Raw genomic sequence first — 576,716 nt, forward strand, 5'->3', positions numbered from 1 at the left:
CTATGGAGGCCAGAAAAATTAGCCATTGTACATTGCCCAAGGCATCAGAAACTAACTACTCCAACTGCTCAAGGCAACTTTCTGGCAGACCAAACTGCAAGGAATGTGGCGAAGGCTCCCAGCCAACTCCTTGCACTCCAGCTCCCTGACCCGGGCCCCCAGGACTTGCCATATTTCCCTGAATATTCAGAACAAGATCTCCAGTGGATTGACAAACTTCCCCTGAAACAAATCCAGAATAGGTAGTAGACTGATACTAATGACCAAACCATCCTACCAGAAAAATTAAGACAACAGGTGTTAGAACACATCCACCGAACCACCCACCTGGGGGCCCGGCGGATGAAAGACCTGATCAGACGCTCCAAGCTCAAAATCAGACATATAGCTGAGACGGCCAGCAGTATCGTGACAAGTTGCAAAGTCTGCCAGCTTAACAACTTATACCCCCAATCTCAAGCTGCAACAGGAACAAGGCTCAGAGGAACCAGGCCCGGTATCTACTGAGAAGTAGATTTTACTGAAATAAAGCCAGGAAAGTACAGGTACCGGTACTTACTTGTCTTTGTAGATACTTTTTCAAGGTGGACTGAAGCATTCCCAACCAAAAAATAAACTGCTCAGGTCGTAGCAAAGAAAATTCTGGAAGATATCCTTCCCAGGTATGGCTTCCCCGTCCAGATAAGGTCAGATAATAGGCCCGCTTTCGTCACTAAGGTAAGTCAGGATTTGGCTTCCATCCTTAGGGCAAATTAGAAACTACATTGCGCTTACAGGCCCCAGAGTTCAGGACAGGTAGAAAAGATGAATCGGACCTTAAAAGAGACCTTAACTAAATTGACTATAAAGACTGGCGCTAATTAGGTAGTCCTTCTCCCCTATGCTCTGTTCCAGGCCCGTAATACCCCTTACAAACTAGGCCTTACCCCTTACGAAATCACGTATGGCAGACCTCCCCTGGTTCCTAGATTAAAAGATGATCTGCTTAAGTCTGAAACAGAAAATATCTCTGAATTCTTATTTTCCCTACAAGCCTTACAGAAAATTCACCAAGAAATCTGGCCCAAGCTGAAAAAGCTATATGAGACCAGTCCCCCACCGACACCCCATCCGTACCAGCCGGGAGACTAGGTCCTGGTTAAGCGACACCGACAAGAGACCCTAGAGCCCAGGTAGAAAGGACCACTCCAAGTACTCCTGACCACACCCACCGCCCTGAAAGTAGAAGGCATTGCGTCGTGGATCCACTACACCCACGTCAAGCCAGTGGACCCAACCTCCGACCTTCTAAGGCCAATCACGGTGGCAGCTGAAGCACCGGACACGTGGACTGTGGACAGAGCTAAGAACAACCCCTTAAAACTCACCCTGCGCCGGCAGCATAGCTCACTGCAAACATGCAGTTAGGTAGTCTAACTCTAACATTAGTCGCCCTAGTGGCCGCTGAAGAAAATATAAAGCCAGCTCCTAATCCCTTTGTCTGGAGATTCTGGCTTTATGAAAACCAAACCCACCCTGGGCAACCTCATAAGCCCGGGAAATTAGTGGCCAGTGCAGATTGCCCCTCCTCAAGGTGCAATAGCCCAATTTTACTAAATTTTACCAATTTCCCAATAGCCAAACCAGTGGCACCAATAATATGCTTCAAGTATGATCAGACTAAATACAATTGTAAGCACTCTTAGTGGCACCAAAGTGCCGGCTGCCCTTATAACTATTGTAACATCCATAAATACCAATGGTGGGGTGAAAAAAAGAACAGATAGATCCCAGATGGCCCTTCCATCGCAGACGAGATAGAGACCTTTCATATACATAGATAGTTAGAGACCCCTGAAACACCCGCTGGACCATGCCTCAACACAGGGCTGTATACTACTACTCCGCCTCCACATGGCCTAGCAGTCACCTCTATCTGTGGCGGGGTCTAGTGCAGGTACGGCCCCCAGTCCATGGAAATATCCAAGGACAAGAAAACCGCCTGACACAAGATTTACGTCCTTTTTCCTGGTTAAAATTATTGCAAGAAGGATTAGAACTTGCTAACCTTACAAGACTTCACAGCCTGTCTGGCTGCTTTCTGTGTGCCACTCTAAGGCGTCCACCGCTAACCGCTGTCCCCCTGCCATAAGGATCCTCCACCTCTGCACAAGCTAACAACCACCGAAACCTCTCATATGCCCCTATCCCTAACGTGCCACTATACCTAAACCCCAGTCAAGAAAAGTTTCCCTACTGTTTCTCAGGAACTAATTCCAGCCTCTGCAGCATCACTGCAACGCCCCCTAATATTACCTTAAAGGCTCCATCAGGCATATTCTTCTGGTGTAATGGAACACTATCTAAAAACCTATCAAGCCCCTCTGTTACCAACCTACTGTGTCTTCCTGTCACCTTAGTTCCCCGGTTAACTCTACTTACTGCCGGCGAGTTCCTAAAGTATACCGGTAACTGGACTAGTGCTGTTATTCACCCAGACCCTAGACCGAGACCTGCACGAGCCATATTTCTCCCCCTCATTGCAGGAATCTCCCTCACCGCATCCTTCATGGCAGCCGGACTGGCTGGGGGAGCCCTAGGTCACAACCTTATAGAAAGTAACAAGCTGTACCAACAATTTGCCGTTGCTATGGAAGAGTCAGCTGAGTCCCTTGCCTCCCTCCAGCGGCAGCTCACGTCCCTAGCACAAGTAACCTTGCAGCACCGGAAGGCCTTAGACCTATTCACTGCTGAAAAAAGAGGTACGTGTATGTTTCTAAAAGAAGGCTGTTGTTTCTACATAAATGAATCAGGGCTTGTAGAAGACCAGGTCCAACAGTTACGCAAGTTAAGCACAGAAGTAAGAACACGGCAGTTTGCTTCAGCTGCAGACCAATGGTAGAACTCATCTATGTTTTCTCTGTTAGCCCCCTTCCTTGGACCCCTGCTAAGTCTGCTATTTCTGCTTACCGTAGGACCTTGTGTTGTTAACAGAACTTTGCGGTTCGTTAAAGAAAGGTTTGACACTGTACAACTCATGGTCCTCAGAGCCCAATACCAACCTGTAAACGCTGAAACAGAATCAGACTTATAAGACCCAAGATTGGCTCTAAAAATACCTGAAAAGAAAAGGGGGGAATGAAAGGAGCCAGGCACATTCCTCAGCCCCAGGCTCAAAACAAACAAGCCCAGTACAAACACATCCCATCCTCCCATCCCACCACATATCGCCATATATCTCTCAAACTTCCTGAGCCCAGTACAAACACCACCAGGAAAGTCTCCAATAAGGAGACAGCCGTTCAAAGTTTTACTGAAAGAGCAGGAACCAAAAGAATTCCTTTGTTCCCCTGTAACTTTCAGTCTATAAAAAGCAAACACTCGCATTGTTCAGGGCCCTCTTGTATGCTGTAGAATGGAAGGACCAGGTTCGAACTTGTAGTAAAGATCCTTGCCGCTTGGCTTTGACTCTGGACTCTGGTGGTCTTCTTTGGGGAACAAACGGTCTGGGCATAACAAGTGCAAGACTCAAAACTGTGGGATCATAACTTTATTCTAAACTTATTTAAATCTACTTTCCTAAAATGTAAGTTATCTTGACTGCCTCCATGAACTCTAACCATCACTGGTTATCATGCTATTACTTCCTGACCCAAGGTCCCATTCTGCTCTCTTTTATCTCTGTCCTGTTTGTTTCAGAGGAATGATTTAAGCCTAATTTAATTCTTCTATTAATACTTCAGCTCTAACTCTTCTGACTGTGCTCCAACTAATTATCCCATCTCCCAGATTTCCCTTACTACTAGTTTCTTCCTTCATCCTATACATATGCTCAAATGTTCTCCCATCCTATTAAAATGCTTCCTTTAACCTTCATCACTTCTGAACTATTAGGACAGCTTCCCCCCATCTCCCTGCCTCCAGTCCTGCTCTACCTGTCCCAGCGTCCAACCAGTGCATGTTATCTAAAATGCATTCTAACAATGTCACCCTTCTGTTTAACACCTTTTATTGATTCCTTCTAGGCAAATTCCAAATTTCTTAGCATGGTAAACAAGGTCTTTTATGGCTAATTTCTTCTTTCCTTCTAGCTTCCTTCTCCTGCTCTCCCTGCCTTGCGCTTCAAAAAATCCAACAGTATCCAATATTTTGTAAGACTTCTGAGCCCTAAGGCTATGCCATGCTTCTATGACTTTGTTGCTGTTGTCCCTGCTGCCCAGAACACTACCCCCCAGCCCCAGCACCATCACCACATTCTTTCTTCTTCACTTGGCACACATCACTCATTTTTAAGACTCAATTCATGTTTTGGAAAGTATTTCCTGACCCACCCAATTTGGATTTGTTGGTCCTCATAGTTTCCTCGGTAATTTTTTGATCACCAATGCCCAGCATAATGCCTGGCATTTATTAAATGTTTGTCAAAGTAAACTAAGCTGAACATGCGCTCTCTTCTAGGATTCCCATCAGTTTCACCTCATAATCTAAATTGTTCCATATAGCTTAGAGTTTAGGTAGAAAGTGGTCATTTTCTTTGTTACTTCATCGATGTCTGAGGGAGAAAATCAGCAAGGCACGTTGAAAGTAATTGAGATGCACTGCCATTAGCAGAGTGGGTCTCCAGCAGTCACTAGCAGTTAAAGTTTTCCACCATCACCGTATCCTGTCTCAGTGTCAGTTTTAGGATCTGTACGGGGAAAGGCATCACTTCTTCCATTTGGCTGCACACTCTGCAGTGCATTCCCAGAACACAACCACACTTCTGTTCCTCTATCCGTTTATCCTTACTCAAATGATACCTCTCCCCTGCTAGAATGGAGACTCCTACAAAGCTGGCATGAATTCCTATATAAAAAGGCTACAAACTGGAGTTCCACCTGCTGGAACTGGAGAACCTGTATGATTGCTGTAACATACATTAACCTACTTCAGCATACAAAATGTGATATTATGAATGTGGTAGTAGTACATAAGCTTCAATTCTACTCACACAAACTGAGAATTCTAGGCTTCCATGATGGTCAGGCAGCAACACATTAAAAAGACCACACTTCAGGAGCACATATCACAAGGACGCCTAGTATCACCATCTTGATCCACATCGCTTGGTTTGCTAATTAGCATAGTGAACGCCAGAGATGGGTTTTTATTTTTGGCTTGCCCAAAAGTATGATAAATGTTAAAAATGGGATCTCATGTATGCAATTAGCAAAATCTAAAATATATGGGATTTGGGCTGGGCACGGTGGTTCATGTCTGTAATCCCAGCATCTTGGGAGGCCAAGGTGGGCAGATCACTTGAGGTCAGGAGTTTCAGACCAGCCTGGCCAGCATGGTGAAACCCCATCTGTACTAAAAATACAAAAAAAATTAGCGGGGTGTGGTGGTACGCGCCTACAGTCCCAGCTACTTGGGAGACTGAAGCACGAGAATCACTTGAACCTGGGAGGTGGAGGTTGCAGTGAGCCGAGATCGTGCCACTGCACTCCAACCTGGGAGACAGAGTGAGACACCCTCTCAAAAATAAATAAATAAATAAATAAATAAATAAATTTAAATACACTTCAGCTGCTTCCGAAGTGTGGTCTTTCTAATGTGTTGCTGCCTGACCACCACTGAAGCATAACAGAGGCATAGTTTGTTATATAGTGCTTCACCTTATTGCTCTTCGCAGAGTTTATTTTTTACAAATTGAAGGTTTATGGCAACCCTGCATCAGGCAAGTCTTTTGGCGCCATTTTTCCAACAGCATGTGCTTACTTCATGTCTCTGTCACATTTTGGCAATTCTCCCAATATTTCAAGCATTTTCATTATTATTATATCTGTTATGGTGATCTGTGATCAGTGGTCTTTGATGTAACTACAGTAATTGTTTCGGGGCAGTATGAACCGCATCCATATAAGATGGTGAACTTAACTGATAAACATGTGTGTTCTGACTGCTCAGCCCACTGGCCCTTCTCCTGTCTCTTTCCCTCTCCTCTAGCCTCCCTATTCCCTGAGACACTACAATATTGAAATTAGGCCAATTAATAACTCTATAATGGCCTCTAAGTGTTCAGGTAAAAGGAAAAAAATGCACATCTCTCACTTTAAGTCAAAAGCTAGTAATGACTAAACTTAGTGAGGAAGGCAAATCAAAAGCCAGGAGAGGCTGAAAACAGGTCTCTTGGACTAAACAGCCAAGTTATGAATGTGAAAGAAAAGTTCTTGATGGAAATTAAAAGTGCTACCCCAGTGAACTCACAAATGATAAGAAAGCAAAACAGCCTTATTGCTAATATGGAGAAAGTTTGAATGGTCTGGATAGATTGAGCCAGCCATGATATTCCCTTAAGCCAAAGCCTAACCCAGAGCAAGGCCCTAACTCTCTTCAATTCTGTGAAAGCTGAGAGAGGTGTGGAAGCTGCAGAAGAAACACTGGAAGCTAGCAAAGGTTGGTTCATAAGGTTTAAGGAAAGAAGCCATCTCCATAACATGAAAGTGCAAGGTAATGCAGCAAGTGCTAATGTAGAAGCTGCAGCAAGTTACCCAGGAGACCTAGGTAAAATCATTGATGAAGGTGGCTACACTAAACAACAGATTTTCAATATAGACAAAACAGCCTTCTATTAGAAGAAGATGCCATCTAGGATGTCCATAGCTAGAGAGGAGAAGTCAATGACTGGCTTCAAAGAACAGGCTGATGCTCTTGTTAGAGGCTAATGCTGCTGGTGACTTTAAGTTGAAGCCAATTTTTATTTGCCATTCTGAAAATCCTAGGGCCCTTACAAATTATGCTAAATCTATTCTGCTTATGCTCTAGAAATGGAACACAAATCCTGGATGACAGCACACCTGTTTATAGCACGGTTTACTGAATATTTTAAGCCCACTATTGAGACCTACTGCTCAGGAAAAAAGAGTCCTTCAAAATATTATTGCTCATTGATAGTGTACATGGTCATCCAAGAGCTCTGATGGAAATGTACAAGGAGATTAATGTTGTTTTCATGCCTGCTAATAAAACATTCATTCTTCAGCCTGTGGATCAAGGAGTAATTTTGACTTTCAAGTCTTATTGTTTAAGAAATACATTTTCTAAGGCATTAGCTGCCATAGATAGTGATTCCTCTGATGGATCTGGCAAAGTAAATTGAAAATATTCTGGAAAGGATTTGTTATTTTAGATTCCATTAAGAACATTTGTGGGCCAGGTGCAGTGGCTCACTCCTGTAATCCCAGCATTTGAGAGGCTGAGGCAGGAGGATCACTTGAGCCCAGGAGTTCGAGACCAGCCAGGGCAACATGATGAGACACTATCTCCATAAGTAATAAAAAAGTTAGCCAGGTGTGGTGGCATGCGCCTGTGGTCCCAGCTACTTGGGAGGCTAAGATGGGAGGATCACTTACGCCTGGGTGGTTGAGGCTGTAGTGAGCTGTGCTCTGCACTCCAGCAGCCTGGGTTACAGAGTGAGACCCTGTCTCAAAAAAAAAAAAAAATGAACATTTGTGATTCATTGGAGGAAGTCAAAATGTTGCCAACATTAACAGGAGTTTGGCAGAAATTGATTCCAATAATCAAGTATGACTTTGAGAGGTTCAAGACTTCAGTGGAGGAAGTCACTGCAGATGTGGTAGAAATAGCAATAACTGTAACTAGAAGTGAGCCTGAAGATGTGACTGAATTACTGCAATCTCATTATAAAATTTTAACAGATGAGGAGCTACATCTTATGGGTGAACAAAGAAAATGGTTTCTTGAGATAGAATCTACTCCTGGTGAAGATACTGTGAACACCGTTGAAATGACAACCAAGGATGTAGAATATTCCATAAACTTAGCTGATAAAGCAGCAACAGAGTTTGAAAGGATTGACCCTAATTCTGAAAGAAGTTCTAGTGTGAGTAAAATGCTATCAAACAGCATCACATGCTACAGAGAAATCTTTTATGAAGAGCCAATTACTGTGGTAATCTTCATTGTCTTATTTTAAGAAATTGTTGCAGCCACCCCAACCTTCAGCAACCACCACCCAGTTCAGTCAGCAACCATCAGCATTGAGGCAAGACCCTCTAACAGCAAAAAGATTACCACTTACTGAAGGCTCAGATGATGGTTAGCAATTTTTAGCAATAAAGTATATATATTTTTTGAGACAGGGTCTCACTCTGTCGCCTAGGCTGGAGTGCAGTGGCATAATCATGGCTCACTGTAGCCTTGATCTCCCAGGCTCAAGCGATCCTCCTGCCTTAGCCTTCCAAGTAGCTGGAACCACAAGGACATGACACTATGCTTGGCTAACTTTTAATTTTTTTGTAGATATGGGGTCTTGCTATGTGGCTCAGGCTGGTCTTGAACTCCTGGATTCAAGCAATCCTCCCACCTCAGACTCCCAAAGTGTTGGGATTACAGGTGTGAGCCACCATCCCTGGCTAAACCATTTTTAAATTAAGGTATATACATTTGTTTTTTAGACAATACTATTGCACTCTAAATAGACTACCTTATAGTACCTATAATATAAACATTAATTTTTATATGCATTGGAAAACCAAAAGAATTGTGTTACTTTTTAGCACTCTTTATTTTATTGCAATGGTCTGAAACCAAACCCTCAATATCTTGAAGGTACGCCTGTATATATTTTAAAAATCACAATTTGGAGCAGCTTTTCTGTGACTACCATGTGAACTCTACAACACCGTATGCAATTCTATCACCGTTACAGATAAAATGTAGAGTTCCATTGAAAAATAGCGTGTTATAAGACACTATATGTATAACTCCAGTTACTGAATCTTCTCTACCTGTCTACACAGATGGATTCCAAAGGGTTAAATTAAAGAAATATGCCAAATATTATTTAGAGATACGTATACACTCAAAACTATATATTTTTTTTTTTTTGAGACGGAGTCTCGCTCTGTCGCCCAGGATGGAGTGCAGCGGCGCGATCTTGGCTCACTGCAAGCTCCGCCTCCCGGGTTCATGCCATTCTTCTGCCTCAGCCTCCCGAGTAGCTGGGACTACATGCGCCCGCCACCACACCCAGCTCATTTTTTGTATTTTTAGTAGAGACGGGGTTTCATCATGCTAGCCAGGATGGTCTCGATCTCCTGACCTGGTGATCCGCCCACCTTGGCCTCCCAAAGTGCTGGGATTACAGGCGTGAGCCACCGCGCCTGGCCTACACTCATAACTATTATGGATTTGTGTTCTAATTTTTCATCCTGTAAATTAATATTGTCTTAAAAGAATCTTTGTATCAGATTTTTTTACTGTTTCCATATGAATTTTTTTCTGTAAAAAGCTCCAGGCTCAGTATGGTGGCTCATGCTTGTAGTCCCAGTACTTTGAAAGGCCAAGGCAGAAGAATTGCTTGAGATCAGGAGTTTGATACCAGCCTAGTCAACACAATGAGATCCCATCACTACAAAACATTTTTAAAATTAGCTGGGCATGATGGTGCCTGCCTGTAATCCTAGATACTCAGGAGGCCGAAGTGGGAAGATTCCTTGAGCCCAGGAGTCTGTGGCTACAGTGAGCTATGATTGCACCACTGCACTCCACCCTGGGCAACAGAGTGGGACACTGTTTCTTAAAAAAAAAAAAAAAAAAAAAACTCTTAATAAAGTCGAGGATGAATCAGCCAGGCAGTTTTTCAGTCTGTTTTTTTCAATGAACATCAGAAAGAAAAATAATCTGGGAAGTGTAAAACTGAAGGGCAAGTCTTTAAAAAAAAAAGTAAAAATAAAAATAGCCTGATTTCTAAAATAGTAAAATAGATTCTTGCAATAATGCATTGTTGTCAACAGGTGTCACAGTCTACCAGAGGTAAAGCTCAGAGCTCCCCAGCCAGCAAGGCCAGCCAACAGCATCCTCAATGAGGTAAAGATAGGCCAGGTGCGGTGGCTCATGCTTGTAATTCCAGCACTTTGGGAGGCCGGGGCAGGTGGATCACATGAGGTCAGGAGTTTGAGACCAGCCTGGCCAACATGGCAAAACCCTGTCTCTACAAATAAACAAATTAGCTGGGCATTGTGGTGTGTGCCTGTAATCCCAGCTACTCAGGAGGCTGAGGTAGCAGAATTGCTTGAACCCTGGAGGCAGAGGTTGCAGTGAGCTGAGATCGCATCACTGGACTCCAGCCTGGGCAACAGAGCTAGACTCTGCAAAAAAAAAAAAAAAAAAAAAAAAAAAAAAGATGTAAAGGTAGTGTTTCCCAGTAGGAAACATCTGGTTATTGTAAAAGATCTTGTGAAATCCTAAAAACTTTCTCACAACAAAATTATTTTAATTTCCGAAAAAAAAAAAGGCTTCTAAACCTTGTGAATATTAGCTCACATTCTCTTTTTTTTTTTTTTTTTTTTTTGAGACAGAGTCTCACTCTGTTGCCCAGGCTGGAGTGCAGTGGCGCAATCTCGGCTCACTGCAAGCTCCACCTCCCGGGTTCATGCCATTCTCCTGCTTCAGCCTCCCGAGTAGGTGGGACTACAGGTGCCCACCACCACGCCCGGCTAATTTTTTTTTGTATTTTTAGTAGAGACGGGGTTTCACTGTGTTAGCCAGGATGGTCTCAAACTCCTGACCTCGTGATCCGCCCGCCTCGGCCTCCCAAAGTGCTGGGATTACAGGCGTGAGCCACCGCGCCCGGCCTCGTATTCTCTTTCAAATCCATCCCCTTTCCCTCACATTCTCTCATTGGTTTGATTTGGATCATCGGCTTGTGCAGCAGAGCAGAGTGGTTGAGATATGAACTCTTAAATTCTTGCTCTGACATCTATTACCTATATGGCCACAGGCAAATGAGTTAACCAGGACTGGCTACATAATTTTTGATGCCCAGGGCAAAATGAAAACGAGGGCCCTTTGTTTAAAAATTAAGAATCTCAAGATGGAGACAGCAGAGCATGAAAGCCGGTGCCAGGCCTTGTGCAACTGAACAGGTCACATGCACAAGAACTTAGCTCTTATGTAACTTTTCCAAGCCTCCACTTTTCCATTTTCCTCAAGCTAAAATAAAGAAAATGATAGCACCTGCCTCGTGGACTTGTGAGGATTAAGTGAAATGATACGCATAAAACGTTTATCGCAGTGCTTGGCACATAGTAAGCTCTCAATAAATAGGAGCTGCTGTTTTTATGTCCTTCACTAGACTGTATGCCTCTCCTCCCCTGTGCCAATCCATTTTACAACCTGCTGCCAGAGTAATCTTCTTTAGCACAGTTCTGATTATGCCCCTGCCCTATTTTTATAAAAACTAAATCCTCACTGCCTACAGAACAAAATCCAAATCTAACCCGAATCCACTTTTCCAGCTCCTCTCTCGTCAGCTGTCTGGCTCCCTGGTCTCTCTCTGAGTTCGGTCCTCACACCGCTGTGCCTTTGCTTACCATGTTCATTCTGCTAGAAATGTCCTTTCCCCAGGGCTGGGGGGAAATATACAGGGACCTAAGTCACAGATCTGCCTTAGAATTGCTTACAATCTAAACTGGGAAACAGAGCATTACACAAGAGATGTAGCAAAGCGCAAGGCAGGAGTGGTCAAGGGAAAAAGTGTCATAAAAGTTCAGAAGGAGCAAAAGTCTTGACTAAAATGGCACTTTTAAAAAAGCATTTCTTTTCATAGTTTTTAAATGGTTACTATATTAGATATAGGCTATGTGTTGTATGTATCAAAACCCATCGCTCCATAGATTCTTTACAAAAATATGATTCACACTTTTAAGTTTTTACACAATAAACTTGAAAGAGGGGGCAACATTTTTTTTTAATTAATAAACTTCATTTTTTAAGGCAGTTTTAGGTCCACAGCAAAATAGAACAAAAAGTAGAGAGAGTTCCCATATATCCTCTATATCCCCCCACCCACACGCACACAACCACCCCCACAATTGACATTCTGCACCAGAATGGTACATTTACTACAATCAGTGAAACTGCGTTTACACAAAATTATCACCTGAAGTCCACAGTTTACATTATGGTTCACACTTGGTGTTGTATGTTGCATAGGTTCTCACAAATGTATGACATGTATCTACAATTGTAGTATCATATGGAGGAGTTTCATTGCTTAAGAATCTTCTGTGCTCTGCCTATTTATACCTCTCTCTTTCCTAACTCCTGGCAATCAGTCATCATTTTACTGTCTCCACAGTTTTGCCTTTTCCAGAATGTCATACAGTTGGAATTAGGCATTATATAACCTTTTCAGATTGGTTTCTTTTACATAGTACTATGCATTTAAGTTTCCTCATGTCTTTTCAGGGTGCAATGTGTTTTTTAAACAAAATATTCTAAAATGTAATTCACATTTAATTATAGAGCGGGACATTTAGATGATTTCTCTTTTTACTTTAAAATGTACTAATTAAAATTTAACAGACACTTTTATCAACAACTGTTATGCTGAGGATCTTTCTGTGGGATAATTAGCCTACATATATTAATTGTTAGAATTGGCAGAGATAAGTTTCTAAAGGCTGTCTTTGAATGTTAAGGACAAGCAGCAGCAGCATGGTTTTTTTAATGTTTATTTTTTTTTCTTGAGACAGGGTATCACTCTGTCACCCAGGCTGCAGTGCAGTGGCGTAATTATGGCTTACTGCAGCTTCAACCTCCTGGACTCAAGCCGTCCTCCTGTCTCAGCCTCCCAAAGTGCTGGGATTACAGGTGTGAGCCACCACACCCAGCCAAATCTACTCTTTTTTCAATGGGATTCTTTCATGCTCTACTTGTCACACACTTCTATCCACCATTTATGTACCCTTATTTTGTTTACTGCCTTATTCTAGGCAGTTTTCTTACATTCTTTTCATCCACTGACTATAACATGAAGTTTCTGTATTACTGAAAGAGAGATAGAAGTAAAGTATCATTTTCTCCACACTCCAACCCCTACCCAGCAATTTAAAGTGATTAGTGTTCTCATGGAACAGTGTGTCCATTAATTCAATTGGCTTTTTGATGCAAGGCTGTGCAAGATACTCACGATACTAAGGTACATCAGAAATAATTTCTGCCTTCAGGGAACTCACATTCCAGTGTGGGAGAGAACTGACAAGCAAACAAAGGACCGCAGCAGTCCCTCACAGGCTGTAATTAAACTATATACAACTGCCATCAGAATCTAGCTTCAAGAATAACTAGCAGCAACATGTAAGATAAACCTTAGAAGTTAAATGAATATAACAGGTAGACAAGGAAGGAAAGGGCTTTTAAACCAGGGCTGTAACCACGGGGTTCATGGTTCCAATTCAAGGATTTGAAGATTTGTTTGGGAAAATAGTTTCATCTTTATTTTCAGTAACCTCCAGTTTGAAATTTAGCATTTCCTTCCATTATAAATTCAGGCCACAAACTGGAGTAGTATTGGCAATATTTGTAACTTGTCACCAATAGAATCACAGATATATTCAACTCACATTGCAGTTGATTCAGATCCTTGAAATATTTACTATTCACTACTTTGAAATTACAGTAGTTACAAGGCTCACTGTAAGACCTTATTATTTATTGCATTAACAAGGAAACAATATAACACAACTTTGTGTTCCTAATATTTTGATAACTATATATTAACATATTGGGGTTTCTTTGTAGCAATGTGTATGTTGATGCCTTTAAATACATTATTCTTAGATTTCCCAGACAGTCTAAGATATGCATTGCAAAAGAAAAAAATGAATAATTAAATAAGGTCAAGAATCCTGCTCTAGGCAGAGGGAACAAAATATACAAAGACACGGAAGGTGTAAAATATGAGGACTTGTTCAAAATTAAATCCCCAGTGCTGTCTTTTCTTTCTCCTGACTTTAAGTTCTGACCGCTCCTGTCCTCTTACCCTCTTGCTGCCACTCTCCTAGTTTGGCACAGCTGTCAGTCTTGCCTTCTTCCACTCTATTTTCTTCACTGTCTTCAAAACGGGTCCATGTAAAATGCCACGATGCTTGTGCCGCTGCTACTCAGGTTGAAGGTGGTAAGGAAAGTCTGGCCTGCTTGGCCTTCATCTGATACTCTCCCTCTGTCCCCGAGGCCCCTCTGTGGAGTCTCGGACTCCCTGGGATGCAATCTGAAAGCCTGGAAGTGAAGTGTAGCCTTCAATATCCTCCAGGGGGCGTTCTTTACCTCTCCATCTGCGTCTCCTACCCTATGCCTCCCGGAGCTCTGAGTCTCTCGCCACAATGAATCACTTCTTAGTCTTCAAAAAGCTCACCCTTCTGGTACAACCTTATGCCCTCTTTTGCCTCCAATAAACAGGCTACTTCTTCTGCCTGGGACAATACCTCTCACCACCCCTTTTTCCTGATTAATTCCTACTTAGCTGTTAGATGTCACTTTAGAGGTTTCTTCTGGGAAGCTCTCTCTACTTCCCCCAAGAATATCTCCATATTATGTGCTGTCTTAACAGTATTTACCTTCATTTTATCATTGAATAGTAATAGACTTTTGCTGGTCTGTGTCCCACAGAACACTGCACTGTCTTTTCTGGTTGGCACTGAGCCATTCATTAGTCACTGTTTAATTCCCCACATTGTAACTGACACATAGCAGGCATTCAGTGGTTTTACAGGTGAGATGAATGAAGCTGGAATTATTGTCCAAGCTTACATCAAGAGAAGGATCAGAAGCCAAGGAAAGGAATTTGGACTTCATCTTCCAGACCTCTAGGTTTTTCAAACTATTAGTTATAATCTGTTACTAGATTGTAAGATTAATTTAGTGGTTTGCAATAATTTCTTGTGTTAAATAAAATTTTGTAGAACAGAACAGAATAGAATAACATAGAAAATATCAAAGTGCATCACAAGTAGCAGGAGTAAGTTTGTTTCATAAAACTTTTACTTTAGTTATATATATTATGCATACACATGCATATCCTGAATAAGAATGTGTTTATTGAGTCCTGATGTGGAATGTTTTTATTCCAGTGGGTCATGTTAAAAAGGTTCTAAAGCCACTGTAACCAGAGGGGATCCACGGAAAGTCTCAATTAAAGGCATGATATGACCATATGTGTGGTTTTGGAAGTTTCCTCAGACCATAGTGAGTGTTTGTTTGTTTAATAGACAGGGTCTTGTTCTGTCACCCAGGCTGGAGTGCAGTGGTGCGATCATAGGTCACTGTAGCCTTGGACTCAAATGATCCTCCTGCCTCAGGCTCCTGAGGCAGCAAGCCTCCCTGAAAGCACCAAGGATTTTTAGGGCATAAAATGATTATGCATGATACTAGAATGGTAGATACGTGTCGTTAGAAATTTATCCAAACCCCTAGACTGTACGACACCAAGAATGAACCCTGTAGTAAGCTATGGACACTGCATGATAGATGTGTAAATGCAGGTTCATCGATTGTAACCTACAGGCCTTATTTATGTAGTTAGGACTGTCCCAGATAGCTGTGACTACAGGCCCACACCAGCACACCCAGCTAACATAAAGTGTGTTTTGACTGGCGATGTCTCTGGAGGCAATGGGAGCAATTGAAAAACTACCATAATCAACTGGGAAATGATGAGAAAGGCAAGGCAGTGGGATGAAGAAGAGGGTGGAAAGAAGAAATGTTCAAGAGGAATAATCAATGGACTTTAGTGACTGATTGGGTGAGTTTGTGAGGGCGGCTGAGGTCTTAGTGTTCAGGCTGTTAACCAAGACCAATGCCAAAACGAGATTACCCACTAGCAACACCAAATGCCTGCGAGGATGTGAGCAACAGGAAGTCTCATTCATTGCTGGTGGGAATGCAAAATGGTACAGCCACTTTGGAAGACCGTTTGGTGGCTTCTTACAAAACTAAACACAATCTTCCCATCTGATCCTGCAATTGGGCTCCTTGGTATTTACACAAAGGAGTTGAAAACTTGTGTTCATACAAAAACTTCTATCCATATGGATGTTTGTAGAAGATTTATTCACAAATACCAAAACTTGGAGGCAACCAAGATATCCTTCAGTGGGTGAACGGATAAACTGTGGTACATACAGACAAATAGAATATTATTCATCACTAAAAAGAACTGTGCCATCAAGTCATGAAAAGACATTTAATGAAACTTAAATGTATGTTGCTAAGTGAAAAAAGCCAGCCCAAAAAGGCTACATACTGTATGGTCCCAACTACACAACATTCTGGAAACGGTAAAACTATAAAGACACTTAAAAGACAAGTGATTGCCCTGTGTGGTGGCTCACGCCTGTAATCCCAGTACTTTGGGAGGCTGAAGCTGTTGGATCTCCTGAGGTTGGGAGTTCAAGACCAGGCTGGCCAATGTGGCAAAACTCTGTCTCTACTAAAAATACTAAAATTATCTGGGTGTGGTGGTGGGCGCCTGTAATCCCAGCTACATAGGAGGCTGAGGCCAGAGAATCACTGGAATCTGGGTGGCAGAGGTTGCAGTAAGCTGAGATCACATGGCTGCACTCCAGCCTGGGCAACACAGTGAGACTCCATCTCCAAAAAAAAAAAAAATCAGGGGTTGAAGGGAGGGAGGGATGAACAGGCAAAGCACCAGTGACTCTTAGGGCAGTGAAACTACTCTGCATGACACTAGAATGGTGGATATATGTCATTATAAGTTATCCAAACCCCTAGACTGTACAACATCAAGAGTGAACCCTATAGTAAGCTATGGACACTGTGTGATAATGATGTGTAAATGTAGGTTCGTCAGTTGTAAACTACAGGCCTTATTTATGTAGTGAGGACTGTCTAAAATTAGCCCATGAATCACTCTCTCTAAGCATTGTTGTTTGCTGAAATATTAATATTAATGATACAAAGAAATTATAAAACTGATAAGAAGAAAATTTTTAGCATGTGTCCCCTAGGGCTCAAAGTTGGTTAATGGCACTCTGGTGGGCAATGTTGTTAATGGGGGGCTATACATGTGTGGGGGCAGAGGATATACGGGAAATCTCTGTACCTTCTATTCAAATTTGTTATGACCCTAAGAATGCTCTAGAAAAACTAAGTCTAAAAAAAAAAAAAGAAAAAAGAAAAACTAAGTCTGTTAAAAAGGTGGGGGATTACCTGCAAAGTATCCTTATGGAATTTTATGGTAACATCTGAAGAGATCTAGAGTTTGAGAGAGCAGTCTAGACTGGAGGCATTTTCTTAAGAAGACATTTATCACTCATGTTAGTCTGGGTCCTCCCAGAAGCAGACTCCAGGACAGGATTAAATTTACAAATATTTCTCTAGGAGAAATCTCTGTGATAGAAAATGTAGGGGGGTCGGGCATGGTGGCTCACACCTGTAATCCTAGCACTTTGAGAGGCTGAGGCAGAAGGATCGCTTGAGCCCAGGAGTTTGAGACTGGCCCAGGGAACATGGGGACATCCCTGAAAAAAAAAAAAAAAAAGAAGGCCAGGCTCTGTGGCTCAAGCCTGTAATCCCAGCACTTTGGGAGGTGGAGGCGGGCGGATCACCTGAGGTCAGGAGTTCAAGACCAGCCTGACCAGTATGGTGAAAACCTGCCTCTACTAAAAATACAAAAATTAGCCGGGCATGGCGGCACATGCCTGTAATCCCAGCTACTCAGGAGGCTGAGGCAGGAGAATCACTTGAACTCCGGGGGGCTGAGGTTGCAGTGACCCAAGATCACACCCATTGCACTCCAGCTTGGGCAACAGAGCAAGACTTGGTCTCAAAAATAAAAAAAAAAAAAGAAAAAGAAAAAGAAAAGGAAAATGTAGGGAGAGAGGAGGGGCTGGGAAAGCCAGCTGTCAGTGGAGCAAAGGAGCAGGTGGATAGAAGCCAGTTTAGCCTAAGGTAGGTGCAACAAGAAATTTTGAGATGTCTCAAGCCAAAGTCATCAGTCAGAGGAGTCCCATGGAATAGGACTGCCCTCTAATCTCCAGCATGCTCAGTCCCTGGGCCATCAATCAATCACTCTCACTCAGTAAAGATCTGTGAAGTGTATATTCTCCTGACCACCACCACACTTTAACAAATACGTCTTATTTTAATATATACACATCAGTGTAAACAAAAGTTCAACACTATAAACTGCTCTTTGCCATCATGAAGTTCTGAAGGGCAGTGCATAGCTTTGCGTCTCTTGGCCACGGTTTCAGACCTTTCCTCTTCCCCTCTAGATGTCTCTGTAGTTCCTGATACTCAAATACCAGCTATTTAGGGATTAACAGATAAACCTATTCTTCATGCGTTGCTGCTACATTGCTTTTTTGCCTACATGTCTTAATCTGATACTTCATTTAAAAAGCAGGATGTTTTGACCAGGCGTGGCAGCTCATGCCTGTAATCCCAGTACTTTGGGAGGCCAAGGGAGGTGGAACACCTGAGGTCAGGAGTTCAAGACCACTCTGACCAACATGGCAAAACCCTGTCCCCACTAAAAATACAAAAAATTAACCAGTGTGGTGGTATGCACCTGTAGCCACATTTATTTAACCTTCCTAAGCTTTATTCTTCTCACCTATGAAATGGGGTAACAATAGTTGCAACCCTATAGTATTGTTATAGTAATAAATTATACATATGTTATATATACATAACAAATAAACATCTGTTTATATATGTGCTGTATGTTATATGCATATTTATATTTATATATATATGCAATATTACACAGTGCCTGGTGTATGGTAAGCACTCAAAAAATTAACCATAATAATAACTATTGGCTGGGTGTGGTGGCTCATGCCTGTAATCCCGACACTTTGGGAGGCCAAGCATGGAGGATTTCTTGAGCCCAGGACTTCAAGACCAGCCTGGGCAGCACAGGAAGACTATGTCTCTATTAAAAAATAATAATAATAAATATTAATAACATCATTGTTTTTACCTCCCTGCTATTAGACTTACTCCTCTTTTTCATGTTAATTAATTAATTAATTAAAGCTTTCCTAAAGTATTTCCTGATCTTTAGGAATCTCTCACATAATTGCTAACATTTTTTTGGCACCCACTTTGGGCACCTTTATAGTATTTGTAATTTGACAGCAGGTGGCAGAAAACTCAACCAAAATTAGATTTTTAGTTGGTGTTCACATTACAAGAAGTCTAGGGCTTGGGTAGTGGCCCCATGGTGGCGTCATTGTTCCAAATGCTTCTTTCTTCCTGCCCTGCAATCCTCTGGGCCATAAGATGGGTTTGGCTTCTTTGGCATAACATTCGTGTCTCAGGAAGGAAGACGAAAAGAAGACAGAAAGGATGGAGGCCAAGGACTTCCTCCTCTCAAAGGTTTACCATTCCATTCAAGGAAGCAAATCCTCCCCACAGATGTTCACCCACATCTAACTGGTCGTGATTGTGCCAAATGACTACCTCTATCTGGAAAACAAGCTGGGAAATCAAGTATTTTTAGTTAGGGAGTGTTCTCACCTCAAACAGAATCAGGGTAATGTTTTGAAGAAGGGAGAATGAGTATTGGCAACTAGCCATGTCTGGTACATGAGCTCATTTAATTCTATTTTAAAATGACAGTCTGTCCAAGATCCAGTACTATGGACTCGAATCTAGAATTCCATAATTGAGGTAATGGGTACATCAGAGCCAATGTCAATTAAGTAGGAGGAAATAAATTATACTAGTTTTTAAATTGAATTGATTGATTCATTTACTCAAAACCTCTGGATGCTAAATAAATGTAGCAACTGATGGGCTACATTATCCCATGCATAAATTACCCATAACTAGCCAGTTAAGCAGTGTTTGAAACTGGCTGCTTATTAAGCCACTTTATTATGCCATTACCACAGTATATGAAATTATATTCTATGTTTCTGAGTAGGGAAAAGAACCCACACAGCTCATTGCTTATGTGTTACCTATTTTCATTCAACAGTCTCAAATCCTTTTTCAGAACCAAGCAAATATGAATAAACAATCTGATAACATGTAATTCATACAATTTAATAAGCATTGCAAATGAGAAAGGAGATTGTTATTTTCATTTCTTCATATAATAATTACATCCTCTCTTGCAAAGCCCTCACTCATCTGGAAGAATTATATAATGTTCTCAATTTACCATAGGTAGTCAATGCTTAGCCTGTGTGGTATGTAGATGTATATCTTAGTTTCAGGACAGGACTGCATCCAAGCAATTTGAATGTGTCAGGTATGAGTGTCGTCCTATAGTTATTTAGGCCAAGCTAGGAAGAAGGCAGAGTAATAGTGGACTAAGGTATGGCAAAGACATGAGACAAAAATAAAATTTACTGTTAGTTTTTAATAATAATAATAATTAATAAAATTACTGTTAGTTACTAATAACTAATGATAAAAATTTACAGCAGCAACTTCTTTACTTTATCCCTTAATTATTTGATGTTTATTAGTCTTAGGTGTCAAACTAGATTTTAACCTCCTGAAGAATGTTTCTGGTCCCACATAAAGCACTTAGCACTACCTTGGGCAATGCTTATTGATTAACTGAAAGATGTACTTATTAAAAATTTCAGTGTTAACTCCTAATTGCCAGTAAATTCTCTTTCCTTTTTCTCTTGAAAAAGTAGTAATCAGCCAAGTTCTTTCTTTTTTTCCTTTGAGACTGTGTCTTGCTCTGTTACCTAGGATGGAGTACACTGGCACACTCACGACTCACTGCAGCTTCAACCTCCTGGGCTTGGGCGATCCTCCCACCTCAGCCTCCCAGGTAGCTGTGACTACAGGCACACACCACCACGCCTGGCTAATTTTTGTAGTTTTTGTAGAGATAGGGTTTCACCATGTTGCCCAGCCTGGTCTTGAACTCCTAACCTCAAGGGATCCACCCGCCTCAGCCTCCCAAAGTGCTGGGATTACACACCAAGCCCAGCCATAAATTCTCTATAGCTCATGCGAATCCCTGAATTAAGGCCTTGAATGAACTTTAGGACATAAAGTTAGGATGATATCCTTTAAAGTTAGATGACTTTTTAATTTTTTGCGGGTACACAGTAGGTGTATATATTCATGAGTTATATGAGATATTTTGATAAAGGCATGCAATGCATAACAATCACCTCAAGGTAAATGTGGTATCTATCCCTTCAAGCATTTATCCTTTGTGTTATGAACAATCCAATTATACTCTTTTTAGTTATTTTAAAAGGTACAATTAAATTATTATTTACTATAGTCACCCTGCTGTGCTAGCAAATACTAGGTCTTATTCATTCTTTCTAACTACTTTTATACCCATTAACCATTCCTACTTCCACCTCACTGCAACCCCACTACCTATCCCAGCCTCTGGTAACCATCCTTCTACTCTCTATCTCCATGGGTCCAGTTGTCTTTTTAGCTCCCACAAATCGGTGAGAACACGTGATATTTGTCTTACTGTGGCTGGTTTATTTCACTCAACATAGTGACCTCTGTTTCCATCCATGTTGCAATTGACATGATCTCATTCTTTTTTATGACTGAATAGTACTCCATTATGTACATGTACCACATTTTCTTTATCCACTCATCTGTTGATGGATACTTAGGTTGCTTCTAAATCTTGGTTATTGTGAATAGTACTGCAATAAACATGGGAGTGCAGATATGTCTTTGATACACTGATTTCCTTTCTTTTGGATATATACCTAGGAGTGGGACCGCTGTATCCTATGGTAGCTTTATTTTTAGTTTTTTGAGGATAGGTGACTTATTTTTAAGCAAGCATAATTAAACATAAAATATGTTGTCCTTCAAAGTTGAAGCTCCAGGAGACCACATGCTTGTTGAACAATAATGTAATTACTCAAGGCATCGATAAAACTTTTTGCAATTGCTTTTAAAGCCAGTTAAAGAAATACACAAATGAAACTATTCACATTACTTTATAAATTCAGCTAATTATTCCCCCCACAGAAAAAAAATTATGTATGGTGGATCATCTACTTTATTTACCGTATTTGTCTTTAGATCACTTTTGCTTTGCTAAAAAAAAAAAATTGCTACTGAAGGAAAAATTTCCAACTATTAAATAAACTAAAATAAATATGATATAGGATTTTTCTAATACATTGGCTCCATCTTGAGAAATCCTAAACTATGTACACAGGCCTTATTTACATAGTGAGGACTGTCTATAATTAGCTCATAAATCACTCTCTCTAGGCAGTCTTGTTTGCTAAAGCATTAATATTAATAATACAAAGAAATGATAAGAATGATAAGAAGAAAAATTTTAGCATGTGTCTCCTGGGACTCAGAATTGGCTAATGGCAATGATGTTTGTAAAAATATCATCACCAGGGGCCATAGATGTTTAACTGAATGTAGATAGGAGAATAACTAAATTATGTAGCTATAAGCAAACATCTAGGTAAAACGATGCGTATTGAACACACATGATTAGCTCAAAGCAATCTATTTGGCTTTAGATTGTGCAATGGAAATGCCTTTCCACTCAGTGTTAAAAACTTCTTTGATAAAATACATGTTTTTAGGGTTGTTAACATAGATTTCTAAAACAGACTAGGTTTTCGAAATTAACTAGAATAATTCTTTGTTTCCTACAGCTTGAACCAGCAGAGAAGCTCACTTTGTGCAAAGATAGCATGACCTCTGTAAGGCTGCCTGTGTGGCTTCTGCTGCTTTTTCAGCAACAGTCGGTAGAGAGGTTTCTGGAAATCGGGAAGACCAAATTAGAACCAGGGGCCAACTAAGGCTACCATCATGGCAGAACTCTAAACAAAACAGTAACTACAAAAGACTTTGTTTTATCTGTGAAACTCAATGGTAAGCTACTTGAGGATGGTGACCACCTAGGTCTGACATGTCAGGCAGCTGCTAATTCCCACATCTTATCCTTGGACATTTCTACAGTCAAGCGACTAATGGGTTTCTTGGTTGTGAAGTAAAGTTAAAATTCACGAGCTTTTGAAATATTCACTACCATATCAATCAACTAAAATTTTACTTGGCTTTAATGTTGTGTAACATAGAGAGGTTACACTTCTAATATGACATATAATCTATCTTGTAATTCATTTACCTTATTCTATTTTTGAAAAATTCGTTTTAATTTTCTCCTGTTGTCACAACTCCCTAACCATCTCAATGTGTAACAAAATGGGAAATACAATTCTGAACATATGAAATACAGTACTACAAAATACTATTGGCATGGTGAAGTACTTAGATCATAGGATTTGGAGTCCAAGCTCTGCCATTTACTATGCAACAACCCTCAATAGATCCCTGAACTGCTCTTAGCCTCAGTTTTTCCTCTCCAAAACATGGAAATAATAAATAGTAATGTCTACTAAGGTAATTAGGAGGACTAAATAGTGTATATAAAGGAGTTTAGGCTGGGCGCAGTGGCTCACACCTGTAATCCCAGCACTTTGGGAGACCAAGGTGGGCGGATCATGAGGTCAGGAGATTGAGACTATCCTGGCCAACATGGTGAAACCCCATCTCTACAAAAAATACAAAAAAAAATTAGCTGTGTGTGGTGACACGTGCCTGTAATCCCAGCTACTCAGGAGGCTAAGGCAGGAGAATGGCTTGAACCAGGGAGTCAGAGGTTACAGTGAGCAGAGATCACACGACTGCACTCCAGCCTGGTGACAGAGCGAGACTCTACCTCAAAAAAAAAAAAAAAGAGCATAAGAGAATTTGCGGGGAGGGGTAATGGAAATGTTTTATATTGTGACGGTAGTTACGTGTACTTATTAAACTGCACAGAACTACATACTAAAAAGTATGAGTTTTACTGAAAGTCACATGTACCTCAATAAATCTAACTTTAAAAAATAAAATTTAAAAACGCATGTAAAGTACTTAATACAGGTTTGACACTAAGTGCATAACGAATGATATGATAGTGATATGTGGCTGTATTAATATTATGAAAAACTAATTTCTCTATTGTCACAGTAATAGTTCCCCCTATAGTTACTAAATTTCTACAGTTCGATGCAGTGAATTGAAGATCAAATCCAATATTCCCTATGTTACTCTTCTGTTTCTAAAATGTAGAAGAAAAGTGCAAAAGGAACAGTCAAAGCGTACTTCTAGCTATGGTGCGAAATATTCCTTTATTTAATAAGGATCTATTTTACTCCCATTGAAGGTCCAGTTCTATGAGATGCAGAGACATATAAAGTAGATACAGGCATTTCCCCAACTTAAACACTTTATCCATTCATTCACTCCACGAACATTTATTAGACACCTATTATGTGCCAAGCACTTGTTAGGTTCTGAGAATACATTTGGGGTTAGGGAAAAACAATCTCTGCTCTTTTTTAAAAAAAACAAAAACAAAACAAAAACGAGTTCTGAGGCATTTGCTTTTATTTATATATTTATTTACTTTAACTTTTATTTTAGGTTTGGGGATGCATATGAAGATTTGTTACATAGGTAAACACATGTCACGGGGGTTTGTTGTACATACTATTTCATCACTCAGGTATTAAGCCCAGTACACAATAGTTATCTTTTCTGCTCCTCCTCCTTCTCCCACCCTCCCACTTAAGTAGACCCCAGTGTCTGTTGTTTCCTTTGGTTTTCTTGAGACGGAGTCTCACTCTGTCACCCAGGCTGTAGCACAGTGGTGCGATCTCGGCTGCTGCAAACTCTGCCACCTGGTTCAAGTGATTCTCCTGCCTCAGCCTCCCATATAGCTGGGATTACAGGCGTGTGCCGCCATGCCTGGCTAACTTTTGTATTTTTAGTAGAGACAGGGTTTCACCATGTTGGCCAAGCTGGTCTTGAACTCCTGACCTCAAGTGATCTGCCCACCTCAGACTCCCAAAGTGCTGGGATTACAGGTGTGAGTCACCCCGCCTGGCCTGTTTTCTTCTTTGTGTTCATAAGTTCTTAACATTTAGCTCCCCAAACTTATAAAGATGAGTTTTAATCCAAGAATTACATAAATAAATATTAAAAGTAACAAAAAAGAAGTACAGATAGATTCCTGACTTGGAAACATTCACACAAAAGAATGGCTGACCTGAAATTCCAGAGAGATGAGAGTAAGCCAAGCATTTTCCTTTTGTTGTGCAGATAAGAAGGTAAAAAATATAGAGCTGGCCCTCCATATCCATGGGTGCCACATCTGTGGATTCAACCAGCCACAGATAAAAAAGTATTTGAAAAAAACAATTAATGCACTTGTACTGAACATGTACAAACTTTTTATTGCCATTAGTTCCTAAATGATGCAGCATAACAACTATTTACATAACTTTTACATTGTATTAGGTACTATAAATAATCTAGAGGTAATTTAAAGTATACAGGAGGATGTGCATAGGTTATATGCAAACACTACACCATTTTATAGCAGAGGCTTGAGCATCTGTGGATTTCGGCATCTGAAGGGGTATCCCCACAAATACCAAAGGACAACTGTAATCTTAAAGGTAGGGAACTTCCTTCTGGGAGAGATTTTCAATTTTGACTTCAAAGCATGTGATCTATGGGCAATTGGGAATATTTGAATATGGGCTTTATGTTAGATGATGGCACTGTATCAACACTGAGTTTTCTGAGTGTGGTAATTGTTTTATTTTTGCATAGGAGATTATTTTTGTACTTGAGCGGACCCATATTGAGATATTTATGAGTGAAGTGTCCTGATGTCAGCATATTACTTTCAGGTAATTCAGCAAAACTAATGCTGAGTTGGAGAGAGAGAGGATTTAACATTAAAGTGGCAAGATTTTAACAACTGATGAGTTGGAGTGACACATATCTGGGTGATCATTGCAGTAATTCTCTTTCTCTCATTTTGTATCCTTCCATTTCCCACTTCCCTTCCTTTGCTAGTGTTGTTACTTATTTTACTTTTATACATAATTCTCTCAATGTGCTAAACAGTCAATTATCTTTTTAAAAAATTTGCAAATGAGAAAAAAGTCCTTTGTAGTCACCCATATAAATCTGCTCCTCAACTTATCACGGGGTAATGTCCTGACAAACCCATCGTAAGTCAAAAAAGCATTTAAGGCACATTATCTACTGAACATCATAGCTTAGTTTAGCCTACCTTAAAAGTGCTCAGAACACTTACATTAGCCTACAGTTGGGCAAAAATCATCTAACAAAAAGCCTATTTTATAATAAAATGTTGAATATCTCATGTAATTTATTGAAAACTATACTGAAAGTGAAAAACAGAATGGTTTTATGGGTTCTTGAAGTGTGGTTTCTGCTGAATGCCTATCACTTTTGCACCACTGTAAAGCTGAAAACAGTAAATTGAATCATCATAAATCAGGGACCATCTGCTTTTGCCGTTTGCGGCACTTTTCATTTTTTCATGTAGGCCCAAGTTTTTGACATCACTTTCCTTTGCCAGAAGCACTTCCTTTAATAAAGTGCCTGGTAGGCTGGCGCGGTGGCTCACACCTGTAATCCCAGCATTTTGAGAGGCTGAGGCAGGTGGATCACGAGGTCAGGAGTTCAAGACCAGCCTAGCCAACACGGTGAAACCCCGTCTCTACTAAAAATATAAAAATTAGCTGGACATGGTAGAGAATTGCTTGAACCTGGGAGGCAGAGGTTGCAGTGAGCCAAGATCACGCCACTGCACTCCAGACTGGGCAACAGAGCAAGACTCTGTCTCAAAAAAAAAAAAAAGTGCTGGGTTTCTTGTAGTGCAGGGAGGGATACTGGAGATGCATTCTTTTAGACTGTGTTTGATTAAATACATCCTTATTTTTGTCTTCATTTTCACAGAATATTTTCACTGGGTATAGGTTGTCTCTTTTTTTTTCCTTTAAGCACTTTAAAGTTGTTCTATTATTTTCTAGCTTGCCTAGTTTCTGGCAAAAAAAAAATGTATTTATTCTTACCTTTTATCCTACACATACAATATCTTTATTTTCTGCCTTCCTTAAAATTTTTCTTTTCATCACTGGTTTTCAAAAAATTATTCTGAGGTGGTTTTCTTTGTGTTTATTCTATTTGTGATTCACTGTGCTTCCTGCATCTGTGGATTTATGCTGTGTATTAAATTTGTAAAAATTTTGCCTTTGTTTCTTCAGATTTTTTCAATCTCTCTTGCTCACCTCCCTCCTTTCTCCCCCATCACCCTCTCTCTCATTCTCTCTCTTTTTCTTTCTTTTCAAAAATATTTTCTTTTACCCAGAAACTATCTGTAGAGTTTCTATTGCTATTTCTTCAGATTCACTGATTATTTCTTCTGCAGTGAATAATCTATTGTTAATCCGATAGTGATTTTTTATTACCGATATTATATTTTTCACCTTTAAAGTTTTTACTTGAATTATACTTATGTCTTTACTTTCTCTGCTCATTATGTTCATGCTTTCCTTTAAGTTCTTGAATATATTTATAATTGCTTTAAGTTCTTGTCTGCTAGTTCCATTATCTGTCATTTCCGGGTGAGTTTCTATTGACTGATTTTTCTTTTGCTTATGGGACACATTTTCCTCCCTTTTTATATGTTGGGTAATTTTTGATTGGATGCTGAACATTGTACACTGTATTTTGTTGAGGGCTGGATTTTGTTGTCTTCCTTTAAAGAGTTTTAGATTGTTTTTCTGAGATGCAGTTAAATTACTTTTAAACAATCTTCATGTAGAATGTTGAAGTTTGTTTTGTTAAACTACTTATGGATCAATGTGAGGCTTTGGGGGCTTGTTTTTAAACTTCTTTTTTTTTTAGAGCAAACCCTTTGCTCTGGGTTAGTTTAGCTGCTCTACTGTGTAACCCCTCTGTGGTCTCTGTTGAATTCCCCAGTGTTCAGTGTGGACTCACTACTCCTGTTGGTCAGAGTCTCCCAGAACATCTTCCAGTCTTTTTTTTTTTTTTTTCTGAGACGGAGTCTTGCTCTGTCGCCCAGGCTGGAGTGCAGTGGCACGATCTCGGCTCACTGCAAGCTCCGCCTCCCGGGTTCATGCCATTCTCCTGTCTCAGCCTCCGGAGTAGCTGGGACTACAGTTGCCCATCACCACACCCGGCTAATTTTTTGGTATTTTTAGTAGAGAATACTCTACTAAATACTCACTGTGTTAGCCAGGATGGTCTCGATCTCCTGACCTCGTAATCCGCCTGCCTTGGCCTCCCAAAGTGCTGGGATTACACGCGTGAGCCACCGCGCCGGGCGCATCTTCCAGTCTTGTGTGAGCTCTGGGAATTACTCAGCCAACTGGCTGCTATTTGCTTTTTGCCCTCCCTTGTGGAGTTTTACCTTACACAGACACAAGTTGGTATTCTGGAGCAGACGCAAGGCAACGTCTATGCATATTTCTTGATATTTTTCTCTGTATAGCAAATAAGGAATTTGGACTCACTATATGTTAAAATGACTCTATGGACTAGTCAATGAAGAGAGTCACTACATATATCTGTTTCTATGAGACAATGTATTTTACATTTCAAACAATTGACTTTGAAATATGGCTAATTTGTAATCTGGAGACTTCAAAAATATGACTTTGCTTTAATAATATAGTAAAAGAGAATAATCCTCTAGTATCTGTATCAGTTTTCTATTGTTATATAACAAATCACCTCAAAATTTAGTGGCTTAATTGAATAGTATCTTTCCAATAAAGTATAATAAGAGTACTATGAAATGTTTTTGACGTGAAGACCAGTTCAAGAATTCCCTGTTCTATCAAAATGATTTAATAATTTTTAAATAGATTTTTAATTCACCTAATGCAGGTAAACACTTTGCACCTTTTTTTCCTACTTCTTCTTAGAAGTGATTTTTGTGGTTTTTTTTTCTATAATCTCATTAGAGGTGTTACAGCTAATTTGGGCTAAGATGCATTTTCTTATTAAGCAGCTTGAACATAATTGAATCTTTATGTAGTAGTTCAGATTTTTCATTGCTTCCATTCATTGTATATCTCTGAGGTTAAGATACAAAAAGTGCTCAGAATTGGTTTGGTTGTTTGTTGACTTCATGCTAGGTCATTTTTTTTTTTCAACAAATATTTTAATTTTTATTTTATTTATTTTTTAATTATTTTTATCCTTGTTTCGTGGGTAACAAATTTTTTTTAGTCTCTTTTTATTATTATTATTATTATTATACTTTAAGTTTTAGGGTACATGTGCACAATGTGCAGATTTGTTACATATGTATACATGTGCCATGCTGGTGTGCTGCACCCATTAACTCGTCATTTAGCATTAGGTATATCTCCTAATGCTATCCCTCCCCCTTCCCCCCACCACACAACAGTCCCCAGAGTGTGATGTTCCCGTGGGTAACAAATATTTTTAGACAAAAACAAAATCCTGGTGCCTTAAAACAACACTACTGCTATAGCTTATGATTCTGCTGGGAAGTCCTCATCTGGGACAGTCTCAGCTGATCTCTAATGGGCTCTTTCACGTGTCTGCAACCAGTTTGTGGCTTCATTGGCGGCTGGCTGGTCTCAGCTAGCCTCACCCTTATTTCTGATTGTTGGCTCTGTTGGCTGAGGATGATGGGGGGTGACTTGGCCACACAGATCTCCTCATTCAGCTGCCTACTCTAGGCACATTCACGTGGCAGCAAGATTGCAAGGGAAGCAAAGAGGTAAGGCCCGGGGTACAAGCATTTCTCAAGTTCTGTTTGCATTACATTTGCTAATGCTTCACTTGCCAGAGTAAGTCTCATGGCCAGCCCTGAATTAACGAGTGAAAAAATAAACTTTGCTTCTTTATGGGAAAAGTATTGCGGATATTTTAATAATCTACCACAATGTCAACTTAAATTTAGATAGAAACTATAATAGAAGGTTAGAGAAAGAAAAAAAAATCTGTGCAGGTTGGAGAAAGTTGGCCTCTTGGAAAAGCAAGGGAAATTTTGAAATGGATCTCGGATTGCTAGATAGAGGGAGAGGAGTAAAAGGAGATGGAGACCATCCTGGCCAACATGGTGAAACCCCGTCTCTACTAAAAATACAAAAAATTAGCCGGTCGTGGTAGCAGGCGCCCGTAGTCCCAGCTACTCTGGAGGCTGAGGCAGGAGAATGACTTGAACCCGGGAGGTGGAGCTTGCAGTGAGCCGAGATGGCGCCACTGCACTCCAGCCTGGGAGACAGAGTGAGACTCTGTCTCAAAAAAAAAAGCATTATAAGATAGAGGACTCGGCCAAAGCACAAAGCTTGAACATAGAAATCACATGACCTTGGCGAAAGGGCTAATACTCTGCCCAGATACCCTTCTACGTCTCCAGCTGCTGTACCTAGCCTCCGTTGTATGTAGGCTCTCCCTTACCTGCAAGACACCTAAATGTTCCTGTTGCCCAGGATTTTATCTTTGTTCCTTTTTTATTCTTATTCTGCACATTTGCCCTGGGGGATTTCATCCAATTTCATGGCATCAACTCCCACCTATCCAGTGTTGATGTCCAAATCTACATATGTAGTCCTGAACTATGATCTCTAGAACCATATTTTTCAATGAGTTCTTAGACATCTCTGCCTATATAGATGCCATATCTCAATGTGTTTAAAACTTAATTTATTTTCATGCCCAGAGAACCTGATCTTTCTTTCTCCTATATTTCTGTTTTTTAGTTAATGGCTTTTCTTCCATCCATTTAGCTAAGCTGGAAACCTAACCTCATAGTCATCTTTGATGGCTTCTTCTTCACTCACTACAAGTCCTGGTGATTCCATCTTCTACATGTGTCTTGTGTCCATCCCCTCCTCTCCCTTCCTATCCCACTGCCTTGGTAGGGGATCCCATCACCTCTTACCTGACCTCTTGCACCAACCTCTTAGCTGGTCTCCCTCAAATAGTTTCACTTTGCTAGTTTCTTCCTAGTTGACTCCATCCAGGGTACTTTTTATAAAACCCAAGTTTGTTCGTGTCACTCCTCTACTTAATAATGTAAGCTGGGTCCCTAGTGCCTACAAAACTAAGTCCAAACTCCTTAAAAGCATGACTTACCAAGTGCTCAGCAATCCAGTAAATCTTTACTGACCACTCCCCTTCCTCGTTTCCAAACTACCAGACTAAGTTAGTAATTTTTCTAAACCCCCATAAAGCCTTGTACATATCTCCACTGATTCTTTTAGTCTTTGATATATATCATCTATGCATGATTTATACCTGATACCAGAATCACCTCCTGCCACTTTGCCCCACCCCATCCCTCTCTTCTCCAGCATCACTGAGCTTCTGATTATTCCTCACCAGCAATGCATGTCCTTTCACAAGCCTGGGCCTCGGCCCATGTTGTTTACTCTTCCTGGACTGTCCACCCTCTCTTCTTCATCTAGCAAATTCTTATGCATTAGTTAAGCTCATAAACCTGTCACCTCCCTGCTGATGACTTCCTTGAGCCCATCAGCAGAGTTAGTCATTTCTTCTGTGTTCCCGTAGCCCTTTGCCCATTCCTCCAGCAGTCACCACTGTTCACACTTTTGGCTGCCTTGCCTATTTTGAATACCTCCATTATGTTTGGCAAATTTTAGCCACATGAATTCCATTTCCCTGAGGTAGAAGCCCCAGATCCCAAATTTCCCTTGTAGCTAGGAAACAGTTAAATAACTTAGGCTCTTCTAATCAGATGTACCTGCAGGGAACTTTTTTGCTTGAAGTGAGCAATATGTGCGCTGGTAATGGGTGTGAGGCAGGAAATTAATCTTCTGGTAAGATGGGTGTGAAGAGGCCTTTGATCCTTGGGGTGGCCAGTGGCAGAGTGGCTGTCATGTAGCCCATAGTGCTCAGAGATGGTAAGAGTGGTGTTTGTCAAAACAGCTACCTGGAGTGGTTGAGGATGCTTGGGCTTCAGTCTTGCTCTTTGGCTCTTCAAATATTCTATGGGCCACCTAAAATCCCGTGGTAGGTTAATTTACTGCCTAAATAAGTCTGAGTGGATTCGTTCTTGCAGTGACTGAAAAACAACGACTGACCCGCATTGGTTAGAACACTTACCAAGTTTTACTATTCATGTTTTCTTAAGTATCTGTCTCTCCCACTACATTACTCTCAGGTACTGTGTCTTATTCTTCTATGCAGAGTTCTACTTTCTTAACTCTTATAACAAATACATGTTGAGTGCCTACACTGCGCCATACGCTGTGCTAGTCATTGAGGACATAATTGAGAAAAAGAGACTTGTAAGATTTTTTCTTATGAAGTGTGCAATTTAAAAAATCTGTCTGAGACCAGGCATGGTGGCTCATGCCTGTAATCCCAGCACTTTGGGAGGCTGAGGCAGGAGGATCACTTGAGCTCAGGAGTTCAAGATCAGCCTGGGCAACATAGTGAGACCCCATCTCTTAAAAAAAAAGAGAAAAAAAGACCTGTCTGAAACATCCTAGGTGTCCGACTGAGTGAGTACACCAATTCATTTGATTTCTTACTTTACTTACTGGACATTTGCGTCTGGAAAATATAAGAATAAATGAGAAATGTTCTTAAGTTTCTCTGAGGCTAACAGGAGATATAGAAATGTAAACCAGTTTGATGCAACCTGAAAAGTGTGATAACAAAAATATGTTTCTGATTCACCGGTGGCACAAAGGAGGGGTGGAGTGAAAAATTCTGCTTGGAAAAGCCAGGAATGAAAGACTAAGTTACTGAATGTAGAAATATTTTTGAGTGTGCATAAAGATTTCTTCTTGTCCCTTTTCCCCCTTTTCTTCTCTTTTCCCTTCTTCCCTTTCCCTTTTCTTTGCCTTTTCTTACTGTTCCCTTTGCCCTTTAAGGTTCAATCCAAGGGCCATCTTCATAGTAAATCTTTACTGACCACTCCCCTTCCTCCCTTCCAAACTACCACGCTAAGTTAGTAACTTTTCTAAACTCCCCTAATACCTTGTACATACCACCACTGATTCTTTTAGCCTTTGATGTGTGTTTGTGTACATATATATGTATATCACATGATATATATATCATATGATTATATATATATATATAATCTATGCATCTGTCATTGCCTCCTCCCCCAAGTCAGGGCCTGGCACATAATTAGTACAGTACTCAATAAGTTCAATAACTGTTTCTTGAGGAAATATAAATTAAAACTGCAATGTGATACCACCACATCCCTATCAGAATGGCCACAGTGAAAAGGATTGTTAATATCAAGAGTTGATGAAGATATTGAAAAACTGGAAATTTCAAACATGCTAGAAAGAATATAAATGGGAAACTTTTTTGGCAGAATTCACTAAAGCTGAACATATGCATATTGTATTACCCAACGATTGAACTGCCGTGTATAAGTATCCAACAGAAATGAATGTGTACATCTCAGAAGGTTCATATCAATTTTATTCATAACAGCCCCAAACTGGAAACAACCTAATGTCCATCCACAATAATGGATAAATGAATTGTGGCATATTCATATCATGGAGCAGTATACAATAATTTTTTTAAATGAAAAACTGCTATGGGTCAGGTGCAGGGGCTCACCCCTGTAATCTCAACACTTTGGTGGGAGGCTGAGGCGGACAAGTCACTTGAGCTCAGGAGTTCGAGACCAGCCTAGGCAACATGGGAAAACCCAGTCTCTACAAATGTACCCCCTCCAAAAAAAAAAAAAAAGCCCGGTCCTGTGGTGTGTGCCTGTAGTCCTGGCTGCTCAGGAGGCTGAGGTGGGACGATCACTTGAGCTCAGGTGGTCAAGGCTGCAGTGAGTGCGGTGAGAGGTGATGGTAACAGTGTACTCCTACCTGAGTGACAGAGTGAGACCCTGTCTCAAACAAAACAAGACAAAAAACTGCTACAATATAAGCAACAATATAGATGATTTTTACCGACTAATATTGAGCAAAGCAAACCAGAAACACAGTACATATTGTGATTTTCCACTAAAATGAAATTCCAGAAAAGGTCAAATTAATCTCCAGCAAAAGAGGATGAAATAATGGTTAACTTTTACAGGTGGGAGGGGTAATGTACTGGAAGAGGACAGTAGGGAGATTTCTAAAGTTTTGAAAGTATTCTGTATTTTTATAATCATATATATTTACCTATTATTATTATTTGAGACATAGTCTCATCCTGTTGCTCAGGCTGGAGTGCAGTGGCGCCATCTCGGCTCACTGCAACCTCTGCCTCCTGGGTTCAAGCGATTCTCATGTCTCGGCCTCCCGAGTACCTGGGATTACAGGCGCACCTCCACCACCACGCCCAGCTAATTTTTTTTTTTGTATTTTTAGTAGAGAAGGGGTTTCACCATGTTGGCCAGGCTGGTCTCAAACTCCTGACTTCAAGTGATCTGCCTGCCTCGGCTTCCCAAAGTGCTGGGATTACAGGCGTGAGCCACCGCTCCTGGCCTATAATCATATATTTAAAAGCCACATACGGAAGAATTTTCTAGGACAATGTCAACTCTCCATTAAAAAACTTTTCACACCCCAACCACATAAATATGTAAAAATTTGAGTTTTACCCTTATGATTTGTGCATTTTACTGTCTATAAATTACATCTTGATAAAAATGTAAATAAAAACAAATAAAAATGAATGTTCCTTGAATGAGTGAATAAACGAATGAATGAGTTGTGTTTTCAAAGAGGAAAATAAAGACATTACCGTGAAAGAGGATCTTGTACTGCATTGAATTTTTAAGTAGTGCTTAGTTCTTGCACTTTCTTTGCTCTAATGATGCCCAAAATAATTGTTCGTTTACTTACTTTGCTTAAGTATTAATTTCCTTTGCTATTTAGCCACGACTGTGAAGTTAAGACAAGAAAGTCATCAACAGTAATGCAGATGATGTAAATACCTTGTGGGACTGGCATTTAATTTACTGCGAGGGATCTATTAAGCTCTTGGGGAATTGGGGAATATGCCTAATTCCCTTCTGGCGTTTTTAATTTTTTTAATCCTTTTGTGTTTTATGAGATGTGAGTACAAATTAATTATTCAGACTCTTGAGAGAGGAGACGAGTTGGCGGAGTTGCCACCCGTGTTCACGAACAGGAACAGAAGCCACCAGCACATGACATTGCCCAAGCCACCCAGAGATCAGAGTGGAAGAGTCCTAATTGCTGGGCGGCCCAGCCCCGGGATGTGCCTCTCCCATCCTTCTCCAGGCGGGGCTCGTGGCTAAGCAGCGACTCACCCTGCCATCCTGTCACAGGCCAAGAGCGGCCAACAACTCCGCAGGCGACAATGGCCCCTGCACCCCAGGCGCTGTGGAAGCCCGACCCGGCTCTGGGTCCCATCTTAGAGCCTGGGATGCAGTGTCGGGAGTCGCGGTGCCCAGAGCATCCAGTAGGTGTCGCTGTCCCACGGCCGCCGCGTGCCCCCGGGGTGGGGAGCCGGGGCGTGTCTGCCTCACCTGAGGCTCCCGGCGCGCGCGCCTCACCTGGGCTAGCGCCCCTTGCCGCCCGCGCCGCTCGGGGGCGCTCTCCTGCGGCTGGGTCCCCGCCTCCGCCCCAACAGCTCGGGCTGCAGTGCTGCTCGCGCTGCGCTGGGTGCTGGTTCTGCAACCCGCTGCCGTCCCCCGCATCCGCGACGAGGGGGCGGGGTCCCACGGCGCGCTGAGAAAGGCGGGCGAGTTGGCGCTCAGGTGTGTTCTTCCATAGGGCCCGGGCGGCAGAGAGGACCGCGTCCCGGCAATCGGAGCGGGAGGAGGACAAGACGATGCCGCTGTCCCCGCCAGCCCAGGGCGACCCCGGGGAGCCCAGCCCGTGCAGGCCCCCTAAGAAGCACACCACCTTCCACCTCTGGCGCTCCAAAAAGAAGCAGCAGCCGGCGCCGCCTGACTGTGGGGTGTTCGTTCCGCACCCGCTCCCGGCGCCTGCCGGAGAGGCCAGGTGAGCTCCTCGCCCGAGCCCTGCAGTCCCACCTCCTCCTCCTCCTCCTTCTCCTGCTGCGCTAGCCCTTGGACTCCTGACCCCACTTGGAGGAGGGGAAAGCCCCGGGGTCTGTTTCACTCCGCGGGAGGGTACCCGGGTCCGGAGGGGAGCGATCGTAGCCGCTGGGGTTGACGAGGTTCCTCGCGGCTTTTGGCTCAGACCAAGCACCGGCGAGAGGAACTTGTGCCCACCCATGTGGCCTTTAGTATGACTGCAAAGTTTTCATGCAGGAGCCTCCCGCATCAGCCTGCTAACCAGAGCGGCGGGGAGTGAGGGTTGTTACCGTCCTAAATGACGGTGGGAACTCTGCTTTGGGGTTAGGCACTGCTTTTGAGCTAGTGTCTTTATTGTAAAGCTCTTTATTGTGAATATCTGTAAGATCTGTGCTCTTACAGATGTTATACCCCCATTCTCCTCGCAACATACGAAGGGAGGAGGAAGTGGCAGGAATGGTTACCCCCATTTCATGGGTGGAGGAACTGAGACCAAAGGATAAATGGCTTCTCCCCATTGGAGCCAGTGGCAGAGCTAGGGAGCACCTAGTTATCAAAACTGTAGTTACCATTGTGCTTTTTGATTTTTATCATGGTTTTGAAGTGGTTTTATTCTATATGTATAATTATTCAACTATACCATCAGAGTTTATGCATTCGTTGAATAATAATCAATTTGAAGTAACAGCGTATTTACATGGCTCAGAGGTACGAAATATTTATAGTGAAGGACAATTGACAATGTCCAGTAAATCCTTCTATATGTGTTTTTAAAATACACCCTATGAATAATGAGGGCCAGAATAAAATTGTGCAAAATTTGCATTTTAGACATGGTTTTCCTTTTCTTTCTTTCTTTCTTTCTTTTTTTTTTTTTCTGAGACGGAGTCTTGCTCTGTCACCCAGGCTGGAGTGCACTGGCCCAATCCCGGCTCACTGCAAGCTCCACCTCCCGGGTTCACGCCATTCTCCTGCCTCAGCCTCCCGAGTAGCTGGGACTACAGGCGCCCGCCACCACGCCCGGCTAATTTTTTGTATTTTTAGTAGAAACGGGGTTTCACCGTGTTAGACAGGATGGTCTCGATCTCCTGACCTCATGATCCGCCCACCTCGGCCTCCCAAAGTGCTGTGATTACAGGCATGAGCCACCGCGCCCGGCCTCTCCTTTTATTTCTAAAAAAAGTCAATTTTACGGTCTATTTTCATTCACTTATTGTATTGAGTACCTTAGCTAAGTGCCATGTACTGCGATATAAAAAACAATGAGAGACAGGAATAATTGTGTCATCAAAGAATTGTTAGTCTCTTGTGGATACCAAAAAATGCAGTGATAGATGCCAGCACACAGGAGGGGATCAGGGAGGCTTCCTGGAGGAGGATAGGTGAAGTGGCTTAGGCAGAAACAGGGAGGAGCAGCGAGTTCCAGGCAGGGGCTGAGCTGTGCACATCACCAGCACTTAGAAGAGCATGGCACTTCCTGAGAAGCGCAAGTGGCTGGAGCGGGGAGGTCTAGGTGTGAGTGGGTAAGGGTAGGAAAGCTAAGAAAGAAGTCATTTTATTTTTCTCTCATATTTTATCATCCACATTGGTAATCAGTTGTAGTAGAAATATATTACCTATTCAAACATTTACTGTGCCTAATTATAGATTATACTTTCTAACAAAATACAGTATTTAATGTACCCAACATTGAAGTTCTTTTCTATTACCTCAGTAAATATTTTAAACATTTCCATCGTGGTTTTCCTTTTAAGATCTAGTCTCATCGTTTACTGTCTATCAAAACATAATAATACACAGCTATAGGTAATTTATTCAAATGTAAATACATTTTAGTATAAAATTTAAAATAGGAGATTTGCTTCTCTCCTTGAGTTTTTTTATATTTCAGTGCAGTCTTGAAACACTTCATTTTTTCCTTCAGAACCATGGTGAACTTTGTATTAACAAATGTTCTGAAAAACTAAACGTACTAGTCTGTCTTTGGGATGTTTTTCTAGTTAGATCATCTTTATAAATATTTCATTTACTTCCAAGAGAGTGTACTTTCTGGTTTAAAGAGAGCGGCAAAAGCACCCTTAGATTTCTAGCCAGTTTGCCCAGTGTGGCTCTCTTAAGCCTCCTGACTATATCCATTCATTTCTGTCCAGGACTTGGAAGTGATGGAATTTGGCTGGAATGTGCAGCACTCACTGTGGTTTTTGTCTCTAAATAAGGAGGGGACAGTCAGGTAGCCACCCATATTTGCTTATTTGATTAATATTATGGGTGTTTAGGTCAGAAAAAAATGAATTTATCTACTAGCTTTGTGACCTTGGGCAAGTTATTTCACCTCTTAAAATCTCAATTTCCTCATCTGTAATATGGAGACAATAGGATGCTGACTCTGTAGGGTTGTCATGAATATTAAATGAAAGTTTATGTTATTAAGTGCAAAAACCTTAACACGTTTCTGAGCACAAAGTAGAAACTCAGTAAATGCAAAAGCATCCTCGTCATCATCATCATCATCATCAAAACAAAGGTCTAATGGAAGAAATGGAAAAAATAGGTTTGGATAGGGGAAAACCAACTCTAGGAAGATCTTTTCCTAGAAAAGTTTACCAGTCCAGTCGGGTGCGGTGACTCACGCCTCTAATCCCAGTACTTTGGGAGGCCAAGGCAGGTGGATCACCTGAGGTCAGGAGTTTGAGACCAGCTTAGCCAACATAGTGAAACCTCATCTTTACTAAAAGTACAAAAAAATTAGCTGGGCATGGTGGCTCACACCTGTAAACCCAGCTACTCAGGAGGCTGAGACAGGAGAATCCCTTGAACCCAGGAGATGAAGGTTGTGGTGAGCCAAGATCATGCCATCACACTCCAGCCTGGGCAACAAGAGTGAAACTCCATCTCAAAAAATAAAAAAAAAGAAAAGCTTGCCAGTCCAAAGATGATTTAAAGTTTATTAAAGTCAGATTTTCGTATTCTGCAAATATTTGTGGCTTTTGGTACAGACATTCTAATCAATTATTTCTTTATATGAAATAATTTGAACTTGGCTACTTTTCTTTCCAAAATGTACTCTTAAAGTTTTTTTTCAGCTTGGTTTTGGTATACATGGTCATATGATGTTATTTTTCACAAAGATAGAGTTGCTGCCCTCCTGAGTCAGCCCCATCCCGTCTAGTCCATAATTCTCTTGCCATTAGAGGGTCTAGTGGTGTGGTGGAATGAGCATGGTGAGCTGTGGCCAGGCCACTTAGCAGCCACTAGTGGCACTGTCATTTACCACATTTTAAATTATACTCTGTCTTGTGAATAATGTGTTCAGAATGTGGATTCTCTACTTGGATTTAAATTCTTGTTCTTCTGTTAATACTTACCATGACACCGAATCCTATCATCCTAGGAAAGTTATTAACATTTTTGTGCCACAATTTTCTCATTCACAAAATGGGAATCATAAGAGTTGTTATAAAAATAAACGAGTTAATGCATTTCAAGTGCTCAGAACAGTGGTTGGCACATAGTATGTGCTCAACCAATGGGAGTTGTTTCTCTTTTTCTTACTAGTATCTTGCTTATGCCTCCTTTGGAGTAGGAATTTTGTGTGTTTTTCTGCTATATAATGAAAGTGGTACTTTCTTTTTATTTTATCTATTCAAGCCACTTTGTGTTAGTTTGGTTTTTTTAGATATTAAAAATAGTAAAAATATTAAAACATAAAAAGGCTGCGTGTGGTGGCCCACACCTGTAATCTCAGCACTTTAGGAGGTGGAGGTGGGTGGATCACCTGAGGTCAGGAGTTCGAGACCAGCCTGGCCAACATGGTGAAACCATGTATGTAAAAATACAAAAAATTAGCCAGGGGTGGTGGCGGACGCCTGTAATCACAGCTACTTGGGAGGCTGAGGCAGGAAAATCACTTGAACCTTGGAGGTGGAGGTTGCAGTGATCTGAGATCGTGCCATTGCACTCCAGACTGGGTGACAGAGCGAGACTCTGTCTCAAAAAAAGCAAAACAAAACAAAACAAAAACATAAATAGAGACAGGGTCTCACTATGTTGCCCAGGCTGGTCTCAAACTCCTAGGCTCAAGCAGTCCTCCTGCCTTGGCCTCCCAAGTGCTAGGATTACGGATGTGAGCCACCACATGTGGCCATACTTTTTGTTATTTTGATTAGAAGTGGGTCCTTACCTAAAGGTCAAAAGCAGTGAATTATTTCCATTGAGTTCTTTGTTTAAGAACCTATTTTTTTTTTAAAAAGCAGTGAATTAAAAATTATCACCATTGAACTGAATTGAACCCCACATCTAGAAACAAGCATTAATGCTCCCTGCAGGAGAGACAGATTCAAGCAGTAGATGGGTCTCATAATCCTGTGAAAATCAGCTCGCCTTGTTTCAGTTGGAGGAAAAGTGTAGCCAGTGTCAAGGGCAGAGCATCCTCATTGGGCAGGCAGAGATCTACCTCTGAGTGAAAGCCAGCACGCTCAAGTTTCAGAACTATAGACAATCCCTTAGTTTTTCTGTACTCAGTGGACCTTTCCCTTCTATAAAGAGAAAACAACTAACTCCCTGTTTATAACACTAGAATGTTGTAAGGATAAACTATTGTTATTTGGAGGGTTTTTCTTTTTTCTTCAGAAAAAGAACAGTCATTTAAAATGTTATTTGAAAGCATTCTGGAACTGTAGAGTGTTAGTCTTCATAACTTAAAATTGATTCTAGTTTCCAGTCTTTTGTGGCTGGTTTGGTGCTTAGAACTCTAAACAGGTTTAATTATTTTCTAGCATAAAGAACATAGCCAGGTAAGTCTATTTTTGTTATATGTAATGTTAGATTTAAACTGGTTAGTACTGAGTTTTCCCTCTTATTTTCCTTATACTAAAGGAAAGAGTTTTAATTTTTAGGTTTATTTTATTTCACCAGTGATAAACCAGGAATTTAAAAGTAAGTCTGCCACTAGCTGTGAGCTTCTTGGGAAGTTAGTTTACCCCGATAACTTCTGTTGTATGATCTATGACCTATCTCTTAACATTGTTTTTGAGAGTTATAAATATATTTTTTTAAAAAATGACTAGCTTAGTACCTGGCAGATAACAGAAACTCAGTAAATGGTACCTCTGAAAGCATGCCACAGTCAAAGGATAGTAGACTTTGGTGTTGGGCAGACTTAGTTTCAAATCTGCCTCTGCCATTGGGATAGATTTTTAACCTCTTTAAGTCTCAGTTTCTTCACCTGTAAAACGGAGGCAATTACACTTCTCTTATGGAGCTGTAGGGGGATTGGATGTTATCTATGTAAAGCACCCAGCACAGGGCTTGGCTCAAAGCAAGTGCAGGATAGAGGAAACATGGTGGTCAGTAGCAGGGGCAATAGTGGCAGTGATAGTTGTAATTATTGTTGTCTTTATAGTAATGGTAGTAGTATTAATACATACATTGTTACTTTGTGAGTGGAGTAAAAACTTCAGAAGCCCAGAAGTCGTAACCAGGTCTGTTAAGCTTTGAAGTACCTTTGAGTATTTGGATGTTCATGTTGGTCTCTAAAAGGGAGACCCTTCATGCGCTCTCAGTGCCTTAAAAGTCTTAATATATCTCACTGAGGAAGCCAAGGCTAAACTTTATACTTGACATTACAGGAGTTTTTCCCAAAGGGATTTTGGAGTCTGAGTTTAGCATAGGATAATCATTTGCCACTTATCTCTGTCATTGAATTACTTTATCCACCCTCTATTTCCACACTTTCCATCACAATCTACTCTCCATAATCAAGTGGCAGTGACATAAACCCTTTTGGGGACCTTTAGTAAGAACTTTGAAACTTGAGTTCACTTCTTTTTTCTTCTTTAGCTCTTTTTTAAAAAAAATATTGGGCCAGGTGTGGTGGCACACACCTGTGGTCTCAGCTACTGGGGAGGCTGAAGTGGGAGGATTGTTTGAGCCCAGGAGTTATGATCATGCTACTGCACTCTAGCCTGGGTGACAGAGCGAGACCTTGTCTCTAAAATAATCGTAATAATAAATGAGTACATCTTTTTTGTAAGCTGAGATAGTGAGTTGCTGCTGTAGTATTTGTCCACAATTAAAACAATGTAGTAAACATATTAGATATTGAAATAGTTTCTAATTCCTAATAGTCATTCAAAATACATATCTTACTATGAACATTAAAAATACATATCTGAGCCAGGCATGGTGGCTCACACCTGTAATTCCAGCACTTTGGGAGGTGGAGGCAGGTGGATCACTTACTTGAGGCCAGGAGTTTGAGAGCAACCTGGTCAACATAGTGAGATCCCATCTCTTAAAAAAGATACATACACACACATACACACACACACACATTTGTCTTAAAGTTTGAGTTCAGCTAAGGAGTCAGTTATGTTTCAGGAATGTCCATGCAGAAGAAAAGTGATTTATGTATTGAAAATCTGTGTCTGGTCAACATGAGAAGATCGTTTGAAGCTTGAATGGTGTGTTCTTCTGTCTACCTTGAAAAACTTGTCCCAAAGTGAGTTTTCAAGATACAGGATGTATGACTGTCTAATGCTTGTGAGGAGCTTGGCAAGAATGACCAGGGAATTGCTTATGAGTCTCATTAGCTCATTTACAGTTGCCTTAAAACATAGCTGCATTGGGCTGACCCAAATGCCTCATCAACATACCTGTACAGATTCAAATATATGAGAAGTCTTCCCTCCAGAGAGTGAGCCCTTGCTTAGTGCTGCCTTTACAGCACTGTGCATCTTCTGGATTGTTCTGTTCGGTGGAAGAGAAGCAATGACCCCTCATAGCAGAGACCTAGATTGAATTGCTAATTATTCAGCCAGTATACAGTATATACTATAGTGTGGTTACTGAGATACTGAATAGTTTAAGAGTTTCTGCCATAATTAGTACCTCACCTACTACTTAAAAAAAAAAAACCATAACTTAATTCATGTTTTCAAAAAAAATTTAAAGCTTGAAGGAACCATATTTATAACAACAAAATGTCACTTAAAATGATGGAGCCTATCAATATATTGTTACCTATGCAAGAACTCCCTTTACAGAGCTTGAAGTAATGCTAGTAATGTGACACATAATATATTTTATTCATGATTTGTCATTTAAATGTGTTCAGAATACTGATGGATTCATAAATATCTCATGAAAGCATACATTTTGACAAAGTACCAGGAGGCCCAAGGACATACAAATGGGGCAGAGAATCAGAATCCATTTGCAGTGTCCCCGACCTCTCTCACTGGCATGTTATAGACAAGTAAAGGTTGCACCCGTAGCTAACACACACAAAAAGAAACACAATTAACAAGTACCTTTTGTTTGTTACCTTCTCATAAATGGCAATTAAATGAGTAAAACTAGGTTGGTGTTAACCTTGGCAAAAGATACTATGGGGAAGAAAGTTGGCTGCTGGTTGTGTTTATTGTTTGTGCCATTTCAAGCTAGCAACCCTAACTGAGTCTCAGTCATTAGAATTTAGGTTTATTCCAAAGGTAATATCGACAGCTCAAATATGAGATTTGGCCAACAGTTACATAAAGTCACCATGCAGAGTACACCTCTTAATTTTTTTCAAATTTGTTTATAAGTAGTAGCATAAGCTCATGATAGTCTTTGGATTCGTTTTTTAATCTTATGATTAGGATCAAGGGTCAAAATAATATATGCTGCATATAAGATAAGAAAATAGAGGAAGCATGTGCTTTATAATAACTTCAGACCATGTCTGTGAAAACATTGTTTCCCATCAGTATTTGATTGAGAGATGCAGTTTATTCAATATGCACTATGTATCAGACACTGTTCTAAGGGCTTTACAAATATTAACCCACTACAGTTAATTTATAACTTTCCTCAGAGGTTGGCGCTATTATTAGTCCCATATTGAGGAAAAATCAGGCACAGAGGGGTATGATTATTTGGTCAAAGTCACAGAGCTCATTAAGAGTGAGGCTGGGATTCCCCAACCGGTGATCTTGAGTCCTTGTGGTTAATCACTGCAGGTAAATCACTGCAGGTTAATCACTGTGGTTAATGGTGCTTTCTTTATATTCTTATATGAGTTCATTTAGCCTCTAGATCTCACACGTAGAAATTAAAATACATACGATAAATTAAGTTTTGGTACTAGACAATTTCTACGTTAAGTAGTGGAAAGAAAAATATGTTAATTAATAGAAATATAAGTTCATTAAAATCTTAGATGAAAAAAGATTTTAAAACAGAAATTCAAAAGTATATATTATAAATGAAAGTATCATGTGTAGATTCTGAGTTTGGGGCTTCTGCCCAAGCTGTGTCAGAAAAAAGCATTACCAAGAGGTGGACCTACTTCATACCCCTTCTTCTGCCCTGGCACAGGCAGGAGAATGCAAGGTCAGAGATAAGTGGTAGATGGGGGGCCCTCTAGTTGCTGCCCATGCTAAAGAGGGATGGCAGAATTTCTCAAGTAGTTGCTTTACCAGTTGCTGCAGAAAGCTGCTCCTGGCTGCTCTAACTTTAGGCCTCTAGAAGCCCTGCTGCTTGAATCCATTGGTTTTACCTCCTGACTTATTCTTGAGGATTCCCTGGCAATGAATACAGGTTCCACCTTACATTGACCTTACACTTCAAGGATTGTAAACCATTGCTGATACTTTATCCCACTTGAGGCTTATAAGGGTTCTGTGAAATAAGCCCATACCCTCATTCTGAGGATAAGGAAACTGAAGTTCATGGAAGGTAATGCAGGTGGAGGAAGCAGGACTAAAACTCAGATTTTCTGATTTTTTCTTAGCTGTTCTTTTGGGTTCTCTTGCATTGTGTACTATACCTCCACTCCTGGCCTGTACCCACCTTTGACAGGAGCCCAACTGACTCATCTGACTTCCTGATGACTATTCCCCTGGAAATCTTCCCTTAGTTTCATAAACTAACAACGATGAGACTGTCTGATCCCTAGATTGAGTGACTAGTTATTCAGCCGGCACCTATAGTCTGGTTATTGACATACTGGATAATTTCTGGGTTTCTACTATAATTAGTACCTCACCTACTACCTAAAAAAAGCCAACAAAAATAAAAATAACTCAATTCATGATTTTTAAAAAAGCTTGCACAAGCCATATTTTATAACAACAAAATGTCACTTAAAGTGATAGAGCCTATCAGTATGATATTGTACCTATGCAAGAACTCCCTTTACAAGGCTTGAAGTAATGCTGGTGCTGTGACACTAATATAGTGTATTCATAATTTGTCACTTAAATGTTTTCATAATACTGATGGATTCATAAATATCTCATGAAAGCACAGCTTGAGTTTTTGCATCTGCTATTAGTAAAAGGTATGACAGTTGAAGCAACTGCTGGCATTCACACTGAAATTCAATGTCTCCTTTATCATGCATGTCATTACAAACCTAAGAACTGGCCCTTTTCAAGCCTGGGCAGAGGAGGCTCACCCAGGCCTTGCCAGCCACTCTTGGCTCTACTGCCTTGCTTCTTTCCCCACTGTTGGCTTCCTTCCCCACCATTTAGCTCCCATGAACGAAGTGGTTGTTATTATCAGCAAAACAAGAAAATGTAGTTACTGCAAGGGTGGGATTACCGAACTATTCTCTTTTGTATTGGCTATCCAAAACAATTTTGTCTGGAGTGGACTCAATTATCAATCAGGAATCCTTCATTGGAACATACCTAGGGTTTGAAACAAGAGCACTTGTATTCCTGTGTATCAGTATACATGTTTAAACAAGCTTGTCTAAAACTAGATTTTGGATTTCTTTCAAGATAAAAGCGAAGTAGGACTGAATGTCTGCATTTGCTCAAAAGTTTTGACCTTTACTAATTTGCATTTTGTGATTGTCATAATGTTGCCCTGTAAAAGGTTTCAAGTACTTTGGCCTAGAAGTCTTAGTAGCTAGGTGCATTGCTGGCACTTAATTGTACCCTTTCCTGTTGTTCCACTTTTATTAAAAGGTTTTTTATATGCCCATGAGGAAACAACCAGTCACAATAGCTGATAACTGTTGACGATGTAGAGAGGCGATGTCTCCATCAGCATGTAGTTTCTTCCTACAGAGACGCTCCTCAGGAATTTATGCATCTGCTTTCTCACTGCAGGATTTCTGGTTGCCTTTCTGTGTATAAGCATACATTGGCTACAATTCCACTAATTTACAAAGCCAGCAGAAGTTAAACAAAGAGGAGCACCATTTTATATCTTAATGCCACTCCATAACTGATCAACAAAGAACAAAAGTATAAGTTGGTGCAAAAGTAATTGAGGTTTTTGTCATTACTTTGTTTTTGTCATTACTTTTTTTTTTTAGATAGGGTTTCCAGTTGCTCAGGCTGGAGTGCAGTGGCACAATCTCAACTCACTGTAGCCTTGACAACCTGGGCTCAGGTGATCCTCCCATCTCAGCCTCCTGAGTAGCTGGGACTACAGGTACGTGCCATCACACCTGGCTAATTTTTGTATTTTTAGTAGAGACCGGATTTGGCCATGTTGGCCAGGCTGCTCTCAAACTCCCAACCTCAGGTGATCTGCCCACCTTGGCCTCCCAAAATGCTGGGATTACAGGCATAAGCCACCGCGCCTGGCCTTTTGTCATTACTTTTAATGGCAAAAACTGCAATTACTTTTGCACCAACCTAATAAAAACAGTTGGGTTTGAGCATGTTCACTGAGGAAGATGGGTGTGGCATGCGGGAATGAAGGGAAAGGATTCTTTTTGGCCAGATAATTCTCAATCTCTCCTATAAACTAAATAAACATAAGGAAATTTTGTCAATTGTGTGTAAGACAAGGGACATGAACAATTCCTTATTATGTGACAGTTGCTTTCATATCAGTGTATCTCATTCAATCTTCATAGTAGCTGTGCCAAATAGGTATTTCTACCTTCATATTTATAACTGAGAAGACAGACCTGAAAGAAATATTTTAGCTAATAAATGACAGAGCAGTATTTGAAATACTTCTTTCTGGCTCTAAACCTCAAAATATTTTCACCACACCATGAAAAAACTAAAGCTCATTGAACGAGTAGCTGGTAGAGGCTGTGTGTGTGTGTACAGGGAAGGTAACTAGCTAATGAATAAAGCTTCCCGTAGAAATATAGGTACCCATTTACTCTCAGAGCTATCTCCCTGAGCAGGGAAGCATTTCCTCCTTTTGATTACATGCACCCTACTTGGTCCGATTGTACAGAAGGGTATCCAGGAACAAAGAATTCATATGCCTTATAAAGTTAATGGGGCATTCTTGTTTTCCTGGGAACCCCTGACTTGAAATGATTCTAAGAAGAATCTGTGACTCAGTTCCTGAAGTGTTAACTAAACCTGTTGCACCTGATTTCCAATCTAGCCACAAAGTCTTAGTACCTGCTACTGGGGTGATTCACTGAGTATGTAAAGGAATCTAAGGTGACAAATGTTGAGGATTTTTCACTCTGCATAGAGGTCACAGCCCCAAAAGAGGAAAGAAAATGCTGGTGACCCAAAGTTCAAATTTGTAGGCGATACAGTTGGCGTGAAAGATGTAGATCTAGAGAGTTTGATGCAAAAGGATTATGAAAACCTTGTAAATAATCTTTGTCTTTAGTACCCATTTCTCTCAAAACTGAGTTTTATTTTGATTTTCATGTGTGTGAGTTTTAAAATTATGTTTAAGAATGTTCATTAGTTTCTATGAATATTATTATATACACAGAGCTAACTTCTATGTCAGTAGGTCACAGAAAAGAGTAACTTTCTGTTTCCATTTTACCAGACTGGAAATTTATATGCTCTGGTGTTTAGATTACATGTTGTTAGCTTAAAGCCTAAATGATTATAGTCGTTAATACTGTTCATTTTCCAAAGTACAACTGGAAATTTGCTACTTTGTCTTAAACCACTCTCTTTTATTATAGACTTTCTCTAATTTTAAAAACAATTATGCAGTGATAATGGTAATTGAAGCAGAGGGTTGGTTTGCTTCTTTTATGTGTGACTGTAACTGAGCAGATGTTACTACTTCTCTCCAAAGTGGTCTTGATGTATGGTTTTCAGTGACTGTGTTTGTCACACTCAGAAAGGTAAGTAACCGTGATAGTGAAACTGCACTAGTATAATTCATTTATTAAACAAACATTTATAGACACCTGCTGTATGTGAGGCCCTGGAGTGTGGGCTGGCAAACCAGTTCAAGTTCTGTGGTTGGCAGATTGAGTCTCACTCCCCTATCTTCTAGAGAAGCTGTAATATTCACCATTAAAATGATAAAAAGTTGCTACACTTACCGCTATAATAAAAAAGAGATATTCAAATATGCATAAGACAGCCTGGCATGGTGGCTCATGCCTGTATTCCCAGCACAATGTGAGGCTAAGGTGGGAGGATTGCTTGAAGCCAGGAGTTCGAGACCAGTCTGACCAACATACGAAGACTATGTCTCTACAAAATAAAAAAATTAAAAATAACTGGGCAGGGTGGCGTGCACCTGTAGTCCCAGCTACTTGGGAGGCTGAGATGGGAGGGTTGCTTGAGGCCAAAAGTTCAAGGCTGCAGTGAGCTATGATTGTGCCACTGCACTCCAGCCTGGGCAACAGAGCAAGACGTCTCGCTAAAAACAAACAAATATGCTCAAGACAGAGGCTGAGAGATAAAAGAACTTAATCCTCACAGAGGATGAAGAATTTATAATTCTTGAGTGTAATTGTTACTGCTAAAGGAATTCCAGAGAACACTTGATGATGTTAGTGTATATAAATTCTCTAAATGGATGGTTCTATTTATATCTATAATCTAAAGATATACATATTGATATATATGTTTGTATATATAGACACATTCATGCATATATACACATACATACATTCTAGCACTAAGTTCTTTACTGATATATGTACTCAGTGCTAGATTACCTACTTAGTAAATTAAACATGTACTTACGACATCAGCAAAGCAGGAATGAGAGAGAGAAAAGCCAAAATATGCCTGAAAGTTCTGTGTTATTTTCAGATATTAAATTTTGTTGTAGGGTTTAGAATTGTTTTTTATTTTGAATGACATATTGAGGTGGGGGTGCATAACCTTTTTGATGATTAAAGTTTCTAAAGATAATGATGCAGACCTCTGTATATACCTTGTTCAAAGAGCATTGTGGCCAGGCGTGGTGGCTCATGCCTATAATCGCAACACCTTGGGGAAGCTGAGGCGGGAGGATCACTTGAGGCCAAAATTTGAGACCAGCCTGGACAACATAGTGAGACCCTGTCTCCATAAAAAAATTTTTGAAATTAGCCAGGCGTGGTGGCATGTGCCTGTAGTCCCAACTACTCGAAAGGCTGAGACAGGAGGTTTGCTTGAGCCCAGGAGTTCAAAGCTGCAGTGAGCTGTGATTAAGCCACTGCCCTGCAGCCTGGGAGACAGAGTGAGGCCCTGTCTTTAAGTAAGTAAGTAAGTAAATAAATAAATAAATAAATAAATAAATAAAAGAGAGCGTTGGCAGGGGTTAGGGTGGAGGTGGGAGAAAAAGTATGATGTGAACTGTGGAAGGTAATAGAGAAATATGCCCCATTTATTCTTGTGTTCATCTCATGAATCGGATTCCAGGCCCAAAGGTACCACTTTGTCTTCCTTAAAGAGGCTCAGTTGGTTAGCATCACTTGTTAAATGTCCTGTCCAGTTGTGTGGAAATGGTCAGATCGGTGAACTTCTCAAGTAACTGTTCTTTTATGGTTTTTTATGGTTTTTTATGGTTTCCAGTTTTATTTTTTGATACATTTACTTTTTGATACATTTGGCTTAGCTGTTTTGGAGGCTTCATCATATTGAGTAGTTCCCCTTCACCCCTGGGGGTGTACATACCAAGATCCCCTGTGAATTTCTGAAACTGCTGATAGCACTGAACCCTCTATATACTATGTTTTTTCCTATATACATGTACCTATGATAAAGCTAAATTTATGAATTAGGCACAGTAAGAGATTAACAATAGTAAATAATAAGATAGAACAATTATAACAATATACTATAATAAAAATTACATGAATATGGTATTTCTCTCTCTCTCTGTCAAAATATCTTATTGCATGTAACATTTTTGGACCACGGTTGACTGAGTGACTGCAACCATGCATAAGGGAGGACTGCTATAGTTATAATAATTCACAATCTCACTATTTATGGATAACACCGTTAACATTGTGTTCCTTTTTGGTACATATTTTCATATAGCTTAGCAGTAAAGATGAAATTATAGAGGGAGTAATTTAGATGGCTTTTGTATCTTGTTTTGTTTTTCATTTCACATTTTATCATAAGCCTCTCCCTACTTCATTAAAACATGTAAAATAATTTCCTTACTCATTTCCTTCTGTGTAAAACCTTTATCCACATCTTGAACCTCAGTCTCTGGATATTCTCTATTTGTTTTTCCAGACCCACTCTCCACCCTCCTCTGTGCTCAGAGGCTGTATTTAATGACTACATGAACCTAGCTCTTTGTCCTCTGGCTTCTATAACAGTTAGGTTCTGCCAGTGGGAAGCTTTGGAGGAGAGGGCAGGAGTGGGAGGTCAGGCTGGAGTTAGGTAATGGTTTTGTTACTTCGCAGAAGGCCACAGGTTCTGATGGGTCAACCTCTTCTATAGCTCAGATCTTGGCAGTTCCAGTACTCACTCCCTCCCCTTGCCTTTATGCTTAGGGGTAGTAGTGGCTTCCTGCCATTGGGAGCCCTGGTCTGCTTACCATTCCTTAGTGGTTTTCCCTTACCTGTCCACATCTTGTAACTAGTCAGTTATTTAAACACTTCTCAATTATCTCTTTGTGTGTACCATCGGTTCTCTGCTGAGAACCTGGCTGACATCTGAATCCAAGTGGTACGCTCTTTATATTTTAGGTTTAGGGCTTTGTACTGCAGAAGGATAAAAGACAGTTCAGGATTAGGTAAGGGAGTTAAATTAGTTCAGGTCTGAGCTGGTGTTACTGAAAAATGGCATAGACTAAATTAAATGACACTTACAGAAATATAAGCAAATTGTTTCTGGAACAGAGAAAAAGGAGCAATCAATTCTTGCAAGCATTGGATTGAACACCTGCGCTTAAAAGGCAAGCAGGATACCTTCCCTGCCAAATGTTTCCAGTTCTCTTGTCTTATTTGGATAGTATTAGTTCAATTGTTTCATTTCCCTTTTCAACCTGGGCTTTCGTGACTAATTCCCTTCTGCTTTTCCTCCTCGTTTCTGGGCAGTTTGCCTATCCATACATACAGTCCTCTATCTCCACTTGGATAGTCCTTCTTCATTCTTGTGTTGCTCCCTTGTAGAAAGCACTCTCAGGGTTTTGTGAGCTGAATGGACACCATGTTTTTGGCATGCTCCCTTATATGAACAATAACCTTTTCTTCCTTAAAGGAGACACAAAGCATGTAGCAAAAAGTTAACTTCATTCTGTTTTGCTTCAGCTCTAGATCTGAGTCATGACTTTTAAAAACAAATGCCAAAGCGGTCATCAGACTTACTAGGGGCTGTTAATACTTCACAGGCCTTTTAAATCCAATAAATGTAACAGAAGAATGTCAGTGTTTTCTGTGATTACCAGGTTATCACTGACAGAATCTCTGACTGAGAGAATATTAAGGCTTATTCCATGGCTTACTGTGTAACTCATAAGTCCTAGTGGTTATATATATATATATATATTTTCATTTGCAGTCTGTCCAAGATTTAAATAAATTTTGTCTATTTTTAACCTATTTTTAAATATGTCTTTGCTGATCAGATATTCACATTATATTTCATGCTCTTAGAAATGTGAATTACTCTTAGTGTATCCTACCACAGGTATAAATAAGTATAATTTACTTAAAATTCAGTATACAAAATTTCCATCATTTACCAATGACCGTTGATGGCAGAAAAGACAAAAACAAAAATTTATTGGTATAGAAATGAGAGGACTTGGGTTTTAATTTTAGATTTCTCAGTTACAAATTAGGTGACTTTTAAGCAAATCACCTAAATTCTTTGTGCTTCAGGGTATTTTTCCATAAAATGGGGATGATCCCAATCTCCCTGCTCCCTAACCAGCCTGTTGAGTGGCTCCCTTGAAGCCATGTATGAGAGCATGGCGAGGAGTGGGAGGCCTAAGGCTCAGGGGAGCCCTGTCACCCCCCGGTCATCCCTCACACAGCTCTCACCACTTCTTTTCTGGAAGCCATGAGCATTCTTTTCCCTCTTCCTGTGGTCTTCCCAGAGGTGAGTAGACAGAGGGCAGGATTCACTTTCCCCTACCTTGTGTCCATTCTAATCTTCTTTCTAGCTATTCCTCTCCAGCTTCTCAACTTATTTCTGAAACATCTCCAAAATTCTGTTCTGAAGCTGGTACGGGGCATTCCCATTCATTTCCCTGTGCAAAGTGGCAAGGTGGAAGTGTGGGGCCTGTAGATCCCATCACTGCCACTGCTCAGGGCTCGGTCCTCGGCACTGTTCCCCACTCACCTCGGTTTTGCACCACCCAAGTGCCTGTGGGGATTGCTGTGCCTAGACACACATACCCATATTTCTTCTTTAGCTGCTGCTACCAGGTTGCCCTCTCTTACAGACACTACGTATTTCAGAGGAAGCACATATGGGCTTCCCAGATAATTTCCAGAGGTAGTTAGGTTTGGTTGTCTCCATTTCACAGATTAAACAATTGAAGCATGAAATTGTTTAATGAGAGTTGCAACTGTATCTTCAGAATTTTAGCTAATGCCTCTTCCACTGTAGCTCCACAAGTATTTCACTACAGTAGATAGAAAGAGAAAAATGTGTTTTGTAGTTTTACTGGTTTATTGCAGTGTCTTTTCTTCCTCCTCCTCCTGTTGTTCTTCTTCTTCCCTTTTTTTAAAACTTAAAATTAATGGAATAAAATGATGCTGGCCAGGTGTTGTGGCTCATGCCTATAATCCTAGTACTTTGGGAGGCCAAGGTGGGTGGATCACCTGAGGTGATCGAAACCAACCTGGCCAAAAAAAGGTGAAACCCCGTCTCTACTAAAAATACAGAAAATAGCCAGGCTTGGTGGCAGGCGCCTGTAGTCCCAGCTACTTTGCTGAGACTGAGGCATGCAAATTGCTTGACCCCGGGAGGCAGAGGTTGCAGTGAGTTGAGATCACGCCACTGCATTTCAGCCTGGGCGATAGAGCCAGACTCTGTCTCAAAGATAAATAAATAAATACAAATAGAACAAAATGATGTTGAAGTAAGAGAGTAAATGAAAACACTTATTTGATTAGTAAAGTAAAATAATAACCTTTTTTTTCCTTTCTTTTCTTTTTTTTTCGAGACAGAGTCTCTCTCTGTTGCCCAGGCTGGAGTGCAGTGGCATGATCTTGGCTCACAGCAATCTCCGCCTCCCGGGTTCATGCCATTCTCCTGCCTCAGTCTCCCAAGTAGCTGGGACTACAGGCACCTGCCACCATGCCTGGCTAATTTTTTGTATTTTTAGTAGAGACGGGGTTTCACCGTGTTAGCCAGGATGGTCTCGATCTCCTGACCTTGTGATCCACCTGCCTCGGCCTCCCAAAGTGCTGGGATTACAGGTGTGAGCCACCGTGCCTGGCCTCTTTTCTTTTCTTTAAGAGATGAGGTCTCGCTCTGTCATCCTGGCTGGAGTGCAGTATACGATCATAGCTCACTGAAGCCTCCAATTCCTGGGCTCAAGCAATCCTCCCACCTTAGCCTCCTGAGTAGCTGGGACTACAGGTGTGCACCACCATGCCTGGCTACTTTTAAAACAATTTTTGTAAAGATGGGGGTCTCACTGTGTTGCCCAGCTTGAGGATTGCTTGAAGCCTAGTCTCCAACTCCTGGCCTCAAAAAATCCTCCTGCCTTGGCCTCCCAACGTGCTGGGATTACAGGCATGCCTACCATGCTCAGCCATGATTTTTACATTCTAATTACAGATCACACTAAGGTGAACATTACAATTTTAATATAATGAATTCTATATGTAGAAAATAATGGATTGTCATTAGTAACAAATGGCTGGCCATTGAATCCTTAGTTTGACTCTCACTTACTTTGTGCTCTTTTGAAATACACTGTCTCTAGGGCATTTCCATGTTTAGAGTTTGATAACCAAAGACACTGCCCTGACTTGTGCAATTTCAAAAAAGAAAAACCCCAGAAGCTGTCACCCTACAAGATACCTTTCTGATCAGAGCTGTTCATATTCAGGTCCCAACATGCAGCTTCAGTTTTTTTCTTAAGTGGAAATTCAGTAGCATTGAACATAATGTATTTAGGAAATTTAAATATTGAGCAATTTCAAATATCTCTAGAGTAATTTCCTTTGGGAACTTGTGATTTGAAAAGGTTACTATTTGAATTCCCAAGAGATTCTGGAACCCAAAATTCAGGGCTTGGATGTGGGACAGGAACCCAGAGTAACTGAAATCCAGCTTCTCTGAGGCATCACAGCTTGGTGGTGGGTCAGAGGGCTGATGGACCAGCCACCTAAATGACTCTAATGGGTTAGCACAGAGAGGAGGGTGTGATTAGGTGATGTTACCTGTTTCTGTGACAACCTTTGGAAATTATTCTGTGTTCTAATAATTTAGATGAATTCAGAAAGAAGATGAGTAATCATAACAATAAAGAACTAAACCAGAAATCCAAAGACTTGGATCTTTGCTAATATTAGCTATGTTTATTCAGTGATGCCACTTGACTTTCTTGAGGCTTAGATTCCTCATTTATAATAGGAAGGGTGAATTCAGTCTTTTATCATAGGGTTTGTTCTGGTCTTAAAGTCTCTGAATTACATAGGTTAGTTTATAATTTCTACAGGAAAGTTTGTCATGTAAGTACAATAAGCAGCAATGTGTAATGTGTAAGGAAATTGAATTCATTCCAATGATAGTTATTTCCACCCTTTTCAGTGGGGGTGCCCTTGATGAAACGTAGAGTCATCAAAATCAAGATGTTTCAAACCCCTTCTGAGTAGAAATCTTAAACATCTTGCGATTGCAAATGGGAAAGAGGAAAACTGCAAAAATTATGTATTTATTTTAGACACATAACATGAAAGAGTGGATTACATAAATGCTATTTCATGGAATCTCTTAAGATGTACATACATTTGTGTCTGTATGTTTGATGATCACTTTACAAATTCAGCATAGGATCATAACGTAGAAACTGAGGTATGTCCAGACACTCCTATATGCAGCATAGAAGAGTTTAACTAATGACAAAAATTCAGGGGACAAAAAAGTTTACAAAATTTGTGTCTGGCTTCTTTGTAGTCATAATGAGTCTGTTGACTTAATAAAATAGCATATTGCTTTCTTTACAGGTTTGAATCATAGTGTCTTGTGGCCAAAATTCCTAAATTCTGCTCACGGTTCAGCCATTTCCTGGGTGTGTTACCTTAGGTAAAGCATTTTACCTCTTTGGAGCTCAGTTCTTTCAACCATGAATCCTAAGTGCTAAAAACCATATCCAGTGAAAGACAGTTTTACTGAGAGAAGGTTACCTAGGAGATTGGCATCTTAGGTGAGTTCAGCTAGAAGCAAACTCTATGACAAGGATGTAAGTATAGATGTAATTTAGGAAATACCTGTGGGAAGTGAGTAAGAAGCCAGCCAGTAAAGAGGAAATTATAATGCCAGTTTCCACTGTTGGTAAATAGAGGTTGATCCTCTTGGGAAATTCTGGACACCATTGCAGAACTCAGAACTATGCCGTCTTTGGGGAGAGGAGCTGGAGTATTAAAACACCAAGTTCTGCCAGTCATTGGTTAAGGGCCGATCCTGCAGGCACTGTTTTCTGTGGTACTTTCTGCTTTGGGCAATGTGTGCTCCTGCTGGCCAGAAAGCCCCCAGGTGGTTGGAAGTCCAGTTGTCCCAGGCTATATTATCTTGAGGAGATATGGACAGGGCATGGACAATGTCTGACATAATCTAGTTACAGGGGTACAGCCAGAGTACATCTAAACTGCTAGACTATGGTGCACCAAGGGAAGATAGATGTGCACTCACTTCTAGAAGGAAACACCTCTAAGAGACACTGAAGCAGGACACCAGGAAGCAATGAACAGTCCTCCTCAGCTGTGTCAGTTTCCTGTCTACCTCTAAACAAAGGCATGCAACAGCCAGGGAGGGGCAGGCTTCTGAGCTCTTAATAGCCTTAGATTTGGGAGGCCAGCCATGGGCATTGCAAAAAACATGTTGACAGTACACGTGTGGTCAGTAGTCAAAATTGCAGGGCCTAATTGCTGGCTACATCTAGGACATAGCACTTTAAGGGGAGTAGTATCCATGAGGACTTTGTTGATGCAAAGGGCAAAACTACATGGGGAATCTGATTTATTTTGTGGAAATTCTTCTTTTGATAGAGAAAGAAATTCTCTGGTATGTTGTAAAAGAATATTAGGAGATACAGAAATTTTTATTAGGTTTTATGGGAAATCAAACCAGTTATTAGCAGCATTCCTGAAAGATTTTGAAACATCTGGACTTTGAAATTTTTGTTCCTTCAGTGTCACCAGTTTTGTGAAAACTCCCTATTGCTTTCTAGGTAAAGTTGGCTTCTAAAAATGAATTTTTTGGCCAAGCATGGTGGCTCATGCCTGTAATACCAGCACTTTGGAAGGCCAAGAATAAAATAAAAATAATAAAAATCAAATTTTCTACCAATTGCTCTTTATACAATGGAAAAGAATGTAATCTCTGTTAGAATTATAATTTTCCTTCATATTTTTGTAATAATTTTGATTTTATTTTTAATATTTATGCCAGAATCAAAAGCCAAGTGTTTGGAAATAGTTTCTGTGCTATTGGCATGCAAAAGCTAGCTTTGGATGATAATCCATACACTTGTGATTATTATAAAAAATTGTGATTAACTATAACATTACCTGATGAATCATTGTCCTTGAGTTAGCCACATTGCAAAAGACAATTATAATTAGAACATCATGACTTTATTATTATTAAGTAATCTGCTTACTACAAAATTATTGATATCCAAGTAGGGCTAATGGGAAATCCTGCAATTTTTTTTGTGTGTCTCTATATCCACGAAAGGCAAGTAAGTAATCAAGTGGGCAGAAAGACTCTTGAGGTAGCTTTTTCCAGAATGGAGGTAGTGAGTTCAACTTGAACTAGTCATGGAACCAGAATTTTAAAGGTTTTTTAAAAGTATATGAAGATAGTACCTCATCTAGTATTTCTCAAAATGTGTTAAATATCCAAATCAAAATCACTCAGGTGTAAAAAGCAGATTTCTGTTCCTCTAGAAATTCAAATTTGACAGATCTGAGGTCTGCATCTTAACCTCCATAAGTAGTCATTAAAGTTTGAGAACCAAGGATCTAGCCCAGTTGGGATTAGGAAACTGAAATCCCAAAAGGGACTTGCCAAGGGCACCAGGCTATTCAGTGGCAAAGCTGGGACCAGAACCAAGCTTTCTCTAGTTCAATGTTCATAAATGCATGTCCCAAACTTATCCTTTGCTTAAGTGATGATAAGTAATCTTTTACTATAGAATCAAATACAGCAGATGTATTAAGTCTCAATCCTTTCATAAATGTAAATGTGTAAATGAAATTTACACAGACTAGAATAATAGAATAGTTTATAGTTTTGAAAGGCTGGACTTTAGTTCCTGAAAGACTGTGAAACAAAACAGACAAAAAGTGCTGGTATGAACAGATCTCTAACAAGGCTCCCATATGAATGTATCATATGATATGTCACACATGTTTTTCCTCTGATCAGTTCTTTATTTCCACATCTATTGCTCATATTTGGCAAGTTTGCAACAGATAACTTCCTCCTGCAGTTTTTCATATGCAATCTCCTAAGTGTTCCAATGTGAATACACTACTTAGAACCACATTGTTGATGACTATCTGGGCTGGTGAGTTTTTGAGATTAGTACATGGGGCTAGTGAAGTTATAATTGTGGTTCTCAACCCTGTGTGTGGCCAGTCAGCTTTGCACAGAGAGAAAAAAAGAAGCTTCCTTGTTCATAAACTGCATTTCTAACAAGGCAAGTCTTCCTGCAGATGTGTAGTGTTGCCCATGCAGGTACCAGGTGACAGCAGGTGTGAACTTAGCACAGCACATCACCTCTATTGAGGAGCAGCTTGCAGAGCACTTACTGCTGATGGTGTGAGGTCAGTGTCACCTTTGTTTAGGATGGAAAATAGCATGAGTTTAAACTGTGACCCAAAACAAGGCTACAGAGACTCCTCTTTGACCTACTGGCCTTCTGGGGACTTCCCATCGGTAACTGAGGCCCTGTTCTTTAGAGCAGTGGTCCCCAAACTTTTTGGCACGAGGGACCAGTTTCATGGAAGATGATTTTTCCATAGACCGGGGGAAAACGGGGACGGGGATGGTTTCAGGATGATTTAAGTGCATTACACTTATTGTGCACTTTGTCTCTCTTATTACTACATTGTAATATATAATGAAATAGTTATACAACTCACCATAATGTAGAATCAGTGGGAGCCCTAAGCATGTTTTCTTGCACCTAGGTGGTCTCATCTGGGGGTGATGGGAGAGAGTGACACTCGAATTGCATTGTTTATGTCCAGTCTACTCCGTAATCTCATTTTGCTTGCAGTCACTGAAGAAAACCCTGCTTCACAAAGATAGGATGTTGGAAATGGAAGCACGCTTCTCAGTGCTTTTGTGGCAATCTCAGAATATTCTGGCTTGATTCCATCCAGAATGTATGGAGATTTGAAGTTTTCTCATACTTTTAAGTATGTTAAGTATGTTTTAAAAGTAAAACATACTTTTAAGGCCACCCTCATTTATGATCTCAAGCAGGTGATCCTCTTCTAACTCAGACAACATCAATTCACCAGGCTTATTCACAAATGGGTCACAGATACATTCTTCCCAGTTCAGGTGTCTTTTGTGGTTGGGGAGTAATGCTCAAACTCTTTTGAAAGCTGAGATAGGTGATCATGCACCAACTGGGAGAAAGAAGGCCCTGGCTCAGTCTCTTTCAAAATCTCTGCTAATGTTTGAAACATGTCAGAAATCCCAATGTTCACTCATCACTCCCGTAATTCCAGTTTGGCTTTGAATGCAGCCACTTTATCTGCCTACTTGAACATAGTTGTCATGCTCCCATGAAGTGACAGATTGAGTTCATTGAGCAGGTTGAATATGTCACACAAGTAAGCAAGTTTTGCCACTGATTCTGTGTCACTGAAATGTGCTGCCAGTGGTGACTATTTTTCTAAAAGAAATCTCTGAAACAGCTCTCATAACTTAAAAACTCTGGCCAGTGATCTACCTTTAGAAAACCATCTCACTTCTGTGTATAAGAGAGACGTGTGTGCTCTGCATCCATCTCCTCTCAGAGCTGCTCAAACAGACATGGGTTAAGGGCATGTACTTTAATGGTGGTTGATAATATTAATCACATCCTGCAAGACATTGTTAAGTTCAGGTGACAGTTTTTGGCTAGCCAGCATTTCTCTACTGGATAACACAGTGCATAGCCTCACATTCAGAAACAATCTCTTTGACCTGAGCAGTGAAGCCAGAAAGCCATCCAGTCATGGCAGCTACTCTGTCCATGCATATACTGACACAAAATGACCAATTCAGTTTTCCTGATACATAATCATTCAAAGACTTGAATAGTTCTGCAGATGTGATGTTGGTTGGTAATAACAGTGCACATAACATATCTTCATGCACATCCTCCTGAAAAATATATCGCACAAAAACAAGCATTGTTGTTTCATTGTAAACATCGGTAGACTCGTCAACCTGAATTGCATACCACGGTGACTCATTAATCCTCTCTAACAATTATGTTTCAATATCCTATTCATCAGTTCGTCTAGTTATGGTGCTAGCCCAAAGAGGAACACGTGCCACCTTTTGAACCACAGCCCCTCTTAAAAGTTCATGACAAACGTTCTTAGCAGCAGGCAGGATCAACTCTTCACCAATAGTAAAGAGCTTCTTGTCTTTAGCAATGCAGTTAGCCACTAAGAATGATGCTCTCAGTGCAGGCACATTTGATGATGTGATGGCCTTCAATAACTGCTTCTGTTCTTGGTGTTCACATTAAAATAAAACGAAACAACAACAACAACAAAAAACTTCCAAAGGCTCATCTTTTAATGCAGGGTGCTTGGTCTCCATGTGGCGAAGCAGTTTTGAAGGTTTCATGGCTTCACTGGATAGCCAGTCACAACATATTATATAAAGTGGGCTTACAGAATGTGAATAACCTGTTGCAATGAACCTGTAACTTCAGTAGGACTTGGTATTTTCTTTTAAATGCAGCTTTCTTTTTGTTGGCAGTCTTATAGTCTTCTGCTGTCTAATCACTGGGTCTTTCCCCATTTTTCAAAGAAGCTCTCCAGTGACATTTGTTTTTTACTAATTTTGGCTAAGGTTGGCTTGTGAGCTTACCAAAACTGTGACTGAGACAAGTGCATAGTGCAGGAAAGAGGTGTGGACAGAAGTGGTAAATAAAATAATGGATAGGCTGTGTGTGGACTAAAATAAGTGTCAGATTCTGACTTAAAGCCTGCCACCAGTTGCAGCTTAATTGTCACTTGCCACTCACTGTTAGGGTTTTGATATGAGTCTGCAAGCAATTGATGTATTATGGTCTCTGTGCAGACCTCTCTGCTAATGTTAATCTGTATTTGCAGCTGCTCCCCTGTGCAAGCATCACTTCCCCAGCTCCACCTCAGATCATCAGGCATTAGATTCTCATAAGGAGCATGCAACCTAGATCCCTTGTATGTACAGTTCACAATAGGGGTCGCACTCCTATGAGAATTGAATGCCACTGCTAGACATACCATCAAGAGACAGAGCTCAGGTGGTAATGCAAGTGATGGGGATCGGCTGTAAATAACAGATGAAGCTTCGCTCACTTGCCTGTCATTCATTTCCTGCTATGTGGCCTGGTTCTTAATAGGCCCTGGACCACTATCCATCCATGGCCCCAGGATTTGGGACCCCTGCTCTAGAGGAGACAGAGTTGAGACAGGGTTGATTTGGAAACAGGGTTGATTTTGACATTGCTTAAAGTAAAATTGAGACAATAGCTCGTATTTTATCTACTCTCTTTTCTTTTATTCTTGTAACTGTATCTTTAGTAAGGATTTCAAGGGATTTACCATGGAACATAAAATATAACAAAGTAGCATAATTTAAAAGTATAGTAAAACAAGGAAGAAAATACCCAGAGGTGGAACCCAACTTAATAAGGAATAAGGCTAAGCCAATTGGTCATAATCTAGGATCTGATGTGCAAATTAATAAAATATCAGTATGAAGTTGTAAGGATTTATGGAACATATTGAATTATCAGAATTTCCATAGTAAGACTGTCACTGGAATTAGAAAATCTTTGAACTCTGAATGGAAAAAAGTTTGTGATACAAATACTGGGAGAAGTGAGGAGGGAAAAGGAAGCTGAGGAAGATAATCTTGTAACCTGCTTTCATACCCAGGAGAGATGGAAGAGACTCCGCTCCCCTCATGGGGTCTTAAGCATGAAAGGACTGTACGTCCCTCTATACTCACAGCCGATTCCTACAGGCACCATTGCTCCTCCCTCCTGCTGTCACCACCCTGTCTCTTTTTTGCTCAACAGGTACTAATTACTTTTATTCTTGTCACACCTCCACCCTAGTAAGAGTTTTAGATACTCGACAGGACATTTGCTATCCATGCAAAGTTTTTTCTATTGCTGTGTACAATTCTGCTCAACCCCAGATGGATAGGTTTAACAACGGGTTAACTCAATTGGGTTGAGTGAGGGTAGGAAATTTTGTTGTGGGGAGGGGTGTCTCTAGCACTCTATGCTTGGTATAGTGCAAGAAAGGAGCTTTTTAGATTCTCATGGTAACAAAATTATGAAGACCCATAAAAATGACTCAAAATTATGAAGACCCATAAAAATAACTCAAAAATAGCTTTTTCCTATGTATTATCATCCATGAACATCACTCGTGAATTCTCAGGTGCTCTAAAGATTATCAGTGACCTTTTATTCTTCCATTGGAGCAATTATTTCAGGTCCTGTCTGCTACTCTTTAAAACATTTATTGAGCCATGAGTGTGCCAGGTTAGGGCATTGGTAGGAAGGCCATGTGTCATGGTTTATGCCTGTTTTCCCTCCACAGTTATTACTGGCACTCCCTTTGACTCTGAGCAGATCCTTGTTTGGATGTCTAGTTATGCCACCTCACCATGAACCTGGCTTGTGCTATGAATCCTTTTCAAGCTCCTGCTGCCACGATAGTAGAGGGGTAAATCACGTGCACTTCTTTTCTATGTATGTTGAAAAACGTCCTCAGAAGTCTGAAAATCACTGTGTAGATAGGCTTGCCATGTTCATCTTGGCACCTCCCAAATTTTCTAGGTCCTGAACTATCCTGGGGCTAACATCAAGTGTTTTGGCCATGCACTTATTTAATAAATTTAAGGAAAGAAGGAAGGAGAGAGTTGATCCCCTTTTCCACCTGCCCCTCCCTCTACCCCCAGCCCAGAACCTGTCTTCTTTATAAATTTTTGGCAAATGTTTTGTTGAATTGCCCCTTCTAATTTTATTATTAGCAACTTAAAAGCAAAGGCTCTTATGGTTTAATAATATTTTGAATATGTAATTTTATGTGTGTTAAAAAGTTTCATTTTAAGCAGGAGCCTCTTAAAAAGGGGAACATACTTCAGTTCTAGAGTAGAATTATAATTTCTGGCATCACTCCTCATTGTGCAGAGAAAAATATCATCTGACATATGACCTTATGAATTATGCTTTTTACTTTACAGGTTCCAGTTGGCAAGTTTATTTCTCAAGTTGTTTCTTTTTATGTACTTTGCTGATGATTAGAATAAGATGCCACCATATAAGAAACAATATTTTCGTTATCGCCATCTTGTAAAATCACTAGGTTTATATCAGAGGGATGACTAGCTGAGAGAAAGATCAGTGCTTTTTACAATATTATTTACTTTGAAAGAAAAACAGAATTCTTTATCATGATAGCTAGGACTATTTTGTACTTTTAAACCTAAAGAGACTGTGCCTAAGCAGAGAAATTGACACTGGCATAAAGTCAGTACCATTTTCACCAGTTTTTTAATTGCCAGAGTCTAGTTTATGTTTATTTTCACCTAGTTATCCTCAGCTCGGTACTGAAGTGACACTTGGGATTAAAATTTCTTTCCCAAATCTTCCTTTATAGTTTCCTCTGTGACTTTTTATCATTTTTTAAATTTTTTTTAGATTAAAAATTGCTTTTTGTTATATGATTTGTGTTTGTTTGATTACTAGGGAATTAGAAAATTGCCGTATATATTTATTGGCCACTTACTTGTATTTATTCTTTTGTGGAATGTTCTTTTCTCATTTTAATATTGGTGTGTTTGTGTTTTCTTAATTGATTTGTAAGAACTCAGTGGTAAAATTAAATTGGGCACCCTTGATTTGGCTCGAGTTGGACAACATTATGCTTTTTCTTAAGATTATGAGTGAAACTAGTTTTCTTTTACAGAATTCAATTCTACATGTCCAATTAAAAAGTTTTAATCAACCATAGTAGTGTTCCAAAATTTGTCAAAGTTAATGTATTCTTTCAGAAATATACTATGAAATAAACAGATCAGTTGCATTAAAAAGCAAGGTATTGATCTCATTTGTTTAGTTTGTCTTTGCAAGTCACATTTTAGAAAAATAGCAATTTTTTACCTCTGTCTCACAGATGAAGTGTGAGCTTTCTTTCCTGAGCAGGAATATGAAGTAACTTATATATGTTAGCTGGGTACTTTTGTGTGTGGGAGAGATAGTTGAGTCTTTTTTGGTAGTTGCTTTTATGGATATACTTATATATAATACAAAAGCATATTTTTATCACTTTATATATTTTTGCATATGTTTTGGTTCAGTCAACTCCTATAGTGAGAGGCAGGTTTCTGTTGTATTGTGATGTTTTAACTTTTTTCAGCTGCTACAACTTAAGTCCTTAATATGAAATATTAACTTTATTTTATAATAGCTATGAAAATATTTTGTTGCTCACCCTTTTGGCAAAGGATACTTTTTGTGTAAACCTTTGGAAAAATTGTTGTTTTTGTATGCCTATGCTGATTTTAATTGGAAATAATCCCTAGGTCTAGGTAAACAGTTTAATTAATTTTTTTGAACATTATTTTTCCAGGTTCCAGGCTTACAGTTTAATTAATTTTATCCATGAAGCCTGTTATTGTTCAGGGACAAATAGCATTAAGATGAATCATTTATAAAATGGAGCTGTAAAGAAAACTATGTTCTGATCAGAAATACCAAAGAACAAATATCGTATTGTTTGGAAATACTACTTGGTTTTAGGGACTTAGTACCAAAGCAGGAAATAGGATTACAAAAGTTACCATTGGTTCTTTGGTACTTCCTTACTAAATCACGTTGTCTAAAGCAGTGACATGTTATAATAAATCTGATCTCCTCTCCCCTCCTCTTCCCTCCTCTCTCTCCCTTTTCTTTCTTTTCTTCTCCCTTCTTTCCCTTCTAATTGTGGTATATCTTACATAGAGCAAAATATAAAAACATTAAGTGTAGAGATCAATTAATTTTTACATTTGTGTATATACATGTAACCACAATCCAGATAAAAATATGAAACATTACTGTTACTCCAGAAGGCTCTCTTGTGCACTCCCCCTACACCCCTGTCATGAAAATAACTACCATTCTGACTTCCATTCACCGTAGGTTAATTTTGTTCTTTTTCTTTTCATTTCATTGGAATCATATGATATGTGTCTGGCATCTTTCACTCAATATTATGTCCATGAGAGTCATTCATATTTTGAATAGCAATAGTTATTGCTACGTAATATTTTATTTTATGACTGTGTTACAGTTTATTTTATACATGCTATTACCATTGGATATTTGGGTTATTTCTAGTTTTTTACTACAGTATTATGAGAAAAGGTCCTATGAACATTTTCATGTGTGTCTTCTGGTGAACATAAGTATGTACTCATTTCTGTTGGGTATATACTCAGAATTTGAATTGCTGGGACATGAGGCAAACATATGCTTCATTTAGTACATACTTTCAGACTGTTTTCCGAAGTGATTGTATCAGTGTACACTCCTACCAACAGTTAGTGAAGAGTTCCAGTTGCTTGTCAGTTCTTTCTTTTTTTTGTGATGGAGTCTCGCTCAGTCACCCAGGCTGGAGTGCACTGGCGTGATCTCGGCTCACTGGTTCAAGCCAGTGAGCTGCCTCTGCCTCCCAGGTTCAAGCAATTCTTGTGGCTCAGCCTCCCAAGTAGCTGAGATTACAGGCATGCACCACCACACCCAGCTAATTTTTGTATTTTTAGTAGAGATGGGGTTTCACCATGTTGGCCAGGATGGTCTTGATCTCCTGACCTCAGGTGATCTGCCCACCTAGGCCTCCCAAAGTGCTGGGATTACAGGCGTGAGCCACTGTGTCCATCCAGTTCTTTTAATTTTAGCTATTTTGATGTCCAGTGCTAGTTGATAATGTATCTCATTGTGGTTTTAATTTCTATTTTCCTAATGACTAATGATGTTGGACAACTTTTCACAAATCTATTGGCCATTTGATATCCTTTTGTTGTACCTGTTCAAATATTTTGCCCATTTTAGAAACCAGACCATCAGTCTTTTTTTTTTTACATTATTGATTTATAGGCATTCTGTATATATATATGCAAATATTCCATTTTTGAATTACATGTCAGGATCTTCTTAAAGGACTGCCTTATTTGTCTAATGCTTTTTGGCCACATGAAGTGAGGGGAGAGTGAGGGAGCTTTGCTGGCCCTGGGCCTAGGGGAAAGAAATACACAATGGCTTTGGTGCCTGATATAAACTATACTGAAGCCAAGGGGCAGAGCTCCCCTCAGCTCTGCCAGCACACCACACTTGCTTCGTTCTTGCACTCCAAATTCTTGTCATTAGAGGTGCTCCCACTGGCTAGATCACAAAAGTGGAGTCGTTTCCAAAAGCCTATTGTTTAAAACGTGTGTGTGTGTGTGTGTGTGTGTGTGTGTGTGTGTGCGTTTCCTGAAAAGGGGTGGAAAGCAAGAGAGTTAATCGTCCCTCAAGAAAACGTGAGCAGCTGTGAGGATTCAGATAAGTTCATCATATTAGCTGATTATCACACCTTAGAAAATGCAAAGAAGGCTCTCAGTACGATGAGGTTTAGTCCCCGCGAATCTGTGTGGCTGTGGGAGTTACAATGGGGGATGGGAGAGCTTGGGGAATAAGTTGGGCTTTTTACCCCAATCTTTTCTTTGGCTTGTTCAATGTATAAATTGCCCTTTGCTCCCCAAGCCTGCTCCTCCCCTGCCACATACACAATAGTGAGAGAGGAAAGCTACCCCATCGTCTTGAAAAAGGCAACCGAATGAAAATGGGCATCTCCCGCTCTCCTCATCTATTATCTCTTCGGTGTCTGATTTCTCATCCTCTTTCTTATGTCAGGACAGAAAAATAACAAGGCAAATAAAGAATCAGAGTAAAGAGGCAGCAGACTAGAGGTAGGACTTTGGGAGGCCCAGTGAAGGCAAAAGAGAATCAGGAAGGGAAAAGGACAGTGGTAAGAGGGGAGTGGGGGACACAGGAAAGAGATGGTGGAGGGAGATCTGATAGGACTGATACCATCTTGAAATTTTGAAAATTAAATTAAACAATGTGTTTATCTAAGATTAAATTTTTCTCTGTAATATAAAATAGGAAGAAGGAAGTAAAGGGATTATGACAACGAGATCTTCCACGAATAAATTTTACCATTGTGCAAAGGACAGCCCTGCTAAGAACTGTTCGAATTTTTGGTTATTTAAAAGAGAAATAATTTTTTTTTTTTTTGAGACAGAGTTTTGCTGTGTTGCACAGGCTGGAGTGGCTGGAGTGCAGTGGCACGATCTCAGCTCACTGCAACCTCCGCCTTCTGGGTTCAAGTGATTCTCCTGTCTCAGCCTCCCGAGTAGCTAGGGTTATAGGTGCATGCCACCACACTTGGCTAATTTTTGTATTTTATGTAGGGATGGGATTTCACCATGTTGGCCAGGCAGGTCTCGAACTCCTGACCTCAAGTGATCCGCTCACCTTGGCCTCTCAAAGTGCTGGGATTACAGGCATGAGCCACCGCACCTGGTAATACAATTTTTAGATTTCAAAACAATAAAATCTCTGTACTTGAATTTTGTTTATTCATAAGTCTTGTTTTAGTCCTAGAACATGCTGTTGGTTTCTAAATTGTAAACATTGGGCTAGCTCATCAGAGTTCTGAGATGGAACACGGAGGAGCTGTGGTACCTTTCTCTAAAAAGAGAAGGCCCGGTAACATGAATCAATGATGCACAGGGAGTCCAGGGAGTATGGCTGTCGTGCTCTCTATAGCCCATATAATTAGGGCACCTAGCACTGACTAGTATGCACCCATGCAGCCTCACCATTGTTAAAGGGTTGTAACGCTAACATAGTGGTGAGCAAATAAGTTCCCTGGGCATTCCTCCTACAGCCGGCTTCCCAGACTCCTCTGACCTTCCTTGGGCTTGCACTGCAGGGGGCACTTCCAGGCAGTGTCTGAGCCCTGCATGGGCAGGCATTGGATGGTGCACAGTCCATACCTCTGTTAAATATTTTGACTATTACCACTGCTCTCAGTTTTAAAGATGTATGATTCTTTGTTGACTTCTTCCATTTGTGGATTCATAAGGCTGTGTAATAGCTCCTTACTCTGTATCTTCGTTTCCTCTTCCTTTTTTTTTTTTTTTTTTTTTTAGGAGTCTTGCTCTGTTGCCTAGGTTGGAATGCAGTGGCACGATCTTCGCTCACTGCAACCTCTGCCCCCCAGGTTCAAGGAATTCTTCTGCTTCAGCCTTCCAAGCTGGGACTACAGCCATGTGCCACCATACTTGGCTAATTTATGTATTTTTAGTACAGATGGGGTTTTGCCATGTTAGCCAGGCTGGTCTCGAACTCCTGACCTCAGGTGATCCGCCCACCTTGGCTTCCCAAAGTGCTGGGATTACAGGTGTGAGCCACCACCCCTGGCCTCCTCTTCCTTTTTTGTCTTGTCCTACCTTTAGACTACTGAGCAATAGCACTTTTATCAGAAATTGAATGAAAGGGTATACGGCCAATACTGGATTTCAGCACAGCCTAGAATAGTCTGTCACTTCTAATCCATGCACTTAAAGTTTATCTAGGCTGCAAAGCTTTAGGTACACTTGATTCAGGTGCCCTGACTTCATATTTCTTTGGCATTTCTGAATATAGCTTATTAATAAATGTCTCTACATTGTTTATCCTTGTCCTCTTTACCCTTATATTCTTACGTTTTCCAAGGGCTCTGAAGGAACATATTTCATTTTTCTACCTTTCTTATGATACATATACAACAGTGTCTTACACTCATGAGTGCTCCGTGACCCATTCAATGTCTAATTAATGTCTGTATTTTCTGTGTCATGTTCATTTCCGTTTATCACATATACTTGAGAATTTATTGTAAAAATGCTTTTTCTTGCACATCTCCAAGCTTCTCTAATGTTCTTGTGACATTCATTATCTTAAAGTTGTTACTAAGGGATTGTTTTAGAGGCTGAATTCTAAGTAAACCGAACATCAGGGCACATTGACTTTTATTCCCAGCATTGTTAAGCAAGAAAGGAATAAAGTGTTTCTAAAAGTTGTTTCTGAAATATAAGCTTGTTTTTGAAGGTAACACAGTTTTTAAACAAGTATGTTAAGTTTGTTTCATAATAGTGCATTGGAGTTCAATGAACCATGTAATTTCTGCTTATGGATGTTAAGTTAGAACACAAACATTGAGGAAGGCTTGACAGGCTTAATCTTTCAAAGAAGAAAAGAAGAATATCCCTTAGTAGGTAGTGCAGTGCCTTAGAGAGGTTTTAACAATAGTGTGTTAAATGCACACAGCAGAATTTTTTTTTTTTTTTTTTTTTTTGAGACAGTCTTGTTCTATCACCCAGGCTGGAGTACAGTGGTATAATCTCAGCTCACTACAACCTCTGCCTCCCGGGTTCAAGTGATTCTCCTGTCTCAGCCTCCCAAGTAGCTGGGATTACAGGCATAAGCCACCACACCTGGAAATGTATCTATATATTTTATAAAATTTCTACCGTCTTTCAATTTTCAAATGTATTAATGTAATATTTTTATTATTTAAAAAACTGCTTCTAGGCTGGGCACAGTGGCTCATGCCTGTAATCCCAGCACTTTCAGAGGCTGAGATGGGCTGATTGCTTGAGCTCAGGAGTTTGAGATCAGTCTGGGCAACATGGTAAAACTCCTTCTGTATAAAAACAATTTTAAAAATATAAAAAAAATAAAAAACAGCTTCAGTTTTTATACTTAGGTTTCTCTATTCTTAATGTTTTTCATTTACTTTTCCTCTCATTCTTTTTATTTTATTAATTTCTGATCTTATCTTTATATTTGCTTCCTCCTCATTTGTTTGAATTTATGCCATTATTTTTGTAGCTTTTTGAGTGAATGCTTAGCTCATTAATTTTCAGTTTTTCATTTTTTAACATATATTCGTTTTTCAAATAAATATGTATATATATATTTTAATGCTATAATATATCTTCTAGATATTGCTTTATCTGCTTACCTTTGATTTTGTTATATAGTATTTTTATTTTTGTTCAATTCTGTTTTACAAATTTAATTATGATTTCTACTTGGACCATGAATAATTTAAAAGTGAGATTATGGATTTTCAGAAGTATAGGATTTTTTGGTTTGCTTCCTTAAGTGGTGATTTTGCCATCCCTGAAGGAGTCCCATCTATTTGAGATCAATTTTTATATTAATCCTCAGTTTGTGATTATTATATTACAAAGATACTATATATTCAGACCCCATATACATATATATATATAGATTTGGGGTCTAAATCACTCTTTGGCATTTTATTTTTTGTTGGAGAATTTCTTCTCTACCCTGAGCTCTAGGCAAATGACAAGCTCTAGGCAAATGATAATACTTAGCTGAGGCATTGGTCAGGTTTCCGCTTCCATTTTCATGGAGGAGATAACCCATCCATGGATCCAACCGTATGAAAGGGTCTTATTTCCAGCTCTCTGCCTTGCATGGTCCCAGGGCTATGTCTCTGATCCCTTCATAGGCATTGAAGTCCTAGTCCCTAGATATAAGAACTTATTTCTGGATCTGCTATTTTACTAGGATGCCTAAGCGCCAGCTTGTATACTCATTGCTTAGCTTTGAGTATTTTATTTCTTATGCCAGGGTAATTTTTTTTCCTTTGAACTCAGCTATGAATTTTAATTTATTATGTTTTATTTCACATTTCTTGTGTTTATAGTGAAACAGTATCAACCACTGATTAGTCTCCCAGCATCCTTTCCAAATAGAATTTTGACTACTGTTTCAGTGTAAACACTGAATGAACTTATAAATTCAGTGGAAAGCAAATCTTTCATATTTAAACATCATGAATTACAGTATTATCATCTATATGTATGACTTCACCAACCTCTAGCAAAGGAGAATTCTACACTTTTGCTGGAATATGTAATTTCATTTCCAGCATTTCAAGGACTCATTTATTCTTTCTGACAAACTTAGCACCAGAGATAGAAAAACCAGCACCTAAAATCTCTGGCATACCACTCTTAGCATGGAGTAAGAGGAAAGGTCAAGTTTAATGGTATTGCTTCTTGACCACATGTACAGACTGTGGACTTTCTGAGGACCTGTTCTACCAGAAAAACAAGACCTCAGGGCAACACCTGCTATTGAAACATAGAAATTTGGAGTCTTGCTCTGTTGCCAAGGCTGGGGTGCAGTGGCATGATCTCTGCTCACTGCAACCTCTGCCTCCCAGGTTCAAGCAATTCTCCTGCCTCAGCCTCCCAAATATCTGAGGTTATAGGTGCATACCACCACACCCAGCTAATTTTTGTATTTTTAGTAGAGCCGAGGTTTCACCATGTTGGCCAAGCTGGTCTTGAACTCCTGACCTTGTGATCCACCCACCTTGGCCTCCCAAATTGCTGGGATTACAGGCATGATCCACCACGCCCAGCCAATACATGGATGTTTTTGATTGATTACGTCATGGTATGTAGAGACATCCAAACTAAAGTTGCTGTGACAATTACATGAAGTCATAGTATTAAGAGCTATATTTTTCCAAGTGTCTTTTACCGATTCTTTTTTCTTTCCCCAAGCTTTACTAAAGTGTAATTGGCAAATAGAAAGCATATATGTTTAAGATACACAACATGGTGTTTTGATACAAGTATATATTGTGAAATGATTACTGCAATCAAACATATTTATCACCTCACATAGTTACCTTTTTTGGTGTGTGGTAAGAACATCTAAGATCTGTCTTAGCAAACTTCAAGTATGCAGTATAGTATTATTAATTATAGTCACCATGCTTATTATAATGAATTAGATCTCTAGAACTTATTCATCCTGCATAACTGAAACCATTTGATTTTTAATATGTGTGTGACCATAGACTCAAAGAGAACTTGGAATCATTGTTTTAGAAATTGCATCAAATAAGACAAACATGAAGTAAGAGGTTAGGAGCTTTATGGGTTGGGCACTTTTAAGGAGCTTGGTTCAGTTCAGTGCTTCAGCATAATCTTTCTATAATCCTCAGCTTTAGCTCCTCATCTCTGATAAAGGGCAGGGTGTGACCAAGGAACACAGAGTTCAGCAGTCAGCACATTATTCCCAGACTGAAATGGTTTAGGGTCAGTGGAAGGCTACTGCCTTTGTGAAACCAGCGGGGCATATCACCACTAACTCCATGACTACTGAGTGACAATCTCTGCATTTGGAATGTTTCTAACAAGGATTAACATAGAGATATGTTAGTTAGAGATAAACTGTAACGGTCACCTATTCCCTGTACGCTTCCAGGAAATCCTATATTTTTACCTTTTGCTGGCATAAATGTGGGAATTTGAGCTGCAGTATCTCAGTGTCAATGGAAACTATGAATATTGACTATCTCTGTATCAAATTTATATGGCCCCACCTTCTTTAGCCCTCAGTGTCATCAAGAGAGGTACTCATCTTATAGTTTATCAATAAGTACCAAAATACATTAAGTACCAAAATATGACACGATAAGTACCTAAATCGCTCTCACTGAGCTATTACACACAATTGCTTTCATTTTTTTCTCCAGGAAGTTTTGAAGTGCAATATATAGATTGAATCCTTGCCCATCTTCTCTGCTTTTAAAGGTTCTCAGATCTACCAGACATGGGCATACTAAATGGAGAGAACAAAATAACAATTTCAAAATCCAGCAAACTGGCCAGGTACGTTGGCTCACGCCTGTAATCCCAGCACATTAGGAGTCCAAGGTGGGAGGATGGCTTGAGCTCATGAGTTCAATATTAACCTGGGCAACATGGCAAAGAGGCTGAGATGGGAAGATCGCTTCAGCCTGGGAGGCAGAGGTTGCAGTGGGCTGAGATCGTGCTACTGTACTCCAGCCTGGATGACAGAGCCAGACCTTGTCTCAAAAAATAAATAAATAAATAAATAAATAATAAAATCCAATAAACCAACAACCAGTGAACCAGAAGCCAATTCAGTAATTGGTAGCAAAAATCTATTCTATGAAATATACAGGAAGTACATTCTTTTGAACTAGAAGGTCCCCCAAGTATTCAAACACTTCCGTTAGGAGGCCTTTTTCTGACCTCTACGCTGTCTTGAACTCTTATTCATTCATTTCCTTCTCCAACTTCTCAGTGCTGGAATGTTATCTTTTCAATGTGATCTTTTCTATGAAATCTTTTTCGTTTGCTCCAATCAAAATCAACCCCCGTCTTCTCTTTTTCGTATCTTCTTAGTCCTTCTGTCACAACTCCCACAATGCTTTCTTTCATGTTTGTTTATAGGCCTGTTTCTCTCCACCAGAGCCTAAGTTCCTTAAAGACAAGTGCCATCCTTTTATCCCTGATGCCTCACATGACATGTGGCACATAGTATGTTTCCCATAAAGATTTGTCGAGTGACTAAATGAAGGCTGGGAAGCAGTCCTCTGGTGAAATATGCCTTAAGTGCTTTTTAACCAACATGCTATTAAGAACTACAGTTTACCTTTCCATTAAACCTTCTCAGTGAGGAAGTTTGCCCAGAGAGCCAGTTTATTTTGCATAGTAGAAGGTAACAAATATATACCAGTACTTGAAAATTCCAATTTAATTTCAGCTGTTGAAGAAGCCTGATGAATCACCTTCCCACTTCCTGTCAAAACCTCTTCACCTCACAAAAACCTTTTGGTCAGCCCTTTGTTAATTTTGTATGCAGAAAATCCTGACATGAGCCAATAAATCCAACAGTATAGTCAGTTTTTTCAAATTGCATAAAATAAATTTCAACTTTCCACCCTTTAATCATATAAGTTATCATTTATCTCATGCTTTAGTTTGCCCTTCTAACTTTCTACAGCAAAAAGATAACTCACTACTTTATAACTTATTTGATGCCCTTGTTATATCCCAATCATTAAATGTCAATAACTTAGTTCACATCTCTGTTAGTGTTGAACTTGCCAAGAATATCCATTTGAACAATTTTTTGGATGCGTGACATAGGTATGTTAAAAACGTTAAAGGCCATATGGACCTAGTGAAGGAAACTTGCAGTATTCTCTTATGGCTTAGTAAGAAATTTTCTGTGTGATAACTTCAGTCTGGGTTTTCCGATCGGTCCTTTTTTTAGTTTTTCTTTCTTTTTTTTTTTTTCTTGAGACAGGGTCTCACTCTGTTACCTAGCCTGGAGTGCAGTGGTGTGAACACAGCTTACTGTAGCCTCAAACTCCTGGGCTCAAGGCATCCTGCCACCTCAGCCTCCCGAGTAGATGGGACCGTAGGCATGCACTGCCATGCCCAGCTAATTCTTTTACCTTTTGTAGAGAAAATATCTCCGGCCGGGTGCAGTGGCTCACGCCTGTAATCCCAGCACTTTGGGAAGCCAAGGCAGGCAGATCACCTGAGGTCAGGAGTTTGAGACCAGCCTGACCAACATGGTGAAACCCCGTCTATACTAAAAATATAAAAATTAGCCAGGCGTGGTGGCACATACCTGAAGCCCAGCTACTCGGGAGGCTGAGGTGGGAGAATCGCTTGAACCCAAGAGGCAGAGTTTGCAGTGAGCTGAGTTCGTGGCACTGCACTCCAGCCTGGCTGACAAGAGTGAGACTCCATCTCAAAAAAAAAAAAAAAAAAAAGAGAGAGAGAAAAGGTCTCCCCATGTTGCTCAGGCTGGTCTCAAACTCCTGGGCTTGAGTAATGCTCCCACCTTGGCCTTCCAAAGTATTGAGATGACAGGCGTTAGCCACCATGCCCCACCCAGATCTGCCCTTTAAGATGCAATATTAATTAAATATGTTCACTTGCACATATAACGATAGACATTGTCAAATCTTACTTGAGACAATGCCCTTTTTACTTTATCTTTAATATTAGTGTAATTGTGCTTATGTTTTCTTCATCTTTTCTTTTACTTTATTGGATCTCAGCAATGGATGAAGAAAATATTTCAGAAGGATAGGAATAGAAACAAACAACAGAAGCTTGGTCAGAGAGTAGGCAGAAAATTTGTAAGTGTTATGGAAAGATTTGCCTTGGTGTTGGAGGAAACTGAATGACTTAACAGCCTTTTAAAGGGAGACTCTATAAATATTTAGTAAATCTTCATAGTATACAGAATAAACCCTAGTAAGTATCAGGCACTATACCAGAAGTAAGAAAAAATGAATATGATACAATTCCTGCCTACTTGGACCTCATAATATAGTGAGGTAGACAGACACTATTTATAATGCCAGAAGAAAATTACAGCACCTACAGTGTCAATGGGGACAGAGAGGAGGGTGATCAGTTCTTTAAAGGAAAGTCAGAGGTTTCACAAAAGACACATGTGAACTAAGTCACAAAGTAGGTGCAAGATCGTAGAGGAGGGTAAGACGAAGAGCATTTCAAGCAAAGAAAGCAATGTTACCAGAGCAATGAAAGTGCACGGGCTTTGGGGAGCCGTCTTTCTTGCCAGCTAGTTGAGATACTGTCAGTGGCCTAGTGTGCTATGCTCTGATGAGACAGTGTCCAGCAGACACTATATTTCCTCCTCCAAGCTCCTACATCATCCAATGGCCTTTGGGTCATAATTGAATTTTCACATAAAAGGAAGTGCAAAAGGAAGATTGTCATTCTTCTTGATACTAAATCTAAAATTATGAAGATCCTCTTACCCGTTTTCAACCTACAGAGCAAATAATAGAGTTGGATTCACTTTTTAATGAGTGACTCTTAAGTAAGGACTGGTGAATGCTTTGGACTTTACTTATATTTTGTACGGATTATCTACTACAGAGAGGGTATAACCTTCATTCAGATTCTGAGAATTTCTAGTCATATTTTCTATTATTAGTGATATCTTTATTTTCTTGTTTGCTGAATGATTCTTTAAGAGTCACTCAGGATCATTCAGAGAATGGTGGAGACATGTCAGGAAGGGTGACCCTGAGGAAATGACGACTGAGCCCTTGATCTATGGCCTGAAGGAGTGATAATTAACTCAACAGTGTGCAGGATGAGTGAGGGGAGGGTGGGGGAAGAATGCAGCCATGTGATGAGCACAACCTCTGACGGCATGGCACATGCTGGATTTAAGGACTGAAATGTAAGCTCTGTGAGGGCAGGAAACTGGTCTGTTTTGCTCTCAGGACTGTCTCATGTACCTAGAACATTAACGCACAGCAGCTTCTTAATGAAAAGATGTTTGTTGAGGAGGAATTTAAAAGGTTTTGGCTGGGTGCAGTGGCTCACACCTGTAATCACGCCTTGGGAGGCTAAGACGGAGGAGGATTGCTTGAGGCCAGAAGTTTGAGACTAGCCTGGGCAACAAAGCCAGACACCTTCTCTTAAAAACAAACAAACAAACTGGGCACAGCAGCATGTGCCTGTAGTCCCAGCTACTCAGGAGGCTGAGGTGGGAGGATTACTTGAGCCCAAGGCTACAGTGAGCTATGATGGTTCCACTGCACTCCAGTCTGGCTGACAGAGCAAGACCCAGTCTCAGTAAAAATAAATAAACAAATAAAAGGTTCACTTGTGACTGGGACACAGAGAGCAAGGGGCTGCGTGAAATAACATGATTCCGCATTGTGGGATCATGGGTTGTGCAAGGCCCTGTAGTTCACATTAAAGGTAGTGAGCTTTGTCCTCTCAGTGGGTCACCATTAAAGGATTCTAAGCAAGGGAATGGCAATTGGATTTGTTCTACAGTGTGGAGCACCACTTTCTACCTTTTTTATTGTAACCAACAGTAAGAAACACATTTTATAGTGTAACCTAGTAAAACACACATATATACACACGCACTTGAAATAGTTTTTTATGAACAATGGGTAGCCTTACTAAGCGTGATGTGCTCCATTATTTTCTGTCCTATTTGATATTTGTAAAAAGTAGTGGTCAAAATCAGTATGACTCATGAGTCATAAGTATGGTGTGAAAAACACTCCTGTGAGGAATGGATACCCTAATGATAAAGGTTATGTGCCTAAAATAATTAAAAATAGTAACTTGAGGTGATCTAAGAAAGGTCAAAACATGGTAGCTTAAAAACAATGTGCAAAACAGAAATCTAGAGAGATGCTAGGAATTTGAGAAGGGGAACTCATGAGAGAATATGAAGTGTAGAAAGGATGTTAGGCATTCTAGAATTCAGCTGAAAAGTATCAAAGTTAAGTAAGCTTGCTCAGAGGACATGGGAGTCCTATCAGAAGAGGGCTCTGCCCAGATTTCTCACACATCTGTGATCTTTCCTAGGTTCCTTTCAGCCTCTGCTGTTGGTGCTTTTCACAGCAAGCTATGGGGCACACTGGCTTGGTGGTGTTATGACCATCTTATAAATCTGGAAAGTGAAGTTGGGAGGTGACTTGCTGCGAGGTTAGATGCCTAGGAAGAGGACAGACCAGGACTGGCTTCCAGGCTTCCTCATCACTGGTCTGGCAATCTTCCCATTGTACTACACTGTTTCATACATATGCATGAAAAATTAATTAGGATTACAAAATGACAACACAGCATTTCAGCATGTAAACATTTCTGTGCTGGAACTCTAAGAGTTCTGCTGCTAATATCATTTAATTGATTTGGTATTAAAATTAAAATTGAGGTGTATGAATTTCTTCAGGAATCTAGTAACATAATATTTCATGTTTCATAAAAAGAAATATTCTATCTGAACATCCAAATCTCAGTCACATAATATCTTCACTGATATCTTGGCTGAAAGAGTGGGAGAGTAAGAATTAGAAATATGGGGGGCTGGCAAGATGCCCAAATAGGAACAGCTCCGGTCTGCAGCTCTCAGTGAGATCAACACAGAAGGTGGGTGATTTCTGCATTTCCAGCTGAGGTACCTGGCTCATCTCACTGGGACTGATTAGAGAGTGGGTGCGGCCCACAAGGGTGAGCAGAAGCAGGGTGGGGCATCACCTCACCCAGGAAGTGCAAGGGGTTGTGGAACTCCCTCCCCAACCCAAGGGAAGCTTTGAGGGACTGTGCCATGAGGAACGGTGCACTCTAGCCCAGGTACTATACTTTTTCCACAGTCTTCGCAACCCACAGACCAGGAGATTCCTTCGTGTGCCTACACCACCAGGACCTTGGGTTTCAAGCACAAAACTGGGCAGCTGTTTGGGCAGACACCAAGCTAGCCGCAGTTTTTTTTTTTCATACCCCAGTGGTGTCTGGAATGCCAGTAAGAACTGTTCACTCCCCTGGAAAGGGGACTGAAGCCAGGGAGCCAAGTGGTCTAGCTCAGCGGATTCCACCCCCATGGAGCCCAGCAAGCTAAGAACCACTGGCTTGAAATTCTCGCTGCCAGCACAGCAGTCTGAAGTCAACCCAGGATGCTCAAGCTTGGTGCGGGTAGGGGCGTCCACCATTGCTGAGGCATGAGTAGGCAGTTTTCCCCTCACAGTGTAAACAAAGCCGCTGGGAAGTTCAAACTAGGCGGAGCCCACCGCAGCTCAGCAGAGCCATGGTAGCCAGACTGTCTCTCTAGATTCCTCCTCTCTGGGCAGGGCATCTCTGAAAGAAAGGCAGCAGCCCCAGTCAGGGGCTTATAGATAAAACTCCCATCTCCCTGGGACAGAGCACTTGGGGGAAGGGGTGGCTGTGGGCACAGCTTCAGCAGACTTAAACGTTCCTGCCTGCTGGCTCTGAAGAGAGCAGGGGATCTCCTATCACAGTGCTCAAGCTCTGCTAAGGGACAGACTGTCTCCTCAAGTGGGTCCCTGACCCCCGTGCCTCCTGACAGGGAGACACCTTCCTGCAGGGTTCAGCAGACACCTCATACAGGAGAGCTCTGGCTGGCATCTGGCGGGTGCCCCTCTGGGACAAAGCTTCCAGAAGAAGGAACAGGCAGCAATCTTTGCCGTTCTGCAGCCACCACTAGTGATACTCAGGCAAACAGGGTCTGAAGTGGACCTCCAGCAAACGTGCAGCAGTAGGCCCTGACTGTTAGAAGGAAACCTAACAAACAGAAAGGAGTAGCATCAATGTCATCAAAAAGGATGTCCACACAAAAACCCCATCCAAAGGTCACCAACATCAAAGAGCAAAGGTAGGTAAATCCACAAAGATGAGGAAAAATCAGTGCAAAAAGGCTGAAAATTCCAAAAACCAGGACAGCTCTTCTCCTCCAAATGATCACAACTCTTCTCCAGCAAGGGAACAAAACTGGATGGAGAATGAGTTTGACGAATTGACAGAAGTAGGCTTCAGAAGGCAGGTAATAACAAACTCCTCTGAGCTAAAGGAGCATGTTCTAACCCAATGCAAGGAAGCTAAGAACCTTGAAAAAAGGTTAGAGGAATTGTTAACTAGAATAACCAGTTAAGAGAAGAGCATAAATGACCTGATGGAGCTGAAAAACACACACGAGAACTTCGTGAAGCATAAACAAGTATAAATAGCCGAATCGATCAAGTGGAAGAAAGGATATCAGAGATTGAAGATCAACTTAATGAAATAAAGTGTGAAGACAAGATTAGAGGAAAAAAAAATGAAAAGAAATGAACAAAGCCTACAAGAAGTATGGGCCTATGTGAAAAGACCAAACCTGCATTTGATTGGTATACCTGAAAGTGATGGGGAGAATGGAACCAAGTCGGAAAACACTAAAACACTCTTCAGGATATTATCCAGGAGAACCTCCCCAACCTAGCAAGGCAGGCCAACATTCAAATTCAGGAAATACAGAGAACACCACAAAGATACTCCTCAAGAACAGCAACCCCAAGACACATAATCATCAGATTCACCAAGGTTGAAATGAAGGAAAAAATGTTAAGGGCAGCCAGAGAGAAAGGTCGGGTTACCGACAAAGGGAAGCCCATCAGACTAACAGTGGATCTCTCTGCAGAAACCCTATAAGCCAGAGGACAGTGGAGGCCAATATTCAACATTCTTGAAGAAAAGAATTTTCAACCCAGAATTTCATATCCAGCCAAACTAAGCTTCATAAGTGAATGAGAAATAAAATCCTTTGCAGACAAGCAAATGCTGAGATATTTTATCACCACCAGGCCTGCCTTATAAGAGCTGAAGGAAGCACTAAATGTGGAAAAGAACAACCAGTACCAGCCACTGCAAAAACATACCAAATTGTAAAGACTATTGGCACTATGAAGAAACTGCATCAACTAACAGCAAAACAACCAGCTAGCATTGTAATGACAGGATCAAATTCACATATAACAATATTAACCTTAAATGTAAATGGCCTAAGTGCCCCCAGTTAAAAGACACAGACTGGCAAATTGAATAAAGAATCAAGACCCATCAGTGTGCTGTATTCAGGAGACCCATCTCACATGCAAAGACACACGTAGCCTCAAAATAAAGGGATGGAGGAATATTTACCAAGAATATGGAAAGCAAAAAAAAGCAGGGGTTGCAATCCTAGTCTCTGATAAAACAAACTTTAAGCCAACAAAGATCAAAAAAGACAAAAAAGGGCACTACATAATGGTAAAGAGATCAATGCAATAAGAGGAGCTAACTATCCTAAATATATATGCACCCAATACAGGAGCACCCAGATTCATAAAGCAAGTTCTTAGAGACCTACAAAGAGACTTTGACTCCCATACAATGATAGTGGGAGACTTTAAAACCCCACTGTCAATATTACACAGATCAACGAGACAGAAAATTAACAAGGATATTCAGGACTCGAACTCAGCTCTGGACCTAATAGACATCTACAGAACTCTCCACCCCAAATCAACAGAATATACATTCTTCTCAGCACCACATCACATTTATTCTAAAACTAACCACATAATTGGAAGTAAAACACTCCTCAGCAAATGCAAAAGAATGGAAATCATAACAAACAGTCTCTCAGACCACAGTGCAAGTTAGAACTCAGGATTAAGAAACTCACTCTAAAAAACACAACTACATGGAACCTGAACAACCTGCTCTTGAATGACTACTGGGTAAATAATGAAATTAAGGCAGAAATAAATAAGTTCTCTGAAACCAATGAAAACAAAGACACTATGTACCAGAATCTCTGGGACACAGCTAAAGCAGTGTCAAGAGGGAAATTTATAGCACTAAATGCCCACAAGAGAGAGCAAGAAAGATCTAAAATCAACACCCTAACATCACAATTAAAAGAACCAGAAAAGCAAGGGCAAATAAACTCAAAAGCTAGCAGAAGACAAGAAATAACTAAGATCAGAACAGAACTGAAGGAGATAGAGACAGGAAAAACCCTTCAGAAAATCAGTGAATCCAGGAGCTGGTTTTTTGAAAAGATTAACAAAATAGATAGACTGCTAGCCAGACTAATAAAGAAGATAAAAGAGAAGAATCAAATAGACACAATAAAAAATGATGAAGGGGGTATCATCACTGATCCCACAGAAATATAAACTACTGTCAGAGAATATTAGAAACACTGCTATGCAAATTAACTAGAAAATCTAGAAGAAATGGATAAATTCCTGGACACAAACACACTACCAAGACTAAACCAGGAAGAAGTCGAATCCCTGAATAGACCAATAACAAGTTCTGAAATTGAGGCAGCAATTAATAGCCTACCAACCAAAATAGCCTAGGACCAGGCGGATTCACAGCTGAATTCTACCAGAGGTACAAAGAGGAGCTGGTACCATTCCTTCTGAAACTATTCCAATCAATAGAAAAAGAGGGACTCCTCCCTAACTCATTTTATGAGGTCAGCATCATCCTGATACCAAAACCTGGCAGAGACACAACAAAAAAAGAAAATTTCAGGCCAATATCCCTGATGAACATTGATGTGAAAATCCTCAAGAAAATACTGGCAAACTGAATCCAGCAGCACATCAAAAAGCTTATCCACCACAATCAAGTTGGCTTCATCCCTGGGATGATGCAAGGCTGCTTCAGCATATGCAAACCAATAAACATAATCCATCACATAAACAGAACCAATGACAAAAACCACATGATTATCTCAATAGATACAGAAAAGGCCTTAGATAAAATTCAACACCCTTTCATGCTAAAAACTCTCAATAAACTAGGTATTGATGGAACACATCTCAAAATAGTAAGAGCTATTTATGACAAACCCACAGCCAGTATCATACTGAATGGACAAAAGCTGGAAGCTTTCCCTTTGAAAACTGGCACAAGACAGGGATGCCCTCTGCCACCACTCCTATTCAACATGTGTTGGAAGTTCTGGCCAGGGTAATCAGGCAAGAGAAATAAAGTGTATTCATATAGGAAGAGGGGAAGTCAAATTGTCTCTGTTTGCAAATGACATGATTGTATATTTAGAAAACCCCATTGTCTCAGCCTAAAAATCTTTTTAAGCTGATAAACAACTTCAGCAAAGTCTCAGGATACAAAATCAATGCAAAAATCACAAGCATTGCTATACACCAATAGTAGACAAACAGAGAGCCAAATCATGAGTGAACTCACATTCACAACTGCTACAAAGAGAATAAAATACCTATGAATACAACTTACAAGGGATGTGAAAGACCTCTTCAAGGAGAACTATAAACCACTGCTCAAGGAAATAAGAGAGGGCACAAACAAATGGAAAAACATTCCACGCTCATGGATAGGAAGAATCAATATTGTGAAAATGGCCATACTGCCCAAAGTAATTTATAGATTGAATGCTATTTCCATCAACTTACCACTGACTTTCTTCACAGAATTAGAAAAAACTACTTTAAATTTCATACAAAAAAAGAGCCCGTGTAGCCAAGACAATCCTAAGCAAAACAAACAAAGCTGGAGGCTTCATGCTACCTGACTTCAAACTATACTACAAGACTACAGTAACCAAAACACCATGGTACTGGTACCAAAACAGATATATAGACCAATGGAACAGAACAGAGGCCTCAGAAATAACACCTCACATCTATAACCATCTGATCTTTGACAAACCTGACAAAAACAAGCAATGGGGAAAGGATTCCCTATTTAATAAACGGTGCTGGGAAAACTGGCTAGCCATATGCAGAAAACTGAATCTGTACCCATTCCTTACACCTTACACAAAAATTAACTCAAGATGGATTAAAGACTTAAATGTAAGACCTAAAACCATAGATACCCCAGAAGAAAACCTAGGCAATACCATCGGGACATAGGCATGGGCAAAGACTTCATGACTAAAACACCAAAAGCAATAGCAACAAAAGCCAAAATTGACAAATGGGTTCTAATTAAACTGAAGAACTGCTGCACAGCAGAAGATACTACCATCAGGGTGAACAGGCAACCTACAGAATGGGAGAAAATTTTTGCCATCTATCCATCTGACAAAGAGCTAATATCCAGAATCTACGAGGAACTTAAACAAATTCACAAGAAAAAAACAGCCCCATCAAAAAGTGGGTGAAGGATATGAACAGACACTTCTCAAAATAAGAGATTTATGTGGCCAACAAACATGTGAAAGAAAAAAAGCTCATTATCACTGGTCATTAGAGAAATGCAAATCAAACCCACAGTGAGATACCATCTCACACCAGTTAGAATGATGATCATTAAAGAGTCAGGAAACAACAGATGCTGGAGAGGATGTGGAGAAATAGGAACACTTTTACACAGTTGGTGGGAGTGTAAATTAGTTCAACCATTGTGGAAGACAGTATGGTGATTCCTCAAGGATCTTGAACCAGAAATACCATTTGACCCAGCAATCCCATTACTGGGTATATACCAAAAGGATTATAAATCATTTTACTATAAAGACACATGCACACATATGTTTATTGCAGCACTATTCACAATAGCAAAGACTTGGAACCAACCCAATGCCCATCAATGATAGACTGGATAAAGAAAACATGCCACATATACACCATGAATACTGAGCAGGATGGGTTCATGTTTTTTGCAGGGACATGGATGAAGCTGGAAACCATGATTCTCAGCAAACTGACACAGGAACAGAAAACCAAACACACATGTTCTCACTCGTAAGTGGGAGTTGAACAATGAGAACACATGGACCCGGAGGGGAACATCACACACTGGGGACTGTCGTGGGGTGGGGAGGCTAGGGGAGGGATAGCATTAGGAGAAATACCTAATGTAGATGACGGGTTGACGGGTGCAGCAAACCACCGTGGCACATGTATAATGCCTATGTAACAAACCTGCACGTTCTGCACATGTATCCCAGAACCTAAAGTATAATAATTTAAAAAAAGAGTTTAAAATGTATTCATCATAAAAATGCTAAAGGTAGAAAACCCCTGGGAGATTGATTTTAATCTTAAGAACTGGGTTAAAAAAATGATAAAGTGTGGTTAATAAGTAATGTTTGTACATGATCAGAAAGCACCTGGTATGCTGAAGTAAGGTAATAAAATGCATTTGAAACATGCTTTCTACCACAAGCTGCTGGGTTTCTAGAGGAAATTGGCTTTCGGGGCTATAATAAAATGTTAGACTAATATTGACCTACTTTTGATTGGGAAAACTTGTCTGATTCGAGCTTATCTTTAGCAGGGGTTGATTTACATGGGAGTCCTATGTGCACCCTGTTCTGTAGGGGTTAACCTAGAGGCAGCTTAGCTTCTGCCTACTGTTTTCATCAGGACTCAGCAATTTTGATTAGTTTAGTTTCTTAGCTCAGAGTCACATATTTGTATCTACATAGACTTTGGGTCTTGAGTTTTAAATTATTGTTTTTATCACTCTTCACACTTTGTCACCAGGCTAGCAGGTGAAATTCTTCTAGTCCTTTTTATTAGTCAGGATTTTCCAGAGGGACAGAACCAATAGGATATATGTATATATAAAAGTGAGTTTATTAGGGAGAACTGGCTCACTGGATTACACAGTGAAGTCCCACAATAGGCTGTCTACAAGCTGGGGAGAGAGAAGCTGGTAGTGGCTCCGTCCAATCTGAAACCCTCAAAACAAGAGAAGCCAAGAGTGCAGCCTTCAGTCTGTTGCCAAAGGCCTGAGAGCCCCTGGGAGGCCGCTGATTCAAGTCCCAGAGTACAAAGTCCGAAGAACCTGGAGTCAGATGTCCAAGGGCAGGAGGAGAGGAAGCAGGCATCTGGCACAAGAAGAAAGAGAGAGAGCAAGAGGTCCCAGCAAGCTGCTTCTCCCTCTTCTTCCACCTGCTTTGTTCTAGCCGGACTGGCAGCCAATTGGATGGTGTCCACCCGCATTGAGTGTGGGTCTTCCTCTCCCTGTTGGCTGACTGAAATGTCAGTCTCCTCTCACAGACACACCCAGAAACAGTGCTTCACCAGCCATTTAGGCATCTCTCAATCCAGTCAAGTTGACACCTGGTATTAACCATCGCATCATTATTCACAGATAGGACAGCTTTTTCAGCACTGGCATATGTGTAGGAAGCCCAGTTTCACCTTCCTCACTGTGGGGCACCACCCTGGTGCTGACATTAAAGACCCAGCTTGATTGAATGTATTTGTTCCCAATACTACGTCAGGCAGCCTCACACTGCTTATGCTGATGGCTTGAGTTTCCTCTTCTTTTGCCACTTTAAAATTCTCTTTCTTGCTTTTGAGTGTAATTATATATTTTAAATATTTTATTATAATTTATCCAGATTTTCTATGTATTTGGAGAGCAGAGAGACTTCTTGAATACTTCATTTTATCATCTCAAGCAAAGTCCTTTCTATTTCTTTAAAAATCTGACTTTGTTAAGGAAAAACATATGTTATTACATTACCGTTTTACCCCACACATGTGTAAGGTGGCATGGATTGCTACTGAAGGGTGGTGTGCTGGTCATTGTTGGCAGGTTATGATGTCTAGGGTACTTTGTCACTGATAGGAATGAGAAAACACATGTCCTGCAATTACTATTAGGGACATCTGTCTTTGTTGACACTGTCCTAATGTAAGTTGTGAAACATTAAAACAAAGAAAATAAGACAAAGATTATTATCCTTTATCTCACTTTCAACTCTGAACCTGATGAAGCTCCAAATGTCAGTGCTTTCTTGTGTGGCAGATTTCTTACCAGCGGACACCTGAAGATGAAAAGGCTGCAGGAGAGCCTTCTATCTGTCCAGCAGAAAGTAAATTGAACATTGGACATGGTTACCCAGGCATCTGTCAGTACAGAAATCCAACACAAATTCTTTAAAAAAAAAAAAAAAAGAGCTTTTGGATTACATATCTGAAAATTTCAAGGTGGTTCTGGCTGTAAGAAAGACTGGGTCCAGAGGTTCATTTTGTCATCTCCTGCTTTGTTTTCCTGTGAGAAGAGCATTCTCAGGTAACCCTGCTCCCAACCTCTGTCATGAAGTGGCCTCCTCAACTGTAGTCTTCCATCACCCCCATAGCCAGCAATTCCGGCAGAAAGAAAACTTCCTGGTTTGGGTTACATGTCTGTGCTTGTGAAATCAGTATATTTCATCTTCCTGGCCACAGTGATTCTGCCAACCCCTGGCACTGGGCACTGGTTTGGTCCCAGCAGAATCACACAGTCAGAGCAGGTAGGAGTGGTTCCACAAAGAAAAATCACTGTGCTGTAACTGGAAGAAAAGTAGATGAAATTCTGGGACAACAAAAGTGACAGATGTTGGCCAGGCATGGTGGCTTACACCTGTAATCCCAGCACTTTGGGAGGCTGAAGTGGGTGGATGGCCTGAGGTCAGGAGTTTGAGACCAGTCTGGCCAAGATGGTGAAACCCTGTCTCTACTAAACATACAAAAATTAGCCTGGAGTGGTGGTGTGCACCTGTAATCCCAGCTACCTGGGAGTCTGAGGCAGGAGAATCACTTGAACCCGGGAAGCAGTGGTTGCAGTGAGCCTAGATTGCACCATTGCACTCTAGCCTGGGTGACAACAGTGAGATTTTGTCTCAAAAAAAAAAAGTGGACACATGTTCACTGCAGGCAAAGCAGATCTCTGTCATGAGAAGAGGGTGAATGTTTGAAGGATTTAACTACCAAAATTTGGATTTGCTCCATCACAAAAGCCTCGTTTTTAAATATTCTGAAAGTTTTTATTGCCCTGCTGGGTAAAAGAAACCACATACAATTGGACAGATGATGGTAAAGCTGTGTGATCTAAAATTTACAGGCTGTTTTAGGTTTTCTTGCAGAGGAGCAAATTGTACCAGACTCTCTTGTCATATTACATTAATTCCAGAGTTGCTGATGTTTCTTCTAGTTTTAAAAGCAGATTTTAAGGAAATGGACAATTATTTCATTTCCTTTAGCATCCGACTCAGTGAAATTACTGACATCTCTCAGCACAGCAAGCTCCTGGTTTTCCTTCATCCAGTGCAACTGGTTCCACCTGACAAGAATTTCTGTTGTGCGAGCCCCTTTTGGATACTTCAAAGATTTCTGCTGTCTTTGAGAGAGTGAAAAATTACCATTCCAAACAACGCTTCAAGTGGAAGTGAATCTTGACCTTCTGTGCACCTGGAGAACTCCTCTGATGCTTAGCAACATATCTGGTTTGCTCCTTTGGGAGAAAGAAGTTCCACAAGGAAGATGGCTCCTTGACTTTTGCATCAGCATGGATTGGCCTTGGCCAGAGGAAGCCTTGTCTACTGCTCTCTACTCCTGCAGAGCCACAGCCTGGAATTACCTCCTTTTTGAGAAGTTCCCCCAAGAATCAGAGGCAGACTATCAAGTTTTTCTCTACTACAAAGGAGGTCAATGATGCTAGAAGACAAGTTTGAGTTCTTCAAAATGTCCACTTTCTGTTTGAGAGAGAGAGAGATAAGAAAAGTCCACTCAGTGAGTAGACTGGGAGTGGTCATTGTCTTGGTTTACTTGGTGTATATTTTTGGCTTTACCAATGATGCGAACTTTAGTATTCAAAACACTGCAGGCAATGTTAAGGATGCTGCAACTGGACCAGAGAGGAACATGGTGAGAGTGGAAGAAGAAATTGGAGGAGTACAACTATATGCACTTTGTAGAAGTGGAGGAGGTGTTGAGACAGGCTTTTTATCACTTTCTCTGCAGGCAAAAGTCACCTGGAAACACTATGAAACTCCTTTGAAGGGTACTTTTCAACCCATGTGACTTCAAAATTAAAAGTAGATTTATAATCCCTTTTTTTCTGATAGAAGCTACATCAGGGACACAAACCCTGCTAAAGATGACCTCATTAACTTGAGAACAAAAAAAATAATACAAATGCATTCAACTAGCAGAATTTTGAAGAAATCCTCTTCTTTTTTTTCACATAAATGTGTCTTTAATCTGACAAAGTGAGAGATGGGAGCTCTGATTTTACCTGCTCCTACAGTCTTTGAGTCCAGGCTTTCACTTGTGGTTGTCATTAATTTGCAAAGTCAAAATTGGCAGAATGTCAAAGACTGTCTTGTGATTTCAGCTTCTTACTCGAATAGAATAATATCATGTTTCTCATGAAGATACATGTTTATATATTTTAGATGTATTTGTTTTCAGGAAGTGGCCATTATTTTGCTTTTGCATAGAAATAATAGTGGATTATGTAATTCTGTGTAAAAAGTGCCTTTAATAAGTCTGTTTATATAAAAGTAATCTCCAGCGCTCTTTCTCTACCTCTGCCCTCAAGGTTGGGCAGGGAGGAGAGGAATTGCAGGAAATGGAACGAAAGTCCTTCTGCTTAGTATGCCAGGCATGGTGGTCTACTTAGTAGGCTCATGCCTGTAATCCCAGCAATTTGGGAGGCCGAGGCAGGCAGATCGCTTGAGCCTAGGAGTACAGACAAGCCTGGGTAACATGGAAAAATCCCGTCTCTACAAAAAAAATATGAAAATTAGCCAGGCATGGTGGTATATACCTGTAGACCCAGCTACTCAGGATACTGAGATGGGAGGATTGCCTGAATCTGGGAGGCGGAGGTTGCAGTGAGCCATGATCATACCACTGCACTCCAGCCTGGGTGACAGAGTGAGACCCTGTCTCAAAAAAAAAAAAAAGTTTTTCTGCTTAGTTGGTGCACTTTGACTGTCTTCTCTTGACCTGAACGTATGACAGGCATTCAAATGCTGGCTGTCTCTCTCTTGGGATGAGGTACAGGCACTTTTCTCCTATAACATTTCCTCATGTGGGCAATGATGCGCTTCTCCTCTTCGGATGCCTTCCCTGAGCTCTGCCTGGCAGTCCACCCCATTCCTCTTTTTTAGTGCCCAGTTCCCCTTGCTCGAGCAAGCAGGCCTCTTAGGGGAGCCCAATCAAGAAAGCATAAGCCTGCCAGCTTTGCAGTGCCCATCTGGAAAACTCCTGCAGAGTTTATCTGCTCTGTTCCCCCCACCCAAGACTGTTCCCTCTGCTGCCCCCTTTCTTAGCCCTACAGCTTTCAAAGTTCTCCTGGCAGGAAGCCAGCACTACCCTCTGTGTCTATCTCTATCCCCAGATTCCAGAACATACTGGCCAAACTCTCTCAATACCACTCCCACTGTGGACCCACGGAGCTCCAGGGCCCAGAGTCCATAGCGTGATGAACATGCATTGGGAGGAAGTTCTGTCTTTCCTTCTTGCAGGCATTCCTAATTTCTGTATTTGGTATTCTTGGGGCTTCCCTCACTTGATTTGCAGCAGCAGGGAGAGAAGCATTCACTGTTCCCCCTATGGGAGACGGGAGACACCCAAGCATGAGCTTTACTTCGATGGTACTCTTCAGTCTTTCAGATTTCTAGTTTCATTTTATATAAGCCTGAGGTTAAAAATGGGGCTTGACAGTTGCTAGGCTGGTTCTGCTGTATGTTAGTACCTCTGGCACAGATTTTTCCGATATCTTTCTTCAGAATATATTGCCCAATGTTCTCCAATGTAGAGCTTTGGCTGAAATTTTGAGATGAGGAGGAAAGGTGTAAATAGTTGAATAAATGAATGAATGTTTATCTCACAGTGATTTATAAAAGTAAAAAACTAGAACCATCCTAAAAGTCCTTCAGTCAAGAATTTGCTAAACAAATTGTAGTATTCATTATACACATTGTGTGTTTTTTGACATAAAAGACACTTGTGATATGCTGTTAATACTTTTTAAAAAGAACAGTGTATAGTCTAATCTCATTTTGGTTGAAAAACATATGGGAAGGGGCACTGAAAAATATGTTATCTCTAGGTGTGACATTATGGGGATTTTATTTTCCAGCTGATTTCTGTGTTTCTTGAATTGTTTTACATTGAGTTTTTTTTACATTAATTGAGAACAAAAGCAATGATGAGATTTACTTTTTTTTTTTTTTGAGATATGGTCTTGCTCTGCTGCTCAGGCTGGAGTGCACTGGCACAATTACAGCTCACTGCAGTCTTGACCTCCCAGGCTTAATCCTCCTGCCTCAGCCTCCTGAGTAGCTGAGACTACAGACATGTACCACCATGCTCAGTTATTTTTTTTTTAAAGACAGGGTCTGACTAAAATTTAATTTCTATATTTAAAAAAATTTAAAAAGCAGGGCTACAGACTGGCAGATAAGCTATCGAAGAGGGAGGAAGAAAATGTGGCAGCTGAGCTGGGAGAGACAAGAGAGGCATCTAGGGCATAAGATGTAACGCTCAAGGTTGTGCAAATGACCTGAGGCAAGTGGCCTGAGGGTGAAGGCTGTATTACATTTGCACCCTAGATGTCTCTCTTGACTAACCCTATTCCTAGCCTTGTTGAAAAGAAACCAAAAAGAACGAAACGTGGAAGGTAGTACTCTGTCCCCACAGATTACCACCATAGATATAAAGGTTTGGATGTCCCTTAAAGTCTAGTTTCTGTAAAGATAACCAAGGCACTTACCCTTGCTCTCTGCTTTATCTTCTTTCATAGGTTAGGGATAAAATGAATATCTTATTGACACAGGAATTTTCTCTCAGCCCCTTTGCTGGACTCGCAGCAGGTGCATCCTGTCTACTTGGCCTGCCATACTCAGTCCCTTGTGGGAGGGAGAATGTGAGACAGCGAGTGCAGGAACCAGCTGGCCACTCCAGGTGCCAACACAGGAGTAAGCTCCATGTGGGGCCTGCAGCCAGACCAGGAGTGTCACCTTGAGGGGAACATGGTGTTGCCCAGGCAAGGGTGCCTGCAACTCTGAAGCCCCAGAAGGGATGTTAGTGTGCTAATGAGCTCTTTTAGTTCCCCCGTCCACAGCTCAATGGATGGCAGTGTGTTGGCAGCTCAGTCGGCCCCTGGCCCTGTCACATGGAGTGGCTACTCTCTGCTGGTGAGGGCAAAAGGTCAGTGTGACAGCCTTTCTGAGTATCTGCACTCAGTGGGTCCTGAGCTCTTGTCCAGCATCCAAGAAGAATAAGGATATGCTGACAATAAAACAGTGAGCAAAGCAGAAGTTTCATCTAGTGACAAAACAGCTTTCTGTGGAGAGGGGACACAGGGGTGGTCCCCCTACTTGAAGACAGGAAAGTCCCCCCAATGTGGCTGAGTCTGGAGCTTTTATGAGCTTAGAATAGGGAAAGGGCAGGCCATAGCTAGTATTGGAAAAGGCAACATTCAATTGGTTGAAAGGCATTATTCAGAAAGAATCAAATGGGAAAGGGCAGGCAAACAGGAACAGAAGTTCTCACCCTGTGTCACAGGTTTCATGTGGGACCAGCAGTCTGATCTTTCAGGCTTCAGGCTGTTTTTTGGCTTGAAGGTGGGGTTTTACCAGGGACCCACCTCTATCTGCCTAGGCATTTGGCTGACTCTTGTTGCTATCATTATCAGTTCTTTACTGTTAACAACTCTAAAATTTAATTCTAAATTCCTTTTTCAAACTCCACTATTGTTTTAGCCTGAACAACCTCACCATCAACTTACAACTATTTTTCCAACCTGTTAACTTGCCGTCATGACAGGTGTCTTGGCAATGACTTAGGTTCATAACTGTAGATTCAGTAGATATTTGTTATATGTATAGAGTAAGCATTGTACCATTGAAGCAATGTTATTCGTCTGGGGTAATATCTGAGGTTTGTTGCCTCATGCCAAGGAAATCAAGGACATGGACACATGTGGAATGAGGTTAAGAGCAGAGGTTTAATAAGTGAAAGACAGAGAAAAGAGGATAGTTCTGTCTCCTACAGAGAGGGGCACCCGAGTGGGTCTTCTGGTCCCATGGTGAAGTGCACGGGGTTTTATAGACTGGCTTGAGGAGGCAGTGTCTGATTTACATAGGGCCTAAAGATTGGTTGGACCAGGCATGATGTTTACATAGTACATGAATAAGCTGGCCACCCTACCCTAATCTTTTATTATGCAAATAGGTTTTTTACCTGGCCAGTGCCATGTTGTCTGCCCCTTACTGTACACATGGTTGACAAAGAAAAGGGAAGATGGAGCCGCCATGTTGAACATGCCTAGCCCCCAGGTAGCATTTTTCCTGTTGAAACAGCTGCTGGCATTCACCTGTACAAGCTTCCACCTTGCTTATCTATGTCTGCAGCTCAATTTTACAGGCTGCTCTTTGTTAGAAAAGAAATGATTTGGAGGCTGCTTTTCATTAAAAGGGAAACCTTACCAAGGACTTTCGTACCCTTACTAACTGCCTAACTTCTTTTTAACTCCTATGTCACCATGAGAAAGACAAAGAAATATAAGAATAAAACCTAACTCTTCCAAGTTTTGTTTGTTGGTTTTTGGGACAGGGTCTCACTCTGTCACCCAGGCTGGAGTGCAATGGTGTGATCACGGCTCACTGCAGCTTCAACCTCCTGGGCTCAAGCAGTCTTCCTACCTCAGCTCCCTGAGTAGCTGGGACTACAGGCACACACAACTGTGCCAGGTGAATTGTTAAAATTTTTTGTAGAGATGGGGTCTCACTATGTTGCCTAGGCTGGTCTCAAACTCTTGGGCTCAAGCAATCCTCCCAACTTGGCCTACCAAAGTGCTGGGATTACAGGCGTGAGCCACCCTACCTGGCCTCCTTACAAGTTTTTAAGTGATTAGGGGGTCATACCAGAGAAGTTAAATACAGAAATATTCTATTATGTCACTCACTCAAAAGATAGCCTCCAGCAAGCTCCACTCTGACTTATAATCAAGAATCTTGAGGCAGGAAAAAAATCATCTGAGCAGGCAAATATAACTATTTTGAAGTCTCTATTCCTTTCCATACAGAAAGCTGAAGTTGCCTCTAGGCCAGATGATATTGATTTCAAATTGTGTATCTATAAAGTCACTGATCTAATAAACTTGGCTCTCTGATTTACTCTGTGGGTCTTCCTGAATCTAGCAGATGAGAAACCTTTAACATCAACTTACAACAAGGCATGAGCCCCACAGAAGTCCTCCCAGCTGGCTCTGACTGTGCAATGCAGTAATTTTGTACATTTTGATATCACTCCAAGTATTGAAGTATAAACCGAAAAGTGACTGAGGCAGGGTCTCAAAACAAATACAAGTTTATTTAGCCAAGGTTAAAGACACACCCAGGAAAAAATATAAGCATACAGGAGCATTGGTGACCTGTGCTTTTTCTAAAGGGGGCTTTGGGAACTTCAGTATTTAAAGAGGAAAGAGAAATCTGGAGGGAAAAAAAGAGAGGGTCATAAGGCAGATGGCTACGTTCTTGCAGGCTCTGATTAGTCTCAGTAAATCTACATTTTACACGTAAAAAGAGGAATGGAGGAAAAAGTAATTACACATTGTCTTGTGCTCGGTAAGTCTGCATTTTACGTAAGATAAACATGTGAAAAGAGGGAGTAGAGGAAATGAAGCCATGACACAAGGTTGTGAAATGACATCTGTCTGTTTGGGAGCAAAAACAAAGCACATTTTGCATGCCTCAGTTCCCAAGCTTAACTTCCCTTTGGCATAGTGAGTTTGGGGTCCTGAGATTCTATTTTTCTTCACAGAAGGAAAAGATGAAGTACCTTCAACATACTCTGAGGGCAAAGAAGCACATAATCCCTTTGGCAAAAATTTCTGTCAAAATGGTTGTGTCTGGCTGGTCTGAGTGCAGTGGTGTTTACAATTAATTGATCACAACCAGTTACAGATTTCATTGTTCCTTCCCCACTCCTACTGCTTCACTTGACTTGCCTTAAAAAAATAAATAATTAGAAAATAAAGGTTGTGTTTTTTGGTAAAGTTACATTTTTGGTAAGCCTCTATTTTCTAGTACATCCACTTATGGGTAGAGCCTCAATTGCTGATAATGCCAAATACCAGAGGAGTCAGGGTAAGAGTGAAATGTGCCAACAGAGCAGCCAGGAAAGTAAGAACCCTGGACCTGTTCAAACGGGAGAGACCTCTGAGCTTCCTGCGATTGTGGGGAGGATTCCTGAGGGTATGGGTCTGTGCCGGAATGGGGACAGGAAGCCATCTCACTTTGAGAATCTGAGGCAATCAACACACTTAGGAGATCTGGAGTGCAGTGCACTTGAGGCCAAGGAAGGTGAACAGATGAGATGATTGTTACTATTTAGGCCTCAGGGTATAAGATCCTGGATTTAAGAGGCAACAAAGGCAGTGGAAAGTAAGAGTCAGATATGAGCATAAGAATGGAGGGAGAATCATGATGAGGCAGCAGTTGGCTGGATGTGAGTGGCGTGGGAATAGAAGACTGGAAAGCAGTTCCAAGGTTTCAAGTCTGGGTGATGCATTACCCTTGCCATGCCCTTGACAGAACTTCATGTAAAATCATTTTTGGCAGTGGGGAAGATGGGGTGGTGGAAACCATAGTGTTTTATATATGTTCAGTTCAAGATGGTTGAGGTCTCTATCTGGATACTCTCTTTAGGAATTTGGGTTCGGAGTGCTTTTAGTACCACTAGAGCTGAGCCTAGAGAGTAGGGCCTCTTCATGAGGCCCTCCAAAGGAGAGGGCTTTGCATGAATGTCATTTGGACCCTGCCTCAGATGTGACTCAGTCTTGTCCTGTTAATCTGTGGGCTAGGATCTCAACATTCCTGTGGTTTCTTTCTGCTCTCACCTTGTCCATTTTTGGCATCCACAGCTGTATTAGTCCATTTTTGCGCTGCTGATAAAGACATAACCTGAGACTGGGCAATTTACAAAGGAAAGAGATTTAATGGAGAACTCACAGTTCCACTTGGCTGGGGAAGCCTCACAGTCATGGTGGAAGGCAAGGAGGAGCAAGTCACATCTTATGTGGATGGCAGCAGGCAAAAAAAAAGAGCTTGTGCAAGGAAACTCCCATTTTTAAAACCATCAGATTTCCTGAGACCCATTCACTATCATGAGAACAGCGTGGGAAAGACCCACCCCCATGATTCAGTCATCTCCCACCAGGTCCCTCCCACAACACATGGGAGCTACAAGATGAAATTTGGGTGGGGACACAGAGCCAAACCATATAAACTCCAGATTCAGCTTTCTTTCAGTGTTCTGGGCCTTGATGTCAGTCTGTGGGTTTTTTCTGACCTCTTCTCATTAGAATTGGTGACTCCCTTTTGGATTCCTGCAGCCTATCCACACATATTTCTTTTATGGCCACAATCCTGTTAGAACTTAGTCTTCACATGACCAGGTAGTTGTTAAATTCTTGAGTGCAGGGATCTTGGTTTAATGCCTTTCTAATCAAAATCCCAACAGGGTTTTGTTATTTATTTATTTATTTATTTATTTATTTATTTTTTGAGACAGGGTCTCACTTGGTCACCTAGGCTGGAATGCAGTGGCACCATCATGTCTCACTGCAGTCTTGACCTCCCCAAGCTCAGGTGATCCTGCCACCTCAGCCTCTGAGTGGCTGGGACCACAGGCTTGAGCCACCATGCCCAGCTAATTTTTGTATTGTTTTTTAGAGAGGGTGTTTCGCCATATTGCCCAGGCTGATATTGAACTTCTGGCCTCAAGTAATCCACCCCCCCAGCCTCCCAAAGTGCTGGGATTATAGGTGTGGGCCACCCCATCTGACCTATTTGTTCAAGAATTTTAAAACACATCTTTCGTCATCTTCTGCTACTGTGACTTGGGACAATTCATGTTGCATGCCTTCATTTACTCACTCATTCCATAATGTTTATTTGGGGGATGTTGAAAGATGGTTCCTGCCCTTAAGGGGTTCTTTTCAAGTAATGGGGACTGAATCAACAGCTGGATAAGGAAGTGATAATGCTATCAACAAGGCACCATGGGAGCATGATTAGGTGCCCAAAACTAGTGTGAATCACATTATCACCCTTTTTAGGAGCTTCATTTTAGAAGCGAAGTAGATTAAAAGTGGCTACTTTTTAAAGGCCTTCAGAGATGGATAGTGATTAAAATACTCTGGAAGTGAATTGCTCCCATAGATAAGTTCCACAAAGCCTTGGACGATATCAGACCACCATTTGGTAATTTGCTATCTTGATGTAGTTACTTCTTGGTGTTATGGAAAGAATCCATTTACCTTTTAATGAATGATCCCTTGATCTACAGAAAATAATGAATTGACCTCAGAGAATCACAGTTGGGTTGAAATAGTAGCAGGATTAATATCACCTGCAGACTAAAAGAAACTTGCCTCATCAAAGTAAGTGCTAGAGTTGGCTGGTTTTTTTTTTTTTTTTTTTGCGATCAATAAAACTTTTTCATAACCAATACATTTTGCTAAGTTACCTTCTGGCCACAGTTCAGTCATTCAACTTTAAAATCTTCCTTTGCATTGGCTAGAGTCACAGAATTAAAAAAAAAAATTCCTTTATCTTTCTTAAATTCTGTAAATTAAAAAGTTTGATCTGTAGAGGAATTTCCATGTAAAACTGCAGCAGAAACATTTTTACCTGTGTTATAGATATAAGCATAACATTTATGCTATTTATGTCAGTTCAAGAGCTGCATTGAAGCACTAGAATGATATAAGTTTGGCTCTAGTGAACTTTTCCAGTTGAACTGTGGAGGTACTATTTTTTAAATACTAAAGGATTTAATTCACTTTTACTTTTTAAATCTCCTCTTCTCCTCCAGCCCTCCGGTCCTCAATTCTCCCTCCATTTTTTTTTTTTTTTTGAGACAAGGTCTCACTGTCACCAAAGCTAGAGTGCAATGGTGCGATCACGGCTCACTGCAGCCTCAGTCTCCAGGGTTCAAGTGATCCTCCTGCCTCAGCCCCTCAGTGGCTGAAACTACAGGCCCACACCACCATGCCTGGCTAATTTTTGTATTTTTTGTAGAGACGGGGCTTTGCCACATTGCCCAGGCTGGTCTCAAACTCCTGGGCTCAAGCAATCTGCGCACCTCAGCCTCCCAAAATGCTGGGATTACAGGTGTGAGCCACTGCGCCCAGCCTCTCCCTCCTTTCCTTCTCTCTCTCTCATGATTTAAGATAACCTAATATGCAAAAGGCAAAATATTAGAAACAAAGCAAAGGATTGTTTGCATTACAAAGGGTCTCCACTTTTTGAAGTAATTTAACTTCTTTTAACTAGCAAGCTATACATAATATTTGGTTTATAAAATTTCATATCCAAACTACCTTTCTAGGAACTCATAATACAAAACACAATAAAATGTATTTTTTTCTCCTATTTGGCACCCTCTTTGAAGGATAATCAGTCAATTGGCCTTTCCTAAGCTTTCAAACAAAAATACAAACATTATTAACAATGTATATTTCAATAAAAACCTAATGATTACACAAGACCATTTTACTTACATGACATGACCATTTTACTCATCCTCCCTTCCCACTGCATATGGCCTGGAGGACCAACCCCAGAAGGAGGCTACTGTGAGAACTGATTACCCACCACCTCTTTTTTTCAAGACGATTTTTACTCTTGTCACCCAGGCTGGAGTGAAATGGTGCAATCTCAGCTCACTGCAACCTCCGCCTCCCAGGTTCAACTGATTATCCTGCCTCAGCCTCCCAAGTAGCTGAGATTACAGGCACCCACCACCATGCCCAGCTAATTTTTGTATTAGTAGAGACGGGGTTTCACCATGTTTGCCAGGCTGGTCTCAAACTCCTGACCTCAGGCGATCCGCCCGCCTCAGCCTCCCAAAGTGCTGAGATTACAGGCATGAGCCAATGTTCCCGGCCTACCCACCTCCTCTGAAGAGACCATCAGAACTAACACCACTAGTCCTGTCTGCCCGTCACCACAGAAGTCCAGCCTCTCTGCACTCCTTGTCATTGGCATCTTCACCCTATACTTTCTGGAGACTCCTCACCTCTGCCTCACCCTCAAGTCCTTCCACTGTGTCTCTGGAACTTGGAGTGCATCATCAGAAAAATCCCCCAGACTCTCTGAGGTGCCTTCTTTCTCTGAGCAAAACCTGTACCTCCCCTGAGGATGTTACCTTTCTTGCCTCCCTCGTCAGCACCAGCATTGACCATCTTTCCTTTCTCAGCTCTACCTGTCACCCAGTGGAGAAAGAGGTATTTTTCTTGCTCCTCCTGGCTCTTTCCAGACCCTTATTCTGCCTACTTCCTCAGCCCCTTGGGAATACATGCCATCTTTGCTACATTGTAGTCCTCCTGAGTGCTGCCCCTCATTCAATGAGGAGTAACACCTGAGCCACCATCTCTCCTTCCAGCTCTGTTGGAAGTGATTTCAGTATCCAAGTAGAGGACCCATCCTTGCACCTTTGCTTCTCAGTTTCGCTGCCTGTCCCTCCTCCGCCACACTCACTGTTATCTTGTCATTACCAGCAATTTTATGACCTCCAAAACCTCAATTTATCCTACTCCTTGACATTCTATACTTGCAGCTAACTCCCTTCAGTGTAGGGTTTTTGGTCCATTATCATCATGCCTTTGCATACAGCCTCAGCTCCCTCACCCCCTATCTTATTACAGTCATCTGGGAAAATTCCAATACTGACATATACAGTTCACTAACTAAATACACTTTCTAACGCAATGTGACTGGAGAAAAGTTCACAACTATGTTGACTGGTTTCACTTTATCTGTTTATTTATTTATGAGACAGAGTTTCGCTCTTGTCATTCAGGCTGGAGTGCAATGGCGTGATCTCGGCTCACTGCAACCTCCGCCTCCCAGGTTCAAGCAATCCTCCTGCCTCGGCCTCCTGAGTAGCTGGGATTACAGGTGTGTGCCACGACACCTGGCTACTGGCTAATTTTTATATTTTCAGTAGAGACAGGGTTTCACTAGTTGGCCAGGCCGGTCTTGAACTCCGGACCTCAGGTGATCCACCTGCCTCAGCCTCCCAAAGTGCTGGGATTACAGGTGTGAGCCACCGCTCCCAGCCAGTTTCACTTTAAATTCATGACCACATATGCTGCATGGGCCCTAAGTGCTGACCTTGCAATCCTACTGTATTTCCTTACATCTTTTATTCTCCCATCTCTTCCTCTCTCCTCAAAACTGTAAACATCACTCCCCATCTCAGCTGATGCCCTTGCTTTTTATTCTGAGAAAACTAAATATATCATATAGAATCCCACACCCACCACCAACTTGTCTTCGTTTGTACCTGTGTCCTCAACTTTTCTCCTATTGTTATGGATGTCCATGTTTATGTCTAAATCAAGCCTTTCACTAGTGCTCCTGACCCCATGCCCTCTCACCTACTCAAAGTTCCCTCCTTCCCAAGTCGTTATTCTTCCTTTCTCTACTGGGGCATTCCTATCAACATACAGATGCGCTGTAACATCATATATCTTAAACACACACACACACTTTCCTAGACCCCACAGCCACTCATTTATCTGATCCTCTTTACAGAGAAAAAACCCACAGAAGAGTGTTTATACTTGCTATTTTCATTTCCTCTTATCCCACTTTCTTCCCCTTTCTGATTGGAACCCACTCCAGTTGGGCTCCTCTGAAACAGTCTATGAGGGTCTTGAGGTCTCAAATGGATGCCTAATTAATAACACTCTTTTCTTTTTTTCAAACCCACAGCCAACATCAGAATAATACTGTTTCTTGCCTGGGTTCTAGACAGATTAGGAGAGCTCAGGTGTCCCCAGTGCGCAGAGTCTGCCCCTGGAGAAGCAGAGGAGAATGCCTGTTCCCTGCACGCAGCTGGCTCCTAAGAGGAGGAAGAATGCACCAGGCATGCTCGTTAATTCTACCCAAATTTATCAACCAGAGAAGTCACTGTCTCCACAGAGGCAGAGAGAGAAGACGGACTAAGAGTTGCCTAAATGAATTCCTTCAACATGGAAGGAAACATCAGGTTAAGGGGCTGTCATTTACTTCCATGCTGCCAAATTCAGTAATTAATTCTTAGACCTCATTTTACTCAAATTATCAGCAACATCTCGCAACACCTCCAGGTTTCCTTTTCTTCTCTGGTGTCCTATGACACTAGGCCCTTCTCACTTTCCTCCTGTCTCCATGAACTCTCTTTTTGCCTCTTTTGCTGGTTATTCCTCCTCTTCCCAACTTTTAAATGTGGAAGGGCCTCAGGGCTCAGTTCTTGGAGCTCCTTTCTCTCTGCATTTACTTTCTAGGTGAGCTTTCTGGACTTACAGCTTTAAATCATCTGTATGATTCTGACTCCACATTTATATCCCCAATATCCATCTCTGTCTGCATCCCAGACACATGTATCCAAACAGCCTTCCCAGCCTCTCAACTTGAATGTCTAATATGCTTTTATAATATATTAAATAACAGGTCTAAAACCCAACTATTGATTAATTCTCTCCCAAGACCTGCTCCTTCCTGATTGTTCCCTCTCAGTAAATCTAAATAATTCAGTATTTCAGGCCCCCAAATCTTGGAATCATCCTGGAAACCTTTCGTCCTCTTACACCCCACCTTCATTCTGTCAGTATCATTCTATCATTAAAATATGTCTAGAATCTGACCACACTTCTTAGTTCATTCCCAGCTGCTATCATCTTAGTCCATTCTTCTGTGATGTCTAGCTTGGATTATTCAAAGAGCAGCCTTTGTGGTCTTCCTCTTTTGTCTCCCGCTGCCCTACTGTCTCCACCAAAGTCAGTTCTCTATGTATTAGAGAGATTCTTTTATTTTTTTTAATTAAAAAACATTTTTTTCCTCAGAGGGATTCTTGAAAAACCTAAATGTAATGGTGTTTTCCCCCTGCTCAAAACCCTTCAGTGCTTCCTCATTACACTCAGAATAAAATCCAGAGCTACCTGGCTCATGTCCTGGTCCCTAAAACTGCATCACCTCCTGCCTCTGTCTGCCTCTTGCAGCTCTCCCAGGCACACTTGGCCTTTTTCACTTTCTGGACCACATCGAGCTCAAGCCTTTGTGCTTGCTGTTCCCTCTGTATGGTAATGCTCTTCCCCAGATGTGTGCTTGGCTCATCTCCCTCACATTATTTAAGTCTCTGTTCAAACATTTTCCTCCTGAGAGACCTCTGTTCATCTGCTCTTAAGACAGTACCTTCCATCACTTTATCGCCTGAAGCCACTTCATTTTTCTTTGTAGAACTTATCAATACCTGACATTATAATTAATATTAGCTTCCTTTTGTGTTTATTCTGTGTCTCTCTCATTCAAAAGTAAGCTCCCTGATGGTATTTTATTCACTGTGGTAAGTCACACAAAAATATTTTTTTGTTGAAAGAATTAATGAATATTTCCATTGAATTGGACATAGTATATTAGAAATTGGTCAGGCATTAAAAATTAACTATCTCCACTCTTCTCACTTTTTTATGTCTTATGTAAACAACCAATATGATGGATAATAATATCTGGTATATTTTACTTTTCTTTAGACTTTCAGATCTGCTATATTTTCTTTGGAACGTTGAAGGCAGTATACTCATGTGATATATAGTAAAATGTTTCTGGGAAACTTATAAGAATTAAAATTTGTAACGAGGTTTGCAGTTGACAAAGTGCAATCACATGTACTATCCCATTTAATTCCTCTAACAACCCTGTGTTGTGTTGTATGGTCATCCTTATTCTACAGGTGAAGAATCTTAAAGTCAGAGAGAGAAAGTATCTTGCCTAAGGTGATACAGTTAGACACGGCAGAGTTGGCATTTATGTAAGGTCTTCTGATACCACATCAGATTTTCATTTTACTCTAGGAACACAAAGAAAATATTTGGCATAAGGCAGGTGTTTCAGTCCTTCAGTTCATTGTCGTTTCTGTGCATCAAAGCATCACCCCAAATTCTAGCCCAACTTGGCAAAGCTAAGAGGCTGTGAAGGAGCTTTGTGGAAGTAAGAGATCAGGTGTTCTCAGTTGAGGCATCTTCTCCAACTTTTTATCAGATAAACCAGAGTATCCTTTCCCTTGATCTTTTGAGAATGCAAGTTGCTCATTGAAGTTCTAGAAACAACCCAAGCTGCTGTTCACTTGGTATTAGAACAACTTCTCTTTATGGAGATTTTTACAGTGTTTTCGACTCTTTGAAATGGATAAAACTAATCTGTAAGGCTGGCAGAGTTGATGACCTGAACATTTTAACCTTTGGCAAAATTATTTTCATTTCCTTCTATTTTCCATCTCTATGTGGAATATATCACCTATTAGCCTTGCTAATCAGGGCTATGCCCTCTCTGAATAATGAAAGGATGACATGTGCTTGAGTAGGGGGAGAGTTGATCTGGATAAATCATTGGAATGAGATGGTTGTGCCTCAGTTCTTCCTTTTATAAAACAAATACTCTTTTAGGGACTATAAAATAAACTAACAAAAGGAAAATGTCCATGCTGTATGTGGGAATTTCTCCTACATCCATATATATATATATATATATATATATATATATATATATATATATATATAATTCTAGAGGAACTATGTGGCATGAGATGAGACTGGCCAAATACCATAGTTTAAATGCAAAAGGATGCCAAGTTGCATACAAAATACTTTAAGTCACTTACTCTAGGCCAAAATATGGCTTTTATTTTTAGCTATTATTACTGTGGGATATATTCCTTTCTGAGCATGAAAGTAACCAAATGATGAAACCATTTTATTATTAAAGGTGGAGGCCTTATAGTACAGTAAATAGTTAAACAGCTTTCAGGTCACGCCGGACAGGTTCAGATCCCAGCTCCACAACTTCCTGTGGACTGTAGGCCCATTACTTAACCTCTTTTAGTCTCAGTTTCCTCCTCTGCATAAAATGCAACTAATAACACCTATCTCACAGGTTTGTTGTGAGTATTAAATGAGGTAACAGATGTAAAATGCATACTTAGCACAGTGCTGGGGCCATAGCAATCACTGGATAAAATGTAGTTATTACTATTAAACTAAAATTGTCAAGGTGCTTAGTACTATTGATTCTTTATTTGTCCTCTCCTACTGCCCTGTTCATTTAAAATAGTAAGAGATCAATTCAGAAATATATTACATATTATTTTTAAAAATCCTCTTTGAATATATCCATCATTTCTAAAATATATTTAGATTTCAGGCTTCTCCTAATAAATGCTTAGAACAACTGGATTTTCTATGGATGATTTTCATAAGAAATGACCCAGTATAATATTTTTATTAAAAATTGATTTTAGACTGGGCATGGTGGCTCAGGCTTATAACTCCCAGCACTTTGGGAGGCCAAGGCAGAAGGATCACTTGAGTCCAGGAGTTTGAAACCAGCCTAGGCAACGTAGCGAAACCCCCATCTCTACAAAAAAAATTAAAAAATTATCTGGGTGCAGTGGCTCACGCCTGTGATCCCAGCTACTTGGGAGGCTGAGGCTGCAGTAAGCCATGATGGTGCCACTACACTGCAGCCTGGGCAACAGAGCAAGACCCTGTCTCAAAAAGAAAAAAAAAAGAAAGAAAAAGGATTTTAGCACAAGGCTATGTGACTTTAGCCTGCTTCGGTTATCTATTGCTGTATAACATCTACTCCCACATTTGGTGAACTAAAATAATGATTCTTTATTGTTTGTAATGATTCCATGCATCTGGGACTTTCTGAGGTGGGAACGTGTAACATGGCTCCTACAGTCACATGCCTGATGCGTCAGCTAGGGTGGCTTGAATAGTGGGAGCTGGCTGAGCCACTCCACTGGGGTCACATGTATGGGGCCTCAGTTCTTGTTGTCTGTTGGGTTCAAAGTTTCTTCCCATATTATCTCGTGGCCTTTCCCTCTCCATGGGGCGTCTGTAGCCGGGTAGCTGCACCTCTTACAAGCAGCTCAGGAGAGGAAAATAACTATGCTTCAACATGAAGAGCAGCATGCAGTACAGAGAGGGGGCAATTGTCGGGACTGTCTTTGTTTTTGTTTTTGTTTAGAGATGGAGTCTTGCTCTGTCACCCAGGCTGCAGTGCAGTGGCGTGATCTCGGCTCACTGCAACCACCACCTCCCGGGTTCAAGTGATTCTCATGCCTCAGCCTCCCGAGTAGCTGGGACTACAGGTGTGTACCACCATGCCTGGCTAATTTTTGTGTTTTTAGTAGAGATGGGGTTTCACCATGTCAGCCAGGCTGGTCTCAAACTCCTGACCTCAAGTGATCCAGCCACCTCAGCCTCCCAAAGTGCTGGGATTACAGACTTGAGCCACCACACCCGGCGTAGGGACTGTCTTTGGAGGCAAGTTACCACAGCCTCCTAAAAATGAATTCATTTAGTCCCCTGCCATGTAGTCTCCTAAACCCCACTTTGGAATAAACCTCTCTCAAAATAGTCAACAACCTGCTTAAGTATGATATAAGTACATTCTTAGCTGTACACTTTAATCTTTCATTTAGTGCAGATTCTTTCTTCACACAGTCTTTCTAAATTAAAGCATTTAGATTCTAAGCCATCTTGAGAATGATGTCTGAGTTACGCTGTAAGATAAGGAGATAATTCAGCATCACGCGATATACCTTTGGGACAAGCCTGCTCAAGCCCCCCAATTCTAAAATAAAAGTTGAAAAAAAAATAAGATGAGATTATGAACCTAGATGGGCAAATAACTTGCTTGTTCCAGTTAAACAAATATACCAATCTGAAAAAAAGTTACTGTGTTCTGTTTTATTGACTTAACTATTCCACCCGTAGGTGGACAGACTACCCTATGAGGGGAGAAAAATACACACAGAAATGGCCACACTGTTTTGTAGTGTGCTGTATTTTTGTTATTGAACACCCTAAGTAGTTTGTCATGGGACTTGCCTGCAGAAGTGACAAAGGGGCCCTTTGGAATGTTTCTGTACCCTACAGCACCCACCCTACAGAGGGCCAGCTGGCTCCCTGGGAATTCTATCAAGGCTAACATCTCGTATGGGCCCACTCTAGCTTCATAGAACCAGATATCATCATCACATGCAAATGACATGATGAATTTGCCACCCACAAGGCTATGTTGACATGGAGGGGTTTCTTTACATTGTTTACTTAGGCATCAGATTATAAGTGCTTGTGGGTATGATGCTGTTTTAGTGAAAACAATGATCTAAAAACTGATTATGTTCTTAATGACCAGAATATTAATTCTAGCGTGGCAAAAATCATTGCTGTCTTCAAAATGCCTCTTGTCTGTTGAAGCTCTTTGAGAGTGAAATATTCAAATAATGACTCTTAATTGTACCTCATAATCTAGATTCCTTGGGAGATGAATCACTGTCAATGCGAAGAGGAGTTTTCCACCCTTCTTTGTACTTTCATTAATGCTTTCTGCATGACTTTGCTCACTTCAGAAATTTTCAACGGAAGGAGGTCCATCAAGAGAAATTATACAACTTTGTTTGAAATAGTTTGCAATACAATAGATTATATAGTTTGAAGAAAACCATATTGTACTTCAAACCTGCTCTTCACTCCCTTTCTCATTTCCTCCCTTCTGTCCCTTCTCAGACATCTGTTGAGGGCCTTCTATGTGAATTCATTGTCCTACAAGCTGTGGTAGGTACAAAGATGAAAGATGACCCAGTACCTACCCCCCAGGGAGTTAAGTATGTTCCAAGGGAAATCAGTAGGTTATTGCAGGGCTTGAACAATTGAGAGTTAAGGGTGCAAATCTCTAACCGAAACATAGGAGTTATGCTGGTAAGTGTACCTGGGCTCTGCTAAACAGGTGCAAAAAAATGGAGTTCTCTGGTAGACTCTTGGCAATGTGCCCACGACGTGCACCTCCGCCTGTCCTCCTTAACCCTTGATTCGGCCTTTGAGGCCCCTCCATTAAACCCCTGGGCTTTACACATTCTTTGTAAAACATCCTAATATGTCACAAAAATAATCAGATACTATTTTCTTTTTCTTTTCTTTCTTTTTTTTTTTTTTTTGAGACAGAGTCTCACTCTGTTGTCCAGGCTGGAGTGCAGTGACGCCATCTCGGCTCACTGCAACCTCTGTCTCCTGGGTTCAGGCGATTCTCCTGCCTTAGACTCCTGAGTAGCTGGAACTATAGGCACGCGCCACCACACCCAGCTAATTTTTCATATTTTTAGTAGAGAAGGGGTTTCACAATGTTAGTCAGGCTGGTCTCAAACTCCTGACCTCATGATCCACCCTCCTCGGCCTCCCAAAGTGCTGGGATTACAGGCATGAGCCACCATGCCCAGCCGCTATTTTCTGTTCTTACACTAATATGATCACTCTCTGTTTTTACAAAAAATAAAACAACTCTTATTTTAAACCAGCAAGTCAGGGTTGCTGTGAGGATAAAGAGATAATATACGTGAAAGCACTGCTTTTCAAGGTATAAAGTGCTACACAAATATAAGACAATCTTCATACTGTGCACCTCTTCTGGTCAAACTGGGGGAGAAAGGAGACTAGAAGCTGTTTGGAAGCCTGAGAAGTCTGAGCTCTGGTTTCCCTATGCTTTGGGATCTGGGTTATCAGTATGTACTCGTGGGTTATCAGTCCTCCTGGGGTGAATGTTCTATTGATTCCAGTGCCTCCATATTATCTGGGATTTAATTCTTTGACTAGTGTCGCTATAGCAAAAGTGTGGAGTCATTGAAACCTGCTTTAATGGCTGATATTGGAATTGTTATAGTATAGAGGAAAGTCTCCAGTTGGTTTGAAGTTCATGATATTTCTGAGCTTGAGACCTGGGCTAGATCTAATTTACAGTCCATTTGAAGGAAAAGATTGCATCTGACAGTTTTTGTTTGCTTTTAATTGCTAGAAACTGGGAAATATATATGTATATATATATATATACACATACATAAATATATATGTATATATATATATATACACATACATATATATATATATATGCAGTAGTAGTGGCAGAGGTAAAGACACGAATTTTCTATTGCCATGTAACAAATTACCCCAAAATTTAGTGTCTTGAAACAACAAACATTTATTATCTCTCAGTTTGGGTGGATCAGGAATTTAGGAGCAGCTTAGCTGATTGGTTGCAGCTCAGGTTCTCTCTTAGGTTGCCGTCAAGCTGTCAGCCAGGGCTCTAGTCATCTAAAGGTTTGACTGGGACTGGAAGATCCATTTCCAAGTTCACACATGAGGCTGTTATCAGAAGGCCTCAGTTCCTCAATGGCTATTGGCTAGAGGCCCAGAGCAAATGATATATCAGAGAGAAAGAGAGAGAGAGAGATTGAGAGAGAAAGAGAGAGAAAGAAAGAAGGAGAGAGAAAGGAGAAAGAGGGACACACTGTTATTACCTAGTCTTGGAAGTGAGGTATCACCACTTCTGTATAAGAGAGGACACGGGCGTAAATACCAGAAGGTGAGGATCATGTGGGATGTTTTGGAGGATAGCTACAACAGTAGTCAAAAAAAATTAAGTAAATTTAAGGATTATTCAGATTTTGAACTGCATTTAAGACTGTGGACAATTTTTTCCTGTCTTTAAGTTTATCCAGGATTGGATAAACTTGACCTTGAGTTGTAATACAATTATCTGATAATACTGATTAGAGTTTTAGGAGTGCTTATTCCTCTTCAATGAAGGTTATAAAAGTGCAAAAAGAAGACACTGTGCCAAGCAAGCCTCTAGACTCCTAAAACAGAGGTTGGCAAACTTTTTCTCTAAAGGTCTAGGTAGTAAGTATTTTAGGCACTGTCAGCCACACAGTCTCTATTGCAACTGCTCAACTTTCTCCCATTGTAGCAGTAAAGCAGCCATGGACATGGCTGTATTACAATCGCTGTGTGGCTCTTCCAATAAAACTCTATTTACAAAAACAGGTGGTGTGCCAGAGTTGGCCTGTAGGCCTTAGTGTGCTAAGCCCTGATATAAAAGAAAAACTAGAGAATAATAAATCAGAAGATTTTATCCTGGATCAGTTTGCAAGGGAAAAGATTTACTTGTAAATCTCTACCAGTTTCAGTTTATGGATTTGTTGATTTGTTCTGCAAAATGTGTATGGATAACAAAAAGAAGCTGTAGGGTAAATGAAGAGATACAGATCACTGAAAAACCAAACAATGAATGGAATCAGCGTGCCCCTTCATTATTTGTTCCCTGTCCCCTGTTTAGGTAGAATAAATGATTTTGAAATGATGCACAACAGGAAACAAAACAAAACAAAGACCTTCTCCTGTTAATTTCTGTGTTCTCCTGTCCCACTCCTCAATCTAGCTGCCAGCACTACAAAGTCATTATTATTATTATTATTTTAGAGACAAGGTCTCCCTCTGTCAACCAGGATGGTGTGATCATAGCTTACTACAGCCTCAAACTCCTCAGCTCAAGCCATCCTCCTCCCACCTCAGCCTCCCAAGTAGCCAGGACTACAGGGGCCGCCACACCTGACTAATGTTTTAAATTTTTGTAGCAATAGGGCCTCACTATGTTGCCCAGGTTGGTCTTGAACTCCTGGGCTGATATGATGCTCCTGCCTTGGCCTCCCAAAGTTCTAGAATTACACACATGAGTCACTGCCCCTAACCTACAAAATTACATTACAATCATTTGTAATGATTGCTTTTTAATTCTCTGACAAGTGTCAAAACAGATGTTGGCTGCATCATACAGGGTGAATTTCTCTGCAGTATTGTTTTCCTTGCAAATTTAATTAATTAATTATATTTATTTATTTTTGAGATGGAGTCTCATGCTGTCACTCAGGCTGGAGTGCAGTGGCGCGATCTTGGCCCACTGCAACCTCCACCTCCAGGAGTCTGAGTGATTCTCCCGCCTCAGTCTGCCACCATGCCCAGCTAATTTTTGTATTTTTCATAGAAATGGGGTTTCACTATGTTGGTCAGGCTGGTCTCTAATTCCTGACCTTAAGCACTTTGGCCTCCCAAAGTGCTGGGATTACAGGTGTGAGCCACGGTGCCCAGCCCTTGCAAATTTTAAAAACAAATGGTGTCTTGGAAACCATCCAAGAAAAAATTAGTGAAGTATTCGAAGATCTAGATTGGGAATTATTGGCCTAAGAAACTGGGAAAAAGAAATTGAGACTGGCAGGCAAAATTTATGCATTAATATTTTATTAAATTATGTAAAAAGGTCTGTTCCATCATCGGAGTTTTACCTTCTATTACTGCCACTCAAAATCTTTGTTTAAGCTTCCCTGAGGAACCTATTAGGAGTTTTAAAACATTTTTATTAAATGTTTTTCTTATTATAAGAGAATGAATGTCAATTTCGGAAAATACAGAAAGAATAGAAATCAGTCATGATCCAACTAGCCAGAGAATTCTTGTTCAGATTTTAGTGTATTTCCTTTCAGTATGCTCTTAGATATGTAACATCGTTGACATGCAATCTCTTTTTTTTTTTTGAGACGGAGTCTCGCACTGTCGCCTAGGCTGGAGTGCAGTGGCGCGATCTCGGCTCACTGCAGGCTCCGCCCCCCGGGTTCACGCCATTCTCCTGCCTCAGCCTCCCGAGTTGCTGGGACTACAGGCGCCGCCACCTCGCCCTACTGTTTTGTATTTTTAGTAGAGACGGGGTTTCACCGTGTTAGCCAGGATGGTCTCGATCTCCTGACCTCGTGATCCACCCGCCTTGGCCTCCCAAAGTGCTGAGATTAAGGCGTGAGCCAACGCGCCCGGCCGCAATCTCTTATTCTACTTTTCTACTTACCATTATATCACAAGCTTTGCCCCCATGACTTAAAGGATAAATGGCATTCCATAATATGGATATGCAATAATTTACTTAGTCATTACCTGAATGGGTTGTTTGCAAATTTTGTTATCATAAATAATATTACCATAAGCATATTATAAATAGATCTTTGAATGCTTTGAAAATTATTTCCTTCAAATCATTTCCTAAAAGTAGAGTTATAGGGGATAGGTATAGTAGCATTTTAAGTCTCTTGATAAGTATGAATAAATTGCTTACTAAAAGACTGTAGCAATTAATATAACCCCCCCACCCCCAAGTAGTATGTTAAACCATTGGACATTATCAATTTTAAAATTGTATCCCAAGCCAGGTGTAGTGGTGCACACCTGTAGTCCCAACTACTTGGGAGGCTGAGGCACGAGGATCGTTTGAGGCCAGAAGTTTGAGACTGCAGTGTACTATAATTGCACCTATGAATAGCCACAGCACTCCAGCCTAGGCAACAGAGAGACCCACTTCTCTAAAAACAAAACAAATAAAATTGTATCCTATTGTTACTTTAATTTGCATATAGGGAAGTTGAAGTTGGGAAAATATTTTCATTAACCCTTTATTTCTTCAAATGCTTTATTTTTTTCATTTCCCTTGTTCATCTCATTGGGTTTGCTAATATTTTTCTTATATATTTATATGGTTTCTTTAGCATGGCTCTTAACTAATCATCAGGTATATTTGCTGAAAGTATTTTCTTGGCTTGTTATTGCCTTTAATATTTTAATGTATGGAAATTTTTATTTTTGCATAGTAAAACTACCAATATTTTTCTTCTTCTTTTCTTTTTCTTCTTCTTTTTTTAAGAGATAGCATCTCGCTCTGTCACCCAGGCTGCTGGAGTGCAGAGGTACAATGTTTGCTCACTGTAACCTCAAATTCCTGGGGTCAAGCAATCCTCCTGCCCCAGCTTCCTGAGTAGCTAGGACTACTGGCAAGCTCCATCACACTCAGCTGATTTTTGTTTGTTTCGTAGAAACAGGGTGTTGCTATGTTGCCCAGGCCGGTTTTGAACTCTTGGGCTCAATTGATCCTCCTGCCTTGGCCTCCCAAAGTCCTAGGATTACAGGCATGAGCTACTGCACCTAGCCTTTCTTTTTTATTTCTCTCATTGCTTTTAATCTTAGGAAGTTGTTTTGCTTCCCTTCTAATATGCCATAATACGCTCCTAATCTTTATGATTTGATGTTTCTGCATTTAATTCTTTAGCCACCAGGAATTATCTTTGATATGGTGTAACTTGGCTGGGATTTAAAGGAATGGATGATATAGAGATACACAGTTCTCTTTAGCTCAGAGATTCTCTCTCAGTACTTCTTGATTTTATTTTAAGGTTTCTTAGTTCCTGAGACAGCACCTTTTTATGTTGGGACTTTTGGTGTCTTTGGAGTGCCTGGATGACTTTAAAGGGCATGTACATCTTTTTATTTATCGTTCTTCCTTCCACAGGGCTTAGTAGAGTGCTTTACTAAGAGACAGCCCATTCTACACCTCCCTGGAAGAGACTGGCACATGCCAAGCCTCATTTAAAAAATACTCTGAAGGCCAGCATCCCTAAAAAGATCTCTTCCTCTGAGTTATTACTGATGCCAGAAATACCTGTTATTTCATCTTTGTATTAAACGTTGCCCTCTCCTCAAGCTGTCTTTTAGAATGCACGTTCACGTTGGGGTAGCGTGGTATATTAGTTTCCTGGGGCAGCTATAACAAGTTGCCGTAAACATGGTCACTTAACAGCTTTTTCTCTCTCACAGTCTGGGGGCTAGAAGTCCAAAATCAAAGTTTCAGCAGGACCGTGCTCCTTCTGAAGGCTCTAGGGAAGGATCCCTCCTTGCTCTTCCTAGCTTCCCATGGCTGCCGGCAATCCTTGGTGTTCTCATTGGCTTGCCACTGCGTCACTCCAGTCTCCTCCTCCATTGTCACAGGCGTGTGGCTCTGTCTATAAGCAAATAGTAAATCCATAATCCATATGTGTTTGCTTTCCCATAACGTGCTTACATTTTAAGCAGAGAATCAAAGTTTTTGCATGGTATTTCTTCAGTTGATCAATATCTTCCTTTTTCTACTAGTAAAACAGATAAACTATTGATAGGAAAGTGAGAGGACAAAATGAATAATCCATTGGAATAATTCATGTAATGGTTTGATGTCAAATATTTTCAGTTTTCAAAAATAAATGAATTAATAGTAATTGCAGTTATGTGATTTTCTCATATTTAAAGTCTAGTAGCATAAATTGTAACTGTTAAATTTGGTAACAAGAGAAAAATATGGTCAGGTGCAGTGGCTCATGCCCGTAATCCCAAAATTTTGGGAGGCTGAGATGGGAGGATCACCTGACCCCAAGAGTTTGAAACCAGCCTGGGAAACATAGTGAGACCTGGTATCAATTTACTTAAAAAATGAAAAAAAAAAAAAGAGAAAAATATTTTGAGTAGTTCCCAAGTGAGGAAAACCTAAGATTTTCTTCTTTTAAAAAAAAAAAAGGATGACAGATTGGGAAATTAATTTTGCTAATAAAATATTTTGATCCTTTTCAGTAAAAAGCAACTATCAAAGCTGGGAAAACTACCAATAGCCTTTATTCTTCCCTTTTAAACAATGTGTGAAATAGAAAATTTTAATAAAATTTAATTATCTCCTTTTTAATTTTATGAATTTCTCATTTTTAGAAGCATCTTTATATGTCCTACCATTATTCAGTTTATAAAAAACAAGTTTGTTTCCTTTTTGAATTATTGTTAATATTCTTTAAAATTTGGTACAAAGACAATATGAAGATATTTTAACTGAAGAATATGAATACAGTGGTTCTTTCTGTTAGATTGTGCCCAATTTTCACAAAGTGAAAATTTCTACCTTCGTCTTGACTGCAGGAATAAAAATCTCCTGTGAGCAGAGATTGTTGACTCAAGAGTCCTCATCATTCTACCTGATGAGATAACACTCCCTAATTTAAAATATTGTTAAACAAAATAAATATTTTCTTGGGACAGAATGCTTTGTGGTTTAGTGACTCAACTCTCTCTGTACTGGAAGCCTCAACCAGTGGCACAAGAAAAAACTTGTTTTGTATCATCCCTGACTGAAAAAAAAAAGCATTTGTTTTATACCCACTGAGTACAGGTTATAGAGACAGAAGGTGATATGGTTCTTAGCTCCTAAAAAGCCTATGATTAAATTGAGAAACTGATATATGTTCACGGAAAACCTAGACGAACACTTACTAAATAGTACTAGGTGCAACTATATGAAATTGCCATATTTGACTGGTTTTGACCTACAAAAATGGTATTTCATAATGTTGAACCTCAAAGTTCAAAACCACTTACTTTCTCTCCCCTGCATTATGTACATCCTTCAGTTCTCTGTGTCAAGAGCTGTACAAGAAGCCTGTGCTAAGCCTGGCAGTCCCAGCACCCAGCCCAGGGAAGACATGGGGCTGGTGGCTTTCCCCTTCCAGGGCTGTGCACCTGCTGTGCTGCCTCTCTTCTTCTGCCCTCTACTCTCCCTCAGCTACATTATTTCCACATATAGAATTGTCCTTCCTTTAAAGCACATCCTCACCTTATTTGAAACACTTTCCTTTCTTCCTCTTTCTCTCTCTTTTTTTTTTTCTTTTGAGACAGAGTCTCTCTCTGTCACCCAGGCTGGAGTGCAGTGGCATGATCTTGGCTCACTGCAACCTCCGCCTCCTGAGTTCAAGCAAGTCTTCTGCCTCAACCTCCCAAGTAGCTGGGACTGTAGGCACACACCACCATGCCCAGTTAATTTTTGTATTTTTTGGTAGAGGCGGGGTTTCACTATGCTGCCCAGGCTGGTCTCGAACCCCTGATCTCAAGCGATCCACCTGCCTCAGCCTCCCAAAGTGCTGGGATTACAGGTGTGAGCCACTGCACCCGGCCCCTTTCTTTTTTCTTTCCATTCTTTGTTTCTCCTTTCATTCCATTATTAATCACTATCACTCAGTTGACGGCTGTAAAGCCTAAAAGTAAAGCTAGTGATGCATTTGTGTGAAGGAAAGGGAAAAACCATGAATCTTGATGTGAAATTAGAAATAATAATCATCAACATGTGGTAACAGCAAAAGCTCTGTAAAGTCATGTTATAGCCTCTGAAAAATTCTCCACCCATCATCTCTTTCTGATGAAACTGATGTTTCTCAATAATCCCTATTCTTAAAAAGAGAATAATCTACACTTGAGAAAAATAGACACTATTTCTCACACCATTTTATTGCTTTCTTGTTCTTTTTAAAAACTAGTATTGAAACAATTCTGTGATTTATAACAACGTTCTTTTCTTTTTGCTGTAGTGTAATATTTCAGCTACACGAAATTGACTTTTAGGGGCTTATGAAACAGGATTTATTACAATCAGAGAAATCTTGGAGGAAGTGAATTTTGAAATTAGACTTGATGGAATTTGATAGCCAAAGATTACAAAGAGGAGAGGCAAAAGCATTAATAGAAAACCCAAGCAAAGACGTATAAATAATGAAGCAAGTTGTGTGTATGGGAAGGGCAAACAAATCTGTCTGACCACAACTGGAAGTCTGAGGTGGAGGGAGGGGAGAAGGAGGTTAGAGTGGTATTGGAACACCCTTAGGGTAGGAATTTGAAGCTGACGTTTGGAGCTTGTGACTAGCATCTTTGCAAGGACAACTTTATTTGAATAGATGGAGAGTAGGGATACTGTGATAATCTCTTTTTCCCTCTGCTTGCCTCTGCACCTTAGAGAATTTCTATTCGTGAGAGCTGAGGTGACAAATATCAGTCCATCTCAGATTCAGCTTCACAGCCATTCCATTGTCTTCAGTCAGCAAAAATGTATCCCTGATGTGTTGCTAATACACAAAGATTTTTCATGAGAAATGATTTTAAATTAGAGTTCTCTTTTGAAACATTAACACCAGTTAATTGAACTAATTCATTAGGTATTTGATGACAATTCTAGTCGCTACATAAGGATATATCTAGGAAGCCTTAAAGCAACTTTGGTCCCTTGTGGAGTTTACCCACCTGGTGCAGGTGAGTGACAGAAGCCAAAGATATGATTCAGACAATTATGAATTATGTACTAATTACTGATCATTTCGTATTAATCATCAGACAACTAGCAGGTGCTTGGAAATTGAGTAAGTGGAACATGATGATACTGACAGTTATAAAAATTAATGTAAAAAATGAACCTCCATAAGAATTATTTTGAAAAACTAAAAAATATAAGGAAACCTCTCTCATATTGAAAATGATTTTTTTTAGTTTTATATTATTATCAAAAGGTATTTACTATAAGCACCATATTATGTGTAGGAATGTTTTAGAGGTCTTGCAAGTAACCTTTAAAGACTCAATTCTCACTTCTAGGTTTATAAAGATTTATAGACCACCATATAAAAGAATATATTGAATAGAGCCTTGAAACCTCTGAATTATAGCTGTGAGAAAGTTGAGAGTATATGATATATAAGAAAAGTAGGTGTTTATGAGTTCAGAAAATACAATAAATGCTTAAAAATGTTTGATACAAGGAACAGTTACACAATTTCTCTTGAAACTTTATTGCTTCTAGAAATGCCATGAAGTAATGATGATTGCGGCAGTGTAAGTGCCATCAAAGCTCAGGATTGATGAAGATAATTATTTGAGTGCCTGGAAGGATTAACTAAGGCAGACGAGTTTCGTGCCAGGTTGTTTAGGGACCCCAGAGTTTAAGAGACTCTTACTAATTGTTGCTGCCATGAGTTTTGAACTAGAGAGCTAAGGTGGGGCAAAGGTAAACAAAATAGGCAGATGATGCATATTAAAGATGCTATAAAGTTAACTTCAAAGTGTGTGCCATCACCACAGACTTCTGGAAAGTAATAACCAACAGACCAGTTTTGCATGTAACTATCGTGGTTAGGAGGAGGTGCTTTTGAACCAAAGCTTTATATTGACATTATTTGAAACAGTCATAAACAGCAACAGGCTCTACAAGCAGCTGCTATCTTCATGAATCAAACCACCTTTGCAGAAAGCGCTTTGTATTCACTCAGCCAGCAAACTCTTACTGAGCATCTGTGATGTGACAGATGTTATTATATGCCGCGGCAGAAACAAAGGGACTCATACCCAGAAGCCCCTTAAAGAGATGAGATGAGAGAAAGAGCCATCAGTGATAAGTAAGCTAAAATATAACAAAATTGCCTGGAATATAGGGTGTGTAGGGGAGCTACATTTGAAAAGTTAGACTGGGTCCAGAAGGTGAAAGCACTTGAATACCAGACAATGAAGTTAGGGCTTTATTCTGTAGACAGTGCTGAACTATCTGTTGGTTTTCAAACCAGACAGTACATCAGGAAGATCAAACTATTTGTAAAGTTAGAATGGGTTAAAGGCTGCAGGAGACACTCAGTAGCAGAGAATAACTGGAATCTTACTAAATTGAAGACATAATGAAGTTTTGAAGTAGGATAGTAGTGGTTGGAATGCACAAGAGTAGATGGATGTCATACTGGTGAGGTGGAAGAAACAGTTTTCTTGTATTTATAACTGCCTCCCTGTAACTTCTTCCTCTAAAAGATTTACAGTAGTTTGCATCCAATTAACAATGCAAATAAATACAGATCAGAACACTAAAAGAATGATAGTGTGATAAGAGAAACAATTACTTTACAGAAACACACATTCATAAAGTTCTACATAATTGTTAAAATTGATTCATGATCAAGTACATGGACCTCATTGTCTAAAAGACAAGGGGTGAAAAAGAGAAAAGCTTTTCTTGGCATTTCGGAATGAGAGAAATCTTTCCCTTCAGTCTCCATATAAAGGATATTAAGTAAGATGGTACCTAACATCCTTCTTGGTGTCCCTGCAATAGGTCCAACCAAGAGTTCTACGTGGCTGCATCTTATAGTGTCCCTCAAAGCAAGTTCAAATGTGATGGCAAAGGACCCCTTGATGAGTGATCAGAGGTGGATTGACTGGAGCAGGAGGGCTCAAAGATGACTCCTCAGAGTTGCCCCTGGTACTTTAGGACTATTTCTCTACCCTTGTGCCTATAACCACATAATTTTTTTTTCATTTTTAGTTTTTGTGGGTACATAGTAAGTGTATATATTTATAGAATACATGAGATATTTTGATACAGGCATATAATGTGTAATAATTGCATCAGGGTAAATGGGGTATCTTTCACCTCAAGCATTTATCCTTCCTTTGTGTTACAAACAATCCAATTATTTTCTTTTAGTTATTTTTTAATGTACAATAAAGTAGTGTTGACTGTAGTCACCCTGTTGTGCTATCAAATACTAGATCTTATTCATTCTATCTAACTGTATTTTTGTATCCATTAATATAACCATATTCTGCCAGGCTTTTTCCTCCTTGCCTGCTCCATGGTAATATCACCAGAAGCTTTGTTTGGTGCTACAAAGGATAACAATTGAAAATACCCTCTTTTGCATTATTAATTTGTTATTCATGAGCTTAGTAAGATCATTAGTCTTTTTTTGGGGAGTATAGACACTATCAAAATAAAAGCTACATTTTCTCTTCTCTGCCATTAGATGATAAGAATTTGAATTGCCTTAAAAGGAAAATTCCAGCAATCAAAAAAATCTTCTTTTGTATTTCGACAACTGAAAACAAAACTTGTCCAACTTGACTGTTATAAAGAGAAGCTGAAAAAAATGCCATGATCTTCAGCTTCTCTAAATCAGAGCATGTGCAATCACGCGTGAAACACAATACTCTTGATAAACCCGAGCCTTTCCTTGAGGCACAGACCTCGGTTCCTCAGTTCTCCTGGGGATTTGCACAATTCTCCTGGTTGTTTGGTCCTCGGCCTTGGCTTCTCTTTGCTTGTGCCCAGAATGAAATCATTTCTTCCTCTGGGACCAATGCTAATAAATCCAAACCTTGTGGAACCTGGCCTGGTTCTGGGTGAGTTTCATGGTTCATTAATCATGTGGAGTGATCCGAAATTATCAAAATCAACATACTAGTGGTCCTGAGATATCTTGCTTAACTTTCACAGACTTGGTAGCACCCAAAGCCTCGATTTCACAAGATAGAAGTATTAAGGCAAACATTTCCAGCCTTTGTTGGAGAGATGATTTGCATTCCACTGGTCAGATGTGAGGGGGAACTTAGACATTTCTGCACCACACAGCATATTGGGAGATGGCTCCCAGCCTTCAGGCTGCCATTTTGAAAGACTTGGTGGCTCACACCTGTAATCCTGGCACTTTGGGAGGCTGAGGCAAGACAATCATTTGAGGCCAGGAGTTCAAAACCAGCTTAGGCAACATAGCGAGACCCCGTCTTTACAAAAACCAACAAAACAAACAGAAACCATCAAAGTGCCCAGGAAGGTGAATGCAGTCAGGAAGTAGAGGCTGACTGGACAAAAAAGGATGAGTAGAGGAGTGATATTCTTGTGCAACCACTAGATGGCAGAGTTTCTGCATTCTATTACCATTGGCAACACGAAATACTTGGGTTAGTGGTGTAGCATCATTTACATACCTGTAACTTTGAGGATGCTTTGTATTTTAAAAACTCGAATGAGCATAGCAAATTGTTTTCATTTCCCCATCCAACTTGGAATTTTGTGATCATGAAACTCATCTACTGAGAATTTAAAATTAGTCTCTGAGTGAGGAGTTGGGTGGGTTCTCTACTCCTAACTCTGTCATTAGCCATGTGACTTTGAACAATGAATATCTCTGGGCCTCAATGAACTCATCTGAAAAATGGTATGGTTGGGTCACTAGATTAGCTCTAAGGGATCTTCCATCCTAGACATTCTCCTTTCATATTTGATCCTGATAAATATGCTAGCTCAAAGTACCATCTATATAATTCCTTATAAATTATTATTCAGGACATGTCAACTGACATTCATATGCATAATTACAATAGCTGATACTTATTGAGAACCTACTATATGGCAGTACTAGGCTAAGCATTTTACCAGTTTTACCTAATTTAATTCTCTTAACAATTTATCACTCCCATTTTGCAGATGAAGAAACTGAGGCTTAAAGAAGTGACTAGCTCAAGATCATATAGCTAATGGCCAGGCTGGTGTGACTCTGAAATCTGTGTGTATACATTGCTATATTTGATCCTTTATTCAGCTGAGAAAAAATATAAATTTGAAGACAACACTGCTTCTGAAGGAAAAACCCATTCTGTAAATCCAAAATTCTAGGTTTTCCAAGGGAAATAGATTGTGGGGTTTTGTTTTATTTCTGGAGATGGGAGAGATTTACATGGCTCTATCCTCACACTGTCATTAGATGCCTCTTTGTGAGCCTGGGCTTTCAGTACCATGTACATGGGTAACCAGCAGGTGCAACACTGTCAGTCAGTCACATGGTTTCTGAGGAACAATGTCTCTTCAAATCTGCAATAAAGTGACTGAACCAGGTAATCACCAGGGACTTTTTCAGGTCTAGCATTATCTGATGGTATGTGTCCGTAATCTAATACAGGGTCTAATGTTAGCAGGAAAGAGGTTGCTCAGTAAATGGTTGCTCTCTACCATTTAGCAGTTGCAGTAAAGAAACACCATGCACACTATTAGTGCCATTTGTTAGTGAGTTAAGTTTTCTCCTTCCTTTGTGGCCAGGAAACTTATGCACGTTACAACCAATGCCTTAATTCAGAAGAGTGGTTCTAGTATCTGGTGTCTTAGGTTCCCTTGAGGAAATAATTCAATTCAATGCAGGTGGAAGCACTTTTTGGTAACTTTGAAATCACAACTCTGAGGCTCAGTTGAACACAGTAATAATTCTTTGGATAGACAATAGATGGCAGTACAGCATCAATTTATAACTTATAAACTATAGTTAAACCTAAACTTTTATGCTACATTTTATTATTTTGGATGTACATTACTATAAAACAAGAATTATTAAAAAACTTATTTAACTTGCCTTATATTAGGCTACACATATTTAAATGCTTAAGGAACAACTTGGTGGAGTAGACCAACATTAGGAAAACTCGAACTAGATTTATCAGGGTCACTTTCAAGGGCTTTGGAGAGGCCCTAGCACTGTCAATCTTGAGAAAGTAAGAGATTCTCTTTTCTTCTTATTAAAGAGTCCCGCCCCCTTCTTATATAAGCTTTAGGTCTCACAATTCTGGGATTTGTCTGAGAATAGCCATGTGGCTCTTTTAACTTGGGAAAGGGAAAACAGTCTTGCCATTATTAATTTTGCTACCAACTTAATCTCCAGGGAGAGGGGCAATCTGGGTTTTTAAAGTAAGCCAAATAAAAAGGAAACATAATTGAATGAATTGGCAAATGTTCCACTTACTTCTAAGTCTGAGTAAAATCAAGTACCATACTTAACACTGAAACTTTCACTCTGGCAGTATAATATCTGTGCTAAAAAGAAAAGGGAGGTATAATTAGCAAGTTAATAAATTATCCTCTGCTAAGACTGCAGACCAATATGATAGCATTTGGCGGTTGTTTTATGTTATTTACCCAAGAGGTTATTGTCGTTAATAAATGACCAGTTGTGACTATTCACAAAGGAAACTGTGCTTCCATTGGCACATAAATTTCTCATCAGGGAGCCAAGCTTAGCCTCTGTTATGACTACCTACACCCTACTCATCAGGAGTAAAACTAAAATTAACCCTTTGGGTACAAAAATAATAGAAAGAATGAATAAGACCCAGTATTTGATGGCACAACAGGGTGACTATAGTGATAATAATGTAATTGTACATTTAAAAATAACTAAAAGAATATAATTGGATTGTTTGTAACACAAAAGATAAATGCTTGAGGGGATGTATGCCCCATTCTTGATGATGTGATTATTACACTTTGAATGCTTGCACCTCATGTACCTCATAAATATATATATATATATCTACTATGTACCCACAAAAATTAAAATAATAATAATGAAAACATTACCCTTTGGAAAAGAAAAGTTAACAAACTTTCCAATTGGTCTTTCCTGTTGCAAACATTTATTAAGGTTGGCTTTTAGGCTAGGGAGACTTATCTATGTGTAGTTCCAGAGGTAACCATTATTCAGAATTGAAAATATTTCTGCCCATTCGATAAGCCCCTATGTCTACTAGACCTTAATATCCTTGAGGGCAGGGAGTGGAATTGTTCACCTTTGTGTGCTTTGATATATGACATGTCATGGAAGATCTAGAAAATGCTGAAAGAATGAATGCTAGATAGTGTTACAAAGTTGCTTTAGGTCTTAGAGACCTCTTGGCACGATTTCAAGTGTATTATTTCTGTGTCATACATTGTGAAGGTTGTGTTTCAGGAGACAAACTTGTCCAGTAAGCTTGCTAGGAGTAGAAGGCCTGTGACTGACTCTAGAGAGGAAGTAGAACATGCTCCTGGGACGGCCTGAGTTTCCGGGGCTGGGCGAGAAGCTGTCCTGAAGCAGAGTTCTGTTTGCGAAGCCCTCTCAGCCCACACATCCTGTGACCTTGCCTCACCTCCAACCAAGTCCTGGAGCAAACTGTGAAATCATGGCGTCCATGGCCAGGTGCACAGCAGCACTGTCTGGATCTGGGTCACGAGGAAAGGGAATTTAGCCAACACCCCATCATTCTCCTCCTCTCAAGGGGAAGCAGAGGTTATTGGGTATACCACACACACTCAGCAGTTCCTGTTTTAGAATGATGGTGAAGCAAGGGCCGTCCCTGGAACTGTCTGTGATAGTCCTCACCTTCTCTAGCCACTGAAAAACTAAGCCTTCCCCCAGGGCCATGTGTACCCTCCCATCTGGGAGATCATGACCCCAAGTATAGAGAACTGACTCTTGGATAGCACACTGTGTCGACTTAGTTTATCCCCCAAATCAGGAGAGTAGGCAGGTTCACAGGGTTCGAGACGCTACAAGGCCCAAATTATGAAAGTTCCTACTCTGGTAGCTCAAATTCCATCTTAAATATGTGTCATCTCTACCTCTCCCAAAGTGTAGCAAATGTGGGGAACGTATTTCAAGACAAAGCTAGGGAGAGGATAGAATGCACATCGACATCCATTTCTACCCTCTCCCTTCTCCTTTTTTCCTAATTGAACCTCAGCTTCTTCAGGTGCCTAATTTCTGCACAGTAGTGTCCTTCAAGTCTCAGCCTCAAAGGGTTGCGTCCGGTGATCGGTTTAGTGCAGGTATGAAAAGAAGCCTGCTAGGTGGCTTCTAGAGGAGATTTCCCCCACTTCTAAGCAAGTTACACAGGAAGGAATTATCATACCTCTATGTGACAGCTAGAAATGTAGCAGTGACTAAATTCAGTAGCAAAGGAATACACTAGTTAAACCAACTTAGTCTACCCCTTTTGTTTTATATGTGATAATATATTTTGTTTTTTATCAGGCTTCTGTGAGTTGGACTGTTATTTCCAGGCAAAAGGATCCTATGTTTTAAGCAGGGATTGTATCACAAGCAAAATACATAGAAAAGGCTACTCTTGCCAGCTTTTAATTATGTAATACATAAGCATCTAGGAAGAAGAGATAGGTCTTTTTTGGAGTGCCCGTCTCCGACAATACAAAGCTTAGGAAGCACAGGTAGATTGCTTTTATCTCTGCTGTCACTTGGAGTCAGTCAATGGGCACATATGTTTTTCCAAAAAGGGAAAATATTAAGGGGAGCAGACTGCCTAACATTTGTGGTTGACTTTTTACAATGTGTAAGTCCAATTTATGGCTACACCACCCTAAATGCACCTGATCTTGTCTGATGTCAGAAGCTAAGCAGGGTCGGGCCTGGTTAGTACTTGAATGGCTGACAATGTGTAAGTCCGCAGCAGTTGGAATAAGCTTTCAAGTCCTAGGAGTCTTCTCTTGTTTGCTACTTCTTTGGCATATTTGTGAGCGGAAGGACAAGGTGAACACTAAACTTAGGGTACTGGAACAATTAATAAAAATAGGTCTTGATGTAAGACACATTCATGTTAAGACGATGACACCATTTCAACTTTAAGGTATTTTTCAGTTGTTACTTAAATTCTCCTGAGCTATACGTGTTTCTCTTTCCCTTCAAAAATACTGTATTTAAATTCCTAAGAAGATATTAGCCTCACAGGTAGAAATGTGTTTATATATGGCATAATATATTGTCTTTACTGTACACAAGTATTACTTTCATAGTATGAAACTAAAGGAAAAACAAAAAGGAATATATTGCTGCTAATGTACCTTTACATTTTATATAATGCAAACAATAATGGCTTTTTAAAAAAGCATGTACGGAGGCCAGGCACAGTGGCTCATGCCTGTAATCCCAGCACTTTGGGAGGCTGAGGCAGGTGGCTCACTTAAGGTCAGGAGTTCGAGATTAGTCTGGCTAACATGGTGAAACCCTGTCTCCACTAAAAATACAAAAAAATTAGCTGGGTGTGGTGGCACATGCCTGTAATCCCAGCTGCTGAGGCAGGAGCGTCACTTGAACACGGGAGGTAGAGGTTGCAGTGAGCTGAGATCATGCCACTGCACTCCAGCCTGGCGACAGAGCGAGACTCTGTCTCAAAAAATAAAAATTAAAAATTAAAAAAAAAAGGACACAATAGAGTTCCACAAATTATGCCAATCTATATCTCCCTTGCTGATATTACCATATTGATTAGATCTTCCTGCCCCTCTAAAGTGTTAACACTTTGCTCTATTCCTCTTTATATCCTTGCAACATTGTAGAAATCCCACAAAAGCTTCCGTTTCTGTTGTGAGATGCTGAGGTCTTGCATTTTTAGTTCTCTTTCTACTTTACTGGCATTCTTCATTCAAAGCTCTCATTCTGCTCTGGCATCTTTATTCCTGTGCTTACAAAATCTACCAAACCTTGGATCAGGTATGATGCTCAACTGCAGACAACAAAGAACACCCAAGTCAAAATGGCTTGAAGAATAGGACGTTTATTATCTAACACAACAAGAACTCCAGAGATAGGTAATTCTGCTTCTCATTTCAAGAAATCAAGAGATAGGTATTTCCTCTCTGCTTTTTCCTCAATCTAGTCTCCTTAGGCTAATCCTGCACATGGTCCCAAGATGTTCTATTATATTCATCACATGCAGGCATGACACTGGCCTGCAGGAAAGGGAAACTTTTTCTTCTTGTAGAAGACCTTTTGCCCCATTCCTTCAGCAGACGCCTCTCACATCCCATTGGTCAGGACTGGGCCAGAGAAGCAGGGCAAAGTATGAACATTTTAGAGGGTCAGGGAGACATCAATCAATGTGGTAATATCAGCAAGACAGTTACATATGGGCATTTGCCTAAATCAATTACTGGTGAGGGAAACTGGACACCAGGGTTAGAGCAATCCTGACTGACTACTGGGGCTGGGAGCAGCTTTCTCTGAGGCATATGGAGGATGAATTGCTGAACAAATTTAGGATTATTAGCAAAGGCAGTGTGTATGGGGGAGGTGGGAGAACAGTGAAGGGTTGGATAAAGGGAATGGCTTTGGGGTAGGCAAACATCAGAGTCTGTAAAACATTCTTTCTGCCTTTATTAGTTTCCATTCCTTTTGAATCTGATAAATATTATAATCCTAGGAACAGTTCCCATTTCCTGGCATAGTCTAGATTGTTTCTCTAACTTGGATTCAGTTCCCACTTTATTTCCAGTGTTCAGGAAACTTACAAATTTCTTTTTGTTATTTCTTAAAAGCCATGACATAGAACAACCAGGAAACTGGAAAATGAAATTGGATTACTTTCATGCCAAAATCTGTTTCTCCATCTAGTGTCTGTCTACCTCTATCTATCTCTAATTTGTTTTCTGCATAGGATTTAAAAGAATTCAGTTAGGCACAGGGTGAAGTCATCCAGGTTTATTTATAAATGTGCTATGAGAGCACCAAATTATCTACAACGCCGTGTAGGTTTTGAAGAATGATTCATTATTTGGGCTGACTGGAAATATATTAATACATGGAGAAATATGCCTTTGGGTTTCTTGAGATTTTGGCATTGTTCATAGCGTATTGACATGACTGTGGTTCCGTTCTTTGCAGAGCTTTGGATGTAGTAGATGGAAAATATGTGGTTCGAGACTCCCAGGAATTTCCACTGCACTGTGGGGAATCCCAGTTCTTCCACACCACCAGTGAGGCGCTTGGTTCCTTACTTCTAGAGTCTGGAATATTTAAAAAGGTAAGGCTTCATTTCTAATGTTTGACTCCCAAGAATAAACCCTTTAAAGAGTTAAAGCACTGTAAGATAGCCTGTCTAAGAAACACATATTTAAAAGTAATGGTATATATTATATATCATAAATTATATATATCATATGTAATATATGTTATATAATACGTATTCTGTAATTTTCTATATAATTATTATATTTAACAATATAATAATTTATTATGTAATCTATTTTATATAATTATTATATATATCATATATAACATTATATATCAAAGCACCATGATAATAAAGAATGAGCTTGGCCGGGCCTGGTGGCTCACACCTGTAATCCCAGCACTTTGGGAGGCAGAGGCAGGCGGATCACTTGAGGTCAGGAGTTTGAGACCAGCCTGACCAACATGATGAAACCCAGACTCTACTAAAAAAAAAAAAAAAATACAAAAAAATTAGCTGGGTGTGGTGACGGGCACCTGTAATCCCATGTATTCAGGAGGCTGAGGCAGGAGAATCGCTTAAACCCAGGAGGTGGAGGTTGTGGTGAGCTGAGATCATGCCACTGCACTCCAGCCTGAGTGACAGAGTAAGACTGTCTCAAAAAAAAAAAAAAAAGAATGAGCTTAATAAATGAAATTGACTCTTTGTTTTTTGCTGCCTTCAGGTGTCTTCCTCCTTGTAGGTGCCTTTTGCGCACGCTTTTTTCTTTTATACAAACTGGGCTTTAACTCGAAGGCATGCAGATTAATATGATGTCAATATTTGGAATTAATTATTCTTTCCTATAAAAAGCACTTATGCTTTTTTCTACCGTAAGGCATTTTCAGTTATTTTATCAATAGTTACTTCTTAATGTCTAGATGCTTATACAGAAAGTTCTGACTTAATTATATTGCCTTAAAAGAAAAGTTTTCTCCAAGGTGGGAGATAGAGAAATGTACTCATGTTAACTGCATTCCTTCACTTGTGGAAAGACATTACCCATGCACTTACTTGTCTGCAGGATGGGAAAGTAGAATGATACCTTTAGTCACAGGGTGAGTGAGAGCTAGTTTAGCTGCCAGGCCTGAAGGTTGTATAATACATTTCTTGTTATAACTTATTATAAGATCAATGAGGGTTAATAGTGAAATATATTTGTCGTGAAAGAAATGCTCTCCTCCATCCCAAAAGACATTTGCTTTAGTAACACCATATAGTAACGGTTTAAAAAATTACTTAGCATGAGATAGAAAGAGTTCTGTAGATTGGCTGCACAACAATATGAATGTACTTAAACTACCGTTAGTGTAGTTAATATATTGATCTGCATAGTTCTGTATAGTTAAAAATGGTTAAGATGGTATATTTTGTTATGTGTACTTTACCACAATTAAAAAACGTTAAAGCTTACTTAGGGATGAAAAGCAGTAAAAAGGACATGAAGAGATTATTAGCTTATATTTTATATTTCATTAGAACATGACAAAAGTAGGTAGTGAAATTCAATACAGAATGCTTTGTAACTCAAAATAGCATAATATCAATAAGGGTACCAGAAATATAAAACATTTTATAAGATATTGAATTTTAAAACCAAATTTAAATTTAAAAAATTAAGTAAACTGGCTTACCATACTTTATACTTACTTTCAAGTTGGTTTCACATTTTGTTCTTTTCTCTTTATAAGAAATAATTTATAACTAGGGGAAAAAACCCCTGATAAACCCAGTCATTGGCCCTAGCCAGAGTTTCAAGTTGTTTCCTATATTTGTCCTTCAGTAAGTATGCCTTTTATAACATAAAACAAAAATAATTATTTGAGCATAATGCAATTACATATCCTATAATGTTTGCTGAAGTCCAGGAAAGAATTCGTGGCAGTGTTCAGAATTGAGGCAAAAAATAAGTTCCTTGAGGTAGGTGGCAAGGAAGGGTCTGTTGTGGCCTCCCTTGCAAAAAGCTCTGGGCATTGGGCTGCCCACAGGAGCAGCCCCAAGGCCAAGCCAAAAATGTCAGGGAAGGAAGGAGGCCAGTTGGTATACCTGGGAGAGGCAGAGGCTTGAAGCCACAGATTAACTGGGATCCCAGTGTAGGGATGGAACCAGAGCAGGGAGAAGAAGGGCAGGAACTTGAGAGAGCAAGGAGAGGCAGCGTGTGGTTCAGGCGACCCTGTCTCTAAGTGTCACTGGAATGGGGTCAGCCAGGCGCTGTCTCTACTCTCTACTCACTGTACCACACCCTCCAGCTCAGAGAGGCTCAAAATCTCTACAACAGAAGAATTGGCTCTGGGAGCCACTTACCATCTGCCTGTTGTCTCCCTCTCTCCCCATCTCCATCATCCCTTCTCCCCTCTCTCTTTTCACCCTTGCTCTCTTAGGCCCTGGCTGTCTTAATCTTTCTCACTCTGCATATCATACCAGGGCCGGGAGGAGGCAAGAGGCAGTACAACAGCCTTTCTCTTCCCCACTGATGTGTTTTCAACTCTGTCTCTTGAGAGCATGGCTGAGAGATTTACTGAACCATTAGCTCAGAAGTGCAAGACCCCACCTACCCACCCACACACACACCCCACTACCACCTCCCTGGCCAATATTACTGGGAAACAAATGTTGACTCCATTTAGATTCTGGGTAGTTTATATTCACAGTGAGTTGTAGGGCGCCAGGGGCACCTCCCATACATTCCAAATTACCCTTCTCTGAATCCACTCTCCCCAGTGAGCCTGAGCATTTCCTGCAAGATTCAGCAGATTTGCTGAGGGAGTTATATCACGGACCACCAATGACCTTCTTTCCCAGGCAGAATAAATTATATCTATTTATTCAAACTAATGCTCACATTTTTAATTTGTATTATAGCTAAGCAATTTACATTTTCCAAAACAACCAGAATTTACCCATTTTTATAACTGTTCCATATGTTCTATGTTATTGTATTTGTTTATTATTTTTAACACGTTGTAACAACATTTCTTAAAGTAGACAATATTGTATTGAGTCTTTCAATTAAATTAGAAAACATGCTGGTCCGAGTGCAGTGGTGTTTATAACTAATTGATCACAACCAGTTACAGATTTCTTTGTTCCTTCTCCACTCCCACTGCTTCACTTGACTAGCCTTAAGAAAAAGACATTTACTATACCTGCTTGTATAAACAAATACGGATTTATAGTTACAAATACAATATTGCCTCTCAAATTTACATATACAACAACTACAGGAAAAAGTGTAACTACAAATTAGAATATTGCTAGAATTTAAATCTTAAGTGAGAAAAATCATCAGGGATTGTATATTTATTTATACAAAACAAGTTTTCCTTTAAACAATTGCATTAAATATTTAGTTGGCTTTAGCGTAGAAGGTATGTTTATTTAAAATATTTATATTTCTAACAGACCATTTTTTTCACAAGAGAAAAGCATAAGAAAGTGGTATCATTAAATAAAAACATATCATGTATTATGTGACAAACACGAATTGGATAACTCTTTGCATATAAGAGTGAATTAACATTGTAGATTATTATGTGTTTTTTGTATTTATTTTCATATATCTATTTATATTTATTATGTGATATTTATTGCTTAACTCATTTTGGAAGTGAAAATGTCTTGATTCCACTATGAGGAGGTATTTCCAGGACATGAAGAGATACCCTTTATGAATTAAAGTGTTTCTTTAAAAAAAAAAGGAACAAGAATATTGAGTAATGTATTATTAATTAAAATATAATATCTTCAAAGAGAGTACTTGCCTTAATGAGAATTTCAATGATTTCTAGTATAAAAATATTTTAATCCTCCTTGAATTCTAATCACTTATTTTCATCTAGAAATTATATGTGACTATAGTGATTATAAATTAAATTGTCATATTTTCAATTATTCTCGCCTCACATTCAAACAAGTAAAATGGAATAAACAGTAATTATTTTATTAATTCAAGCAAAAAAAGGTTTTTTGCTTTAACCATTTGGATCTTTTCCTTCTTGGTGGCCTGAATAAAGCTGCTGTTTCCCATTTTCTACTAGTGCATGTGTGTGCATGTGTAGAAGTTTGTGTGTGTACTTTTTAGGAAGAAAATTAAGCCTCTCCTTCCCCCTCAAAACAAAAGTAACTCTAATCTATAGACTATTGCTAAATCACTGCTGCTCCTTTATAAGTCACTTGTCTGAATCTTAGTTCTTGGTGATGCTTGTCTGCCCCATCATTCAGGAAACATCTGTGAATCTTTAATCTCACTCTTGAGATTGTGATGCTCCCAAATCATCCAAAACAAAGAAGTATCTGCTTTATTCTCAACTATCTCAGTGATTCTAACCACTACAGGTTTTGACAGCTTGTTTTTGTTTTTGTTTTTTGAGACGGAGTCTCACTCTGTCGCCCAGGCTGGAGTGAAGTGGTGTGATCTTGGCTTATTGCAACCTCTGCCTCCCAGGTTCAAACAATTCTGCTGCCTCAGCCTCCCTACTAGCTAGGATAACAGGCATGTGCCACCATGCCCAGCTATTTTTTTTTGTATTTTTAGTAGTGATGGGGTTTCACCGTATTGGCCAGGCTGGTCTTGAACTCCTAACCTCAAATAATCTGCCTGCCTCAGCCTCCCAAAGTGCTGGGATTACAGGCGTGAGCCACTACACCCGGCCTTAACAGCATTTTTCATTGCCCAGTTAATCTTACAATTATAGAGGTAGTATGTTTGCCAGTTTCTAGCCTGGTTATTCTAATTTAGTCAATAAGCAGAGCAATTCAGTTCAACAAACATTGGTTGAGGTAGCAGAGAGGAAAAAACATTTTCTAATCCTTTCGTTTTCCATGTTTCCCAGGTAGGTGGTCACTTTGAGAGGTGATCTATCCCTCTGTTTCATTTCTCTTCTAACTCCTGTTATTTCCTCTTCTTTCTCTTTATGCCTGTTCCACAAAGGTCCACTGGTGTTTCTCTCAGTGCCCAATACCCAATCTCACCTTGTTTCTTAGACTAAACCAAAACCAAAATATAAGGTATTTAAGGGGCCTCAGACTCATTGACCTCACCCCAAATCTGCTCCATCCCCTGGGCCATAAGTTGTGACTCCTCCACTGTTGGGCTGGCCTAGGACACAATACATCAGCATTATCACTGGGCACCCACATTGTGTCTCAAGTCACCTAGGCTGCTAATCTCACCAAGCAGAGTTCTCAAATCATCCTACAAGAAGTAAGACCTCCCCAGATCTTGAAGTCCCACCCACAACCCTGCCATTAGGATGTTTACTAACTGTTTTAGTCTATTTTCTGTTGCTTATTAAAGAATATCTAAAATGGGGTAATTTATAAGAAAAAGGAATTCATTTCTTACAATTCTGGAGGCTACATCCAAGGTCGAGGGGCCACATCTGGTGAGAGCCTTCTTGCTGCTAGGGACTCTCTACAGAGTCCCAGGGCAGTATAGAGTATTACTTGGAGAGGTGACCGAACATGCTAATGTGCTAGCTCAGGTCTCTCTGCGTTTTCTTTTAATGCCACCGGTTCCCCTCCCATGATAATTTATTAACCCATTAACTCATTAGTTCATTAATCCATCAATGAATTAGTCCATTCATAAGGGCAGAGTCCTCATGACCCAATCACCTCTTAAAGGCCCCACCTCTCAATATTGCCACATTGGGGTTTAAATTTCCACATGAGTTTTGTAGGGGACAAATATTTAAACCATAGCACTACCTAAGGTTAGAACTTCTCCATAGTGACTTACTAGTGTCATCCATCTGGACACCCCAGCACTTCTATTGGGATGTCATTTTAAATGACTTGTGCCATCTGGTGTGATTAGAGATTGCTGAGCCCTTGGACCTACCTTGTCCCAAATCTCTGCTTTCATCGGCAGTCAGATCTTGCCATCATTTCACCCCACCCCACTCTGGAACCTGTTCTATCCACATGGGTAGATCTAGTACCTAGCTTAAATCTCTCCGCCTTTCCATAGTGTCTGCATTGTAGGAGTCCCTCTGTGCTCTATCAGTGCTGATCTAAAAGGTCAAATACACTTAGGGGAAAAAATGGAAAATAGAGAGCAATGTATATAGCATGTTATATTTTGTGCAAAACGGGGGAATAGTGTGTGTATACATATATATGTAGATGCATTAATAAACTATGGAAATATACATTAAAAACTAATAATAATTACATGTGGAAAGGTGATAAGGGTGGGGGAAATAAATGTAGGAAACACAAGCCTTTTACTGTGTACTTTTTAATACTTTTATTTTTGAGCTATGTGAAAGTATTGCCTATGCAGAAATTTTCTGAAGATGGAGGAGTGGTTTAAGTTGTATTGTGACTAAAGTTAAATTGAAATGGTTTAGGTATCCATGTCTAATTGTTAATGATTTTCTGATGTGCTGTAAACTATGCAAACAGTCCTGATTGCATTGTCAGATGGCTACTGTTGTTTCCAAGTTACCTTACTGGGCCATTCTACTCTTTTTGCACAGACTCTTTCCCATGCCTACAAAGTTTTTCCATTTTTTATGCAGCTGCAGTCTTCTACTCGTCCTTTAAGATCCTGCTCAAACAGCTCCTTTTTTGTGATCTCTGCTCCAGGAAAGTTGTTTATTTTCCCCTGTGTTGCCACTTACCTTGAATGTACCTTGAACTCAGTACTTATTGTACTGATTTACAAGTCTCCTTCCTTGTCAGACTAGGAAGCCCTAAGGATCAGACTGCATTTGTATGACTGGAACATTATTTATAAATTTTTTTCATGAATGAAATACATATATTCACAGTTTTTTAAAAAGTAGAAAATACTGCTGTAACAAATGCACAATATTTCAGTTCTAGTATGAATTTTACTTTTGTTTAGGCTTTTGAAGGTAGAGCAGGAAGTCTCACCAAATACAAACACATAAGCCTGCTGCGTGCAGCAGAAAGAGAATAAGGTAGTTTCCAGAGCATGATACCACCCTTCTCCTCCTGCACATGGGACGTGGAGGTACCAAGATGCAGGTGAACACAGGGCACAGTGGCATAGGAAGCAGTTCATTGTCCCCAGAAAAACCCGATATTACTGAGTGCAGCAAGAGCTGCCTTTCCGTACACACACAGGTTCACAAGTTCGGCATTCTCCAGGCTGGAGGACATTGCTTTGGTATCCTAAGTATGGCATTAAAGACTGGGACACTATATCTCATGGCACACTATATCTCATAAAAGCTAGATATCTTATATTGTATGAAAAAGATTGGTTGCCTATGTATAGCCAGCTTTGGAAAAATCCAGGTTATCTATATTTATTTGTGATGTTTCCATTTGAAGTTATTATGGTCACCAGGATGTAACAGGAAAGCTCAGTGAGTGATGTGTTTTGCTTTCCACCACAAGTAATGTGTTGTCTTCTTTGAGGCACTGACTATGGGTGCTCTTTATTTACATATGTATAAATAAACATATAAATATACAGCAGCCAGTCCATTTCCTGTATTAACTCAAATTAGAAGGCTTTATCTGTTGTAGGGTGTTTTTTAAGAAGAGCATGGTAATATATTTGTTATTTCTCTTCTAAATATTATATTAGCTTGCTGCAAAAAAAAAAATTCCAAGAATACTAAACTCATAAAATAAAGACTTAAATTCTTTCCTCACCCTGAGAGGTAACTAAAATGGACTAAACAGAGTTAGTCCATTTGTGGGTTTTTTTTTTTTTTTAACTAAGAAATCTTTGTGATCATCTTCCCATGTCAGTCTCTATAAAAATGCCTCTTTAGAATTGCTGAGTAGTGTTCCATATGTAGAATATGATGGATGTACTATCACATAGTTTACCACTCTTTATTTGTGAACATTTGAGTTGCTTCTACATTTTTTTTCTTTATAAACAACACCGTCTCTATGCTTTTTTTGGTCAGTTATTTTTGCAGGATAAATTCCCTAGAAGTGGAATTGCTGAATCAAAAGCTTGCATATTTAAAAATGTTATCGATACTATCAAATTGTCCGTTGAACAAGGTTTATCGACTTACACTTCCAACAGTAAATAAGTCTATTTTCCCACCACTTTATGAATGTTATATATACTAATATTTTCATTTTGCCAACCTGTTGGTACCTCATTGTTTAAATTTGCAGTTCTTCAACTAAGAATGAGTCTGAGCTCTTTTGTTTTTGTTTTTGTTTTTTTTGAGACCAAGTCGCCCAGGCTGGAAGCTCTGCCTCCTGGGGTCACGCTATTCTCCTGCCTCAGCCTCCAGAGTAGCTGGGACTACAGGCGCCCGCCACCACGCCCGGCTAATTTTTTTTGTATTTTTAGTAGAGACGGGGTTTCACTATGTTAGCCAGGATGGTCTCGATCTCCTGACCTCGTGATCCGCCCGCCTTGGCCTCCCAAAGTGCTGGGATTACAGGCGTGAGCCACCGCGCCCAGCCAGTCTGAGCTCTTTTGTACACTTATTGGCCACTTGTATTATTTCTTCATTGAATTATCCTTTCATATTCTTTGCTCATTTTTGTATTGCGTTGTTTACCTTGCTGAAGATATTGTGCTAAAGTGATAATCATTGGTATTCAGAGCTGATCAAAATTATATTTTTATATGGGAAATTTTTATCTTCTTTGTAATTTTTTTGGAAAATATCTTAGTGTTCTGTTATCCAGTCAGGGTTTAAATTTGTTGTGTGTTTATGGGGGTGGGGAATTGTGAGGGGGAAAAATTGTAATGAGAAACCCAGAACGCTGCACTGCCCTTACTCTAGAGAGGATATCCAGAGATGGGGAGCAGGAGTGGGGCTTTTGAAATCATGTTTTGTGGTCACTCATATGCAATGAAATTAAATGAAGGTCTCAGAAGAGTAACTGAAATGCTCCTCCCTCTCACTCACTCCAGTTCTGCTCCTGCGACTTTCAGTCCGTTTGTTTTGTTGTTTTGTTTTGTTTTGTTTTCTTGAGACAGTCTCACTCTGTTGCCCAGGCTGGATTGCAGTGGCTAGGTCTTGTCTCACTGCAACCTCTGCTTCCCAGGTTCAAGTGATTCTCTTGCTTCAGCCTCCAGATTAGCTGGAATTACAGGCACCTGCCACCATGCCCAGCTAATTTTTGTATTTTCAGTAGAGACAGGGTTTCACCATGTTGGCTAGGCTGGTCCTGAACTCCTGACCTCATGATATGCCTGCCTCAGCCTCCCAAAGTGCTGGGATTACAGGGGTGAGCCACCGTGCCTGACCTTTGATCCCTTTGTTAAAGTAAATTTCTTGCTCTTAACATGAAAAAATATTTACAATTGCCTTTGATTTAAAGCATCAGGAACTGAAAGCATTTCAGTTAAATCCTTTGGGATCCTATTTCCATCTCTAATCAAGACAGGTGACTTTCCTCCAGGAATACTTGAGTGGTAATCACCCTGACCAGCTGCCCATGTAAGGAATTGCTAATGATTCTAAACCATGGGGCAAATACAAAGCTTTATATAAGTGGTAATTACTGTTATTGTTCTCTGACATCCTTACATTTCAAGCTGAGTTCCTTCCAGCAAATGTAGTACAGGAGAAAATTAAAGCTCTGGTGACATCATCCTCATAATAAAGAGGAGTCACTGGCCGGAGATGCTCACTTGTGTTTCTGAGGCCATTGAGAGAGGATCTTATCATCATTTTGACTGGAGAGATGAAAACTTGGGGGTTTGTCTTCTTTTGAGTTGTTACGGGGTCTTTCCTAATCGTGATAGAATATTTGTTTTGGTCAGAAATCCCTCACTGGGGGAACTCCCTTCTATTGCCAAGAAAAAAGGCCACTGGCTGCAGTGACTCACTTGGGACTATTGGCACCATATTGGGGTGCACATGTAGCTCCGGACACTCCAGCTCTCCTACAAAACTTCCTGTTCTCTCTCGGGAAAAATCGGAAGGCTGATCCGATCCAGAGCCTCCATGGGGGGTTCAACCTGCTGTGGGTGTGGCTGTGGCAGGTGCAATGGGTGTGCTAATAATCGCAGCAGGAACATTGACTCTCGGCATAGGCGTCCTGACTCCTGGAATAGATATGAAAATCCCAGAAACAGGTACTATGACCGGGATCTTGAGGTAAGTCCTTGTTGAGGAAATCCTTCTGAGGCATTGATTTGTCCAATATTTCTTTAGTGATGTTTGAGTATTGATGACTGTGAATCAGCATGTATTACTATTATGCAAGGCTAACTAAGTATTTCAGTCTTATATATTTGAAAATATCCTGGCAACTGTCTATCAAGATACTCATTTAGCTATTCTTTTTTTTCTGAAGTTTTTTGTTTGTTTTTGTTTTTTGTTTTGTTTTTTGTTTTTATTGAGACGGAGTCTCGCTCTGTCGCCCAGACTGGAGTGCAGTGGCGCGATCTCCGCTCACTGCAAGCTCCGCCTCCCGGGTTCAGGCCATTCTCCCGCCTCAGCCTCCCGAGTAGCTGGGACTACAGGTGCCCGCCACCATGCCCAGCTAATTTTTTGTATTTTTAGTAGAGACAGGGTTTCACCGTGGTCTCGATCTCCTGACCTCGTGATCCGCCCACCTCGGCCTCCCAAAGTGCTGAGATTACAGGCGTGAGCCACCGCGCCCGGCCTTTTCTGAGTTTTAAACAGTGTTTTTGCAGCTGGTTAGAGTTTAACTAGCAAAGTAGGTAAAAGTAGTTCCTGCTGGGTTACGTTCTCTGAGACTTAGCCCTTACACCAAGTTTTTTCAGAACCTCTAATGCTAGAGAAAGAAACAAGCTACTTTATATTCTCTCAAAAGCCACTTTCCTTTGGGCTGGGCTCATTTGCAGCATACCAAGTTCTTATTTGAATCATATGGTAATAAATCACAAAGATGCTTTGAGAAGTGGAATAATTAGTTTAAGATTCTGCATCAACAGCTCATAATTGCTTTGTGTATACTGGACTTGACAGGTGATGTTGTCTTAAGATTGAGTGGTGAATCAAGGTCTTAACCCAGACTTTACTCATTATCCCCAATTCCTGTTTGTAAAAGCTAATGTGGACAGGCTCAGTGGCTCACACCTGTAATCCCAGCCGTTTGGGAAACCAAAGCGGGAGGATTGCTTGAGGCCAGGAGTTTGAGACCAGCCTGGGCAATAAGCAAGACCCTATCTCTACAAAAAAATTTAAAAATTAGCTAGGCAAGGTGGCCCATGCCTGTAGTCCTAGCTATTTGGGAGGCTCAGGTGGGAGGATCTCTTGAGCCAGAGAGTTCAACGTTGCAGTCAGCTAGGATGGCACCAGTACACTCCAGCCTGGGTGATAGAGAAAGACCCTGTCTCTAAAAAACAAAGCAAGCCAGTGTGCTGTTTTAGTATTAAATCTTCTGTCCTGTGCTATTCGTACAAATAAACCTGAGGCAGGAAAAAAAAAAAAACAACTTCTGTCCTACTTTGTAAAGTGGGAGGTGGCCATCACCACCAGCCTGAACTCACCTTTGATGCTGGTTTTTCCTTCTCTTCTCTACTTGTAATAGTATACATTTGCTTTGTTTTGCACACGATGCCTTTGAAGCTATTGGATGGAATGTGTAGAATGTTTGTCACCCTAGTTTTGTAATGTGTTCTAGGAAAAAGCATGCCCTTTAAACTTATGATCTATTCTTTATTTTCCCTCTCAGGGTGCTGATTATCATATAACCCATAATTTAATGAAATAGGTAATTGATTTTAAATATATGTGTTTGTATGTGTATAGATATGTGTGTGTATGAAGCACACTTTTGAAAAACATCTGAATGCTGAAGTGACAGTTCGAGATGGAATAAAACATTTGATGTTGGCAGTTTGTTGAGCATATCAGTCAGATAAAGCCTTTAGTTGTTTCTTGCATTTAAGACTGCAGGAAAGGGATTTAGTATTTTAATTATTCTGTTTATTCCCATGACTACTGATTTTACTCTCATTTTCTGTTAGTGGACCTTTGATGTCACTCTGCCATTGTGCCTAACGACTCTTTTAGAAGCTTTAGCCAAATACCAGCTACAGAGAGGCCAAAAAGTCACTGTGTGTAGATTCATGTCCATGGCTAATTATTGGTTAATTATCAGTTACCAGTAGATATTTTAAATAATTTTCAACCAGTCACATGAAAGAAAATCCCCAGAAAAACATGGGGAAAAACCAAAATGTGTGAGTGGAGGACAAATGGACAACTGTAAGTTAAATGCTTAGAGCCTTTGTGACAACTTGTGGTTATGGGACAGCTCTCAATGTGACAAACACAACCAGCATGAACAGCTGCAAGGCAACCTGGGTCTTCTCAGTAAACACTGGACCTGTCTAATCGAATGCCCTTCTTGACTTCAAACAAAGATCTTAGAAATCTAAAAGTTGGCCAGGCGCAGTGGCTCACACCTGTAATCCCAGCACTTTGGGAGGCCAAGGTGGGCGGATCACAAGGTCAGGAGTTCAAGACCAGCCTGACCAACATGATGAAACCCATCTCTACTAAAAATACAAAAAATTAGCCTGGCATGTTGGTGCGCACCTGTAATCCCAGCTACTTGGGAGGCTGAGGCAGGAGAATTGCTTGAACCCGGGAGGCAGAGGTTGCAGTGAGCCAAGATTGTGCCACTGCATTTCAGCCTGGGCGACAGAGTGAGACTTTGTCTCAAAAAAAAAAAAAATCTGAAAGTCAACATGCTATTCATGGAATAAGATCCCTAAATAATGAGAAACTTTTTCCTATTTGATTTTGTTTCATTAGAATCTTAAAATGAAGATTTCCAACTTAGAAAATGAGAGAATTAGGGACTGTTCTGAGCATTGATGCTATAACTTCTAATTTAAAGCATTTCCCTAGTGATGACAGTACCATTAAAACCAGTGCAGAGGATTTTGCCCTTAGCTTTCGCTCATAACCTTTGCCTCAAATAACTAAAAAGAATATCAAAATACTTCTTCCGAGAATTAACTTCAAAGAGTTTAGAGAATTAAGTGATGTTTCACCAAAATATATATGTTAATTCAAAATATTGAATTTGTTCAGATATTTTACAAAATGACAATATGCATCATAAAAATAAAAAATACCCTTAAAACATCTTCTTTGCTTTTCTATTTTATTTTAAAATGGCACTTATCTAAACTGGCAATAGTAATCCAGTAAGTATCTGTGAATGCAAAAAATATACCTGATCAATATTTATTCATCTTTAAAACTCTGATTAAATATTATCTTATTTGCGAAGTTCCCCTAATTCCCAGCTGGCATTGTCTGACATCTCCCATGTTCTCATGGAATTTTGTAATATCTCAAATAATTTATCCATATTATTATTCGGAAATTACATCTCTTCTCCACGTGACCATTTGCCTCTCCAGGGTGGGGAACTAACATCTTATTGACACCTATTACAGTGCCTGGCATATAGAAGACTGTAAAACTGAAGTATAAAGCACTGAATATGGCCAAAAGACCAGAGTTACGATTTCAGCTCTTCTCCAGACGGCCTGTGATGTCTTAGGTTAAGTCATTCATCCTTTCTGGGCATCAGCTTTTGTATCTATAAAAGAGGGAATGGGAATTGGATTAGATAGTGCTCTGTGGAGCCCTAGGCATTCCTTTGAGGTACCTCAGGGCTGCAACAGGAGGAAGTAGGAAGCTGAGGGGAGAGGAACTCAGGCTTGCAAGCTCCATGCCATGTCTTCACTCAGAGAAGCTCATCTCTATCTGTTTTGACAGATCGCTGAATCTGTGTAGATTTCTTTGGAGTAAAATGTTGTACTGCTGGAAAAAAAAAAACAACTGGACTAGATTATGTATAACGTTTTTCCACCTCTAGTATCTAAGATTTTATGTAACCGTTTTATTAATTCATCTCATTATTATGTTGCTTTTTAAAAGAAACTGTATCACATTGTTATCATTAACTTGTTATTTATACCCTGCCCTCTCAAATACAGGTCTTTTTTTGCTCTATTTTTACTTAGCCAGCTTGTCTTTTATATCTTGTAATCACTCTTTAAACCTGAGCAAGTTGCCCATCCCTATTGGATTTTCTTTAGTTTGTAGAATCACTCAAATTTAATGAATTGTTTTGAATTTTATTCTTATCTATCTGTGCATTAGCAACCTTAAATATCTAGATTCATCCTTTCCTTCCAGTCATTTGTAAAGTCACTGAATAGAATGATATTCAAGTTGAAATTACTGGGGGCACGGATATTTGAACAAGCTAGTATTCTGACCTTCCTATGTTGCTAGCTGATCTTGCAAATGAGTTGTCTTCTCTACCTTCATGTTTTTTAAAAAAGGATATTTGAAATAGCAAATATTTTCAAGGTTACGCGTAAATATTCAATGGCTATCACCCAAAGTACTAAGTGCAGCCTCCCATGTTTTCACAGCATAAATAGTAATGAAGGAATTAGTAGGTGGATTACAGGAGAAACAGAAAGGAGCACCAGAAGGTCAAAGTATATAAATAAGGAGAGGGATTCAAGTGCCCATGTGCTCAACATTCATTCAGCGCTCACTGAAAGTCCCTAGTGCTTCTGCAATTTTAATGCTAACATTCTGCCAGTGGCTTATCCTTTGTTCCTTATGTTTGGTACATGTGCTATTTATTTATTCACTTCGTGCCTGTTAATGAGGCGCCTTGGGAGTTTCTTCTTTCAGCAAAAATGGAAGGGAATGAAAAGGGAATTGTTGGAAGTACATTAACTTTGTTACATACATTACCGACAACTTAATCTAAACCAAGCCTTTAGAAATGAAAAATAAACTAATTTTATTTATGAATAAAGGAAAAGATAGTGTATTTAGTTGCATTTAATACTGTGTTGTTCTTTCTGTCTTACAATTAGGAAAGGTATCAGAATCAAGGTACCAGTTGACGACGTAAGAGAACAAGTTAAGTAGAATGTGTTTGGCTACAGAGAATGGTACAGAAAGGAACCTTAGGAAGTAGAATTTTTTTAGGAATAAGTGTAGGGTAGAGCCCAATCTTTAAATTCAGACAAAGAAATTGCTGTAAGATTTTGAGCAAAAGACATATTTGTGATAAATGAAATATTTCAGAGGTGGCATTAGTATTTCTGACATGATGGAGGAGTTGGGTATAGAGAAATAAAAAGCTTTGAAAGCAGATGGGAACTGAAATCTCAGAAACCGACTGAGAGGCCGCTAAAACAGTATGGGCTTGTATTAAGACAGAGGCTGTTGAGTGGGATGAAGTCAAGAGATTTCGTGATAAATTACATGTAGGAGCAAAAGTGGATAGAACAAAAAGATTTTAGTAGTTTAGGAAGCTAGAAAAATGGTGTTCCTGGTAACAGATGAAATTATTGGCTGAGCACGGTGGCTTATGTCTATAATCCCAGCACTTTGGGAGGCTGAGGCAAGAGAATTGCTTGAACTCAGGAGTTCAAGACCAGCATGAGCAACATGCTGATTTTGGAGAGATCTTGTCTCTCCAAAAAATAAAAAAATTAGCCTGATGTGGTGGTATGTACCTATGTTCCCAGCTACACAGGAGGCTGAGGCAGGAGGATTGCTTAAGCCCAGAAGGTTGAGGCTGCAGTGAGCCCTGATCAGGCCATTGCACTCCAGCCTGGGCAACAGAGTAAGACCCTGTCTCAAAGAAAAGAAAAAAGAAAAGAAAAAGAAAAAGAGAGAAAGAGAAAATAAATTCTTCATAAAGGGAACCTGCTTGCAAGGACAAATCCATTTATTCTTTTAAGAAAATGTTGACTTTGAGTAGTAACTTGAAAACCAGGCAGAAAGTTTTAAGACTAACAGAGCAGTACAGAGAAATATATTTAGAATATCATAAGAACAAATTAGAAAGAGAAGAATTTCTAAGCTTTTTCTCTTACTTTTTTTTTTTTTTTGTAAATTAACATCAAAATGTATTTGCCAGCAAAATCTGACCTGAACTGATATGAGGTAATTTATTGCCTTTAATTGTCCCACTTAGAGTAAACAGTTATACATTTTTGCTGCAGGAATATTGATATGATATTTGCATATAGTACATTTCCAAAATCTGAATATTCCTACTTTTTAAGTACTTCTGGCCTTAGTGAGCTTTTCACCAGGGATTACGGTCCTGAAGTAAGTTTAGAGAAAGAGCGGCAGGGAGGGTGTCTTAAATGAGGGAGTCTTACAGAATCACACATAACTGGGGGTCATCTGTAAGTGTTGAATAAATGGTGAGAGTAGAATAAATGATTAAACTGAAAAAAGAGAAATATGATACTCACACCAGTAGAAAGTAAAAAGTAAAAGAGGAAGTTAAAGAAATAGCTAATGAAGAGGATATTGGATTTGGCAAGAAGAAGGATATTGTTGAATCTGTCCAGCTCTTGACAGTTTCGGGAGTCGAGGAAGATAAGCAATAGGAACGGGAGCAGGAGCCTGAGCCTTACGTGCAGGTTGAAAGAGGGGTAAACCCTGGGAAGGGAAAGGTTAACGGCTGTCAAAGGGGTAGCACAGTTAAGAGAAGGGCTGCATGCTAAGATGGGACAAACTAGGCAGTTTTAGAAGCTGGCAGGAAGTCATCAGGAAATTGATGGCTGTCCAAAGGCCCAGGATGAATTAAACACCATAAATCTAAAATCCAGATGTGTGCAAAGTACTATTTGGCCGTGACTGTCTTCTTATTTAACACAATCTAAAATTTCCTAATCCACAAAAATGTGAATTAGCCGGGCATGATGGCGTGTGCCTGTAGTCTCAGCTACTGAGGAGGCTGAGGTAGGAAGACCAATTGAACCCACTAGGTGGAGGCTGCAGTGAGCCATGATAGTGCCATTGCACTCCAGCCTGGGTGATAGAGTGAGACTTTGTCTCAAAACATCATAATAAAATAAAATTTAAAAGTGGCATCTTTTTACTCTCCCAGAAAACATGTAGATGTGATACATGAAATGCACACAAAAAATCATTTGTCATTATTTTTCCCAATCATATGCAAGTAGTGATTCCAGAACCATCTAAAGACAAAACACGACATTGTAAGGGTCTCCTAATTGGTCTTCTTGCCCCCTTCTTTTGTATTCTTACTCCCTATGCTTCTTTGTACACAGATCAGCCATCTTTTTATCTTTTTACAGGATAAATCAGATCCAACTACTCCTCTGCATGTAACTTTCCCAGTGCTTTCACACACTTGGAAGAGAGCGCTCCATTTCTCTGTGGTTTTACAGGCCCTGCGTGGCCTGGCTCCTGCCCCTGCCCAACTCACTGGCCCTCTCCCCACCACTCACCCCTCACTCTGCCTCAGCCACATGGGAGCAGTTACTTGAACACACAGAACCCTTTCTTGCCTTAGGAATGTGGTATTACCTGTCGGCTCTGCCTAGAATGCACTTGCCCCTGTCCTCACAGAACTGATTACTTCTTATTGGTCACGTCTTAGCTTAAAGTCACCTCTGTAGAAAAGCCACTCAGACACGACTGCCTCAACCTACATGAGTTATTTGCAGAGTACATATTACTGTACAATGTTTTCCTGCTTGCTTGTTGTCTTTCTCTTCTACAATATAAATTCCACAAAGCAGAGATTTTTGTCTCTTTTGTTCATTGCTTTATCCCCATTCCTACTACTATGTCTGGCACATATTAGGTGCTTGGTAAATATTTCTTGAATGAAGAAATGTTTTCTCTGTACCTTTTATTTTCAACTTAATTTTCTTAATGATTTTATTTCTCAAGGAGTACTTAATACTTAGTAGGTATTCAGGAGTTTGTTCAATTTTTTGATTTGGTTTGATTTATTGATTTCAGTTGACACAGTAAATAGAGAACATTGCTTCTCTTTTCTACAGTTTTGTAATCGTTGATATTAACCATCCCTGGGCAGTCAAGTCCAAAACCTGTTTTGTTCCCTTGTGCCACAATCTTCCCATCCACTGCCCCACTTAATGGCATTAAAAGAAAAAAAAAGAACTTTCTTTGTAGCTATCTTACATAACAGAAAGTCATTATTTTTGTTAGGAAGCAGTTTTGTAACCAACAGCTTTGACAACTCTGCCCCAAGGCCCATGAAGACTCAGTGTGATGGGAAGGCCTGGAAGAGTTACAGGCAGAGGAGCAGGAGATCTCATTTATGCTATGGGGCTGTCACTTGTGCCGACAGAGTAGAGGGTGGGGAGTGCAGTGTGTCTGCTGAGCATTCAGGCTGCCAGGCCAAGTCCTGACTTTTCCTCGGGGACAGGGCGCTTCCCTCCTCCCTTTGGTCCCTGAGGTGTAGGTGCAGTCACTCCTCTCCAGTCTGCCCAGCAATAAGCTGGTAAACACAAGGTTCTGTGACACACCCAGAAGAATTTAAAATAATTCTCAGAGCCAGGTGTGGTAGCTCACGCCTGTAATCCCAACACTTTGGGAGGCTGAGGAGGGAAGATCCCTTGAGCCCCAGGAGGTCAAGGGTGCAATGAGCCGTGTTCACGCCACTGCACTCCAGCCTGGGCAACAAAGAGAGACCTTGTCTCAAAACAAAACAAAACGAACAACCCTCAGCCTACCATTCCTTCATTGGACTGACAAAAAAATTGGCTATACCTAAGGAGGAAAAGAAATATAAATTAAAAATTAGCCGGGCGTGATGGCAGGTGCCTGTAATCGCAGCTACTCGGGAGGCTGAGGCAGGGAATTGCTTGAACACAGGAGGTGGAGCTTGCAGTGAGCCAATATTGCACCACTGCATTCCAGCCTGGGTGACAGAGCAAGGCTTCATCTCCAAAAAAAAAAAATTATATATATAAATACTTCTGCACTATAAAAAGATGAGTCTAGAGCAGGAACACAAAAGCAAGTATATAATCATAAAAATGAAGTAAGGCAGATCTACTTAGACCGCCTTTCTCAAAGTAATTGACACAGATGCCCTGTGCTCTAACACAGTATAATTAATGTGGATCACTCTTAAAGGGCCACATTGCCTGCCTGTACCATGAAGCATCTTTAGAGTTGGCACTGTACAGTCATTAATTACATGAGCCCCTGAGTTAGGTATCATTATCCCTGCTTTGCAAACAAGGAAAATCAAGGGTGTTGGTGCCTAGACTCTAAGCAGTGTGTGGCTGGGCTCAATAAAGAATCCTGGAATTTCTGACTCTTAGCCTGAACTTGGGTTTTCTGCACTGTGGAGTCAATACATCATTGAAGACAACCAAGTGGAAATAACCCAAATACACATTGTTCTTGCAGTATTTCAGCCCCACCCTTGTTATTTTCTACATGAAAGGAGACTGCTGTCTGTTTGGCATGTTTGAGGGCTGGAGGAGATGGACTGTGGAGCTCAATGAGGAGGATGGCATGGTGAAATGGAAGGGAAATTCATTGCATGATTTCTGGTCTTTAGAAAGGCTGCCCAAGCTTGGTTTCTTGAGAATGATTCTAGTCTGCAGGCTGACCATGCAACTTGGCCTTCCCTTCCAGGATGCTCCTGGTAAATCTCAGAAGAAAAGAGCAGACAAGTTTTATCTGTAAAGGAAGTACTCCAGCACAAGGATGTAAAGATCTATGAAAATAGAGCACATGTACACCAATGTGTGGGTCTTCTTTGCAAGCATTTCAGAGGCAGCTGCCTAGTCTGCTGATAGGTAATGCTGGTCTGGTTTCTCCTATTCGGGATCATATCTATTTTAGTCTCCTCTATAAATTATTCAAATGAGCCCAGAAGCCTTTCTGTATCAGATGGGTAAAGAAGTGGCTGGGGATTAATTTCTGAAACATTACACTCCAAGAAGAATACTTTTAGGAGAGTGCTTGGTACAATTTTTTAAGTACCAGTTACTCTCCCAAGCAGGCTGCAGCACTAACAACCAGGTGACAGGTGGAGTGTGGGTCATCCTGGAAGTGACGTGGCAGCCTCTGGGCTATGTCAGTTCTCCAGGCCTCCCCACCCCTACCCCCCAGCCCCACTCCAAAGGGTGTTTTAGCTCTATTAAGCATTCTTTATGCCAGACAGTTTAAAAAAAAAAAAAGAAGAAAATTAAGAGTCTTATTTATTGGCATACTATAGATAAAAAGGAAAAGATAGAATATTTTACCCCCTATCTCTCATCTTTGGTCTTATTTAGGGAGATAAGTTTAATAGTAACTATGGAAACAATTCTTTCAACAGATTGAGCTGACCAGTAAAAACTTCACTGATTGAGATATATTTTTCAGCAAAACATACTTACTCTCTGAGCGCTATGCATATCAATATGGCTTTAGCTTCCCTTTTGCAGAGAGAAAAATATCACAGTATCCTATTAAAATTTTTGCAAATATAAACTGTTATCTGCTTTATGTTTTTAATCAGAAGTAGAATTTAGAAAAAAAATTTCATATAGTATTTTTTCTTCACAAAGCTATTAGAGTAGGAACTGATTTGGTTGAATTTTTTTCCTAAGTTAAATCTGAGACTCTCATGAACACAAAGTGTATGTTTTTCATGGAAATATAAATTAAATATTTTGGAGAATTGGATGTCTATACATAAAGTATAACACTTGGCTGTCTAGAACCTTGGGAAATGAGTTATTCAAAACAACTGAGTTTTATAGATGACATAGTGTTTATCTTGATAGGTTAAACACTTTAAAATGTTTACCATTTTGAATAAAAACTATCTAAAGATGTGTTTGTTTATTTTTCTATTTTTTAAAAAACAGTATGCTAAACATTTTTTAGCTTTTTCTTGATGATTCATGATTATTATTATTATTATAGAAAAAGCTTTTTATGGAATTATAGTAATGTTTATTGAGATCTTATTGAAAAGTATATTCTGGCCAGGCACAGTGGCTCATGCCTGTAATCCCAGCACTTTGGAAGGCCAAGGCGGGCAGATTGCTTGAGTCCAGGAGTTTGAAACCAGCCTGGCCAACAAGGCGAAACTTCATTTCCACAAAATATTAAAAAAAAAAAAAATTAGCCAGGTGTGGTGGCACTTGCCTGTAGTCCCAGCTACTCGGGAAGCTGAAGTGAGAGAATCACTTGAGCCTAGGAGGTGGAGGCTACAGTGAGCCAAGATTGTGCCACTGCACTCCAGCCTGGGCAACAGAATAAGACTCTGTCTCAAAATTAAAAAAAAAAAAAATAGAAAGTATATTCTGTTATTACAGTAAATTATCATTTCTGTGTTATTTTTAATAGACTTTTTCTAAAGTTTCTCTCTTGTTACCTGTCATTTCTTACTTTTGTCGGCACGTACCTTTTCAAATCTTGAGGTTGTGATTAGTATTGTGTTTGGAAATTAGCTAACAGTGCTCATTAGATTGTTCTATAAAGGAGGAATAAAATGGGCTTGGAGTGAGGCCAAGATGCCCTCTCCAATTTTAACTATTCTTATTCTTCTTAATTATTATAGAAACTTTAAAACATACACAAAATAGAGAGAATAGAATATAAACCACCACCCCACTCCACTTGACTTTCCACATCATCCAGTTTCAACAGCTACCAACTTCTGGGCAATCCTGTTTCCTCTCTACCTTCCCAACTCTTTCATCCCACATCACTCCATAATTGGATTAAAAGCCAGTTCTAGCATTGGTATGAACTCATGTTTAATTTAACATAGATGCCGATAGTTACATATAGAAATATTGAGATATATTGGTCTATACAGTGGTTAGTATACACAGATATATTTCCTTGCTCCCTCAGCTGAGAGGGCCTAGAAACAGTGATACTCTTAAAGAGAGAACCAGGTGATGGACACAACACAGTGAATCAAAAAGACAGGAGACAACAGGGGGGCAAAAGACATTATACACTATAGACAGAATGCCACTAACAATATTCTGTGCCCCAGGGATGTTAACCACTGACCTAGACGATCTGTTTTGCCATTCCTTTCTTGAATGGCAAGAATTTTAAATACGGTAATATTCCTGATCTACTCTTAATGCCAACTCTAAACTATGAGGATAAGAGTAAGTCTTCTTTCTCAATTGTTTTCTTACTTCTGTGGCACATGACATAATTTTCTGGACATGTAATTTCAAGACACGTTGGTCTGTTGTCATCTGAGCTAACCATGAAATAGACTTGTCCTACATAAACTGAGATAAACATGTATTTACTTACCGGAATCCAATGCATAGAGTTTACATATGATTATGTCTTTACAAGAAGAACACTACTTGCTTAGGTTGGAGAATATGACTACCTTTGCCAAACTATGGCAAACTAAACTATGACTCAGAAGCTAACTTAGAGTAGGATTGGAAAAACAAAAGAAACTGTATCTTGTTGATTATGCAATGTATCTGTAGTCCTTTTAAAAAACTGTATGTTCAGATATTGTCAACACTGACTGTTACACTTTTGCCAGTGTGTTTTTACTATAAACCATCTTGCTGTTAAAATATCAGCATTTTGCTGGGCATGGTGGTGTGTGCTATTCAGGAGGCTGAGATGGGAGGATGGCTTGAAGCCAAGAGTTCGAGGCTACAGTGAGCTATGATCATGTGCTTACACCTCAGCTTGCATGACAGAGAAAGACCTGGTCTCTAAAATATAATAATAATAATCAGTATTTTGTTGGGAATTGTTATAGTGTATAATAACCTGCAAATTTGTATAGTTATGTTTCTCCTTTTTATGTGCTTTCAGAAGAAACTTCTTTTAAAGGCTTAATTGATTTTTTAAGTCATAAAGGTTTTACTTTTTATTTAGTATTTTAAATATGGTAATTTATATGAAGAAGTGAAAAAGAGTAGATTCAATATCTCCCTTAGATCCACGCAAGAGTGTCTTCGCTTTTAAAAGGCCTATGTGTACTTCCTGTCTATCCCTCTGAGGGCAGAGGATGATGTGTCTCTTAGGCAAGAGAGGTGACCAAGGGGAGGCTGTGTGCAGGGAATGTGTCCAGAGCTTGGATGTGCAAGCTGAGATGTCCATGGGCAGGCATAGGAGGTCACTTGTAGTGTGGAATGGAGACAAGGGAGGGCAGAGAAGGAGGCAAACCTGAGTTTCAGTTCATTTTGAAGGTAAATTTTTAAAGGCGAGAAATTAGAACACACTGTGTTTGTTAACTTGATTTGAAATTTTAAAATATTTAAACATATGGTATGTGAGCTTCCACTTATGTTCTTATTTCCCTTTTGCCACCAATGTTGGGGGAAAACAGGTAGATTTTTTAAAAACAAAACAAAAAAGATTGGACTCACATGTTCCAAGTTTCTTAATTCTTTTAACCTTTTGATAAATACCCTGTAACGTTGTCTTTGAATTTAACCATGAATTATAGGTAAAAGATTCTACCTAAAGATATATTCCATAAACTTTTAGGTTTTTAGAATAAATATATAAAAGTCACCCGAGTGTTTTAAATGCCAGGTCTTCAAGGAGAATATGGGGGAGGAGAGGGATAACTAAATAATCAGCTAACTGACACTTACTTATTTATGTGTTTGAGCCACAGAGGGCAGATTTTTAGCCTAAGAAATGTCCCTTGCTCTAAATGAATGTATAAACCGAATGGGAGGGTAAGACAAATGTACGTGAAAAAGTTAAAACAGAACAGCAAATATGAAATCAGTGTTACCAGTGATAAATGCTTTAAGAGAAGGATTTCAGTAAGCTTAGGTAGTCAGGGAGGGCTCCTGGGCTGGGCTTTGCTGTGTGAATCAGAGTTGGATTGTCACAGGCAGATGAGGTGGTATTTGGGAAGGAAAAGTCATGTGGGCAAAGATAAAGAGACAGGCAAGCACTACTTGTGTTTGGGGAACTGTGAACATACTAATTTAGTTAGAGTGGACGGTCTGTGTGGGTACATAAAAGCAGGATGACTTGAAAGATATATAATGCTGTCTCTGTTTAAGGCTTTGAGAGTTGGGGCTTTATCCTGAAGAAAGTGGATAGTCACTGAAGGTATCTGAGATACAGATGGTAGGATTAAATCTGTGATTTGGACAGAACAAACAAATGGCTTTGTTTAGATGAACTGGCAGAGGGAAACAAGAGGCAGGCAGACCAGGGGATTCCTGAGCTCATGGACCAGAGAAGAGGCCAAGGATCTGACATTGTAAAGAGATACACGTTTCCTCTGTCACAGAACTTAAAACTCCGTCTAGTGGTTTTCAGAGATATCACCAACAATTTCCACTGTGAACAAATGATAGATGATGAGACAGAATAGAATAGAAAATGAGTACCTGTGTAAGTAGGATAAAAAGTAATACACATTTACCATTTACCACATTCATATTTCATGTCCTCCTAGTGTTTGATGATGTTACTTCTCTAAATGAAGAAAGATAGGCACCACCTAACTCATATGGAAGTAGATAAAGTATATTTCCAAAATTCAGCCTGTGGAATATAATTATCTTAACCTTGTCCGTACAGAGCACAGGGACATGTCTTTAGCCCCAGGTAACAAGAACATGTTATTTTTTATATGAAGATGTCACACGGGTGGGGTGAGCAGCATGGTGGAGAAAGGCACTGGGCACTGGACAGTCTGTGAGTTTGTTCTCGGGATGATCCTTCTGACTGGCTCTAGGATCTGGGGCAACTCATTCACAGCCTCACTTGAGGAGATTAAATTCTATAAACGTCAAGGCCCTTTTCAGCTCTAACATTCTATAATTATATAAGTTAGATCTAACACCAAAAGACCATTTAATGGAAGAGATTTCTAAAAACACTTTGACTCATACTCTTTGGTTAAATTTCCTGGCAGCTATGACACTAAGGAATGACACAGCTATGGGCTTATCTATGATTAATTGTGGGAAACTTGAGGTGGAGATTTTTTTAATGCTGATTTTGTATCAAGGTTATTAGGTCATTCCCATGAATCACTATTAAAAATAGGTTAGCTTATAGATATAATTCAATAGATCATATTCTTTTTGTGAGTTTTTTAGGAACTGCCCATGAGGGACATGAAGTAAGACCAGTTCCCAATGTAGAACCACACACACCTTGGAAAAGACTAAGAAAGACTATGGTAAATTGGTTTAAAGCATAGATTTTAAAGTCACATCTGCTCAGGTTCAAAGCCTAGCACTGCCACTTGATAGCTGTGTGACCTTGGACTAGTTGCTAAACCTTGCTGTGCTTCAGTTTACTCATCTACCTCATCAGGTCACTGTGAGGATAAATGTGTTTATTACAAGTAAAGTACTTAAAATACCACTTACCATAAGTATTTGGTATTGTTATTATTATTGGACCCCCAGAAAATATTTAGGAAGGCATCCTGGCATACAGAGCTGTAGGCATAATTATGTGAACCCAACATTTCTTTTTCAAGATCAGTTCAGCTGTTTTGGTGATGTGTTTTGGTATTCGTCCCATTGTAATTCCAAAGCCAGAAAGATGACATTGTTTTAATCATTGTTTCATCCTATTTGCATTTTACTAAAGATAAATATATTAAATATTTAGCCTGTATGGGTTACATACTTTTAAGGAGGAATGTTCTACAGAAAAGTACAGAAAGAGGAGGTTTAGAGGCAGAAGAGGAAGTTCAGAGACATGAAGGAAGTGGTTCTACATTTGCTTTGTGCTTTCAGTAGATACTTAATATCCATTTAAAGGATGTTCAGTGGGGGAAAATTCTGCTGGGACTAAAATTTCATGTTTAGCTGAAGCAATGCATCAGGGTTTTTAAGTATAGTTTTATTCAGTCTACTTCATCTTAGATAACAAACTGAGGTTGGTCTTCAGCCTATAGTTAATGAATTACCTATTACTATTTCAAATTAAACTTCATGTATTTGAGCCTTAGAAAACTCCTAGCAAAACATCTCTCTCTCAGTTACCCATGGTGATCTGAGCTGTGACCAAATAGCCAAAGAAGAAAAAAAAAGGACACCCATGGACAACGGTTCCGTTCGTGGCCCCATACTCTTCTTTCAGACTCTTGCCCTATTGGCAAATGACTTTCTACCCAGGTTTTCCTGAATTATCTCTCTGTTTCTCAGTCTGAGAAGGAACCATTTTTGTGGGGTTCATCAGAAGCAGGTGTGAAGGTTTTCTTCCTGTGTAAAGGATCTCACACCATGGAAAGACCTGGAGCACGGAGCTGTGACTGCTTTGGAGGCATGTGCCAAGGTGCCAGTTCCATTGCCACAGGGCAGAGAAAAGCTCAGCAGAAGTTCCTTGTCCCTGTACAAAGGAGGAGGGCACGGCTGTTGTTCTCCCTGGCAAGGAGCCAAATGTCAGTACAAGTGCCAGACTGTGCCCCTAAGCTGGGATGTGAGTGGGTGAGATCAGCTAGGGGAGGGATGTTGGTTTCCACCACTGCTCCTTTGGGTTTGGAAGATTTCAGGATAATCCTTCGTATCCTTCAACCCTGTTGGGTTATATCTGCGCACCACATCAAAGCTGTTCAATAATGAGGGTGCACAAAAATTAAAAAGAAAATAATGAGTGTGTATGTATTATCCTTTTGTGTGAAGATTAGATCTATCTTATCTCTTCTTGTAAACCTTCATTCCAATTATGTTTGTAATCAAAGCGAGTTAAGCTCTGGTTTGGGCTCAGACTGATGACAGCTACAATCTAGAAACTGATGCATATACTGAATTATAAAATCTTATGCTGAAAGTAATTGTCATGTGGGACAACGCCTGAAGGTTTGGGTTGTTCCTCTTACACATCTGCTAAAGACAGTGTGACATTTGGCAGCACATAAATCAATGGAAAGTGTGTCCACATCGAATGTATTTTGTATCCCAACATACCATTTTTATAGAACACATGTAAGTGCCACATACCTTCTACTTTGAAAACCAACCACAGAGCTATAGATCAGGGGCCCCCGACCCCTGGACCATAGACCAATGCCAGTCTATGACCTGTTAGGAACTGGGCTGCACAGCAGGAGGTGAGTGATGGGCATGCAAGCAAAGCTTCATCTGTATTTACAGCCATTCCCCATCACTTGCATTACCACCGGAGCTCCACCTCCTGTCAGATCAGTGGTGGCATTAGATTCTCATAGGAGGACAAACCCTGCTGTGAACTGTGTGTGCAAGGGATCTAGATTGCATGCTCCTTAAGAGAATCTAATATCTGATGATCTGCCACTGTCCATCACCCCCAGCTGGGACCGTCTAGTTGCAGGAAAAGAAGCTCAGGGCTTCCACTGGTTCTGAATGGAATTATACAATGTGTAGCTTTTTGTGTCTGGCTTCTTTCATTTAGTATAATATTTTCAAGGTTCTTCCATGTTGTAGCATGTATCAGCACTTTATTCCTTTTTATTGCCAAAAAATGCCACCTTTTATTCATTAGTTGATGAACATGCGGGTTGTTTCCATTTTTGACTGTTATGAATAATTCTGCTATGAACATTTATGTACAAGATTTTGTATGGACATATATTTTCAATTCTCTTGAGTATACATTTAAGAATGGAATTTCTGGGTGTCTTAGCTTGGGCTGCTATGGCAAAATACCATAGACTGAGTGGCTTATACAACAGATATTTATTTCTTACAGTCCCATCACAAGGGCACAACCCTCATGACCTATTCCAAACCTAATTACCTCCCAAAGGCCCCACCTCCAAACAGCATCCCACTGGGAGTTAAGCCTTCAGTATAAGAATTTTGGAGTGACACAAACATTAGCTCATAAAACTGGATCGTATGGTAATTCTACATTTAACATTTTGAGAAATGGCCAAACTGTTTTCCAAAGCGACTACATCATTTAACAATCCCACCAGCAATGTATAAGGGTTCCTTTTTCCCTGCATCCTCACCAACACTCATTGTCTTTTTTATTTTAGCCATCCTAGTGGGTGTGAAATAGTATCCCACTGTGGTTTTGATTTGCATTTCTGTAATGATTAGGGATATTGAGCATCTTTTTATATACTTGTTGGCTATTTGTATATCTGCTTTGGAGAAATGTCTATTGAAATTATTTGCTTATTTTTAATTAGGGTTATTTGTATTTTAATTGCTGAACTGTAAAAGTTCTGTATGCTAGACCCCTATCAGATATATGATTTGCAAATATTTTCCTCCATTCTGTGGATTCTCTGCATTTTCTTGAAAGTGTCCTTAGAAGCACAAAAGTTTTTAATTTAGATGAAATCTAACTTATCTATTTTTTTTTCAGGTTGGTTGTACTTTAGGTGTCATAAGAAGCCATTGTTAAATTCAAAGTCACAAAGATTAAAACTCTGTTTTCTTCTGTTTTATTTATAGTTTTAGCTCCTCCATTTAGGTCTCTGATCCATTTTGAGTTATTTTTTGTATGTGGGTTGACATAGGGGCCACCACCATTTTTGCTAGAAATACAGTCTGTTTCTCAGTGACATGATGCCAGGGGAGACATTAATTGCAGAACTGATTGCCAAGACTTAAGTATGAAGTTCATAAGCCCAGTGCTATGTGGTTCTGGTTAGGCACAGTATGATAGGGAAAAGTGATGCAGGCCATAAAAGTGATGCAGTATGACAGGGAAAAGTGATGCTGGCTAGCCCTGTGACTAAGTTAGGATTGCACACTGTAGCCTGAAGTTTAGAGGATTTGGATATTAAAAGAAATTGTGGGCCGGGCGTGGTGGCTCACACCTGTAATCCCAGCACTTTGGGAGGCCAAGGCAGGCAGATCACGACGTCAGGAGATTGAGACCATCCAGGCTAACACGGTGAAACCCAGTCTCTACTGAAAAAAAAAAATTTAGCCGGGCATGGTGGCATGCACCTGTAGTCCCAGCTACTTAGCAGGCTGAGGCAGGAGAATCACTTGAACCCGGGAGGCGGAGGTTGCAGTGAGCTGAGATCGCACCACTGCACTCCAGCCTGGGTGACAGAGCAAGACTCCATCTCAAAAAAAAAAAAAAGAAAAAAAAAATTTGGCACCTCTGCATGGTAGCTCACGCCTATAATCCCAGCATGTTGGGAGGCTGAGGTGGGTGGATCACTTGAGGCCAGTAGTTTGAGACCAGTCTGGCCAACATGACAAAGCCCTGTCTCTACTAAAAGCACAAAACTTAGCCAGGAAGGGTGGTGCATGCCTGTAATCCAGCTGCTTGGAAGGCTGAGACATGAGAAGCGCTTGAACCTGGGAGGCGGAGGTTGCAGTGAGCTGAGATCATGCCACTGCACTCCAGCCTGGGTGACAGAGTGAGACTCTGTCTTAAGAAAAGAAAAAATTGGCTGCTCCAATGGAGGTGAAAGTTTAGCTTACTGTCATTCTGACAAACTAAATTTATAAACAGAACAACTACCAAACCTTACCAGCCATAGAATTAAATCATGAGAGGTAGATAAGGTACACTTGCCACCCCATGCTGGTCTTCATGGTGACTGAGGTCTCAGCCCTTCCTTTCCCTAATCTCATCTACATCTCCTCTCTCTGAAAGAGAGGGAGAAGCCCTCTAGATATCTTTGCCTTCTCTCCTGGAGACCCTCTGTTTGTCCTTCCAGGTCCCTCTCCACCCTTCTGCATCCTACTGTGTCCTAGATGGACTGCATCAACCAGTTCTCTCACATTGATCGGCAGGCTTCCTGTTGGGGGTCAAACAAAGGGAAGTCCTAGCAGGAGATAAGAAAAAGGGAGGGAAATGAGGCTGGGGTATTCATACTCCTGGTTCCCTCCCTGTGGGGCCACTGAAGGCCGGCCTATCCCTCAGACCCATCAGGGCCCTTGCAGCACAGTCCTCTCTGTACCTGTCCTGGGAGCTGCTCTCTCCCTGTCCTTCATGCCTGCCATTAGTCCTGGGGTAGCATACTACTCATGGGGGTTCCCCAAGTCTTGTGCACACGTTTGCCCCTTTATTAGACTGTCATCAGATCAACCCATTTCTGTACTTTCTTACTTACAGGACCTGACTGATACACGTTCTCTCCCAGTCAGGTATTTATGTGCGTGATACACTCCCAGATTCCTGCTGTCTGGTGTACTTTCCCTGTGTCCTCTGCACAGGGTCTTGCAAGGCTTCAGTCAAGGTGTCAGCTGGGGCTGCAGTTTCATCTGAGGCTTGGGGTCCTCTTCCAACCTCACGTAGTTGTTGGCAGAATTCATCTCCTTGAAGTTGTAGAACTCATAGCAACTTGCTTCTTGAAGGCCATTGAGAGAGACAACCTGTGATGCTTCAAATCTTCACCTCTTTCAAAGGGCTCACCTAATTAGGTCAGGCCTACTCAGGATAATCTCCCTTTTGAGTACTCCAGGTCAACTCATTAGGGAATAATTTCATCTGCAAATTTCATCCTTCATGCCTGCCATTAGTCCTGGGGTAGGATACTACTCGTGGGGGTTCCCCAAGTTTGTGCACACATTTGCCCCTTTATTAGGCTGTCATCAGATCAACCCACTTCTGTACTTTCTTTCTTACAGGACCTGACTGATAAACGTTCTCTCCCAGTCTGGTATTTATGTGCGAGATACACCTTCTCTCCCAGTTCCCAATTATGTGCGGAACAGGCCAGACTTTAAGCTTTTCACTTTAGAACAATTCTGAAAAATGCATTTATTTACTCTTAAATGTTTTTGAAGTACCTATAATATATTTGAAACGCCTATTATAGGCCAGGCATGGTGACTCATGCCTGTAATCCCAGCACTTTGGGAATCTGAGACAGGTGGATAGCTTGAGCCCAGGAGTTGAAGACCAGCCTGGGTGATATCGTGAAATCCCATCTCTACAAAAAAATACAAAAATTAGCTAAGTGTGGTGACACACTTGGGAGGCTGAGAGGTGGGAGAATTGCTTGAGCCCAGGGGGTTGAGGCTGCAGTGAGCCATCATCACACCACTTGCATTCCAGCTGGGGCAACAGAGCAAGACCATGTCTCAAAAAAGAAAAAAAAAAAAAAAAAGAAATGCCTATCATGAGCTCGCTCTTTCAGACACTGAGGATTTAGGGTGAGCAAGATGGATAAAATCCTTGCTCTCAAGGAGCTTCCATTTGAATAGGAGATAGACAATAAACAAACAGCCATGCAATATATCATTAGTGACAGGTGCTAGAAGGAAAAATAGCACAGACTTAGGGAGTAGAAGATGATTACAGGAGAGTGCTACCTAGATATGATGCACAGACAGCCACCGCAGGCCTCTCTGAGGAGACTGAAGTGAAGAATGAGCATGTGGAATCGGGGGAGGGCATGCAAAGGAAAGCACAGTGTGACTGAAGGCCCTGGCAGCATAAAGGAGTGGTGAAGAGACCATGGAAGCTGGGGGTGAGTGAATGAGGCAGAGAGTAGGAGGATTTGAAGGCAGAGAGGTAGGCAGGGGCCAGATCATGCAGAGGCTTGCGGATCATGGTAAGAGCTTTGAATTTCATTCTGAACATAATGGAAGCCATTGGGAGAATTTTAAGCCTGGAGTGAGGAGCTCTAACTTTCAATTTGAAAAGAATCACCCTGGCTGCCATGTGTAGAACAGACTAAAGGGGCAAGTGTTAAAGCAGAAAGAGCAGTTAGGGCAGAAGCAGTGGCCCAGGAATTGCAGGACAACAGATGTGCGCTCTGGCAGCCATCTTGGCCACTGCCTGCCTTCAGACAGAACCATTCGTGTCACTAGGGAAAAAGCATCCCTAGAGAGCACCCAGTCTTGCCTCTTCCTGTGTAGCCTCAGACACATCTCCCAACCTCAAGGAGGCTGAGGATCTGATGTGTAAAATGAATGCGACTTGGTGTCTATGGCATGGAAATGTAGGGAGAGAGAGGCACACGGAAGATGGTGGGGCACCTCCAAGGGTCAGCAGATATTGCATTATGGGTGGCGAGGGAGGGTAAAAAAGAAAATTGATAAGTGGAAGATAAGCAAGAAGGTTGTGAGAGAAGTTGTGAGGGATCTCAGAGCAACAGAGTGGTTTGTGGTTGAGCAGCATGGTGGCAGCTGGCAATTCAGAAGGGTGGCTACGAACATGTGGAATCCAACAGCCCTGGACTTGAACCTGGGCACTGCGTAATTCTGCACCCTTGGGCAAGTCACTCACCTTCCCTGATCTTGCTTCCTCATTTCTAAAATGGGGCAATAATTTGTACCTCCACAGATTCAGTGAGCTTATGGATGTGAAGTGCTTAGCAAAACGTATGGGACCCAGTTAACCCTTATGGTCACAGCTCATAAACTATAATACAAATATCTGTTATCTGGTATCCCCCCAAGACTTCCAGCCACATGAGAGTACCCTTATTCCACATGCTAGGCAAAGCCAAAGTCCTCCCCTATCCCTGACCCTGTCACCTCTGGCTCTGACTCTTCTCTGAGGACCACTCTGTCTCTCTCCCCTGTTACCTTGTAGTCATGAAGCTAGTCTCCTTAATTCCCCCAAATCACCATAAAGCTAGTCTCCTTCATTTCCTCAAAGCACCACTACCTTAGCGCAGTCATGTACAGTCAGCTTTTACCGAGGGCTTGACACTGTATGGTAGACAGTTGAAAATTACATATTGCTCCCTGCTGTTGATAAAGTTTCCTCAGCTATTCCACATACTGGGAATTTCTTACTAGTTTTTAAGTCCCAACTTCTTGCTGTTTCTAGAGACCAGTCTTCAATCCTCTAAATTCTCATTCTTTATTTTTTGAAGATCTCTACTTCCTACTCTGACTGGGACTAATTTTAAATACATAAATATGTTTTAAAAAACTTTCTGCTAAGCCAAGGGCCGTTTTATTTTAGGCCTGTATTCACTAAAATGCACGGAAGATTTTGAAACTATTTCTTTTTAGCATCATCAAATTCTTAGGTGTGGTTCTCTTAAATAGAGGACAGCAGTAGAGATTTATGCTATCTCCTGCCACCCCCACTCCCTGCAGAAATGGATACAGTTAGTGTTTTGTGGCAAAAAGTAAAAATTCCTGTTAGTAAATAAGGCACCTGGGATATCATTAGGAAAAAAAAATCTAATGTTTACTGCATAACCTGAAGATTCCCAAGAAGCCAGAAGCAGAGAACTGTGATACCAACATGTAAAAAGCTTGAGAGAGCAAAGCAAAGGACCTCTTATCCTCTTCTGTAGCAAGAAAGTGGTCAACTTTTTCAAGAACCCAGAAGGAAATGCATATGCTTGCTGCCTTTGTTAATGTACAAATGTGCTTCTCCCAATCTCTTCAATCTGCCTGTTGACTGCCGGATAAGTCCCAGCCATCCCCTTTGGGAGCCTTCTGTCTCAGCTGCTCCACTGGCACCTCCCTGAATAGACGGTGAACTTTTCCATCTTCATTTTGCTCATGCTCTCCTCTTTGCCTGGGAAGTTGATCCTTCCGTTTCTGCCTAACAAAACTATTTGAACCCTAGCGTGGGCCACCACTCTCACAAAGTCCCCTCTCTTTCTTCACAGTTGCTCTCTTTCTTCACATTTCTAAAATTCTTAGTTGATATGACTCATACAGATACATGCTGCTTTATTTTGTCATCAGGTACCTATATTATGGCTCCCAGTGGATTAAAGTTCCTCAAATGCATAAGCTAATCCTTATACTTTCTTTTAATCCTATGCACAATATACTAGAATGCCTAGACCATAAAGAGTGGCAAATACATATTTGCTGAATATTGGATTAGCTTTCTTTTCCTGCATAACAGATTATTACAAATTTAGCAGCTGAAAACAACACATATTTGTTATCTCAGTTTCCATGGGTCCAGAGTCTACACAAGGCTTGGCTGTGTCCTCTGCACAGGGTCTTGCAAGGCTTCAGTCAAGGTGTCAGCCGCAGTTTCATCTGCGGCTTGGGGTCCTCTTCCAACCTCACATAGTTGTTGGCAGAATTTATCTCCTTGAAGCTGTACAACTCATGGCAACTTGCTTCTTGAAGGCCACTGAGAGAGCCAACCTGTGATGTTTCAAATCTTTACCTCTTTCAAAGGGCTCACCTAATTAGGTCAGGCCTACTCAGGATAATTTCCCTTTTGAGTACTCCAAGTCAACTCATTAGGGAATAATTTCATCTGCAAAAATCCCTACACCTTTGCAGTGGAATGTAATCTGATTATGGGAGTGTCATCCATGCTATTCACAGGTCCTGTAAAGGGATGGAATTACACAGGGAAAGTACACCAGAGAGCAGGAATCTGGGAGTCATCTTAGATTTCTTCTGGCCAGGCATGGTGGCTCATGCCTATAATCCCAGCACTTTGGGAGACCGAGGGGGGTGGATCACAAGGTCAGGAGATCGAGACCATCCTGGCTAACACAGTGAAACCCCATCTCTACTAAAAATACAAAAAATTAGCTGGGCGTGGTGGCGGGCACCTGTAGTCCCAGCTACTTGGGAGGCTGAGGCAGGAGAATGGCATGAACCGGGGAGACAGAGGTTGCAGTGAGCTGAAATCGTGCCACTGCACTGCAGCCTGGGCGACAGAGCGAGACTCCATCTCAAAAAAAAAATAATAAAAAAGTAAAAATAAAAAAAGAATTCTTCCTACCACAAATATTTTTGGGCCAACAGTCTTTAAATTTTTTTTAATTGACATCTTGTAATTGTACATATTTAGGGGGTATAATTTGATATTTCAATGTATGCTGTATACTAATCAAATCAGAGTATTTAACATATTCATCACCTCATGCATTTATCATTTCTTTGTGGTGAGAATATTCAAAAGCCTCTCTTCTAGCTATTTTGTAATATACAGTACCTTACTGTTAACATCACCTTACTGTGATGTTGTAGAAAATCAGAACTTATTCTTTCTATCTGTCACTTTGTACCTGTTGACCAGCCTCTTCCCATTCACCTCCAATCCTCCAATCTCTGTCAGCCACTGTTCTACTCTCTGCTTCTATGTTATCTACTCTTCTTTGTTTGTTTGTTTTAGATTCCCATATAAGTGAGGTCATGTGATATTTGTCCTGGCACTTGGCTTATTTCACTTAATATGATATTTTCCGGGTCCATCCATACTGCCTCAAATGACAGGATTTCATTCTTTTTATGCCTGCATAGTATTCCATTGTGTATATATATATATATATATATATATATATAACATTTTCTTTATCTACTTATTTATTGTTGGACAATTGAATTGATTCCATATTTTGGCTGTTGTGAATAGTGCTACAATAAACATGGGAGTGCAGATACCAATTTCATTTCCTTTGGAATACATACCCAGCAATGGGATTGCTGGATCATATGGTAGTTCTATTTTTAACTTTTTGAGGAATCTCTATATTGTTTTCCATAGTGGCTGTACTAATTTATAATCTCATCAACAGGGTGTAAGTGTTCCCTTTTCTCCACATTCTTGACAACACTTATTTTCTTTTATCTTTTTGATGATAGCCATTCCAACTGGAATAAGGTGATAACTCATTGTGGTTTTGATTTCTACTTCTCTGATGAATAGCAATGTTGAACATTTTTTCATAAACCTGTTGGCCATTTGTATGTCTTCTTTTGAGAAATGCCTATTAAGGTCTTTTGCCCATTTTAAAATCAGGTGATTTGTTTATTGGTTGTTAAGTTTTGTATTTTAAAAATCTTATTTAAAAAAATCTCTGCCCAGCCTGATGTAAAGCATTTCCTCTACATTTTCTTCTAGTAGGTTCATAGTTTTGGGTTTTACATTTAAGTCTCTAATCCATTTTGAGTTGATTTTTGCATATTGTGAGAGGTAGGAATCTAGTCTCATTTTTCTGTATGTGGCTATTCAATTTTTCCAGCACCATTTATTGAAGAGACTTTTTCCAAATGTGTGTTCTTGTCACCTTTATTGAGAATCAGTTGGCTATAAGTGCACAAATTTTGGGGGGGCACTATATTTTGTTCCATTGGTTTATGTGTCATTTTTTATGCCAATACCATGCTATTTTGTCTACCATAGCCTTGTATTGTATTTTGAAGTCAGGTAGTGTGATGCCTCCAGCTTTGTTCTTTGTTTGTTTAGAGGCAAGGTGTCACTTTGCCACCCAGGCTAGAGTGCAGTAGCGTGATCATAGCTCCCTGCAGCCCCAAACTCTCAGGCTCAAGCAATCCTCCAGCCTCAGCCTCAAGCAATCCTCCAACCTCAGCCTCCCGAGTAACTGGAGCTATAGGCATGTGCCACCACACCCAGCTAATTTTTTTCTTTTTTGTAGAGACAGGGTCTTGCCATGTTGCCCAGGCTGGTCTCAAACTCCTGGCCTTGAGCGATCTTCCTGCCTTAGCCTCCCAAAGTCTGGGGATTACAGGTGTGAGCCACAGCACCTGGCCCAGCTTTGTCCTCCTTGCTCAGGATTACTTTGGCTACTCAGGTTCTTTTGTGGTTCCACATGAATTGTAGAATTTTTTTTTTCTGGCTGGGTGTGGTGGCTCATAACTGTAATCCTAGAACTTTGGGAAGCCAAGACGGGAGGATCACTTGAGCCCTAGAGTTTGAGTCCAGCCTAGGCAATGTAGTGACATCCCATCTCTACAATATGGAAAAAAAAAATATTAGCTGGATGTGGTGGTATGTCCCTCTGGTTCCGGCCACTCAGGAGGCTGAGGTAGGAGGATTGCTTGAGACCAGCAGTTCAAGCCTGCAGTGAGCTATGATGGAGCTACTGTACTCCAGCCTGGGCAACAGAGCAAGACCCTATTTGAAAAAAAAAGGTGGGGGAGATTTCTTTTTCTATTTCTATGAATGTCATTGGTATTTTAATAGTGATTGCATTAAATCTGTAGATTGCTTTGGGTAGTATGCCCATTTTAACAATATTATTTCTTCCAATCCATGGACAGAAGATAGCTTTCCATTTCCATTTGTGTTCTTCTTCAATTTCTTTAATCAATGTTTTATAGTTTTCAGTGGAGAGATTTTACTTCCTTGGTTAAATTTATTCCTAGATATCTTAATTTTTTGTAGCTATTATAAACAGAATTGTTTTCTTGATTTCTTTTCCAGATAGCTTGCTGTTGGCATATATTAAATAGAAATGCTACTGATTTTTCTATGTTGATTTTGTGTTCCATGACTTTACTGAATTAGATAATTAGTTCTAACAGGTTTTTTTGGTGGATTCATTAGGGTTTTCTAAATATAAGATCACATCATCTGTAAACAAAGACAATTTAGCTTCCTCCTTTCCAATTTAGATGTATTTCTTTCTCTTGTCTAATTGCTCTAGCTAGGACTTCCAGTATTATGTTCAGTAAGAGTGGTGAAAGTAGGCACCCTTGTCTTATTTGTGATCACTGTTTCATACATTCAGTATGATGTCAACTGTGGGTTTGTAATGTATGGCCTTTATTGTGTTGCAGTACATACCTTCTATATCTAATTTGTTAAGAGTTTGTATCATGAAGGGATGTTAAATTTATCAACTGCTTTTTCTAAATCTCTTGAAATGGTTTTTGTCTTTTTGTTAATGTGGTGTGTTGCATTTATTGATTTGTGTATGTTGAACTATCCTTGCATCCCTCGGATGAATCCACTTTATCATAGTGGATGATATTTTTAATTGCTGTTGAATTTGGTTTGCAAATATCTTGTCGAGAATTTTTGCATGTGCATTCATCAGGGATACTGACCTGCAGTTTACTTTTTTTGCAGTGTTTTTGTCTGGTTTTCGAATCAGGGTAATGCTGCCTTCATTTCCTTTCTTCTACCAATTTTGGGTTTATTTTGTTCTGTTCTTCTAGTTCACTGGGGTACATGGTTAGGTTATTTATTAGAAATCTTTCCTCTTTTTTGTTGTAGGTGTTTGTTGCTATGAACTTCCCTTTTAGAACTGCTTTTGTTGTGTCCCACAGGTTTTGATTTCATCTGCTTCCGTCCTCATTTGTCTCAAGAAACTTAAATTTCCTTCTTAATTTCTTCATTGACCCATTGATTATCAAAGAACATATTATTTAATTTTCATGTATTTTTGAGGTTTCCAAAGTTTTTCTTCTTCTTAATTTCTAGTTTTATATCATTGTGGTCTGAAAAGATATTCTATCTTCTTAAATTTTTCAAGGCCTGTTTTGTGGCTTTACATGTGATGATCTATCCTGAAGAATATTCTATGTGTGGTTGAGAAGAATGTGTATTTTGCAGCTATTGGATGGAATGTTCTGTAAGTGTCTGTTAGGTCAATTTGGTCTATGACATAGTTTGTTGATTTTTCTGTCTAGATGGTCTGTCCGTTGTTGAAAGTGTAGTGTTGAAGCCCACTATGATTACTGTATTGCAATCTCTCCTTTAGAGCTAATAATCTTTGCTTTATATATTTGCTCTGGTATTGGATATATATATATTTACAATAGTTATAGCTTCTTGTTGACTCAATCCCTTTATCATTATATAATGATCTTCTGTCCCTCCTTTCACAGTTTTTGACTTAAAGTGTAATTTATCTGATGTAAGTATGGCTACTCTTGTTCACTTTTGGTTTCCATTTGCATGGAATCTTTTTCCATCCTTTTATTTTCAGTATATGTTTGCCTTTAATGGTGAGGTTCATCTCTTATAGTTGGGTCTTGTTTTTTATCCATTCAGTCACTCTATATCTTTTAACTGGAGAATTTAATCCATTTACATTCAAGGTTGTTATTGATAGGTAAGGACTTACTCCTGACATTTTGTTAATTGATTTCTGTTTTTTTTGTAGATTGTTTATTCTTTTCTTTCTCTTTTTGTTGTTTACCTCTGTGACTTGGTGGTTTTCTGTAGTACCAGCCTTTGTTTCCTTTCTCTTTGTTGTTTGTGTATCTATTGAAATTTGTGTGTGTGTGATTTCCGTGGGGTTAACAAAACAAGTCTTGTAATTATAATAGACTATTTTAAGCTGTTAACAACTTAACTTTGGTTCCATACAAATACTCTAGGCTCCTCCCCAACCTTTTTGCATTTTGGTTGCTTAATTTACATCTTTATCTTTTATGTGTTCTTTAGCCACTTAACTATTGATGTTTTTTACCTTTTTGACTTTAAATTGAAGAATTTACAGGGTACCATTACAGCACTGGGGTATTCTGAGCATGGTTATGGATTTACCTATATTGGTGAGTTTTGTACTTCCATGTGTTTTTATGATATTAGTTATCACCCATTTGTTTTCCTATTGTAAAATTCCTTTAAGCAATTTTTGTAAGCCTGGTCTACTGGTGATGAGTTCTCTCAGTTTTTGCTTGTCTGAGAAGTTCTTTTATTTCTCTTTCTAGTCTGTTGTTGAAGCTCTCAATGGTATTTTTTATTTTTGTTTATTTATTCCTCAACAGAAGCCACATTTACTGTATTTTTTATTCACTGTATTTTGTTCATTGAATTCTTCAGCTCCAAGATTTCTGTTTGGTTCTTTTTTATGATATCTATCTTTTTGTTGAATTTCTCATACAGATTATGAATTGACTTCCTGCTTTCATTGAATTGTTTGTCTGTATTCTTATATTTCACTGAGTTTCCTTAAGATCATCATTTTGAATTCTTTTTCAGGGATTTCATAAATATCATTTTTGGGAGGATCTGTTAATGGAGACTTATTGTGTTTTGGGGGAGGTGTCATCTTTTCTTGCTTTTTTCTTCTTGTGTCCCTACATTGATATCTGTCCATCTGGTAATACAGTGGCTTTTTCCAATTTTATGGAGTGGCTTCTGTAGGAAGAGGCTTTTTCCTATACATGGGTCTAGGGCATTGGTTGGGAATGGTGCATTGACTTTGGTTCTGGGTGAGTAGACTCAGCAGTGTGGTCTTCATAAAGATTCTTCAGCTGTGATCCTTACCTGCAATGCCTGTGATTAGCTCAGTGTCCCAGACTGCAGTCTATGACTGTGGTGGTATGGTTTTGTAGGGGTCAGGGGCACTAAGCTGGTTGTTTGCTGGACATGTGCAGGTGTGGCAGGCCAGCAGATTATGTGGTGGGCTCTCCTTAATGGCATGGTCACCACTGTGCTATCTGTCAGGTCTGGGTCAGGTGCGTATAGGTTAGGCAGCTGAGTGGGCATTCTCTCCAGTGGTATAGGGTCCCCTCCAGGCTTGCTGTCAGGCCAGAGAAGACATACATGGCCTGGTTGCTGCAAAAGATCCCTTCCTGTGGTGCAGGGCCATCTCCAAGCTGGCTGTCAAACCAGGGGTGGGTAAATGGCCAACAGTTGTGCACAACTCTCTCTGGTGAGGTGGGGCTGGCTATAAGGCCAAGGGCAGGCACATGTGGGTAACTGCTGCTGGTAACCTTCTATGGTGGGGTGGTGCCACCTTACCAGTTGTCAATCCTGGGGCACGTGCTTGCAGGCCAGAGGCTATACGCAGCTCTCTCTGGTGGGGTGGGCTGACTTTAGGCCAACTGTCAGGCAGGGGGGTGGGTGCCTGTGGGCCTGATATCTGCACATGGACTTCCCACTGCTGCACAGTTGGCTTGTGTCCCTGGGTGATAAGGTGCCTCATGAATTTGGGCGTGGGTGTCCCAGTTGTTCCTTTGGGCCTAGGTTCTGGGTAGCTGGGGTATTGGTATTGTAGGCACCTGTGGGAATTTAGTGTAATGAAAGCAAGGTGTCAGGGATGGGTTAGTGGAAGGCAGTATACACTCCAAATATGGGTCCAGTTTCAAGATGGCGTTGTGCTGTAGTGGCTTAGATCCTGGGGATGGGAGGTATCAAGGGAGTTCTTGCTCTGGGAAATGCAAACGCAGCTGTTTAGACTCCCAGCAACTGTTCACACTGGACTTAGGGCCTTCCTGCAGCAATGACTGCTAGAGTCTGTGGCAGTGTGGAGACTGCCAAGGGTCTGCAGCTTACTTTTTCTCATAAGAAAGGTCTCTCCAGCTCTGACCTGATCCCAGTGAGGAGACAGTGTGGCAGAGGCAGGATTCCTTACTCCCCTTTCTATGGAGCAAGCTGTCCTAGGCTTCTGTGATCCACAGGGATTTTGTGGTTTTCCTGGTGCTCTCCAGCAACTTCCTCAGTCACTCCAGTCAGGATATAGCCATTTATTCATTGTTTTGGTTTCTTTGGTGTTAGGGGGATCAAAGCCAGGCAACTCTAGTTGGCCATCTTGCTGATGTCACTCTCAGTGGGCCAAGGTCTTGATAAAATGTTGATTTGATTGTGTCGCAAGACCAAAAATTGCTTCAAAACAGAAAAAAAATCAATTACTATTTTTAATGTAAAAGTCTTTATATAATATATAGGAAAAGATATAATTCCCTTGTCATTATTTTGGTAGATTAAAAAAGAAAACATTGGCCAGGCACAGTGGCTCACCCATGTAATCCCAGCACTTTGGGAGGCCGAGGCGGGTGGATCACCTGAGGTCAGGAGTTTGAGACCAGCCTGGCCAACATGGTGAAACCCTGTCTCTACTAAAAACACACACAAAAAAAATTAGCCGGGGGTGGTAGTATGCACCTGTAATCCCAGCTACTCAGGATGTTGAGGCGAGAGAATCGCTTGAACCCAGGAGGCAGAGGTTGCAGTGAAACAAGATTGTGCCACTGCACTCCAGCCTGGGTGACAGACTCTGTGTCAAAAAAAAAAAGAAAATGAAAACATTGATAATTGTGAATCATTTTGGTTTGGTTGTAGTTTCTGTTGTTTGGAGTTGTTTTCTGTTCATTTTATTTTATCCAGAAATAAGAACACAAAATTATCCTCTGTAAATGATGCATTGAGTTTGTTCATTAATATCTAGAGAAACAGAGATTAAATGCCTAAAATGTCTAAAATGTGCATAGGTGAAGAAACAAAAGAACTATGGGAAGAATTTGTCTTCTATGGAGAGACTCATGACTTCATCAGGGCGTGAAAAGCCAACCAAAGAGGGGAGTCCTCAGTCCACATTACAGTTGTCATTTCCCTCTCAGAATGTCTACCTACTGTTTAGTGAAATATATCTACAAAGCTGGAGTGATGTAATGCTGTTGGCTTCTTAAAAGAGCCAGGAGAATCCCTCCTTCACCCTGGTGTGAATGCAGGCTGTTTCCCCTGCATTTCCCCTTTGGGGAAGCAACAACTGTGGCATAACCATCTTTAAGCCAGGCTTGCCTGGCATGAGGTTTGCTAAAGGAATAAGGACAGAAAGAAAATTCTGTAGCTTAGTTTGGGGGGAGCAGTTCACCAGGTAGGCTATGAAAGAGGAACTAATCGAAACCTAATAAAATAGATTGAGGAGATTAAAATAAAGGATAGTGAATTAAAGATTATATCTTTCAGAAATGTCGTATTTTTTACACTCAGAAGATTTGTAGGGCCCTATGAACACTTTCCCTACATTTATCCACATGTACATCATCTGTGACTCGTAGCTGAAATATGTTTATATGAATTTTTTTCCAATACGATATGGAAGGGCAGGGCTAGCAAATGTGGGAGGAACATCAGGTGCTGGCAATTTTGCTTTTCTTTGCATTTAGCCCCACCTCTGTGCATTGTAGAACTCAGTCATAGAGTCAGGAGCAGGAATACAGATTCACAGAAAGAATGAGCATGTGAGGAAAGCCCTAAAGCTAGAATTGACCCCTGGCAAATTTGGCTAAGGGGGCAGAAAGTAGAAGGTGTGCCAAATTCCCATTCCCTTTCTCACACTCTGTGAAAAGGCCTGTTGCTATTGATGAGCACTTGATCATTTTTCAACTTGTACTTCAAAAAATGTGTCCTCATGATATAGTATAATATCTTGATTAAGGCTGGAAAGTAACTAAAACTGGCAGGTCTTCCTCTAATTGCTGTGTGATATTAATTTAATGAAGCCTCCTCTTGCAGGAGAATTTCATTGGTTTGTTTAAAAACAAAACTACAGGCTTGCTATATTTATTTCATTCATTATGATAACCACAAAGCATTACCCTTTTTTCAAACACTTTATTTAAACAAAATGATGAAATACTCACAAGTCGTGTCAGAGCAGTTATTGCGTATGCTTATTAATGAAGGTCTCAGTACAAAGGCTCCTCAGCATGAGCCACCTGTGTGGAGGCTGCATGCAAAAGGACTGACTCCTGATCAAAAACTGGAAAATGCTGATGGAGGCTGAAGGCAGGTAGATGTGTCTTTTGTCTTTTACAGGGAACATTGCCCTATAACAGAGTTAATAATGCCATTTACAAACTGGAGCTTATATTTTTTCCTACCAAATTGTGATCTACTATGAGACTGACTTAGGGCTGAGATACAGCATAGAGGCATAACTTTGAGAGTGAAACCTACATGGTTTGTGGCCATTTCCACTGAGAAATATTAACTTCCCCTAAGTTCAACATGACCCAAGCTGGACTCCCTACCCTCCGACGGAGCTCTCCAGTGCTCTTCCAGGCCTCGAGACTCTGCGTCATGGAGTTCCTTTGGATTCATCTCTCTCTCTCAGTGTCTGCTTTCCTTTGGTTCTTTCTTTTCCTCCCTCCATTTCCATATGTGGTGGTCACTTCAGGCCTCTTAACACCTTACGTCTGAACTGCTGACTCTAGGTCCTCATCCACTTGGACCCACCAGGGGCTGCCATGCTTGTCTTTCTCCAACACTGCTGCAGATCATGTCGCCTCCCTGCTCAGAAACCTTAAAAGTTTTCATATTTCCCATGACATCACACCTAAGCTTCTTGACTTGCCTCTCAAGGCTTTCCCCAAATGAGATCAATCATACTTACTCAACCTCCCATATATCCATTCCACCAATCTTCTTCGTGCCTTATAACTCCAGTTCGACCCCTGTGCCTGGTGTCATTTGGTTGCCTTTCTTCAGTCTGTTCCCCTCACCCAGAATGCCTTTTCTTGGCCCTCATCTTATTAAATCCATCCTTTAAGGCTGGTACTGTGTTCTTCCTGTGGTCTTCTGACTGCATACCCTCACTAATCTCTTTCTCTTTGAACTCTTAAAGCATTACGCATATCTCAACTACATACTTTAGCAACTAATTATATGCCTGTCTGCACATTAGTGGTTGTTTTATAGACAAGCCTATAAGCTTCTAGATGTCAAAATAAGTCGTATGTTGTCTATCCATTCCATACTGAGTACATGGTAGGTGCTGTATAGAAGATACTAATTGTTTCATATCTTTTCTGTGCAGGTTGGGTTAATAGAAGAATTCTTATTTTCATATTATGTTTTCAAGTACTTATAAAGTAATAGTACCAAACAAATGTTTATAATATGAATGATTGTTAGAGAATTAGATTAGTATTAGATTATAAGGGTTTTATCTGCTATCAGCCATAATACTTCTGAAGAAAGGAAGGAAGTGGGAGAGGGAGGGAGGGAGGAAGAGAGGAAGGAAAGAAGGAAGGAAGGAAAGGAAGGAAAGGAAGGAAAGGAAGGAAAGGAAGGAAGGAAGGAAGGACCGACCCAGAGCTGGGGTGCTTGTATTTTAAGTATTTATTCAAACGCCACCTTCTCAACAAAGCACTGCTTCTTCTACGCAGGCCATCCGTATATGGTAGTTATTATCATATGGCACTTATCATATACATACCTCTAAATATTATAACAATATCCCCTTGTATTGTCTTCACATATCCATCCTTCTTCCTTCCCTTTTACCTCAAACTGAGTTCTTAATGTAAGAGACTTGTCCTTTAATCCCTGAATCTGCAAAGCTGGCAACCAATAAATGCTTGTTGAATGAATAAATGAAATACGGGAGCACTCATGTAACCATGAGTGTGACATTCTGTAAATATAGTCATGGTAGGCAAATGACCATTGAGTCTTTTCACAGATTAACCTTTTTCTATTTTTAATTTTTTTTTTTTACTTTTAGGAGAGCCTGTTAATCTATTCTATTTTTATCCTTTTACATAGACTTACAGAGAAAATTACAGCAGAGTTTAGATCAGGAAAAAATGAATCATTTCTTGCCAAGCCTGGGGGATTTTGTAATATTTTTGTAAAATTAGATATCACTATCTTTTTTGTATAACCCTTCTGAAAAACAGAAACAATCTTTAAAAAATGGGCAAAAGACTTGAATGACATTTCTCCAAAGATAAACAAATGGCTAACATGCATAAGAAAAGATGCTCAACATTATTAATCATTAGAGAAATGCAAATTAAAATCACAATAAGATATCACCTCACATCCCTGAGGATGGACACTATCAAAAAATAATAAGTTGGTGAAGATGTTGGGAAACTGGAACTCTTATGCACTGTTACTGGGAATATAAAATGGTGCAGCTACTGTAGGAAAGAGTATGGCAATTCCTCAAAAAGTTAAAACTAGAATTACCATATAATCTACCAGTCTCAGGGTGTATATATCCAAAAGCATTGAGAGCAGGATCTCAAAGAGATATTTACACACCCATGTTCACTGCAGCATTATTCACAATAGCCAAGAGAAGGAAAGAACCCAAATGTCCATCAACAGATAAATGGATACAGAATATGTGCCGTAATAAAAGGAACGAGATCATGTCCTTTGCAGGGACTTGGATAGAGCTGGAAGCCGTTATCCTCAGCAAACTAATGCAGGAACAGAAAACCAAACACCGCATGTTCTCACTTATAAGTGGGATGAGAACACATGGACACGTGGTGGGGGAACAACACACACTGGGGCCTGTCAGCAGGGGAGGGGAAGGGAGAGAATCAGGAAGAATAGCTAATGGATGCTGGGCTTAATACCTAGATGATGGATTGATCTGTGCAGCTAACCACCATGGCATACTTTTACCCATGTAACAAACCTGCACATCCTGCACATATACCCTGGAAGTTAAAATATAAGTTAAAGGGGAAAAAAAAGAATATGTGGCATATGCATACAATGGGATATTATTCAGCCATAAAAAGAATGAAGTACTGGTAAATATGCATGTATCAGTCTGCATACATATGCATACAACATAGATAACCTTGAAAACATTATGCTATATGAAAGAAGCTAGTCACCAAAAACAAATGTATGATTCCATTTAGACGAGATACCTAAAGTAGTCAAACTCAGAGTCAGAAAGTAAAATTGTGGTTGCCAGGGGCTGGGGGTGGCAGGGGGTGGGCAGAGGAGAATGGGAGTTTCTGGATGATTATAGATTTCAGATTTTCAAGATGAAAAGGTTCTGGAGATCTATTGTACAGCAATGTACATATAGTTAACACTATAGAACACTACACTTTAAAAATGGTTAAGATGGTACATTTTATGTTTTGTGCTTTCTACCACAGTTAAATTTAAAAAAATGAATAGCATTTCAAATGCATATCCACCATCACCAATATGAGCCAGCAGATGCTTAATATATGTTTCTAGTACTGGTGGACATGATGAAAGAAACAGGAGAACATTTTTTCTTGATGTACATCAAAGACTTAAGTAATTAAGAAGTCTGATAGTAGTGTCATTATTTTGTGGAAGAATGTAACTTGCTATCAAGTACTGAAAACTTCTGATAAGACATATAGCAAGTAGAAACTATAGACTAAATGTTATGATAACTTATAATTATCGAATTATATTGATAAATTTAGGTGTCCATTATTTAAGTATTATGAGGTGAGCATAATTTTTGCCTTTTCAATTATTATGTTGCATGCTTGGACGCATTTTTGTAATGGCACATGGGATGTAGTTTGTAGTGTATAATGTATATTTTTGTTTTTTAAAAAAGTGTAAGTAAATAAAAGCTGGAATTAAAATAAAGCAAAACAAAACACACAACATTAAATAAAATTGACCTTGTTCACCAGAGAAGGAAAATCAAAGGTACCATATCCTTTCTCTACCTACTTCCTATCTACCTGTAATCCTATAATCAGGTTTTTCATGCAATTTAATGTATGCAGGGCAACTTTCTACAAACTACCTACTACTTCCTCTGTTGTCTTTTCAGCAATTTTGGTTTAGCGTCACACCCAAAAAAGGGCACACCTCTTTAACACTTTCAACTCTTGAATCAAACACACCCTTATTAAATGTGCTTTTCACATAAACAGTCAGTGTCTGTCATTCAGCTCTGGGAGAGAGCCGCCTCTGGCTCTGGGAGAGAGCAGCACTGCCGAAGGTGAGCTGATGAGAGCTCACCAGGGTATGCTGGAAGGAGGAGGATGAGACAAGGGTAATTTGAGAAGTAAGAAGATTGATATGGTAATGCACACACGGCTACATTTTACTTCCCATATTCTCTTGGTGTATCTACAGAAAACAAAAAAGAAGCAACACTATGGTAAGAAACTAACTGAACTTTTTTCTTTTCATTGCCTAAGACTTTGTTTTGGACTTATATAGTATTATTAACAACATCAAGTAACTTCACAATGTATTGATTGTCTAGATCTGGTAGTTTTGAGGGGGCTCAAAAATCTGAAGCATTTGTGAATATATGGAATATAGTGGGGGGGCTGAGTACCCTTGGATACTTTGGCTTGAAGCAGAAATAAAAATGTCCAGTATAGGATCTGCTGCTGTCTGTGCTTTTCTAGGTTCTTTAAAATATTACAGGTAATCATTAACAAGCTACTCTCATTGAATATATTTGAGTTAGTTCCATCAGTCATTCTTACAGCATCTATTTTATAGACCCATTGTTGAGTGTACTACAAATAACTTATTTAATCCTTTTTTCCCTTGAGTAAAAAAAAAAAAAAAAAAAAGTTCCCCCCTGCCCCCTTTTCAAATTTCAAACGCAAAGTGATATTCAACTCCTTGGAAAAAGACTAGGGAAATATTGCTTTGAGAGTAAGGATTGATTTTTATTTTTCTTAATGGTAGGCAAAGTTAGAACTCTACTACACATTCTTTTAAAATGTAGGTTATCTTTCAAATGTGTTCCCAGTGGGTGTTGACGGCCTTCTGCCCTAATCAGCCTGTCCCCATAACAAGTTATTATGTATTGCACATACTTTCCCCAAACAAGATTTTATTAGGACACAAAAATTTATTGGAGACACTGGGCTTCTTACAACCCTGCTATTTAAGAAGTGGTTGGGATTAAAATAAATTATAAGAAAGAGCAATCCTGTAAACTTTTAAGAAAAAGAAGTTTACATAAGACCTATTAAACTTTGCTTCACCAGTTTGGTCATAGAGGCATAAATATAAAGCTCCGATTAAGTGTTGGGCGTTATTAGCCTTCCTTTTCTTTGTTAATAGTTTAATACTTAACACTTTCCTTATCATTTGATATTTTAGACACAATGGCTTAATAACTACACTGACAAATCGTCTTTACACTAAGGTATAAGCTCTTCATCTTACCCTAGAAATCGTAACAGAATTAATACCTCGTGACTTAAAACCTTTTTTGAAACAATTTGCCAATTTTTTTTTTAATCTAGGTTTAAGAGCGTCATGACTATGAACCTTCAAAAATAATTTTAAGTTTAATTGAAATTTCTGATATTTTGGTCAACCATCTTATTAGAGACTAATTATAAATATCTAAAAATCTACTAAGCAGATTAACTATAGCCTATGTACATTGATAGGTAAACTTAGGGTGGCGAGAATGGCAGGAGGAGGTATTTTGGCCAGGCTGATCATTTTGAAGGTTGCTTGTCTCTTGAGTTTCTCTGTGATACAAGATAAAGATACACGGCAAGTGCTGCAGGTACTAACAGCGTAGTGGCTAGTGAGACGACATTTTAATTTTCATTCGAAGTGTTGAAATGGGCAGGAAGCTGCTGCCTGTGCCTCCAGGTGTAATCAGGACTAGAGCAGGGCAGGAGAGCCTGGCGCACAGGCTTGTCCACCTCAAGCCTGTACAGGAGCAGCGTTTGCAAAACGCAATCCAGAGGCACAAGCCAAGGCAGAGAGAAGGCATCTGAGGCTCCCGCTGCCTGCCAGGAACACTGTAGTAAGAGGGTGATGAAATATTTCACTTTTCAAAACCGAAAGAGCAGGAAATTTCTCACCATCAGCCCACTCCTGACACATATAGTCCTAACCTCTGCCACCCTCCCCACCCCCCATCACACCAGCCCAAGACAGAATCTAATGGAATGGGTGAAGAATAAAACCAAATTCCATACGAGGGGAAATCGGGCCGGTCTTCCTGAGGGTAGAAAGAAACTGAGTGGGAAAAGACATTCGATGTTGCATGAAAACCCTTACAAGGATCATTTTATAGAATATATTCACCCCAATGAGAGGAAGTGTGAACCGCTTCCAAGTTCAGCAGTTCGATGTGGCTTTTTGGGCTCTCCTGGAACTGTCCTTCATGGCCCCTACTCCTTGGTCTCCATGGTCTATTTCCTGTCTTTTACACCTGTCCGCCTTCCCCCTGCAACCCTTAGTAGCAGGCTCTGCTTCCAGCTCTTTCTGTGTCTGAGGGGACCTGCCTTGTTCAGCCCTGTTCATGTTTACATGTGTGTGTGCACACATGTGTGCGTGTGTGTGATATTCAAATACAGCCCAAAGGAACAGAACAGGCAATAGAAGAAGAGAAAGAGCACAAACATTACTAGGCATCTTCTAGTCCCACCAGCTATGTGTGACTGTTGGCAAATCCCTTTTCACCCTGCAGTTTTTTCAAATGTGACATGAAGATAACAATTATCACCTCACATGACTGTTATAAAGTACTTGGCACACGCAGGTTCTTAAGAACTGTCAGCTGAGGCTGGGCGCAGTGGCTCATGCCTGTAATCCCAGCACTTTGGGAGGCCGAGGCGGGCAGATTGCCTAAGCTCAGGAGTTCTAGAGTGGCCTGGGCAACATGGTGAAACCCTGTCTCTACTACAAATACAAAAAAACATTAAAAATAGCTGGGCGTGGTGGCGCACGCCTGTAGTCCCAGCTGCTCAGGAGGCTGAGGCCTGAGAATCGCTAGAACCCAGGAGGCAGAGGTTGCATTGAGCCAAGATCACACCACTGCACTCCAGCCTGGGATACAGAGCGAGACTCCGTCTTAAAAAAATAAAATAAAAAAAAGTCAGCTGAAATAAATCACAAAAGAGGAAAAACTGAAAGGCATATAATAGGTATATAAAACATAGTCAATGCCATTAGAAACCAAAGAAATGCAAGCTACCTAGTTTTGCAAAATATAGCTTACACTAGAAAAGTGTATGAACATATAAATAATGACTAATTATAAAGCAAACACCTGTATTACTAGACATAATTCAAGAAATAGAATATTGCTGCCACCCGTTAAGTCTCCTCCTGTTGGTCTCTCTGATCAGGTTTTGATCACAGTCCCTAAAGACACAATCCGGAACGCCATAATCCTGAATGGGGTTGTGATCCAATCCCATTAGGAATGTATCTTATGGAAATAATTAATGATATGGGTAGAGATAAGCCAGGAATACATTTTCTGCAGCCTGTGATACATTAAAAATAATGTTAATGAACAACTGTAGCAATTGTGGTATATCAGCATAATGGAATTCAATGTAACCATCAGAAATATTAATATCGGTCACACCTGTAATCCTAGCAGTTTGGGAGGCTGAGGTGGGCAGATAACTTGAGGTTAAGAGTTCGAGACCAGCCTGGCCAACATGGTGAATGACCATCTCTACTAAAAATACAAAATTAGCCAGGCGTGATGGTGAGCACCTGTAATCCCAGCTACTCAGAAGGCTGAGGCAGGAGGATTGCTTGAACTCGGGAGGCTTAAACACCTCTGCCTTGCAGTGAGCCAAGATCATGCCACTGCACTCCAGCCTGGGCCAAAAAAGTGAGACCCGTCTCAAAAAGAAAAAAAATAAATATACAGGTATATTTATTGGCATGAACTCAGTGAAAGGACAATATACCAAACAACATATACAAAATAATACTGTGTAATGCCCTGGGGAAAAATAAGCCAAGAAAAAAATAGTAACAATGATATTTTGGGATGAAAAAATTAAGGATAATTTATATATTTTTCATTGTAGTTATTCATATATTCTGACTTTCAAATGTAAATTTTTTTTTGCATTTTTTTGTTTGTGTGTTTTTTGTTTTTTGTTTTTTGTTTTTTGTTTTTTTGCTTTTTTGAGATGGAGTCTCTGTCTGTCTCCCAGGCTGGAGTGCAGTGGTGTGATCTCAGCTCACCGCAACTTCCGCCTCCCAGGTTCAAGCAATTCTCCTGCCTCAGCCTCCCAAGTAGCTGGGATTACAGGTGTCGGCCACCACACCCGGCTAATTTTTTTTTTTTTTTTTAGTAGAGACGAGGTTTCACCATGTTGGCCGGGCTGGTCTCGAACTCCTGACCTCAGGTGATCCACCTGCCTCAGCCTCCCAAAGTGTTGGGATTACAGGAGTGAGCCACCGCACCCAGACTGTGTGTGTTTTCTTACTTAAAAAATTTTAAATTTAAATTTAAATGTTTAATTGACAAATAATTGTATATATGGGGTATAATGTGATGTTTTGATGTATACATTGTTGTATACATTGTAATTGTATACATTGTGTTGTATACATGGATATATACATTGAAATTATTGTATCCAGAAAATTAACATATCCATCACCTCAGATACTTATTTTTTGTAATGAGAACATTTAAAATCTATCCTTTTAGCAATTTTTAAATATGTAATACATTAGTATTAACTATGGTCACCATGCTGTGCAATAGATCTTGAAAACTTATTGCTCCTAATTGAAACCATACACCCTTTGACCAACATCTCTCCAAACTTCCCCCAACTTATAGCCTCTGGCAACCACTATTCTACTCTCTACTTCTGTAAGTTTGACTTTTTAAGAATCTAAATATAAGTGAGATCATGTGTTATGTATCCTTCTGTGCCTGGCTTATTTCACTTAGCACAGTGTCCTCCAGGTTCATCTATAGTGTTCCCAATGACAGAATTTCCTTCTTTTTTAAGGCTGAATAATAGTCCACTGTGCATATATACCCCATTTGCTTTATCCATTCATCCACTGGTGGACACTTCGGTTGATTCCATATCTTGGCTATTGTGAATAATGCTGCAATGAACACAGGGGGCCAGATATCTCTTCAACATACTGATTTCATTTCTTTTGGGTATGTACCCAGAAGCAGGATTGCTGGCAGTTCTATTTTTGTTTTATTGAGGAACCTCCACACTATTTTCCATAATGGCTATACTAATTTATATTCCCACCAACAGTGTATAAGAATTCCCTTTCTCCACATCCTCATCAACACTTATCTTTCACCTTTTTGATCACAGCCATTCTAACAGGTGTGAAGTGATAGTTCATTATAATTTTCATTTTCATTTCCCTGATGAACAGTAATGTTGAGCACTAAAAAAAAACAAAAAACAAAAACAAAAAACAAAACCTCTTGGCTATTTGCATGTCTTCTTTTATGAAATGCCAGTTCAGATCCTTTTTCCATTTTTTAAATCAGATTGTTTTTGCTGTTGAGATGTCTGAATTCCTTGTATATTTTGGATATTAATCCCTTATCCAATGTATGATTTGCACATATTTTCTCCCAATCTATAGGTTTTCTCTTTACTGTTTTGTTTCCCTTCCTGTGCAGAAGCTTTTTAGTTTGATACAATCCCATTTGTCTACTTTGTGTTTTTATTGCCTGTGCTTTTGGGTCAAATATGTATTTATTTCATGGTTTTCTTTTCCATTTCCCTTCTCTTCCCCTGAGATTGTATTGGGCATTTTACAAACATTTCAGTTTATCCTTAAAATAATCCAGAGGAGGAATATTTTAGAAACTAGATTTTGGGGAGTCATTTGAGAAAGAGAATAAGGCTAGAGACAGGCCTTTGTTTCTATCTGAAAGTTGCTTACTCAGGTTCGGTGATAGGTGATTGCCCCAAACCACTGTCCATTCCATGATACACTGTTGTCTGACTCTTGATTGTTGATAGGCTGGAGAATAAAGGATTTCTGGAAAATACATACATTTGATAAATATTTAAGTGCCTATTGGTACCAAGCATTGATGAAGAGGTAGGGACACAGGTGAACAAAATAACGTTCTTGTTCCTCATGAAGCTTATGTTCTGTAAGCAGACACAGCAATAAAGAAATATACAAATATATATGCAATATGGTTCAGGTAATGTTAAGTGCTATGAAGAAAAATAAAGGAGAATAGATCATAGAAAGTGAGGGTGCTGTTTTACATAGGGTGATTCCAAAGTGTTCACCCTGCATAGTTTGCATATCCTCCATACCTTATGAGCTGCAAAAAAGAGATTAAAAAAAGAGTAGGCTTATATTGTTTTCTTTATTCTAGCCATGACATATTAAAGATGAGTGCTCATGAGCAATGATATGCCAAGTTCTGCAGACAAATTAACTCTGTTAGAAACTACATCTGATAAAGCTGTTATTTTCGTCTCCTTCTCACCAGTTGAGAACCATAAATTCATTGTGTTACTTACTTAGCTTCTATAATTTTAACTTGAGCAAAACATCAGCAAAATATCGCACTGTTAATAAAGCCAGCCATCACTGTCATAGGCTACTTTGTGCTTTTCAAAAGATGTTCACATGTATCATTTCACATGAATTTTTCAGTACCCTGTATGATAGATGTGCAACTTTTGAGAGAATAAGTGATTTGATCCCATTTAGTAATATTCCTGAGTTCTGTTCATAAAAGTGTGAAATCTACTTCTTAATTTGAAAAGTATTGGTAGAAAGTCAACAATTCTCACTAGAAACTGCAGGAAACTAAGACATTTCTGGGCAGTGTATATTAATTGGAAAGATAAAGATTGTTCCACTTTCTAGAAATAAATCCACTATTAAATCCACACTTAAAAACATGGCTAAACTGACCTGAAGTTATGAGGTCTCAAGGTCACTAGAAGTCTCAGAGCCAGCCAGAAGCTAGAGTCCGTGCTGTGTTGGAGAGGCTTGTCTGTTCCTCTTCTCCAGCTCTCATTTCTCTTCTGGGTCCCCAGTCAGCCCCAGGGCCTCTGACTTGGCTGTAGCGGTGCCTGGTTGGGGCAGGCAGGCTGTGTTAGTTGTCTCCAAGGGCCACTTCACCCTCTTCCCCCCAGCTTAATCACCATCTCCTGCATCATATCATTTATACATGGATGACCCAACTGAAGTTTAGTCCTTGGTTCTTTAGTACTTAGATTCTGAGACTCACCAGTGGCTTTTAAGTGCTTTAAAGTAACCATTCTTGATCTTTGACATGAATTATTGCACAAGTCATTCTTTTTAAATTGCATAAGGAATGTACTTTCTGGGTTACAAGTTAATAAAAAGGAACGAATTTGATGACTTCACAAGGAACACATTTCCATTTTCCAGTTTGGCTAAATTTTAGTTAGGAACTAACTTGTCAGTAATTTGATTATGTTAATCAGGATATGCATATAATCCAGGAGGTAGACTAAGAAATACTTTTGCTATAAGTTTCAAACTCCTCTATCTCCTTTTAGTTACACATTATGCATAAGAAAAAAAATCACCAAATTAGGATAATACATCTCAACTGTAAAGCAAATTAATTCAGCCGGATAGCTTTGTGAGAAAAAGAGAATGTTGGGGAGACTATTCAAAGTACAGGTAGAGAAACCTTCTGGGGTACTTGTTAGTCATAATTAGGCACACAGTAGAATTAGTCAGGATCCCAGCACAGGAAACATATAGCACACTCAAGTTGTGTAATTAAGGAAAGTAGTGAAGGACTATTTACAAAGTGTGGGCGAGGTTTTAAGGAAGCCAAGAGGGGCTAAAAAAAACCTTAGGCTTCAGGGTTCTTCATTCACATGGCCTCTTCCAAGGCCGTCTCCTTAAAATCGATAAGCCAGAATTTTGTGTTCTTTGTCTTAAAGAAAACTCTCAAAATAACATATGCCTCATGCCCCACAAAACTTCATTCTACCTCAAGCAATAGCTAATGAAGCCTTCCCATCTGGCACCTGGTGAGGTCCTTTCCCATCTTAGGCCTGAAGGAGCAAGAGGGGAAAGCGGCTCGGGAATATGGGGAGAGAGAACAGCGGCGGAGGTGGGCTGCCTGGCAGAAGCCCTGGTCACACCCAGCCACACCCAACCCAGAGCCCAACTAAGAGATGGAGAGATTAGGGGGGAAATCAGGGCCTCCCACTGGCTGAACCTAACCAAATCCTAAGGACAAGAAAGTCAGTTTCTACCTTCCATCATAACTGGGAGCCTGGGGCGCGGACAAGGCTGAGGGAGGGTGAGCCTACGGAAAGATCCAGCACACTCTATCTACAGTTACCTGGATTCTAAAGACAGAGCTCCATCACAAGAGAGGGCTCATTGGCTGTTTATGCTATCACATCCATTGCTGTACTGCATGGCCTAGGAGAAAGCATGTAGGCCATGCCTTCATAAAAGTGACACATTAATCATTCTAGTAAAGTCTTATTTTTCTAATGATACATTATAATTTCTAACAGGAAAAAATACTGAGCTACCTTTTAGAAAGCCTGACTTGTGTCTTAGAAAAAATAATTCGATTCTACAGGCCACAGGTTGCCTCTTTAAGGTGAGGAAAAAATTCTGGCACAACGCAGACACTCAATAATTATCAGTGGAATGAATGAGTAAATGATCCTACAATTCAGACATTCCATGATCTTATCTTTTATCTTCCTTTCTGATTGATCATGTGTCAATGGCTTGAAACAATTAGGTTTCACTTTGTCTCTGTCAAAGTATAAATGACTTAAAGACGATACCAACCCGAAACTGGGAGTCTGCTTTTTAAAAGAAGCTTTTTGGGAGAATGAAATTATAATTATAAATTATAAATTAACTTTTATAATTGATGGCTTTTGTATTCAGTGACACCTCTTTTTCAGGACACAGGTTAATCTGGAAGTTAAAAAGTCTGTCACTATTCTTTCACCCAATAGTATACCTTTGATTGTACCCAACAGGATGATATTATTGTTTGGCCTGAAGTGACAGCATTAGAAAAAAACAAAACAAAACACAACCATTGAGGTATAAGTAGAGAGGTATGTGTTACATTATGTTGAAATGACAGAAAAAAGATTTTTTTAAAAAAAGAAAAATAGCATCAGAGATGGGGTGGGCACTAGAAGTGGTGACAAATATTAGAAGCAGCATGGGGCAAGCAAACATTCCACCCTGGGAGACTGGGAGGAGCGACATCGGAGAAGAAGGTTCTGAAGCCCTAACATCAAGGATTGTTGGTTATATCATATGAAATTGGACTGTAGATCAAAAATGGCCAAATGTCACCGTTTCATATACGTTTTCATAAGAGATCTGCTCACTACCAGACAGTGTTAGAGTCTGTGGGTCATTTAGTGTAAGCCGTAGTCTTCACTCCTTCTAACAGCCCTGGAAGAAATCACTATTGTAGCACAAATGTAGTAACAGAGGTTCATAGTTCTGTCTCCAGAATCAGAAAGAAGTAGATAAATTATATCTAGTATACTCTTAGGTAACTGTATCATATATAATAGAAAATATTTTAAAAGTTAAAATGAAAAGCTTCTGTGCTTAATAGATCAGAGTTCATTTATGTGAACATTTCTTTATTCTTTTTGCTGTGCGTGTGTGTGTTTGTGTGTGTGTATATGTGTGTGTGTGTATAGAACAGGCCACATATATTATCCCAATCAATATCAGAAAGGAAACCACAAACGGAAAGGTGGGGAGGATAGTTAATTTATTTTTAATGCCTATTGCGAATCAATGTCTGTGGTATCAGGGATCTGTATGTGGATCCTCCCTTAAACTTAACTTCATCTGCCTGGTGTTTCTGATACTGAGATGATATTCTGCCATACACTTATCATGGGAAAATACAATTTTAACTTTAATTCTAAAAGTCTTCAGAATGAATATCCTGGAAGTTATTTAAAAAAAAAAAGAATCATGTCTCATAAAAGTCTTTCTTTAAGATGGACTGGAGTGCAGTGGTGCAATCTTGGCTCACTGCAACCTCTACCTCCTGGGTTCAAGTGATCTTCCGGCATAGGACAACAGGCATGCCCCACCTCACCTGGCTAACTTTTTTTTTTTTTTTTTGAGACAGAGTCTTGCTCTGCCAGGCTGGAGTGCAGTGGCGCCATCTCAGCTTACTGCAACCTCTGCCTTCCAGGTTCAAGCAATTCTCTTGCCTCAGCCTCCCAAGTAGCTGGGACTACAGGCACGTGCCACCACACCCGGTTAATTTTTTGTATTTTTAGTAGAGACAGGGTTTCATCATGTTAGCCAGGATGGTCTCGATCTCTTGACCTCGGGATCTGCCCACCTTGGCTTCCCAAAGTGCTGGAATTACAGGCATGAGCCACCGCACCCGGCCCAATTTTTGTATTTCTTAGTAGGACAAGTTTCAACATCTTGGCCGGTCTGGTCTTGAACTCCTGACCTTAAGTGATCCGCTGGCCTCAGCCCCCCAAAGTGCTGGGATTACAGGCGTGAACCACCATGCCTGGCCTTGTTTTTCTGTGTGTGTTTCTCCTTTTTCTCCCCCTTCCCCACTCCCCATCTTTGTTCTTTAGTTAGCTGTCACGAGTCTGAAGTCTTTCTTGCTTCTATTGAACAGAATTTTCTAACCCCATTTTAACTTTTAAAGTTGAAGTGTAAAGTAGCTCAAATTCCTATATTTTTAAGCCACACAACTCATGCTATTTTTTTTTTTTCACAAAAAAACTGCTCAGGAAAAAAAGTTGCTCACTAGCACAAACACACATATGCATATGTTGTGAACAAGTAACATGGCCAATCCTATCATTTACAGTAATATCCAGTTGACTCATTCCCATGTGGCTGAATTGAAAAGCTAAGGTATCTTTCAGAAATCAACAAAGTGAGAGCTCTTAGGGAATCACACGTGTTTAAAAAAAAAAAAGTTACTTTTGTACATTGATGACCACATTTTAGAAGGATGCACAGGTGAGTACATGTTAACAAGATTTTGTTCCACTTTCCTGAGTCAGATTTGGGCTGAGAGGCTGCAGTAAACCTGTGCACCGGTAGCTCCATCAACACGTGGAATCCTCACTCAGGCAGAATAAAGCTGCCAAGTCTTGACCACACTAAGTTTTAGGCAGATAAGATTTTCATTCTGATTTGTTTAGAACAATGTTTCTAGTTGTCTCCAAGAGCATTGACAACTCCTTTTTTGAAAGGCAGGAGGGATGTTACTAATTCTTTAGTAGCAACAAATACTTTATGTCCACCTCTAGCTGTCAGTCCCCCATGCTAGCTGTTGGAAAGGCAACAGAACATTTTTCCTGTTCTCAAGGAGCTTACATTCACTGGGGAATGAAAAGGTGGGAAACATAGGAAAACTTATTTTTTTTTTATAAGAAACATCACTTTACTCAAAATGTTATTAAATTTCTTGTCACTTTTTTTTTTTTTTTTTTTTTTTGAGATGGAGTTTCGCTCGTCAGCCAGGCTGGAGTGCAATGATGTGATCTCAGTTCACTGCAACCTCCGCCTCCTGGATTGAAGCAATTCTTCTGCTTCAGCCTCCTGAGTAGCTGGGATTACAAGCAACCACCACCATACCCGGCTAATTTTTGTAGTTTTAGTAGAGACGGGGTTTCACCACATTGGCCAGGCTGGTCTCGAACTCCTGACCTCAGGTGATCCGCCCACCTCGGCCTCCCAAAATGCTGGGATTACAGGTGTGAGCCACTGCACCCAGTCTAGATTTCTTAAAGATATAAACAGATTATAAACATAAAACAAATGTCAATGACCCATAATTGTATTAAAATTTAAAAACTTAGGTTTGTTCCCATAGTTACTATAAAAAGGAAAAACCCTTAGATAGTCAAATTTAGCAGAATTTATTTAAGCAAGGAAAAAAAGAAAAATTCATGATTCGGCCAGCTTCAGAACCAGAGCAGTTTCAAAAAAACTCTAACATTTACATTATCTCCTTAACTAATGGGTAGCAAATGTTACAAGGTAACATTTACTAAGTGGTAATAGTAGTAATATATAGTAGTATATATAGTAGGCGCTGCCACACCACGAAGGTTGAGAATCACCTAACAGCACTGCAGCTAGTGCTGCCTGGGCCTCTACGCGCTGCTGGAATATGATCTCATGGATGGTTACATGTGTTCCTAATGAGCCACATTTCATATTAGCCAACAAGAACACTCTAAAGCAGGTCCTAGCACACAACCTATGTGCCACCTCTACAATAGTCCTGTTGTGGACTGCTCCGTCCCAGTTGGACATGGATGATGGAAGGGTGCCAAGTGCAGGTTCTGCACTGTAAGGTGTGCAGGCTGCCTTAAGTAAGGTGGGCAGAAAATACACAGTAAAAAGGTAAATACAAAGGAGGACCCAGGATTGCATGTGCTCTGAGAACACCCAGCCTGGGAACCCTCAGGACCCTGCCCAGGCCTGTGGAAAAGTCAGGGGCAGAGGAATCTGAGGAAGCATGAAGAAGCTTGATGGTCACTCATGGCCTCTTTGCAAAACACTCCCCTTCCTAGCAAATTATCATCAAGCCTGGAAAGGTGGTGGGTCTGTGGCTTCCCATCCTAGGTTTAAGACCCCAGACCCAAAGGCTCAAACCTAAGAAGGTCCCTATCTGACAACTCCCAGGCCAGCTAGTTTTTTGTTCTCCATTTGCCTTAGTTTCCCCGTGAACAATGGAAAGAAACAATTCCTGGATGGAAAGAAACAATTCCTGGTTGAAAAGAAATATGTATAGCATTTAGGAAGGGGTGTTCCTCAAAGATGTGACTGAGGACTTTACTCAGGAGGCATGGGGCATTCTGAGCCCTGCTCAGATGATCCTGTTTGGAGATATGATCCTGGATATCCACAGGGACCTGGTCCCGTGGGAGAAGACTGCATTCCCCTGTCAATGAGTCTATCATTTGAAATGACACGAGATCCCTCATTAAGAACTGCATAACGTGGCTGGGTACAGTGGCTCACATCTATCATCCGAGCGCTTTGGAAGGCTGAGGCAGAAGGATCACTTAAGCCCAAGAGTTTGATACCAGCCTGGGCAACATGGTGAAACTCTCTACAAAAAAAGTTAAAAATTAGCTGGGCATGGTGACACATGCCTATTAGTCTCAGCTACTTGGGAAGCTGAGGTGGAAGGATCACTTGAGCCTAGGAGGTTGAGGCTGCAGTGAGCTGTGATCGTGCCACTGCACTCCAGCCTGGTCAATACAGTCAGACCCTGTGAAATGTGCACCCAAGACAGATGGATTGTGCCACACAGTGCATTTCTATTATTTATTTCCCAGGGGAAAAACTCTGTTTTAAAGAGATTGTATCTTAACTTCATTTATATATACCCATCTTAAATGTACAGTTTGATGAGTTTTGAAAGATAAGTACTCATGTGTAACCATCACCACAATCAAGATATAGAACTTTAACCCTCAACGTTCCTTTGTGCCTCTTCCCTGTTGCACCACCACCACTTACCACCCACTGACCCCACCCTCAGGCAACCACCGACCTACTTTCTATCATTATAGATTAGATTTGCACTGTCTAGAATGTCATATAAATGTAACCATACAGTATGTAACATTTGGAGTCTGCTTCTCAAAAGCATTTAGCATCCATATCCTTACATGTTTCAGAAGTCTGTTCCTTTTTTATTGCTGAATAATACTCTGCTGTGTAGATGTACCACAATTTGTTTATCTGTTCACAAGCCATGTCCAGTGACTTTGAGCTGTTTCCAGTTTTTAGCTATTACGAATGAATGAAGCCACTATGAACATTCATGTATTTTTAGGAAATTCAGCAGTCTGGCTGGTGATAAACAGGCTGCCCCTCTGAGGGGAGGAGGAGTCAAGTAGTTGAGCCAAGTTGAAGAGCAAGCAACCAGTTTTGTAAAAAGCATCTAATAGCCAAAAAAAAAAAAAAAAAATTTGTTTTAATGCCTATACTAAGCATAGAGAGGACTTCTTGCTGATCAAGCGTCTTTGCTGCATGGGAAAAGCAGATTGCAACATCATTGGCAGGACAGAGTAATACATATACTTAGTTGTTTTATTTTGACAGGGAATGGAATTAAGCCAAGACTCAAACCTATTTTCCCTGGCTACTTCTTCAAGATACGTTTGAAGGCCTGTCCAGACAGCAGAGACACAGAGCTCTATGTCAGAGTCAGACTTTACCTGTGGTGGGACCTTGGACAAATGGGCACTAAAAAAAGACTACCTACCTAGCTGTTGGGAAGATAAAATGAAAGTGTGTGAATCACAAGGGCCTGACCCACGAGGATAGCTCAGTAAACATGTATTATGATTTAAAAATCATGTCATACCTTTGACGTGTAAAATAATCCAAATGTTTCCTTAGGAAGTTACAATATTTTAATTTTTTCCCTTAAATCATACTTCGAATTCTTCCTATATTATTTATATAACCATTGAAGAATCGGATTAATCAAAATCTGGTTAGATTTTAAAATCGTATGACGTCAGGTACAAGAGCTCCTAGCGGCTGCACCATTGGTTCATCGCAGCAGCAGCAGCTGTCTAGTCCCAAAGCGCCCACCAGGTGCTTCTAAGACCAGGAGAGTCTTAGAACCTTGAAAGCAAATCTGATTCATGCGCACTTCCTCGGGAGCTGACTCTGGGGGGTGGGTGACCCGTAGTCTGTTCCTCTGGGCCAACTGTGGTTCTCGGGTGGCGGCAGAACCTCCGCGGCCTCTAAAAGGGGCCCCTGTGGCGGAATGGAAGGAGCATGGGGTGGGCAGGAGGCGACTTGGATTTGAATTCTGACTTTACTGCTCTGACCGCCTCTCCCCTCTACCCCAATTTTGTGTCTCTTTATGGGCTGGCTGAGCTTCCTTTCCTCATCTGTGTGGTAACAGCATGACCTTACTGGGCTGTAGCGGGGTGACACTATGTTACAGTACCAGGACTGTCTCATCAAATGCTTGTTGACCTGTTAATTTCATGCGTTATCTTTCCTATTTCCCATCGCCAAAGTCCATTTGCTGCATGTAACTCAAACGCAATGGAGCTTCAAAGGGTGATTGGGGAACCTCCCCGTAGTCGGTACTGTCCTGAATGTTCCTTTTCCAGGAAAGGTGGGGCTCTTTCCTGCGTCGCCAGGACTCAAGCTAGCACCTGGGTTTTGAATGTTTAAAAGTTCATTCTTAAGAAATACAGTAGCCGCACGTTTGGCCTGGTTTCAGAGGAGTCCTTACGCAAACACACTTCCCTCTCCTAGGAGCCAGGCTGGGCTCGCCGCCCCTGCTCCCCCGCTTTCCCAGGCTCGCCTCCTCCTCTTCCTGCCCACCTCTATGCCCCGCACCTACCCAGTCCCCACTCTGGCAAACCCCGGAGCGCCACCGCGCCCATTGGCGGGTTTGCTTTTATTGGTTTGTTCTGCGCTCCCTCCCGCCTTCTGGCGCGGGCACTGGATGCTAGCCGTTTTGCTCCAGGAGATATAAGAAGCCCAGGTTTTCCCCCTTCCTGGGAGCGCTGCGGATCATTCGCAGGCGGCCCGGCACCCTCGCATAGGTGGGCCGGCCCCTGGGGCTCCAGCCGTGCGCCCCCGGAACCACACGTGTGGTGAGGAACGGGTCCCGGGGCGGAGTAGGCAGAGTCCCAAGCGCATCCTTCAGCCACACCTCCTCGGCTCTAGGGGGCGGTGAGCAAAGGTGGTCACCCCTGCAACCTCGCCCGCTACCCCCACGCACTCCTCCGTGCTCACATGGTAGGAACTCCCACAGGCAAAAGCCTTTCCGATGCGCTCAGCAGCCGCGGGATCACTCGGGTGTTTGAACGCTCGCGCGCTCCTCCTATTGGAGCTCCGGCTAAGGCGGGGCCCAGGTGCTTGCTTCCTCCGAGCTTGCTTAAGGTTTTCATGTTGCAAGTACTAGATGTTGAACCCAGGTGGCTTCTTACTGTTCTGGAGGAGAAGGCTGCTAGGACTGGTTTTTTTTCTTCGTCCTCCTTCCCTCCTACAAAAAGAAAGGGCGGTGTTTCGGGAAAAAGTCCGCCTTAGGATGCTTTAGTGTGTTTACTGCTGCCCCATGGTCACATGCACGGCTGTTTATAAATTGCATCTTTATTGAGGAAGAAGGTAAAAAACCTAGAGAGGGCAAGGAACTATTTATTTTGTATATGTGATTATTTGGACCGTTCAAATTTTCCTTTAAAAAACAAGAATTATAATTCAAAGAAAATGCTATTCTGACTACTGCCAGAAACTTAAGGTGTTTAAGCAAAATTCAAAAGTAAAACCAGAGTTTATTTTGTTGGAATGAATGTAACATAAACATAACTTTATCATTTTCAATTAGAAACTCTGGTCTGTTATCATTTTGGCTGGTGGTTCTGTAATGTACGTCTAAGGGGAAAAACACCAGATTCTCATATGTTCCCTCCTCATCCCTTTTATTTTTCAGTCCAGAGCACAACCTCCAGAAGACAACAGAAGGAAGCCAGTTTTGGGGAAACTTGGCACTCTATTCACTGCAGGAAGGAGAAGAAACAGTAGAAACGGGTTAGAGAGTCCCACCAGATCAAATGCCAAACCACTCTCTCCCAAAGATGTGGTAGCCTCTCCTAAGCTCCCAGAGAGAGAGAGTGAGAGGAGCAGATCTCAGAGCAGCCAACTGAAGCAAACGGACACAAGCGAGGAGGGCTCCCCCCGGGAGAATCCCCGAGAGGCAGAGGGCGAGCTCCCCGAGAGCGGTGGCCCCGCAGCACCCCCTGACGCCGAGCTGTCACCTCGCTGGAGCAGCAGTGCAGCGGCTGTGGCTGTGCAGCAGTGCCATGAAAATGGTTCACCCCAATTAGAACCTCTGGAGGCAGAGGGAGAGCCTTTCCCAAATGCCACCACCACTGCCAAGCAGCTGCATTCCTCGCCGGGAAATTCCTCCAGGCAAGAGAACGCAGAGACGCCCGCCCGCAGTCCGGGGGAGGACGCTTCACCAGGTGCTGGCCACGAACAGGAGGCTTTCCTGGGTGTGAGGGGTGCGCCAGGGTTGCCCACCCAGGAGCGGCCCGCGGGAGGACTAGGCGAGGCCCCTAACGGAGCCCCCAGTGTGTGTGCCGAAGAAGGCTCCCTGGGGCCCCGCAACGCCCGCAGCCAGCCCCCCAAGGGCGCGTCTGATTTGCCAGGTGAGCCTCCGGCCGAGGGCGCAGCGCACACGGCCAGCTCCGCGCAGGCAGACTGCACAGCCCGCCCCAAGGGTCACGCCCACCCTGCTAAGGTGCTAACTTTGGACATCTACTTGAGTAAGACTGAGGGGGCACAAGTGGACGAGCCGGTCGTGATTACTCCCAGGGCGGAAGATTGCGGTGACTGGGACGACATGGAGAAGAGGTCCAGCGGCCGCAGGTCGGGGAGGCGGAGGAGGTCGCAGAAATCCACCGACTCCCCCGGCGCGGACGCCGAGCTCCCTGAGAGCGCTGCCAGGGACGACGCGGTGTTCGACGACGAGGTGGCGCCAAATGCGGCCAGCGATAACGCCTCGGCGGAAAAGAAAGTGAAATCTCCGCCGGCAGCCCTCGACGGGGGCGTTGCCTCCGCTGCGAGCCCAGAGTCCAAGCCCAGCCCCGGTACCAAAGGGCAGCTCCGAGGGGAGTCGGACCGGAGCAAACAGCCACCCCCGGCTTCGTCCCCCACGAAGAGGAAGGGCAGGAGCCGTGCCCTCGAGGCCGTGCCCGCCCCGCCCGCCAGCGGCCCCCGGGCTCCCGCCAAGGAGTCCCCACCCAAGAGGGTGCCCGATCCCGGCCCAGTCACCAAGGGCACTGCGGCCGAGAGCGGGGAGGAGGCGGCGCGGGCCATCCCCCGCGAGCTCCCGGTCAAGAGCAGCTCGCTGCTGCCGGAGATCAAACCCGAGCACAAGAGGGGCCCGCTCCCCAACCACTTCAACGGCCGAGCAGAGGGAGGTCGAAGCAGAGAGCTGGGCAGAGCGGCCGGAGCGCCTGGAGCTTCTGACGCCGACGGCTTGAAGCCCAGGAACCATTTCGGCGTGGGCAGGTCGACAGTGACCACTAAAGTGACCCTGTAAGTAGCCGCGCAAGTCCCGGCCGAGTTGCTGTCCGCACACGTGCTGGGGGTCCGCTCTGAGAGGCTCGGGGTATCTGCATTGTGGAAGAAATGTCTGGTCACTGAACTTTCCCCTCCATGCTGAACTTAAGATAGTGAAGGGCCAGTTTACACAGTCAAGATTTAAGATGACACCTGTGGCAGCCTCCTCAGTTAATTCCCTTTTTAACACAAGATTTAAGTTTAACGAATGTAAAAATAGGATATCCGTTGAAGCTCAACGTTTATGTAGATGAGAGATAAGACCTCACGGCCTGACATGAGCTGATTCTATTCTTTATTCAAAATGTACAAGGGTGTTCCAAGGTGGGATGTTCTTAAAATGCATGTGCTGTGAATTTCAAAATATGGAGCAAACAGTAACATGTTAAATACGATCCAGTAGCTTTGACATGTGTGAGTTTTAAGAGAATTTGCAGAACCTTTTATGGCACTCAGTGCATTTATTGGCAAAAAGCTTAAAAACACACACACACAAGAAAAGTTCCTAATACAAGTATCTTGGTTGCTTCTTCCCCTTTATAATGTTAGGGAGTCTGGTGATACTTTTGGACCCAGGTTGAAAAGTAGTTTTCAGTTACTGAAATAAAGATCAGTGTTCTTACTGGAAGATTATTTGCTACATGAAAGCAGCTGTGACAGGTGTGAGTTTAAGATAATTCCAAAACATTTTATGGAACTTAGTGCATTGTTGGCCTAAGCCTTTTTCAAAAAGTCCCTAATTTATGTATCTTGGTTGCTTCTTCCTCCTTGTGCTGCATGAAAGCACAAAACAACTGTGACTACTTGCTGTTAAGTTTATTCATTTCACAAGTAATTTATTTAATACTTTCTGTGCAAGATATTGTGCTAGTCACTGTGGGGGAAAAAAACTCTACAACTGTGACTCAGGATATTTCCCTGAAATTTTTATAGCCCCATCTGGCACACAAAAAGCACACAAATCAAATAACAATACAAGATGATATCTGATGAAACTGCCAAACGAATGTTACCATCTGTAAAGCCTGGGGAAGTGCTAGCGAGCAAGAAATCACTGCTGGTGCTTTGGGGGAGCTGGGCCTTGTGCCTTGATGATAAATGCAATTTGTATAGGTGGACAGGATAGGGAAGGTACTCTATGAAACTGATAAGACCCTCCCTTCTCACACTTCTGCTCCCTCACCACTCCCACTTAGCACAGGTGAATAATGATTAAGTGCTTAAGTTTTTCCTCCATTCACATATTTGTTCAAAGAGTGGGTATTTTAACAACATTATCATTATAATTCTTGAACTTAATGGTTTCTTTCATTCTATTTGATTTCTTGGATAAGTAAGCTTAAGAGGAGGAGAGTTCTGATTGGGAGAACTCTGAGAACTCTGAGAGGGAAGTATGCTTAATGAATAACTTGACTACCTCACCAACTGCCAACCTGGAGACCTTTGATATAGTCAGTGATTTATTCTGTAATGGTAGGTAGCATCAGAGAAATAAGCTGGGTGAATGATGCTTATTATTTATAGAAGACCAGTGTGATTGAATGCTAAAGCCTCCTAAATGTGAGGCTTAGAGAAACATTGCTGTGTACCTTATGAAGGATGGTTCACCTGTCTTCCAATTAGAAGACACCAGTAGAAAAACCAGAAATGTTACAGTGTGAAATAGTAGGCTAAACAAACAGGAAAGATGATCTTATAATGAAATTCTTCGTTTGCTGTTCTCTGTAATAGAACTAAACCAAATATCTCTTTCCCAGTTCTGATTAATTTATACCTAAAAATTTTCTTTACCAGACATTCAATGTGTTTGTTTTGCGCAGTGCCTTGCACATGGTCATTTGGCAAATTATTGACTTAAAAATTAATAAGTGTTTCTAGTCCTTTGACCCATTTCTTTGTGACTGATGGTTTTTTCAGACCCTTTAATTCTTCCTATGACCGTATCACAAGATGTTAATCAGATTATTCTTTAAAACAATTTGAGACTGAAGAGTAAGAAAAACTATTTCGTATTTCCTGAAAAATGACACTGAAGTAGCATGTTCCTTTATGCTGTTAGAAAAATTATTCCTTCAAGTTCTCTACCAAGTGCTGAATGTTGAAATTCTTAAAATGGTATATGTAGAATAAGGAGAATTTTCCTCTTATAACTATGGCTTTTTGGACTCCAAATTATTTTCTCCTGTCTCATAATGAAGGCATTACAACATGAATTATAGGAGCCTTCCTTTTAATCAGTCTGAAGTAGTTTAATTGTAGTGACTCTTGGTAGCACAACTTAATAGCACAGACAGTTTGGTTGTAAAATTTATTTTGATCTTCGTGTAAATCTTTAATGTGCAGATACGTGTTTCCTGTCCTTAAGGTAGCCTGTTGGCTAACTTGTAGTGTTTTCTATTTACATCATAAGATATACTTCGATGTTTGAATTGAGTACCCTTCCTTGAAATGATTAGTGAGAATTTTTAAAAAGTATATTCTCTGGTATGTGACCATCCCTCATTAACTGATAACAAATTGAAGCTCTCTATTTCTAATCATCTCACTAGTTTCATAATTTGATCTTTGAGGAAATGCTTATAAATTAATTTTCCTTTTAAATTTAAGGTATGGGCCTGCAATAAGGGAGCCTAAGTATCTTATGGAGATATTGGGGAAAGCAATGCCTGGGAGAAATTTATGAGCAGAGATCAAAATTATTTATTTATTTATTTATTTATTTATTTTTGAGACAGGATCTCACTCTGTTACCCAGGCTGGAGTGCAGTGGCATGATCATGGCTCACTGCAGCCTCGACCTCCCCCGGCTCAGGTGATCCTCCCACCTCAGCCTCCCTAGTAGCAGGGACTACAGGCACACCACCATGTCTGGCTAATTTTTTTATTTTTTTAGAGACAGGATTTTGCCATGTTCCCCGGGCTGGTCTCAGACTCCTGGGTTCAAGTGATCCACCTGCCTCGGCCTCCCAAAGTGCTAGGATTACAGGCATCAGCCACTGATCCCAGCCTCAAATTTAGTATCAAGTAAAATTTGTAAAAATTAAAATCTGAATTCTCAGTGCTGCTTTTGAAGAGAATATTTTATCCAGAAGGATAAGTTGACTCACCAGCAGTCATACTGCCTGTCCCTTCTAGAAGCTCCTTAGGCCCAAGCTTCTTTTTTTTTTTTTTCTTTTTTTTTTTTAGACAGAGTCTCACTCTGTCGCCCAGGCTGGAGTGTAGTGGCACAATCTTGGCTCACTGCAACCTCCACCTCCCAGATTTAAGCAATTCTCCTGCCTCAGCCTCCCAAGTAGCTGGGATTATAGGCATGTGCCACCACACCCGGCTAATTTTTGTATTTTTAGTAGAGACAAGGTTTCACCATGTGGGCCAGGCTAGTCTGGAACTCCTGACCTCAAGTGATCCACCCACTTTGGCCTCCCAAAGTGTAGGGATTGCAAGCGTGAGCCACCACACCCAGCCAGGCCCAAGCTTCATGAAGGCCAAGTCCATGAAGGAGAGGCAGTATGGGATTTCAGTGTCTCCACTTGTGTGTTCTCATTATCAAAGTGGCCTCTAAAGTCTATGTTATGTTATGGATCTCATGATAATTCACTGACTTTAAATGATAAAGATGGAAAGAACCAGAGGAGCTCATTCAGGCGGGTATAGTCCAAGCCTATCTGGTGAAGCAGAATAGTATAGTGGTTGGGAGCATGGCATCTGAAACCAGAGCACCTCACTTCAAACTGTGGCCCTGTCACTTATTAGCTGCATAACCTCAGGGAGTTACTTCTCGACACTTCAACTTCCTCAGCCAAAAATAGGATGTTTAAAGTTGTATATTAATTAAGTAAGCCCGATGAAGCATTTCTCAAGGGCTTGACAATCACTGATTGTTAGTGGTTATGCTTTATCTCTCCCGTTTTATAAACCACTGGACTAATGGTTTAGACTTTTTTTTTTTTTTTGAGACAGAGTCTCACTTTGTCACCCAAGCTGGAGTGCAGTGGCACGACCATAGCTCACTGCAGCCTTGATCTTCTGGACTCAAGTGATCTCCCACCTCTGCCTTTGGAATAGCTGGGACTACAGGCACACACCACTTCACCTGGCTAATTTTTTTGTTTGTTTTGTAGAGACTGGGTCTCAGTATGTTGCCCAGGCTGGTCTTGAACCCCTTGGCTCAAGTGATCCTCCCTCCTTGACCTCCCAAAGTACTGGAATATATATATACATATATATATATATACACATATATATATACATATATATACACATATATATACATATATATACACACATATATATATACACATATATATATACACACACATATATATACACATATATATATACACATATATATATAAGCTTTGGAATCCTTTCTTCTAAGAAAGTTTAAATAGGAGCAATAAATAAAACAGATACTGGGAGTGATTCTGCTTGAAAGGAGAGTGGACAGCCCCATCCTCGTCCCTACTTTCCCCAACTGCAGCCCTTGAAGAGAACCCCAGGGATTCCTTCAACCATAAGTTGGGGGAAATAAAAACAACTCTGTTCTAAACCATCTCATTTTTTTTAAAGATGAAGAAGTTAGAGTCCAGAGAGGTAAAGTAACTTGACCAGGTTCACACAGATAATTAGCATAAAAGCCAGGACCAGAGCCAGAGAATGCCAAACAGAGCACATTTTGTTCCTCTGAAAGAAAGCACTGTGTACATTCAAAGACTTATTATTTCCACTGGGGGTAATTATACCCAAGAAATGTGACGGAGAGAGGGGAGACTCTCTTGCCCAAGAAGTGGTGACAAAACCAACAGTTGCATAATTGATAAGTAAATGATGGTACATCCATATGATGGACTTCCATGCAGCATTAAGACAACTTTTCAAACAAATTTTTTGGTAATCTGAAAAATGTTAACTATAAGGTTAAGTCATTTTATTTCTTGAAAAAGCAAGATATCAAATTATATGAACAGAATAATCTCAATTCTATTCAAAATATTTAATTATGCATATAAAAAGATTAGAAACATATAAAAATGTTAACAGGGATATTGTCTGACTGGTAGGATTATCAGTGATTTTTAAATATTATCCAAAGTTGCTATAGTGAACACACTTATAATCAGAGAAAATCTTATGGGGGAAGGATGAGATGAATAAAATATCCAAAGCGGTCAATAGTAGATGAATTTTTAAAATCTATCCTTTTCAGATAATATTTAAAAAGTTATGCTAAAATAAAAATACATAATTGATGTTGGAGTATGGGAATGCATTAAATATTTAAATTTCTTCTAATGTTGTTCAGGCCTTAAGATATCTTCCAACTCTAGTGCCAAGCACTGTGCATACATGCTACGTACTCAATAAATTAGTTCATCCCTCATCCCTAGAGTTTCTTGGCTATATAATCTTCCGATCCCTCATATGCAAGCGAAACACCCATTAAAAATAGTTCGTAGTGTACTTAGGACTATTTAAAAATAGTTTCATTAAAAAACAAATGTGGCAGAGAATGGTGGCTCATGTCTGTAATCCCAGCACTTGGGGAGGCCAAGATGGGAGGATTGCTTGAAGCCAGGAGTTTGAGACCAGCCTGGGTGACATAGACCCCATTCTACAAAAAAATAAAAATAAAAAAATTAGTTGGGTGTGTGGTATGTGCCTGTAGTCCCAGCTACCTGGGAGGCTGAAGCAGGAGGATTGCCTGAGCCCAGGAGTTCGAGGCTGCAGCAATCTATGATCACACTGCTGTACTCCAGTCTTGGCGACAGAGCAAGACCTTGTCTTAAAAACACATGTGTGCACACACACACACACACACACACACACACACCACACTCCAAATGTTATATATCAGGGAGACGTTGGCTTTTCATAGTTTTGTAATTAATTGGTTTGTGTGTTCACTTTTTAAAACTAGGTCAATAACTTTATCTTCCTGCTTTTTCCTCACAGCCCTGCCAAGCCCAAACATGTGGAACTAAATCTTAAAACCCCTAAGAATCTTGACAGTTTGGGAAATGAGCACAATCCATTTAGCCAGCCAGTTCACAAAGGCAACACTGCCACCAAAATCTCCTTATTTGAAAACAAACGGACAAACAGTAGCCCAAGACACACTGACATTCGAGGCCCAAGGAATACTCCTGCCTCTAGTAAAACGTTTGTTGGGAGGGCAAAGCTGAATTTAGCCAAAAAAGCCAAAGAAATGGAGCAACCTGAAAAGAAAGTAATACCAAACAGTCCCCAGAATGGTGTGCTGGTTAAGGAAACTGCTATAGAAACCAAAGTTACTGTCTCGGAAGAAGAGATTCTGCCAGCAACCAGAGGAATGAATGGAGACCCTTCTGAGAATCAAGCTCTTGGTCCTCAACCTAACCAAGGTGATAAAGCAGACGTACAAACAGATGCTGGCTGCCTTTCAGAACCAGTGGCTTCTGCTCTGATTCCTGTCAAGGATCATAAGCTCTTAGAGAAGGAGGACTCAGAGGCTGCAGACAGCAAAAGACTTGTACTTGAAAATGTAACCAATACAGCACAAGACATCCCCACCACTGTGGATACCAAAGATTTACCTCCAACGGCCATGCCAAAGCCGCAGCATACATTTTCTGACTCACAGTCCCCTGCTGAGTCATCTCCTGGGCCTTCTCTTTCACTGTCTGCACCCGCTCCTGGGGATGTTCCCAAAGACACATGTGTTCAATCACCCATAAGCAGTTTCCCATGCACTGATCTAAAAGTGTCAGAAAACCATAAAGGATGTGTTTTGCCTGTGTCTCGTCAGAACAATGAGAAAATGCCACTTTCAGAACTTGGAGGAGAAACAACCCCTCCTTTGTCCACAGAGCATAGTCCAGAAGCTGTGGGAAGTGAGTGTCCATCCAGAGTCCTCGTCCAGGTCAGGTCCTTCGTGCTCCCCGTGGAGAGCACCCAGGATGTGAGCTCCCAGGTCATCCCAGAGAGCTCTGAAGTTAGAGAAGTGCAGTTGCCAACTTGTCACAGTAATGAACCTGAAGTGGTTTCCGTTGCAAGTTGTGCTCCCCCACAAGAGGAAGTACTGGGCAATAAGAGCATGTCACCCGAACACTCTCATTGCACAGCAGAGCTCGCAGCAAAATCTGGCCCACAAGTCGTACCGCCAGCATCAGAGAAAACTCTGCCTATTCAGGCTCAAAGTCAGGGCAGCAGAACACCCCTGATGGCTGAATCCAGTCCCACCAACTCTCCCAGCAGCGGAAATCACTTAGCCACTCCTCAAAGGCCAGATCAGACTGTTACAAATGGCCAGGATAGCCCTGCCAGCCTTTTGAACATTTCTGCTGGTAGTGATGATAGTGTATTTGATTCTTCTTCTGATATGGAAAAATTCACTGAAATTATAAAACAGATGGATAGCGCAGTTTGTATGCCCATGAAAAGAAAGAAGGCCAGGATGCCAAACTCTCCTGCTCCTCACTTTGCCATGCCTCCTATTCACGAAGACCATTTAGAAAAGGTGTTTGATCCCAAAGTGTTTACCTTTGGTTTGGGGAAGAAGAAGGAAAGTCAGCCAGAAATGTCACCGGCTTTACATTTGATGCAGAACCTTGACACAAAATCCAAACTGAAACCCAAACGTGCATCTGCTGAACAGAGCGTCCTCTTCAAGTCCCTGCACACCAACACTAATGGGAACAGTGAGCCTCTGGTGATGCCGGAAATCAATGACAAAGAGAACAGGGATGTCACAAATGGTGGCATTAAGAGATCGAGACTAGAAAAAAGTGCACTTTTCTCAAGCTTGTTATCTTCTTTACCACAAGACAAAATCTTTTCTCCTTCTGTGACATCAGTCAACACTATGACCACGGCTTTCAGTACTTCTCAGAACGGTTCCCTATCTCAGTCTTCAGTGTCACAGCCCATGACTGAGGGTGCCCCGCCCTGTGGTTTGAACAAAGAGCAGTCAAATCTTCTACCCGACAACTCCTTAAAGGTCTTCAATTTCAACTCGTCAAGTACATCACACTCCAGTTTGAAAAGCCCAAGCCACATGGAAAAATACCCTCAAAAAGAGAAAACCAAAGAAGATCTGGATTCACGAAGCAACCTACACTTGCCAGAAACTAAATTTTCTGAATTGTCAAAACTGAAGAATGATGATATGGAAAAGGCTAATCATATTGAAACTGTTCTTAAATCAAACTTGCCAAACTGTGCAAACAGTGACACCGACTTCATGGGTCTTTTCAAATCAAGCCGGTATGACCCAAGCATTTCTTTTTCTGGAATGTCATTATCAGACACAATGGTAAGTAGCAATGTGTTATTATTTATTTGGGGTATTTTTAAAGCAAGGGAAGAGAGGGATGATGAGCAACTCATGTTATTCTTTTAGAAATGGTTAAGCTTATGTGCTATAGTTTTTATTCATTCATCACATATTTGAAAACCTGCAATGTACAAGGGACCGTTAGAGTGCAAGAAAAAAATGTACGAAGAGTCTTCACTGGAGGCATCTGTAGTCTTGCAGGGAGATAAAGCTACAAATGCTCTAAGGCACATGATCTTTTTTTTTTTTTTTTTTTTTTTTTGAGACAGAGTCTCGCTCTGTCGCCCAGGCTGGAGTGCAGTGGTGCAATCTCAGCTCACTGCAAGCTCCACCTCCCGGGTTCAAGCGATTCTTCTGCCTCGGCTTCCCTAGTAGCAGGGAATGCAGGCGCGTGTCACCACGCCCGGCTAATTTTTGTATTTTTAGTAAAGACTGAAAATACAAATACGGGGGTTTTACCATATTGGCTGGGCTGGTCTCGAACTCCTGACCTCGTGATCCATCTGCCTCGGCCTCCCAGAGTGTTGGGATTACAGGTGTGAGCCATCCTGACTGGCTGGCAATAAATCTTTTAAGGCACATGTGAATTTATATGTTGTATTATGGAAGGTATAGGTAAGCTTTTGGAGTTCAGAGACAGATGAGATGATTTTTCTTACCTATTCTATGTAAAAATGCTCAGTGCTATACTTAGAATTTTGAAGATTTGTGAAGCAGCTTCCTCTATTTGGGAAGTCCCCAGCCAGGGAAACTTTTTCTTAATCCTTCTCTCTGTGAGATTCACTCTTTGTTCCCATAAGTAGCAATAGGTGTTTATCCTATGCAATTGAGACAGTATTTTCTCTTTATTGGGAATTAGTTTTCATTAGGGAAATATTTTTTTACCCTGCAAAGCTGTGGGGAATAAAGAATTTTGGTTTTCATTGGATCTTTTCTTAAATATTAGAGAGAAGACAGCAAAACATGATTTTGGGGAATAATTTTGATTTCTGCATCTTCTTTTATCTCACTTCAGAAGATGTTTACTTTACTCGGTTTTTGATGTGAATTTGTGCCTTTTTGTTACCAAGCTTATTTAAGGTGAGAGAGGACTATGAGAGAGGAAGGTGGAATATATGTTTAGTGATCAGCTCTGCCAGGCTAGAAACCTGAGTAGGGTTTGTATTCTGGTGGTCCATCGTGTGAACCCGGCTGTCTGGCAAGTGTGGACCTCAATCCAACACAGTTTATCTAGGCGGAAAATACCTTGCACCTTTCCTCGTCTGTACAGGGTACTGCAGCATGGTTCAATGTATTGTATTGGCTTTTGCTACAATCCTGTCAGAGAATGTGATGTTGCAAGCTCTTTCAAAATATATGGTTGGGTTTCCAGCAGAGGTGCAGATCCCTTTTTCATGTGATTTCATAAACTTTCATAAAGTTTGGGTTTCAGATGTTTGGTGTTAGGACCCTTTATGTTTAAAAATGATTGAGAACCCCAACAAGCTTTTGTTTGTATGGGTTCTGCCTATCAGAATTTATTATATTACAAATAATTGCTGAGAAAATTGTAAAACACCAGAACGTAGAAGTGCACACTGCACCAGGGCTCAGAGCAACGATGTCATCACACATCATGGAGCCTTGTACTCCGCTGGACATTTGAGACAGAGATGAAAAAGGCAGGTGACCTCTTCTTATTATGAAAATAGTTTTGACCCCATGGACTACCTGAAAGTATCTTGGAGACCCCCCCCCAGTGGCCTCTGAACCACATTTTGAGAACCACTGCTATAAACAAATAAGACTGAATCAGCCTATGGTACTCAGAAATCATAAAATTCTAACTATTTCTATTAATAGTTATATAATAGAAATATTAACTATTTCTCTCAAGCACAAAATTTCCACTGGTCCACTGCCCATTCATTACTACTTTGTTCTTTTTAATTGTTCTTAGATTGCTTTCCTTATTTAACTACAGTCTGACAAAGTTGATAACAGAATATACAGTTTCCCTATGAAAATCAAGTCAAATGACATAAAAAGGAAAAATAAAATCTTTATACTTTTTCTAGGCCTTTTTATGATTAAAAAATATGGTCTTTCTTTAGGTCCTGGGCTTTTATTGATTGTATATTCAATCATGAAGATTTTACCTGAATTTTGTTTTAAATTTTAGGCTTTTTCTTCAGTTTATCTACTTCTAATGTGTATATATACATAAATAGGTATATACCATCTGGCTTCTGATAAGGCTCTAGGGGGGCCCTTATGGACTTTTTTTTTTTTTAGAGTCAGAATCTCGCTCTGTCACCCAAGCTGGAGTGCAGTGGCATGATCTCAGCTCACTGCAACCTCTCTGCCTTCCAGGTTCAAGCGATTTTCATGTCTCAGCCTCCCGAGCAGCTGGGATTATAAGTGAGCGCCACCACGCCCAGCTAATTTATGTATTTTTAGTAGAGACGGGGTTTTGCCATGTTGGTCAGGCTGGTCTCGAACGCCTGACCTCAGGTGATCTGCCTACCTCAGCCTCCCAAAGTGCTGGGATTACAGGTGTGAGGCACTGCGCCCCAGCCTTTTGTGGTCTTCTGGGCATATCACACTCTGGTGTGATGCAAGAGCAGTCAGAGCAAAGGCAGTTCCTAAAATAGGCATCCTGGTCAGCACTGAAAGTAGTTCATGTTTTGTAATATTTTTACATGTATAATTACTATTTTATTATCTTATGCATTTCTGGTTTTACTGGTCTTGTCAGATGGTCTTGAAAATGATTAGTTTTGGAGCCATATTGAAATGTATTTTGTCTATCAAAAAAGCGGGATTAGGCCAGGCACGGTGGCTCACACCTGTAATCCCAGCACTTTGGGAGGCTGAGGCAGGCGGATCATGAGGTCAAGAGATCGAGACCATCCTAGCCAACATGGTGAAACCCCATCTCTACTAAAAGAAAAATACAAAAATTAGCTGGGCCTGGTGGCACGCACCTGTAGTCCCAGCTACTCGGGAGGCTGAGGCAGGAGAATCACTTGAACCCAGGCGGAGGTTGCAGTGAGCCAAGATGATGCCACTGCACTCCAGCCTGGTGACAGAGCCAGACTCCATCTCAAAAGAAAAAAAAAAGGGGGGATTAAATATACTATGTGCAATGTACATTATGAAATGTACCATATATACCATAAACACTTCTATTTAGACTAGTGGTTGTTATATGATTGTAGATTTACTATGAGAAAACGATATTTATATGGATTCAGATAGGGTATGTATATGAACACAAAATTGATTCAGCTCTTTCTAGGTAAGTGATTAATATATTCTAATTTATCTTTATTTGAGATGATACTGATATTATTTGAATTAGAATCTCTTAGCTGAGTTCCTATTCTGTGAACTGACATGAAACATATGTGCCCTGAATTTTCTAGCATTGGTGGAAATAGCCTAGACATTTAAATTAGGAGAAATTGAAATGGCAAATTCAGTTAGAGGTGAAAAAACCTCAGTTTAAAAGCATAAACTCAAAGAGTTTTAATACAACTTTAGCATCCATTAGAGTGGAGGTTTCAAAATCGATGCAATGTGGGAAAAGTGTGATCTACCTACAGGATCGTGGGTGGAAAAAGAGGATCGTTATGTGAAGTTGTAATTATTTGTTGTGTTTTTGTTCATCTGATTGCAGACACTTAGAGGAAGTGTCCAAAATAAACTCAATCCCCGACCTGGAAAGGTAAGATTATTTTCTGTTTCTAGTCTTGATTCTATTTTGGTCTGACAGAGTACAACAAAGTGTGCTACCACTTTCGTTTTCTTGCAGGTAGTGATATATAGTGAACCCGACGTCTCTGAGAAGTGCATTGAAGTTTTCGGTGACATTCAGGATTGCAGTTCTTGGAGCCTCTCTCCAGTGATACTCATAAAAGTTGTTAGAGGATGGTAAGAATGGCACTTTAAGTTCCTGATGTCAAGTGTTTGAGTTTTACATACTTAATTACCTTTTTAGTCCTCACTACTAGTTTAAAATTATGGCTTTAGCAATGAAAAGCACAGGAAATACTACTCGTGGTAAGATAAGGGATTCATATCTTAACAATGTCATTTTAAATCATGTTTCTGATTATAGCAGTGATATATGTTTATGGGAGAAAAATCAGAACAGTACAGTAGAACAAGCTTCTTTTTCCCATGCTTCCCCATTATATTGCTTTGGACTAGTCATATGTCAGGGCCCATAACATACTTTTGGTTGATGACCTTTAAATGAGGTTGATAAGAATTGCACTAGTCATGTTGATAGGCCAGATACGACTTTTTAAAAACCTATAAGGAAACTTGAGAACACGTAGGAAAAGGCAAAGTAAAGAAACAATAAGGAAAAAAAATCTATAAGGTAAAACAAAAATAATCTATAAAGAAAGGCATTTTTCTAACTTTAATGACAGTTCAATGCAGTACTAACTTAAAATTTAATTTACTTTCCAATATTTCCACAAAAGATTGTTTTGGCTAAGTAAAGAAACTGGTGAAAAAAATAAATATTTTGACAGTTTCTGAAATCATTTTATCAGCTTCATTGCCTCTTGGAGATACACAGGAAGTTGAGTAGAGAAAGGCAGCTTAAAAAAAGAAATCGCTGATCTCGCATAATAGTTATCTTTTGGTGCCTACTTGTAAACTTGTTTGAAGTAAAGAGGGTAGACCTCTGAATGTTTATGGATTTACAAATTCATAAGCTTTTCTTTTGGTTTCCATTTGATTAAATATGCAGCAGCTTTCCTATTAGATTTTTAGGTGTTTTAAAATTTTTTCCTATATATCCAGCATAGTCATGAGAAAAACAAGATTTGCTTTTATTCTTAAATTTGAAGACAAATGCTATTTTAATTGCTAGAGAATTGGCCACTAATATACAATATATAGTAGTGGCAATTTTTTACACAAATTTTGTTTTTATGGAACATCCTTTCTTTTGCAACTTTTGTCGGCTTCTTTTTCTTGAAAGCATAAGCATTTACACTGCCATATATTGACATGAGGTTTTTCTTTAGTGTTTGGCTGTTGTTGGGAAGAATATTGTTAAAATGCTTTCCATTACCATATCTATAGTCTTTTGTGCCAACATATTCATTGATATGACTGTAATATGTAAGTTAAAGTCTCTCTAAGAGAAATGTTTTCTACACATATAAGGAGACAAAAGGCCAGACATGGTGGCTCATGCCTGTAATTCCAGCACGTTGGGAGGCCGAGGTGGGCAGATCACTTGAGGCCAGGAGTTCGAGATCAGCAGGCCAACATGGGGAAACTCAGTCTCTACTAAAAATACAAAAATTAGCCGGGCTTGGTGGCACATTCCTGTAATCCCAGCTACTAGGGCAGCTGAGGCAGGAGAATTGCTTGAACCAGGGAGGTGGAGGTTGCAGTGAGCCGAGATCGCACCACTGCACTCTAGCCTGGGCAACAGAGCAAGACTCTGTACCCCCCCCCCCCCCAAAAAAAAAAGAGACAAAAAAAAAAAAACCTAGTACGGTAAACATCCATTTATCTGACATATTATCATAAGTCTCTACCACTTGGCAATTACTTGGAACATTAGTAGCTCTATAGCATTCATATAGGTAACTCCAAAGTTCTCTAAGATCCTGATATAGTTCATGAGTTATCAGAGGCTTAATTATACCCAGTAAAATATTAGTATTAGGGAGAGTTTAAGCTATTTTAGTTGCTAGATAATTGGCTGCTAATATTCTATATATATATAAAATGGCAATTAGCCAGGGTATTTGAGTAATCAAAACCTCTCTCACGAAGACTGACTAATGGTTTTGCTGTGTTTTATTGTTAGTTGGATTTTGTATGAGCAACCAAATTTTGAAGGGCACTCCATCCCCTTAGAAGAAGGAGAATTGGAACTCTCTGGTCTCTGGGGTATAGAAGACATTTTGGAAAGGCACGAAGAAGCAGAGTCTGATAAGCCAGTGGTGATTGGTTCCATCAGACATGTGGTCCAGGTAGGTTGTGGTAAATATGGATTTTATTTATTCAGCTAATATTTATGGATTCTTACTTTAAGGGAAATGTTCATTTTACGAAATATGTGATTGGGAAACATATTTGGTGCCTTATGGATATATTTTCTGTATTTTAAGTATTTGTACACTTTAAATAATTTAAAAAGAAACATAATTGGTTAGATAATTCTTTGCAATAAACCCTTTAGGTAAATCTTTTATGCCTGTCCTTCTATTACCATCTTCCAAATATATTTTACCTGGTAACTTGGTTTAAATGAGTTCTGCATCTATGAACAGGTTTTTCATTTATTTAGTGTTTTTGTTTGCTGTATGAGTTCTGATTACTTTGAGTGGTTTATAGGAATTCTATTTTGGAAAAATAAATAATCCAAAAATAATTTGGTTGATTAACTCTGGGATTTCATGTGGGTTTAACAAAATACTATTTACTCTACTTGAGGCCACTTTATGGGTGAGGTAAAATTTCTTGGTTTCTTGTTATTTGATGAGGAAAGTGTTGTCAAAGTCTTTCTTTGTGGCTCTTGGGATTTGATAATTCTTTACCTTAAAAATGCAATTAATGATGTCTTCTAAGTAGAAAATTAAAATCCCAAGTTTCAATGGAGACGAGTGTCAAGATGCAATACAGGGAAAAGGAACATTCTTACATGAGAATGAGTAAGGATGAGTAACAGTTTTGGCAGAGGAAAGCATCTCTTACTTCCTGAGTCAACATTTCTGAGTAACTTAGGTGGTAATTGGTATGCTAAATGATTTATCTTTTATTTGTTTTAAGTATATAATACGAGAAGACTAAGTAAGACTTGAGAAACCCTATTTCAAAATGTCCTCATTAGTGGAATATTTTGCCTAGAGTTTTTATTTATTGCTCAAATAATATTGGTAATAAAGCAATGTTTAAAAAGATCATCTGATTCCCACCATCATGAACTGTCCTCTCCCCTTTTATTTTTTGAATTTTCTACCCTTTGCTGGCCATATTCTAGTCTGCTTTTTCTGCAGTAATAATCATAATACAGGTACAATGCTGTTCCACCCTTCTCACCTAACACTGTGGTTCTCAATCCTTTTTTTCTCTTTATACCACTTTCCTGAAAATCACACTCCCCTTGGTAACATCTTTGTGATTGGCAACTGGGGAAGGTATCAGAATCTGGTGGGGTGAGGATTTGGGTGCATTCAGGAAGATGGGGAAGGGAAACGAGATCTCTTGTTTTGTCTGATAATAGCAGACTTACTGTAGCAAATGCTTTTCATGTTACCACAGGTTTAGGGTTTAGCTGAATATCATATTCCATTGAAATGATACATTATTTATTGTTTAGTACATAAATGAGGTACCATTATTTATTTATTATTTCTTCTTTCAGTGAATCTTAAGGTTGTTTCTAGTTTTTTACTATTATAAGTAATGCCATGAGAATGTTTTTGTGCATTTAATAATTTATAATTTTCTTTTTTTTTTTTTTTTTGAGACAGTCTTGCTCTGTCACCCAGGCTGGAGTGCAGTGGTGCAATCTCAGCTCACTGCAACTTCTGCCTCCCGGGGTTCAAGTGATCCTCCTGCCTCAGCCTCCAGAGTAGCTGGGATTACAGGCACATGCCACAACACCTGGCTAATTTTTGTGTTTTTAGTAGAGACGGGGTTTTGCCATATTGGCCAGGCTGCTCTCGAACTCCTGACCTCAGGTGATCTGCCCGCCTAGGCCTCCCAAAGGGCTGGGATTACAGGCGTGAGCCACTGTGCCCGGCCAGTAATTTATAATTTTCTAATTTGTTTCCTTGGGGTACATTTTTCTGAATGGTGTCATGTTAAAGGGCTATGATATGTCATGGCTCCTGATATGTCATGGATTATATTTTCTTCACAGATCGTGTGCATGGTTTCTTGAAACATAAAACATAAGTCACAGCATGTATTTTCAGGTTACCTTTTTAGCTCATTAGAGTTGTTCCTTTTGATAATATTTGAAAAGCCTCATCTGAGCTTATTCAAGTGTTAATATTTCTTCTATCACTCAGTTCACCCAACTCAGCTGCATAGATGAGTTTCAATAAATATTCCATTAACGCTTAGGCACTCGACCAGAAGAGGCCTTTTGAAGACTGTTTGGACTACAGATATGCGGGGCATGGAACAATGACCAAAGTACAGAGATTTGTAAATCACTATGAATGTGTGCTTTTGCTTTTACGACTTAGATCAAACCAATATCATAGAGGTTTACTCAGTCAAGGAGAGTTACCACAAAGCAACAGAGGGCTTGTGGACACAAAACAGTGGCTGAGGAAGACTCCAAGAGCAGCCATTCTACAGACTAGAGTCTCTGTGCTTGGATAATTATATCAGAGCAAAGGAACCAAAACCCCAGACCAAGGAGGGCCAAGTGAGGATGAGAAAAAGAAATATATTCCAAAACTCAAATAAAATACATTTCTGATGATCTTTGCTTGAATGCAACACTGAGTTATATAACTAAAGCAAGTGTGTCTGCCCCGAAATAGGTGTATTATTAATTCATGGATGAAAACAGGAAAGGGCTAAAATGGCAGGTGCTCTGTGAAATGTGTTTGTATATTTAAAGCTCATTTTGATTAGTTGTAAGAAGAAGAAGAATGAGCTTACTAGAGAGTTAAATACATGGTGCGATTCTTACTACCTATGCATCTATATTTTTTCAGGATTACAGAGTTAGTCACATTGACTTATTTACTGAACCAGAAGGGTTAGGAATCCTAAGTTCCTACTTTGATGATACTGAAGAAATGCAGGGATTTGGTGTAATGCAGAAGACTTGTTCCATGAAAGTACATTGGGGCACGTAAGTATTTTTTTTTCAAACACAATTTTAATGAAGTTTTTTTGTGAGTGTAGTACTGGAAAAAGAGGACTTAAGATACTCTGACTCTAATTTGTCATCCTGTTAAGTAATTATTAACTGTAAGGTATATTTTTATAAGGCACATAAAATTCTGATTCTTTTGCACCTATGTTATGATTCATCTGTCTTAAAAACAATATCGATTTATTATAGGAAATGGGGGGGATTGAATTTTTAATGTAAGGCTTTCCTTATCACAGAGAAATCTGATTTATTCAAAGCTGAGTAGCAGATTATATTTTCATGGTGATTCAGAGGAGGTAATTCAAAGCACATGCCCCTGATATTTCTGGGGGGAATGGAAGCCAACACACATGGTACTTCCTTGAATATTTTCACACAATGCTGGTTCAAAGCCCCTAGGAGGTTGGTTTCACAAATCACAGGAAACAGTAAGAATATTTTGAAGGAAATGGGAATACCTCAGATAGGGGAGAAATGAGGATAGAAAGTACAGACTGCAATACTGAAGAATGTGGTCTCCAAAGTGAAGCACAAAGCCCCAAGGTGTGTGAAAGACATTCACTGAGATGCAGGAAAAGACACTAAAGCTTCTTTCTATTTGATTAAAGTCTCCACCTCTTAAGATTTTATTTTTGTATGTTTTCTAATATGCATAATGTATTAGTTCAGTGGTAATGTATATAATTTATAAATATTCATATATTCAGAGAATGCTCAAATGTTTTTACTAATGGTTTATACAGTCAAAAAAGTTTACAGTCTGTCCCTAAAGTGGTATGGAATATCTCTGCAGTGAACAATAAGGCACTCCTTAATCATGCTTTTTGCATTCTATTTATTACTAAAAGCCTTGGTTTGCCATTGTTCATATCTTAGAAAAATGATTTGCTTGTGTAAAAGGTAGGAATAGGATAAGTTACAGATCATAGAATCTGATTTTTGATCCTCAGAAATGAGAAACTAAAAACTTCTAGGCAACTTAACAGGAAGTGTGGCTATTGAGAATTGGTAGCAGCTATCCTTGAATAGTTGGAAGGTAGTCATATAGAAGAGATATTAGACTTGCTCTCTGTTATTCCATAGGAGGTCCCAGGAAAAACCAGTAGAAATTAGAGAGATGGATTTTGACTTGACCCAGGGAAGAACTTTCTGATGGTTAATACAGTTAAAATGGAAGTGGGCTGCCTTGTTAGGTAAAGAGTTTCTCATCGCAGGGAGTACTCAGGTAGAGGATGGACAAAAATTTATCCAGAGCTTTGTAGGGAAAGGAAAGTATGAGTTAGATACCTCCTTTACGACGGTTTGTTCATTTATTTATTTACTTTTAACATTTTGAAATATAAGACACCTAGAAAAAGTTCACAGAAGGTAAATGTACACTTAAACAAATAAAGTGAGCACCCAAGTAGACACCACTTGAGCCAAGAACTGGAACATTACCAGCACCCCAGAAGCCCGATGGTATTCTTTCCCTATGGCAGCCCGTCTCAGAAAACAACCTTCCTCTCCCAGAAGAGTGAGAAAATAGCAAGGGAAGACTATAGTGATGGTTCGTCAATATACAAAGGTGTAGTTATTAGGGCAGAATTTGGGGTGTAGAGAATAATATTAATTTAAATATCTCCTCTTGATGTGTAAAGTTATTTTCCAAGGATAGTATACATTTTACTGCTTTTTAAATTATTTTTAATTGACACATAATAATTGCACATATTTATGGGGTACAATGTCATGTTTTGATACCTGCATACATTGCATAATGATCAAATCAGGGAAATTAGCAAATCCATCACCTCAAACACGTATTATTTCTTTGTGGTAAGATCATTCAGAATCCTCTCTTCTAGCTATTTTGAAATATAAAATATATTATTGTTAATCATAGTTACCCTACTGTGCAATAGAACACCAGAACTTATTCTATTATATATTTTTACCACATTTTCTTTATTCATTCATCTGTTGATGGACACTCAAGCTGATTCTGTATCTTGGCTATTACAAATAGCACTGCAAGAAACATGCAAGTGCGGGTATCCTTTGACATACTTGATTTCATTTCCTTTGGATATATACTCAGTAGTGAGATTGCAAGATCACACAGTAGTTCTATTTTTAATTTTTTGAGGAGACTCTATACTGTTTTCCATAATGGCTGTGCTAATTTATATTCCCACCAATAGTGTGGAAGAGTTCCCTTTGCTCCACATCCTCGCCAATACTTGTTATATTGTGTCTTTTTGATAATAGCCTTTCTAACTGGAGTGAGGTGGTATCTCACTGTGGTTTTGATTTGCATTTCCCTGATCTTGAGTGATGTGGAACATTTTTTCATATACCTCTTGGCCATTTGTATATCTTCTTTAGATAAATGTACTGTTTTTTGTGTACATTTTGAGTTATATCATTTGGTACCCCGTAGTCCTTGAAAGGCTCTGAAATTTTTAAAGGTGGTTAGTTTAGAAGTAGAAATTAGGAAAGGCTTTTATTTCCTCTGCATACCCTGTCTAAATATGACAAGAAATTGGGACTTTAACAAATATAAACCCAAAAGAGTGTCTATGAGATGTATTAAATATATTCAGTAAATCTGTTAATCAAGCATCTACCATGTGCCAGGTGCTTTTCTAGTCACTGGGAATACAGCAGTGAAGACATAAAATGATGTCCCCATTCTCCTGGAGCTGTCAGTCTAGCAGGAATAAACAACACAAATACATATATAATGTGTCAGATGGCAAAGGCTACAAGAAACATAAATTACAGAGGGGCAGGCATGTTGCTATTTTAGATAGGGTAGCTAGTAAAGGACTCTGGTGACATTTTAAGGAGGGACTGGCAGGAAGTGAGGGAGTCTGCCCTGGAGCTAGCTGAGGGAAGAGGGGCAGGGAGCCTGTCCCAGAGAGGAAGCACACCATTTGCAAAAGCCCTTCTGGGCATGCTTGGGCAATAGCTAAGAGGCCAAGGCGGCTGAAGCTGAGTGAAGTAGGAGGATAGGGATAGGACAGGGCTCAGGTCACATCTGGCCTTTCAGGCCTGGGGGAGGAGGATTTAGATTTACTCTACGTGGCATGGAAAATCATTGGCGAATTTTTATCTAACTTGTGTTATTAATAGAAGGATCAGCCTGACTGTTCGTATAGAAAATAGTCTGTAAAGAGGCAAAGGTGGAAGCCAAGAAACCACGTAGGATGCACTTGCAATCATACAGCCAAGAAGGGATGGTGGCTTAGACGTGCGATGGTGGTGGTGGGAAATGGTCAGATCTTGGATGCATTTTGAAGGTAGAACTAACAGCATTTCTGACAGATTGTGTGTGGGGTATGAGGGGCCAAGACATACCCAGGGTTTGGAACCCCAACATTTATTGAGACGAAAAAGACTTGGAGGAGCAGGATAGGAGAGAGAGTGAGATTCAGGAGCTCAGTTTTGGACAGGTTAAGGCTGAGATGCCAACTGCAAATTCAAGTAAGTGGGCAAGAAGGTGACTATGTGAGGCTGGAGTTCAGGGGAGAGGCTGGAGGCATAAATTTAGGAGTCACTGGCATAGAGAATGTATTTAAACCAGGCACAGGACACAGTCCCAAAAGGGAGTGGGTGTAGTTAAGGGAAGAGAAGGCACTTTTGTATTTAGAGACTGGGAAGAAAAGTGGGAATCTAAGCAAAAGAAAATGCCTTCATCTCTTGCTGCCTTTAATTTTTTTACATGAAAGAAGTCTATACACTTTTTTTTAAAGAATTGGTGTCAGGTTGAGAAACATCACTTTCCTTAGAAAAGAATGAAAAAGGCATCTGCTATCATATTTTAATCTCAGTGTCTGGAAGGTGTCATGACTCAGGCTTGGCTATGTTGAAGCACATTAATCTACCTTAAATGATATTTCTTACCTTTGCAGTAAGTTTAGCTTTGCCTCCTGGGTGGTAGTTACCAGCCTGTCACAGCTTACAATTTATGACAGGTTTGTGTCATGGTGGGCATCTTTTTTTCTGGCTGTTCATTTCTGTTGAACACTGCCTCAGATGTTAATTCAAAGTTTGGGCTCGTTGAACTTGGTTGGTGAGCTTAGACACCAGGTCATTAGTGCTTTTATAGATCTCAAAGGAAAGTCTCAAGGGGTTGAGAAGATGTCACTGATAGTAAGTACTGAAGCTCATTTTGCTTCTGTTGATGCACTGGTTCCCCTGAACTGGGATAAGAAGTCTTTGCTGTAGAGGGAACTCCTTAAGAGTCCATTAGGTGATTTATTCCAGGGCCCATTCACTCTAGATTAAGCTCTTCTACTCATACACAAAATAAGGGTGTTACTTGTCTTGTCAAATTCTTGTTTGAGGAAATGAGTAATTTCTAACTAAACTTGCCTTTCAGATTCTGTTAAGAGTAATTTGTTTTTAAATCTTTCTTTTAAGCAGCTGGCTAATCCTAGCACCCATCCTCCCAGAGGTGAAAGCATATTGGGTTTTTTGGGGGCGGAGTGTGTGTAGGAGTGGAAGTGGGGGGTGGTATATTTATGACGAACAAAAGCAAAGAAGTTTAGAACTTCAAAGGGAGTATAAAGATGATCTGGCCCAACACCATCATTTGACTGAGGAAGACAAGCTTTGGTCACTTTCTCCAGACTAGGGTTAGCTGTTAGCAGAATGTGTACTAGAATGCAGGTGTTCTAAAGTCAAGGGACTTCTTTTTTAATTGACAAACATTATTTGATCATTTTTACTGTGTAATATTTGACATATACAGAATAATATATGTATATATGTGAACTATGAAGCCCAATAATAAAACAATCCGCCGTGGACCCACCATCCAACTTACAACCTAGCCCATTACCAACATTGCTGCCCACCGTGGTTACACATGTAACCACACTCCTAAGATTACTCATATTGATGGGTACATCTCTATGTATTTTTTTCACTGCTGTGTAATAGTCACTGTATATTTCATTGTGGAATATACCATATCAGAGCCCAATTTTTTATTATAAAAGTTTTCAAACATACAGAAAAGTAGGAAGAATAGTTCAGTGAACACCAATGTACCATTCACTTTGACCCAATAATTGTTATCATTTTGCCATATTTGTGTTATTTTTCTGAGCACTTAAATGTACATTGGAGATATCATGACCCTTCATTCCACATAGGATTCAGCCTGACTCTCTTTCTAATGGTATTCCCCTGCATAACTATCATTATTACACTTGAGAAAATTCACAAAGTGTCCATGATAATATCTGTTCAATAGCCCATCACCAAATTTTCCCAATTGCTTCAGGAATGTCTCTTATAGATTTGCATTTTCAAATCAGGATCCAATCAAGGTTCATATAAATGCATTTGATTGTTCTGTCTCTTTTAAGTCTCTTTTTAAAAATCTCTAAAATACCCCATCTTTGTTTCCCAAGCCACTAACTTTTAAAAAGATTTAGGCCAGCTGTCTTAGAGAGTGTGCCACATTCTAGATTTGTCTGAGTGTTCCCTCATGCTACTATTTAGCATGTTCTTCTGTTGCCCGAATTTCCTATCTACTAGGGCTTAGGTCTTGAGGTATGGTTAGGTTCAGGCCAAACAGTTTTGGCACGGATACTTCATATAGGTAGTGCCATATATTTATATTGTATCACAGCAGGTGGCATGTGCTAACTAGCTTGCCCTTTAGCAATACCAAGTTTGATTGCTTGGTTAAAGTGGTGCCTCCTCCATCTTTCCATTGTAAAGGTTCATTTTCCCCTTTGACATTCATAGCCCCCTCTCTTGTGAATAACCTCAAAGTCAGTACATTCATATTTAATTTTTCAAGTATCCAGTTGGTTTCTGTGAATGGCCAACATTCATGTACAGCCATGTCTAGGGAACACAACTTAAGATCCATCTGGAAGTGCTGTTTTTGTTTAAGAACAAGTGAACAAGATAAGACTGATTTTTCTTGTGTGACTCAAAGGGTATTTCTAAAAGAGTAATTGGACAAATATTTTAAATAAACATATAGATGGCCATTGTTATTACTTTAACAATATTCATTTGTAGGTATACATTTGTTTGTTTAAAAAATAAGCTTGGGTTTTATAATCATACTGTTTGTTAAGTACCACTATAAAGTTGTACTTTTTAATCTATATTGGCGAAAGCTCATGACCTAAGTACATGGGAAAATAAAAGATTACCTTTAGAAACTGAAATAACCCCGCCTGGAGATAGTTTCCCCCTCTCCTGATGGCCTCATAAATAATGTATCTTATTGGAACAGAATTTAGAAAAAGTGAATCATACTCTTCATATGAGTTTTCAAATTCAAAGTCCACCCAGCATTAATAAATGTCTGTTTGAATTACCCAGCAGGCCTTCAGCACTCATTTACTAAGGAAGAACTTTCAGAACAGCAGTCTTTTCAAATGCATTCATTCATGTTTTCGGTTTTTTCACAAATTCCCCTCTACCCAGAATGACTTTCCTTCCATGAATGTTATGCAACTAAACCACATGCTTCAACAGAAGTGAAATGTTTAGTATTAGATGAATAAATCCCCTCTGAACTCAAGCTATAGAAGGAAAGACTTAATGAAAAGTGTACTTCGATAAGAATCATTTCAAAATCTCAGATCGCTTGCTCGTGAGCCATACATTCAGTTTTTGAAAAATTAAACCTGTTCACTTGTAAAGAAGTCAGACTTGGGACCTGCTTGGTTAGCCTAACACCATAATGTGTTACACAACTGCCATTATTTTGTTAGAGAACAAAATCCATGGGTAGTGTGCCTGTGATAGCTTTGAGCTCCAAAATACATGTAACGTATCCTTGGCTGTCATGCTTTAAACATAAGGAAGTTTAAAGTATCCTATTCTTAGCGTCTGTTTTCTTGTGGTTTAGAAGCATTACAGTAGTATTTAAAAGATAAGCCTCTTTTTTTCCTTAAGGTAACTTTTTTTGAAGCATAACATTTGTACAAAAAGGTACATAAACCCTAAATATATAAGCTGAGTGAATTTTCACAAAGTGAATACACAAGCGCAGTCACCATTCAGATCAAGAAAAAGAACATTCCCAGCATCGCAGAAACCCGTTTCTTTCATGCGTCCTCCTAGTCATCCTCACGCCCTCTTCCCCAGGAACCATCATCCTGACTTCTAACACTGTAGTTCTGACCTCTTACCCATATCCCACACCTGGCCTCCCAACATTCTTTCATGTGTGTGTTGTCAAATCATCAGTAGGAGCCTGGTTGTAAATCTCTGTATAATTAGAGAGTCTAGAGAAGTTACCACTTTATCCAGCGGAATCTTCACAAAAACCACCGCCAAAAATGTGCCTTGGGCCAAAATTGGGAAGAAGAAAAAAGCAAAGAGGGAGGTGTCAGACCCATTTTGTTGGTAAAAGATTTCATTTAGAGCCACTCTCTTCTTGGCATGGTGTTCTGGGGAACACAACATGGTGGAGTACCACGGCTAGGACATTTTAGCGAAACTAACCGAATTGGTGACTGTAAGTGATCACTAAGAAGTCTATGTTTGTTTATGAAGCAGGTACATTAACCCCTCTCTTATAGAAAAGTCACTTCTTCAGCATCCTCACCTTCTCAGAACCCTTCCCAGGAACGAAGATGTTTACAAGAAGACCTTGTAAACTTTAGAGACAGGGCTAGTAGGCATGGTTTTCTGGTTTCCTGATTTCTGGCACATTAGAGGAGGGTGGGGCTGCTGGTTCCCCAACTGAAGCAGAAGTGACAGCTGACAAGCTGATAGAAGGGTGTGGTATTGAAAAGCCATAACAATCAGAACCAAGAACTCAAAAAGCTTTGCGGCCTGGGAACAAGCAGCCCCACAGAACTTCAGAGCCCCTGAGGACACCACTGTGCATTAAATAATGCTCACAGTGATGATCCTGAGTAACTGTGAAAAGAGTAAACTGTGTTCAATGCACTTCCTGCAATGAGAAAAATTGCCATCACAAAAATGATTAGGGCTGGTCATGGTGGCTCACACCTGTAATCCCAGCACCTTTGGGAGGCCGAGGCGGGCGGATCACCTGAGGCCAGGAGTTTGAGACCAGGCTGGCCAATATGGTGAACCCCCCTCTACTAAAAAAAAAAATGCAAAACTTAGTCGGATGTGGTGGTGTGTGCCTGTACTCCCAGCTACTTGGAAGGCTGAGGCAGTAGAATCGCTTGAACCAGGAGGCAGAGGTTGCAGTGAGCTGAGAGCAAGCCACTGTACTCCAGCCTGGGTGACAGAACAAAACTCCGTCAAAAAAAAAAAAAAAATTGATTAGGAACCTGGTTCTGGAATCGGCTTGAATCATTCCAGCCTTTCATACTTATAGCTGTGTGGCCTTGGGCAACTTACTTAACTTTATCTATAAAATGGGGACAATAGCTTCTCTTCCTCATAGCATTGTTGTGAGGATTAGATGAAATTCTCAGTGGCATTCCTTGTAAGCTGTAGGGAGATGTTAGCTGTTACTAATGTTTGGCACCATGACAAATGATTAGATGGAACTTTGGAGCAATTAATAATATAAATTAAAATAAGGGGACAAAGCCAGCCAAGGAGAAAAGTAAAAGATCAAGAATAGGGGCATATAATGGCTTTATTTTTCCTTGAGTCTAGTGTGATTCTAACACCTGAGTCCAACCATTCATTGTGTAGGTCCGTATCCTCTCCTGTTCTTTTCCTCTCATCCTGGGTACCAGACAGAAGGAAAAACTGAAACAAATGATGAGTCGGCTCCCTTTCTTTCCTTCCATGGTGGCTATTTAGGTGGCTGATTTATGAAGAACCTGGATTTCAGGGTGTTCCTTTCATCCTGGAACCTGGTGAATACCCTGACTTGTCCTTCTGGGATACAGAAGCAGCGTACATTGGATCCATGCGGCCTCTGAAAATGGTAAAAATGAAATCCAAATGTTCTTGTGGTGACTCTTTGTCAGCTTGACGTGGTAATTCACAGGGTGTGACTTTGAAGCAATAAAGCTGACTTTTAAGAAACAAATTTGTAGTAGATTGGACCTATTGCTCAATAGAAATCATGGAAAGAATAACTTGCTAGATGCTATAGATTAAAAAAAAAAAAAAAAAGGGCAGGTAAAACTATGTCCTTTGTCTTTAAGGCATTCTCAGCCCTGCAGAGCTGCAGATGGGTGCACAAAGCTTCAGCGCGGTGTAGGTTTAACAAGTGAGGAAAGTGAAGAATTAAACATTGGTGGAAAAACAGGACAAAGATACATACAATTCCAAGTTGTGGGTGATGTGACAGAAAAGGGATAATTAGGAAAGCTTCATGCTAAATTAAATTCAGTCTTAAAAAATTAGCAGGATGATTTTTTAAATGGAGCTGTCGGTGAATGCACTGTGTGAGCTAGGGTGCAGCCTGGGAGAGAGCAGGGCACGCTGAGGACCGGCTCGGCTGCCGTGACACGAGTGGGTGGTGGCTTGGGGGTCGCTGGGGCTGGACCAAATGAGTGCTGTCCTCCCGAGTATCTGCTGTGGAAGCTTTGTGCTTCCTCTCCCTTGTCCCGGTGTCTTGCTTTGTTCTTTGTTTCTTCCGCTAGACTGTCAGCTTTGGGAGGAAGCAGGCGGCATCTGTCTTGTCCCCAGTGTTGAGCGCAGTGTGTGCTGCAGCATGGAAGTTGTTCCCTAAATAACCACAGTGAGATGAGGCCCCCATTACAAACATGTTTTTGAAGCTGCACTTCGCAGTTGTCTTCTGAGACAGTTTGAGACAAATTAGAAAGTTAGGAAGACAATTTTTTTTAATGTTAATTTTACCCATCCTTCCAAAGTATTTGGTTTAATTATCTGTATGTTTGCTGGTCTTAATGCAAATGATTTGGGCTTTTGTTTCTAAAATTAAACTCACTTTCAAAGAACAAAGTTTTGTTAGTTTTGTGAATGTATGAAAGAATTCATCCAGGTTTTAGGAGCAGTTTGTAATGATGATGAAAAATCTCCAAAGCCTATGGTGTTCGAACGGGATTACTTTTGAAAAGGTCATGTGCTTAGTTGTATTATCTCTGGTTTGCTGATAATATCAGCCACATTCCTTTTTCCTTTTTTTTGCTTGTTTTTTCATAAAAGTTAAGGAAACCAACACATTCTTTTATAATTATAGTTCATTTGGTGCCTTTGAGCATCCTTGGCGGTACTTTTTTTAAAAAGCTATTAAAGATATATTAATTTTAAAAAAATCCAACTTTCCCATTGCTGATTTAAACTCTTGACCTATTTAATATATTTGTGCAATCTCTTTTTAATGTAATACCATTTCTCTGATTTTAGTGAGTTTTTTTGTTTTTAAAAAGCTTTTTATTTTATAACAACCCCTCATAGACTCATCCTTTGGGATGTTTTAAATTTTATTTAACAGTTTATCTAATTATTCCATGAGTCCTCCAGATCTTATTATGTGAACTTCAACACATAATAGTTTCGTAAGCCCTGGTTGCAAAATCAAATACCTGCAGGGGCCAGGCAGCAAATACAAATGGCTGAGAGTTGAACCGAAGGGAATGGTAGAGACGGCAACCCCAGGCCTGTGCCCAGCTGAAGTATGAACTGAGGGCAGGATCGTTAAATGCAGAAGCCGAAAACAGCGGCCTGGGAGAATCTGGGTCCAGAGATGTCAGCTCTTGGAACTGCTTTTTCAAGAGAAGTATGGATTTTTATGATAAATTTTCCAAGTTAAAAAAAACTTACTAGGTCAAAAAACACTCCTACAACGCAGATCAGCTTATAGACTGCTTGTGCGAGGCTCCGTTCTAACCTGCCTTCCTCGTGTCTTCATCTGTATTGTTGGTAATTTTAGAACTATCTCACGTAAGTTAAAACAAACCGGAACGTAGTCACACTGAAATTCAATGGCTTACTATAAACTGCTATGGCTAATATAAAATGGTAATATATCAGTGAAAAACTATTTTTCTTACTATGTTATTGTTTTTTTCAGGGTGGCCGTAAAGTTGAATTCCCTACAGATCCAAAGGTAAAAATATATATGTATTTTTGTATGTATGTATATGTAATTATTTAAACATATACACATATATATGTACTTAATGTTATTCCCACTCCATCTCTATGAAGATATCGCATATATGACTTCTCATATTAAACCTCTGTCACACATAAATGCAGCCAAAGGAAGTTGCCAACTTACACTTGCCATCCTTCAGGGTGGAAGATGATGCTAATGGCACTGGTTATCACTAAGAGTACATTTAGCCATGGCTCAGAAGGGTCATTGTTATATTGAGTTAACAATTTGCAGTTGTATTTACTAATTGCAGGGCTTCTTGCTGCTTGCCAGTTAGCCAGGAAAAAACTTTTTCAAGACAAACTTTCCCTACTCCAAAATACCCTTTCTGCTATTCCCAATTCCCACATCGATGCCACACACTATAACTTTTTTCAATTTTCAATTTTAACACTACTTTAGAATCCTCTGGTTCCTTCTATGTGGTTCTAAATATCAGTTTTATATATACATATATATGTGTGTGTATATATATTTATTTTATATATATATGTATATAAATTATTTTAAAACTGTTTGGAACCATGGCTTTGGGCTATACCACATTAGGGAAAAAAAAAAAAGCCAGATTTTTTTTTTTTTCTTTTTACTATCTTATCAGATGCCATTATTTAGGGTCTTTTTGTGTGTGTGTGGAGACCAGGCCTTGCTCTGTCACCCAGGCTGGTATACAGTGGTACCATCACGGCTCACTGAAGCCTCAATTTCTCCAGCTCAAGCTATCCTCTTGCCTCAGCCTCCTGAATAGCTGGGACTATAGACATGTACCACTACACCCAACTTTTTTTTTTTAGCAGAGATGAGGTTTCACCATATTGCCCAGGTTGGTCTCAAACTCCTGAGCTCAAGTGATCCTCCTGCCTTGGCCTCCCAAAGTGCTGGAATTACAGGCGTGAGCCACTGTGCCTGGCCTAGTTAATTTTTTAAAATATGATTAGAACATTTTATTTTATTTTTTATTTTGTTTTATTTATTTTATTTTAATTTAATTTAATTTTATTTTATGAGACAAGAGTTTCACTCTGTCACCCAGGCTGGAGTGCGGTGACGTGATCTCGGCTCACTTAACCCTCTGCCTCCTGAGTTCAAACGGTTCTGCCTCAGCCTCCTGCGTAGCCGAGATTACAGGTGTGCATCACTATGCCCAGCTAATTTTTGTATTTTTAGCAGAGATGGGGTTTCACTATGTTGGCCAGGCTGGTCTCGAACTCCTGACCTCAAGTGATCCACCTACCTCAGCCTCGCAAAGTGCTGGGATAACAGGCGTGAGCCACCGCGCCCAGCCAGAAAATTTTAATTTGTGTGTCAGGACTTAGTGATATTAAATGACTGATTTAATGTTAAGCTGTTGGGATACTTCTTACAGATTACTGGTATATCTCATTTCTATTGTAGGTAGTTGTTTATGAAAAGCCTTTCTTTGAAGGAAAATGTGTGGAACTAGAAACAGAAATGTGTAGTTTTGTCATGGAGGGAGGTGAAACAGAAGAGGCGACTGGAGACGATCATTTGCCGTTTACGTCAGTGGGGTCTATGAAAGTTCTAAGAGGCATGTAAGTACATGGGTGACTTGTTAGGATTTCTTTTTTTTCCTAAATGTTAAGTAATAAATGTGCCCTTTCCCCCCTAAAAACAACATTCCTGATTCTATAGTATGGTGAATTTTGACAGTTATGTCCACATTCTCCTCAGCCTATAGTGACTGGATTTAAGAAAGCAGTTTGAGGCTGGGTGTGGTGGCGCACACCTGTAATCCCAACACTTTGGGAGGCCAAGGCGGGCGGATCACCTGAGGTCAGGAGTTCAAGACCAGCCTGACCAACATGGAGAAACCCCATGTCTACTAAAAAATACAAAATTAGCTGAGCGTGGTGTCACATGCCTGTGATCCCAGCTACTTGGGAGGCTGAGGCAGGAGAATCGCTTGAACTCAGGAGGCAGAGGCTGCGGTGAGCCAAGATCACACCATTGCACTCCAGCCTGGGCAACAAAGCGAAACTCTGTTAAGGAAGGCTGATACATTGGCCTGTTCAAGTTGATCAAATCTACAACCTTGCTTATTAGAATTATGCTCCAAGCTATTGAACAGTTTGATAGTTCGCTTTCTGATTTTTATATTTTTGCATTTTATAGATCTTGCACATTTCCCATAGAAGTGCACACTAAAATTGCTCTTGTAAATTGCTAACTCTTCATAATATTTTTGTTACTATTTGAAGTGAGTTTATCCAGTTTTGCTTGCTGAGGTTCTTTTGAGTCAGCCCTGATTAAACACACACACATACACACCACTCACACACACACTCCCCTTCCCTTTTTTATACAACTCTGATATATGTCTCTTAGGTTATTTTCTTGGGGCCATTCTGTTATTCTCCTAAATTTTAAAGAATTCCAATGATAATAAAGCAGAAGTTCATGTCTAGCTTTATAACTATTTGTATTTTTCAATGAAATTGATATGTACCTTGAAAAAATGTTAACATGTCTGGAAATGACTACTCCTCGTGTTCTTTATGTTGCAGTTGGGTTGCATATGAGAAGCCTGGATTTATAGGTCATCAGTATTTGCTAGAAGAAGGAGAATACAGGGACTGGAAAGCCTGGGGAGGTTACAATGGAGAGCTTCAGTCTTTACGACCTATATTAGGTGTAAGTAAAGGACAAGCTAATGGCTAATACTTGGTCTTCTTTGGATAATAAATGGCTAGCCTTTGAATTTTGAATTTTTTTTCTCCATAGGATTTTTCAAATGCTCACATGATAATGTACAGTGAAAAAAACTTTGGATCCAAAGGTTCCAGTATTGATGTATTGGGAATTGTTGCTAATTTAAAGGAGACTGGATATGGAGTGAAGACACAGTCTATTAATGTACTGAGTGGAGTGTAAGTGAAATAATCCAATTGGAATTTTAAACATGGGTTTTACCTTAGTTTGTTTTAAACTGGTAAGAGTCTATCACAGAGTAGGCATTCAATACACAAATATCTCAACAGCTTAACATTAAATCAGTCATTTAATAGTTGCTGTCATGATATTTTCGTTAACTCTCTTTAAAAATCTTTCTCATACCATCTCTTCTTTTTACGTTTGGGGTAGGCTTTGGGTATCATGATAGAAATCTACAGATCTGTTTCCCTTGTCATTCTGCACAGAAGGATAGTGAATTTTTTAAATGATGGAGATCAAATAATAATAATAGTAATCTAACATAAACCTGAGGCTGGGTCAAAGTCCCAGTAGATTTTCCTGTGGTCCTACACCTGTTCCAGTATATTTCTTCACTATTAGTTTGACATAAAAATAATTGTTCTATGTACGTGGAGTTAGCAGTTGACTGCTTTATTAGTGGTGAAGCAAGTTTTTATTGAAAGATGTTTAGTCAAGATTCTTTGGGATGAAGTGACTGCAAGCCAAGCTAGATTGGCTCAAGGGATTAAAATGGAACTTACTGGCTTAAGTAACTAAAAAGTCCTGGAGAAGATTTTGCTTCAGGCATGCCTGGATGCAGCGGATCAAACACTATCAGAACTTGGTCTCTGTGTCTTGACTGGGGTTTTTTCTGTGTTAACTTGACTTTAGGTAGGCCTTTTGCATTTGGTGGCCTGTGGCCACATTCAGCTTTTGTTCTCCTAACTCTTTTGTTTTTTTGAGGCAGAGTTTCACTCTGCCACCCAGGCTGGAGTGCCATGGCAAAATCTCAGCTCACTGCAACCTCTGCCTCCTGGGCTTAAGCGATCCTCCTGCTTCAGCCTCCCAAGTAGTTGGGACCACAGATGTGTGCCACCAGGCCTGGCTAATTTTTGTATTTTTTTTTTAGAGACAGGTTTTTGCCATGTTGCCCAGGCTGGTCTCAAACTCCTGAGCTCAGGTGATCCACCCGCCTTGGCCTCCCAAAGTGCTGGGATTACAGGCATGAGCCACCATGCCTGGCCCCAGCTCATTTCTTGCAGTGGAAAGAGCTTCTCTTTCTCACAAGTTCCATGTTTGACTTTGCTTTCCTAGGCTTGGGTCATGTGCACATGCCTGAACCAATCACTGTAGCCACAGAGATGGCCGTGTCTGGGCTACGTGTCCATCTCCAGAGGTGAGATGTAGGGTCTATCCCATAGGGGCCACTTAGATATGAATGGGGTTGGTGGTTCCCCAGGGACATCAGAAAGAGTGGGGAGATAGATGCCAGATGGGCAAAAACAGCAGATGGCTGTTATAGGGAGTTACATAATTATTCTTATAATCCAGGCTAATGTCTATTCTAATTTGTTATAAGTGAGAGTATTCTCAAATAGTTACATGAAATAATGTGACATTGATTATGCTGAAAGTGTTTGGTGTTAGGTTTTTGTTGTCATAGTGACATAGACTATTTGAATCATCCTAGCCTCAACCCCATTGTATCTCATGGGGCCTCCCACAATAGCCCTGGATATTTGAAATGTGTGTACAATGTGCTAAAAGTTGATGAACATGCTTAACTTTTACTCTTAGTAAATAGAGTAAAAAAAACCTTGTTCAACAAGTTCTTGTCTAGGCCGTTGCATGTGGTGCCATTTTGGCAGAGTATCAGTGATTTCCGGGTATTCCATTCTCAGCAGGAAATGCCTACTCTTGGGTCCTATTCTGGAGCCCTGACATTTTAGAATCAGTAGCCTGTTTGCAAAAGCCAGAAGTCATCTGAAATATAAGGTACAAGTTATCTGAAGTGTTGCTAGGGCTCTGCAGTATTTTAGATTGCCTTTAAAGCTAATTATTTAGGAGGAAAACATAGTGACCAACTTAGTCTGGTGAAACAGTTGTACATTTTGATACTCACCAGTTGTGTTGGTTCTATTAGTCAGAGCCTAGTCATCCACCCTGGCAGAGGAAGCAAAAGGATGCTGGGTAGAATGAATTCCCTTAGGTATTTTGTAGATGATGCTATTAACACAGGTAGAATTATTGTGCCTTGAGCCAATCTCCTTTCCTTTTTAACCCAGGCCTTGCTTACTTGAAATCAGTTTCGTTTATAAAGTGCTGCTATTATATGTTTCTATTTTTAGTCATTTCTAATTGCATTTCCTGGCTTAAGCTTTTTTTTTCTGGCTGTAGCAGTTAAGTTTTGGTAGAAGGGGGAAGTTGAAGGGAGCTACATACACATACGTGGACACACACACACCCCACTTCCTTTGAAATTCTTTGCATATGGAAGGGCTTTTGTATTTACCAGGGCCAGGTGCTTCCTCATATTTTGTTCCATTTGTCATTTGACAAGTATTTATTGAGGTCTATTATGTGCAAAGCATTGTATTATGTCCTCAAAGAAGTTACGGTATTTATGTAAAACATAATTATTGCTACAAAAGAGGTACAGATTAAATGCTCTGGGAATCCACAGCAGAGATAGATTAATTTCCAGTCTGGACACAGGGAAGGAAGACTTTGTGGAGGAGGTGGCATTGGAGTTAGGCCTGTGGGATAGGATAGGAAGGCTGAGATGAGCCAAGATGATGGAGGAGGACTACCTATTCACTTTTAATAGTTTCAAAGGAAAATTATTGTATTTTGATGGCTTTATTTTTATTGGCAATTAAGTATTTTAGCTTGGTTCTTTATTTCTTAGTATGGCACGCATTGTCAGAAAAAAACTCTTCTGAAGTTCTTGTTCCGTGAAAGTATCTCCCAGGAGGCTCACCATCACATGGGTAATACATCCCCTGGGCAGTAAACTCATCATTAGTCCTGAAACAGAGAACAGCCTTCAGGAAGGATGCCCATGAAACCAGCAACTGAGGTTTTTAGGAACTGCATTTGATTCTTACTGGAAATGTCGAAAGAAACTCCCTGCTTATCAGTTTCTAGTTCTATGCTATATTCTTGCTCAAATAGTGGAAACTGGGCTAGTTTTTTAAAACTAGGAGCAAAATGAAATATTTCTGGTATTCAGATGAAAACGAAAAGTGTTGTTGTTTTAAATTCTTTTTCCTTTGGCCTTCCACGGAAGGGCAGGTTTACCCTGCTGCCCTTATCTTCTGAGCAATTATTCCACCAGGCTGGGATCTGCTAGTACTTGTGTACATGCCTTTCCCCCGTCTCCCCACCAGTCTTTAAACAGAGGAGTGTTGATTCATGTGTACAGAATACATCTGGACAAGGACAGGGAGGGATTTTCTTAAGAGCCCCAAGTGTAAGTTGTAAGTAGACTCTCGGATCATAGAGCAGAGAATCTCAGATCCGGGTTTTGCGGCTTCTCCCCTCCCCCACTCCCCCCTATTCATGGGTGATTCATCAGGTGTCTTGGAGGGAAAACAACACTACTGTCAGTTCAAGTAACATCTTAACAAATTGTTTTCCGGCTTCAGCTTCAGTGAATTAGAGATAGGCTTAGCTGGGTGTTGGGTATTTACTTACAAGTAGTTTAGTTTCATAGGAAAATACAGTACCCATACTTGTTAGTAAAAAGAATAGAGTACTGGCTAAAGCTGCTTCCAGGGCTGTCCTCTCTCCTTGGCATTCAGCCTCCCACCTCACTGTCTTTTTTCCCTCCAAACCTTGAAGTCAAACAGAAAGGCCTTTAACCCTCTGATCTCTCTACTTGTTACAGACTCGGAGCCCTGGTGAGAACCCTTTTTTTGATGTGGCTCTACTTCTTTAATTGTTCGTTGTTTTTTTAAGTCCTAGTGTTTGTAACGTAGATTTTCTTTTTTTAAAAAATTTTATTATTATTATACTTTAAGTTTTAGGGTACATGTGCACAACGTGCAGGTTTGTTACATATGTATACATGTGCCATGTTGGTGTGCTGCACCCAGTAACTCTTCATTTAACATTAGGTATATCTCCTAATGCTATCCCTCCCCCCTCCCCCCACCCCACAACAGTCCCTGGAGTGTGATGTTCCCCTTCTTGTGTCCATGTGTTCTCATTTTTCAGTTCCCACCTATGAGTGAGAACATGCGGTGTTTGGTTTTTTGTCCTTGCGATCGTTTGCTGAGAATGATGGTTTCCAGTTTCATCCATGTCCCTACAAAGGACATGAACTCATCATTTTTTATGGCTGCACCAGTATTCCATGGTGTACATGTGCCACATTTTCTTAATCCAGTCATGTAGATTTTCTTGATGTGCAGACACTCCTCCCACATAGCCGTGCTCCCTGCTCTGGCTTTACTGTTGCTTCCTTTCATGCTGGGGGTAAAGCCTGAGGCCCTGTGGACGGAGGCAGCACATGCGGGTACCCGTGTGCTGTACAGCATCACGTGGTCAGCCCGGGGACCTTGGCCCACTCTCCTACTTACACTTGAAAATATGAACTTTCACAAAGGTTAAGTGAGTTCTTCAAAGTTATCTGAAAGTTAATGTCATGGCCACAGGCGGAGCCAGGTCTCCTCCTATCTCCTCACCTCTCAATGATAAAGAATAGGTTTTTAGGCCGGGAACAGTGCTCATGCCTGTAATCCTAGCACTTTAGGAGGCTGAGGTGGGTGGATCACTTGAAGTCAGGAGTTTGAGACCAGCCTGGCCAATATGGTAAAATCCTGACTCTACTAAAAAAAATAAAAAAGAAATAAAAATAAAAAAGAACAGGTTTTAAAAATTGCTAGTGAGGTTCTGAAATCGGGGGATGCGGGGTGGTAGGGGGCTGTATTTCCTGAAAGACTGAGTGGTGCATACAGCAGCTTCTCCATTTGGATGGCCGGGAGTGAGTGCACAGATGTTGGCTGTCATTAGCTACTTCTCACTGCAGATTTTGGCAGTGTTCTTTTTTTCCTTGATGGCTGTTCATATTCTAGTAATTACTGTACTTGAGTTTTTGTTTAAATCAGCCCTTTGGATAGTAAAATCATAATCTGCCCTAATTATAAAGTGTGTGGACTGTTTCAGGCATGGTTTACTAGAACAGTAAATGAAAGGGAACTTTCCAGGGCACATGGCAGGTTGGGTCACAAAGCAAGGAGAGCCTGGTGGGCCTCAGGACAGGTAGGTTCAGTCACGTTCTGGCCAATAGTCGATTGTGTCACCCTGGACAAGTCATTTCCCATTCAAAACAAATACCAACAAATACTTCCATGTGATGCTTCTTACCCATCTGTGGGCTTTGGAGGACAGAGATTTTGTCTTTTTCATCTTTGTATATCTAGTGCCAGTCTAGTTCCTGGCACCTGGTAAATGAATTAACTTACTGTGTCTTAGGTTTTTCCCATCTGTAAAATGGGAACACTAATACCTTCCTAGGAGATTAAATGTGATAACAGATGTGGAAACATTTTGCAAAGTTCTGATCACCCTACATAATACATACATAGATATTATTCCTTTAAGCTTTGAGAGGATCATGAGAGTGATGAGTTAATTGAAAAGATACTTCATGTCTTCAATATAATGGTATTAAGTATCTCCTTAATATAACAAAACTGAAAAACCTGTTCCTTTCAAAGACTTTATCTTTGCATAGGAAATAGCATCATTTAAATTGGTTTTGTTGATTTTCCTCTGGGTGTAGATCACTTAAAAGAGAAAAAACATTCCAAGAGAGATTTATTTTTAGTATTTCTGTGAGTTTGCTCAATTTTGTTTATTTAATTTTTACATATTTATGTGATGTTGGAAACACTGTTGGAAACAATATTTTAGTTCTGTTCTGCATTTTTAAAAGCATTTCTTCTGTTAACTTCTTTTTCAGTGTGGTTTGTTGTGTAATAGACACAGCTTCCTAAGATCTTTCTGCAAAAATATTTTAAGGTTGAGAATGAAAGGACTTATTGATTGCTTATTAAAAGAACTAGGTTCTTCTTGAAAGTCCTGTTTGTTTTGTTTCCTTAGAATACAATTAGAAAAAAAAAGCACAGAGAAGTATTGCCTTTGTAGCTTTCTCAAGAAATAGTATTTGATAAGTGAGAACGCCAAAAAGTTCATGTCAAGATACTCTTACGCTTACCATTTCTTTTGCATTAAGTTTTTTTTCAACTCTTATTTTAGATTCAGGGGGTACATGTGCAGGTTTATTACATGGGTATATTGCATGATTTGCTGAAGTTTGGGGTACGGTTGAGCCTGTCAACCAGGTAGTGAGCATAGTATGCAACAGGTAGTTTTTTAAACCCCCCTCCCTCCTGGCCCCTTTTGTAGTCCCCAGGGCCTATTTTTTTTTCTTCTTTATGTCCATGCATGACCAATGTTTAGTTCCCACTTATGGGCAAGAACATGCTCATAAGTATATGTTCTTGCTCATAAGTATTTGGTATTTGATTTTCTGTTTGTGTTAATTCGCTTAGGATAGTGGCCTCCAGTTGCATCCAAGTTGCTGCAAAGGACTTGATTTCATTCTTTTTATGGCTGTATAGTATTCCATGGTTTATATGTACCACATTTTCTGTATCCAATCCACCATTGATCAATGAACACCTAGGTTGATTCCACATCTTGATATTGTGAATAGTGTGGCAGTAAACAAGACACGTGCAAGTATCTTTTTGGTAGAATAATTCGTTTTCCCCTGGGTATATCCCAGTAATGGGATTGCTGGGTTGAATACTAGTTCTATCTTTAGTTCTTTGAGAAATCTTCAAACTGCTTTCCACAGCGGCTAAACTAATTTACATTCCCACCAGCAGTGTATAAGTGTTCCCTTTTCTCTGCTGGCTTACCATTTTGATTTGTCCTATAGACAAACCCATCTGCTTCTAAAGGTTAATGGAGAATCAGAAAAATTAAAATTCCAATTGGCAAAACAAATGAAAGTTTCTGTATGATACATAGTTATCCAAATATGTGATCGTTTTATATGTAAAATATGAACTCCAACAAGTTATTGCTTTTGTTTCTTAGATGGGTAGCCTATGAAAATCCTGACTTCACAGGAGAACAGTATATACTGGATAAAGGATTTTATACCAGTTTTGAGGACTGGGGAGGCAAAAATTGTAAGATCTCTTCTGTTCAACCTATATGTTTGGTAAGGAGTTATATTTTTGTATGAGAATATTTAACTGAATTCTGGATTTCCTTAGTGTGTGTTCCTGGTTCATGTAATAGTAATTGCTATGGAAAATATTCTGAGTTTATTTTTAGCAGTAATTGCTAATAATCTAGAAGAAAAAAACTTTTTCAATGTGTTTGTTCTATTCATTTCCTTTTCTCCTTCCTTTAAAAATTTTTAGGATTCTTTCACTGGCCCAAGGAGACGAAATCAGGTAACTTTAAAAATATTCTTTTATATTAATATATGAGGGGCCTTCCATTGAAAAGCTGAACTTATGTTTCAAATGTCAGACATTTGGGGCCGGGTGTGGTGGCTCACGCCTGTAATCCCAGCACTTTGGGAGGCCAAGGCAGGCGGATCACTTGAGCTCAGGAGTTCAAGACCAGCCTGACCAACATGGGGAAACCTCGTCTTTACTAAAAAGACAAAAATTAGCTGGGTGCGGTGGCTTGTGTCTATAAGCTCAGCTACTCAGGAGGCTGAGGCAGGAGAATTGCTTGAACCCCAAGAGGCAGATGTTGGAGTGAGCCGAGATCGCACCACTGCACTCCAGCCTGGGTGACAGAGACTCTGTCTCAAAAAAAAAAAAAAATCAGACATTTGGGACATTTTGTTAGTTTTACTCATTTTTATGCCTGAAAGCATAATTGTATTTAAAAAATAAGATTTAAGTTTACTTTAATGGTTAATTGACAGTAGTGACCCATGTCTAAATAATTCTTATAAAATGCTCTTATTGTATAAAGCTGAATTTTATATCATTACATTGACTCAGTTTATATTAATACATTGAGATTAATATTTCAAACAACAGCATCTAGTTATTGTGATGGTAAAATGAATTTTCAGATTTGCTGTGTCGACACTAGACATTTTTTATGGTCTCACTCAAGCTTTCTGAATGCTGATTCTTAACATCAACTGGAGTGTACATTTGTTATTTCGGCCTTTTAATGGAAGTGTTCACAGAGCCATAATTATAGAGGAACAAACACCACTATAGCCTCCTTTATTGGCATTCACAGGATTCTGATAGGTCAGCAAGTGTCTTCCATTGAGAAGGAAGGAAACTACACTATGTCTTTCCAAAATACTGTTTGTCGTTAATGTTAGAACTGATGAACAATAATTTCTGACCACAATAAAGCTTTAAAATACCTCACAGCTTCACAACAGGGTGTTCTATAGAAAGTTACCTTTGTTGTTGCATTTTACTTTGATGTCTCTGAATTAAATAAATAGTCATGAATGGTGCAGCTAACATGTTTCTCATTGATCATGAATGTAGACATGGAAAATTAAAGGATTTATAAAATTCATACCAGTTTACTGTAACAAAAGTCAACAGGTCATGTTTAGGTCATCATTTCAAAGGCTAAATTAGTTAATGTGTTTAGGAAAATAATTTTATGTGTTTCTGTTTACTTTTTCAAAGATTCACTTGTTTTCAGAACCACAGTTTCAAGGTCACAGTCAAAGTTTTGAAGAAACAACAAGTCAAATTGATGATTCATTTTCTACCAAGTCTTGCAGAGTTTCAGGAGGCAGGTAAGTGAAACAATGGCCTGGCAGAGCTGAATCACTGGAGTAAAACAGAATTCACACATCAGCAAGTATTTAGTGATGCCTGTTAGGTGCTTGGCACTATGCGAAACCACCATCTTAGTCCAATGGCGTGCTTCGCGACATCTGAGTACCAGACGCCAGAGGACGCGGGCTTCAGGTTGTTTGGAGAAGCTGAAGATCATCTCATTGTGTAATGGAATTCAGAGCAGGTTCTTTACTCTGTATGTCTTTCCATCATCTAGAAAGGGAGAGTTGGGCTCTAGTTAATCCAAGGTACCTCCCAAGGTGGATTGTTTAAAGGACAGGATCGGCACTCTGCATTAACAGGAAGCTGGAAAGTGCACGCTGGAGTGGAGCTGGGGGACACGCGAATCAGGGAGCACACCAGTCTGGCTTGCTGGGAGGGCTTTGTACTGGGAGGAGAAGCAAAGCTGAGCACACTGAGTTTAGATGGCTTCCACAGGAAATACAAGACTCAGGGCAAAGGCAATGGGCTCAAAGTGCCATGCTGAAACAATCCTTGTACAAAAGCTTCATGGAGAGGGGAGAGCCCAAGGTCAGGGAAACTCGGTCAGGAAAGCCTTGGAGCAATCTGTGCAAGAGCTGTTGAGGATTTAAGTCTCTTAATAATAGTAGTAATAGTGCCTTTAATCATGTGGTTCTTTATGGTTGAAATAATGCTATCCTATCCTTTAGTATTGCACAGCAAAAAAGCACTGACTTTGCATTCAAATACACAGATGGAGGCCGGGTGCAGTGGCTCATGCCTGTAACCCCAACACTTAGGGAGGCCGAGGCAGGCAGATCACTTGAGGTCAGGAGATCGAGACCAGCCTGGCCATCATGGCAAAACCCTGTCTTTACTAAAAATACAAAAATTAGCCGGGCATGGTGACACACCTGTAATCCCAGCTACTTGGGAGGCTGAGGCAGGAGAATTGCTTGAACCCAGGAGGCAGAGGTTGCAGTAAGTTGAGATCATAGCACTGCACTCTAGCCTGGGCAACAGAGCAAGACTCTGTCTCAGGAAAAAACAAAAAAGGCAAATACATAGATGGATAGTAAAGCTTCCTAGTTTGTTGGACATACTGCTACCACATCCCCACTCCTCTTTATCCCCTGCCTGCTTCATTTATTACCTCCAGTCCTGTGCATGTTTAAAATTACCTGTCTCAGCTCACTAGAGTATTAACTTCAGGAGAGCAGGGACTTTGGTTCTCTGCTGTATCCCCAGCAATAGAAAAGTACCTGACACACAATCCTCAAAAGGCATTTGTTGGGTTAAAAACAACAACAACAGGGCCGGGCACGGTGACTCACACCTGTAATCCCAGCACTTTGGGAGGCCAAGGCGGGCGGATCACGGGGTCAGGACTTCGAGGCCAGTCTGGCCAATATGGTGAAACCCCGTCTCTACTAAAAATACAAAAATTAGCCAGGTGTGGTGGCATGCACCTGTAGTCCCAGCTACTCAGGAGGATGAGGCAGAAGAATTGCTTGAACCCGGGAGGCAGAGGTTGCAGTGAGCCGAGATCATGCCACTGCACTCCAGCCTGTGTGACAGAGCGAGATTCTGTCCCCCCGCCGCCAAAAGAAAAGAAAAAGGAAAAAAAAAAAAAAAAAAAAACCCACAAACTTCTAGGGAAGCATGGCAAATCACCATTTTATGAATAATGTTGATACCAGAGAGGCTAAGTGACTCATCTAAGTCAATATAGTATTTTGACTCCTGGCCCAGTGCAGAGGTATTAGAAATGAGGATAGAGGAGTGTGTGAGAAATTTTGGAAGGAAATCAATAGACAAAATCAATAGGCCTTGGTGATTAACTAGTCACAAAGCTTGAAGAAGGATTATTCAAAGAGGACTTGAGGGCTTGAAGTTCCACTGGCTGGGCAAACGGTGGCACCCATGAGAAGAACAAGGAAGGCTGGAGGCTGGGGAAGTCAGAAAGAATGTGGAGAAAGAAGTTTATTTCCCAAATGCAAAGTTAACTTACTTATTATGAATATTATTTTGCCACAAGCAGAAATGCAATAAATATATCCAAATATTCTTGAAGAAAGAACTCTGTTTGCCACAAGCATTGTGTTTATTTTATAGCAGGCCACCTCTAAAAATCAGACTTCTTGAATAAGAGTGCTCAAGTTGCATATTCTGTGCATGTGTGTGGTTTTTCCCATTGTAGCTGGGTTGTATATGATGGAGAAAATTTCACTGGTAATCAATACGTGTTGGAAGAAGGCCATTATCCTTGTCTGTCTGCAATGGGATGCCCGCCTGGAGCAACTTTCAAGTCTCTTCGTTTTATAGATGTTGTAAGTATGTCATTGTGAATAGTGTTGCAGAAATGTATGCCTCATATAGCTGATGGTCAGAGTGAGGTAACCAGCTGGTAGAACCTGCTCTTAAAGTTAGTTAAGGGCTTGGAGATGGAACTGTCCATTTGGCTCTGTGTACATCTAGTTTATTGATTCTAACTGGTACACGTTTTCCACCACCCTGTTTTACTCACTTAATCCTCATATGCATATCCCTATGGACCTGAGTGGGAGTCTCTTGGACTATATATTAGGAGTAGAATTACTGGATTTCACATGTAAGAACAGGCAGTTTAATTCAATACTGCCAGATCCCACCACTTGAGACTCCCACCAGCAGTACACATTGTTGCCATTACTGAATATTCTCTCATTCTAATTTTTGTCAACTTGATAGAATGAGCAGAAAGCATTATGTCATCATTGGGTTAATTTGTATTTCACTATTAGTGAGGCTGGTATCTCTTATTTATAATTTGCATTTTCTATTCAAGGAATTGTGTATTGTATCCTTTGCAATTTGGCTTCCTCTATCTTTGGTTGTTATGATTGAAGAAATTCCTTATAGGTTTTTAGTCTATTATTATTCTGTGTTTTAGAGATTTGCAATCAAATGACTTCTCCCAGTTTGCCACTATGTGCTAACCCAGATTATAGTGCCCTCTTTTGGACAGAAATCTTTCAGTTTGATGTAGCGGAAGTAATATTCAATAGAACAAAACTGCAAGATCATGTTCAGATATTAAAGTCTGGAAGTATCTGTCGTTTCTGACATTTTTATTAGTTTTTGGTAACTGCTTTCTCATAAAAAGCTTTAAACACATGTAATTGCTCATTTTAGTTTTAAAGGTAGGAAGAACATATGTGAGTTGGTTTTCATCTCATCCCTGCCTGCCTGTTTAAATAGCAAAAATGCTACTGAGACATGAAAATAGTAACAAACATGAAATGAGGTAGTAAGATTCATTAGCTTACAAGTAATGAATAAGACTTTGATTGTTATTCTGCCTAGAATTCTAAAAGCTACCTACAAGTATATATTTGAAAATTTCAATGCCTTCCCTCAACCAGAACTTGGCATATATGCTCACAACACTCTGAGGCTATAGATGACATCTTTTTATGTTTTAATTGTGAGGAAATGAATGTTTTACCCATATGAAGACTACATATCTTTGTGACTTAATACTTCAAAATTATTTAATTGCTTTTTAATACTAAAGTGTTTAGAACATTTTTGGGCATGCCATCTCAAAAGTGCAATAAAAGTGCAAAGTAGTAATACTACTATAATTTTTGTCTTCTTTCCTCCGTGTATGTTTTATATAAACTAATTCCTAGACCACACAAACTACTTCTACACACTAACATGCTCTGTTTACTGATGTACAAAATCTTTTTACAAGTCAGGACACATCCACATAAATGAAGCAGTAAGGTACCGCACCCTTTCCACAAACTTTAAGCAGGATAGGGAAAAAATTGTAATCCCCACATGCTTTTTTTTTTTTTTTTTTTTTGAAATGGAGTCTCACTCAGTTGCCCAGGCTGGAGTGCAGTGGCATGATCTTGACTTGACTCACTGCAACCTCCGCCTCCCAGGTTCAAGTGATTCTCTAGTCTCTCACTCAGCCTCCAAAGTAGCTGGGATTACAAGCATGCACCACCATGCCCAGCTAATTTTTTGTTTGTTTGTTTGTTTTTGTATTTTTAGTAGAGATGGGGTTTCACCCTGTTGGCCAGGCTGATCTCAAACTCCTGACCTCAAGTGATCTGTCCACCTCGGCCTCCCAAAGTGCTGGGATGACAGGCGTAAGCCACCGTGCCCGGCCTCCCACATGCTTTTTAATACATCATTTATGATCTTAGCAGTACTATCATTAGAGATTAATGTAGAATCAAAAGTGTCTATAATCTGAAAAAACAGGCATAAGCTGCCAACTTTTCATTTTGCTGAACAGTGAACGTTTGTGCTGTTGTCCTCTTTAAAATGATTGACAGTTTGAACATAGAGCTTCCATCCTGTTGTTTTTTTCCTCTCCTGACAATGATTCCTACAGGAAAGTTTGGGAGCAGGAGTACACAGAATCATTGTCTTAGTGATGAACAGAAAAAAAAAAAAAAGACATTTGAAAATACATACAAGAGGAAGGTTCCCTGATTAGGCAATACCACTGTACACTAAGCGACTAAACATCAGATGCCACAGCCCTCTGACCCTCGGCAATTATGTCCATGACTTTCCAGCCCCTCCTTGTCCCAGTGAAAATGGCTAAGTCAAAAATAAATGCCATCAGAAGTGTTGATATTCCCAGCATATACCCATTTCTCTTTTTTTTTTTTCCTGTTTTACAAACTATTTATATTTACCTGCCTTCCTATGCAATGGAGAAACTAACTGCCCCTCTGTGCTTTCTCTCTAGCTTGGAGTACACAAACATCCAGGCTCCCTTGGAAAAGGAGTTTATGGAAAGGCCAAATCTAGCAGATTTTTTGTGCTTTGTCCTTGTAACAAGATGATTTTCACATAAGTTTGAATTATTAACAAAGATGAATAACTGAACATTGTTTTTGTTCCTCAATAGGAATTTTCTGAACCAACAATTATTCTCTTTGAAAGAGAAGACTTCAAAGGAAAAAAGATTGAACTTAATGCAGAAACTGTCAATCTCCGATCCCTGGGATTCAACACACAAATACGCTCTGTTCAGGTTATTGGTGGCATGTGAGTTACCTACCTGTTGACTCAATAAAATAGATCATTTTAAAAATCAAGTTTGGGCTGGGCACAGTGGCTCACGCCTGTACTCCCAACACTTTAGGAGGCCGAGGTAGAAGGCTCATTTGAATCCAGGGGTTCAAGAAAAGCCTGGGCAACAAAGTGAGACCCCATCTCTACCAAAAATTTAAAAATTAGCCAGGTGTCATGGCACATGCCTGTGGTCCCAGCTACATAGGAGGCTGAGGCCGAAGGATCACTTGAGCACAGTAGGTTGAGGCTGCAGTGAGCCGTGTTCACGCCACTGTACTCCAGTCTGAGTGACAAAGCAAGACCCTATCTTAATTTAAAAAAAAAAAATTGATCAGATTTCTCCCTCTCTTATATTATCTTAAACTAATTGACATATACCCTCTCTTTTTGTAAGGGTTAATAATTATGCACCTTTGTAGAACACTTTTCCACTGGGAAAAGTCATATGTAAAGCATCTTTTATTTCATTATCCAGATTTTTAGTTTATTTAAGGTAAGGATTTTGTCTTTAACACCTCTCATAGTCTAGCAAGTAAGAAAGAGCTGACTTTACTTATCCCTTTAAAAAAGAGCAAGTCCTCTGCTTTTGGAGCTCAGGGTTGGGATTTTCCTTTAGCTGGGAATGACTGGCAGATGTTACACAAATGATTAAAGGTCAACTTGGAAAGATTTTTTCCCCTCAACTTCGAATACTTTTGAATAAGATATAAAAATGAATGAGTACCATCAATGTAATACATGTTTTTAAGGAAGTATTTTTCTTTTATTCACAAAAACAATAGGTATGGTGTACCTGTGTACAACAGATGTTGGGGTGGACTACATCTATTTAAAAAATAATCAGGCCGGGCTGGGTGCAGTGGCTCCTGCCTGTAATCCCAGCACTTTGGGAGGGCAAAGCGGGTGGATCACCTGAGGTCAGGAGTTCAGGACCAGCCTGGCCAACGTGGTGAAACCCTGTCTCTACTAAAAAATACAAAAATTAGCCAGGTGTGGTCGTGGGGCCCCTGTAATCCCAGCTACTCGGGAGGCTGAGGCAGGAGAATCACTTGAACCCGGGAGGTGGAGGTTGCAGTGAGCTGAGATCACACCAGTGCACTCCAGCCTGGGTGACAAGAGTGAAACTCCATCTAAAAAAGAAAATTAAAAAAATCACAGAAGCTGGGCGCAGTGACTCACGTCTGTAACCCTAGCACTTTGGGAGGTCAAAGTGGGCAGATCACTGGAACCCAGCAGTTCCAGACAAGCCTGGGCAACATGTTGAAACCCTGTCTCTATTGAAAACACAAAAATTAGTCAGGTGTGGTGGTGCACGCCTGTAGTCCCAGCTACTCAGGAGGCTGAGGTGGGAGATCACTTGAGTCTGGGAGGTTGAGGCTGCAGTGAGCTGTGATCGTGCCACTGCCCTTCAGCCTGGGCAACAGAGTGAGACCTACCTGGAAAAAAAAATTATAGAATATTAGGGTGGTAGAATTATGGGTGATTTTTTTGCAGTAGGTTTTAATATTTTGTTTTTATGATAAGATGACTAAAATGATAAAATTTTATCCAGGATTTAAGTTCCAGGATTAAAAGTAGAGTGCATTCTTCCCTGATGTAATATGCAAGAGAGGAGGGCGCTGGGCTGCGTCCACGCCAGTCTGCGCTTAAACCCATACTTCGTCAGGTGTGCAGCAGTAGCATCTGAGCGGAAGGGAACTGAGTATCTTAGCAGTTTTTTAGATTTAACGAAGATTACTCTCACTGCAGACAAAACTTATTATTTAACCCTATTTAGCACCTACTAAGAGCTTTGGAAATATTAACAACTTAAAGATCCATTATTACAACTGAAACTATTTTATGAATAGTTCCCAGGAAGAACTGAGGAATCCACTAAAAGACAATATTTCATTGCTTTATGGAGGAAAAAACTTACCTATTTCTCTTCAAGAATGGAACTTTTTGGCATAAGTACTCATGTAACAAAAATTTGCTATTTGTCAAGAAATTACTTCTTTTAAGCGTTCTAGAAAAGATCTTCATTTTTCCCCCAATGTATGTTAAAAGTATATAGTTCAGTCTAGAAATGGAAAGCATTCTAAAAATAAATGTAATTGGGGTCCACTGTCAAATGAAAATTGCCACTTACTGTGGTTATTTTTGTTTTCAGATGGGTTACTTATGAATATGGCAGTTACAGAGGGCGACAGTTCCTATTGTCACCTGCAGAAGTACCTAATTGGTATGAATTCAGTGGCTGTCGCCAAATAGGTTCTCTACGACCTTTTGTTCAGGTATTTTCTTCCTCTCCATGCTCTGTAATGACTCTTCTCTGAAATTTTTTTGTAAATGCAATCCAACTTTTTATCCAATTTTTTTATTCAAAGTTTATAACTGGCCTCACCCCATAAACTCCTTCCCTGCCCCAATAATCTGGGCTGAGTTTCTGGTGCTAAGAGGTGTGGCTGCTTCAGAATGCCATCAAACTGAACATCAAACGCAGTTATCCACAGGCAGGCACCCTGCCTCAGGCGCTTTGACATTTTGTCAAACTCTTCTCATTGAGAAAATCTAAAACCTCTCAGACTCTTGAGTATGGTAATTACCCTTAATCCATATCTCACTTTGGATTCTTCCTGATATTCATGCTTGTTCAGTGCTTCCAGCAGCACATCTGGTATAACAACTGCTGGGGGTTTTGTCTTCTAGAAGCGAATTTATTTCAGACTTCGAAACAAAGCAACAGGGTTATTCATGTCAACCAATGGAAACTTAGAGGATCTGAAGCTTCTGAGGATACAGGTCATGGAGGATGTCGGGGCCGATGACCAGATTTGGATCTATCAAGAAGGATGCATCAAATGCAGGGTGAGCTTTAGGATTCCACGGGGGCCTGTGATGGCTTTGCTAGGAGGTGACTCATCCTTTCATATGCTTTTGATCTTTTCTTCAAGTAGATGCAATTTCACAATTCCTGGAGTACTTTCAGAAATGAATTTGTTTTTTTCATGACAGTATATCCTAGCTCTGATAGAACCAGTCTAGGAACTTAAAATGAAAGGTAAATATAGCACTGATCCAAGATAGAATATTTATTTCTATGCTTGATTTTTATATAGTAGAAGAAAAAGGAAGTGTGTTATTCTTCCCTTTTTCCTTAATGTAACTGTTACAGAAACAAACTATAAGCTCCAGCCCTGTCAACAAAAATCACTCTTGGTTTGTTCTGGGGAAATCCACAGAATGGGAAGGGTAGAGAGATCCCTCTGTGTGCTACACAGTCCATTTCCTAAGTGTCATACGTTCTAAATTAGAAAATGGCCCATGTCCCTCCTGCATCATTCCTACTATTAACAGACACTTAAAAGCTGACTGTAGTAAGATTTTTATGAAAGAAGCTCATGCTTCTATGGTAGATAAAACTTTTTTACTCCTTGATTTTGTGAGCTTGACCATTGGCTCCTGATTTTCTTTAAAAAAACAAACAAACAAACAAACAAACAAAAACCTGGTGCCCCGTGAGTCAGCAGAAGGAACACAGCCTTGCGAAAAGGAGTACAACTCGTTAATTGGGTCTGTTGTGCTGGAGGGGGAATTCTTTCAGTAAACAGAAGTACTGTTTGGACATGCATAGAAGAACTAGCAGGAGAAACAGAAGTAGTTGTAATATGGAATCATGAAAAGAAGCTTTCTGCCTTTGAATTGTCTTAAACAATCCAAGAAAATGGTGTCTTTCAGCAGTTATTTCTAACAGACATTTCAGTGATGTTATTTAACAACTTTGAATTCAATAGGTCAATGAGAAAAAGTCTCCTAGATTATCACAGTGCTTTCATCTCAATATAGAATAATACACTTTATTTTAATTTTTTTAGATGGGGTCTTGCTCTGTCGCCAGGCTGGAGTGCAGTGGCACAATCTCGGCTCACTTCAACCTCTACCTCCCGGGTTCACGCGATTCTCCTGCCTCAGCCTCTCGAGTAGCTGGGACTACAGGCGTGTGCCACCACGCCCAGCTAACTTTTTTGTATTTTTAGTAGAGACGGGGTTTCACCATGTTGGCCAGGATGGTCTTGATCTCCTGACCTCGTGATCCACCTGCCTTGGCCTCCCACAGTGCTGGGATTACAGGTGTAAGCCACTGCGTCTGGCCTGCAATAATACACTTTTAACAGGCATTTTATAGCAACATTGTTTTGTTTTTGTGTTTGAGACAGAGTCTAGCTCTGTTGCCCAGGCTGGAGTGTAGTGGTGCAATCACAGCTCACTGTAGCTTCGACCTCCTGGGCTCAAGGGATCCTCCCACCTCAGCCTCCTGAGTAGCTGGGGCCCACAAGTGCATGCCACTACACCTGGCTAATTTTTAAAACTTTTCTGTAGAGATAGGGTCTCACAAGTGATCCTCTCACCTTGGCCTCCCAAAGTGTTGGGATTACAGTTGTGAGCCACCGTACCTGGCCAGTAATTTTTGTTAATGGCATGTGAACATGACTGCCATATATTATTTATATATTAAGGGTAGATTCACTTCAGGGAAGGGCTCATAAAATCTTTGCATTAAAACACCCTCTAGTGAGTCTGCATTTTTCTGTTTTCATAGCTGGAAAGCATGCCTGTTTAGAAAATTTTAATTCTCATGAAGGAAAGACAAATGCTAATAAATGCAATTCCGAGTTTTAAAATGATAAAATGCCCTTTAGCCACCCAGTGCTACAAAATTAGAGGTGCAGTCATATACTGGAAGGTCAGGCCAAGCAGAGGTGGAGATGTCAGAGGGAGATATAGCTACAGAACCTGCCTGGGATCATGGTCACTTATGACAGGGAAGAATATGATGGGCAGTTCTAATGTTATGAGGCTTTCCCTACCAGTAAGATAGTCTTGCAAAGGGCAGAAGTCTCTGACGATGCACAAACATTGAGATTTTTCCATCATTCGTGTCATCTGAAATAAATGGCATAAATATTGTCCGATTCTAGTTGGCTAAGAGCTGAACTGCCTTATGTGGGGTAAATGAAGCTAGGAACTAAGATAATTTTAAAGCTCAATGTAACCAGAGAAATAATTGCTATGAGACTTACAGCTGGACATATTTAAGATATCTGGTCTTTTCCACTGAGCAGATAGCAGAAGACTGCTGCCTGACGATTGTGGGCAGCCTGGTAACATCTGGCTCCAAGCTAGGCCTGGCCCTGGACCAGAATGCTGACAGCCAGTTCTGGAGCTTGAAGTCCGATGGCAGGATTTACAGCAAGTTGAAGCCAAATTTAGTTTTAGATATTAAAGGTAAGGGTCACTTCCTTTATTTTCTTTATCGTAATGTGTATGTCTTTTAGTTAAGGAAAAATCTATTCATAACTTTTGAAAATGATGAATGTATTATTAGTAGTAAGAGAGCCCCTACTGTGTGCCAGCTGCTGTGCTAACCACTTTCAGTACAGCATCTCCTGTCATCTTCACAGCCGCCCTATGAGGTCCACATTATCCCCTCTCCCTCTTTTCTCCCCAGTTTTACAGACAAAAAAACAACAACAACAAAAAACCCCCGGAAGCTCAAAGGGGTTGGCCAGTTTGGCCACAATCTCACAGCTGTAACTGCTGAACCAGAATCTGGCCATAGGCTGACTTCAAACATTTATTTTATTATAATAGTGTTAGCCTAAAAATCACAAGCTGAAAGGCCGTGATTGCACTTAGTTCAGTGGAGTTGATGATTCTCATGTATACACGTGACCTTTCATTGAAAAGATCTAAGATCTCAAAGGAATTAACACAGCATACAGGATTTCAATGCAACATGTGTTCAATGAAGCTAACAGGGAGTGAACTGATGGTGCTTGGGGGAGAATAAATTTAGGGAGGTTGTCCTCAAACTTTATTTGCATCAGAATCACCTGGAGGGTGGGTTAAAATAGACTGTGGGGCCACATCCTCAGAGACTGAGTCTGTAGGTCTGGGGTGGGGCCTGATAATTCCTCTTCTAACAAGTTCCCAGGTGTTGCCAATGCTGCTGGTCTGAGGCCCACACCCGGAGAACCACTGATGGTCATTTAAAAATAACATAAGAATGACCTAACCTCTGTGTGGGAGCTCAGTGAACTAGTGTGTTGCTATTGACAGGTGCAGATGGTGTGTTCATGTCATCTGGGGTAATTCTGCTTTAAATTAATGGGCACTTTTTTATTCCCTATCAGGAAAGTCAGCACAATTGTGTTTTGTAAATTTAGCAAACTGGTGATAATGTAACCATACTACTCCATTAATTTTTTTAAATTTTTATGAGTATATTACATACTCTATTTTAAATCATCACTACAAAATGACTCAATTTTACTTTAATCAGGGATTTAGGCCAATGCTGTCATTAAAGAGCCAGGCGCCGTGGCTCACGCCTGTAATCCCAGCACTTTGGGAGGCCCTGGTGGGTGGATCACGAGGTCAGGAGATCGAGACCATCCTGGCTAACATGGTGAAACCCCGTCTCTACTAAAAAATACAAAAAAATTAGCTGGGTGTGGTGGTGGGCACCTGTAGTCCCAGCTATTTGGGAGGCTGAGGCAGGAGAATCGCGTCAACCCGGGAGGCGGACGTTGCACTGAGCTGAGATTGTGCCACTGCACTCCAGCCTAGGTGACAGGGCAAGACTTCGTCTCAAAAAAAAAAAAAAGTTGTAGGGATAAAGAAAGTGCTGTAATCTGATTTTTAAAAAACAACTTTTCTGGATAATGGAGAATGAATCTGGACATTTTCATCAGGGGCTTTGGTAACTGTATGGGGAGCAAAAGTGGCTGTCACTTCTGAATGATCTCCAGGTAGGTAGCTTGGCCAACCCACTTAAAACAGTGGACTTAGGATCACACAGAATCTGAGAAGTTGGAAAGATGCTCAGAAGCAAACAATGCCTTTGCCTTCATTAAAGGGGGCACTTAGGGAACACAAACTAAGCACTGCAACTACAGGCTGGATGGAAACCACAAAGATCATATAAAATGCAAGTAGTACCCTTGGATATAAGAAAATAAATGCAATATTCAGAAACCAAACAGTAACATATAGTACAGCTCCCTCACCTTACATTTGGTACAACAGATTTGTCAATATGTAGACAGGTGAAATATTCATTTTATAGATGATCAACCTGAGGTTCAAACTAGTTAAGAATTATGCATATCTTTGTTTATTCTTATTTTGATAAACTTTATTGCACTAGAGTGCTTCAGTGTTGACAAGAGTTTCAAAATCTCCAGAGACACCAAAGAAATGTGACTCAATTGGAAAAAATGGAGTTTTTGAGGCAATGTTAGAAAAAGTAGGGTATGTAGTTCTCAAAGGAAATCTGACCAAACCTTCCTGTTTTTTACAAATGTGATCTGCTTCCTATGTCCAGGGTGGACAACACTATGATCCTTAGCTAGAGCTTTCTTCTCTTATTCTTTCAACATGTATTCACGGGGTACACACTATGTGCCAGGCTCAGTGCTAGACACGGAGGGCACCAGAGTGAAAAAAAAAAAAAGCCTCCTCCTTGGCTTCAGACAGTTTACGTTCTAGATGCGCTTGGCACACAGGATGTCCCTGACTTGTCACATTAGCAGCAGACCAGAAGGAAGGACACCTCACTCCTTGTCTTGGCTCTGACATGAACCGTGGGATTCTAGGTTTCTTAAGACTTCTTTTTGAAGCTCCAGAGCCCCTTCCTAAATGACACTATATAAATTACTCAAGTGCCTGCTGAGTAAGCATAATGTCCTGTATATTTGTGAAATCTCAGTATCTAGTACAGTAGCAACAACAGTCTTTTTTTTTTTTTTTTTTTGAGACGGAGTCTCACTCTGTCGTCCAGGCTGGAGTGCAATGACATGATCTCGGCTCACTGCAACCTCCTCCTCCTGGGTTCAAGCGATTCTCCTGCCTTAGCCTCCTGAGTAGCTGGGATTACAGGTGCCTGCCACCACACCCAGCTAGCTACAACAGTCTTAATTCCTTGTTAAACTGAATTTAATTTTCTCAGACTGGGAGAATGGTGCCATCTTGTGGACATGAGAGAGCAGCGCCGCACGTCCCACACCCCATGCAAAGGAAAATATAAACAAACATTTCTCTTCTCGTTGGTGCACTTACTAGCAGACCATGATTTCCATTAGCTACAACTACTGAACCATTTGTTATCTATTAAAATTGCCCTAAGAGTTATTAGATCATGCATCTGTCTTCTAGCTCATCTTCTTGTGTTTGGGAAATGAGTTCTTTTGGTAGACATTCATGTATTATTCCAGACCACATACCTTGTAACAACAGTGGAAGCTGATTCATGTTCACTTTAAAAAACATGAAGTCTGTACAATTTAAATACTCTCCAAAGGCAAAAGAATGAATCAAATTATTTCTCAAGAACTTTCTAGTCTTCATGATTCTAGTTGAATTTATATGAAAGTATTTTAAGATACTTTACTTTTAAAATACAAAAGATACTCTTAAAATACAAAAAGTATTTTAACATACTATAATGAAGAATGAAAAGAGACATTGTGACTTTAATACTTCCTGAAATTTCAGTGGAGTATGCTATGTGTGTCTCTGTCTCGGCAGAGTGTAGGGTTTGCTGGTAGTTTTTTCCCTACTGCTACAAACTTACACATAAAGGCCCAAAGCGCCTTACCCATGTATTCTGTAGTACATCTAGCCATACATCTAGCTGTGTAGAGGCTGTAGATTACCAATGATGATAAATCAGTGTCTCACAAGAGAAGAGACGATTTCCTTCCTCAACTATAATACCTAGATTTATTGTGTAAATTCTCAAACCTTTTTCATATTTTGTAAATGCTTCAAAGGCGAAAAGAATGTTTATTTCTTCTTGATCCAAGGAGGAAGCATGCTTTCAATACCAGTCACTCCCTGCATCAAAATGCACAGATTTTTACTTTGATGGGGTCTTTGTTGATACATCCTTGGTGCTGAGGTTTATGCTAAAAAAAGGATAAGCCATCTGAAGGGATCTTTATTCTACACTGGAAAAAAAAAATCAGATAACCCTTTTGTTAATGATACTTCTCCAAAGAAAGAAGCCATGAGGCTGTTTTTAGCACTAAAGTATCTGAAACATCCAGTAAGCACCTTTGGAAAATCTTACAAACATTCTGGTAACAGGGAGCGAGTTCATGATAACAGTTTTACAATACAGTGGTACTCAGCATCTTAAATGCTATGAAGTTTTATCCACCAACTGAGTCCCCAGTAGTGACAATGCTACCCTGTCCCTTTATGTACTTCCGGGTGTCATCCAAACCTCCCCTTTGACCTAATACAGCCCGTTTTCATTGTTCATGCAAGCGCTGTTCCCCGATAACCATTCCTCCCACCTTTCCACCACTGCCAGGACTGCCTGCTCTTTCCTCGCTGGTGTCTCGAATCCACCATCTCACCACCAAATATATGTTAGTCTCTTTACTCCTTTTCCCTTCTCTCGGGTTTTCCCAGTTCCCTTGAATTTCAGACATTGTAAGAGTGACTGTGGACTAGCTCTTAAGAACTGGGTAGAAAAAGGAGCCCGTGAGGTGGGATGTCCTGTGTGAAGGTGCTGGTGCCCCAGTGGTGGGATCTGGACAGATTCACCCATGGCAGGTTGACCCTCTCATCCCACAGGGGCCCAGGCTTCCCTCCCTGCCTTGCCTCCTTGAGGCATGCAGTTCTACACCTTGTTTACTTGCTTACTTTTGCTGTACTGGTGTTAGGGGAATTGTGTCTGCTATAGACCCTTCACCATGGGTACATTCATCTTTTATTATTTTCCTTTCTTTTAGGGGGCACACAGTATGATCAAAATCACATTATCCTCAACACTGTCAGCAAAGAGAAGTTTACACAAGTGTGGGAAGCCATGGTCCTATATACCTGAACAAAGAAGGAAGAAGAATCTTCTGGAGGTCCTTCCAGCCACCTTATTTCTTAAAAAGGACAATGCTGATGGAAGACCAGACTGGAAAGTGGATCGACTCCTCCTTCATTGATTCTAAATTCAACCTTAAATCATGCTGCCATGACTCAGAGAACTTACTCATCGTTTCAAAAGACTATCACAGCTTTAAACCAATAATTTGTCCTCCTTTCATTTCTTGCCTTTCATTTTTGGTAGCTGCTTAAACAGGTTGCCTAATTAGCAGCTTTTGGGTGATTTTGTAAAATGTTATATCAAGACTTCAAGACTGTGTACATTTTAAATTATTTCCAAAGATAGTGACAGGAGAGAACTGGAACAAATTTAGCAACTTTGTGGACCTACAAAGCCCTTACACTTTAAAGGGTAAGACAAAGGCTTAAGTTTGAAAGGTAGAGAACTGGTTAGCATCTGAGAAGAAATACTTTATTAGGCCTGTAATTTTGGTTCTTGGCCTTAAACACTTTCTGGAACCTTTAAATATGCTGCATAGCACAATGGGAAAGCCTTAGGTATTCACACATTTAAGGAACTCTAAACAAAATACTATTTTCCTTTAGTTCATATTAAAAATTAATACATTTTAAAAATTTAATGTCAAAGTCTGGTAACATTTGTTAGTAGGATTTGAATTATTATTTTTTGAGACAGGATCTCAGGCTGGAGTGCAGTGGCACAATCACGGCTCACTGCAGCCTCTACCTCCCCAGGCTCAGGTGATCCTCCCACCTCAGCCTCCCAAGTAGCTGGGACTATAGGCACACATCACCAAGCCCAGCCAAATTTTGTTTTTTTTTTTTGTAGAGATGGGGTTTCATCATGTTGCCCAGGCTGATCTCGAACCTCTGGGCTCAAGCAATTCACTCGCCTCAGCCTCCCAAAATGCTGGGATTACAGGCCTGAGCCACTGCGCCCAGCCAGGATTTGAATTATTTTAACTCATCCATGGGCTGCCCTAGAATGTCACAAATGAGGGTTGTTTAATGCCTTTCTTATAGCTGCTACTGGAACACTATTATGACCTAATTTATGAGCCATCCTTACTCATCTACAAGTGCTGAAGCAATGTTACATACTTTTTTGCTAAACTCAGATTTTTTAGCCTAATTTCTTGCCCTCCTATCCACCTGCATCCACACATGGCCTGCATGGGGCTGCCTTCCCTGCAGTGTTCTACAGCCATGCTTCAGGGTATAGCTGTTGGTGGACAGCCTCAGGTCTTGGGGGCACTATAGCCACTAAACGAGGTGTGAAAGGCTCAAGAGGATGACGAGCAATTAATTATCCCCAGAAAGTGAAGGAAAAGAGACCTTTAGGGATGTTGCTGGTCAAGTCTTGATTTGACCGGAGTCAAATCAATCTTCAAGCAATCTTGGAATCCTCAACTGCAGTAAGCATTTCAAGAATGCAAACAAACTGCTTAACAACTGACAAGACACCAGCCCATACGCTGCTCTTCCAACAGTGGGTTCTAGCTTTGAACAAAAGTGCTAAACATTTCCTTGAATATATTCTTCCTCTTTTTGTCCTCATCACTCAATACTGGTGCTCTTGTCACAGGTAGAACAGCTTGTTTCTTTTCCATCTATTCAAGTGTGTTTCTAATTCTAAAATGCTGATCTTCTCTGGAGTCTATGGTAGGCAATTATGGTCACTGGAATAGTTTGTCTTGTTTTAAAATATTATTGGTGCATGTACAACAGCATCCAACATATCTGTCTTGTTCCTAGATGTATAGCTCTGATTTTAGGCCTTTTGTGCATACCATTACAATATGGTGGGGTAAGACATTCTACAGTAGCCTGTGCTGAACTGTTCTCTTAAATAAACTTGCTTCTGGTTAACTATGTTGATGAAATCTGAGAGTCCATTCAGTAGCCCTCATCTAACCCTTCAAAGAGAGTCAGCTAGCAGATTAGAAACAAATGTCTGATTAGGATGAAGCAAGTTTGAGGGGTGCTGGTATAATAGCAAGAAAGATTTGCTGATCACTCTCTTTCCAAACTCCATAGTTTCTGAGTGGAAACGAGGATGAGTGAGGTCCTGGCTCAAGTATTTTACTCCCACTACCACCTGGGAGCCCTCCAGGAAAAGAGCTGAGGCTGCTCCAGATGGAAGTCAAGAGCAGCTGGTATTTACACCTGGAAAATCAGATTTTTTTTTCTTTTGCAATAACTCGGTAGTAAGACCAGACCAGCAATTCTAGAGAAAAGCCTACATCTAACATACATGCTACCAAACGAGTGTCTAACAGGAATAAACCAAGCAGAAATCTCAAAACAGATCTACATCAAAAGTTACAAGCAAGCATATCAGGTGCAATACTGAGGATGAGTATATTAGGAAGTAAAAACACTTACCGTAAATGAATATTCGAAGTGCACACTGCAATGGGTTGATTGGAGAGATATCTAAATGTAAACATTTGACATCAAAGTGGCAAGCTTTGGGCTCCATTGGAAGGCTGCAATTTCCATGGAAAAGCCCTCAGAGAAGCATGTTTCAATTGCCGAAACAGGCCTAATCCTTATGCAAGATGTAAGGGTTTTAAAAAGTTAGAAACTCTGCTCTCACCTTTCAATATTAAGAGCATAAACAAATGAATCACCAGGCAGATTTTTATATATGACACTAAGAGATTTAGAACTTTAAGAGCTGTGGTGACCACATTATGGTGGAGGAACAAAAAAGGAAACCTTGGCAGTTAGAAAGGTGCTCAGTGATGAATTCAAGAAGGAACCAGCTTTAAATTATCTCTTCATGCCAACATCCATCTATACACTGAAAGTTTTAGTATTGTACATTAAGACGATCAGGCCCAGCAGGGTGGTTCACGCCTGTAATTCCAGAACTTTGGAAGACTGACATGGTGGATCACTTAAGCCCAGGAGTTTGAGACCAGCCTGGGCAACATGGCAAAACTGTCTCTACTAAAAATACAAAAAAATTAGCTGGGTGTGGTGATGCATACCTGTAGTCCTACCTACTTGAGAGGCTGAAGCAGGAGAATCGCTTAAGGTCAAGGCTGCAGTGAGCTGTGATTGTGCCACTGCACTCCAGCCTGGGTGACACAGCGAGACCCTGTCTCTGAAACAAAAAAGACAATAAAGTAGTTTAAGCTAGTAAAATAGAAGGTGCCACAGCAACCTGCAAAGCCGGTGTGAAGGAACAGCTTGAAAAAACCTAGAATTTCTACTGACTACAGACAAATCCAAGTGCTGATATTTTTATATCAATTACTGGCCAAAATGGTGTGTTTATTTTTTAAAGCTTGTATCATGGAATGTATAATCTAATCTGGAAAAATGTTTGAAAGGGATGGCTAGAAAAAAATTTGGGCTCACAGGCACTCACCAAATAAGAACGTCAACAATCACTAAACTGCATTTTTATTTAAACAACGTTAATTACAGTCTTTCCTCGTGCGTGTCCTCTTTCCACCTTCAGGAAGGCTTCTGGAACTTTAGAAAAAGGAAAGGTTTGTTCAATAACTGGCCGGATCTGTAAAACATAAGAGGTTGACCAGTGGATAAAAAAGCCTACATCTTTCAAGGCAGATGACATTGCTAATTAGTTTCTTGACGGTGTCCCTCAAGCCACAGTCTCTCTTGAGTGTCTCTCCAGTGGACCCAGGTCAGGGTCTCACAAGGGCCATGATGCTGCCTCCACTCCTGCCTCACTGCTGCTTCTCTCTTTATGGCCCCTCCCACCCAACTGCCCAGTCTTACTTCTCCTCCATGCTGGTCTGTCACTCTCCTACTTAGAACCGTTCAACAGCTCCCACTCCGGCATTCGAAGACCAATAGCATCCTGAGCTCAGCCCTCATCCAGATTCCATGCTTTGCAAAAACGCTCTACCTGTCATTTTCTCCACATGGTATGTTTATGCCTCTGCTGGTACGAGTCAGTAAGCCCAGAAATCCTTCTCTGAAAATTCCACTGCCCTTCCCGCCCAGGTCTCACACTGTGTTTCCTCATGCCCCAGTTTGCAACGTGTTGTCCCTTTCAACTCCCACAGGAACCGTGTGGCCTTCCTCACAGACTGTACTTGTTACAGCTGAGTACACATCTCAGCCACTCTGTGCTGTGTGGTAAATACCAAAGAGAACATCCCAAGGTCCTTGCTGTATGTATCCATCTGGCTCCTTACAGAGAGTGCATGGAAATAGTTTTGTTTCGTTTTTTTTTTTAATTTGTTAAGTGTTTGGCATATCTACCCAACCAGAGCATACAGTACTTGTGGGAGAGGGGACTAAGCCACTTTGTTTGCATCCCCCACAACACCAGACACAATGCTAGACATACAGTAGGAGCTTCCTCAATGTCACTTAGGTGAAAGCTAATAAGGTAAGTGGGAAAAAAGCACCTCATGTGAGCTTTCTGGGCTTCGAGAATACTTGGCCCAGGCTGGAGCTGCCCTGGCAGGCTTTGCTAAACAACGGTGCAGCTGGTTACAATTTACAAGAAAGCCATTCCAGCCAGCTCATAAATGTTTCAATGCTGCTAGGTCTTTTCACTGTACTATCAGTAATGCCAGCAACCTCCTTCTGAAACTAGGTCCCAGGTAACATGCTCTCCATGCAAAAATCCAACTGAATTCTTCCTTTTCAAAACTTTAAGCAAAAATCAATAGTTATCCACCAGGTATCTCAGTGGCCTGCCTCCCATAGCTCCACTGGCAGGGATAAGTTATCAAAAGGCATAAGCCAACTCATACATTTTACGCTTTCCTTTTACAAGAGGAAGAAGTGTTTTTGTGACATTCAGATGCATCTGATGAAACTTCCTCTTGGATGAATTTCACAGCCCAGCCACCAGAAGAGCATCTTAGACTCCAAAAGTTCCCTTCTCCAAAGAGCTGAAAATACTTTTGTACCCACAAATCACAATAAGCTCATAATAAAAGCAACAGCTGGCACATACTGGCCTCACTATGTGCCAGGCACTGTTTTAGGGGCTCTAGAGATTTCATCCCATTTAATCTCCATAACCATTTTCTGGGGTAAACACTGTTATTCCCATTTTACAGATGAATAAATCAAGGAACAGAGTTAAATAAGTTGCCCTATGTCACACTTCTGATAAATAGCAAGTCAGGATTCAATCTGGTGCCATCATCTGCTGTCACCAGTATGCACTGAGCCTTTCCTATAGCATCTGCTGCTGTCTACACCTACCCCTAAAACCTTAAAGGAAGGGAAAGGTAGCCAAGGACTGTAAGGATTTATCACAGCCTGCATGTTGGCCTGCCTTCCTTGTGCCAGCTGAGGACCTGGTCTCTCGACCCTGTGTCCAGGCCATCAAGATGACAGATGTGTGGTACACGGATGCCATCCATGCCTATGGAGGACATCACTATTGCTGATCCCCCACAAGCTGAGCATGACCTCAGAATCTTCACCACTACAGCCACTATTAACTGCTCTGAGCTGGCTTGTGAGACGAAGCCTATTTGTCTTCTATTCTCTCCAAGAATAAGGCAGAGGGCTGTGGTGAGTCCCACTTTAGGGTGGACTGCATTAATGTTGCAGAATGGAATGCATTAATGTTTCTCGGCCCAGCGCAGTGGCTCACATCTGTAATCCCAGCACTTTGGGAAGCCGAGGCAGGCGAATTACCTGAGGTCAGGAGTTTGAGACCAGCCTGGCCAACATGGTGAAACCCATCTCCACTAAAAATACAAAAATTAGCTGGGTGTGGTGGTGTGTGCCTGTAATCCCAGCTACTCGGGAGGCTGAGGCATGAGAATTATTTGAACCCGGGAGGTGGATGTTGCAGTGAACTGAGATCGCGCCACTGCACTCCAGCCTGGGCAACAGAGCGAGACTCTGTCTCCAAAAAAAAAAACAAACCAGTTGTTTCCTGTATGTCCCACATGAAACCTGAACCTATCACTCCTCCAAAGCCCCTGGGATGCTGTTTTCAGGATGCTGTTTACCTGGAAAAGGAATCACCTGAATGCATGCCTAAAATGCAGAGTCCAAGGCCTCCTGTTAGAACAACTACATCAGAACCTGCAGGGGTGGGGCAGAAAAATGCTTCCCCAGTGATCTGTATGCACCCTAAAGTGGGACTCACCCAGCCCTTTGCCTTATTCCTGGAATCCCTAACTTGTACCATGCACATACCCATCCATTCCACAGACTGACAAAGTGCCTGCCTCCTAAGGCACTAAACCAAAACAGGCTGAACTGAATGTTCAATTTAGAGCTCTGACCGGGGACACAGATCCTGAACTGATGACACAGGCAGCTTACAGTTACTGCCCACTTTAATCTAGCTGGTCAGGCCTATTGTGGCAAATAACCCGAGAGGGCTGACCACGGCATAATGAGTCATTCAGCAATTCCCGTAAGTGACAATGGAAAAAAAGGTTTCAAATTGAAGGCAGGCAAATGCCACTGCTGGCTGAATCCGTGACAGCAAACAGAGATTAACTGGATAATGAGACAGTGTCTATGTACAGCCTCACATCAGACCTAGAATACTTGTTTGTTAAGGACAAAGGGATCAGAGTTAAAATCCAGAGGGGGGAAAGAAAGGTTACTCACAGTGAAGTAGGGATGTTTATGTGATGACGCTGCTATAGTCCACGTGGCACAGGGAGCCCTGTTATAAAGCGGGCAGGCTCAACACCATCTTCCCACTGCGCAGACACACGAGGCTCACGGCCAGCCAGGGACGCTCACAGCAGCAGCCCTCATTTAGTCTTGGATTCATGTGTGGGGTGCTGATTGTGCCTCGCATCCCTGATAGAAAAGCTGAACCAAGCCAAGCCCCAAGATTTGGCACCTGCTGCCTGACATCACTTCTGTGAGAACGTAGGGACGACAGGAACCTTAACCTCTCTGGATGTGGCCTTGGAATATTGCTGCTTACAAGCCGCTAGGCAAGTCCTCCTTCCTGCTGAGGCAAAAACCCTCTCTAACGCTTGAGGGGAAGACGGTACAGAAAACCTCTCACTACTGCAAGAGCATGAAGCTGCTGGTGGAGAAGGACACTGTCTAGGCAGCCATGGCAGCAGGCAGAGGTTTTCCTTCAATTCCCGTTTTCCCAGTGAGAATCACAAAACAGTAGAGTTAACATATCCGAGTGGGCCTCTTTTGATAGATTAGGAAACTGAAGTGCGAATGATTGAGTGGTAAGTGCAAGGTCAGACCTGTCAATAGCAGAGCCAAAACAAGGACCTAGGACTCCTAATGTTATTACTGCATGGGATGGATGTAATCTGGGAAGTCACAGTCTGTTCCACTTCTTTTCCTAGACCCTTGGCCTCTTCTTCCACCAAGCACAGAGGCTGCAGATCTCAGAGGGTGAGGTGTGTGAGGGGACACTGACAGGTGACAAACACCAAGGAATACCTAAGGGCTCCTGGTCTGAGTCCAAATCCACATACCTGTGGACAGGCACCAGGACCGCAGTTCCAGCACTACCTCCTGGACAGGTATGCCCCTGACCTCTGTGAAAGGTTCAGTATTTCCTGGGTTGGGGTAAAGGGGAAGAAGATGACTTAAACTCAGTCTACCTTTAGATAAAAAGAAGACAAAAGGAAGAGGTGAATTTTGCTCTCAGTTGCTGTTTCTTGGAAACTTCCTGCCCCAGATGGCAAACTCAAAACTGGAAGATGGGGTGAGACAGGAGGGGGATGGCAGATGGGGGAACTCTCCAAGGGAGTAAATGTGCCATTTGGGAAAGCATCAAGGACTTGTCCCTAGGTACCCCTAAAAAACGCACTTCCAACAGCCAGAAGGTGAGAGGAGAAACCCCATAGAAATTTCCTCATAGAAACAATTTCAGTAGCATCAGAAAAACCTCAGAAGCATTGAGGCCATGGGATCCATGAGATACTTGCCACATCAGGCAAGGCAGCCGTCTTCCAGTGGTCCTAGGGATTCAGTCCCTAATCACTACATTCTTTCTATGGAGCAAAATCCAGTGGCAATAAGGAACTTAAGGTTTAGAATGTACTTCGTTGCTAAACGAGGGCCCAGCTATACAAGACAGGCCTGGGAAATCACCTACCTCAGAACTCATTACATTTTTCTCGAAAGCTGCAGTGTCCAATATGGTAGCCTCTAGACATGTGACTATTTACGTTAATCAAAAGTAAGTAAATAAAATGAAAAAGTCAGTCTCTCAAGTTGCATTTGCTACATTTCAAGTGCTCAGTGGCTTAGTGGCCACCAAGTGAATACTGCAGACAGAGAACATCTCTATCACTGCACAAAGTTCTAGAGAACAGGCTGCTCGAAAGGTAACTTAGTGTGACCAACACATTTCTCCACCATCTACTGGGTCAAGTAAGTGATAGTGGGCCTTCAGTAAGTGTTCTGAATTGAACTCAAATATGGTGCATAAGAACTATTCTGATGCTGGCTAAAATAAATCAACTGAGAAATCTATATCACTGTTCAACCAAGATGCTTGGCTGGCATCTAAGATTTTGAATATACCTGTGAACATTAAGCTCCTAACATCAGAAGGCTTACTAATTAGATGAAGAATATACATGTATAAATAAACATTCAAAAATATCTTCCTGGCCATGTGCAGTGGCTCACACCTATAATCTTAGCACTTTGGGAAGCCCAGGCAGGCAGATTGCCTGAGCTCAGGAGTTCAAGACCAGCCTGGGCAACATGGCAAAACCTTGTCTCTACAAAAAATACAAAAAATTTAGCTGGTCAGGTGCATACCTGTCCAAGAGGTAGTGCTGGATAGTGCTATACAGGGGGCTGAGGTGGGAGGATCACTTGAGCCCAGGAGGTCAAGGCTGCAGCGAGGTGAGATCACACCACTACACTCCAGCCTGGGTGACAAAGTGAGACCCTGTCTCAAAAAAAAAAAAAAAAAAAAGATCTTCCTCCCATACTTGATTTCTAGCCATCTAGTTTCCCACCTCAGGAGCAACCAAGGTTTCTAGTTGCTCTCATATCCTTTTTGAAGTATTTTATGCATTGTAGTAGGCAGAATAATGGCCCCCAAAGATGTTCACATCCTGATTCCCAAAATGTGTGAATATGGCACCTTACATGGCAAAAGGACTTTGCTGGTGTGATTAAGTTAAGGATCCTGAGATGCAGAGATTATCCTGGATTATCCAAGTGGGCCCAGTGTAATCTCAGGGTCCTTATAAGAGGAAGGCAGGAGGGTTAGAGGTCAAAGATTAACAGAAGCAGAGGTTGGAGTGAGGTAGCCACGAGTCAAGGGAGGTACAGCCTCTAGAAGCTGGAGAAGGCAAGGAAACAGATCCTCCCCTATAGCCTGCTTCCAGGAGGAATGCAGCCCTGCCCACACATTTGGACTTCTGACCAAAATCTTATTATTATAAGATAATAAATTTGTGCTGTCTTAAGCCACCACATTCATAGTAATTTGTTACTGCAATAGGAAACTAATGCATGCATATATAAGCAAATATGTATAAATATTTTCCTTCAAAACACAGTTACACAGTCCTTCTTAGCAGCAGGTATCATCTGAAGACTGCCTCACCACCACCTCCTCTAAGTCCCGCAAGATACTGAGAAATACAAGATGATAGAGTAAAATACCAAGAACTCAAACTCTAGGTAACAATGTCTGGATGATTATTTAAGCTGAAAACAATGAAGACTGTAGAAGGAACTGTCCTAAGGGTCAAGAGACCTGGGCCCTGCCTATGTGACCTTGAACACATCATTTAATTTCTTAGGGCCTCTGTCCCTTCAAATGTGACATCACAGCAGGATGAGGGATAAAGGGATGAAGATAGTAAACTAGACAAGTGCAAAGCTTTCCTCTTTCCAGTCTGTGAGTATGCTATTCAATGGCATATGCGTGACCTGAATATAATTTTTGCTATATCTCCTCCCACCAAAAAGTAAGTGCGTTAAATAGTATGAAAACAGGAACTGTTTTTTGTGCTTAGGAGAAAATGCCAATAAACTGTAGCCATGAGGCACATCAGTACCAACCCATTACGCTTAAGAGGATAATTATAAATCATTCTTTTTGAGAATGCCCAGAACAGCAGTTTGCAAACTAGTGTCCAAGAGCCCAGGGCTCCTTGGCTGTGTGGAGCAGCTGCGGGGAAAGAACATTTGTGGGGGAGGTCACTCCCTGCCACCATTTCACCAGCAGAGCAGCTCCTCCTCTGCCTATTCTGTAAACTGGAGCTTGGCCTGACTGGGTTTCAGTTAAAAAACATTTAACTACTAGTTTAAGATAAGGATCGGCAAACTTTTTCTGTAAAGGCCTAAATAGTGAATGTCTTAGGCTTTGCAGGCTTCACATGGTCTAAGTTCTTCTTCTTCTTCTTTTTTTTTTTTTTAACAAATCTTTAAAAATATAAAAACCAGCTGGGCGTGGTGGCTCACGCCTGTAATCCCAGCACTTTGGGAGGCCAAGGTGGGTGGATCACGAGGTCAAGAGATTGAGACCAGCCTGGCCAACATGGTGAAACCCTGTCTCTACTAAAAATGCAAAAAGTTAGCCGGGCGTGGTGGCGGGCACCTGTAGTCCCAGCTACTCAGGAGGCTGAGGCAGAAGAATCGCTTGAACCCAGGAGGCGGAGGTTGCAGTGAGCCGAGATAGTGCCACTACACTCCAGCATGGTGACAGAGCAAGACTACATCTCAAAAAAAAAAAAAAGTAAAAACCATTCTTGGCTCAGAGGATGTGCAAAAACAGTCCTCAGATTGAATGTGGCCCACAGGCTGTAGTTTGCCAACCACTTTATCTAAGATATAATGAAAATACTAGGTAACTTAAAATTCAAACTGAAATTGTGCCCAGATAGGATGAATATGGAGTCCTACGACATGCAATAAGGCTTCGTGATGACAGTCATTTGAAAACAATGCCTAAGACTAGATCTCCAGGAAAAACAGACTGTGAGGTCCCCATATATTTAGGAAATTTCAGCTCCTCTTCACTTTTGAGCCTGACAATAGTGAGCACATTAAAGGCAGGAAACCAAAACATTTACTGAGTGCTGCACTGGGAGAAAGCAAAGGTAGGGTTGGTGTTCATAAAGAAGGTAGAAGGACAATGCTATTAACAGATTGACAGAGAGTGCTCATTATTGTGGATATTAACTCGGTGGCTTCTCCATTTTTACTGGGGCATGCAGGGCTAACAAGCAGAATTTAGACTGTATCAGTAACACTCATTAATCCAGATTCTTTTTTTTTTTTCCTTGAGGTGGGATTGCCCTATGTTGCCCAGGCTGGTCTTGAACTCCTGGGCCCAAGCGATCCTCCCACCTCAAACTTTTAAGTAGCTGGGATCACAGGCATGAGCCACCACGCCCAGCTCAGATATTAAGATAGTTTAGGCCGGGCGCGGTGGCTCACGCCTGTAATCCCAACACTTTGGGAGGCTGAAGTGGGCGGATCATGAGGTCAGGAAATTGAAACCATCCTGGCTAACACGGTGAAACCCCATCTCTACTAAAGATACAAAAAATTAGCCGGGCGTGGTGGTGGGCACCTGTAGTCCCAGCTACGTGGGAGGCTGAGGCAGGAGAATGGTGTGAACCCGGGAGGCGGAGCTTGCAGTGAGCTGAGATCGCGCCACTGCACTCCAGCCTGGGCGACAGAGCAAGACTCTGTCTCAAAAAAAAAAAAAAAAGATAGTTTAAATCACAAGTGACCAGTAACCAGACCTTCTTCACATTCTTAAAAGCAAGTCTCTAATGAAGTAAAATGGTTCAGAGGGTAAGATAATGGGTAAGTAAAGAGAGAAGGGGCCTAGAAGGTAGGCCACAAGATAAATTCCAGACACTAAATATATATACTAGATTTTCAAAAGCTGTCTATTTTAATATCTATTAAAGGCTAAGTGCGGTGGCTCATGTCTGTAATCCCAGCACTTTGGGAGGCCAAGGCAGGTGGATCATTTGAGGTCAGGAGTTCAAGACCAGTCCAGCCAACAGGGCGAAACCCCATCTCTACTAAAAATACAAAAATTAGCCAGGTGTGGTGGTGGGCACCTGTAATCCCAGCTACTCAGGAGGCTGAGGCAGGAGAATCGCTTGTACCTGGGAGGTGGAGGTTGCAGTGAGCTGAGATCACACCACTGCACTCCAGCCTCGGCGACAGAGCAAGACTCTGTCTCAAAAAAAAAAAAAATCTATCAAAATTATAAATGCATATCTCTTTTGACTCAGCAATTCCATTTCCATGAACAGAAATGGTTATATATACAATTAGGTACTAAACATAAATATTGGGTTATCCACTGAAGGATTGTTTGCAAAAGACTGAAATTAAACAAATTATGGTACACCCATATAAATACTATGTAGCTGTTAACAAAAAAGGAATGAGAAAGCTTTTATATCCTGACATAAAACAAAGTTGAACATATGCTGTTAAAAAAAAAAAAAAGCAGGTTGCAGCACAGTATGTTATCCATTTTGTTAGGAGACAAAGAAGAGAGAGAGAGGAAAAAAATTATTTTTCCTGTTTTGATAGAGTATCTCTGGAATACCCAAGAAACTAGTAATATTGGTTGCATCTGACAAGCAGAATCTCAGTGACTGAGATATAGCAGTCAAAAGATTTCTTGAAATAACTTTTTCCATTTTTAGGGTTTTTGAACCTTATGGAAGTATTTTTTCAAAGTTCAAGTATTTTAAAAGAGTTGGCTCTGTTGTTTCACAGCTTTTCACGATCAAAAAACAACTGTAGCTTTTCTAACAGTTACCTGCTAATGAGAATCATGAAGCGCTCAGCCAAAGCTTGGAAGAATTTAAATGTCCTCCTCCAATTTAACAAATCTCTACCAACCACACAACATATAAGGAAGATCTGCTGTGTCATTCTTTCTAATTTCCCAGGATAAAAACGCAATGACCTCTCACATCCACACAGAAGCAAGGACACGACAAGAGAGCTGGCCTCATCAAGGCATCCAGTGCCACATACCAACTTCACAGTCCCAGAACCCCTCATTGCCAGAAATGACTCCCAAGCCCAAACAGCCTGTGCAGGAGAGGAGAATCAAAGCACAAGGCACATTTGCTCACTCAACCTCCTTGGAGAATACTTCAAGGACATCTTTTTTTGTTGTTGTTTATCATGTCCTATTTTAGCCATTACCAGTCATCTGCCAAATGTAATAGGTAGATATATACAAGTCACCTCTCATCTCTGTTGGGTAAACAGTAATTTCCAGGCAGAGAGAGAGTCACAATATTTTGAATACAAAAGAGCAGTGGTAAGCATGCGGACAGCCTGGAGCAGATAGCAGGACAAGCACAATCGTGGACTTCTAGAGGACAAAGACCTCTCTAATAATGGGGTTCCAACCACATGAAGCACTTACTTGATGATAATTCATTCTCTTCTTCCTAGAAATAAAATAAGCATTCCCGTGGGATGTGGGAGAACCCCACAAAGAAGGAGTTACACAGTCACAATAACACTGAGCCCCTGTCCCTATCAGAACACACCAAAACTTAGAAGTCCATGAAAAGACACATAAGCCTGGAACCCAAATATTTGGGAAATAATAACAGGCCATCCTCTTTCTTATATAGCTCCTTGGCTGTGAAAGAAGAAAAACCTTAAATACATAAAAAGCAGCCATTAGTTCCCAAAAATATTCCTTTCCAAAATCGAAACGGAAAGATGAAATATGCCAGCAAGGAGCAGGGGCCAGAAGAAGAAAGCCCACCTCCAGGGGCTCTGTCCAGGTGTCTCAGAGTGGTTCATGCAATGCTAATGCTAGCCTGCTCTAACTCCAGTCCCTGCCCACTGCAAAGCGACAAAGATAAGACAATGTATGCTGAAGTCCCAAATCAGCTTCAAGCACTAAGAATACAGCTGAAAGGTGGAGAGGGAAAAGCACAAGAGTTTTGGTTCCATTTCTGCAAGTTTGAGCATGCCCCTTTTTCTTGGCGAGTCGGCTTTTTCACCTGTAAAATGAGAATCACCCTATCTATGATCTCACACAACCCTCTAAAAGTTCTCCATCCTATAAGTCTATATAATCTCTCAATAACATAAAAAATATCAGAACCAGAATACCACCTTCTGGGTTATTCCTCTAGAGATGGGATGTCAAGGTGGTTTAGACCATGTAAAAACCCAAATAAGCAGGTGGCAGCTGAGGAGGCTTTCAATCCCCAGAATCCCTGAAAGACCTTTTGACATCCAAAAAACGATGACCAGATGATAAGCAACAGTCCCTTTCCCACAGAGTCCACGGCAGGACAGACACTAGTAGGCAGAGTACACCAGCCAGTTGTCTTCACCCAAATCCCCATCAATCCTCACTCACCCTAGCCCTGGCCACTGACTGTCTCAGATGGACTATTTATTTGCCCTTGATTTTATTATACCCACCTAGAAATCAGGAAACCTGGGGACCTGATAAAATATTAGCAGCCCAATGTAGATCACAGCTGTGCTATGATCTAACCAAGTGTCTTTGGGGGAATCCTATAACCTCCCTGGGCCCGCCTCTTCATCTACTAAACCAAGGCGGTTTGACTAGATGAGAGAAGCTCTTGTGCAGATGGAGCAGTCTGTGTCTATGCCTCCCACGGAGACAGAACCAAAGACATAGCATGTAAACTTGGCCATGTAAGGCAGCACAAGGTCAGGTGAGCAGGCTACCTCTGTAGAGTCCCCACTGACGAGGCTCAGTGGACAGGTCTACAGGAGGTGCTCTAGAAATACAAAGGCTTCCAATCCAGGTTTCCAGGTGCACGTACCTTTCCCGCGTCCACCAGTTCTGCAATATCATCTAAACATGGGCCACTGGCCATGAAAAATGCCCAGCGATAATGGACTCCTTTCCAGAAATGCTAAAAAGAAGAAAATAAAACATGTCAAATACAGAAAAACATAAAATCTGACTAAATGCAGATTTAGGGAAAAACATTTTCTGGATGACTACAACAAACTGATTTCTCATTTCATGCTGACAAAATGTGTGCACAGCACCTTGGCACAATGACTGACAGAGAATGGATGCTCCATAAATGTTTAATAAATAAATAACTGAACAAAGACATATCCATGTCACTCAGGCTCCTTCTCTAAACTATGACTGAAGAACAAGTAAGCACAGGAAAGCTTTCCTTAAAATGATCGTCTAAATGGTTTTCCACAGTGGGTTTCCTCCCCATGAGGAATCGGGCTGAGACCTCTAGGCTTTCCCTACTAAGGTTTGAATAAAGCCCAGAGGCACTAGAAAAGAGGTTTTCACCAAATTCAAAAATGTTTTGGGGACAATAAGGCACCAAAATATGATCTTAGACAAGAAGCCCAATCACAATTTTTTTTTCTGGCTCTGACAGGAATAAAGTGGCTTTAAAGGGAAAACAAAGTGCAAAGTTCCTTGTACATCACGGCTGAATCTTTCCCTATGGTTATGGCAAATACAAAGCCATCTCATCTATTACAGGGCAATACCCTCCAAATGAAGATGAGTAAAAATCTTACACCAAGAGGGTTCATGACCACTCTACTGCCACTTATAAATGTTATTCTTTGTTTATTTAATTGAGAAAGGGTCTTGCTATGTTGCCCAGGTTGGTTTTGAACTCCTGGTCTCAAGCAATCCTCTCACCTCAGCCTCCCAAAGTGCTAGGATTACAGGCGTGAGCCACTGTGCCTGGCTGTAATTGTTATTCTTTATGTCAAAGGTAGGGCAGGCCATTATGGAAACAGCAAATGATCTGAGGTTCTCCATGATACCTCAATGACCTGCCCAACCAAACCTTCATCAGATGGGAGCAATGTGAGGTAGCAGAGGGTCAGCCAGTACCACAGTGCTGCCCTCTCCACAACTACCCACAACTGCGAGGTGAGCTCAGACTTCTTTGCCATTGAGCTTACACTCAGTGTGATATAAGCTACTACCATGGCGTGAGGCTGAAAAATGCAATGGAAACCCCCTACAACAGCACTTACTAGCTGCATTATTTTTGTTTTGTTGTTTTTTTTAGTTATGTTACTTTTGTCAGGCTACCTCTTTCAGCCCATTTCCTGTAGAATGGTGGTACCACCACCTAGCTTGCAGGATTGTTGGAAGGATTAAATGAGAATGTATACAAAATGCCTCACACATAGAAAGTATTCTATCAGTACTTGTCCAGTGCTGAAAGTGAAACTTATTGAGGAAAGACTGAGACAATACCAATTCAGTTTAAGAATGTGGAAAGAAAGAAAAAACTAAGCAGTTGCCTAGGCAAAGCTTCCCACTGGGTGTGCCAGGATGGCTTACTGGGTGAGTGACCCTATAGATTATCATCTAACCCAGAAAACCTGTGAGAGTTAAAGGATTCATCATTAATAATTACCCTAGGACTACAGATATAAAGAGAGTCAAGCTTACTCTAGAATTGGTGTGATGAGATATTGACTCCCCTTAGCCCTCAGCATAGCCAGGCAAAGCCAGGGCTGGTAGAAGTCTCCAGATAGGCTGGTCTTGGAGGAGCAGGGCTTGGTTTGTTCATCTCTATTACCCAAGGCAGCCTCTACATGCTGTTCAAATACTATCATTTTCTATGTCTGTCATGGCATGAAAGATGTTGAGATGCACTGGTTTATGCAACTAACTTAAAAAGAAGAGGCCAGGCACACCGACTCACACCTATAATCCCAACACTTTGGGAGACCGGGGTGGGAGGATTGCTTGAGGCCAGGAGTTCAAGAGTAGCCTAGGCAACATAGCAAGACTCTGTCTCTACAAAACAAGAAAAAGAAAAAAGCTGTTTGAAGAATTATGTGGCTAAATGCCAGAAGCACTGAGAATGTCCCAAGCTTACTGTGGATCCAGTTAATGACAATCACAGAAGATCTGTTCAAATACTTTTCCCTAAGGTCTGGCTTCATAGACTGCAATTAAAACATTCTGGTAATTGTTTAGGGTATTCAAGAAGCAACAGAAATGGTCACAACTGCCACATCTGTAACTCTTCACAGCATGTGGCTCTGTAAAGTGAAACTTTTGGTCTGTAATAGCAGAATTTTTATATTCTGCTACAAGAGGTCTGTGTTTTTCCCCCCCTACCCAGGCCACTATAGGAGAGAAAGTAAATCAAAGCAGGTAGGAGAGTCAGAAGCATGACAATGAGGCTTTAACTACGTGCACAATCAGAAAGACATTGAAAACTACTTAAAAGGTTTTTACATGAGATTACCACTATCATCTTTCAAGTAGGAGGAAAAGAGAATGAAGAGAGCTGTGCCTGTTTTACTCTCCGAGGACAACTCTGAAGGTTAACTTGTAAGAGGTCTCACTGGAGTACAAACTGAAATCTTACAGAAAACTTAAACTTACATTTTAAAGCACTGGAAAATCTGGGTTTTGTGAAAGAGAAAGAAGAGACAAAGGACAGCTAAGAGGCCTTTCTCCACAAAGTACCCTGTGGACACTGTTTCTGGCTACTGTCTGAATCAAATGAAAAGAAAGAACACCACAGTGCAGGGCTTGGTTTGTTCATTTCTATTACCTATAATATTTCATAAGAATTGAGTCGTGGTCTCCTCCACCATAGCTCTTTGTTATGACCTCTAAGTACTTAGTACACAGAATTCAAGAGACCAAAGTCCTAAGTTTCATCCCCATAAAAGGTCCCAAATTAATATCTGGAATAAATAAAATGCTAAAGATAATTATCAAGCCAGTCATCTCACAAACGTGGGTCAGCGTTGGTCGGACTGACACAGCGACTCACAGCCTTTTTACCACTGAGGAACTTTCTACTGCCTTGTTCCAGAGTCTCAAGTATTTTGCTTAATTTAAAAAAATAGAATTTGTTTTTTTTTTTTTGAGACAAGGTCTTCCTCTGTTGCCCAGGCTGGAGTACAGTGGCACGATCACGGCTCACACCCTCTGTCTCCCAGACTCAAACCATCCTCTGGCCTCAGCCTCCTGAGCAGCTGAACTACAGGTATACACCAACATACCTGGCAAATTTTTTTATTGTTTTGTAGAGATAAGCTCTCACTGTGTTGCCCAGGCTGGTTTCAAACTTCTCAGACTTAAGCAATCCTCCCATCTCCACCTCCCAAAATGATGGGATTACAGGCATAAGACACCGTGCCCAGCCTATCTTTATTTTTTCTATCATGTATTCCATTTTAACATCAATTCATATTTTAAACCAATGATCTATAATTACCACCCGTTTATCCCATGCAATTATAAAAGCCTCTGTCCCCACTGTGATGACAACAGGCTACGAGGTAAAGTAGAAAGCAGACGCTCAAGCTCTGCTATTAGTCTTGTAACTGAGGCTCATCTGCCCTAGTCTCCAAGGCCCATCACTCACCGATGTGTGCAATTTGGGTGAGATGTATTCAGTTTTGAGCTTCATATAGCCCTGGTAAAAGTGGCCCTGTTTCAGAGTCAGGCTGACTAACCAAGTCCCAGAAACTCCCATCATGCCATTAATAGCTGGAGTTTCAAATTTACACGGAATACGCAGTGTTAGAACAAGTTGATACAATCCCAGCAAAGGCATGAGTGGAGGCTTACTCAAGTAAAAGTACAACTTGTTTTACTCATAGACCTCTAAATGTCTGAAAGCCCCAGTCTGGGAATCACTGGTCTATCCCAATATAATGAAAACAGCGGCTGTAAGTTTTCATCTTTATATACAAGAGACTTTAAGTGTTAAGACATGAAACAGAGAGAGGGTCATCAGGTAGAGAGAAGAAGGAAGCACAGACAGTACATCAGATGTAATCAAGAGAGGCAATAAGTAATAATAAAGGCAACATTTAATAAGGGCTTTTTATGTACTAGGCATTATGCCATGTCTCCATATGGACTACTTCATTTGATCCTTACAACAATGCGGTAAGGTAGATCTATTAACAGCCTCATTTTACAGGGGAAGACATCGGGGCTTAGAGACATTCAGTAACTTGCACAGGGTTACACAGCTACTAAGTAGAGGTCAGATTTTGAAGCCAGTCACTGTGACTGCAGAGTCCATGCTTGCAGCCACTGTGCTATGCGGCCTCCAAGAGAAGAGAAACTGGCTAGGTGGCAAACCAATTTCTAGCAGCAGGAGGCTGCCTGCAGTCACCAACCAAGACCCTTCTTCCTACCTTTAATGCCTTCGAACCTACAGTGACTCCTGTCTGCAACATGCCATCTGCTATGCCCAATCGGTCCATGTTCAGGAGGAAAGGAGTCACCAAAGTCACATAGGTGGCTCCTGACCATTTCTTGAGAAAATCTGGAGCCCATGTTTCAGTGGATCCGCCAACATTATCAAGGATAAAATCAAACCTGGAGAGGAAGAACCAAATCAAAACATGGTTGTCAGGCTTTACACTGGACTCTGATCCTCCTTCCCTTCCAGTACCAGTTGGCTTAGGGTTTATTTCAGTGACAAATCTTAAACTGTGCTGCACCTCGCCATCCTGCAGAGGGGTGGCTGCTTTGATGGAGACGGAAGGACATACTCATTCACTGGATCTATGACTTTTTTCCAAGGTAAGTTGAATGTGACTAATTTTTGTCATAAAATCATTTCATTTTCTAGTACTTTAGAATGGCTTCAGCAAGTAGTTCTGAAAAGAGAGTGGTTTTGGCTCACTACAATGCATAGAATAGCCCCTCACAGCTAAAAAATTTTCCAGCCCAAAATGTCGATAGTTGAGAAACTAAGGTTGCCAAGGTTGAGAAAGTCTGACTTAATTAAGCTTTGTAAAAAACTGCAAAGCTTTCCATTCGCTATAAAGTATTCTTTAGTGCACATGGATACTTGAAAGTAAAGTATGAGATTTTCACCTATAAGAATGATTTGCTTTTATTCTCTTTACAGTCAGAAATGCTCATGGAAGCATCCTCTTCACCTTCTGGAATTTTCTATCATTTGGTTTCAGGTATAGCATCAGGACAATGCAAAAGGAGAAATGAACAGCCTGTTCTAACATGCCAAAAAAATTCAGTCATAATGGAATCCACAGAAACTGACAGATATTCAACATCTTACATCTAAACTAAAACTTCTGTAATCACTATATTCTATTGAAAAGGGATAAAAATAAGCTTTGAAATAATTTTGAAAACAAAGATCTATATAGAGAATACATGCAAATAAACTGAGCAAATCAGTTGATGAATTCCTCTTTGGTAAATCTTTTCTCCCAAATTCATCTGGATGATGTCAAACATTAAAGTTCCTAAAACCGCTTTGGCCAACTTTGTGGATCTTGAGTATTTTATAGAACTAAAATAAAGAAGGGCAAGGCCGGTGCAGTGGCTCATGCCTGTAATCCCAGGACTTTGGGAGGCCGAGGCGGGTGGATCACCTGAGATCAGGAGTTCGAGACCAGCCTGACCAACATGGAGAAACCCTGTCTCTATTAAAACTGCAAAATTAGCCAGATGTGGTGGCACATGCCTGTAATCCCATCTACTCAAGAGGCTGAGGCAGGAGAATCGCTTGAACCCGGGAGGCAGAGGTTGTGGTGAGCCGAGGTCATGCCATTGCACTCCAGCCTGGGCAGCAAGAGCAAAACTCAGAAGAAGAAGAGGAAGAAGAGGAAGAAGAGGAAGAAGAAGAAGAAGAGGAAGAGGAAGAGGAAGGAGGAGGAAGAGGAAGAAGAAGAAGGAGGAGGAGGCAGCGGAGGAGGAGGAGGGAGGAGGAGGAGGGAGGAGGAGGAGGAGGAGGAGGGAGGAGGAGGAGGAGGGGGGAGGAGGGAGGAGGGAGGAGGGGGGAGGAGGAGGAGGAGGAGGGAGGAGGGAGGAGGAGGGAGGAGGGAGGAGGAGGAGGGAGGAGGAGGGAGGAGGGAGGAGGAGGGAGGAGGGAGGAGGAGGGAGGAGGGAGGAGGGGGGAGGAGGGAGGAGGGAGGAGGAGGGAGGAGGGAGGAGGAGGAGGGAGGAGGAGGAGGAGGGAGGAGGAGGAGGCAGGAGGAGGAGGAGGAGGCAGGAGGAGGAGGAGGAGGGAGGAGGAGGAGGAGGGAGGAGGAGGAGGAGGGAGGAGGAGGAGGAGGAGGGAGGAGAAGGAGGGAGGGGGAGGAGGGGGGAGAAGAAGGAGAAGAAGGAGAAGAAGGAGAAGAGGAAAAAGAGGAAGAAGAGGAAGAGGAAGGAGGAGAAGAAGAGGAAGAGGAAGAAGAGGAAGAGGAAGGAGGAGAAGGAGGAAGAGGAGAAGAGGAAGAAGAGGAAGAGGAAGAAGAGGAAGAGGACGAAGAGGAAGAGGAAGAAGAGGAAGAGGAAGGAGGAGAAGGAGGAGGAGGAGAAGAAGGAGGAGAAGAAGGAGGAGGAGAAGGAGAAGAAGAAGGAGAAGAAGAAGAAGAAGAGGAGGAGGAGGAAGAGGAAGAAGAGGAAGAGGAAGGAGGAGAAGAAGAGGAAGGAGGAGAAGAAGAGGAAGAAGAAGAGGAAGAGGAAGAAGAGGAAGAGGAGGAAGAAGAGGAAGAGGAAGAAGAGGAAGAGGAAGGAGGAGAAGGAGGAGGAGGAGAAGGAGGAGAAGAAGGAGGAGGAGAAGGAGAAGAAGAAGGAGAAGAAGAAGAAGAAGAGGAGGAGGAGGAAGAGGAAGAAGAGGAAGAGGAAGAAGAAGAAGAAAAAAGGCAATTAAAATCTAAGGATATGAAATGCAGGAGCATGATGACCTTAATAGATGACCATTCTTTTCACTAAAAAAATGTCTACTTCATTTCCAAGTTTTGAATGAACAAATCTGAGGATACTTAACTTAAAGAAAACTTAAGGGCAGCCTGGTATTATAGAACAGGCATTGTCTGAGAAAGAAATCTGGAGACCAGGTTGTGGATCCAGCTCTCCCAACAAATGACTGGTTGCATGACCTCAAGTATGCAAAAACTCATAACTCCTCTGCCCTTCACTTTCTCAACTACAGCATCATAGGGTTGGACTGAAGGATTTCAAAGCCCCTTCTTGCTATAAAACTCTAAGATTCAAATACCTAAAAAGCTGCTATTTGGAAGGAGGAACATATTTATCCTAGGTAGACTGAGAGGTCAAACTCCAGGCAGAAATTACAAAGATCAATTTTAACTAAAGCTATCAAAGAAAAGAAGTAGTAACGGCATGCATTTATAAGTCACGAAGGTCCCCCTACTAGAAAAGTACAAGCGAAAGGAGCAAGACCACTTGCCAGGAAGAGATGCCAAGGAGGGAAGCATAGCACCGGTTTGGGAGCCTAGACTGAGTGTCCTCTAGCCTTCCATCTGTCAAGTTCTCCTATTCTCTGGTGACAAATTCCAGACATGTATAAAACTTAAGGTAGGCCAGGTGCAGTGGCTCATGCCTGTAGTCCCAGCACTTTGGGAGACCAAGGAAGGCGGATCACCTGAGGCCAGGAGTTCAAGACCAGCCTGGTCAACATGGTGAAACTATCTCCACAAAAAAAAAAATTGAAAAATTAGCCGGGTGTGGTGGTGGGTGCCTGTAATCCCAGCTACTCAGGAGGCTGAGGCACAAGAATCACTTGAATCCAGGAGGCAGAGGTTGTGCCAAGATCACGCCATTGCACTCCAGCCTGGGCAACAGAGTGAGACTTCATCTCAAACAAAAACAAATACAAAAAAACAAAACAAAACCCCTTAAGGTAGATAGAGGGGAGTGGGTAGAACTTGGCCCCAGTATCATGTTGCTATTCCTAGAAGCATCAGAAGATACAAGATCGGGCTGGGCGCGGTGGCTCACGCCTGTAATCCCAGCACTTTGCAAGGCCGAGACAGGTGGATCACGGGGTCAGGAGTTCGAGACCAGCCTGGCCAACATGGTGAAACCCCATCTCTACTAAAAATACAAAAATTAGCCAGGCGTGGTGGCGCACACCTGTAATCCCAGCTATTTGGGAGGCTGAGGCAGGAAAATCACTTGAAACTGGAAGGCAGAGGTTGCAGTGAGCCAAGATCGTGCCACTGCACTCCAGCCTGGGCGACAGAGTGAGAATCCATCTCAAAAAAAAAAAAAAAAGATACAAGATCAACCTAAACTACTGCTTTCTAGAAGCCAGATCTCAGAGACCTGTCATGTCCTCACTCTCAAGGCGCCCAAAGAGGCTTAGGCCCTGACACACAGACAAGAGGGTAGCTGACAAAATCTCTGAAAGGGACAATGTTAGTCCTTAAACATACCAGGCATGTTCCGGACATGGGAGCTTTAGGTTTGCTATTCTTTCCAGCTGGAACAATTGTTCTCCTAGATTCCCTCAATAATTAAATAAATATTATTGAGCACCTACTACATGCTACTACACTCTTCCAGCTGGAGGGATACAGCAGGGAGCAACACACAAACACACAAATCCCATTCATTTGGCGTGCTCACTAAAGCCTCCACTCAAATGTTGCTTTCTCAATGAGGCATTCTTTAACCTTGCTATTTATAACAGCCTCCTCCCTATCTATTCCCTTTCATTTTTTTTCAGAGCACCTACCACTAGAACCGCCCAAACAAGAATGTAAGCTCCATGAAAGTGGGCATTTGTCTGGTTCACCACTGTAGCTGGTGTTTGGAACCCTGCCTGGCAAGAGTAGAAGCTCTCTGAACAGTTGAAGGAATGATGAGTTGGCTGGCTGCTGCTGGGTGCACCACCAAACTACTGCTAGAAGTTGGTGGCACTGGCTGAGAAAGGCTGGGCGGTGTCAGATAAGGACTCCTTTTTTTTTCTTTTTTCTTTCTCTTTAAAAATTTACTTCTACTCAATGTGGTCAAGAGTAGTTGACTTCTGAAAACTAATCAAAAAAGGGAAAACCTTTTAAACGGAAGCAGTAAAATAGCTTTCCAAATACTCCTCATTTCTGCTCTCAGTTTCAGCTTGGTCTTGGCTGGATAAAGGTCAGATGAATAAGCTGGAGTCACAGTCAGAATCAACATGACCCAAGAGGATTCCTGAATGCATTCCTGCTTGGTACCTCAGGCCAAACCACAGCCTGGCATTCAGACACACTGGGAACATCCACAGTGCTCCCATTACCAAGATTTAGACTTATACCATTTCTCTTAAGCCTTTTTTAAGCCAAAACACGGAAAGTATGTTTTGGGCTAATCATGTATTTCATGAACTACTCTATATTCTTCCTGTGGTGACAGATGCCACAGAAGGGAACACATTTCCAATTTTGTCTTCAGGCCTCTTACAAACCAGCATGCTAACTTAAAAATTAGCAAAGACCATGTAAGCAAAATAACTTCTCAGTGCCTATCCACATGCTGTTACTGTGTTGTATTAACATCTGGAATTAAAACAGAAGCCAACCTAAGTAACTTCTAGTGACATGGAATGTTTTCATAGATCCTTCTCAAGATTCCAACATGATTGTAAAGCCACCAAGCCATCTCAGACCTGCATAATCAACTGTCCTTGTTCCCACTCCCAGTGTGAACATTGTTCTAATACATACGGTTTTAAGGATTTCAACTGCTCTTCCACACTTCCAGATTTATAATCAATTACATCGTCTGCACCAAGCTTCCTTACAAGTTCACTGGCATCTTGGGAGCAAACTGCTGTCACATGAGCATCCCATGCTTTCATTACCTGCCCCCCACCAAAAAGAAAAAAAGAATAAAAAAGGGAGAGATTAGAAAAACTGACTGCATTGAAAAAAAATCATTGGCACCATGTATACATATATCAGACTAATCTCTAGAGAACTTTAAGTACGTCATCTTAACCAGAACTATAGGAAGCCATCTGTCAGAGACTAGTAAAAATGGTCAAACTTTTGTTCAGTAAGAAAATCCCAAGAAAGAGATCTAATTTTCCCTATATGAGACAGCCAGCCACCTTATTGTCATGAAGTTATAACTAATCCACTTAGAGAGGGACTCAGTGCCTCAACAGTAACAGAAAAGACAGGAGTTGAAAGCCTCAAATTTGCCAGGTGTGGTGGCTCACGCCTGTAATCCCAGCACTTTGGGAGGCCGAGACGGGTGGATCACCTGAGGTCAGGAGTTCGAGACCAGCCTGGCCAACATGGTGAAACCCCGTCTCTACTAAAAATATAAAAAATTAGCTGGACGTGGTAGCGGGCAGGCACCTGTAATCCCAGCTACTTGGGTGGCCAAGGCAGGAGAATCGCTTGAACCCCGGAGGCAGAGGTTGCAGTGAGCCAAGATCATGCCATCGCACTCCAGCCTGGGGTAAAAGAGTGAGACTTCATCTCAAAAAAAAAAAAAAAAAGCCTCAAATTTAGCACTTTCAAGGATAGCAAAGTTAAATGGCCCCAAAATAGCATGTCTTCAGAAAAATGACTATTTAAAATGTATACAGAACATTAAAATGCCACATATCTTCATTCGCATCTCTAATAAGTGTTAACACAATATTGAATCAGAAAGTGTGTCAAAGTAATGAGCTATTAAGTAATAGGTAATATACGAAAAGGTTCTCTTAAAAAGAAGGGGAAGAAACTATAATCATTTTTTCTTAAAAACTTGGATCAGGTCCTCTCCCTTGGAGTAAGAAAACCTAAATAAATGTTACCCAGGTTTTAAAATGCAGATGCCTTATATTTTAAAATAATAAAGAATAACTAGATTTAAATTAAAAGGAGAGCTAAATTCTAATGTTATTCAGAATTAAGTATCCAGAAAGCATCCTGCTCCAAAATTGCTAAAATTCTTTTCTATAATGTTAATTTCATAGACTTAAAAGGGGGCTATTTTCAGCTAATTTGAGAATAGCCACTTGAAGTTTACTAAGAAATTTTTGTGCAGACAATTATAGATCATAAGAGATCACTTGTTTTCTCAATCTTGTCCTAAGTATCAATTTCCTGAGCTTCCTTAATATAAGATGCAAAGGCTCACTAGAATACAAGGGATCTGTGTTTGTCTGGTTCACTATTGAATCCCCACTCCATGGCACAAAAAGGTGCTTAGTAAATTTCTGTTAAATACAAAATGTAAATAAAGCGTTTTTAACTTATTCATAATCTTACCCAATTTCTCACTTTTAAAAAGCAACATTGACCAAAGACTTATATATCCTGAAAAACTGTGGAGAACTGAAATATTTAGGAGTGATATGATATACAATTTATTGTTTATGGGCTGCAAACAGAGACACTTGAGTGTAATGATACGTTGCTTTTCACAGCAAGTCCCAAATCAAATTCAAATATGTGAAGAATATAATCCAAGATGAATAGCTCATTGTGACCATCCTTTCTCTAACACCTATATTAAAAAAGAAACTATTGAGGAAAAAGAAAAGTATGTTCTAAGCACCCACATTTAATACATGTTTTTCTTTAAACAGTATTAAATCCTCAGGAAGAATCTGTCACATGTTGAAACAGGTTTTTTCCCTCAAATTTCTAGTTTTTCCTTTCCCATTTAGAGCTATTTATTATCTTTGAACATTATGAAAATGTTTTAAAAACAGTTTTACTTAATAAAAATTCTTCATGTAATATAAAACACAACTATAGAAAACACCTATAGACTGGGTGTGGTGGCTCATACCTGTAACCGCAGCACTTGGGGAGGCTGAAATGGATGGATCACTTGAGCTCAGGAGTCTGAGACCTGCCTAGGCAACAGAGTGAAACCCCGTCTCTACTAAAAATACAAAAAAGTAGCTGGGCCTGGTGACGCATGCCTGTGGTCCCAGCTACTCAGGAGGCTGAAGTGGGAGGATCGCTTGAGCCGGCGGGGGTGAGGTTGCAGTAAGCCAAGGTCGTACCACTGCACTCCAGCCTGGGTGACAGAGTGAGATTCTGTCTCAAAAAACAAAAAAAAAAAAAAAAAGAAAGAAAGAAAACAGCTATAGGGTGAACACCACCCAGATAAAGAAGCAGCACACTGGAAGCTATGCCAAAAATTCTCCTATGTGCCCCAAACCACAGAAGCCCCTCCTACCCTTTCCCAAAATAATTATTCTGATTTTTATAGTAATCACCTCCTTGCATTTCAAAAAGTTTATCACCCAACAATGCATTCTCTAGACACTATAGTCTTGTGCATTCTTAAAATGTGGTATCTTTTAAATCTCTTTTTTTATTATTTATTTTTGGGTTTTTTTGGTTTTTTATTTGAGACAGTCTCACTCTGTTGCCCAGGCTAGAGTGCAGTGGCATGATCTCGGCTCACTGCAACCTCCACCTCCCAGGTTCAAGTGATTCTCCTGCCCTCAGCATCCCGAGTAGCTGGCACTACAGGCACGTCACACCACGCCTGGCTAATTTTTGTATTTTTAGTAGAGATGGGATTTCATCAGGTTGGCCAGGCTGGTCTTGAACTCCTGAGCTCATGTGATCCACCCGCCTTGGCCTCCCAAAGTGCTGGGATTACAGGTGTGAGCCACTGTGCCCGGCCTTAAGTCTCTTTTAAATCACAGGCTCCTGTTCTATCCCTTTGCTTTCCTATAATTTATCTGTGGAAGAATCTAGGCCATTTGATCTGTGGAGTTTCCCACAGTCTGGAATTTCTAACTGCACACCCACGGGACAGTTCCACACGTTGCTCTGTCCTCTGTATTTTCTGCAACTCGGCAGATGGATCTGGAGACTAGATCTGATTCCATTTCAATCCCTTTAGCAAAACTATGGACAGTGTCTGGCAAAACTAGAGGCACATCATGTCTGCTTGAGGCTCTCTTTATTATCTTAGCAACTGTCAATGCTTAATACCTACATCTGCTTATTGGTGGTTGTGAAATAGTGATCTTCTAATTCTACTTCTTTTTATTTAAGTAGTTGGAATACTTTCTTTCTTTTTTTTTTTTTTTGGTGGGGGACAGTCTCGCTCTGTCCCAGGCTAGAGTGCAGTGGCGTGATCTCTGCCCACTGCAACCTCTGCCTCCTAGGTTCAAGCAATTCTCCTGCCTCAGCCTCCCGAGTAGCTGGGATTATAGGTGCCCACTACCACGCCCGGCTAATTCTTGTATTTTTAGTAGAGACGGGGTTTCGCCATGTTGGCCAGGCTGATCTGGAACCCTTGACCTGAGGTGATCTGCCCGCCTTGGCATCCCAAAGTGCTGAGATTACAGGCATGAGCCAACGCGTCCAGCCTGAATACTTTCACAAAATAACACTGCCCCTCATATCACTGCCCCTCACATATTATTTTGTCTGCTCAATTATACAGTTCATGTAGGAAAGGCAAGACAAATGCTTAACTGTTTTTCTTTATCAGTTTATAAGATAATAAATTGGTTCCCTATCAAATTCCAAAAGTGACCTCTTTTGAAAAAAGTATCATGAACTCATGGATTTAAATATATTTAAAATGTTTCAACCCATTGTAATGGTCATTATTATTACTGAAGCTCAAATTGTTACATCTTTGGGCATTTCTTCAAGTTAGCTCTTGAGTCTTTTGACATGACCTGACTAGTCTTTGATATCTTCCTTGCTATTTAATGTATTCCAGGTTAATTCTTTATATTTGTGCCCTAGATCTGAAATCAGCTACTTCTCTAAGAAGCCCTGCCTTGTTTTAGTGAGAAATGATATTTCAAGTGATGGCTTTACATACACACATACACAAAATATCTCTTGAGTTCATATTGATACTTCCAATTCTAATTTGAGACTACAAAATCCCAGCACTTTGGGAGGCTGATGCAGGAAGGTTGCTTGAGGCCAGGAATTTGAGACCAGCCCAGGCAACACAGCAAGACCCCATCGCTACAAAAACGTGAAAAAATTAGCTGGGCATGGTGGCATGCGCCTGTAGTTCTACCTACTCAGGAGTTTGGGGTGAGAGGATCATTGAGCCCAGGAGGTTGAGGTTGCAGTGAGCTGTGATCATGTCACTGCATCTCAGCCTGGATGACAGAGCAAGACACTGTCTCAAAAATAATGACAACTATTGCACTGTATTTACCTTGTCAGAACATATGGCTGTTCCTATACTCTCTCCTTCTAAGCCCTCATTTAGTTTTGTTCTACAGGTAACTGTGTTGAACATTTACCACTAGTCCTTAAAATGTCTTCATAGTCATTCCTAGTCAGAAGCTCATTATCTAGTAGATTCCTCAGAAAAGGATCAGAAGAACAACATTCCCCACGTTCTTGATGTTGATAACAGTCTGTATGTGTCCATGATACCTGAAGGCCTGTTTTGTTGTATAAAAGATTCTTGGCACACTCTTCCTTGAGTATCTTAAATATGTTACTCCATTTTTTTCTGCCAAAAGTGTTACTGACAAAAAGTCTCATGATAGTCTAATTTTATTTCTCTTATAAGTCACGTCATCTTTTTTCTTATATGGACACATAAGTAGCACATGTGCTATTTTGTCTAGATTTCCAAAGGATCTTATTTCTTTTTTCTTTAAAGGCCAGTAATTTCACTATAATTTTTCTCCACATTTTTATTAGTAATTTTCCTTAGTGTTGCTCAGTCTGGGTCCATGTCCTTAGAAAAGTGATGTGGCTATTCAATATGTAATTTCAAATCATTTAATTTCAGGACAGTAGGAAAGTTTCTTTAATTATTGTTTTAATATGGGTTCAATTCCCTTGCTTTGGTTTTCCCCTTCGAGGACTCCTAGTATCCATATATCAATTTTCCTTGCCTATCATCAATATTTGATACTTTCTCCTGAATCTGTTTTTATCTTTTTCTGTTTTTTTGAGATAGGTCTCACTCTGTCCAGGCTGAAGTGCAATGGTGTGATCACAGCTCACTGCAGCCTCGACCTCCTGGGCTCAAGTGATCCTCACACCTCAGCGTCTCCATAGCTGGGATTACAGGTATGAGCCACCATGCCCAGCTAATTTTTGTATTTTTTGTAGAGACGAGGTTTTGGCATGTTGCCCAGGCTGGTCCTGAATCGCTGAGCTCAAGCAATCTGCCCTCCTTGGCCTAGCAAAGTGCTGGGATTACAGGGTGAGCTGAGCCACTGTGCCCAGCCTATCTTTTTGTTTCTTTTGTAATTTGAATTTTTTTCTGCATTTTGTTTCTATTAAGGAGCATTATGTGTTGTGTTTACTTGCTACTGAGTTCCTCTTAGTTTAGTCTTCTATTACTAAATGATTTTTTCATTTAGTTTTACTTTTTTCCTGAGTTTTTCCTATTCTGATTTATTTTGTTTTTTTCACATCTTGTATTATATTTTTAATGTCTTTTAACTTGCTTTGAAATAGCAGGTGACATTTCAGGCTGTTCTGTAGGCATGTATTCTGATGTGCTTTTATTATAGGGCATGTTATTCTATACCTTATTTTCCCTTTCCTTATAATAGCTTTGTATGGGATTTAACCTTGATGCTTTTCTATTACTTTTTAATTTTATTAAAATTTTTTGTTGTGAAATATAATACAAATAAAAGCATACAGAATATAAATATACAGCTTAACAAATTATTACAAAGCAAATATTATTATAACCACTATTCAAAATTAAGAACTAGAATACCACCTGTGCCCCTAAGCCTCCCAATTAAAACCTCCTCAACTCCCTTAAAAAGTAACTACTAACTGGACCTTTAGTGTAACCCTTTTTGCTTTTTTTTTTTTTAAGAAGTTTTACTAAGTAGACACCACCCTTAAACACTACTGCTTAGTTTCACCTGTTCTTGAATGTCATTAAATGGAACCATACAGGATGTACTTTTGCATCTGATTTCTTTTACTCAACATTCAGTTGTGGTATTCATCCACTTCACTGTGTGCAATTATAGTTTTTTCATGACTGCATAATATTCCAATGTAAGAATATACCACAATTTACTTACTCATTTTACTGTTGATGGACATTTGGGTTTTTCTAGTTGGGGAATTTTAACAGGAATAGCCCTGCTCTGAAATTCTGGTACATATCTTTTGGTAAACATACTTGTAGATCTATCTATAGGTTATAATCCTAAAATAGGAATTCTTGTGTTGTCCTTTTTTTTTTTTTTTTTTTTTAGAAATTTTACAATTTATATTGACATTTAATAGATGCCAAATGGTTTTCTTAAGTGGCTGTATCAATTTATACTCTAACCAACTGTGTATGATATTTCTCTTTTCTTTTTGCCTCTCTCCCTCTTTTCCTTTCTTCTATTTATTTATGTATTCAACTCATATTTACTGAGCCTCTGGATTGGATTCTGGTTATCAAATGATGAGTTAAAAGAAGTTAAAGTGTGCATCCCAGGAATCCTCGCCTCCTTCACCTAGTTCAGTCAGCAGACAGACAGGAAGCCTCCAGCACCATCTGGGTTCTCAAAAATTCTAAGCTGGGTCTGGGGTGGTCTATAACACCCAAACCTCCCTCCTGGAAAGTAATGTGGCAGAGCCTCTGAGGCTACTCGCTGCCCCCTACTGGGGAAAAGAATCTCTCCCCTCATCCTGAGAGAGGCTTAATCAAGCTCCCTCTTCTAGGAGCCAGTCAGTTACACATCTGACCACAACAGGAGCAGTCACTGGGCCCCATCATGTTTCTGGAGGCTTGGGGAACTTTTGGTTTGTTTTGTTTTATTTGAGGTAAAATTCATATATATCACCATTTTCACAATTTTAAAGTATTTAAAGTATACAGTAGTCTCTAGTACACTCACAATGTTGTGCAACCATCACCACTAATTCCAGAATATTTTAAGTGCCCCAAGAATAAGCCTCACACTCATTAGGTAGTCATTCCCCACTCCCTTCTCCATCTACCCCCAGCCCCTGACAACCACTAATCTGCTTTCTCTCTCTGTGGATTTGCCTATTCTAAACATACGATATAAATGGAATCATACAATATGTAGGACCTTTTGTTTCTGGATTTTTCTCACTTAGCATGTTTTGAAGATTCAACCATGCTGTATCATCATCAATATTTTATTCCTTTTTATGGCTGATATATAATATAGACATATAATATTCCATTATATGTCTATACCACATTTTGTTTATCCATTCATCAATTGATAGTTATTTCCACTTTTTTTACTATTATGAATAATACTGCTATGAATATTCATGAATAAGATTAGGCTTAAATGTATGTTTTCATTTCTCTTGGGTATATACCTAAGAATGGAATTGCTGGGTCATATGGTAATTCTATGTTTAACATTTTGAGGACCCAACAAACTCTCCCACAATGTCTGCACCATTTTAACTTCCCACCAGCAATGTATGAGTGTTCTAATTTATTTACAACTTTGCTAACATTTTTTATTTTCTGTGTTTGCTTTTTATTGTAAGACACAGTATCTCACTGTGGTTTGGATTTGCATTTCTCTAATAAATAAAGATATTGACCATCCTTACATGGACTTACTGGCCACTTGTATATATTCTTTGGAGAAATGTCAATTCAAGTTCTTTGCTAATTAAATACTGTGCTGTCTTTTTGTTGTTGAGTTATAAGAGTTCTTTATATATTCTGGATACCAGACTCTTACCAGATAAATGATATGCAAATATTTTCTTCCATTCTGTGGGTTGTCTTTTCACTTTCTTGATAGTGCCCTTTGACATACAAAAGTTTTTTAATTTTGATGAATTTTTTTCTTTGGTTGCTTGTGCTTTGGGTGTCATATCTAAAAATCTGTTGCCAAATCTACAATCATGAAGATTTTGTCTTATGTTTCCTTCCAAGACTTTTTTTTTCCCTTTCCCTGCCTACTCTTCGAAGAGTTTTACAGTTTTAGTTCTTATGTTTAGATCTTTGATCCATTTTGAGTTTTTTGTTTTTGTTTTTGTTTCTTGAGACAGAGTTTCACTCATCACCCAGGCTGGAGTGCAGTGGCATGATCTAGGCTCACTGAAACCTCTGCCTTCCAGGTTCAAGCAATTCTCCTGCCTCAGCCTCCTGAGTAACTGGAATTACAGTCACATGCCACCATGTCCGACTAATTTTTGTATTTTTAGTAGAGACAGGGTTTCACCATGTTGGCCAGGCTGTTCTTGAACTCCTGACCTCAAGTGATCCACCCACCTTGGCCTCCCAAAGTGTAGGGATAACAGGTGTGAACCACCATGCCTGACCTTGAGGGTTGTTTTTTTTTTTTTAATATGATGTGAGGTAGGGGCTCAACTTCATTCTTTTGCATGTGGATATCTAGTTGTTCCAGCAGTATTTGTTGAAGGAACTATTCTTTTCTCCATTTAATGGTCTTGCCATTCTTGTCAGGATCAACTGACCACAGAGGTATGGGTTTATTTCTGGATGCTCAATTCTATTCCATTGATCTATAAGTTCACCCTTATGTTTTGATTACTGTAGCTCTGTAGTAAGTTTGAAATCAGCAACTTTATTCTTTTTTAAGATTGTTTGGCTATTTGGGGTCCCCTGTGATTCCATATGCATTTTAGGATCAACTTGTCCATTTATGAAAAGCAAAAAAAAGCAGTTCCATTTTGATAGGGATTGTACTGAATCTATAAATCACTTTAGGGGAGTATTGCCATCTTAACGGTATTTTGGCTACTGTATTTCTATATAAATTTTAGAATCAGCTTACCAATTTCTACATTTTGCAGGCTTTTTAGCCTGCAAAAATTTTGATTGGAAACTAGTATTGGTTTTTGACATTGGCTGTTTCCTACTAAATTGCTAACTTCCATCTACCTGCACTGCCCATGGTCTTCCTTCTTAAAAGCTTTCCTACATCTGTTATCAAGGACATTCACACACCCACTCATATTAAACTACTAGAAAGCTTAATGCTTCCTTCTACATTAGAATATTTTCCTTACAGTGAGCTACGATTGTGCCACTGCACTCCAACCTGGGTGACACAGCAAGACTCCATCTCTAAAAAATAATTTTTTCTAATAAAAAAAGAATATTTTCCTCTTACAGAACAAGCTGAAATTACAGTGCATTTACCAGACCTACCTTTCTCTCAGCTTTTAAGGAGAAATAATGTATCTTAATTTATAAATTCATGCAAACAAAATCCTCCTATTCACAAGATTAAAAAATGGTTTTACCTGTATAGCAAAAGTACCAACTCCGCCTGAAGCGCCTAAGATTAGAACACTGCAATGCAAAGGAAACCACAATTAACGAGAATCTAAAGCAGATATAACTGGATAAACGTTTTCAACATATAACTGGTTGATGATAAGATGATAAATAATTCTAAAAGAAAATAAAGTTATTCAGCTTCCCAAGATATATTACACAGGATTTTTATTTTAGGTTCACCAAGAAACTGCAGTTGCTTAAAATAAAGACATTCTATGAGCTCTGTACCAAGAATATCAAATACCGAAAATACCAATAATTTGTTGGTTTAAGATAGCTCAGATGGTCCTTTGTAACATCTGCCTTATAATTTTTTCTAGGCTAAAATTGTTAGAGCTTCCTCTATGAGAGGGAGATTTGGGGCCCTTTTTAATTTGTTATGCTTAGCAGTTCTCTAAGAAAAATCACATTCCTGACTACATTCTCACCAAAGCGAAATAAACATCTTTTGTTCAGACATGTCAAGTTCATCAACTTTCATAAATGAAAATCAATTCCCATCCTCAATGTGGCTTCCTGTTAAAGCAGAGGAATCTGTCCAACCAGCACAACCATCCTCATACTGCATGTTCTTACCATGTTAACTCACAATAGCCTTGAAGACCAGGGTGCTGAGCCTGGATCAGTCAGGGCAGGAGGGTGGGGCGGGACAAGGGTGAAAGGGTGAGGGGTAGGGTAAGGGATTATGAACTCTTTGAAATTGTGTATTTCCTAAAATAACACGTAAAATTTGTGCAATGATGCATATGCTTATTGACAAGGAAAGGAATCTAGACCTATCATCCGTTTCCCAAAGAAGTGTGCAATCCAAAAGAGAATCACCAGTCAAAAAACTGCTTTCCATGCTCTTACATTTTATTCTTAAATTAAGGTAGAGCTTCAGAGAACTGCCTACTTGGACTGGATGGTTTCAAGTCCCAGAAAATTGTTTGTACTGTACTTTGGTGTCATGCTACTGATTGAGGCTGAGGGACATTATAAAAAGTGATTGTTTGATATCTGATACTGTATTAGCTAAGGGGATATTGTTGACAGAATTCATGAGAATTCTCTTTATGACGGCCTACAAAAACACCATTTTTCTGAACACTAAGTGGTGGCAGTATCAGTCCTATTTAACATCACCATAAATTGAGTAACTGCTAGTGTGGGTCCCCACTGCCTTGGCTGCTGGAAAGTGCAGGGAATTTTGCCACCTATCTCTAGTAAGTACACCAAATCTTGGAACACGCATTCTATCTATAACCTTAACCCTAGTTTCATTTCATTTTTTTCTATCTTGCCCAAATCATAGAAGGCTGTTTGTCACCCTTATTTATAGCTTAACAGTTACTACTAAAATTTCTGAGCCAGTTGTTCCCTTTGAAATTAAAACCATTAAATGTAATTAAGACAAGTCTCCTTCCAAATTGTGTTCCTTCTAAAAGGATTTATAATTTCCAAAATTATAAAGACTAGAAGAAATTTTAAAGATCCTGTTAGGGTTCAGAAAACAATACCCCAGAGTATGTCACTTTGACATGCTGAGTACTTTGAAGTAAAGAAGCAGCCTCAGAACGAAGGTCTCTCTGACCTTCTCTCACCATCCCGGCCACGGTCTCTCATCCCTTCCCTTTGTCTCTCCTGAAGTGCAAAGGGAGGATTTCTCTGAAGTTCCCTCAGAAGGAATGCTATTTTCTTGGGCCCCCTCCCTATAATCTCACCAAACACAGAAGATTAACTCACATGAAAGAAGACTAGAGTAGGTGCCACACCCACAGCCCAGATGAATTTTGTCCTAGGCTACTGTCTGGTCTTTGGGCCCATTCATCTACCCTCAAAATAATTTGCTCTTCCTCTAAAATTGCCTACATACTCCCCTTCCCTCTACCCTATGAAGAGGGTATGTAGGCATCACCCATTTGGCCCTTCTTTGAGGTTCATACCTTGTGTGACTTCCATGCACGTGCACCTTATTACCTGCCCAGGTCTGCTGCCACCAACACTGACAGTGACCCCACCCCTCCAGTAGTAGAGCTGCCACACTGCCATGCATGCAGTGCAGAGACTAGAGGACCAGTTCACCTGGGGCCCACAGCTACCACTGCTGGCCCTCATGCACAATGACCACGGTGCTGAGGACTAGTCCACCCAAAGCCTGCCATCCACACCAGCAGGAGGAATGCCATGTAGCTGCATGCGTCACCTAGTGACCTGAGGACCAGACTGCCTGGCATCCCTATGTCCAACAAAAGTGCCCAACAGGCCAAGCGTGGTAGCTCATGCCTGTAATCCCAGCACATTGGGAAGCCGAGGCAGGCAGATCATGAGGGCAAGAGATCGAGACCATCCCGGCCAACATAGTGAAACCCCGTCTCTATTAAAAATACAAAAATTAGCTGGGCACGGTGGCACACGCCTGTAGTCCCAGGAGGCTGAGGCAGGAGAATCGTTTGAACCCAAGGGGTGGAGGTTGCAGTGAGCTGAGATGGCACCACTGCACTCCAGCCTGGGTTACAGAGCAAGACTCTGTCTCCAAAAAGAAATTTTTAAAAATAAATAAATATAAATAAAAATTTAAAAATCAGTAGCATTTCTATATACCAACAATGAACTAGCTGAAAAAGAAATCAATTTCATTTACAATAGCTACAAAAAAACCACTTAGGAATAAATTTAACCAAGGAGGTGAAAGATTTATATAATGAAAATTAGAAACACTGATAAAAGAAATCAAAGAGGGCTAGGCATGGTGGCTCACACCTCTAATCCCAGCACTTTGGGATGCCAAGTGGGGGAGGATCGCTTGAGCCCAGGAGTTCAAGACCAGCCTATCTCAAAAAAATACATATAAATTAAATAAATAAATAGAAAAGAACACAAAAAAATGGACATACTATGCTCATGGATTGGAAAAATAAATGTTGTTAAAATGACCAAACCACCCAAAGCAATCTACAGACTTAATTCAAGCCTTATCAAAATATCAATGACATTCTTCACAGAAATTTTTTAAATCCTAAAATTTGCATGGAAGCACAAAAGACCTTGAATAACCAAAACAATATGCACAAAAATAAAACAGCAGGAGGCATCACCCTACCTGACTTCAAACTATACCACAAAGCTACAATAACCAAAACAACATGGTATTGGTATAAAAACAGATACATAGACCAATGGAACAGAGTAAAGAACCCAGAAATAAATCAACCTATTTATAGCCAACTGATTTACGACAAAGGCAACAAGAATTGATGTTGGTGAGAGGATAATTTCTTCAATAAATGGTGCTGGGAAAATTGGATATCCATATGCAGAAAAATGGAAACTAGATGCCCATCTCTCACCATATATAAAAACCAACTCAAAATGAATTAAAGACTTAAACATAAGACCCAAAACAAAACTATTAGAAGAAAGCATATGGGAATACAGGCGAAAATGATATAGGTAAGACTTCAAAAGCACAGGCAGCAAAAACATTAATAAATAGGACTATATCAAACTAAAAAACTCTGTACAGCAAATGAAACAACCAATGAAGAGACAACCTGTAGAATGGGAGAAAGTATATTCAAACTCTACAACCAACAAGGGACTACTACCCAGAATATATAAGGAACTCAAAAAACTCAACAACAACAAAAAACTAGTAATCCAATTAAAAACGTGCAAAGGATCTGAATAGACATTTCTCAAAAAGAGAAAAATGATCAAGCATAGGCAAAAAATGCTGTACATCACTAATAATCAGGGAAATGCAAATTAAAACCACAATGAGATCTCTCACCCTAATTAGAATGGTTATTACCAAAAAGACAAAAAACAGGGCTTGCTTAGGCAGCACATATACTAAAATTGGAATGACACAAAGACTAGCATGGTCCCTGAGCAACAATGACATGCAAATTTGTGAAGTGTTCCATATAGAAAAAAGACAAAAAAAAATAAATATTGGAAAAGATGCAGAGAAAAGGGGACTCTTATACACCTTTGGTGGGAATATAAGTTAGTATAGCCAATATGGAAAACAGTATGAAGTTTTCCCTAAAAGTAAAACTATCATAAGATCCAGCAATCCTACTACTGAGTATTTATCCAGAGGAAGAAGAATCAGTCATATCAAAGAGATATCTGCACTCCCATGTTTAATACAACACTATTTGCAATAGCCAAGATATGGAATCAACTTAAATGTCCATTAACAGATAAACAGGTAAAGAAAATGTGGTATGTATACACAAGGTATTACTATTCAGCCATAAAAAAGAAAGAATGAAATTCTGTCATTTGTGGCAACAGGGATGAGCCTGGAGGACATTATGTTAAGTGAAATAAGTCAGGCACAAGAAGATAAATACCACGTTTTCACTCAAGGGGGAGCTAGACAAGGTTGAAGTCACAGAAGCACAGAGTAGAACTGTGGTTTATCAGTCGCTGGGAAGGGTAGCAGGGAGGGAAAAAGAGGGTGAGGTTGGTTAACAAATACAAAATTACAGCTAGATAGGAAGAATAAGTTCTAGTACTCTATAGCACTACAAGGTGAATATAGTTAATAATAATTTATTGTATACTTTCAAAAAACTAAAAAAGAGGATTTTTAATGTTCCCAACACAAAGAAATAATCAATGTTTGACTTGAAGGATATGGTGATTGTTCTGATTTGATCATTACACATGGTATCCATGTATTGAAATATCACACTATGCCCCATAAATGTGTACAATTATTACATATCAACTAATATTAAAAGGAAATAAATAAATAAATGTGTATAAGTTTTCTCCTATTAATCTATTATCAGTTGATTTCAGCAGACTCAGTTATAGAACCTTCAGAGGGCAGAGGTAAAGTACCTTTTGCCCTGACAATTCAAACATAGCTTTAGTCTTCCTAAATGAGGGAAAAAAGTATGAAAAGTGCTTCAAAAATACATTCAAAAATTAATTCCCCCATGAAATATTTCACCCTCTTACTTTTGGCCATTCTTATAGAAGTGTTGCTAGTCAAATTCTCATTTAAGTTCCTCACAATGTATCACCTGCACTCTCCAACTTTTCCTCTTACTATTTCCTGAATGGAACTCTTCCTCTGAGACTCTGTTCCCCTCTTTCTTCCCCCTACATTGCACACACACTGGCCCATTCCTCCAGGCTCTAGAATGCTATAATTACCTGCTGAGGTCTCCCTTCCTTTGAAGGCCCAAGTCCCAGTTTTCCTTTACAATACCCTTAACATAGCCTGGAACCTGTTATCTATGCCACACATCCTACTTCCCAACCCATTCTGCAAGCTCTTAAGGTCAGAGACCTCATATTATGCCCTGCACTGGCCACAGTGCCCTGGATGCAGCAGATGCCTGATCAAAGTTTCTTGACTTTCAAAATCATCCATGGCCAGACATGGTGGCTTACGCCTGTAATCCGGCACTTTGGGAGGCTGAGGCGGGAGGATTGCTTGAGCCCAGGAGTTGAAGATCAGCCTGGGCAACATCATGAGATCACATCTCTACAAAAAATAAAAAATAAATTATCTAGGTATGGTGGTGCTGAGGTGGGAGGATGGCTTGAGCCCAGGAGCTTGAGGCTGCAGTGAGCAATGATTGTGCCACTGTACTCTAGCCTGGGTGACAGAGTGAGACCTTGTCTCTAAAAAAAGAAATCATCCAATCACCATTATGTCCTACAATCAAGGCAACAACTGCTACCACCTCAAGTGAGGGGATCACCTGGCTACTCGAAAGACTGCATTCAAGTTTCTTCCAGTAAAGAAAAGCTTGAAAATAATTTCTAATTCTCTCTCTGTGAACGCTGGATACTAAATATAATGGCTACTTCAGGATCCAACTGCCAAATACATCTCCAACCTCATTATTGTCAGTTCATCTCTTCCCTATAACTCTTGATCCAAAGCAACTTCATTCCCTCAAATAAAAAAGCAAAACTGTGTTTCACAGCAGGGCTTAGCAAGAGTGGTTCTGCAATAGCAGCTTCAATTCTTTGTGTTTCCACCTGATGGCGACCCCAAGTGCAAAAGCAGCAAGGAGCAGGTCCAATGAATGAAGCGCTGTTAGCTTGTAAAGGAGCCCTGAGGACACATCGTTTTCTGGTCCTGTAAACTCCACATTTTGTGCAGGTTTCAACCATATCTTTCTTCAAAGTCCCCAAAAAGAGAGTAGGCAAAATAATTTTTTTTTTTTTTTTTAGACGGAGTCTCACTCCGTCGCCCAGGCTGGAGTGCAATGGTGCAATCTCAGCTCACTGCTGAGCTTGCGCCTCCCGTGTTCAAGGGATTCTCCTGACTCAGCCTCCTGAGTAACTGGGACTACAGGCGCCCACCACCACACCTGGCTAATTTTTTTGTATATTTAGTAGACATGGGGTTTCACCATGTTGGCCAGGCTGGTCTCGAACTCCTGACCTCAGGCAATCCGCCCACCTCAGCCTCCCAAAGTGCTAGGATTACAGGTGTGAGCCACCGCACCTGGCGGCAAAATAAATTTTCAAGCCAACAATAAGCCGGTCGGTCTTCTAAAGTCTGAAGTCTTGTGGCTCAACTAATTATTCTTGTTGTATTCATCACAGCACGTTCAATGCAAAGGGAAGCAACTGCTGTTGCTGACCTCCCAATGGCCCTTCACTTAAGTCCTACACAGTGGGAATACTTTTTGCCTAGCTTGCTGTAATGGCCACACTATATATTCGAATCTCACTGAAGTAGAAGCCTATTTGTGATAGTGAAGAAACGTGTGCTGTATTTGTTGGTTTATATAAAGTGTACAGAAATACTCTACTTGAAAAAAGCACTGTTATTCAAAATTGCCAAGGTTTTTAATTGCATGCCTCTATTACTTCTTAAGTACACATATAGAGCTTCTTTGGAAGTCAGAAGGGATTGTACTAGTGACAGATATTTTTTAAATATGGAGAAAATATGAATCAGTATTACACTACTTAGGCATTCTTAAGCCCTAAAATCTAACTTGCTCTGTCCTTTTTGCCTAATCTCTGAATTCTCCCTAAACATACATTAAGGCACTGAAGCAATGTTGGCTTCTTTTCCATGACTGAGTCACTTTTTATTTGGCATTTGGGCACCTAAGCCCTCTACAATCACAGTTTTCAGTATTGTAATCTTATGAGGTAGGGCGCCAACCCCTTAGCTGCCTTACAAAAACAAAAAACAAAAAACACGAAACATGCTACAAAACAGCAAGACATCCAGAAGTAGAAAATCATCTTCAAGTTTCTATATTCTGACTTGATCCCAAAAATCTTTGAACGCCAGGGCTGGGTATCTAGAGTCCCGGGTTCAGGTCTCAACTCTCTCTCTAATGGTATCCCTGGCCCTCAGATCTGTCACCTACAAAATGATGATGACAGAAGTGTACTCTGCGAGTCAATGAAAAAGAACAGGTGCTTTCCATCTAATTTAAGCTTACATTTTGTTTCTCCACCTTTGAAACAGACATATATGGCCTTCAAAATTGCCCCAGATTTATAGTGAAAAAAGCCACATTATAAGATTAGAGTGTCATCTATTAAATCCTAATGACTTACGAACAAAGATGATTTAAATATGGTGAAACTGACCATCAGTAGAAACAAATGGTTTTAAGAAATAAGGATTATGCTGAAAATGTATCTCGTCTTTCACTTTCACAAACTACTTTTTTTCTCAGCCTTGTGGAGGTTCTGAAACACACATGACTTTTAAATCGGGGGCAAAACAGATAAAAGATAGCAAAGTATCTTAGCATAATATGCCAGGTTTACTGTCTTAAAGTGAGTGAGAAACTTAATCTGAATAAGTGGAAAAATATAGCTACAAAACAAATCAACCAAAGGAGACCAAGATAGCCTAGATCTGTGTCCTTTTCTTCTAAGCCTCTGTAATGCATGTTGACATTCCCCAATTTACAGAAGAGTTTGTGTGTGAATTAAATGTTTAGAAAGTTAAACACATTTTCCCAAGAAAACAAAGTTATTTATGTATCTTGGTAAGGTGGCCAGGGTAAGCCATTTATGAAGACTTAGTTAACCCATAATCGACGAAAAACTTTATACACAGGATAACAATGGCTTTGTTATCCGAAGTGTATTCAGAATTTCAACCGGGGTACTGGGAATGTATCCCCCCAAATGGGATAGGCAGTGGGAACCATCCCAAATCACTGGTTCCTTCAATCTTATACAGAAGCAGATAGAGGGAATAAATGCTTGTGATGGGCAGGGCATGGTGGCTCACGCCTGTAATCCCAGGACTTTGGGAGGCCAAGGCAGGTGGATCACCTGAGGTCAGGTGTTCAAGACCAGCCTGGCCAACATGGTGAAACCCCACCTCTACTAAAAATATAAAAATTAGCCAGGCATGGTGGCGGGCACCTATAATCCCAGCTACTCGGGAGGCTGATGCAGGAGAATCGTTTGAACCTGGGAGGTGGAGGTTGCAGTGAACCGAGATCACGCCACTGCACACCGACCTGGGCAACAGAGCAAGACTCCATCTAAAAAAAAAAAAAAAAAAAAAGAAAAGCTTGTGATGGGTGACAATAGGGGATAAGACAGAGAGAAGTAGTGAGGTCAGAGGATTTACCATGGAGCCAATGAAGCCGAAGCCCTTCACTTACACAAGGCCCAGAGAGGAACCCTAGCAATATTTTGCATAGACATGTTAGATACGAGTTCTAAATTTCTTTTCAGATAATTAATATGTCAGTATGTTCAATTCTTTGCCTTCTACTTTTAAACTTCCTCATAAAGCAACCTTTTACAATTACCTACTCCACCCTAACTCATTCTCATCACCTGCTCCACCCTGACTCATTCCAATCACCTGCTCTACCCTAACTCATTCCATCACCTGCTCCATCCTAACTCATTCCAATTACCTGCTACCTGCTCTGCCCTGACTCCCGCCAAAGCACTCACCCCATCATTCTCTTTAAATTAGCCAATCAGAATTAGTTTAGTCTGTGCGGTCTAACCCTAGCCAATAGGGGAATGACAGAGTAGCAGGGGCCACGTGCATCAGGGATAAGAACCCCTTCCCCTCCCTTGTCCAAATGTGTGCTCGCCATTGTTCCATCTGTAAGGGTGCACCCTTCTATATAGAAGTAACTGGCCTTGCTGAGAATTAAAAAGAAAATTTTATATTCAAGTGCTATTTCTTTTGTGGCACTGAAACTTTATATGTAACAGACATATGTTTTTGTAAAATTTGTAAAAGATATGCTAACCACAATCAGTTAAGATTGGTCTTTTTTCACTCTTACTCATCAGTCTTGCTTTTTTCTCAGGTGATACTAGATCTAGCTAAAGGGAAGTTGATTGGAAATATACTTGTTTGGGGTTTAGTGGAAAATACTGATGTGGTTCGTAGTCACTTCTGTGTAGAGTTAAGTTATCCCTAGCTGTCCTAGTTTAAGAAATGCCTTCCAGGAATTTCTTCCTACCTCTCACTAAGTCAACTCACCTAAGCCACATGACATTTCCTTAAAGCTGTGTATCACTGCACCCAGCACAGGGTCATGTGAGTAGTGAAGGAGAAAGAAAGTTAAACAAGGTTTGAAATGTACAAAGCCAGAAGCTAGTCTGTGGAAAATTCCTCCAATTAAAAAAATGTAAGAATTTACAAGACAACACTATATGGAAGAGGTTAACAACAAACTAATCAGGATTGTTCATTAAAATACAACAGTATTTTAGGCTTATTCACTACACAAGAAAACATGAAATGCCTTGAAATCTGTAAACCAAAAATAAAATTCTAAGGCCCCAGCCATCTGAATGGACTCCTCTTCTTGGCCAAGAACATTCCAGAGTTGTCTGAAAATCTAGTTCTGCTCATGATGGGAGAGGAGGTTGCAGGCCTCATTATACCCCTGCAGCATTAACATCAACACAGACCTTGAATCTGATAGGAAACATTTACAGTCTATTCTCTCTAAAGCTGGCTACTTGGAGGCTTCATCTGCATGACAAAACCTAGGTCTCTACAACCCCTTATCTTAACCCAGACATTCCATTTCACTTATAATAAATCTTTCAACCAACTGCCAATCAGAAAATTTTTAAATCTACCTATCACTTGGAAGCCCACCCCTCTTCAAGAGGTCTCACCCTTCAAGATCAGACCAATGTAAATCTTATGTGTATTGATGGATGTATTGTCTTCCAAAAATATATAAAAGCAAGTTGCACCCTGACCACCTTGGGTGCATGTCATCCTGAGGCTGTGTCACAGGCGTGTCCTTAACCTTGCCAAAATAAACTTTCTAAATTGACTGAGACCTGTCTCAGATATTTTGGGTTCACAAATCTTATAGCTGGCATATAAAAGGAACTTGGAAGACATGGTTCCAAATTTGGCAACAATCTTACATTTTACATGACACGAACAATAATGAGTAGTGCTGACGAAGGTGAGAGAGCAGGGTTTATGAACAATGTCAGGTTTTGACTTAGGGTAAACCACAATTAACTGACATTAGGATTACAGAGGAAGAGTTGGGGTGGTAGTTGGTAAGTATTGTTTTGCTCAAGTTGAGTTTGAGACATAAAGAGAACATCTAACTGGAACTCAGTAAGAGGACAGAGTTAGAAATACAGATCTGTAAGTTACCAAACTATAAGTAGAAGCTGGGAGTAGATGAGATAACCCTGGGAAACAAAAAGGAAGAATAGAGTGGAATACTGGGAAAACAGCACATTTAAAGGACTGGAGGAAGAAGTGGGGGCTTCTAAAAATGACAAGAAATGGTCAACAACAAAAAAAGAAAACTTAAAAGTCTTAATGTCCCTGAAACCATACAAAAAGTAAGTATTTAGGAAGTGTTCAACAATGCCAGCTACTTCAGAGAGGTCAAATTAAAATAAGAACTGAAAAATGTCTTTGGGCTTGGCAACTTAAGTCACTTAAGTTAGCTACGACCCCAGTGAGGGCAGATGCAATTGAAAGGCAAGGCTAGAAGCTAGATTATAGTCCATTGAAGAGTAAATGACTTACAACCTCACGAGATAGTTAACCTAGTCACTTAGAAAGCTATTGTATAAAACACAAATTTCCAGGAGTGAGGTTTCTGCTATTCTTTCAAGTGCCCACCGCCCCCACCCCCCCACCCAGGACTCCCTGGAAAATAGACCTGAAGCAAAGGAAGATTCATTTCCATCACACTGACCAAGCCAGAGCCTCCACTCTCACTCTCCTCGCCTCCTCAACCCCATACTTTGTTTATGCAAGAAAACAGCTGGGGTTTCTTTCTACTTCCCCTTACCCCCCTAACAATACAACCCAGTCAGGTGCAAATGAAAACTTAAAGTCCAAAAGGGTAATGGGCTTGGGGAGTGGGAAGAAACAGGTGGTGGTGGGGTGAAGAAAAGGCCTTAGAATGCATTTGAAAGAAGAAGGCTGTCATTTTAATTTTAATATAAGCATACTGGTAGGGAATAAACCCAATGTTTTTAACTCTGGGCCTAATTCTATAATTCTATATCAGAATTAATCAGACACCTAATTTACACTTACATGACAAAATTTTACTGCCATAAAACCTAATATCAAAAAAAAAGTATTCCTAAATTCACTTCATTGAGTTGCAAGTATACACAATTTAAAAGTGAAATTTATTTTGTGGAGGAGGAATAGTTCAATTCCTAACTCTGTTGCCCAGGATGGAGTGCAGTGGCATGATCTCGGCTCACTGTAACCTCCGCCTCCCGTGTTCAAGCAATCCTCCTGCTTCAGCCTCCCGAGTAGCTGGGACTACAGGCACGCAACACTACACCTAACACCTTTTAATACTTCTGTCAAACAGAGTGAAGTACAACTTTCCCGACAAGACGTGAATTTCAGGCAGAGCATGAAATATTCAAGTGCACCGATGACACTACCAATAAATAAAACCATCAAATCTTAACATATTCAAAAAATATCCGGTTGTAACAACTTTTTAAAAAAATTTCTACTTATCTTGAGAGCCCTAAGTTATCTATGTGTTCCTACTGAACAAATCATGAAGAAACTATAGATGGGCTGATAAAAAGAAAATAATTTTCACTTGACATTTTCTTTTTCTTTTTTTTTGTTTTGAGATAGAGTCTTGCTCTGTCACCAGGCTGGAGTACCGTGGCGCAATCTCAGCTCACTACAACCTCCAACTCTGTGGTTCAAATGATTCTCCTGCCTCAGGCTCCCGAGTAGCTTGAACTACATGTGTGTGCCAACACGTCCAGCTAATTTTTGTATTTTTAGTAGCGACGGGGTTTCACCATGTTGGCCAGGATAGTCTCGATCTCCTGACCTCTTGATCCACCCACCTCGGCCTCCCAAAGTGCTGGGATTACAGGCATGAGCCACCGCGCCTGGCCTCACTTGACATTTTCTAATGATATCAATGTGTGGACAAAATGACAGTATTATATGACATCAAGAATAAACTATTTCCTTGGTTCACTGATACTCAGCTGCTGCAGAAAAGTAACTACAGAACAAAGGGGGAAAAAGGTAAACATCATTGAACCCTTAGAAAGATTTGTCCTAATTTCAAATAAGCTGTTTGTTATAAAGAAATCCTATAAAATCTTCCAAGGTGCTGATAGGTGTTTTTGTCATTGTTAATTTTGGTTTTTTTTAATTAACTGATTAGAAAAAAAAAGATGATTCATCTTTGATAACAAATACTGATCTGCTTTGTGCAGACTAAGGCATGCCTTAATGCCAATAGCTAACAGAAAAAGAACAGTTATTGCTTAGCATATTGAAGCCAAAATATGCTCCATCAATCACAATGAATAGTCAAATGGAAAATCCACTTTGGACACTGGAACTTCTGAGTTTAGGTACAATAAAATCTCATTATAGAATTTCTTCATTAAAAGTATTTTTACAGTATTTTAAGGTGCTCACATCTCTCATGTGACTCTCACAAATAAGCAGTTAAAAGAGGTAGGCCATTATTATAACCCATGTGTAGTAATTTCAGTAAACCGAAATTTCTGAGAGCAGCAAGTACCAAGTGCTATGGTCTGAATGTTTGTAATGTTTGTGTCCCACCAAAATTTGTATGTTGAAATCCTAACCCCCAGGGTGATGGTATTAGGAGGTGGGGTGATTAGGTCATGCAAGCAGAACCCTCATGAATGGGATTTGTGCTCTTATAAGAAAGAGAGACCCCAGAGATATCCTCACCCCTTCCGGAATATGAGGACAAGCGAGAAAGCACTGTTAAAGAACCAGAAAGTTGGTCCTCACCAGACACAAAACCTGATGTCACCTTGATCTCAGGCTTCCCAGCCTCCACAACTGTGAGAAATAAATTTCTCTTGTTTTTAAGCCACCAGTTTATGGTATTTTGTCATAATAGCCTGCACGGACTAAGACAGCAAGGTCTCACTGTGCTCACTGAGTCACTCAGGACAAATGTGTCCTACAGATCACAACATGTGAATGCAGCAGAAGTCCACGATGTGAATTATTGAGACTCTTTGCAATGGGTTTCACTCTAGATTGGTTAACATTGGCTAAATCAATAAACAGACCCAACTCAATATAACATATCATCACCTAATAAGGTCTAAAACTCTCCATTTCTCAAAGCTCTCCTCAAAACCTACACTGTCCTATACTCATAAACTCAGAGGAAACCACAAAGAGACCATAAATATATAGCATGTGGTCACCTGGTTAGTTAATGGCAGAACAGGACCCAGGGCTCCAACTTCCCAGTTCCAGGCCATTGTTGCTTAAACAGAAGATAACAGAGTACCAAAGAATTACCCACAAAGCCAACAACAAACTGAGGACTCACACCAATGTCTCTGAGAAGAGACAGATCTTTGTCTCTAAATTTTTAAATTTTTTCTTATCTTCTAAATTGTTTTTTACAGTATATTAAAAGTAAGTCCACAGAGCCCTGAACCAGTAAAAGAAATGAGAGCTCTCTAACAATAGTGCACATATAGTCATGCAGGCATAGAAAACATAATATTTTTAAAGGAAAAAACAAAACAATAAAACCAATGCTGTTGCAGAGTCTACAATTATAATACAGGTCTAAAAATCTTCAATAAGGTTTTTGCAAGGTTATTAACTAAGAGAAACCATTAGAAAAATCTATGTGGTCAAAACTAATTTAATTTAAACAAAGTGTTGACCAAAACGACAACTTCAAGAAAGATAAGCCACAATAGCTTAAAAAGTAAACAGGGTTGACCTTTAGAATAAATATTTACCTTGAATTCTAAGATAAAGGGTAATACCTCACTAGATGAATAGCTTTCATAAGCTTTCAAAAATACAGCTATTAAACTTTCATAAAATTTAATGCTTTATCACCGAACACATTAAATGTAAAGTGCAATGTTTCATAACAATAGAACAGAATCACACAGACTTCAGTTATGTTACCAACACAATCCTTAGTAATAAAAAAAAAAACTAGGTTATTTTAATTTATTATAGTTTGACCTACAGCTCCTTCCTTCCTTACAATTGTTAAACGGTTCTTAGTATCTAGTTTTCTCAACAAAAAACAAAATCATCAGTTTTCTCTATGATGGCAACTTTCTAAAATACAAGGAACACCACAATCTCCTTGCTAACAACAGTAGCCACCATTTACTGAGTGCCTCCCACGTGCCATAAACTGTCACCAGTTTAATGTGCATTACCTCATTTAACCTTCAAAACAAAACTCATTAAAAAGTGAGTGAGTGGGTCACCCAGCTGGAAAGCAACAGAATCTACATATAAACTCAAGTACATCTGAGACATTTCTGGTCACCATGTTGCTGCTAACCCAAATGAGTACACGCTCAAGGCATTGGGGAATCAGAATTGACCTAATGGATATTAGGCATTGAGACTGAGAGAACTTAAGAATATTCAATAGTTGTGCAGTCCCTTTATAGAAATATGCAAGCGTGAGAATAACTCCTGGGAGAGGTAGGGAAAAAACATCTTCACCTTGACATCATTCTTTAGAAACTGTATGGGATGATTCTTAACCTTTTTAGGAATTTCATTAAAAAAAGATATGGATCTTCTTCCTAGACAATCACATATAAAATTTTGCATTATTTTAGAAGGTTCTGACTCCTAAAGTCCATTCCATCCACACATCTCAGTTAAAAAATTCCCAAGTGATTGGGCTGAGAATCCACAGAATGAAGCTAAGAAAGTGCAAACTGACACAAATAGAATGCTTTGGAAATTGTTTTCAAATGTTAGTACAGCCCTGTTCGTGTAAATGATACTAAATTTCAAAGCTCTGACAAATCTACTGCAAGGAACTCACAGAAGGAAAGAAAAGAGGTTTAGATGCTGCCTCTGACTGATACACTTACCGTTTTCCTGTGCAATTCTTGTCATTCAGGCCACCAACTTTGTTTATAGCAGACCAGGCTGTGAGAGCCACATATGGCAAAGAGGCAGCTTGAGTATGAGTGAGTGATTTGGGTTTGTGAGAGACCTACATTTGAAGACAACAGTCAAAAATAAGCAATGACTTGCAAACCTATGAACACAATTAAGCACATTTACCTTCACAGGAATCCAGCTGACCCTTGAACAACAGGGGTTTGAATTGTGCAAGTCCACTTATACGTGGATTTCCTGCCTCTGCCACCTCTGAGACCAGCAAAACCAACCCTTCTTCTTCCTACTCCTCCTCTTTCTAGTAACTTGAAGACAACAAGGATGAAAATCTTTATGATGATCCACTTAATGAACAGTAAGTATACTTTTCTTCTTTTTTTTTTTTTTTGAGACGGAGTCTTGCTCTGTCGCCCAGGCTGGACTGCAGTGGCGTGATCTCGGCTCACTGCAAGCTCCGCCTCCTGGGTTCACACCATTCTCCTGCCTCAGCCTCCTGAGTAGCTGGGACTACAGGCACCCGCCACTGCATCCGGCTAATTTTTTGTATTTTCAGTAGAGACAGGGTTTCACCGTGTTAGCCAAGATGGTCTCGATCTCCTGACCTCGTGATCTGCCCGCCTCGGCCTCCCAAAGTGCTGGGATTACAGGCGTGAGCCACCGCGACTGGCCTATAATTTTCTTAATAACATTTTTTCTAGCTTCCTTTATTGTAAGGATACAGTATATAATATACATAACATATTCTAGCTTCCCTTATTATAGGAATACAGTATATAATATACATAACATAGTCTAGCTTCCTTTATTCTAAGAATACAGTATATAATATACATAACATATAAAATATGTGTTAGTTGACTTTTTTGAGATGGAGTCTTGCTCTGTCACCCAGGCTGGAGTGCAGTGATGCAATCTCAGCTCACTGCAACCTCCGCTCACTGCAACCTCCACCTCCCAGGTTTAAGCGATTCTCCTGCCTCAGCCTCCCAAGTAGCTGGGACTACAGGCGCCCGCCACCATGCCCAGCTAATTTTTGTATTTTTAGCAGAGACAGGGTTTCACCATATTGGCCAGGCTGGTCTCGAACTCCTGACCTTGTGATCCACGCATCTCGGCCTCCCAAAATGCTGGGATTACAGGCGTGAGCCACTGCACCCAGCCTTAGTTGGCTTTTTATGTTATCGGTAGGGCTTCTGGGCAACAGTAGGCTATTAGCAGTTAAGTTTTAGGGGAGTCAAAAGATGTAGGTGCATTTTCTACCTCACAGGGGTAGGTGCACCAACTCCTGCATTGTTCAGGGGTCAACTGTATTTTCATAGATAAATCTATAAAATCATTCCAGTTCAGTGTTCGTTGCATATCTTACTCCAAGATTATCCTTAATAAATATGGCATAGCTCTATCTGTTGCATATCTTGGAGTAGGGTAAGCAATATGCATACCCTACTCCAAGATTATCCTAATAAATATTGTATAGAATAGCTCTACCTGCCTCACAGATGTTCAATAATGTTATGTAGGCTACATTATCAGCTATAACTACTTCATTGTTTATAAAAAGACCACATCAATATTCCCATTAGTCCTGAAGTAAATCCAAATAAACCTTGAACTCTCAAAAACACATCCTAATTAGTTTTTGAGATCAGCTGTTTCCTTTAGTCTCATTTTCTGGAAAGGAAATCTTTCTAGGTTTTCTCTAATCTCAGTAACAACCTTTTTCCCCTTCCTGCCCTCCCTTCTGTAGCCAATTTCCTCAATGTTAACCCCTTTCTCTCTATTCAATTTGTTGGTCTCCTGACTGTATTTGATTAGACTCCTGTTTTTAAAGTTATTCAAAACCGCTGGATATTTCCATGTCTCCACTGATGACTAATCCATCCTCTCTACTGCCTATATCTGTTTTCAACTATTTATCTAGGGTAAAACCAAGTAACACAGCAGGGTTCTAGGTCTCATTCCAAATCCCTGCTCTATGAGAGAAAAACAGCTACGTTAGCAGGCAGTGTTACTGAATGGCATCAAATACTTTTTTAATCTCTCAAAAATTTCTATATTCTATATTATCTCTTTATAAACTGCCCTATCAAACATAAACTAGATCTGAAAAACACCAATTATTTCAGATATTTGCCAGTCTTTGTTTAAACTTTCTAACGCGTTTCAGCAGAGTTGGTAAATTACCTCATTCCCACTGACTACAACAAACTCTGAAAGAGTGCCTTGTTTCCAAGGAGGAACTGCAGCCCAGACCTGAAACACACACACACAGACAGCTTCATTAGAAACACAGATATTTTTTGACCAAAGCTAAGCATGAAAGTGTTCCCTAATATATACCCTGTGCTGTGAAAAACACAGAAGTCAGCACTACACCAAGCAGGAGTGTTATTTTCATGATATAAATTTATTACTTAGTGTGATTCTGGATTTAGCAAGTCAAACCACGCTGGAAGCAGATGCCAGCATATCCTGCTGCATTTACTGACTACTTCGAGTCCCAATAAGACCACAATCTCTGGGGTTTGAGTCCTGGCTCCACCACTTATTAGCTATGAGACCTCTTTATAGCTTGGCTTCCTCATCTGTAAACTGGGCCTAACTTTATCTACCTCAGAGGGACTAAATGACTTATTTTATAAAAAGCAACCAGAACAGTGTTAGCTATAATTATGAACTATCATTTCTTGGTACAAAAGTTCAAAGTGACAAGTGACAGGTGATTATACCAAACTTAAGCTATTTTAAAGCCATCTCATCCATAAGGTAGAAATTGTCATTTAAAGGCCCTTTCAAGGAAAAAAAAATACCCTAATCCTACATATTTTAAAGTCTTGCATTTCTTAAGTACTAAACTTAGAAAATACAAACTCAAGTACAGTCAAGATATTTTGGAATTGTTTGTGAAAAAATGTAACAACAGAACCAAAAAAGTGATGGTTCTAGTCAAAGCTCAGTATATTTGCTGAAAAGAAGAAAAAAGTTCAACAGCATAGAATATACTTCTGAAACAGAATGAAATTTGCACATTTAGTAAAGGAATATGTGGGAGTTCAGTCAGGGTGGTGGGAAAAATTGTAAGAGGAAAAATTATAAAGATAGTTATAGGAAGTAGACACAAACCTACTTGGAAGGCCGGGGGTGTTGCACAGCTTCAGTAAAACATTTGGCTGAAAGCAGCCTAATTCTCTTTACCTTGAGTTGATAGCAATAGAGCAAATAACTAGGGAATGTGGGGGAGTTTATCTAAATAGTTTGTTTACTCAAGTGGTCCTAAGACCAATCTTTGATCTTTCATGGATGCATGATTGCTCTCTACTGTTGCGGAGGCAGGGCACGGTCGGCAATGTTAATTACCCTCTAGTGGTGTTTACTCGAGACCTACGTCGTTTAATCTGTACTAAATAAATGCAAACTTTATCAGTTGAGGGGGCGGATGCTGCAGATTCAGGGAGCAGAAGCCCCTTAGCTGCACTGGCAGGCAAAATATCTGTGTCAGTGTGCGTCTCTCATCCGTCACTGGATCACGGTCTGTGGGTTGGATCCCCGTAGGAATAGTGGCATTTCCTAACTCACCTCATCTCCAGGCTTGAAGTATTTCACATCAAGCCCACATTCCATCACCACGCCAGAGACATCCCGACCCAGAGTCAGAGGAAATTCTTCTCCTTTGATTTTCACGTGTAAAGGATCACGCTTCATATTTAAAGCTGTAGCTCCATAACCACCTGTAAAATACAATTTATCTGTTTCCTCCAAATGTAAGTATGAAATGCTTTTAAAACTACTACAGGGTTATAGTCCAGTACAATTTTAGGTCTTCAAGATGTAGATTATAAATCATTGCATTACAAAGACACATAAGTGTATGTTCACTGCAACACTATTCACAACAGCAAAGACATGGAATCAACCTAACTACCCATCAATGATAGACTGGATAAAAAAACTGTGGTACATACACACCATGGAATAGTATGCAGCCATAAAAAGGAACGAGATCATGTCCTTTCCAAGGACATGGATGGAACTGGAGGCCATTATCCTTAGCAAATTAACACAGGAACAGAAAACTAAAGTGGGAGCTAAATGATGAGAACACATGGACACATAGAGCGGAACAACACACACTGGGGTTTTTCAGAGGGTGGAGGGTGGGAAGAGGAAGAGGATCAAGAAAAATAACTAGTGGGTATGAGACTTAATACTTGGGAGATGAAATAATCTGTACAACAAACCCCCATGACACAAGCTCACCTATGTACAAACCTGCACTTGTACCTCTGAACTTAAAAGTTTTTTTAAAAAGTCATCAACCTTATAATTTTTTGCCATTACATGGGAAAGCATAAAAAGATATTCTTTAAAAAAAAATTAACTTGGAAAGTGATAATCACTTATTAAACTAAAGCCACTATTGTTCAAAATATTTTTGAAATTCAAATTTTGAAACTGTCTTCAGAACTTTTAGTATTATCTTTTATACAGTTTTGCTTTGTTCTTTGAAGATGATGTCTTTATTAACGTATTCATGTCTTTATTAATGTACTCATTCACGAACTTTTTAAACAACAAAATATTTGGTGCCAGGTCTGGTGAAGACAAATGTTTAAGCTGTTTGAAGTCAATATATAAATAAGGCAAGAATATAAAGTACTTGATGCTGACAACAGTTTACAAGTAATGATCCCCACATCCTTAAAAATGTTTCTAGAACATCTTTGAAATAAACTGGAATAAATTCCTGAGTGATAAAAAGCCTCCTGGCTGCATCTGTTCTGATGTGTAAAATCAAGTTGTTTTATTTCACATCTTTTTATTTATTTATTTTTTTGAGACAGGGTCTCGCTCTGTCATGAGGCTGGAGTGCAGTGGCATGATCTCGGCTCATTGCAACCTCTGCCTCCAGGGTTCAAGTGATTCTCCTGCCTCAGCCTCCCGAGTAGCTGGGACTACAGGCACACACCACCACAGCTAGCTAATTTTTGCATTTTTAGTAGAGACGGGATTTCACCATGTTGGCCAAGATGGTCTCAATCTCCCGACCTCGTGATCTGCCCGCCTCGGCCTCCCAAAGTGCTGGGATTACAGGTGTAAGCCACCGCACCCGGCCTATTTTATTTATTTTTTTAAGAGATGAAGCCTCGCTCTGTTGCCCAAGTGCAGTGATGTGATCTTGGCTCACTACAACCTCCACTTCCTGGGTTCAAGCCATTCTCATGCCTCAACCTCTGGAGTAGTTGGGATTACAGGTGTGCGCCACATCTGGCTAATTTTGTAGAAACAGGGATTCATCATGTTGGCCAGGCTGGTCTCAAACTCCTAGGCTCAAGCGATCCACCCACCTTGCCTCCCAAAGTGCTGGGATTACAGGCGTAAGCCACCACACCTGGCCCATATCTTTTTATTTTTAAGAATATTTACAGGCCAGGTGTGGTGGCTCACATCTGTAATCCCAGGACTTTGGGAGACCAAGGTGGGAGGATTGCTTGAGTTCAGGAGTTCAAAACCAGCCTAGAGCTCATCTCTACTAAAAATTTTAAAAATTAGCCAGGCATAGTTGTACATGCCTGTAATCCCAGCTACTCAGGAGGCTGAGGCAGGAGGATTGCTTGAGCCCAGGAGTTTGAGACTGCAGTGAGCCATGATCACACCACTGCACTCCAGCCCAGGTTACAAAGCAAAGCTGTCTCAAAAAAAAAAAAAAAGAAAAAAAGAAAAGAAAAAGAAAAAGAATACTTATATAAATATCAGCTAAATAAAACTGAAAACATTCTTTTAATTTTTTGGTTCAAGTAAATTTGCTACTCTATAATAATCCAGAGTAATTTATTACATGGCTTCCATATACAACGTGACTTTTCTCAGACCCAAAAGTATCTGTTATTCTCTCTTCTGCTTGACCTTTTTTTGAGAACCTGTCTGCCATGTGAGGCTTTCCATGATAGGCACCCTGCCTACCTCTCCAGTGTCATGTACCACTCACTCCCTGCCCCACAACGCATGCTCCACAGTCACTAACCCACTCTGTAGGTCTCCCCTTGCCCCGCACCCACTCCTGTGGGCAATCCATTGATCTTAGGGATGAGGAGAAAGCAGCAAAGGAGACTAAGGCGGCAGTTTAAAGACATTCAATGCTGCTGACGGGAGACAGGTTTTCAAATAAGGTCCAAAGATGCTAAGAGGCTTTAAAACAAACAAGCCTGGATCTAACAGACCTTTGGTAACCCTGCCAGGAGCAACTGCTGTCTAGTGCGCTTTTGAGAGAATGGGAAATAAGGGACTGGAGACATGAGAAGACTGAACTCTCTTTAAAACAGTTCTGTTGCAAAGGGAGCAGAGAAATGGAGCAGTAGCTCGAAGTGGCAACTGGGATGGACAGAGGACTTTTGAGTGGCTTTTTTTATTTTTTTTCTTTTTTTTTGAGACAGAGTCTTGCTCTGTTGCCCAGGCTGGAGTGCAATGGCGTGATTTTGGCTCACTGCAACTTCCGCCTTCCGGGTTCAAGCGATTCTGCTGTCTCAGCCTCCTGAGTAGCTGGGATTACAGGCATGCGCCACCACGCCTGGCTCATTTTTAGTAGAGATGGGGTTTCTCCATGTTGATCAGGCTGGTCTCGAACTCCTGATCTCAGGTGATCCACCTGCCTCGGCCTCCCAAAGTGCTGGAATTACAGGTGTGAGCCACTGTGCCCAGCCTTTTCCTTCTTCTTAAGAAAGGAGAAATAACAGCAAGTCTGTATACTAATGGGGATGATCCAGTAGAAAAGAAAAGACTGATGATGCAGGAGACACCTGCTGGAATGATATCCCAGAGTAGGTGAGGGGGATGGGATCAGAAACACAAGCCGAGGGCTGGCCTTATGTGAAAGCAGTGACAGCTAATCCATACAGCAGGAGGGAAGGTAGAAGATACGGAGAGAGATGCTGACAGGTGGGTAGCTTGCATGAGTTGTGTTACTAATAAAAAATCAAGACACATGGGATAAAGTGTTTGAAAGGTGGGAAAGTCCCAGAAAATCTAAGCTGATGGCCATTATACCAACATTACAACATTTGCCATCTGGGGAGTCAGGATTATACTCTGTCAGGGAAAAAAAAACAATTTCACCTGTAATATTCACAAAAGTCATGTGCTTCACTTTTCCTGCCTTACATTCCTTTTCCACTGCTAAAGATAATTAAACAATTATTCACTGACACTTCTATGTGGTTTGAACAACAGAAGTGGACATTTAGTCGTGTCAAACTTTAGCTGCTGTTTAAGAGCTGCAGAAAGGTTTCAGTCCTCTTTGAGGTACAGAGCCTGCAGCCCAAGGTTGTTTTTAGTTTTCCTGGTCCCCTGATATGCTAATACATCAACTGAGTAGCCTTGGCTCACTGTTACTATCTAACAAGCCCCTGAACCCAGAATGTAGTCAGCTGGCAGTCAGTAATTGAGAACCTGTTTGGTGACACGGATGACTGGATGGGGCCCTTAAGTGTTCCATCCTATTGACAGGGGTTGACACCTTGACTTGTTCAGAGAGTTGGGCCAATTTGAAAAATCCTAAATCTGTCATCAGTTTAAAGACTTTAATCCCATCTAAAGACACCAAACTTTGTTGGTATGATGCTGTTGGCTGCATTTTTTCCCCATGTAAAAATTCTTCATTTCTTTAGCCATTTCTATATTATTTTATGTCCAACAGTAGTAGCCGTCTCCAGAAAAACAGCCAGCCTTCATCTTTCAAATAAAATAGACATGTCTCTTGCTTTCTTGCCAAGGGGAATAACTGCTTCCTACAGTTTACAGTCTTCTACTCATTATTTTATTTCCCCAAGCTACTGTTTCAGATATCTTCTGCAACGACAATAACATATCCTCAAAAGAGAGGAGAAAAAAAAAAAGAGGATAACTTGCAAATAATATTACCCATTCAAGTCATAAAAAACTAAGATGTTTCAAGAATACTATATAAAAGTAAAATGTTTTACAGTGTTATATTATTAAACAGCAGCCAAGAAAAGTCTAGATACAGCCATTCTGTTTAAATGAAAATGTACACGGCATGAATTACGCATGTGCATTTAAAGAAATAAAAAGCTAACAGACCTAAATGAAGACAAAATGTAAAAATTACTCATAGATAAAATACTGCTAATTTAAGTTTGTTATCTTAAGTCAGAACAAAAATATAAAAAGGCATAGAAATAGTGACTGAATGACAATAGCATATGCGAAGCACTGAAACAGGTTGACAAAGCATGGGATCGATCTTGAAAGAACTTACAATCAAAGGAGATGAAAAAACATGCTGATCATTGAGTAAAACTTACCACTAAAAGACATATCTTATAAAAAACTGAATTCTCTTCAAGCCTAATATAAAAAGAATAAAGGAAGACGGCATGCCCAACTGGTAGTAGCAATTACTACTTCAAAACAAAGAATACAAATGTAGACTTCATGAGACAATCACAGTAAAGTCATTTCAATGCTTTTTTTTTTGTTTGAGAAGGAGTCTCACTCCATCGGCACGCTGGAGTGCAAGGGCGCGTTCTTGGCTCACTGCAACCTCCGCCTTCCGCGTTCAAGCGATTCTCCTGCCTCAGCCTCCCACCAACACAGTGAAACTCCCGTCTCTACTAAAAATACAAAAATTAGCTGGGTGTGGCGGCGCATGTCTGTAGTCCCAGCTACTCGGGAGGCTGAAGCAGGAGAATCGCTTGAACCCGGAAGGCGGAGGTTGCAGTGAGCCAAGAACGCGCCCTTGCACTCCAACCTGCCGATAGAGTGAGACTCTGTCTCAAAAACAAACAAAAAACCCCATAAATTCTAAACTGACTAGGAAACAACTATACTTCCGAAGCCTGTGACGGATCTCAGAATACCACAAAGTTCCCTGGACAGAAATTTAGCTACAAACATAGGCCGGGCGCAATGGCTTGTCTGTAATCCCAGCACTTAGGGGGGCGGAGGCAGAGGATCGCCTGAGGTCAGGAGTTCGAGACCAGCCTGACCAACATAGTGAAACCCCATCTCTACTAAAAATACAAAAAATTAGCCCGGTGTGGTGGCATGCGCCTGTAATCCCAGCTATTCGGGAGGCTGAGGCAGGAGAAATTGCTTGAACCCAGGATGCGGAGGTTGCAGTGAGCTGAGATCAGGCCACCGCACTCTAGCCTGGGTGACAGAGTGAGACTCAGTCTCAAAAAAAAAAAAAGTTAGCTACAGACACAGTTCTCAAGTCTGAACTTGCATATTTAAGGACGCATGAAAACAATCAAGCTTATATTTTGTCAATACAAATGGCCAGAAGGATTCCCTGGCCATTGCAATTTCAAAAATTTTGGAAATATTTGCAGAGGTACTGTTAAAAACCTAAATAATTCATTTACGTTAACCAAAGAAGCGTAGTCAATTTTTTAAAACGGCATACCTTATGAAATAGTGATTTTTTAAAAAAAGGTAACAATGTCTTTTGAAAACTTACTTCTCATATTAACGTCTATAGGATTTACACTGGCAGCGTGAACTTTGACAATGACTTCATTTGGATAGTGTATGATAGGCATCATCATGTTCTGAGTGAATCGAAGCACTTCATTCTTCCCATATTTATCTATCACCCAAGCAGGCATGACAGTGCTCCTTGGAGAGGTAGTACTAATTCTTCTAACTGAAGGCTTTTGGACAACTTTGCTTCTCCAGAAGCAAACCGCAGTGCATGCATTTCTTCTAAGTACACAAGTCTTCAGAAATTCCATTGTAAACACTGGTTGAACTGCGTGCTCAAATTCAAATACACTTGGACTGGATCAAACTCTCACCCCTGAATTCAGTCAAATTCTGCCAAACCACGGGCTAGTTTCAAAATTAAGCATGCAAAACGGAGCATTCGAAAATGAAGCTAATCTAATGGAGAAACTGAAAGAAGAATACGGAACTGTTATTCCGCTCTTCGCATACGAAATGCTCGAATTAACGTTCCAGTCAGTATTCTGTCCATTCTCCTCCCTCACTTTCACCCGCTCCACTTTAAAAAAAAAAGGGGGGCGGGGCATTAAAAAGCAGGTGCGCAAACCCCCTAGATCCCTGCCCTGTCCTGGGAGCCCTCGGCGGGACAAGCAGACACCGCTCGCGATCCAACGCCAGAGAATCGAACGCTTGCCGACTGCCGCCGCGACCCTGGCCCGGAATCTCCTTGCCTGCCCGCTCTCCTTAGCCGCCGGGATGGCTTTGCGGCGCCAACCAATCGCCTACAAAGATCATTTCCTCGGGCTGCAATTCAACCAATCCAAGTACTCGGTGTTGAAGGGCTCAGTGACAATTAAAGATGGCTGCGCCCATGTAACATCACTAGCGACCGGTGACCTCTTTTTCTCCCTTGCCTGGCTCCTGTGGTGGCAGGCTGGGCACGAGGACCATGCTGGGCCGGACCCTCCGAGAAGTGAGTGGAATTGGCCCGCTGAGGCCCCCGGGAGGGCGGAAAGTTTAACGGACTTCGTTGACAAAGAGTCCCTGGGCCTTACCACGCATCTTGGCCCACCTCGCTGCTTCCTCTAGAACTGAGTGGGGGAATAAGTACCTTTCGATTCTTGGGGTGTACTCGCCGTACCCATTCAGGAGTTAGGACCTTAGCAGGGAAGTCTCTGCACCGCGGATCTGTAGGGTGGTGAAGCGGCTTCTCACCGTTAGACATTTGCTCTGGTGTAGGTCGGGATCCGGATGGTTTCGGAGTGGGCTTTGCCAAAGGGGGCTTGCGGGGCCACTTCAGTCTCTCTTCTGTCCCCGACACTTAGCTGCAGTTGTCGCTAAGAAGCCCGGCGAAACTGTAGTTTGCAAAATTCAAATGAGTAATTTTTGGCTTTCTTCAAAGAATTCGTTCTCTATGATTTACCTACCACTAAGATACCAGTGATTTCCTAACCCGTGTCTCCATGTCCTGGACGTCGTGTTTGAATTCTAGACTGTATTTGTGAATGCCTTCTGGGCAGTTCTTCTAAATGTCACATAAGCACCCTCAAATTCACTTTAATCAGTGTTGAAGTAATCATTGTAACAGGACTTACCTCTCAACCCCCGTCTTAAAAAAGCTCTGGTATTTCTGAATTCTTAATAGACTCTTTTTAATGGCACAACTATTATCTCATTTGCCTTTAGATTCTTCCTCATCTTTCATATCCAATAAATCACTAAGCCCTCTTCATTCTATCTTGCAGATATGGCTGCAATCTGCCCTCTTACGTTATTCCTGCTGTTATAGCTTTAATTCGGGTCTTTTTGTTTCCTGGTTCACGTCACTCAACCTTAGAACTGTCTGCAGGCCCATTGCTATCAGAGTCACATAAAGCACCTGTTGAAACTAAAACTATGCCCCACTCTAGACTTAATTAGAGCTGTGTGGTAAGTTCGGGAGTATGGTTTAATGGAGGCTCCAGGTGATTTCTGGTAAGAAGTAGGCGCTGATGACCTAAACTGCCTTCCATCTTCCTTTTTATTCCACCCTAGAAGTTGTCGTTCTGTTTGTTTCCCAGCTGGCAGCGTGGAATTATAATTATAGATAGCTGTAATATATAATGAGAAATTGAAATCCACAGGCTTTAAATAATAGTTCTTCCCCCAAAATACATTATTATGTTATCATTTTAAATTGCATCGAATCAAATTTGTTCTTTAAAAAATAAATATGCCCGGCCTGGTGGCTCACGCCTGTAATCCCAGCACTTTGGGAGGCCGAGGCGGGTGGATCACGAGGTCAGGAGATCGAGACCATCCTGGCTAACACGGTGAAACCCCATCTCTACTAAATATACAAAAAATTAGCCGGGCGTAGTGGCGGGCGCCTGTATTCCCAGCTACTCGGGAGGCTGAGGCAGGAGAATGGCGTGAACCCGGGAGGTGGAGCTTGCAGTGAGCCAAGATCGCGCCACTGCACTCCAGCCTGGGCGACAGAGCAAGACTCCGTCTCAAAAAATAAATAAATAAAATAAAAATAAATAAACAGACAACACCCAAAACTTGTTTTAAAATTAAATACAACCTATAAAATATGTTATTTCCTTTTTCTGCGTTTTCCACTGTCAATCTAAGTAACAGAAAAAGACTCTAAAGAAAAAATTTATTTTGGAGTAGCGATGCAGTGGGAATATGTGTGATATTGTAAACTATGTGCCTATTCAAGAAGGTTGAGGCAAGGGATGTTTTTAAAGACAGAATGAGAAGGATTACTTAAATTATTTTGAATCAGTTATCCTTGGCCACAAGGATCAGTCACAAAGGTGGCATCAGTCCAAGGTTGGATGGCCAGTTGCTGGACAGACATTCTTACAGAAGTACTCGTGTGTGTGGAAGGTTGCAATGGCCTTTGTGCAAGGTTGTGTTTTTTGCAGTCTTATGATTGTTTTTGAAAAAAATTTTTAATGGGTACATAGTAGGTGTATGTATTTATGGGGCACATGAGATATTTTGATACAGGCATACAATGCATAATAATCACATCAGAGTAAATGGTGTATCCATCACCTCAAGCATTTATCATTTCTTTGTGTTACAAACATTCCAGTTATACTCTTTTAGTTATTTTTAAACGTACAATAAACTATTGTTGACTGTAATCACCTGCTGTGCTATCAAATGCTGTATCTTATTCATTCTGTCTAACTATATTTTGTACCCATTACCCATCCCCACTTCCCACCCCTACTACTACCCTTTCAGGCCTCTAGTAACCATCATTCTACTCTACCTCCACGAGATCAATTGTTTTCATTTTTAGCTCCCACAAATAGGTGAGAACATGGGAAGTTTGTCTTTCTGTGCCTGGCTTATTTCACTTAACATAATGCCCTCCAGTTCCATCCATGTTGTTGAAATTGACAAGCTCTCGTTCTTTTTATGGCTGAATAGTACTCCATTGTGTACATGTAGGACATTTTCTCTATCCATTCATCTGTTGGTAGATACTTAGGTTGCTTTCAAATCTTGGCTATTGTGAATAGTGCTGCAATAAACATGAGAGAGCAGATATGTCTTTGCTATGTTGATTTTCTTTCTTTTAGGTGCGTATATACGTAGCAGTGGGATTGCTGGATCATATGGTAGTTCTATTTTTATTTATTTATTTTTAATTATTTTTTTTTAGAGATGGGGTCTCACTCTGTTGGCCAGGTTGGTCTTGAATTCTTGGCTTCAAGCAATCCTCCCTCAGCCTCCCAAAGTGCTAGGATTACAGGTGTGAGCCACTGTGCCCAACCAGTAGTTCTATTTTTAGGTTTTTGAGGCACCTCCATACTATTCTCCATAGTGGCTGTAGTAATTTACATTTCATCCAACTTTTCTCCATCCTCACCAGCATTCATTATTGCCTGTCTTTTGGATAGAAGCTATTTTAACTGGAGTGAGATGATATCTCATTGTAGTTTTGATTTGCAATTCTCTGATGATCAGTGATGTTGAGCACGTTTTCGTATACCAGTTTGCCATTTATATGTCTTTCTTTTGAGAAATGTCTATTCCAATCTTTTGCCCATTTTTAATTTGATTATTGGATTTTTTCCTGTTGAGTTGTTTGAACTCCTTATATACTTCGGTTATCAATCCCTTGTCAGCTGGAGTGTGACAGTTCTTCTTATCAGGCATTCATGCATGAGAACCCTCTCTTCTTGACCTTCCTTGGCTCCATTTGTCAGGATTTTAACACAAGTCACTCTATTTTGATTTTGACAACTGTCATAGCTCCTTAAGTGCTACCTTTTTTAGTGCTACTTCTCTCTGGTGTCATTGAGTTAGCCATTGTGAAAAACAACTTTTGCCGCATGGGGGGAAAAAAGAACTATTTAGGAGAGCTGACCCAGGGGAAAACCCAGAGGTTGCCTTGGCATGATTACTTTTACTTTATCACTCCTTTAACAAATACTGATTAATGCCTAGCATGCAAAACATTTGGTGGTTATTTCCCCAGCTCTAAAACTACCTTCTGTCTACTTTGTATTTTTTCCACATCACTGTACTGTTGCCCTAAATTCTACCAATTAGAGATTAATTAATTCATACAAATTATCTTTTAATTTAATTCTCTTTTAAATATGTACAGATGCCTAGGAAGGTTGAACAATTTGTTCACCCATTGTTGTAAATTATAACAGTTCAAATTTCTTCATAATACCTTAATTGAGATAATCAGTTGAAGAGGGGGAAATTTGCTGGGAATTAGGGAGAAGGGCTGGAAATGATGGCAGCAATTTGGGGGATGTGAGTGGAAGCTTATGGTAACAGGAGTCCTGGGAATAGGCACAAAAAGGAGGTAAAATGCCAAATAGGTAAAATTCCCATTTGTAAATTTTACCCAAGTACATTCAGAAAGGGGGAGGAAATCTCACTTTTACCTTTGTCTTTTGTGGCATGATCCCAGTGTTTCTAGGAGTGAGGCACCAGGCTAATATTATTAATCCTAAAGTTTAAAGAATGATATATTCATTTGGCTTCTTGGAGCTTCAACTTTAGAAAAACTAATCATTGTTCTATAGGGAAATCGATTCTAAATTTTAAACAACTGTTATTCATTCACCTAACATTTAGTGAGTACCTCTGTGTTCCAAGTACTGGGGGGTAGCATTAAAGACGGACAGAAGCTCCTGCTTCCTGAAACCTAACTTTTTTTTGTGGAAACGCAGCCATTAAACACTTTAAAAAAAAAATGTAAATGATATAATTTCAGGTAGTATAAGTACTATGGAGAAAAATTAAGTAGATCATAGTATGAGAACTAGTTGGGGGAGCTGGACATTTTAGCTAGAGTGGTCAGGGAAGATTTCTCTGATTGAGTGAATAATACTTAATAGAGACCAGAAGGACATGAAGGGGGAACACTGGGCAGATCTGAGAGAATAGTGTTCCAGGCAGATGGAACAGTAAGTACAAAGACCCTAAAACAAGAGCAAGCTTAACATGTTCAAGGAATAGCAAGAGGGCCAATATGCCTGGAGAGAAGTGAATGAGGAGAGCAATGAGAGAAGAGGTTAGGGAGACAGGTAGGAGCCAAATTGTGGAGAACCTTTGAGGCCACAGTAGGGAGTATGGATTTTATTCCAAGTGTAATGGGAATCTTCTGGAAAGTTTTGAATCTGTGGACATGATCTGAGTTAAAATTTTAAAAGCTCCTTCAGATGACTCTTAAGGGACCATGATCTTTAGAAAAGTAAGTAATAAAGCACAAAGACTGACCGGGTGCAATGGCTCACGCCTTTAAACCCAACACTTTCGGAAGCTGAGGCAGGCTGATTGTCTGAGCTCAGGAGTTCAAGACCAGCCTGGGCAATGTGGCGAACCCTGTCTTTACAAAAAATACAAAAATTAGCTGGGCATGGTGGTGCATGCCTTTAGTCCCAGCTGCTCAGGAGGCTGAGGTGGGAGGATCACTTGAGCCTCGGAGGTTGAGGCTGCAGTGAGGCGAAATCACATCCGTGCACTCCAGGCTTGGCAACAGAGCAAGGTCCTGTCTCAAAAAAAAAAAGCAAGAAAGCATGAAGACCAATTAGAAGCCTGTTGCATTGGCGAGATAATGGGAGTGGATATTGTTTTTTAAGTCAGGGTTTGCAGATGTTTTGGATATGGGGTTTGAGGGAAAGAGAAGAATCAAGGAGGATACTTAGGTTTTGGGCCAGGGCAGCTGGGGAAATGTAACATCAAGATGGGAAAACCTCTAAAGGGAACATGTTTGGAAGGGGAAGGTTATCAAGAGTTTTGTTCTGGATGTGTTAATTTTTAGATGCCTCCTAGATATCCAAGTGAAGATATCAGTTAAGCAACTAGATACAAGAGTTCAGAGCTCAGAAAAGAGGCTAGGTAAGAGGATATACATTGGCCAGAGTGTAGAAGATAATTAAAGCTATAGGGCCAGATGAGATTACCTGGAAAGTTGAGTGTAAAAATAGAAGAAGACCTAAAATTCCAACATTTTGGAGGTCAACAATAGGAAGTAAAGCCAGCAAAAGAGACTTGAAAGAATGCCCAGTGAGACAGGAGGAAAACCAGGATGGCATGGTGTTCTGAACACAGAGAAGAAGTGTTTCAAGGAGGGAGTGGTCACTTGTGTTGAATGCTACTAAGGAGTACTATAAAATGAGGGCTGGTGCTGACCAGTGGGTTTAGCTATGTGGAGCTTGCTGGTGATGTTGATACGCAGTTTCAAGAAGCAAGAAGGCAAAAGCATGAATGGACTGTGTTAAAGAGAGGATGAGTACCCATCACTGGAACACTCAGCCCTCAAGAGCTCTCCTGTACCTTCAGCACTTATCAAGGCAAATTTTTTTTAAAGACCATTCTTTTCTGGCTAGGCACAGTGGCTCTCGCCTATAATCCCAGCACTTTGGAAGGCTGAGGAGGGCAGATCATGAGGTCAGGAGTTCAAGACCAGCCTGACCAACATGGTGAAACCCCGTCTCTACTAAAAATACAAAAATTGTCCAGGTGGTGGCACACGCCTGTAATCCCAGCTACTCAGGAGGCTGAGGCAGGAGAATCGCTTGAACCTGGGAGGCCAAGGTTGCAGTGAGCCGAGATCGCACCACTGCACTCCAGCCTGGGCGACAGAGCGAGACTCCATTTCAAAAAAAAAAAAACAGTTCTTTTCCTAAGTGTACCTCTAATGCTGTCTGTTAAGTTAATTAAAATGTCTCCACTTCATTACAGAGAAATAAATGCCATAATGTCTTGCATGGAGAATAATTATACAGGTTGAACATCCCTAATCTGAAAATCTGAAATGCTCCAAAATCCAAAACTTTTTGAGCACCAACATGATTTTCAAAGGGTGTGTTCAAAGGAAATGCTCACTGGAGCATTTTAGACTGGAGATTTTTGGGTTAGGGATGCTCAACTGGAAAGTATATAGTGCACATAGAGTACTCCAAAGTCTGAAAATATCCGAAATCTAAACACTTCTTGTCCCCAAGCATTTTGGATAAGGGATACTCACCCTGTAGTATAGTAAGTAGTTCAGAGCATGAGTTTTGGAAACAACGTGAGTCCTCGGTTGAATCCCAGCTCTGCTACTTTTTTTTTTTTTTTTTAAGACGGAGTCTCGCTCTGTCTCCAGGCTGGAGTACAGTGGCACAATTTTGGCTCACTGCAACATCTGCCTCCCAGGTTCAAGCGATTCTCCTGCCTTAGCCTCCCAAGTAGCTGGAACTACAGATGCACGCCACCACGCCCAGCTAATTTTTGTATTCTTAGTAGAGACGGGGTTTCACCATGTTGGCCAGGATGGTCCTGATCTCTTGACCTTGTAATCTGCCCGCCTTGGCCTCCCAAAGTGCTGGGATTACAGGCATGAGCCACCGCGCCCAGCCAGCTCTGCTGCTTTTTAGCTATGTGACCTCAAGTAGGAACTTCAGTTTTTTTATCTGTAAATGGAGATAATAATAGCTTCTCAGTGTGGATGTAAAGATTAAATGATGTATTAAGCACTGAGGACAATGTCTAGAACTAAGTACTAGCTATTATTAACATTAATTTTGTTACAGGGACAAAATTACTAAATTATATGTATTTGCATTTTTCCCTTCCCTTACTTTCTAAGAAGAGTGGTTCCTGAGCAAGGTTTTAAAATTTTTCTAAGGAGGTATATTAGTTGTCTATGGCTGCATAAAAATTACTATAAGCTTTGTGGCTTAAAATAACATAATCTCAGGATCTCACAGTTTTCTGGGTCAGAAGTCAGGGCATGGAGTAGCTGGGTTCTCTACTCAGGGTCTCACAAGGCTGAAATCCATGTGCTGCAGTTGCACTGCAAGGTATTGCTAGGGCTAGAGTTCCATCTGGAGCTCCAGCCCTCTCGACCTCGTTGGTTTTTGGCAGAATTCATTTCCTGTGGTTGTGGAACTAGGGTCCGATTTTCTGCTGGCTGTGTGGATAGTAAAGTAAGTGAGCTGAAGGGCTGGAGACATGGGATGGCTGAAGTTGACATTTTGGAGATCAAACGGATGTTAGTAATGATGTATATAGTCTAGACAGTGACCAGGAGAGTTGGCAGCCGGGGTGAGGTGAAGGAAAAGTTTGTGCAAAGTGAGATCAAAGAACTGAAAAATCAGATGTTGGTGTACATGGACTTGAAATTTGATGTGAACAAAGGAGAGGATAGGAGCAATAGTAACAAAGATGACAGTGCGCTAGCCAGCAAAATTGTCAATGAATGAAAAGTAGTACCAGGAAGGCTATAGGTCAGCATACTGGGGAGCATGGTGTCATCTCCCAAGGCATGTGCTTTGGGTGAGCGGAATGTTTGAGAGAAGAGGGAAGAGAAGCATTGAGGAACAAGGAGATCATCTGTCTCCTCTCCCACTCTGGACTCTGTGGTATGTGGTAGGTAGGCACTAAACAGGAGAAGCAGCGGCTGCCAGGGAAGACCTAGTTTCCATTAGAGAAAAGATGTGCCAGAGAGAGAATTTTTTTTCTTTTAACAAAAACTTAAAAGTTAACTTCGTTTTATATTCAGATTTGACACCTGCAGTTTTGTCCTGGGGAACTGTATATGTGATTTATGTTTCCTGCTTCTTATGCTCAGTCCATTTAGCTGATTAGCATCTTTGTTTTCACTTCTCTTCTCCAATTCCCTTATTGATTTTTTTTTCTCAAATCTAGAGTTCCTAAAAATGGTCTTAATGCAAATCGGCACCATTTAAAGTGAATATCCTAGACAGTCTTATTTCTTGCTGTTCAACCACAATTGTAACACCTTAGCTTTTATCCTTATACCAGTCTGGAAGCAGCTTGAGGATTGTAGGCATTAGGGGACTTGAGAGGAGTCAAGGAAGGAGAGAAAGTGGCAAATGCAATTTTCCTCATTGTTACAACTTAGCCATGGGATGGGCCTGCCTACGTATATTTGTCTCTCTAGCTCTGGGTTTTTGTTAGTTCTAACTCTCTTCCACCCAGCCTACTACCATCTTTGTTCTTCCCATTCCATATACATGATGTTAAAATGCACTGCTCTCTTTTATTCCTTCTAGCTTCTTTCTTCTAGAGGGTTTACATTTCTTTTTTTTTTTTTTTTCTTTTTTCTTTTTGAGACAGAGTTTCGCTTTTGTTGCCCGGGTTGGAGTGCATTGGCACGATCTCACCTCACCGCAACCTCTGCCTCCCGGGTTCAAGCGATTCTTCTGCCTCGGTCTCCCGAGTAGCTGGGATTACAGGCATGTACCACCACGCCTGGCTAATTTCATATTTTTAGTAGAGATAGGGTTTCTCCATGTTGGTCAGGCTGGTCTTGAACTCCCAACCTCAGGTGGTCTGTCCATCTCGGCCTCCCAAAGTGCTGGGATTACAGGCATGAGCCACTGTGCCTGGCCAAGGGTTTACCTTTCATACAAACCATTAGACGAACTGTCTCTTCTTGTTACTATAAAAGTCACTTCCTCAAGTTGGACCTTGCTGCCCTCCTTATCCCTGCAGCAGTCGTGCAGCCTCCCCATGGAAGTCCTTTTCCTCTTGTCGGTGAGCATTAGGGATCCTCTTGATGACCTCTTCCCACTGCTTGTTGCATTTAAAACCCTCAGCCCCAAGAATGCCATTGCGTTGATGATTTACTCAGTAGCTGAGAGCAGATCATTTGGAGATTTTCCCCTCAAATGCAAACTTCTGTAGCTTTATGGAACACGTGAAAACACTGTCAACTTGGAGGACAAACTAAGCTTCCAGTAGAGTAGAGATAGAAATGGTGAAGACTGTATATTATGAGGTCACCTTGTCCTTTACTATTTGTGTGACTTTGGGCAAATCACTCAAGGTTTCTGAGCTTCAGTTTCTTTATCTGTCAAATGAGACAAACAGTACCTAACTTGTGTGGTTATTTGTGTGTTTTGTGTTTTTTGTTTTGTTTTTTTTTTTGACAGAGTCTGGCTCTGTCACCAGGCTGGAGTGCAGTGGCGCGATCTTGGCTCACTGCAACCTCCGCCTCCCAGGTTCAAGTGATTCTCCTGCCTCAGCCTCCCAAGTAGCTGGGACTACAGGCACATGCCACCACACCTGGCTAATTTTTGTATTTTTAGTAGAGACAGAGTTTCACAATGTTGGCCAGGATGGTCTCCATCTCCTGACCTTGTGATCTACCCGCCTTGGCCTCCCAAAGTGCTGGGATTACAGGCATGAGCCACTGCGCCCGGCCAGTGTGGTTGTTTTAAGGGTTAAATGAAGTAATAATGCATGTAAAGCAACAGTGCCTGGCTCTTGGAAAATACTCGGTAAATACTATTCCTTCCCCTATTCTCCTTTTCTCTCAGCTCCCATCTAATTCAATTATCTTTTCATAAAATCTCCAAAGTTTTGGTGTCATCTTTTACTTCTTGTTATTCATCCCTTTTATCTGATTAGTAAGTACATGTTATTATTACTTCCTACAGGAAATATTAGACACTCATCACTCCATCTCAGGCCCTACTTCCTGTCAATATACACTGGTATTCACTACTTCCCAGTCACTTTCGGTGCAGTTTTTTTTTAACTCCTTCTTTACCAGCCTTCCCAATGTCTTCCCTAAAGACAGAATTTCAGAAAAGTTTGTTTTTACTTTGCCTTTGAACCCGTATTTTATAAGCATTTCTCTTAATTCATAGTGTCTCTTACTTGAACTCCACAATAGGTATAAAGATCTTATTTAGAGAGCCATAAAAATCCTGCAATGCCTCGTCCAGTTCACTTCTCTTTTTTTCTCTCTGGACTGCCTGTGTTGCATCTAAGCTACCCTCTGTACAGAATCTGCCCTCAGCCATCCTTCACCCATGTTGGGCCTCAACTCCCCCTGGACAGGATGGTTTACCTAACTTACTGCCGTTGTTTGTACAGCCTGACTTTGAAACCAAAAGTTGGCTAAGGAGAAGAATGTCATGTCCTCCACCTGTCCTCAAGCTGATCAGTGCATCACCCTTCATCCACTACACTAAGTGTAGAGGTAATAGGTTCTCTTGATTTTGAACCCAAGCCTCACTTTAAAATGTTATACTTAGCCACTCCCTCTCCCCCCACCCCCACCAATATAACATTTGAAACTTCTGCAGACTCAGTAAAAGGTTTTTGAACTGTATACACCATAGGTTTCTGCGGCACTGAAACAAGGCCAAATTACACCAACAGAGCTCTGTCAAAAATGTCTCTCTCTTATCAAGAAGACCGAGTTTCTAAATGCCTACATTACTGTGTCAGAAGAGGTGGCCTTAAAACAAGCTGAAGAATCAGAAAAGAGATATAAGAATGGTAAATTGCTTTTAACTATACTTAATTGTTATATCTCCAGAGAAGTTTAATTGTTTGTAGCAGTCTCCATTTGGCAAGTGAAGCTTTAAACATAAAACATAGCCTTATTTAAAGAACTTGCCATGAGGATAATAAAAATGAGGGTAATGGCTATGTGATGCTTCATAATGTCCAACTGTATTAATTTCTGCCATAAATTTGATTTCTGAAGAAGTATCTTTGCCAAAAACTAGTAGTTACTGTAATAACATGTATTCATGTATCTTTATATTTTAAACTATCTCCTTTATCACTCTTTTGGCTTTTTAATGCAGGACAGTCACTTGGGGATTTAGATGGAATTCCTATTGCAGTAAAAGACAACTTCAGCACTTCTGGCATTGAGACAACATGTGCATCAAATATGCTGAAAGGTAAAGTTTAACTGATCAGAGCATTGATAATTTTATAAAAATAGGTATTTTTCGCTTTAAGGATAATAAAGTACCAAGATAATCTCAGACTAATTATATCTTTGAAGGAAATATTTAGAATATAATATCACATTTTTTTACTATTTGCTCTTTTAGAATGCAGAATTTTTCTTTAGAGGTCGGCCAGCTTAATGAATGCTATCTCAGAAGTTTTCAAAAATTCTATTAATATTTAGGAAGACTCAGTTCAATAACTAATTACCAACTGGGTGCATACCTGTAGTCTCAGCTACTTGGGAGGCTGAGGTGGGAGAATCACTTGAGCTCAGGAGTTTGAGTCCAGCCTGGGCAACATAGTGAGACCTCATCTCTAAAAAATGAAATAAAAAAACTGATTACCATAAACATACTATATAACCTCTACCTTCAGCTCATTGATAACATGGGAATAAGTATGAACTGGCTATCATCAATACCCTTCTCCTGTGGATGACGTGAGGATTCATTAACATCTACTGACCAGTTATTTTTTATTTCCTGATTCCTCTATCTCTTGTAGCACAGTATGGCAATGCTTAGATTTATTCTTTAGAGTTTGGTCAAAAGAAAGCAGGTTTATCAAGATATTTGGATCCTAGGAAGAAACAGAAATAGAAAAAAGGTTATTCAGAGTACTAGACGCTAAAAATAATATTCTATGAGGAATATGCCCCACGTTCCTCTAATATGCAGACTGTTGTTAATTATTTTGGAATATACGCTAGAGCTTTTCAATAGCTAGAGAAAATTTTAGTTGAAAATAAAGATCTATTTCTACTGGAAATGCATAAAAATTACTGTGTGGTATAACATGAGAAGAAAAAATCAAGTACAATGAGCAAAATAGAGATTTACTATTTCAAAAATACTGGGTACATCTCTGACTATCATGCAATATTTTGTAGAACTAACTGGTAAAGTCAGTGTTTTTAGATTATAAAAATAGTGAAGGCACAGACTATCTTTGGAAAACATACATTAGCAGTAGAAAAAAATTACTGGAAGGAAGTACAACTGATTATTTAAATTAGGAATAATTAATACATATCACTATGAATTGCTTAATTGCAGTTTAGACTCTTGATTTTTTGTTTTTTGTTTGTTTGTTTAAGACAGAGTCTTGCTCTGTCGCCCAGAGTGGAGTGCAGTGGTGCGATCTCGGGTCACTGCAACTTCCACCTCCTGGGTTAAAGTGATTCTCCTGTCTCACCTCCTAAGTAGCTGAAATTACAGGCATGCACCACCAGACCCAGCTAAATTTTATATTTTTAGTAGAGACAGCGTTTCTCCACATTGGCCAGTCTGGTCTCGAACTCCTGACCTCAGGTGATCCGCCTGTCTTGGCCTCCCAAAGTTTTGGGATTACAGGCGTGAGCCACCCCGCTCCGCCAACTCTTGTTTCTTACATATGATTTACATATTCGCTGTTTTGTTTCCTATAAAAAGGTAACTGGCCTTTGGCGGGAACCACCATCATCCAGTAATTCACGAAAATGATGAACACAAAGGGAAAGAGGAGAGGCACCCGATATGTGTTTTCTAGGCCTTTTAGAAAACAGGGAGTTGTTTGCCACGTACATGTGAACCTGTAAGAAAGGTGATGTTGTGGACATCAAGGGAATGGGTATTGTTCAAAAAGGAATGCCCCACAAGTGTTACCATGGCAAAACTGGAGAGTACACAGTGTTCCCCAGCATGCTGTTGGCATTGTTGTAAACAAACAATGGCAAGATTCTTGCCAAGAGAATGAATGTGCATATTGAGCACAGTAAGTACTGTAAGAGCCGAGATAGCTTCCTGAAACGCATTGAGGAAAATGATGAGAAAAAGAAGGAAGCCAAAGAGAAAGGTACCTGGGTTCAATTGACGTGCCAGCCTGCTCCACCCAGAGAAGCGCACTGTGTGAGAACCAATGGGAAGGCTCCTGAGCTGCTGGAGCCTATTCCCTGTGAATTCATGGCATAATAGGTATAAACAAATAAAAGACTTCTGGACTGTAAAAAAAATAATAGTAACTAAATTTTTTTCAGGTTATATACCACCTTATAATGCTACAGTAGTTCAGAAGTTGTTGGATCAGGGAGCTCTACTAATGGGAAAAACAAATTTAGATGAGTTTGCTATGGGGTAAGTAAAATTGAAATCTTCTCTTGAGTTTCTTCTGTCTGTGCCTTTATTTTCACTAAATGTAGTTACCTAAAAGGATTGAGGATCTAGTGCCAGTTTCTTAGTCCCTCTGTGAGATTATGTTAAGTTGTTTAATAGATATATAGTCATCTCTAATTTTGCTTTTGGCTTGTATTTCCCTGATGACTAATAATGTTAAACATCTTTTCATGTGTTTATTTTGCCATCCCTATATCTTCATCAGTGAAGTAGCTGTTCAAATTCTTTGCCCATTTTTTGAAATTGGGTCATCTTATTATTGAGTTGTAAGAATCCTTTCTGGCTCATGCCTGTAATCCCAGCGCTTTGGGAGGCCGAGGCAGGTGGATCACCTGAGGTAGGGAGTTCGAGGCTGACCTGACCAACATGGAGAAACCCTGTCTCTACTAAAAACACAAAAATTACCCAGGTGTGGTGGCGCATGCCTGTAATCCCAGCTACTTGGGAGGCTGAGGCGGGAGAATCGCTTGAACCCGGGAGGCGGAGGTTGCGGTGAGCCGAGATCGCGCCATTGTACTCCAGCCTGGGCTACAAGAGTGCAACTCTGTCTCAAAAAAAAAAAAAAAGAATTGTTTCATATATTTTGGATTCAAATCCATTATCAGATAGGTGCTGATTTGCAAATATTTTCTTCAAGTCTCTGGTTTATCTTTTTATTCTCTGAACATGCCTTTCAAAGAGTAAAAGTTCTTAATTTTGATAAAGTCCAGTTTATCAATTTTTTTCTTTTTTCTCTTCTTTTCATTCTTTTTTTTTTTGAGACAGAGTTTTGCTCTTGTCATCCACGCTGGAATGCAATGGTGCGATCTCGGCTCGCTGCAGCCTCTGCCTCCCAGCTTCAAGCGATTCTCCTGACTCAGCCTCCCAAGTAGCTGGGACTACAGGCATGCCCCACCATTCCCAGCTAATTTTTGTATTTTTAGTAGAGATTGGGTGTCGCCATGTTCGCCAGGGTGCTCTTGAACTCCTGACCTCAGGTGATCCACCTGCCTTGGCCTCTCAAAGTGCTGGGATTACAGGCATGCACCACCACGCCCGGCCTTCTTTTCTTTCTTTCCTTTTTTGTTTTCTTCCTTTCATATAGACAGGGTCTCACTGGGTTGCCCAGGCTGATCTCAAACTCCTGGACTCAAACTGTGCTCCCAGCTTGGTCCAACAAAGTGTTGGGAGGCACAAGCAACTGTGCCAGGCCCATTTTTTCCTTTTTTTTTTTAAAGATGGGGTTTCACTGTGTTACACAGGCTGGTCTTGAACTCCTGGCATCAAGTGATCCTCTGACCTCATCCTTCCGAGCAGCTGGGACTGCAAGCACACATCACCTCACCTGGCTGAATTTTTTTCTTTTATGATTCATGTGTCCTAAGAAATCTTTTTTGTTTGTTTGTTTGTTTTTTGTTTTTTGAAGCACAGTTGTGCTCTTGTTGCTCAGGCTGGAGTGCTTGGAGTGCAATGGCACGATCTCGGCTCACTACAACCTCGGCCTCCCAGATTCAAGCGATTCTCCTGCCTCAGCCTCCCGAGTAGTTGGGATTACAGGCGCGCACCACCGGGCCCAGCTAATTTTGTATTTTTAGTAGAGATGGGGTTTCACCGCGTTGGCCAGGCTGGTCTCAAACTCCTGACCTCAGGTGATCTGCCTGCCTGGTCTCCCAAAGTGCTGGGATCATAGACGTGAGCCATCATGCCTGGCCAAGAAATCTTTACCTAACAAAGGTCACAAAGAATTTTTTCCTAGAAGTTTTGTAGTCTTAGCTCTTACATTTAGATCTGTGATTCACTTCGAATTAGATTTTCGTATATAGTATGAATAAAGTCCATTTATTCAACGTATGGATGTCCATTAACTCCAGCACTAATAATAAAAAAGATTATCCTTTTCTCGTTGAATGATCTTAGGTTTTTTTGTCAAAAATCAAGCACATTCAGTAGGTCTGTTTCTGGACTCTGTTGCATCTCTGTTTATTCCAGTGTCACACCATCTTGATTATTATAGCTTTATAGTAAGCCTTGAAATTATGTAGTAAGAGTCTTCTAACTTTGTTCTTCTTTTTCAAAATCATTTTACATAATCTAGATCTGTTATATTTTGATATGTTTTAGAATAAGCTTGCTAATTTCTACAAACAAGTTTAATGGATTTTGATTGTGATTGTGTTGAATTTATAGATCAACTTGGAAAGAATCGGCATCATAATACATGTCTTCTCATCCATTTTGTTTTACTCTGGAATGTTTTTATGATTTCCTGCATATAAATTGTACATATAATTTGATTTATTCGTGTGTTTTGTGTTTCTTTTCTTTTTTTTTTGAGACAGAATCTCACTCTGTCACCCAGACTGGAGTGCAATGGTGCAATCTCAGCTCACTGCAACCTCTGCCTCCTGGGTTCAAGAGATTCTCCTGTCTCAGCCTCCTGAGTAGCTGGGACTACAGGCACATGCCACCACGCCCAGCTAATTTTTGTATTTTTAGTAGAGACAGTGTTTCACCATATTGGCCAGGCTGGTCTCAAACTCCTGACCTTGTGATCCGCCCGCCTCGTCCTCCCAAAGTGTTGGGATTATAGGCGTGAGCCACCGCCCCCGGCCATGTTTCTTAATGCTATAGAAAATTGTATTTTTTTCAGTTTCTAATTGTTTATTGCTAGTACATTGAAACATAATTGATTTTTCTATATTGACCTTTTATCCCATGACCTTGTTAAAGCTTGCTTATTAGTTCTAGTTTATCTTTGTGGATTCTGTAGAATATTTTATGTAGCAAATTGTGTAGTCTACAAATAGAGTTAGTCTTATTTCTTCTTCTTGCCTTACTGTACCAGTGAGGGCCTTAGGTGCAATGTTGAATAGAAGTGGTGAGAGCAGATTTCCTTGCCTTGATCTTGATCTTAGGGAAAAGCAGTCTTTCACCAAAAGTACTTTATACTTACCCTTTTATGACACTTGCCACATTTGTAATATTTGCTTGGTCATTGGTCTCTGTTTCATAGAAACAAGAGTCCTTGCGTGTGTAGTTCAGAGTGATATATCTTGGAATTCATTATATATATGTTGAATGAACTAATCCATGGGAGTGTATTTGAACAAAGGCTTTTAGGAAATTGCCTTCATCAGTTGATCAAAATTAACATCACCAGTGAGGGTGAAGTGGACGTTATGTGCCTCCAGATGTAATTGTCTGAGGATACAATATCACCTATGTAATATTCCAGCTGAGAATGTGTAAGCTGACTCTAATAATGGGGAAACAAAAGATAAATCCAAAATGAGAACCATTCTATTAAAATATCATATGAAAACAAAAAAAGGGCTGTGAAAATCTTCCCGGATAAGAGATAAAGAAAGTAAAACCTAACATAAAACTCAAGAAAATGTAGGGGATGCTGGGCCTGGTGGCTCATGCCTGTTATCTCAGCACTGTGGGAAACTGAGGCAGTAGGATTGCTTGAGCCCAGGAGTCCTAGATCAGCCTGGGCAACATAGTGAGACCCTGTCTCTACAGAAAAAAAAAATTTAAAAAAACAGGGAAAAGTATTTGTGACCTTGAATTAGTCAGAGTTCTTTTAGATAGGACACATGAAGCACAAATCCACTTAAAAAATTGATAGACCTGGCTGGGCACGGTGGCTCACACCTGTAATCCCAGCACTTTGGGAGGCCGAGGCAGGTGGATCACAAGGTCAGGAGATTGAGACCATCCTGGCTAACACGGTGAAACCCTGTCTCTACTAAAAATACAAAAAATTAGCCGGGCGTGGTGGCAGGCGCCTGTAGTCCCTGCTACTCAGGAGGCTGAGGCAGGAGAATGGCATGAACCCGGGAGGCAGAGGTTGCAGTGAGCCGAAATCGCGCCACTGCACTCCAGCCTGGGCGACAGAGCAAGACTCCTTCTCAAAAAAAAAAAAAAAATTAATAGACTTCATTAAAATTAAGAACTTCTGTACTTTGAAATATGCTACTAAAAAAGTGAAAACGCAAGCCACAGACTGAGAGAAAAATATTTGCAAAACATGTATCTCAGAAAGAACCGATATCCAAAATACATAGAACATTTCCCACCTTAATAAGAAAACATGCAACTCTATTTTTAAAAAATGAACAAAAGATTTAAGAAGACATTTCATCAGAGATTAAAACATAGTTGACAAACACATGAAACAATGCTTAATATCGTTGATTATTAGTGGAATTCAAAATGAAAATCACAGTGAGCTTGGGCACAGTGGCTCACACCTGTAATCTCAGCACTTTGGGAGACCAAGGCATGGTAGTGGATGCCTGTAGTCCCAGCTACTCGAGAGGCATGAGAATCGCTTGAACCTGGATCACTTGACACCGGGAGGTGGAGCTTGCAGTGAGCCAAGATCGTGCCACTGCACTCCAGCCTGGGCAATAGAGCGAGACTGTCTCAAAAAAAAAAAAAAAAGAGACAATGATAATTAAATGGAAGACCTGACTCTAGATTTGATCCAGGAAGGAGATAAAATGCCATAAAGTACTTTTTTTTTTTTTTTTTTTTTGAGATGGAGTCTCACTCTGTCACCCAGGCTGGAGTGCAGTGGCGTGATCTCGGCTCACTGCAAGCTCCGCCTCCCGGGTTCACACCATTCTTCTGCCTCAGCCTCCCGAGTAGCTGGGACTACAGGCGCCCGCCACCACGCCCGGCTAATTTTTTGTATTTTTAGTAGAGATGGGGTTTCACCGTGTTATCCGGGATGGTCTCGATCTCCTGACCTCGTGTTCCGCCCTCCTCGGCCTCCCAAAGTGCTGGGATTACAGGCGTGAGCCACTGCGCCCAGCCAAAGTACATTATTGAATCAGTTGACAGAATTGAATTACATACAGTAGATTAGATAAAAGTATTGTAGGCCGGGCGTGGTGGCTCACCCCTGTAATCCCAGCACTTTGGGAGGCCAAGGCGGGTGGATTACGAGGTCAAGAGATTGAGACCATCCTGGCCAACGTGGTGAAACCCCGTCTCTACTGAAAATACAAAAATTAGCCCGTCGTGGTGGCACGCACCTGTAGTCCCAGCTACTCGGGAGGCTGAGGCAGGAGAATTGCTTGAATCTGGGAGGCGGAGGTTGCAGTGAGCCGAGATCGCGCCACTGCACTCCAGACTGCCAGTAGAGCGAGACTCTGTCTCAAAAAAGAAAAAAAAATTATTGTATTGATATTAATGTTACTGAGATTGATAACTATACTGTGACTGTATAATGTGATATCCTTATTCTTAGGAAATACACACTAAAGTATTTAGGGATAAAGGGCTATGATATACATGTAAGTTACCCTTAAGATACCCTTAAGTTTCTGTCATACTTTGTGTATATATGTACATATGTACAAACGTACACAGAGCACACAAGTAGTAAAGCAAAGGGATAAAATGTTGACCGTAGGTATGTCTGGGTAAAGGGTATAAAGTGCTTTATATGTTATTTTTATTTTTGCAATTTATCTGAGAATAAAATCATTTCAAAAATTTAAGTTATTAGCATTCCACTTGTAATGTTTTTCATAGAACTTCTGGTTAAGGGAGCGATTTCCTCAGAAGACTTAACTGTTTGAATGTAACCCTTTTCAGCTGGAAGACCTTGATTCACAAGGGAAATCATCTTCAGTTGAATTGGATGATCAAAAGAGGCAAAATCTTTTCTTAGCAGATTAGCTTTGTCTATTTTCTACCACAAATGCTCTTCCTTCCCATCCTCCGCAACTGTCAATTAATGAAAGCTACATCTGAACAGGCTTCCCACCTTTTTCAATTCAAGCTACAGTGGGTTCTTAAATGCTCAATGAGTGTCAGAAGCAAATAATATACTCAGAAGATGAAATTTTCACATAAAATGAAAGTTTTACTAAGGTACCTTGCTTCACTTCGTCATCAGATCTGGGAGCACAGATGGTGTATTTGGACCAGTTAAAAACCCCTGGAGTTATTCAAAACAATATAGAGAAAAGAGGAAGCAGAATCCCCACAGTGAGAATGAAGATTCAGACTGGCTGATAACTGGAGGAAGCTCAGGTGGGAGTGCAGCTGCTGTATCAGCGTTCACATGCTACGCGTAAGATGCTTTTCTCTATCTGTATTTTAAAACCCACCCAAATACAAACAGTCATAAACTGTATCCAGCAATAGAGTAGTTCATACCCTGGTATTTTTCTTTCTAGTGAGCTATATGTGCTCAAAGGTATATCAAAATTATATCTTGAGTTGCACTCAACTGTACAGTACACTATGTATATTTAATACTTTTAACTTTAAAATAACAAATTTTTCTCCATAGTATCTGGTTCTCTTAAAATATGATTTTTTGGATCTTGCAGAATAAAGCATCGAACATAAATGAACTTCATTGCATTTCATTTTTAAATAATTTGAGTGTGTGCTCACTGATTGTACAAATATTTAGGGACTAACATACAATGGCTTTAGTTGAGTGCTGCTGAACTAAACTGTTAGTAATGTTTATCCTTCAGCAAGATCAATCTTTTGAAAAAAAAAGAAAAAATGCTAATATGTATTAATAAGATATTTTAAATAGTGTTTTCAGGAATCTGCAATTAAAAATGTACATCAGTAAGTAAAGTTTTTTCAAGCTTGTTAGATGCTGATTCTGTTTATCTATCATACTTTGTATTTGGTAAGAATCCATTGATCATATTTTCAGTTCCATTTGTAAAGCATTTCTTAACTACCCAAAGAAAAGAAAGTAAATATGGCTGTTGCTGTGTTTATCAGTCTCAATTTAATCAAAATGAATGTGTTTCTTTGGTAATAGTTTTGTATTTTATCTCCCCTTAATTATCCATTAAAACTAAGTTCTTTCACACACATTGCAATCCATAAATCATTTATATTTTTTTAGAGCTATGGAGATGTGAGTTCTACAGATTTTTTTTCAGTTTTCCTAAAATCTTATTAACAAGTAAAACCATTTCATTTTATCTCTGTGAAATTTTGTAGCATTGCATTAATATTAATGTGAGTTCTGACAAGTTAGGACTGCAGGATTAGGTGCTTTTTTTCTGTCCCCATCATCCCACTTAGTGTTTATCTTTCTGAATGTGCTTTGAGTAGATGGCATTTTGACACATAATTCCTATGGAAATGTAAGTTTTACTTTTACATAGCCGTCAGTGAATGCTAATAAGAAAATGTATCTTTTAAAATTGTGAAAGCAACAGTCTGATTTTGTAGCTTAACTTGACACTGTAAGAAAGGAAATCTAATTTGCATTTTCTGTAGGGCACAAGTGCCATGTTATTGTTAGGAGCACTGTTCAGTCCAAAGCTTCACTTTAAATATAAGCAACAGAAGCACAGACCAAAAATAACTTCAGATTGAATGTATCTCAAACTGTAAAGTGTTCTGCTTTTGTTTCCTTCTTTTTGATTTGTTTACCCCTTTTTGATTTGTTTCTTTTACAATAGCTTTTAAAATAGGAAGATTCCTGGAGTACTGTGCAGCCACTAAAAAGAATGAGTTAGAGCACTATGCAATGACATGGAAAAATAACTAAGATAAATTGTTAAGTGAAAAATAAGTTGCAGAACCCATTTCTGTTAAAAGTAACAATTGCATAGGTATATATGTCAGTCATTGCATGGAAGTACTGCATGTCTGGATGAATGCATGTCAGAACTGGTAACGGTTATTGTGGGGGCTGTGATTATAAGAGTAATCTTTATACATCATATAGTTATATAATATTTTAATTTTTATAGTAGATATGTACTGTTCTATAGCACAACTTCTGTTTTCCTGAAATGGTTTTTCAATTGTGGTAAAATGCACATAACATAAAATGTACCAGCCTAACCATTTTTAAAAGTACAGTTCAAAAGTATTAAAAACGTGCAATCAGTCTTCAGAACACTTTTCATCTTGCAACACTAAAACTGTGTACCCTTCAACCCTCTCCCATCCCTGGTAACCACCTTCTACTTTCTGTCTTATGAATTTGATTACTCTAGTTATCTCATGTACGTGGTGTCATATAGTATTTGTCTTTCTGTGACTGGCTTATTTCATTTAGCATAATGTCCTCCAGATCCATTTTTTGTTTTTTTAAAATAAGAACAACACAAACTCTGTAGGTAACTGGGTAAAGAAATGAACAGTCACTTTGTAGTTGAGTAATGCATGTATAAATAAATGTGCAAAATTATTTAAAATGCACATTAATAAAAACTTTTTGGTTATCACACTAACAATTTTAAAAATTACTAGTACTCAGTGACGGTACTGAAACTTTAAAACACAATCTGACTCACTGCAACTAGGAATATAAATTGGCATAATCTTTCTGACAAGTAATTTGACAGCATATATCAGAAACTTATGTGCACTAAGTCTACTTCTTGGAAGCTAGCCTAAAAAGTACTCACACATAAGCAAAAATTTATGTTCAGAGATTTTCATTACAAAGTTATTTATTAAATAGTTATTCTAGTTAGAAACAACGTAAGTGTTTAAATTATTAAACATCTCAATCCATGATTCTAGATGGGGTGGGTAGCAAAGGGCTGTATCTGAATTTCTAGGAGGGGCATATTTAGTCTGTAAAAGCATACTGCAAAATTGCCATTAATTTGATTTGTTTTCAATATCAACATCAGAAGAAAGTGCAAGATTTATATGTATATTGAAAGGAGAATGGACTTTAAAATACCAGGACTCACCAATTTATATGATGGAATATTACATATACTTTACATTTTCAGGAATTTTAATGACATAGTAAAAAGCTAATGTTAAAAAAGGGATGGAAACTCATGATTACAGAATTATCTCAACGGTGAAAAAAAATGCATTTTTAAAAAGACTTGAAGTTAATATGCCAAAATGTTAACAGTGTTTTCCTCTGGGTATTGGAATATTGAGTACCTAAAGTTTTCTGTACTTTATGAATTCTCTGAGATGAACATGTATTACTTTTGTGTAATCAGAGGACAATACAGTTTAAAAATATACAATTGGAAGGGTAGATTCCAAATATAATTAGAGATATATCATTCTTCTAAAGATAATTCCATTTAAATTCCAGGGCTTTAGGATCAGATACAGGAGGATCGACCAGAAATCCTGCTGCCCACTGTGGGCTTGTTGGTTTCAAACCAAGCTATGGCTTAGTTTCCCGTCATGGTCTCATTCCCCTGGTGAATTCGATGGATGTGCCAGGAATCTTAACCAGATGTGTGGATGATGCAGCAATTGTGTTGGGTATTTATATAATTCTATATCATTTGCAACAGCTTCTCTATAAAACAATATATCTGTCATTCATAAGTATTGCTCCTTACAGGTGCACTGGCTGGACCTGACCCCAGGGACTCTACCACAGTACATGACCCTATTAATAAACCATTCATGCTTCCCAGTTTGGCAGATGTGAGCAAACTATGTATAGGAATTCCAAAGGTAACTTTTTCCTTTCATTACTTTACAGAAATACTGTCAAGTCCAATAGAGAGCACAGACTTGGGAGGTGGATTAGGTGGGTTTGAATCTCTGCTCTGCCACTTTTATTAATCATGTGAGTTGAGTATGTGACTTAATCTTTTAGCTCAATTTCCCCATCTGTAAAATAGGAATAATAAAAATATTGACTTCAGAGAGGTTTGTGAGGATCAATTAGACAGTCATGTTAAGTCTGTAAATTGTTTCTGTAATGGGCAAGATAGCAAATATTTTAGATTTTGTGGACCATGCAGTCTTTATCATAACTGCTTAACTGCCATTATAGTGAGAAAGCAGCCACAGACAATATGTAAATGAAAAAGTGTGTCTCTGTTCCAATAAAACTTTATTTTCAAAAACCAGCTGGCTTGTCACATCTGGCCTATGGGCCATAGTTTGCCAATCCCTAATGTAAAGAAAGGACTTTAGCCCAAAGCCATAACTTGCATAGTAATATCTCAAAAAATGTTAACATCTTTACTGTTGTTATTATTACTACTGCATCTATTACAGTAGCAATTGAGTAATGAATACATGAATGTTATAATGTTAAATTACTAACCTTTTAAAAATATTAAGCCTTGCAATATATTAATACTTCAAATCTTTTAGGAAGATAAGTTACCCTGCAGAATAATGAAGTTTCACAACCTCAGCACTGTTGGTGTTTGGGGCTGGTAATTGTTTGTTGTGGGAGACTGTCCTGTGCATTGTAAGATGTTTAGTAGCATCCCTGGCCTCTACCCATACATGCAAGTAGTACCCCACCACCAAAACCACAATCCCACAACCAAAAATGTCTGCAGACATTGTCAAGTGTCTCCTGGTTAGGGAAAAGGAGACAAAAGTAACCCCCAGGTAAGACCACTGCTATAGAGAAATACTACCTTATTTAAAATCTTCCATTAAGGTAATATATGTAAGGCCAGGTGCGTACACCTGTAATCCCAGCACCTTGGGAAGCCAAGGCAGGAGGATCACTTGAGATCAGGAGTTTGAGACCGGCCGGGGCAACATACAGAGACCCTATCTCTACAAAAAGTTTTAAAAAAATTGTGGGGTGTGGTGGCGTGCACCTGTGGTCCTAGCTGTTTGGGAGGCTGAAGGGGGAGGATTGCTTGAGTCCAGGAGGTTGAGACTGCCGTGAGCCATGATTGCACCACTGCACTCCACCCTGGGTGACAGAGCAAGACCCTATCTCAAAAAAAAAAAAAAAAAAAAAAGAAGGCAATATCTGTGCATTCTTTTTAAGCATTTATTTATAGAGAGCATAGGCTTTAAAACAGACCCAGTTTGAAATCCTAGACCCTCTACTTACCTGCTATTTAACATTAGGAAAATAACTTCTTATGTCAAGATTTTTCATTAACAAAATGAAGGATTATAATACCTACATCACAGGCTTGTTAAAAGCATGAGATGAGAGAATCTTTGAAAATCATCTAACAGGCTGGGCACGGTGGCTCACGCCTGTAATCCCAGCACTTTGGGAGGCCGAGGCGGGCAGATCACGAGGTCAGGAGATCGAGACCATCCTAACACAGTGAAACCCCGTCTCTACTAAAAAAAATACAAAAAATTAGCCAGGCGTGGCTGTGGGTGCCTGTAGTCCCAGCTGCTCGGAAGACTAAGGCAGGAGAATGGCGTGAACCCAGGAGGCAGAGCCTGCAGTGAGCTGAGATTGCGCCACTGCACTCCAGCCTGGGCGACAGAGCGAGACTCAGTCTCAAAAAAAAAAAAAAGAAAATCATCTAACAGGGTACCTGATACTTGAGCATTTAACATATATGCTGATATATGCTGATATGCTGTTAGGTTCCTGATACATAATGAGCATTTAACAAATATTTTCCCCAACCAGATCTCCAATCTTTAATGTTGTTATATCCAGATCATAATATCTAGTACTGTGCTTTGTCATACCATAAACACTCTGAAATGGATTTAGTCTTTCTAGCTACCTACCAGCAATTTTATCCTATTTTGTAATGTATTACCAAAGGTCCTGAAGTACAGATTTTTATAAAATCATCTATACAGATGAAGTACAAATTTTTATAAAATAATCTATACAGTTCCAATTTTGTATCTTGACTTTTTGCTATAAGGAATATCTTGTACCGGAATTATCAAGTGAAGTACAGTCTCTTTGGTCCAAAGCTGCTGACCTCTTTGAGTCTGAGGGGGCCAAAGTAATTGAAGTATCCCTTCCTCACACCAGTTATTCAATTGTCTGCTACCATGTATTGTGCACATCAGAAGTGGCATCGAATATGGCAAGATTTGATGGGCTACAATATGGTAAGATGGCTGGGTTATTTTATTTTTAAGGTAGTTGTCGCAAACATTTGAAAAGTTCACTTATTAGTGACAAAAAAGTTAATGCTTGAGATAATGTTAATGATTCAGAAAAGTTCATCAGTGAATCATTTTACCTTTGTCATTTTAGACTTGTACTTACACTATTTGTCATAAATATCTGTGTATGTTTGGTTTGCTTCTCAGGACTGTGAATAACTTGAAGGGATAGTATCTTGTTGTCATATGCTCAGTCCCGCTAATGTAGAGCTCAATAAGTGTTTGAATGAATGAATGAGGGAGTGAACAAATGGAGTTTCTTTCTTGGTTCTTTTCTTTTCTTCTCTCTCCATGACCAGTCCATCAGTCAAAAGGCAGATGGGGAAAAGAAACGATTAAGGGCAACTCCCTAAACTTTAGTATTGGTGACAAAAATGTGAATCTAAATAAGCCAGGCATGGTGGCGCATACCTGTAATCTAAGCTACTCAGGAGGCCGAGGCAGGAGAATCACTTGACAAGGGAGGCAGAACTTGCAGTGAGCCGAGATTACACCACTGCACTCCAGCCTAGGTGACAGAGTGAGACTCCATCTCAAAAAAAAAAAAAAAAAAGTGAATCTAGGCCTGATTTTAGCCAAAACTTTACTGACTTTACTTCCTTTCAAGTAATATTTACCGTTTTCTTGTTTTCAGGTCACAGATGTGACATTGATGTGTCCACTGAAGCCATGTATGCTGCAACCAGACGAGAAGGGTTTAATGATGTGGTGAGAGGAAGAATTCTCTCAGGAAACTTTTTCTTATTAAAAGAGTAAGACAACTCATTTAGGAACTTTCTTCATTCTTGAAACCTCAAGTAACATGTCTCTTATCAGGTCTTATAAGTCAAGGTATTTAGTAAAGAAACAAAATCTTTATGATTTGAATTAGGAAAGACCTGTTTATGGCACTTTTGGGTCCTGGTATTCAAAAACAAAAGAAATGTTGGTACTTTAGCTAAATGATTGGTACAAATTACAGGCAGTCCTCCATATCTGTGGGTTTTGCAACCTTGGATTCAACCAAACACAAATCAAAAATATTCAAAAAATAAAAAATAACACCCAACAATAAAAAGTAATACAAATTAAAAAGCAATACAGTGTAACAACTATTTACCTTGCATTTACATTGTATTAGATGTTACAAGTAATCTAGGGATGATTTTAAACGTGCAGGAGGTGTGCATAGGTTTTATGCAAATACTACACCATTTTATATGAGACTTAAATATCCTCAGATTTTGGTATCCACAGGGGTCTTGGTACCAAACCCCCAACGGACACCAAGGAATGAGTGTAAGTAGGAAGCCATTAAGGATTTTAATCTCATTAAATGTCCTTTGGGTATTACCACATTGGTTTATTGCTGTTAGAGCCTTAAGCAGGGAGTTGTATTGTCTCTTGAAAAATGTATTAAATCAACTTAGTTTTTCCTTGTATTATGTATGTCTTTACTCTAAGAAAGAATTCAAAATGACTATGACTCCTCCTTCAATTGTCTTCATTATGAGTTTATTCACAATCTTGTGAACAGGCCTCATCTTCTATACCACCAAGTGTGTCTAAGAGGACATGAGAAGTGTGAAAAAGCAAGATTGGTTATTGTAATGAAGAGCTTCTTGGAGTTTTTCTCCATGCCCTCAAGGGCAGAAGGCATTTTATTCATCTGTGTATCCTCTCAGGGCCGATAGTTAGAATTACTTTTTATTTTTGAGACAGGGTCTCACTCTGTCACCCAGGCTGGAGTGCAGTGAAGTGATTGCAGCTCACCGCAGCCTCGACCTCTTGGGCTTAAGTGATCCTCCCACCTCAGCCTCCCTAGTAGCTGGAACTACAAGCATGCACCACCATGCCCAGCTAATTTTTGTATTTTCTGTAGAGACGGGATCCTGCCATGTTGCCCAGGCTGATCTCCAACTCCTGGGTTCAAGCAATCCACCCACCTCAACCTCCAAAGTGCAGGTGTTACAGGCATGAGCCACCATGCCAGGCCACAGGATTACTTTTTCTAAGAATACTATTTGAGGCCGGGCCCAGTGGCTCATGCCTGTAATCCTAGCACTATGGAAGGCCAAGGTGGGCAGATCACCTGAGGTTAGGAGTTCGAGACCAGCTGGCCAACATGATGAAAGCCTGTCTCTACTAAAAATACAAAAATTAGCTGGGCGTGGTGGTGGGCACCTGTAATCCCAGCTACTCGAGAGACTGAGGCAGGAGAATCACTTGAACCCAGGAGGCAGAGGTTGCAGTGAGCCAAGATCGTGCCACTGCACTCCAGCCTGGGCAACAGAGTGAAACTCCATCTCAAAAAAAAAAAAAAAAGAATACTATTTGGTTATGTTCCAGATTAAAAGACTGTTACCATATTGACCAGATGCTTGTAATGACTTTGGAGTAGGAAAAGAAAAGGAAATAATTTTCTAAGTGAAAACATTTATTAAGCTAAAGATGTTACTTTTGCCAAATATTACTGATTAGAACCATATTGTTTATCTCGGCACAAGTTGATGAATTATATAGGTCATTGTAACAGCATAAAAAGAAATTGAAGGAGAGAAGTCAGAAAGCATTCCTCATGATCACCATTTGGGGGTTCTGATAAAAGGAAGTTAAAATTACTGCTGGTATCCTTAGCTCCTGAGTCAGTTCCAAGTTGGGTCAACTTGGGTAGACAAAAGTGATAGGAAAAATGAGATTCGGAATACTTTTTTTATTTTAAAAAGTCAACTTATGTGCCAGGAAGAGTTTATTTATTTATTTATTTATTTATTTTTGAGACAGAGTCTCACTCTGTCACCCAGGCTGGAGTGCAATGGCACGATCTCGGCTCACTGCAACCCTGCCTCCTGGGTTCAAGCAATTCTTCTGCCTCAGCATCCCAAGTAGCTGGGAGTACAGGCACACGCCACCACACACAGCTAATTTTTGTATTTTTAGTAGAGATGGGGTTTCACCATATTGGCCAGGCTGGTCTCGAACTCCTGACCTCGTGATCCGCCCACCTTGGCCTCCCAAAGTGCTGGGATTACAGGCGTGAGCCACCACGCCCAGCCAGGAAGAGTTTATTTTTAATTGACATAAATATTTACTTATGTAACACATTTATATCTACCTTTTGCTATTTATCTTCTGTTTGTCCCATCTGTTCTTTTCTTTTAACCTTTTCTTCTGCTTTTTTTTCTTTAAACAATAATTTTTCTCTTAAAAAGATCTAAAATGAGAAAAATAGTGTCATTTATATTTACCTACATATTTAGTATTTCTGGTGCTTTTCTCTCTGCTCTAGAGGTATAAATTTCCATCTGGTATAATTTTGTTTTTACTTGAAGAACTTTCTTTAATATTTCTTGTAGTCCTGTTGGCAGTGAATTCTTTCAGCTTTGGTTTATATGTAGAACTCTTTATTTTGCTTTTAATTTTGAAAGATATTTTCTCTGGGTTTAAAAATGTGGGTTAAGCTGGGCACAGGGTGCACTCCTGTAGTTACAGCTACTCAGGAGGCTGAGGTGGGAGGATTGCTTGAGCCCAGGAGTGAGAGCCTGCAGTGAGCTATAATCGCACCGCTGCACTTAAGCCTGAGCGACAGAGCGAGAGCCCATCTCTTTAAAAAAAAAAAGTATAGGTTGCTTCTTCTTTCTGTACTTTAAAGGTTTTGCCCATTGTCTTCTGGCTTACATAGTTTCTGAGAAGTCTGTTGTCATTCTTATCGTCATTCCTCTGTATATAATGTATCTTTTTTTCTTCTGATTTTAAGATTTTCTTTTTATCATTGGTTTTCAGGAATTTGACTGTGATGTGGCTTGGTGTGGTTCTCTGCATATTTCTTCTTCTGCATAGGGGTTTGTTAAGCAGCTTTGATCTGTTGGGTTATAGTTTTAATCAAATTTGGAAAATTTTGGCTATTATTTCCTCAAATATTTTTTCTGTCCTCCATCTGCCTGGAACTCTTCTCACATGTGTATTAATCTGCCTGATGTTGTCCCACAGCTCACAGACACTACATTCTTTTTTTTTTCCCCCCAGTCTTTTTTCCTTCTCTGCTTCCTTTTGGCTAGTTTCCATTACTGTTTTCAGAATCACTGATCTTTTTTTCTGTTATGTCGATTCTTTCCAGTACATTTTTTATACGTTGTATTTTTTTCTCTAGAAGTTCCATGTAGGTACTTCTTATCCCTTCAATTTCTTCATTATTTTATGTTTTCTTCTACCTTCTTGAACATATAGAACATATTTAGGCTGGGTGCGGTGGCTCACACCTGTAATCCCAGCACTTTGGGAGGCCAAGGCGGGTGGATAACTTGAGGTCAGGAGTTCGAGACCAGCCTGGCCAACATGACAAGACCCTGTCTCTACTAAAAATACAAAAATTAGCTGGGTGGGATGGTGTTTGCCTGTAATTCCAGCTACTCGGGAGGCCAAGGTTCAAGAATCACTTGAACCTGGGAGGCAGAGGTTGCAGTAACCCGAGATTGTGCCACTGCACCCCAGCCTGGGTGATGGAGTGAGACTCTGTCTCCAAAAAAATATATATATATATTTATAGTAACTGTTTTAATGTTCTTATCTACTCATTCCATCATTTTTGCATCTGTGTGTATTAATGTTTTTTCCCTCTCTGGTTATGGGTCATATTTTTTGCTGCTTTTCATGTCTGTATATTGTGAATTTTACATTGTCATTTGCTAGACTTTTGTTATATTCCTTTAAACAGTGTTGGGCTTTTTCCCAGGATGCAATAAAGGTGCTTGGAATTTGTTGGCTCTTTTCAAGTCTTCTTTTAAAGCTTTGTTAAGATAAATCCAAAGCAGCCTTTAGTCCAGGGCTAATTTTACTTTACTTTGAGGTGATGCTTTGATGCTGCATATATTCGAGTCTTTCGCTTTGGCTGTTCAAAACACAAACTTATTTCCGTCCCTGTTTGAGCTCTAGGAATTGTTCAGTCCACTGCTCTTTGGGGATTGTTTCCCCAGCCTTGGGAATTGCTTCTCATGCACTCGTAGATCAGTACTCAGCCAAAGACTCAAGGAATCTCCCTGCAGATCTATTGAGCTCTCTCTATGTGCCACTCCCTTCTATTCAGCACCCTGCTTTGCAAATTCTAGCTGCCTTTGCCTCCTTGAACTTCAGATCTCTGTCCCTTTAACTTACCCCCACCCCACATACTGTTTAGCTTCCTCTCTGGAATGAGGCCTGAAAACTGCCCCTAGGCATTAAGCTGGGGAAATCAAAGGGCATATCTCATTTTCTTTTCTTTTTTTGGAGACAGGGCCTCACTTGGTCACCCAAGCTGGAGTGCATTGGCATGACCATGGCTCACTGGCAGCCTCGACCTCCCAGGCTCAAGCTCTTCTCAGCAACCCTCAACACTCCCCACCCCCCGGTGAAGCTAGGACTCGTGTAGTTTTTTTTTGTAGAGACAGGATCTCCCTGTGTTGCCCAGGCTGGTCTCGAGCTCCTGGGATCAAGGAATCCTACCCCCAGCCACCCCACAGGCATGAGGGACCACACCTGGCCTGGCTTACTTCATTTGTTTCTCTTCTCTCACAACTTTTTCTCCTGAATGTCTGTTGTCTAATGCCTGAAAATGGTCATTTCATATATTTTGTCCAGTTTTCTAGTTGTTTAAGAAGGCAGAGTGTCTTAGTTCTTTTTTTTTTTTAATCCCCTATTCTGAGAAGCAGTCTTAGTTCATTTTTGCTGCTATAACAGAATGCCTGAGACTGGGTGATTTATAATGAACGGAGATTTACTGGCTCACAGTTCTGGAGTCTGGGAAGTCCAACATTGAGAAGCCAGCACCTGGTGAAGGCCTTGTTGCTATGTCCACACATGGCAGAAAGCAAGGGTGGGGAGAAAAAGAGGGAGAGAAAGGGAAAGCACATGGGGGGCTGAACTTTCCCTCTTAGAATGGCACCAATCCCACTCAAGAGTGGAGTTGTTATGGCCCAATCACCTCTTAAAGGCCCCATCTCTTAATACTGTTACAGTGGCAGTTAAATTTCAGCATGAGTTTTAGAGGGGAAAAACATTCAAACCATAGCACAGGGTAAATCCCATCTCCATTACTCCATCTTGGATGGAAGCAGTTCTTCTGAGCCATATTTAAAGTAGGAAGAACTTTAATAGAAAACAAGTATTTGTTCTTTTTTTTTTTTTTTTTGAGACGGAGTCTTGCTCTGTCGCCAGGCTGGAGTGCAGTGGCGCGATCTTGGCTCACTGCATCCTCCACCTCCTGGGTTCAAGCGATTCTCCTCCTGCCTCAGCCTCCCCAGTAGCTGGGACTACAGGCGCCCACCACCATGCCTGGCTAAATTTTTTTGTATTTTTAGTAGATTCAGGATTTCACCATGTTGGTCAAGCTGGTCTCGAACTCCTGACCTTGTGATCTGACGCCTCGGCCTCCCAAAGTGCTGAGATTACAGCATGAGCCACCAGGCCCAGCCAGTATTTGTTCTTTATAAAATTCAGGTTTTGGAATATGGTGTTTAAACCACTTAGGTGTTGTCAGTGTGTAAATTATATGTGATGCCTGCATTGGTCTCTCTGTAGACCTGGTGGTCAAATAAGAGTAAGGACCTATGATATTTCTGTACCACTCTTTTAGAGTAAAACATATTTCACGTTTTTATCGTATTTTATTTAGCCCTCAGTAAAACTGGAGCAGGTATATCCATTTTTACTGTTGTGGAAACTGTTGTGGAAAAGAACAGTTAGTTCTTTTTTTTTTTTTTTGAGACGGAGTTTCGCTCTTGTTTCCAGCTCTCCACGCTGGAGTGCAATGGAGCGATCCCAGCTCACTACAACCTCCGCCTCCCAGGTTCAAGCAATTCTCCTGCCTCAGCCTCCTGAGTAGCTGGGATTACAGGCATGAGCCACCACGCCCGGCTAATTTGGTATTTTTAGTAGAGATGGGGTTTCTCCATGTTGGTCAGGCTGGTCTTAAACTCCCAGCCGCAGGTGATCCACCCACCTCGGCCTCCCAAAGTGCTGGGATTACAGGCGTGAGCCACTGCGCCCGGCCTAGAACAGTTAGTTCTTGCTAGCCTCTCCTAACAGCTTCAGAAGAATCTAAAGGATTTTTTTTCCTTTTCTTTGTATCATTGACTTATGGTTACCCCTATGTCTGGCTTTTTCTTTAGTCTTTTTAGTAAAATAAGCATTCTTGAATTTCACATTTCTACCCCTGGGCTATACCTATCCGTAAAATACAAAATTCAAATACTGCATAGTCTACCGCTGTCTATCTTAGTAACCTTTAGAAAGTCATTTGTTGCTGTGTACTTTACTTTCCTCACCAATGAATATTCTGGTTTAATGATAGCCCTGGAGTTATTAATATTTTGAGATTATACATGTAGAATTGCATCTACTAGTGAATTCTGAATTCGGATTGATTAATTTATATATACAAACTTTTAGAGTGGCAACACAGTGGAAGAGAATTCGTTTTTATATGTTAAGAATCTTAGTGGTGCCTCCTCATAAAAGCCAAGAATCCAGTGGTTCTTTTTTTTTTTCTAAACAATGCCTAAACTCTTTATTTAACCAACCAGTATTTCTGGTTTTCTTCCTGATGCAGGATTTTAAAACCTTAGAAGTCTATAAATACTGCATTCAGACTTTCCACATCAAGAGAAAGGGGCCCAGGGCAGAAGATGTCAGGCCCCAGGCTGTTTTGGGGTGGGAAAAGTGGAAAAGATTTCTCAACAGTCTGTTTCAGTTTTCTAACTTAATTGAAATGCCTTTAAGCTCTGCTTCATCCCCAAACTTTCCCCTATGACGTCTATGATAGAAAAACACTCCTCTCTCATATACGCCCCACCACTGGGGAGCCAGGGGGAAGGGAATGGGCATTACACAGGCAAGCCAAACTTTTTATTCAGCCAGAAAATGGAAATCCAATGGTTCTTTATCAAGCCTAATGTAAGATAATTGATTAAAAGAAAAATACAAAAAATCCTTAAAAACGTCACCTACTTTTTTCCCACAGAAACTATGAAAATTATTTTGTCAAAGCACAGAAAGTGAGACGCCTCATTGCTAATGACTTCATAAATGCTTTTAACTCTGGAGTAGATGTCTTGCTAACTCCCACCACCTTGAGTGAGGCAGTACCATACTTGGAGTTCATCAAAGAGGACAACAGAACCCGAAGTGCCCAGGATGATATTTTTACACAAGCTGTAAATATGGCAGGTGAGGATTCCTCAGGAACATTCTGATTTTCTTCAAATTCTTAGGCAGATACCCTGGTCTTCAACTTAAGATTCTAGCTAGATGGTTTCTGAAAAGCAAAAGTCTATCCTTTTGGAATGCTTAGGAGTGTGTGTGTGTACATGTATTAGTCTGTTCTCACACTGCTATAAAGAAATACCTGGGACTGGATAATTTAATTTAAAAAAGAGGTTTAATTGGCTCACAGTTCTGCAGGCTGTACAGGAAGCTGAGCAGCTTCCACTTCTGCGAATGCCTCAGGAAACTTAAATTCACAGTGGAAGGTGAAGGAGAAGTAGCCATGTCTTACATGACCCAGCCCAAGCAAGAGAGAAAGGGGGAAGGTGCTACACACTTTTAAAACAACCAGGTCTTGTGATAACTCACTCACTATCACGAGAACAGCACCAAGGGGAATGGTGTTAAACCGTTTATGAGAAACCGTCCCCATGATCCAGTTGCCTTCCACTAGGCCCCACCTTCAACATTGGGGATTACAATTCAACATGAGATTTGTGTGGGGAGACAGATCCAAACTATATCAGTACACTTGCATGCACTCTCACCACACACACACAAACACAACACACTTAGTAATTTTTTTTTTAACTTTTATTTTGAAAAATTTAAAACCCGCAGAAAAGCTGAAAAAGTGGTATAATGAATGCTGATATGCCCTTCACCTGGATGTAATCTTGTTAACATTATATTTGCTTTGCCCTTCTCTTCCTCTTTCTACACACCCACACTCACACACACAAACAACTTTGTTTTTACCTGAATCATTTGAAAGTTTCAGATGTCATGACACTTCACCCCTAAATTCTTTTGTACAAATCTTATAAGGATAAATTCTCCTACAGAACCACAATTCCATTGTCATACCTAAGAAAACTAACATGATTGAAGAATAATTTAAATATGGTTTATATTCAAATTTTCTCAGTTCTACCAAAAGTGTCTTTTATAAGTTGTCTTTCCTCCTGATATATTACATTGGTTTATGGTATCTTTTTAAAATCTAGAACAATCACCCCACCTCTCTTTTTTCTTTAAAACCACATCAGGCTATGCTATAATTTTTGTTTCAATCATCAAACATAATGTAGAAAACTTAAGAGGAGAAGGAAAGTCTATTACATTTACCTATACTTTTGCTTACTGTGTTCATTCTTCCTTCCTGAAGTACCAAGGTTCTTTATTTTGTCACTTCTGTTTAGAGAAATTTCTTTAGCCTTTCTTTTAGGGTAGGTCTGCTGATGAAAAATTATCATAGCTTTCCTTTTGAGAATGTGTTGATTTCCCTTTGATTTTTAAAGGTTATTTTTGCTGGATGTAGAACTCTGGTTCAACAGTTCTTATCTTTAGCACTTAAAAAATGTTAAGAGCCCAGTCCACTTGTGCTGTAGGATGTCCCATCCATAATCAGGATTTGTCAGATTGCTTCCTCATGATTGGGTTGAGTTAAACATTTTTGGTAGAAGTACTACATAATCTTCATGTCAGGAAACAGTTAGTATCAGTTTGTCTCACTTTTGGAAACCAAGTTGATCACTTCGCTAAGGAAGTAACTGCTAGATGTTTCCTTATAAAAAGGTACATTTTTCCTTTTATCATTTTTTAAGCAATTTCTGGGGTAATATTTTGAGACCATGTGAATATCCTATTTTCCAATTATCTTGAACCCAGTTTTAGCATTCATTGATCATCCTTGAAATATTAGCTAGAGAATTACAAAATTCTGGCTTTACTAAATCTGTCATTCCTTCTACATTTATTAGCTAGCGGTATTCTCTAAAGAAGAGCCTTCCTTTTTTTCTTTAATTCAATGTATATTATAAGCAAATTACTGTCAGTATTGTTTTTGATGCTCAAATTGCCTTAAATTTGGCCAATAAGAGCCCCTTCAAGTTATATGTATCCTTTAAAACTGTCCCCATTAATTTTTGAAAACTTGTTTTATTGTATAACAAGATGGTCTGGGATTTTGTACTTTCTCTGCCCAAACCTGGAATTAAAACTACCCTGAGCTAATTTCTCATCTAATGGATTGCCAAAAATTCAAAAACTGAACAACACACTCTGTCTGCAAGGCTATAGGTGGAAGTTCAAAATGGTACAACTTCTTTGCAGGGGAATTTTGCAATATCTAATTACATATGCGTTTGTTGTTTGATGAAGCAATCTCCTCCTCATCTAAGAAAATTTCAAGAATACCAAAAAAATACATACACAAGGTAATTCTCTGGGGCATTGTATAAAATAGCTAAATATTGAAAACAGTCTAAATACCCAACCACAGAAGACTGGTTTACTCAATTATGGTAAAACCAAGTAATGGAGTACTATACAGCAATAAGAAATGAATGAAGAAGGTTTCTGTGAACTGATACAGAATGATTTCCAAGATGTATTGTTAAGTAAACAAAACATAGTACAAAAGCATTATATAGCATAATATTTTTGGTTGTTTTTTAAACCTTATCCTGTATTGTACTTATTAGCACTGGAAAGTGGAAGAGGTCTCTGCTAATTAGGGTGGAGAATTAATCACCTGCTGGGTTTCCTTCTTTTCCCAGGATTGCCAGCAGTGAGTATCCCTGTTGCACTCTCAAACCAAGGGTTGCCAATAGGACTGCAGTTTATTGGACGTGCGTTTTGTGACCAGCAGCTTCTTACAGTAGCAAAATGGTTTGAAAAACAAGTACAGTTTCCTGTTATTCAACTTCAAGAACTCATGGATGATTGTTCAGCAGTCCTTGAAAATGAAAAGTTAGCCTCTGTCTCTCTAAAACAGTAAACATATCTTACAAATTAAAATGACTTTTAGGCTGGGTGCAGTGGCTCACACCTGTAATCCCAGGTCTTTGGGAGGCCAAGGCGAGCGGATCATGAGGTCAGAAGATCTAGAACAGCCTGGTCAACATGGTGAAACCCCGTCTCTACTAAAAATACAAAAATTAGCCAGGCTTAGTGGCGGGCGTCTGTAGTCCCAGCTACTCAAGAGGCTGAGGCAGGAGAATCACTTGAACCCCGGAGGTGGAGGTTGCAGAGAGCCGAGATCATGCCACTGCACTGCACTCCAGCCTGGGTGACAAAGCAAGACTGTGTCTCAAAATAAATAAAATAAAATAAAATGACGTTCAGAGATTCTGTACTCTAGAGAGTCAAATGGTCTTGCTCAATTCTTGTAATTAGGTTCTTGTTAATACAGTCATTCCATGGAATTACTTTTTAAAATTCCTGTGACAATTAATAATAAATAACATGTCAGCATTTAGTAAGCATCCACTAAGTGTACAGTACTTCTACAATAACACAAGATACCTGTTCCTCAAAAACAATGCATTCTGCCATAATGTTCATTAAAGAGTTTACAGTAAAAATAAGATTAGGGATAAACTTCTCAAAAATTATACGTCTGTGTAACTGAAGCACTAACAAAAACATGAATAGTCCTTCTAGAGGTAACTTGGATAGCCTAGGCAGGCAACTTATCATGTGGTGAAGGCCGCCTCAGGGGTTGTTAAAAATGCACAGAAACAATTGAGTGGGATTATTGGCTTCTGAGCGCTGAGCAGAGCAGGTGGAAGAGGAACTTTGAGCACAGGAGGAAATGCAACCAGTCAGGGCCCAGAATCATGCAAATCTCAGGGGTATGCCTCTCTGGGGAGGAGCTCCAGGTGCAGGGACTCCTTTTATTTCCCTAAGAAAGAGCTGAAATGACTGAGAACTTTCCTTTCCTCCTTAGAGTTACAATTTTACTTCTGCTATTCCAGAGCCCATGCCTAGAAGCCAGAACAACTCCATGTTACACTGAGTTCATGCTCCTATTTACTGATCATAAATGAGCTCATTAATGTCATAGAAACGTTTATTGTAACCTAACAGACCATCACAGATTGGAAACTTGGTAGATAGCAGAGCATGGTATTAGTGAAAAAGGTTCAAAATACACAAGTAACATACACTCTGAAAAATGTGCAGATAATTTGCTGATGATGCCAAAGAGGGGATGCGCATGGCAAGACCTTGCCTTACCCCAGATTCTCCTATATCTCATGGTTTCCTTTTCCTCTTGACTGTCTTTACGAGTGTTTTTTACTTGGGCCCCTCGAGCCCAGAGATATTAATGGAGATCTGTATTCAATATTTGACAAAATCTAATGGAAACCATCCATTTACTCATGATAAGGCTTCATCACTGGATTTCTGTGTCTTCACTAGAACACCATTGTCATCTCATATTGATCAGGTATTTTAATCCAGCACTTACATATTGTTGATAAATGAAAGCTGAATTGTTACTTAATAAATTCACTTTGTTTAGTAAGAAAAAATTGTTTTCTAAATATGACGTTCATGAAGAGAAAATAATGAGTCAGAATCATCTGCAGAACCACTGGAATGTTTCATCGTCACCTGTTAGTTTTCAGTCCTCTCTGAGATCCTCCCGCTCCCAAAACTCAACCTGATTAACTTCACATAAAAGTTTTATGTGCCAGGCTTAGTAATATTCCTATCAATTTTGACTCTGAATCCCTGAAAGAGGAAGAAATCCATAAGAGAGAAAATTGCATTACTTTATAGCAAGAGGAAACCGTTTTAAGTTTTTTAATTGCTCAGACACCACAACATCCTAGATGGAGGAAACCATTTTAGTTGAAGGAGCAAATATGATGTCAAAAGCAAGTAAATAAACAAACCGTTGCCCCAATCTGTTTTTATGTAATGAATTTAAAAAAAAGAGAGAGAGATGGGCTCTCCCTATGTTGCCCAGGCTAGTCTCAAACTCCTGGGCTCAAGTGATCTGCCTCCCTCAGCCTCCCAAAGTGCTGAGATTACAGACGTGAGCCACCACACCTGGCCGAAATAATAATATTCAATATATATTCAATGATATTATTCAGTATTCAATATTATTTCAAATAATATTAAATCTCTTGTTCCTGTATCTCTACATGAGCTGCACTAATAATTTGAATCTGGAAATTAAAAATTGAAACATTTACCGTTCTCATATACTGATACCCAACTACCATGAAATGATACCTAATTTGTTTTTCTTTTCTCTTCATTTTTACTCTTAATCTAGTAGGTCTCATTTTGCCAAGTCACTGTCTGGGAATTTAAGTGGCAAATACTTTCTTTGTCTCAGCTAATTAAACTCTAAAATTAGCAACAGAACTTCCAGAACAGAGTGTTTTTGAAAGGTGAAGATGTCTACATGTGTAAGATGAGTTCCTTGATAACACCTGAAAGACCCAAACCAAAGCAAAAGTTTGAACACGTGTCAGAGTGAAAAAATGATGTGATCATAAAACATGGTGCCCTGCCACCACAGAGAGCCAAAGGAGCAAGCGGGAAAACCACTGTTCCACGCTAGCCCACACTTAGCGTTACCAAGAAAAGCACCTGAAACCCTGGAGGCAGAATGTTCCCTTTGAGTGGCTGACACCAGGTCCTCTGTGATGACATCAGACTGGGCTGTTTAAAAATAAAGATGGCATGGTATAGAAGAGGAGCTTGCAAAATGACAAAAAAAAGTGCTTATTCCTATTAGGAAATAGCTGCACCTCCTAATGTAAATAAGTAACTTTAGGATTTTTAAACAGAATCTGAAGGATAGTGAAAAGAAATAAGCAGGTACTAATAAGTAGACCTCGGGATACAGCAAGCCGTGTGCCATACCTTATTCGATTCAAAGCAGGGGAGTAGGCCAGGGTGCGGTGGCTCACGCCTGTAATCCCAGCACTTAGGGAGGCCGAGGCGGGCGGATCACGAGGTCAGGAGATCGAGACCATCCTGGCTAACATGGTGAAACCCCATCTCTACTAAAAATACAAAAAATTAGCCGGGCGCGGTGGCAGGCGCCTGTAGTCTCAGCTACTCAGGAGGTTGAGGCAGGAGAATGGCATGAACCCGGGAGGCAGAGCTTGCAGTGAGCCGAGAGTGCACCACTGCACTCCAGCCTGGGCGACAGAGTGAGACTCCATCTCAAAAAATTAAAAAATAAATAATAAATAAAAAGCAGGGGAGTAAAATAATGGAACTTTAAAAATATGTCTTATTATAAATTTTCATTCATTAACTACTTTTAATCCCCCTCCCTTTTATTATTATTATTATTTTTTTTTTTTTTTTGAGACAGGGTCTTGCCCTCACCCAGGCTGGAGTACAGTGGCACAGTCCTGCTCACTGCAGCCTTGACCTCCTGGGTCCAGGCAATCCTCCCACCTCAGTCTCCCAAGTGTGGCACCACCACGCCCAGCTAATTTTTTAAATTTTTTGTAGAGTCAGGGTCCTGCCATGTTACCCAGGCTGGTCCTGAACTCCTGGGCGCAAGCCATCTGCCCACCTTGGCCTCTCGAAGTGCTGGGATGACAGGAGTGAGCCACCGTGCCCAGTCCCCCTCCCTTTCTTCAAACATCTGGTTATCTGTACCAAGGCACAAGCCTAGGAAAAGACATATCCGTTGTGTTTAGAAGGACCCAGAGGAAGTTTAAAATAGAAGGCTTTCCTCAGTTATTTAATAACTTAAGCAATGTGTACACTAGAACATAAACCTGAAAATTTAATAAAGGCAAATAACACGAAAAAAAAAACCAAAGGCAACATTAAGTAAAAGTAATTACTACAGGATTTCGGAGGAGCTTTTTTATTTATTTTCCTTTGTACCTCAATAGAATATAAACCCTAAAATATTTTAGGCAGTTTATTAAAAATATATTATTACAATTGTATAAAAGTAAATAGTTGAGGAAATCCATGAAGTGATAATAAAAGTGAGGAAGAAGAATAAAACCAGAAATAGATTAAAAACAAAAAATGCTTGTCAGGGTATCTATATAGATGCTTAATATTGGATAGTATATGATATGGTGGGAAATTAGCTTTCCTAGTGGGGTAAGGCCACCAGATTTAAAAATCAGACAACCCTGAATTGAATCTTGTTGCTGCCATTTCCGAGCCGTGTAACTTGTCTTGAGTTTCAGTATCCTGACCTGTAAAATAGGGATAATATCCACTCCTTGGGGTGGTCGGAGGGATTAAATTTAAGTGACACACTGAAAGCACATAGCATGATACCTGACAGAATAAGCACGCAATATTTTGTAGCTATAAATAAATGCATGCAATCATGAATTTCAGTCATTTTCTTATAGAGGCCTCACAGTAAACTCTTACATAAGACGCCACAATTTGGCTATGCCACAATTTGGCATGTGGCCAAATTATAATTTACTGAAAGCTTATACCAGAGACCAGCTATATATTTCCCTGATGATCTGGCCTCCCCTGAGAATGAAGTTTAAAATATCTGGAAGAACTGATAGACTACTTTTTTTTTTTTTTTTTTTTTTATGGAGTCTTACTCTGTTGCCAGGCTGGAGTGCAGTGGCGGCAATCTTGGCTAATTGCAACCTCCGCCTCCCGGGTTCAAGCAATTCTCCTGCCTCGGCCTCCGAGTAGCTGGGACTACAGGCACGCGCCACCACGCCCAGCTAATTTTTGTATTTTTGGTAGAGACGGGGTTTCACCATGTTGGCCAGGATGGTCTCAATCTCCTGACCTCGTGATCCGCCCGCCTTGGCCTCCTAAAGTGCTGGGATTACAGCCATCGCCACCGGCGCTCGGCCACTAGACTACGTATTTAAACAGCAATTTCCAGAGGCTTGGCGAGGTGGCTCATGCCCATAATCCCGGCACTTTGGAAGGCCGAAGTGGGTGGATCACTTGAGTCCAGGAGTTTGAGACCAGCCTGGGCAACATGGTGAAACCCCGTCTCTACTAAAAATACAGAAAATGAGCTGGGCGTGGTGGTGCACGTGTGTAATCAAGATCGCTTGAGCCTGGGAGGTGGAGGTTACAATGAGCCGTGATCGCAGCACTGCACCTCAGCCTGAGCAAAAAAGTGAGACCTTGTCTCAAAAAAATTAAAATAAGCAATTTCCATGAGTTTTTGATAAAGAATTGGCCATTCCAGTGATAGAAAACCTGCAAGTCTTCGTGACGTGTGAACCAAATGAATAACAGGGCTGACAGGCGTTTTAAAGAATGGAGGTTCCGGGCCGGGCGCGGTGGCTCACGCCTGTATTCCCAGCATTTTGGGAGGCCAAGGCGGGCGGATCACGAGGTCAGGAGATCGAGACCATCCTGTCTAACACGGTGAAACCCCGTGTCTACTAAAAATACAAAAAATTAGCCTGGCGTGGTGGCGGGCGCCTGAGGCAGGAGAATGGCATGAATCCGGGAGACGGAGCTTGCAGTGAGCCGGGATCGCGCCACTGCACTCCAGCCTGGGCGACAGAGCGAGACTCCATCTCAAAAACAAACAAACAAACAAACAAAAGAATGAAGGTTCCCCCAAAATGGTCAACCCATATTCCTATGGGGAAAGTGTTTTTGACAGAACCAAATTCTTCCTCATAAAAAGCAGTTCCATTCTAACATACAGACATAATCGAGGCTCCAAAATAACTGTATCTTCAGTGCAATTCCTTTAACATGGGAAAATTTTAAGGTAAATGTTACCAGCAGCCAATTAGTACATTCCTCAGGGAAAATAAGTTAATGAAGGACCCATGAGTCATCTAATTGTAAGCAACTTCACTCCTTGGTGAATCTTCCATAATAAGTTAGTTGCAAAATGGGCCTGCAGGTCAATGAATAATATGATAAAGTTGGTGGCAGATATCTGCCAAAATGATAATCGGCAATTTTACCATAGTTCACTTAGCAGGGCCAATTGTCTATAGAGGCCAGTCATAGTTTAGAATACTTATCTTTCTGTTATCTATGATAGGGGCATATACATCTAAATTATCCAAAACTGCTTTCAAGTAATTAACATACCAACTAAAAGGAAGTGAGGCTGGAATTCAGAGTTTGAAGACTTAGAATAACCAAGGATATTCTAATTCTAATACGGTGCTCTATCAGAACAGTTCTATAGACAAGCATGTAAGAAAAAAATCTATTTTTTTTCAAATTATGTGTAAATTATCTTCTTAGCGATAGCACTTCATTTCTCTGTGGAAATGGCCACTTGGATACCAGGTAATTGGTGCAGAATTAAGGTGGTGCTAATGGTAAAAGAAGTGAAGCACTAGAAAGTGAAAATTAGAAGAATGTAGACCTTAATTGGATTAGAGGATAGGGGAGAATGGAGGGAAAGAAAAATTATTTTTATCCTATGAAATGTTCGCAGCTGGAAGAATGGTATTGCCATTCATATTAAATAAAAAGGGAAAGCAACAATAATTTGTAGGGACTGGAGAATTCTACAGCCAAATGAGAAGCCTAACAGGCAGGGGAAAAAGAGGCAATTAAGTAAGATGGAGTTTTGGGAGTCAGAGCATAAATAATGAAGTCTTTATATTTGTTTCCTTTTTTTCCGATGTTTTATTATTCTATTATTCTGCACCAATTACCTGGTATCCTAGTGGCCATTTCCACGGAGAAATGAAGCGTTACCACTAAGAAGATAATTTGCACATAATTTTAAAAGAAATAGATTTTTCTTACATGCTTGTCTATAGAATTGTTTTGATAGAGTACTGTATTAGAATTAGAATATCCTTCATTATTCTAAGTCTTCAAACTTAATTCCAGCCTCACTTCCTTTTAGTTTGTATGTTAATGACTTGAAACCAGTTTTGGATAATTTAGATATATATATCATGCATATATACAGCAGTGAACACCCACATACCCACCACCTATTTTAACAGGTTTTATTTTTCTAATTACAAAGGTACTGCATGTTCTCTGTAAGAAAGGAGAAAAAGAAAAGCACTATAAGAGAAAAAAAATCACTTGTCACCTCACCATCTAGTATGTATATTGTTAAAAACTTTAGACAAAATAAATATGTTGGAGTTCATCTAAGCAAACAATGATTCATGAATCAAGAGCATTTGGAGCCAGAAGAGGTTCTGAGAACTCTAAGTAGTAGCATGAGCAGTGAGCTTTTATAGGCTGAATACAGAAGCAAAGTAGAGAAATCATCTGATTGGCTACAGCTAGATGTTTTCCTTATTGGGGCGTCATATGATGAGCCATTTGCCTTATTTGGGTATGGTCTGATGAGAGGTCCCTAACCATATAACCAGTTGGTTGGTTGGCTGTTTGTGATTGGCTGAGGCTTTTTTTTTTTTTTTTTTTTTTTTTTGAGGCTGAGTTTTGCCTCTTGTCGCCCAGGCTGGAGTGCAGTGGCGTGATCTTGGCTCACCACAACCTCTACCTCCTGGGTTCAAGAGATTCTCCTGCCTCAGCCTCCCGAGTAGCTGGGACTACAGGCAACTGCCACCACGCCCAGCTAATTTTTGTATTTTTGGTAGAGATAGGGTTTCACCATGTTGGCCAGGCTGGTCTTGAACTCCTGACCTGAGGTGATCCACCCACCTTGGCCTCTCAAAGTGCTGGGATTACAGGCGTGAGCCACCGTGTGTGGCCTTTTTTTATTATTTATTTAAATTAAATAAGTTACAAAAAATGTTTGCAAGTTAAGTCCCTGTGTGCTTATTTAAGAGCTCTGGGTACAGAAGCAATCCCATGAAAATAGCTTCCTGCTTGTTTTGCTTAAATAATATGTATATGCTTATGTAATTATATGTATTTTATTAATAAAATTGGTGTGGCTGGGCACTGTGGCTCACGCCTGTAATCCCAACACTTTGGAAGGCCAAGGCAGGTGGATCACAAGGTCAGGAGTTCGAGACCAGCCTGGCCAAGATGGTGAAACCCCGTCTCTACTAAAAATACAAAAATTAGTCAGGCACAGTGGCGGGTGCCTGTAATCCCAGCTACTCAGGAGGCTGAGGCAGGAGAATCACTTGAACCTGGGAGGCGGAGGTTGCAGTGAGCCAAGATCACACCACTGCACTCCAGCCTGGGCAACAGAGCAAGACTCCGTCTCAACAACAACAACAAAATTGGTGTTATACTTCACACAGTTATGCAGGCATCACCACTTGATTCCAGAACTTTCTCATTATTTCAACAAAGAAACTGTACTTATTAATAATCACTCCCCATTCCACTCCTCCCAGCTCCTGGCAACCACTAATTTACTTTCTGTCTCTCTGGATTTGCCTGTTTTGGACATTTCATACAAATGGAATCATACAGTATGTGACCTTTTGCATCAGGCTTCTTTCACTCAGTACAATGTTTTCAAGGTCTATCTATGTTGGAGCATTTATCAATATTTCATTGCTTTTTATGACTAATATTCCGATGGGTAGATACATTACATTTTGCTTACTCATCATTAATTGATGAACATTTGGGTTGTTCCCACTTTGTTGCCATTATGAATAATGCTGCTATAAGCATTCATGTACAAGTGTTTCTGTGAACATATTTTCATTTTGCACGGATATATACATAGGTCTGGGATTGCTCAGTGCTGTGGTGTGAATGTATCCCCCAAAAGTTCATGTTAGAAACTTGGTCCTCAACACAGAAGTGTTGAGAGGTGGGACCTTGGGGAAGTGAGTAAGTCATGAGAATTCTGCCCTCATGAATAGATTAACCCACTCATAGATTAGTGGATTAATGGGTTAGTTTTCGTGAGAGTGGATCTGTTATAAAAACCTGTTTGGCCCTCTCACCATGTGATGCCCTGTCCCACCTCAGCACTCTATGGAGACTCCTCACTGTCTAAAAGAGCCTCACCAGATGTGATCCCTCAGTCTTGGACTTCCCAGCCTCCAGAATTATAAGAAATAAATTTCTTTTCTTTGTAAATTACCCAGTGTGTGGTATTCAGTTATAGTAACAGAAACAGACTGAATCATAGGTAACTATTTAACTTTTTGAGGAACTGCCAAACTCTTTTCCAAGGTGGCTGCACCATTTTACATTCCCACCAGCAATGCATGAGGGTTTCAGTTTCTTCACATCCTTGCCAACAATTTTTGTTTTCTCTTTTTGATTTTTGCCATCTCAGTAGATGTGAAGTGTATTTCATTGTGGTTTTGATTTGCATTTTTCTAATGACTAATAATATTGAGTATATTTTCATCTGCTTACTGATCATTTATATATATTCTTTGGAGGAGAAACTTCTATTCAAATCATTTGCTCATTTTAAATTGAGTTATTCGTCTTTTTATTGTTGAGTTTAAAAGGTTTTTAAAGAAACACATCTTTTAGATACAAGCCCCTTATCAGATGGTATCTGATTTATAATTGTTTTCTCGCATTCCATGAGTTGCCTTTTCACTTTCTTAATGCTTTTCTTAGGAGCAGGAAAGTGTTCCTTTTTTGTATTATTGGTTTTTTGCCACACACTGTCAGGGGAAAAGTTTTTCAGTTTAATGAAGTCCAATTTATCTGTTTTTACTTTTGTGACTTTTGCCTTTGATATCATATATCAAATCTATCTGTAATAATTGTTAGCAAATGATATGAGGAAGGGACCTAACCTTTATTAAAAATACCACATAACCCAGTACCTGTCCACACTATTATTCTAGTCTAAATGCTTCTATACACTCAGGTCTGATTTAGGGCCATTGTTGAAGCTTTGTTGGTTTTTCTTAAGGTGACCCCAAAGTAGCCTGATTATAACATTCAAAAGAAACAGTGATACCTACAGTTTTGCTATTGCCGTACCTTTGTATAAACAAGTGTCTTGCAGTCTAAAGCATGTATTCAATGTCTGTTAAATTAAATTAAATTGAAAATCAGTTTTAGGGAGGAGAAATGTGAATAATCATAGAGTAGCCAACACTGTGATCCAGCCTTGTTCACACTGTTTCCATTTCTGTTGAGGTCATCTCTGTTCTGAGCCAAAACTGCTCTTTCAACACTTTTTTTTTTTTTTTTTTTTTTGAGACAGAGTCTCACTCTGTCGCTCAGGCTGGAGCGCAGTGGTGCGATCTTGGCTCACTGCAACCTTTGCCACCCGGGTTCAAGCAATTCTCCTGCCTCAGCCTCCTGAGTAGCTGGGATTACAGGTGCCTGCCTCCGTGCCCAGGTAATTTTTTTTTTTTTTTTTTGTATTTTTAGTAGAGACGGGGGTTTTACCAACTTAGCCAGGCTGGTCTTGAACTCCTGGCCTCGTGATCCACCTGCCTCAGCCTCCCAAAGTGCTGGGATTACAGGCGTGAGCCACCATGCCCGGCCTCAACACATTTTCAATAGAATCATGGTAATCATTAGTTTTGTTAGTCAAATATTTCCAGTTCTCTCCAGTTTCAGACCCTCTTATGGTTAGGTGGGATCTTGTGTTTTGTTCCAACCAATGCATCGTAAGTGGAAGTGTCATGTATCTGGGCCAGAGTTTGCTAGGTTGATATCCTCTAGGGTTTTTTTCTCCCTCCAGCAATGTTCAAAATGGTGGCCGCTCTATCAGCCCAAGTCCCTGAGTGACTTAAGTGTTAGAGAGCTCTGTCAACCTAATGGATGGGTAGCACAAGCAAAAAATAAAACTTTTTCCACTTTTGTTGTTTTAAGCTGCTGAATTTTGGGGTGGAATGTTAGTGAAGCATAACATGGCCCATCCTGAGCGTCTACCAGTCACTGTCTTTCCAACTTTTCGTTCACTGGTCTGCTTTTCAAACCAACCCAATACTACCATAGATAGTTTTGGTTTTTTGGGGGGCTTTTTTTGTTTGTTTTTTTAAATGAACATAGAAATTGACCCTTCTGGCCTTAAAGCTTGAAACTTATATTTGTTTTATCTGAGTCCCTTTCTCAGTAACTACCTTCAGGCCTCTCAAAAAAAGTTTCAAAGAACTGAAACTCTCCAGATCACCATATCCAGACAATGAGATGCCAGACCCCTCAGGACCCCTCATTCATTGTGATTGCTTCCTTGCCCCTCCCTAGTTCCTGTTTTCTTACACACTGTTACATTTCTTCCCTGCTATATAAACCTCTAGTTTTAGCTGGTCAGGTAGATGGATTTTAGACTCAGCTCCCACTTCCTTGGCTGCCACACCCGATTAAAGACTTCCTCATTGGCAGTACTCATTGTCTCAGTCATTGGCTTTCTGTGTGGCAAGCAGCAGGACCAAACCCCTGGTTTTTCAGTAACGCTTTCTTGAATGAGAGGTAAAGGGTTTCAGGTAGAACATGAAGAAATTGGCCTGGAAATGATTTCACAGTTGCATCCTCAGTCACTCTTCTCATATGCATGACAACTTCAACTACATTTTGGGAAAGCCCACCATCCATATATAGATGTTGTGTGCTCCAGAAGTGCCTGAGTGCCCAAAAAAGTGAAATGCCTGGGAAATTAACATTTCCATAAAAGGTAAAAGAAACATGGACTTAGTTACATTGAATGGGTAACAATTTACAGAGAAAAAGACAGTCTGTGTTATGGGGCAAAACCTTCAACACAGTCCAGAAAGATCACTATAAAAAAATGTGAGATTAGATTAAGTCACCAAATTTGATAGTTATTTATCATTTTCAATCCATTCCATGGCCTCTTAACGTTTCTATTTCATGGACGTTCACAAAACCCTTGACATTCATGTTGTGTCCATTTCCCATATACGCTGAACTTTGAGGCCTCCGCAAACTGGTATAAACTTTATAATAAATTAATATTGCGTATATAAAATTCGACAAATTACTGTCTTTTGAAAAAAAAAAAAGTGTCCCACTCTGTCACCCAGACTAGAGAGTGCAGTGGTACAATCTCAGCCCATAGCAACCTCTGCCTCCTGGGCTCAAGTGATCCTCTCACCTCAACCTCCCAAGTAGCTGGGACTACAGGCACATGCTAACGCGCCTGGCTAATTTTTTTTTTCTTTTTGTATTTTTCGTAGAGATGGGTTTTCTTTCTTTCTTTCTTTCTTTCTTTCTTTCTTTCGTTCTTTCGTTCTTTCGTTCTTTCGTTCTTTCTTTCTTTCTTTTTTTGCCCTATTGCCTAGGCTGGTCTCAAATTCCTGGACTCGGGTGATCTGCCTGCCTCAGCCTCCTGAATTGCTGGAACTACAGGTGTGAGCCACCGCACCTGGCCAAGTTGCTGTCTTGACGTAGAACTTTTATAATACTAAGGCTTAATAATCGTGACTCAGATGTTATTAGAGAAAGAGAGATAATTAGCATCGCATATCGAAGAGTTTCAATGTACACTGGGTTGTTTTATTATTTTGTTTTGGCTAGATGATTAATTAAGGCTACTATAAAATTGACTTTGAAATCAGTCTATAAGCTAAATTGCACTGCAACCATTATAGGCAGGTGACTTAAACATTAGTTGAAACTATCGTTTTTGTTATTATCATGTGCTATTTTTTATGAAAACTCTCACAGTGGCCAAAGACAAATGTAGTTTCAAAATATTCCTGATCAGATCATGATGTTGTAGAAATATTTGATCAAATGCCTATACCATATCTAAAAAGTAAACATTATGAATCAAAAAGAAAAATAATACTAAAATATTTACATATAGATCACTTGCTATCTTCTTTGTCTGAAATCCACATCTTCTCTTCCACCTTTCATCACACACACACACACCACTTATGTTGTCAATGCACCACTGTTTCCATAAAACTAAAAGACAAAAATAAATAGAAGTTATATTAATTGGAAGGAGAGAGGTAAAATGATCACCTCTGATTATACAATTGCATACCTGGAAAACCCAAGAGAATCAACTAAAAAGATATCACAAATAATAGAAGACTAGAGTAAGGTGAGTGGGTACAAAATTAGTGTTCAGAAACCTAGCCTTTTCTATATACAAACAGATCTGTTGGAACTGCACTGTGCAACACAGTAGCCTATAGCCTCATGTAGCAATTTAAATTAACTTAAAATTTGGTTCATTAATGACACTAGCCACATATCAAATCCTCAATAGTCACTTGAAATTTGGGGAGAAATAGAAATTCTGGAACTACTTTCCACAGACCACATTGAAAAAAAAAAGTAATAAAAGCCCAGAAATTATTTTGGAAAGCCCAGATTATTCTTTTGGAAAAAGAATAATCATGAGAAACAGCCCTATCAGATATTCAAAACACATTTTAAGGCAATAATAACTAAAATGTCTGCATTTACAAATACAAATAAAACAATAAAAATTTACTCTAACACATTTATACATTTTGCTTATAAAGGGAGGTGGTTCACACCTGTAATCCCAGCACTTTGGGAGGCTGAAGCAGGTGGATCGCCTGAGGTCCGGAGTTCAAGACCAGCCTGGCCAACATGGTGAAACTCCATCTCTACTAAAAATACAAAAATTAGCCAGGCATGGTGGTACACACCTGTAGTCCCAGCTACTCAGGAGGCTGAGGCAGGAGAATCCCTTGAACCAGTAGGCGGAGGTTGCAGTGAGCCGAGATCATGCCACTGCACTCCAGCCTGGGTGACACAACGAGACTCCGTCTCAAAAAAAAAAAAGAATGCCCTTCAAAATAGTAGTAAAAGACTAATGATTCCATAAATCATGTTAGGATAACTTGGTGGCTATCTAGAAAAAAATAAATTTGTATCCCTATTTTACTTCTTATTCCAAAATAAATTTCAGCATAGCAAAGATTTAAACATAAGATAAAACTATATTACAGCATTGCTTCATATAGCAAAAGATTGGAAGCAATCTAAATGCCCTTTAATGGTTAAATACAGTATGATATGTCCATTACATTTAAGATGATTTTGCCACTGGGAAAGAAAACTAGTAGCTTTATTATTGTAGAAGAGTATATGTAGTAAGCTGCCGTGTGTGTAGAATCTATATAGAGGCTTGTCCATGTAGGGAATACAGGAAATTCGTTTCCTCTGGAGGGGAAAACTAAGTAGCTTTGGGATGGGTGGAAGGAGACTTGGTTTTTACTGATGACTCTTTTGCACCATTGAATTTGTACTCTCTCTTTCTATATATATACACACACACACATATATGAGTTAATGTTTTAAAATAAACATAATTTATTATAAAAACCAAGGCCTGAAATTTATAAAAATATTGTATCTCCCTTACTTTAGTATCACCTGCCCCAGATTTATTTCAGTTCTTTACATAAGAGCTTCAAAAAGTCTATGGGCAGCAATTTCAGGCTTCAGTGCAGTAAACTCTTGTCTAGAAGATTCAAATTTAACAATTTACTTAATAAGTGTTTAGCTAGTAATGGGAACGTAATATTAATACCCTCAGTAAATACTTGCTCAAATGTAATTTTATATTATTTAAAGAAGACTTAACAGCAAACAAAAACAAGTACTTTGTTTTACAGCAAAAGTGAAGGGCCAGTGGTCTCTAGTCATTCCATGATGTAAACGTATAAATGGACTAAATGATGAGGTGCTGAATGAGCTCAGAGAATTCTAATCAGAAGAGTGCTTCATAGACTGGAGCCAAGTGGCACTGTATGCAACTGCCACCGTTAAGATGCTGCTAAGCACTGTTCACAACAGCAAAGATACGGAGTCAACCTGTGTCCAATAGTGGATGAATGGATAAACGCAATGTATATCTACACAATGGACTATTATTCAGCCATGAAAAATGAATAAAATCATATCATTTACAGCAACAGGGATGGAACTGGAGGTCATTATATTAAGTGAAATAAGCCAGGCACAGAAAGGCAAATATCACATGTTCTCACTCATATGTGGGAGCTAAAAAAGTTGATTTTACAAAGGTAGAGAGAATAGAATAATAGATGCTAGAGACCAGGAAGGGTGTGCAGGTGGGAGGGGGGATGAAAAGAAGTAGGTTAATGGGTAAAAACATACAGTTAGATAAAAGATAAAATCTCTGTTGTTCAACAGCTGAGTAGAGTGACTATAGTAAGTAACAATATATTGTATATTTCAAAGTAACTAAAAGAGAAGACTTGAATTGTTCCCAGCACATAGAAATGATAAATACTCAAAATGATGATACCTCAAATACCCTGACTTGATCATTACACATTCTATGCATGTAATAAAATATCACATGTATCCCATAAATATGTAAAATATTATTTATCAGTTTTTTAAAAAGAGACTGCTAAGCCTTGGGAGTCTCCTTCACCTCCCAAAACACTTCTATTTTGCTTTACATTTTCTAAACTTACACCAAGCATAACTTATGTCTCATTTGCCAATAGAAATGGAATTGTCTAATTCCAAGATTAGCTGTTTGACAGCTCAGACAATTTAAATCTTTTACAAGGTACAGAAAGTTTTACTGGGCATTGACATGATGTTCTTGAAACTTGAAGAAATTATTCTAGAACAAGCTTATTGTCTGTGAAAGACTACCATAGAAAACCCTTGGGTAGAAAAAATATCTGCTATGTAGCACAATTTAATATTTAGGCAATTTCTTTTTTTTCTTTTTTCTTTTTTTTTTTTTTTTTTTTTTTTGAGACAGAGTCTCGGCCGGGCGCGGTGGCTCACGCCTGTAATCCCAGCACTTTGGGAGGCCGAGGCGGGTGGATCACGAGGTCAGGAGATCGAGACCATCCTGGCTAACACGGTGAAACCCCGTCTCTACTAAAAATACAAAAAATTAGCCGGGCGAGGTGGCGGGCGCCTGTAGTCCCAGCTACTCGGGAGGCTGAGGCAGGAGAATGGCGTGAACCCCAGGGGGCGGAGCCTGCAGTGAGCCGCGATCGCGCCACTGCACTCCAACCTGGGCGACAGCGAGACTCCGTCTCAAAAAAAAAAAAAAGAAAAAAGAAAAAAGAAAAGAGACAGAGTCTCGCTCCGTCGCCAGGCTGGAGTGCAATGGTGCGATCTCAGCTCACTGCAACCTCAGCCTCTTGAGTTCAAGCAATTCTCCTGCCTCAGCCTCACAAGTAGCTGGGACTAGAGGCACACGCCACCATGCCCCACTAATTTTTGTATTTCTAGTAGAGACGGGGTTTCACCATGTTGGCCAGGATGGTCTGGCTCTCCTGACCTTGTGATCCACCCGCCATGGCCTCCCAAAGTGCTGGGACCATGCTTGGCAAATTTCTTTTTTATCAGCAGTTGTTTTAAAATTAAAGACAACCAATTGAAACATAAAGTAAATCTATTGATAATTAAATTTATTGTCCAGCATTTGTCAACAGATTTCATGGTAAAACCCAGCCCCTGTGAGCCTCAGTTTCCTCATCCATCTAATAGGGGTAATAACATCTGCTCCATTGACACTGGAGAATTACCATGAGAACTGAAGACATGAAAGCAATTTGAAAGTTGCCAAACCATTTTATCTTATTTATTTATTTTTTTTTGAGACAGGGTCTCACTCTGTCACCTAGGCTGGAGTGCAGTGGCACAATCACAGATCACTGCAGCCTCAACCTCTCAACCTCCTGGGTTCCAGCAATCCTCCTGCCTCAGCCTCCTGAGTAGCTGGGACTAGAGGCTACTACAGGCATGTGCCACCACACCCAGCTAATTTAATAAAAAAAAATTGTAAAGATGGAGTCTAGCTACGTTGCCCAAGCTGGTCCTAAACTCCTGGGCTCATGCAATCTTCCCCGCTTAGCCTCCCAAAATGCTGGGATTGCAGGCATGAGCCACCGTGACTGGCCTACAATTTTAAATAGACCATTATCATTACTTATTTAAAAAGAGGCAACTAGTCCCTTCTAAATACATCCGAATTGCCCAATTCATCTGTCTTCACTGACACTAGGGTTGCAGTGTTGAGCACTGAATTGGTAGTTTAATTTCCTGTCCAGGAAAATGATAATGTAACAACTAGATGCAAAATACCCAATCCCCTTCCCTGCCTTTCCTTCCCTCCCACAGGGATTGATCCCTAGAGTCCTCCCTAGTCAACCTCCTGCCTGCCAGTCCGTCTCTGAGTCTGCATACTGAGCTACCCAATCTGTGATAATTTGGTACCAGAAATGGTCTGAGAAAGCAATGCTAAGATGGGATTTTGGAGCTGGATCACATGCCATCTGGTTGGCATTGAGAACCCCATTGCCAGTTGTGGGAGAGGCACAGACAGCACAAGGCAACAGTGCAATTGTTAAAACTTTTACAGGCACGGTGGCTCACGCCTGTAATCCTAGCACTTTGGGAGGCCAAGAGGGTGTGGATCACCTGAGGTCGGAAGTTCAAGACCAGCCTGGCCAACATGGCAAAATCCTGTCTCTACTAAAAATACAAAAATAGCAAATTAGCTGGGCATGATGGCACATGCCTGTAATCCCAGCTACTCTGGAGGCTGAGGCAGAAGAATTGCTTGAACCCAGGAGGCGGAGGTTGCAGTGAGCTGAGATCACCCCACTGCACTCCAGCCTGGGCAACAGAGCGAGACTCCATCTCAAAAAACAAAACAAAAAACAACTCAACTTTCATTTGTGGTGGCAAATGTACTGGCTGGTGCATTGTACCAGGCATTTGAGCAGTGTAGAGGAAATAATCACCACAAGGACAGTAAAGGTGGCTATCGCTATGCTCAACCAGTGCTTTGGAAAAAGAAAACAAAAGACTAAGAGTGATTAATGAACTTTCAAAAGCTAAGAGTGGCAGCCAGAAGTCCTCCTTGGTAGCATATGATGAATCTCTTTTCTCCTGCCATAGGGGTGCAGAGAAAGCTGAGGACCAAGCTCAGAACTTCTCATGAAGGTAGCTTTAAAGGTTAATCTCTCAACCTAGGCAGGTTTGCTCTGCCAAGGTCAGGGCTCTGATTGACAAAAAATAGGAGCCTGACAGTAGGACGGGGGCATCTGGGTTGAGGCACCTACAGAACTGAGGTCCATCCCTCCCCCATTATGGGCTACTATTCCCCTCTTCTTGAAGACAATGCAGACGCTGCTCCCCTGCATAACAACATGTGCCCACTAGATCCGTTCCAACTTCTATCCTGGCCACTAGGCCAATCCCTAGGTGTAAGTCACCACATAACTCAGCTGGGGAGGAAAGGGACTAGACACCAAAGAAATTGTAGGACCTGGTCAGCAATTACAGGCAGGAGCCAGGGGAGAAGACATGGGACAGGATGTCCGAGGGTGCTGGATCAAGGCAGGCAAAACGTTACTTTGAATAAGAAAGTGTTTATTGAGAGCACTACTCTGGCATACAGGATTCAACACTCTGGCGAGGCCCCAGAAGATGGTGCAAACATGCTGTTAGGAAGCCAGGGAAAAGCAATGGTCCATGCTAAGTGTGACTGAAATGCCAGAATTGCCTTGGCAGATGGATCACAAGGCTCACAGAAGTGGACATGCTAGAACGGAATAGATGTGCCACGTAACGCATGGATGACTATGCTCCGCGGGAGAGTCCAGAGTCTACACAGTTCGCCAAGGGAATAAGGAACAGCTGGGGAGAGGGCACCAACATCTCTAAGGATTCAGTAGTAGCTCTTCTTTGCAGGCCAGGATCCCTTGTTAAGAAAAATTACTAAGAATTTTGGCCAGGCACGGTGGCTCACGCCTGTAATCCCAGCACTTTGGGAGGCTGAGGCGGGCGGATCACAAGGTCAGAAGATCAAGACCATTCTGGCTAACACGGTGAAACCCCGTCTCTACTAAAAATACAAAAAATTAGCCAGGCGTGGTGGCGGGCGCCTGTAGTCCCAACTACTCCCGAGGCTGAGGCAGGAGAATGGCGTGAACCCGGGAGGCGGAGCTTGCAGTGAGCCGAGATCGCGCCACTGCACTCCAGCCTGGGCGACAAAGCAAGACTCCATCTCAAAAAGAAAAAAAAATTATTAAGAATTTCAAGAGGGTAACAGTCTGTCTTTACAGGACTGGGCTCACTGTGTAGCAATGAGGATGATAGGACAGTTCCCACTTCCCCCTACAAACACCCTCCATAGAGGCCAAGTGGGAGTACTTAACCATCAGTAGCCAGGTGGATGCAATTATTATAATGACTGGCAGGGTGGAGTGGCAGCCAAGAGGCCTGACCTGCAGAGAAGTATGGAGATGGTTAACGAATATAATGTGCTTAGGGAAAAACACATGAGGAGACAAAAAGAGTACTACATAATCTGTACAAACAAATCAAGGATGGGGGTTCAGGACAGTCATTCCAATGAAAAGTCAGGATGTCTTGCCCAGTTTTCAGAACTGAGCCAGTTTTGGGTCCCAGAACCCATGAATTGAAAGAGATTCTGGGGCCAGGTGCAGTGGCTCACACCTGTAATCTCAACACTTTGGGAGGCCAAGGTGGGTTGATCACCTGAGGTCAGGAATTTGAGACCAGCCTGGCCAACATAGTGAAACCCCGTCTCTACTAAAAATACAAAAACTTAACCAAACGTGGTGGCACACCTATAGTCCCAGCTACTTGGGAGGCCGAGGCAGGAGAATCACTTGAACCTGAGAGGCAGAGGTTGCAGTGAGCCGAGATCACACCTGCACTCCAGCCTGGGTGACAGAGCGAGACTCCGTCTCAAAAACAAACAAACAGACAAACAAAAAACAAAAGAAAGAAAGAGAGGCTGGGTGCCCAGGAAGGCACAAGTATTCACAGTATTGATTTCCCGATTCTTCCTCAGAGAGGTGAATAGCCATTTAATTTGGTAACTTCACACTGGAGAAAGGCGACTATCCAAACATTCTGAGGACCGCTGGACACAGACTCCAGGTTGACAGTAATACCCAGAGACCTGAACCACCATCATGGGACCCTGTTAGAGCAGGTGCCAGGGCCAGCTTTGTGGATGTACGATGTGTGCAGCCACACAGGACTTCGCATTTAGAAGGTTCTATGTGTGGTTTAATTACTGGTTTAATGCTCTACTGTTACCCTCTTGAAATTCTTAATAATTTTTTTAACAAGGGGTCCTGTATTTTCAGTTTCTGCTAGGCCCCTTAAAAAATATATATGCAGTTGGTCATGGTGGGGAATATATGAGGGGCCTGGTAATAAATGGAGTTATGGTTCAGGTGTGGCTTACAGTGAATTCACTGGGTCTGCACACTCATCCATAGTCATTTCCTAGTCTCTGAATGTATGTTTGGAATAGACATTCCTGGCAATTAACACAACCCCACACTGCTTCTTTGGCCAGTGGGGTAAGAGCTATCAGGGTGAATACAGCCAAGTGTAAAGCTCTGAAATTGGTACCCTCTTACACACACACACACACACACACACACACGCAAAATAGTAAAGCAAAAACAATATTGCATCACGGAGGGTCTGGCAGAAATGAGCGCCACCCTTAAAAACATAAAGAATACAGCGGTGGTGAACCCCATCATGTCTCCATTTAATTCACCATTTTGTCCCCTGTAAACAAACAAACAAAAACAATTTGAAGGGTAACTGTGGACTAAGAAGTAGCCCTGATTGCAGCTGTTGGGCCAGATGTGATATCTTTGCTAGACCCCATTTAAATTTCACCAACTGTCCAAACAATGCCTCTTTTTCTTTTAAGGTATAGGAATCCCATATGAAAACATACATTGCACTTATGTGTCGGTCCAGAACAATTCTGCAGCGTTTCACCCTCTCTCATATCTTTTTTTTTTTTTTTTGAGACGGCAACTCTTGTTGCCCAGGCTGGAGTATGATGGCACGATCTTTGCTCACTGTAACTTTCGCCTCCCGGGTTTAAGCAATTCTCCTGCCTCAGCCTCCCGAGTAGCTGAGATTACAGGCAGGTGCCACCATGCCTGACTAATTTTTTGTATTTTTAGTAGAGACAGCATTTCTCCATGTTGGTCAGGCTGGTCTCAAACTCCCGACCTCAGGTGATCTGCCCACCTCAGCCTTCCAAAGTTCTGGGATTACAGGCGTGAGCCACCGTGCCCAGTCCACCCTCTCTCAGTTTAAAAGTATAGGCCTTTCATTTTGTAGGATGATCATCCACTTGGGTGTGTCCAGTGTTTGCCCATGGCCAGACTAGAGCCATAGATTCTTGGGAGGAGTGAAACAGAAAGCATGTAGAGTCGGCTAGAAAGGGACTTTGTGTCTTATGTAACATACAATTGCTCTGAAGGTAAGCCGTTAATTTTTAAAAATAAATGTACTGCACAGTGATTCTGTGCTCTTTCTTAGCCCATCACATCAGGAATACAAGGCCAACCCGTCCCACCACTGGTGATATTTCCCTTGATCACTCGTATTTGGAGTCTGCCAGTTTTCTCGACTGTAAAGTCACCAGTCCTCCCTTTGCATTTGGTTGGTTATTTTGTGCAGAAGTATTCTGAGATTATGCCAACACCTGTTCCTCACCAAACTTCTACCTACCAGCCTTAGCATCCATTGATGACCTCATCTCTATCAGCTACCACAGATTGGGCTGCCAAATGGTAATTATCTATTTCCATTATTCCTTCTACAATTATTAGCTGGCATTCTACTGAAAGGAAGTGTTTTCCCTTTCTCTTACTTGTTTATATAATCATGGATTCATGGATTTCTATTGTAATCAAGATTTACAATTCTATACTCTTATTTATTTTTATGCTCAAATTGTCCTCCCTTTGGCCAGGGGATACTGCTTCAAGCTAGCTTCTATGTTCTGTCTTACCGCCTCATCATTCTTTGCACATTTTTACATTTTCTGACACAAGAGGATATTTCTGTGCCCCCAGTCCAGTGGGGGCCCGCCTTGGTATTTGGAAACCAAGATCTGAGAAGGGAAGCTTCACTTAAAACATTTTCGAACTTTGCATCTGCTCCCCAATATTTCTGTTTTCTCTAAGTTCCTTCTTGTTTCTTTTTTTCTTTTCCATGCTGGAGGCTTTCTTTAAATGCTTGGCCATTCTTGGCTGTCTATTTGCATGTGAGTGAGGCATTGAAAAGCCTGTGATTAGAAGATATGTGTGGAGAAGAGAGGGAGAGGTCATTGACTGGTAGATTTTACTTTAGGGTTTTAGGGTGATCTGGCCAGGCCAATTCACTAAATTTGAGTGACAATCGATTTTTTTTTTTGTTTATGGCTCGGTCAGTTTTTATCAGAAGAATCTTCCAGTCTCCTCCCTAAAAAATAGGTACCTAGATGCCAGTGTTCTTAGAGCTGAGTTGAGCAAAGAGCTAGGATCCCACACCTGTTTAGTAGATTCCTATATAATGCCCACATTCTGTATGGAACTTTCACCCTCAGCGGTGCCTGGTGTCGTCAACCCTGGAGTCCCCAAGATTCAGCCTCTTTAAAGAATGAATCTTTAAAGCAGAGGACATACAGAGCATTCAACCTACCTGTTTTACAGATTTTTAACCAGTGCTGTTTTCTGCCTGGTGCCTCTAGCTCCTGAGCTTTTTATTTTGGGAGGTCGGGGGTGAGGGGAGTGAGGCATCCTTTGGCCAGAGTAAGCCTGGTTCTAGACTTTTCCTGGGGATACATTTTGATTTTTCTTATTTCCCAAATCAGTGGTTCTCAGCCAGCGGAATTTTACCCTCAGGAACATTTGGCAATAACTGGAGGCATTTTTGGTTGTCACAACTAGGGAGGGGTGCTACTGGCATCTAGTGGGTAGAGACCAGGGATGCTGCTACAGATGCCATCTACAGTGAAACATTCTGTGGCTCAAAATGTCAATAATACCAAGGTTGAGAAACCTTGCCCTAAATCATTTTGTGCAAACACTTCCAGCTTCTAGTTTTTTTATGCTACTTCATTTTTTTCTTTTGTTCTCTTTGTTTTTCTGACTTTTAAAATCACATTGCCTTTTAAAATTATTTAATGTCATTTAGGAGTTGTTTCCAGAGGGAGTGATAGTAAACATAATTGTCTAATTGGCACATTTAACCAGAACTCATGTGAATTCATATTTGCAAAAGTGATTCAATTCTGTCTCAAACACCGGCATAGACAAATGTTCAGTGTTAGGAAGAATGTGCTAACCCAGGAGTGAAACAGAAAGCATGTAGAGTCGGCTAGAAAGGGACTTTGTGTCTTATGTAACATACAATTGCTCTGAAGGTAAGCCGTTAATTTTTTAAAATAAAAATGCAGAAATAAAACTGCAGGCAACAACAGCAGTACATTCGCAGTCGAAACGTAAAAATAATTTTTTATTTTCACAGGGGCTGAACAGAATTTTTATGAAGGACATTTGGCTCCTGCACCTACATACATTATGGGTTTGTGGGTTTTTTTTTTTTTTTTTTTTTTTTTTAAATTGAGATGGCGTCTCGCTGTGTCTCCCAGGCTGGAGTGCAGTGGCACCATCTCCACTCACTGCAAGCTCCGCCTCCCGGGTTCACGCCATTCTCCTGCCTCAGCCTCCGGAGTAGCTGGGACTACAGGCACCCGCCACCACGCCTGGCTAATTTTTTGTATTTTTAGTAGAGACGGGGTTTCACCGTGTTAGCCAGGATAGTCTCGATGTCCTGACCTTGTGAATCTCCCGCCTCAGCCTCCCGAAGTGCTGGGATTACAGGCATGAGTCACCGCGCCCGGCCTGGGGTTTTTTTGTTAATTAAATTAAATTAAATTTGTCTGAGACAGGGTCTCACTCTGCCACCCAGGCTGGAGTGCAGTGGCGTGATCTCAGCTCATAGCAGCCTCAACCTCCAGGGCTCAAGTAATCCTCCCACCTCAGCCCCACACCACCCCAAGTAGCTGGGACTACAGGCACATACCACCACGCCTGGATAATTTTTGTATTTTTTGTAGAGATGGGGTTTCACCATGCTGCCCAGGCTAGTCACGAACCATACATTATGTTTAAACTTACCACGCGTGCCTAAGAGTCATTAGCATTTCCCATTGGTTGCTCTGGTCAGTGGTGTTGGCTTAAGCTGAGACTAGATAACATAGGACTTGCTGCATTTACACTGCATCTTAAGACAGGAACCCAGCAGGCCATCACTAAAGAGGTTTGTAGGTAACTAAGTGTAACACTACAGAATGGGAACTCTTTCGTGTGTACCCAGAGACTCCATTCCCTCCACACCATGGACTCGTCATTCTCTGAAAGCTCCGTGTGCCAACAGTGAGCATGCATTGGGCATATTAAGTGTTTTAGTCTTTTATTCTGGCACCTCATTTAAAAGTATAACACTTTCGTGAAGTCCTTGACAAATTAATAAATCCACTTATTTATTTAAATAAAATCAAAACTGTTTTTACAAAGTCTAATTAGAAATTGCTCTGGACTAGAAAACAGCTTTAAAATGATGTCGTTCTTTTTTGTTGTTCTGTTGTTTTTGTTTTTGAGACAGAATTTCGCTTTTGCTGCCCAGGCTGGAGTGCAAATGGCGCAATCTTGGCTCACTGCAACCTCCACCGCCAGGGTTCAAGAGATTCTCCTGCCTCAGCCTCCCGAGTAGCTGGGATTTATAGGTGCCTGCCACCACGTTCAGCTAATTTTTCGTATTTTATTTATTTATTTATTTGAGACAGAGTTTCGCTCTTGTTGCCCAAGCTGGAGTGCAATGGCATGATCTCGGCTCACTGCAACTCTGCCTCCCGGGTTCAAATTATTCTCCTGCCTTAGCCTCCCAAGTAGCTGGGATTACAGGCATGCGCCACCATGCCCGGCTGATTTTTTGTATTTTTAGTACACGGGGTTTCTCCATATTGGTCAGGCTGGTCTCGAACTCCTGACCTCAGGTAATCCGCCAGCCTCGGCCTCCCAAAGTGGTGGGATTACAGGCGTGAGCTACCACGCCCAGCTAAATGATGTAGTTTTATCATTGCTAGTTTTCCAATGGACTTGGGAAATTAATATATTCCCTATGAAGGAAAATAAATTAAGTAAAAGAATCAATCACTGTGCTAACAAGAATGACTTTTGCATACCTCTGCAAAATAAACTCAGTGAGTTTTTGTGAAATCAAATGTATGAAATATAAGTTAAAATAAGTTTTGAGGAGCAGCTTTTTTTTTTTTTTTTTTTTGAGACGGAGTCTTGCTCTGTCGCCGAGGCTGGAGTGCAGTGGCACCATCTCGGCTCACTGCAAGCTCCACCTCCCAAGTTCACACCATTCTCCTGCCTCAGCCTCCCGAATAGCTGGGACTACAGGCATCCTCCACCATACCCAGCTAATTTTTTGTATTTTTAGTACAGACGGGGGTTTCACCGTGTTAGCCAGGATGGTCTTGATCTCCTGACCTTGTAATCCGCCCTCCTTGGCCTCCCAAAGTGCTGGGATTACAGGCGTGAACCACCGCGCCCAGCTCCGAGGAGCAGTTTTTAAGTGTATTCCCTAAGATTTTTTTTTCTTATTTTAACTCAAGCTTTTTCTTATTTTTGGTCAATAAGGGTTTTTATATAGTTAAGAAAATTATCCTTCTTAAAAGCTAAGTCTTTGGTTGAAAATCATACACATACTCTCCCAGTATCTCTGGATGTGTCCTTTTCCATGAAAAACCTCTATGGTTCTCAAAAACACAGTAGAAATACCTATATAAGGAAAACTTGACAAATTTACATATTCAATATTAAAGAATTGCTTCAATTGTGTAAATAGTTCCATTTGCTATTATTTGAAGAGAAAAGTATTTAGGAAGCCTAAAAAGGAAATGTAAGCCTGCATTCATGATGGTGTTTATTACAGATAAAATGCTTCTGAAACTAAATGATTTCAGTAGTCCTTGACGTAAAAGCAAAGGCAAAAACATACAATATCATTTCTTTCTGATGTCATTTCCCATTCTCATAAAGAAAGCAAGTAAACATAATTGCATTTCAAATAAAGTATCTTGGTTGGCTAAGGTTAAATCAGGTTTTAAGCTATCAGGAAATTTCTTCCTTCAGAGAGATTAGAAGACCTACCTGTTTCTCCTGGACATGAAACATAGAGTTCCAGTAACCATAGCCATACAGAAGATATGTCTCCCAGAGCCACACTACAGTCATCACGTCCAGTCACTCTCATCTAAGACATTGGTAGTTAAACACATTTTAATCTGTGGCATTGAATAAAGGTGTCAAGTGCTAGTAGAGTAAATGAAAGACTAAAATAACAAATTGAAAATGCTCCTATCTTTGAAAAAAACCTTTTTATTATTATTAAGAATATCAACCTCTTTATTAAAAAATTAGAAAATGCAAGTAAATTAAAAGAAGGAACCTGTAATCCTACCATCCAGAGGAAACATGGTTGATCTGTTTCTATAGTGTATATTCTTCTAGACTACTGAATAATCGTATGCACCTTGAAAAACTTACATAATATAGAAAAAAAATCTTTTGCACAAATAGCATTATATCCAGTCCTTTTAAAATAATCTGGACTTTTAATTCCAGAGGTCCTGACGTGATCTCTTTCCTTTGAAAAGCAAAGCCTGCCATCTGGTTTCTGCAGGTCATTAAAGGGTTTTTGCTGGAGTTTATCCTGGCAGGGGACTGCCAGGCAGTTGGGCTTCGGTGGCAAGTCCTGACCCGCCAAGTCGGCGACATCACATGACAACTTGCTCCAGCCTCTCCTTTGTAATGAATTTGGCTTCTACTGCTACACAAAACACCCTTGGAGACTAAAACCTACAAATGTTATGCATTCCTAGACTTGGAGAGAAACTATAGCTACCAAGCCCATTCTTTGTCCTAGATTCAAGTGAAAACACTGTAATGTGACCTCCCACGGGTTTTCCTCGGTAATAAACTTACAGAACTTCTGAAAAGATTACTAATAATTAATTATTTCCTTGTCCCCTCCCACCCCTTGTCAAATGACTCTGAAATCTAATTTCTTTTCCTTCTGACAAACAGAAAAAGGAAAGCTACGAAAGCTCCCTGTACAATTCCCTCACCTGTTTACAGCCCATTCCTATTTCAACAATCCTAGGAACTGGCAGAAAGAGAGGGTGCAGGGAAGAAAGGGTGTTACTTGTCACCCAATGCAAGCAAACAAGATGTTGTGGAAGAAATTATGTCCTTCCAAAACTTGTATGTCAAAGGGCCTTTAAAGAGGTAATTAGGTGGCCGGGCACAGTGGCTCACGCCTGTAATCCCAGCACTTTGGGAGGCCGAGGTGGGAGGATCACTTGGGCCCAGGAGTTCAAGACTAACTTGGACAGCATAGTGAGACCCCACCTCTATTTGTTTTTAATTTTTTAAAAAGAGGTAATTAGGTTGAATGAGGTCATTGGGTGGGGCCCTAATCTAATCTGACTGATATCCTTGTAAGAAGAGGGAGAGGCATCAGGGGTCCACATCCGAAGAGGGATGACTGTGTGAAGAGGCAGCAGGAGAGCAGCCATGTGCAAGCCAAGGAAAGAGACCTGAGGGGAATCCAACTCTGCTGGCACCTTGATCTTGGATGTCCACCCTCCAGGACTGCAAGAAAATACATTTCTGTTGTTTAAGCCACACAGTCTTTGGTACTTTGTTCTGGCAGCCTGAGCAGATTAATACACAAGGCAAAAGAACACCTAAAACGTTTCCCTGAAGAACTATCTAGACTGTCCCCTGGATAAATCTCCTCAGTCCAGCAACCTTACAAAGCACACACGCACACACACACACACACACACACACAAATGTGTCTAAAGAAGTTCAGTAACTACCAAATGATTAAACTTAGAGCTTGACTATTTACAATCAATGCTGTCTTCCAAAAGGTTACATCTTAAAGGCTCTTGTCTGGTGTGTGTGTATTCTTCCTTCTAGCTCTCCAGTCATGCTCTCTTGAGTCATTTCACAGCTCCCTAATTGGTTTTATATTTTTCCAAGTGCCAGTTTTCTGATAAAAGCTGTTTACAGCCTCACCACTTTTGGCAGAGGAGGTGGAGGGAGGTGGAGGGACTGTTGACAGAAGCTATTTCTAAGAAACTCATCTCTTGTTTTCCATTGATACGGTCTGTGATGGAAGAAGAGTCCTAAGGGACAAACTTAGGGAACAAAATATAAAATACCAAGCAGGGGAGTGATTCCTTGCAGGGCGATATTCACACATCATTCAACAGCTGTGGATGGAACTCCTCCTCTGTGCCAGGGCGGTAATATGACCTCCCATGGGTTTTCCTGAGTGATAAACCTATGCGACTTCTAAAAAGATTATTAATAATTAAGTAACAGTTTCCTTGCCCCCCTCCTAACCCTTGTCAAATGACTCCAAAATCTAATTTCTTTTCCTTCTGATGAACAGAAAAAGGAAAGCTAATCTTGAAACTCCCTGCACCGTTCTCAAACCTGTTTACAGCTCATTCGTGTTTCAACAGTCCTAGGAACTGGCAGAAAGAGTGGGTGCAGGGGATCTAGCCATGAGAAGTTAGCCATGAATGAGTTAATGGTCCAGTTAAGTGTGATGTTTTAATTAATGAACCCTAAGACTAACGCTGCTTTAAAACAAAACTGCATGCATTAAAAAAAAAAAAAATCTCACATTCTGAAGGCACCATAGAGATGTTTGGTGATTAGAATGAGGAAAGGAGGAGAGGGGATGGACTCTCTGGAGGGCTAAGAGGCAGGAGTGGAGTGAGGCAGTAGTTCCCTTAGAAGGCAGAGACAAGAGGAGACAGGGGCTAAGGAAGAGGAAGACTTGACCCTCTCTCAGCTGTAACTGCAGGACAGGTCGCAGCTCAGCACAAATGCTGGGCTCCTGGCATGGCTTCCTCTGGTAAAAACGTTTTCTGACAATGAGATGTGAGGTTGGACCATGTCCTCTTGGTTAATTAACATGTAGCTGTGATGCCTTCTCTGTGGCGGGCACGCCTTGCTGGTATCAGGCTCCACCAGCCCTCTAGGGGACAGAAGTGACTCTTGGAGGCAGGCCTAAGCTCGCTATTTCTCGGCCAGGAGAGAGAAGCACTGGTGCATACATTGCAAGCCCCAGATCAGCAGTCACACTGAATACCACTCCCCTTACCCCTTCACCTACCTCAGATCTTCCCCTATATCCACGCCATACACCCGCACCATGGGGCAGAGAGCAGCTCCCCAAACAGCACCCTGGATCAATCAAGCCCAGAGCTGTTTCCTTGGGAAGTTTTCTAGATCTATACCTATGGAAGATAATCAGCCCATAGAAAACTAAGGGTTTTACTGCTTCAGGAGACAGAGAAATAGAGGGAAAGACTACATAGGAAAAGTACTGTACTAGACAGTAAAAGAAAAAAATGACCATGGAAATGAACTTCCTATTAGAGGCCTGACCCAGGGCCTTTATGACTCTTGGTATCTGCTCCTGAGCCTCCCAGTTTAAAAAACTGACAGGAGTTCAACAGATAAATTTGACCTAGAGTTGAAAGAAGACATTCAAATTCCCAAAAGACAATGGCTTCCAGGGACACTTGTGGGGGTTTCCGTTACTTCATAGTTTGAACCTTTAAATCTTACAGTACAGGGGATACGATAGAACTCTCTTAGATTCAAATAAACCCTCAGATTCTATTTCTACCCCTCAAAACAACAGCCAGGCCAGTCTTTTTCACAATTCTCATGCTCATCTTGGCTGATCCTGGTGTGTTTTCTTTGCTTTGATTTTCACATGTACCATCTCCTGCAGCTAAGCTTCTGTGTTAACCTCCCGTCATCGTCTCTTTCATGGGCAGCCCAGTAAGTCACACCTCCTGAGACTCATGCGCTTGTACAGTCTTCTCCTCTTGAAGCTGGGCTGGCCCTGTGACTGTTTTGAGCAATGCATACAATGTGGTGAAAATTATTTCTGGGACTCCTGAGTCCAGGCACTAAGATCCGGAAGCTTCTCCTCTTGTATTTGGGGGAAGCTGGCCACATTGTAAAAAGTCGGACTATGCTGAGACTGTCATCATGACAGAAAACCTAAGCTAGCCAGGTGGAGAGATCACACAGAAAGATGCCTGGCCAGCTCTTACCTGATATGCCATCATGTAAGTAAAAAGTCCACCTTGGATGGTCCAGCTCATAGATGCCATGTACAGCAGAGGTGAGCCATTCCTGCCAAGCCCTGCCCAACTGCAGAATTGTGAGTAAATAAATAATTACTATTGTTTTAAGCCACTATATTTTGGGATGAGTTGTTACATAGCCATTGAAAACCAAAACACCTCTCTCCGCCAAGTCATTTCCATCACTTCCTTCAAGACGGAGGCCAAGTCACCTACATTGGAAACGTACCTGACAAGCTCAATACAGCTCATCTTATTTTAGAATTTGGTAGAGTTTGGATTATGCAGGTCTATGCCTGCTTTTGGTCAGTTTCATACATTTACCTATCCCTAAAATTAATAATGACAATGGCCAATGCTGAGCATCATGGATCAGGCACTATGGTTGGGAATAATATTATTCCTATTTTACAGATGAGGAAACTGCGGCACTGAGCGGTTAAGCACCCTATCCAAAGGTGGTTCTGTGTAAGTACCCTTCCCAATGTCCTTGTCCCTCTATTGCTTTGGTGATATGCACTTTGAACTTGAAGTGCTAAAAAGGAAGCTGATGTGGAGACAACAGAATGGCATCTGTTTTGCAGGCAAGAAGATAAAGGAAGGACAGAGATTAAACTAAGAGATGCAGAAATTATAGTATATCAGCCAGGTGTGGTGGCTCATGCCTGTAAACCCAGCCCTTTGGGAAGCTGAGGCGGGCGGATCATGAGGTGAGAAGTTCCAGACCAGCCTGACCAACATGGTGAAACCCTGTCTCTACTAAAAATACAAAAATTAGCCAGGCATGATGGCGCCTGTCTGTAATCCCAGCTACTCAGGTGGCTGAGGCAGGAGAATCGCTTGAACCCGGGAGGTGGAGGTTGCAGTGAGCCGAGATCGCGCCACTGCACTCCAGCCTGGGTGACAGAGCAAGACTACATCTCAAAAAAAGAAAAAGAAAAAAGAAAGAAATTGTAGTACATCAGTGATGAGTACTGGAGCAGTAAGGTCATATGGGCTTGGGGGAATTGACTGGGCTGATTTTGTCATTTGTGGGTTTGGGATGAGATTTATATGAAGAGTGGTTTTACTTTGATTGGGATGCATATGAGATGACCTGCTGCTTTTTATTTAGTTTTTGTAACAAGCTTTCATTTTTACTAACTTGGATGGGTTTCTCTCCATTGCCATGAAAAGATTTCTGGCTAGGGTCACCTCCAAAAGATCCTGTCTAGATGACCAGAGGAGATGGCCATAAAATAAGACATTATAAAATATGTTTACTGGATATGCAGCTTTCTACCCAGTGAAACATAGATTTCCTGACAGATTTTATGTTAGGAGAGAAATGAAAGACTATGCCAGGAAACATGAAGTTCTTAGGAAATAATTTGGTTATAAACATATTTCCTTAATAGGATACAATTTGATTCTAACTCTCATTACCCTTTGACAAGAATAGTAAGACACTGGTTGTTTAGTCAGTGATTCGTGAAACTTTCGCAAATGTTCACAGCCCACTGGGGTACACAGAGCAGATGCCAACATCCATCCTCATTTTACTGACGGGACTGAACTAAAGGGCTTGACGACTGCCCGAGATCACATATGTAGTCAGTCAGAAGCTGGTCGGATCTTCAGGTTCCTGGATCAGTGTTCTCCCTAACACTGAGCATTATTCCATGCTGTCTTTTTCACTCATGTGGATGTCAAGGAGATTTCTTTCTGGCTGTACAGGTCTTCAGATTCCATTAAAGTCTCTCTCTAGTGCTAAGTGTTTTGAAGATAGACGTCGTTATTATATCATGGTCAGTTGGGGAGCTCTTCAAAATATAATACTGATCATGAAAAATATAATGCTCATCATAAAGTCATGTGCTTGCAGATGTTTCCCCTCTATGACCAAATTTTCAGTGCTCTGAGGGGCATTCTAACTTTGAAACATTTTATGGAACCCACTTCTACCAACTTTATGAAGATTACTGGAACCTCCATTCTTACCACAAAGGTGGCCATATAATCAAAACTTTTTGACCTTCCTAACTGTGGCATAGCATTCAAATGGGACAACAGGGGAATCTTTATTCACTTCCTGTGGATATTATGAAACATTTTTTTGTAAGCCACAACTACCTTTTGCTCATAAAGTGGCAAGGTCAGTGTATTCTGTATACTGCCATCGCCCCCTCCCCAAACCAAGAAGGCTATTCAATTTTTGTATCATTTTGAAATGTTTCAACTTCATAATCCTAATCTTGTGGTCTTTCATTAGTCTTACCAAAGATGGTTTCAGCCCCGGAACAAGGAGGGGATCAGTTTAAGGAAGGGACTGTTATCATCCTTGCTTCAAAGTTAAACAATAAACTAAATTCTTCCCGTGGTTAGCCTGGCCTGTGCCCACAACTAAGCAAGGATAGCCAGCCTGTGAGTCTAGAAGCAAGATGGAGGTGGCCATGCTAGACTTCTCTCATTGTCATTATCTTTGCAAGGGAGGTTTCAACTCCATTTACAACTTTTTTTTTAGCCATAAAGGAAAGCATTACTCCTGGAGCTAAGAGGCTAAAGGGACTGTGCTAGTTCTCTTGTGCTAGTCCTCACCTCTGCACGGTTGGCATTTGAGGCCAGATAACTCTGTTGCAGGGACTGTCCTGTGCAATGTAGGATGTTAAGCGGCATCTCTGGCCCTACCCAGTAGATGCCAGTAGCACTTCCCACTCCCACCAACACACACACTAGTGTGAAAATGTCCCCTGGGGAGCAAATCACTCCAGGTTGACATCTGCTGTGTTCAATACATGGAGCAAAAGGCCTAGGGAACTTTCCCCTGCAATCTCCATCTCTTGCAGAGCTTTCATGCAACTCTCTGCCAATGACTGAATCTTGGTTTACTTGCAGTAATTCTATTCATGTAACATTCCAAAATAAAATGTATTGAGCATTCACCATATGACAGACTTTTTAGTGAGGGCTTATCACACATTGTTTCATTTAATCCTGACAATACCCTGAGAACAATTGTGAATGATCCCCCATTTTACTTTTTATTTTTATTTATTTATTTTTTATTATTATTATTATTTTTGAGATGGAGTTTCACTCTTGTTGCGCAGGCTGGAGTGCAGTGGCGCGATCTCGGCTCTCCACCTCCCAGGTTCAAGTGATTCTCCTGCCTCAGCCTCCCGAGTAGCTGGGATTACAGGCATGCGCCACCATGCCTGGCTAATTTTTTCTATTTTTAGTAGAGATGGGGTTTCACTGTGTTGGTTAGGCTGGTCTCAAACGCCCAACCTCAGGTGATTCACTGGGCTCAGCCTCCAAAAGTGCTGGGATTACAGGTGTGAACCACTGCGCCCAGCCTATTTATTTATTTTTGAGACAAAATCTCGCTCTGTTGCCCAGGCTGGAGTGCAATGGCATGATCTCAGCTCACTGCAGCCTCTGCCTCCCGGGTTCAAGCAATTCTCCTGCCTCAGCCTCCCAAGTACCTGGGATTACAGGTGTGTGCCACCACGCCCGGCTAATTTTTGTATTTTTAGTAGAGACAGGGTTTCACCATGTTGGCCAGGCTGGTCTCGAACTCCTGACCTCAGGTGATCCACATGCGTCGGCCTCCCAAAGTGCTGGGATACAAGCATGAGCCACCGTGCCTGGCCGACCTCCCATTTTAAAAGGAGGAAACAGGCTTGGCAAGGTGAGATGACTTGCCCTTGATCACCTAGAGAGTTGTTGGCACAGCTAGGAATGCAGAGGCGGTGTCCAGAGCCACCCCTTTGACCACAGAATGCCACTGTCCCTTTTCTGCAGACAGTGAAATGGTTAAGTTAGGATTCATAACAATCGGGAAAAAAAAACAACAACAGACTTCGTGGGTTTAATGGTTTCTAAAAACTCTTTTAAATCTGTGTAAGTCTGTCTCCTTTCATTGCAATTTTTTTTTTATAAACACCAGGGGAGCAATAATCATTTGAGCAGTTAAATGGATTTAGGATGGTAAAAATCTATATTTTTTTAGTCTTGAAATTATATCAAATCATTTGCCATTCTCACTGGACTATGGCCCTCCAGCCCCTGCAGCTACCCCTCTTCTCTCCCGCTGCTCCTCAAGCCCCATTACCTGCACTTATAGTTTTCTTTTAATTTTCCAAACAAGATTGCATTTTGTATTTCAGATATTAATCCAAGGAACAATACTGAGGAATTTCACGGACAAAATACTAAGAAGGAAATCAAGTGAATCAAGCAGAGAAGAAAGAGAGTGGAAAAAGAAAACTGAAAATAAAAATATTTTCTAGACCCCTTGAAATAAAGTTTGAAAAACCACAGTGCTTTGCAAAATATCACATTCAACTGCTAGCTAAAAAAAAAATTCATTGGACGTGCCATTGGGACGGCAGAGGATGAGGAGGTCTCTGGCTGGTTTTGTAAACCACACCCCAGGGTTGGGGCCAGGGTTTGTAGGCTCAGGCCTCTCTGATATGGTAGGAAGGTATGAAGAGAATCTTTTCATCTTTTTTTTTAACCATTAATCTTTCTCAATGCAGCAGGAGACCATGGGGGTCCTGGGTCCGGGGGTCTGCTTTTCTTCCGAAGCTCAGCCAGGCTCAGTATCAAGGAGCTGACATCAAGACACTAATTGTGAGGGAAAGGAAAGAACATGTTTAGATAAGCCTACCTGCCCTGTGATTGCCTGTGATGGGGTTCAGGACACACTGGCCCCAAATATGGCACCTCGGCATGGGAGAAAATGGCAGAAGCAGGAAGGTCTCCCTCACCTTCCCCTCGCCCTTCTCCCTTGAATGTTGATGAAGATATGAAATAAGGTTTGCCAAATTACCTGCTGTATTTATGACCTCCCTTGAAGCAGGTCATAAAGCCATCATTCCAGAGATGCCCTCCCCATACCCAGACCAAAGAAGCCTCCTTATTTCTGAAGACACAGGGACACAAAGAAGAATCTGAACAAACAGGCCTTACTAAGTTTTCCCCAGTTAATTCCCATTAGACATTCATACTTTTTCCATTCATACTTCTCCACAACCATTCACTTCTTCAACGACCTACACAAAAAATATACACAGGTTTAGTCCTTTCTTTGGGTCTTCATTCCTGAAGGCTGCTGTGCCACAGAAAATGTTAATGCTTTTCTCTTGTTAATCTGTCTTTTGTTATAAATGCCTCAGCCATTAACCCAAGATGGAAAAGAAAAATATTCCTTTTTCCTGCTCCCAAGAGCCACCTAATGTGTTGCAGACCAAACCCACAGCAATCCTGTTATCTGGGAGTTCATCTGTGATCTTGATTAGAACTAACATAGGAAATAGATAGATGTGAGTTGCTTACAGAATAAGATTAGAATATGAAATCACATTTAAAATTTAAAAGCAACATGTTAGCAACGGCTCTAACCACGGTTCTCCCTTCTTTTTCAAAACCAGGGGTCTAGTCCAGATCTTGCATTGCCTGAAGAAGGTCCTAGATGCTACCTTTCCTGAAAGAAAGACATGGTACTAAAGCCCCTCCAACCCGCCTTTGCTCTTCTCTTACCTCATAAAATAGCGAGCATCAAATTATTTGAGGAAAAGCATTTAAGAATTTTTTTTTTTTAGAGAAAAGTTCTTGCTCTATCACCCAGATTGGAGTGCAGTGGTGTGATCTCAGCTCACTGCAGCCTCAAACTCCTGGGCTCACGCAATCCTGCCACCTCAGCCTCTTGAATAGCTGGGACTGCAGGCATGCACCACCATGATTGGCCAATGTTTAAATTTTTTTGTAGAGACAAAGTCTCCCTGTTTCCCAGGCTGGTCTCGAGCTCCTGGGCTCAAGTGATCCTCCCACTTCAGCCTTCCAAAGTGTAAGGATTACAGGCATGAGCCACCATGCCTGGCTGGGTATAAGAATGTCAATATGCTTAGGTTTAGATACAGTTTAGTGTTTTTCAAATGACAGACTGCAATCCCTTAAAGGTTAATAAAATCAATTTGGTAGGTTGCAAACAGCACTTTAAAAACAAAACAAATAAACAAACAAACACACTAGTATCTGATGGTAGATCTTGTCTTGTCTAAAGCCCTGCAGCATGAGGCATATCCAGAAAAGGTCAACCCTGAGTCCCATCTGGAGGGGCATCCTCTCTAGGTCACCATTTGTCACAGTCAGTTTTAGGGCTTGAGGAAATTTAATTTCCATTTCAGAAACTCACTAATCTAGTTGTGACCAAACCTTTTCCTACCAATCTAACCAAGTTTGCTCATAAACAATCACACTAAGACCACAGCCTTCTTCCCCAACGTAGGTGCAGATGAAATAAAGAAGTTTACAGCAGTTTTTTCTAACGTGGGCTCTGTAATAAAAGCCTGCTACAGTCAAATATTTGAGAAACACTCAGTACTGTTATCTTCTCTTATAGATTCCTAGCCTATAAAAGAAGAGACCCATTTAACTTTGTTTCACCCGTTATGTCCTAAACTTTTTTGATTGTGGAGTAACCTCTCTTAACAATTCCACTACCCTAGCCTGAGCCCTTAGCCTGATAGCCACTCCCTTTTGGGCCGACTGCAGCTGCCTGCCTCTTAGCTTTGTGACTATTGTCACACAACATACGGTCTTTACTCAGCAGCCCATACTAGGTCCTCACCAATTTCTTGATGGAGTACGAAGTAAGGTTTGCCATATTACCTACTCTACAATTTGGGGACTTTAACTATTGCAAGCCCAATCATCACTCTCACTTCTTAGCTTTTATTTAAAGAGTAAGTTTCTATTCTAAATTGATTTCTACAACTGCTGTTTATGGAATTAAGATGAATCTAGTGGTGTTCAGCTGATCACGCGGGTGAAGTCTGTTGGTTGCTTTTTACAGTATTTTATGTTCCTTCTTCTCTTGCTTCGTGTGTGCTGTGCTGTGAAGCGTGACAGAGCACCTGCCTGTGTGTGCACAGCGCCGTGAACTCAATCTTTCAGCCACTTTCTTTTTTTTTCATGTTTAAATAAGAGATAAGCCACGTTGGCTAGGGCATGTGGACTCTCCATGAAGTTCACTAACAAAACGAATTTATGTATCGTTGCAAAATAGTCAACACTCCAGTCTGTTAGAAACAGGTGCCAAGAGAGGAAATGTTTAATATTTTCCACGTGGCATGGGCTCTGTCAGACGGTGTTTCCAACCAGAGTCTGTTTACGCCGTTAAATCATAGGTTCAGAGTCTTCCTTTTGCCTCAGGAGTCTGTCTGGTGGCTGGCTCGCAGCTAGCTTCTGCACAATTCCCTCACTCTGACCCTGCATCTTCAACGCCGCCATTCTGCCGAACCGCTGCTACTTCTGGGTGAAAACCTAGTTCTAGCTCCCTCCAGAGTTAGCTGGTTTGGCTATTTGAAAGCTACTCCTTCAATGAACCATTCTTTGTCATTTCAGAAATGAACCCTGCTTTCCAGCATTTGGGCTGGACAGGGTTCTCCAGGCTTGCTAACTGCAGCAGCTGTTTTCTGTCCCCAGTAAGAGCCAGGGTGACATACATACCTGCCTAGAGCCACCCTTGGCAGGAGACTCAGGGAGAAGTGCCCCCAGGACCAAAGTAAGTAGTGCCATGGCCCAGACTTCCTCTTAGCCCATCCTGCTTCTTCCTCATCCCCTACTTCTCATCCTGTCTGTTTTAATTTCTACTTATTAATATTTTCTTCCCACATATTTAAACAGCTCCCACCAAGGAAATAATGTCAGATGTGTTGCTTTTTCAACTGATGGGTTCTAATCATCATGTTACCAAATTCTGCACATCCTTGCCAAGTAAGGCTTGGCTCTCTAAAGGTTTAGTTTGTTCATTCTATCAATAAGTATTGCCTCTAACTACGTACTAAAGAGTTCTAGACTCTATGCACCAGACACAATCCTTGCCCTTGTGCTTATGTGCTAATAAGGAAGACAGATAATAAACAAGCAAAACATATAGAATGTTAGCGATAAATGCTCAGGAGAGAGAATAAAGCAGTGATGATGGGTTGGGGACAGGGGTGGGGCTGAGATTCTAGATGGGGTGGCCAGGGAAGGGGAAGTCCTCTCTGACAAAATGGTATCTGCAAGACGCTTAAAGAAGAGCTGCAGAGAGATATGTTGGGGAAGCACGTTCCAGGTGATGGATTTCAGGACATATTTTCCCAAAGCATGAACCTTGGAATTAAAGAAAACAGCAGAAGCAGAAGACCTTGCCTGAAGCAGGTCAAATTAAACCTAGGAAGGATTTTTCTGACTTTCCCCTGAAGCAGGTCATAAGACCCTCATTCAAGAGGCACCCTTCCTATACACAGCGGAAAGGGACATCCTTATCTCTGAAGACCCAGGGACACACGGAAAAATTTGAGCAAAGAACCCTTGCTAAGTTTCCCCCAGTTTATTAGCATTAGGTCATATTTCCTTTGTCCAATCATACTTCTCTGTCAAACTGAGCATAAAAAACACATGGGTTTACCCGTTTCTTTGGGTCTTCATTTTCTTATGAAGTCTCCCATGCCATAAACTTATATTATATACATTATATTAAATACTTATATTAAATACATTTTTATACTTTTCTCTTATTAATCTGTCTTCTATTATAGGGGCCTCAGCTGTGAACCTAAGATGGGAAGGAAAGACATTTATTTTCCTCTACATAGGTATAGGGGCCATCCTATGCCAAGGTCCTGGGGTGGGAATATGCCTGGGAAGATTAGTGTGGAGGGGATAGCAGGCTGCTGTGATGATTAAATGTGCATGACATGCCTGGCATATAGATAGCACTTAATAAGTGGTAGCTATAATTATGAGTCACTCATCACTTGTTTATGGTTTGATTCATAGAAACAGGTGCATAATTATCTGATTAAGTAGGCCCAAGTCTGTTTCTTGGCTTCAAGAGGAGTGTTCAAGGCTGGGCATGGTGGCTCATGCCTGTAATCCCAGCACTTTGGGAGCCAAGGTGGGTGGATCACCTGAGGTCAGGAGTTCACCATGTGTGGCCAACATGGTGAAATCCCATCTCTATTAAAAATACAAAAATTAGCAATGCATGGTGGCGCACACCTGTAGTCCCAGCTACTTGGGAGGCTGAGGCAGGAGAATTGCTTGAACCCAGGAGGCAGAGGTTGCAGTGAGCCAAGATCGCACCACTGCACTCCAGCCTGGGCCACAGAATGAGACTTTGTCTAAAAAACAAACAAACAAACAAACAAACAAACAAAAAATGAAGAATGTTCAGCGTGATCCCAGCATCCATCCCATCAACATTCCTAGTTTTTCTCCATCAGAAAGGTAATGAGGCCATTGCTCACACAAAAAATATGTTGATGAGAGGATTTCCTTTACCTACCACGGGGCAGTCATTCTCACAGTGTGGCCCCTTAAGCATCAGCATCAGCATCACCTGGGAACTTGTTAGAAATGCACATTCTCAAGCTGCACCCAGATCTACAGAATCAGAAACTCTGGAATGGGGCTCGGCTATCAGTGTTTAAAACACTGGGTGATTCTGACGTGTACTAAACTTTAAGAACGACTGCCTAGAGTTTCTCTGTTCTCAAAGGCAGGGGGAAGCTTCATTATGTCACTCAGTCATTTCCTTTGCCCTCTATGGAGTAGTTACTGAAACGCCAGGGATTTGGTCTAGGTCCTGTTGCTCACTGCACAGAAAGCCAGTCACTGAGTATTGCCAGGGAAGAAGGCTTTATTCAGGTGCTGCAGCGATGGAGAATGGAAGATCAGTTTCAAATTTGTCTCCTCAGCCGACTAAAATTCAGAGTCTATATAGCAGGGAAGAAGTGCAACTAAGTGTGGGAAAAGAGGAATGAGGGAGGGGATGAGGAAGAAGAGCTGATCCACAGGCAGCAGTTAGGCAATCATGATGGGCAAGGGGTCTGGTGTTTCCCAGATGTGGTGATTGGGTAAGTTTCCATTCCTTGACTCTATCTGGGAGGCCTGATGGCTGGTGTCCTGAGAAAAGAACTCAGGTTAGACAAACGTAAGTTTCTCAAGTTTTAAGATTGGGAGGATCAATTTCTGTGTTTATTCAAAAGAAACCATAAACATAAGTTCTATGGAACCAGTGCGCCCATTTGAGAACCATGTTATGAGAAGGACACTTTGTTCTTATTGCTGTTATTTTAAGTTTCCTGAGATGCTCTGTGGCTCTGTATGGTTGTTACTCACCAGGATCTCTAGAGACAGCCCATCTCCCTCCCTAGACTGATGTCACCAAATTCTGAATGAAAACAACTCCAGGTAGGCTCTGAGACCCACCCAGAGGATTTCCTCTACCCTGGTTACTTCCTCCAGCATTTGCAAAAATGGTCCTGATCACCTTGGAGAACTATTTTGATTGTTGTTATTATGGAATTTAAACAAAAACAACAAACAATAAACTTTCAAAACCAGCTTCAGGTTTTCAGACAAGACCCAGCATTTATTCCTTTCCCTGTCCCAGGATGATGTTATTTTGCTATGTTCTGTGAATCAGATGGAGCACGATGCTCCAGGAACCAGGGCCACTTCCAGTAACCTTTCCAGCATTGAGAAGCCAAGTGGCCTAACTTTTCCATAGGAAATGGTGCAGTTGACTTATGAAACAACCCTGCTGGTCCTGCATTGGACTGACTCGGGGAAGGGTGGGCTGGAGGCAGAATGGAAAGGAAGGGTCTCTGGAAATCTGATTTATTGCTCCTTAGTTCAAACCCTTCTGGTAATTACTGTTGGTGTAAGCTGGCATTCTCAAAATTACCCCAAAATGGAATTACCTGGGGTTCTGTTTAAAATGTCAATTTTGGGGACTCCAAAACAAGGGCTTCTAATGCAAGTGGTCCTTCACATTTTCGGAAATATAGGAAAAGTATGGCCTAAATTTCTTAACTTCACAGAAAAAGTTTCTTCATGATGCAGGGGCTGCTACTTCTCTAGAACAATCTCTTACCAGTCTCCTTTTGCCATTTAGAATAATATTTGGTTTTTTTTTGGGTAGTCTTTTACATATTTTATTTTATTTTATTTTATTTTATTTTACTTTAAGTTCTGGGATACATGTGCAGAATGTGCAGGTTTGTATATATATGTGCAGGTTTGTATATACCTATACATAGGTATATATGTGCCATGGTGGTTTGCTGCACCTATCAACCTGTCATCTAGGTTTTAAGCCCCACATGCATTAGGTATTTTTCCTAATGTTCTCCTTCACCTTGCCCCCACCCCCCAACAGGCTCCCCATGTGTGTTGTTCCCTTTCCTGTGTCCATGTGTTCTCTTTTTTCAACTCCCACTTATGAGTGAGAACATGCAGTGTTTGGTTTTCTGTTCCTTCGTTAGGTTGCTGAGGATGAAGGCTTCTAGCTTCATCCATGTCCCTGCAAAGGACATGATCTTATACTTTTTTATGGCTGCATAGTATTCCATGATGGATATGTACCACATTTTCTTTATCCAGTCTATCAGTGATGGGCATTTGGGTTGGTTCCATGTCTTTGCTATTGTAAATAGTGCTGCAATAAACATACGTGTGCATGTGTCTTTATAGTAGAATGATTATATTCCTTTGGGTATATACCCAGTAATGGGATTGCTGGGTCAAATGGTATTTCTGGTTCTAGATCCTTGAGGAAACGCCACACTGTCTTCCACAATGGTTGAACTAATTTGCATTCCCACCAAGAGTGTAAAAGTGTTCCTATTTCTCCAAATCCTTGCCAACATCTGTTGTTTCCTGACTTTTTAATAATCACCATTCTGACTGGTGTGAGATGGTATCTCATTGTGGTTTTGATTTGCATTTCTCTAATGATCAGTATGATGAGTTTTTTTTCATATGTTTGTTGGCCACATAAATGTCTTCTTTTGAGAGGTGTCTGCTCATATTGTTTGCCCACTTTTTGATGGGGTTGATTTTTTTCTTGTAAATTTGTTTAAGTTCCTTGTAGATTCTGGATATTAGACCTTTGTCAGATGAGTAGATTGCAAAAATTTTCTCCCATTCTGTAAGTTGCCTATTCACTCTGTTTGCAAATGATATGATTCTATATTTAGAAAACCCCATCGTCTCAGCCCAAAAACTCCTTAAGCTGATAAGCAACCTAAGCAAAGTCTGAGGATACAAAATCAATGTGCAAAAATCACAAACATTCCTATACACCAACAATAGACAAGCAGAGAGCCAAATCATGAATGAACTCCCATTCACAATTGCCACAAAGAGAATAAAATGCCTAGGAATACAGCTTACAAGGGACATGAAGGACATCTTCAAGGAGAACTACACATCATTGCTCAAGGAAATAAGAAAAGACACAAACGAATGGAAAAACATTTTGTGCTTATGGATAGGAAGAATCAATATCATGAAAATGGCCATACTGCCCAAAGTAATTTATAGATTCAATGCTATTCCCATTAAACTATCATTGACTTTCTTCACAGAATTATAACAAAACTACTTTAAATTTCATATGGAACCAAAAAAGAGCCCATATAGCTAAGACAATCCTAAGCCAAAAAACAAAGCTGGAGGCATCATGCTACCTGACTTCAAACTCTACTACAAGGCTACAGTAACCAAAACAGCATGGTACTGGTACCAAAACAGACATACAGACCAACGGAACAGAACAGAGGCCTCAGAAATAACACCACACATCTACAACCATCTGATCTTTGACAAACCTGACATATATTTTATACATATAGTTTCTTCTTAGAAATTTTATTAGAAAGGTCTGCTAAAATTTATTTAAAATATTTTCAGCATCAATTTGATCATTTCTTAAAATTTAGCTTATTTATTTAGAGACAGGTTCTCACTCTGTCCCCAGGCTGGAGTGCAGTGGTGTGATCATAGCTCACTGCAGCCTCAAACTCCTAGGCTCAAGCAATCTTCCTGCTTTAGCCTCCTGAGTAGTTGGGATTACAGGCATGAGCCACTGATGTGTGTGTCTGCATCTGTATAGGTAGATAGATATAGATAGATAGATTATTTATACAGAGAAATGTTACCATTCTCATTCCTCATCCTCTGTGTTGGCTTGATCTTTCACTGTTTTGTCATCAGTGATCTACTATATCACAATGATGTGCTTTGGTGTTGGGTATTTTTTGTCCTTGATGCTTGGCTCTGGGTAGACACTCACTCTGTTCTGGGAAATTTCCTTGATAATTTTATTTCCTCTGTTTTCCCTTTCTGGAACTCCTTGTCATTCAAATATTGGACTTCCTCAACTGATTTGATTTTTGGATTTTATCTTTTCTCTCTTTATTTCTCTCTCTCTCTTTCTTTCTCTCTCTCTCTCTCTGCTTTCTTGGAGACTTCATCTTCCAACTAGGGTTACCAGATAAAACACAGGATACCTAGGCAAATTTGAATTTCAGACGAACTAAATCTTACATGGGACACATTTATACAAAAAAGTTATTATTTTTATTTTATTTATTTATTTATTTATTTTTTGAGATGGAGTCTCACTGTGTTGCCCAGGTTGGAGTACAGTGGCATGATCTCGGCTCACTGCAAGCTCCGCCTCCTGGGTTCACACCGTTCTCCTGCCTCAGCCTCCCAAGCAGCTGGGACTACAGGCACCCACCACCACACCTGGCTAATTTTTTGTATTTTTAGTAGAGACTGGGTTTCACCGTGTTAGCCAGGATGGTCTCAATCCCCTGACCTTGTGATCCACCCGTCTCGCCTCCCAAAGTGCTGGGATTACAGGTGTGAGCCACCGCGTCCAGCCTTATTTGTTGTTTTTATAAAATTCAAATTAAATGGAGAGTCCTGAACTTTTCTTTGCTAAATTTGACACTTTTTTTTTTTTTGAGATGGATTCTCGCTCTATCATCCAGACTGGAGTGCAGTGGCACAATCTCAGCTCACTGCAACCTCCACCTCCTGGGTTCAAGCAATTCTCCTGCCTCAGCCTCCCTAGTAGCTGGGATTACAGGTGCACACCACCATGCCTGGCTAATTTTTGTATTTTTGGTAGAGACAGGGTTTCACCATGCTGGCCAGGCTGGTCTCAAATTCGTGACTTCAAGTGATCCACCCACCTTGGCCTCCCAAAGTGCTTGGATTACAGGCATGAGCCACCGTCCTCTGGCCAATTTGACAAAACTTCTAACTTTACTATTGAATTGTTCCTTTATGTGGTCCCTTTTTTAATCTCCAAGATCTCTCAATTGTTCTCTAAATGTTTCATTATAATAGCCTCTTTTGTTTCTTGAATAGGATACCTTCTCTTTTCTCTCTAGAGAGATTGAGGGCTTTTAAGAAGCTTCCTTCTGTCTGGGAGTGGTGGCTTACGCCTATAACACCAGTACTTGGGAAACTGAGGCAGGTGAATAGCTTGAGTCCAGGAGTTCCAGGATCAGCCTGAGCAACATAGCAAAATAAATAAATAAAAGCTTCCTTCTGCTGCCACTTTCTCTCTCTGGCTCTCTCTCTCTTTTTTTTTTTTTTTTTTGGTCTCCGCCTTTCATGTTAGATTTCCTCACATGTCTGGTGGTCCTTTCTTAACAGTAGCAAATACTTCTGTTCATATTTAAGAGTGATGCACTAAATGGCTATTTGGGAGTTGTTCAGGGATGTAGGTGGAATCTGTTCATTGTTTGGGCTCTGTACCACTATCTGTTTCACTGGGGGCTTCTGTCAATATCTTTAAGTCTTCTCTCCTTAGCTGGTCAGGTTCCCAAAGAGAAACCCTCTAATTTCCCTCCTGGAAGGGATAAGCATGACTGTTAGCATTCTGGGCGGTAAAGTCTAGAGGAAGACTAGGGCCAAGCGGTCTCACTTTTCTGTAACCCCATTTTCAGCATGGGATCCCTGCCTCAGTGTGCCTGGTGTCCCTGAGTTCAGAATCCCTCTGGCTCAACCTCTTCAGAGAGTCTTGCATCAAGAGGAAGTAGAGGGCCCTTCATCCTGTGTAAGGCAAGGGAAGTGACCTGGGAGACTATTCCTTATGTAGATTTTAAATTAATTTTCCTGTTTTTTCCACTCCTCTTAGATCCCCCATTTTCAGAGTTACTTGATTCTTCCAGTTCCTGAACATTTCTGGGGGCAAACTTACTTCTGGCTTGGGTTTCAGCTTTCTGTGATCTGCTAAGTCAGTTACCACTTGTACATGTGTTTTCAAACTTGCAAAATTTTGTTGCTGTTGCCTCCTCTCCTATTCTTTTTGTCCTTCAAGTTTATGCCTCTCGAATCATTTTACTGTCATTTTATCAGAATTTTGGGAAAGAACAGTAGCAAATACTTCTGTTCACTACATGAAGCTTAACCAGAGGTGGTGGCTGGTATTTCATTTAGAAACTTGCATCCATTCATAAGTAAGATTACTTTATAATCTTCTATTCTTTTAATATCTTTTATCAGGCTTTTGTATTACAGATTTGCTGGCCCACAAAATAGTTACCTTTTCATCCTTTTCTATGGCCTGGGGTAATTTAAATAACATGGAATTATCTGTGTTAAAGATTAGATAAAACATGGCTATGAAGTCATCCAGTCCCATTCCCCTGCCCCTTCTTCTTTCCCATCTCCTTCCCCTTCCCCTTTCCTTTCCCCCTTCCTTTTCCCTTTCCTTCCCTTCAAGACTGGGTCTCACTCTATAGCCTGGGCTGGAGTGCAGTGGCACAATCACAGCTCACTTAGCTTTGACTTCCCGGGCTCCGGCGATCCTCCTGCCTTAGCCCCCTGAGTAGCTGGGACCATAGGTACACGCCACCATGCCCGGCTAATTTTTGTATTTTTTGTACAGATAGGGTTTCACCATGTTGCCCAGGCTGGTCTCAAACTCCTGGGCTCAAGCGATCTGCCCACCTTGGCCTCCCAAAGTACTGAGGTTACGATCATGAGCCACCGCACCTGGCCTTCTTTTTGCAATGGTAGATTTTTTAGTTGCATTTCCAATCTCTTCTATGGTAATTAATCTGTTCCAGTTTCCCACATTTCCTTGGATTCATTTTGTTAATTCATATTTTGCTAGAAAATCATTCATTTTCGTTAGGTTTTTATACTTGTTGCCCCAACTTTCTTATAGTAGTCTCTGATGATTTTGTTAGTCTTTATTTGAATTATATCTCCTTTCTCATTCTAATTCTTGCATATTTTTCTTCTTACTCCTTTTTCTTATCAGGCTTTTGAAGAATTTATCTATCTTATTAGTCTTTTTGAAGAGCCATGTTTTGATGTATACTTTCTCTCTCTATATATATTTTTTGGTTTGCTTTCTATGTAAGATTTTATCTTTGTTAATTTCCTTTTCCTTTTGGTTATTGCTCTTTTTCTAATATCTTAAGATGAATATTTAGTTTCTTTATTTCTCATCTTCTTCCTTAAAAAAATATAAAGCTATAAATGTTCCTCTGAGTAAACCTCCACTGTGTCCCATAGGTTTGGTATAAGTTATTCTTTTCCTTCCTTTATAGTTTGTAATTTTCCTTTAAATTTTCTCTTTGATCCACCTGCTATCTAGTAGCACATTTCTCAATTTCCATGTCATTGAGAATCTTTTAATTACATTATTTGTGTCTCAATTCATTGAATTATGATCATGTGATCTGCTAGATCTCACTTTTTAAAAATGTATTTTCTTTATGATCAAATACAGAATTTTTTATTCTTTTTAGTGTTTCATAAACATGGCAAAATATGATACTCTCTGTTTGAGGGATATAATGTCTACATATAGCCATTATGTCAATATTATTGATCATATTAGTCAATTCCTTTCTGTCCTTAATTATTGTTTATCTATTAGACCTGTTCACTTATGAGAGAATATGTTGAAGTCCCTCACCTTCATTGTACAGTTTTGTTGGGTTGTTGTTGCATTTCTGATTGTTTTTGCTTTAGGTTTGGCTTCTATATTGTTTGGTACCTAAAGGTTTTTCACTGTTATATTTTCCTTAATGATAGTATTTCTTATATTATCATTACATAGTAACCCCTTGTAGTGCTTTTCTTCTAAAATTCCACTATGCATTAACATTTCTACTTCTTTCTTTTTGTTTGCATTTGCCTACTCTTTGATTTTCAGCCTTTTTTATTACTATATTTTAAGTGTGTTTCTTATATAAATAGGTTTTGCTTTTTTAATCCAGTGGAATAGTTTGTCTTTTAGAGAAAGAATTTAGTCTTCACATTTTGTGTGTGACTGATATAGTACTTGATTTTATTTCTTCCAACTTACTTTTTTTTTAATTGAGACAAGGTCTCACTCTGTCGCCCAGGCTGGAGTGCAGTAGCATGATCTCGGCTCACTGTAACCTCTGCCTCCTGGGTTCAAGCGATTCTCCTGCCTCGGCCTCCTGAGTAGCTAGGATTATAGGCATGCACCACCATGCCCGGCTAATTTTGTATTTTTAGTAGAGATAGGGTTTCACCATGTTGGCCAGTCTGGTCTGGACCTCCTGACCTCAAGTGATCCACCCGCCTCGGCCTCCCAAAGTGCTAAGATTACAGGCGTGAGCCACCATGCCCACCCCAGCTTACTTTTTCTGTAATTTATTTTTAGTGTTTTTTTCTCTCTTTCCTTTATATTAGCTTGCCTGAACAAATCATTCTTTCCTGGTTGCATTCTGACACATACTCCTCTACCAGCATTTGAAAACAAGACACTATTATCCTCACCAATACTCATCTTTTACCCCACTGAGATGCTTCCGCTTCCTCCTGATCCCTTCACTCTAACAAACAAGATGAGAGCTTTAGGATCATTTTACTTTCTCTCTCCTCCCCTCATTAGCCCCTTAGAATCTTATTTCTCCCTCTCCTTCCGCCTACCAAAAGTTGCTATTTTCTCATTTAAGCTCCTATCCCCACCCCTCCCCGACTCAGACACTCCTCTCCAAGCTTTAGTTTGCTGGGAGTGTGTTCTGCTTTTCTAACTGATTCTCCTCTCTCTCTGGCTGCTGGCCCTTTTTAAAATGGGTTGTTATTTTTTTATGTGGGCTCATAGGTCTCAGGGTTTGGTGGCTTATGTGTTCTAAGTGGCGGGAGCCCCACAGGTGGCAGAAGGTCCCCACAGACTGAATTGTAGAAGCTGCCAGCACCCTGCTAGTCACGTGCAGGAAACTCCCCAAACTTCTCACACTGCCCCAGCTTCCAGGTAGAGGACTCAGTCTCCCATTCAGCTCCTCCTCGGCCCCTTCAGCTAGGAAAACCCAGCACAGTCACACTAGGCTTGTGTTGACATTAGCCCTGACAGCCCCTCTCCACTCAGGATTGACTGTCTTCCCTTGTTCACCTTTGACATTATTCTCTAGGCACCTGCCCAGCCCACTGGAAGAAGGAAGCTTACAATTCTGTATGCTTGGAACCCACCAAAGCCTGAGGCCTCACTGGCACCCAGCCATCCACAGGAGTTAGCAGCTGTTTGAGTCCAGAAGGAAGAACTTTTGGAGTCGGAGGTGGGAAAGATAGAAATTGCATCCAAATTATCACATTCCCAGAACCCTCTTTTGGCCCCGTAAGTTATTTCCATAGCCATTGATCATGCAATAGCCTGGATGAAAAGAGTAGAGCTGGAATGAATAGCTACAGTCCTGGTTAACAACAGCTTGAATACAAGCTCATTCCACTCCCAAGTTTCAGGCTGGCCTATCTGGGAGACAAATGCCAACTACTGTGGTCCTACACATTTTTACCACCACTACATGCAGAGATAAGAGAGAGTTACTGCACTTTCATTATGAAAAAAAGCAATCAAAATGGCTTGGAGTAAAAATGTAAATTTTTCCTAACCCTGCTTTATCTGATGAGATATCCACCTGCAGTGAGGAATCACTGCCAGTTTCCCCTCAGAAGGTGTAAAGATCAGGCTAGTTCTGGGAAGGAAGATTGAGTGAGCATATTATTAACCTAAATGGAATTAGATTTCCGTTTCAATAAAGATTCCCATTAAGGCTGCAAGCAATACAGCGACAGCAGTGCAGCCATAACCACCCACTGCCTGTAGGAAGATGTGTTTGAATTACACCTAGCTGTGCACCCCATTATCACTTCACAAAAGGTAGTAACTTGAGGTGGACCTCTGTGGTCACCATGTCCTTCTGCTGATGCCACAAAGGAATCCTAGCTTGGATGCAATCAATAATCCAAACATACATTACTCATGTATCAGCATATGACAAGAGGATGACAGTGGTTAATCAACTAATTATGACATGCTCTTTTCATCGCATAGTGTATGACTTATTGAATATTCTTGTATTTTTATGTTTAGTTGCAATGGAAAGGGTATGGCAACTATATTTTATTCAAACTGTGTCCATCAAGAAGGGCAAATCCGTATGTATGTGTGATCTTGTTTTTGTTTTTGTTTTTTTTGAGACAGAGTTTCACTCCTCTTGCCCAGGCTGGAGTGCAATTGCGCGATATTGGGTCACTGCAACCTTCGCCTCCCAGGTACAAGCGATTCTCCTGCCTCAGCCTCCTGAGTAGCTGGGATTATAGGTGTGCACCACCATGCCTGGCTAATTTTTTGGTATTTTTAGTAGAGACAGGATTTCACCGTGTTGGCCAGGCTGGTCTCAAACTCCTGACCTCAGATGATCCACCCGACTAGGCCTCCCAGAGTGTTGGGATTACAGGGGTGAGCCACCACAACCAGCGAAATCCATGTTTTTATATCCCTGGGGGAGGCGTTGCCAGGGCCTGCCATACTGGGGTAAGCAGCTACTCCAGAGTCTTTGTCCTGTTTACCTATTTCAAGTCTAACGAAAATGTCAATTCTCTTTTAAAAGACTTAGGAAAGACGTCACACACTGGCATCCTGTGAGCTGCTGCAGCCCTCAGATTTGTTTTGTATGAGCAGCAGGTTTTTTCATTGTATTTTTGTTTTTGTTTTTTTCAATGAATTCACTGCCAGTCTTCAAAACTCTGCCCTCAGATTTGTTTCGTATGAGCAGCAGGTTTTCTCATTTTGTGTGTGTGTGTGTGTGTGTGTGTGTGTGTGTGTGTGTGTGTGTGTTTAATGAATTCAGAGTCTTTAAAAAAAACTCAGAAAATCTAACAGAAAAGTCTGGACTTCTAGTTTTTCTTGGAAAAAAAGATTGTCTGGCTATCCTGGGCCCAAATTCCCTCATGCTGACAAGTGGCAAGACTGAACAGCAACTGTTTCTGCGCTCCCGCTGGCCCCAGGGGAGGGCCGCTTTTTTATTTTACACCCAGCAGCTTCTTTCCCTTTTATCACCTGGCTAGCTGCTGACTTGAGAGTACCATAAGGTAGAAACAGTCACCAGAAGACCACAGTTCCAGTCCCCACTGCACTGGGAAACCCTGGGCACCTACCATCACAATTTTAAGCCCTTCTTGCATATGAGGAAACTGGAGCCAGGGTGGTGAAGTGGCTTGCCCGAAGGCATTAGCCCAGTGTTCTTTCCAATGCACCAGTGATGAGCAACCTAAACGCAGACAAAAGTGCTTCTGTTGCTCAGAGAAAAGGTAGGGCACCGGGAGCTGAAGGGGCAGGGAGGAGGGTGCGGTGCAGGATGACTGCCTCACTTGCCAGATGTGTCTAAAAGGAGAATCCCCATTCTCTTCCTGTTTCCTCTATAGACAAATAATGTTCACCACTCCACTTCCTTGTTCCTTCACACCTGCTACTTTGGATTCAGACGAGAAGTTCCAAGAATCCGTGAGTCCACAGCGTGACTCTGGTTTGCAGAACCTCTGTCCAGACCAGCCAGATCAGAATACAAAGGAAAGTGACACATCCTGGATCTCAACCCACTTCGTTGGGAAGTCTTCCTGATAAATTTAGAGATAACCTAAAGCCCTTGGGGACTTCCTCTTGATTTGTATCTGCTGAACACCTGCCCCCCTCCCTACTGCCCCCCCCCCCCCAACCACAGATGAAAACATCGACTCTGCAGAATTAATGGATATGGGAATCACCTGGGGACCTCTCATTAAATTGCAAATTATGATTCAGAGGGTCTGGGGAGGGACAGAGACTCTGCATTTCTAACACACTCTCCGGTGGTGCCCACGCATCACCGGGGCGGGAGAACCTTCCATCATTCCAGCAATGCTCACCATCACTGCCATTCTTGCTCTTCTTTCTGGGGCCCTTGCCCATTTTCTCCATGGTATCCTTCTTTTTTCCTGTTCTTTTCCTCTTTTAATCCTTCTTTTTTTCTTCCCAGCCAACTCACTATTCCTATATCCCTGCTAACCCCCAATGCTCCTTCACTCAAAGATGAAGAAACTCCTGCCCTTTCTTCCTCCAGACATTCATCTCCCTCCTTTCTCTCCTCAGCTTTGTAGTGCCAGGAAAAGAAAGATCACCATTTATTGACAATTTTGTGTGAAGGACTGTCCCAAGGGCATTACCTATATTACTTAATTCTCACAACAACCCTGCCAAGTACACATTATTTCTGCCATTTTAGACATGAGAAAATTGGGACTTGGGGTGGTTAAAGAAATCTTGTCCTCAACCAGGAAGTAGTGATCTGAGATTAGAATTTAGATCTGTCTGAGGCCAAAGTCTACAACTTCTATACTGCACCATGCTCATATAAGGTGAACAATCTAGAAGGCAGCTGGTAGGAGTGGCTTCAGTAAAAAGGAATGGAATACCACGAGCTTCACCGCATTTATGCATCCTGAACACTTCACTCCACTTTTGCTAAGTAGATGCCCTATGAGACGGTTTGACATACCAATAATGAGAGCTGTTTCAAGAATGCCCAGATTAGCTAGGATGGTTGGCACCTAAATAGCACAGTAGTAATATTAAAGCCCAAAGTTGCCAATATGCTCAATTTTCAATGTAAGCTTTTATTATAAATTAAGACCCATAACTGTACACACACAGTCTGTTACCAAAAAAGAAATTCCTTCCATTGGCCAATTATTCAACCACATGAAGTCTACTAAAGGATGATGCCAAGCCACCCATCAGTCCACACAGGATCCATCTTGGATGGATAGCCAGTTCCTTTTTCTCTCTCTAGTTTCTCTTCCTTGATTCCACCTCTAGGATCCCCTCACTCTCTTATTGTCCTTTGCCTTGTCCTCAAGATCCTACCAAGAGTCCTGGCTTCCCACCTGGGAGCATGTACCAGTTCTTCAAACCTTTGTGTGTTTCTGATTCCTCAGACTACAGCATCTACAAAATAGGTAAACCGTTCTCTTGCTTATACTGGCCCTCTCCCTCCCTTGACTTTTATTAGATACATCAAAACAAAACAAAAAACTCCTTTTAAATTCTCTTAAAGATCCTGCAAGGTATGAAGGGAGGAGAAAAGGCAGGGGCTGGGTATGAGGAGAAGTCCATCTTGACATACAAAAATGTTAAAAGCCTATATACTCAAAGGAGAAGTGAAGAGTCAGACTTTTACATGTGGAACAGACAGGGAAACTGGGAGCAATATGGTGTAGTCATCAGATGTGGGTTCTAAATTCATCTCAGCTACCAACCAGCAGTGAAACCTCGGATAAGCTGTGTGTTTTTCTCAATACCAGTTTCTTCATCTTTAACGTATGGAGATTGGATTGAACAATTACTAAGATTCCTTTGTTCTCTACTCTGCAGTGTCTTCTCTAGCACCTAAAATAAAATAAACCAGAAATTAATGAAAGAGTGAAAATAATATTGCTCTAACCAGAAACTTAGATACTTGATTGAGTCAATGCATGAAAACAAGAAGGTAAAGAAACCATGATTAATAATAATAAATGAATAATAATAACAATAAAATACAAAAAAATTAAATAAAGACAAAAATGAATGAGCCTATAGTTTTACTTTTTAAGAAGATGTTAAATGCCCTTCCAAAGTGGCCACTCATTATCCATAGCCATCAGTTACTTGTAAAATACACTGTTGGGACAATGCATATTCTATTCAGAAGTATATTGCCACTTAAAAACCTTGTTTTCCAATAAAAGCATTGAGTCATAAAATCAACCAACATTTTTATTCTAAACTGTGGTAGGTAGATCAGAAATAAAATTAGGTCAACATGAATAATTTCCTTCATGGCAGGTTACGGAATTTAATGTACGTGATATTTTCCCTCTCTGAAGTTAACATGTAATTATGTTTGCTTTATGCCAATTTATCTGCTTCTAAATGTTCCAAACTGAAAAAAGGAAAACAAAGCCTGCCTGTAGCTGCCTCTTCCTTCATATACACACCAGGCCAAAAGACAGAATGGCTGGAGGCATGGTCTCCAAGTGTGTGCTTTGCGGGAGGCCTACCCACCCTAAAAGTATAAGGGCAAAAGTGTATCTCTTTGTGTTTGGAGCTGACTGGCTCAGTAAAATTTTCTAAGTCAGTCTGCACGTACACCACTTCCTCAGTCTTATAAGTAAGGACGCCCTCCTGCATCTGGCCCTTAGAAACCTGACCCCTCCTGATTGGTCATCACTTATTTTCTGGGAATCAGCTTTCATCAGCCCAAACCCTTCCTGCAGAAGGATGCCGCAGCCTCTCTACTCAGGGGATATCTTGGCCAGGAGAAACATTTTTTGTGATGATGTTCTTCTCATTCTCTTCCTTCTGTAACCCCATCCTGGCCTCAGGTACCCATGGTCTCTATGCCAAAATCACAGGTGAAAATTATATTTTGATTATTTGGCCTAGATTCTCTCCAGGCCTGACTTTCAACTACCATTGAAATGATTCTCCTAAATAAATATTACCTGAGAAAACCCAAGTTCCACCATTTGGGTCTGTCATGTTCCCAGATGAGGGAAGCAACAGGCATCAAGAATTCCAGAACGTTAGAATCCTTAAGTGGATCGAAAGACAAATTTGAAGGAAAATCTTACCTCTTGCCACCCTCCACTAACAACTAGGGCTTATTCATTTTTTACTCTTCATCAAGAACAATAAAAATAAAATATACAGCTGGGCACGGTGGCTCATGCCTATAATCCCAGCACTTTGGGAAGCTGAGGTGGACGGATCACTGGAGGCCAGGAGTTCGAGACCAGCCTGACCAACATGGTTAAACCCCGTCTCTACTAAAAACACAAAAATTAGCCGGGTGTGGGGGTATGCACCTGTAGTCCCATCCACTCGGGAGGCTGAGGCACAAGAATCGCTTGAACACAGGAAGCAGAGGCTACAGTGAGCGGAGATCGTGTTGCTGCACTCCGCCTGGGTGACAGAGCAAGACTCTGTCTCAAAAAAAAAAAAAAAAATATATATATATATAGCTGAATATATGGGTTGCAAATTGACCTGAGCCAATTTATCGCTCGAACCTGGGAGGCGGATGTTGCAGTGAGCCAAATCGTGCCCCTGCAATCCAGCCTGGGTGACAGAGTGAGGGTCTGTCTCAAAAAAAAAAAAAAAAAAAATATATATATATATATATATATATATATATATTTATCCTTGCTCCCAGGTGGTTCATTATGATGAAAGCTAGTCTTAGGCCAGTTTCTGACAAACTTACAAAGCTTTATCAGCAAGCAGGCCCCCAAATCATCATGGAACCCTTCTTCTAGTCTTGGTTCTAAGTCCCCCCACACTGATACTAACAAGCACCTTGCGTGAGAAGGAGACAGATACCATGCTATTCTGACAGCAGCTCAGTCAGTCTTCTGGGAAGATCAGGCAACAGAGTCCCTCATGCAGGAGAAGGAGGCAGGGCCAGATGGGCCTCTGGACCTGGGGCACTGCTGCAAGGTGTACGGCTCATGGGCTTCCTGCAAAGGTGTGCTATTCCCGGGCAAGGATGGTGGGACCTAGTACAATCTATCCAACCTCATAGCTAGAAGACTATTAGTTTAGCCAATTAAAATTGGCTAAACACACTTTCTGGTGTAGATATTTATAACAATATTTATAAAGCTTACATAACCACTTCCAGATCATGGTTTCCTAATTAGGTTCTTTCAAATGCTATCCATGCTGCCTAGAGTGATATTAAAGTTAAATTACACAGAGGTATATCATAGTGGTTATGCAGAATTATTTTATTTTATTATTATTTTTTTTTTGAGATGGAGTCTCACTCTGTTGCCCAGGCTGGAGGGCAGTGGTGAGATCTCGGCTCACTGCAACCACCACCTCCCGGTTCAAGTGATTCTCCTGCCTCCGCCTCCCGATTAGCTGGGATCACAGGTGCTCGCCACAATACCCGGCTAATTTTTTGTATTTTTTAGTAGAGACAGGGTTTCACCATGTTGGCCAGGCTGGTCTCGAACTCCTGACCTCAGGTAATCCACCAGCCTCGGCCTCCCAAAATGCTGGGATTACAGGTGTGAGCCACTGTGCCGGCCCAGAATTATTTTAAATTAGAGATATAACTTTCTGACATATCCTACCTTACATTTGACATCTTTGTACAACATGGTAACTATAGTTAATAACAATGTATTGTATTGTGTTCTGAAAATCACTAAGAGTAGATTTTAAGTGTTCTCACCACAAAAAAAATAAGTATGTGAGGCAATGCATATGATAATTAGCTTAGTTTAGCCATTTTACAATGTATACATATTTCAAAACATTATGTTATATATGATAAATATATACAGTTTTGTCAATTAAATATTAATTAATTTTTTAAAATTAACCTCTTAAACCCCTCTATCATTCCAATCTATCATATTGCTGGAGAAATTGTGGAAATATGCAAATAAAATAACACAATTTTTGTTTTAGTTTGCCTACCATCTCAATGTCCAGCCATTACAGAAAATATATTTGAATAGAGTACAGAGAAAGGAAAGCACATGAAAACAAGGTGGCAAAAGAAATGACCTGGGACCGGGCACAGTGGCTCATGCCTGTAATCCCAGCACTTTGGAAGGCTGAAGTCACTTGAAGTCAGGAGTTCAAGATCAGCCTGGCCAATATGGTGAAACCCCATCTCTACTAAAAATACAAAAATTAGCTGGGCATTGTGGCACATGCCTGTAGTCCCAGCTACTAGGGAGGCTGAGGCAGAAGAATTGCTTGAACCCAGGAGGCAGATGTTGCAGTGAGCTGAGATCGCGCCTCTGCACTCCAGCCTGAGTGACAGAGCAAGACTCCATCTCAAAAAAAAAAAGAAAGAAAGAAATGATCTAGGAACCTAGGGATTTGTTTTAGCTTAATTAAATTATTTTAGCAGAGTTTACTAAAAAGCATGGCGAGGGATGGAACAAGGAAAGGGATGGAAGAAGATGTGGGTGGAGAGCATTCTTCTCTACATGCATTCTCTCTGCAAAAGGAGCCTAAGCCCCTTCACAGAAGAGAGATTTACTTTCCGGGCTTTGTAGGTTAGACACTGGCTTTATTAAGAGTGGCTCTTGGAGCCACTGCTCAGGTAAAGAACACAACGAAAGGGGCCATTGAGCAGAGCTGCTAGATCCAACCCACCCCTGTTAATCAAAGGAACAAACTGAGTTATTTACCAGAGTCATTTACCTTGCAGACAACTCAGACCATTGTTCCCTGGGGCAGGATGATGACTCACTTGATCAATCACCTCCCCACCAACCCCGCACTGTGCCACCCCTGCTTTATCAGTTACAATAACTCATGCCTTTCTGCCTTCTACTCACCGTTGACATTTGCTTTGGATAATCAATTCATAGATTAAAAGAGCAGTATCGTTTTATTTAGCAAAACCTTCAGGAACACATTCAATCCTATTCCCCATTATTTTACTTAATTAACAATTGATGGTGTTGAGCTTTCACCTATGCATAGAACAGAGAAGAGTGGGAAGAGCAGTGGACAAGAAAAAGGAGACCTAGATTCTTGTCCCAGCTCCACCACTCACTTAATGTGTGACGACAGCCTGGTCCTTCTCTGAATTGAGACCGGACCAGGTGACCTCTAAGGTCTCTTCTGGGACAGGGCATCCATTCCTTCAACAGTTATTCATTGAGCATCTCCTGCATATGAAGTATTGCTCTAGGCTGTATCTGGAGAATGCAGTAGTGAATAAAGGAGATGAAGTCCTTAACCTCGGGGAACCCACATTCTAGGAGGGGAAGAAAAACAATAAATAAGAAAATAAATATAGGCCAGGCATGGTGACTCATACCTGTAATCCTAGCACTTCAGGAGGCCAAGGCAAGAGGCCAAAGTTTGAGGCCAGCCTGGGAAACATAGCAAGACCCCATCTCTACAAAGAAGAGAAAGAAAAAGGAAATAAATACATAATATGTCACATTAAGTGATAACTGCTATGGAGGGAAATAAAGCGGAGTAAGGGGAATAGGGTCTGGTGCTATGTTGGATGGAAAGGGAAGACCTCGCCAACAAGGGAGCATTTAATCAGAGACCAGGAAGACCTGAAAGAGTGAACCCTGTGTTCACTGGGTGAGGGGTATTCCAGCAGAGGAAATGGCAACTGCAGAGCCCCTGAGGTGGGAATGTGCTCCGCATGGTCAAGGAACAGCAAGGCAACCAGTGTGGCTGGAGTAGAGTGAAGAGGGGAGAAGGGTGGGGATGGGCTAGAGGGCTTGGGGCTGGGGGCGTGTAGGGCTTGCAGGCATGGAAGATCTTTGGCTTGAACTCTGAGGAACTTGGGAAACCACTGGAGGATTTTTGACCTGAGAACTGCCATTTTCTGACTTTTATTGAAACAGATTCTCTCTGGCTACTGACTATAGAGGAGATTAAAGTACAGAAACAGGCCAGAGATGATGGTAGTTCAGACCAGGTTGGCAGTTTGTAGAGGGGGTAAAAAGTGGTCAGTTTCTGTTTCTGGATCTATCTTGAAAACAGAACCAACAGAGTTATGAGACAAAGAGGGGAGTCAAAGACAACTCCATGGTTTTTACAACTGGAAGAGTGATGGATTTTTTCTGTTACTGAGGTGGGGAAGAGTGGATTAGTTTAGCTCGGGACATGCCAAAAACAAGATGCTTATTAGCTGTCTAAGAGATGTTTCATAGCCCACTGTATATATGAGTCTGAAATTCAAGAGGGGTTTGGAATACAGACATACAGCAGGCCCTGACAGTGTCTTGCCAGTCTCTATGTGGCACACCCTGGCAGTTACCTTGACAGCTTGACAGATTGCTTACATACCTGCTGTTGCAGACAGACGGTTAAGGAAGCCTCCATGATTCCTGCCTCTAGGCGTTCTCACTTTCGGGTGATGCTTTTCCCGTAAGTGTGGGACCTGTGACACAAATGGAATAAGATACATGTGATAAGATGTGGGTACATGTGGATACATGTGGGTAAGACACATGTGATTATGTATACATGATTACGTGATTACATTCCATAGGAGTGTAGTGCCCACCATGCTAGTCTTTCTCTTGCTGACTATGCGGAAGCAAGTAGCCATGTTGGGCAGTCCTAAATGGCAAAGAACTGGGGGTGTCCTCTGGGAGCTGAGGGTGGTCTCTGGCCAACAATCAACAAAAATCTGAAGCTCTCGGTCCCATGACTACAAGGAACTGGATGCTGCCAACAATTGTGTAAGTGGAGAAGTAGATCCTGGAGACTTTCCCTGGTCATAGGACTATTTCTGGCTTGTTCCCAGAGCACGGCAGAAGTGCAAGGGAGTTCATGTCCCCAGGAGCAACTTTTCACCAGTTAGTAATAGGAATTGGTGGACGAATAACCCAGCTTCTTCAATCCTTGTTGGGACAAATCTGAGGTGTGCAGTAAAGGCCCAGGACAAATAGCTCAAAGGAACGGAAGGGAGAGAGTCAGAAGCAGATGCATACTTGAAGGAACACTTGATTATGACAAAGGTGGCACTGAAGCACAGTAGGAAAAGAGTGGTCATTTACATCAATGATGTTAAGTTAATAAGACAGTCAAACGGGAAAAAGCAAAACTTGACCTCTACCTCACTCCATATACAAAAATCAATTCCAGGTGGATTGTAGATCTAAATCTGAAAGGTAAAATAATAAAGATTCTAGACAATAACATAAGATAATAATTATTATTTTTTAAAATTTATTTTTAATAGATGTATCTTTTTAGAGACAGGGTCTCACCCTGTCACCCAGGCTGTAATACAGTGGCATGATCATAGCTTACTGCATCTTTGAATTCCTGGGCTCAAGTGATCCTCCTGCCTCAGCCTCCTGAGTAGCTAGGACTATAGGTGCATACCACCAAGCTCAGCTAATTAAACACATTTTTTTTTTTTTTTTGTAGAGATGAGGGTCTCAGTATGTTGCCCAGGCTGGTCTTGAACTCCTGGCCTCAAGCAATCCTCCCACCTTGGCCTCCCAAAATGCTGGGATTACAGGCATGAGCCACTGAGCCAGGCCATAAGAGAATAATTTTACATCCTTAGGGGCAGGCAAAGATTTCTTAATCAGGAATTGGAAAGCACTAAATATAAAGCATACACTGTGATAAAACAGTTTCACTCTGAGATACATACCTGAGAGAAATGAGTCCATTTGGTCACCAAAAGACATGCACAAAAATGTGTTAGCAAGATAATTTGTAATAGTTAAAAATAGTAACAGCTTACATGCTCATCAGTGGTAGAACGGATAGACCCAGTACGTCCAGTCACACAGTGGAACATTATTTGGTCCAGAAAATCAACAAACAGCTGCCTCACACAACACCGATGACTCTCATGAGTCCCATATTGAGCAAAAGAAGCCCTTGGGGGAAGGGATGCAGAATGAAACATGAACTTCAGCTTTATCTAAGGTGTTGTCCTCGTTTTGTAGAAAACTTATGTATGAAACAAAAGTGGAAAATGGCTAACATTTATTAAGCCTGGATAATGAGAACACAGGGGCTGTAACATTCGTCTTTGTACTTTTGGGGGTATTTTAAAAATATGCAGCCTCCTCCAAAGACAGAAACAAGCTAAAGTGTGATACATGAGCAGAAGTAGTAAGGATGTCCCCAAGAAAGTCCAATTTTCTTCTCTACTAAAGCCCCTATGTTTTATACCACACAGTTAAGTATCCAGTTACCGATTATCTTGCTTCACTGGTGTCTTAATTCTGGCTGCCATAACAGAATACCATAGACTGAGTGGCTTGAACAACAGAAACTTATTTCTCACAGTTTTAGAGGCTGGGAAGTTCAAGACCAAAGTGCCAGTAAGGCAGGTTTCATGCTGAGGCCTCTTCTCTTAACTTGCAGGCAGCCTCCTTCTCATTGTGTGTTCACGTGACCTCTTTGTGTGCTCACATGTGGAGAGAAAGAGACAGGGAACAAGATCTGATTTCTCTTCTTTTTTTGTTTTGTTTTGTTTTGTTTTGTTTTTGAGATGGAGTTTCTCTCTTGTTGCCTAGGCTGGAGTGCAATGGCACGATCTCGGCTCACTGCAACCTCAGCCTCCGGGTTCAAGAGATTCTCCTGCCTCTGCCTCCCAAGCAGCTGGGATTACAGGCGCCTGCCCGCCACCACGTCCAGCTAATTTTTTGTATTTTTGGTAGAGATGGGGTTTCACCATGTTGGCCAGGCTGGTCTCAAACTCCTGACCTCAGGTGATCCGCCCGCCTCAGCCTCCAAAGTGCTGGGATTACAAGCGTGAGCCACTGCACTCGGCCTGATTTCTCTTCTTACGAGGGCCCTAATCCCCTACAAGGGCCCACCCTCATGACCCCATCTAGCCCTAATTACCTCCCAAAGGCCCCATCTTCAAATGCTATCAAACTGGGAGTCAAGGCTTCAACATGGGAATTTGCTGGGGGGACACATTCAATCCATAACAATTGGCTAATTGCTTCATGCATATTATTCTTGCTACCCAAACTACACTATAAATGCAGATCACAGACTGAGTAACAGTTCTCCAGTATTTCCTCTGTTTCTTGAGTGATTTATGGATTGATTGTCAGAAGTAAATTTGGTAATCTCAGACAAGACATGTAACACTGCCTGCCTCATTTTGCCCATTCGTGTAAATTCTTTCCTGTGTACTTTAATATGCATTCCTTATTTCCCTAAGGTTTTGCTATAATAGGCCTCAATAAATATTTATTGAACAAATAAATGAATTTTAGGGGAGATCCATATACAGAGTCACATATTTTCCCCATCTGGCAGATGCAAGGAATTTTAAGCTGCATTTCTTCTATTGGCTGTTGAACCTGGCAAAATGCCAACATCTCCATAGAAGTAACACTTTAAAATGTTATTAGCCATATACACTTTGGTGTGAACAAAGAAACCGAAGCTAATTCCTGATAGAAGCCATTTTGAGCTCTAGAAGTCTAAGGAAAGGCAATAGTGAGGGACTAGAAGGGGAGGCTTGAAGACACCAAAGAAAAATAATAGCTCCTTTGCAATTTTGCCTAAAGCTCTAGAATATTGGTAAGCAAAATAATAACAATCAGATATCCTCTTGCTGTTTGTATTATTTCATGGCATTGATCTGAAAAACAGTCAATTATCACTAAAGCTCTTTCTACCTCCTTACTCTTGATTCCCTCAAAACATTTATCCTGTGCCTATGTGATGTACTGTAAAAGTGCCTGGCCCCATTCCCCTCCACATTCAGCCTTTTGAGGGCCAGGGCTAGGATCCTCCAGGCAGAAAGGAGGTAGAGCCAGAGAGCCCTTGAGGCTACAAGCTGAGCCTCTGCTGAATCCCTGGAGAAACTTGCCCTGGGGGTGGTGGCAATAACATAGGCATCTGTCAGGCCCTTGCCATCTCCACCCACAGCAATCCCTGGCAGCAGCACAGGCCTAACTGTGGGGCCCCGGGTTGGGCAATGTGTGGATAATGCAGGACTGCCAAGGGCCTGGAGAGGTAAGGGCCTCTCTTAATGCGAGTGGCTTCACTAGTTTGGACGAGAAACACAAAATCACAGGATTCCCATGACTGGTATATATTTGAGAAACTCGCTTATAAAAAAGATGCCCCCCAGAGGACATGAACAGACATTTTACAAAAGAAGACATACATGCTACCAACAAGTATATGAAAAAAAGCTCAACATCATTGTCATTAGAGAAATGCAAGTCAAAACCACAATGAGATACTATCTCACACCTGTTGGAATGTTAGGTTTTTATTAAAAAGTCAAAGAATAACATGCTGGCAAGGTTGCAGAGAAAAGCAAATGCTTATACATTGTTGGTGGGAGTGTAAATTGGTTCAGCCATTGTGGAAAGCAGTGTGGTCGTTCATCGAAGAGCTAAAAACAGAACTACCATTCAACCCAGCAATCCCATTCATTACTGGGTGTATACCGAAAGGAATATAAATCATTCTGCCATAAAGACATACTCACTCAAAAGTTTGTTGCAGCACTATTTATAATAGCTAAGACATAGAATCAACCTAAATGTCCATCAATGACAGATTGGATAAAGAAAATGTGGTGCATATACACACGGCATGGAATACTATGAAGCTACAGAAAAGAATGAGATCAGGTCTTTTGAAGGAACATGGATGGAGCTGGAGGTCATTATCCTTAGCAAACTAATGCAGGAACAGAAAACCAAATACCACATATTCTCACTTATAAGTGGGAGCTAAATGATGAAAACACATGCACACGTAGAGGGGAACAACACACACTGGGGCCTATTTGAGGGTAGAACATGGAAGGATGGAAAGGATCAGAAAAGATAACTATTGGGTACTAGGCTCCATACTTGGGTGACGAAACAACCAGTAGCGCAAACCCTCGTGACACGAGTTTACATATGTAACAAGCCTGCACGTGTACCCTCCAACCTAAAATAAAAGTAAAAATAAAAATAAACAAGATGTCCCCAAGGACATGGATTCTATGGCTCCCCTCACACTTTAAAGGATTCAGGAATGATAAATACCAGTTACCCTCTTGGTTAATCAAGAGATTATTCATATTCCGACCTCAAATTGTTTAAGCTGAATCTAATCACGAGGAATGAGGAAACAATCAGGCAAATTGCATTGGAAGTTGGAAATTGAAGGATGTTCTACAAACCAACCAGCCTGCCCACCCCAGCTAGTCATAGTCAGGGGATGGGACCATGATAATTGACTTAGAAGTTGGAAATTATCTTGAGCTGTGGCCAGGTCACCTTCTCCTTAGCTGGAGAGAGCTGGACCCCTAAACAGCACTGAGGTCCTGTTTGGCAGGGAGAAGGGCCTGCCACCAGAACAGTCAGCAACAGAAGGGCTGGGTCCAAGTCTGAATATTGACATATTTGAGCAGGTGGAGAAGGAGGGAGGAAGTTAGGGGAAGCTTTGTAAATAAGAATGCAAAGTAGCATGCAAGAATAGAAATGCATTCTACTGGGTCTGCATTCTTTACTTCATGAAGGACACAATCTAACAGAATGCAAAAATAGAAGCAAGTACAGGTAGAGCATGGTGGCTCACGCCTACAATCCCAGCACTTTGGGAAGCTGAGGTGGGAGGATGGCTTGAAAGTTCGAGACCAGCCTGGGCAACAAAGTGAGAGTCCATCTCTACACAAAAGCAAAAAGTTAGCCAGATGTGATGGCATATGCCTTTGGACCTGTGGTCCCAGCTACATAAGAGACTGAGGAAGAAGGATCACTTGAGCCCAGAAGTTTGAGACCAGCCTGTGCAACAGAGTGAGGGCCCATCGCAAAAAAAAAAAAAAAAAAAAAAGAAGGAAAGAAGGAGGGAAGGAAGGGAGAGAGAGAAAGAAAAAGAGAGAGAGAGAAAGAAAGAAAATAAAGAAAGAAAAGAAAAGAAAAAGTAAGTATAGTGCCTGGTGTCCAGTGGAACAAGCGAGATGATGGGCTGGACTAGAACTTACGACAGAAGTTCACAGGTGTGGAGGATAAATGGGAAAGACAGCTATGGAAAGCCTTGATGAGCAAGGAGAGTTCTTCTAATCGAATCCAAGGATACAGGACAGCCACCGTGGGTCCCTTGGCAGTGGCTTGGTGAGTAGAGACCATTATTTTAAGAAACGCCAGTCTGAAATGAGCCAGCAATTTAAATATTTTTAAAAGTTCAAATACTGTTTTAATTTTATTCCTTTTCTCCGCAAGCCCGGGGCACAGAACCTGGAGACGTAGCCGTTTCTCTTTAAAAGTGTTGCTGCCAAGTGAAGCAGGCCTGCCAGAGAATGCGACCTGCAGTATAGAAGAAACTAGCACATGCATTCTAGATTATTCCAGTGGAATGTAGCATCTACTTGAATTTTGCTAAAGCAATGCCAAGTTTTTTCTCTTTCAGTGAGTTTGAGTTCCTATGGGCTAGAGAAATCGTTTTTCAACTCCTAAGCATAATAGCATCACCGTGGAACCAGCAGGAATTAAGCTTCACCTCTCCCATTCCTCTCACTTTTTAAACTGTTTTACCACAATTTACCTCCCTCAGGACACTTTGCCCTCTGAGCAACCCAGAGATGCTAAGCCCAAGTCCACACAGCGCTGCCCTGTGCCTTTTCTCACGACTGCAGGGCACAAGCCACCCCACTTCTCAGCCTTGGCTCATGGCTCATTAGCCACCAGGACTTAGTTTAGGGCCAAATTCGGCTCACATTGCAACCTTCTGGCTGCCAGGGCAGAAACAAAGTTTGAAGGTTGTTCTGTCCAAACAATTTGCTCCACAGAGCAGATTAATTTCTTACTGGCAAAATCCATACAGTTAATAATTATCTAGACTGGGGGAAAAGTACCAGTAAATCGATTGCCACATAAAATACAATTTAAAGATTAGAGCACAAAGAGAAGAAATCTGGGCGTGTTCTTCCAGCTATTCCAAACCAGATTCACATATAAAGACCTTCCATCCTGTATCTACTGCCCCACCTTGTCTTGTAGGCTCCAGAACCATATTTCAACCTTCACTTTCAATGGCTCCTTTTTGCCCGTAGTAAACTAATCAGCACGGGTAAACAAACCAACAGTAAACCAACCAAGCCCCTTGTGAATCAGCCTCCTGCTGACACTCCCCTACCCATACCTACCCAATATAGCAATCACACACAGGAAATCTCTTGCAAGTCAAAGGCCCCATGCTCTCCTGGGCCTCCGTGCCTTTGCACGTGCTGCTCCCTCTGCCTGGTGCCTTCCTGCCTGGCTCACTGGATCATCCTTCAGAATGCAGTTCAGGGAGCATTTCTATATGACATCCCTGACCATCATGCTCTGGCTGAAGTGCTTGTCTATCCCTTGCCACAGTCCCTGCCATGGCTGTATCTGATGAGTGCGTTGATCTGTTTAGCTTCACACTGGGTTTAGTGGGGATCTATCTGGGCCTTTCATCCTTGTACCCCCAACCCAGGCCCTTGTTATCTATTCCAGGACTTCTGCAGGCACCTTCATAATAGGTCTTGATGCTTCTAATCAACATCTCCCCTTCCCAGTTCTTCCTTTTCACTGCCTCCAGAGTTGTATCTCTGAAACACTTCATTCCCCCTTTATTCTGCTTACAAACCTTCTATTGTTCCCCATTGCCCCAACTCTGTGGCAAGCATTCAAGACTTTTGCCAACCTGATGCCAAATTTCTCCTTTATGTTCTTCTTCTACCGTTTCAGGCCATAGATAGATGCCACAGTCAAGAGTTCCCCAAAGGGGCCACAAAATGTCTCTTTTCCACATTGGCTCATGAGGTTTTCTCCTTTTCTATACCTGATAGGCAAACTTCAATTGTAAGACCAGGTAAAATGTTACCAGTAAATAGCTCTCAGCTCCTGAGCCAGAATTCATTGCTTCTGTAGGGGCTGGTAACTTGGTCCAGTTCTGCTCAGCTGCTCCTTTGTTGCAGACTGAGCCCATGACCAGAAGCCTCAGCTGCTCCAGCAGATGGTGGCTAGAATTTTTTGAGTTGTTTTTAACCTGGTGCCCTGAGACTGGGGTGAACCTACTGAGCTGAAGCAGCAATGCCACGCCCCCAACACATCATACACACACACACACACACACACACACACACACACACACACACACACACCAGGCACACACATAACATGGACTTACAACATGCCATCATGTTGGCATGATGGGCACGTTATAAGGATGGGCTGGCAGGGTGCGGTGACTCACGCCTATAATCCCAGCACTTTGGCAGGCCGAGGCAGGCAGATCACTTGAGGTCAGGAGTTTGAAACTAGCCTGACCAACATGGTGAAACCCTGTCTCTACTAAAAATACAAAATAATAATAATAATAATAATTAGCCAGGCATGGTGGTGGGCGCCTGTAATCCCAGCTACTCCGGAGGCTGAGGAAGGAGAATCGCTTGAGCCCGGGAGGCAGAGGTTGCAGTAAGCCGAGATCGCGCCATTACACTCCAGCCTGGATGACAGAGTGAGACTGTCTCAAAAAAAAAAAAAAAAAAGAAAGAGAAAGAAAAGTAAAGAAAAGAGAAGGATGAGACTCTTGTCTTGAGCACTGACCAGGTACTCCATTCCTCCTTGTCACTGGATTCTGTCCTGAACTCCATCCAATATGGCCAGGGCACCTCCTTGGTGCTCTGTTACATGCTTTGTCATGAACCCCATCTTGACCCCAAGTGGAATGACCACTCAGTCCACTGCAGGCAGCCTTCATGAATACACCTTTCTATAGGAGGACCCACTTAATCTTCCTGAAGAGGGCACAAAAAACAGGCTCTTAAAACCTGCATCTGTCCTCTCAAACTCTTAACACATTTGGTACACAGTTTTCTCAGGCAGCCCATGCAGAGTGGGTAAGTGTGGAGATGTATATTATTCTAATCCTTCCAACATAGCTTCTCCAGACATGCCTTCCCAGGGCCAGTTCAGAGCAGGCTGGATGGACAGTGCGGTGTCTACCCTTGATGTGTAGTCGAACTTACTCAGTGATGCTTCCTGCTGCATGTAGATGCCTACAGCCGGTGGTGTTCCAAGGTGAGAAGGTGGGAGGGGAGCCAGATACATGGTTTGCTATAGGTGCAGACAGTAGAGGTTTATAAGCAATAATAAAACCAAATAAAAGGTAATTCACTTTTTATGAAAAGCCTATGAACTGGCAATTGCCCACAAATGGGCAATTCTACATAATGGCTGTGATAAAACACCTTCCTCGCAAAGTAGTTTTTGGGTTTAAATTCTAAACAATTTCTGTGAATTTTAGTTAAATACATGTATGCTTCAAATTAGCAAATTGTATTACTTATCCATTGATATGCATTGTTCTCTACATGAAAGCGAATTTTGGAACTCCCTGTTAGTCATACTGTCTCCTAATACACACAGACTCACCTGCACAGTCTCAGTGGCACCAGGATAAGCCCAGAAAGGACAGAGTTTCCACCAAGGCAGTTGTTTGTCCACCTCCTGGGTACTATATATGTCTGCCTTTACATAATGCATTTGAAACAAAGAGAAAACAATGATTGTAAAGATAAAGAAATAGAACTTCAGTTGCTTCAATACTGCCATTCCACATAACCACTTGTAGTTTTTATTTGTATTTTTAAAAATGTAGTAGTGAAACAGAGCATGCACTTCAAGGTATGGTATTTTTTAAACTTTTTTAGAATGGAGGTGAAATTTATAGAACATAAAAATAACAATTTTAAAGTGTATATTCCGTGGCATTTAGTAAATTCACAATGTTGTACAACCATCACCTCTGTCTAGTTCCAAAACTTTTCATCATTCCCAAAGAAGATTCCATGCCCATTATGCAGTCACTCCCTGTTCACCCCCATTTTTGGTTGCAAGTACAAATTTTAGTTCACACATGAAATTTTTTACTAATTTTTAAATGCATATATATATATATATATATATACATGTATTTTTTTCTTTTTTTTTTGAGACGGTGTTTCTTTCTTGTTGCCTAGGCTGGAGTGCAATGGTGCCATCTCAGCTCACTGCAACCTCTGCCTCCCAGGTTCCAGAGATTCTCGTGCCTCAGCCTCCTGAGTAACTGGGATTACAGGCGCCCACTACTACGCCCAGCTAATCTTTTTGTATTTTTAGTAGAGACGGGGTTTCACCATGTTGGCCAGGCTGGTCTTGAACTCCTGACCTCAGGTGATCTGCCCACCTCACACTCCCAAAGTGCTGGGATTACAGGTGTGAGCCACCACGCCCAGCCATAATATATTTTTAGTTTGAAATTTTCTTTATTATTATTTGTTATAAACTGTAATTTTATCATCTCATACTACAACAAACATGTAGGTATAAGTCTTCCCTGTTTTCAAAAGTCGTATTAATGTTATAAAATATTTAATCTATTTCTTTTTATTTTACTATAATATTTATTTCACTTCTTTTTTCTTTTTTTCTGGCGTAACAGTATATATGAAGTTCAATTTTTAAAATTTACTGAGTCTGTTTTTTTCCTGGACATTGTTATTATCTGTTCCATTTTTATGATTATTACTGAAGATAATTTTGTTGTATAGATGAAGATCGACAAAAATGAATTCATTCTGGGCATCAAACAAGCCAGATACACACTGACCATAGCTGCATAAATGTAGCTTGGTCCCTGTTTGATCATCAGTCCTTTCATTGCTGTTTCTGCTTGCAGTTGGGGTCACATACCTTGCTGACTCCTCCTACTCTTTAGTCATGCATGGGGAGTGTAGAGGAGGAAAAAACTTTTTTCCTCTTCCTCCTGGGTTCTCCAGCTGGGGGCCTGCAAATGAGACTGACAAAAGGCAGTCTAAAAAGCAAGAGAAAAACAGAGTTTATTAACATATGCAATGCACATACTCACAGAAAAACTCAGTGATGAGCAAGTCAAAGGGATGGTTAGAGGTTGGGGCTTATATAACACCTTAACAAAGAACAATAAATTTGTAGAGAAGTGATGAGACAAAGGAAAGGATTTTAGCCTTCCAAGGTGCTACGGTTTCAATGCCCTTTCCAAGATTCATGTTGAAATTTATTGCAGGGCCAGGCATGGTGGCTCATGCCTGTAATCCCAGCACTTTGAGAGGCTGAGGTGGGAGGATCACTTGAGCCCAGGAGTTCAAGACCAGCCTAGGCAACATAGTAAGACCCCATCTCTAAAAATAATTTATTGCAGGAGGTGGAGCTTTTAAGGAGTGATTAAGTCATGAAAGTTTGGCCCTCATGAATGGATTAATGCTGTTATCACAGAGTAGGTTAGTTATTGAGAGTGGGTTCCTGATAAAAAGGAAGGGTTTGGCCGGATTTCCTCTGTCTCTGTTTCATGGACTCACTTCCACCTTCCTCTCTTTAACCATGGAATGAGACTTGACAGATGCAGGTGCCATGCCCTTGGACTTCCCAGCCTCCAGAATTATGAGCCAAATAAATCTCTTTTCTTTATAAATTATGCAATCTGTGGCTTCTGTTATAGCAGCAGGAAACAGTCTAAGACACAAGGGCAGAAAACTGTGGGAAGATAAATATATGAGGGAAACTAATAGAAAGTCAGGATTGTCTTAGTAAGGTTTGTGGTATAGATTCCCCTCATGCTGTCACTGAGCTAAAAAAAAAAAAAAAAAAAGTCTGGTGATTAAGCATCTGAACCTACTTCTAGGCAAATGGTGGGGGAAGGAGAGGAGAGTGTTTTTTTGGTGTCCACTGTTTTCAATTGTCTTCAGCTTCAAATAATTCTTACGCCAAAGTACAAATTTTAGGGTGGCATATTCTGATCCCCTACAGTAGCCATCTCTAGAGCTAGCTCCACTCAGGAGAGACTAATGCTCCTTCTTTAGCTTCTTCCTCTTCTCTGAGTCCCTTACTTCATAGGGAAGCCCAGTGTTTCCAGCTTTCACTGCCCCTCATTAGAAATAGGTTGGAGATCCCCTCCCAAGAAACTGGCTGGGGCAGGTGAACTCAGCACATGCCCTGGGGGCACAGTTCACAGAGTGGAGCAAGCCCCAGCCCATCCAGAAGATTTCATGGAGCTTCTTTTCTCAAACACTCTCCTTAGTAGACAGGCATGTCTAAAAATATATAAACAAACTTGAAAGTATTGCAAAATATTTTCTCTCAACAAGTATAACTGAATGATCTTGCCTTGCCAGAGGCGTGAGGACTTCCTAACCTTATCTCCACGGGTCTGGCATGTTTACACCCAGCAGCCCTTAGCCTTAGTGATGGGAGATTACTTGAGCCAGTTTGGCGATCTGGGTGCCCATTATTTGAGGACAATTTTTTAAGTTTAGGTACATGTTTTAGTATTAAAGAGAGTGCTGAGATAGTATCATCAATTATCTATCCCAGTGAGCCCAAGAGGTGTGATAACCAAACGGGCTTAAAAACTTTCATCTCCTCACTCTGCATACAACATTGCCGAGAACCTCCCCATAAATGGAGGCTAATCCACAGAGAGGCTGATAAAGCTTCAGCGTTGGGGCTCCTCACTTGTACAAGCTTCTTCCAAAGCTCCATACCTAATTGTGTATTCATAATTTGTGTTCTTTTTCTTAAACAGGTCTGAGGGGAAAAAGAGACAAACTGTTTTCTCCTCCTATGCTCTCACAACATAGAACGTTTCTTTGATTAGATATTTCCCCACATACCAAGCAATTCTCCAGCAGACACCAGCTGGGTGTCCTCTAATTCAGTTTAATTCTGACACTGTCTACCTGGCGATAGTATCAGATCCCACTGGTTAAGGGCTGAGTCCCACAGGTTTGCCCCTACCCCCAACTTCAGATGCCCATGACAAGCCCCAGATTGTGACCTGTGCTTCTGACCACCAGCTATAAATTGGGGTTCCCACAACTCCCTCCTTGGGTTTGATTTATTTGCCAGAGTGGCAAACAGAATTCAGGGAAACACTTTACTTATGTTTATCCATTTATTATAAAGGATATCATGAAGGATACAGATGAACAGCCAGATGGAGGAGACACACAGGGCAAGGTATGTGGGGAGGGGCACAAAGTTCCCATGCCCTTTCTGAGCATGCCCTCCAGGTACCTCCACATGTTTTGTAATCCAAAAGCTCATCCAAGCCCTGTCCTTTTGTTTTTTTTTTCATGGAGGAGTCATTATATGGACATAACTGATTAAATCATTGGCCATCGGTGATCACCTGAACTTTCGGTCCTTCTCCCCAACCTAGACATTGGGGGCTGGAGCTGAAAGTCCCAATTCCCTAATCATGCCTTGGTCTTTTGGTGACCAGCTTCCATCCCAAAGCTATCTAGGAGCTCCCAGCCACCAGTCATCTCATCTGCTTACAAAAAGACACTTATCCCTTTAGAGATTCCAAAGGTTTTAGGAGCCAGGTATCAGGAACCAGTGGCAGAGACCAAATATGTATTATTTATTATACCATAATATCATAACAGAGTTCCCCAAATTATATAAACTTCAAGCCCCACAAATCCTGGATTGACCCCTGCTTCTACATATCCCTTTAATGGATCTGTGTGAGAATTTCTAAGAGACCTATGCCCCGAATAGACACTTAATTTGATTAGCTAATGCCAGATCATTCTCCAACCTGTGCTCCCACGAGCAGCAGGAAAATCTTATTCCCACACCTCTGCCAGCATTGGCATTCTCAAGCTCTCTAAATTCTCTAGGCTAATAGCTGTGTAATAGCCTTACAGCCTTATACAGTCTTGAGTTATTGTAAATTGTCTGAATATGTCACCCATTTTTCTTTTGGGGTACTATCCAGAGTTCTTTGTATATTCTAGATATTCATCCCCTTTGTCACTTTTAGACCTCATAATCTCTTCCCAAACTGTCATCATCTCTTCAGTTCAACTGCGATGTCACTTGTTCACAGAAATCCTTAATTTTGGTGTAATCCGATCTACCAATTTGCCTTGTGGCTTGCACTTTCGAAGTCTTGTTTAAGGATTTCTTTACCCCTTTCAGGTTGCAATGCTTTTCTCCTGTTAACTTTATGATCTTATCTTTCACCTTTAGGTCTCTTGTCTGTTGGAGATCTCCTTTGTATGTGGGGTTAGATATGGATCCTACTTGAATTTTCTCTATCCTTTCTTTCTCTGACTATTTTTCCATCACCATCTACTAAACAGTCCATCCACCCCCTAATTAAACTGTGGAGCCAACTCGGCATTGTATGAAATTCACAGGTAAATGCAGAGCTACCTGTGAACCGTCTATTCCACTCCACTCCCACATTCAAAACAACTTTGTAGGGTGTCTTGCTATCTGGTGGGCAATTTCCCCTCTTTATTCTACCATTTGATTTAGCTCCTTGTGGAACTTATTTTTTCCTATACATTTTATTTACTTATTTTTAAAATATGGAATGCTTCACAAATTTGCATGCCATTTTTGCACAGAGGCCATGCTAATCTTCTCTGTATCATTCCAGTTTTAGTATAGGTGCTACCACAGTGAGAACTCCTATACATTTTAGAACAAACATATCAAGTATCTATAAAAAAATTACAACTAGGATTTTAACTGGGATTGCACTAGATTTATAAGTTAATTTGGGGATATTTGACATCTTTATAATTTAAGTCATGTCATCTAAGACCTGGCATGTCTGAGGGGAGAGAATTGTGAGAAGAGATTGAAATAGATATTAACGAATGTCTTGGAGAGGGTCCCAAGTCCTGTCCTTACCATAGGCCTTGCTTGAGTTTGGGGGCTGGGCAATAAAAACCCATTTTAGTCAAAGAAGAACTGAGTGCAGAGGGAACTATGCTTCGCTTCCCTGGGTGTGAACCAGAGGCTCTGCAAGCGTATAAGAGAAGCCCCCATCTGGCAAGGACTGAGTGAGAGGCCAAGGAAGTCAGTGTCTCAGAAGCTCCCCCAATACCCAGCAGGGGGAAGAAAAAGCAGCCAAGCGTGCCCAAGCACCACAGGCTTGCAGAGCCAAAGGAACCTGGGAATATGTGGGCCTGGTGACGTGAGGCCATGGTGGATTTGGGCACAAGTGGTAGATGCCAGCGCATGACTAAGAGGACAAGATGTGCCAAGTTTCAGCTGAGTCAATGCCAATGGAAGGCAGAGAATAGTGTGAGCCAGAAACTCCCTCTCACCAGCGCCTGGGTGCTGCAGTGCCCTCTCTCTCTGCACAGGAACTGTGACAGCCTTCAGGGAGAAGAGGACCTAGGAGGAGGAGAAAGATCCAGAAATTGACTATTGATTCAAGAAGTCGTGAGTTTTAAAGCAAAAGTTATCTTGAATTGATAGGTTCAGTTTTGTGGAAATAAATAGTCACATTTTATTTTTACCCCTGAATACTGAACTATGGTGGTTATATAAATTTCATATCCACTATACAACTTTTAGTTTCTGCAGACTGGATTTCAGTAGTAGAATAAAATCTGTTGAGGAGGGACTTAGAGAATTAAATAAATATGATGTAACTATAGTAAGGCAGGAAGAAATTGAGGCATAGGCCGGGCACAGTGGCTCACACCTGTGATCCCAGAACTTTGGGAGGCTGAGGCAAGAAAACGGCTTGAACCCAGGAGGCAGAAATTGCAGTGAGCTGAGATTGTGCCACTGCACTCCAGCCTGGGTGACAGAGCGAGACTCTGTCTCAAAAAAATAAATTAAAAAAAGAAAGAAAGAAAGAAATGGAGGCTTAAAGAAACCAAAGGCTTTGCTTCTCATAAAAGTGAATTAATGGCAGACAAATGTGGACAATTTTATCATTTCCAGGCCTCACTGTTTCTAAACTTAAACAAATACTTTGATGGGATTCTGGAATAATCCTCCTGAGACCACAGCCCTACTCACAGAGCTCTTCTAGTTCGTGGAAGCTGACCTACAGAAGGGGGAGCACTTCAGTGTGGCCACCTCTCTCCAGAGTAAAGTCATTGCCACACAAGAAGTGTCCAGAGCACAGAGGCTGGCTGGGTTTCCTGCTGTTGCCTGGTGATGCCCTGTCTCAAACAGAATGTGCAGCCCCTCGGGAGGTGAGGCATCCTGCAGCTGGTCTGGGAAGACCCCTGGTCCAGTGGGAAGAGATGGGTGTGGCTTTTATTTTAAGAGATGGGGTCTTGCTATGTTGCCCAGGCTGGTCTTAAACTCCTGGACCTCCCAAAGCATTGGGATTACAGGCGTGAGCCATAGCACCTAGCCTTGTGTGGCTTTTAAATATCCCTTGTTTATGGACTAAAATGTCCTCTAATGAAAGGTAGATACTGCTTCTAAGATGCACTCCATTTTAGTTCTGGCATTGGAGGAGCTTGGAGTGTTTTCTGTGTACAACCCTCCCTGTACCTCTAGCACAAACAGACAATGAGACCCTGTCTCCTACCCCTTACCAGCTCTAGAGAACCCAGAGGAGTGGAGGCAGGCCACTTCTCCTCTGAGGAGAGCCTCCTCCAAACCATGCAGTCTTTGGGCATCAGCTGCTTCCCCTGCTGTATTGGCCAAGGGGACCCCATCTTGTAATGGCCTCTGGTTGTAGAGTCCAGGCAGATCTCGCCTTCCAACCCAGTCTTCTCTGAATTTGCTGGCCAGCCATCATCATCTTCTTCTCTCCTTTGAAATGGAGGCTCAGGAACTTTGACTCTTTGTCCTTATCATTTGTAGGGGCCTGTCACAAAGCTGGCTCCAGGGTATTCTGTCCAGGCCCCTTGGCCACCGTTGCTCTGCTGCTCTGGTACCATGGGGGACATGAAGCTTCACTAGGGCTCACAGTCACTCCAGAACTCACCTTGGGAAGGGAGACCCTAGTCTTTCCACCCTGGGAGCCCCCCATGTTGACCTGAGGCATCTATTCTACAGCCTGTTCCCCCAGCACTCAGCTAGGGTAGGAAGCAGGGACCCCAAACCTGCGTCCATGTTCTCATCCTCTGATTTGATACAGCTCACAATGCAAGGATGGTTTTTACGTTTTTAAATGGCTGAAAAGAAGAATAATAGTTTGGGACACATGAAAATTATATAAAATTCAAATTTCTGCGCCTGTAAACTTTTATTGGAACATAGTCATACTCATTCCTTCACATATTGTCTATGACTGCTTTTGTGTGACCATAGCACAGTGGAGTACTTGCAGTGGAGACTATGGGGCCCACAAAACCTGAAATATTTACTGTTCGGCCCTTTGCCATAAAGGTTTGTGGACCAACCCCTGGTCTAGGCTGAACTCTCCCTCTTCTGATAGCTGTGTATAGTCAAAGCTACTAGTGCTCCCAGAATGGTGGGGAAAAGCAGATGAGACAACTTCTGCCACCAGCCCAGCAGCTGCCAGAGTAGGGACTGTGGCTTTTATCATTGTTCTTAGGACCAGTACATATTCCTCTGATGGTAAATAATTTTCAGTAACTCCAAGTTCAAAAGTTCTCTTCATAATCAAATTGATTTTTTATATTTCTTTGGAAGAAAAGGTTACTACTACCTTGTAATAAGTTACTTTTTTACAGTGTTATAAAAGAATGAATTGATGAAATAACTTCCAAGCAGGAAGATGTTCTCAAACCAGTTCTTGTTAATTTTTAGCTCAATCAGACAATTAGAACCACAAACTCAGGTATTAAAAACACTGAAGATGGCCAGGTGCGGTGGCTCACGCCTGTAATCCCAGCACTTTGGGAGGCTGAGGTCGGCGGAACATGAGGTCAGGAGATCCAAACCATCCTGGCTGACACGGTGAAACCCCGTCCGTATTAAAAATACAAAAAAATCAGCTGGGCGTGGTGGCGAGCACCTGTAGTCCTAGCTGAGGCAGGAGAGTGGCGTGAACCCGGGAGGCAGAGCTCGCAGTGAGCCGAGACTGCGCCACTGCACTCCAGCCTGGGCGACAGAGCAAGACTCCATCTCAAAAAACAAACAAACAAACACACAAACAAACAAACAAAAACACTGAGGACTATCCATATATTAAAATAATTTTGAGTGTGTGTGTGTGTGTGCGTGTGTGGGCTCATCAGTTCAACAAACTGAATTGAGAATAGGAGTAGAGTGTTTATCCTCTTGAAGGAGATTTTGAATCTGATTCTAGATTTGTATTGTTTAAAATTTGCAGTCCATCTCTAAACTCATGGACTAGGAAAAGGCTTGGGGAGGACGCTAGGAACGTAGCCATCTTTTGTTCAACTTTGAGAAAGCCAAACTGAAGACTTTACAACATAACAGTAAGTGTATGAACTTGTCTGTTCCTTTGGGCTTTCAAAAATTCGTTTATTCAACATTCATTTACTGAGAACTCATCACTTACCCTTACAATGCATTATATTAGAGGCAAAAAGCTACAAAGATATATGCCACCATCTCTGCACACAGAGAGAATCCAGTAAAGTGGGCGGGTTTTCTTGATTGTAAGGAGCAGACTCAGCTAGGTTAGCTCAGGAGGGAGATAAACGTGGAACATCAATGGAGTTGGTCTTCCACAGAAGGAAGGAAGAGGCATTGGAAGGGATAGGCCTCACTGCCCTGGGACTGAGGAGCCACTCTGGCTCCAGGAGACTCCAGGGCTCTGTGGCAGGAGTTAGGGGGCCATGTCCACTGGCCTAGCTCACTCTCCTCTGAGCTGCTTCTTTCCCTTGGCCTGAAACTCTTCTCTCCACCATCACTACAGCTTGCTCATAGTTTCAATATTTTGCAACCGGGGCTTCTTACAGCCTATTGTAGCTCCAATTCTTATCTTTTCATTTCAAAGCATTCTCCCAAGTCTTTTCTTTTTTTCTTGACCTTTCTTTGGTTAACTTTCCGAGGTAGAAATGGCGTTTAACCCAGCTTTTATGTATGCGTCAGGTTATGAGAAAAGTTGCTGACCAACCTATTGATTGGCTGTCTTTTTGTTAGGTGTCAACCATGAACAAATCTGCTCTAGGGACAGGGTCATACAGGGCAAAGTATCCTCACTTAGAGCTGCTCCTTTGGGCTGTCCCTAGCAGGCTTAGTGGGAATGACAGACAATGGGAATAACTTGTTTACCATGGAAATAAATACATATAAAATTAGCTCTATGCTATGATAATACTATGAGTCAAATTCCTCGGGCCACCATAACTGCCCAGGTAGTGGGGAAAGAAAATAAACCATAACCAGGTAGGATTAGAGCTGGGGGAAGCTCTTGTCAACAGGGCTTGCTCTTCCATGGGTAGCCAGGAGGGCAACACCCAGGGGAGTAAGCAGCTTCAGGCTGAGTATTGTATCCAAGGGGTTTCCTGGCAGTAAGCCATCAGGAAGGCATTGTAAGAATTAAAGAAAGAGGAGAGAAACACGAAGGGTGGCTCAACAGTTTACAGGTTTATTTTAAACCTGGGAGGGACTTCTGATCGAGTTAGGTCAGAAGCCTCACTCTCTTGCGGACTAAGAGTTTTTAAAGATTCAGAGTGGGAGAGTTTATCGAGGCTTGCACTGCTTCTGTGTCTCTTTGTTGTGCTTATTTGGAAGGGAGAGTTGTGTGTCTGTTCCCATACATCTTTCTGTAGCTGCAGGCATATCCCCCCAGTCTGCCTTTAGCCTCCCTATCTTAGTGCACCTGAAAGGAAAGGAATGTGCCTATTAAGGCCCACTCTTTTACTGGGGCCCATTGTATGAGGGTGAAGTTTGGCAGTTACCCAAGAGACTTTCCTCCCACTTCCCTCTGTGCCCGTCTTATCTGTATTTTACTGTCTGCTCTTTCTGGCTGCTTGTAATGAGAAGACAAGTGTTTTTCTTGAAATGCATGAGACTAGAAAGGGAGCTGGAAATTAAAGCGGCAGTGTTTGTCCGAGATGATGGTGCTCCTGTCCTGTCAGGCATAGTTCAGGGTGATGAGTTCCCTGAGAGCCAGTGATTGGTTGTACCATACTGAGGGTAAGTTCCAGTCTGACAAGGAAGAGCAACCAAAGTTAGGCAGGATCTCCAAGTCGTCTGAAGCTTGGAGAAAACAACTAATCCCAGTGGGAAACTGGAGGGCTAAGCAGACACCAAAAATAGAGGCTCCGTCTTATAGAATGTGCATATTGTGTGGTGCATGTATGTGCATGTGTGTGTAGGGGAAAACACTGATACAACTCTGAGGACACATATCAGTCACAATAACACAAACGATTCCTAGTGGTGCAAATGACTTGAGACCTTCACCTGCAACATGGCTAAGAGGCTACAGAAGACAGAAATTCAGAGGAGTGAGTGAGGATTCAGGGCAATTATCACAGACAACTCTTCAGCTGACCTTAATGTATGTATTTATCAGAAACAAAGGGAAGGAGGTGAGGAAACTCGGTCAGTAGAATCAAAAAGTTCTGGCTCATCTGATATCTTCCCCCTTGGGCCTGGAATCACCTACATAGCTAAGGGGGTTGTAAGAGAACTCAGAAGGTAAATTACTCCCAGTTACTTGCCACAGAGTGAGGTCCACGTGGGGAAGCCAGCTAGTAGACTGAATCTCCCCTGAGGGTTGGTAAGAACATGCAAAGAAAAGAACCCTGCAGGGCTAAGTCCTCTTCTTCATTTTCAAGGAGCAGGGCATCATGGGCCTTTTTCATCACTTTTCAAAAGTCTGAGCTGCTTCTGTTGCTTCCATTTGTTCACCATGAAAAAATCTACTTAGGTGGTCACCCCAAGTGCTTTAACTCTCTTTATCTGGAGTCAACAGCAGAAGCTTGGCTAATTAACAAAATGATAAAAATCATAATGATAAATAATAAAAATGGCTTCTCATTGGTAAAATTAGTGATCAGTTAATTAACATGAAGGAAGTGAGAAATGGGCTTTTACTATTGAACCTAATGGTGTTCGAGACAAGTGGACTGGGGAAAGCATTAGGGACAGTCTCTACTCTTACGTAAGCTGGGTGTAAGATTTTGGCCAGCCCTTCACTTGTCACCTTTCTAAATGGCATAAGAAATATGATTCTGACCTTGTCCTGTGTTCAGCTGTGAATTCAGACAATTCAGTTACCTGGTGCAATTAAAATCTGGTCTTTAGAATACTGCCCTGTCACTCTTAAGAGGCCCTTTCATGTAGAGTGTGGACAAAGCACTGAAAAGGTCAGAGGGCTGGAAATTTGCCAAGCTTACAGAACCAGCTTCATGAACGATTTTGGATCTTCTTACTGATAAATATGTACATGTGCCAGCATTTGGGCTGAGATCTGCTTTCATTATAATATGATAGGAAGTAGGGTTATGAGGAGATGAGGCTAATCAGATCCCACTACTTCTTGGCCAGGCTTGGGAACCTTAATGATGCAGAAAAGGGATTTCTATAGAGTCCAGGCAGCATTATTCATTTGTCCACTTGGCAAATGTTTCTCACATAACTTCTATCTGTCAGGCATGTGCTCCTGTGTACCACACTGAGGGTACAGTGTTGCATAGGGCAGATGTGCTCCCCTCCCTCAAACAGCTTACAGACCAGGAGACAAGTGATCAAGCAAGTAATTACGACCAGTGGTGAGTAATATGGCAGGGAAATGCAGAGAAGCGGGGACACAGAGCAAACAGAATACCCATGGGTGGGAGGTTGACATAGTGCCTCCTTTCTGCTGAAAAAACTCAAGTGCTAGAACTTATCCATACACCACTGGACAAATGCCTGAAGGCCACTGGTGGGCCTGACCCTATTACAGAATTTACAGCTCAAGGACATTTTGAAGTCCTATGGTCATCCTCTTCCCATCAGCTTGGGGTCACATGGACACCTGGTCCCCTCCTATTTTTATTCCAGAGGGCACTGAGGTTCAAATACACACGCTGCGGTTGGCAGATTTTATCCCTAGAGACCAAAGCATGAAGAGGCTCCATGACTTGCCCAAGGGCATTTATTGAGTCAACAGTAGAAATGCGAAGAAAATTCTGTCACCTGACACTGGGGCCAGCTCCCCTTCCCTTGACACATCATCTAAGGGGGGAAATAATCTTCTGAAGTATCAAATAACTCTGGTATTTTGATGAGTGAGCAAGCTGGTAAGCAAATAATGAGAAAAGTGAGTGTCGAATTTCCCTTGACATAACCCTTGTGGAAAATGCAGCGGCAGATGCAAGAAGAATGTGACTTATATTATAATGAAAGCAAAAATATTTTCAAATAGATTCAGGGGACTAATAAACAGAAGGGCTGGCTATGAGTGTCAGCCTAAAGGAGAGCAGAGAAAAAGATCCTAGAGTTCTCAGCCAGGCAAGATGACTGCTTACAATACACAGCTTTCATATAGGGAGTGAGTGTCCTTTTTCATCCTCTTAGTTACGGAAGGGAAAGGGAAAGGCATTCTTCAAACACAGATCACTTCAGAGTAGTCTCACTTGAGAAGCTAGTGACGTGTGCTGATAAAATGACGGGTGCTGGATTCTTGTTGAGATGAGGAAACAATGCCTTTGAGGGTAGAGGATCTGTGAATCACTCCCTCTGTGCCAAAGAAAGGGACTCAGGAGAAGCCTGGCCTGAGTGCTATGAGTCCACTGACCCCTCAGTCACACTAAATATCTACGAGAACCATGAAGGAATGGGCTTCTACATTTCAGATTGCGAATTCTGAAAAGAATGAAATTCCTTACAGAAGTTTATCTTTATTTTCTATTGGGTAGAATTTCTAGAAGCTTCTTTAAAAATTGTGGTTTCCTTGGCCTTAAAGAGTGATAATAACTTTTCCCTCAGCATAATTCTGCCCCACCCTAAAACAGCACTGTGTCTGGTGCTTCTTGTTTGTCCCAATGGCAGCACCTAGGATTAGGTTTCTTCAGTCTTCCTGTAATAAAACAAAACAACATTGAAATGAGTTTCTATGATGGCTACTTTTATGTGTCAATTTGACTGGTCCAAGGGCTTGCCCAGACAGCTGGTAAAACATTATTTCTGGGTGTGTCATGAGGGTGTTGAATTGGTAGCTGCATAAAGAACACCTGCCCTCACCAATGTGAGTGAGCACCATCTAATCCATGGAGAACCCAAGTAGCATCAAAAGGCAGAGTAACGGTGAATGTGCTCCCTTCTTGAGCTGGGGCATCTATCTTCTGGCCTCAGACATCAGACCTATGTATATATATCAGGCCTATGTGTATACCTCTCTATATATCCGATATATAGATATAAGATATATATCTATATAGATCTATAGATCAATAGGACAGATCTATATATAGGATATATACATCTATATATCCTATTCCTATATATAGGATCCAATATATAGATCTATATATCCTATTGTTTCTGTTTCTCTTGAGGGCACTAATACAGCTTCTTTAGGATCTTTCCGTTTAAAAGAGAAAAGGAGGATGGCAAGGAAAAGATTTTCCTTTGACATTTATTTCACTTGGAGGACTGTATTTACTGAAACATTTCTATGGGCTTCATTTTATAAAGGCAACCATACACAATCTGTCCATGTCAGTAGACACACAACATCCACACCCCCAGACAATTTAAGATTAGAAAGCTCAGATCTGGTTGGCCTCGGTGTGCTCATTTGACTCCATTTTTCTTTCCTCATCTGCAAGATATTCAACATTATTATGTCAATGGATTGATTGTATTGGGGAAGAAGAGGAGATGTCACTAAAGTTGGACATCACTATTTTTTTCCCGGTTTTTTAAAGGTTTGTAGCATGGAAACAAATCTCTCTAGACTAAACTACACAAGAAGCCAATCCCCTTCATATGAAAAACATTCCACTTGACAGGACAAATCCTTTGATTTTTCTGCAAGGAAATTTTATGAAAGAGCCTGGAAGCTTGTTTACAGAGACTAGAGAAGAATAAGCTCCGTGGAGAGCTCTTTCCTGAGACCTGAACACCCAACTGTCTGCTGGACATCATTTTCTTAGACACCCCCAAATTCAACATGTCTAAAACAGAACCTATTGTCTCTTCTCCCTACCCCTCCAACCCTGCTCCACTGAAGTTGCTATCTCATTGATGCCACCATCTTCCACCCAGGTGTCCAAGCTAGAAACCAAGGAATCCTCCGTGAGGCCTTTCTCTCGCATCCTCTCCGCTATCCAGTTAGTTACTAATTCCTGTTACTGCTGCTTCCTACATTTCTCAAATATTTATCCACTTCTCTTCATTTTCACTGCCTGCCCTGGTGGCGGCTCTGAGCATCTCTCATCTGGATCACTGCACCAGCCTCTTAATGGGGGGCCCTACCTCCTGCCTTGCCCTCCATCTGTTCCCTACATGCAAGAGAGTGATCCTTCTAAAATGCAAATCTGAACCCATCAGTTTTCTGCTGAAGATCCTTCCATAGCTCCCTACTGGGAATAAAGGTCAAACAATGCTTAGAAAGAACTTCTTTGTTTGAACTGGTTTATCTCTTCAAAGTCTTGACTAACCACTCCTACCCTCTCCTACTCCATCCTTGAGCTGTGAAAACTTGTAGGTCCCAGATGAATCTGCCTTGCAGTCTGTCTCCTCTTGGCCTTTGCATATAGTAGCCTCACAGCATGGAACACTCTTTACTCTCACTCTTCGCCTAGAAAACTGCTACTGCCCCTTCAGATCTCAGCTTAGAAGCCTCTTCTCAACTTAGCTTACATGCTCCCATAGCACAGCCTGTATGTCCCATTTCAAAGCTCTTGCCTCACTTGGGAATGCAAATGTCTATTTACTCATTTGGCTGTATTCACTGCTAAAATATATGCTTCTTATATGACATGTTAGAAAAGGCAAAACTATAGTGACAGAAAGCAGATCAGTGGTTGCCAGTAGCTGGGGAGAGGGTAGGAGATTGACTACAAGCAGTGCAAGCAATCTTTTCAGGGTGATGTAAATATTCTCTATCTTGATCCTAGTAGTGGTTATACTACCCCGTGCATTTGTCAAAATGCATCAAACTTTACACTTAAAATGAGTGAATTTTATTGTATAGCAAGTATACCTCAATAAAGCTGGTTGTAAGAAAAATTAATATGTGATCCTCTAGGGCAGGTTTATACTTAGAACCATCCCTGGCTCATAGTAAGTGCCTACAATAGGTAATTGTTAAACCAATGAATGGATAAACAAATCAATATTATTTCCTTTCCCCTATTGTTTTGTACAATTGGCATAAAATTATTTTTTTAAAGACATGTTTAAAAAGTGTTCATTTATGACCTACCTTGTCATCCCATCAGTGGAATCAAATTTCTTTCAGTGAAACATGTAAACGTAAGACCTGTGCATGTCTTATGGGAGAAAATGTTTCCAGGATGAACTCAGAGGAGGAGACAGCATTACAGTGGCGCCAGACAGCCGCAGCTCTACTTGCCCTAGGCACGAAGAGGGTGAGAAACAAATGCTTCAGGGGACTGGCTAGCAGCAGTTCTGAGGCCTGCTGCCCTGAAGCTTCTTTTCTGCAGCTCCTGGCTGATCCGGGTTCTGGATGCATCATGTCTTGAAGGCACTGACAATATCCACTTCCTATTCCTTAGCTGTGTATGTCTTCCTTCCCATGGACTAGGTAGCTCAGGAAAAACAGAGTGGGAGCTCCTGCCCAGACCACCACGTGAAGGCCTGGGTGCTGATGCAGAGAGACTAACTAGAGACAAGTACCGGCTTTGGCCCGAGACATCTTTGACCAGAGGCACAGGATGTACTTGCTTAACGGTAACCTATACCGGGGTTAACCCTTGCCCAGCTGTTCCAGGTTAGGAGCCCTTTCTGCACTGACAGTCTCCTTCAAGAACAAAAGAATATTTTGAATTGGAAAAGATTAGCTTGCTCTTTCCTTCATTTGCAGTTGAGGAAACTGAGGTCAGAAAGGGTGAGAGACTTGGCTGGACTATGACGAGATCACTGGGACTGGAACCTTGTTTCTGCACTTGAGGGCCAGCTGCCAGCAGCCTCCCTGCACCACTCCCAGGTGGTTTGCTCGTCCCAACGCACTGCAGTGCGGGGAAGGAGTGTGCTCTCCTTCATAACCCAGCAGGGATTAACGCAGGCTACTTAGCTGAATTTAGAAAGTACTTGGTGAATCAATATAATGAATCTCAGAATTCACATTTTCTCTCAGATTTTACTATTGAACAAATGAAAAGAAGAAAAAGTAAAAACAAATGGACTGATTTTTTAAAGATCACACAAGTCATCACCATTCCCAGCTAACTGATGGACTCCCTTGGAAGGTGACGGCTTCTCCACCACCTGTCTAAGCACACATAAAACACATCAAGTCCTCCGTGTGGCTCAGTACCACCTCTTTTCCTCTCACACACCTGGTGGAGACTGTTGAATGAATAAACAGACAACCTCATTTGTAAGTAGGTGGCTTGGAATCCAGAATGCATTTTCCAAAGGAAACGACGTCATAGGAGGGCTTGGGTTTCCTGGGCCTGCCCACAAAGCCTAATTAATCTATCACACTACTGAAAGGCTATATATTTTCAGTAGGAAATAAGGGGAAAAAGAAGTACAGTTACCATAATCATCATAAAATAAACATAAAAACCTGAACAAGAAATGCTTGCCTAGGGCAGACCTTATCCCCACTACCCAGCTCCACTCAGAAGATGGAGCAGAGCCTGTCTCTCTCTCTCTTTTTTTTTTTTTTTTTTTGAGACGGAGTCTTGCTCTGTCCCCCAGGCTGGAGTGCAGTGGCGGTCTCTCTCTCTCTTAAATGAGTGATCATGCCTCAAAATTAGTGCCTTCATTTACTAATAGCCGAATCTCTCTCTGACAGCTGCTCAGATTAACCAGGCATATATTACTTTCATCTTTAATAAACAGGCACTCTAGAGTCGGTGGCTGGTCTCCATGGCAACCAGATGAAGTTTTTCCGCTGATGCTGGGGGCAAAAAGACAGAAGGAATAGACGCTAAGATGGCAGGAGAAGGTACATGTGGATTATAAAGTACTGTCCTCCATTTCTTTACTGGTCCCAGGCTACCTCCCAGCAAGAATGGAGAGTGGCTGTTTCTACCTTCTACTGCACACAGAGGAAAAGGGGTCCTGATCAGTGCTATCAGTACGATGGGAAAGGGCTGGGTTACAGAGCTTAGCGCACACCAAGGCCTGCACTGCCAAGGAGCTACATGCAATTGAATCCATCCAACTGAATTCTCATTTCCTGCGTGTGCCTGGCCCTGTGCTTCGTGCTGCGGAGGTGGTTTACAGTAAAAGCACGTAGAGTAAGTGAGGAGAGGTGCCAACACATATCATGGGGAGGGCAGGAGGAGGTCCAGCCCCTGCCTCCCCAACCAGGAGCAGCTGCAGCTCACAGCACCATTTGCCCTCAAGCTAAGCCACACCTAGTTCTTGAGCTCTGGCCAGGATGACTTTAGCCTTGCCAATCTAGCAGCTGGTCAGGCCGAATCAAGCGTTTTTTGATAGTTCATGGATGCAGCATCATCCACTGGGCCTCTAACACCTGGAGACCCACAGAATTCCTGCCTTCCCTCAGCCATGACTGGTGGATTGACTTGGCCTGCATGACTGGGATCTGACTCACATTCCTAACCCAGGCTGGGGCCCTGACACCCTGCCTTTCTCTTGCCTGCATCTTACCTCAGGCACCTGAACCTAGTTTCATATCCCTAGGCAGGTTCCTGCTCTAAAGGAATGGTCGCCCAGAACCACCCTGACAAAAGCTTTCATACTGTTTCAGCTACTGTTTGCTGCTGGAACTGCCTGCCTCTATGCCCCAGCAGGGGGACAGGTTGCTGTGGGCCCTGAAGACTGGAACTTGGACCACGCGCACCCACTCAGGCCAAGGCCTGGTACCAAATTCTTCCTCATCCCTACAAACCAGGGATGCTGCCAAAATACCAGAAATCCTTATTCCTGAACCTGAGGTGGTATTTGAAATGGGTCTTGAAGGGTGGCTAGGATTTGGACAATAAAAAAGAAGACTTTCTCTGTCAGCACCAGGGTCCTTGATGAGAGTCATAGGGTGATGGTGTAATTCATTCAAATCTCTATTAGGTAACACTAACCTCTGTCTGTTTTCATGGTGCTTTCTGCTGGACTCTCCATCCCTCTGCTGTGTCTCCTGCCTGCTCCCCCCTCGGGTGCTTCCCTGTATTCCTTTTCTCCTGTACTTTTCCACTTGCACCCTACGTCAGTGTTTCCTGAGCTCACCTCTCCTTTTCCTACTCTCTGCTCTGATACTGAACACGGAGTGGCGGGGGGTAGTGGGGAGGGGTGGGGAAAGCTGCTTGCTGTGTCCCAGGTAATTCTCTCATCCTCACTGCCAGCTTTAAGGGGAAATACTGGTCCCAGAAGACAAACCCTTCCTCCTGTCCGTTGGAAACAAGTAGGTTGATTTTTCCATCACAGGAGTGAAACAGCAAAGGCTGTTGGTTGTACCAGTGGATCCAGTGCCTACTAAGAGCTTACTACTCATTTCTGTCCATTTAGTGTGGCATACTCCAGAAGATTCTCTTGCCCCTCCCTTGACCCAAAATACCTCCTCTACTGGTGCCTGGAAGCCTACCATTAACCTAGTCATTCCTTTGTGTTAATCATTACTTTTTCCTAATGGTCTTCCTTTGAACATAAAAGCACTCCCAGAAGGGAAAAGATTTGCTTCCTAATGCCTCTATGCAAACGAAGAATGGAGGGGAAAGTGCCGAAGGTTTCAAACCTTCCCAATGGGGTTGGAGTATAAATCTAATTTGACTGCTTGGAGAATTAACAAAATACATTGAAATTATAGAACTGCTGATGTTCATATAGTCATTTTTCCATTTTTTAATCTTCTTCATTTAACTATAACATACATACAATAGTCTACAAATCTTGAATGTACAGCTTAATACATTTTACATATGTATATACTCATGTAACTACCACCTAGATTAAATATATTTCCAGTGCCCCTGCATCTCTTTCTAGTCAATATTACTCCAAAAATAACCACTTTTCTGACTTCTGTTACCCTAGAATAGTTTTGCCTATTCTTGAGCTTCATGTAAATGGAGCCATGTGGAGCCCAGACTTTTTGACTCAATATAATATTTTTGAGATTCATGCATGTTGTTGCACATATCAGTCATCTGTCCTTCTCTATTATTGCTTAGTATTCCATGGTATGTATTTACTACAATGTCTTAATCCATTTTTCTGTTGATAAACACTTGAGTTACTTCCAGTTTCGCAAAAAGCTGTTTCCTATTTTGAATAAAGCTGCTGGAACATTCTTGTACAAGGTTTTGTGAACATATGCACTAATTTTTCTTGGACTATACCTAGCGGTGGGATTCTTGTTTCATAGAGTAGACGTGTACATAACTTTATTAAAAACCATCAAATAGATTTTCAAAGTGATTATATCCTTTTGCATTCCCACCAGCAAATGCGTGACAGTTGCAGTCACTCCACATTGGGTCAGTCTTTTCAATTTTAGCTATTCTGGCAGAGAAAATTTTGCAGTACTTTTGCTACGAGAGGTAAATTCCTGAGCTGGGGCTCATCGGCAGGAGAATAGAGACCTCCTATCCATGACAGATGTGGAAGTAGAGTTCTGATGAGTTTTTGTTTTGTTTTATTTCATCTTAATAACGAGAAACTGTGGGGCTAGAAAGCTAGAAAAATATTTTTTATCTTGTATCAGTACCAACTAAAAGAAAGCCAATTCTGGGGGTGGTGGGAGGGTGTCACCAGTGGAGAAAAGGGCTAATTTAGGCTAATTCTAGGATAATACTCCCGGTAGGGTGTTAAGACAATACTGCAGGCCCATGTCTGATGATCCAGTCAGAAAGGGAGCTCAGACCAGGATGCTTGGTTGCCAGTAATAGAGACTAGCTTGAGCTATTAGGTTGGTGCAAAAGTAATTGTGGGTTTTGCCATTAGAAGTAATGCCATTACTTCTAATGGCAAAACTCGAAATTACTTTTGCTCCAACCTGATAGCATGATCAAGTGGGAACGTATGAAAGGATATTTGTGTACCCACAGAATTGACAGAGTTGAGAGCCTCGCCTAGAGATGAGCAGGAACTGAGGAGGATCCAGAAGGCCAGGAGCAGGCAGCTCAGTCGATCAGTGTGCTTCCCTGTTAACTGTTCCTGTCATCCTTGTGTCACCTGTTCGAGGTTCAAAGATCCAGAAGTGTTTATCAGATTTGGTTGAGCTTAGGCCACATGCCCACCCTCAGGGCTGGAGGAAGCAGAATCTGGCCACTTCACAATCTTCCATGGTGGGGAGCAGGCGCCTGGATTTATACCCCACTAAGGCTGCATTCATGGGAATAAGTAATTCCCCAAAAGAAATGAGATGCCATCAGGAAGGAGGAATGGATGTTGAGTAGCCAAAGAAATGCCACATGTTCACTAGAGGCCTGCCTTCAACAGCATTAAATTCACACTATCGTGTTAATAGCTTTGGGAGGATGAAAGGAAACTGGCCTGGACCTATAGGGTGAGCAAGGAAAGAGAATTTGACATCAACAATAAAGGCCTAGCCGATTTGCTCACTGCTTCTCAAATGGACTTGAATAAGATGATACTGCGTGACACAAAATTTCTTCTTTTTTTAAAAAATTTTTTTAGATGGAGTCTCACTCTGTCATGCCCAGGCTGGAGTACAGTGGCACGATCTCGGCTCCCTGCAACCTCTCTGCCTCCTGGGTTCAAGTGATTCTCTTGCCTCAGCCTCCCGAGTAGCTGGGACTACAGGCACGTGCCACCACGCCCGGCTAATTTTTGTATCTTTTTAGCAGAGACGGGGTTTCACCATGTTGGCCAGGATGGTCTTAATCTCCTGACCTCGTGACCCACCTGCCTCGGGCTCTCAAAGTGCTGGGATTACAGGTGTGAGCCACCACACCTGGTCACACAAAATTTCTCAATTTGTCATTTTTGGCATATCTGAGTCACTCTAGGATCCCCTTGCAGTGTGGTACAACCTGTGTGAGGGGATCCTGGGTGGAGGTGGTGGGAGGTGGAGACTGTGGAACGGGGTGAAGATCACAGCCCAGGTATGGCACTCTTTTTCAGGTGTGAGCTTCTAAAGGCCTAAGCAAACGTCTGAGACTTGAGGACAAAAATTATGGGTTTCAAAATACATAAATCAAAATACCCATGATCTCAGCACTTTGGAAGGCTGAGGCAGGAGGACCACTTGGGGCCAGGAATTCAAGACCAGCCCAGGCAACATAGTGAGACCTCATTTCTACAAAAAATTTTAAAAATAGCCAAGGGTAGGCCGGGTGCAGTAGCTCACACCTGTAATCCCAGCACTTTGGGAGGCCGAGGCTGGCAGATCACCTGAGGTCGGGAGTTCAAGACCAAACTGACGAACATGGAGAAACCCCTGTCTCTACTAAAAAAAAAAAAAAAAAAAAAAAAAATTAGCCAGGCATGGTGGCGCATGTCTGTAATCCCAGCTACTTGGGAGGCTAAGGCAGGAGAATCACTTGAACCCGGGAGGCGGAGGTTGCAGTGAGCCGAGATCACACTATTGCACTCCAGCCTGGGCAACAAGAATGAAAAAAAGAAAAAAAAATAGCCAAGGGTGGTGGCACATACCTGTATTCCCAGCTACTTGGGAGGCTGAAATAGAATAGCTTGAGCTCACGAGGCCAAGGCTGCGGTGAGCCATGATGGTGCCACTGCACTGCAGCCTGGGCAACAAAGCAAGACTCCATCTCTCAAAAAAAAAAAAAAAAAAAAGATAAGAGAAAAGAAAATAGCAAATTCTAACTTTTAAAGTGCTCCATTCAGCATTTAGGCAACCTTTCCCACTCTTAGGTGGCACTCCTACCTCAGCTCAGAGTTTCTCAGCCTCCAGCCCATTATGCATTGCTCCAAATGACAAAGCCACCAGAAAAAAAGAGACAGCACAGGCTCAAGGGACCCAGTTCTCCACAACAGGTTGCCACATCTTGATCTGCATCTGAAGCAAAGACTCAAAGTCTGCTCTAGAAAAGAAAAAAAAATGACAAAAACCTTAACCGCATGGTTCAGACATCTAGTTTGTGGATCCATTATTTACTTGGAAGAGTATTTCCATTGTTCAGTGGAAATAACTCAACATAGCTTTATATCTAGAAAAATTATGAAAATGTCTGAGTTACCCAGTATTGGGTCAGCCTGGACTTCTGGAGCATGCATTTTTCTACAAAGGAAAGAAAACTGGTCTGGTTATCAGAAGACCTAAGTATAATCCAGGCTTTGTCATGAACTCATTACCTGACCTTAGGAAAATCACAACCTTTATTCTTCAATTTCCTCTTCTATAAAATGAAGGCAATTGACTAAATGGGCACTGAAGTTTGTTCCAGTTCCATGATCACTTAAATTCTTAAATAAAAGAAGAAAGAAACCACGTTAGTCTCTCTGACACATCTCCCCTCAGGCACTGCAGAAGACCAAACACAAAATAAAAAGTATTTCAATCCAAAAAACCATGCTCAATCTCCAAGTCTCTGCAGCCTGTGATTAGTAGAATCTATCTTGCCATAATTGAGCAAAGTAGTTCTAGGAAAAAATTATACCGAATTTTACTAAATGTGCTTTCATTTGAAACCAGAGCCTTCCTTGGTTAGCCAGACCACTAGGACTGACATACTGTACCGATTACATAATGTGAGCACCATCAATATCCTTCCATTTTAGGAGAATTGGCTTTTTAGCCATCAGTCTAGAGCCCGCTATAATTTATTTTCTTTGTGGTAAGCGGATAACATGTCTACATTAGTTAAATTACTTTAATACGTGGTTGCTTTAGGCTCAAAAATTCCGACCACTCTTTTCAAGGAAACATCAACCCACGACATGTGGACTAAATCTCCATTTTTATTTCTTTGTTCATTTTTGTTTTTTCCAAATGACTTCATTTTTGTTGTGAATGCTAAATCAACTTAAATTTTGGATCTTACTAAATACTCTGATATTTGTGCTTGTCTTTTAACCAAATACGTTGCATCCTTTGCACCCCACCACTAGGCAACACAACTGTGATCAACTATAAATTGCTGGATGATGAGTTCTTTATTCTGTCCACAGCAAGATAAATGACTTCCTTGCCTAACCAACTTCTCAGGCAATAATAATCTGAACTCCTCTCACTCTCCGTCCTTCTCAGAGGAAGCCAACACAAGTCATACAAGTCATGCTGCTGATCCACGTGAATGTAATTTGAGCAGTTTCAAAATGCGTAAACATATTATTAGCAATGTGTTTAAACAGCACCTTTCCCTTTGGTGTTCATAATCCTTTAAAGTTATAATGTAATACTCCTTCCAGCATCACTTGAAAATATATACAGCACAGCAAGAATTATATTTTTCAAGAAATGTGATTGTTATGAATAAATAAAAATGATTTCTCATGTCTCACAAGCATTTTTATTTATTTATAGGATCTATGTATCCCTTGCTTCTTTCAAAAAGAATTTGAAGCAACTTACAAACTAATATGTATAGCCCAATTCTAATAAAATAAGAATAAAACCAGAATGGGAAGTAGAAAAGCTCTTCCCAAACACGACAGGAAGACTTAAAGGAAAATGTGACAGATGTGATTACACAGAAATCTAACAGTTCTGTGTTGCAAAGATCAAGCAGCAGAACAACAGATAAAGGGTAATACCCACAACTGTGTAAAACTGCCTGTAAAATGGTTATGGTTGGCCATAGGAGGCCAACCACTCAAATGTTTTGTGCGGAGAACATGATGATTAGGTCCAGAAGAAATACAAATAGTGAAAAGTCTTATAGAAAAAAAGGTGTAATTCTAGCTCCTACGGAAGGAGTTTCTTTTCTTTCTCTCTCTCTCTCTCTTTCTTTTACCTTTCTTTTACAAGTCTCGCTCTGTTGTCCAGGCTGGATAGAGTGCAGTGGCGCGATCTCGGCTCACTGAAGCCTCTGCCTCCCAGCTTCAAGTGATTCTCCCGACTCAACCTCTCAAGTAGCTGGGACTACAGGCGTGCACCACTACGCCCAGCTAGTTGAGATGGGATTTCCCCGTGTTGGTCAAGCTGGTCTCTTAACTCCTGACCTCATGTGATCCGCCCACCTTGGCCTCCCAAAGTGCTGGGATTACAGACGTGAGCCACCACACCCGGCCAGGAGTTTCAAATTAAAACAAGATGACAGTTTTCACTCAGCTGAGTGGCAAAAAATAATAAATAAATAAATATAAAAATAAAAAGAGCTGTAGCATGTAGTTTTACATGAATCTTTTGGTTGTTTAAAAATTTTTTAGTGCAAATGATGCTGCAACGAACATCCTTGTACATATATTTCTTAGCAAATACATAAATATTTCTATAAAATAAGTTTCTAACAGCAAAATTGAATTAAAATTTATATGCAATTTAAAAATTGATACATAGTGCCAGGTTTTTTTGGTGGTGTTGTTTTATTTTTTAGAGAGGATCTCACTTTGTCACCCAGGCTGAAGTGCTGTGGCACCATCACGGCTCACAACATCCTCGACTTCCTGGGCTCAAGCAATCTTCCCACTGCTCCCCACCCTCCACACTGCCATGCCTGAGTAGCTGGGACTATAGGGGGGTGCCACCATGCCTGGCTAATTTTTAAAAATTTTTTTTGTAGAGACAGTGTCTCACTGCATTGCCCAGGCTGGTCTCAAACTTCTGGGCTTGAGCGACCCTCTTGCCTTGGCCTCCTAAATGACAGACGTGAGCCACCATGCCTGGCCTAATACTGCCAATTTACTTTCCTAAAATATTGCCCTACATTATATTTACATCTGCAGAATATGCGTATGACCATTTTCCCCTAAACATGCAATTACTATACATCCCAGTAATTGTACTCTTGGGCAATTATCCCAGGGGGGAAAAAAAAAAACAACAACTTATGTTCACATAAAAACTATACATAAATATTCATAGCAACTTTATAATAGCCAAAGATTGAAAACAATCCAGATGTTCTTGAATGCTGGTTAAACAAACTGTGGTATATCCAAATCGTGGAATACTACTTAGCAATAAAAAGGTGATACACATACCAACTTGGATGAATCCCCAAGAAGTTATGCTGAGTGAAAAGAGCAATCCCAAAAGGTTACAAACCAAATCAAACTAAATGATTCCATTTATATAGTTTTTTTTTTTTTTGAGACAGATCCTCACTCTGTTGCCCAGGCGGGAGTGCAGTGGCACAATCTTGGCTCGCTGCAACTTCTGCCTCCCAGGTTCGAGTGATTATTGTGCCTCAGTCTCCCAAGTATCTGGGATTACAGGTACACACCACCATGCCTGGCTAATTTTTGTAGTTTTAATAGAGATGGGGTTTCACCATGTTGGCCAGGCTGGTCTCAAACTCCTGGCCTCAAGTGATCCACACGCCTCAGCCTCCCAAAGTGTTGGGATTATGGGCATGAGCCACCACACCTGGCCCCATTTATATAACATTTCTGAAATGACCAAAGTACACAAATGGAGAACAGATGAGTGGTTGTCAGGGGTTAGAGATGTGGGGAAGGGGCAAGACGGAAGAGGGTGTGGCCATAAAAGGATAACAGGACAAATTCTCCTGGTGATGGAACTGCTCTGTATCTTGACTATGATGGTCGATATATGAACCCACACTCAGGATACAATTGGATAGAACTAACACACAAATAAGTACAGAGAAAACTGGGAAAGTTTGAAAAAGATTGATGGATTGTATCAATGTCAATATCCTACTTTTGGTATTGTACCATAATTTTGCAAGATATTACCATGGGAGAAAATTGGTAAAGGGAACAGGGGATCGCTCTGTAACATTTTTTAAAAATGCATATGGGGGTCTCTCTACATTGCCTAGGCTGGATTCAAACTCTTGGTCTCAAGCAATTGTCCTACATCATTAGGACTACAGGTACACATCATCATACAGTGCTAATCATTTCTTACAACTGTGTGTGATCCTACCATTGCCTCAAAGTAAAAAGTTTAAGAAACATATATAAGGTGGATCTATACAACATACTATGAGGTCTATGATATACTGTTGCATGAGAAAAACATCTCACAAAAAAATAGGAGCAGAGTGTGATTATATTTGTAATAAACAAAGCCCTATATCAGATTGTATGTGAGCAAATAAATAGAAAATGGTGGTTATCTCTGGAGAAGAGAAAGGGAAAAGAAACTTAGTTTTTGCTCTATATTATTCTGTATTGTTGCAATGGTTTACAACATGTCTTACTATCATGATTTCTAAAAATGTTTTCATTTTAAGGATAAACTAAATATGCCAATAATGGTTGATTACAAATCTCTCTAGATTATGGGATAATGAGCAGTGTCTCAAGCGAGCTGGGATCAGGGAGAGGCAAGTTTCTGTAAAGACAGCAGAAGGCTGTAGACAGGGGAGTGGAATCTGCGGCAGAACAGGGCTCTCAGGAGAGTACCCTATGAAGAGTTTCAGGAAGGTATATCAAGGGTTGAAGGCAAGAGGGAAGCTGGAAAGGTATGCTTTTTGGGCTATCTAATGGTGACAAAAATACAATATTGCTTCGATTTTCTTTTGGGAGTGGAGGCAGAGAGGTGGTGGCTAGTATCTGGGGCTTTCTTTTGGTCCTTCCTACCATAATAGTCCTCATGGAACCAACATGGGGGTTCAGACAGTTACTGAGTATGTCTCTTTACACTATACAATCTAGGACAGAGGCCAGGCATGGTGGTTCATATCTGTAATCCCAGCACTTAGGAGGCCAAGGCAGGAGGATCCCTTGAGTCCAGGAGTTCGAGACCAGTGTGAGCAATATAGTAAGACCTTGTTTCTACAAAAAATAAAAAATTAGCCAGGCATGGTGGTGCACACCTGTAGTCTCAGCTACTCGGGAGGCTGAGGTGGGAGGCTCCCTTGAGCCCAGAGTTTGAGGCTACAATGAGCTATGATTACACCAATGCCCTTCAGCCTGAGTGACACAGAAAGACCCTGTCTCAAAAAAAAAAAAAAAAATCTATGGCAGGAAATTACGTGGGTAGTTTCACAGAAGTTATACAATTTCAACACAAATAACCATAGGCCATCATTGACTCCAGGCTTTGAGCCAATCTAGCAGACTAAAAACACAACTTCCTGGTGCTTGAGCAACTTGTGAATCCTAGATGATGTCCCATGTCCATAAACTTAGCCTGACAGAGCCTTACATAGTTTCCCCCTTGTTCTAACACCCCCAGAAACCTCCCCATTACATGTACTCCTCTGACTCCCATTTGTCAAGATCTTGTAACTCTTTCACTGGATAGTCTCTATCACTCTGGAGCAGGTCTTATATATCTCTCTTTCTGGGCTATGTTGGAATCTAATTCTTGTTATAGAACCAGAGGCAAAAAGAAGAGAGGGAGTGGGTCTGAGACTAGGCATCAGTTCCTGAAGCAACGGTTCCAGGTGTAGTCACTGAAAAGTATTTTTTTCCAGAAAGAGGTCTTCGGGAAATTTAGGATTCAAAGTTCTCACCCTCATCTATGTCCCACTAGTGCCTTTCATTAGCACTAGAGACCTGGCAAGGTTGAACCTTTAATTACTGCAGAAATTCCGCAAACCTTGCAATGAGGCCCAGGGCTTGACTGTGAACTGCAACACCAATAGATTGTTGCGATCCCCTCAAGGTTTCCACAGAGGCTGGACTCTACACACAAGTATTCTTCAATATATAGCTATAGCTCTTAATTTATCTTTTTGTCTATATATGCTCTCCATAACTATAAGACATAGCCAGCTGGCTCCATAATCTTTAAAATCACTACTTTTGACAGAACAATGAAGTGTCACTGCTATGGTTTGAATGTCCCCTCCAAAACTCATGTTGTAATTTAATTGCCATTGTGACAGTATTAAGAGGTGAGACTTTTAAGAGGTAATTAGATCATGAGGGCCCCAACCTAATGAATGGATTAATGCAGTTATTACAGAAGTGGGTTAGTTATCTTGAAAATTTGGTTTCTTCTCCTGCCCTCTCTTGGGTGCCCTCTAATGCCTTCCAATTTGTTATGACACAGAAAGAAGGCCTTCATCAGATGCAGCCCTTTCAATCTTGGACTTCCCAGCCTCCAGAACCATGAGCCAGATAAACTTCTATTCTTCTTTTTTTTTTTTTTTTTTTTTTTTGAGACGGAGTCTCTTTCTGTCGCCCAGGCTGGAGTGCAGTGGCGTGATCTTATCTCACTGCAAGCTCTGCTTCCTGAATTCATGCCATTCTCCTGCCTCAGCCTCCCAAGTAGCTGGGACTACAGGTGCCCGCCACCACACCCGGCTAATTTTTTGTATTTTTTAGTAGAGACAGGGTTTCACGGTGTTAGCCAGGATGGTCTCGATCTCCTGACCTTGTGATCCATCCACCTCGGCCTCCCAAAGTGTGGGGATTACAGGCATGAGCCACCGCGCCCGGCCACTTCTATTCTTTTTAAATTACCTAGTCTGTGGTGTTCTGTTACGACAGCAAAAGATGAACAAAAACAGCCACAGTCACTTCATCTCCCAGTGTCTTGTTATGATATTATGATACAGATATTGGTTTTCATCCATAGTTCCTGGCTCCTAACTCCCATAGTCCTTTTATAATGTTGGGGCACTTTAGACCTCAGGAAACAGAATCTCTCTCTCTGACCTTCTCCTCTCCTTCTTTCACCTGCCCAAGGCAGGACTGTAATCTGACTGTGGGTCAAAAAACCTTCATTCCAGAAAGAGTCCTGCCCCACACCCTAGAGGAAGGAATGGTACACAGAGAGGCCAAGTAAAGTCTAAATAGATGGGCTTTGCGGGGTTTAGATAATGCACTTTTTGTCCAGTCACATTTCTACACAGTTGTCAATCATGCCTACGTAATGAAGCCTCCATAACAACCCGAGAGGACAGAGTTTGGAGAGCTTCCAGATAGCTGAACACATGCAGGTTCCTGGAAGGCAGTGTGCCCAGGGAGGGCGTAGAAGCTCCATGTCCCTTCCCTCATACCTTGCCCTACACATCTCCTCATCTGCATCCTTTATAATATCCTTTGTAATAAACTGGTAAGTGTGCTGTTTCCCTGAGTTCTGTGAGCCATTCCAGCAAATTAATGGAAACCAAAGGGGGGTTCTTGGGAACCTCAACTTGAAGCCAGTTATTCAGAAGTTTTGGAGGTCAGGACTTGTGGCCAGTATGTGGGGAGATGGGAGGGAAGTTGCAGTCTTGGGGACTGAGCCCTCAACCTGTGGGATCTGACACTATTTCCAGGTAGTGTCAGATTTAACTGGAAGACACCCAGCTGCTGTCTACTACTGATATGTGAGGAACCCATCCCCTCCCACATTTGGTCACAGAAGTCTTCTTCTGTACTGATTGTTGTGTTGTGGTGAGAGAGCAGAGGAAAAACCCAGCTTGATGGTTTTCTGAAATACTTGCCCTCCCCTTACTCTCCATCCATGCTATGACCACTGATAATGTGCATAATGCTACTGCAGGCAGATTACTAGCATTCATGTTTATCCTTCAAACCTCCCCACTTCCCACAAGGTTATATTTCAGCTCCTCAAACATGATCAACCCAATCCCAAATCCCATTTTGAGGATCTATTTCCTAGTGAAAATTCTAGTATCAGTTACTGTATCAGTCTCATTGCCAGCAAGAAACAGGTGGTACATTCAAACTAGGATGATTGAAAGAGGGAGGTGTTTACAGTGGTGTAGATGGGGCACAGGGAAATCCCAAGAGAGAGGGTGATAACCAAGAGCTAGCAGTGAAGCATAAAGAGAAGAGAGGCAGTGACCTTCAGTCCAGAGACTCTGACAGCCTGTGGCAACCTCACAGAAACAGAGCTGAGGGAAAAATCACCTTGACTTCACCCCCTCCCTAATTTCCAGTCTCCTGCCAGGGATCCCCAGTGGCCACACCCAGGGCAAAGCTAGAGGCAAGGGAGCCAGTGGATGTAGTCAACTATGTCAGCCTCCTGGGTAGAGAGTGGATCTGGAAGGGAAAATGCAAAAATCTCAAACACATTAGGAAAGGCAGTGATGTTCTAAACAACCTTAGTATGAGGTGCTTGTGCAAAGCAGGTACTTACATGGCTCAGGAGACTGGAGGAAATTCTGGGCTGTCGTATAAATCTGAAAGCTCTCAGCATAGAGGCAAGGCCATATGGGTGGTTGAGATGATTTAAGCAGCTAGGGTGGGAGAAGAGGATCTAAGGTTGAACCTGAGGAGTTCCAATGTGTAAAGGTCAGGTAGAAGAGGAAAAGCTGGCAAAGGGACAGAGAAAGAGAGCCAGAGAGAGACACAGCTGGGTTTCTTCCAGGAGAGTGTGGTACTTTGGATACCAAGAAAAATAGCTTTTTCCAAAAGAAGAGAGGGTCAACTTTGTTGAAGTAGGCTGAGAGGTCATATAATACAAAGACCAAGGAGTACCCATGGGATTTCGGGCCATGGAGGTCACTGGGTCCTTCAGCAAAAAAAGTTCTAATAGAGGAATAGGGAAGGAAGCCAGTTGGAGGAGGCTGATTAGTAAACAGGCAATGAATAAGGGCAATGACTGTGCACAACTCTTCCAATCAGTTTAGGAGTGAAGGGGAGGAGAAAAACAGTAGAACTGAACAGAAAATTTGGAGTCCAGGAATAGAATTTTTTAGAATGGGAGTGACTGGAACATGTTTAGATGCTGATGAAAAGGGCCCATTAGAGAGGAACAATTCAAAGATAGAAAAAGGGGAGGATTTATAATGTACCTTTCCTAAGAAGGCTGGAATCCATGGCATAAGAAGAGACTTGACCTTTGCAGGAGGAGAGACATCAGTTCCATTTTGCCAGATGGGAAGAGCAAAGGATGGGCGCAGAGGTGCAGGTTGGTTTATAGGAGCCGGTGGCAGGAAATGAGGTAATTGCTACCAGAGCGCATCTATTTCCTCTGTGAAGTAAGAACAAAGACATCTACTGGAGTGAGAGATGAGATGGGGGCTCAAAGCTTTGAGAAGTGGAGAAAGTTTAAAATGGTCGTTTCAGAGACAGAAGGGTGAGGGACAAGAGGAGGACGGTGAGATTCCCTAGGGGTGAAGGAGGTTTGAGAGTCAGGGAAGGTGGTGACTGAGTGCAGGCTGTAGGCTGGGATATTTCTCTCTAGTCATACTTTGCTGCCTAGGGAGAGACATAAATAAGAAAGTATGCTGTTGAGTTCTTCTAGGATACCCCCCGCCCAGGTGGACGTGATGAAAGGAAAAAATAGGCCAGCAAGTTTAGGGTATTGGCAAGACAGTGACTAAGATAATGGACTGTGGAGTTTAATGTGGCTTCAAAGAGAAACAAGGGCAGAGTGGGTTAATGGATAAGGAAAAGTAGAGTGGCCGGGGTCTAAGGACCTTGTGTGCTGAGATGCAGAGCAGGTGTGCAAGTGCACTGGAATGAGGGAGCTGTGGTCAGAGAAGGAGATGGAAGAGGTGACAAGATCCAGGTGCCACTGAGAGGTGGGTGCTGGAGATGGTGAAGTAGATTAAGGCATTGAGAGGCCAGAGTGTTGACTAGGTCATCCATGGGTACAGTAATGCTTCTCCGGAGGATGACAGGGTTGAGGTGTGAGGGAATACTAGAAGCAAGAAGGGAAAGTCCTTGGGGAACAAGAGGGAGTTTCCAGAGACCAGTGGACAAGAACAACACTACCTGAACTTCAGAGGAGCAGCGATTTTTACAGGAATGCTTGGGGGCTGCATTAGGGAATGAGGAGGCAGCCACATCCACATCCTAATCTAGGATATGTAGGGTGTGGAAAAGGACTCCAGAGGGCTGCAAGAAAAGCAGTGCTCTCTGGGTAAAGAAGAGTTTTAATTCAGGCAAGGAGATGGAGGAGAAAATGTCAGGGTTGAGATACCAAGGTCTCCTGAGATAAGCTGAGGCAGAAGAAGTAACCCGGGAAAAAGAGGTGATGCTTCAACTTGAGTATGTTTGGGTCACAGCTTGTGAAAAGAATTGCCATTAAAATGATTTCAAAATCAGTGTCTGTCTCCAGAAAGCACTATTCCTTTTTCAAAGACGCACACGTACTTCCAACTCCAGTTGTTCTTCACTTTCAATGGTGGCCTCTGTGTGTGTGCTCTGGCTCTGGAGAACAATGCCTACCCAGCACTATTTTCTCCATGCTCAGGGCTGTCCTTGAGTTTCTGTCGTTCCAGCTGCTGTTTGCTGAGTCTGGCATGATACTTACCTTCATCTCTTTATTTCCTAGTTTACCAAACACCATGGTTTCAAAAGAACCCCCCGCCCACCCCCATCACCACCACCAAGGATTGCTTTAGGCCAGTGTTCTCTGCATGGTTTTCTCTATGTCTCTGTCTCATCCCATCACTTGACCTTGACTTTGTATTGTCCTGCAGTGACTTTCTCCATGCCATTTTACCTCTGCTTCACTTTGGCTTGGGTATCCACCCTCCGCTTTCACCCATTCTCGGCACCTCTAGAGCAAGGAGGGGGTTAGTGGGCAGTGAGGGTGCCTCCGAGGTTAACAGGTGCATGGCAGTATAACTGACATCTGTTATTTATAAAAGAGATGACATAGAACTAAACTCTCAGGACTTTTATTTGCACCTTGGATGATGAAACAAATTCTGCAGTTAACATTAAGAAAAACAAGTCAATATGTAAACAGTAAAAGTGAATTTACCAATTTTTCCTTTTGCCTTCCCAGAAACTCTTTTTTTCTTTCACTGCGACTTGATTACTAATTATAACCTAGAAATGAATTCTAGATCAGAATGCTAGGTTAGAATTAGTAATCATCTTGACAACTAGGTAATCACAAGTGTTTGTCATTCTCATTACCCAGGAAGTATACTCATACCACATAGTGGATAGGCCAACTAGAACAAAATCCAATCAGGTGTAAAAAATGCACTTTGGGCCCGGTGCAGTGGCTCACACCTGTAATCCCAGCACTTTGGGAGGCCAAGGTGGGAGGATTGCTTGAGCACAGGAGTTCGAGATTAGCCTAGGCAATACAGTGAGGCTTCATCTCTACCAAAAATTTTTAAAAATTACCTGGGTGTGGTGGCATGTGCCTGTGGTGGCATGTGCCTGTGGTCCCAGCTACTCAGGAGGCTAAGGCAGGAGGCTCGCTTGAGCTTGAGAGATTGAGACTGCAGTGAACTGTAGTAGCACCACTGCACTCCAGTCTGGGTGACAGAGTAAGACATTGCCTCAAACAAAACAAAACAAAACAAAAGGTAATTAGCAATCTGGTTTCACTATGCAACAGGATGGCTTAGTCACATTAGAAGTTACTGCCATCTGAATATTTCCAACAAAAATCTTCTCATAATTTTTAATTCATCAAATTCAGTGTTCCCTCTTTCATTTTTTGTTATTATTGTTTTGGATTTTGTTGCTCCTTTTGTTAGAGTCCTCAATATTTTCTGGGTGGTCCTGTGACTGGATTGACTTTATCATTGGCACTATGTGTATTATTGTCTATCACCTAAAATACCTACAAATGGTCTCAAACACACCAGTTGCTGCCTAATAGAACATGCCTCACTTGAGGAACTGGAAGATTGTCTAATACTAGAGAAAGTCCCATGATACAGGCAATCAGGAATTACTAAATTCAAATCAAAGCTTCAACAGCAACTCAATGGGTTCATCATTTGCTCTTTAGCAACACAAAATAAATTAAGGCATAATCAACTGTTGCTAAGGGAGATTTACTCCTAAATTATCAAGATATGTAACTCCAGAATCTCCCTAATATCAGAGGCCCATGTTAGGAAACTGTGTAGAAACACAGACTTGAAGGTACCCAACCAGTATCAGTTCTAAAATCTCATTGCTACTACCTAAGACAAATTACCTTTTTCCTTATAGGTACAACTTAATTTGGTTAAATCAGGCTAAAGCGAAGGACTTACACTCCTTGATCAAGGGAAGAGTTTTCTTGTTTTCTCTCTCTCCTGCTAGATATGACCAGGTATGCACATGTATACTTGACACTTGAAGGGAACTGACCTTAAGGTGAAACCTTTGACAAGAAGAGCAGAAGAGGGAAGGAAAGACATGGGTCCGTGTTGGCATCATTGAGCTTCTGAATCAACCAGCTCCGGATTTGTTCAGCCAGCCAAGTGTGCAACTCAACACTCCGTTTAGCTATTCAAGGTGCAACTTGAAAGTCCTGAGTTTAGTCCTAAAATTTCAGTTTTGTGAAATAACAAATTTCCTTATGTTTAAGTCAGTTTGATAAGTTGTTATGATTGTGATGATTGTTGTTGTTGTTACTTGCCACAGAAAGCATCAAAAGTGCCACAGGGACTTATTAGTTCCTGACCCATGTAACTAAGGGCCCCCACCAAGAATGTGTGCATCATTGTGGGGGTAAATCCTGCCGACTTTTTCTTCATTCCACTCAACCCAATTCTTAATAAGGGGCTATCTATGCTTTGGGTTAGCTTTACTCTAGCTCTTTTTTGCCTCATTTTCTCTAGCTCCCAGAAATCTATTCTCTATCTAAATATACCTTTCCTTTAAGTAGAATTGAAGATAAAGTCAAATCAACCTAATACTTTCAAAATATTATGGAGCCTGTCTCAGTGTAGCCTGAAAGAGAACTGTCAGATCCTTCAGTAGGAAAAGTATACTCTAGACTTGTTTTCTGGAGTCAGCAAGATTCTGAGAAGAAACCTGTGGAATTTTTTCAGTGTCGGCACTGCCTCTGAATATCTGTACCCTCGTCTGAGGCCCTATTATCCTTGCAGAAATTCTTGGTCCGTATATTACCTTGTGTCTTGTCAGTGAGTTGGGTGGGGCTGGGTTTTGGGTCAGAGACATCTAAATGGCTGAAATAATTCTACTGGGAGTATGCTGAGGTTACTGTTTTTGATCAAACCGGAAGATTTTCCTGCCAATATTTCTTTTCTTTCTTTCTTTCTTTTTTTTTCTTTTTTTTTTTTTTTTTTTGAGACAGCATCTCACTCATCACCCAGGCTGGAGGGCAGTGGTACAATCACGGCTCACTACAGCCTTGACCCCCTGGGCTCAAGTGATCCTCCTGCTTCAGTCTCCTGAGTAGGTGGGACTACAAGTACACACCACCATGCCTGGCTAATTTTTTCATTTTTTTGTAGAGACTGGGTCTTGCTATGTTGCCCAGGCTGGTCCCGAACTGCTGGGCTCAAGTAATCCTTCCATCTTGGCTTCCCAAAGTGCTGAGATTATAGGTGTGAGCCGCTGTGCCTGGCTTTCCAGTCAATATTTCTTCAAATACTTTTTCTACTTCATTCTGTTTCTCCTCTCTTTCTGGAGCTCTAAATATACATATGTTAGACTGCTTGATATTATCCCACAGGATTTTTAGGCCCTATTCGTCTTTTTATTCTAATCTTTTTTTCTCTCTGATTAAACAATATCCGTTGACTTGTCTTCAAGTTCACTGATGATTTCTTATTTATTTATTAATTTTTTTTTAATGTTTCTTTTTGAGACAGAGTCTTGCTCTGTCACCCAGGCTGGAGTGCAGTGGCGTGATCTCGGCACATGCAACTTCTGCCTACTTGGCTCCAGCAATTCTCCTGCCTCGGCCTCCCGAGTAGCTGGGATTACGGGTGCCCACCAACACGCCAGGCCAATTTTTGTATTTTTAGTAGAGATGGGGTTTCACCATGTTGGCCAGCCTGGTCTTGAACTCCTGACCTCAAGTGACCTGCCCACCTCGGCCTCCCAAAGTGCTGGAATTACAGGCGTGAGCCACCGCATCCAGCCTCACTGATTTTTTATGTTGTGTTCCTTATGCTGTTAATTCCAAACTAATGCATTTTCAATGTCAGATATTGTATCTTTCAGTTTCAGGATTTCCATTCGGTTCTTTTTTAAAGTTTCCATAGCTCTCTTAAAATTTTCCATCTCTTCAGCTACTACAGATATATTTTCCTATAGACTCTTTAACTTATTATAGTTATTAAGTCTTTTGTAATTCTAACATCTGGGTCACTTGTGAGTCTATGTTTATCACCTGTTGTTTCTCTTCACTGTAGGTTACATTTTCCTGATTCTTTGCACAATTAGTAATTTTTAAAAATTGTATGCTGAGCATTTTGGATGATATTAAAAAGACTTTGGAGTCTACTATCTTCCTTAGAAGAAATTTGACATTTGTTCTATCAAGCAGTTAAATTACTAGCATAGTTTCTTGATCCTATGGAGCAATGACATTCAATAGAACTTCCATGATGATAGAAATATTCTGTAGTCTGTGCAGTCCAGTATCATAGCCATTAACTACATGTGTCTGTGAACATTTGAAATGTGGCTAGTGTGTCTGAGGAACTACATTTTAAATTTTACTTAGCTTTAATTAAATTTGAAATGCCATGTGTGCCTAGAAGTTACTATATTGCATAATGCGGCTATGAAGAGCTGGTTTTAGGCTTTGTCAGGGTGGGCCTATTTTGGTTTTGCCTTTATTCCTAGGACACAGGCTTTAGTCCTGGGGAGTAATCATTACTCCTTCTGTAGTCTCAGTAGAAAACTTTAGGTGTTCTCCAGAGTCCTCTAACTTGGTGAGAACTAAACCCTAAGCACCATCTGCTCAACACAAGACAACACCTTTTTAGTCTTCCAGCTGTTATTTTTCCCTCAGCTCCTTGAACCTCACCCAGACGCACAGTTTAGGAATCAGAGAAGTTTGTACACAGATTTGGGAGCTCCCCATCTGAGACTCCCTCCTTTGCGAGATTCCCTCCTTCCCAATCTCCTGCTACTGTGGAAGCCCCAAATTCTAACCTCTAACTTTTTAACTCAGTAGAACTGCCACTTTCTGCTGAGCTCTACCTCTGTCCACTGCAGGAAATGGATAGCACTGCCGAAGGAAAACCTGATAAATGTGTATCTCACCATATGTGATTTCCTTTTTTCAAGGGTCATGTCTTCAGTTTTTGTCTGCAGAACCAAACCATGTTGGCCAGTTTCAAGAACCTTCAAACAGGTTTTGTTGTTATCATTGTGTTTTGGGTCCAGAATTTACCATTGTCTTTGGCAGAAGGGTTAGTTAGATATAATTTACTTGGCCATTACTAGAAGTTGAAACTTATCTGAATGGCCAAAATTAGGCACTGAAATACTGAGTTTGATGGGAAAACTTGGCTACACTCTCCTCCTAGCATACACTGCCATGTCTATTTGCATCAGAAGGGGCTCAGTATTTGCTGAACAAATCCTGAAAGCTGAAAACTTTCTTGAAGGAGTCATACTTTGAAGCATTATCAGTTATTAATAATTTAGAATGGAGAATCCTTTCCTGAAAGTGGGTTTTAATATGGGTTAATGAGAAAGAACAGGAGCTTCTTGGGTGTATCTGTCTTCTTCTCACAAGTGGAAAAAATCTGCCATGACTTTGCCTTAAATGAAAAGATAATTTATCAACCAGCTTAGGTTAAAAATTCCACAGTAAGACTGGCTCCAGGCATAGCTGGATTTAGGGCTCATATATAGTGTTATTAGAACACAGGTTTTTTGCTTTTTTGTTCTCAGCTTTCAGATCTGCCAATTGCGTTGTTACAATTAATCCCAGCTTCCTGTAGCCACAAGAGGATGGTAGCAGCTTCAGCCACACACCTTCTCTGGTGTACATTATAGAGGGAAAAGTGAGACCCTCTTTCCTGGAAGTACCTGGAAAGATCTCACTGCCTTTCATAGGTTCCACCTGGGTCATGTTCCCATCCCTGAATTGGTCATGTGGTCACAAAATAGGATAAAATGATTGGCCCAGGTGTGACTCACATGCTCCACCCCACAGTCCAAGAAGTGTCATTTCATCAGATCCCCAAGGACTGAGAGGAGAGTGGGAGAAGTTCTCCTGATAAATATCTTGGTTCTTTGTTAGAGATATCCTGGGGCAGAAACAACAGAAGCTCACTAAAATGGGTACTGGAGGAGAATGGAACGAAGACGCGTAGTGGGGGTTAAAAGCTTACACACTGGAGAGGCAGAGAACCTGAAAGAGAAATGCTGACTCTTTCCATTTTGCCCCTTGGCTCCGGGCTGCTGGAAGCAGGTGCTGTGCGATATCACTGCTTCATGGTTAGCATGCTTGGGGACCTGCAATGAGTGAAATCCATGAAATTTACACACTGCAGCGGTATCTTTAAAAGGTATCAGGTGGAGAATAGCTTTTAATGTGGAATCCAGGCCCCAATTAGAGGCTTATTCCATTGCTAAATTTGGTTTGGGTTCAATGCCCACTGACCTCTTGTCCCTAGAGCATTTCAACACCGTAATGAATACGCAGGAACAAATCTTCCTTTCCCCTGCCCTTTCTAATGGTACATAATATCTATACCATTAGAAATCTGAATTATTTTTCCAGATAAAATTGCCAGGCCCTCCTCTCAATCCTTTCCATTAGTGAGGAAGCAATCCAAGGAAAAAAGAAGCCAGTGCCAAGTGCAGCCATGCCCTGAATGTTCACTCGGCTTAGGCAGCATCTGACCAGCATCCCCCACGGCTACAAACCAACTAACAGCTTTTAGGGTAGGGAGAACTGCCTTTTCTCTCTCCTTCCGGAACACCAGGGAAAACATAGAGGACCCTAGAGACCAGTGGAAAATACCTTGGGAATCCCTAATTCACTCAATCCTCATTGGTTACTCCTAAGCACCTTCTACTTTGAAGTTTTGAGTAGCCTAAAGAAGGACTTCCCCTCATGACTAGGAGGACTCTCCCTGATTTTTAAACAATGTCTGCACTATTTAGGGACTTATATTTTTCTCCAGTAAACAGGCTTCACTTTTGCCACAAAAAATAAACATGGGTATGCAAAATTTAAGTATTCCCATCAAGCTTTTCTACCTTAGATAGTCTCTAGCTGACCAGTGACTAACTGGGAAGTCGCTGCTCACAGGATCTCAGGCTTTTTCTGTCACTACGAATAAATAATAATAAAATAGAAATACATTTTTAGCCAATTTCAAAATGCAACAGGGCAGGTGCCTCCTGGAATGAAGAATTCCTGCAGCTCCCTTCATACTGGTATTCCGCATGTGATAAACCTCTAGTCCTTTCAGGAAATTATTCTGATCCTTTCTTGTTTCATGAAACAACCAGCTCCCTTCCCTGAGTTTCACCTTCCTGAGGAGCTGGTCTCTGGAAGGGCCAACTGTTCTGCGTCCTGCACTGGGGAACTTCGGGTAGGTTCCCACTCCCACTACCCACCTGGCTTCTTCACTTTCTCTGCCCTCCTACCGCCCTGAGGACACCTGCTGCTCACTGCATTCCCAGCTTTGTTTGTTTCCCCCATAAGATTACTGGACAGGTGCTGTAATCTTTGGTTTGCTGGGCAGTTGCCTCGGTGCAGTTGCTGTGACCTGCACTCTTGAAGAAGCAGACTTCTTCATTATTCATGATGGCCTGGAGGTCCAGTTACCAGCAGCGTCCACCGCAGAGGCCAGACTGAAACTTGTTTAGCCAGTTTCCTTCTTTCCCTGGGCTGTTCCAAAACTGACATACACAGACTAACAAAAACTCTGAGAGTTTCTGTTTTCCCAGGAATTAATCCCACCAGAACAAGCCTCGGTCTGTTGCTAAACTCTGATTCTCATTTCCTCCCCACCTCCCTTTGCTACAAAGCTATGGACCATCAAGTTTTAATGCAGTGTTGAGCTGTTGATTAAAACAGCATGTTATCTTCGGAATGTCAGACAACATATGACAATAAAGTAGGCGTAAAATATCAGGAAAACAAATGTGCCCCTGAGTCTGCACTGGATGCAAATGCACAAATGGCTGAACTTTAAAAGCTTCCATGTTCCTAAGAAGTGTTAGAGCATTAGAATTGATGATGGTGATTAGGTTGCTTTTCAGAGCAGCAAAATCTGTATAACTGAAGCCTCATAGGTTTAGCCATTCTCAGCCCAGGCATATTAACTTGGCCTGCTGTGAGTCTGCTTGTGTATACACACATGCAGTATTTAACCATGAGCGCAGTGGGCCCCAAATTAAAACCATATTTTGTTAGCATCACATGTTCCGGCCTTGACAGTATTTATCAAAGGGAACGCTGCTGGATTTATTGAAAGAAATGAACTTTGCCAGGGTCTGGCAGACTCAACCCCAGTAGGGAGTTGTTATTTTTACCCTCTGTGCCCAGCAGTGCTGTTGCTGTTGGCTCAAGGCTGTTTGCTCACTATGGGCACAGTTTGCTACGTATGGATCCCTCTCCGCTGGTCCAGTGTGCCTGCCTCCCAGCAGCCTGCACCTCATGGGATGTCATTAGCTCCACCTCCATGTATTCTTCAAAACCTTGTTTATGTTCCCTTCTTTTCTGTGAAGTCTTTGCTACCTAAACCCAAGGTCATTTCTTCTTCCTCTGATCTCGCCAGCCTGGGTCCAAGAACAGCTGGTAGAAATGCAGATTCTCAGGCTCCACCCCAGACATCCTAAATCTGCATGTTAGCAAGATCCGTGGGGGCATTCAAGGGCACATGGAAGTGTGAGAGGTGCTGCTCTGCCTCCACTTACCATCTCTACTAGGGTCTCTCAGTGGGAGTCCTGCTACCCCAACAGGGACGTTGGAAATGTAGAGAGGATGTTTTTGACTGTCACAATGTTGAGTGCTGGCAGGGAGGACTACTAGCATCCATCAGTGGGGTCGATGCTGGACAGCCTGCGATGTACGGTACACTCTCATATAGGGAAGAACTGGTTCATATGTCACACAACTTTCTAAAGAGCTGCCAGGCAGTCTGGTGGGTGAAAAAATCTATTTTAAATTATTTGAGCCTGGAACCTAATTCCTGTTTACACACAGAGTTTTTTGTTTGTTTGTTTGTTTTTGAGACGGAGTCTGCTCTGTCACCCAGGCTGGAGTGCAGTGGCATGATCTTGGCTCACTGCAACCTCCGCCTCCCCAGTTCAAACAATTCACCTGCCTCAACCTCCCTAGTAGCTGGGATCACAGGCACCCGCCACCACACCCAGCTAATTTTTATATTTTTAGTAGAGATGGAGTTTCACCATGTTGGTCACCAGGCTGGTCTTAAACTCCTGACCTTAAGTGATCCACCCGTCTCGGCCTCCCAAAGTGCTGGGATTACAGGCATGAGCCACCACACCCAGCCCCCTTTTTATACCCAAAGTATTGTTTGCACAGTTTTAATACACACCACATTTCTAGGAACTCAACTTTTGTGAAAATTCAGGGAAAAGCATTCTTTGCTTCGTTCAGAACCTTACCTTTAGTCACTGCTTTGGAAACACACATTATCCACAGTCACGCTGCTCCCAGTGCAATCTCCGGGACAATATATCTCTATTAGTTTGCATTTGTAGCTATCCCAGTCATAGCAGTTTTGTATCTGACTACTTCATTGTGGTTTTTGGTGTAAATGTGCCTGAACATTTATATGTTGAAACACTTTTTTTTGTTTTTTTTTGAGACAGAGTCTTGCTCTTGTTGCCCAGACTGGAACACAACGGCGCGATCTCGGCTCACTGCAACCTCTGCCTCCTGGGTTCAAGCGATTCTCCTGCCTCAGCCTCCTGAGTAGCTGGGATTACAGGGATGTGCCACCACGCCTGGCTAATTTTGTATTTTTAGTAGAGATGGGGTTTCTCCATGTTGGTCAGGCTGGTCTCGAACTCCCAACCTCAGACTTTTTTTGTTATAAATTGCTTTTATTTTATTTCTTCTTTATATCAGAATTAAGGAATTTATTACACTGATTTTGAGTGAGTTATATCATTCATATGAAAGTTAACTATACTATTCATGAATTCCAGTTCAGAAAAACTAACAGAACATTTGAAATTATTTGTTATAAAAAGGGTTTTGAGCCAGGTGCAGTGTTTCACACCTGTAATCCCAGTACTTTGGGAGGCTCAGGTGGGTGGATCACCTGAAGTCAGGAGTTCGAGACCAGCCTGACCAACATGGTGAAACCCCGTCCCTATTAAAAATACAAAAATTAGCCAGATGTGGTAGTGGGTACCTGTAATCCCAGCTACTCAGGAGGCTGAGGCTGGAGAATTACTTGAACCTGGGAGGCAGAGGTTGCAGTGAGCTGAGATCATGCCATTGCACTCCAGCCTGGGGGACAGAGCGAGACTCTGTCTCAAAAAATAATAATAATAAAAATAAAAAGGGTTTTATAGGTTGGGAAAGTTGCTTGTGTGTATATCCTTCAAATGGCTCTTGTTACATATTGTCTTGTAATCTTGAATATATTTTTAAGAGACCATGAATCATCTGCCTACTAGATTATAAGTATCCTTAGGGGCTGGGAGCAGTGGCTCATGCCTGTAATCTCAGCACTTTGGGAGATTGAGGCGGGTGGATCATTTGAGCCCAGGAATTTGAGACAAGCCTGGGCAACATAGCAAGACCCTGCCTCTAACACACACACACACACACACACACACACACACACACACAAGTACCCTTAGGGTGGGACTTTTATAAACTTGGTATTCTACTCACCACTTAGTTCAGTGTAATGCACGTTATCTTAGTCTGTTTGGACTGCTATAGCAAAATACCACTGACTGAGCGGCTTAAACAACAAACATTTATTTCTCACCATTCTGGAAGCTGAGAAGCCTAAGGGGATGCCAGTAGATTCATTGCCTGGTGAGGGCCCTCTTCCTGGTGTGCAGATAACTGCCTTCTTGCAGGGTCCTTACATGGCAGAGAGAGGGGGCTCTGGTCTCTTCTTCTTATAAGGACATGAATCCCATCATATGGCCCCCACCTCTCATGACCTAATCTAAACCTAAGTGCCTCCCAAAGGCCCCAACTGCAAATATTATCATATTGGGAATTAGGACTTCAACATATAAATTCTGGGGGAGGGCACAAACATTTAGTCCATAGCATACATATTGAACAATAAGTAATTGATCACATGACTATGTGAATACCACTCCATCCTCTCCTCAAATGCTCTTGATAAGTTCCTACTATGTGCAAAGCACTGATAGGCTGGTGACAAAGGTCTTTAAGAAAGAGTTTGGTACTTTGTTACTCATGGGCCAGGCACAAAGCTCAACACATAAAGAATTTTGATATGGAGGCTGGAAGTAGTCCACAGGGGAAACAGAAACAAAATTCTGTGGGATTGTAGAGAAGGAAACAATTCCAACACAGATGAGTGTGGAGTGGCAAAGGCATTCATGAGTTCCTTTCATTTGTTTTTATTTATTGGATTGCCCAGTATCTTCTTTGCCCCATTGAATGTACGCTTCTTGAGAACCAGTCTCAAGTCCTCAAATTTCTTCATATTGCTGCCAAGCTCCAGTTTGTGTCAAGCAAAATCCCTTCTGTTTCTTGGAACAAATTCCATAAGCACAGTCTTTTCAACTGTATATAATAAGATGGTTGTGTGTGTGTGTGTGTGTGTGTGTGTGTGTGTGTGTGTGTGTACAGGCTAAATTGGTCTAGTAGTCAGGGGATCTGTATTTTATAGTATTTTATTTTATTTTATTTTGAGATGGTCTTGCTCTGTTGCCCAGGCTAGAGTACAGTGATACGAACATGGCTCAGTGCAGCCTAAACGTTCTGGGCTCAAGCAATCTTTCCACCTCAACCTCCCAAGTAGCTGGGACTACAGGAGTGCACCACCATGCCTGGCTTTTTTTTTTTTTTTTTTTTTTTAATAGAGATGGTGGGGGTCTTGCCATGTTTCTCAGGCTGGCCTCAAACTCCTAGGCTCAAGTGATCCTCCACTGTGCCCGGCCTGGATTTTAACCTGCTGTTAATTTGATGAGATCATTTCACCACACTGTGCCTCATTTTCTTCATCAGCAGAATAGAGAGGAAGGGCTAGAGTGATGGTTCCCAAACTTGTCTGTTTTGGAGGATATTTTTTAAAAATACATAGTTCACTGGGCTCTGCTCCAAACTTGTTGAAACAAACTTTGGGAATGGAGCCCAGGTAACTAGATTTTAAAGTATATCAGGTCATTCTGGTAGGTGGCCAATTTGCTTTTCAAACTTCAATGTGCCTACAAATCACCTGGGGAATCTGGTTAGGATGCAGATTTTGATTTGTCAGGTCTGAGTAGGATTTGAGAGTCTGCACTTTAACAACTCTCAGGTGATGCTGATGCTGTTGATACATGAACCACATTTTGAGTAGCCAAGAATAAAGCATTTTTAAGTCTTTCAGCTAAATATTCTCCACCTGCATCAACTGCTAGTGAGTATGTTATACAAGATAACCCTTAAAATTGTCCATGTTTAGTGTAAGATGACCTAGCTAAGTTAAATTGTCATGATAGAGTATGGAATCATTATTTGTTTATTTATTTATTTTAGAGATGGGGTGTCACTATGTTGCCCAGACTGGTCTCAAACTTTTGGGCTGAAGCGATCCTCCTGCCTCGGGCTCCCAAAGTGTTGGAATTACAGGTGTGAGCCACCACACCCAGCCCATTTTCTTCATTTACAAATTGTAAGTGATATTTGCACAACCATAAAAAAGAATGAAATTATGTCCTTTACAGCAACACGGATACAGCTGGAGTCCATCATCCTAAGCAAATGAATGCAGGAATAGAAAACCAAATACTGATGTCCTCACTTGTAAGTGGGAGCTAAACGTTGGGTACTCATGGACACAAAGATGGCAACAATAGACACCGAGGCCTACTAGTGGGAGAAGGAAGGGAGGCCGCAAGGGTTGAAAAACTAACCATTGGGTACTATGCTCACTACCTGGGTGATGGGATCAATCATACCCTAAACCTCAGCATCACATAATATACCCATGTCTGTAACCAAAATGCCAGAGGTTCAGTCTAGGTCCTGCTGCTTGCCACACAAAAAGCCAATCGCTGAGACAAAGAGTATTGCCAGGGAAGAAGGCTTTAATTGGGTGCTACAGCCCAGGGGATGGGAGATCAGTCTCGAATCCATTTCCCTGACTGACTAAAATGAAGAGTTTATATAGCAGGGAAGAAATGAAGCCATGTATGGGAAAATAGGAGCTCAAGAGGGGTAAGGAAGAGGAGTTGGTCAACAAGAAGCAGGTGGCCAGTTAGGCAGTCATGATAGGTGAGGGGCTCTGGTGTCTCACTGTCCAGATGCTATGATCTGCTAAGTTTTAGTTCCTTGCCACTATCTGGGAGGGTTGATGGCTGGTTTCCTGAGAAAGAAACTCATATAAGACAAATGTAACTTTCTCAAGTTTTAAGACTGGGAGGATCAATTTCTATGTTTATTCAAAGAAACCAAAAACATCAGTTCTATGGGACAATTGGGCTGGTTTTAGTCCTCCGCTCCTCTTTCTACTTATCAGTCCTTGATATGGTTTGGCTGTGTCCCCACCTCTCATCTTGAATTCCCACATGTTGCAGGAGGGACCCAGTGGGATATAACTGAATCATGGGGGCAAGTCTTTCCCATGCTGTTCTCATGATAGTGAATAAGGCTCACAAGATCTGATGGGTATATAAAGAGGAGTTCCCCTGCATAAGTTCTCTTTCTTTGCCTGCTGCCATCCATGTAAGACATGACTTGCTCCTCCTTGCCTTCTGCCATGATCATGAGGCCTCCCCAGCCATGTGGAACTGTAAGTCCATTAAGCCTCTTTCTTTTGCAAATTGCTCAGTCTCAGGTATGTTTTATCTGCAGTGTGAGAACAGACTAATACAGTAAATTGGTACCAATAGAGTGGGGAGCTGTTGAAAAGATACCCAAAAATATAGAAGCAACTTTGGAAAAATATGGAAGCAACTTTGACAGAGGTCGGCACAGTATGGAGAAGAAGACAGGAAAATATAGGAAAGGTTGAAACTCCCTAGAGACTTGTTGGATGGCTTTTTCCAAAATGCTGATGATATGGACAGGAAATCCAGGCTGAGGTGGTCTCAGATGGAGATAAGGAACTTGTTGGGAATTGGAGCAAAGGTGACTCTTGCTATGTTTTAGCAAAGAGACTGGTGGCATCTTGCCCCTGCCCTAGAGATTTGTGGAACTTTAAACTTGAGAGAGATGATTTAGAGCACCTGGTGGAAGAAATTTCTAAGCAGCAAAACTTTCAAGAGGTGACTTGGGTACCATTAAAGGCATTCAGTTTTATAAGGGAAGCACAGCATAAAAGTTTGGAAAATTTGCAGCCTAACAATGCGATAGAAAAGATAATTCCATTTTGTGAGAAGAAATTCAAGCCAGCTGCAGAAATTTGCGTAAGTGACAAGGAGCCGAATGTTAATCCCCGAGGCAATGGGAAAAATGTCTCCAGGGCATGTTAGAGACCTTTGCAGCAGCCCCTCCCATCACAGGCCTGGAGGTTTATGAGGAAAAAATGGTTTCATGGTCTGGGCCCAGGGTCCTTCTGCTGTGTGCATTCTAGGGACTTGGTGCCTGTGTCCCAGCTGCTCCAGCCATGACTAAAAGGGGCCAATGTACAGCTCGGGCCATGGCTTCAGAGGGTGCAAGCCCCAAGCCTTGGCAACTTCCATGTGGTATTGAGTCTGCAAGTGCACAGAAGTCAAGAACAGAGGTTTGGGAACTTCTGCCTAGATTTCAGGAAATGTATGGAAATGTCTGGGTTCCCAGGCAGTAGTTTGCTGTAGGGGTGGGGCCCTCATGGAGAACCTCTGCTAGGGCAGTATAGAAGGGAAATGTGGGGTCAGAGTCCCCACACAGAGTCCCTACTGGGGCACTGCCTAGTGGAGCTGTGAGAAGAGGGCCACCATCCTCCAGACCCCAGAATGGTAGCTGCACTGACAGTTTGCATCGTGTGCTTGGAAAAGCTGCAGACACCCAATGCCAGCCCATGAAGGCAGCCAGGAGGGAGGCTATACCCTGCAAAGCCCCAGGGGTGGAGCTGCCCAAGACCATGGGAACCCACCACTTGCATCAGCATGACCTGGATGTGAGACGTGGAGTCAAAGGAGATCATTTTGAAACTTTAAGCTTTAACTGCCCCGCTGGATTTCAGACTTGTATGGGGCCTGTAGCCCCTTTGTTTTGGCCAATTTCTCCCATTTGGAGTGGCTTTATTTACGCAATGCCTTTACCCTATTGTGTCTAGGAAGTAACTAACTTGCTTTTGATTTTACAGGCTCATAAGTGGAAGAGACTTGCATTGTCTTGGATAAGACTTTGGACTGTGGACTTTTCAGTTAATGTTGAACTGAGTTAAGACTCTGGGGGACTGCTGGAAAGACATGATTGGTTTTGAAATGTGAGGACATGAGATTTGGGAGGGGCCAGGTGCAGAATGATATGGTTTGGCTGTGTACCCACCCAAATCTCATCTTGAATTCCCACATGTTGTGGAAGGGACCCAGTGGAAGGTAACTGAATCATGGGGGCAAGTCTTTCCCGTGCTGTTCTCATGATAGTGAATAAGCCTCATGAGATATGATGGTTTTATAAAGAGGAGTTCCCTTGCACAAACTCTCTCTTTGCCTGCTGCCATCCATGTAAGACATGACTTGCTCCTCCTTGCCTTCTGCCACGATTGTGAAGCCTCCCAGTCATGTGGAACTGTAAGTCTCTTAAACCTCTTTCTTTTGTAAATTTCCCAGTCTCAGGTATGTCTTTATCAGCAGCAAGAAAACAGATTAATACAGTTCTCCATCATGAGGAATCTGGTCATCAATCTTTTTGGCTGCTTCATGCTGAGGAGGGGCGTTGTGGGCAGCTCCATAGCATGGCTGAACACCTGGCTACCTAGGAATCCAAGGTTAATCTAACACTATAATTTTCTTCTTAACCACAATCTTTCTCCCCTGCCAGTTCCCCTCCTCCCCCAAAGACAAATCACTGCAGGGCCATCTTTTCTTGATATTACACAAACATTTTATTCAAAAGTAAAAAAAAAAAAAAAAAAAAAAAAAATTTACCCCAATATAGTCTCAGGTATTTTGCTATAGCAGAACAGACAGACTCAGGCACTTTGCCTGCTCACCTCTTATCTTCAGGTGAGAGGCGTCAGGCATCTCCACCCCACAGTCCTGCTGACAGCACCCTAACATACTCACAGGCAGGAAGCAGGAACGTAGGGGTGGGTTCCAGGGAAGAGAGGTGTCATGATGAGAAACACTTGTGGGGCCTGAGCTGACCTAGGCGGCCGAGGGAGGGAAAGAGCATCAGGCAGGAGAACCAAAGTGGACATGAGAAAGAGAGGAAGGTGGGACGAGCCCCTGGATGAGAAGGGGCCACCACGATGCCAGGCTCACCTCTGCCATTGAATAGCTGCTCGGTGACTTCTCACAGTCTGCAAAGCAACCTCCTTATAATCTATAGCTCACCAAGTCAGACTACCAATTTAGGACGTAAACAAGGCTGAGGAATTTTATCTTTCTTCCCGCAATCTAGGCACTCAGTCTCCCCTGCAAACTTGTGCGTCTCATGACAGCCACACTTAAGGACAGCAGCGGGCAGCTGGAGGATCATTCCCTCTGGCTGCTGCCCCAGCTGTATTTACCTCTGGGCATAGTGACTATCTAAGATCTGGAACAACTTCTAAGAACAGGGGACAACCTTGACGTCTGAGAGAACATTACAGCTGGGGAAAGCTTGCTCCAGCAACTTCCCTCTCACTGTGTTCTCTTTGACCTCTTCATCACTTTTCCTGAAAAGGGAGGGAGCTGAGGAAAGGCATACAAGTCGCTTGGGTTATTGAGGCCAGAGGAAAAGAGTTCCAGATTTAAACGATATCAGTCCAGCTATAAACCACGCTATCCGCTGAGTATCAACTGACATGCAGACACAAAAGTGAATCCTCGCTTAAACTAATGTGAGGGGAATGAAAATTATTCTGCGTTTACAGGAGCACTGCCTGGCTGAGCAGGTGGTCTGGGCCAGCCACACAGAGATTGGTAGAAGGACTCCCGTCCCTGTCGACTCACAGCCAATGGACTTGGCTCCTTTCTTAGGGCCCTCCAGGATATAGGCTCCCCGTTGTGCCTTGAGAATGAAGTCCATTTGCGCTGAAGAGGGAAGAGGGAATTTTACATTTGCTTACATTAGAAGGCACTGTAGCCAATGAGAGCCAAATAACCCAAGAGTTTTGGCACTAGAAGGGACTTTAGGCCATTTAATTCACACTCATCATTTTAGACAGAGAAACTGAGAAAGAAAGATGGAAGAGATTTGTACAAATTCACTGGTAAATCCTCAGCAAAGTTGAGTCTAGAATCTAGCACATACTCAGACCCATCCTCCTCCCTTTCCCTGCTGCCTCCATGGAAAACTTGGTGGTTTTCCTGGCTTGTTGTGGTTTTCTGAAAGCCCTTGGATTATCAGAGCTCACATTCACCTAGGCTTATTTCCTCAACTCACCAGCTGGGGCTGAATGAGGCTCAAAGACCAGTGGGAAGAGAGTGCTTGCTGAAGGGTGCATGGTGGACTGAGAGAGAGGAACTATGAATTAGATTCATGACTTTACACTGCCTACTTGAGAACTTCATTTTCAAATGTGCAAGGAGAAACAGACGCTCTTACTATACCCAACTAATCATTCAGCATGTGTCAGGTCCAGTGAGGAGGTGAACAGATGCAAACAAAACTCTAGAGGCATGCTTGATTCTGCATCAGTAAGCCATGATCTCACCATAAAAAATATCAGTCACCTCCTGTGGTTGGACACAAGTAGAGACTGTAGGTCCCCACCCCGATTAGCTTGCTACCAAGTGGAGCTGTTGCAATAAATGCAAGTCTCAGCTCAGACCACATTTCATCAAGTGCAGGGATCTTTGTTAGATACCAGATTATATTAATCTTTTAAAACCTTGCTAAGAGGAGAGGTCTCTCTCTCTCTCTCTCTCTCTCTCTCTCTCTCTCTCTCTCTCTCTCTCTCTCTCTCTCTCTCTCTCCTCTCTCTCTCTCTCTCTCTCTCTCTCTCTCTCTCTCTCTCCCTCTCCTTGCAACCTCCGGCTCCCCCAAACAAAAAACAGCAGAAATACCCAGGCAAGAGAGAGTTGCTGTCCTAGGCTCTGTCCTTTAAAAGGTCTCTTTCTGCCCCTCCTATGCACCCTCTTTCCATAGGTGATGAGTCACAGGGCTCAGGGAATGTGTCTGCACCTGTGACTCATCACCAGTGGAAAGCCCATCCCATATCCCACCTAAACCACTCTTTGGTGCCCAGGATCCCAAGGGCCCTGAACTCACTTCAGGCCTCTTCAGGGGGTCTGAGTCCTGAGGATCATCTGTCTCATGGCTGTCCTCATCCCTAGGCCACCAGGCAGCCATTTATAAAGAATGGGCTATGCAGACTGGGGTGTCTTTAGTATGGGATGAGGGATGGAGCTGGGAGCAGACAGAGAACAGAGACACTGGGACGAGCAGATGGAACTCTGAGTCGAAGAATTCTATATCCAAACTTGATATTCTAGGTCCCTCTGAATATATATTTTTCAAGGCAAGAGGATAGAGTATGTTCTATATTATGGTTTCTTGGCTGGATTTATAGCTTTTAGATGTTTAAACATATGCTATGTGGGTCTCCATTTGCACTCTTGCCCCAGCCTGCAAATGTTGGAGACAAGTTTTTGAAGCAAACGCAAAGACTGGTTTCCTATGGTTAGATGGTGGGGGGCAAGGGGAGAGTGGTCTTATCCTTGGAGATGTCACACCAGTGGGCTCTAGACTCCCAGCCCTACACAGATGGCATAATTATTGGGCTTGATCATTTTTATCCCTTATTCACACGAGACAATTAGTCCCATCAGATTACCCCTGACCAAACAAAAAAAAATCTGCTGGTTTGCCAAATCAACAATTACTTTTAACACTTTTGTGTGCAAATAAAGGAAACTCAGTTGTTGACACAGACTAGAGTTCACTTTTTTTGTGTTATCCACTAATTAATCAACCCTAAAGAGTAAAAGCAGATTAGGATTAATTGGTTTACACACATATTCCATTACTTATACTACAGTGTTTAAAAATAATGACCACAAGGCCGGGTGCAGTGGCTCATGCCTATAATCCCAGCACTTTGGGAGGCTGAGGTGGGCAGACCACTTGAGATTGGGAGTTCGAGACCAGCCTGACCAACATGGAGAAACCTCGTCTCTACTGAAAATACAAAATTGGCGGGGCGTGGTAGCGCATGCCTGTAATCCCAGGTACTCAGGAGGCTGAGGCAGATGAATTGCTTGAACCCGGGAGGCAGCGGTTGCGATGAACTGAGATCGCACCATTGCACTCTAGCCTGGGCCAACAAAAGGGAAACTCCATCTCAAATAATAATAATAATAATAATAATAGTAATAATGACCACAAATACAGCATAGCAGCCAGCCTGCCAGAGTCCCCCTTTTGTTTCTAAACTGGATACACGTACGTGGGGTGGTGGCTGTGGGCAGCAGCTCTCAGGATGAGGAATCTACAAGACTCCAGAAGCCCAGAACAAAGGCTCCTCTCCCCTCCAGAAAGGGCATGCCAGCCCCTAGGATGATGTATATCACCGTTTCAGACAATCCTTCTTTAACCCAATAAACCACATCCCCCAGGCCTATGCCCCAGGTTTGGGGTTCTAAGAGACTTACTGCACAATGTTTACGTAAAATCATTCTTCTTTTCTGTGCTGGTGCTCCATATTAAGCAACTTCCCTTTATCTGCACTTATGTTACAGGACCTAAGAATTTTCTACTTACATCCACTTAGGGGCTTTCCATGGGCAAATCTGGCCATGACCCATCACATGCTGTTTTTCCAACTCTTTGCTGTGTTTACTTTTCATGTAAACTTGGGTTATTCCAATAATCGTTTTTCGGTAATTTGGAGAGTTACAGGAATGCAACATTGAGCCCAAGAGGCAAGATCAAAACTAAAATTTGTGACATCAAATATCCAAGAGTTCTATCCAAAATCTTCTAGAAAGTTAATGAGAACCCCAGGCAAATCAACTGGAAGAAAAATATTTACCATTTAGCACTAGACAGTTGCAGGTACAAATCTTAGCCTACAGAAATGTCGACAAGCTAATCAGTGGGTTCCATTCCCATTCACCCAGGACACACAATACCACATTCAAGAATTCCCTAATGAATATACAGCTCTTACTTTCTCTGTGACCCACCTCCCCCACACCAAGTCCCCAGATACTGGAGACAGGGAGCTTCAAGTGGAGCACCACATATTCTCCTAAATCTCTTGTATAAGTCAGAGTCCTTCCTTTACACACAAGGGCTTTAAAAACTCAAAAGCCAGGAAAATGGGCTTCTATATCTCTGTCCCCTGTTGACCATCCCTTCACTAAGACAGTGAGGACAGAGTAACCTTGCTCAAAAAAGCAAGAAGTACTTTGGGAGGCCGAGGCGGGGGGATCACCTAAGGTCAGGGATTCGAGACCAGCCTGGAGAACATGGCAAAACCCTGTCTCTACTAAAAATACAAACATTAGCTCGGTGTGGTGGCACATGCCTGTAATCCCAGATACTTGGGAGGCTGAGGCAAGAGAATCACTTGAACCTGGGAGATGGAGGTTGCAGTGAGTGGAGACCTTGCCACTGCACTCCAGCCTGGGCAACAGAGTGAGACTCTGCCTCAAAATAAATAAATAAATAAATAAAAATAAAGTAAAAACAAGAAGAGAAGTAGGTGAGAGGGTTAAGAAAGAAATACAGGAGGAAAAAAACTATATAATACTTCAAAATTAATATCCAACCATAATACTAACAGTTTTGAATATATTTCCATATAGCCTGTTGATAAAAAAAAATCTTTCTTTAAAATATAGATATGATTACAAGCCTCCAACAGTTTCATGTTCCCCACAAAGGAAGTATTAGAAAGGTCCTCCTACATTTGGAAAATGAAGTGCTGGCACCACTGAGATATTTGTCTGGGAGACCTACTATTTGCATGGGCAGAGAAAACATTCACATGGAATATTCAACCACAAAAGCATCAGATCCTGGGAACAAAACTAACAATTTCCCAAACACTTCCAAAACATAGCTCTGACCTCTACTCCATCAAAAATTCTGATTTAATTTTAGGAGATTCTGCTCTATTTCTTAAATCAAATGTCCCTATGTCTCTTGCACCGTGAATGCTCTGAATTGACCAGTAAGACAAGAACAACATTAAAACCAACAGTGAGGGCAGTTTCAGCATCATCTTGCTCTCCTCCAAGACTTCCCCTGGTTACCTTGCTCCTTTCTCCCTGCCAGACCTTGAGTTATCTTTTCCAAAACGTGGCTTGAGCACCTCCTTGAAGAAGTCTTCCTCATGTCTCTTATCTTGTTCTAATCATCCCATGGCTAGCGTAAGTAGCACAGATCCCATCTGCATTCCAGCTATATGTGTTCCTGTTGTTTCTTCCTGTCTTCTCATTAGCCTATAAGCTCTATTGTACAAGGTCTACACACTCACATCCACTGTAGTACCCATAACCACGTTGCACAATATTCTGCATACAGAGAGAACTTAATAATTTTTGCAGTTTGACTTTTGGGTCTCTATTCTGGCTCCTGGGTAATCATTTATCAGCAAACAAATTAGTTATCAGTGAAACAGCCGTGGTTTCCAGAGTTAATCATTTGTATTTCCACTGCTGGAAAAAACAACACATACCACTTTCCTTGCAGAGAGGCATGCGGTCAGAACGTCACTGGCAGATCTCGCCTGAGAGTTTTGACACTTGTAACTCTGCCCTGGAAAGGTGAATCAACTTTTATTTTGATTCATGTGTTTTTCCAGGTTCCTTTAGCCTAAATGCATAAAAGTCAGAGAAATTCATCACCATAATACTGATAACAACAATGACAAAGATATACACATACAGTCACTGGCTGAACACCCACCAGCAAGATTGCTGGAAACCAAGCCGCACCACACCTGCCGGAGCATCCAGGACCATCTACTCAGTGCAGGCTCAGCAGCCATGCCTACCTTTGTCCATCCCAGGTATGGCTCCCCCAGGTGCCAGGGCTACTTCTCTCTCTTCTAGAGGCTGCTTTTCCTGCTGGGACGCAGCACCTGCCTCCCAGCTCTAAGCCTGTGGGGCAGCCAGGAGAGTATTGCCTCTGGCCTCCGTTGGTCCCATACTTCCTGGTGAGTGGCTTTGCACGGCAGCCCAGCCCTGGGGAACTTTTCAAGGGAGAGGGCTTCTTTCCCTCCCTAACTCCCTTACCCTCACCCAACCCCACTCCATACTGGCCCTTTACCATCGCCAGTTGTTGCCTTGCCAGGTACTGTGGAACACCTACATCTCTCCCTATCACAGGGCTTGGACACACAGGCATTGGAGTCAGATACACTGTGTTTCAATTTTCAACCCCCTACACCAATTGCTTCTCTTTTCTGAACCTCAATTTTGTCATCCACAAAATAGAGATAGTATAATAATACCTGCCTTATGGTGGTGTTGTTAGAATTAAGCAGTAATGTCACTCGTAATGATAACAGCTGTACTGACCAAGGGACTTGTACGTGCTGGGTGCCATGCAGTGTTTTGTACCTCTTCTTGGAGCCCGGCATGGCGTCTAGCCCAGAACAAGTAGTCAGCAGCTTCCTTCCCCCTCTTCTTCTTTTCTCCTCCCTCCTTCATTCCCTAAATCAAATAGGACCTGGGGGTGCAGCATCTGGTCCCTTATGGGGGCTTTTTCCTCTCTGCAGCATCTTCCCTTCTTCTACAGGCCATCTGAGAGAACCCAGACCCCTACCCCCAGACTCTCCGCCCACTAGAAACAGGAGCCTTTTCACTCTCCTGCCCAAGTCCCCCACCTAACAGGGTAGCTCCATTTCTGTTTCCAGCCAGGTTTCCAAGCTCCATCCCCATGTTGGGGCTCTGCACCTGGTGTTCTGTTGCTCCAGGGAACACAGATGGCCAATAGCTAGAGATAAGGCCAGTTCTGTGTCCTCCTGGACCACAGAATGTGCCCCTAAGAGCCCTTTCCTTCCACTTCAGCACACAGGCAGGCCATTTGAGCCAGGAATGCTGCAAAACACTGACTGGACACAGATAATCAATGCTTAAGCATAATGGTCTCCAACGGAGCAGGAGAAGGTCAGGAACCAGCAGGGCATAGCCATCCCCCTATCCTGGGGGAGGCAGTCAAGAGGAAGGGCCCCTGGGGAAAGAGGGAGCTGCACCTCGCATCAGGGGAGGGGATGAGTGGAACACCAAGATTTACTGGACTTCAGGGGCCATCCTATTGTGGGCTAGCCTCTGAAGAACCTTTAGTAGATTTTGCCGCACTTGGCCCTGGCTCTGGTGCACATGCCTCCATTGCCTCAGCAAGGCTGCTGAGCTCTCCCTCTCCCTCTGTTCCATTCTTGCTTACATAAGGCCCTGAACAGCATCTCTTTGTATTTATTCATATGCACCAAATCTCATCCACAACACACTTCAATAGTCATAGACACTTTAAATCCTACTGTTAAAATCCATTTCCTTGCTTCTATGCCATTCCATTCCTTCCACTCTCTCCCAGTTGTTCTCAAAGGAAACCATGCATCAAACATTTGAGCCTCCCTCATCAGTTCTTACTCCAAGTCTCCAGGGCCATGTGACTGTCTATGATCTAATTTCCTATGGGGTCAATATACAATTCAAACACTTCATCAACAGACCACAGCAACTGTGGCCTCCACTTTCTACCTTCTTGTCCTGGGCAGGGCTAGGCCTGGTCACTTTCAGGACACTGAGACTCTTTCCTGCCGTCCACATCAAAAAAAGGGAACACTTGCAGCAGAGGCAAAGACTTCAAGAATGTGCCCTGATGGACAGTACTTACCTCCCTCTGTCCAGGAGGACAGGAACAGCAGAAACTCTCACTACCTAACAAGAGGAGAAACAAGGTTGAATGTCTCCAGAAGTTGTAAAGTCAGAGAAATCATACGAATAAACAGACACTAAGCTCTGGTGCAGTCTAAGTGATTGATGTTCACTGTATCTTTACAATAATCCTGGGGGTTAAGTACTGTTACTCTCCACTTCCAAAGTAGACAAGTAAATAGTAGACAAGGAAATATAGACAAGGAAATGGAGGCTCACCATGGCTCTATAACTGTCCCATGGTCACATAGGCCAAAGCACAGAGGAAAATGACAGATGCATCCCTCCCCTTTTGCTTTAGGAAGGGTGGTCCCCAGGGCCTGGTCTGGAAGACAGAAAAAAATTAAAAAGAGCTGGACTACTCAGCATAATAAAATGATGGAGGGTTGCCAAATTGGCCCTAGCACTTGAAGAAAGAGGATGGTTATTGAAGAGAGAAGGGGCTTTCCAGAGAAAAAGGAAGGAGGTTTTGGTACTTAAAACAACCTGTTAGAAATTTGTAAGAGTTTGTCTGGTGTGACCTGGCATGTTTTTGTGCTGCATTAGGTAGAACTGTAATTTTCTTCTGCTACCCCAAATCTTCAGTGAAAGTCAGCCAAATGTGCCAGCACTACCCACCATAACATTTGTGAACAGATGTAGGTGTTGCTTGGAGAACAAAAGGAGGGAGCAAAGTCCGGCACGGAGGAAGCAGTGTGGAGAGAGGACAGTGGCTTTGATGGGCAAACACTGGGCCCAAGACCACACTGGGCAACCGAGAATTGGGTCTGAGCAGGAATGGGAGGGAAAGGCAGGCTCTGCAAATGCGAAGGCCCTGGGGAATCTTTGAAAATGCTGAGGGGAAATGCGATTCCCCATGTAATTTCGGATGGAGGCTTGAGCCATTCGATGTGGATATTAAAGAAAGTGTGACTTCCAGAAGGCTGAAGGTTTGGAACCCTTTGTTATACCTCTTGCAATTCTATCAACAACCCATGAGATAAAACTTATTTTCCCCTTTGTACAGATGAGAAAGCCCAAGTCATTTAAGAGGTGGATGTAGCCTGGAACCAAAAGACAGGGCTGGGACAGATCGTGTCTGTCCAGTCTGCTCTGAGAACTGCCCCATTGTGGAGCACTTCACCCGGCCAGCAAGCTCCGCTCACTCCCACACAGAACTGCTCAGAAGTCCTTCGTGCTGAATTTTGTATTCCACCCTATCCCCCATGTCACTGCAATCTAAACCTTTTCCTTGAGGACTTCAGTGTTAGAAGTCCTGGCTCTGACTCAGACAGCCTAGTTGAGTGACCTTCACATGACTTGGACTCAATTTCCTTGTCTATAAAAATGGGTAATACCAACATCTATTTCATAAGAGTGTTGTAAGGATTAAACAGAAAAAAAAAGTGAAGGACCTAACATATTGTTAGCTTTCAGTAAATATTAATAGAATTAATATTTTTAGTTATTAATTAAATTATTAACTAATTAAAATAATAATTACTATTATTGTTTTTCCTTGACTTAATGTCCTGTGTACTTTTAGTTTCCCTCAATGCTAACATCCAGTACAAAATCAGAACATTGATACTGGTGCAACCCACAGAGTTCATCAGTTTTACATGCTGTCATTTGTGTGCGTGTTTGTGTGTGTGTGTCCCTGTACCATTTTATCGCCTGTGTAGATGCGTGTGACCACCACCACAATCACGATACAGAACGGTTCCATCAGCACCGAGGTCCTGGTGCTTCCTCACCTCCCTTCTTGCCCCTCCTTTATCCTTGCCCCCCGGTTATTTTTAGTCCCCACGAAGTGTCTCAGAGAAATCTCAGACATGTTTTCCCACTCCAGCCTGTTTGACGTTGTTGCTTCCTGCAAGCCACCAGGGAAGCCAGGGGCTGCCCCTTTGTCATCAATCTCCTAAAGGCCTGTGCCCTCCTGCCCAGGAAACTACCTCCACGTTCCCGCGAAGCTGAGACATGTCAGGTATGCCAAATGGAGCTACAGTGTGTGTCAATTACACAGGATGTCCTGTAAGAAATGGGGAGACTGTCCATTCCCCAGCTCTATGTTGCATTTGGCCACATGAGTCCCAAAGCAGATTGCATCTGCCCAAACCATACATCCCCTACCCGTTCTGACTGCAGTTGCCTTGTTTTCAAAGGTCAGATCCAAACCCTGGGACTGGGCTGGGCAGACATTGTCTTTCCTCCTAATCTCTAAACCTGTGTCCCCCTGGGGCCTCTGTTCAAAGCTTCTTTTTTTTTTTTTTTTTTTTTTTTTGAGATGGAGTCTTGCTCTGTCACCCAGGCTGGAGTGCAGTGGTGCGATCTTGTTCAAAGCTTCTTCAGCACAATTTTGGTTTTCCTGGATAAACAGATGCACAGGGGGTTCACCACATATCAGCTCATCAGATAGACCAAGCTACATTGCAGGATCACAGTTTAGGCTTGGCTGGGGTGCCTGACTCCTCTCAGGATAAATTTGACAGCATTAAAAACAGATGAAATAGCCAACCTAAGCTCTCAGGAAAGAAGTCCTCAGGTTTGTAGGTTCATAATTTAATTCAAAATAAAAGTTTTACTGAGTCTAGCTTTGGTCAAAAATATTTGATTGTCTAAAGAAGGTAATTACCTTCTCTTAGTCACCTACCATCTAACATAAGATGTGTTCATGGTAATTAACCTGTATCTCAGTATTTAAGTTACAGAATAGCAAAGGGGAAATGTGACTTGGCTAGAGGAGGATTAACATCACCCAAAGATAGATAGAGAGACTTAAAACCTCTTTGCAGAAGAGAATATCATGTTTTAGGCAGTACAAGAAGAGTTGCATCATCTTAGGCAAAAGCATAATGTTGCTATTGTCTTTATTGGGAAGTTAAACATGGTTAAAAGAAGTGAGTGTGAATGCCAAGTTTACAAGGAATAGACTGTGGTGGCTTTGTACCATGACAACTGAGCTTAACAAAACCTGTGTTTTCAAGAATTCCCTTCCCTGTGTAGTTCTAGGTTATGGCTGGCGACAAGACATATTTTCCATCAGACTTGGAAGGTGGGCATGGAGCAGTGGCCCTATTTCCTATGCCCTGAATGTAGCAGCAGGGCAGCAGGTGCTGTGGCCGCTGGCAAACATTGTCACTGACGTGGTGTGTGTGCCCAGACCCACAGCTCCTCCAGCTCCTGCCAGATCTCCTCCATCTGTTTCTCTGAGTCCTGGGCCAGGTGATAGTGCAGCTCCATGGCGAAGGGCTCCAGCTTCTCCAGCAGGTCATGCAGAATTGAGGCTGGAGTGGATGGGAGAGGGATACATGGGTTCCAGTTGGTCTGTCTTCGTGGTTTCTAATTATCTTCGTGGGTTCCATTTCATCTTTGTGGTGTCGTGTTTGTCCTTCTTCTTATCCACACCCAGCTCCCATTCCAACTGTCTGTCTGTCTGACCCATAGGACTTCAGGTCAACAGTAGACACCACAGGGGCAATGATGGGCATAGATCGCCTCCCCCCAGCTCCCTCATGGCAAAACTAGGACTCTGCCATCCATTATTCTATATCACTTACACTGGTTCTGCATCTTTGATCAAACCCTGAATGATACAGAATTATGTACTGATTACTTGTCAGAGGCACTATAACCAACTGAATTTGGTATTTGTTGATTGAACAGAAGATCAAGTTTTAACTGCATATTGATTGAAGGGGTGAATGATGAGTAAGAAATTAAAATACCCTTTGGGGGTGCACAGAAATATATATTCTCTGCCCTGGAAAACAAATCCTAGGTGACTTTGACCTTCAATTCTTACACTCAAATATCCTGCCTATTCTTCAAATAGGAAGCATCTTTGTAAATGTCTAAGCATTTATTTATTCAACCAACTATGCATTGTTTACCTCTTTGTCCTATGCATTACCCCACAACTGGACTCCAACACACTGAGGATGGTTCAAGAAAATTGCTGAGGCATTTTCCTTCCTCCCTCCAGAGCCTTGATCCCAATCTCCTTTCACTTTTATTTCATTTCCCAAACTCCAGACTCTAAGTTCTGAAGACCTGACTCAAATCCCTGCCTTTGGGCCCCCTGGATTTCACATCTACCCATATACACCCTGGCATTTGATCCTTTGTCCTCCTTGTGGACTCTGGCTTCACTTGATCCTTCAGGCCCTGTCACCTCCCTTGATCTTGGCTGGACCTTGCAGCCCCAGCTCCTACCAAAGTCACTGCCTGCGTTTGACTACCTGGATGGTGCTTCCCAGTGAGAAAGAGAATAGGTGACATCCAGACACCACTCTCTAGAGCCTGCAACCTGGTTGGGGAAGTGAGTTATACACAGAATACAAAATAAGCATCGAAGAAGTCTGGAAAAAAGCATAATCCCTTTAACCCAACCTAAGGTCATCAAGGGAGTCTTCCTGGATTAGGTGACCTTTGGAGGGACTGGTAAAAATGTAACATAACCCCAGCTATATATAACCCCAGGAGATGAGTTGGGAAAGTAGGAGGGGGAAATGCTAGGGATAATGGAGAAAGCCAAATAATTGGAGCATGAGGCCTTGCACAGACAAAATTCAGTTAAATCGTTAAAAGAGTGCGGAGAAAACATTAGGAAATACAGACAAATTTCTATTTCCTGTCCAAAAAGAAGTAGGGAAACTATAACCACCACAAATAAGCCTCCAGTTTATCCATGACTTAAAACTCGTCATTCACAAACCGCTTGCTGGGGTGACAAACATCTGAACAGTGAATGAGAGGATGAAAGGAAAAGCTGGATGATCATGAAATGTTAGTAAGTTGCCCCGAAATTAAGAGCATACCATTTCCACAAGGCTGGGAGAGAAGTCCCAACTCTGAGGCTTTGGCAGCTCAGGGAAGCAGAACACCTCTCTGGGACTCCACGAATGCTCTTGGCGACTGAGCTGTGAACATTGCCCAAGAATGCATTTTTGAAAGTCATAAATAATACAACTTCTCGAGTTAAACACACAGAGAAAAAATGACTGAAGATATGTCTGTTATAGATAAACATGCTGCCACATCTTTTTGACAGCTTGTGGCATTGGAGATTCTTCTAATAAAAAATTCAATTTGAAAGGCCACCAGCAAAATCACTGTTCCCTCTAAAAGACAATTCTAACTACATTTCTACAAGACAAGCGTAGGCTTCTTAGGATTCTCTGGACAGGAGGATGGAACAAACCTGAAATATTTGTGGTTGTTTGTTTGTTTTTGAGATGGAGTCTTGCTCTGTCGCCCGAGCTGGAGTGCAGTGGCACGACCTCCGCTCACTGTAACCTCCGCCTCCCAGGTTCAAGCGACTCTCCTGCCTCAGCCTCCCAAGTAGCTGGGATTACAGGCATGTGCCACCATGCCCGGCTAATTTTTGTATTTTTTGTAGACACAGGGTTTTGCCATGTTGGCCAGGCTGGTCTCAAACTCCTGACCTCAGGTGATCCACCTGCCTCAGCCTCCCAAAGTGCTGGGATTGCAGGCATGAGCCACCATGCCGAGCCCCCAAACCTGAAATATTTTGAAGCTCATCTAATAGATATTAGCTAGCCAATACAATTAGAATATATTCCACATGTCCTCATTATTTAAACAAACTCCAATTGGAAAATTTCTCATTCATGGTAATAAAACAGTTCCCCTTGGATTCATCAGGTTAATTAAGTGATCCCTGAGGTGAACTGTGTCTAGACTTATTGTAGACCCATCCAAATTACTGTGATCTACTGCAGGATAGCCATATCCTGATGCCATGACATATAATATTGTACCTCTGAATGGAGCGAAGTAGAAAGCCTCAGAAAAGCGGGGACACAGGAATATTTCTGGGGTATAACCTGTATAAAGGCAGGATCCAAATAGTTCAGTCTCAAGATGGTAGTCAAGGAATACAGCCTGACACAAGAAGGAATTTCAAAGACTCAAATTATTTATTTTGAGATTCTTGGAAACCACAAAGAGAAGGCAAACATAGAGCATACAGCAACACTCATGAATTTCCCTTTCTTCTGCACCCATTTCACTCACATGTGCTGCATTTGTTCTGAGGTGTCCCTCATCACAATTTCCCGAGGGCTTTCTCTAGGCTGAGCTCCGCACTTGCATTTTCCTCTCTTTACTTCCTCTCTTATGTCTATCCTTTGATTATAGTCGTTGATATTGCCTCTCTCCCCGTGATTAAAAAGGGAATAAAAACACTTCCTCTTTGGGAGAGGAAAGAAGGGAGGAAATTTGGCAGACCATTATAGCGTGAGTTTTTGGTTATCTGGGAAAGGGAGGAAGCCAGCAGACATTCCCATCTTTATTCCATTTAGCTCCCTCTCTGCCAGACAGTGATAAGGGAACTTAATTTACACCAAAACCAGGGATAGGGACCCCAACTCAGAGGCTCAAATGAATATACGGCCACACATTCCTAAAAAAATAAAAATAAAAAAAACAACAACTCACCTTTCAACCATCTTTTGTTGGTTGACGTATGATTTCCTTATCGTAAGAGAGTAAGTATGAGATATTAAACAGCACATTTTTTGTTATTTTTTGTTAGTTTGTTTTTTTGGGACAGAGTTTCACTCTTGTTGCCTGGGCTGGAGTGCAATGGCGCAATCTTGGCTCACTGCAACCTCCACCTCCTGGCGGAGGGTTCAAGCGATTCTCCTGCCTCAACCTCCAGAGTAGCTAGGATTACAGGCGCCCAGCACCGTGGCACACTAATTTTTTTTGTATTTTTAGTAGAGACGGGGTTTCACCATGTTGACCAGGCTAGTCTCGAACTCCTGACCTCAGATGATCCACCCGCATTGGCCTCCCAAAGTGCCAGGATTACAGGCGTGAGCCACTGTGCCCAGCAACAGCACGTTTTAAAGTTAAGATGAGGCAACATAAAACTTGAATTAATAAATGTGACAAACAAAAATAACAATAAAATAATAAATTATAAATCCCAACATGAATACAATTATATTTCTTAATTTTGACAGTGTGAACAATAGACTTAGTGTTAGATCATTTGCAGCACGGTCAGATAAAAGAATTTTTTCCCTCATGTAAAGACTACACCCTAACTCAGGCATGGGAAAACATCATCTCATATAAGCCTCATAAACCCCAACTAAGCCAGCTCTTAGGGCCACACCAGTGTTCCAACATCTGTAAAGCCAATTTTCATCTAAGTTTAATTTTAAAAAGCCAAAATGTTGAGTAAAATATTGTTCTTGTACATCCACTCTGGGGTGGGTTTTTAGTGTCCTGACCTAGAATGTAGCTGGGATGGAGCAGGACTGCTTGAGGAAAGAGGGTTGCTGGGCTCACCTTTTCAGTTTGGCAGAAGCACTGAAACTGGTGGGGGAAAGAGGCCTGGTAAGGAACTGGGGTTTGGAGCCCCTTCAAATTACTCAAAGCCAAAAAGGCGCACAGAGAGAGAAGAGCAAGAACTTAACAGCCTGAAGTGGCATTTCTGGCATGTGTTCAGGCAGCTTTTTTCGTCTGTGTTTCCATAAAGACCTCTCTTGCATAAAGCTCATCCAGGCCTCTGTGAACTGGTTGAGCCAGGGCAAAATGCACAGTCTCTGGGACTGTGAGTGTGAGTAAACAGGATTCTCCCCTTACCCCACAAGCCTACCCCTGCCCCAAAACAATTCAGCACAGAGGTATACTTCAAAGGCCCACAGCTCTCCCCAGCAAACAGACAAAGCTTTGCAGCCTTCAGATAGAGACTTCATCCTCAAGCCAGACAAGGACTTCATCCTGGTGGGAAACTGATGAGAAGAAGAAATGGCAATAGTAATGTGTATACACATACGCACACACAGGTAACAGGTACAGGACTCTAAAATTGCAGTGTGAAGTCTCTTGATACAAGCCACATTCTCTGGTCATCTGTTTATCCAAACAGAGTTCTACACTAGGGTCAAGAGAGTCTTTTTAAAAATTACAGGGTACTGTGCTTTGCTAAATGGCATCATGGAATGAAGACAACACTGGTGATGCTACTAATTATGCAGCTTGAGAAAGCTGCTCACCTGCGCAGAGCTTGAGTTTCCTCATATGCAAATTGGAGATGATAAAACCTACCTTGTAGGATTTTTATGAATATTAAATAAAATAACATGTAAAAACAACTGGCCAGAAATGGTAACAAGCAAGAGTAGAATTTGGAAAAAGGGTTTGCTTGATTCTAACAGATGTTCTCCAAAGGTGCAAAATGAGGTTGTTGAGAAAGGTGGTGTGTGGCTGGTTGATGCGAGGCTTTGAGTCCGCCTGCCTGTGAAGTTTGATTTTGAAATCTCAGCCTCTTAGAAGCCTCTGTAAGGGGATGGGTAGTCACAAAGCCACATCTTATAGTGTGGTCTGCAAGGATGCCTGTAAAACACTAAAAGCTTATTGAAAATTCCCCTGCAGATCTCCTCGTCTGAATTCCTCCCCACTCCACACCAATGAGCCACTACACATTCAAGGAAAACAAAGAGACAACTCTAAAGCCCTAAGGAGCGGCCCAGCTAGGCCACTAGTTTTCCCCAGAGGGAAAATGTGCTTCCAGACACACTCAGCTGAAACTGACTAGAAACTGGACTGTGTTGACTGAACAAGTTGAGAAAGATTTGCCTCTGGCTTTAATAAATTACGACATCAGCTTTTGGCACTTAAAATATTCAACTGTTTACCTTAAAAAGTCTCTTGCGGCCAGACACGGTGGCTCATGCCTGTAATCCCAGCACTTTGGGAGCCCGAAGTGAGTGGATCACCTGAGTTTAGGAGTTCGAGACCAGCCAACATAGTGAAACCCCATCTCTACTAAAAATACAAAAATTAGCCAGGTGTGGTGGCGGGCGCCTGTAATCCCAGCTATTTGGGAAGCTGAGACAGGAGAATCACTTAAACCCGGGAGACAGAGGTTGCGGTGAGCCGAGATTGCGCCACTGCACTCCAGCCTGGCTGACAACAGCAAAACTCCAAAAAAAAAAAAAAAAAGTCTCTTGACATTAATTTCTTTTCTGGTTTGAATAAAATAGCCTTTTTCCAGGTTGTATTAATTTGCAATAAAAGTGTTCTGACCCTGTATTTTTCTTGTCTGTAAAATGAACTGAGATGCTATTAAGGTTCCTTTGGGCTCCGAGAACTATAGGACCTGGGGACAAACAAACCAGGTGGCTGATTCTACTGAGGGCTTCACTGTCACCTGTGGTTTCTGCTCCTTCAAAGGAGTGAGGATTAGCTGCTATTTAGACACAGGAATGCAGGTCTTTGATTATTTGGGTGTCTGTTTTCACAGGCGTTGGACCTGACCCTGCAGCCTGGGAGCCCTGACTGGACCTCTCCTCTGATTTGAAAGTACGCAGGCCTGGCTGACACCAGACACCACAGAGGTGTGGCCCCCACCAGACACAGCTACCATTAAACCCCATCTTGTTGCTCACTGGGTGTGTGGCCTCGGTTAACCACAAACCCGCCTAGATGCCTCACTGGCAGGCCAGCTGAAAGCCATCATTTCTTATCCAGCCCCTTAGGGATAGGATTAGAAGAGTTACCTAAAATGTAAGATGTTGCATTCCTAAAGCTCTGGCTGTAACCCAGGGGGACTCCGGGCAAGATGGCTGATCCCAGCAACTTCACTCCTAAATGAAACCAAAGTCACCTAGTATCCTTGAGTGGCATGACATGGAGAATGGCAAGTGAAACCAGAGCCTTCTTGGCAGTTAACTGAGGTGCTCTGAGAAGGTGGCAAAGGAAGAAAGCCTTGGCTTTATTTAAAGGGGCAATTAAAGTTCAGGAAGGAAAGGAAGTGTTGTTATTCTTAATTTTTCACACTCTCCCTGACCCCAACCTCCATTCCACAAATAGCCCAGGATTTCATTTGCTGCCAGCAGAAGTATATAGATATCTCTGGAAAGCTATGAATGATTTACAAGCTGGGTCAATAATTAAGTTACCCGGGGATGTGTCGACATAACCAGTCTTAACTCTTTAAATCTCAGAAGACTTGCTCCCCAGCCTGGCAAGAGAATAACGGTTAGAAACCAAACAAAATCTCCATACAGATTTGAAATGCTTTGAGCTAGTAAAATGTTTCAATCCATTATTTGGGAAAGGCTGATGAGCAGATTGTGTTTCTCATCTTGGTCTGTGATTATTTCTAGGACAAAAGAAACATATTAAGTTGGTACAGAAGTAATTGCCATCTTTGCCATTGCTCTTAATGCAAAAACCACATTTACTTTTGCATCAACCTAATAGTTTGTGGATTCAAGTACCCAAACTCTCAGCTTCGATTCCAGCTCACTCCGGAAGGCCAGGTGATTTTGAGGGGGGCCGCTCCCTGGAACTGGCCGTCCTCCCTCAAAGACCTCCTCATGAAGATTTTAATCAATGATGGATCCAGATCCTTCCAAAGGGAAAAAGCATCATTCACGTGGGGGAGGGGAGTTTGTTTGAGAGCAGCCCCTTTGTTGGCTGATCTGTGGGAGGAACAGCCCAGTGGTCTATGCTAGTTAAGGCGTCAAAGCTAAAACTCCTGAAAGAGTTAGCAAGATGAGACTGCATATGTGCAAACTGGAGAAATTCTGAGAAGAAAGTCGCCCAGGGCTTAAGAAGGGCTTTCATGTGGGGCAGGGCTGGACCTGAGCCTGGAAGGACTGGCGGGTGAGGAGCAGGACACCTCAGAGACAGGCATCATTCCGGGCACAAACCTGTGCTGAGTCCTACCTTCCATGTCCAGACATGTACCTGTGCTGCAGGTACATGTGCCAGAGAGGATTGAGCCTCTTATGGGCCGAATTATGTCTCCTCAAAATTCATATGTTGAAGCCCAAATCATCCAGTACCTCAGAATGTGACTGCATTTGGAGATAAGGCCTTTAAAGAGGCAGTGAAATTAAAATGAGGCCTTTAGTGTCAGCCCTAACCCAATCTAACTGGTGTGATCATAAGAGGAGATTTGGAGACACAAAGAGACACCAGAGAAAAGGCCACCTGCAAGCCAAAGAGAGAGACCTCAGGAGAAGCCAAACCTGCTTCTTGAGCCTTTGATCTGAGACTACCCACCTCCAGAACTGCAAGAAAATTAATTTCTACTGTTAAAGCCCCCTGGTCTGTGGAATTTGTCATGGTGGCCTTAGCAGATTCATACAGCGTCCTTGCCCTCCGAGGGCTCCAGTGTGTTGAGGAGGCCAGACAACAAACAAAATCCTATGAAACCCATACATTCATGACAGCTGTGCAGGGCACTAGGAAGGACAAGGAAAAGGTGCTTTGAGAGTATCTGAAGAACAAAACCGGGGTGAGGAAACACCCCTGGGCCTGGAATTCCCGCCTCAAGGAGAGGAGAGCAGGGAAGGCAGGCTGACCCGAGCCACCACTGAAGAGGTGGGAAGTGAATGACAATGGGAACACCAGATTGCAGAGCGCCTGGAAACAAGCAGGAGTATTCTTGCTGGATCTCCAAGGCAATGTGAAGCTATTTTAGATTTCCAAGTGGAGGAACGGCCCAAGGAGAGCAATGCTTTAGGGAGCTCTTTCTTACAAGCATGTGCAGAAGGAGCGCAGGCCTCAAGGCACAGGAAGAGGGGGTGCGGGTGAGAGGGCTGGATCGAGATGCCAGCAAGCGGGCAAAGCGGGGGAGGAGCTGCATGCAAAAAGCATTTTGAAGAAGAAAATGACAGGTCTTGGTGATTGATGGGAAACTCTTTTAAAATTGTCTTGTCCCTGAAGCAGCCCTTCAAGGCTGTGGCTGACATATAGGAAGGCCCCTGGTAGACCCCTCTCCAGAGTGAGGTGGTTGCCATGGCACCCAGATGTGAGCAAGGGGGATAAAGACCAAATGGCACATTCATTTCATACCCTTCCTTTACCATCCCTTTGTGGGATACCAATGAGACCCACAAAGCTTCCCGAATCTGCACGATGAATATCATCAGAAGGCATTTGATTACAGCTCTGAGACTCAGTAAGAAAGTAACACCTGGGTAACGTCCATAAAGCCATCTTGCAGATTTCTCTGTGAGGGGCTTCTAACTTCTGGCTGCCTTTCAGCTATTCACAGCTGGGGGGAAGTGGAGGGGACAAGGGGACGTGGGTAAAAGAACTTCTCATACTAGCCTGTGAAGGGATGTTAATGTCTGACTGACAGGAGTAGGACAGTGGTTGCTTGATCCAGCCCTCCTGCCTTCTGCTGGGAAGGAAACAAAAATATGGAAAACCCGGGGGGCTAAAGTTCCAGAGCGCCTGCTGTCAGCTGAAGCCCATGGCCTCACAGAAGCAACCAGATAGAGGAAGCTGTGAATAGATCCTGCCCCGTCAGGTGCTGGATGAAGCTTGTTTCCAGTGTGAAGGAAAGGGGACCTGGTCAGGAAACCATGGTTTCATGAGCCAGACTTTACAACTGCAGGCAGCTGCCAAGGCCAGAGCTCACGGTGAGTGGCAGACAGAAGAATACCAGCCCTTCATCTCATAGTGCTCCGCCAGGCTCATTTTCCATCCATCAGCAGCCGAGGGTTAACGTGGAGATCAGATTAGAGGCACCGCTCTCTAAGAGACCTACATTTGAAGCACTAGGCAAAAACTGATATAAGCACATGTGGAAATAAAACACAGGGTAAAAGAGTCCAGCAAAAAATCCTGGCATGGCAGCTGACTCTGACTGCACAGGACACAGTACACTGACACTCTCTGAGGAGAAGAGTATCTTTAAAGAGTAGACTATTTAAGTAAATTATTTGTGCATGGCTGGTATAATTCATTATTGTATTATTATTATTTTTTTAAGACAGGGTCTTGCTCTATTGCCCAGGCTGGAGTGCAGTGGTGCAATCACGGCTCACTGCAGCCTTGACTTCCCAGGCTCAAGCAATCCTCCCACCTCAGCCTCCCGAGTAATTGGGACAAGTGTGCACCACCACACCCTCCTAATTTTTGGTATTTTTTGTAGAGACAGGGTTTCATCATGTTGCCCACTTGAGCCCATCTCAAACTCCTGGGCTCAAGTGATCCACCCACCTTAGCCTCCCAAAGTGCTGGGATTATAGACATAAGCCACCACACCTGGTGCCATTATATTATTATTTTTTTAAAGTCTCTTTTGGAACTGTAAGACTTCAAGATGCTCCATTTGCTCTGGATTGAAAAGCTGATAAATGTTATTTTGTAATCAAAATGTGGTCTGAGGACCAGCTGCATTGGCACCTCCCAGGAGCCTGATACAATTTCAGAATCTCAGACCCAAATCCAGACCTGCTGAATCAGAATCTGCACTTTAACGAGATCCCTGGAAGCTCTGCACGCACATTAAAGTCTAAAAAGCACTGCCTTGGAGCAGGTTAGGCAAAAAGAAGAGCTGAGAAGGGTTGGGTAGCTAAGATCTGGCTTAGCAATACTATAGCCAGATCAGTGCCCACTTCTACTCACTAGGCAATGGCCCCTGTGGCCACAGTGAGAGGGTTTAGACAGTAATGCAGGGTGCAGAGGAAGAGGGCCAGGCTTCTGCTGCATGACTGAGAGAACCCAGGTGCCCCTCCCGCCTAGGTGCTCTTATGCATTCTCAGACTTTATCCTTACAAGCCCAAGGCCCATATGAGTCTAGATTATGCAAAATAAGTCTAAGCAATGTAAAAAAAAAAAAATGATTTTTTTTTCCAATTAGCAAAGGGTAATGAGCACTTTCCAGAAATTGTGCTTGGTAGGATATGTCACATAAGTAAATTTTCTTTTGTTTATTTTTCCAAAGAGGCTGCACCAGAACTATCCAAGATAATTACTTTGCCTTCAGTCTGGTTGAGCAGCAGCTGTTTATGGTACCTATGACTTCCTCTGTAAGATCAGTGAGATGTAATACAACAACAAAGGGATTTTGAGTAGACAAACCTGTGCTGGAATCCTGGTTTGGATTATTTCCTGAAATTCAGATAGTAAACTCTAAAATGCTGAATGAATTTACAATTAATTATTCATTATTGAGTGGAAATATAGCAGCATGGCTTAGCCTGGCTTGACTAATAGCACCATTATTATGTCAAGGAGACTAAAGCTTTGACAGATATAGCTCAATGTCATACAACTAGAAAGTGGCAGAGCCCAGACTGGTAGGTGCCAGGTCTATTGGCCTCAAGAGCCCAGAAGACAGTTAAACCTGATACCATTGCTTCCATGGGCCCAAGGCCTTACTCCCTTCCAGTGCCTTCAACTCTGCCGCATAACTGATGCTCTCACAGTTTAAGACAGAATTGCAAGTGAGCCAGATTTACAAAGGCAGTCATCTTACTACCTTCATTTATCTTACTACCCTTCTGACTTCAAAAGTCATTGCTAATATTCTAAATTGTGGCCTGCTCAGTCTTTGCTCTCCTTTGCTTCTAAATAATTTTGTTTTTTCATCCTCAAAAAATCTAACTCTTCATGTCAACAAGAAAAATCTCAAAATGAGATGGTAAAACAAACATTCCATTGACTTTCAGACTATTAAATAACTAACCCTCTCCCTCAGTCTCCCTATTCCCCATCCCCCTCTCCCAGCTTTTTTCAAGTGCTCCCTCCCAGGCTGGAGAATAATTATACTCTCGGGTGAAACAGAGAAGGTAGAAACTGGAAGACTGAATAGATTTGAGTTAATACAACTTTCTCTCAAACAAAAGCATTTAAGAGTTCAGCAAAGGTTAGGCACGCAGAGAATGCTGCATTTCCTGGTATCTTCTGATTAGCTTTTAAGATAATTAATGGAGATAGGAGTATTATTGCTTGAACAACTACCACATTCCTGGAGAGAAACAGGAAGGACAGAGCCGAGAATCCTGAGCATTAACCCCAGTGGCCAATCACCTTCTTTTGCATTTGTAAATTCCCTCTGTGGCTCCAGTGACATCTAGGTGACCCCATGGTTAGGTGACAGGCAAGCTCCTAGCACTTTGCATGCATTACCTTAACTATACAGCACACTTCTTTTCCAGGACAGAAATAGCCATACCCATTTTAGGAAGGAGGAAATTGCTGCACACACACAGCCCTTAAAACAATCTAATGTAGCAGCTGCTATAATTATGCCCATTTTGTGGATGAGGAAACTATGGTCTACAGAGACTTAGCAACTTTTCCAATAACACACAATAAATATTGGGGCTAGAATTAAACCCAAATCTGTCTGACTCCAGAGCTATCATAAGAGGTAACATTTCTGCCTTATCCTACTTCCTTGTTTTATATCTACAGTTCCATAACTGCAGGGCAGCAGAGAGATGCAAACATCATCACAACAAAAATGTCATATATGTCCCCAGTAACCACTAGGCTTCTTTTTGACCATCTGGTTGGCCCAACAGCCAAGCAGTCACCACCAGATGATTCAACCAACTCTGGCTTCTTTCTCTTTCCTCAGACTGTGAACTCCTTCTGAGAAATGATCATATTTTTCCATTTTTATATCCCTCTCAATGCTGCCACATTATAAGAGAGAAAAATTGGCACTTGCTGAATATATAGTATAAGCTATGTCAGCTATGTAGCACGGAGACTGTCACTTACCCCTTCAACATTCCAACAGGCATCAGTAATCAATCATAGTGCTCTTCCCTAGTAAGGCCAGAAAGAGCCTCAGCATCCTTCTCAACATAATACTTTAGTCAGCTACTATCAACCAATCAGAGTTGGTACACTAGGTGAAACCTATTTACTCTTCCTTATCTAAATTATTGACTGGATACTTTCTCATGGTCCTTATGATATTGAGAGGTGACAGCGTGCTGGCAGTCCTCAGAGTCCTCGCTTGCTCTCAGCGCCTCCTCTGCCTGGGTTCCCACTTTGGCGGCACTTGAGGAGCCCTTCGGCCCACCGCTGCACTGTGGGAGCCCCTTTCTGGGCTGGCCAAGGCCAGAGCCGGCTCCCTCAGCTTGCAGGGAGGTGTGGAGGGAGAGGCACCAACGGGAACTGGGGCTGCGCGCAGCGCTTGCGGGCCAGCTGGAGTTCCGGGTGGGCGTGGGCTTGGTGGACCCTGCACTCGGAGCGGCCGGCCTGCCCTGGGCAGTGAGGGGCTTAGCACCCGGGCCAGCGGCTGCTGAGGGTGTACTGGGTCCCCCAGCAGTGCCAGGCCACCGGCGCTGTGCTCGATTTCTCACCGGGCCTTAGCTGCCTTCCTGCGGGGCAGGCGTAGGGACTGCAGCCCGCCATGCCTGAGCCTTCCCCCACCTCCGTGGGTTCCTGTGCAGCCCGAGCCTCCCCCACGAATGCCGCCCCCGCTCCATGGCACCCAGTCCCATCAACTGCCCAAGGGCTGAGGAGTGCGAGTGCATGGCGCAGGACTGGCAGGCAGCTCCACCTGTGGCCCCGGTGCAGGATCCACTGGGTGAAGCCAGCTGGACTCCTGAGTCTGGTGGGGACATGGAGAGTCTTTATGTCTAGCTCAGGGATTGTAAACACACCAATCAGCACCCTGTATCTAGCTCAGGGTTTGTGAGCGCACCAATTGACACTCTGTATCTAGCTGCTCTGGTGGGGCCTTGGAGAACCTTTATGTCTAGCTCAAGGATTGTAAATACACCAATCAGCACTCTGTGTCTAGCTCAAGGTTTGTAAATGCACCAATCAGCACCCTGTCAAAACAGACCACTCGGCTCTACCAATCAGCAGGATGTGGGTGGGGCCAGATAAGAGAATAAAAGCAGGCTGCCCGAGCCAGCAGTGGCAACTTGCTCAGGTCCCCTTCCATGCTGTGGAAGCTGTGTTCTTTTGCTCTTTGCAATAACTCTTGCTACTGCTCACTCTTTGGGTCCACAGTGCTATTATGAGCTGTAACACTCACCGCGAAGGTCTGTACCTTCACTCCTGAAGCCAGTGAGACAACGAGCCCACCGGGAGGAATGAACAACTCCAGACATGCCGCCTTAAGAGCTGTAACACTCACTGCGAAGGTCTGCAGCTTCACTCCTGAGCCAGCGAGACCACGAACCCACCAGAAGGAAGAAACTCCGAACACATCCAAACACCAGAAGGAACAAACTCCAGACGCGCCACCTTAAGAGCTGTAACGCTCACCGCGAGGGTCCGCGGCTTCATTCTTGAAGTTAGTGAGACCAAGAACCCACCAATTCCAGACACAATATGAGCATTCCTACCTAAGTTTCAGTTATAACATTACCCAGAGAAAGCGAAAGTCGGCGTAACATAAAAATATTCACTAAAGGAATTGACCACTTTTCTATTTCATCTCTACTCTGCCACCCCTTCCTCCCTTTTAACAGTAGCCTTCAGTAATAATGAGTTATGCTCTTTGTCAGCTGTTTTGCATAGTATACATGCACAAATGCAAATAATGGCAAATCTTGGGAAATATAAATTTTTTATAAAGTAGGTGAAAGTGTTATTGGCAAATTGCTCAAATCAGACACTGGAAGCCATTGACAAATGAGAATCTGGGAAAGTTATACCGGTTAACAACTGGAGATGAGAAAATTCCAGGGTGATGACAAGATATGTGCTTCAAAAGAGATCATTTGAATATCAACGGATTGAGGTGAACCCTTGGGAAAACTAATAAAGCTCTGGAATATTTTTGCAAAGAAATGACCTTTTTATGAATGTACTGTGAAAATCAAACACACAGTTAAAGATTGTACCATACCCCTGTACGAATTTGCCAAAAAATAATTATTCCAGGAGAAACAAACAAAACTCCAATAGTCAACATTTTTGGTTTATTTAAAGAATCAGGGCAAGTTGTGACTGTAACATATTTTAGTTTAATAGTTGGGGAAAAAAGTTATTTCCAAATGAGACAGAGGAGAGATTGGGCTTAGCTTCAGCTAACTCCCACTAGAGGATTGCCACTGATCACAAAACCCACACCACTACCTCTCTGATGCCATAATGTTCAACCATGCCTTTTAGTTAAATAATTCCATGTCCAAGCACAGTGGCTAACACCTGTAATCCAAGCACCTTGGGAGTCCAAGGCAGGAGGATTGCTTGAACCCAGGAGTTCGAGACCAGCCTAGGTAATAGAGTGAGACTCTGTCTCTACAAATAGAAACATTAGCTGGTCATGGTGGTGCACACCTGAGGTCCCAGCTACTCAGGAGGGAAGGGAGGATTGCTTGAGCCCAGGAGGTTGAAGCTCCAGTGAGCTGTGTTCACACCACTACCCTCCAGCCTGGGTGACACAGCAAGACCCTGTCTCAAAAAGAAAAAAAAAAAATCCAGAAACTGGACTTAGAAGATAACCAAGGCTGTGGAGTGTCCCATCTTGGGAAGGAATGTGAACAACTGATTTACAGCCTTGTTGCCACCAGCCAAACCACCAGGTGGCCCACTACTGAAGATAACAATCACAAACAGATAATGCTGCCCTGCATACCCCACCCCTCATGTGCTTTGCCCAGCTCAGCCCACGTACCCTACCCCTGATGTCAATTCCTGCACTTTGCCTAATAAAAAAGCCAGATTGGCTCTTTTCAGGGGAGTCAGTCAGGGAATCTCTCTCTCTCTCACTGCCTCCTTTATGTTCAGGCATAAATTTCTATTGCATTAAGAGCCCAAGAACCCATAATGGATAACATATTCTTTGGGGGCTCATCCAGGATCACAGGATGTATGGAGCCTTTCTCATCCCAAGGGGAAGACTTGTGAGCTGAGAGGACTGCTGGACAAGATCCCTTCGCAGCTGACAAGCAGCTGCCTGAACTACTGACTCAGTGTCACCATGAGTCTTTCTCCGGCCTCCTGGAATTCCTCACCTTTCCATGATGAAATGCTTTCCTCCCTTCCCTTTTCCCCTGCTCTCTCTTTTTCTCCTTTCCCCTTCTATCTTTTCTGTCACCCAGTTGCTTTGCCTCTCTTCTCCAAACCCTTACTGCTTTTGGCTGCCTGAATAACATCCTTGCAGGATGGATTAAAATGGTTGACTATTGGGTCTGATCAATCCTACGGGCATTGGAATGGTTCACACCCCTCCTCTGGCCTAAGTTGGTTTGGTTTTGAGTACCATAAAAAAAAAAAATGTCCCTCTCTCTTTTCCTCTCTCTCTCTCTCTCTCTCTGGCACCCTGGCCCTCTCTATTCCAAACCCATCATTACTTCACTTCCTTTTTTCACTTCTGGTGGGGAAGGGAGGCCTGTAATGTTTTAGGGAGTCTGTCTGTCTGAATGATGTAGTCCTGTCAGTTTGGGGAGACTGCCTCAGACAGGGTGCTGAGGATGCCCAGCTGGCCTTCAGGAAGGCACCAAGGACATCTGAATGTGACCATCAATATTGGTTTCTTATTGTACAATAAGAAAAGTTTAGAGCTCAAATGGTTAATCTGCAACTATAATGTTAAGTAGAGTAATTTGAGAGGATTTTGCCTATGTTTCCATAATGGAAAAGACTTTTTGTGTGTTTTTTTCCTTTTTTTTGGTAACGTGGCTTGGCCCCCACAGCTATGTCACAGTGAACAGGGTCACCACAGTGACTCAGTGAAAGGAAACCCAAACTCCTGGCATGCTGGCAAAAGAATTTCTTACCAGCCAGGCTTCTGGCCTGTCTCTCTGCGCAAACCAGTTAAATGAATGAGGAAAATTATTGTTTGTCTCCTCTGTAAAGTTTTGATTAATGGGAAAAAGGATTTGTCTGTGTCATTCTGTCATGGAGAGGGGTACTACAGGATAGAAGACAGGCCTAGGACTTCTATAAACCCACTATTTGAGGCTGCCCAGCAGACTGGTCAGTTATAAGCTTTACTGCAGGTCTCTGAAACAAAAACTGGATGAGGTTTCCAACTTGTCTTGTTTTATGTCCTTGGGAACATGATATGACCATGTGAGGTATCCTTGGTCTTTGCCATCCAGAGAGTGAGAATTTTTGGGGTCATGTCAGGTGGCTGGTCATAAAAGATCAGGATTCTGAGACTCATCAGCACACTGTTGGTCCAAATGTGTCAAGTCATAGGGTAAGTATTGTCTTAGGGGCTTTTTCATCTTCTTCCATCTTATGCCCATTTCTGAGAGTGAATTCTTGGGGGTCATGGAGATGCCTCCTCTATCCTCTCTCTAGAAATACGTCTTGCTTATATGATTTTTAAAACCTAAAAAATTATCATTGGGCTTTAAAAGATTTTGGAATGAGTCATTATAGGAACTAAGAACACCATTAAAAGAAATGGGACTTTAGAGATATCTTATTCTCAACAATTTTTTAAAAAGTTTAAATTTTAAAAAGAGGCATAGTAATGCCATGGTTAGCCTTAAAAATTATCTTGAACTTCAAAGATTGAAGAAACATTAGCACACAAATATGAGAAAGAACTAACACAAGGACTCTGACAACTCAAAAAGCCAGAGTGCCTTTTTTCCTCCAAATGACTACACCACCTTTCCAGCAAGGGTCTAACTGGGCTGAAATAGCTGAAATGACAGAAATAGAATTCAGAATATGGAAAGGAATGAAGATCACTTAGATAAAATAATACCTTGAAACCCAATCCAAGGAAGCTACGAATCACAATAAAATGATACAGGAGCTGACAGAAAAAATAGCTGGTACGGAAAAGAATGTAACCAACCCGATACAGCTGAAAAACATACAAGAATTTCATAATGCAATCAGAAGTATTAATAGCAGAATAGACCAAGCAGTGGTAAAAATCTCAGAGCTTGAAGGCAGGCCTTCTGAAATAAGACAGACTGAATAGAAAAAAAAAAGAAAAAATGAAAAGGAACAAATAAAACCTCTAAGAAATATAGAATTATGTAAAGAGACCAAATATACAACACACTGGTGTCCCTGAAAGAGATGGGGAGAGTATAAGCAGCTTAGAAAACATATTTCAAGATATCATCAATGAGAACTTCCCCAATTTAGCTAGAGAGGCCAGCATTCAAATTCAGAAAATGCAAAGAACCCCAGTAAAACACTTCACAAGAAGATCATTGCCAAGACACATAATCATCAGATTCTCCAAGGTCAAAATGAAAGAAAAAATATTAAAGGCAGCTAGAGAGAAAGATTAGGTCACCTACAAAGGAAAGCCCATCAGACTAGCAGTGAACCTTTCAGCAGAAACCAGAAGAGATTGGAGGTCAATATGCAACATTCTTAAAAAAAAAATTCCAACCCCAAATTTTATATCCAGCCAAACTAAATTTCAGAAGCAAAGGAGAATTAAGATCCTTTTCAGATAAGCAAATGCTGAGGGAATTTGTTACCACCAGACCTGCCTTACAAGAGTTCATGAAGGAAGCTAAATATGGAAATGAAAGACTTATCAGCCACTACAAAAATACACTTGAGTACACAGACCAGTGACACTATAAAGCTATCACACAAATAAGTTTGCATAATAACCAGCTAACATCATGATGACAGTCTCAAATCCACACATATCAATACTAACCTTGGATATAAACGGGCTAATTAAAAGGTACAATGCCCCAGTTAAAAGGCAGAGTGGCAAGCTGGATAAAGAACCAAGACCCATTGGTATGCTGTCTTCAAGAGACCCATCTCACATGCAATGATACACATAGGCTCAAAATAATGGAATGGAGTAAAATCTACCAAGTAAATGGAAAACAGAAAAAAGCAGGAGTTGCAATCCTAATTTTAGACAAAGCAGACTAAACCAGCAAAAATTAAAAAGACAAAGAGGGGCATTAATAATGGTAAAGGGTTAAATTCGACAAAGAAATCTAACTGTCCTAAATATATATGCATCCAACACAGGAGCACCCAGATTCATAAAGCAAGTTCTTAAAGACCTTCAAAAAGACTTAGACTTCCACACAATAATAGTGAGATAATTTAATACCCCACGGACAATATTAGATCATTGAGACAGAAAATGAACAAAGATATTCAGGACCTGAGCTCAGCACTGGATCTGTATTAGTCCGTTTTCACACTGCTGATAAAGACATACCTGAGATTGGGAAGAAAAAGAGGTTTAATTGGACTCAGAGTTCCACATGGCTGGGGAGGCCTCAGAATCATGGTGGGAGGCAAAAGGTACTTCTTACATGGTGGCAGCAAGAGAAAATGAGGAGGAAGCAAAAGTGGAAACCCCTGATAAACCCATAAGATCTCATGAGACTTATTTACTATCACAAGAATAGCATGGGAAAGACTGGCCCCCATGATTCAATTACCTCCCCCTGGGTCCCTCCCATAACACGTGGGAATTCTGGGAGATACAATTCAAGTTGAGATTTGGGTGGGAAAACAGCCAAACCATATCAGGATCAAAGGAACCTGATAGACATCTACAGAAGTCTCCACCCAAAAGCAACAGAAGATAAATTCTTCTCATCGTTGCATGGCACATATGCTAAAATAAATCGAATAAATGGACACAAAACACTCCTCAGCAAAGGCAAAAGTACTGAAATCATAACAACCACTCTGTCAGACCACAGAGCAATCAAATTAGAAATCAAGACTAAGAAATTCACTCAAAACCATACAATTACATATAAATTGAATAACTTGTTCCTGAATGACTTTGGGGGTAAATAATGAAGTTGAGGCAGAAATCAAGAAGTTTCTTGAAACTAATGAGAACAAACACACAACATGCCAGAATCTCTGGGACACAGCTAAGGCAGTGTTAGGAGAGAAATGTATAGCACTAAATGCCCACATCAAAAAGAAAGATCTCAATTTAACAACCTAACATCACAACTAAAAGAACTAGAGAACCAAGAACAAACAAATCCCAAAGCTACCAGAAGACAATAAATAATCAAAATCAGAGCTGAACTGAAGGAGATAGAGACACACAAAAAAAAAAATTTGAAAGATTGACAAATCCAGGTTTTTTGAAAAAGTTAATAAAATAGACCACTAGCTAGACTAATAAAGAAGAAAATAGAGAAGATCCAAATAAACACAATTAGAAGTGACAAAAAGAATATTACCACTGACCCCACAGAAGTGCAAATAACCATCAGAGAATATTATGAACACCTCTATGCACATAAACTAGAAAATCTAGAGGAAGTAGATAAATTCTTAGGCTCATACGCCCTCCCAACAGTGAGGCAGGAAGAAACTGAATCCCTAAACAGACCAATAATGAGCTCCAAAATTGAGGCAGTAATAAATAGCCTACCAACCAAAAAAAGTCCAGGAGCAGATGGATTCACAGCTGAATTCTACCAGATGTACAAAGAAGAGTTGGTATCATTCCTATTGATACTATTCCAAAAAACTGAAGAGGGAGGACTCCTCCCTAACTCATTCTATGAGACCAGCATTATCCTGAAACCAAAACCTGGCAGAGACACAACAAAAAAGAAAAACATCAGGCCAATATCCTTGATAAACATTGATGCAAAAATCCTCAACAAAATACTGGCAAATCAAATCCAGCAGCACATCAAAAAGCTTATCCACCACAATCAAGTAGGCTTTATCTCTGGGATGCAAGGTTGGTTCAACATACACAAATCAATAAATGTGATTCATCACATAAACAGAAATAAAGACAAAAAAACACATGATTATCTCAATAGATGCAGAAAAGGCTTTCAATAAAATTCAACACCTCTTTATATTAAAAACTCTCAATAAACCAGGTATTGAAGGAACATACCTCAAAGTAATAAGAGCCATCTATGACAAACCTACAGCCAGCATCACACTAAATGGGCAAAAGCTGCAAACATTTCCCTTGAAAACTGGTTCAAGACAAGGATGCCCTCTCTCACCACTCCTATTCATCATAGTATTGGAAGTTCTGGCCAGGGCAATCAGGCAACAGAAAGAAGTAAAGGGCATCCAAGTACGAAGAAAGGAAGTCAAACTATCCCTGTTTGTAGGCGACATGATCCTACATCTGGAAAACCCCATAGTCTTGGCCAAAAAGCTCCTTTCATTAACAACTTCAGCAAAGTCTCAGGATACAAAAATCAATGTACAAAAATCACTAGCATTCCAATACACCACCACCAACAGTCAAGCTAAGAGTCAAATCAAGAACACAATTCCATTCACAATTTTTACAAAAAGAATAAAATAATTAGGAATGTTGCTAACCAGGGAGGTGAAAGATCTCTAAAAGAACTGTAAAACACTGCTCAAAGAAATCAGAGATGACACAAACAAATGGAAAAACATTCCATGCTCATGGATAGGAAGAATCAATATGGGTAAAATGGCCACACTGCCCAAAGCAATTTATAGAGTCAATAGTATTCCTATCAAACTACCAATGACATTCTTCACAGAATAGAAAAACCTATTTTAAAATTCATATGGAACTGGGCTGGGCACTGTGGCTCTCACCTGTAATCCCAGCAATTTGGGAGACCAAGGTAGGCAGATCTCTTGAGCTCAGGAGTTTGAGACCAGCATGGGCAACATGGTGAAACTCTGTCTCTACAAAAAAAAACACAAAAATTAGCCAGGCATGGTGGCATGTGCCTCTAGTCCCAGCTACTGGGGAGGCTAAGGTGGGAGGCTCACTTGAGCCCAGGTGCTCAAGGCTGCAGTGAGCCAAGATTGTACCACTGTACTCCAGCCTGGGCAACAGAGTGAGACCCTGTCTCAAAATAAATAAATAAATAAAAATTCATATGGAACCACAAAAAAAGCCCAAATAACTAAGGCAATCCTAAGCAAAAAGAACAAAGCTGGAGACATCATGCTACCAGACTTCAAACTATACTACAGGTCTACAGTAACCAAAACAGCATGGTTCTTGTAGAAACATACACGCATAAACCAATGGAACAGAATAGAGAGCCCAGAAATAAGGCCGCACACCTACAACTATCTGATCTTCAATAAAGTTGACAAAACAGGCAATGGAAAAAGGACTCCCTATTCAATAAATGGTGCTGGGATAACTGGCTAGCCAAATGCAGAAGAATGAAACTGGACCCCTTCCTTATACCATATACAAAAAATTAAATAATGTATTCTTTTTCCCTCCATGGACAGCTTCTGATTCCCTGTCTTGAATATTCTTTTCTCCAAGCTACCTTAGGGGCAATTCTAAATCTTGTAACAACACTTGCCATCTCTTTGGAGACAACTTGTATATCCATGGTTAAGTCATAACCTTAGTTAAGGCTTATTGCTTTCACTTGGAAACTACCTTCGGGGGTGTGGGGGAAGGCTTAAAAGGCAATGGTGTCTGTCCAGCTAAAGTCTGGTAATAAAATATTTTAAAAGATTTTTTAAAGAGCTCTGTATATAAGTCAGTGTAATTCTGAAAGGACTTTATGGTTTTTTTCTCTTCTTGGATCTTATTTTGTGGAAAAAAAAGTATTTTTTCTTCTCAGTTGACTGAATTGTTTCTCCATTTACTTCTTTCTGACTTCTTGCCACCTTTGATGCCCACAAGAGAGGACCTCAGGCAATTTCTGATGGCCTAAGACTCCTCGGGAGAAACAGGAGGTGCCACAGACCCCATTGTGGGAGAAAGGTCCCTTTTTCTTGTGGAACCCCAAGAATTATATATGGACAGATTCCTCTTAAAATCTCAGACTTAGCTGTTTTGCATTGCATTACCTGACCTTTTTTACTTTTGGAGGCATCAAAATTACTTTGCATTGTGAGAAAACTTTTGCCTTGATGTGTAATAGCTACATAGGAAATACACTTTCAGGGATGGCTAATGACAATTGCTTAAAGTGAACCGTTATTACTACAGGGTGATTACTCCTTTCTTTGCACATTTAGATAAGAAAAGCATGCTCTTGGACACCAAGGAGGTATGGAATGGGGAATGGGCTGACTACAGAGTGGGCTGATTGGCACTGGATTGCCCACCAGCCTGGGAGAAAAGTCCTTGCAATGACCTACACCATGGAAGTGTGTTCGGAATTGGTGGGTTCTTGGTCTCCCTGACTTCAAGAATGAAGCCGCGGACCCTCACGGTGAGTGTTACGGCTCTTAAGGAGGCGCATCTGGAGTTGTTCGTTCCATCCCGGTGGGCTCGTGGTCTTGCTGGGCTCAGGAGTGAAGCTGCAGATCTTCGCGGTGAGTGTTACAGCTCATAAAAGCAGCGTGGGCCCAAAGAGTGAGCAGTAGCAACATTTATTGCAAAGACCAAAAGAACAAAGCTTCCACAGTGTGGAAGAGAACATGAGCGGGTTGCCAATGCTGGCTCGGGCAGCCTGCTTTTATTCTCTTATCTGGCCCCACCCACATCCTGCTGATTGGTAGAGCCGAGTGGCCTGTTTTGTCAGGGCGCTGATTGGTGCGTTTACAATCCCTGAGCTAGATACAAAGGTTCTCCACTTCCCCATCAGATTAGTTAGATACAGAGTTTCCACACACAGGCTCTCCAAGGCCCCACCAGAGCAGCTAGATACAGAGTGTCAATTGGTGCATTCACAAACCTTGAGCTAAACACAGGGTGCTGATTGGTGTATTTACAAACCTTGAGCTAGTTACAGAGTGCTGATTGATGTATTTACAATCCCTGAGCTAGACATAAAGACTCTCCACGTCCTCACCAGAGCAGCTAGATACAGAGTGTCGATTTGTGCACTCACAAACCTTGAGCTAAACACAGGGTGCTGATTGGTGTATTTACAATCCCTGAGCTAGATATAAAGACTCTCCACATCCCCACCAGACTCAGGAGCCCAGCTGGCTTCACCTAGTGGATCTCGCACCTGGGCTGCAGGTGGAGCTGCCTGCCAGTCCTGCGCCGTGTGCTCGCATTCCTCAGCCCTTGGGTGGTCGATGGGACTGGGCGCCGTGGAGAAGGGGGTGGTGCTCGTCGGGGAGGCTCGGGCCGCACAGGAGCCCATGGAGTGGGTGGGAGGCTCAGGCATGGCGGGCTGCAGGTCCGGAGCCCTGCCCCGTGGGAAGGCAGCTAAGGCCCGGCGAGAAATCGAGTGCAGCGCCGGTAGGCCAGCACTGCTGGGGGACTCAGTACATCCTCCGCAGCCACCGGCCCGGGTGCTAAGTCCCCCATTGCCCGGGGCCAGCAGGGCTGGCCGGCTGCTCTGAGTGCGGGGCCCGCCAAGCCCACGCCCACCCAGAACTCCAGCTGGCCCACAAAGCGCCGCAGGCAGCCCTGGTTCCCGCTCACGCCTCTTCCTCCACACCTCCCTGCAAGCTGACTGAGTGGGCTCCAGCCTTGGCCAGCCCAGAAAAGGGCTCCCACAGTGCAGTGGGGGGGCTGAAGGGCTCCTCAAATGCCACCAAAGTGGGAGCCCAGGCAGGGGAGGTGCCGAGAGCAAGCGAGGGCTCTGAGGACTGCCAGCCTGCTGTCACCTCTCAGAAGCACTGCACTGTCTCCCTCTTGCAGTGTTTCCCTCTTTTCAGGGACCCAGGATTCGAGGTAAAACTGGGATTTTTAATCCCTGGGGATCTGTTTTACCTTCCAGCTGTGCTTGCTTATTAGGCCCTAGAAATTGACTTTCTTGCCCTTTTTCCTTAAAAGGCTCCACCCTAAAGCCAATAATCCAATTAAAAAATTTTCATCTTGGGCTGGGTGAGGTGGCTCACCTGTAATCCCAGCACTTTGGGAGGGCAAGGTGGGCGGATCACAGGTCAAGAGATCGAGACCATCCTGGCCAACATGGTGAAACCCCGTCTATACTAAAAATACAAAAATTAGCTGGGCATGGTGGTGCATGCCTGTAGTCCCAGCTATTCGGGAGGCTGAGGCAGGAGAATTGCTTGAACCCAGGAGGTGGAGGTTGCAGAAGGAACTCTCCATATGTAAGTGTAGTTGCTTTTCCTGGCCATCTTAACTAAACTTTTACTCACAGCATTTTTCCTTGGTTGGAGAAAATATGAATTCTCCACCTTGTTTCACCTCAGAGTTGTCCCTTTAAAAATCCAAGTTTAGAGTTGCCAAGCTGACAATTGTTTAGGGCAGGGAACAGGTAATCAAGAGACTGGTGATCTAAAACGAAAAAGAGAAGCTTAAAAACTGGCAAATGATAGAAGGAGAAGATCTGTCTGTCTGTGTATTTATATGTGTTGTGCGTGTGAAGTTTACATAAAAGAGCTCTAATTAATTGGCTTAAAGCAAAATAAGTACTCAAAATATTTTGACAAAAAAATTAAAAACTTTAATGTCTTAGTTCACTTGATGTTAGTAATCTTTGGTAAGGACAGTTTTAACGATTATTAATAAGATAAAATAGGCTGGGCTCGATGGCTCACTCCTGTAATCCCAGCACTTTGGGAGGCCAAGTGGGGTGGATCACCTGAGGTCAGGAGTTCAAGACCAGCCTGGCCAACATGGTGAAATCCTATCTCTACTAAAAATACAAAAAGTTAGCCGGGCATGGTGGCAGGCACCTGTAATCCCACCTACTCGGGAGGCTGAGGCAGGAGAACCTCTTGAACCCGGGAGCCAGAGGTTGCAGTGAGCCGAGATAGCACCATTGCACTCCAGCCTGGGCAACAAGAGTGAAATTCCATCTCAAAATAAATAAATATAAAATAAAATAAAAATGTCTTCAAAATCTAGGTATTCGTTCTGCAATGTCTGCTTCTATTAGGGTAGAAAAGACAAAAAAGAAAGAAAGAAAAGAAAACCAAGATCTAGGCATTTGGTCTAAATCAGACCGATCAGATACTGTCTCTACTAGATGCTTTAAAGTCATGAACTGCTTCTCTGACTTTCGACAATTGTTCAACTTGCCTGCTTTAGAGCCATTTGATTCTAAGGAAGGCCTGGGGACATGTGGAGTTAGACATGTCCCCTAGCTATGCTAGAAAGAGTCAGACATTATCTGTGGTTCTGTCCTGTGTCCTAGACTCTGCACCTGATACATAATTACAATTATGTATTGTAATTGTAATTTAGATAATTGTAATTATCTAAAAATAAAAATCATGTGTTTTTGGTAAAAAGACATGGAAATATATATGGTTTCTTTTAAGAGAAAGTAATTTTGTCTAATTTAGAGGGTTTAAAGATTGTTTTAGGTTAAAAGAGAATAAAACTGAAGGTTTAAAAAGTTGTAAAAGATTTGTAAAATATTAATCTTGTAAGGAAATTTCTATGTATGAACAAATTGGCCAATTTGAAGGGGATTATTTAGTTTTTCTGTGGACTGAACATTAAGACAAAAAGCACACTGATGCTGGGCCAGAATCTGGGCCCCTGTGTCTACATAACAGTGTTTTTGTGGAGCATTAATCTGCTCTCTAATTAAAAAAAAAAAAAATTATAGGGCTGGGCGCAATGGCTCACACCTGTAATCTCAATACTTTGGGAAGCCGAAGCTGGAGGATCACTTGGGTCCAGGAGTTTGAGACCAGCCTGGGTAGGGAGACCCCGTCTCTACAAAAAACTTAAAAATTAGCTGGGTGTGGTGGTGCGCATCTGTAGTCTCAGCCACTCAGAGGCTGAGGCTGGAGAATCACTTGAGCCCAGGAGGTCAAGGCTGCAGTGAGCCTTGATTGGATCAGTGCACTTCAGCCTGGACAACAGAGCAAGACCCTGTCTCAAAAAGAAAAAAGATAACTTTACAATGCTTTACAATTATAATTATTCTTGCTGTACTTTATGCAAATAATCAGGCCAAGTATATTAAGACTAAGTCTTATTTTGCAAATAAGTGTGTCCTACTATGATTTGTCTTTAATAAAAATGAGGACTGGGGAAAGAAAAATTATATTTCAGAAAGAAGCTAGAGTACTCATGTTGTTTGATTCCAGTCTTTGTTGTTTTCGAAGGTTTTCAAATATTATTTTCTACAAGTTGGATTGAATCTTAAATTCTTTCCAGGTTACAAGTCCCCAAGGTAATGTTTTCAAATTTTTCTTCTATTTTTCTGACTTCAACATAATATAATTGCTACTATCTTTTTCCCGAGGTCCAATGAGCTTAAGCTTATTTCTGTTGGTATAGGTGAGAAGAATGTGTGCAAGTACCACTACCTTCCTTCTCTGTAGCTAAAGATGCTTTGAGTCTAACATCTGGATAGATTATGCTCACCATTAATGTTTGTTTTTCTTCTGTTACCATAGAAATACTTATTAAAAGTCTGTTTGCCTTATATTTCAAACAACAGGAGACTGGTTTTCCAGTCTATTCACTTAAATTCCAAATGGCATCTGATCTCTTCTTATAAGCATTATTAAACTGGGCTTAAGCGTTTTATTAATTATCACTGGATAGGATTTGATTTTTAAAATAATTATTTCTTATATTCAACAGGGATGCAGACAGTTATAAAAGTTTGTGTCTTCCAGGCTTCAACATTCCATGTCAAGCTGATAGTTGTGCAAGGATTCCAAACCCTCCCATCCCAGGAAGAGCCAAGCCCCTATAAAACATTAAATCAAAAGATTTTTGTGGCCTCTAGGGTTGGGCGAGGACGACAACCCTGTTCAGCAGAAAGTAGCTCCAGAAGACTAGACTGCTGCCCTTTTTCCTTAAGAAGAAGGAGGATAAAATGTCTCAGTGTGGCATGAGGCAGAGGAGAGGCAGAACTTGGCTTCAGCTCACACCCCACAGAGCATTCCTGCTGACCACAAACCCCACACCACTACATCACTGCCACCATAATGTTTAACCATGCCTTTTACTTAAAGAATTCCAGGAACTGGCCTTAGAAGATAACCATGGTTGTGAAGTGTCCCATCTCTGGAAGAAATGCTGAACAACTGATTTATAGCTTTGTTGCCACTGGCCAGACCACCAGGTGGTCCATTACTCAAGATAATCATCACAACCAGATAATGCTGCTCTGCAAACTCCACCCCTCATGTGCTTTGCCCAGCTCAGCCCACACATACCCTACCCCTGATGTCAATTCCTGCATAGTGCCTAATTAAAAAGCCATACTGGCTCTTTCTGGGGAGTCAGTCAAGGAATCTTCTCTCTCTCTCTCTCTCTTTGTCTTGCTGCCTCCCTTATGCCCAGGCATAAGCTCCAGTGAAGCTTTGTCTGGGAATCTCTTTCAGCCTCATGTCAATTTCTGTTAACTTGAGAGCCCAAGAACACATGGTGGGTAACACAAACACAACATGAAACTAAAGTTTTATTTTCCAAGACAAAGCCTCAATGGAACCTTTCCTCGCTATTTCCTGAGACATATTGTCTGCATTTTAAGAGGATACATGTGAGTAGCTGACCCCCAGAACTACTCTTTCCCCACATAATGAGGGCCTCCCATGTCTCATTTGTTTTTAGAGCTCCATGACCAGCTATGTCATTTGGGCTTGATTTTGTAGGTGGAGAAACTGAGGCCCAGAGGACACATATGGGGAGTGCATGACCCAGTGTTTTGCCCAGGTCAACTTGACTCCCACAGTCAAGCGCGGCCCTGTTAGCTGATTCCCAGCGGACTGATAACCGTCTCTGGAATGAAGCAGGGAGTGACTGAATCAGGAAACCCATCAACAGTGCTACCTACCCATCTACTTGGAAAAGAAGAGGAATTCCCACAAGCAGCTCTGGGAGACCTCTTAATGCCCAGGGACACCTACATCTCTCTGTCAATCTCTTCTCCAGGTCGGCTCCAACTCTCAGGGTCTTTTCAGGGGCCTGACCCTCCTGCTTCGGACCCCCAGTGAATGAGGCCTCTCCTGGCCTGCCCCCTTCTCCCCGCCTCCCCAGAATATCACTTCCCACTCTTTCAAATGAACCTAATCTGTGTCTGCTCCTGCCCAACCGCATCTTCTGCCAGGCAGTTGGTGCCTGAAACCAGCTCATGAGAGTTTCTAGCCCTGGAGAGAAGTGCGCAGCACATTGGCTGCACCCATAGCTCTGGCTTTTGTGATCTGACCCAGAAAAGCCAACAGAGGGAGGCAAGTCAGGCCAGAAGGGGTGGCTCTCATCTGCCAAAAGTGGGGAGGGGAGGTTGGGGGGCAGATTCGCCCAAGGCAGATCTTCACTTCTGCTTTCATATGGAATTTAAAATTAATTCAGGCCAGGCACGGTGGCTCAAACCTGTAATCCCAGCACTTTGGGAGGCAGAGGCAGGTGGATCACAAGGTCAGGAGTTCAAGACCAGCCTGGCCAACATGGTGAAACCCCATCTCTACTCAAAATGCAAAAATTAGCCGGGCGTGGTAGCATGCGCCTGTAATCCCAGCTACTCAGGAGGTTGAGGCAGGAGAATGGCTTGAACCCAGGAGGAGGAGGTTGTGGTGAGCCAACACTGCACCACTGTACTCCAGCCTGGGTGATAGAACAAGACTCCATCTCAAAAAAAAAAAAAAATTAATTCAGGAGTTTTGTTGTTGTTGTTGTTGTTTAAGCAGAAAATAAACTCAGTCTGCCTGGCGTTGTGGCTCATGCCTATAATCCCAGCTCTCAGGGAGGCAGAGGCACGAGGATAGCTTGAGCCCAGGAGTTTGAGACCTGCCTGGGCAATATAGCGAGACTCCGTTCTCCACAAAAAGGAAAAAAAAAGAAGATAAACTCAGTCCAAACCTTTTTACAGATGAACTGACTGAAATTCACAGAATCAGTGATTTGCTGAGGTCACACAGCAAGTTGGAGCCAAGACATGGTCCCAGAGACCCTGACGATCAGTCAATTTAACATTTTCTTAGTCATGCCCCTGACCTGAATGTATCCACATCTAGTAAGGAACTAAATTCCTTAGTTCTCCAGAGGTGCTGATGGGAGTGATGAGGCTGGGTCAGATTAATTTTGTATAAAATTGCCTGGGCACAGTGGCTCACGCCTATAATCCCAACACTTTGGGAGGCTGAGGTGAGCGGATTGCCTGAGCTCAGGAGTTCGTGACCAGCCTGGGCAACATGGTGAAGCCTCATCTCTACTAAAATACAAAAAATTAGCCAGGCGTGGCGGCATGCGCCTGTAGTTCCAGCTACTCAGGAGACTGAGGCAGGAGAATTGCTTGAACCCGGGAGGCCGAGGTTGCAGTGAGCAGAGATCATGCCACTCCACTCCAGCCTGGGTGACAGAGTGAGACGCCATCTCAAAAAAAAAAAAAATTGTATAAAACTACCTACAAATAAAACTTCACCAAGAATTCAAAGAAAGCCATGAATCCCATCTCCTGTCCCATCACATTTTTTTTAACCTGTCAAATCTCCAAAGAGATTAGGTAACTCTGGAGGATTCCTTCCAAAACTGGTTGGGGTAAGGAGTGAAAAGTCAGGAGGGGCCTTCTAGGTGAGGGCTCGTGGGCATTGAGTCGGATGGAGTACAGTGTGGCTTCATAACTTAGCAGCTGTGTGACCATGGGCAGGTGAGCTAACCTCTCTGAGCCCCGATTACCCCAGCTGTAAAATGGAGATAGTAGCCACCTCACAGTGTTGTGAGGTTTAAGTCAGCCAACGTGTGCAAAGTACCCAGAGTAAAATTCAAAGGTAGGCTTCTTCCTAGCCCACCTCACTAGGGCCTCATTTCTCCAAGCTTAGTTTAGTCCAGACTTTTTTTTTTTTTTTTTTTTTTTGAGACTGGGTCTCACTCTGTTGCCCAGGCTGGAGTGCAGTGGCACCATCACAGCTCACTGCAGCCTTGACCTCTCAGGCTCAGGTGATCCTCCTGTCTTAGCCTCCTGTGTAGCTGGGACCACAGACATGCATCGCCACCCTCAGCTAATTTTTAAAAATTGTTTGTAGAGATGGAGCCTCCTTCTGTTGTCCAAGCTGGTCCCGAACTCCTGGGCTCAAAAGATCTGCCCACCTGGTCTCTCAAAGTGCTAGGTTTCCAAGTGTGAGCCACCACGCACTTCCCCCTCATTATGTAGGGGAAGAGTAGTTCTGGGGGTCAGTTCAGCAGTAGTCCAGAACTTTAGAGAAGCTTCCTCTCCCCCAGTTATAATGCTGCAAACTTGCAGTGGAAACTGCGATGCTGAAGGTAGGTAAGAGCAAGAGGCTGAGGGAGCCTAGCTGGGCTCCCACTGCCCCTACCCACTATGTGCCTTTGTGATAGGCAGGGGCCGAGCCCTTCTGTGAAGCCTGCAGGATGCTTTTCTTAAACTCTACTTCTTGTCCAGGCTGCCAAGCAGAACCTCTCAAGAGTCTCAGGCCCAAAGTCCCGTTTCCAAGTGGCCTCTGCTCTAAAGCCAGCTCCCACAAATCCCGTCAGCGCTGCTCAGCCAGGTGATCACATACCTGCCTCCAAAGCCAGGAAATGAGGTGCCTGGGTGAGACACATTCCAAGATTGAATGGCTATTTACAGTCAAACACAAGCATGGCAGCCCAGGTAGGTAGGCTGGCGAAGTGAGGGGTGGGGCTGGAGGGGGAGAGGAGACACCAGGCGATAGCATTTCACTGGGACACAGACTGCTTTAAAAGAAAGGGCCCAGGTTTGGTGTCAAGAGCCCAGGTCTGTGTGCTTGGTTTTGTCACAATCTATCAACTGTCTATTTCATTATCTATAACAGGGTTTCTAAAAGTTTCTGAAAGTGTGGTCCAAGGACCCCTGGAGGAAGATTGCAAGGTCAAAACTACTTTCATAAGAATACTACGATGTCATTTGTAATTTTTTTTTTTTTTTTTTTTTTTTTTTTTTTTGAGACAGAGTCTTGCTCTGTCGCCCAGGCTAGAGTGCAGTGGCGCGATCTCGGCTCACTGCAACCTCCGCCTCCCGGGTTCAAGTGATTCTCCTGCCTCAGCCTCCTCAGTAGGTGGGATTACAGGTGCGTGCCACCATGCCTGGCTAATTTTTGTATTTTTAGTAGAGATGGGGTTTCACCGTGTTGGTCAAACTGGTCTCGAACTCCTGACCTCAGGATCCGCCCACCTCAGCCTCCCAAAGTGCTGGGATTACAGGCATGAGCCACCACACCTGGCCTGTTCTTTTAACTCTTAGTCTTTCACTAGTATCCAGTGGAGTTTTCCAGAGGCTCCATGCTGCTCTGATGTCATCGGTGCTCTGACAAATGATGGAATGTGTTTGTGTTTTCAAATTTTCTCAGCTTTAATTTCTAATATGGTAAAACTCAACCAATAGAACCTACATAAACTGAAGCTCTCTGGGGTCAGCAATAATTTGTAATAGCCAAAATAGGTCCTGGGACCAAGAGGCTGCTCTGATGAGGTCCTTAGCCCTTGGCCCCCAGCCTCCTGGAGGAGCAATGAACCTAGTAGAGGCCACATGGTTCCTCTGCTCCCTGCAAAAAGCCACCTATTGTAATCAGTGTTCCATTTCCTTCACCTTCTGAATGCTCCATGCCAAGAAAGCACAAGCCTGGAGAAGGGAGGCTGGGTTACACTCAGGGAACTGCTTTCTGAGTGGGGGAGAGAATGGCGGCCTAGTCAACTCATCCACCAGCAGCCAGGTGAAACACCAAGTGAAGGCAGAAGGAGGGGTCAGGAGGTGCCTTGCTATTTACACATAAGCCACATGGTGAGTCAATCCCAGGCTCCTCACAAGCTCCTGGTTCTCTGGCAGTTGTGAATTTGGAGGGCAGGGCCTTGGGATGAGCCTCAATCCAACATATTCCAAAGCCCCAGGCCTGGGGTTGCCCTGTAGTCAGCCTTCCTTTCCCACTCCATTTCTCTAACCTCTCCCTCTGCCAGCTTCCTCCACCATCCAGACCAGCAACATCCAGTAGAAAGAGAATGGGAGCCACTCATGAGATTTAAAGTTTTCTAGCAGGCACATTTTTAAGAAATGGGTGAAATTAATTTTAATAACATCCTTTATTTAACTCCATCTATCCAAAGTGTTATCATGTCAATTAATAGTGAAATATTTTACATTCTTTTTTGTATTAAATCTTTGAAATCCAGTGTGTATTTTAGATTTTCCATACATCTCAATTTAGACATTACATTTTCATTAGAAAAACGTGATCTGCGAGGTCAGGAGATCGAGACCATCCTGGCTAACACAGTGAAACCCCGTCTCTACTAAAAATACAAAAAATTAGCCGGGCGTGTGTGGCAGGCACCTGTAGTCCCAGATACTCGGGTGGCTGAGGCAGGAGAATGGCGTGAACCCGGGGGGCGGAGTTTGCAGTGAGCCGAGATCGCGCCACTGCACTCCAGCCTGGGCGACAGAGCAAGACTCCGTCTCAAAATAAAACCAGAAAAGAAAAAAGAAAAACGTGATCTGACTACGGATGTTATGAAATTTATACCTGAAAAAGTAGATTCACACACCCAAGTTGTTCCAAGCATATTTAGAAGTGTTCCAATAACTGAATGAAGCATTTAGATATCAATTATCAAATTTAAATTAATCTAATTAAATTTGAAATTTAGTTTATTGCTTGCAGTAGTCACATTTCAAGTGCTCAATAGCTACATGTGGCTACTAGCTAACGTATATGCAGTGCGTATCTAGACTGTTATCTCTTTAAACCCTGCTCACTCTTTGTAGGTAGATGTGCTTTGAAACTAAAATAAACGTATGAAAGCAACACATGTTCACTATTCAGAATCCCAACATTATAGAAACATAAAGAATAGAATGTAATACATCCTGTCCTCCCATCCCTCATAGGCAACTAACAACTATTATCAACAATGTGGTGTACATTTTCTCACTTTTGTCTACATATACTTATATTCACTGTTATTAGAAAATAATGTTTATAAAAATGGGATAATTCTATTTATTCCTCCCATCACTTAAGCACCTCTGTATTATGTACACTAGTAACAGACTATAAAGTCTTGCCTACTGAGGCTCACATTCAAGTAAGGCAAAAAGAAAGAGAGAGAGAAAGAGAGAGAAGAAAGAAAGAAAAAGAAAGAAAAGAAAGAAAGAGAAAGAAAGAAGAAAGAAAGAAAGAAGGAAAGAGAAAGAGAGGAAGGAAGGGAGGGAGTAGGGAGGGAGGGAGGCAGGAAGGGAGGGAGGAAGGAAGGAGGGAGGGAGGGAGGGACTGAAGGAAGGAGAAAGAATCAGCAGGTAGGGTTATAAGCACTTTAAAGAAAGTTAAGGCTGGGTGTGGTGCTCATGCCAGTGCTTTGGGAGGCCAACGTGAGAGGATCACTTCAGCTCAAGAGTTCAAGACCAGCCTGAGCAACATAGCAGACCCATTCCTACAAAAAATTTTTAAAAATTAGATAGGCTGAGGTGGGAGGATCGCTTGAGCCCAGGAGTTTGAGACTGCAGCAAACTATGATTGCACCACTACACTCCAGTGTGGGTGACAGAGCAAGACCTTGTCTCAGTTTTTTTTTAAGTTAAATAAGGAAATGAGTTGAGGAGTGACTTGGGGATTACTAAGGAAAGGATGATGAACCTGTCTAAAGAGGTAACGTTTAGGCTGAAAGCCAGATGACAGTAAGTAGTGAGATATGGAAATCTATGGAAGCAAGTGCAAAGGCCCTGAGGCAGCAACCACACATGTGCTTTCGCAACTCCTTTTTTCATTGAATACTATATATTTGGACTATTAGTCCAATAAGTGTAGTGTCTAAGTGTACTATTACTCTTTGTAAAGGCAACTAGTTTTCTCATACAGTAAAAATAAATTCAAACAAGACAAAACAGTGTACAACAAAAAGAATTTTTTCTCACCCAATTCCCCAGTCCACTGCCCAACATACAACCATTATTAATTATTTTGTATCATCTTCCAGAAAAATCTTTATATGTATGTATGCATATACTTCATATATCTCATCTAATTTATACTAAGACCATATAATAAACATCATTCCACATGTTGCTTTTTTTTTTTTTTTGAGATGGAGTTTCGCTCTATGGTCCAGGGCTGAAGTACAGTGGCACAATCTCAGTTCACTGCAACCTCTGCCTCCTGGGTTTTAAGCAATTCTCTCTGCCTCAGCCTCCCGAGTAGCTGGGGTTACAGGCACCTACCACCATGCCCAGCTAATTTTTGTATTTTTAGTAGAGACAGGGTTTTGCCATGTTGGCCAGTCTGGTCTTGAACTCCTGACCTCAGGTGATCCACCTACCTTGGCCTCCCAAAGTGCTGGGATTATAGGTGTGAGCCACAGTGTCCGGCCACCTTGCTTTTTTTTTTTTTTTAACAAATTAATTAATACATTATTTTGAATAGGTAATGCATATATACGTCACTAAATTTAAAAGGAACAAATAAGTACACAGTGAAAAGCAGGTCTTCTACCCTGTTCTGTAGCCCTCTCTCCTGAGACAGGCACAGTCACCCTCTTCCTGTGATTTCTCTCCAAGGTGGTTGCTATCATCTGAATGCATGTATGCCCCCAAAATTCATATGTTGAAATTCTAACCAAAGCCCTAAGTAATGATAGTGTTGGGAAATGGGCCCTTTGAGAAATGATTAGGTCATGAGGGTGGACCTCTCATGACTGAGATTAGTGCGCTTATAAAAGGGACCCAAAAGTGCTAGCTAGCCACTTCGACCATATGAGGACCCAGTGTCAAGGTGGCATCTATGAAGCAGGAAACAGGCCATCACCCGACATCAGATCTGTTGGCCCCTTGATCTTGGACTTCGTGACCTCCAGAATTCTGAGAAATAAATTTCTGTTGTTTATAAGCCACTTAGTTTCTGGTATTTTGTTATAGCCTCCCAAATGGACCAAGACAGTGGTCAAAGAACATGCAGACATATACATGTCTCCGTGTTTGCCACACAAATAGCATTGCATCGTATACCTGCCATCATCTGCCTCCAGCACCATAACTTGGCAGCTGCTCCCCATTACTGCCAATTCATTCCACAGTCCAATTAACCAGACCCCCAATGAAGGACACTGGGGTTGTCCCTCCATCTCTTGCTACTTACAAACATGCTTCCATGACTATCCCTGTGCAGATATCCTGTCACAAGGTATATGTCTACATCCTGCAGTATTTCCTTATGAGGGGAGGAGGAGTGCATAATTTATTTAGCCAACTCAATATTGAAAATCATTTAGGTGATTTCCAATTTCTATGAAACAAACATTGCTGCATGAACATCCTTGTACATAAATCTCTTAGAATAATTCCATAAAAAGAAAGCGTTAGGTCAAAATGTATTTGAAATTTAAATTTTTGTCAATATTGCCGATTTTCCTTCCAAAGAGTTTGCACTAACTTATACCTCTCCCAACTGTGTTTAAGAGTGCCTCTTCCCCTGCGGCCTTGCCTAGAGTGCTTATTATAAAAACTGTGATCTTTGACAATCTAATAGGTGAAAAATATTATCCTGCTGGTAAGTTTTAATTAGCATTTATTTAATTATTCATGTGACTGGCCATTTTCTCCTTATGCTTATAAATCATCTCTCTGTCTCTAGTTGTCCTTTGCCCTGTTCTTTTTCCTGTTGCGTTGTAGGTCCTTTTCTTATTGAGTTGCAAAACTTTTAAAAATATATTCAGTAAATTAGCTCTGTCTCCTATACATATGAGTTTATGTGTGTGTACATGTGAGAGGGTGGAGAAATAAAAATAAAATCCTAAGCCCCTCAACCAACTGAATGGATCCCTCTTGGCCATTGGGACACCAGAGAAACCTTGAAAACCAAGTTCCCAGCCATGATGGGGTGGGAGATCAGAACAACTCATTCTACTCTCTCCCTCGCCAACCGCCATTAGGCTTCTTCCCTAAGTGTTAAACAGAAACCAGCCCTTTTGAAAGACTGGCTCCACAACTGATATCAATCAACTGCCTGATGCTGCCTCTCCCTTTTTGCGGTCTCAACACAACTGACCAGCATTCTCTCCTGATAAGATACCACTGACCAAGGAGTGATTCTGGCCAGTCTACAGGGGCTGCACACAAAGGGCCTTCGTGTCCTCTACTTCACCTGTTGAAGTCAGAGGGCCAGAAACCCCACCCTCAGATCCATGAGGAGGCACAAAGCTCAGTTGCACATGTGCATGTTTCTCCTTTCATAAATATTTATGACTCCTCTGATAGCTTATTAATTATGTATATCCAGCCACCTCACTCAGCATAAATTCCCATTCCTGTTACCCCTCCCATGAAGTGCCTGTTACTGGCTTCTGACTGGAGGCTACGCTTCCTAGCCTGTCAGAATGGCCACCCTGCAAGCTGCAAACCTTTAGGAGAAATGAAGCTCTCCTTTCCAAATTTATGAACCTTATCATTCTTTAGTTGATAATGTGTATAAAATATATTCCTTAGATTTTTATTTGTATTTTGTGCCAGGCATGGTGGCTCACACCTGTAATCCCAGCATTTTGGAAGGCCAAGGTGGGTGGTTCACCTGAGGTCAGGAGATGGAGACCAGCTTGGCCAACATGGTGAAACCCTGTCTCTACTAAATATACAAAAATTAGCCCAGCATGGTGGCACACGCCTGTAGTCCCAGCTACTAGGGAGGCTGAGGCAGGAGGATCGCTTGAACCTGAGAGGTGGAGGTTACAGTGAGCCAAGATCACGCCACTGCACTCCAGCCTGGGCAACAGAGTAAGACTCTGTCTCAAAAAAAAAAAAATTATTTGTATTTTGAATATCTCTGTGGTAATTCTTTGCTATGCAGAAATCTAAATATTTTATGTAGTTAAACTTACTGGTCTTTTCTTCTGCTGCTTCTAATTTTGTCATAGATGGACTAAGAAAGTCAGGATCCACTGAGATAATCAAATTATATAGAACTATTTCATGTTTATTTCTAGTATTTTAAAAAATCATTTAACTATCTTACCCTTGTTAAATAAAAACCGTAAGAGGTATCAACCTCACAAAAGACACTAGAGAAAATTATCTTTAAATATGTGGGGTTTTCTCAGGAGTAGAAATAAGGGTTATAATCCATAACACATGAAATGGCAAGCCACCAGTGCATTTGATGAGGGAAGAGTAAAGGGAGCTTTAATTAGCAAAAAGAGATTTACATATGCTGATTAGAAACAGAATTGATTGGTTCCAAAGATTCAAAGCCACAGTTGTTGCAGTCACTGGGCGAGTGCTCTTTTGGGAACATCTTATCTGAATTAATGCAGTCCTTATCAAAGCAGGAGATGCATGAAGAATATGAAAAGGTTAGAAAGGCCTTGGAAATAGTTCTTATCTCAGACATGGAGGATATGAGCCTACTCTCCTTTGGGCCTTCCTGACCCTATTTTGTCTGGGTCTCACAGAGGTGATTTCACTCTAGTAGCTGCAACTTTCACAGAGACCATTGTTTTGGACTAAGCTCCTCTAATAGGCCCCAACCAATCAGACTAAAAATCAAAATGGTGCCACTTGTGCTCAGGTTCCACATCACTAAACCGAAACTGAGTTGTTCTCTGACCTTCTAAGAAATCAGGATAATGAAGTTCCCTCTGCTTTAATCCTTACCAAAAAACAAAAGGTAACCTGAAGTAATCTAATGTTAACCAATCGGTTATTTCTCTATTGTTCTGTTTTTCTGTTCCTGCCCCACAAGAAAAGTAATTTTGAAATGACCAATCTATGTTTTGTTCTTTGCTCCTGCTTTTTTCAGCACTTTTCTGTCTGTAAAATCAACCTCCTCTATTCAGCTCATTGGAACACTTTTTCTAGTTTATGGAAAGAAGAGTTGCTTGAGTTTAGAATTGCAATAAAGTCAGCTGAGATCTTTAAGTTCATTGTAATTTTGTTTTTTGACACACTTAAGTTTGCGCTCCAATTGGAATTTATTTTGATATAAGAAACAAAAAAATGATACTTCTTTGTTTGTTTGTTTTTGAGACAGGGTCTCACTCTGTCACCCAGTCTGGAGTACAGTGGCATGATCATGGCTCATTCTGCAGCCTCAAATACCTGGGCTCAAGCAATCCTCTCATCACAGCCTCCTGAGTAGCTGGGACCACAGGCATGTGTCACCATGCCCTGCTAATTTTTGTATTTTTTGTAGAGACAGACTTTCACCACATTACCCAGGCTGGCCTCGAACTCCCGGGCTCAAGCAAGCTGCCTGCGTCTGCCTCCCAAAGTGCTGGGATTACAGGCATGAGCCACCATGCCTGGTGGAAAAAAATCAGTGATACACTTTTTTCAACAGAATAATCATTTAAACCAACACCATTTATTGAATTATCTATCCCCCACTGATTTGAAGCAAGTTGTTTGTTTGTTCGTTTGTTTGTTTTTTGAGACGGAGTCTCGCTCTGTCACCCAGGCTGAAGTGCAGTGGCATGATCTTGGCTCACTGCAACTTCTGCCTCCCTGGTTCAGGTGATTCTCCTGCCTCAGCCTCCTGAGTACCTGGGATTACAGGCACGTGCCACCATGCCCGGCTAATTTTTTGTATGTTTACTAGAGATGGGGGTTTCATCATGTTGGCCAGGCTGGTCTAGAGCTCCTGACCTCAAGGGATCCACCCACCTCGGCCTCCCAAAGTTCTGGGATCACATACATGAACCACAGCACCCAGCCTAAAGCAAGTTCTGATAGGCTTTGCCACAGCTCTAAGACAGCATCAACATTGGACCCTATAACCTGAGACACTGCACACACTACAACAGCCGTGTGCCCCCAGATGTGAAGCTGACCTCTTCCGAGGAACGTGTTAACATTCACATCTGTGTTCCTGGTTAGGTCTCCTCCCTCTGAATGCGCAGTCACCTCAGGTGCCCATGTGTTCCTCCTAGTCGGCACTCCACACCACCAACCTAGCGGGGCTCCAGGTACTATTTGGCAGCCACAAATAAAACTCCTAATTAAAACATCACCTCAAAAATGAGCATGGTTACTAATGTAAGAGAAGCAATGTATACAACTTCCTTCACCAATCTTGAAGCAAAAACTCAAAGGAGAAGGAACTTGAAAGCATCATAAACAGACAGGCAGCCAATCAACCAGAATAGAAAGCAAGAGCTGTGGGCTCTTGCTCCAGTTAACATGACTTTTGACAAGTCTTCTCCCCTCTTGGGGTCTTCCCTTTCTTACCTATGGAATATCAGAGTTACGCTAGAAAATCTCTAAGGTTTCTTCAGCAATAATAATAACTGAGATTCTAGAAAAGGCTTGGAGCCTCTTTCCAAGGTTTATTTCTCAATTCCCATGGAATCTTTGATGAGATCTCCCAGTTGAAGCTCATGCCCCAAGGGTTCCTTGACTTTGCTTTGTTCTGGCGGCCTCAGATCAGGACTGTAGAAGGAAGCCTCTTGTTTGTGTTGTCATCATTTTCAAAAGCCGCTTCAAAAATTTCTCACGAAACCAGCAATCTCCCACCTTCCCATGTCTTTCCTTTGAAAGAAACAGTACATTAAGATGGCACCCCAATCTTAATAAATTTCTCATTTCAGCCAAGATGCTAGACACGGAGAGACACAAGCACACGGTGCCTGCGATGGCCACCCCACTCTTAATAAGGTTCCCATTTCAGCGAAGATGCTAGACACTGAGACACAAGCATGTGGTCTCTGCAGGGAATTTGACCCTTGGAAAAAAGGAAACGCTGAGTCTATCTGTTAATAACGGGAACAGGCTTCTTCTGAGGACCTTGGATGCAGCCTGCATGACCAAGGAATGGGTATAGAATGCAAAAAAATCCAGGTTATGGCTGTTTCTACCCTGAAGCAACAAAATCAGGAAGTTCTCAAAGCAGTTATTTCACAAGAAGTTTTGGGAATTTGGAGCATGAGAACGATTACTACCTGTTTGCTTGTTTTCAATAATTAGGATTTTTTTTAAGTGTACAGAAGTACACATCTAACACACAAAGCAGGCTGAAATTAGAAACCCAGAGCTTTATACTGATGAGTCTTGGCTAAGAGTTCATTTAAACAGAGGGCTGCACAGATACAGATGGAATTGTGGAGGAGGAAAGGAGATCATTAAATGCTATGAATTTTGATACGTGTGAGTTTCAGAGCAAGTGAAGATTCGCTATACACATATTTGTTAGCACTTTACATTTTCAGACAGAATAGAGAAGTGACAGAAAAAAATGAAAAGAACGGAGCCTCAACATCTACAGGCTTTGCTATTAATAATTCAGTGGCATATTCTGGTTGTCCAAGAAGCTTCTGGATTCCATTTTGTGGTTATAACAATCTAGCATGAAAAGACCTAATTGCTATTCATTCATATTACGTAGAAAAAACCCTGAAAGGACTCATTTCAAATGCCAGCAGTGTTTCCCTCTGGGAATAAGACAAGGGTGAATGAAAAAGAAAGGGAATGGAAACTTTCACTTTTTACTTTATTTCTATGGGTTTTATTTTATTTATTTTTAGTTTTTGTGGGTGCACAGCAGATATATATCTTTATGGGGTACATGAGATTTTTTGATACAGGCATGAAAGGCGCAATAATCACATCATGGAGAATGGGGTGTCACCAACAAATGTTGGTGAGGATGTGGGAAAAAAAGAAACTGTACACCATTGGGGGGAATGTAAATTTTAACTGGGGTGAGATAATATTTAATTGTAGTTTTTATTTACATTTCTCTGATAATCAATGATGTTGAGCACCTTTTCATATACCTGTTTGCCATTTGTATGTCTTCTTTTGAGAAATATCGATTCAAATCTTTTGTACATTTTAATCAAATTATTATATTTTTTTTCTAAGTTGTTTGAGCTCCTTATATATTCTGGTTATTAATCTCTTGTCAGACGAGGAACTTGCAAATATTTTCTCTCATTCTGTGGGTTGTCTCTTCACTTTGTTGATTGTTTCCTTTGCTGTGCAGAAGCTTTTTAACTTGATGTAATCCCATTTGTTCATTTTTGGTTTGGTTATCTGTGCTTTGGAGGAATTACTCAATAAATCTTTGCCTAGTCCAGTATCCTAGAGGGTTTCCCCAATGTTTTCTTTTAGTATTAATAGTTTCATGGTTTGAGGTCTTAGATCTAGGCCTTTAATCCATTTGGATTTAATTTTTGCATATAGTGAGAGACAGGGGTCTAATTTCATTCTTCTGCATATAGATATCCAGTTTTCCTAGCATCATTTTTTTTTTGAGGTGGAGTCTGCAACCTCCGCCTCCCAGGTTCAAATGATGCTCCTGCCTCAGCCTCCCCAGTAGCTGGGACTACAGTCGTGCCTAGCTAATTTTTGTATTTTCAATACAGATGGGGTTTTTCCATGTTGGCCAGTCTGGTCTTGAACTCCTGACCTCAAGTGATCTGCCCGCCTCAGCCTCCCAAAGTGCTGAGATTACAGGCATGAGCCACCACACCCAGCTGCAACGTCATTTATTGAAGAGAACGTCCTTTCCCCCAATGTATATTTTTGGAACCTTTGTCAAAGATCAGTTCACTGTAGATGTATGGATTTATTTTTGGGTTCTCTATTCTGTTCCATTGGTCTGTGTCTCTGTTTTTATGCCAGGACTATTTTGTTTTGATTATTATGCTCTGTGGTATAATTTGAAGTCAGGTACTGGGATTCCTCCAGTTTTGTTCTTTTTGCTCAGGATAGCTTTGGCTCTTCTGGGCGTTTGTAATTTAGAATAAATTTTAGGGTTGTTTTTTCTATTTCAGTGAAGAAAGTCACTGGTATTTTGACAGGGATTGCATTCAATCTGTAGATTGCTTTGGGTGGTATGGACATTTTAACAATATTGATTCTTCCAATCCATGAACATGGAATATCTTTTCTTTTTTGTGTGTCCTCTTCAATTTCTTTCATCAGTGATTTACTGTTTTCATTGCAGAGGTCTTTCACTTCTTTGGTTAAGTTAATTCCTAGGTATTTAATTTTATTTATAGGTATTGTAAATGAGACTCTTTTCTTGATTTTTTTTCAGATTGTTCACTGTTGGCATAGAGAAATGCTATGGATTTTTGTATGTTTATTTTGTATCCTGCAACTTTACTGAATTTGTTTATTAGTTCTAATAGTTTTTTTGGTGGAGTCCTTAGGTTTTTCCAAATGTAAGATTATATCATCTGCAAACAAGGATAATTTGACTTCTTCCTTTCCAATTTGGAGGCCCTTTATTTCTTTCTTTTGTCTGATTGCTCTAGCTAGGACTTCCAGTACTATGTTGAGTAACAGTGGGTGACAGTGGGCATCCTTGTCGTGTTCCAGATCTTAAAGGAAAGGCTTTCAGTTTTTCCCCATTCAGCAAGAAATTAGCTGTGGGTCTGTCATTTATGGCTTCTATTGAGATATGTTCTTTCTGTACTCAGATTTTTTTAGGGTTTTTTTTTTAATCAAGAAGATGTTAAATTTTATCAAATGCTTTTTCAGAATCAGTTGAAAGGATCATGTGGTTTTTGTCCTCCATTCTGTTGATATGATGTATCACATTGATTGATTTGCATATGTTGAACCATCCTTGCTTCCCAGGGATAAATCCCACTTGGTCATCATGAATGTTCTTTTTAATATGTCATTGAATTTGGTTTGCTAGCATTTTGTTGAAGATTTTTGTATTAATATTCATCAGGGTAACAGCCTGTAGTTTTCTTTTTTTGATTTGTCTTTGTCTGGTTTTGGCATCAGGATCATACTGGCCTCATAGAATGAGTTTGGAAGTATTTCCTCTCCTCTATTTTTCAGAAGAGTTTGGGTAGGATTGGTATTCATTCTTTAAAGGTTTGGTAGGATTCAGCAATGGGGACATCAGGTCACAGGCTTTGCTGCAAGACTTTTTGTTATGATTTTAATCTCATTACTTGTTTTTGATCTGTTCAGGTTTTGAATTTCTTCATGGTTCAGTCTTGGTAGGTTGTATGTGTCTAGGCATTTACCCATTTCTTCTAGATTTTCCAATTTATTGGCATATAGTTGCTCATAGTAGCCACTAATGATCCTTTGAATTTCTGTAATATCAGTTTTAGTGTCTCCTTTTTCATTTCTGTTTTTATTTATTTGGGCCTTCTCTCTCTTTTGCTCAGTCTGGCTAAATGTCAATTTTGTTTATCTTTTTAAAAAACCAACTTGTCATTTCATTGATCTTTTATATTGTTTTCTTCATTTCTATTTCATTTATTTCTGCTCTGATCTTTATTATTTCTTTTCTTCAACTAATTTTGGGTTTAGTTTTCTCTTGCTCTTCTAGTTCTTTAAGATGCATTGTTAGGTTGTTTATTTGAAGTTTTTCTTCTTTTTTGTTGTAGGCACTTATAGCTATAAAATTCCCTCTTAGTACTGCTTTTGCTGTATCCCATAGGTTTTGATAGTTGTGTTTCCATTATCATTTGTTTCAAAACATTTTTCAATTTTCTTCTTAATTTCTTCATTGACCCGCTGTTAGTCGGGAGCATATTGTTTAATTTCCATGTATTTGTACAGCTTCCAAAATTCCTCTTGTTGTTGATTTCTAGTTTTATTCCATTGTGGTCAGAGAAGATGCCCTGGAACCACTTGAGAAAAACAGCAAACATGCCACAGACTCCTCTTTTTGAGAGGAACCTCTGTCTTTCCTGATGGATCCCCAAGAATTCTAAGTGGACAGATTTCTCTCAAGTCTAAAGCTTTACTCTCTTTTGCATTCAACTCCTTGATCTCTTTGGCCTTTAGATGCATACATATAGACATATATGTTATATGATGTGTCTACATGTATATGTCTATATATATTTGTAATATTGTCTACATGGTTCCAATTAACTTAAAGATAAATGAGTACTCATTCATTAAATAAATAAGCCCAAATGTTTTTCAAGTTCACAAGACTTGAATAAGTCTTTTGATTTATAAGACTAGTTTAATATTGTTGGATTGGTTTGTTTGTTTATTTTTTTGAGACAGAGTCATTCTCTGTCACCCAAGCTGGAGTGCAGTGTCTTGATCATGGCTCACTGTAGCCTCCACCTCCCAGGCTCAAGGGATCCTCCCACCTCAGCCTCCCAAGTAGCTGGGACCACAGGCATGTACCACCACCTGGCCTTTTTTTTTTTTTAATTATTATTGTGTGTGTGTGTGTGGAGACAGGGTCTCACTATGTTGCCCAGGCTGGTCTTGAACTCCTGGGCTCAAGTAATCTTCCCACCTTGGCCTCTCAAAGTGCTGGCATTACAGGTGTGAGACACCAGGCCCGGCCACATGTTTGCTTTAATAAAAATAACTCTGTCTTCTGTGCTATTAGCAAAATATATGTGTATTTAACTTTAAAGTTTCTGCTTTTGTGATACTTGCCTAACATACAGTAATATAAAATGGTTAATAGAGGATTTAACTTGAGATAATGGCTAGATGTGTCCAATGTCTCATAAAATCTTCCAAACATAATTGTTAAAATTAAATAAAATTTAAATTGTTAAAATAAAATAGATGTACATGAGATAAAAGTTTTAAAATGAACTTTTTAATAATAATCATGCTTCCTAATATGTTTGCTTAAAAAGGTTTCTCAAATCTTTTTGGTAGCTATACGCTTAGAATTTTGCCAAGCAAAATTAAATGATGGATATTCATTTCTAGATTATTTCCAATAAGATCTAATGCTAAGCTATTAATTATTAAATATGGATTTAAGCTTACATATTTTTGGCTTTTTTTTGTGTGTGTGAGAGACAGAGTTTTGCTCTGTCACCCAGGCTGGAGTGCTGGAGTACAGTGGCATGATCTCAGCTCACTGCAACCTCCACCTCCCGTGTTCAAGCAATTCTCCTGCCTCAGCCTCCTGAATAGCTGGGACTACAGGCACATGCCACCGTGCCCGGCTAATTTTTGTATTTTTAGTAGAGATGGGGTTTCACCATGTTAGCCAGGCTTGTCTCAAACTCCTGACCTCAAGTGATCTGCCTGCCTTGGCCTCCCAAAATGCTGGGATTATAGGCATGAGCCACAGCCCCCAGCAGGCTTTTTATTTTGGAAAAACAAAAGATAGTTAAATCTTTTAGCAAATATGTTCTGTTCCACATTTAAAAATTGTTCCATTAGAAAGCCTATGTTTCTAAAAATCATAAAATGTGTATTCATAAATTGTTATTATGTGACTGACAGTTAAAACTTGCTTACTTCTTAGGTTTTCACTATGAATTAAGGTTACTAATAATTAAAATTCTGACTAGTAAAACGAGATAAAAATGGAAATAATTCTTTATACAGAGTATATAAGGAAAGTATGACATGTTTTATCAAGGAAATTATGAAGTATGAGAATATGTTTTTATTTTTAAAAGTGATTTTGTGTAGTTTACAAGTTATTTGAAAGTTGTTTCAGAAGAAATAAAAGAATGGAAAAATGAGCTAGATAAACTGAATGGATACAGAAAGTCAGGGGAAAGAAAGTGAGGGGAAATATTTTATAAGTGGTTATAGAAGGTTTATAGAAATCTTAATTGTGTGGTAAAGCTAATTGTGATTAGATGGATATGATAGATTTGTTTATAAGGTTTTATTGAAATTGTTTAGTGTTAATAATATAACTGATACAAAGGTAGAATTTGGTTTTCCTTTTTGAATAAGATTTTTATGTAATATTAACAAGAGACAATAAAAGACTTTGGTTCACCTTTTGAGTAAACTGAAAAAAAAAAAAAAAGGGAAGAGAGTTTGCTTCCTGCTGTCTTTATTAGATCTTTTGTTTGGAAAATTGAGTCTTCCCTCTATCAAAGAGTAATGGTTTTTATTTTCTGACGTCTTCTAGTAATCACTTGGCTAAATGAATGACTTTTATTTTACAGTGACCTGTGATTCTATTTTAATCAAGTGTTTTAAACTTTTGTTACACTTAACAGCCTTCCCAAGATCAAATTTCGTATTCTAAATTAAGTGTTTTTTTAGCCTCAAACTAGTTTTTTGACATTCAACAGACGGGCCCTTGGAAGTCCAAGAGAGATATATTAGTCTTATTTGGTATGTTAAATTACACAGGAGACATTGTCAAATAAAAAATGTTTAATCTTCTTTGAGTTATATGTATATAAATGTATTTTTTAATTTAAAAATAAAAAAAAAATAGTGACGGGGTCTTTCTATGTTGCCCAAGCGATCCTCCCACCTCAGCCTCCCAAAGTGCTGAGATCACAGGCATCAGCCCCTGCACCCAGACTAAATGTATTATTTTACATGTGTTTAACATTGCATTAGTTTTTTGTTTTTTTTTAACTCTGATAGACTTGCTTGATGTAGGGTTGCCACAAACCTTCAATCTGTAAAAAATGCAGTTTCTGTAAAGTGCAATAAATTTAGGTGCAATGAAACAAGGTATGCCTATTTTTTTTTTTTTTTTTTTGAGAAAGAGTCTCACTCTGTCACCCAGGCTAGAATGCAGTGGCTCAATCATAGCTCACTGCAGTCTCGACTTCCTGGGCCCAAAGGATCCTCCCACCTCAGCCTCCCAAAGTACTGGGATTACAGGCATGAGCTACTGAGCCCAGCCAAATTTTTGTATTTTTTGTAGAGAAGGGGCCTCACCATGTTGCCCAGGCTGGTCTAGAACTCCTAAGCTCAAGCAATCCTCCCACGTTGGCCTCCCAGAGTGCTGGGACTACAGGCATGAGCCACCACACCTAGGCTTATTTTCTTTAAGTGTTTTTAAAACATTTCTTTAAACTAAAGACAGAGTCTCCCCATGTTGCTCAAGGAGATCTCAAACTCCTGGCCTCAAATGATCCCCATGCTTTGGCCTCCCAAATTGTTGGATTACAGGTGTGAGCCACAACTCCTGGCCAAAAACATTTTTATTTTTACTTTATTTTATTTTAACGTTTTGTAGAGAAAGGGTCTCACCATGTTGCCAAAGATGGTCTCGAACTCCTGTGCTGAAAGAATCCTCCTGCCCCAGCCTCCCAAAGTACTGGGATTATAGGCATGAGCCACCACACCTGAACCTAAAACTTTTTAAAAATCCACATTGAGTCATTATACTCCATGCATGGGGAGGAGGGTTTGACCAGACGAGATTGTCTCAGATTCTCTACCCAGAGCTTCCGGTCTCTGCTGAAGGCCATCCCTGTGGACTTGTCTACCAGCTCCTCTCCCCTATTTTTGCAGGGATGATTGTAAAGTTCCTTTGCTGACCTGCCCTTCAGGTTGTGGTATGAGTTGGGGGCCAGAAGGGCAGTGTGAAAGATTGTCCTGGTAGGTTGGCAGGGAGCTGGGAGTGGTGAAAGACTCAAGGTCAGCCGGTGAGGTCAGAACCAGAGACACCCGCATCTTTGCTGGGATTCTTCATCTCTGTCTTGAACGAGCCTCTAGAAAATGAAGGACTTTCAAGGTGAAAATTCCACCTTGTAGAATGAGGCAGCCTCTTGAGCGTACCAACCTAGCAGGCTAAGTGAGAACCCAGATGAGGAGGTGGGTCTGGGGGCGGGGGGAGTGGGGGCAATTGGGCTGTATTCACAGGAGGGATTCCCCTTCCAGGAGGCTGGAGAAGCTTAGGATGCAGCAGGTTTCTTGCTAAGAAATGCACCAGCATGGAGCATTTAGAGAGGTTCAAGGTGACGAGAATGAGATAAATCTCCGACTCTAGCCCCCAGTGACTGTGGGTGACTGAGCAATATTCTCAGGGGTCCCACTGTCCAGCCAATGGATGTTGATATTATTTTCAGTGCATTAAATCACTTTTCAAAATTCTGCATTCAGATGGGGCACGGTGGCTCACGACTGTAATCCCAGCACTTTGGGAGGCCAAGGTGGGCAGGTCACTTGAGCTCAGGAGTTCAAGACCAGCCTGGGCAACATGGTGAAACCCCATCTCTATAAAACATACAAAAAACTAGCTGGGCATGGTGACGCACGCTTGTAGTCCCAGCTACTCAGGATGCTGAGGCAGGAGGATTGCTTGAGCCCAGGAGGTGGAGGTTGTAGTGAGCTGAGAAGGCACCACTGCACTCCAGCCTTGGCAACACTGCAGGACCCTGTTTCAAAAAATTAATTAATTAATTTAATAGAATAGAATAAAATAAAATAAAAATTCTGGGTTAAATTGTGCCCTTTATGCTGGGAAGGTGGGGGCAGAGGAGAATGGAAATTACCTGGTTTAATTACATATAATTAAACTATGCCTTTCTCCCACTCCCCAAATAAGAGCAATATCAGTTATCACGCCACGAGCATCACTGGATGTTTACAACATGTACATTTTGCATGTACAAACATACAAAAAATTCTCCTCTGAGTTAGACTTTCCTATGTTTATACTCCCTTGACAACCCTGCTTCTTGTCTGAGTCCACCTCTGATCCCTACCTACTGCTTCCACCATCTTCAGCCTCAAATTCCACATCCAAACATTGAGCCTGGATAGTTTAGATAGCTTTGTACCTTGTTACCCTACTCCTCAGTATCCTTTTTCTTTTTTCGTACAGAGACTTCCCACATACCCTCTTCCCCACACTTGCAGAGCCTCTCCCCTTATCAACATTTCCCCACCAGAATGGTACATTTATTAAAGCTGATGAATCTACATTGACAAATCATCATCAAATCATCACCAAAGTCTATAGGTTTTGTTGTTGTTGTGTTTTTTTGTTTGTTTGTTTTTTGATGGAGTTTTGCTCTTATCGCCCAGACTGGAGTGCAATGTCACGATCTCGGCTCACCGCAACCTCTGCCTCCCGGGTTCAAGCGATTCTTCTGCCTCAGCCTCCCAAGTAGCTGGGACTACAGGCATGTGCCCCCACGCCCAGCTAATTTTTGTATTTTTAGTAGAGACAGAGTTTCACCATCTTGGCCAGGCTGGTCTCGAACTCCTGACCTCATGATCCACCCGCCTCAGCCTCCCAAAGTGCTGGATTACAGGCGTGAGCCACCGTGCCCGGCCAGAGTCTACAGTTTACATTAGGTTTCACTCCTGGTGTTGTACATTCTACGGGTTTGAGAAAATGCGTAATGACATGTATTCACCATCATAGTATCATACAGAGGCATTTCACTGCCCTAAAAATGCTCTGTTCTCTGCCAGTTAATTCCTCCATTCTTCCTACCTAACCCCCGCCAACCACTGATCTTTTTACTGTCTACATAGTTTTGCCTTTTCCAGAACGTCATATAGTTAATCGTACGGTGTGTTGTCTGTTCATATTGGCTTCTTTTACTTGTAATATGCATTTAAGTTTCTTCCGTGTCTTTTTATGGCCTGACAGCTCAGTTCTTTTTGGTACTAAATAACATGTCATTGTCTGCATGTACCACAATTTATTTATTCATTTATCAGCTGAAGGACATGTTGGTTGTTTCCTAGTTTTGGCAATTATGAATAAGATTGCTATAAATATTTATCTGCAAGTTTTTATGGAGACGTAAGTTTTTCATTTCTTTGGGTAAATACCAAACAGCATGATTGCTGGGTTGTACGGTAAGAGAAGATTTACTTTTGTAAGAAGCTGCCAAAATGTCTTACAAAGTGGCTAGACCGTTTTGCATTCCCACCAGCAGTGTACAAGAGTTCCTTTTGCTCCACATCCTTGCCATCGTTTGGTGTTGTCAGTGTTCTGGATTTTGGCCATTCTAACAGGTGTGTGTTGATATCTCATAGTCGTTTTAGTTTGTAATTTCCTAATGACACAGGATGTGGAGTTTCTTTTCCTATGTTTGTCATCTGTATACTTCTTTGTTGAGGTGTCTGTTTAGGTCTGAACCTATTTTTTAATCAAATTGTTTTCTTTTTGTTGAGTTTTAAGAGTTCTTTGTATAGTTTGGATAACAGTCCTTTAACAGATATGTGTTTTGCAAATATTTTCTCCCAGTGTATGGCTTATCTTTTTATTCTCTTGACAGTGTCTTTCACAGAGCAAACAATTTTTTTTAATGAAGTTGAGTTTCTTGATTTTTTCTTCCTCAGTATCCTTTTACAACTTAAATCTGAAGTTACAACACTTTACTTCAATAACTTGTTCTTAAACAAAGACTGGAGCAGTGAGCACATGGCTGTGGACCTCATCAGTGTCATCAAATTGATGACACTGACCAACTTTTTTCCTGGGTTTGGATAGTCTTAGAGATTTTTAGATCATCTCTCATAGAATTTCAAGAAATCCTTCCATAAAATACCTACCTCTAACTTCTGCCTCTTAAGCGAGAAAAGCAAAAATTGAATTAGCGTTTTATGTCCTGCATGATCTCCGTGGAACCCGTACAGATCCTGAGGACTAAATGCGCTGACAAGGACACAGGCACAGGCTTTACCGGCCCAGGGACGATGGGAGGAATTTAACCTAAGTGAAAAATTAATTCTCAAACCTATCCTACCCTGCCAAGATTCACAATCCCATTTTTGCCCTGTCTCTCTGACACATCCCATATAAGCAACAATTTAACCAAAAACAGACTTGAAAATTAATTGTACATCATCCAAGTCAGCGAGATCTTCAGCCCCCCAATTTAGCATCATTGTCCTGGGCAACCAGGCTTGTGGCTCATCCATTTACCCAAATAGAACCAGCAATATCTTACCCTGGACGAATAGGTGGTAAAAAAAAAATGATTTTGCCCCTCCCTTTGGATCTTTCTGAGGAAAGCTGAGTTGATTAAGAAATAAAAGTTACCAGCTGGTAAGTATCTTGGATCTGTGTTTTGAAGCCGAGGTAATAAGCCTTTTGAACAAACTGCAAAATAAAGGACAAGGAGCAAATTCAAAAGGACTTTTGTGCAGATTCTTTCCTATCATTTCATGATATGGTTTTCACATCAGATATTTAACAGCTCATCAATCTGATTATAGTACCATTAGTCCCACTTCTAAGCCTGATGAGCCACTCTGGTCTTGTTTCTTACAAAAATTAATTTTAGGTTTTTCTCAATTGGGATTAAATGTCAACCAAAATGTACTACATGAAAAGTCTTATTAACATTATCATAATAGCAACTTATGCTCCTTACACATTAAAGCACATAAGACATTTGCCTACAATGTGTGATTGAAATCCTTTTCTTATCAACCTTAAAAGAAAAGCAAAAGATGCTGGTACTGAACATGAATAAAACATTCTGTCAAGAGCTTTTTTGCAAATGCTGCTCTAATTCATGCAAAATCAAATTTATCTCCATTGGATTAAATTTAACTGATTCAGATCCACATGGCTGACCAAGATGGGGTGTTAAATTCCTTTAAAAAATGGTAACTTCGGAAATATCCATTGGATTCCCATACTCTTCTATTTGAACAGTCAAATGCCCTTTATGAATTAGCAATGAGATTTGACAGAACTGATTTTCCTTGGAAATTACGTGAGATGTTCTATTTTTAACCAGAAGCTAAAAAAGTGTGATGAGATCAATGCTTTAAATTAAGTCTGCCTAAAACCTCAAGAAAAAGTTCTCATCAAAGGAACCAACAAAATCACAAAAATGAGGAGCAGACTGGGGAAATCCTGGCTAAAATTCCGGATAGACAATAGTTGTCCTGTTATTCTTCTTTGCCAAGATAGCCAGGTGTCACTGTGATGGCTTAAGAAAAGAAAAGAAAAGGAAAGAAATGACAACACAACTTCCACATGAACAGCCAGAGACTAGAGGAAATCCCCAGTTACTGTAACTGAGCTAACTTCAGCATTTATATTCTGAACCACTTCTAGAAATGAAACCTTAAAGGCAAAACTTGGGATTTTAATCTGACAGAAAAGTGAATTGGAAACATCTTTAATTTACATTTTAGAAAATGAAGAAAAGCATGTAGAAAAAAAATTGAAAGCCTTACAACCCAGGAACCTAGAAATAATAACTCCTGTATTTCTAACATTGTAGGCATTCCCAACCAGTTTTTGGTTTTTTTTTGTTGTTGTTTTGTTTGTTTTGTTTGAGGCGGGGTCTTGCTCCGTTGCCCAGGCTGCAGTGCAGTGTCATGATCACAGCTCACTGCAGCCTTGAACTCCTGGGTTCAAGCCATCTTCCTGCCTCAGTCTCCCAAGTAGCTAGTACTATAGGTGAGTGCCACCACATCTGGCTAATTTTTAAATTTTGTGAGGAGAAAAAGTCTTGCTTTTTTGCCCAGGCTGGTCTTGAACTCCTGGGCTCAAGCGATCCTCCCACCTTGGCTTCCCAAAGTGATGGGATTTATAGGCGTGAGCCACTGCACATGGCCTGCTTATTTATTTTAATGTAGTTTTTCTTAAACCTTTGAGGAAAGTCATCACTCAACGATTATTCCAAGTTGGAAGTATTCAATGGCACAGCACCATCAAAAAGCCCTGAATAAGGCATTCTCCAGTCTGAAAAGAGAGCTGAAATAGCCTCTCCCTTAATAAAAAGTGCCTGTAATCCCAGCACTTTGGGAGGACAAGGCCTCAGAAGGATTGCCTGAGCCCAGGAGATGGAGGCCAGCCTGAGCAATATGGCAAGACCCTGTCTACAAAAATCAAAGAAATTACCCAGGTATAGTGGCTGACAACTGTGGTCCCAGCTACTTGGGAGGCTAAGGCAGGAGGATCCCTTGAGCCCAGAAGGTCAAGCCTGCAGTGAGCCATGTTTGCAGCACTGCACTCCAGCCTGGGCTACAGAGCAAAACCCTTTCTCCAAAAAAAAAGAACAAAAATAATAATGATAATGATGATTTCCAGAGGAACTTCTGCAAGTAGGGAAAGCCAGCAGTACCTACAAGCCTCAATTCATCCTGTGTCCCCTTGCCTCCACCATGACCCAATACCCACTGTTGCTCTGATAAGTGGAACTGGTAGAGTCTTGGGGAAACTTTAATAAGCATTAGAGAGAGTAGAAGAAAAATCAGCACAGAGAAATGGAGGTACAGGCTGGTTTAGGAGGTGCTGGCCTGATCTGCCCATAGCTGGCTGTTCCCAGGCCTTGATGTGGCCTTCTCTCAATGGTAAGCCATGGGCAGCCTCAGTCATTTGCTGAGTTCCAAATGGAAGCCAATCATGAACATCCTCAGCTCGGTCCTAGCAGGCTCTAGCTGCTCTTGCTTCCATTGCTTAACTTCTCTCCTCATTTCTCTGCTCCAGGCCCACCCTGGGCAAAATTGCAGAGTAGATTCAAGATCCCCTTCAGCAACCTGGTCTCGTGGTTCTGCCCAGAATAAATGGGTGGGATGACCCATTCTTTATGAATTGTCTTTCTGGAATTGGAGAGCTTTGTAGAGATTAGAAAGAGGCCTCATCTGGGCACACACAGCACTTGACACAGGTGTCCCCCCTCCTCCTGCTGAAAGCAGCCGTAGGACACAGGTTAACTAGTGGAGAGCAAGCTGGATCTCTATCCCAGAAGCCTCTCAGCCTCAGGCCTTTGTGCAGGTCATGAACCAAACAGTTGAGGCATTTGGGGGTCAGGGAACTTTCCTGGTGCCTCTGAAATTTCTTCACGGGGCAAGTGTCTTTTCCAGTCACCTAAGCAGACCTTGTTATAGGCATCCCTGGACCAATATCATGGATTACCTTTGAGTTTTTCCTAACTGTTACAAAACGCTTTATGGAAAAGTTGTTTCTTTTTGCCTAGTGTTTATTTCTGTCTCCAAAGCAAGCTTGCTTTCATTTCTTTCACTTTTCACAATTTGGCAGAAAATGCTTTTCTCATTTGCCTCTTATCTGAAGACTTTTATCTTCTCACTTCCCCTTTCTTTTCTTCCTAGAAACGTCTTATCTCTTACCATCCCTGAATGTCCCCTCCAAGGTAAGGGAACCAGCTCTCACTTTTGAGCATTTACCGAAAAGTTTCCATGCCACGTGGATGTGTCTCCTTGGGAGGGAGGTGCCTCGGGAGGGGGCTGGCTCCTTGGGGGCCTAATCAGGCCTCGGGCCTTTCCTGGGCAGAGGTGACGAGGACAGCCAACCTAAAGTAACTGGGTTTCTGGGAAAGCCTAGAGGCCCCAGAGAGTCCTTTCACACAGTTCTCCACAGGTTACCATAGATATAAGGAAAATTTTTTTCAGCACTGATTTGCTTAAGCACTCTGTAAAATGCTGTTTTGAATTACAAATGAAGATTTGTATACCTTACCAAACACAAATATTTAAAATGGCAAATAAAAGAGTTAAGATGATTTAGAAATTTTAATGACCTAAACAATGTATTAGTACAGTTTTGGTTGGGAGTTGGAGGACCATGGTAGACTAAGGTGAGAGAAAATACTGGGTGCTCAGTTGTTCTAAGCTGTATAATGTTTTGCAAAGTATAATCAAATAGAAAGTTGAAAGGTTCCTTGGTAGCTTTAAAATGTAAACTTTATACAAATCATGCAGAATGTTGTTATACTACCCTTCAAGTTATTTCTGGTATGTTACACTTTACATAAATACCTACATTAAGCTTGACTTCTTGATTAGAAAGCAAAGAGGAAAGGGAGCACATTAAAGTGTTAACACAGGTGATATGGTCTGGCTCTGTGTCCCTACCCAAATCTCATCTTGAATTGTAATCCAGATTGTAATCCCCATGTGTTGTGGGAGGGACCTCATGGGAAGGTATCAGATCATGGGAGCGGTTCCCCCATGCTGTTCTTCTGATAGTGAGTGAGTTCTCATGAGATCTGATGGTTTTATAAGGGGCTTTTCCCCACTTCGCTCAGCATTTCTTTCTCTTGCAGCCATGTGAAGAAGGACATGTTTGCTTCCCCTTCTGCCATGGTTGTAAGTTTCCTGAGGCCTTCCCAGCCATGTGGAACTGTGAGTCAATTAAACCTCTTTCCTTTATAAATTACCCAGTCTTGGATATTTCTTCCTAGCAGCATGAGAATAGACTAATACAACTGGGCATCAAAAATTCAGGATTTGAAAATTTGGGCATTAAGAGGACAGGGGCAATATTACTTCCCACCAAAGCAATATACAAATCTTATTTTTAAATTTGCTAATACACGTAATATTCCTTCCGACAATTACATTACTTTTTAAAATCTAAACTATTTGTTATTAAAATGTACAAAAGACTTTTAGTAAAACATTTAGATGGCAGGCAAAATGAATGAACCAAACAATTGGATAAATCTCATTGGTTTAATAAATGGTAACTAAAAACTAAAGTGCCAAAAGATTACATACAATATTATCCACACCCTTTTCACAACATTTAGAATAACTACAATAAAAGTATACACTTTTTAGGAATATGTGCAATAAAACTCTATAAAAAGGAAAGCAAGGGTATGAGGAACATGGAATTCAGGAGGAAGATGATCATGGGTGGACAGAGGATGAGGCAGAAGTGAGGGAACCGAGTAGTTAAATGTAAATTATTTTAAAGATCTTAGCTTTTATTTTGAATGGTGGCTTCCCAGACACTAGCTGCAGTATTAAAATGACTAACCCAGGAAATAAAGGAAAGGGAAAAGATAATATTGACAGTATCTAGAAATGTACAAATATATAAAACATATTGAATTTCTAGACCAATATCCCATAAGTGTCCATTGCTGACAATTTTCTCTATATCTTTCCCCAATTTTTAATCTTGGCATTTTAAAGCATATCCTAGTTCCCCAATTAAAAAGCAATGAATAGCACACATGCCCAGAGAAAAGGCCATAAGTGAAGTCACTTGTGTTAATAGTGATCATAAGAAGAGGCTATTGCATAAGTTACAATATGTACAGTACACTAAAGTCTTTGGAAAGCACGGTAGAGTTAAGTCTTTCGCAAAAGACCTGAAAACTATTGGTGATGGCAACCCACAGCTTCCTCCTAACTCAATTCAGACTGCTCTCTGCCCTCAGAGCTGCTGGACAGATAAGTCTTGAAGCTGTTTCCTTCTGACCTGAACTCCTAGGTTTAGACTAGAGCAAGGCAGCGGGGCTGGCGAGGACAGAAGGCTCTTAACAAATCATCATCCACCTCCTCACCTTCTAGAAAACAACAGACTCTTCAGCATCCAGAATCCAGCAGAAGAGAGACAGAAGTTTCTCTTTTTGTAAGAGAACTGGGTATAATAAATAAATAAATAAATAACCTTTGTAGGTCTAGACCCCAAATGGAGAGAACATATTAATTCCTTGTTTAGTCTCTTCCTGGGACAAAGGTCCCACTCAGTCCTTTCTAATGGAGACCATGGCTCTCAGTCTCTAAGCAGGCTACCCCTTTAGCTTCTCCATAGAACAGATCACCAGTCTGCTTCGCAAACAGCCTACTTTCTCGATCCTATCTTAAGGAAGTCACACATCTCACACCGTAAGCTTGAGCTGCATGTGGGGAAAGTGGGAAGGAAGTGGAGATGAAAGAGGAAATTACACCCCTAGCAGTTACAAATGATGGACTTAGATAGCATTGTCTAACCCAGGCCATTGGGATTCTGCACCATCCCCACTGCCCCTCTGCCTCCAACTGGGTTGCCACCATCTCTTCAATAAGCAATTAGATTTAATTAACATTGCACCCCACATTTAGATTGCAGCGAATACTGTGCCAGCAGACATTTAACAATTGGTTCTATGAAGAAAAAACATTTGAAATGTGTCTATTTCCATGGTGTAAATGCTCTCGTGGTGGCCAGTTTCAAGCTGTCAACATGATGTCACCAGATGCAGATTGGAAGCTGATACCACAGTCAGGTCTTGTGAGCTGCATTGAGCTGGCTCCCTCACGCCACTAACTGTGATGCTTTCATTATAAGGTATTATTATTTTGGTAAGTGGATCTACAATTGGCCAATATTTTGCAGCCATGCCTCAGTTTCTTCATTGTTAAAAATGGTAAAATAAGAACCACTTCTCCAGATTATCATGAGAGTCAAAGTGCAAAGCACATAACATTTTCAAACCTTGTCAGTCCTGACTGGTTGCAGTGGCTCATGCCTGTAATCCCAGCACTTTAAGAAAGCCATGGTGGGAAGATGTCTTGAGCCCAGGAGTTTAAGACCAGCCTAAGCAACATAGCAAGACCCTGTCTCTACAAAAAATTTTAAAAAATAACCAGTCTGGTGACACATGCCTGCAGTCCCAGCTATTTGGAAGACAGAGGTGGGAGGATTGCCAGAGCCCAAGAGTGTGAGGCTGCACAGAGCTATGATCGTGCCACTGCATGTCAGCCTGAGCAAGAGAGGGAGACCTAGTACTTTGGGAGGCTGAGGCAGGAGTATCACTTGTGGTCAGGAGTTCAAGACCATCCTGGGCAATGTAGTAAGATTCTGTCTCAAACAATAACAATAATAATAATTTAAAAATATATACATCAGGCTGGGCGCAGTGACTCACGTCTGTAATCTCAGCACTTGGGAGGCCGAGGCCAGTAGATCACCTGAGATCAGGAGTTCAAGACCAGCCTGCCAACATGATGAAACTCCGTCTCTACTAAAAATACAAAAAATTTGGGCCGAGCACAGTGGCTCACGCCTGTAATCCCAGCACTTTGGGAGGCCAAGGTGGGCGGATCACGAGGTCAAGAGATTGAGACCATCCTGGCTAACGTGGTGAAACCCCGTCTCTACTAAAAATACAAAAAAACTGGCCAGGCGTGGTGGCGGGCACCTGTAGTCCCAGCTACTCGGGTGGCTGAGGCAGGAAAATGGCCTGAACCCAGGAGGTGGAGCTTGCAGTGAGCCGAGATCGCACCACTGCACTCCAACCTGGGTGACAGAGTGAGACTCCATCTCAAAAAAAATACAAAAAAATACAAAAAATTCGCTGGGCATCGTGGCACGTGCCTGTAATCCCAGCTACTCAGTACTCGGGAGGCTGAGACAGGAGAGTCACTTGAACAAGGGAGGAGAAGTTGCAGTGAGCCAAGATCATGCCATTGCACTGCAGCCTGGGCAACAAAAGCAAGGCTCTGTCTAAAATAAAATGTGTATGTGTGTATATATATATATACACACACACAAACACAAACACACACATACACACACACACACACACACACATCAATCCTGCTTCCCTCATCCTCTTGTCTTCTCATGTTGCACTTTCATTCCTAAAACTACTTTTGCAAAGATCGTGACAGTCAGAGGAATCTAGCATGGCTGACTCCATCTTGCTTCACAGGCTGGCTATCCTTGCTCATTCCTGGGCATAAGCCAGGCTAACCATGGGAGGAATTTTGTTTATAGTTTAACTTTGAAGCAAGGAAGCTAATAGTCCTTCCATAAAACTAATTCCCTTGGCCAGGCGTGGTGGCTCATGCTTGTAATCCCAGCACTTTGAGAGGCTGAGGCAAGTGGATCACCTGAGGTCAGGAGTTTGAGACCAGCCTGGCCGTTATGGTGAAACCCCATCTCTACTAAAAAATACAAAAATTAGTGGAGCATAATGGCAGGTGCCTGTGATCCCAGCTACTCAGGAGGCTGAGGCAGGAGAATCGCTTGAACTGGGAGGCAGAGGTTGCAGTGAGCCGAGATTGCATCACTGCACTCCAGCCTGGGTGACAGAGTAAGACTCCATTTCAAAAAAAAAAAAAAAAAAAAAACAGAAAAACTAATCCCCTCCTTGTTCAGAGACTGAAGCTACCTTTGCAAAGCTAACTGTGGGAAGAGCCTGAATTCTACTAAAATGTAGGCATGATTTCTATCATCCCTTACTGCTCAGAAGTCCTGCAGCCAGAGGTCACAAAATCTGTGACTCCCCAGTTGCTCCTATAGGTAATATCACTATTGTAGGACCTAAGGTTGGTTTTTGAGATGGTTTTCAGACTTTTGCATTCTGGCAACCAGCTGACCCCATCTAGACCAGTGACTCATGACTCAACAAGTTCTGTGGCCCCCACCCAGAGGCAGACTCAGTGCATAAAGACCATTTTCCACACCTGTATGATTTCATCCCCAACCAGTCAGCAGCACCCATTCTCTAGCCCCCTGCCCATCAAATTATCCATAAAAACCGTAGCCTCTGAGTTCTCAGAGAGACTGATTTGAGTAACAACTCCAGTCTTTCCAGTTGGCTAGCTCCACATTAATTAAACTCTTTCTCTACTGCACTACCATGGTGTCAGCGAATTGGTTTTGTCTGCGCAATGGGCAAGAAGAATCTGTTGGGCAATTACATTCCTCTTCCTCATTGTGAAGGCACAATCCCACCAGGGACACAAGTCCATGGAAGCAACACTTGGAACCTAGGAGATGGAGATGTGCTCCAGTCAACAGCTGGTTGGAATGCTGAGAGGTTATTTTCTTATAGGAAGATGTTGGCAGACTCTATATGACATTGAGTTCAGCACAGTGAATGAGTCTACCTGTAAAGGGTTCTGTTTGTGCTTGGTATTCCCCATAATGATACTCTTAAGGATTCTTATGGAAATAAGTAATGGGTCTTCTCTGGTGACAGATTCTACACACCAGTGAGCTTCACACTGAGGGAGATTCTACAGTAAGACTGGCACTATCTTGCCCTACAGATACAATGTAGGTTAAGTAGGTTTTGGTGGGGTTTCTCCATTTGCTATGGAAGGCAGTTTTGTGAAAAATTGCATTCCCAATTCCAAACCTATTTAACCCGTGTTGAATTCAACCTGTTAATATTTGGGGGACTATAAATATATAAAGATACAGACCCTATGTTAAATGAAAATTATAGATTTAAGAATTCTTTCTCTACTCTTCCTCTTCCAATAATGAAGTTGTATCTCTCTTTCTTCATTGCCAAGTTTCTAGAAAGAGTGATGTACTCTTGCCTCCACCTCACTTGGTAGACCACACAGGCAGGTTTTCATTCTGTGTGCTTCCCTGACATGGCTCTGGCTTTTGTAATTGTTGTTGTTGTTGTTGTTTAGTTCTGTTTTCTGAGACAGGCTCTCACTCTGTCACCCAGGCTGGAGTGCAGTGGTGCGATCTCAACTCACTGCAACCTCTGCCTCCCAGGCTCAAGCAACCCTCCTGCCTCAGCCTCCCAAGTAGCTGAGACTACAGGTGTGCACCACCATATCCAGCTAATTTTTAAATATTTTTTGTAGCGACAGGGTTTCACCATGTTGACCAGGCTGGTCTCGAACTCCAGAGCTCAAGTAATCCAACTGCCTCGGCCTCTCTGAGTGCTGGGATTACAGGCGTGAGCCACCGCGCCTGGACTTTGTAGTGTTTTTTAATCCATATATTTATAAATTCTTGATAATTCAAGCTCTGGAAGGACAGAAACTGTGTCTTCACCTCTGTAGACCTAGCACTGAGCACAGGCAGGGACATATAGAAGGTGCATATACCAGTAGCTACCGTTTGTTGAGCACTGTGCCAGACATTGTGCTATGAGCTTTATGTGTACTCAATCTTTTAATCTGCACAACGGTTTTATGAAGCTAGGGCTTGCATTATCTCCATTGCATAGATGGAGATACTGAGGCACAGGGAGGTTAAGAAGTTTGCCTGAGGTTGCACATCTAGTAAGAGGCAGAGCAGGGATTTGAACCTGGGCTGTCTAGAGCCCACACTCTTAGCATTTATATTCTATGGCCTAACAACTAATAGTGGTTAATCTTCATAAATAAAACTAAGATGTTACCTTATAACATCTTAAAATCTTTACAATTAAAGATTTTTAATGATAAATAATGTAATCTTTGTAAATAAAATTAATATTTTGCACGCAAAATCACTTTTGGGGCCCCAGGAAGGTCATCCTAATGCTGTAGGTTTTCATCCTCTAAAGCAGCTGAAACATGAAACCATTTTCAGGGCAGCACAGGCAATAGGTACGAAGGAGCCATAGAGAGAGAAACCTACAGTGTTTCACCTTTGAGCCCCAAACCAAAAACCACAAGAACAAAGGCTTTGATGGACCAGGATAAATTTGCAATGAAGCTCCTTCTTGCATGGGCCACTGTCATGGGTGAAATTGTCTACTCCCAAAAAAGATATACTGAAATCCTAACCTCCAGTAGTTCAAATGTGACCTAATTAGGGTCTTTACAGGCCTAATTGGAAAATGAGGTCATTAGATTGGGCCCTAGGCCAATATGACTGGTGTCTGTTTAAAAAGAGGAAATTTGGACACAGAGACAAACATGCACACAGGGAGGGAGGACACCCTGTGAAGATGAAGACAGCCAGTGCGGTGACCATCTCTCCACAAGCCAAGGAATGCCAGAGATGGCCAGCACCAGAAGTAAGGAGTGAGACACAGAACGGATTCCCCCTCACAGCCCTCAGAAGGAACCAACCCTGCCAACACCTTGATCTGACTTCCAGTCTCCAGAGCTATGAGACAATAAATTGTTGCTGGTTAAGCCCCCTCCCACCCCAAAATGGGCTCCCATCCCACAAGCCTAGTTTGTGGTGGTACATTGTTATAGCCTCCCTAGGACATTAATACAGCCACTCTTTGCAGGTGTTCCTGGATTATTAGAAGCTGGATTGACATTGGTGGTACGTGATTCTTCTGATTCATAAAAGGAGGCCAGTGAGGGAATGAAAAAGCAACAAAGGAGGGATAAAGAGTGTAAATCACTGTGGGCTGAGGAGGGTTTCATTAGATCTCAGGCTTGACCTACCATGTTGAAAGGGGGATAAGACTGAGGCAAACAGAGAGGAGAAAATAGGAAGAGTGTCCAGTGTGATCAAAGGAGCAGAGGGCGAGTGTGCATAATGCCTCAGAAACAGTAAGTAGACCAGCACAACCAAATACAGGGCTCTGGCAGAGAAGAATCTGGATGGCAACGGCTTACAAAATGAAAACCTTAAAATATGGCATGATTCCATATTCCAGACGTCAATACAGAGTGGATATAAAACCTTTTATTCATTCAACAAGTACTCTTGCATGCTTAGTGTGTTTGTGATACTATGCCAAGTGTGGGCATAATTCATGAAATCTCAAGGCAAACAAAATGCTGAGATTTCAGCCAAGCTTCATCTTTGATGACAGCAGCAGTCATTTGACTTTTCAATGTTCAGCCGAGTTATTTCTTAAAATAGTCCTAGTACTAAACTCCTCTGAACACTTTGAATAAGGAAACAAGGTTTCTATTAAGGGACCCCAGATATGGGTATAAGAGACTCACATAACTTTATACACTTTATACAAGTACTAAACTAGAGTTACCCTATCTGATACTATCACTTAGAGGATTTTGAAAGGAAATTGATATTTTCACTACAACCTTCCTGAAGTCCTCCTTCTGATAAAGAAAACCAGGGATGAAACCCAACCCTCTAAATGTATTTTTAATAAAAAATCAATGGATGTCAATTTTCAGTTTGGAGGTTTATTAAATGTCTTCTTGTGTACTCTTCAATCTTTCTGCAGTCACCGTCTGTTTTATTCAACTCATGACTGCCTAGCTATACTGCTAATCTAAGTAATATTTACTTTACCACTCATCAATATTTGCCGCTTTTAGTAAATATTATACCATTATACTACTTAAAGATTTATTAAGCAGTTAAAATTGAGTCTTTACCTCATTTAGTATTTATCTTTGAACAGACTGAGTACAGCATAAATAGTCATAGCTGAATTCAGAATTCTTATTTTTAGTGTAATTGGACCAAAAATCATTCTGCACACCTGGAAAGGTGTTGACCAAAGCATCAATAAAGACGAAGCCTGTTTATTAATGACCCCAGCTCCAAACCTTGCTGGAAAATACTAGGTAACCTTTAATTAAAATTACAAATAAACTTTTAATCAATCATAGAGCATACACTGAGTTTGTCAGTAAACTCGCACCAACCTAATACTTTGAACAATTCCTCATATTCTACATTTCTTTTTCACTGGGTGAAATTCTGAAAATCCAGTATTATTTCTCCTATAGCCGCAGTGAGTCAGCTTCTGAGTGGCCAAAGAAAACTCATAGAAGGTGGAAAGGGGCAATAAGACTTGCTTCCTTGACACCCGTAAGTGCTTCAAATTCCACTGAGAAGGAAAGAAGGAAGGGGCACAAACCCCTGGTGAGTTGCCGGTGGACCTGTGACCCAAAGGTCATTCATTCTGCAAACGTTTATGAAGCAGCTACTATATGCTAGGCACAGTGCCAGGTGCTGAGGCTATGATTTTGCATAAGACAGACCCTATAGGTTCTCGTTGCCTCATGGAGAGACAGAAAATAGCCAAATAAACAAGAAAAAATTCAGAAGCTGATCATTCCAAGAAATTTTAAATAAAATAATTTGATAGACAGAGTTGACTGGTGCCTCTGAATTTCAGGTCAAGGAAAACCTCTCTGAGGAGGTGGCAGCTACGTCTGAAAGATGTTAGTGCAAAGGCCCTGAGGCATGAAAGAACTTGAAGGCAGCTTCTGGAAATAAAAAGAAAGTCCACCCCCCTTCCCCCAGTGTGCGCAATAATCATGTACTATTTTATAATGAGAAAAAATGTTACTTTGGGGGGACAAACTTCATATCCTTTAACACTTGTGGACATCAATCTTAACGAAATTCTAAATGTAGAAAAAAACCTTTTCGGCACAATGATATTCACAGCAGCATCATAATAGTGAAAAAACAGAAACAACCTAAATGACCAACAACAGATAAGTGGTTATATAAATTGCAGCATATCCATTTTTTAGGGATTCTATACTCAAAATTATTAAGACTTCTTTTCTATCTGGTCTTTTCTATTTTCCAAATTCCCTTTAATGAATATGAATTACCTTTATGATTAAAAAAAAAAAAAATGAGCTGGCCAGTTGCGGTGGTTCACGCCTGTAATCCCAGCACTTTGGGAGGCTGAGGCAGGCAGATCACGAGGTCAAGAGATCAAGACCATCCTGGCCAACACGGTGAAACCCTGTCTCTACTAAAAATACAAAAATTAGCTGGGCCTGGTGGCGCGTGCCTATAGTCCCAGCTACTTGGGAGGCTGAGGCAGAAGAATCACTTGAACCTGGGAGGCAGAGGTTGCAGTGAGCAGATATCATGCCACTGCACTCCAGCCTGGGCAACAGAGAGAGACTGTGTCTCAAAAAAAAAAAAAAAAAAAAAAGAAAGTCAACCTGGGAGATTAGCATCCAAGATGGAGTTCCTTTAGCCTCCAGGCTAAAGGTTAGTCATGGCTGTGGGTCTAGAATCCAGAATCACAAGAAAACTAGGGTTTGAGTGGTGTCACAGATAGGATTTCCTGGAAAACAGATTCTGAGAGGGAGATCTGCAAATAGATAATTTGTTGGTGTTGTGGGTTGAATGGTACCCTCTCAAAAGATAGATTTGTTAAAGTAGGCAGATAGCTAGACATGAGCAGGTGGGGCAGCCCCTGAGAAAAGGGAGGCCTGGAAAATCTCACACCCCAGAGATCACCCAAAACATGCATGCGAGATGTGAGCAGAGAGGAGGGAAAATACCTTGGCAGAAAGGAACGCCCCTTAAGACCCCAGTAATTGCTCACTCTGCAGTTCACCTGTCACATTATCACTAGCTACGTGCTAATAGGGCAAAGGAGAAATTCCAAAGAGAAATGCAGGCACAATAAGATTTGACCACTGTACAACATTCCTTGAGTGGCAGTAATGAGCAATGCAGCCATTAGGTAGAATCCATATTCAACACGGAACCCACACGTGTGCACCATTAGTAAGGGAGGGTCCCACAAGCCTGGGGTGGGAACTAGGTATGAAAAAGGTAGGCACTTCAGGCAGAAGCAGGAAAATTAGATAAAGAAAAAAGGCACAGACTTAAGACAGAGGTGGGAAAGCCAAGAAAAAAAAAATCAACATCATAAAAACCCAGCGCAGAGTTCTCGGGCTGCTGCTGGCCCACTCTCTTTCAGCAGCCTGCTCGGGCTTATCTTTCAGAGTGTCCTGGCTCTCTAAATAAACTCTCTGCTCTCTATTTTCCTTCAATAAATTCTCTTTTTTGAGTAAATTATTTGCTTGGCAGAATTCTTTCTTCCAAGTAAGACTAAAAACCAAGGATCCTGAAACTGCCATTGCAAAATTATAACTGAGACAGTGAAAGAGATCTAACCTAAACAACTTCATCTTGTTTCTAACTTCCAAGCTGTCCATGTTCACTCCTGGGCATAGGCTGAACTAACTTTGGGAGGAACTTAGTTTATAGTTAAACTTTAAAACAAAGACAATAACAGTCTTTTCCCAAAACAAATCCCCTTCCTGCCTGGGGACTAGACTGCCTTGGTAGGACTAACGAATTATCCAAAAGATGAGAAATTATGGTTTAGGAGTCATACAGCTGGCGGTTACAAGAGTCTGGAGTCTGACCCACCTCAAATTGCTCCTTGGCATAACATCACTATTGTAAAGCCTAAGGTCAGTGCTTGAGATATTTTGCAGACTCTAAACATGATGGATCATCTGGAACCACCCACATTGATAAACTAGCTCATCTGGTCTTGTGGCCGTCACCCAGGAACTGACTCAGCACAGGAAGACAGCTTCCACTCCCTATGACTTCATCTCTGACCCAACCAATCAGCACTCCCAACTCACTGGCCCCTTGACCCAGCAAATTATCCTTAAAAGCTCTGATCCTTGAGTGCTCCAGGAAACTGATTTGAGAAATAATAAAACTCCAGTCTCCTGCACAGTCACCTCTGCATGAATTACTCTTTCTCTATTGCAATTTCCTTGTTTTGACAATTCAGTTTTGTCTAGGCCGTGGGCGAGGTGAACCTGTTGGGTGGCTACAATTCCCTTCTTTCTGGTAAGAGGTTGAAGTCCTAACTCCCATCCCTGTGACTGTGGCCTTATTTGGAAACAAGCTCTTTGCAGATGTACTTAAGATGCATTCATACCAGGTTAGGGTGGGCTGACTGATGTCCTTATAAGAAGGAAATGTGGATACAGACACATATACATAGGGGACATCATGTGACAATGCAGGCAGAGGTTAGAGTGATGAATCTACAAGCCAAGGAACACCAAGGCTTGCTGGAAACATGAGAAGCTGGTAGACAGGCATGGAGAAGATTCTCCCCCAGAGCCTTCAGAGAGAACATGGCCCTGCCAGTGACTTGATTTGAGACTTCTAACCTCCAGAACTGTACTATAATATTTCTATTGTTTTAAGCCACCCAGCTTGTGGTACTTTGCTAAGGCACCATTAGAAAGGAATAATGTTGAGTCTTGCTCCCAGGAACTACACATATTGGGGAGGGAGGGAGAGAAGCCAAACTAGGCAGAGGGAGAAGTTGAATGGTGATGCAGTTGGCAACAGTGGGTTCAGAACCCATATGAAGACCCTGTGGAAATGTCCCAAATGGAGGCAAGGGGCTTTTCTTCCTCCAGCATAGATCTGTCATTGGATGAGAGCTGCCCTTGGTGGAGGGGAGAAAGTTTGGGTTGATTGAGGCAGCTTCCTTCCACAGAGGCAAATTCTGGAGAGGGACTCAGCTGTGAGCCCAGCCATGAGTCATTCGGCCACAGTCAACACCACTGCAGCTGGAGCTGGGGAAAGGTGAACGTCTATGGCCAGAAGGGAGAGCTGAGTGGCACATCCAGCACCCATGATCAGTGGCCATGTCATCTAAACAGGGGAAGGACTTCAGAGGCCCAGAAACAAGAGATCAACTGACTCTGGAGAGAGAACTGGAGGTAAGGGAGAGACAGAGTGATCAGAGAAGACAGATCTGGCTCTGAAAGCATAAAGGGGTTTCAGAGACCTTTGATCCAATCTCGCAACCCTACATGGGACTCTGTCCAAAACCAGGAAAAAAAAATGCAATCTCTGTTGTGTTGAGTGACCCTCTTCCCTGGAGGATGGAATATACTTCCTTATTGTCAACCAACACCAGCCTTCCTATGACTCAGAGTTTTTCCCATCTTACCAAACTGTGCCATTTTCACTCTGACACCCACAATTCCCACTAGACAAAAAGATTTGTGCATTTTCTTTTTTGTAAGTTGCTCTGCAACTTTTTCCAACTACACACATTGTCTCCTGCCACCTTTCCCAAACTGTTGTTGAGGTTCATTGTTCAGGAGCACCAGAAAACATGCCTCCCTTCCTCTACATGGCAGCTTTTCAAATGCTTGCAGACACTTTTTCTGTCCTCCCTAAATCTTCTTTTCTCCAGGCCAAAATCCTCAGGACTAGAAAAACTCTTCCTGCCCTGCTATACAATTCAATTATACTAGGAGATTCCTTGATTGTCTTCCTGTGACATTGTTTCAAACATTTATTCAATCATCATATATTTATTAATCAGGTTCCTGATGTTATGGGATCTTTGGGGTGTTGCTACTTTGCCAAAGTTCTTTTCCCGTGTCCAGGAAGAATGAGGTATGCAGACAAGTGGAGGGTGAACAAGACAAAGAGGAGCTTTATTGAGCATTACAACAGCTCAGGGGAAACCTGCAGCAGGGTAGTCTTCTCTGCAGCAGGTCAACCTAATGAGTGTTCAGCTCTCAGCAGAGAAGGTAGCTCCTCTCTGCAGCTGCTTATCCTGTTGTCTACAGCTCTCAGCAGAGAGGAGGCCCTGGAGAGGGTAGCTCCTCTCTGCAGCTGGTCACCCTGACATCTCCTGCTTTCAGCAGAGGGGAGGCCCTGAAGAGGATAGCTCCTCTCTGCAGCTGGTCATCCTGACGTCTCGCCTGCTCTGGCTGAGTCCAGGGTTTTTATGGTCTTCAAAACCATGCTGATTGGTCCATGGGCAGCCATGGCCAGGCCCCAGAAAAAGCACCAAGAGATCGCCCTCCATTCCCCAGGACTGGCAGCCTGGCCTCCAGGCTTCACTGAAGCCTGAAGGTGGGGCTTCACTGATGATATGGTTTGGCTGTGCCCCCACCCAAATCTCATCTTTTTTGTTTTTTTTTTAGATGGAATCTCGCTCTGTCGCTCAGGCTGGAGTGCAATGGTACAATCTTGGCTCACTGTAACCTCTGCCTCCAGGGTTCAAGCAATTCTCCTGCCTCAGCCTCCTGAGTAGCTAGGATTACAGGGACCTGCCACCTCACCCAGATAATTTGTTGTATTTTTATTAGAGACGGGGTTTCACCATGTTGGTCAGGCTGGTATAGAACTCCTGAACTCAGGTGATCTGCCTGCCTCAGTCTTCCAAAGTGCTGGGATTACAGGTGTGAGCCACTGTGCCCGGCCTCCAGATCTCATCTTGAATTCCCACACGTTGTGGGAGGGACCTGATGGGAGGGACCTGGTGGAAGGTAATTGAATCTTGAGGGCAGGTCTTTCCTGTGTTGTTCTCATGACTGTGAATAAGTCTCATGAGATCTGATAGTTTTAAAAATGGGAGTTTCCAAGGTCAGGGGCAGTGGGTCACGCCTGTAATCCCAGCACTTTGGGAGGCCAAGGCATGCAGATCACCTGAGGTCGGGAGTTCAAGACCAGCCTGACCAACATGGAGAAACCCCATCTCTACTAAAAATACAAAATTAGCCAGGCGTGGTGGCGCATGCCTGTAATCCCAGCTACTTGGGAGGCTGAGGCAGGAGAATTACTTGAACCCGGGAGGCAGAGGTTGCGGTGAGCCAAGATTGCGCCATTGCACTCCAGCCTGGGCAACAAGAGCAAAACTCCATCACAAAAATAAATAAATATATAAATAGTGAGTTTCACTGCACAAGCTCTCTTCTCTTGTCTGCTGCCATGTGAGATGTGCCTTTCACCTTCTGCCATGATTGTGAGGCCTCCCCAGCTACGTGGAACTGTAAATCCAATATGCCTCTTTCTTTTGTAAATTGCCCAGTCTTGGGTATGTCTTTATGAGTAGCATAAAAACAGACTAACACAGTAAATTGGTACCAGTAGAGTGGGGTGCTGCTGAAAAGATACCCAAAAATGTGGAAGCAGCTTTGGAACTGGGTAACAGGCAGAGGTTGAAACAGTTTAGAGGGCTCAGAAGAAGACAGGAAAATGTGGGAAAGTTTGGAACTTCCTAGAGATTTGTTGAATAGCTTTGACGAAAATACTGATAGCAATATGGACAACAAGGTCCAGGCTGAGGTAGTCTCAGATGGAGATTAGAAACTTGTTGGGACCTGGAGCAAAGATGACTCTTCTTATGTTTTAGCAAAGAGACTGGCAGCATTTTGCCCTTGCCCTAGAGATATGTGGAAATTTGAACTTGAGAGAGATGATTTAGGGTATCTGGCAGAAGAAATTTCTAAGAAGCAAAGCATTCAAGAGATGACTTTGGTGCTGTTAAAGGCATTCAGTTTTAAAAGGGAAACAGAGCATAAAAGTTCAGAAATTTTGCAGCCTGGCAATGCAATAGAAAAGAAAATCCCATTTTCTCAGGTGAAATTCAAGCTGGCTGCAGAAATTTGCAGTAACAAGGAGCCGAATGTTAATCCCCAAGGCAATGGGGAAAATGTCTTCAAGGCATGTCAGAGGTCTTCACAGCAGCCCCTCCCATCACAGGCCTGGAGGCCTAGGAGGAAAAAGTGGCTTCGTGGGCCAGGCCCAGGGTCCCTGTGCTGTGTGAAGACTAGGGAATTGGTGCCCTGTGTCCCAGCCACTCCAGGTGAGGCTGAAAGGGGCCAACACATAGGGCTTGGGCTGTGGCTTCAGAGGGTTCAAGCCCCAAGCCTTGGCAGCTTCCAGATGCTGTTGAGCCTGTGGATGCACAAAAGTCAAGAATTGAGGTTTGGGACCCTCTGCCTAGATTTCAGAAGATGTATGGAAACGCCTGGATGCCCAGGCAAAAGTTTGCTGCAGGGGCAGGGCTTTCATGGAGAACCTCTTCTAGGGCAGTGCAGAAAGGAAATATGGGGTTGGAGCCCCCACACAAGAGTCCCTACTGTGAGAAGACAGCCACTGTCCTCCAGACTCCAGGATGGCAGATCCACCAACAGCTTGCACCATGTGCCTGAAAAAGCCACAGACACTCAACACTAGCTGATGAAAGCAACCAAGAGGGAGAGGGTACCCTGCAAAGCCACAGGGGCAGAGCTGCTCAAAGCCATGGGAGCCCACCTCTTGCATCAGTGTGACCTGGATGTGAGAGGGACCTGGTGGGAGGTAATTGAATCATGGGGGCAGGTCTTTCCCATGCTGTTCTCATGATAGTGAATAAGTTTCATGAGATCTGATGGTTTTAAAAATGGGAGTTTCCCTACACAAGCTCTTTTCTCTTGTCTGCCGCCATGTGAGATGTGCCTTTCACCTTCCGCCATGATTGTGAGGCCTCCCCAGCCATGTGGAACTGTAAGTCCAATAAACCTTTTATTTTGTAAATTGCCCAATCTTGGGTGTGTCTTTATCAGCAGGCTGAAAACAGACTAATACAACTGGGGATCTACTCCTCCTGCCCAGGAGCTTGTCTGCCTCCTGCCACCATTCATGGTGCCCAGGCTGTTTATGGCAAGAAGCGCCTGCAGGCCTGCACTGAGCTGCCTTCAGCCCCACCTCGACTTCTCTCCCATGCTTGTCAGTACCCAAAGACCAGAGGGGGCTGAGGAAACAGAGGGCTGGCACGTCAGTGCTGCCCCAAGTGTGTGCCTACCCAGTGGGGTTGTGGCAGCACCCAGGTTTGGCCCAACCTTGCTCCACAATCAGAGTGGGTGCCAGGAGAAGGGAGAGTCCAGGCAGCAGGAGCAGGCACTTCTGAGCCTGAGGTGGGCAGGGAGGCCTTCCTGGGCCTCCCAGAGCATGAAGATGCCTGAGTCCACAGCTGGGCTTGAGCAGCTGTGGCTGCACCTGCGGGGAGCTCCTGCCCCACCAACTCGGAAGTGGCAGGGCTCCCACTTATCCCCAGCTCCCATCAGCTCCATGGAGCATGCAGCCCTGGCCATGCCTCCAAGATCAGAGCAAGCGCCAGCAGTGGGGAGAAGCCAGGCAGCAGGAACAGGCGCTCCAAGCCTTTAGGGGATGGGGGGGGCCTTCCTGGGCCCCAAAGAGCACAGAGATGCCTGGGTCAGGAGCCACAGCAGGGCAGCTGCAGAGGCACCCAGGGAGGGAGAGGTTCCTGCTTGCTCCATCGAGTGGGAGACCTAAGCCTGCCTCCCCACTGCAGCCAGCATCTTGGCAGTGGCCGCTGCTGCTATCACTGAGTTTATGGGGGGGAATATACATATATATATATTCATCTACTTATTAGGAACCTACTTTGGACCAGTCACTTGGGGATATAACAATAAACAAGGAAATCTCAGCTCTGTGAATTTCAACATTACAGGAGAAAAGATAAGGAAAAACCTTTCTGGTACATGTGCAACAAAATGACGATGAGGACTGAAGACAGAGCATGGGATATAGAGTTGTACTGTGTAGATTCTATTCCCATCTCGACCACCCACTAGCTGTGTGCCTTTGAATTATTTAATCTCTCTTGACTTTGATTTTTTTTCATCCTTCAAATGGGGATAATAACATGACCTCATAGAATGGTCTTGAGGGAGTAAATGGGTTAATACATATAAAGCTCTTAAAATGGTGCCTGCACATAATAAGGACTCAGAGAAAATTACCCTTGATGATTAAATTATTATTACTGTGCAATTGTAAATTCTATATGAAAGCAAGGCATCCAGGATGATGCTCAGAGTTCTGCCTGAGCTACTAAGCGGAGGGTAGAGTCATTGACCGAGACAAGAACTCAGGAGAGGAGCAGGCTTAGGGAGAAAGTGATAAGTTAATTTTTGTACATCTTAGGTTGGAGGAAACTGCAGGATATTCAAAAACAGTTGTCCAGAAGACAGTTGGATATCAGTTTCTGGAAGTCAAGGGACAAGTGTGGGTTGGAAATGTTCATAACCTCTCAATATCTTAACTACCCTTTTCTGAACACTCTCCATATTCTTAGCCTCTAAAAATAAGGTGCTCAGAACTGGACATACAGCACCTCAGGTGTGGTCAGACCAGCCCAGAGTACACGCAGATAGGAAGAAAGGTAGTTCTCTCAAATGGTGAAAAAGTCAGGACACTAGTCAGGACTACACTGGGGGCTGGGCATATGAAGAAAGTAATACACAGTTGCTGCCCTGTGGGAGTTTATTGCCAGTCAATTAATTGTTACTGGGGTGAGTATAAAGCTCTATCCACAACAAAAGAGTAAAATGTTCTTTGTTTTTTGAGGTCTTAATTTAATTTTTAGTAGGGATGCCCCATTCCTATGATGAGGCAGAAACTTAATTTTAGTCATTTTGGGTTCCCCTTGCCCTTTCTGAGGGATTGTGTCTAGGTTCCAGGGTATTTCCAGAGGCATTGAGAAGGAGGTCTCGGAACCTCACTGTCATCTGTGCATGCTTGCTTCTACTGAGAGGGCCATCAGCCCTGGTCCTCATTTACAGGCCGGTTCTGGCACCTGCTGAGCCATCCGTCTATTCCTCAGCTCCCACAGGGCTTTTCAGATCTAGGATCCTTTCTTCTTCCCCTCTCCTGTAGGGAACAAGGGAAAAACTTCCCCTTTGCCGTCTGAAATTTTGCTGAAAAATCAACTTACAAAAGGTAGATTTGATCGGGCAGGGTGGCTCACACCTGTAATTCCAGCACTTTGGGAGGCTGAGGCAGGCAGATAACTTGAGCCCAGGAGTTGGAGATCAGCCTGGGAGAAACCCCATCTCTACAAAAAATTAGCCAGGTGTGGTTGCACACACCCATAGTCCCAGCTATGCAGGAGGCTGAGGTGGGAGGATGGCTTGAGCCTGGAGGTCAAGGCTGCAGTGAGCTGTGATTGTGCCACTGCACTCTAGCCTGGGTCACGGAGCAAGACCCTGTTGACAGTGGCAGGAGGCAGACAAATTCCTAAGCAGACAGGGACAGGTCTCTGGTGAAACCTAATCTTCAAGCCAAAGACAGCCTGAAGCCTGAAAACGAAGTTGCCAGTTCTGGGTAGAGTCCACAACCAGAGTGACAACTTCCTTGATGCCTTTTAGCCAATGGAATGGTGCTTTTTCCAGGGGCTGCCCATGGACCAGTCAGCACTCACACCCCCGTTCTGACCCCATAAAAACCCTGGACTCAGCTTCACTGATGGCTACAGACTTTGGGGCCCCCTCTCACACTGAGGGCTACCCACTTTGGGTCCCCTCTTGTGTCAAGAGCTTTTCTGTCATTCAGTAAAACCATTCTCTGCCTTTCTCACTCTCCAGTGTCCATGAATCTCATTCCTCTTGATCACGGGACAAGAACCTGGAACCTGCCAAACAGTGGGTGCAAAAAGAGATGTAACACTGTAACCCTCCCTCCCGCTTGCCGAACAATGGTGAAGAAAAAGCTGCTGGGTGCCACATGTCCCCACTTACTGAGCTGCAGGTGGCGGGACCAAATGAGAGCTGTAACACTTCCACGGGCTCAGACCTTGGGAATCCCTGAGCAAAAGCTGTAACACCACTTGGGGCTCCACGGTTGCTGGCATCTCCGAGTTTTGGGGTGCCACCATGTCCCCCTCATCCAGACACCCGTGCCCAAGGTAGAAGCTGGTCACGGCATGCCCGGACCAGTTGTGGGCTGAGCGCAGAGCTGTGGCAGGTGCGGGATCCAGGCGGGTAGTGCTAGCTGAGCGCAGCCCTCCAGGCTGAGGGGGCGGAGCAACCCCAGCAGGCCCTAGTGAAGCCCGGGCAGAGGCACCACTAGCTGCAGAGATTTCTGACTGGCAAAGTGGCACCGAAAGGATCCTGTGTCACTGTCTCAAAGAAAAAAAAAGAAGAAGAAGAAGGCAGATTAATTGGAGAACAGGCATACAGATTTATTAACGTGCACATGGGGAGAACCACAGAGTGGTTATCCACCACTCAATGAGGGTCAGAAGCTTATAGCCATCTTGAAGTTACAGAAAGAATGGGGCCTTGGATCCTGACAAAACAGGTTATGGGAGATGGGAGAAGAGGAATTCTGTTGAGAGGCAGTAAAGGATTAATGGATCAGGGGCACAAGTTAACTTGTAAATAGTTCTCTTTGGAATTCGAGTGGAGCCTAAGGGACAGACACTATCCTGTAAAAGGGTCTGTTTAGGTGTGGTTACCTTGTTGGTGTTACAGGAAGGAGGAGAAAAACACAATTTGTTTTTCGTTTTTTGTTTCTTTTTTTGGTGGGTACAGACTTTAGACTGATAAAGGAACTTTAGCCTCGCTTTGAGGGAGTCAGTGAGGGTTGAGGGGGGTGGCCTAGAGAGACTTTGAGGATTCTTCATCAGTTCAGTATGTCAAAGTAAACATACTTATTTTGAAATATCAGTTTGAGAACATATTTTGGGATATTGGTTTCTGAGTCCCAACATCCCTCATCTGTCTGTCTTCTATGCCTCTTTTAAGTGGTGATGGAAATGCTAGGAGACCAACTGAGGCCTTGTCGAGCTCAACACATCACAAAACCATTTCTCTCATAGGTCCTCCAAAGAAGGCTGAGCCCAGAGAGGGGCAGGGTGCAAGATGGCCCTTTATCTGAGACCCACATTGTTTATTCACTCAATTCCTCTCCAAAACAGGTCCCAAAAGTAAAAGAAATACTGGAAAATAAAGCATTTCTTACTATTTCCAAGTGGTTCAGCCCATCTCTGCCCCTTGAAGCCAGGTGGACCCACCTGTGAGGCTTGACTCCAGCAATGTTTTGATTCCCATGTTTTTTTTAACCCGAACTCCTCTCTCCATTGCCAGACTCCTGTTCTGTGATTTTTTTTTTATTCTGATTATTCCCAACACGTGGAACTTGGTGCTCCAACTTAGTTGGCTTCTCTACCTTCAGTATCTCCTAGTGTTTCAGGCGGGAGAGTGAATTAATCAAAACCAGAGGCTGGGTGTGGTGGTGCATGCCTGTAATTCCAACATTTTGGGAGGCCAAGACAGAAGGATTGCTTCAGCCCAGGATTTTGAGACCAGCCTGGGCAACATAGTGAGACCCTGTCTGTACAAAACAAATTTTTTTAATTAGCCAGGCATGGTGGTGTGTGCCTGCAGTCCCAGCTACTTAGTAGGGTGAGGCAGGAGGATCACTTAGGCCCAGGAGTTTGAGGATGCAGTGAGCTATGATCATGCCACTGCACTCCAGCCTGGGTGAAAAGAAAGGAAATAAAAGAGGCAGGTAGGAAGGTCTGAGAATGCTTGCCATAGTTTTGCAAGATGTGATAAAGACTTATTCTTAGATAGACCCAGTGAGGGTTCAATGTTCTTCCCTCCAGGAATACCAAGGCCACTCCAAGAAGTTGGGTGGAAGATATAGTGCCTCAATTAAGGCTGATGATCAGAGGAATCAAAAAAGCAGGAAGGAGCTCAAGGGGATTCTGAAAGTAGTATATAGATGTTCCTGGTGGCTTTTAGTGAGATCCTCAAGCAGACCTGGCAGGTGCATCAATTACATTGGAATGGTTGGCATGGGGGCAGTTATGGGAATAGAAACAAGGAATAGGGGATAGACTTATCTACAGAATCTGGTAAGCAGTTGATATAGGGAGCAAAAAATCTGATAAATTCAAATTGCATATTGTAGGGAAGGAAAAGGACTTTCCTCTACTCTCTTATATTAAATGAGTGGGACCTATAAATTAAACTGAGAAAAGACAAATTAACAAGAAAAATGGCTTACGTGTGTGTGTGTGTGTGTGTGTGTGTGTGTGTGTGTGTGTGTGTGTGTGTGTGTGTTTTAAGAGACCGGGTCTCACTATGTTGCCCAGGCCGGTCTCAAACTCCTCAGTCCTCCCACCTCACCCTCCCCAGTAGCTAAGATTATAGGTATGTGCCACCATACTTAGCTACAAGTTATATTTGATGTTAATAGTGTAATTTTATTAGGTGCGCAAAGGTCTTCATGGAGAAAAAGAAAAGATCAAAAGAGGCAGTTAGACCAGGGGTTTATATACCACTTTAACAAAGTGTGATGAAGTTGTGAAGAAGTGACAAGATGAAAGAAAGGGGGTTTGGGCTTCTAGAGGTGATGAATTGCTGAAAGGTAAATATAAGAGGGAAACTAATGACAGCTGGGGCTTTATTTTAGTAAGGTTTGTTTGTGTGGACCCATCTTAGTGCCAATTTTTCTGTCTCCAGTGATAGGGTTGTTCTTCTCTGATACGGGAAAGGGGAGGGGGAACACCTTCACATAGGGAAATTTATGTCCTGCTTTTAGACAGAGAGGAGGAAGGCAAAAAGCTCTTCCTACATTGGCTGCTTCTTAGTTGCCTCCAGCGCAAAACACTCCTTATGACAAATTGGCATAAGGGTGAGGTAGTATATTCAGAACTCCTTCAATATTCAAGTCTGGGGTAGTAAGGGGAATAGGAGGGGAATATCCAAGTTTCTGACTTGAAGCTAGGTAGGAAGTGGTGGGACTCACTAATGTAGAAAGAAAGGAAGTTGGTAGCAACAAGGAGTGGATACATTCAGAATAGGTGAAATAGAGAGTCAGAAACAAGAGCTGAAAGACTGTACTTAGAGAGCACGATGCTGGAAGTGCATGAGCTGAAGCAGTCCTGAGTAATAGCAAGGTCCAGGATGTGGCCATGATATCCAAGAAGTTGAAACTGCTTGGAAATGAGCAGGTCTAGGGCCTGAGAGCTGAAAATGTTCGGATGAACACAGAAGCTGCTCAAGATGTGGCCTCCTGGCATTACAGCTTTGCCTCCCCATAACTACACACAGTAAATGAGCCATCTCTCTCAGCTTTGGCCATATGAACAATCTATGAACATTCCTTTCACATTACTTTTCAAGCTGCTGATAGAAATACTAAACAGGCCTGAGGCAAATACTTACCTTGATTATGCTTGGAGAATTCCAAATATGCCTTGATGGTTTTGAAGTATTTTGTTTTATATGGTTAGGGAGCATTGTCAAGATAATGTTCAATGTAGCCGGGCATGGTGGCACATGCCTGTAGTCCCAACTACTCAGGAAGCTGAGGTGGAAGAATGCTTGAGCCCGGGAGTTTGAGGTTACAGTGAACTATGATCACACCACTGCACTCTAGCCTGGGTGACAGACCCAGACTCTGTTTCTAAAAAATAAAAATACAGAAGATAATGTTCTATGTATTCAGGGGACTAATCCCTCACTTCCAGTTATTTCCCACAACAGGTTGATTGTAAGGCATGGCACATGGAGAAGGGTGAGGTATTTATCTTGTGGTTTATTTCCTGGATTTTATAATTTGTAGGTAAGTTATATCACCCCAAATTTACTGAGCCCAGGTCCCACTAATAACAAAAAGCTCTGTATCTCCCATTAAGATATATGCAACATGCAAAAAGGCTCTTGGGCTTTTTAGCCATTATGTTTTCTGTTGCACTTGGACCTAAAACCTCAACTTCCATATTCAAGCCTGGGATGATCATGGGGGTGGAGGGGAGTGCAGGGAGGTAGGATGGGGGGGTGCTACTGTCGGTAGACAGACTGAGATGGCAAGGAGCCTAGACAAATGAAGATAAATTGAGTCAGAAGACCTGGATTCTTGCCCAGGTCTGGCTCTTCTTAGCTCTGTGAATTGGGCAGGTCACTGAACATTGTCTACTAAGTAGGAGTTGTATTAGTTTACCATGCCTAGTTCAATAGGTTATCGTGGGTACAAAGGTGGAACAATGGATGGGAAGGGGCTTTGTAATTACTCATTCGTTAGAGATGAGGGAAGAAACTGTTGGCACTTTTTATGAGGGAAGAATCTGTTGGAGCCTGCGTTTCCAACCATCTGCAAGACTTTGCTACATATTAACTCTGCCTATCACTATGCATAATCCTTCCCATTGGCAAGATCCTTTGAAAACCGAGGGCTGTCAGCAGAGCCACTTGATTCTGGTTATTGAGAAAAGCTTTTCCTGCAAGTTCAACCTAAGCCTGGGCCTTCCCTAGGCCCATTTTAGCACCAGGTGGCAGAAAAAAGAAAATCTGAATGTAGAACATCTTAAAGAGTCATTTTACATTTCCTGGAAGTCTCAGGGCAGGAGGCTGTAGCCCAGAAAGAGGAATTACACTCCTATAACACACAGAGAAACACTCTCAAATCCTAGTTGGAAAATCTTCTCCCCTAGGCCTGTCATGAAGACAGCTGCTTCCCTAAGTCCCTCTCATCTTCTCCCATACTCTTGCCTTCTCCACCTCTGCTCTCACCTCTTACTGAACTTTTTCATCCTAATTTGGATAATTTTCTGATGTTTTTCTCCATCCACAACCCAAGCAGCCCAGTGCAGCTCAACAGCTGAGCTTTGTTTGTGTATTAGAAGAAACTTATGGGCCAGGCTCAGTGGCTAGAGCTTGTAATCACAGCACTTTGGGAGGCCAAGGCGGGCAGATCTCTTGAGGCCAGGAGTTCAAGACCAGCCTGGCCAACATGAAACTCCGTCTCTACTAAAAATACAAAAATTAGCCGAGCGTGGTGGCACACGCCTGTAATCCCAGCTACTCAGGAGGCTGAGGCAGGAGAATCGCTTGAACCCGGAAGGCAGGGGGAGGGAGCCAGCATTGCGCCACCGCAGTCCAGCCTCGGCAACTAACGGAGACTCTGTCTCAAAAAAAAAAAAAAAAAAAAAAAAGGAGTATGAATACTTACTTTTTTTCCAGCTGCCTCTGCCCTGGACACACTTTTCCAGCTGTCTCTGCCCTGAAGCTGTGTATATGCCGGGGCATGGCCTGAGAAGAGATAAAGATCTCTCCTTTAGATCCTGGGAAGTGCGTGCCAACACCGGAGAGCTGCCTGCTCTCAGGAGCTGGAGGCCCTTGGGTAGGCTGTAGGCCCCACACTGTGGCCCACTCCCTTCCTTCTCTTCTCCTAATAACCACTGCTCAACAAGTTTGAGTCCCCAGGCAGGTACGTGGCTCATAAATTGTTCAGCAAAGGGTGGCTGTTAAGATGACTAATAGTGTGCCATGAGCTGTAGGGGTATTCAAGGGAAATATGACCCAACTCTGCCTTGGAGAAGTTTAAAATCTATCAGTGTAGGTGGGTAGTGTTTCTTACATTCTAGTACTGACAGAACCTTAAATCTGGTTGGAACAAAGGTTCAGTCCTCTGCCTTTCAGCAGGAAAAAGTCTTTAATTTACATATAAAGCCTTTGAGTCTTGGGCAAGTTAAGTAATTTTTCTCAAGATCACACATTTGGCTGGGACAAGAACTATATCCTCTCTTAGCCTTCTGGTTCTCCATAAGAGACAACATTCACATGTTTTCTGTTCTTCAAAAAGTAGCAGTTGCCTTCTAAACTTATCCGGTACAAAGTTGTGAAAATTGATCTCTCTATTGTTTTGACTGCCCTTGCAATATTTGGGTCATCTCAAACTGAGGCTACCTAAAATCCCAGAGCTGTGTCTCCAAGCCAGTGATAAGCCAGATGGCAGAGGATGAAATGTTATTAGACTCCATTTATCCAGAAGAGGATAGCTATACCATTAGGAAGGAGGAGAATAAATTAGTAAGCAATGTAACTGCAACATGGCAGCAGAGGAAAGATTTTGAATGTATTAACAGCATTTTCTTTAAAAAAAAAAAAATGGCACTGTGAAAAGGGGAAGAAGCAGGAAGTGGCCTTAAAAAATATGAGTACAAAGACATATTGATTAAGAGATATGGGTAGTTCCATGAAATAAATATAAAAGAAAAGCCAGGTCAGGTTAAGACTCTGCCACTTCAAGGAATTAGTGAAGATGAACATAACCTATCCTTCCTTTTGGTCTCTCTGGATCTCAGGCAGGCACTCTCTCTCCCATCTCTCTCTCTCTCATACACACGCACACACACACACATACACACGTGCACACAGACGAGTGGGATAAATATCGTGAATGCAGCACAGACCGCCACCTTAAATCTCATAATCATTCTATTTCAAGGTTGCTCAAGTCTGACAGCTCTAACTACAACTCCAGAACTTCAGAAGGTTTATTTGAAGAGCTGTTCAAGTGCTATGAACTACAAAGGCTTCTGGGCTTTTCTATTCCTTGCCTATAAACTCAGTTGAAAACTTCTTTTCTTCTTCCCCTACCCCCCTTAGAGGGCAGTCTGTGATACCATTAGTAGTTCTAAAATGGTGAACACCAGAATGCTGTTCAATTGACCAGTAACTTAAATCCATTTAAGTTTAATGATATAAACTAAACTGCTGGACTCCTGGGTGCTAGGAAACACCACATCAGAAATATGCCATGTGGGGCCGGGTGTGGTGGCTCACGCCTGTAATCCCAGCACTTTGGGAGGCCAAGGCGGGCGGATTGCAAGGTCAGGAGACCGAGAACATCCTGGCTAACACGGTGAAACTGCGTCTCTACTAAAAACACAAAAAAATTAGCCAGGCATGGTTGTGGGTACCGGTAGTCCTAGCTACTTGGGAGGCTGAAGCAGGAGAATGGTGTGAACCCGGGAGTCAGAGCTTGCAGTGAGCCGAGATCACGCCACTGCACTCCAGCCTGGGCAACAGAGCGACACTCCGTCTAAAAAAAAAAAAGAAAAGAAATATGTCATGTGGTTACTTAGAAAGATTCATGTTTGTGTTGGTCATACTTTCCCTGTCTCCCCTCATGGCATCCTTCTTCCCACACTCTTTTCAGATCTATCTTTTTGTTTTCTTTTAATTAATAGACTTACGTTTTGAGCAGTTTAAAGTTTTTCAGAAAAACTGAGTGGAAATTATGGGTTCCCATGCAACCCTCCCATGACCCCTTCCAGTTCCCTTATTGTTAACATCTTAGTGCATTAGTGTGGGACATTTGTAATCATTGATAAGGCAATAGTGAAACATTATTATTAACTAAAGTCCATAGGTCACATTAGGGTTCACTCTTAGTGTTATACATGTATGAATTTACACATACATACAATGGTGAATGGCATATATTCACCATTACAGAATTGATGTGGTTTGGATCTATGTCCCCACCCAAATCTCATGCTGAATTGTAATCCCTAATGCTGGAGGTGGAGCCTGGTGGGAGATGATTGGATCACAGGGGCCGTTTCTAATGGTTTAGCATCATCCCCCTAGTGCTGTTCTCATAATAGAGTTATCATGAGATCTGGTTGTTTAAAAGTGTGTAGGCCCTCCTCCCATTCTCTTCCTCCTGTTCTGCCAATTTGCCTGCTTCCCCTTTGCTTTCTGCCAAGATTGAAAGTTATCTGAGGCCTCTCCAGAAGTTGCTGTGCTTCCTGTACAGCAGGAATTATGAGCCAATTAAACTTCTCTTTGTAAATTACCCAGTCTCAGGTGTTTCTTTATAGCAGTGCAAGAATGGACTAATCCAAGTGTCATACAGAATAGTTTCACTACCTGTGTTAGCCTGTTCTCCCACTGCTATAAAGAAATACCTGAGATTGGGTAATTTATAAAAGAAAGAGGTTTAATTGGCCCACAGTTCTGCTGGCTTTACAGGAAACATAGCAGTTTCTGCTTCTGGGGAGTCCTCAGGAAACTTACAATCCTGGTGGAAGGTAAGCAGAGAGCAGCACTTCACATTGCCAGAGAAGGAGTAAGGGCAGGGTGGGGGGTGCCACACACTTTTAAACAGCCAGATCTCGCGAGCACTCACTCGCTATGATGAGAGCAGCACTAAGGAGGAAATCTGCCCCCATGATCCAATCACCTCCCACCAGGCCCCACCTCCAACATTGGGGATTACAATTGAGCATGAGATGTGGGTGGGGACAGAGATCCAAACCATATCATCCCACCCCAACCCCTCCCAAATCTCCTTTTCCTCTTACACTGCAAAATACAATTATGCCTTTCTAAGAGTCCCTCAAAGTTTTAACTCATTCCAGCATTAACTCCAAAGTCCACTGTCCAAAGTCTCATCTGAGACAAGGTTAGTCCTGTCTGCCCATGAGCCTGTAAAATCAAAAATAAATTAGTTATTTCTAAGATACAATGGGGGTACAGGCATTGGGTAAATACTCCTGTTCCAAAAGGGAGAAATCGGACAAATGAAAGGGGCTATAGGCCCCATGGAAGTCCAAAATCCAGCAGGGCAGTCATTAAATCTTAAAGCTCCAAAATAATCTCCTTTGACCCCATGTCTCACATCTAAGGCACACTGGTATAAGGGATGGGCTCCCAAGGCCTTGGGAAGCTCCACCCCTGGGTCTTTGCAGGGTTCAGCCCCTACAGCTGCTCTTATGAGCTGGTGTTGAGCGTTTGTGATTTTTCCAGGTGCAGGCTGCAAACTGCTGGTCAATCTACCATTCTGGGGTCTGGAGAATGATGGCCCTTTTCTCACAGCACCACTAGGCAGTGTCCCACTGGGAACTCTGTGCAGGGGCTCCAACCCCACATTTCCCCTCTGCACTGCCCTCGTACAGATTCTCTTTGAGGGCTCTGCCCCTGTAGCAGGCTTCTGCCTGGACATCTAGGCTTTTCCATACATCCTCTGAAATCTAGGCAGAGGCTCCCAAACCTCAAGTCTTGTATTCTGTGCACTCACAGGCTTAACACCAGGTGGAAGTCATCAAGGCTTATGGCTTGCACCATATGACTAAGCTGTACCTGGGCCTAGAGCCCATCCGGAGCTAGAGCAGTTGGGATGCAGGGCTTCATGTCCTTGAGGCACATCTGGAGCTAGAGCAGTTAGGATGCAGGGCTGCATGTCCTGAGGCTGCATGGTGCAGCAGGGCCCTGGGCCTGGCTGGCCCATGAAACCATTCTTTTCTCCTAGGCCTCCGGGCCTGTGACGGGAGAGGCTGCAGCAAAGATCTCTGAAATACTTTTGAGGCATTTCCCTCATTGTCTTGGCTATCAGCATTTGCCTTCCTTTTAGTTATGCAAATTTCTTTTTTTAGTTATGCAAATTTCTAAGTTATTTATTCTAGTTATTTCTAAGATACAATTCAAGTAGCCTGCTTGAATTCCTCCCCTGAAAGTGGGTTTTTCTTTTATACCATATGGCCAGGCTGCAAGTTTTCCAAACTTTTACACTCTGCTTCCCTTTTAAATATAAGTTTCAGCTTCAGGTCATTTATTTGCTCACACATGTGAGTATGGGTTGTTAGAAGCAGCCAGGCTGGCTGGGCACGGTGGCTCATGCCTGTAATCCCAGCACTTTGGGAGGCTGAGGCGGGTGGATCACAAGGTCAAGAGATCGAGACCATCCTGGCCAACATGGTGAAACCCCATCTCTACTAAATATACAAAAAATTAGCCAGACGTGGTAGAGGGTGCCTGTAGTCCCAGCTACTCAGGAGGCTGAGGCAGGAGAATGGCATGAATCCGGGAGGCAGAGCTTGCAGTGAGCCGAGATTGCACCACTGCACTCCAGCCTGGGCAACAGAGCGAGACTCCATCTCAAAAAACAAACAAACAAAAAAGAAGCAGCCAGGCTGATTCTTGAACACTTTGCTGCTTAGAAATTTCTTCCACCAGGTACCCTAAATCATCATTCTCAAGTTCCAAGTTCCACAGATCCCTAGGACAGGGGCACAATGCCTCCAAGTCCTTTGCTAAGATATAACACATGTGACCTTTGCTCCAGTTCCCAATAAGTTCCTCATTTCCACCTGAGCCCTCCTCAGTCTGGACTTCACTGTCCATATCACTATCGGCACTTTGGTCACAACTATTCAACAAGTCTCTAGGAAATCCAAATTTTCCCTCATATTCCTCTCTTCTTTTGAGCCCTCCACACTCTTCTGACCTCTATCCATTATCCAATTCCAAAGTCACTTCCACATTTTCAGGTATCTTTACAGCAATGCTCCACTCCTTGGTTTCAATTTTCTGTATTAGTCCATTCTCACATTGCTGTAAAGAAATACCTGAGACTGGTAATTTATAAAGGAAAGAAGTTTAATTGGCTAGCAGTTCTCCCAGCTATACAGGAAGCATTGTGGATTCTGCTTCTGAGGAGGACTTAGGAAACTTACAATCATGGTAGAAGGTAAAGGGAGAGCAGCACTTCACATGGCCAGAGAAGGAGCAATACAGAGAGAGGCAGGAGGTGCTACACCAGATGGTTTTAAACAACCAGATCTCGTGAGCACGCACTCACTATGATGAGAGCAGCACTGAGAGAGAAATCCGCCCCCATGATCTAATTACCCCCAAGCAGGCCCCACTTCTAGCATAGGGGATTACAGTTGAACATGAGATTTGGGTGGGGACACAGATCCAAATCATGTCACTGCCCTAAAAATCCCATGTTCAAACTATTCATCCTTCCCTTCTTCCCTTCCATCAAACTCCTAGAAACCACTGTTTTTTTAATTATCTCCATAATTTAGCCTTTTCCACAATGTTATATATTAATCATTAAAATGATACAGTATGTAGATATAGCCTTTCAGATTGGCTTCTTTTACCTAGCAATATGCATTTAAGGTTCATCCGTGTCTTTTCATGGTTTGGTAGCTTATTGCCTTTTAGTACTAATATTCTATTGTATGGATGTACCACAGTTTGTTTACCCATTAACCTATGAGAAAACACTTTGGTTGCTTCCAAGTTTTGGCAATAGTGAATAAAGTATGTGCTGGTTTTGGTGGGGACATGTTTTTAATTCATCTTGGAGTACCAAAGAGTACAATTGCTGGATCTTTGGTAAGAGAATGTTTACTTTTTAAGAAACTGCCAAACTGTCTTCAAAAGTGGTTGTACCATTCTGCATTCCTGCCAGTAATGAATGAGAGTTTCTGTTGCTCCACATTCTTGCCAGCATTTGGCATTGTTAGTGTTTTGTATTTTACCCATTCTAGTAGGGTATAGCAGTATCCCATTGTTGTTTGGACATGCATTTCCCTGATGACAAATGATGTGGAACATCTTTTCATTTGTTTATTTGCCATTGGTATACAGGCATACCTCAGAGATATTGTGGGTTCAGTACCAACCACCACAATAAAGTGAACATCTCCATAAAGCAAGTCACATGAATTTTTTGGTCTCCTAGCACATATAAAAGTTATGTTTACACTATAAGTGTCTATTAAGTGTGCAATAGAACTACATATTTTTTTAAAGTACATACCTTAATTTTAAAAACATTGCTAAAAATGGTAACAATCATCTGAGACTTCAGTGAGTCATAATTTTGTTGCTGGTGTAGGGTTTTGCCTCAATGTTGGTAGTTGCTGACTGATCAGGGTGGTGGTTGCTAGAAGGTAGAGTGGCTCTGACATTTTAAAAAATGAGAGAAAACTGAAGTTTGCCACATCAATTGACACTTCCTTTCACAAAAGATTTCTCTGTAGCATGCAATGCTGTCTGTTAGCATTTTACCCACAATAGAACTTCTTTCATCCTCTCCAACTGTGCTACTGCTTTATCACCTACAATCATGTAATATTCTAAGTTCTTTGTTGTCATTTCAACAATGGTCACATCATCTTTACCAGGAGTGGATTCCATCCAAAAAAAAAAAAAAAAAACACTTTCTTTGTTCATCCATAAGAAGCAATTCCTCATTCCTTCAAATTTGTTCATGAGATTGCAGCAATTCAATCATATCTTCAGTCTCTACTTCTAATTCTAGTTCTCTGCCATTTCCACCACCATCTGCAGTGACTTCCTCCACTGATGTCTTGAACCCCACAAAGTCATCCTTTAGGACTGGAATCACCTTCTTCCAAACTCCCATTAATGTGGATATTTTTGCCTCCTCCCATGAATCATGAATTTTCTTAATGGCATCTAGAATGAAGAATCCTTTCCAGAAGGTTTTCAGTTTACTTTGCCCAGATCTATCAGAGGAATCGCTGTCTGTAGCAGTGATAGCCTTACTAAATGGCATTTCTTAATTAATTTGACAATCAAAATTACTCAGTGATCCATGGGTTGTGGAATGGATGTTGTGTTAGCAGGCGTAAAACAACATTAATCTCCTTGTATAGGTCTTGGGTGACTAGGTACATTGTCAATGAGCAGAAATATTTTAAAAGAATTTTTTTTTCTGAGTAGTAGATCTTGGTACTGGGCCTAAACATTCAGTAAACCATGCTGTCAACAGATGCGTGATCATCCGGGCTTTGTTGTTTCATATATAGAGTATAAGCAGAGTCAATTTTGCAAGATTCTTTTTATTTTACTTTATTTTTTAATTGAGACAGGGTCTCGCTCTGTCTCCCTGTCTGGAGTGCAGTGGCATGATCATAGCTCACTGCAACCTCGATCTCCTGGGCTCAAATGATCCTCCTGCCTCAGCCTCCCAAGTAGCTGGGACTACAGGCATGTGCCACCATGCCCAGCTAAAGATTTAGCGTAATTCTTAAGAGGCCTAGGGTTTTCAGAATGGTCAATGAGCATTGGCTTCAACTTAGAGTGACCAGCCACATTAAAGTGATTAGCCCCTAATAAGAGAGTCAGCCTGTCCTTTAAAGCTTTGAAGCCAGGCATTGATTTCTCTCTAGCTATGACAGTCATAGATGGCATCCTCTTCTAAGAGAAGACTGTTCGTCTACATTGAACATCTGTTTAATGTAGCCACCTTCATCAATTATCTTAGCTAGGTTTTCTATATAACTTAGTGTAGCTTCTCCATCAGCACTTGCTGCTTCACCTTGCACTTTTAGGTTTTAAAGTTGGCTTCTCTCCTTAAATCTCTTAGCTTCCCACTTTTCTTCTGCAGCTTCTTCATCTCTCTCAGCCTTCATAGACTTGAAAAGAGTTAGGGCCTTTCTCTAGATTAGGCTTTGCCTTAAGGGAATGCTGTGGCTGGTTTTATCTTCTATCCAGACCACCAAACTTTCTCCATATCAGCAAGAAGGCTATTTAGCTCTCTTATTATTTGTGAGTTTACTGGAGTAGTGCTTTTCATTTCTTTCAAGAACTTTTCCTTTGCATTAACAACTTAGCTAACCATTTGGTGTAAGAAGTCTAGCTTTTGGCCTATCTCAGCTTTTGACATGCCTTTCTCACTAAGCATAATCATTTCTAGCTTTTGATTTAAAGCCAGAGATGTGTGATTTTTCCTTTAACTTGAATACTTAGAGGCTATTGTAGGGTTATTAACTGGTCTAATTTCAATGTTGTTGTGTCTCAGGGAAGAGGGAGGCATGAGGAGAGGAAGAGAGATGGAAATGGCCAGTTGGTTGAGGAGTCAGAACACACACAACATTTATCAATTAAGTTTAGAATCTTACATGAGTGTGGTTTGTGGACCCCAAACAATGACAATAGTAACATCAAAGATCACTCACTACAGATCACCGTAATAGATATAATAATAAAGTTTGAAATATTGCGAAGACTATCAAAATGAGACACAAAGACATGAAGTGAGCACATGCTGTTGGAAAATCGAGGCCCAATAGACTTGCTCAATGCAGGGTTGCCACAAACCTTAAATTTGGAAAAAAAGGAAAAATGCAGTATCTGTGAAGCACAATAAAGTGAAGTGCAATAAAATAAGGTATGCCTATATTTTCCTTGGCGAGGCGTCTTTTTAGGTCTTTTGCCCATTTTGGATACCAGTCCTTTATCAGATCTGTGTTATGCAAATATTTTATCCCATTCCATGGCCTGTCTTTCTATTTGTTAAATAAAATTACAGGAGGCTATTGTTTTATTTTCCTTTCTTCTTTATCAGTTTTTTCTTTTCTTTTTTTTTTTTCCTTTTTCCTGTCAGAAAGGTTTAGAGGGAGGCACATCGCACACACAAGCACGAACATCCAGTCATCACACTTATGAACTACGAAAGGAAAAGGCTACTGTTTTGGGCTAAGCTCCTGTGCTAGGCCCCAACAGACAAGAGTAAAAATCAAAATGGAGTCACTCATGCAGAGTTGCCAAGTTGCTAAACTAAGTTGTTATCTGACCTTCAAGAAATCAGGAGAGAGGGATAACAGTCATTTTTCAAAACAGGCCAGTTTCAATCTTTAATTGGCATGATAATGATCATAAGTTCCCTCTGCTTTAATCTTTACACACAAAGGGTAGACAAAAGTAACCTGATGCTAACTAATCCGTTATCCTTCTATTGTTGTTTTGTTTTCTTGTCTCTGCCTTATAAGGAAAGTAACTTTGAAATGACCAATCTGCTTTCTTCAGCCTTTTCTGTCTATAAAGCCAACCCCCACTGTTCAGCTCATTGGAACACTTACTCTGTTTTGTAGGATGAAGTATTCCTCGATTCTAGAATCACGACGTAAATCAAAAAGTATCTGAGACAAGTCTCAATTAATTTAGTAGTTTATTTTGCCAAGGTTAAGGACGTGCCTATGACACACCTCACAAGGTCCTGATGACATGTGGCCACGGTGGTCGGTCTGCAGCTTGATTTTATACATTTGCAAGGAGAAATAAGACATCAATCAATACACGTAAGATGTACATTGGTTCAGTCCAGAAAGGTGTGACAACTGGAAGTGGGGAGTCCCAGGTCATACACAGATTCAAAGATTTTCTGATTGGCAGTTCATTCAGTTACTACTTACAGATCTGGAATTTAAGCAGGGTGCAGTAGCTCACACCTGTAATCCCAGCACTTTGGGATGCCAAGGTGGACAGATCACCTGGGGTCAGGAGTTTGAGACCAGCCTAGCCAACATGGTGAAACCCCATCTCTTCTGAAGGTACAAAAATTAGCCATGTGTGTTTGTGGGTGTCTGTAATCCCAGCTACTCCAGAGTCTGAGGCAGGAGAATCTCTTGAACCCAGGAGGTGGAGGTTGCAGTGAGCCAAGTTCGCCATCATTGCACTCCGGCCGGGTGACAAGAATGAAACTCAGTCTCAAAAAAAAAAAATCTGAGATTTTATTTAAAAACGAATATCTGGGTTATGATAAGGGGTTCTGGAAACCAAGGTTTTATGCAGTTGAAGCTTCCAGGTAGCAGGCTTCAGAAAGAATAGATTGTAAATATTTCTTATCAGACTTAAAGAGCCTGTTCTATCAGTCTCAAGGTCTGTGTTGATGTTAATGGTAATGAGGCATATCCAACTCCCCCTTCCCATCATGGCCTAAACTAGTTTTACAGGTTAACTTTGGAATAAGTTTTACAGGTTAACTTTGGAATAAGTTTTACAGGTTAACTTTGGAATAAATTTTACAGGTTAACTTTGGCTGAGGGGAGGGGTCCATTCAAATGGTTGGGGGGCTTAGAATTTTATTTTTGGTTTACAGCAATAAAGCCAACTGAGATCATTAAACTACATTTGTTGTAATTTTGTGTTTTGATGGATGAAAGATCTATTTTATCCTTCTAAATTAAATGCCTTCTCTATCCTTTTTCCTCCCTGTTTCCTTGGAAAGGTCTTCTCTATTTCTGAAAACTGGAGAAAAGGAAGCCTCTGTATCAAAACTCTCAAGTGTCCTAGGAAGGAAATCAAGCAAACCAGAGTCCTGAAACAACCTGACAATTCCAGTTCTAAAGAGAATCGATTACTAACAGCTATGGCACTGGGCCCAGGAAATAGAAGTGCTCCAACCTCTGCAAAGCCTAGAATGAAACACACAGGGGCAAAGGGGAAGACTTCCCTGAAAATCACTGACAAAAATCAGATTAATCAGAGAAAAGGCATAGAATTTATTTATTATGGTTTTATGTGACATGGGAGCCTTCAGAATGAAAACCAGAGACACAGGGGAAACTGTTTGCTTTTATGCTTAGGTTCCACAAAGCATGGACAGATGTGTAGAAATATGATTGGGCAAAAAGGATATGAGCTAATGGTAATAGACTCAGTGGGGAAACCCAGCAAAACCTCTTTCAGGTTCTTCTTGGCCTCTGTGAAGGATTCCTGCCTTCTGGGTATGGGCAGGACCCTCTCTGGAATAGAGTTTTTATAACCTACAGTCAAACAAGGTAGGTCAGATCATTTCTTTCTCTTTCTTTTTTTTTTTTTTTTTTTTTGAGACAGGATCTTGCTGTGTTGCCCAGGCTGGAGTGCAATGGCACAAGCACATAGCTCACGGCAACCTCGAATGCCTGGGCTCAGACAATCATCCTGCCTCAGTCTCCTGCTAATTTTTATTTGTTTTTTTTTTAAGAACAGAATGTCACTATGTTACCCAGGCTGGACTTGAACTCCTGACTTCAAGCCATTCTCCTGCCTTGGCCTCCCAAAGTGCTGGGATTATAGGCGCGAGCCACTGCACCTGGCCGAAATAATTTCTTTATGGCCAGTTTTTATACAAAAAGGTGGGGGGCGGAATTAGAGTAATATTTTTTGGTCTTATGGCTGGTTTTGGGGGAAAAGGAGTTCTGGTTTCTATGACCCCCCTTGGGGAAGAGGAATTCTACTTTCCATGGCTGGCCTTAGGGGAAAATGAGGAGCCAGAAACAGGAGGTCAGAAAAAGGTCAGAGAAAAACTTTTACTTCTGAGGCCTTTAAGATATCATTTTCTGAGTCCCAACAAACATCATGTAAGAATATGGAAACTGTAAGCAGATTTTAAACTCTCAGAGAGAGCTCCAAGCACAAGGGTGGGTGTAGTACTGCTCAGTTGCCCATTTTCTTCATTCACAGGGCCTGAGAAACCTGTGGCTGAGAAGCTGCTGGACCAGCTGGTCCTCATCAGCCCATAAATACTGCATGCAAAAAGGATTAATAAATCAAATCTAAGAGAATTAAGAAGGGATATGACTACATCTTACAATTTAGCTCATTATTTTCCAAATTGGCTCATCTCTGGACTGTATTAAAGAAATCGGTGGTGTTATCTGACACATCCCAGACTACCAGAAGAGGCAGCGTTGCAGCATTAACAACAATCACGTGTGCACATAAGCAGGGAAGGCTCAGAAAGACCAAGAAAGTACTCAAGGTAATGGAGACCCAAGATATGGTGATCCCAAAAGAGAAGCCTGCAATCTTGTTGTAAACTGTACAGTCTCACGTTTGCCCTGGTTACCCTGTGGAAACAGGACAGACTCGCTGGGTAGGTTTTACTCATTTGTTGACTTTTCACTATTGCCAAATATAGGTCTCAGGAATTGCATTTTGTTGCTGGCTTAGTCTCATGCCTTTTTGAACCGCTCTCTATTAGGCACAGTAAAATAGAAGGAAATAGCCCCTATTACATTGTAATGAGTGGCCCCTATAAAATCAGCAATAATCAGTTTGTGGGGCAAAGCCATGAGGATTCATCTAGAGGGCAAATTGCTGCCTCCTATCCCTTACCCACGTCATTCAAAATAAAAATAAAACCATAAATAAATGTAGAAGAGTTCAAAAAATTCTGATATTTCTTACGACAACTACATCAACACTTTTGTATTTGTATATAAAATAATATATCCCTTCCAAAATCTCTCTTTCTCTGTCTCTCTTTTTTCTCTTTCTCTCTCTTTCTTTCTCTTTCTCTCTCTCTCTCTGTCTCTTTCTCTTTCTCTCTCTCTCTCTGTCTCTTTCTCTTTCTCTCTCTCTCTTTCTCTCTGTATCTTTTTCTCTCTCTTTCTCTCTGTCTCTGCCTCAGCTGCTGGCGACCTCAACATGGGCTTGTAGCTGACTTCAAGGATCCCAGATGGAAGGTCCCAGCTACATCCTGGGGTCCATTCCATTATTACCCAAAACCGTAGAACGACCCAGTGCAGTCAGGTTATTATAGAGTCCTGAAGAAGACCCCTTATTGACAGATGTCAACAATTCTTAACTGTTTTTATCATCTGCCCCCACGATTTCTGTCATAAGCTAAATAAATGTACTTTGGTGGCATGATGTTTAGTATGATGGTTGCTAAAGGAGGAAGGGTTTCTGAAACTCCTGCGGAGTTTTCTTTCCCTGTTACTAGATACTTCTTCCAGGTAGCTGATAAATCCGTTAAAACAGAACATTTGTTTCTATGAACAATAAATACTACTGAATTGTCACATGTTCTGGCTTCTTTGCCATTTAACCAATAAAATGTGAAATTGCTGAAAGATAAATTTTTAGAAACTTTCAGGATTGGAAAATACTAATTTTTTTTTTTTTTTTTTTTTTGGAAACAGAGTCTTACTCTGTCGCCCAGGCTAGAGTACTGTAGTGGCACTGTAGTGGCACAATCTCAGCTCACTGCAACCGCTGCCTTCCAGGTTCAAGTGATTCTCCTGCCTCAGCCTACTGAATAGCTGGGATTACAGGCACCCACCACCATGCCCGGCTAATTTGTGTTTTTAGTAGAGACACAGTTTCACCATATTGGTCCGGCTGGTCTCGAACTCCTGACCTCAGGTGATATGCCCGCCTCAGCCTCCCAAAGTGCTGGGATTACAGGCGGGAAATACTAATTTTCTACCGGGTTTAAGATTGCAATTTTTTTTTCTGTGAAAATTTAACCTTTAAATTGCCTTTCAAGCTAATCTGACTTTGCTTTGTTTTCTCCTTCCTTCTGTTATCCTGTTTACAATTCTCCCAGTATGTACTGACAATTTTCTGTCATGGGAGTCATGAGCCACCTAGCACGCCAGGCCTGTCAGCCACCTAGCACGCCAGGCCTGTCAGCCACCCAGCAAAGTAGGGCTCTTTCTTATTGCTGAGAACACAAATGTAAAACGCAGCTCCTATTTGCACAGGAGTGAGTTACTCAAAGAAACACGGGATAGAGTCGTTTCAGAAATAATCCTCTAGCATGACAGGCAGGTTGGTTCAAGTACTGCTCTGAGACTTCTGCCTAAGGCATCTGTTTCAGGCAATCAGCACAATTTATCTGATTAGATTTAGAATGCAAGGTAACTTCTACCATCACAAATGGCCAATTCCAGATCTCTCACCTCAAGGAAGACCCCTTAAGGTTGCTGTTCACAAGGTTATAGAATATTTTTATGAGAGTCCCATTAACATTGTTGAAAAAGGGAGTGATTCTACCCAAAGCTGTGGGCGACATAATCAGGCTTAGCCTACGATGACAAATCTCATTCTCATTTTCACCAATTTGCTCGTTAAAATTCTGATTGTTGGGGCAAAGTAATTACGTAGTGGAGGAGCTATTTATTACAGCTGACATTCTAATCAAGCAGCAGCAGGGGGCTAATCGACCAGTGTTATTGGATAAAGAATTACAAGTTGAAACAAAATTATAAATAAATGTCCCACTACAGTCACAGAGCTTGAATATACTAAAATTAATGACTAGGACCTGGTGATGCAATTAATTTTTATATAATGCCCAATACAGAGTGGCACTTATATGTCTAAATGCTGCATCTCTGTGTGCTATGCCCAAAACAGAAAAACAGGGCCATAGAAGGACTCAGAGCCTTAGGCACCAGACCCTTGTGCCTAACACATATCTCTCAGTCAATATCTCCCAAATCTTCTGGAATGCACCTGAAGGATGCAAAAATGTAAACCACACTTAGAAGATAAAAGTGTTCTTTTTCATGCTGAGGAAGTGAAGAGTTGCTAAACATATGCAAATTTCACCCTAAATGCCTGGACTAGCTGGCAAAGGTGATCATTTGGGCATTCATTCAAAGAAAATGTTTAGTGCTTCTAGAGGACAGGTAACGTTTCAAAACAACCGCCGCCCCCACCACAACAAAACCGTCAAAATATAGTTTATGTATAAAATGTTGACTCTTTTAATATGGATTTATGTTTTCACAAGTATTCAGTAGCTGTTCAAGTATAGCTCTAAAATTACTTCAATGGCCTTTTTTGCTGTCCCTTTTAAACCCCATCAAAGCAACTGAAACTCTGTATTTAATTTTTAAAAAGCATTCTAAAATGTCCAGGTTCTTAAACCCCAAAGGAAAACACAGCAAAGCTAAGTCCTTCACAAGCAGTAACAGAAATGATCTCATTACGCACCATTGTCCAAACACAGCCGCTCTTCAAACAGACCAGGCAGGGAAAGGTCAAATGGAGGTGCTGGTTTCTATTTTATCTCCACCTAAAGGTTTTTCTGTTAAGTTGAAACTGAAGCTTATGCTTTTTACAGAGCTCAGTTGTTTTAAAAGGGAAGAAAAACACCTCAAAGAAATTACTTTAGAAGCTAAAAATTATGGTTTAACTAATGTTAACACCATTGATCACAACTTGAAATACAAAATCAGCAATACAAAAAGACCCGTTAAATGTTCCTACTAATTTCCCCCTCATCTTGGTTTCCTGGCTCCACAAGAACTCTGTTCACATCAGCTGTTTTAGGGGAAAACAAACCTCTGTGCCACTTAACCCATTAGGAGCTAGTTAGTAATTTGTGTGCTTGATTCCATTCAATGAATGCTTTGTAAGTCTACTAAGGGCTTGGGACAGATCAGTGGAAAAAAAAACAAAAGAATCACTGCCCTTATGGAGCTTGAATTCCAACGGGAGAAGGCAAACAGTAAATGTTATAAAAAGTAAACTATACAGTATGCTTGCATTGTTGGAGCTCAGAAAACAATACCCCAAAGTAAAACTGCCATTGCAAAACTGTAACTGAGACAGTGAAAGAGATCTGACCTAACCAACTCCATCTTGCGTGCTCCAACCTGTCCTTATTCATTCCTGGCCATAGGCCAAACTAACTTTGGGGGGAAATTAGTTTTTTTTAATTTTTTTTTTTTTTTTTTTTTTTGAGACAGAGTCTCACTCTGTCACCCAGGCTGGAGTACAGTGGTGCGATCTTGGCTCACTGCAACATCTGCCTCCAGGGTTCAAGCAATTCTCCTGCCTCAGCCTCCCAAGTAGCTGGGATTATAGGCACCCACCACCATGCCTGGCTAACTTTTGTATTTTTGGTAGAGATGGGGTTTCACTATGTTTACCAGGCTAGTCTCAATGTCCTGACCTCAAGTGATGCCCCTGCCTTGGCCTCCCAAAATGCTGGGATTAGTTTATACTTTAAAACAAAGATGATAACAACCCTTTCCCAAAACAAACCCCCTTTTTGCCTGGGGACTGGCTTGCCTTGATAGGGCTAACAAATTAGCCAAAAGATTAGAAATTATGGTTTAGGAGTCATGCAGCAGGAGGCTACTAGATGCTGACCCTCCCCAAATTGCTCCTGGGAATAACATCACTATCGTAAAGCCAAAAATTAGTGCTTGAAATATTTTGCAGACCCTGCACATGGTGGATCAGCTGGCACCACCCAGATCGATAAACTGGCTCATCTGGTCTTGTGGCCCCAACCCAGGAACTGACTCAGCACAAGAGGACAGCTTCCACTCCCTATGATCGCCTCTCTGACCCAACCAATCAGCACTCCTGACTCACTGGCCGCCCACCCACTAAATTATCCTTAAAAACTCTGATCCCCAAATGCTCAGGGAGCCTGATTTGAATAATAACAAAACTCCAGTCTCCTGCACAGTCAGCTCTGTGTGAATTACTCTCTCTATCGCAATTCCTGTGTCTTAATAAATCAGTTCTGTCTAGGCAGTGAGCAAGGTGAATCCATTGGGCAGTTACAAAAGTATGGTGCTTTGGAGGGCTGAGTACTAGGAACCAAAGAAGATTAGAAGGCCTCAGAAGCAAGGTTTCTCTGACCTTCTCCTGTCCTCCTGTCCTCTGCCTGTCTTTATCCTCCCAAAGCAAGTCATAGAAACCAGATGATTTCTCTTCCCCAAGGAGGGGTCATAGAAACTAGAACCCTTCTCCCCAAAAGCAAGTCATAAAACCTAGAAAGGTCACTCTCTCCCTTCTCCCTTAATGCCCTCACTCCAGAGGGGTTCTGCCCCATATCCAGGGGGAAGGAAAGCTACACAGAGAGGTCAGGAAGAACCTGAACAGACAGACCTTGCTGCCCTGCCCTCAGTTTATAACCATTAGATCACACTCCTTTGTCCAATCACATTTCTATGAAGATGTCTATTCTTCATCAAACCTAAGCATAAAAACAGACAGTTCTCCCTGGGGCTTTGGGTTTTCATTTCTAAAGTTTCCTGTGTCATGTAAAACTTTGATTTTGATAAAATAAACATTTATTTATATAGATAGATAGATTATATTTATTTATTTATTTATTTATTTTTGGATGGAATTTCACTCTTGTTGCCCAGGCTGGAGTGCAATGGCACGATCTTGGCTCACCACAACAATCTGCCTCCTGAATTCCAGCGATTCTCCTGACTCAGCCTCCCAAATAGCTGGGATTACAGACATGTGCCACCACACCCGGCTAATTTTGTATTTTTAGTAGAGATAGGGTTTCTCAATGTTGGCCAGGCTGGTCTCGAACTCCCAACCTCAGGTGATCTGCCTGCCTCAGCCTCCCAAAGTGCTGGGATTATAGGCATGAGCCACCACACCTGGCCTAAACATGTTATATTTGTTAACCTGTCTTTTGTTACAGTAGTGTCAGCTGTGACCCTTATAATGGGTTGGGAAAGACATCACCCATTTCCACCTCTCCAAATGTGTTAGAGTGGACAAGTATTAAATAGAGTAGGCAGCACTGGAGGAGCTGAGGGGGTTAGCAGATTGGACATCTCACCCAAGAGTTTTCCAGACTGAGGGAGAGCTAGAGTGGATGCCAGGAGGTAGGAGCATAGCTGGAATCATCGAGGAATGGCAAAAACCCAGTGTGGCTGCAGCAGGGTGAGCAGGGTGGTGGTGAGAGAGAAGCTCAGAAAGGTTAAGAAGGAGCCTTCAAGGACCCTGATTTCTCCTTCCTAAAGGCATATTGCCAAGATGGCTGTATCTTGAAAGGTGATACATCCTACTGAAGAGCCCTGGGCCCAGAATGCTTAACCCATGTCTTCAAATCACAGAAGATAATACACTGTTTACACTGCTTCATTTTTCTAACTTGCAGAAGTCACCCTGCAAATCTCCATTTATTGCCACTTTCCATCCTTAATATTTCACTTGGAAATGCTTCCCAGCAATAGTTCTTTCTTTTTACTTGCAAAAAAAAGATCTTCGTTTGGAACTTCCTGCCTTCAGATGAATGTTGTAAACTTTACATTTCTGTTGGCTACAGAGTTGTTGGCTCTTAAAAATGGCATTTGCTTTTAGTTCAGACATAAAACTTTCTTCTCCAGCCTTTCATCACAATTGTGAACCTTACCAACTAAGACATTGAAGGGGATCAGAACGTGCCATCCCAAAATACACCACTTTGTCTTTTTTTATTAGCATTTTATTTTTTATTACAATTTTATTTTTATTTTATTTTATTTTTATTTTATTATTTTATTTTTGATTATTTTGAGCTGAAGGCAATTGAGAAACAAGTACTCTTTGCCCTTCCTCTTTCTGCCTAAACCCAGAACATGCATTTCCCATGAGAAAAGTAACTTCCCAGTTCTAGGAAGAGAACATTCTTATCTCCAGAGATAAAAAGTTGGTGCCAAGGTGAGTCTGCACAAACACAGCTTATCTTCCATTAGTTTCCCCCAGACAATTCCTAGTCACATTCCCACAATTTAGTGCCCCAGAAGCTCAAACCTCTTTCTTTTCTAGTGACTTCCACACAACTTATCACCCTTTGCTAAAATAGTATATAAACCCCTGAGTCTAACCAATTTTGGGGGGTTTTCACTTCTTTTCTATGAGGCCCCCTGTGCCATGTAAAAATACTAACATCAAATAAGATCTATATGCTTTGTCTCCTGTTAATCTGTCTTTCGCCATTTTAATTCACAGGCTCAAGAGGGTAAAAGAAACATTTTTCTTTCCCTACAATATTTTATCTCATTCCAATTCTTAGTCCCTCAATCCTCCACCTTCCACCCTACAGGCCTCTTTTCTGTGCCTTCTAGAAAGAAAAATTATTTTTCCATTGTTCAGAGGGAGGCTATCCATCTTGTGGTTCATTTATACTCTTTGCCTACTAACTTCTTTTCCCATTTTGGTCATTTCGAAGTATCATTATCAGAGAAAGTTCGAGATAATATTTTATAAAATACATTTACATACATTTGATAAAGTATCATTATTTCACCAAAAATCATTTTGTTTTTCTCTTATTGGGCACTTCGGAAACTACATTTTCCAGCTCATCTTGCAGTTTTACTGAGGCCGTGTGACTCAGTACTGGCTAGTGGGGGATGGGTGGAAATGACATAAGTCACTCCCAGGTCTGAACATTAAAAAGATATCATGCAGTCCTCATCCTCTCTTTGCTTTCCTCAACAATCTTGGAGGTCACATGTTGAGGTTACATCACAAGAAGATGGAACCTGGATCCCAGAGTCTCCAGAAAGAGAATCCCCATTGGCCCACGCATCAATCAACTTTGGTTGTACCAAGCCATTGAAGCCACTGAATTTCAGAGTTATTTAGCTCTGTAACATAACCTAGAATATTCTATTATTATACTCTTATTTAATTCTTGTTCTGCTCCTCCATGCTGCCCCAAAAATATTTCACAGATGGAGAAGCCAGTCAGTGAAGCTACTAACCTGGCTCAGCTAGCACACCTAGTAAGTGATCCACTCCTCGGTTCTCTCTACATCATAACTACCCTGTTGCTAGTGCTCTTTTGTGTAAACTTTCTGTGTAGAAGAGGAAAAAGAGCCCTCCTAAGTTCTCCAGCTGGGACCCTGTAGATTAAACTGACAAAAGACAGACTAACAAGAGAAAAACAAAGTTTATGAACACATCATATATATACATGAGAGGACTCAGAGATGAGTACTTAGTGTTTAGAACTTGGACACATACAGCATTTTAACAAAACAACAGGGCTGGGTGCGGTGGCTCACGCCTATAATCTCAGCACTTTGGGAGGCTGAGGCGGGTGGATCACGAGGTCAGGAGATCAAGACCGTCCTGGCTAACACGGTCAAACCCCGTCTCTACTAAAAATACAAACAAAAATTAGCCAGGCATGGTGGTGCACACCTGTAATCCCAGCTACTCGGGAGGCTGAGGCAGTAGAATCACTTGAACCCAGGAGGTGGAGGTTGCGGTGAGCCAAGATCACACCACTGCACTCCAGTCTGGGTGACAGAGCAAGACTCCATCTCAAGAAAAAAAAAAAAAAAAAAGAAAAGAAAAGAAAAAAAAACCAATACGTATGTACAGAACTGGCAAGGCAAAGAAAGGGATTTTGAGCTTCTAGAGTGACAAATTGTGGGACACTAATGTGTGGGGGAAACTAATGGATGATAAGGGATAGTTAGTAAGTTGAGTTATATAGCTTCTTCTGATCCCTTACCAACTTCTCTGGGCTGATAAGGGTCTACGGTTGCCTCTAGTGATTAACCTTTGTCCTTCCTAGGAGAGAAGAAAGGGAGACTATCTTTATGAATTTATGTTCTGCTTTTAGGTGAACTGGGGGAGCAAAGAGTTTTCCATATATTTGTTTCCTCTTAATTGCCTTCAGCTAAAAATAATCCTTAGGCTAAGGTGTCATATTCTGTTACCCTTCAGTAGTGGTCTACAACCCCCAGTGGACCATTCATCCCAAAATATCATACACTTAATCTCTTTGGAAAGGTCATTTATTCTTATCTGCCACTACTCTGTTTAACACGCAATAAGGGCTGGGTGAGGTGACTCACACCTGTAATCCCAGCATTTTGGGAGGCCAAGGTGGGCAGATCACAAGGTCAGGAGTTGGAGACCAGCCTGACCAACATAGTGAAACCCCCGTCTCTACTAAAAATACAAATAATTAGCCAGGCATGGTGGCGGGCACCTCCCAGCTACCCGAGAGGCTGAGGCTGGAGAATTGCTTGGACCCAGTAGGTGGAGGTTGGAGTGAGCCAAGATCACACCACTGCATTCCAGCCCCAGCAACAGTGCGATACTCCATCTCAAAAATAAATAAATAAATAAATAAATAAATAAATAATTTTTTTTAAACATGCAATAAGAGACACACTGTAGCTATGAGGTCATGATGGGAGATATCATAATGGGGAATAATATCAGACCTCTCTGATATTCAGCTTATAGAGCCAGAATAGCTCACAAGTCTCATGCTTCCAACCACGATGGCTAAATAAACAAAAAGCCATGTATCACAACAAGGACTATAAAGAGAGACCAGAGCAAAATTTATCATGTACTATAATGGGTGGAAGCAAATAATCAGAATTCAGCCCTTTCTAGTACCATGTGGGTTAGAACCTCAAAACCACCTCAACATGTTGCAGCCCCACTCCCATCTATAAATAATGATACCACCCAAAAGACATGAGAAACGTAATTCTCCATTTACGTGTGTGTGTGTACATGTCCAGGCTTTAGAGATACCTTTGCACACTTCCTTATATCTATCCTTCCCTCTCTATATAGATGGCACCGTCATCTACCCAGTAATGAAAACCAGAAACCTGAGCATCAACCCTGACTTATCCATTTCTTTCACCCAATATCAGGTCCAATAATTCTTCCTCCAAAATAATCTTCATTCCAGGCTTTTCCTCTCCATCTTCAATATCACCTCATCTCTTTCCTGAGTTATTGGAGTATACTATTAACTGGTCACCTAGCTTTCACTTGAAATCTCTGCTAGTCCAATCTCCTCAACAAAAGGGATCTAAAAACATAAGTCAGATCATGTCATTTCTTCACTTAAAATTATTTTTGGTTGTTTTGTTTTGTTTTGTTTTGTTTTGTTTTGTTTTGTTTTGTTTTGTTTTTGAGACAGGGTCTGGCTCTGCTGCCCAGGCAAGAATGCAGTGGAGAAATCACAGCTCACCGCAGCTCCAACTTTCTGGGCTCAAACAATCCTCCTACCTCAGCCTCCCAAGTAGCTGGGACCACTGGCGCATACCACCAAAACCAGCTATTTTTTTTTTTTAATAGAGACATGGTCTCACTACGTTGCTCAGGCTTTGTTTGTTCTCACATTGCTATAAAGAACTACCTGACACTGGGTAATTCATAAGGAAAGAGGTTTGATTGGCTCACAGTTCCACAGGCTGTACAGGAGTCATGGCTAGGGAAGCCTCAGGAAACTTACAATCATGGCGGAAGGTGAAGAGGAAGCTGGCACGTCCTACATGGCCAGAGCAGGAGGAAGACAGAGTGAAGTGGAGTGGGGTGCTATACACTTTTAAACAATCAGATCTCGTGAGAGCTCAATCATGAGACAATACTAGGGAGATGATGCTAAACCATTAGAAATCACCTCCCTGATCCAATCACCTCCCATCAAGTCCCTCCCCCAACACAGGATTACAATTCAACATGAGGTTTGGGTGGGGACACAGAGCCAAACCGTATCAGGCTTCCACATAAAATTTGTAAATGGTTTCTTATTGCACCTAGAATGGAATCCAAACTCTGTATGGTGGTCTCCAATATTCCATATGACCTGGCCCTGCCTATCTCTCTTGCCTCATCTCACAGAGTTTTCCCTGCTCCCCACTTTCCAATCACTGTCCCCTCAGCAACTTTCTCTCATCTTTGCCTCTATATTTGTTCTTACCTGTGTCTGAAATGCTTTGTCCTGTCTCCCCTCATGGCCAGCTTCTCATCCCTCAGGATTATATTTAGATGTCACCCCTCTAAGGCAGCCATCCTGACCACCATACCCGAAGAAGTTCCCTTACCCATTATTCTCTGTCATGATATTCAATCTCTTCAGAAAACTTACCAGTCTGTGCAGCCATAAAAAAGAATGAGTTCATGTCCTTTGCAGTAACATGGATGAAGCTAGAAGCCATCATTCTCAGCAAACCAACACAGGAACAGAAAACTAAACACCACATGTTCTCATCACAAGTGGGATTGAACAATGAGAATGCATGGACACAGAGAGGGGAACATCACACACTGGGGCCTGTCGGCGGGTGGGAGGAAAGGGGAGGGAGAGAATTAGGACAAATACCTAATGCATGCAGGGCTTAAAATCTAGTTGACGGGTTGATAGGTGCAGCAGACCACAATGGCACATGTATATCTATGTAACAAACCTGCAAGTTCAGCACATGTATTCCAGAACTTAAAGTAAAATTTTTAAAAATAATAAATAAATAAATGAAGATTTACTAATCTGCAATGATCTTATCCATCTTGTGTTTATTTGCTTACCTTCCCCACTGGAATGTAATATTCCTAAAGGTAAAATAACAATAATGAATACTTTCTTTGTTTTTTGTGACAGAGTCTCACTCTGTCGTCCAGGCTGAAGTGCAATGGTATGATCTCTGCTCACTGCAACCTCAACCTCCTGGGCTCAAGCAATTCTCCTGCCTCAGCCTCCCAAGTATCTGGGATTACAGGCACGAACCACCACGCCTAGCTAATTTTTTTATATTTTTAGTAGAGACAGGGTTTCACTGTGTTGGCCAGGCTGATCTTGAACTCCTGACCTCAGGTGATCCACCTGCCTCGGCCTCCCAAAGTGCTGGGATTACAGGTGTAAGCCACCATGCCCAGCAATAACAAATACTTTCTTTGCACCAGATACTGTGTTAAGCACAAATATAGCCTGCCAAGTATCTCCCAGAAACACCTTTTGCTTTTAATACCCAAACTTCATAGAATGTATGTATCTCTCGATACAGAATTCACTTGTTTATACAGTAGATATGATCCCAAAAGTCACCAGAGGAACACACATGTTATGTTGTAATCTTTAGATACTGCTGTTGCTAAGAGTGACTGCAGAGCCTCATGCTCAGCATGAGTCATACTAGGCTATGCACAGGTGCTTGTCTTGAAAACATTTCCCAGTGCCTTCCATTTTGAGCCATTGTTCTGCCTAGAGCTGTACAATGAGTACCAGAAAAGTTGATAGCTTTGAAAAGAATTATGGATAAGGAATTAAAAAAATAAAAATAGTGATTACAATGGAAGATATGGTAATACACATAAAGCAACTGTTTTAATTTTCTGATGTTTAATGTTTTAAACATTTTACATTCTAATGTAATCATTGTTTCTAATAGATAGGCGTGTGGGTGGGGGAAAACAGTTTCTATAGCCTTTTTTTTTTTTAAAGACAGGGTCTCCCTCTGTCAGCCAGGGTGGAGTGCTGTAGCATGATCTCAACTCATGGCAGCCTCCACCTCCCAGGCTCAAGCAGTCCTCCTGCCTCAGCCTCCTGAGGAGCTGGGACTACAGGCACACGCCACCGCACCTGGCTAATTTTTATATTTTTTGTACAGACAGAGTTTCGTTATGTTGCCCAGGCTGGTCTTAAACTCCTGAGCTCAAGTGATCCGCCTCTTGGCCTCCCGATTACAGGATTACAGCAATCCCAATTGCTAGGATTACAGGCATGAGCCACCCTGCCCAGCCTTCTGTAACCTTTTATGCTTACTGATTGGGGCCTGCGAATTAAACTCACAAAAGACAGATTAGCAAGAGAAGAGATCGATTTTTATTCAAGTAAGTATGTGGGAGGTCACAGAAAAATATGACTCAAAGAGGCAGTTAGAATTTGGGGCTTATATACATATTAATAGGGGATAGGGAGGAGCAGGGAATGCTCCTGGGAGAACAGATGAGTTTGTAGAAGAGGGAGGTAGAAAGAAGGGCACTTATAGAAATACAATGACTTTTTTGAAAGCTAAGTGGCCCCTTAGAATAGATGAGAGATATGATAGTTTGTACCAATGTCTGCCCAGGTATGGTACCAACTTCTTGGCCCACAGAAGGAAGATTACAGTTGCTCCTGGAAAGGGGATTTATGACAATTGAGTTCTTCGGGGAGGCTCTGCTTTTAGGCAGATAAGAGATTTCAGGAAATGAAATTCCTTCAGCTCAAAATAACTCTTATGCTGAAAATGGCATACTTTGGGATGGCATATCCTGATTCCCTTCAGGTGTCTTGGTGTCCTTTAGAAACTTGGTTGGGGATTTGGGGTTGATGTGTAACGTACTATAATTTTTTTCTTTTAAAGTAACATGAAATAGAGCCCAAATATCACAAAATGTCTAATTTTCAGACATAGAGTACTGATATTTTAAAAGAGATGCTGGTATTAACTCATTCCAAACAAATTTCTATCTTGTGTGGTGGGTATTCTCATTCACCTTCCCGCTTTTTGTAAGGCATAGAAAGGTTAAATAGCATGCCCAAGACCTAATGAAGTAGGTAATAGAGCTGGAAACTGAACCTAGATGTTCTATATCTGAACACACTATAGAAGATTCGAGGCCAGGCGAGGTGGCTCATGCCTATAATCCTAACATTTTGGGAGGCCAAGAAGGGTGGATCACCTGAGGTCAGGAGTTTGAGACCAACCCCGTCTCTACTCAAAATACAAAAATTAGCCAGGTGTGGTGGTGGGTGCCTGTAATCCCAGCTACTCAGGAGGTTGAGGCAGGAGAATCACTTGAACCCGGCAGGCGGAAGTTGCAGTGAGCTGAGATCATGCCACTGCACTACAGCCTAGGTGACAGAGCAAGACTTGGTCTCAAAAAAAAAAAAAAAAAAGAAAAGAAAGAGAAGATTCGAGGGCTAGGTGCAGTGGCTCACACCTGTAAGCCCAGCACTTTGGGAGGCCGAGGTGGGTGGTGGATCACTTGAGCTCAGGAGTCCAAGACCAACCTGGGCAACATGGTGAAACACCATCTCTACTAAAAATGCAAAAAAAGTAGCCGGGTGTGGTGGCATGCATCTGTAGTCTCAGCTACTCAGGAGGCTGAGGCAAGAGTTCTCCATACCTTGAGCCAGGGAGGCAGTGGCTGCAGTGAGCCAAGATGGCATCACTGCACTCCAGCTTGGGTGACAGAGTGAGACCTCATACCAAAAAAAAAAAAAAAAAAAAGGCTTTAGGTGCCTCTCCTAAGGGAAAGCCCACCTCCATCTCGTACACTGTACACCTCAATGCCTGACCGGGCTCAGCATATAGTATTAATAAATGATCAATTAATATCTATCCTGAATGAATGAATTAACAAATAGATGAATGAAAACACACTAAGTTTTGCCTTAATAAGCCTGTACTCTTCAAAAGTGTCAAGATCCTGAAAGTCCAAAACAAAGGAACTCCTCGATTGAAGAAAACCGAAATTAAATGCCACAAGCGATCCTAGATTGGATCCTTTTGCACTAAAGGATGCTATTGAGGCAATTGGCAAAACTTGAATGGAGACTCAGGATTAGACGGCAGTAACTGTGGGGACCGACAACCCGCCTGAGTGATCTGAAGATTTCTTCAAAGTGAAAAAAATCTGAGCTACAACAAATGCAGAAAGACATCTTATCTGGCCTTTCCTTATGAGAGCTTTAGGAAGGTCAAATGCCACAGCTCCTCCGCCTCCCACACCTACAATCCAGGAGAACTGACCTTGAGCACTGGTCATTCCAGAGGATTGTGTAAACAAGCCTCATCCAAACCTTCCATCTTTTGAAGCTGTAAACACTACTTGCTAGTAAGTAGATCTACACACCCCTCTCTCTAGCTGTTCTCTAGCTTCATCTGAAAACTCCTACATGTGTAAATAAACTTTTCTCTGGTTCATCTGTCTATTGTTAGTTAATTTGTGGGGGCCCCCGTGATCCAAACCTAAGACGTTAGAGGAAAAATTTTTCTCCCAACATAACCTATCAGTGTTAATTTCCTGATGTTGATGGTTGTGTTACGGTTATTTAGGAGAATGTTTTTGTTTATCAGGAAGAAAACTGCTTTCTACGAACATGTTTGCCATGAAGTCTACAGAAATTTTTTGTTGTTGTTGACTTATGAGGTGGATAAAGTTTGCATTCCCTCGCAGAAGGAGATGAGCAAGTTCTATGGTAGTGGAGGAATGAGTACAGATAGCCACAAATATTAAGGCTAGTGGCCACACCTGTCAACAGAGGTAGAGTTGGTGGAACCCAGGAGAATTTCCTGCAGGCTCAGACCTCTGAACATCAAGTGCAAGCAGCCCCCATGTGATAACAGCCAATTAGGAGAGGAGCCCAGGGTGAACTTTCAGGTGACTTCCTTATATCCCCACCTCCAATCATTAACATCACCGTCTGCACCCACTCTAGAACCCACCTGAGTTGCCCATAGTTAGGCTGTAATTGAAGAAACAGTCCTGTGTGGATCATCAACTGTCCCTAATAAAGTCCATTTGGGATGACTCCAAAGATGATTGCCACCAAAATGGAATTTTCCTTTCTTTTTCAGAAGGTTTGCTATCATACATCTACCTGGGTTTTTCTCAACATCAGCTGACAAAGGAAGGTGCAGACCCGACCAAATGTATAGCAGTCTGTTTTCCATGACGAATGTCTTCATTTGGGGAATAATTTAGATTCTTGGCTCTCTGACTTCTTGCTGACACTCAAATAAATGCTGCCAGTCTTGGAGACTTATTTTAATTCCATTTTATATATTAATTTGATGCAAAGACATCATTAACTCTTCCACCATACCTTTTTCTCTGGATGCTTCCCTTAACTACCTGGGAATCTTGCTGATTCTCACAGATTAACGAGGGTGGCTCTAACTTTTGGTACACTTAAGAGGTCCAGTGGGGCTTCTTGTTTCTTCTTCACCTCCTAGTATCAGCCATAACTCCCTAAGTTTATGTTCTATTTGTTGAGTATCACTTTAGGCTTTATTCCCACTGTGTGCAGGATTTTATCACCATGAATCGACCCAGTTACTATGCACATTTAATTATATTGCCTAACTTTTTTCTTTGGATAAATCTTTCAAAATCTTAAGACGGCATTTTAGAGAGTGATCAGGCTGGTTTCCAGGGTTTTATTCTTCACACTTAAGAATTTTATTTAAAATGAGCATAGTTAAAAGCAAAACAAAATCTAGACATAGAAAAATTATTGGAAGAAAATGCATCAAAATATGCTTTCTTTTTTAATTCGTATATGAGTTATATAATATTCATAAAGGAAAAATACAATTACCTTGTTAAATAAAATTTTTAAAATAAAAATACAGAAATTACCTTTCTCTTTTAAAAATTTTATGCATGTCTTTGGATCAATGTGAAAATAGAGTAGCCCTAGTTTGACACAATACTTTTTCCCAAAAAATAGCTATAAGGAATATTTCTCTGATACAAAACTTATTTCCTATCAACTCTCACTATAAAATAAATGATGTGGTCCCACTGGGAAAAAAAAAAATCCCTCACTAAACTAAGTTTTAAAAGAGTTGAATAAGAAAGAAAACTCTCAGTAGTGATCTTACAGTACTTTTAAAACTTACAGATATACTCAACAGATAGCATAGTTTCTGTTAATAAAAGTCTCATCCTCCCACCTGTCCATCCAATCAACAGATCACCCAATTCCTGATCTGCTGGGGTCCTGGAGAAGCCCTGGTGAACAAGACAGGCCATCTTTCCACTCTGAAGCAAGCAGGTCGCTGCCTCAGTCCATCCAGGCTGCTGTAACAGACTGCCATAGAGCAGGCAGCCAATGGACAACAGAAAGTTATTGCTCACAGTTCTAGAGGCTGAGAAGTCCAAGATCAAGGCACCAGATTCAGTGTCTGGTGAGGGCTCACTTCCTAGTTCATAGATGGAGGGCCGACTTCTCACTGTTAGTTTCTCACATGGACAAAGGGGCAAGGGACCTCTCAGGGGGTCTCTTTAATTTATTTACTTATTTATTTATTTATTTATTTATTGAGACAGAGTCTCACCCTGATACCCAGGTTGGAGTGCAATGCATCCACCACCATGCCCAGCTAATTTATGTAGTTTTAGTAGAGACAGTTTCACCACATTGGCCAGGCTAGTCTTGAACTCCTGACTTCAAGTGATCTACCTGCCTCAGCCTCCCAAAGTGCTGGGATCACAGGCATGAGCCACCACACCCAGCCTGGGGGTCTCTTTTAAAAGAACACTAATCTATTTCATGTGTGCTCTGCCCACATGACCTAATCATCTTCCTAAGGCCCCACCTTCAAATACCATCACAGTGGGGATTACGTTTTAACATATAAATTTAAATTTGGGTGGGAAAGACACATATGTAGTCTACAGCCACTGTAAATGATTACAATTAGTGGGTATATGGAACCCTGAGAGCAGAAAAGGGGGCAGCTGGAAGTAGTGAACAGCCTTTTTGGACAATGTCCTGATAAATTTACTTAGAATTTCTTATCCTTTCGTAATATTTTTTAGCTGCAAATTTCCATGTAAATCTCATTGGTTCCCTGTTTGGCTAGGGGAACAGATCCCTTACAATAGCCTTCCTATTGGATACTGAAATTATCTGCTCCCTCCCCCTGGAGAGCTGAGACCATGTGTCCAATTCATCTAGTCCTTTCAGGGCCTGGTTCAAATAATATATTTAATAAATGTGTGGTTGATATAGTTTGGATATTTGTCCTCACCCAAATCTCATGTTGAATTGTAATCCCCAGTGCTGGAGGTCTCAGGTATTTCTTTATAACAATGAAAGAACAGCATAATACAGAAAATTGGTACCAAGGAATGGGGCATTGCTATAAAGATACATGAAAATGTGGAAGCAACTTCGGACCTGCATAACAGGTAGAGGTTGGAAGAGTGTGGAGGGCTCAGAAGAAGACAGGAACATGAGGGAAAGTTTGGAACTTCTTAGAGACTGATTAAATGGTTATAACCAAAATGCTGATAGTGAAATGGACAGTGAAGTCCAGGCTGAGGAGGTCTCAGGTGGAAATGATAAAATTATTGGGAACTGGGGCAAAGGTTACATGTTTTATACCTTAGCGAAGGACTTGGCTGCATTCTGTTCATGCCCTAGGGATCTGTGGAAGTTTGAATCTAAGAGCGATGAACCAAGGTATCTGGCAGAAGAAAAGCAACAAAGCATTCAAGATGCGGCCTGGCTGCTTCTAACAACCTAATTTCAGATGCAGGAGCCAAGCAATGACTTAAAGTTGGAACTTCTATTTAAACAGGAAGCAGAGCATAAAAGTTTGGAAAATTTGCAGCATAGCCATGTGGCAAAGAAAAACAAGCTTTTTTATAAGAGGAATTCAAGCAGGCTGTGGAACAACCACTTGATAGAGATACTTGCATAACTAAAAGGGATCCAAGTGCTAATATCCAAGACAATGGGGAAAAGGCCTCAAAGGCATTTCAGAAATCTTCATGACAGCCCCTCCAATCACAGGCCCTAGGGTCTAAGAGGGCTGAATGGTTGTGTGGGCCAGACCCAGAGTTCTAATGCCCTGTGCAGCCTTGGGACACTGCTCCCCACATCCAGGTCACTCCCCCTCAAGCTAGGGCTCAAAGGGGCCAAGTTACAGCTCAGGCTGCTACTTTGGAGGGCACAAGCCATAGGCCTTGGTGGCTTCCATGTGGTGTTAAGCCTACAGGTACACATAATACAAAGTGGTGGATTCTTGGCAGCCTCTGCCTAGATTTCAGAGGATGTATAGAAATGCCTGGGTGTTCAGGCAGAAGCCCACTGCAGAGGTGGAGCTCTCACAGAGAACCTCTACCACAACAGTGCAGGGGGGAAATGTGGGGTTGGGGGCCCCACACAGATTTCCCACTGGTGCACTTCCTAGTGGAGCTATGATAAGGGGGCTATCGTCCTCTAGATTTCAGAATGTAGAGTCACTGACAGCTTGCGCCCTGTGCGTGGAATAGCCACGAGCACTCCTCTCCAGCCTTTGAGAGCAACTTTAGGGGCTAAACCCTGAAAAGCCACAGTGGTAGAGCTGTCCAAGGCCTTGGGAGCCCACCCTTCTTATCAGTATGCCCTGGATGTGGGACAAAGGAGATTATTTTGGAGCTTTAAGATTTAATGACTACACTGCTAGGTTTTAAACTTGTTTGGGGCATGTAGCCCCTCTCTTTTAGCCAATTTTTCCCTTTAAAAATGGAAATGTTTGCCCAATGCCTATACTCCCATTGTATCTTGGAAGTAACTAACTTGTTTTTTATTTTACAGGCTCATGAGTAGAAGAGATTTGCCTTGTCTCAGGTGAAACTTTGGACTTTTAAGTTAATGCTGGAATGAGTTACAACTTTCAGGGATTATTGGGAAGGCATGATTGGATTTTACAGTGTAAGAAAAACATGCAATTTGAGAGGGGCCAGGGACAGAATGATATAGTTTGGCTATTTTGCCCCACCCAAATTTCATATTGAATTGTAATTCCCAATGCTACAGGTGGGTCCTGGTTGGAGGTGTTTGGATCATGGGGGTAGATCCCCCATGGCTTGGCTTTGTTTTTGTGATAGTGAGTTCTCATGAGATCTGATCATTTAAAAGTGTGTGGCACCTGCCCCTCACTTTCACTTGCTTGCTCCTGCTTTCCTCATGCAACATGCCTGCTCCACCTTTGCCTTCCACCATGACTGTAAGTTCCCTGAGGCCTCCCTAGAAGCTGAGCAGATGCCAGCACCATGCTTTCTGAAAGCCTGCAGAACCATGAGCCAAATAACCTTCTTTCACTATAAATTATCCAGTCTCTGATATTTCTTTATAGCAATGCAAGAATGGACTAATACAGTGGTGAATTGTTTTCTGATGGGTAACAGATGGCACATCCTTGCCTTCTATGTGGAGACGTGAAATTCACTCTGTGAATCTAAATAATGACAAATTAGTGAGAACGATTATTCATTACTGGTAGAAAGTGGGGGTGGGGGAGCTTAAAGGTATTATTCTTAAGTGCAAACATGTAAAATAGTTTACACTTATGTACTCTGTGAACACTTCTCCTGATCTTATCCAGATAGTGGCCATAGTGGTGACCTGGGATGGCCCAGGCATGGTGAGAGCCTCAACAGATCAAAGGCTGCCACTCATCTACATGTATGCATATAGCAAAACAAAATGTATTAACATTGGTGTATTCATCAACTTGTCTGCTCCTTTCATTCACCAAAGAAGATCCCAAAATTTCTGGTCCAACTTCCCATCCTCCCAGCTACACCCAGCCTCTGAGGAGAGGCCACTCTGCCCAGTTCCTCCTGAAGTTTATATGAAAAGGAAGTCAAAGGAGGAGGAAGAGTTTGTAGGGAAGAAAAAAACCGTTTTTCCTCTACCCTCCTGGGTTCTCCAGCTGGGGGCTTATAAATTAGACTGACAAAAGACAGATTAACAACAGAAGCCAAACAGAAGTTATATAAATGCATGCATCGAACACACACATGGGAGAACTCAGTGATGAGTAACTCAAAGGGGTGGTTGGAACTTGGGTTTATACAGCATCTTAACAAAAGAACAGTATATGTTTAGAGAAGGGACAAGACAAAGGAAAAGAACTTTTGAGTTTCTAAAGGTGGAAAATTATGGAGAGGCAGATATCTGGGGGAACTCATGAAAGATAAAGACTAATTAGTAAGGCTTGTTATGTAGATTTCTCCTGTGCTCTCTCTCAGCTGAAAGGTCTAGAATTGTCTTCGGTATATAACTTCTGTCTTTCCTGGGAGAGAGGGGAGGTGGGGCACCTTTCCAAATGTATGTCCTGCTTTTATGAAAATAGGGGGAGTGTAGAGCTTTTCTTGTATCTGGATCTTTTCTATTGCTTTTAACTCAAAATAATCCTTATGCTAACATGGCATATTTTGGGGTGGCATATTCTGCTACCCTCCAAGTTTAAAGAGATTTAGTCAAGCCACATCTTGAAGAGATCCCACAGCTAGGAGCCAATACACTCAGGCTGGGGAGAGAGTGTTTGAGGTAATATGGTGGCC

At 41.4% G+C, this 576,716-nt stretch overlaps 3 protein-coding genes, 4 long non-coding RNA genes, 1 other non-coding gene and 2 pseudogenes across 14 annotated transcripts; 4 read left to right on the forward strand and 6 right to left on the reverse strand.

The window, feature by feature from the left end:
- The first annotated feature begins 35,251 nt into the window (after positions 1 to 35,251).
- CRYBG1 (crystallin beta-gamma domain containing 1) lies at positions 35,252 to 245,281 on the forward strand. The gene is made up of 22 exons (XM_031012027.2): positions 35,252 to 35,615; positions 124,023 to 124,161; positions 187,090 to 188,699; positions 194,676 to 197,013; positions 200,696 to 200,743; positions 200,831 to 200,949; positions 202,859 to 203,024; positions 205,731 to 205,870; positions 214,649 to 214,775; positions 216,834 to 216,869; positions 218,316 to 218,473; positions 219,446 to 219,572; positions 219,663 to 219,808; positions 226,728 to 226,854; positions 227,060 to 227,092; positions 228,317 to 228,429; positions 230,634 to 230,763; positions 233,352 to 233,491; positions 235,671 to 235,794; positions 236,210 to 236,368; positions 238,624 to 238,786; positions 243,304 to 245,281. Exons 1-22 carry the CDS (start codon positions 35,443 to 35,445, stop codon positions 243,396 to 243,398), a joined length of 6,411 nt encoding a protein of 2,136 aa, XP_030867887.2. The 5' UTR covers positions 35,252 to 35,442; the 3' UTR covers positions 243,399 to 245,281.
- Positions 227,484 to 303,496, reverse strand: RTN4IP1 (reticulon 4 interacting protein 1). 7 transcript variants are annotated; one of them, XR_010134334.1, is made up of 12 exons: positions 302,108 to 302,840; positions 296,209 to 296,360; positions 294,817 to 294,885; positions 292,602 to 292,726; positions 277,238 to 277,286; positions 267,770 to 267,906; positions 262,496 to 262,679; positions 258,142 to 258,234; positions 246,849 to 246,938; positions 246,409 to 246,524; positions 245,798 to 245,901; positions 227,484 to 228,685 (listed from the first exon to the last, which is right to left on the reverse strand). XR_010134334.1 is itself a non-coding variant. In XM_055390706.2 (9 exons), the coding sequence occupies exons 1-9, from the start codon at positions 303,234 to 303,236 to the stop codon at positions 246,831 to 246,833; spliced, it is 951 nt and encodes a 316-aa protein (XP_055246681.1). In that variant the 5' UTR covers positions 303,237 to 303,490; the 3' UTR covers positions 246,811 to 246,830. The 7 variants fall into 7 exon arrangements, 2 of the variants coding, with proteins under 2 accessions (XP_055246681.1, XP_004044518.1); XR_010134332.1 differs by lacking the exon at positions 227,484 to 228,685 and adding an exon at positions 234,040 to 234,954; XR_010134335.1 differs by lacking the exon at positions 302,108 to 302,840 and adding an exon at positions 303,203 to 303,496 and having other exon boundaries at positions 228,341 to 228,685; positions 245,798 to 246,524.
- LOC115935117 (uncharacterized) lies at positions 281,089 to 281,188 on the forward strand (annotated as a pseudogene).
- On the forward strand, positions 302,905 to 339,783 carry QRSL1 (glutaminyl-tRNA amidotransferase subunit QRSL1). Its single transcript, XM_004044469.5, has 11 exons — positions 302,905 to 303,064; positions 313,704 to 313,863; positions 314,178 to 314,276; positions 316,346 to 316,442; positions 322,375 to 322,551; positions 325,537 to 325,712; positions 325,795 to 325,910; positions 328,058 to 328,250; positions 328,942 to 329,059; positions 336,280 to 336,485; positions 339,083 to 339,783. The coding sequence occupies exons 1-11, from the start codon at positions 303,041 to 303,043 to the stop codon at positions 339,301 to 339,303; spliced, it is 1,587 nt and encodes a 528-aa protein (XP_004044517.3). The 5' UTR covers positions 302,905 to 303,040; the 3' UTR covers positions 339,304 to 339,783.
- Positions 339,784 to 368,938: 29,155 nt separating this feature from the next.
- On the forward strand, positions 368,939 to 373,443 carry LOC115934943 (uncharacterized). The gene is made up of 3 exons (XR_004070671.2): positions 368,939 to 369,126; positions 369,729 to 369,854; positions 373,293 to 373,443. It is a non-coding gene; the product is annotated as an uncharacterized lncRNA (long non-coding RNA).
- Positions 373,444 to 390,916: 17,473 nt separating this feature from the next.
- LOC134758766 (uncharacterized) lies at positions 390,917 to 398,860 on the reverse strand. Its single transcript, XR_010134336.1, has 5 exons — positions 398,529 to 398,860; positions 397,887 to 397,934; positions 397,112 to 397,205; positions 396,120 to 396,200; positions 390,917 to 391,675 (listed from the first exon to the last, which is right to left on the reverse strand). It is a non-coding gene; the product is annotated as an uncharacterized lncRNA (long non-coding RNA).
- Positions 398,861 to 405,613: 6,753 nt separating this feature from the next.
- Positions 405,614 to 414,171, reverse strand: LOC109027388 (uncharacterized). The gene is made up of 5 exons (XR_002006581.4): positions 413,118 to 414,171; positions 411,882 to 411,951; positions 407,470 to 407,590; positions 406,171 to 406,266; positions 405,614 to 405,852 (listed from the first exon to the last, which is right to left on the reverse strand). It is a non-coding gene; the product is annotated as an uncharacterized lncRNA (long non-coding RNA).
- LOC115935081 (U6 spliceosomal RNA) lies at positions 411,129 to 411,235 on the reverse strand. Its single transcript, XR_004070796.1, has one exon. It is a non-coding gene; the product is annotated as a U6 spliceosomal RNA (small nuclear RNA).
- A 2,546-nt stretch (positions 414,172 to 416,717) lies between the features above and the next one.
- On the reverse strand, positions 416,718 to 459,897 carry LOC109027387 (uncharacterized). Its single transcript, XR_002006580.3, has 5 exons — positions 459,664 to 459,897; positions 428,411 to 428,567; positions 426,604 to 426,732; positions 421,832 to 421,982; positions 416,718 to 419,479 (listed from the first exon to the last, which is right to left on the reverse strand). It is a non-coding gene; the product is annotated as an uncharacterized lncRNA (long non-coding RNA).
- A 93,075-nt stretch (positions 459,898 to 552,972) lies between these two features.
- On the reverse strand, positions 552,973 to 553,053 carry LOC115935199 (uncharacterized; annotated as a pseudogene).
- Positions 553,054 to 576,716: the final 23,663 nt, after the last annotated feature.

Source organism: Gorilla gorilla, chromosome 5 (assembly GCF_029281585.2).
Source record: "Gorilla gorilla gorilla isolate KB3781 chromosome 5, NHGRI_mGorGor1-v2.1_pri, whole genome shotgun sequence".
In the NCBI taxonomy this organism is placed as follows: Eukaryota; Metazoa; Chordata; class Mammalia; order Primates; family Hominidae; genus Gorilla; species Gorilla gorilla.

What these genes read in the sequence shown, in the direction of transcription:
- CRYBG1 (XM_031012027.2), top strand. Translation starts at nt 35,443, where the DNA reads ATGCCGCTGTCCCCGCCAGCCCAGGGCGACCCCGGGGAGCCCAGCCCG. An exon ending in AATTCCCTACAGATCCAAAG is followed by an intron (nt 216,870 to 218,315) that starts GTAAAAATATAT and finishes TTTCTATTGTAG; the next exon opens with GTAGTTGTTTATGAAAAGCC. An exon ending in TGCAGAGTTTCAGGAGGCAG is followed by an intron (nt 228,430 to 230,633) that starts GTAAGTGAAACA and finishes TTCCCATTGTAG; the next exon opens with CTGGGTTGTATATGATGGAG.
- RTN4IP1 (XM_004044470.5), bottom strand. Translation starts at nt 302,381, where the DNA reads ATGGAATTTCTGAAGACTTGTGTACTTAGAAGAAATGCATGCACTGCG. An exon ending in ACTTCAAGCCTGGAGATGAG is followed by an intron (nt 294,886 to 296,208) that starts GTGAGTTAGGAA and finishes TGTGTGTTTCAG; the next exon opens with GTCTGGGCTGCAGTTCCTCC. An exon ending in AACTGGTGGACGCGGGAAAG is followed by an intron (nt 246,939 to 258,141) that starts GTACGTGCACCT and finishes TATGTTTTACAG; the next exon opens with ATCCGGCCAGTTATTGAACA.
- QRSL1 (XM_004044469.5), top strand. Translation starts at nt 303,041, where the DNA reads ATGCTGGGCCGGACCCTCCGAGAA. An exon ending in TGCATCAAATATGCTGAAAG is followed by an intron (nt 314,277 to 316,345) that starts GTAAAGTTTAAC and finishes AATTTTTTTCAG; the next exon opens with GTTATATACCACCTTATAAT. An exon ending in TGATGCAGCAATTGTGTTGG is followed by an intron (nt 325,713 to 325,794) that starts GTATTTATATAA and finishes TGCTCCTTACAG; the next exon opens with GTGCACTGGCTGGACCTGAC.